Consider the following 560075-nt stretch of genomic DNA (forward strand, 5'->3'; position numbering starts at 1 on the left):
TATTCATTATCTCACATTGGAAACAATCAGAGCACAATGGCAGGTTCTGGACTTTGCATTGCTTCGGCTGAAGAGATAGCATTTTATGCCATTACTGGGGGGGGGGGCAGGAGTGAGTTGGAATGATGTTTTCCACCCCACACTTTTGTGGCACTGGGTAAAAATCTTTACTAGACTCAAGGCCAAATCTGGATATGAAAACTTAAATTTTTTTCTGTCCAAAGAATGGGTAATATAAGTAAAAATGATTGTGTCTGAGGGGAACTGGAGACTTAACATTGTACAGATGAAGATATGGAGCTAAAATTCTTATCTGTGTTCATCATTGAAGAGAAGTTGCATGTCTACAAGCAGGAGGGACTTTTAGTATATTTGAGATTTCATTGTCTTTAAATAGCTAAAATATAAGAAGAAACCACAGCCAAAGGCCAACAGCTTTATAACTATTAAAAAAATATAAGAAGACATGAAAAATAAATGGCATACCTAAATATGAATTTTTTTGGTTTAAAGCAAATGCCCTGCATTCAGATTAATAAGGATGAAGGACACCCCATCATTTGGCAAGGGAAGCTATAAAGCAAGTCAGGCTTCTGGAGAGAGGAGAAAGACTTTTAAGGTGAAAGGTAAAAAATAATAATAAATAATAGTAATAATAATAATAATCTGTGTGTGATGCAGAGTTCAGACTTCTTCTTTAAAAAAAAAAAGAAAAAGGATTTTGGTAAAGGTTTTCATAAAGGGGGAGGGTTTCTTAATGTTTCAAGGATGCACTTGCAAGGTGTGACTTGTCATTTCTGTGACATGATGAAGAATGCATAAATAGGCATTTTAAATCACTGGTATTTTCTTGTGAGAGTCTTTGGAAATATGACAAGATGGAGTTCTTGGTAATGTGTATTCCTAAGGAGGCTAAGAGTGTGGCAAAAAGTGGTCTATTGTTTTTAAAAAAATAGAATGTTAAAAACAACAGGTTCATGCCAACCATCTTTGGCTATATAGACAGCAAACCTCCTAGGAAGTCTAACTAAGACTATGCCTCTTTTCTGCTCTTCTTTGTTCAAGACTTGATTGGGAACCCTGGATAAGATGCCTGAACTGTGACTTAGTCAGATTATCTTTTCTTCCCTCCTATGTCTGACTCAGTCATAACTTTAAACTTACAAAATATTTGTATCATTCTTTTAAAATAGAATTCTTGGGTTTTCACTTTCATTAACATTTGCTTACCTCCTTCCTTTTATTCCATCCAACCTCTCTCTTATGTTCCCCTTACCCCTCTCAAATTCATGGCCTCTTTTCCATTATTATTTTTTGTTATGTGTGTATATAAATGTAAACTTTTACAAATATAGCCTGCTGAATCCATTTTGTATTGCTTGTATATGTATGAGTTTAGGGCTGACCACTTGATGTCAGATAACAAGTTGGTGAACTCATTAATGTGAAAGACTAAATCTCCCTCTGTTGTTCCTAGTTGCCCATAGTTCTTCATCTAATGGGGCCCATTCAGATCTCCTCTACTTCTACATTGGCATATCTGTTGGTGTTCATTGCTCATGGCTTGCTTAGGTAGCCATATTTTTTGAGCTATCATGGATATAACTTCCCTGTCATTTTTAGGAGACACAATCTCTGGCTCTTATAATCGTTCCACTCCCTTTTCCATGATGTCCCTTGAACCTTAGGTGTTGGGATTGTGTTGTAGATGTATCTGTTGGGGCAAGGCACCACATAATCAATTGTTCGCTGTATTTTAACCAATTGTTGTTTACTGTGGTGGTTTGTTGTCTACTGAAAAGAATCTTCTTTGATGAGTGGTAGGGGCTAAATTTATCTGTGGACACAAGGATAAGAATTTGGAATATAGTCAGGCATTATGCTAGTTTATTAACGTGTCAGGAGGAGGTTGTAAGATCTAGGACCTCACCAGCCACAGGTAGGTAGGTAGATAGATTTCCAGTACCAGGCATTATTTCCCTCTGCTTAGACAGACTATACGTCCAATTATTGCCAAGATATGGGTGCTATTATTGCCTTTGGAATATCTTGCCATGCAGGTCATTGTTGCAGTTCATAGCCTTCACATCTGGGTAGGACTTTTGGTTCCTTCCCTCCCTTGGCAACTAGCACAGAATCTTTTTTCTTTTTTCTTTTTTCTTTTGCCTCTGTGTTTTTTTTTTTTCTATTTTTTTAAATTAAATTAGAAACAAGCTTGTGCTACATATCAATCCCAGTTTACTCACCCTCCTGTCCTTCACTGTACCCCCACCAACCCTCATCCCCTTTCTGTTCCCCAGGGAGGGTGAGGCCTTCCATGGTGAGTCTTCAAAGTCTGTCATATCATTGGAGCAGGACCCAGGTCCTCCCCCATGTGTCTAGGATGAGGGAGCACCTCTTTATGTGGAATGGGCTCCCAAAGTCCATTTGTATACAAGGAATAAATACTGAGGCCCTATAGACTGCCCGGTCCTCCCAACTAACATTCAGGAAATTTGGGTAGGTCCTATGCTGCAGAATCTTTCAAAACTATAAAATTTAATACTTAGGGAAGAGGCTCTCAGGTCAGTTCTAGCTTGAATCTTCTAAATCCTATGTCTGAAGTATATGATGTGTTCAGAAATGGGGTCTTTTTTTCAACCTCTTAGGGGCCACCAAGATCAACAGCAATAGCCTCTATTGTTTGAGGAGTCTCTTGGACTTCCTGGATCAGCAACTGGAAAATAGGTTTCTAATGTTAGATGATCTATGGTTCTTTGTGGGGAACAGTGTCTGCCCATGTGGTAGAACTTGTTACATTTTCACATTTATTCATTGCTGTGTAGAATTACATGTGTTTTTCTGAAACCATATTCTTTGAAGAAACTTTGAGTAACTTTGTCACTAAAAATTCAGGGATAAAATTTTATAAAAACTCTTTCATTTGTCATTTGGTAGTTCTTTTCAGATATCAACAATGGCCAAGTGGCTCAATACAATTACTCTTGAGCTTCTCTCACACATGAAACATTATTCATGGCATTTCTTAGCCTGTCATCTTAGGAGGACTGAGCAAACTTTAAAAAAAAAATCTCTATTCCAAAATAGGCACTTTTCTCTCTTCATTTTTATTTTGAAACATACAATTATCACTTCTCACTGTATTCAGTGCATCTTTGAATGAAAACCAGATAACATACCATAAGAGCTTGATGCTAAAAGCCACCTTCTAATGTTAAAAATGTGCTTAAAAAAAAAGAAATCACACTAAACTCAACTTCAGATTTTGCTGTTAGGAGAAAGTATATACTGTAATTGTGAGAAGGATCTGAGTAACATTGGGTGAGGATGCTGTTCTTTAAATCATCTGGCCATCTTACAGATGAGTATAAAGAGAATACACAAATCTTCGTCTGTACACAAAGAGATCACAGGACTTATCTTTCTTCAGTTTATGATTCACCATGGTTTCCTTTACATTCTAAATACTAGAGATGGATTTCTATATAAGTATACATGGCTTCTGTCTTTGCATTTGGCTAATATGTTGCTCCATTTCCTAGCCATAGCTAAAAGTACATGCCACAGTACAAAGTTATGACTTGTTTTCTATAATAGGATATAGAATTTATTTTATTTTTGATTTGTTGGCAAGTACAAGAGGTACCAAAAGTAAAAGATTCAGAAAAAAAACACACTAACAAGTTACTTTCTATCCTTCCCAGTCACCCAGCCACCCTGACAGGATACAACCTATATTACACGCCTTGCTTATTTTTTATGCGTCTTTTGTATGCACACATGCATGTATACCACATGTATGTGCGGTGCCCTTGTGGGCCAGAGAAGGTACTAGGTCCCATGAGACTGGAATAAGAAATGGTTGAGAGTCACCACTTGAGTGGCAATAATTGAACCCAGATCCTCTGGAAGATGGCCAGTGCTCTTAGTCACTAGCCATCTGCCTAGCCCCCTACCTTGTTTCTTAATGATTGTCTTACATATACTTTAACACATGTAAGCAAATACGCATATTTGGTATGTCATGACTAAGCCCACCACAGGCTTTTAATATAGTTAGGAATAAGCTATAGCAGACTAGACATCCTTTCTATGGATAGACTCTTGAGTATTGACTTGATGTGTCTACAGGCATTCATAGGAAGGTAAGTTTCCATTATGGGCTGTGCAATAGAGGCATTAATTTTCACTGTATGGCTTCCCATGAATTTGGAATATGAGTGTACATGCACAGGGAGAGAAGGGAATCACTGAGGGAACTAATTTCTTCACATTCCTATCTCATGGATGTTTTGCAGCACAGTATTCCCATGCTGAAAAGAGCATCAGTAGTAAGATGACCAACACTTAACTCAGCATGAATTATGATCCAGAAAAGTCCAAATGTTTGCTTTCTTCAAATGCATTTAATACACAGTAAAATTAATCTTCAACCTCAATTCAACTATACTTTCTTGTCAGTAGCCAAGATTAAAATTGTTGTTGGGGTATAACTAACATAGATAACTATGAAAGATTTATTCTCTAAAGAACTGCATTGGTAAATGTATATACTTTCAAAATAACTGAACAGGCCTGCATAATATTCTTTTCTTTTCTTTTCCCCCACCTCAGTTTTGAGGTCAGGAGGAATTTTCTGGCTTAATTCCTCCAAGATTTAGTCAAGAATGAAAATTAACAAGTCTGCTTGTGGTACTAAAGCTATCACTTTTCTGATTTGTCATACAAATACTTTTGGATGTAATTTAACTAATAAGAATGCTATTAAAATTACTTCATTTTTCCACCAGAGGGCAATGGAAAGTCACAGGCATGTCTTTCATTTTGATGTGTTAAAAAAAATATCTGAATTACTATCTTTGTGTATGTGGGAGATGGTAAGTGTGAAAAAGCCAAACTGGAAATTGAAAATAACTTTATTATTTCTATTTATTATAAAATTAAGGAATGAAAGCTCCTTAAAAGTTTTAAAATATCAATTATAAATGAAAATTAAGGGTAATAAATTGACCTCCCAGAAATGAAAGTAATTGTAAGCATTTTTTAGTGCACATACGTCTTTCTGTATATTATAAAGAAATATCTATCTATAAATACTAATTTTCTGTTTTAGAAAAAGTATTATATTTTTGTTACATGTTTCGCAATGTCTGGTATAATCTTATATATATATATATACATATATGTATATATATATATATTCTTTAAAATAGTTGTATAGTGTTCCATTGTATGGATATACCACAATTTAGGCAACATTTATAGTTTAAGTCCATAATTCAAAAATATAACTTATCATAATATGTTGTTATAATTGTTCTATTGTTCTTATCTGCTTACTTTGACTAATTTATAAGTTAAACTTTATTGTAAACATGTAATGTTTGTCTCTGTGTGTTCAGATATGAATTTATAAAACCCTTAGTGTAATGTAACCTTAGGACTACCTACAATTTCAGATATCTGTTGGTTCCTTGGAGTTATTTCTGTGGATGAGCAGAGGATGCTATATATTTAACCATGTGCCTAGTGCATTTGTTTAAGTTGTTATGGAGGGTCTTTAGCATCTTATTACTATATATTCTGAAGTCAAGCAAATTCCTTCTGTGGTGTGATGATTCAAAAACTGTTGTTATTGTAGATCCTTCTTTTTTGTATTATAAACGAGAATCCATTTTGCTTAGTAAAAAAGTTTTATACTTATTGTAATAATCAAATTTTTATGATTTCTTCATTTATGAAGAACAATATAGAAAATTCCAGGGTTCTAGTGTAGAAGAGAGGCAACACAAATGTTCAAGCAGGAGAACACTATGTGTTTTATAGTATGCCGAATGATAGGTAATCGGGCTAAGAGAAGACTCAGAAGCACCTTTCACAGTGCACACTCTCCTTCAGGCTGGATTCCAGACCTCAGTGTAAATCCCTGCTTTGGATCCTGGTACTAAGAGAGCCTCCCTGAAGAGGTCCAAAGTCCAGGATCCTGTTTTTTGCTTCCTTGTGATTGCCTGTTTTGTAATATGGTGCTACTACATCACATTTCTCAGGTAGTACTCAAAAATTAACCAAATGTAACTTATTTTGGAAATTCAAGAAGCAATTATTTAATCATAGAAAGTTTACACACACACACACACACACACACACACACACACACACACACACACACACTAAAGGCCTTTAAGTAGGATAATGCAATAACTTAGCATGGCTCAACATGTGTTAGTCCCACAAGAAGAAAGTTAAACTGGCTCAAACATTGAGTGTGGTGATTTCAACTATCTCACTTATCATCCATCACAAGACAGATTACTAAAATTGTGTAACCTTTTTTCAAAAACAGATAGGAGTATGGGATCTTGCTAAAGCTATTCAGTGTGTTTTGTAGTAAGTGAATGACATTAATAAGAAGTACCCCAAAGATATGGTTTTGTAACAGAACACTTGTCTAGTGTACAGAATTCCCTGTGTTTGACCCTTAACACTCAAAACAAAACAAAATTTGTAACCATCATCTAAAATCCCTATTTTAGAGCAGTCTATCACCATCTCCCTAAAGTAAGGTATGTTCCTTAACTCACTGGATGTATGGTATAGTTCCCACAATCAGTGAACCTTGTACCATCAGACTTCAAATGGTTCTTTGGATTAGGCTTACTTTCTTTTCTTTTCCCTAAAAGTACTTGAAATTATTCTTATTTTAAGATGCTATCATTAACACCTTAAAATTTTAATAGACCTACTCATACATGCTCTACCCCACTGCCCCCCAAAACAAAAACAAACAAAAATTGTCTCTACTTAATTTACTACTACTTTCTAGAAAGTGTTAAAATGAATCAGTTACGTTGGGAGGTGTCAACTTATCTGGATTTACAGTCACCTAGAAGACACATTGATGACAATTCCAAAGAAGTTGTTCTGAGGAAAGAGGACCACCCAACTGTAGTTCCACTGGCCTCTGGGCTTGGATACAGAATTCATAACAAGAAGCGTATGGGTAAGTGAGGTGACTCAGTTTCCAGCTCTCTGCTCTGGTCTATGACTAAGATGTGACCAGCTACCTCACATTTCTGCCGCCACAGCTAAGACCTTCTCTCACCACCATGCTTTTGCTTCCTTAATGAGATATCCTCTCAGATTATCACCTAAAATAGCCAGTCCCTCATTAAGTTGCTTCTTGTTTGGTATTTGGCCACAGTTGTGAGATGGTATGTAACATGTGAGGTCAGAGAAAAAGCACTCCAGTCAGAGGGAGGTCTAGATTATAGAAAAAGCACAACTGATGAAAATTTAGAGTTTCACACCCTAGTCTCAACTTATACACCTACAGCATGACTGCTGCATCTGCAGCTCGGGGATGATTACGGAAGAAAGGACCAGAGGAATGTAAGAGCCAAAGGAACAGGAATTCTACTACATAACAAATATGTCTACCTAAACATAATCTCAACGAGGAAGACACCAACAGGCATGCTAATATGGAAGCAGGAACGCTCATGAGGCCTCAGCCATAGACGGAGAACTACAAGCAATGATTGCTAAGAGCATACCAAGTGGTTATTCAATACCAAATAGTTGTACCTGAAAACAAACATACAAGTAATGTTACATGAACTCAGAAAAAGAGGAAAAGGCCATTACTTTGAATTGAGGGGGGCACACATAAGGGGCTGGAGGGGAGGAAGGGAAAAGAGACATTATGTAAACATATTTATGGGAAAACTATGATAAAAGTGTGGATCTAAATAAATGAAGAGTTTAGTTCAAGCTCTGGTGAGCCTCACGCAGAAAGGATGATCTGTGGCTCATTAGTTCATTCTCTAAAACACATAAAAGTTTTTCACATTGCAGACATCTGTGCTGAGCTCTACCTGGTTCTTTAAAAAGAGAAAAAATCCTGCCACCCCTAGTGTAAACTGCTCTACTTGGTTCCCCCCCAACAATTTCTCAGTAATGTTTACATGGGACTCTTTGAATACATATTCAACCATACTATCAAAGCGGAGAGGCCTACAGTTTGTCCTTGAAGCCCCCCCCCCCAATCTCTGAAGCCTACACACATGGCAGCCATTCCAGGATAGCTTCTCTCTGAGTCTGTGAAGTTATTGGATATAGGAAGTATGAGAGGAAATGTTTTTTAAAAGAAAGTCCTGAGAGTATATGTTCCAATTTAAAAAAAAAAAAAACTCCTTTGAAGGCTCTTGCTTCAAAACTCTAAGCAGGACTATTCTAAGAAAGGTAATGTTTTTCCATTAAATCAGAAAGATTCTGTTGGGGGGGGGAGGACTTAAAAGTTTTGATTAAAAGCTTTAATTCCAAGAACATTGAGAGCCAACAATTGGCAATCCCTTTGGCAATAGCAATATTAATATATTCCATTTTGTTTTAGCAGATAGTTTAAAAACTGACAGGAATAGAGCTCTCCATCTCATGCATTCCCAGAGGGAGAGGATTTCCCCCACCTACCCCTGATCAGGGTTTTCTTCACCAGAGAAATGACTGAATGCTTGCTGGGGTCCTATGGGGTATTTTGCAACCAGGGATTAGCTGTAAACATTCCTGTGACATTGCAAGATTCTTTTCTTGCTTTTTTTTTTTTTTATTACTTTTACTATTTCAAGTTTCTGTGAGGCTAAAATCTCAGGATCCAATTCTAGTTTTCCTCCTCAGAATTTTATCCACTATTTATTTGTTCCTAAGTGTGGTCAAATATAATGCCAACGTTTCAAAAGTCTAAGCATCTCCAACTACAAGGTAAAATGTGCATTTCATGTGTTTTTCCATAATCTAGGACAGGAAAAATAAAAGCGAGTCTTTGTTTATAGTTGTGCATCATTGAATGTGCTGTGCTAGTAGAGTATTGCTGTCATTTCAGACCCTAATGCTCCTATCCTCCCCAATTCTCCATTAACACACTTTCCTGATGAACTAGGTTCCCAAGACTCCAACACAAACTTCCTGTTCCTTTTCTAACTTCTCATCTTGTTTTCCAGAGAGACCGTTTTAAACAGTGAGGACTATAACTGAACTGGCAGTTCAAATCCTCACTGGACTACTTATTAGACATGTAAACATGGAGTATTCTTCTCTTCCAAGGGAACCATGGTACACTTAAGGTAGTTTGAAAACTCTATTAGGTACATTATAAGGCCTGACATGAAGAACTTCAAGAATGCTAGTTAACTACATAACTATTTGTCCTACATATGGAGGAAATGACAGTTAGATTCAGTTGTTTTCCTGTTCTTTGTTCTTCCCATGGGAAAATTAAGATGTTTAAGAATACTTTTTGCAATTTTTATAGAGATAAAATTCAACTAACATCAAATTCAACATTTTTTAAAGTGTAAAATTTTATATTCACAGTATTATGCAACCATAACCGTTAATTCCAGAAGGCTTTCTTCACTCCAAAAAGAAACCTCATACACATTAAGCCATCACTCCTAATTCTTCCCGTTCCTCTGTTTCCTAAAAATGACTAATCTAGGCCTCCTTGCCTATTTTAAACATTTCATATAAATATAATTATGTAGTATGTGGCCTTTTGTGTCTGATTTTTAAGCAGCATGGTGTCTTCAAGAATTGCCCATGGTATGGCATGTGTCAGTACCAAGTTCATTTTTATACCTCAATAATATTCCATTGTATACATATCCTTTATTGTTCTTCTATTCATCATTTGGACATCTGGATTTTCATGCATTGGTTATAATAAAATAATGCTAACATGAATATTTGTGTAAACATATGTTTTCAATTATGATCATTAAGAATTTGTTTTCCACTATCACATGTTGACTAGTAGGGATTACTATAATTGCCTAAAACAGACACTCAAGAGTCATGGGGGTGTATTAAATTTCTGTGATTTCACTCAGTGGCTTTAACTCCAGACTGGGTTGAGTTGAATGGAAAGTTGAATTGCTTCAGTTTGAGTCCTTCCCTACTTTGAGAAGATATGTTACCATCAGATATACTGTGATTTCTTAATTAGTGCTTTAAGTAAAGACAAACTCACTCATGGTATGTGTGTGTGTGTGTGTGTGTGTGTGTGTGTGTGTGTGTGTGTGTGTGCATGCGTGCATGTTTGTTTGCACTTGTACCTGTGGAGATGAAAGATTGCTACCATATCATGTCTTCCTCAATCTCTTTGCCATTTTTTGAGGCAAGTTCTTTTTCTGAACTAGAGCTTAGGAGTTTGGCTAGACTGGCTGGCCGGAGAGAGCCAGGATCTCTCTGTTACGCACAGTAGTAGGGTCACAGTAGTGCAGTCACAGGCCTAGTTTTCACTGGACACCAGTGATCTGGACAAAGGTCCCCAAGCTTAGTCAGAAAGGATTTCCCCACTGAGCCATCTTCTCATCCCCATTACTACCATTATAGCAATGTAGACAATTCATACTATACATGTAAACCATAAAAATATGTGACAGAGTGAAGTGATTTCTTAATAAGCAACCAATATCTGGTTCCAGGCTGTCTTGCTAAGGTGTATGCATGTTAGAGTTGGCCCCTTAACTCCATCTCGGCCCTTTTGGAGCTCTTCAACCTCTGTCTTCTCTGTTCTCCTGCATTCAGAATTCAATGCTGACTTAAAAAGGTGTAGCAGCCATCTCTTGGAGGGATTGTTTTTTACAGTTTAACAGTGACTTAGAGTTTAGCAATGTGTTTCCCTTCTTGGGAATAGCTCTACATTAGAGGATGACAACGGTTACTGACTGTGGTTTGTACTAACCAAAGAGGTATGTGTACCATGTGCTTGCCAGCGTTGGTGATTTCTCCTACAAGAGGTGACTGCAGTTTCCCTTCTTGTTCATGATAGTTGTTTTTCCAGGTCTTTCCCCATCTCTTGTGAGCCTTCAGCCACTTTAGTCCTGAAGGTTATGTATTAAACGTGTTATATACTGTTTGAGAAACATAGAAATAAAGGCTTATTTCTCTGTAGAAACCCAGAGTATTTTAAAACTTTCTAAGGGTGTTAAGCTACAAATTCCCTCCCAAGAGGGTTTATAAGAGGGTTAGTATGTCATGTGTCATGCCCCTTCCCCATCTCCATCCACATTTTCTGCCTTGACATTTGATACACCTAGTTTCTGGTCTTAGCTTTAGAAAAGCTGTTCTGCCTCTTTACATCACAGCTTCTTTAGCTTGGTAACAATAATAATGTAATAACAATCATTATACTAATTAATCTTCCTGAATTATCATGAGTATTAGAGACTAAAGCATGTTGTGCAGTGTTTAATCGCTTGTACATAGTGACTAGTGTTGCTGAAATGTTTCACCTTGAGAATAGCCAGATGTGAATGTTTGGAACTCTACTTCTCCATGGAAGGCTGGTATGTCAGGTGAGGCTTTTCTGAGACATACTCCCACCCTTGTGCTGAAGCAGCTGCCTCTGAATGTTCAACTCACTTAATGACTTTGATTCCAGACTGGAGTGATTTGAATTAAAAGAAAGTTGAGTGATAATGACTTGAAGATGTTTGATGAAAGATCTCTGAAAAATTATACTGAAGGAGTAAGAAACTAGTTTCAGAGCCCAAATGTATTGTTAAGTCAGCAGTTCTGAATCTATTGTTTGATAGATAAAGGAGTCCAGTAAAGAGTTTTAAGGTCTCTGAGTTTCAGTTCCCTTTTCTGGAAGATGAAATAGTTCCATGCTTCAGATGCATATGTGAAATGCCAAAGGGAAGACTCAAACTTCCCAGTGAACAGAGAGGGAGGTATTAAGGGTTTCACCTGGGACATGGGAACAAGGACTCTGCACAAACTGTGGTGCAAGGCAGATTCTGAAGAAGAAAATACCACAAGCAGACTGCATCTCACAAGGATATTTGAAAATTCTCATGAAAACATCACACACCAAGGCCCCTGATTACCATGGGGATATTAGTAACAAAAAGTGGCTCTCCCTTCCTAGTTTCTGTGACTGATGAGTCTTGAGCATCTTTTTCTATCCCCTTAGGAAAACAGACCAAAGAGTCCATTTGTAAATTCCCATGCTCTGCTTTCTATGCATTTGAATGAATAAATCCTTCTCACCATGGAGAAGTCTTGCAAGTTAATGGATGGTAAGGAAGATTATCTTAGGGGAAAGGGTTGTTATCATGCCATGGATATTGTTAAGCATGTCTCAAGCCCATAGAGTGGATGGCTCTTAATATAAGATGGCATTGTTTCCCTGGAGGGCGGAATGCCTACACATGTCATACTGTCCACAGGTTAATATTTCACAGCACAATAAAAATGGTGTAAGAAGAAACAAAGCCATCTACAAAATATCTAGAGTTCCTTTCCAATATATGTATTTTTCACATATTAAAGTCACATTATAGAAAATTCAGAAAATAGAATACAGATCTCACCTATAATCATCCCACTTCCCCCAAATAGTGCTGCAAAAATGTTGCTGTATATCCTTCTTGTGATTTCCACTTGACATATGCTCAGTTTTCACTGGGTTTTTTTTTCATAACCATTACATTTAATATCCACATGATTCTTTTTTGAAATTAGATGTTGTTATTTTTTGATGAATGTCTGTGGCTACAGGAGGAGGGGAGGGTGGTTTCTCCATTTGAATGGCTTTGAACTTAACGATGTGTTGCTCCTTAAAACAAATAATAAGGGAAATTTAATTTTTCAGCATTTAGAGTTGTTTTTTTCTTCTCCTTCAAAACCACCTCTTTTCCCCCCAACATTTAATCCCCCTGAGGACTTCAAGGCACACAACTATGAGAAGCAACATCAAACTGACTTAGTTTCCATGCAAAGAAAAATTCTAGTGCTGAATTCAGATATTTTTGTGAGCAAATAAAATCTCCAGAGACTTTGTAGAGAAGTGAATAAAGGATTGGCCCCTAACCAAACCCAACTAAATGAATTTGGTGGTCTCAACTGAGTTTCCAGCAAGTTTTAGTCTGCATTACAAATTCATCATACACAATTATGTGCAATTTGGCACAATTTCCAATCCCTGCTTAGGAGAGGCCCTCTATTTAGGGTTAAAGGAAGCATAAAAGACTTCTCGTGCCTGGAGGGAGCAGTTCTGTGAGGTCAAGGTTGTGCAACATGTGGAGAAAGGTAGTGTGGAAGTGTTGTCAAGCACAGAGACCTAGGAATACATGAAAATTGGACATGCACTCTGCTGGCATTTCAAACCCCTTACTCTAAGACTCTGTTGAGACAAAAGATGACAATTCCAACTCAAATGGTCATAGAGATTCTCAGCTAAAGTTAGCACAGGTGAGTTAAGATCCATGGGAAGTTTTTACTAATGTAACTCTGGAAACTAAAGAAAGTTGCAGAATCAGTGTAGAAGTCATCAGGGGGGGGAAAAATCCTCAGACTTGATGAGGTGCCTAAGATGCTGGAACAAATATATTATGAATCTCTAAAATCTAAAATATGTCTAGTGTTGTACCAACACAGAGTAATTGCTTGATTGAATAAAGGCCAACTCAGGAAATGAAAATTGTAACAATTAATTTTTTCTTTCCAAGGTCCACTCCTCTTACATTTCATATCTTCAGGTTGGATGTGTTTTAATTATTTAGATGGACTTTGCTGAACAGCAAAACATTCTTTTATTCATGTTCTATTTCTTAAAAAACTGGCATTTTGCTGACAGCTTGCTGTGTTAACACTAAGTGATTATATTTCTAGACATATTGTTATAATTTAATATTCACAAATAAGGCCATCCAATGTCATTTATAGCTAGATGTGAGAAACAAGATAAAGGCAGCCTGGGTATACTACCAATTAACATGCCATTATGTCCTTCCCTCAGTGAGTCCTTCAGCCCTAATTCATCAAACTACTGAGACTAGAGTTTCTGATAGTTAAGTACAACCCAAAATAACCCCTGGTTATTGAATTATCGGTAATTGAAATTTAAATAATGGGGAGCACCAAACTGCTGATTACTGTAATAGAGTGAAGAAATCTAACCAAGTAGCCAAAGGACAAAAATTCAAGCATAATGTTGGCCTATAAGCTTATTCCAGGAATGTCTGGGATGGATGTGAAACAGATTATCCTTCTAATTGAGAATTAAAGGACTCCTTTTTGCCAAGGTGGTGCTGGTTGATAAAGGAATCTATCTTAGGGCTGACAGTGACAATGGAGCTCAGGCAACTGACAATCAGATCATCATTATGCCAGGGCAGTTGGTAGAGTGAGAACTCTCTTCATTTTTTTTTTTTTTTTCTGCAGAAATGTGAGGTCTTTCCTGTATAGATGAGGTGCTGACTGAGGCATCTTCTGTACCCACTAAGTCATATGGCAAGCATCCCATCACAAATTGTTTCTCATGGCCAATGTGATTCTTTTGGGGGGTGGTCTGAAAACAAAACAAAGCAACCATAAACTCCATTGTGTGGGCAGCTGAGTTTCTTATTTGCTAGTATAAGCTGATTCAGACTTACAAGATTCAATTAACTCTTTTCCAGGCTGCATGGCAAGAACTTGAGCTTAGAAGTTGAATGATTATTAGGATTTACTCTGCCTCTTCTAGGCTATGAGAACTTGAGTTCAATTACTTAGCTTTTTGTGGTTTTGCTTACTCGTTCTAAAAATAGGAATAGAATCCTCACATTTTTAGCATGGAATGCTTATGAGCCACATGACACAGGACATGACACACAGCTGCAGGTAATACAGATGGTCTTGGCAATGTGTCTAGGACATGTGTAAGTCTCTGAGACAAGTGGGGTAACACATGATGAGTTCTGCTGATAGTGTTTAAAGACTTAGAGCATCAAAGGTGATGACTCTCTCTTTCTAACATACCCTTCAGGTTGACTTCACTGCTTTGGTTCCAAGACAGAGAAGAAGAGAAAACTGAAAAGGAGGAATGTGAAAAGCTAAACAAAGATTGCATGAGGCTTTCTGGAAGCCACAGACAAAGGAGGAACACAATTAATTTCCACTGGAAATAGAAAAGTAGCATAGTTCCTAGCAATACACTCTGAAATCCTAGGTAGAGTACAGGCCAATGCTCACTGAAGTGTTGTGATTGCATTTCAGTGCTTTGCTACATCTAAAGTTGAAAGAAATTTTTAGAGACTAAAATTGAAGAGAAGATATGAATCTGGAGGGAGAGCATGGGCTGAAGGTATCTGGAAGCTCTGATTGCCAAGTGCCTCATGAGTAAGAGACAAAGCCAGAGAGCCAAGGAAAAGTAAGGGAGGTTCCCAACACACCTGGCGAGCAGTGAGGAAGCTACCTGGTGAGAGATGCATTGTCCTTATCTTTGTTTATCTGTACTCCAATGTAATAATTCAGACATTAGGCCCCTAAATAAAAACTCAGGAGGCAATTTAGACTAAAGTGGGTCCATGTCACTAATGCCAAGGTAGTAATTTAAAAATATATATAGTTCTTTTTCAAATGATATTTAATCCTTGCCTCCATTCTAAGAAAATACAAGGAGCATGAGTTCTTATCAAAACTCACTAAGTCTATGGAATCCATCATGAATAATAAGCTATTATATGGCTGTTCAAACAAAATACTGACATTATCACACAGAATCATATATTAGATTATATAGGTCATATAGAATCATAAAATATCATATAGGATGTCATATTCTATAATGGCACTCAGTATACTCTAGCTGGGCTCTGAAATACACTCTTGAAGACAAGTACAAGAGTAATCACAGTTTTCTTTATAATATTGAAGTAAATTTCCATCAACAGAAGGCCAGAGAAGTGAAGTGTGCCATACTTGTTCAGTGGAATATGTCCTATTAGGGCTCATAAAATCAGAGAAATGTAGGCATGCTTATCAACATAGCTATATTTCAAAAATACCAAAGAAAAAGGCACATCATAGAGGACTATATTAGACATGTTTCCAGCACTATCAGGTTCAAAGGCATCATGCTGTTTAGGAACACATTCAACTATAGTAAAACTTTACATAAAAGGAGAAACCACTATTCAACACAAAATTCAATATAGTGGAAATCATGGAGTATAGAGAAAAATAGTGGTTAGGGGGTTGTGGGGCTTCAAGGAAGCATGAAGGCAGTCATTGTTTAAAAAATATATCCAACCTATGTGTGCATGTTGTATACATTATTTGTATGTACTGTAATTTTACAATAATAACAAATACAAGTAGGAATTAAAGGAAAATGGCAAGATGAAAAAAAGTAGTCAATTAAGCCATGAAAGTGGCATATACATCTAACCCTGAATTCAGAAGGCTGAGGCAGTAGCATTGCCATGGGTTCATAGCTGGTTTGGCCTAATGAGTTCAAGACTATCTGGGACAATATGGCAAAACCCTACCTCAAACAGCAAACCAAAGAGTGATTGTTTAGACTGGGTTAAATTAGAAGGAAGTGTTGGAGGTGTTAAAACAGAAAAGGAAAACGCATAAGAAAAATAAAATGGAAGGCAAGGAGTTCTGCTGTATATTTTGAATACAATCTCCCTGTGATGTGTCTTTGACAGATGGTAATAATGATGCAATCTACTTCGTATTTATTTTGGTATACTAAAGTGATGTTTCTCTGGATGGAACCAAGTAAGAAACAAGGGAGATTAAATTTATATGAGTTCCACAAGCTTTCTGTTTTGCTTTTGTTTGCATTTAGTTTTTGCAAATTTTCATGACAGCAAAACCCAACCCTCCAACAGCCTGCTTCTATCTATATGGTGAAGTCATCACCAGGCTACCCACTTCTCTTTGCCATTTCTATTCCTTTTTCTCAATGTTCCCAAGCACTGCAAGTCCTCATTCAGAATAACATTTCTAACTTATTTCTGAGACATCAACCACTCAGAGTGGAAAACAGAAAAGGATCATTCTTGTATTATTCATGTACTGTCGAATACACTCCTTCTTCCCATGATTCATTCAGAAATAAAATAGTGACACTTCCTCAAAAAGTCTTGTTTTTTTCATATTCAAAAGCTGTTTTGCTTTCTTTTCTTTAACTCTCTTCTTATGTTTTTCAATTTATTATATATGATCATTTAGCTCATGGAATTAAAGTACCTCCAAGCAACCTTTCAAATGGTAGAACATGTATATTTTCTCTGATATTTTAATGTATGTGTAAGTAATTTAATGAACAGCTACAAGGTACTGGCCTCTGTTGGTACCTTGGCTTTCTATATAAATTCTTCTTTATAAGATTTGTATTTATTTTCATGTGTGCCTATGTGAATATGTTTGAGAGAGCCTGAGAAGGCCAGAAAATAAACCAGATCTCTACCAGAGCAGTAGCTAAAGGTGTTTGTGATCCACTGCACATGGGTGCTGGGATCAGCCCTCCAGTACTCATGATAGAGCAGCAAGGGCTTTTAACAGTTACACCATCTATCTCCCCATCCCTATCCACAGTAATTCCTAGTCCTGTAAGTAACACCATAAGCCAGGTGATATCATTATCCTTGTTCAGAACAGCGGTGGAAATAGAAGAAAAAAAAAAAAAAAAAAAAAAAAGGAAAGAAAAGAAAAGAACAAATGGTGTTCTTAGGCACCGAATTAGACAATTAATGTTGGAGCCAGGTTTTCAATCCAGATGATAGTTGGGTGTGCAGGTGACAGGGTGGACGGGCCAGCACTCCTCGATGTGATGGAGCACTTTTAACACATAGAGATCTGTTCCTAAAATGGGTGATATTCATCCCTGCCTCGTGATATTGAAACTTCAGTCACCTTGCTTGAGCATCATACACCTGTCATCATGAATATGTGTTACAATAAGATTTTGTGTCATAGAGATGCTTATAGGTGAATCCATAGAAAGGGCTCCTATTCCTAAGCTGACTACTGTGATCCAAGAACATGCCCTTACGGAATGCCTGCAGCCTTCACCCAGGGGAAAGGAGACTAGAACTCATATACTGCACAAGGCCCAGCAAACCCAGTACTGCATATGTTTTAGTTAGACTGATTCTAATTCCACCGTTTTATGAGAGGATGTTGAGAGTCTGAGAGGTTAAGGATCTGTCGAGTAACTCACAAGTCAGTTAACAGAGGCAGGGTTGGAAGCAGAATCATTGCCCTCTGAAGTGTGTCTGCAATCTTTATGTTCATTTCCTGCCTTCACTTTTGAAACACTATATTTAGTTAAAATGCATAGTTGTATCCTAAGCTGCAGTCTGTGGTGAGGCCATGATCGTTATTAGCGATGGTGAATACATTTGATTTTTTAAAGGATCACTGAATAAGCCTATGCTACAATCAGTCATCTCAAGAGCTTAGTGCAGACATAATAAAATTACAGGCATCAAGTACTTACTTCTTTACGTCAAGTACTTAGGAGACCTACTACCTGGTCCAAGATTTTACAAGGAAAATATAAATCATAGTATTTCATTGATGGGTCCAACTGCATATCTTCTTTATTTTTTGACTCTTGATTGATATTGTTTACATGCTAAATAAGATTTGTATTCTGGTATTATTATACTTCATTTGTAAGAACTATCTGCATATAGCAATGCAAAGAGCCAGAGCTAAGTAATAGCCAAGTAATACTACTGCAGTAATATAGAAACTGAGCGATTAAGTGTAGTTAATATAGAAGAGAGGGATTTGCTAAATTTAATGTTTTTAGGAACACAATTTTAGGAACAGTTTATACTCTGGGTATAAACTCTATGTACACATGACACCTGGGATAACTTAGGCTCTTGAATCAGGTTGCCTGGCTGAAGCTCAGTTACCATTCTTACATATTAACTTGTGAAACCTCAGGGAAGTTAACTAGCTTCACTTGTTTTTCTCACCTACTAAATGAACATAGTAATTATGTATTTGCCTGAAATTTTTAAATGACATGACCATGCAAAGCACTAAACAAGGAGTCTCATGAGTGCTAAGGGCTCAGTTATAGATAGCTGTTCATATTCCTGTGAATAGAGCTAGTAAATAGAGCTAGGCATAGCCTTCATTTTATTGTTTAATATGTATCTAAGCAATATCTCCTCTTTGGGGTTGTGTGTGTGCATGTATTTCTTCGTGTGTGCTATAAAAACTCCTTTATTTAAAAGAGAGCTCAGCCCTGTCACATTCAATTCAACAGTGCTAATACTAAACGGGGCACACTTTTTTTTAACTTGTTGGGCACAGATGAATACAGATGTTGGTGCTTTTTAAAGATAAAGAATTGAGAAGTCCTAACCTCAACTGATCATCTCAAGTCATAAATTTCCACATGACTCAAACAAAATATTTGTGTGAAAATACTCTAAATGGAGGCAGTTATAGTTAGTTGTTGTTCCTATTGTTATAAGACAATTCTTTTAAAACCATTGTTTAAGAGAATAGTGGATTTGGTGGGAATTCCTAATGAGCTACACATCCAATGATCCAATGGTTTTTTGTTTGTTCTGTTTTGTTTTTTAATTTGGTATCCTTGAATAACACCATTTCTAAATTTTGAAAATTAATTCTTACTTTAAGCAGTGCATGGCTCTAGCAGAATAAGATCGCTGAGTGAAATGCTCATACAATTTTATTCGTGTTCTGATGCTTTGTATTTTGAGTATTTGAAGTGTATGTGCCTTATCCATTTGGACCTAGTTTGAAAATCATGATTTATGTTTGTTTTTTGATATAAAGCTATCATAGATATCATGCATTCCATCATTAGAATAATACTTTGGGATCATATACCAAACCTCTGTCTCCTGCAGTGGGTACTTTAATAAGGGTGGAGTGCATCTCAAACTTATATCACATTGCAAATTGAATATATTGCCAAACCTTAAAAACATACTAAGCGCAAAAAGGAGGCTTTTCCTCTTAATGGAATTTTGTATTTTCGAGTTGTTACTCTTAGATTTACTGGGTATTTTTATTTATATTATAAATAAATGTTTGCTAGAGCATAATAGCACGATTACCCTGCTATATTTAGGTAAGTCTTTGAACATATATTGTTAAACACAAAAGGATAATAAAGTTATATTAGGCAGGGTTTTAGAACTGTGAAACACACATCACTATAAAGTTTATCAGTTCTTTTTTATGTTCTGAATTTGGAAGATGTATTTCACAATCATAAATAAATGTGGGTATTAGGATTTGAGAAGGCAGGGCTTATTCTAGTTTAGAATATCTCTCTGGGGCCAGATACAGTTTTGATGAAACCCAGAACTTACAGGGTAGATATGTTATATAAATGAAACTAAAGCTTCTCCCCCACAAGGTCCTGGAGCTCAGCTCTGCTATCAGACCTGAGATCATGCATGGCCCTTTTCTTACCACTGGACACCACACCAGGGGTGCAGTTTCAAGTAACTAACAACAGTAGCATTCCATGAATTCTTGAAACAGGAATTTTTAATTAATACAAAAACAGACTGAGATAGCAGTCACCTGAACGTGAAATAGAATCTTCTGGCTACAATTCTCTTTGACAGGATTACAGAAGAAAAGAAGAAAAACAAACAAATACACACCTGGGTGGCAATATAAGATCTCTTTATTATATGACATATTTTTTGTTAGGTTAATAGCCATCAGGACAAATAGCTTACTACCACCCAGATTCTTTGTTTTGCTTTGAGTTTAATATTTTATTTGAAAAAAATTATTTTTCATTTTACATACCAAACCCAGTTCCCCCCAACTCCTCTCCACCCTCACTGCCTTACCCACACAATTGTAGTTGATAAAGCATCTTATCTGATCATCATACTCACTTCATGGAAGGGAGGGAATCACTGATTTTTACTTGAGGAAAACTAGAAAGAGAAAGCTGCAGTCTGACCCTAGCCAGAGGTCTTAATTATGGACTTGAATTGAGGTCTTCAGACTGTCAGGTCAGGTCCTTTCTGTTACCACACAACTAAATCCTCAATTTCATAAGACCAACTCTGTAAAATCACATTGTCACCATGATCTACCATCAAGGTCTTTGGGTCTGCTGTTAATTAAAGGCTTACTGCTATCTATCATGGACATAATACAGTACTCATGGTTTTGGTTACATGTGGGCTCTCTAAAATGCGTGCTTTCTAAATCCATAACCCTACTTCCTCATTCCATATTGAAATATGGGATGAATCATAATACATTATACCCATCATAAAAATAACATCAGAATAAGACAAAACATAAAACTGTGGGCCTATTCCACCTGCCTACTTATCCCCAAAGCAGTGGTCGTGTACATGCTATAGGCAAGATCCTGTCTGGGCCACATGTAACTTCTACAGTGGTCGGAGCTGATGGTCAGAGCTGATGGTTGGGGAATCTTCTATTTTTTTTTTAACTTGCTGCTGCCATAGTTATGAAAGTTGCAGAATTAACTAAGATTATTTCTAGATTCCCTTCCCATCCAACTCAAAGTTTTGATTACTTTTACTTGAGTTCTCATCATCTGAAATTTTGGCGATTAGTCTCTATGTTACAAAGGAAACTGAATTAACTGGCCCAGTTGACATTTGAAGGGAATTTTTTCTAGATTAAGCACTGGCCAAAGCCTTTCATTTTTCTGTGAGTTTATGTGAAACTTCAGCTAGTACAAATCCACAAAAAAAAAAGTATCATCATTTAATCTTGTTTCTAAGTGCTCTCACCCTGCAGAAAGCACAACACAAGAGTTTACACCTGTGTTAAGAGTAGTTGAGTCATCTTTGTGTTTTCCAAAGTCCTTTTAGAACTTTTCTTATGTTTCTCTCCCAAGATAGCATCTGAGTGTGGGTACATGACTCTCTGACTTTGGAATTAATAGAGAGGTTAGAAATCTGTGATATGCCTCTTGAGCACTTACTGTACAACTTTTTAAGATTTATTTATTTTATGTGTATGTGTGAATGTATGTATGTATACTCCATGTGTGCATAGTGCCACCAAGGCTAAGAGAGTGAATCACATCCTGTAGTGGTTTGAAGCCCGCATAAGCTCATGTATTTGAATGGTTCATAGTTAGTGGACTGTTTGGGAAAGATTAGGAGGTGTAGTTTTGTTAGAGGATGTGTGTCACTGGAGATGTGCTTTCAGGTTTCAAAAGCCCATGTCAGGCCCTGCCTCTTGCTTATGGATCAGATTTAAGCTCTCAGATAAGGCTCTGGCACCATGTCTGTCTGATACTATGCTGCCCACCATTACAGTCATGGACTTATCCTTTGAAACTGTAAGTAAATCTCCTATTAAATGTTTTCTTCTTTTAAGTTGCTTTGGTCATGATGTCTCTCTGTATCAATAGAACACTAACAAAGACACATCAGCTAGAACTTGCAAACGTTTGTGAGCCACCACACAAGTACTGGAAACCAAAGCAGGTCCTCTGCAAGAACAGCAAGTGCTCCTAACTGCTCATCCATCTCCCAACTATATTCTTTCATAGCAATTTATTCCTTGGTGCTGTCAGCAGGAACTCTTTAAAATCAAGGGAGACTTTGGAAATATAAATTCAGCACACTACCAACTCTATCACCTAACTCTACCACACCAAAAACCCAACTCTGGTGCAAGTGTCCCCAACTAGTGCAAAGAAAAACACTGTGATACAGTTCTTACTGAAGTCTAAAGTCTTTATTGTTCTTTCTGGTTCCTCCTGACATTCTTTCTAGGATTTTCACTAAGGCAGTAGAAATAGTAAGGGACATAAGAAATGATATCGTCTGTCTTTCTACGTGTGTCCCCTCTGTGCTGAAATCTCAGTAGTCTCCAGACCATGCAAAGCATGACAGTAGAGAGCATGTATTGTAGCAGTGTTGTGGACTATGAACTATGGAGAGAACTTTCCATATCAAGGTCTTTCTACTCCATCTTGGAATTTCCCAGTTTTCCTTGCTTCTCTTCCTTGCTTATAAATTTTTGTCACCCATGGAAAAATTTGCACATAGATAATTGGTCCCATTCAAGGAAATTCTGATTTAATTTTAACTCAGTACAACCTAAGACCAGAAAAAATTTAAATGTCTCTATGTAATTTTTTGTGGTCCAAATTCATTCATCACTTCCCTTTCTTATTACTGCTTGTTATGCAGCTGCTTTGACCTCAGTACTTCATTGGAGCTATCATGTCAGAGGTAATTCCAGCAGAGACTTTTGCCTCTTAATAAGGAAAGAGGAGACCAAACTTAAATTGAAATATTCCTCCTCAAAGGAAGCCTATTTTACATATGAATGGAATTATACCTAGCCTTATATGTCTGTGTGGCCCATTACATTATGATGGGAGAAACACTGGAATGGCGGGTACACAGGAAAATGACTACACAACCCAAATATGTACTAGTATCTCAAAAAATTAGAAGAAACAGTTTTCATCATTTTTCAGTTACATGATGAACATTAGGAGAAAGAGGTATCTCTAACATTTTTAGGCTTTACAATCAATATCTATACATAGTCTCTCTGTATAGACTGCATATACATATATGTATGTAAATGCAGTCTATAAATGCATATAGAAAATACATATGCATACATATATATGAAAACTACAAATATCGATTAAGAAAAACTAAACATTTCAAACATAGATTATTAGAAGTATAGATTAAGAAATGTGAGCTCTTTATTAAAACCAGGTGTCTAAAATTATATTGTTTCAAATCCTGTCCCACAACCACTACTCTATGAGTCTGAACAAGGCACTCAGTTCTCACTGCATGTCTAGTCTATGAAACAGGGATGATAATTACAATCTCAAATCTGTTCTGTGAGTTGCTGTGAGTTAATGCATGTCATATATGCTGCCAGATACCTTAGTGGCCATTTGGGTATTAAATACTTGATTTTACTTTAGTCTTTTCTAGTAATGGAACGATGACTATTTCCACCCAGATTTTTTGAGGTTTCTGTTTCATTAAATAAGAACTTTGTAGAAACTTAAATTACTAAATTTCATTCTTTGTTTTTGTTTCTTTGAGACAGACTCACTTTGTAACCTAGATTAGACTCCAGTTTGCATTGTTCCTGTCTCCTGATGGGATTCCAAACTTATGGCAGCATGTCCAATTCTGTTTTGCATTCATTAAAACTATGGACATGGAATTATCTATGTCTAAATTTGTCAAGTAAGTGTCTGACTTTGGGTAACAGTTTGAGGCGTGAATAGTGATTACTTTTAGAATTTGTAAAGGCCTGCCTGTTGGTGGTGGACACTGGAGCCACATGGTTCATCCCTATTGTCATGAGGCAAGATGAGCTAGTGACAGCAGAGTCCCCTGGAGGCTTGAGGACCTCCTTGCCAGTGGCTTGGCCTCTGACAGGTACCTTACCACTTCCTGGCAGAAAGCAACCTCCCTTTTCCAATACCTCCCCTTCTGGGAAACAATCATGTAAGATGAGAAAAGACAAAAGTGATTGTTTGCATTTACCTTCATCTGGCATCCTTGCGATGCTCTGTAAAGCCATTGGATTTTAAAAAGAACCATCTGATTATCTGCTTTTGACTTAGGAAATGATCTTTGACCAAATTAAAATCCATGGACTGCTGCCAGAGTATTAAAGGGAAAAGTGTAAGGCAAGTGGTAGCTATTGCGAACTGTTTTTCTGTAATGCAGGCAGAGGATAAACATTGTTCAGCCTAGATTGTGTGTGTGTGTGTGTGTGTGTGTGTGTGTGTGTGTGTGTGTGTGTGTGTAGGGGGGTGTTACTACCTCAAGTGATAGACTTTGTTGATTCCCCATGGGAGGCCTCCCCCTCTCTGAGGAATGGATGAGGGCAGAGAGAAGGTAGGAGGAGCTGGAGGATAGGAAGGGAAGGGAACTGGGATTGGTATGTAAAATAAGATTGTTTAAAATAATAATAAAAGAAATTCTTCAGGATTTTTGGCATTGTATGCAGAAAGGGCATAGTGCTGATTAGAAAAAAAAATGCTTTATAATTTTTGTTTTAGTTTTAAACTGGGTGACTTCAATTGAACTTTATAGAAACCACTTTTTACACATTGACAATTTTCCATTTTGTGCCACATTAAGCATAGTATACCAACCAGGGTAAGGGGTCCTTACTGGTATTTCTCAGGTGATGCCAAAGTCAACCCCAATTACCTTCCAGGCAATATCCTATTTCTCATACCAATGCTTGTTCAGAATAAGGCATCCTTCTTCGCCTCCCCTTTCTGGCTCTCCTTTCTCCTCCTCTCTCTATTAGTATACATTAATTTCAGAGTCTTTAAATCCCACATTTCAGTGTTATATAATGTGATAGCTGACCACAGGTTTACTTTTTATAGTGATCAAATCTGGATAATTAGTATGTCTAGCTCTTTAAATATTTTATCTCTTTGATGAAATAGCCAAAACTACCTTCTTACAGCTATTATGAAGTTTCCTTTACTGTAAGTCCATCACTTCGTGTACTGGTTGGTTTTGTGTGCAACTTGGCACAAGCTAGAGTCATTAGAGAGAAAGGAGCCTCTCAGTTGAGGAAACACCTCCAAGAGATCCTGTATAAGGCATTTTTCTCAATCAGTGATCAATGGGGGCGGGCCCCTATTATGGATGGTGCCATCCCTGGGCTGGTGGTCTATAAGAAGGAAGGCTGAGCATGGGGAGAAACCCCTCCATGGCCTCTCCATCAACTCCTGCCTCCCTGTTCCAGCCCTGCTTGAGTTCCTGTCCTGACTTTGTCCAATGATGGACTATGATGTGGAAGTATAAGCTGAATAAATATCACACACACACACACACACACACACACACACACACACACACACACGCATTTGGTCATGGTGTTTTTGTCACAGCAATAGAAACCATAACTAAGACATTTCCTTTTCCTGTCTAAGTTTCTCTGAGCAGTCCATGTGCAGAAGCCAGTGAAATCAAGGTAAGAACTGATAGAGTAAGGCTCTCAGAGACCAGAGAGAAACAAGAATTAAGCTGATGAAATGGCACAAAGTAAACATTCCATTCTAAAGCAAAGACGGGTGCAAAGTGAATTATCAGACCAAAACCAGGCTGAAGGGCAGCAGGGCAAACACCAAAACCTGGCACTCGAAGCCTAGCATGTGGGGCTACAGCCTCTCTCCTGTAGATCTGCTTTCTGCAGCAAACATGGCTCCTCTCTTAGGCTGCACCCAACCTGTGTTTTCAGACTTCCTTATTACACATCCATGGTCCTCCAGCATTCTGGTTCTCCATTTCAACCCAGGCCTCCTAGCTTCCTGCAGGAAGCCTTTCAGGACCTCTTCTCATGGAATCCAGTCCTGTAATACACTGTTTGCCTTCAGAGGCTGACCTACTCCCACATGGATGCACATGAGTGTGTGCACAGGTGAACACACAAACACACACACACACACACACACACACACACACACACACACGAAACAAGGAAAGCTATTGTTTCCACTAAACTCCTGTGGTAGGAACCATTGAAGCAGACAAAACCAAAATGAGCAAATAGAAACTTTAAGGAATCAAATGATCCCTTGACAGATAGGTGTTTTCTGAAAATAGGAGACTTAAAACTACCAGAGTCAGTGCAATGCATAATTGCCCTTTTCTATGTATAAGAAAGGAAGAAAGAAAGAAAGAAAGAAAGAAAGAAAGAAAGAAAGGAAGAAAGAAAGAGAAGGGAAGGAAAAGGAAAGGGAAAGGAAAGGAAAGGAAAGGAAAGGAAAGGAAAGGAAAGGAAAGGAAAGGAAAGGAAAGGAAAGGAAAGGAAAGGAAAGGAAAACTGCAGTAGCATAGCATTAGTCAATCAGCTTGAGCCAGTTGTTCTGGTTTCCAACATTTCAACTACTGTCCAGTGCTCTCTTACTCCAGTTTGTAAAACGGAGACTGTCTTGACTCATGAATCTCAAATGAAAGCTAGTATTATTGAAAATTAAATTTGTTTTAGCTTTGCTTTTTTTTTTTTCATAATGGAGGTGAGTTTGAAGTTGAAGTAATAATGTAGAGGAAGAGGGAGCAAATGGTGTTGTTAAAGAATTTCCCAGTTACCTGTGAAGTCCAGAACCTTCTGATTTTATAAGGGACAAGGAAGCAGAAAAGTGTAGACATGGATCGTGCCATGAAACACGGCATGGGAAAATAGGACTGCGGCAGAGAGTTACAAATGTGAGGGAAGGAGTGAGGAAATGGGTGGCATTTCCCATCTGTTGCTTCTTCGTCCATTTCCTTTACTCCATCATCCCTGGGGGATTAAGGGCTTTCACTAAGTCTCTCTTCCTGCTCGCACATCCCATGAGCATAAGAAATAAAGCCAGCCCCCAGTGGGACTGCTAAACTTTGGAACAGGGGCTGTTAAAACAAGAAATACTGAGTATTGTCCTGCTTTTGCTTCTCTGAGTCTTTATTCATGCTGTCTTCTCCCCCTTCTCTGTTCTCATTTCTTCATCTGTTATAAGTATTTTAAGGTTTTTTTTTTCACCGTTCATCTCAACACCTTCCCTTCATGTATTTAGACCACAGTGCTCTGTTTTATATAACTTCCTGATTAAGGGTTTGTCCCGGAAGATGATTATGGGTAAAAGTGGGTTACCTGAGAGAAACTTCAAAGACACTGGCTACATAAGGGATTGGAAGGTGAAGCATAAATGTGGAATTGGTAAACCAGAAATGATACGTGGAGTAAAGCAAAATAAACACACGATGTTGGATAAAGGTTGAAATACAAACTGTCCAGGAGATAAGGGACCAATGAAACGAAGGGATAGATGTCTAAACCTTAAATGTATATTGCAAGGCAGCTAGTGTTTTGTATTACCTCTCTCACCAATAACTGAAGCAGTTGTTTTAAAGTTATAAATAATTTTTTACTTGTTGATGTTGCTTTCCTGGCCATTCCATCTGGGAAAAGAACATAAAAATTAGCTACCTACCATGAAGCAAAGAACAGCTTAATGAAAATCTTAGGGAAGGGAGAAAGTGTACTTTTTTTTTCAAAAATAAACATCTAAATGACTCAACCAATAAGGAGAGTTCACATTTTACGTATTAGACCATTTTTAAAGAAAGCATTCTCATGTTTTTCTCATTAAGGCTGAATTCACCTCCATTTCTCTCTCCATCTTATTCTCATTTACCACAGTGTTTCAGAAAAACACAAGCCTCACAGAGGCAGCCTGAACTGTAACCGTGGAGGCAGGGGGACTGGTGTATGCTCTAGAGAGAACCCTTTATCTCAGAAGAGCCCTAACAGGACTTACACAAAAACCCAGGTGTGTTGCCCTGGCTCCACCACTCTACTTCCTGTATCCCACAGGATGTGCTAGCATATTAGAGATTTTGCTTTTCTCCAGACTGTTCAGTTGTCCTTCTGGCCATACTCATGTGAGTGGAATGCATGTGAGTGGGTGGAAATAACACGGGAGACATGATAGCGATTGTACATTTAACTCAAAAGAATAAATGAACTCCAAGCTCCATATTGTTAGACTCCACCTGAGCTTGGCTCTCTGACTCAAGGCAAGCAAACTTTTTTTTTTTTTTCATATAAGTGGTTTTAAAATTTGAAAATGATGGAGAAGACCTGTAAGTCTAATCTTTAGGTTACTGTTCTTTCTTCCCCCCTCAAGATTATAGATTTAACTTTGTTCCTGGAAATAAAATCAGTAATCATTGAGCCTTTTTAAAGATATAATAGTAGTGGCCATAGCTAATACTTACTGTGTGCATGTTTTGTACCAGGTATTGTGTGGAATTTTATATTTCAATTTTTGAGGGATTCTTTGAGGTAGGTATTGATAATTCTATTTCATAAGTTATAAAGCAGAATCATGAAAGTTCTGTTCCACGTTCACACGACTATTCTAAGTAGCAACTTGAATAGAGGGGTGTTCTGGCTCTTATCTCTCTCTCTCTCTCTCTCTCTCTCTCTCTCTCTCTCTCTCTCTCTCTGTGTGTGTGTGTGTGTGTGTGTGTGTGTGTGTGTGTGTGTTCCCACCTGGCTGAGTGATTTTGAGTATTAGAGAGGAAGACATTATCTCTACAGAGGATAAGAAGCCCCCTTGATAAATGTTCACAGAGTCTAATGTTCATACTTAATGGAGTGTCCATCCAACGGACCTCAAAAGAAGAAAGGACAGAAAACAAGGCCCATTTGAAATGGTGAATAGTATGTGTTGTTGTTGAATGGTTAAAAAGCATAAGATTATGTCATCTCTGGAGGTAAAAGTGGAACTGCAGAATATCATGTTAAGCAAAATAAGCCAAAACCAGAAAGATAAGAATTACATGTTTTCTTTCATATGTAAACTTAAAAAAGAAGAAGGAAGGGAAGAAGGAGAAGGAAGGAAGGAAGGAAGGAAGGAAGGAAGGAAGGAAGGAAGGAAGGAAGACTTTCAGGGAAGGAAACGCACCTGGTAGGAAGTGAGGGCAATCAAGAGAAGTCAGAAGAAAAGGTGACAATGACCAAACCATATATATATATATATATATATATATATATATATATATATGGAAATGTTTTCTGTGAAACTTTACAATTAATATGTGCTGATACTAAAACAATAAAGTACTATGTGTCACTGAAATCTCATTTTGAGAAAAGAACAGAAAACTGGACTTTGATACTCAACATTCTCATGGTAAATTATTTCATCTTAATCAGTAAGGGCTATTTTATAGACAACCAACCAAAAGGCTGAATAAAATATTAATTTTTGCACCTCCTTTCTATAACCTATGACATACTGCTTATTGGGAGCCTGATCAAAAATCTTTCTACTGCATCTAGGCTGCCTGTTGAGAACTTCTTCCACATGAAAGCAATGAACTATGGGCATGGATTCACTAGAGAGCTAACACAGGTGACCAGCCACTTGCCGTTCCTGGCAAAGGGCCCACCTTTTAAAGGTAAACACTTGCTGTGACTAGAAACTTGCTTCTAAAGCTAGCAAATGGAAACCAGTGGTTGGAGTTCGAGCACCGATGGTCCTTAGGAGGGTGAGGAAGACCAACTCCTGCTGTTGTGGCTCTAGAAGAGCCCACGTTGCTAGCTACTGAGCACCCTGACATATCTCTCTGTCTTACCGTGTGGGGTTTGTTCAGAAATTTTAATTTGCTAGAATCCTGGCAGGAGAGTTGATTCTAAAATACTCATCTAAATTTAGCTGCTTTGTGGTTAAGTGACTTTTTTTTTTTTTTTTTTTGAACAGTGAGTACTGTTTGAGCCTGGAAAGAGTGGGTGGAATGCTGATTTTGAGGAACTCCTACAAGCATGTATTTCTACTGTAGAGCAAGAAAAGAAATGTCATGCTCTCCAAAGAAACAAAGGAGCCATAAAATGCAGGTCATACAGGCAAAGTTAATGGCAGAAAAGTGGCCTGGGCTCCAGGTGTGTGTGAGGCAAGGTCATGTGCAGCATCACATCTTGGTGTACACCTTATGAGTTCCTTAAAATTTCCTCTCAGCTCCATAAACACCTATTGGAAAGAAATCCCCATTAACAAAATTCTGGGTGATGATGAACAGTGGTCAGGAAAGCCTACTGTTGCAAGGTTGGACCTTCTTAAAGGGCACATTTCCAAAAGCCCGTCACTCGTGTGTCAGGTTGAAGGATGCCAAATACAGTTTTTATTTGAAGAGAGCAATAGTAGTGTTTTGAGGCAAAGCATTGAGTACTAGAACATGGCTGAAGGTAGGACAATGAACTTTGAATTCTGGCCTTGGATATTTCCTCAGTGGTCTCTTCGGAAATCATTTAAATACACAGAGGTTAAATTTCCTAATCTGTCAATCCTAAATTATAGTATAGTAGTGTTTTGGAATGGAGTGGAGACATAGTAAATTAAAAAAATATATAGGTAGCTAATGTGGTGAGCATTTTATATATGAAAGTTATCTTTGTTCCTGTTCTTGTATATGTGGGGGCATCTTCCTGCCTATGCTGTTTTCAACTGTGGAATGGGAGGTGGGGGAGACATGGACATCCTAGGATGAAGATCCTTTTTCCTTTGAGTATAACATGCCTTGAACATCTGAAGCTTGTTTGCAAAAGGTGGACTCAGGATAAAGAAATAGTTCTCTGATTAGCCAGCTGACCACAGAGATCAGCCAAACCAGCCTAGACTAGAATGGCCCCAGCAGACTCAAGAATCAGAAGAATTTCCAAAGTGACACTTATTTCCAACCAATGCATTTGAAGATCATTTATTTCCAAGCAATAAGTAACACATGTGAGATTTCTGACCTGGTAGAACTGTCTTAGTTGACTGCCCCACTTGAGAAAGATAGATTCCCCACTCAATTAAATGTTTGCCCCAGCAAGACTGCATGAAACTAAAAAACACTGCCCTGCCCAGAGGTGACAAGTATAAAGTAGTTTTTGTTCCCACTAGAAGAAACTTGGCTTCTGATGAGACTGAATTCAGGTATGAAGAAATAATGAAACATTCCTAGACTTCTTAACGTCTTTTCATGTAAACTGAAAGCAGTGTTTCTCAAATGTCCTTGTGCTTTCGAATCACCTGGGGGCTGATTAACAGCAGGTTTGGATTCCAGAGGTTTCATCTCCAGTTCACGGCTCCGATTCTGCTACGCTCACAAGCCGCCAAGTCCTGCTGACACCACACCGGACACTCTGGCGTGAACTTGTTTCAAGTAGCAAATAGCAAACACTTGATGACTGCTTCTGGTGGGCGATTCTCAGCAACGTCAGCTCCTTTCTCTGCCGGTGCTCTCAGCTCTCCTCTACCCAGACCCTCGGGGATCCTTACACAGAGTTTTTATCCATACAGAAAGTCACGTCTATGGAGAATGAAGACCTAGAACTTTGACCTTATGATCAGCTGCCATCCACTGAGCTCTCCCCCAGCTTCAGAAGTCAGTTTAAGGGAGAGAAGCTGGGTTTCTTCCCAGCTCTTTCTCCTTGACATTTTTCTTCATCTTCCACCATTAACCACTTCTTTACTCTCAAACTATTCTCTCCTTTCTGTGCTTACTGAGTTCACTCTACATCTCGGTTATATTGGTCCCTCCATTCTACTCCCGCATATCTTGGAAACTTCTTACTGTTGACCATCTCTATGTAAATCTTCCATGCTTTATACCTTTATCTGAAAACTTTTCCACTACATGGGAAAAGTTCTTTGAACTCTGCTGTTGTTCAAGAGTCCACAGGGATGGAGAGATGAATGCTGCCCTTTCTGATCTCTCAATTTATACATTCAAATGAGAACAGATTACAGACAAAGAGAAGGATGAGCAGAGACACAGGTAGTCCAAGGGGCAAATGTGATCCTCCAACTTTTCTGCCAAAATCCTGCTTCAGAATTAATCTTTTGTATGTATTTCTTGGATATCTCATTGGTCCTCTGGTTTCATCATTTCTCCGGATGCCCAGATTAACCTCCAGGATCTAGTATTGACAGTTCCCAGACATCTATTGAGAGTGGGGATGGTATTTTCAACCTTTGGGTAAGTCCATCCTCACCTGGAAACTAATGCTTTTCTAAGCTGTAAAGGATTTTTATTGTTTGATAATTCTTGAAATTACCTAAAATAATGTATTATAGTGAATTCTTGGCACTCATGCTGTATGTTTGTTTTCCTGTGAGTGGAAGGATATATAATAAGGAAATTCCAACGTTCCTGTTACATTGCCATTTCCACCCAATCCCAAATGCTTTTAGTAATGTTTTCAACAAAAGGAATAGTAAGTCTTACTTTCAACAACAACAACAAAAAAAAAAAATAATTATCCACACCTAAAGCTCCATCCCGCTTTTCACAGAGCACAAATGAAATTTGAAGTCTTCAGTGCATGATGAATTGCAGTTTTTCTCTCCCTAGTAACATATGGCTGATATTTTACTTTAAGCATGTCAGGTTTGTAGTGCCAGACTACAGACACATAGGGCAGGAAGAGAGTTCTAGGTGGGTGGTGGCAGAATTTGTTCTAAATGATATGAGGACACTCATTATCTTTTCTCATTTTTCAAGTGGTTTCCCCCACCTGAATCCTCTTGATTTTAAGCTACAATGATAGTAATGCTTTTAAGATAGCATCTAAACACCAGTGAGATTAATACAGGCAAAATAAAGCAGGCATCCCAAAGTGTTCATAGTCATATCTGTAATTGTTCTCTTAAAATCAGCAGGACATTAAAAGAAGTTTTGTGTTCCTCTTTGTTGTAGAAAGTGCTTCAAATGATATCTAACATAGTTCTTTGATAAAGGGTGCCAAACATCTTGTTTAAAAAAAAAATTGAAAACACACCATTAGCTTGTGCAAACTGATCACTAGCTGTACCATTTCAAAATAAAGGCAGGGAGATGACAAATTGCTGAGTGTTTAACCTTCGATTTGATATGGTTCAGCTTTCCATTCCTCTGTGATTCCTTAACCCTGGTGGTTAGTGGTGAGATAATTGCTGGAATCAGCACAGTTAGGAACTATATCACATTAAAGACACTGGGACACTAGAGTTGAGAATCACTTCCATGTTCCAAGATAGTAGGCGGCTTCCCCACAGATTTGATATCATGTTGCTTTATATAAAAATAAAGAAAGAAAGAATTTCTTTCCTTTCTGGGAGCCTTGAGTGTTTACTTAATAGGGGGACTCCCCTACAGCTTTTAATGCTTGATAAAATGCTTGCCTGAGTTCTTTGCACAGTTTTTCTTAGGCTGCATTCCAAATAGCCTTAGTTCTTACACACTTAACTAAGGCTCCAATTCATTTTCTTTGTATTTTAAAAGTGACTGTTTCATTTTGAATCCAGAATTCTCTGCTTATGGTTATTGTTCTTCCCTCTAGTGTTTTGGGATCAGTAGGACAGAGTCCTTAGGATTTCTATTGGTTTGTTTTTCTTCCCAGCAGTCTTTGCCTCCTGACCTCAAGTAGTAGGAGCTGAATTTCTTTAAAATAAAGTTTTTAGCATTTATCTTTCTCTTTAATCTCTAAGTTCCTCCATTATACAGTCACACAGAATTTCTGTGCTTTCCATAGTTAAAAACCAAAACTTCTTATGATTGTTCTTTGGGGATGGATATGTCATAGGTCTTATAAATGTTATTTTGAGAGTCTACTTACTGATATTAAAAGGGTGTTCAGTAAATATTGATGGGTGAAAAATACTTTTCTGAAATCAGTATATAATGAGATACTGCCTATGTACTTATACAAATCAATAAATAATTTGTATTTAATATGTAATTCAGCAAGGGAAAATCAATTAAGTATGGGCATTAACGTAAAAACAATTCACAGTCAGGTATTTTAAATTTATAGAACATATATAGAGAACACATAATACAAATGAGTAAATATAATGGTCTCTGTAGCCATTTCCAAGTTCCTCCATTCTCAATGTCAAATATTGCCAAATTTGTTGAAAGTGCAGTTGAAGCCTCTTATGTAACCTATGCTCCATTCTTTCCTTCTTTACCAGGCATATTACTTTGAGGGTGGCATCTAGCAATCTTAGCCATTTTTAAATTATTACTAAGTGTGCGGGTATCTATAAATCATATGTAACAGTACATTATTTTTTTCACTTTTCATTTCATTATTGTGTAACATTATACAATGGGCTTTTGCTGTTAACATATTTTTTAATTTGCTCCTCTTGGCATATGTGTTTGTTCATTTCTTTTCATTGAAATGTAATTTTCTAACATAAGAATATAAATTAATTATTTACTGTCCTACCATATATAAACACTTCAGGCTGTTTCCAATATTGTGTTAATTGTATTAATTGCAAATGGAGTTTAAAGTTCCCATATGTATTTCATTCTTTCTAATTCTTGACTTAGGTTTTGCTTCAGTACCCTGAAAAAATACTATATATAAGGCAATGTTTCACCCAGTTTTCTCATAGACCTATTTCAGAATCATCATTTGTAGCTACTGTTGAGGCTTGAGAAGACTATTTTGAGTCTTTTGTTCACATGTCCTCTATTCTAATTTGTAGATGGAAGTTTCTGTCCTGTGGCCATTCAGTCCCAAATAAACAAATGGAGGCTTATATTAATTATAGACTGTGTGGCCTATTGCTCAGTCTTATTACCATGTCTTACAACTTAAATTAACCCATAATTCCTATCCATCTTTAGCCACATGGTGTCTCTTCTCAGTGAGGCATTCTCATCTTGCTCCCTCTGTGTCTGGCTGGCAACTACGTCTCTGTGTTTCCAGTTCCCAGAATTCTCCTAGTCTGCGAGCTCCACCTAAACTTCCTGCCTAGCTACTGGCCAATCAGTACAAATCTTTAAAGTGTACAAGAGCATTAGCCCACATCAGTAACTATTTTTCATTTTTATTTGCCCTATTAATGACACACATTTAAAATTTTTTCTTTGAAATTCCCACTTTTTTCTTTATGCTTTTGGGAATTTTAATATTACTTTTTAAATTATTTTTTCTTATTTTACATATCGATCCCAGTTCCCTCTCCCTCCCATCCTCCCATTCCCCTCTGTCCACCCATCCCATTCCCCCACCCACTCCACAAGGAGGGTGAGGCCTTCCAAGATGGATAATCAAAATATGTCAAGTCATTTGGAGTGCGCCTAGGCCCTCCCTCCTGTCTCTAGATTAAGGGAGTAACCCTCCATGGGAAATGTGCTCCCAAAGCCCTTCCATGAGCCAGGGATACATCCTGGTTCCACTGTCAGAGGTCCCTTAGACTGCCCAGGCCTTCTAACTGAGACCCATGTTCAGGGGATCTGAGTAATTCCAATGCTGGTTTCCCAGCTATCAATCTGGAGTTCATGAGCTTGTCCTTGGTCAGGTCAGCTGTCTCTGTGGGTTTCTGTAGCTTGGTCTTGACTCCTTTGCTCATTACTCTGCTCTCTCCCACTTCTAATAAGTCTAGAAATTTTGCTTACATATTTTGAGGAAAATAAGTACTTGTAACTGCTATATCTTTCTGATTGCCTTTTTTCAACCACATGCATTTATGTAAGATTTCACTTTAATTTTATTTTATAAAATAATAATAGTATAAATTTATATAATACAATATTTTAATGTGTTCATACAACCTGGAATTATCAAACCAGGGTAATTAGAGTACCCATTACCTCAGATACATAATATATAATGAAAGCATTTCAAAGGAATCATCTTATTTGCTAGTCACAGGGCTGTGCAACTGGAAGAGGAATGTATCCTTCCTCAACGGTAACTTTGTATCCATTGATCAACATCTTTTCTGCCCTTGTCCACCTGGGCACCTTAACCTCTGCTACCTTACCTTTCTATTCCCAACTACTATGAGCTAGACTCTTTTCAAAAGGATTCCACAAGTAAATGAGAATGTGTGACATTCGTCTCATTATACATGGCTTATTTTGCTATGTCTTCCAGGTACCCCATAATGTCATAAATTGCACAGTTTCCTGACTTCTTTTGAAAGACAAGATGACATTTTGCTGTGTATATACACATTTGTTATCTACTCTTGCTCTGGTGGATCCTTAAGTTGTTCTCATATGTTGGCTATTGTGAATTATGTTGCAATAAGGATGAACATGCAAGTTTCTCTTCAACAAATAAATCTCATTTCCTGTAGACTCAGGAATGAGAGTTCTGGGTTGCATGCTCATTCCATGTATGACGCTCAGAGGAACCTCCATATTGTTTTGCATAATGACTTTAGTAATCTATCAGACAAACAATAGTGTACTGTTAAAGAGTTCTCTTTTCCCTATATCTCTGCTATCTTCCTTTTGTATTACAAGTTTCAAAATTCTGTTCATTGTATAAGGTACTTATTATGTAAAAAATTTTCATTCAACATTGAGGATAGTCCCTTTTCTCTCCTCAATTCTCTCATCCCCCTTCCCTTTATTAGTCCCATTTATTCTCCTAGACCGTTTGTTTTACTTTCATGTAATATAGACTTACATGATTTTTAATGTATCTACATGTAATCTAGGAACCACACATAAAAGAAACCATGTATTTGTCTGAGACTTGTTTAATTTGCTTGATATGATTATCCCCAGTTATATTCATGCTCCTGAAATAACTTAATTTTTGTTTTCTTTATGGCTGAAAAAATATTCCACTGTAAATATATACCACAGTTTCTTTAACAGTTCTTCTGCTACTGGACATAGAGGATGGTTTCAAACCTAGTGACAATAAACATCGATGTGCAATTATGTCTGTTGACATGCAGTCCTTTGAGTAAATAAATACCCCAGGGGTATATAGATGGACCATATGGTATGTTTATTTTTATACTTTTAAGGAATCTCTATATAGATGTCTATAGTGTCTGTTCTAGTTTATATTTCTATTGGTAGATATGGGAGTTACCATTGGAAGATAATGGGAATATGAGCAGATAAGGGATCCTCTCTGCTTCCATTCCCCCAACACTTATTGTTATTCACTTCTTTAATTTTTGCCACTCTGACTGGGATGAGATGGAATTTCAATGTAACTTTGATTCCCATTTCTTTGATGACTAATGAGTGTAAAAAAATTTCAACTGTTTGAAGATCATTTTGTACATCATGTTTTGAGAGCTGTCAATTTGTTCCAATGGTTTATTTATTGATTATGCCATTGAATTATTTAGTTGTTCTTAATTATCCTCTGTCACATATATCTAGCACAATTTTCTCTCATTCTGTAAGCTGTTCTTTTATTCAGTTAACTATTTCCTTTGCTGTGGAGACGGTTTTTAATTTCATGAGGTCCCATGTGTCAGCTGTTGGCATTAGTTATTGAATGGACAGTTATGGTTAGAATAGGTTGTTTTCCCTACCTTTTACCCTAAGGGCATCAGAATTTTAGATCTTTGATCCATTTGAAGTTGATTTCCATACAGGATGAGAAATAGTGATCTGGTTTTGTTCTTTTACATGTGATTATCAAATTTTCACAGCAACATTTTTTTTAAACATGCTTCATTTTCTATGTAACAATATACTTTCCATCTTAAATAACACTATAAGAGAATTGTTTGAAATAAACAGAAGAAAAAAATTAAGGTTACAAATTCCTCCCCCAAAACATAATTTTAAAAACAGAAATTAACTTTTTTAAGTGAGTTGGTAAAGTCTCATGACTAATTCCTATTACACTACCAGTCAATGGAGTTAGCAAAGAAAGCCACCTTCAAAACCACAGGCTCAAGAAGGAACACACCTCAGATTCTTTTGGAATATCAAAGTGGTCCTTGCTATTTCAGTACCCAGAAAGTTTCATTTCCACAATGGAAAAAGAAACAATGTTCATTGCTAAAGAAGAAATCATTTCCACAATGCCTATATTTGTTAAATAATCAGCTGACTATAGCTCTGGGGGTTTGTATCCAGGTCCTCTACTCTATTCTATTGGTGAAACATTCTTATTATTTTCCCTGCTTTCAGTTGGGGAATACTTTCTTCCCATTCAACATGATGTTGGCAATAAGCTTCCCATGTATAGCCTTTATTCTTAGTCCGTGCTTTGTATTCAATAGTTTATTCTTTTCTACTTGTCATAAGTTTCTCTTTTAGCTTTCATTTGTTTTTGCCTTTTTGGTATTTTTATTCTGTAGCATTTTTTAAAAGTTAGCTTGAATTCTTATTGAATAACATTAACATAGTTTTTTGCTTTTATTAAATGTAAAAAATAGTATTTTCACCTTTTCTCAAGTGAATTATAATTTTGGAAAATATTTCATCCAGACACAGTTCAGACAGTTGTATTATAGTTATTGGGAATTAAAAACCAATATTTATATAGTCTCCAACCATATGTTAGCCCCTAATGGCAAGGAGTTCATTTCTAATATGAACAGATAAAACTTTATAAGAAGCCAATAGACAGAAAAAATAATTCATATCATATGTAGTTCATATCAATATATTTATTTTTGAGCATGAGATAAATTTTAGTGAGTCATTTACAAATAGAGGTAACTATAATCATCATGTCAGTATTGGAATAAAAATTAGGGCAGAAGACATAACTCTATTAATAAAGTGCTTGCCTTGGAAGCATCAAGATCTGCATTTTATCTCTAAAATCCTTGTTAAAAAATTTCAACATAGCCAAGCATTGTGGCTATGTTTACAGTTCCAGTGCTGGCCAGCCATTCTAGCTTACTGTTTCAGCACCACAACAATGAGAGACTCAGTCTCAACAAATAAGGTGGACAGTGCCTGAGGGGCAACACCTAAGGCTGCTCTCTGGCCTTCACACATGTGTACACACACACATGTTCCTGCACACGTATATTGAATGTCCTAAAGACAAAGGCAACCATGGTCTTTCATTAGGTGATTTTAAGAGTCTGTGTTCAGATGTGACTGAAATTCCCCATAGAGGGACAGAAATCACACTTTCACAGTGAAAATCAGATACAATGTGTTCAACTCCAGCTTACATTGCTCTAGAAATGTCATTTAAAATTAAATACAAAAGAATATATGCAATTAGATGAACTGAAAAATTAATAAGTAAACAAATGGAAAAGTTTAGGAAAGTTAAAGATTGATATATTTTATTTATGCCAGTTTGGGGGGATTCTCTGCCATAGGGCACTGTGTGGATTTAGTAGTGATGAACATATTTGATTATAAACTTTCTAGGAGATAAAATAAAAGAAAAGGGAAATGGTTACATACCCTATAGCATGCATAATATTTAACAAATAAAAATGTCCAGGAAAGGCATACCAACTACATCTGGTATAAAGTACAGGAAGCCATTTTTTCCTGTGGCTTATCATGGAATGTAGAAACATGGGGCACAGCAATCTTAAATACTAGAGCAGTAAATTCTGCTGTCAAGTGTACAGGTGCTTTCATGGCACAGCATGGCAGTCTGTGGCAATGAGTTTTAAATGAGATATTATCCTTTGCATCAACCCACGCTTCCTTTGTCTTGGTCACTTTAGTTTTCATGTTACACATGCACAGGATCCCTCATCCATGCCAAGCATCTGTGAAAGAGCCAGCAGAGTCACATGCTAGAGCAATCAGCTGCCCTGGCCAACATCCTCTCCATGTGATGACAAACTCCCAGTAAGAATGCTTTGGGAGAGGTCTACCCCTCAACTCCTCACAGCCAACCCCTACCATCTTCCTCAAGGAGGAAAATAAAAACCCAGATACCCATGTTTTCTCAAGACACAACTTGGGACACATTTTGGCATACAGATAAATAGCTAAATCCCAGAACACCACACCATGGAGCCCCCCCCACAACACATGACCCTTCACTAATGTAGGCTGTACAAGGGAGATCTCCAAGGTAAACAGGATGGAATAATAGTGTAGGCTGAGATACTGGAGGCGCTAATCTGTTTATGGTGGTTAACTCTAGACTGTCTGTTGGGGTCATCTAAGGAAAATGATTGCTTTGGCTGGGAAATGAATGGTCCACATGAGCCCTTCTTCCTGGCAGTCATGAGTGAGTTAGGCCTCTTGTCGATTCACACCATTGCTATTTAATAACAGCAAAACCATGACTTTTGCCAGGAATGGAGGATCTCATTTATTTTTTCTGACATTAAACATGGGGAGTACTTTTGATACCTTTAGCTAGTATTACATCTTTCCCTGCCAAATCTCTAATATTTTCAAATCTACTTTGTCTTTGAGATCTTAACTTTTTTTTCAACATAATTTTTAGCAACATAGCTAAAGGAACATTTATGGAGAGTTACGTCCTTGTAAGGATAGTTTGCTAAATTTTGTAAAATCATTGTGTATACTCCAGAATCCTACAATTTCAGTTATTGAAGACTGTAAGCACAAGGGAAGGTGTTAGAGAGTAGCAGGTTGTTTTTCTAGACAGATATCCTGAATATAGTTTTCTTAATTCCCAAGAGTCACTCCTCTTACTGATTATTGTTACTTGGATCATTGATAACATGTCTTTTATATTTATATGAACAAAATGGTTCTAGTGAGATATTTCTTTCAGATATCACTGTTATGATTAATGAAACCTAAGTTAGGAAACTTAGAAGCTATGAGAAAGTAGGGCACATCTCATATGCCTACTTGAAAGCCCAGGGGAAACTCCCATGATTCCAGTTTTGCAAAAATATTGACTTGCTAATCTTCTTAGAGATGGATGCAATCTCCTGAAGAAATAAGTGAGTCTCTTTATCAAAGTTTAAGTTTTTCTTGGAAACATGTTAATTCCCATCCCAATGTAAATGCCCAAAGGATTTTACTTGTTTCCCAAACAAAAGCCAACCTTATAGGAACAGTGTATGGAAATTTGCTGTTAAAAAATAAAAACCCAAATGTTAAAGACTCAGATTGTAAAGAATGGAAATATGGGCTTCTCTCATCATATAGTCATCATAATCAGAATCATACTAGTACTTCTTGCCTTTTCCAAAATCAACATTTTAGAATATCATTTTTTCTTTAGCTCCTTTTTATCATTTTTAAAAAGTTATCAAAAATAGATTCTTCTCTCTCATACAATACAAGCCAAGCACTGTTTCCCCTTTCCACACTTCCTCTAACTCTTCCCCAACTCCCCAGATCCACACCTTCTTTCCTTTTCAAAAAAGAGCAGGCCTCCAAAAGACAACAGCCAAACAGGACAAAACCCAACAGGAGGAAAAGCATCTCAAGAGCAGGCAAAAAGAGTCAGAGATACATGTGTTCCTGCTGTCATGAGTCCCACAAAAACACCAAGCTAGCAGTCATAGCATAGATGCAAAGACCTGGTGCAGACCCATGCAGGCTGCATCCTTGCTGTTTCAGTCTATGTGAGCCCTGCTTAGTTAATTTGGTTCTCCTGGTGGGCTCCATAGCCTCTGACTCCTACAGTCCTCAGGGGTAGAGACCAGATGGAGACCAATTTAGACTCTCTGTCCACATTATGTCTATTTGTAGGTCTCTGCACCTGTTACCATAGATTGCTATAGGAAGCCTCTTCTGGATGACAATTGGACTTTGAGAATAGCTGAGCATCATTTTGTTGTTTTGTTTTGTTTTTTAAAGAGCAGTCATGTTTGTTTCTATCCTAGGTTTCTGAGTGATCCAGTTTCTAGACATCCAAGCAATGTCAGACATAGGCTCCCCCTTATGAAGTGGGCCTCAAGTTAAACTAAGCATTGGTTGTCCACTCCCACAAGTTCTGCAACATCATCATCCCAGGACAGATTGTAGGTGGAAGGTTTTGTGGCTTGGTTGGTGTACAGGATTCTTTTTCTTCATAGTATCCTCTAGCATCAAAGAGACTACCAGGTTGATTTCTCTATGTTCAATTTTCAAAGAGCAACCTTCTGTCCTAGTATCAGTCTAGATTGTTTAGGAATCTCCATGAGACCTTCTCAGCCAACAAGCCAACCAAGTGAAACCCAGTCATACCACTGGAAGCCTTGGCTGGTTATAAAAGATGGTCAGTTCAATCTTGGCATCCTTCATTACTAGGAGTCCTCACTAGGGTCACCCTCATATATTCCGCTGGGCAATACTTCATTGTGTAAATGCACCACATTTTCTTTATCTATTCTTCAGTTGAGGGAACATCTAGGTTGTTTCTAGTTTATGGCTATTATGAATAAAGCCATAATGAACATAACTGAGCAAGTGTACTTGTGGTAGGATGGAGTATCCTTTGAGTATATGCCCAAGAATGGTATAGATGGGTCTTGATGTTAATTGAGTACCAGTTTTCTGAGGAACCACCATATTGATTTCCATGATTTCTGTACAAGTTTGCACTCCCACCAGCAATGGAGGAGTGTTCTCCCTTGCTCCAAATCCTTGCTAACATGATCTATCACTTCTGTTATTGATCTTAGCCATTCTGACATGCATAAGATGGAGTCTCAAAGTAGTTTTGATTTTCATTACCCTGATAGCTAAGGATGTTGAATATTTGTTTAAGCATTTCTCAACTGTTTGAAATTTCTCTATCAAGAAATCTCTGTTTAGATCTGTGCCCCATTTTTAAATTTGATTACTTGTTTTGTTGACGTCTAGTTTCTTTGCCTGACAGAAGCTTTTCAGTTTCATGATGTCCCACTTATTAACTGTTGATGTTAGTGCCTGTTCTATTGGTATTCTGTTCAGGATGTTGTCTCCTGTGTTGATAACATCCAGACTGTTCCCTACTTTCTTTTGAACAGGTTCAATTGGGTTTTATGTTGAAGTCTTTGATTCACCTGAAGTTGTGTCTTGTGTCGGGTGATAACATGGATATATTTGCATTCTTCTACATGTAGATACCCAGTTTGACCTTCACCTTCTGTTGAAGATATTTTCTTCTTCTTTTTCCAGTGTGTAGTCCTAGCTTTGTTTTGCTTTATTCTTATATTGTTCAGGTTTGCTTTAGATATCCTAGGTTGTTCAGCTTTCCATATATGTTAAGAATTATCCTTTCAAGGTCTATAAAGAATTGTGTTGAAATCTTGGTAGGGATTGTATTGAATCTATAGATTGCTTTTGGTAGCATGGTCATTTTTACTATGTTAATCCTATCAATCCATGGGTATGGGGAATATTTCCATCTTCTACTATCTTCTCAGATTTCTTTTTTCAAAGACTTGAAGTTTTTTTTTGTTGTTGTTGTTTGTTTTTGTTTATTAATCTAAGTCTTTCACGTGCTTTGTTAGAGTTATTCCCAAGATATTTTATGCCATTGGAGTCTATTATAAAGGGTGTTGTTTCCCTGGTTTCTTTTTAACTCCATTTGTCTTTGCTATAGAAGGGCTACTGATCTTTTCTGATTGATATTGTATCCAGCCAGTTTGATGAAAGTGTTTATCAGCTGTAGGAGTTCCCTAGTAAAACTTTAAGGGTCGCTTACATATCATATTATATCATCTTCAAATAACAATACTTTGACTTCTTCCCAATTTGTATCCCTCTTATCTCCTTCAATTCTTTAATTGTTCTAGCTAAAACTTCAACTTCTATATTGAATAGATATAGAGAGAATGGACAGTCTTGTGTTCTTGTGTTGTTTCTAATTTTAGTGAATTGCTTTGTTTCTCTACCTTTAGCTTGATGTTGGCTATAGGTTTGCTTTTTGTCCTTCTTCTTAAAAGATCTTTTAATTAAAAAATAGAATGCAATTCATCAGATAAAATAGTGACAAAAGACAGATGATTTAGGTCCAAACTCTGAACTAAGTATTCCTTCCATGCTTCCCGCTTCCCTCAAACCCAAATTCTCTGAGACTCTGTTCCTATATTTGTTACAAATCAAATAAGTAATATCAGCACAGATAGCTTGCAATGATAGCTGATGATCTAAGTGATATGACATGGATGAAAATGCTTACTAGCCAAGGCTACTAACAAACTGCTTCTCCATGACCTGATTGATAAGGTGGCCTTTCTCTAGCCAAGCTTTGTAGCAGTAAAAAGACTGCTGTAGTTGGTTGTTTAATAATCCTTTGAGGTCTAGAACTTATCATGTCAGTACCATCTTGTGCCTGTTCTCAAGCAAGCACTGCTTTGCTTAAGTTTGGCCTCTGAGCCCTGAGAAACACTATTCACTTCGCTTTGACCATTTTCTCTGCTGTTAACCCCTTCATCTCTCTCATTTACTATTTGGGGAGCTTCTATCATTGGCCTCTGCGTCTTGGGTTTCTACTATGCTTACAACATAACCTCAAAGGAAGGAAGAAGGGAGCAGGAGGAGTAAGCTAAATGAGTGAAGTATTGCTTGTTATAAAATTAGGATTTATGAAAATATTTTATCTATTTCTAATTGTAAAGAATATTCTTAAGTTCAAACAAGAAAAAGAATCACCTTGATTATGAAGCAGTGGGAGGAGTTTTTAGTTCAACTTTATCTCTAGTTGAAGGAGTCTTTAGCCTTTAGTGTTTTCTTCATTTTCCCATCTGAATACCAGGTCTCTGTCTTGGCTGCTACTGGGTTACACTAGCCTGGACAGCATACTACCTAAGGAAGATACCTTAGCTTTGCCTATCTTTGGCTTGTTGATCCTAGACAGTACATACTGAGAACTTGTCATGCTCCAGACACAATGTTCTCTTTTGGGTACTTTGACTATAATTGTACAAAAAGTTTCTATTTTGAATATTCTATTCAGTGTGGTGAATGAATGAATGAGATTGAAAAACCTTCTCCCCACTTCCATTCTGTGCACTTAAGATATGCATAAGTTATATATAAAATGATAATTGTTAGATATTATACATTGTGGTCTTATTACAATAATAATTTGGATATTAAAAGCACGGTTACTGTTGCATTTTACTCAATTGCCTAGAAAGGCATTACTACTTCAGCCTATTCACAGCAGCATGTGGTAACTTAGGGAGGGAGTAAAAAGCTTCCTCAGGACTCTTTCAGCACTAGGAGTCTGTTGTCCTGAGTAAGTCCTCTGTTCTAGGTGAGTTTAGAAAATTCATTTGCTAAGATAACCATCTTAACACTATCCTGCGACTGTTTTCCTCTCTATCCAGCATCCATTGAACTCAATGAATGTGTTTGGAGTGACTGTGTAGCGAGTATTAAAGATCATTCCTGATATCTTCTACTCCCAGTAAACTCTCACCATTTTTCCAGTGGCTTTCTGGAAGTGGAAGGACAAAGCTTATTTGGGTGCAAGAAGACACTTGCTAGAGTCTTCACCAAAAAAAGGATGTTCTTGCTCTAGAGGAAAAATTCACAGAAAAGTTTTCTCTCTTTTGCCTCCTGTCAGTCATCCTACATCTTGAAAGAAAGGAGGCTTAGACAGAAACCAGCAGCCAACAGTAGTGACGGGGGGGGGGGGGGGGAACCTTTTTTTATGACATGGCTAATAAATGAAATATATGAGCCCCAAAGCCCACTCTACTCCAACTACTTGTTTATAAACAGATGTCCTAATATTTGAGTCAGGCTTCTGACTTTTTTTGTGCAAGTTTATTCCAGCTGCTGGTATTGTAGGTGAAGGACATAAAAAGCAAGGGATCTTTTAATTAATGGGTGGTCCTCAATAGATAAAACTTTGGCCCTAGTATCAGGTGGTGATAACACAAGGAAGCAGAGCTTCTAAAGCCCAACTAGGTCAAGGAGTGGGATAATCAAATGAGGGAAGAGGACATGGTTGGGTGGACTGTTGAACAGTGTTAGATAGCTAGAGGTTGCACTAATTTCATTCCTGAAGTTTTCTGCAACGTCTATATGCTTTATAAAGGAGCCAAGATCCCTGCATTCACTAACAAAGTCTACACTATTTTTCTTCTCAGTAAATACCCTTGTGCCTTTCAGATACCATTTACTGAATAAGAATACTATTTATGACATTATGAATATGAAACCAAATAAAAAGATATACCATTGAAAGAAATTGTGTGAGAGAGAAAAAGACAGAAAAGAAGGATGAGGACAAAGAAAAATGATGCGGAAGAAAGTAACTATTTTGCTTCAAACTTGTCAAGAAAAGTTAGCATGTCCATACTACAAAGACAACAGGCTAACATTATGTCTTTGGGTGGAGATAAAATAAAGTTGGCAGGAACTAAACATGAGTTTAATTTTCTGTCCTGCATCACAAGATGGCATTCACTATAAAGCCATAACAACCCAGAACTTAGTTACCAGGTCTCCATTTCAAACTGCCTGGGACAGTATAAGCAACTTGGTTCTGAAATGGAAGAAAGCATTCCTTGCATTGCACTATTAAATGGAACACTTAATCAGCTCTTTTGCCAAGAGAACCTCCCCCCCCCACCTTATGGTAATGTAAATAGGGCTGAGGGGAAAAAAATGTCTGCAGCTGAAAGCCTGTGGAGCTGCATGGCTGTTTTTGCTTGTTCAGAGTCCTGGAGTCAGCATTTGTCAGCAAGCATAGCTCACACAGATTCTTGGGGACCTGGAACCTGAGTTTGGGTAGTCTTATTTATTAACTTCTCTGAGGTTGGATGTCCCAAGTTGGTGAATAGTGCATTTTTCAGAACAGATCTGTCAGCGACCTCCCTCGTGCCCCTCTCTCATCCCTGCCTTGTCTGCATCCTTTTCCAGGTATTTTAGTATTCTTTAAGCTTTCCTGCATTATATCATGGAAAAGCATCACTAAGATTTGCATTGTGAAACGCATTTCAGATAACAACTCAGAGGAAATCAGGCAAATTTACCCAGGATTTGAGGGGGAAAAAGTTTGTTTTACCAAGGTAGCTTTAAATCTGTTTTTCCAGCTAGAGATTTATTTCTTTTAATGCAGAGCATAAATATTGCTCATCCCAAGGCAAGATCTTGACCTGAAGCACAGAATTCAGGAAAGAACTGATTTCTCATGCTTTATTCAGAAGTCTCATCCATTAATTAATAAAATTATTTACAGATTTCAAAGAGGCCTTTGAAATTTGCACTTTAAGTGCATCATGGAAATTGATCCGTTTTCCAAATGTGCACCAATGTGACAACACTGAATGAGTGGATGAGCACAAAGCGAGGTTACAATCACATCTGTAGCTTCAGAGTCAATCTTGGACTAATGGTCTTCATGAACTGGATTTATGTAGACCTGGACTTCTCATTGGTAACTGGGCAAATGGCTCTGAGTCTGTGAATTTGCTACTGGACAAAGGTATGCAACCTAGCTTAAGAGGAAGATTTGGCCTAGTTTAAGAGGGACAAATTTTTGTTTCTTAGAGTCTGTGACACAGATGGCTGTTGGATGAGTACCATCCTAGAAGCTAAATGAAAATTTACAAGCTTGCTGTTGTTATGCATAGGTGATGCCGACATCAAAGGAGAAATGCAGGATCCCTGGATGCTGTCTGCTGTTCTCCAGATGTTCCTGAACTTACTTATTCCCCTTGAGTCTGGTCTTTCTCTAGAAAGAACTCTTTGATGCTGATCAGCATTTCAATTAGGCCAGTGAGGCTGGGAATTCTTGAAGCTGGATCTCACCCCCAAGGAGGACTTGGATGGAGCTATCTGCTGTAACCTAAGAGGCAGAGGATCATAGTTTACTCAGTCAAAAGAGCATTTTGTCCTTTGCTTTAAGCTGAAGGCTTGCTTCTGGGCGCATCTGTCACTGAGCATTTACAGCATTCATAGGTGATGCTAGGATAGTTAGCAGCCATGGATGCAGCTCTGTAGGGAGGTGATTAAGAGTCTAAACCCTAGAAACCAAGGTGCTTCTCCTGGATTAACCCCAAATTGAATTAAATCCATAACAGAGCTGCTAGCATTCCTTTGAGCCCATGTTTCTTGTGTTGGGGGACTTTTCTCCAGTTTACATTGTTGAGTGCAAGTAGAAATACAACAACCCGATCTGCTTAAAAAGTACCCTCCATTGTAGGAGTATATATAAAAGAAAACTACATTAGAAATAGAAAGATAAATGAATAAAATATTCAGTTATTGTGGAGATATTAAATTCTTCATTGGTAACAGATTTATTGGGCAATAATTCACACCCTATTTCTTTCTTATTGTCACTGCAACAAATTACTAAAAAGTTAGTTTAATTTTTTTATGGTTTTGGTTTTTTGTTTTTGTTTTTGTTTTTGTTTTTTTTAAACAGTTTCTCTGTATAGTCCAGCTGTCCTGAAACTTGCTCTGTAAACTGACTGGCCTTCAACTCAGAAATCTGCCTTCCTCTGCCTGAGTGTTGGAATTAAAGATATGTACTACCATATCCAGCCAAAGTTAGTTTCTTAAAACAAAAGTTTATTTTCTCACAGGCCCAGAAGTTCATTCAGTATCAAGACCACGGATGAGAATCAGGTGTTGGCAGGACTGCCTGCCTCCCTACTGGAGGGTCACCTCCAGGCTCAGGTCCCAGTTGGGTTTTACTACTTAGGGCATCAGCAATCTCTGTCTCTGTGATCATATTATGTTTTCTCTCCCAGAGAACTCTCCCCATCACACAAACACAGGATTCACTTAGGGCTTACCTGGATAATACAGGAAAATTCCCCATTCCCAATGCACTTCTTACTTTAACCATATAAGCTCCATTTCCATGTAAGGTAGCATTTACAGACTCAGCATCCTAATGAATTTTGAAGTCCAATATCCATCCCACTGTATAATATCTTACACCTACCATTGAAAGGTATGGATTTAAATGTCTTTCAGGATATTTTAAAAATAGAATAACCATTTAAATATCCATTTTAGAGTACTTCCTTCACCTGAAAAAGAAGCTTCCTATTCACTAGCAGTCATTTCCCATTTTCTTTCATACTTCAGGTGCCCACTATCATGCCTTCTATCACAGTAGCTTTGCCTATTTGAGACGTGTTCTGTAAATGGAATTACCCACTGTATACATTTTTTTTTTTTACTTCTTGTGCTTAACATCATTTTTCTAGGTTCTTTTTATCACTAAATAAAATGTTGTCAATAACAACAACAACAAGCAAAACAAAAATATCTTAACTGTGGAAATTTAATCACTTACATTTTGCAAATGATGTCTCAAGTATTTTGTCTGTCACTTTAAATGCTGAGCATCCACACGTGTTACATTCCTGAATAAAGATCCTTGGGATATTGTTTCAAGCCTAATTGCACCATGCTTACTTTTATTTTAGGATAATTCAGGTCTTTTTACTTTCTAGAGGAATGCATGTCGTTGATTTTAATTTCCCGTGTTGTGCCATTAACAGGGATCTGTTGTTTTTCAAATAAGATGAAAGTGTAAGTTTATTTAGATTCCTTATCCAAGTTTGATTTCCTCTTTTCCCCTACTCTGTTACCCTTGACCACAGGTGGTGGTCTTGAAGGATTTCCTAGTGGTCTAGAAAGTCAAACATCTGAGTAGAAAGTACCTCACTTCCTTTCCAATGTGATGCTATCTTTCTTGAAGGAAGGAACCCCTGCCTCCTGCCACTCTCCCCAGGAAAAAGTGAAAGGGCAAATTTTCTAAGCTTTGCAATTCCCTTGTTTCTTGAGCCTGGGAAGCACCAAATCAATAAAACCTTGACGAAAGATGCATCAATATTTAATGTGCATCCCAAACAGGGAAAAGAAGGAACGTTGAAAGGAAGGATCTAACAATAGACTTGTATACCACAGGAGTTATATGCCTATGGTCTGAGGAAACAAACAAAAAACCTGCCTTGGAAAGGGCACAGCAGGAAAATGTGCCTTCCTCAGCATCAGACTGGAGGGAGAAGAAAGCAATTCTCCCCTAAGAACTTCAACCAAAGCCTGTGAAGGTACAGGTCTTTATTTTGAATTCCTGAAAATGATTGCTTGTTGCTGTTGGGTTGAAAGACCTATCTCAGTTCCAGATGTTGAAATACGTAAAGAAAAATCTTTGTTTTAAAAATCAGCTAAATACACTGGTTTAAATTGTTTAGGAGTTGTGTTTGCCTGTATTTTCTTAACATCTACAAGGTTTGGGTAAGCATCTATACTTCATTGTGCTCCTCCAAACTGGATTTCCAGATGTCTTGAGGTCATTCATCACTGAATAAGTCTCACTGGATTCAGCTCAGTGCTCTCTCACAACCTCTATAAAGATGGGACATTTTGAGTCTAATGCCCATAATGAGGTGTGTATGTTTTAAAGACCCCTGGAGCGATGCAGAATTGTCTTGCCCAGGGCAGTATCCATCAAGATGCAACTGCATGTAAAATGACACTGAAAATATACTCGATCTAACAGCTGGCTTTATGGTCTGGTTTCAACACTCTTTCCTCTCTCTATCAGACCCATGATAGACTATCCCTTTTCTAAATTCCTCAAATTAAATGGAATCAGACTTCTCGATCCCATTGAATGGTTATCCTCCCACAGTGTCTGAAAAAAAAATATTGTCAGTCTGTTAAAATAGGAATATGAGATCATACTGAGCTTAAATAATTTAAAATGTCTTTCTTCATACTAATACCAATGTGTTTGTCCTGTACTAGCTATCCATATTTTTCTCTACTTTGATCTATACAGGGTTTTCCTTTCTGGATTATTGGTCTGGTGGTTAGATTTAATTAAATCTGGTATATTGTGCACATTTCATTTTCTCACTTAAAAAGTTATCATATACGTTTGAATACTAAAACCCCTGAGAGGACCTGTTCAGGAGACCTGTAAACTTTTTCAGTGATTTTACCATGAATCTGTTTGTTTGTTTATTTATTTATTTTTACTATGGGACATCTTCATATTTTCTGTTCTACATGAAGATTATTTATGTGAGATTAGAGAGAGAAGCACAGTTGGATCTAGTAAGGTGATGTCACGTGCCATCCCCATGATGCAATCTGAAAATAGTATGTTGGAGGTGTCATAGTTGGGTAATTCAATCCAATATATGCCATGGTCTACTTCATGTACTAGATAGGCCTGCATTCCTAGATTACAGAGGTGGACCACACATTCTGAGCTGTCAGGGAACCTATAAACTTGCAGGCAAGAGTTGAAAGAAGTACAACTGCTTTCGCCTTACTATGAAACAATCACACTCTACAAGACAAAAGGTTATTGATATCTATCATTCTATCCACCTACAACAACCTATCTAATATTTAAGTACTCAGCTTAGAATATTCTGTGCCAGAGCTTTCAAAGAGACTGTATTAGATTATCAGAGTCAACAGAGTCCTTAGCTATGAAAGCCACTTGTCCCAGCACAGAAGCCAGCACCTCCTCTGCTTGCCTTGAATCCTGGGTGATTTCCTGCTTTGAGTTCCATGCACATGGTTCTCACACAAACTCCTTTACTGTAGGAGGGAACTTGAGGAGGTCTATGCTCATACATCCACAGTACACAGTAGACCCACGGTACAATATACCCACAGTATAGTACTCCCACAGTACATTACACGCACAGTACAATTACAACACTCCAAAGACTAGTGAGATTCACTGTAACTGCAAGTAGTAGTGGCTGCTGAAAATCACACTCACAATAAAATGCTACTGTAAGCTTTGACTTGAAGCATACAATAGTGTGTTCCACTATAGCACCTCCCTCTTTCCAGTGTCTTTAAGTTGGGATGCACAGAAGCAGTTCCATTAATTATTGACCTATCTCTGTAAGGCTCACTATACATTATGGATTACGCATTCCTTAACCTCCCAATTGTATCTTAAGGTGTTAATAATGTTATTTTATAGCAGGCATATTAGTTTAATCCAGCCTGTATTATTTGGAGGAAATCTCCCAGAATCCCTGACCAACAAGTGGAGGAGAAGTATCTGGCACTTAGCACTAAGATTTTCATTTGGTGATCTATGTCTTTAAAGAGGAACATCATTCCTGTATACAGTAGTTCCACTTAATCTCTCCCTCTCTCTCCATCCTCCTGCCTCCCTCTCTCTCCATGTGTATATATACACATTATAAAACAAAGGATATGAAGTTGGGAGCAGGTAAGGGAGTTTAGGGAGAACAGTGTGATAAGAGTATGATCAAACTACAGTGTGTGTGCCTATGTGTGCGCGCGTGTGTGTAAGTCTCAAAAGAACTAAGAAAACTATTATGTACATATATATGCATGTGTACATACACACAAATCACATATACATATGCTCTATAAACACAATACTGAAACCGGTGTAGGGCCTTGGGAGGGGTTTATTAAGACTCTGCAGCTTCAGCTTCATGACCCTTGCGTGTCTGGTGTCCATTGTCCTCTTGTTGTAACTATCTCGGTTGACTCTCATGCTGTACATTTGCTCTTCCATGGCTCTGAACTCCTTTCCTGGAGCTTTTCTGTTCACTCTGTTCCTGTTTGCCCCTTTTCTCTAGAACTGGTTGCTCTTAGCTACCAATCCTTGGGACTGTCAATTGTGACAGGGTGCTGGAGAGTTTTGGACATCACATGCATAGAAGAGGATTGTCTCAAAGTGCCACCCACCTTCTTCTAATATCTACAGAGTCGGAAATTAGTCAAGAAAAGAGGAAATGTGTAGTGATGGCACCCTTCCCCCTAAAGTAATGGTAGAGAGATCTCCTGGAAGAGAATGTCATGTCTTTATTACTCTGTCCCTTAGAGGCTTTCTTTCATAATGATTCCTTTCATCAGAATGTTTGTAACTGTCACCTTGATGCATTACCTTCAAGATAGTTATAAACGCACTATTGTGAGGAAAAGGCCTGCCCCCTATAGCAGCTCTGTTTTTTGTGGATCCCTCTTCTATTTAGAAGATAATCAGTGTCACTTTAAGGGAAGTGGAGAAACACAAGGTCCTTGATTGGCATTTCTAGTACCTATGAATGTTAATGTTCATGTATCATTAAGATGTCTCATCTTGCAAAATGTCTCTCAAAGGGAAGCGGCATGGTTTTGCACTGTCTGGTGATATGTGAATGTTTATCTTCTTACTCTCCTCCTTGTCCTGTGAGAACTCTCAAATCATTGTTTCTACCCACATTCTCCTCTTCCGAGCTTGCCTGAGATTGTCCAGAACACCCGTTAGCTCACAGTCACACTTTTTGCAGCTCTACTTTTGTGCCATTATTTATTTTCACAGTAACAGCAGCACTCTCCTTCCAATCTTCGTGCCAGAGACATGGCTTGACTTATGCCGCTGCCTTCTCATTTAAGTGAGCAATAAAACACAAAACAATTCTAAATCAACCATCTCTCAAATCATCTGTTTCTCTCCAACTGTCACTCGTTAGTGCTGTCTTCATCCCATCTGATGGACTCGGCAGGCTGTCCTGTACCTACCTAGCCATCCTTACACCATTTGCTTCTCTTGTTTGTGTATAAATTGTTTTAAATGTCTGTGAATCACCCCCCCCCGTGCGCGCGCGCGCACACACACACACACACACACACACACACACACACACACACACACACTAACTTCTTCTTGTCCTTTGTCTGCTTATCCTTTTTCTGTGGTTTCCTGGACTTTCAGAATGTAGTCCAACTTTTTCAACATCTCTACAATATACTTTTGTATTTGTCTGCCATCTTCCTTCTGACACTTTGACAATTTGCACCAGCAATAACTATCAGTTGACCTCGGGCTTTTGTTTGATTTTTTAAATGTCTTTCTGTTCCTTGTTATCCAGTTTAGAGACTACCATGTCACAGAAGCTTCTTCCCTTGACTAAGAACTCACAGGAAATTCATAAAGGACCTCCCTGCATCAGCCCTATGCCCACCTGCAGCATGGCTACCGTTAGATGATGCTCAGCATCAAATTTATTACTGCTGTTGACAATATTAATTTGTCACTATTGAATGCCAGGGTCTATCGTTGATAGGCATTTAGACTTCACAAAATGGAGAGGCCAACTTATTTTCTGTACCTAAAAGAGCCAGGACTTTGTGAAATGGATGAGTTTGTGCAAAGTGACACCTCTAGGAACTGGCAGAGGTATAAGCTAGGTCTGGGCTTATCTAATGGATTCCAAAGTTATTTTTGTGAAGCTGAACCTAATTATAGCCCATATATTATTTTTCTTTTGATAATAATTTTTCTTATGCTTTCACACTATTAAACATTAAGCTGGTTTTTCAAGGGGGGGGGGACATTGCCTGTCCTCCCTGTGCTTCTGTAGCACAAAACTGAACTGGACATGTGGTAAACTATCACTAAAAGCAGCTCAAATGCCCGGATGGTGAAATAGAAGTGAATGAATACATTTCTTTGTCAATCTAAAGACACTGATTATTGGTTGTAGATATCCATGTCCAGTATGGTTTGTCTCTCCTCCCCCACCCCACCCCCCCAGCATCCCATCGTCTCCATTTCAGGCTTCTCTTTCCCTGTTAACTGGCATAATCTTGTCTTGTATTTCCAATTATTCTTTCTTGCAAGTTCAGAGCGTTTTGTTACACAGGCATATTTTGATTTCCCTTAAGTATTTCTACATTTCTACTCAGAGGAGTTTGGGGAGGGAGAGTAGTAGATGATGATGGTAATACATGAGCTGTTGATGTGAAAATAAAGTTGAAGGAATTTTCAAAATCCAGTTTAATGTGACAAGATAGGAGGGAGAGGTAATGAGGCTGTGGCCTGTGTTCCATTATTCTGTGACTTAGTAAAAATCACACTGTCATTTTCTTCAGAACAATGTTTCAGTGTCTTTTCTTATGGGAATTTTTCTCATTTATTCTCCTATGCTCCATCACATGCTAAATCAGCTCCAGTATCTAAAGTGCTATGATTTTTAGAAAGTTCCTTCTTCTACAGAAGGAATTGAATCTTTATTTCACCCTTTGTCTCTTTCTAATTGGCATGATGAAGTTGAAAATCTGAAATCTTCTTTCCTCTTGTATTACCAACCATTAAAGTAATCGTACCAGGTAACAGACATGGAGAATTTTATAATGTTTGAGCCTAAATAGGCTCATTCTCCTTTAGCTCAGAGTGTATGGCTTTAACATATTTCCAGCTGCTTTGGCCCCCTGGGGACACAGTTTTAAATCACATTGGGGTTTTGTTAACCAGACTCAGGTCTACCTCTGAAGTGCTGCCCTGTTAGTTTTGATCTCTTTCCTAGGAGCCAAATGATGAATTCACCCAGGTTTTCCTTTCCAGCCCAGTTCTCTCAACCCACCTAAGCATCTTTCAACAAATAGTCTGAGTATCTTAATCAGTTTTTCTCCTCTGTCGTCACCTCTCCTCTTAGGGCCCTGGCGTTCTGCCCAGTGAAGTAAAACCCAAAATATTTCCACTAAAGTTCATCAGTGGGATTTCCATTATGTTCCTAGGTGCCACCATTGAGAGTTACAATGCTCCCATTTCAGGAGCTGAACAAACTAGGTGTTTGGGGCATTCCTGGCTCACTGGGATGGAAACTATTACTCATTCTTTTATTTCATTTCTCCATTTTTCAGATTGTCTCCCCAGGTTCCAAAGACACCTTCCTCCATCTTCACTGATTTATCTCTCTCCATTCAACTGGATTAGAATTTTTCTGAGCCCCTCTCTTCATTTATTACCAGATCCAGACCCCACCTTTAGCCCCTAAGTGTCCTGGTGCAAACTCTCTCCATCCCTGTAATGCAAGGGTTAAGGCTTTACCTGTGTGCTGTATCATTGAAACAGGAACAGAACATGAAAAGAATTTCTTCTGAGGGCAAAGAATCTAACATGACTTGACATGTTAGTTACAGTAAGTACCTCTTAATTTACTGATCTATAGTATAAATTATTCACCTCAACACAGTTTCTGTGTTTTATTCATTACTTAAATAGTATACATAAAATCACCCTCAGATACTGAATTGTTTAAGGAAACAGAAATGGATAACAGTGATGCCAGGGACATTTTCCAAACCTTTCTGAATTCAGTCTAAATCCCAGCCTCAGGTTTACAGGCTTGGCTTTGGACCACCCTCTGTGCTGGGATCATAGATTGTGGTCCAGCCAAACAACAGTATAGGTGGGAGGAAGAATGCCTGCGACCATCATGTTCCTATAGGCCTTGCCTTTGAAGTGAAAAAGGGGGAGGGGTGAGAGAGAGAGAAAAACTTGGAAAAATAGAAGAATGGGAAAAAGAATTGCATATGGATCAAGTTCATTTAGTTCTGGTGTAATAGTACTATGAAGATCATGTCTATCTGTGATAGACATCATATATGATAGTATGGTATTTGTATGTAGAAATTGAGAAAGAGGAAGTGAAATAATCATCATGTAAATTAATGTTATCAGTGGCTATTCTTCCTTCTTTTGCAATCTCATGGCCTTGAAGAGCTTGTTTTGACTCTATTTCTTTCATTAAACATTAAAAACAAAAGTTTGCATTTTAGAGACTGTACATATTCATGTGGGTGCATACGGAAGCCAGAAAGAGGCATCAGATACCCTGAAGCTGGACATACAGGCAAATTGTGAGCCACCCAGTATGGATGTTGAGAACCGAACTTGGGTTCTCTGCTGAAGGAATTCACATGCTCTACCACTAAGCCACCATTGAGCCACCCTTCCTGGCTTTCTATTTTCTCTTTAATACAACTACTTTTGCATAATGTTCCTGCTTTCTGTAAAAGGTAAGAAAAGATACATAAAAGTTACTCAACTAAATTGTCATAGATGTCTTTAAACATCACTGTTTCATCTTTCCTCAAACTATCAGGTCCTGAGCAGATGAATTTATCAAGTGGACAAGACATGCATTTTGAAAACAGTTCAGTTGGATCTTAGATATTCTCAGCCCTCAACACTTCTGTGTACCAACTCATGAGGGTGGAGGAAATCCTAGGTTCTGTTTTGAATGCACAGCAGAAGGGAGAAATCACACAAACAAAATGATTTCGTTCATTATAAGGAACTCGTCTTACTCAAGGAATAAAATGCTTCTCTCCATTTCTGCTGATAGCCTTTAAGTGACTTAAGTCAGCCAAACCTTTCTTCTCAAGCTGCTCAGGTGCATCTTACTCCAATACTGTGACTAGAATCTCAGATAAACAAAGTCAGGATTTGACGCATATTCTTATTTTACCATTTTATGAATGTGTGCTCATGGGAAACATGTTTTTCTTACTTGTAAAGGAGGTCAAAGTAAAAATGCCTTCTCAGAAAGTGTATCAGTCAGGTGCACATCCCTAAAACAAAGCAACTAAGGAAACTAACTCAGTAAAAGGAAAGTTGGAGTAGCACAAGTGGTAAAGGGCTTGCTGTATAAGTACAAGTACAAGGACCTGAGTTCAGATCTTCAGCACCCACATGGATGTGTTTGGTAATCCTAACATTGGGGTCAGGGTAGGGACAGGTGGATCCAAAGAGTTCATTGGCAAGTCATTCTAGCTGAATAACTGGTCTCCAGAATCAACGAGAGATGCTATCTCTAAAAACAAGTTGGAGAACCGTTGAGGAGGCAGGATTTGTACAGCATAAGTTCTGCCCTGATGGAAAGTGGAAGCGACGTGCAATCTGAATCTAACCATTTCAATAATAAGATATAGTATAAAAAAAAGTAAACTTAAATGAATAATGGCTAGGACATTTAATAGGAATTCTATGGACTTAGTCTGATATATAGAAGGCTACAGTTGCAATTTTTATTCGGTCATTTTTGGTTGGCATAATAACGGTACTCATTTATGGGACAGAGTGAGATGTTTGAATCCTCCATACATGCCTTGATCATATAACGATCAATTCAGAATAATTAGCATATTTATCATTGACTTTTATCCTTTATGATACTACGCTCAAAATTATCTTTTAGCTGTCTCCAAATATATGCCTATATACGTGTGTATATTTATATACACACAATGCATCCTTAATTATATCTGGTTCTGACCCACAGACCAGAATAACTTTTGCCACTAAAGTGACAATGTGTTCACTGGCCAGCATCTCTCCATCTCCCCTCTGGTGATCACCATTCTCTTCTCAGCTTCTAGACACCACTCCCTCCCCCCCCCCCCCACTCCTACTGCTAGGAGTCCCATAAGAACAAAAACATGACATATATGCAGAGGGCCCATATCAGACCCATATAGACTTCATGATTATTGCCTCAGTCTCTGTTGGCCCCCATGAGCCATACTTAGTTGGTTCTGTGGACCATGTTCTCATGGTGTTAGGAAATCAACTTTTTAAAAGCCCATATGTATCCCTCCGGGACTGGGCTTGGGAGATTTTGACTATTTCCCCTTCCCAAGGGATCCATGTATGATTCTCTTACGGTTCTCCTTGTTACCTAGCTTCTCTGGGGTCATGGACTAGGCTGATTTTTCTTTGTTTTACATCTAATATTCACTTATGAGTGAGTACATACTGTGTTTGTCTTTCTGGATACCTTGCTCACCCTAGGTATGGGAGGAAGGCCTTGGTCCTGCCTCAAAGTGATGAGTAAGACTTCAATGACTCTCCATGGGAAGCCTTATCCTCTCTGAGGAGTGCTTGGGGGTGGGGAGAGGAAGATGGGAAGACAAGTAGGAAAGAAGGGAGTGGGAACTGGGATTGATATGTAAAATGAGAAAAGATTGTTTCAAAATTTTAAAAAGCCCATATGTGGCCATTGTTTTTTGAATTTATTAAGATTATAGCAAATTAGAACTCTTAAGGAACTTCTTGATTGTATAACCTATGGTTTGTTTTGTAGATGAAGAAACTCACAGCCAGGAAAATGACAGATGGGAAATTTCCAAATATCTCATAACTTAATCAAAACATGAAAATCTAGCCATATGTTCCCATTTATATGCAATTTACAATTATGTATTTATGTGTTTTGTTTCATATGTATATGTATATGTATATACATATATATGTATATGAAAGGCATATATATGTATATTTTTACAAAGAGAATTCCTTACTTTTGATTTTCTGTTATTTCTTTACTCTCTTCAAACTGCAGGTCTAAGAGATACCTTATAATAAACCATTCATTGTGGTATTTTTGCTTTTTCCAAGATTTTAAATGCAAAACATTGCTCTCTATATTTAGTTGGCTGCCTAGTACAAATATCTGTAGATATCCTTTTTTTTTTTTTTTTTTTTTTTTTTTTAACACTAAAACTAACTTTCCTCTGGCTTTGAGTATTTTGTTTTATTTCATTTGAGTATTTTATTATATATTTCTGTTTAATGTTATTGAATGAAAATGAGATACTAAGATCTTTTAAATGGCTGATATATTAAATTCATGGGCATACTTTCTAGCATTAAACAGCCCTTAACTTTTGAAATCAATTCAACATAATTATAACACATTATTACCTTTTTATACTTTGTAGATTGGTTATCAGAATTACTAAATGTAGACTAAACCAGAAGAGTAGAGTACACACCTTCAAAAGTCATTACATGGGACTGTTTTTATTTTAACTATCCTTCCTCTACCCACAGTTTATGTTTCAGAGTGAGATATTAAAAAAAACCCAAACATTAGGTATATCATTTTATAAAGTATTACAATATGCATGACTGACTCCAGCATTTTTAGAATATGCAAAAACCTTTCCATTATTATATAAAATGAATTTTTGGAAGTACTTGAATATAACCTAGTACTTATTTTATAGCTTTATTTTCAAGAGTATCTTAAATGTATCATTTCACATTATTTTACTCCTTCCAAATCATCAACTAATGAGAACTATATGTTCATGGTTATGGTTGCTCTTAGGGTTCCTCTATTCTTTAATGATCTCTTCTGCTCTTCCTTTCTTCATTATAATTTACTCCTGAGAAACTGAATCATTGATTCTTAAATGTTCATTTTGGATTGTGTGAATTGTTTCTTCATAGTGTTAGCTTATATTTTTCTTTTTTCCCCTTCCTTCCTTCCTTCCTTCCTTCCTTCCTTCCTTCCTTTTTCCCCCTTTCTTTTCTTTCTTTTACATCCTAGCCAGTTTTCCCTCTATCCTCTCCTCCCAGATCCCTCCCCTATTCCCACCCTCCTATCCACTCCCCTGCCTTTTCTTTTCAGGAAAGGGCAGGCCTGCTGTGAGCATTAACAAAGCATGTCATATCAAGTTGCAGTAGGACCAAGCACCTCCCCATGTATTAAGACTGGGCAAGATGACCCAGTATGAGCAGTAGTGTCCCAAAAACCAGCAAATAGTCAGAGACCACCCCAGCTCCCACTGTTAAATGAAAGGACCAAGCAACACAACTGTTACATATATGCACAGTGCCTAGGTTAGTCCAGGCAGGCTCCTTGGTTTTTGGTTCAATCTCTGTGAGCTCCTATGAGCCCAGATTAGTTGATTCTGTAGGTTTTCTTGTGGTATCCTTGACCCCTCTGGCTCCTGAAATCCTTTCTCCCTGTCTTCTGCAGGATTCTCAGAGCAAGCTCCACCTAATGTTTGGCTGTGGGTCTTCATCTGTTTCCATCAATTGCTGGTTGAAGCCTTTCTGTTGACAATTGAATAGGCAGGCACCAATCTATCCTTAGGTATCATTATATTGACTTTTTTTTTTTTTGCTCCAACCATGTTTAGTTTTATCTTAGCTCTCTGGATTAATCACCCTGTGGGTCCTAGTGCTCCAGGTAATGTCAGGAGTGGACTTTCTCCCCTGTCATGGGTTTTAGGCTAGACCGGTCATTGGTTGGCCATTCCCTCAATCTTTAGGCCAACCTTACCCCAGCATATCCCATAGACAGAAAGACTTGACTGTAGGTCAAAGGTTATGTGGCTGGGTTATCTTTCTAATATTTACTTTTCTTGGCAATAAAAGCTCATACCTAAAAGCACTGAATATAGAACTAACATTTCTAGAGGCTGTAGAAATGGATTTGCAGTTAGGAGCTCTGACTGGTCTTAGAACAGACCCTGGATTCAGTTTCCCCCACCCACATTTCAGCTCACAAATAATTCAGTTTCTGGGAGTCTTGATATCCTCTTCTGGCCCCCAAGGACAATAGGCTTACACATATACATACAGGCATGCAGGCTAGCACTCATATACATAAACTATAAGTAAATAAATCTTAAATTCTGCTTTTCAGGCAAAGACTATTCCATAAGTGATACTGGATATAGTTATGATTCTGATTCATCACACTGTGTGTACAAAATATCTAATTGCCCCAAACATAATCTTAAAATTAATGAATAAATTCAAGTATAGGCAAAGTAATCCCTCTGCTGTGAAGTTCTCCTTTATTGACTGGTTTTAGCATCCATCCATATTATACATATTATTTATTTCATTGGGGATTATAAAACAATCATTTTCTAATTATGTAATTAATTTTGCATGTATTACCTAGCTTCTTTTTTCATAGACCTTTTCCTCATCAGCTTTTTAAGTACACTGAAATGGAGTTCATGTATGAAGCATAGGATAAACACTTATTTCCTTCCTTGTTTCTCAATTTTTGAATGTAACTACCAATGATGGCTAATGAGGCAGTGAGGTTTTTATTTTTCTGTTTTGAACACCACTGAGGACTTGTGTGCTTTAATGTGCTCAGTCCAGATGAGTTACTCTATTTGTCTTTCTTTATGTGTCTCAATAAGGCAAAAACTTTCTTCTTCACCAAGAGGGTACACTGCACACAGAGTTCTATTTTTCATCCTCAAATAATCCTATATTCACTCAATGGGAGCCCTTCATGGTTTAGCTTGTTTATTTGGATTTGACACTATTCCATTCATCTTTAACTCCTCTAACTGGGATGAGAATGTAGCATGATGGCAGAGTGTTTCCCAGCAGGCAGGAGGACCTGGATTTATCTTCAACACACTTGCTTTTTAAGAATCAAAATTTCTTTGTTTTCTAGCACAAGATGTCTCAAGGCAATGCAAATTATGACTGTTTCTGGGGGTATAATTTAATGTTTTCTATATGATTTTGTATTTAGACTCAATAGTGAGATTGAAGATGTATATGGAAAAGAAGAAACTGGTGTGTGTGTGTGTGTGTGTGTGTGTGTGTGTGTGTGTGTGTGTGTGGTGTCTTGTCATTAAGATTTTAGAAGCATCACAAAAAATTAAGGATTCATTCCCCTAGTTCTGTACTCCAAAGTACCTTTCAAAGAGTAAGATTGTCTAGTCTGTAACAGTTTATTTTCCTGTTAGGCTTCACAGGGTAATGGCATCTTGGTGAAAATGTGTTTATACACTGATCCCATGTCTATAATTATTATTTTACCACCATCTCAGTAATGATTTAAACAAAGGAAATAATTTTAAGGCTTTTCATTGCTATTTAGGTGTTTTCTATTGGGAGCATTGTCTCAGCACATCTGGTACAATATATGGACTTATGTTTGATTTTTTTTAAGTGGGGGAAAGATATAAGAAAAAGTTTCAATTACCCTAGAGCCTAACTCTTCATCCTCTTTTATTGCTGAATTGCTGTGGCTTCAAAGTCTCGGTTGTAAAGTCTCTTTCCTCACACAACTTCCCGTCCCATTTCTCTTGCTTTCCATCATGGCAGAATTGTTTAAGACATGTTTATGGGGTTTCCAACAGAGCTTTAAAATAAAAGATTGGCCACAGTGTGATGTCCTGGCTAAATATTCTCTTTCTCAAAGAAGAGAAGAAAAATACATTTTAGAAAACTAAATCTTTTGGAAAATTTCAAAATCTGCTTTGTTGGAACACCACAGCAAGTGTCCAGAGAGCAAAAGCAACTGCCATTTGATCTGGGCAAGGAGATTGGAGGCACAGTTGGTCATTTTTTAAAGTAGGTTTAAAAAAAAAAAGAATCTTGGCAAGTGACTATTCAAATGTGAATATCATAGACATTCTAATGCTCTGATCACATCAATTTTCAATTATAACTTTTCTAAGACAAATTCTTCAATATCACATAAAATAAAAGTATCAGGAATGCATTAGCTATTATATATATATATATATATATATATATATATATATATATATATGTCTCCTGTCTTTCTTTTTTTATAATCTTAATTTTAGTTGAAAATAGATTTCATACAGTGTATTCTGATCACAGTTTCCCCTCCACTCAGATACAATATATTTATATATTTTTAACATAAATAGCTCTATTCAGTGTTTTTAAAGAAACAAAGAGCATGGCATAATGGTACAAGGCCACAATCCCAGCACTTGGAGGGCCCAAAGTCAGCTTGAGATATATGAAGAGACTCTATTTTAATAAAGAAAGAAAGGAAGAAAGGAGAAAAGAAAACATAGGTGGGGAGGGGTTTCAATTCTGGCCAAGATGGACTAACAGAGACCAGTTTACTCTGATGCTTGAAGCTAACTAAAAACAGATAACCTGTGTTATAGTTTTCAATATACTGGATTCCAGGCAATGGAGGGCAGTGACCTCTCTCATTGGTGCTAAACAGATTAGCCAAACTCTGTGATAGCTCCCTCTTACCTCCATGAATGAATATCCTGGTTATGGGGCAAGAAGAGGAAACTGGGCAGAACAAACAGGTTCACTGAGTTGTGAAAATGAGCTGTGAAGTGAGCACATCAGAACAAAGTTCACATAACACTGACAAAGAGAAAATTTTCCAGGCAGAGGCAAGATCACCTATGACCTGCCTTCTGGAGTACCCAGTCAAACAGATCATGCATGAAGAAGAAAAGAAGAGATGGGAAAAATAAAGGAAGGAGGGAAGAACTGAAGGAAGAAAGGAAGGAATGAACGAATGGAAGAGAGGAGAGGGAGGGAGGAAAGGAGGGAGGGAGATAAGAACAAGAGAAAACGAAAGAAAATCAAACTAAAACACCCATTGCCAAGAGGATTAGAAAGCAAGGCACCCTGCACACAAAACTTCACGGGATAATGCCTGTTTCAACAAGCCAAACTAAAAATCTTCACAGTTTGTGGGGCTTTGAGAGTGCTAGGAAAGTCTTACCTAAGTAAAGGGGAGTAATTAGTTTTCTCCTAAACATGATGTTGGTTCTGCCTAATAAGTCCTAAGCACAAGACCCAGAAACATGAAACTATTTTCAAATAATTCCAATGGAACTCAGAGCAAAGCTTCCAAATGTTTACAGGACTACAGAAAGCTCCAGTACTGAACAATGTAAAATTCCCAATGTTTGGCATCTAGTCAAAATGTAGCAACATACAAAGAAAGGGGGAGCTAGAGCCTATTTTAAAAAGGAGAAATTCAATCAGTCAACACCAGTGAAGTGTCCTGGGTAAGAATCAGCCAGAAAGGGTATTGATTTTTAGTATTGTATTCTTGTGTTAAAAGGATGAAGCACAGATATCATAGATACAAAAGAAAAGAATCAAATGAAACTTCCAAAGATAAAATGTGTAACACTCAAGCATTCTGGGGTGGGCTAGGATTAGCCACTGCAGGAGAAATATTATTCAGCAAGGAGAGGAAAGATTCAAAATTAAATATAGAGTGGCAGAATTAACATTTTAAATAAAGTGCCAGCTAATTCTGATATGTCATGTGGAGTAAGGAACATGAAATTTGAGTTTCTGATGCAGCAAGGAAGAAGGACATACTGTTTGAATAAATAATAGTAAGATGTTTTCTAAGTTTGAGTTAAACAAAAGTACAGACCCCTTAGTCCAATATTCCCGATAAACTTCAAGAACAAGAAACACAAAGGAACCTAAGCCATATCCCGTTGCAATCAAGCAAATTAAAGCTAGTTGGAGAAAATCTTTTTAAAAAAGCTAGAGGAAATAGCATGTTGTATGTAGAATAATGAAGCTATATATGATAGAATTCTTAATGAAACCAGCATGGGAAAGAACACAAGGGACCACCACTTTGAAATTGCACACAGTAATACTGTCACTATAACATTTTCATGTAGTGTAGCATATATTTTTCATATAATCCCACCATGACTAACTCTTGCTCCCTTCCCCTTCTGCAAAGCCCCCTCTTCCACTTCCTAACTGTTCACTTTGGTTTCATGGGGTTTTGTTTGTTATTTGTTTGTGTTTTATTATGTTCCAGTTGTGAGTCATTAGCATTCCTTATAGGATCCTGGGTAAGACATTGCAGAATTATTTATAAGAGCACAGGCTTAAGCCTTACCCGCACACAAACACTAGCATTCCATCCTCCGCCTCCAAATCTCATGCATTTTACTATCCAGCCTCCCTAGCCTCTTTCTTACCCCTTCATGAGTCTCCTTTTAATTCCCAAGTCACCTAAGTGTACCCATAGAAAAACTAGCAGCCGTGATCTCTGAGAAACCATGTGGCATTTCTCTTTCTGACCCTGTTACTTAATATTACTTATTATAGTATTTCCAAGTTCTATCCATTTTCCCATATATTTTATAATTTCATTTCTGTAGACAAATATAATCCCATGGAATAATCCCCTTTTTGTTATCCAGTGACTCCTTGATGGACATTGAAGCTTATTATATTTCCTATCTGTTATGAGGAGAGAAGCAGTAAAAATTAATGTACAATACTTCCCTGGTAGGATATAGAGTCTTCAACATGCACAGGAGTGATACAGCTGGGCTCTATGGTAGCTTCCACACCTGTTTCCATAGCGGCTGCATCAATTTACTTCTCCCACCATCAGTGAATAAGGGGCTCTGCTTTCTCCCTCTCCACACCAGCATCTGTAGTCATCATTTTCTTGGCGATTCGTATTCTGACTTAGTGAAATGGGATCACAAAGTAGTGTTTATTTGCATTCCTTGGTGGCTAAAGATCATGAACATGAACATGCCTGAAAATATTTGCATTTCTTCTTTTAAGAACTCCCTACTCAGTGCCTTAGCCATTTTTATCAGGTTTTTTTTTTTTAAAGTTATTTGTATATTTTGGATATTTACTTTCTGTCATATGTATAATTGGCAAAGATTTTCTTCCATTCTTTAAGTTGTCTTTCCACTTGATTAACAGTTTCCTTTGCTGTACAAAAGCTTTGTAATTTTGTGAGGTTCCATTTTTCACTTTTTGGTCTTATTTCCTGAACTACTGGAGACTTATTCAGAGAGCAATTACCTATGCCTATATCTTGAAGTGTATTCCCTATGGGACACTACTTTTTAAAGTACCAGGAGGAAAAAAATGTCAGTCCAGAATACCAAAAAGAATATCTTTTTTTTTTTTTAGATACATTGGAAGAATTGAATAGTAGCACACTCCTACTCTAACAAATGTTAAAGAAAAGTCTTCAAGTAGATTGAAAATTATCCCAAGTGGAACTCTGGAGGTGTTCAATGGAATATACAGCACTAAAAATACTTTGTTAGTGAAAAATATTTTTGTTATGAAATTGCCTACAAGATAGCTGGCTAAATAGAAATAGTGTAGTGCATTCATAGCATAGATAGTTACCTCTGAGGGTTAACACACTATCTCTTGAACTTAGATTGTGATAAACAGTACCTGCCCTGCCACAAACATGAAAGACCAATGGAATTATGGAAAAATATGCAGGCATAGGAAAACATAAAAGATAGAAAAGGTAGCTTCAAAATTCAAAAGCACACACACACACACACACACACACACACACACACACACACAAAACCCAAGTTGTGAGATGATAGATTTAACTCTAAACTTAATTACATTAAATATAAAGTATCTAGCTAGTAAAACAACAAAAACTATCAGGTTGAATATAGAAAGCATGGCCTAAGCTCCTGCTACTTGCAGGAAGTGGTGCTAAGAACTGGGAACTGGGGAGCTGGCACAGGAAGGAAGTGTCTTCTTCCCAAGTGTGAGGACCTGAGGTCAGATCCCCAGCACCCACATAAAAATGATGCACAGGAAAATGTAAGAATCAGACAGGAAGGTCTGGGAGCCCATAGGCTAGCTGGCCTGACATGTGTAAAGAGGAACTGAAGAAAGTCCCTATCAGAGAGTAGGATGGAAAGGCAAAGACAGATGCTCAAGATTGTTCTCTGGTCTCCACATGCATGTACACCATGACACTCACATCTGCCCTCACACATGAGCACAAACACACATAAACATGCATGAAGAAGTGTTCTTCCATAAAAAGATAAATGCAAGACTAGAATTTAAAGATACTGACACACCAAACCAACATTAATCTTAAGAAAACAATAATGAATCTATTAAATATTGGTCAAAATATTAACAAATTTCACTGTGAGAAATGTCACCAATAGGAAAGAATGACTATTTTAGTGATTAAGAAGTCAGTTTATTAAGCCTCTTTAAAAGAGCTTCAGACTACCTGAAGCAAAAGATAAGAGACAGATGTGAATATCCATTGCCGGCCACTGATAGAGCAGCTAGACAGAGGTCTAACTAGGCATGAAAGACATGAAAAATACAACCAGCTCATGACTTAGTCCACATGTTACTAAGACAAACCGCATTCTGGGACAAAGAAAAAAAACAAATTTTAATAAATGTAAAAAGATCCAAGTCACACAAAGTATGTTTTCTAATTAGAAGAGAATTAAATTAGAAATGAATTACAAAAATATTTCTGTAAAATTCCCAAAATGTTTAGAAATGAATTTAGCATTGCTAGGAAGCCATGGTTCAAACATGACATCAAAAACTCTAAAGTTGCATTTCAGATGTTACATCCTCCTAGTGAACTGGGTGCAAATGAAAGCACAGCCTATTAAAACTGTTAGATTTCCCCCTCAGAAGGGGAATTCAAGGTGCCAAGAAACAAGAAAAGGTCACAAACCATGACCTCAGCATCGACATTCACATCAAAATTAAAAAGATTAAATGAGATCTGCAGCAAGAAGAAAGGACAAATGATGATCAGGGCAGAGATAATTCAAGTTAAAGAAAAGAAAGACAGTAGAGGCCATTAGTAAAAACAAGTTTAGTTGTTTGGTGGGAAAAACAATAAAATGGAACATCATCTAACAAGGCCAACACAGAAACAGACAGCAGAGCACAACTGAAAGGGTACTAACACAATCAGCACCTTGTCCAATCAGCTCGTCAGCACAGATGAGGGGCACCAAGTCACAGGAAACCACAGACAGTGAGCTCTCATCCAGATGGGGCAGATGAACCAAGCACTGTTTTAACTAGTAAAGAAAATAAGTCTGTAGTAATCCTGCCAAAAAAGCAATCTCCAGACCCAGATGGTTCCACTGGAATTTTCTATCAAACATTTAAAGAAGGAATAATAGTGATTGAATGGAGTGTCTTCCAGGAGTTAGAAGAGGAGAGAAAATTCCCAAACGCATTTTATGAGGCCAAAGTGAACCTGATATAAAAACCAAAGTAAATAAGGAAAAAAAATTACTACAGAACACAATAACCCTTGGCAAGATATTATTAAAAAATAACTGAACAATATAGGAAAAGAATAAAACAATCAAATGCAGCTCATTCTGAAAATGCTAGGATGATTTATTATTTTTATGAAAAATAGTCAATCTACCTATAATCTTAACAAATGAAAGGAAAAATAACAGCTACCCATTAATGTAGAAAAGGCATTTAATGGAATTGAACGTTCCCAATAAAATTGCTCAGCAAATTAGAAATAAAAGGAACTTTGTACTTTAAAGGGTACCTATAGAAATTCCACACACATAACAGTACACTTATCGTGAAAGACAGAATGCTTCCCTGTAACCATGAGAAGGCAAGCATGGCTGAGTCTCAGCATTCACACCTAAAACTTTTGTGGAAAATCCTAGCCAATGAAATAAAAAAGGGAAAGACAAATTGATTACAAAGGAAATATAAAAGCCATTCCTATTTATAGAGTATATGATTATTAATATATCTGTAGCCATCCAATGAATTGCCCCAAAATTAAAAGTAAAAATGCACTTGGTGAACTGGTGAGATAGGCTGAGTGGTTAAGAGTCACTGATGCTTTTCCAGAAGACCTGGGTTCAGTTCCCAGCTCAGGTGGCTCATAACCATCTGTAACTCCAGCTCCAAGGGATCTGATTTCTCTGGCCTATGTAAGAACATGCATGCACATGGTACACATTTAGTTACAAAGATATGCATATACACAGAAGTTTTTTTTTAAATGAACACTTTCTTAAAATAAAATTTTAAAGCCTCTTAAAAGTTAAAGTGCACATAGTAAGTTGCAAAATACAAAAAAATATTGTATGTAGTGTCTTAAAAACTATAAAATTTGAAATTGCATTAAGAACTACTGTTTAAAAACTAGAGATAGAAAGAAGAGAAATGAAATAGGCCTAAGTCTAATCATTATGAGCAAGATACATTCCAGAAACTAAATAAACTGTTGAAAAATGTGGTATCAAGGAAGTCCTAAGTGAAGGAAAAGACATACCATGGGCTGGTACACTTAAGGTGGTGAAGATGCAAATTGATGCCTGGATTTTCTGCCATTCCAATCACAATCCTGGAACATATGGACAAATTTAAAATGCAAGAAAATTAGAACAGTTAGAACAAAAAATTTAAGCGAAGTTTTCATTACTCAGTTTAAGACTATAAAACTGCAGTAATCACAACACTGTAGGAAGAAGAGAGAGAAAAAGGAAGAAAGAAGGAAGGAAGGAAGGAAGGAAGAAAGAAAGAAAGAAAGAAAGAAAGAAAGAAAGAAAGAAAGAAAAAGAAAGAAAGAAAGTTCACAAATAGAGACAAGATACAGATATGCTCAAAGTGATACAGTGATACTTTGGGCCATTTCAGAGCAGTTCAGTGGAAACAGAATAGTCTTTTCAATAAGCACTTAAAAGCAAAAAACAAAACAAAACAAAAAATTGGATATCTATATTCCAGAAAACAAAACCACAACCACAACATAAAACCTTGGGGTTCATACAAAAATTAACTGAAAATGAAATGTAGAATATAAAACCATTAAGTTTTTAATGGAAAACAGAGAAGGAAAATCTTTGTGATTTAGGATTCAGCACAAAGTTCTTCGATGTAACAGCAAAAACAGAAGCCATAAACCAGAAGATTAAGAAGCAGAGCCAATAGAAACTGCTATTTTCCTCTTAGAAAGATGAAAATGTAGTTACCATATAATTGAGAATTCTCCCTGCTAGACATTTAATCTGGAGAAATAAAGACTTATGTTTGGGCAAAAACATGTATGTGAATATCTGTAACATCTCTCTTTGTAACCATCCCCTCAATTCTCCAAGCTGAAACTCATCAGCAGAATGTAATGAACTACTTCAAATGACCTGTCAGATCTACATGACCCCACCTGGATGACATTGCCCTACATGTGGAATTGGGGTGGGGGATGGGAGGGAAGGGTGGTCAGGGTGCATGTGAGGGGGCAGAGAGGGTAAAAGAGAGGGAGGGAGGGAGGAAGGGAAGGAGGGGGAACTGGGATCAACATGTAAAATAATAAATTTAAAAAAAAACAATGTAATGAACTGGTCCATCTGTATCACAAGACAAGTTACTGACTCGTTTAATAACTGCTGATCTTGAAGGCATTGTGCTAAGTGAAAGAAGCAATGCTCAGAGGGCTATATTAGCATCAGATAACTCATTCACTTGACATTCTGTGAGAACAAAACTAATATCTGAGAACAGCTCTGTATTTCCAAGGGTTGGGGAAGCAGCCAAAACTCACTGTAAACTCAGAACATGAAAGACTTTTGGGTAGGATAAAGAAATTCTTCCGTGTCCGTAATGTGGTAGTAGCTAAGCATATGTCATATGACCTATATCTGTTAAACATGCAGTAAAATTGACAACTTATAACCACAGCCAGCTCATCTTCATTTCATTTTTCCCGAGTCTCCTATCAAATCTCCCTGGTCATGTTCTTCCCTTACAAATGTACCATGACAGGCCTATTGAATAATGTCTTGTGCTTTCCCTTGAAAGGGGAAAGTAGATTTTTTTTTTTTTTTTTGCCTGCTTTCTGTTCTCTGAGTTTTGATGAAGTTCTTGAAGTTCTTAGACACATCTCAAGACACCCATTCTCTCAACCTGATTCCTCAGTGTCTCCTGTTAGCCATGCATCTTACAGAACCCCCTTCACATAGATCAGGGAAGGTGCATGGTCTCCTCTCCCTTCAGGGGCACTCAGACCCAGCTTCCCTGTAAGCCTTTTGCCATTTGTATCACTTTTTTTTACTTGCCCATTCCGTGGTGTAGCTCCCACCTTCCTCACATCTTACAATGAAAATGTCCTGCTCTCCACCTACTCTGTTTTTTTATTGTGGCCCCTTATTTCTCTGGACCGTTTTGCATATTATTCCTAGCATCCAGAATGACTTTGCTGGTTCTTGGGTAAAACTCACCCTTCACACCCTTCAAACCCTCTTGGGGTATTCTCAGGGGTGACAGATCACTCCTTATTATTCCTACAGCATATAGTGTAGCTGCTGCTTGAGCCATTATCACATTGCCCAGTAAACTTTCTGTTATTTTCCCCCATCATTCCATCTCTAAAGTAAGCTCCTTGTGGACAAGAGTTTTGTCTTCATTCTTCCTGTGTCTTTAATTTCCATGTCTTAGTCTTCTACAGCACATAATCTAATTAAAGGCTGTTGAGAGACTCCATAAAGCACCTAACCCTCTACTGTTCTTCCTTGTAGTTGACAGCAGCACTGAATTGTTAAGTAGTGCCAATCATAGAGGCTTCTGGAAGGTACCACTTGTTTTCTAGGCTTTAGTGAATTCTGTGTGTAAGACTTTGTATAGGATGTGGGGTGGAGGGTGATTCCTTTAATTCCTTTCCCCTTCCTGGAAATCTCTTTAATTAAATTTTCCAAAGCCATTTGCTATTGACCTACAGGTCCCAGGAGATTATTGTATATGTAGGAACTAACCTGGCTCTCAGCCTAAAAATAGTTTATTACTTCAGAGAGCAAAATTACTTTCTAGACAATTTAAACTGGATTTTCTTTCTGCAAATACTTTAGAAAATAGTGGAAGGGAAATATAAATTATCCAGACCCTAGAAAAAAGGGTATTAAGTGGTTATAGGTCACTTGGCTAGGCGTGATCCTTGAAAGAGATTCTAGCAGGTCATTGAGTGGCCTTAAGACTCTAGGCCAATTGTTTATCATTGAAATCTATATTTTCTTTTCTTTTTCTTTTTATTATTTTTTTAGTTTACATGTTGATCCCAATTCCCTCTCCCTCCCTCCCTCTTACCCTCTCTGCCCTCTCACATGCACCCTGACCACCCTCCCCTCCCATCCCCCCACCCACATTCCACATGTAGGGCAATGCCATTCAAGTGGGGTCATGTAAATCTGTCAAGTCATTTGAAGTAAGGACTAAGATTTCTCTCCTGTCTCTAGGTGAAGGAAGTATCCCTCCATGGGGAATGTGTCCACAAGGTCCTTTTGTGCACCAGGAATACATCCTGGTTCCACTGTCTGAGGTCCCATAGACTGCTCAGGCTTTCTAGCTGAGACCCATATTCAGGGGTCTGAGTCAGTCCCATGCTGGATTCCCAGTTATCAGTCTGGGGGGCCTGTTAGATTCTCCTTGTTCAGGTCAGCTGTCTCTATATGTTTCTGCAACGTGGTCTTGTCCTCTCTCTCTCTGCATCTGGATTAAAGTTTGACTCAGTGTTTAGTTATGGGTGTTTGCTTCTGTTTCCAACAGGTACTAGATGAGGGTTCCATGATGGTGGAGAAGTTAGTTTTTAATCACACTATCAGGGAAGGGCATTTATGATAGACTTTCCACTGTTGCTCCAGTGTTAGTTGGAGTCAGTCTTGTAGGTCTTTAGACCATTCTTTAGGTCAGATTTCTCTTCAAACCAATAATGGTTCCCTCTTTTATGCTCTCTCTTGCTCGCTCTCTTTCTCTCTCACTCTCTCTCTCTCACTATCGCTCTCTTTCTCTTTTCTGTCTTCTATTCCTACCCTGACTCAATCTTCCTAGTTGCATGTGTTTTCCTCTCCTCCCCTTCCCTTTCTCCTAGTTCTCTCTCTATTCATGTCCCCCACTTCCATGTGCTCTGGGGGGACTTGTCCCTTCCCAGTTCTGTGAGGGACTTTATGTGAATCTCTTAGAATACACCTTGTAGCATAGTTCCTCTGGTGTTGTGAATTATAGGCTGGTGATCCTTTGCTCTAGGTCTAAAATTCATATATGAGTGAGTACATACCATGTTCCTCTTTTTGTGACTGGGTTACCTCATTCAGGTGGATTCTTCAAGTTCCATCCACTTGCTTGCGAATTTCAAGATTCCATTATTTTTTTCTGCAGAGTAGTATTCCATTGTGTAGATGTACCACATCTTATTTATCGATTCTTCAGTTGAAGGGAACCTAGGTTGCTTCCAGATTCTTGCTATTACAAATAATGCTGCTATGAACATAGTTGAGCACATGTCTTTGTTGCATGGATGTGGATCTTTGGGTATATGCCTAACAGGGGGATTGTCAGGTCCTGTGGTAAACTAATACACATTTTCCTGAGGAACCGCCATACTGATTTCAAAATGGCTGTATGAGTTTGCACTCCCACCAGCAGTGGAGGAGTTTTCCCCTTCCTCCACATCCTCTCCAGCATAAGTTGTCATTGGTGTTTCTAATTTCAGCCATTCTTGCAGGAGTAAGATGGTATCTCAAAGTTGTTTTGACTTGCATTTCCCTAATAGCTAAGGATGTTGAGCACTTAAGTGTTTTTCAGCCTTTTTTGATTTCCTCTATTGAGAATTCTTTCTTCAGTTTTTTACCCCATTTTTAAATAGGGTTACTTGGTGTTTTGTTGACTAGTTTCTTGAGTTCTTTGTATAGTTTGGAGATCAGCCCTTTGTCAGATGTAGGATTGGTGAAAATCTTTTCCCAGTCTGTGAGCTGCCATTTGGACTTGTCCACTGTGTCCTTTGCCTTACAGAAGCTTCTAAGTTTGAAGAGGTCCCATTTATTAATTGTTTCTCTCAGTGCCTGTGCTACTGGAGTTATGTTCAGGAAGCAGTCTCCTGTATCAATTTCTTCAAGGGTACCTCCCACTTTCTCTTCTAAGAGGTTCAGTGTGGCTGGATATATGTTGATGTCTTTGATCCACTTGGACTTGAGTTTTCTGCATGGCGACAGACATGGGTCTATCTGCAGTCTTCTACACCCCATCATCCAATTTTACCATCATCATTTGTTGAAGATGCTTTCCACTACCCATTGTATTCTTTTAGATATTTTGTCAAAAATCAGGTGTTCATAGGTGTGTGGGTTGATATCAGGATCTTCGATTCAATTCTATTGGTCTACCTGTCTATTTTTGTGCCAATACCAGGCTATTTTAAGAACTATAGCTCTGTAGTAGAGCTTAAAGTCAGGGATGGTGATATGCCTCCTAAAGTTCTTTTATTGTATAGGGTTGTTTTGGCTATCCTGGGTCATTTTTTTTCCATATAAAGTTGATTATTAGCCTTTCAAGTCCGTGAAGATTTGTGCTGGGATTTTAATTGGGATTTCATTGAATCTGTAGATTGTTATTTGCAAGATTGCCATTTTTATTATGTTTATCCTATCTATCCAAGAGCATGGGAGATCTTTCCATTTTCTGGTATCTTCTTTAATTTCTTTCTTTAAAGCCACAAAGTTCTTATTATATACGTCTTTCACTTGTTTGGTAAGCAATACCCCAAGATACTTTATGTAGTTTGTGGCTATTGTAAAGGGTGGTGTTTCTCTGATTTCTTTCTCAGCCTCTTTGTCATCTGAATAAAGTAGGGCTACTGATTTTTTTGAGTATCTTGTATCCTGCTAGTTTGCTTAAGGTGTTTATCAGCTGTAAGAGTTCCCTGGTAGAGTTTATTGGGTCACTTATGTAAACTATCATATCATCTGCAAATAGAGACAGTTTGACTTCTTCTTTCCAATTTTGAGCCCCTTGATCTTCTTTTGTTGTCTTATAGCTTTAGCTAGAACTTCAAGTATAATATTGAAGAGATGGATCAAGAGGACAGCCTTGTCTTGTTCCTGATTTTAGAGGAATCACCTTAAGCTTCTCTCCATTCAGTTTGATGTTGGCTGTTGTTTTACTGTATATTGCTCTTATTATGTTTAGGTATGTTCCTGTTATCTATGATCTTTCCAAGACCTTTATCATGAAAGGGCGTTGAATTTTGTTGAAGGCTTTGTCTAGGGAGATGATCATATGGTTTTTCTTTTTCAGTTTGTTTATATGGTGGATCACGTTGATAGATTTTCATATGTTAAACCATCCTTGCAATCCAGGGATGAAGCCTACTTGGTCATGGTGGATGATTTCTCTGATGTATTCTTGGATTCAGTTTGCCAGTATTTTATTGAGTATTTTTGCATTGATATTCATCCTTGAATTTCTGGTAGAATTCTGCACTGAAGCCATCTGGCCCTGGGCTTTTTTGTGGTTGGAAGGCTTTCAATGACTGTTTCTATTTCATTGTGGGTTATAGGTCTATTTAAGTTGTTTGTCTGTTCTTGATTTAATTTTGGTGATAGTTATCCAGAAATTTGTCCATTTCCTTTGAATTTTCAAATTTTGTGGGGTACAGATTGCCAAAGTATGACCTGAAAGTTGTCTGGATTTCCTCTGTGTCTGTTGTTATGTCCCCCTTTTCGTTTCTGATTTTGTTAATTTGCATGTTCACTCTCTGCTTTTTTGTTAGTTTGGATAAAGGATTGTCTATCTTGTTAATTTTCACAAAAAAAAACTCTTTACTGCATTGATTTCTTTTAAATATTGCTTTCCTTGTTTCTATTTTATTGATTTCAGCCCTCAAATTGATTATTTCCTGGCGTCTACTCCTCTGGGGTGAGTTTGCTTCTTTTTTGTTCTAAGGCTTTTAGTTGTGCTGTTAATTCTCTAATGTGACTGTCCTTTGTTTTCTTCATATGGGCACTTAGTGCAATGAACTTCCTTCATAACACTGCTTTCAAGGTGTCCCATAAGTTCGGGTATGTTGTGTCCTCATTCTCGTTGAATTTTAGGAAGTCCCTAATTTCTTTCTTTATTTCTTCTTTGACTTAGGTGTGGTACAATTGCACATTGTTTACTTTCTATGAGTTTGTAGGGATTCTGCGATTTGTGTTGTTGTTGAATTCCAATTTTAAAGCATGGTGGTCTGATAAGATACAGGGGACTATTCCAATTCTTTTGTATCTGTTGAGGTTTGTTATGCCACTTAGTCTGTGGTCGATTTTAGAGAAGGTTCCATGTGGAGCAGAGAAGAAGGTATATTCTTTTGTGTTTGGATGGAATGTTCTACAGATGTCTGTTAAACCTAGTTGAGACATAATTTCTGTTAGTTCTTTTGTTTCTTTGTTGAGTTTCTCACTGGTGGTCCTGTGTAGTGGTAAGGGTGGTATGTTGAAGTCTCCCACTATAAGTGTGTGAGGTTTTATGTGAGGTTTGAGTTTTAGTAGCTTTTCTTTTATGAATGTGGGAGCCTTTGTATTTGGGGCATAGATGTTCGGAATTGAGACTTTGTGATGATGGATTTCTCCTGTGATGAATATGAAAGGACCATCTTCATCTTTTTTGATTAATTTTCATTTGAAGTCTAACTTACTAGATATTGCCCATTTGATTGGAAGATCTTTTCCCAGCCCTTTACCCTGAGGTATTTGAAGCTTAGATGTGTTTCTTGTGTGCAGCAGAAGGATGGATTCTCTCTTCATATCCATTCTGTTAGTCTGTGTCTTTTTATAGGCGAATTAAGACCGTTAATGTTGAGGGAGAGTAAGGACCATTGATTGTTAATGTTTGTTTGTTTGAGATTTGTTGTTGGTAGTGGTATTGTGAATATATTTGTCCTGCTTTACCCTTGGTTTCTGGTGAAGTGGGATTATCTGTTGCCTAAGTCTTTGTGAGCATAGTTAACTTCCTTGGGTTGGAGTTTTCCTTCCAAAACTTTCTGTAGGGCTGGATTTGTAGATAGGTATTGTGAAAAGCTGGCTTTGTCATTAAATATCTTCTTTTCTCCATCTATAGTGATTGAGAGTTTTGCTGGGCATAGTAGCCTGGGCTGGCATCTATGGACTTTTAGTACTTGTAGAACATCTATCCAGGACCTTCTGGCCTTGAGGGTTTCCATGGAGAAATCAGGTGTAATTTTGATAGGTCTGCCTTTATATGTTACCTATCCTGTTCCTTCACTGCTCTTAATAGTCTTCCTTTATTCTGTATGTAAGGTGTTTTGATTATTATATGTCGAGGGGTTTTTCCCCCCCGCCCTTTGGTCCAGTCTATTTGGTGTTCAGTATGCTTCTTGTACTTTCATGGACATGCCCTTCTTCAGATTGGGAAAGTTTTCCTCGATGATTTTGTTGAACATGTTTTCAGCACCTTTGAGCTGGGCTTCCTCACATTCCTCTATGCTTATTATTCTTAGGTTTGGCCTTTTCACGGTGTCCCACATTTCCTGGATGTTGGATTTACAATTTTCTTTGGTCAATGAATCTATTTCCTCTAGTTTATCTTCCGCGCCTGAGATTCTCTTCTATCTCTTGAATTCTGTTGGTTATGCTGTAGTTTCGGATTGTTTGCCCAGTTTTTCTATTTCCATCATTCCTTCAGTTTGAGTTTTCTTTATTGTCTCTATTTCAGTTTTCAAGTCTTGAACCATTTCCTTCACCTGCTTAATTGTTTTTTCTTGGCTTTCTGTACTTTCTTTAAGAAATTTGTTCATTTCTTCCAATTTTTTGTTGCTTTTTCTTCTATTTCTTTAAGGGATTTTCTCACATCTCATTTGAGGGCCTCTATCATTTTTATGACGATAATTTTTAAGTTGTTCTCTTCTGCTTCATCTGCTTTGTTGTGTTCTGGTCTAGTTGGTGTAGATTCCCTAGATTCTGGTGGTGTCATACTTGTCTTTCTGTTGTTAGGTGTTTTCTTGTATTGCTATCTTCCCATAGCTTCTTCCAGTAGGTGTTGGTGGGGTCTCTCCCTCTCTCTATGGTACTTCCCCAGTAGGCTGAAGTGGGTCAGAGGTACGATGTCTGTAGCTCTGGGTGGTCCAAGCTCTCTAAGAGGTCTCTCCACAGGCAGGGGCCCAGCGATGGGGTTCAGCCATCAGGCTCCAGCAGAAAACTGGCTATGGGAGTCAAAGATCTTGAAGGCTGGGACTCAGGATGTTCCTTAAGCTGATAGGCAGATCTAGCCTGGGCCTGACACTCTCCAGCTGAGGCCTCTTTGGCAGAGGTCCTGTGATGGGCGTCAAGGATCCAGCCTACAGGAACTCAGAGAGGCCCTGCAGAGATAGGCGGATCTCGGATCTCTGGGAGGGGCCCAGAACTCCAGTAGAGGACCAGTGGTGGGGGATCAGAGACCAGGCAGGTGGAAATTACAAGGGGTCCCACATGGATAGGCAAGTTTAGTGTTCTCAGAGCAGCTCCAGGAAGTTCCCTGAAGGTGGCTGGATTTTCGGCTCCACCCTCTCTCCCAGTGCTCAGCCAGAGCTGTGGGATAGGGGGCAGGGTAGGGCACAGGGTAGGGGGAGGGTAGGCTCTCGGTGGGCCAACCCAGGGAGTTCCCAGAGAAGGGTGTAGGGGAGAGTCCACCCACATTGGTCCCAGACTCACCTCTATCAAGGCCTGGCGATGGGGGACAAAGGCTGGGATGATACTCAGGATGTTTCTGCACTGACAGAGGGATCTAACTGGGACCTGGCACTCTCCAGCTGAGGCCTCTTTAGTAAAGGCCCTGTGATGGGGTTTGGAGATCTATATTTTCATACCCATTAATAATTAAATAGGTAAATACATGTTGTCTTTTTATTGTTCTATCTATGTCTGTCTGTCTACCTACTTTTGTCTCTCTATTTCTTGAAAAAGAAGGGCTTTACATGAATATCTTATTCACTTAGTTACAGAGACTCAGTTAGAGGAAAATAACCATATATACCAAGCATTTAGATGGCTGCAGTTCCTCGAGAACAATACAGGTCAATTGGATAGGAACATATCATAGCACAAGTCATGTACACATTAACATAAGTACAGGGGTGTGCTTTTAGAGGTCAGAGTAAGAGAATATTTCATTTGCCTGAGTTTCATTATAGACAGTTAGAGGCTGAAGCTGAATTGCTTGTAATCTATGTAAGAAATGCATATCATGTTTTCAATGCAGGGACAAACTAGGGTGCCTTCTGTGACCTTGTAAAAGAACCTGAAGCTTTTAAATGTATACATATCTTCAGTTTTCCAACATGAGATTAAGATAAATAGATCCTTTAATGGCATTTATCCTTCATGCCATTATCCCACAGGCTAATGGGTAGGGTTTTGGTATGTTAATAGTGCTTCTGAGTAAAGAAAAAATGTGAATCAACATGAGAACATTTGAGTTTCTTATTCAAAGATATGCTAAATTTAACCTCAAAGAAATTATTACTTCATTGGAGAAGACTCTAAAATAAGATCAATTTCCCTGTGTCTGGGATATTTTAGATATGGCCTGGCCTAATGGTGAGGGAGTGAACAAGAAGCTAGGCTATTAATGCTTATACCATTTTCAAGTCTCTCTGATGGCCTTCTCAGCCAATCAAAGGCCAAGCAAGTAGAGCTGGAGAACAGTTGCCCTGTTGAACTCTTGCTGTGAAAAGATCCATGCACTTCCCAGTGACACCAGTGAATTCTCTGGACTAAACCCTGTACTTAGCAGAGATGGAAAGACAACTCACACTGTCCCTGTGAGAGCAAGCACAGCTTAGCAAAGCAACGGCAAGCATGTATTATTGTAAATCAAGACATAATTTAATAAATGATTAATTAAAGTAAAATAGCTATCAAAGAATAAGTAATTATCCAGCAAAGGTTCCTCAGAACTGTTGGTGTTGGGGAATATTCAACAATGAGTCCCAAAGTCAGAAAAATCAAAACCCAGTGTTTATATTAAGGGAGGAAAACCCTACCCACAGTGTTCTGTTTATTATACAGAACTAAAATTCCTCTTCCTTCATAGTGGACAAAGGGATGCTTTGTGCTATCTTTCTGGTGGTGATTCTTGTTCAATGTTAGGGTTTGATTCTGCAATGCTCCCACAGTCCCACAGTGCTCCCCTGTTGGTGATGCTATCTGGGGACACTAAGTAACCTTTAGCAGAAGGTCACTTATATAAATAGGTTACTAGGCGTGAGGCTTTGAAGGTTCTGCCTCTTCCCTGGTGCTAGTCACCTACTCTTCTTTCCTGGCCCACTTGGGGTGGGTAATCAGCCACCACACTCTTTTGCCATTGTTCACACCAAGAGGCTGAAACCCTACAAAATGGGTTCAATGAAATAAAGTCTCCCTTCCTTATGAGGTTTCTTGCCATGTATTTTGGTCACATTAGAACAAAAGTAGCTAATATGGACACAGCTACTCAGGCTACCTTTCATAGGCAGGGCTCTTTCTAGGCAGAATGTTTATGGTGCCCACCTCCAAGGTTATCTCTTTAGACTTCAATATCCCTTACATTCACAGCAGGAGACATTGCCTGGCCATTTGTCCACAGCTCTACTCAGGCCCTTTAATGATGCTTCAGTTCACATTTTTCTATTGGCTTCTGAACACAGCTAGTGAAAACACACCTTAGCAAGCTAAAAGTCTGCTTTATTTTTGGGGTGGAGCGTGGGGGGGTTGGAGACAGGGTTTCTCTGTGTAGCTTTGGAGCTTGTCCTGGAACTCTCTCAGTAGACCAGGCTGGCCTCGAACTCACAGAGATTGGCCTGCCTCTGCCTGCCAAGTGCTGGAATTAAAGTCATGTGCCACCAATGCCCTACAAAAGTCTGTTGGGTTTTTTTTGTTTGTTTGTTTTTGTTTTGTTGTTTTTCTGTAGCTGCAGCCCAGGCTAGCCTGAATCTCCTCCTGCTTCAGCATAAAGAATGCTGTGATTACAGACATGAAGAGCCATTTCAGGCTCTAACAGCTTAAACAACCATAAAGGATTACTTCTCAAAAACTGTTTTAAAGCCTGGCCCAAACACCCAATATTAAAGACCTCCAAAGTTTCTAATCCAACAGAAACAACTCAAGGACACAACCATACACACCTAGTTGTATTCTAGTTGATAGGCCACATTCAACATGATCTTGCTTGAACAAACATGTGTATCTCTATTAAATTTAGTATTTGTAAAGGAATAGATCAAGCGGATGGGGATCTCAGAAGTAAGAGAAAATGCATGTGAAAACTGTAACACTAATTCTTTTGTGACACAATGAACTAGTGTAGAAGATGTGCTGTATAAGACACAATAAAGATTTAAAATGAGGTATTCCCTTAGTGAGGCTGAAGGGTTTACTCAGGCGTTTGGAATTTAGGCTGCAGTTTTTTTTTTTTTTTTTTTTCGGATGAACCACTGGGTGTTTGACACAGTCCATACTTTCAACTAAATCTGAAAAGCAAAGCGGCCACTTGACCCTAGGTAGAAGTAGATGAATTGTTTGAACTCCTATGTCACACAACTATCAAAGAATCTCCCCCATACATCTCACCTATATTACATTGCCCCAATTCCCGAGTAGCGCGTGCCACTGAATCCTGTTGCATCTTTTCAGACACGTCTGTGGATTTGATCACCACCTTCTGGCTACAAATGCTTACTGTGAAACAGGCGCTGGCTGACTGCTTTGGTCTCATAGGCTGGGTATAAATGTGATTTGGCCCAGCAAAGAGATGCCATCACTATCTAAAACAAAGCACATCTCAACCAGATTGTTGAGGTTTTGTGGGGACATGTTCTAGGACCACCCATTCTGAATACTCATGCATCTCAGAGTCATGATTCTTGAAATTTTATCTTAAAAGTTTATGACTTGGGATCTTAACCTACTGGGGTTTTAGGTAAATTCTTATTCATATAATCTAAACAATTTTGGGTAACTGCCTAAGGTTTAAATATTGTGAACTGACTATAAATTATATTACTAAAGGGGATATTAAAATAATTTAAATACTACTTAAGGTGCTTCAATGATGAATGAAGCTAAAATTCATAACTGACACTATATGCTTTTCATTTTTGTTACAAAGTGTGTGTGAACTCTCTCTGCCTATCTCCCTCTCCAAACTGTTTTGAGTTATAGCCAGGTGTGGTGGCACACCTTAATTCCAGCTTTCAGAGACAGGAAGGGAGGGAGGGACAGAAGAAGGGAGGGAGGAGAGAAGGAAGGTGATGGAGGGGAAAGGAAAGAAAGGAAGGGGAGGAAAGGAAGGAAGGAAGAAGATGGATAGACAGACATATAGACAGACAGACAGATATTTGGAGTTTTAGAAGAGGATTTCCCATAGAATTAGGGTACAACTGAACAAGATAAAGTTAAATGCCCTGAACATAGGATTCTTAATTACTTAAGAGTAGACAGCAATTACTAACTTTGATTAGAAACATTCCCCACTTAGCTTTTCATAAGATTGAATTACTAAATGTGGATAAAATCAGAATACTCAGATATGCTTACATTTTTAACATTATTTTTTACTATTCATTTATTTATTTTACGTAAAGGCCTTACTCTGTAGACCTGGCTGGCCTGGAACTCAGAGATCTGCCTAATTCTGCCTCCGAAGTCCTGAGATTGAAGGCATGGACCACCATACCTGGTTCAAATACACTTTGAATTCATGCTTCCAGTTATTATAGGAACAATTTTTGCTCAAAGCAGTTTGATGGGTTGAGAAAACAGGTAATGTGGCTATTTCATAGTTATATGTTACCAAAATATTAATATAACTTTTATATCAAAACAAATTATAAAATCAGCATAAGCGTAAGCTTTTCAGTTGTACAAAAGCAAATTGAAGTTAACTCAAGAGAAATTTAATTTCTAAAAATCCCTACAACTTGGTGCCTTTTGGGTAACACAATTTTAGTGTAATTTGGCTTGCACTAGAATAGCTAACTGGCACTGCCCACATTCTTCTCTTGCTCTCTTAAAACCTCAAGAGAAGTTCATGCTCTGACAGGAGCCCAGGACCTGCCTTTAAGCTTCAAGAGGAAAGCACAAAGTCCTCCAGGTCATGGTTTGCTAAATCTTTCAGTTAGCCAAAAAGTTTTACTTGTTCTCTTGGCTCTTTGCTCTCAAGCAGGGGTGGAGCCTGCTGTGCCACTCAAAATGAATAGAAATATGATGAAACCCACTCAGTTTCCACTCCTTTCCTATGACTATGTTCCCATAGATGTGCTTTGTGCTTACTAGAGTACCTCTTACTCCTCTCTGCCTATCTGAGGCCTTTGATGTTGCATGTGTCAAAGTTCTGCTTTACTAGAGCTGTCAGGCAGCTGGCCATCTTCTTTTTCCATCTACCTTGCACCCCCACACACACCAAACAAGGTGATTTTCTCAAGGGTTACCTTTTGTTTTATACCTTTCCCAGTCATCCAACCATGGTAAAGCAATTTTAGATCATTATATAATTTTTCCACAAAATTCAATAGGCTTTTATAAAATCTGTCATATATCTGGCATATAGAAGATATGTTACATGGTTCCTAGGGTTTATAAAGATTCTCTTGTTTGCCACGGAAGAAAGAAAAGAAAGAAAGAAAGAAAGAAAGAAAGAAAGAAAGGAAGGAAGGAAGGAAGGAAGGAAGGAAGAAAGGGAGGGAGGAAGGAAGGAAGGGAGGGAGGAAAAAAGAGAGGAAAAAGAGAAAAGACAGTGGAAAATTAGAACATACCATATATCAAAGATAAGCATATTCAAACAGTAGTATCTAAATAAGAAGAGATAAATTGTTCAATATATAAAATGAGGCAATATATATAATTTGGGCTGTATATTTCTTTAATGTGCATATATAAAAGGCCTCAGTTCTTTTGAATGCCTTCTTTCTTACTCATTCTGATCTTTCTCATGTAATCCGTAAAAGGCCATTGCTCCCTTCATAAATCTCCTATAATTCAAAGCATAACTGCTAGTATTCAGAAACTGAGCAGATTACCTAGTGCTGCTCCTCACTGAAATGGTCGGTGTATAAACATCTCCCAGGAGTCATAGCTACAATCAGCGCAAAAGTAAATCAAATGTCAGCTGAGTTCTAATGATTTATCAATGAGATCGTTAATGCTGTGTGTCTGAATTATAACATCATTACAAACCCTAGCACCAATTGCTGCCCCCCATTACTTCATAGCATTTTAAAGCAAGTAGTATTTTATATACATGTATACATATTCATGTATGTGCATACATATATTTGCATCTATAAACTTGGCATTTCATGATGACATATTTTTTTGCCACTAGATCAGCTGTATTATTTTTGGAAACATTACTCTCCTTGCTTGGAAGTCATTACCTCTCAGTCAATCTAAATATGACTTCATAACTTTTATAGCTTTCACTCCATATTTTTTTTGCAAAAACATTATTGTGATTATAAAATAGTTCTCTGTAGTTACAGGGAAAGGAATAACCTGGGGTTCTTGGTTGGTGTATGATGTGCTTGTGTGAGCAAAAAGTCTAACAGGAAGGCTTTTAAGTCAAACTGACTCTGTTGAATCTCTACTTACTAATTAAATGACAGTTAAATCATCAAGAACAATGCTTTCAAAGTTCTACGGACCCTGGAAAGAATATTAAGAGTAATTTAAAATGCAGAACACCATGAATTTTATTCATTAGGCTTAAGTAATTCTCTTACTAATTCATCATTCCCCTTTAGGGGAAAGCAGTCTCCACATTTTGTTCCCATTTTTAAACACTGAAGTGTTTTTTCATTTTAAGAAATTCATATCATTTGAATTCTCTACTGACTTGATGATATATTTCCAAACAATGGTTTCTGTACATGGGATACATGGGAATCACCTGAATATCTTTTTGACATGCACATACAGATCAGAGTATCTGGAGAGTGGCCGGGCATGTGCATTCCTAAGCACTAGTTGATGTATCACAGGTCTATCAACAACACTGTAATGGCAAGGCTAAGACATCAGAACATATATTGTAAGCCTTTCCCATTAGTTTTCTGTGAACCAGATTGACTTCCTCAGGTTTATGTTTCTGAGTTACCATTTTCCTGCCATGCTCATCATTTTCATTTTCACTCTTTACAATGCATATATTAAAGGTTACCAATTTAAAATAAATGTCCTTGAATAATAATAATAAACTTTCAGTACAAACCTTGAAAATGTTCTACATATCAAAAACTAATGAATGTTTTGGACACACACTTATTTACATTTACGTAGAATTCAGGGGCTCGTTCCAAGATTTCATCCCATTCTGACCACCTGCATAAACCCTTATCTCCACTCAACACAGCATTAAAAGCAACTCTGTAAGCAAGTATATGGTAATAATAAGAATATGCTAGTCCATTGTCTTTCAGCTTCCTTGGTATGGGCAAAGTCTTCACACTGACGGACTCCTCTCAAGGTGGGATGAAATTTGTACTAGCCAAAGGGTCAACAAAGTTTCGCTGGAGATTGAAAGAAACAGGAAGTAGATTCCTTTTGTGCTACTAACCAGTGCTCATTAGTACTTCTAACTGGGCCTGGAAATGGGTGGGAATACTGAACCTATAGGATTTATGGATTATCTATGTAGAAATGAAACAGAAGACTGAATGGGTTATGTGACATTTGCATATATTAAGTCCCCACAGAGATGGTGAGGAAATGTTGCCAAACTGTCCAGATGTATTCACTAGACAATGAATGCCAAATAGGCTATGCAGATGGATATGCAGAATGCTTGTAACCTACACAACTCATGCAACCAAACTTGTCCTAGCAATCTACTAGACAAGATCAGAACAGACTTTGTTTGAGGCAAGCCTAGGGGATAAGTGTGTGCTGAGAAATGGCTTAGAAGTGTTCATATTTGTTGATATGTTAGAACTATAAGTTCAGAATATAAAGACAAACATGCTGTCTGGATAGTTTTTGAGTATTTGGCACTGTTGGAGACAAACCCCATAAAACATTCTATTACTGGAAGATGCTAAAAATGCAACCTGTGGTTCATTACTCCAAGTCTCTTTTTGATTAAGCTCTTTACATTCATTCAGAGAAACTTATGGATCTCCTCTGAGATTGTTGAAGACCCGTACCCTTAAGATTTGGAAGAAGTTACAATAGGAATAGGAACCTTATACAGGACACTATCTGAGAAACTCCAAATCTTAGAGTTGGAAGCAACACTAGAGGTCTTCAATGCAAATTGCTACTCAAAACTGGAATTCTGTGTCTTGTTGCTTGGCAGATGGTCACCAGCCTGTACTCCAACACTTCTAACAGTGAGAAATGCAACACTTTTTGAGATGGCCCATCCCTTAATGACAATTCCAAAAGTTAAAACATTTTCCCCATTACAGAACCCAAATATGCCTTTCTTAAACTGTTGGTTTTAGCTCAGTTCTTTTGAATTATAAAGTCTTCTTGTTTTCCATCTCAGGTTCCCCCAAGTTTTGTGTACTTCATATCATTACCCTAATTTCTTATAGCATTCTTCCTAGGACCAACAGCTATTCACCCTCTCAAGTGGAGAGCAAATTTGGGTTGGGTAGGTTTTCATTTGGGTTCTATAGCAGACCACCAAAGATTATCTAAAGTGTTTCTCAAACCAAGCATACTCATGGAATAGAATGAATACTATGTAGAGATAATCAACCTAGATTCTAACACTTTGTTCTCATTTTATTTTTCAATGTGAGTGTTTTCTTATAATCATATGATTGCTATTACAAGAAACAAATGTGAGGTACGTAACAACTGCCTGTAGCCACCCAAGCAATATGGCTCATCATCATGTTTATCTGCTGATGCATTCTACTATTGTACAAATAAAATGAGTAAGATTAGTTTAACAGAACCTGTTCTTACCAAAGCCATGCCCAATGCTGTTAATGACTTCACTTTTCTATATCTTCACAAAAGACACTCCAAAATATTAAGTATGTATCTAGAGCTCTCTGTTATTTTATCCTTAAGTCTAATTCTAAGGCATTTCTTCTTTGAGCCCACTTCTTTCATTCCTTTAAGAAGAAAAAGAAAAACAGATGGCGAGGCTGATAGTTACCATGTATATGGAATTCCTTAAGCGGTGTGGAGGAGAATGCTTTGTTTCACAACACTGATGGAGCCCATCCTTTGCAGGGTTCTCAGGATCTGTGTTCTCCTATAAGATGTGATTAATTAATAAAGTAATTAATTGATTAATGCTAATACCTTTAGTTGGAGAGTGTGCAATCTTCAGATAACAGCAGATGTTCATCACTCTCTTGTTTCCAATTGGGGCTAGGTTTTTGAAACTTCATGCAGTATTCACCTCTTGACAACAGAATTGTAATGAAAATGACTTTGGCACTCTCATCTGACTATGTTAAATATGCAAAACAAACTAGTTAGACTTTTTAAACTGACAAGCTTCTTTTCTATATTTTATTAAAAAAAAAAAAAGATGGGAGGCAATAGTCAGGCAAGTAGAAAAGGAACTGCCTATTGGCCTTCACTATTCTGATCACAATAAAAAGCACACAATGAAAAAAATAACTCCATTTGTGTAACTTCAAGAGTCAAAGCTTGAGAACAGTTTTAATAGTCAAGAATTGATTCTCAGGGCATAATCCCTAATAATCAAATGGTATCTGTGAATGTGTTTTATTTCCCATAAAGGGACAAATGCCTTTATGAAGTGGCATGTTAGAGAATTGTTTCTGGTCCTCTGGTAAACTACTTGATTTTGTTTGTGAACTCTAATATAAATTATTAGATTTTCCTGGGGAGCACAATGGATTGATTGCATGTAATGGTGACATTTTTTTTTTTTTTTTTTGAACAAGCAGTGTTGAACGTCTCTTGTGAAACTGCGAACCCAAATTGCTTTTAATAGTTCTAATCTGGATATGTTTTAAAACAGTGATTCAATACACCTCAGAACTGACTGGCAACTGTTCAGAAAGGTCAAATTAAAGGCACAATTTGAAAAGGAAGCCATGATTTTATAACCAGTTTTATATTAATCCCAGGGATCTAAGCAGAATACCCAGTTTATTCACACCACCCTAATTAAGCCCAAAACACTGGCTAGATTCTAAACTATTCAGTTAACAGTAAATCAGGAGAACTTTCAAATAGTTCCACAAGTTTCAACCAAATGGCTCATAAAACTCTAACAAACCTGGTCTACAATGTGTGTATGTCCTGACATATAGAACATAGAATTCCTATGAATTCTATGAAGTGTGCCTATAGAATGCTTAACTGTTTAGAGGAATGTTAGTCATTTATCCTCATATCTTTCCACCAACTCAAGGAGCTGTTAGAACCTGTAAATTTGAGTGTTTCACACAAGTGAGTTATGATAAGAACTTGTCCAGTGTGTCAACTCTGAAACTCTATGCGATGGCTTCAACTTAGGAAAGGCATTTGGTAGACCACAACTCCAGCATTTTGGGAGGGGAAACTACAGGGAAGAACACACATTCATACTGTATAAGACATCACCTAGAGACTGAATGTCCAAGGTCCTCTCTTTTAGGAAAGTCTTGCATTGTAAATGTTTGCAGAATAAGCCTACAAGCCTATTTTCATGAACAAATCAACCAGCTGTGGCAAGTTATTCATGAATGTATATTATTTTCAGAAGCTCCAGCATATGACTTCTGCTTACTTCTCAACTGTAGAAATAAAAAATTAGTTTGGCAATCTTGTATTTCTATCTACCATATGCCTATAGTGAAGAACTGGAAAACCAGGTTCCTGGTCTTCTTGAGCAGGAAGACAGGGCCAGTGAGAACAGAAAATGTTACTGGTAAAGGTTTAGAAGAAAACAAAATAGGTGCTACATATAGGGGTGCATAGCTGTAATCCTAGTATGTGCAGGCTGAAGCCCAAGGATCAGGAGTTCAAAACCAAACCTCAGCTGAATAACAAGTTTAAGAGTAGTCTTGGGGACAGATAAGACCTTGTCTTGGAAGACAAACAGATAAGGTGATGTTTAGGTGTATAGACTGGGAGATTTCAATAGATTGAGAGATTACTCAGAAAATTATAAGAGGTTCTCATCTCCAAATGCTTTCTACTTTGAAGACTTGTGATATCTGAGGAATGCACTTGGTTGCTGACTTGCTTACTTTGAGTAGAATGCCAACATTATTTTTGAAGTCCTTAATATGACTCACTTGTTCTGGCTTTACCATCTTCTACTATCTTATCCTGGATTCTTCCAGTTTGCTATCATCACTCCATTCCTTATTTCACTTTGTGTGTCCCTTATAGTTCATCAATAGAGTTGAAGTGTCATATATGTATGATTCTTTTCCATTGGAGTTTATATCTAGACTGGAAACGCTAGAAGAATAGGTGCTTTTCTGGGGTTGTACGAAACTAAAAGTCTAGGGAACTGTCCTCACGGTGTCCTGGCAGAAAATGAAGTCAATTGAAATTTGAAGACATCTCTGAGTCCAGGACAGAGAGCAAAGAAGAATATGGTTAGATAATCTGTCATCTTTTACTCTAAAAGAATAGGGAGAAAATTTAAAGCAGAAATATCCATGAGTAGGGCCAGAATAGGAGGCTATTGTAATTAGAGGAACAAGGTCCAACAGAAACAGGACAGTGACTTTGAAGAGTCCAGAATGGTTGAGGACTACTTGGAAGGCATTAGTAAAAAAATTAGGGAAATGATCAGGGTTGATTAAAATCACACTGGACTGTAAGTGGTCAGTGGGGGATTTGGGGCCAGACTTTGGAAGTAGCTGGACATCTTACCACTTCAAAACACTTCTACCCACCTGCACCCAGTGCCACTTCCTCTCCCTTTCACTGTGCCATCAACCTTTACTGCTCTAATGTTTGGCCCCAGTTCTGCTCTACTCTCTTCAAGCACCCTTGATCCCCAGTGCTTGAATGTGAACTTCTTCTTTTCTTCATTAGCCTCTGTAGATAGATTTCTAACAGCTGTCTACCCTGATCCTCACTTTCTCTTATTAGTTAATTAAGCTCTTAATTAAATCCATGGCCCACTGCTCATTTTCTTCTTCCCACTGATCTTTTATACAGCCTTTGTCAAGGTCGCTTTTTTGTATTCAACAGATATTTCTGTTGACCCACTGTCCTTTACCTGTGGTATCTGACATAATGAATTCCTCTCTCCTCTTGGAAAAATCTGTATTTTTTCCCAGAACCAACTTTTTGGTTTTATCATTCCTTAATGAAATCATTTTCCTTTAGTCTATCTAATACAAGATTCCTTGGATGTTATTTCTGTGATGGAGAGCTGCCTGCAAAAGGTTGTTGGGGAATTACCTTGGTAGGTGTACCTGTTAGGACATAAGGAGGGCAAGAGGAATATGGATGAAGAAGCTGACCCACAGTGAGATTGAAACCAGATCTAAAAGGGAGTTCTAACTCTAGAGTAACTCCATTGTTGTCCTAGACTGAAGCCAGGGGCTAGACATTGGATCTGGACAACTGCCAGTCACTAGGAGAATTGTAATTCTGGGAAATGTAATGGGCAGTGCTTTCGAGGACTATGCACTATGCACTTCCAAGCTGAACTCTACTTCTGCCAGGGTCCTCTGGAAAACCTAATTCTTAAGTTGCCAACTTTAATGGCAGGAGTGGCATCTGGTCCACTAGTCTGAAGGAGCTATAATCTATCTTCTACTTCATCTCCTTCTCTTTGTGTACCATGTCCAAATAGTACCATGTCCTGTAAATGTATCATTAACATCTAGTACATCTAGCCCTTCTCTCCACTTCCAGTGCTGGTCTTCTCATTTGGCTTCTCCATCACCCCACCCCCCCAGTTTCTAACAATGAGACTGCCTTTAGTCAAGGATGGACTGCGCTGGGATACTGTATTACGCAACACTGGGAAACTGTATTACACAACACTTAACACTCCTCAACTGCCTTCTTGCTGTACATGACCAGGCCTGAACTCCTTGAGAGATCACAGATGTTCTTTGCTGACCTTCCTAATGCCACCACCCTCTCTCTCCCTCACTGAATTCTGCTTGCATACTGTCCCCTAGTTAACTGGCTCTGTAATGTCTGACCTATAAACAACCCTCTTCAGAGAGCAGGGGGTAATACCAACACCAGATCACATTCTATTTAGAAGTCATGTCTTCCCATCAAGAAGCAAAGCCCTTGATCCAGAGCCATGATAAGGAAGGTATTTTCCTAAATACCAGGACTAATCCCCAGGAGATCACATAACCTTTTGGGCTTCCAAGCCTTGGCAAGAAGACAGCTAGTCCCTGTTTGCTTGGCTAATCCCAGGCTGAATGTTGCCACTAAATCCTTACTGAGCATGACTTAAGCACCCAGCTGTTAACATTGATAGACACTCAGTGCCAAGATCAGGCACCATTCCCCAGGCACTGATACATCCCTGCCTGCTAATCCCCCTGACTGCTGGAGTGACTAGGTCACCCTTGAGTCAGTGGGGTGGGGGTGGAAGTTCTACCACTGTGTGAGTGCATCTGATGGTGGTTGCTGTGCTGTGTTTACTATCCACATCAAGGGAGATAGCATCAAGTTATCTCCAATGCACTTATGTGATAAGAAATCAGGCATTGCTCCTCACTAGCCTTAATCGTGATAGATGGGAAAGAAAGGAGAAAGAAATAGAAAAGGAACAAGAGACAAAAGCAGAAAGAAGTATCAAACTTCTTAGACTTAAAAATTAGCATCTGGTGAAAACAGAGCCTCCCCTGAATAGCACAGCTACAGTTGGTCTTCAGCCAAGCAGTTCCTTAAGTGGAGATCAACACCACCAGAACTGGCACCCCACTCACACTGAAGGCCTATAGGCCCCTGGGATGGCAATGGATGTGTGTCCTTTGATGTCAGCCAGACCTGAAGGCAGGATTTTGTTGTTGTTGTGTTTGTTTATTTATTTTTATTTAGAAGCTATCTTATTCTACATATAAATCCCCCCCACCCAGTTCCCTCTCCCTTCCATCCTCCCATGCTCCCTCCACTCACTCCCCAAGCATAGTGAAGCCTTCCATGGGGGATTATCAAAGTCTGTCACATCATTTGGGGAAGGGCATACCCTGCTCCATGAATCTGGGCTGAAATAGTAACCCTCTATAGGGAATGGGCCCCCAAAGTCTGTTTGTGCACTACGGATAAATATTGGCTCCACTGTTAAAGGTCCCATGGACTGCCCAGGCCTCCTAAATGGCACCCACGTTCAGAGGGCTTGGTTCAGTCCAATGCTAGTTAGCCAGCTTTACGACTGGGGTCCCTGTGCTCTCATTAGGTCAGGTCAGCTGTTTCTAAAGGTTTTCCCAGCACGGTCTTGAAGGCAGAATTTTAGAACCACCTCCTCAATGAGGCCCCGACTGGGGTTTCATATTTGTCCCTTCTACACTCTTGCCTTGAGTTCTTCTGAGACGTGAGAATGTTACTCTAGAGGAGGTTGCAGCCATGTAGGCTTCCTCCTGGCAGCCACCATTTGCTGTTGTTGGCTGTGAGTCTCTGTGCCAGGAGCCAGAGTCTTAGCGAGTGAGGACCCCTGTGCTCAGCTTAGCCAAATAGCAGGCTGCAGGCAGTCAGCACATGCTGGGCAGCCACCTCCTGCCCCACCAGCAGCAGGGCCCTAGCACCTGCAACAGATATGCAATCACCTAGAGTGCCACAGTCCCACCCCCTACCTGCATCACACAGGGTCCCCTGGAGCAGGTCATGAGTGCCTTGTAGGCTTGTTTCTCTGCCTTTTTTACTTTCCCCAATGGATTCACATTGTTTTTCAGCAAAATGTCTTTGAGAGTTCTTTGGCAGTTCATTCCTGCCAAAGAAGCATCTTTATGGAAGTCTCATCCTCACTAGATCATGTTTGTACTTCCAGGGTCGCCCTTGTTCTCCGCATTGTCAACCACCATATCCCCAGGGTTGCATGGTCTAAAGAGAAACTATCCCTGAACCTTATCTGTGCTTTGTTTTTCAGTGTGGTCCCACAAGGCAGTGAAGAACAGATAATATCCTAACACTGATACACAACTTCCTTCTGATTCGTTGCTAAGGATGCTCAGTTAGAGAATTGTATGTGGCAGATATACATAAGTAAAAAGCACCATCACAATGCTAAAAAAATTATTACTACAGTCCTTTCTCACCAGTCTTACAGCTTTCCAGCCCCATTCCCCCAGTGCCTGACATTTGGAACCTCTTCAAACCATGTTAGGATGTGTTTTTGTCCTTCATCAAAGAACACATGTGTGAGCATTTATATGTTACTTTCACATCATGACATGATAGAATGCATGTTTCAGCATGTAGAAGTTATATAATTGTATCTGATATCTATTTGATCCATGTTCCAGAAGTCATAATGAGTTATCAATAGGGTCTTCCTGAACTCCCTATTTTGAATGTAATGTAATCTAAAGCTTTGAACCATGACAGGATGTATTCTATATTAGCACTGTAGATTACTTGGTGTTACAAAAGGATCTACTCTGATGTTTGAACCATTATCTATCTGCCCACTAACCGCGATATGTGTTTCATTGAAATTTATGCATACCACCTTGAAGAGAGACTCAACACATTTCCTTTTTCTAGTGGTCACCACTGAGTAGTGAAAGGATAAAATGATGAAGAGGTTTTGGGTTTTTTTTTTTAACATGGCAGAAAATACCAGAAATCTCCTGACTTAATGACTTTGATTGAGCTACTAATATGCTAACATTCAGTTAATAGTCCCCTTTCAACCATTCACAGGCTGATATTGGCTACTTGACTAAAAAAAAGTAAGAATTTATGGTGGGCAATTAAAAAAGAAAATTTTAGAATATTGGTCAGCTATAAAAAAGAAATGTTGTGCTGACTACAGTATGACATAGTTAAATCCCAAAACATGCTAAATAAAAGAAAGCAGGCACTGAAGGCCATATATGATTCCATTTATATTTGGTGTACAGAACAGATAAATCTATAGCAGTGGGGAGAGGGAATGGGGAGAATGTTCTGGGACTGCATGTTGTTGATGATTGTGCGTGTGAAAACTTACATTCAAAATCACAGTTTTTATAAAAGGAGAGAAAATGCCTACTCTCTCCATCCTTCCAACAACTGAACCTCTGTGGGGAAATTCATACCTGTGGGAGATTCACGAGGGTTGGTAAATTTTATCGCTTTCAATCACAAGGCTACTATACACATCTTACTTCAAATCAGTTTTAAAACAAGACAGGACTTCAACTGCTCCTTCCCTGTACTAGGGATAGAAAGGAAGATCTTTGAAACTTGCCCTGGACTGGCATGGGAAGGAAAAGAATTCTCCACAGAAAACACAAAGCCAAAGCCTCATGTGTAATGTCCTAGCATGAAGAACGGCTGGAGAGCTTCACAGGCCTGCTAAGTTTGTGAAAGGAATCTACTTTTTTTCTATAATAGGAGATGCTAAGAAGACAAAAACTTTTAAGTATGTTTGCCCCTGGAGGCCTTGAATGGAATGGCCTCGGCATAGGAGGAAGCAGAATGGGGAATATATTTTCTTCACATGGCCGCACACAACATTTTTGAGCTAAGTCATCTGAACAAAGGGGCTTTTGTTCAATTTTTAACTAAGATTTTGTGCTGCACTAGTGTACAGATATCTAAAAGGCAAAAAAGATGATAACACTAATAAATTTCAATTTTAGATATAAACTGGAGCATAGCAAGTCCGTGCTTTGGAATGGCTGGATGATAACACATGCAAAGCTAACATGCATATCAGTTGTAAGTAAAGTTGAGCTGTAGAAGATAGATGGATGGATTTACTGTGGCCTGGTGAATATATATATATATGTATGTATGTATGTATGTATGTATGTATGTATCCTTTCCTTAACAGCCTAGATAGATGCAACTTAAAATATCCCGGTGTTTGTTTCTGTGTATGTGCACATGTATGTACATATGTGGGTAGAGATAGACGTTGGGTGTCTTTATCCATCATTCTACACAGTAATTCCTTGACATGGGGTTGCTCAGTGAACCTGGAGTTCATCAGTTTGGCTGTGATTGCTAGCCAGCATGTTCCAGTGATCTGCCTGTCTCCTATCCCCAGCACTGAGATACCATACCTACCATTTTACAAATGACTTTTTAACATGGTACCAGGCATAAAACTTAGGTCTTTGTGCTCACAGACACTTCCTGACTGAGCCATGTCCCCAACCCCTTAAAATATCTTTTGAAAACAGCTAGAGTTGCATTCTAAAGAACCACGGTGTTTAAGAGTTTGATTCAAACTTGAAAGGAAATGCTCAACGTAATTTATAATATATAATGAAAGGGCGTTCTAATTGACATACCAGATCCCAAACTTCTATCTTCCTGTTTGAAAGGGAGAGCGAGTTTGAGAGAAAAGTGAAGTGAGGAAAAAAAGAGGAGACAGAGAGGAGAAGTGAGGGTGGAGAATGAGAATGTGTGTCCTCTGAAATTTTCCCTGCAGTTTATTAAGAATATCAATCAGCACGGATAGGCCTGAGCCACATCTCTGCGGATTTTTCAAAGGATGTTATGGAAGTTTAAGGTTGCTGGGCACTGTCTTTTCAAGAGTAGATTTTGGCATCTCAGTTGCATGTTTTCGCTTCCCACCCACCCTCCCAAAAAGGAGAAAAGAACGAGGAAGGGAAGGAAAGAAGGAAAGAAGATGAAATCTTGAGTCCTCTTTTATCTATATCATTAATATTTATTCTGTCTCTTAGGTGTATTGAATTTTCATTTCTAGAGTCAAGTGGTAGAGTTTAACTTTAGTATTTCAAAGTGAGTTTAATAAGGTACCTTCTGCCTGTGTGGTAAGGCACCAGACCTGACACCTTGTTCTTTTCTCTTTAATTTTTTTTTTCCCAAGGAAACTAGAGACAGTAGTAAAGAGAGTGCCACCTAGTGGCATACAGCTCACCAGCCGGATAGGTTCTGCCCTCCAGGGGAGAGCAGGGTTGAGAAGACGTAAGAATTTAAAGTTCAAGTCAGCCTTTGCTACCTGCCTCAAGTCAGCTCCATACCTGGTTTTAGGAAACAGAATGAAGGGTCTACCTCCCTCTATGCCACCCCCTCCTGAGTCAGGACTCGTGTTAAACTGTGGCTTTACAAGCCCGTGCTCGAAGTTTCTAGCCTCACCATTGCCACTACCATCTGCTTGAGATGAAGCCTCTGGGGCCCGGATATACCTCTTTCCAAATGGCCAGTCATGCAAGGCTTTGAAGTTCTGGCCTTTGATGTATTTTATAGGGATAGGGAAACATATATTAAAGTCAGCTCTGCTCTGCACACTGGGCCACGTAAGTGGGTCAATACTGAAGTTGTAATTTCATCTTCAGTGTGCAGCTTAAGTCTTCTAGCTCTCCTGCTGATGACATCATAGGAAGTCACTGATGAGCTGACAGTCTTTTATGATCTAGCTAAGGATACATTACTTTAGCCTCTCTCCTTCAGCATGTAATGAATACCAGGGCTTGTATAAATGTTAAAGAATTATCTGTGAGAGAAAACCAAACCCTCTCAGTGAGCCAGAACTAGATTAAAAAGCAAAGGCAGCACTCGTCCCAGCTTTTTCTCTTTTGTTCTGTGATAAGCCGTGGAGGTCAGAGGCCTAGAACTCACTCAAAATTGGAAGGTAGCATAGAGGGGACATTTGAAGAAGATGGAGGATGTAGATTACAGGGGGGAAATGGCTTCATAAATCAGTGCAGGGTGAATCAATGGGATAAATTGTTAATTTTAGTATTTTCTCGGCATAGGTTTGCACTGCTTCTCAATTTCTCTATAAGGGTATGGAAAATGCTGGCAGGTACTTGGGATCCCACTCAAGAATGTAGTATGCATGGCTTACTACTCTGAACTGTCAGAGGAGAAACTATGGACAGAGAGGAGAAAGGCGAGAACACTGTTCTCATGTCTTTCATAAAACAGTGCCAGTGTGCATTGGAATTTATGATCTCTCTGCCCCATAAGCGGAATAAAACAAAAATGCAAATGGACTTGGGGCTGGAGAGATGACTCAGTGGTTAAGCACACTTACTGTTCTAGCAGAGGACCTGGTTTCAGTTCCTAGGACCCACAAGGTGGTTTAACACCAATTCCAGGACACCAGAGTTTTCTTCTGGCCTGGACAGGTACCAGTCACACAGAGAATGACCTTATATACATGTAGGCAAAACACCTTACACATTAAATAAATTTAAATGTATAAATATTGAAATATAAAATAAGGAAGTTTTTTTTCATTAATTGATGAAATTGTGTAGTGTGGAAAAGTAGTTGTGAAAGGGAGGGCATTTTTTTTTCCAATGGCAGTAATGTAGATTATTTTCATAGTTAGATAAGAACAATTGTACCATTAGCATCTACAATAGAAATGATCATGTTCCTGTGGAGGTATGACTAGAAGCCGTTTTACTTGTGGTATAAGGAGATTGAAGAGAGCTTGTATGGTGGTGGTGGGCTACCATGGTATGAGAAAGACACAAAAAGGAAATGTAGTTTTAGAGAATTCTCAGAGTCTTCAATTCTTGCTTTGTATAGTGGATAAAGAAGGGAAAGTCACTGAGAACTTTCTAGAGGTCATGCTCTGTGTGAGGTACTCCAAAAATGTCATTGAAATTCTCACATTGACCTTCTGAGTCACTGGGTAATGGTTCCCTTAATATAGATGTGGAAATCAGAGTTCAGAGACTAACAAACTCCTATGGGTTCATGTGCTTACTAAACAGTGGAAGTAGAATTTGAAATTACACCTTCTTGGTTCAAAAATGTGTTCCTTTAATATTGACTTACATGTGAGCAAAAGAAAAATTATGTGTATTATTCACATGCAACATACCACCTGTTTTCATTGTGCTGACTATTTCCCTCAGATAACTTCTCAGTATTTCACCTGTGCACAACTTTCTCTGTTCTTCCCTTGAGAACAGAATTATGCTATTAATCTTACCTTAAATAATTTGTGAAGGAAGAACAGATGCAAGTCATGGTAATGTAACTAAAAACCAGACAGATGAGGCATGAACATGAATGTAGAAAAGCATCCTTAGAACTTTTGTAGTCATACAAAATGACCATATTAGCCTTTTACCTCCTACCAAACCAACTAAAAACAAATACAAACTTCTAATCAACAAGAGCTAAGGCTATGGAGCACTAACATCGAGCCACACCCTTCTCTCTATCCTTTATAAGGTGCATTTAATTTGTTTACTACAAACCAGTGCAGAGGGTACTATGAGTACCCTCATCACACACATGAAGAAGACTAAAGCTATGAAGTTAATGTGATTTTCTAAAGTCAAGTAGAAAGATATTGATCCAGGATTCAAACCTGGGCAGTTGAAGTTAAACTACCAAGAACTTGGTTCTTGAGCACCAAGACACTCTTCCATATGGCAAATATAACATTGCTGACTGTCCATGGTAGGAATGGGTCTTTCTCCAGAAAATTAAGATTCTACTTGGCTTGTTCTAACAGTGATGACTAGATTCTTTCTTCACTAGCTTAACTTGGTGGTTTCTAAAATTATAAGCTTTGGTTCGAGGAATGACCCATCTGTAACTCCTGTGGAAGTGTGTGTGTGTGTGTGTGTGTGTGTGTGTGTGTGTGTGCATTTGTAACTTGTGTGTGTGGTTTTTTAAAATGAATTCTTTATGGATCAGCTATATGGCTCAACTAATAAAGGTACTTGCTGCTAAACATGACCTGGATTTGATCTTCCACATGGTAGAAGGAGAGAACCAAAACTTGCAAGTTGTCCTCTGACAGTTGCACACACATACCCTCATATACACACTCACACAAAAAGATAAAATAAAGAGTCTGAATTCTTCTGCTTTGTTTGTTGGATGCATCAAAATAAATTGGACATTGAACTTGAAAAGATGAAATCTTCATTGCTCAGTTACATACAAAACTGATTGCACTGTGATGTAACTTCTAGCTACAGTATATTAAAAGGTTTTTCTATAGATGATTATATCTGTGCACGTACACATTATATATGTGTATTTGGGGGACATATGTATATGTGTGCATGCATATGGAGGCCAAAGGTCAACACTGGGTATCTAACTCAATTCCTTTCCACCTCGTATTTTTAGGCAAGGTCTCTTAATGAGTCTAGGGTTTACCAATTTGGCTAGACTAGCTAGCCAAAAAACCACATGACTCTCCTGTTTCTGCTCCCTGAGAGCTAGAACTATAGGATATATAGTTTTATATATATATATATATATATATATATATATATATAGAGAGAGAGAGAGAGAGAGAGAGAGAGCTGGATTTCAAACTCAGATCCTCAAGCACTTAGCCTAAGACTTCTCTCACACCCCATCTTACATTAAAAAAGAATTGCTAAGTAGTAGGAAACACCAGCCTTTGCTTTACTCTTAGTTTTCAAAGTTTTGCATCCCATTTCATTGAGAAAGAAGTTGAATAAGTAAAGATACTTTACCATAAATGAAGAGTTCGCAAATGTTTGTAAAGAAGAAGGTATTACTAAAGATTCTTGTCTAAAGATGGGGAGATGGCTCAGTTGGTATAGTACCAGTAGGGAAAGCAGAACAACATGAGTTCTGATCTCCAGAACCCACATGTGGTGGTCACCTATAACCCCAGTTAGGGGGAGGTAGAAAGCAGTGGATGTATGAAGTTCATTGACTACCCAGCCTAGCTTCAGGTCCAGTATCTCCAAAAATAAAGGCAGAGAGTGATTGAGGCAGGATGCCAGACATTGCCATTGGGCTTCCGCATGTGTGTGCACACACATAAACATACATACATGCCCATGAACATATGCACACTCTATACACATGCATCACATGCAAAATGCCCCATACAGACCACACACATATGTACTTGTATACACAAAAATTTTTTCAGCTTTTGCCAATATTTGATTATCTAGCTAATTGGTGACATTTTGAATTTTTTCCTATCATTTGAATATTTTTATTAAATAATCATTAGTTGACCTTTGCTTGTATCTGTATAGAAAATCCAGTGTTAAAATACCTCCATTTCTTGTCAAGTGGAAAAAAAATAGTTATAGCTAACAAGATTCAAAACAGTATACAAAAGACAAAAAGAAGCCAGTGTTAACTATATATATTTCTAAGCAAATATTCTAGATAGTCTTACATTTAATCCTTACTATAATCATATTATGCTGATATATCTCTCCCCCCACCCTTTTTCATTAAGAAGAGGTTCTTTTTTGCAGCCCAAGATAACTTTTAACTCATGAACCTTCTGCCTAATCTCCCAAGTACTGCAATCATATGCACTATGGCAGGCCATTCCTTGTTTTATAGAAGTTTGTTAGCTTGCTTTAGACCACATAACTAGGAAGTGACAGAACCAGGCTTTGATTCCAGAACCTAAGGCTCCTTTCTCTCCTGCACAGCACATTAGCTCAGTTGTTGATCACCTCCAGCAGGAAGGCAGAAGTTTAATAAATGCCCAGTGGAATAGGGAAGAGAAAAAGCAACTCAGCAATGATCTTTTAGGATTAAAGTTCCAGAAACACTATATGTGGGCTTAAGTCTAAGATGGAAAGTAAATCTTACTTCCAAATTCTCAGTGGGAAGGTATGCCCAAGGGGGGTGTTGACATCAATATTAGTCTGGATATGTGCTGGCATGTGTATGTGGTTCACTCGAAGAATTTTAAAAAGATGAACTAAAATCATTGTGCTACTCTGGATTTATTTTTCTTTCTTTAAAATGCAAAAATGATCAGGTATGGGTTTTATGGGCAGGATTTAACATCAGTCAAAAGTCTATCAAATTATAACATGTATTCATCACGCAGAGTCACAGGCAGGGGTGCTGAGCAGGCAATTTGGGCTGACATGTTTATTGTACTGTGAATATGCAGAAACTGGACCATACAGAAGGCCAGGTGGGTCCATTCCAAGCCTGGAGGATCTTTGCAAGCCACAGGAGGCACACAGGGCAAGCTGGTTCTTGAAGGAAGTGAAATCAGAAAAGGCAGGGCCACATATGTTACTAGAGGCAAATGCATCTGGCTGCAAACATGCATTCCCTTACACGGGTTCTTCCCATTGTCCTTCTAAGCCAGATAGGACTTGGCATAACTCTATTTGTCTTAGAGCAAAATGAAACCTGCTTTTGGAGCCTATCCGATAAAAAAGTTACACTCAAAAACAATCCTGAAAAGATGTGATTGTGCAGTGACACTCTCAAAGGGCAGTCTCAAATATGAGCTGAAGACAGCTCCGATGAGTGAGAGTTGCTTTAAATTTTCAAGTTGACATGAACTCTTTTCTTTTTTTAAAGCCAAACTTTCCTTTTGCTGGAGGGGAGGTGAGGCAATCACAAGATCTGGGCCACACAATCGCTATTCTGATTGTTTACTTTTTTTTTTTTTTGACTAGTTTGGAACAATGGTAGCAGAGAGTGTTTTGAGTTCTGTTTACCACAAGGAACAAAATATCAAAATAAATATTCAATTGGCTTCATAATGAAGCAAATACTTTCTGCATTATGTAGTAATGAAAGTCCGTGTGCACTGTAAATAAAGTTTGCTCAAGGGCTCTGTGAAAAAAAGAAAGAAAAAAAGCCAAATATGAAATGACAGCCAGAATTCTACTACAGAGCAAAAAGAACTTGGAAATTAGTCACAATCCCTGAGGCCGAGGTTGCAGAGTGTTTGCTTTGGTGCCTTTTTCTTCTGTAGGATGTGTAAAGTGCTGGTAGGATTGGCTCCATGCCCCTGGTGACATTATTCATTGAGATAATGGGAAAAATGAGTGCCATACCTATAGAGAGGCGGGGAAAAGAGGGAGACACGGCAGACCTCTGTGGAAGAAAAGAGAACCATCAAAAGAAAGAAAAGCAGTGACACTGTCCTAGGACTTCTTAAGAGGTGGGCTGGGCTCTTCTGTTCACCTGATGTAGAACAAAAGCCTGACCACCCGGGTGGAGGCTGGACTGGATCCTGGAAGGACTTGACCTCATGCAGACCTTTGCGAATCCTCTCAAATGTCCAAGATTGCTCATTGCTTCTTGAAATGAGAGGCCTGGCTCTACCCACTGCTTTTTGCCTCTCCTCTGTATGAATGCTCCCAAGGGGACCGATGGCAGGAGCTCTGTGGTGAAAGGAGCCAAACTTTGACATATAAAACTTCCAGGTGCTGAGAACTCACGCATCAGGGCGCGTGAGAAGTCCCATCTGGTTTGTCCAAAAGCTTTCAGTCGAAAACTTTGATAGCCTTGGAAACATTGTCAGAACACTATTAAAACAAAAGATTTGCCTCCTCTCCGAACCAGAAAACAAGACAGAACATAAAACAATTAATAAACAAAACCCTAAGCCTCAATAAGGAATCCTTTTGTTAATGTCTGAATCCCCAGTTAAGAATCCCTCCAGGGGTTTTGTTCTTTTGTGTTGCTTTTGCTGAGCTGCTCAGGAAAAATGTCAAGGAGCCTTGGAGAGAGAACTTTGGCAAGGAAAACCAAGGGTCTGCTGCCAGCGAGCCAATGTGGGAAGGACACAGGACGCTGGATGAGCTAGTCATCCACTTGGTGTCAAGGGAAAATGATTGCTATTGTAATCACAAACGAAGAAGCTTGAAAACTACAATGAGACCAGGGCCAAGTGTCACAGCTGCCAGGAACAGAGAGGAAAGAATTATAAAGGTCATGACCTACCTTTCAAATATTTCACTTTCAAGCCCCTAAACATTAAGTTAGAAATATCACCTACTAAAAGTACATTTTAAAGTTGACCTTAAAATTCATCATTGTAAATTAAAATAGTCGCAAAAAACAAAAAAGAAAAAACTGAAGGATCTGAAGAGTTATAAATATTATCATAATTCTGGATGGTTTCTACCACACACTAAATAGCTCACCAAGTAAATAATCTTATTGTCCATTAATGTGTGTACTAGACATTCATTCTGCTCTCTTCCCTCAGAACTCCACATAATGCAACCTCTTCTGAGATACTACAAAGCATCAGCATCCAAAATTGGGATCACTCCATCATAAATTTATATAAGAAAAAATGTGTATATAATAAACATTTGGGGGGAGAGATTCAAGACAGGGTTTCTCTGTGGCTTTGGAGGCTGCTCTGAAACTAGCTCTTGTAGACCAGGCTGGTCTCAAATTCACAAAGATCTGACTGCCTCTGCCTCTCGAGTGCTAGAATTAAAGACATGTGCCACCACCATCCGGCATAAATATACATCTTCTTAAAAGTTTCTGTGATTATAAGTCTCTAGTGGTGAGATTATTTCAATTATTATTTGATTTAAGCAATATAAATTTTGATGTCAAATTTACTGTTTATGAAAATTCATCTATGAATATAGCACAGAGGAATTTTCTTTGTTCCCAAGTAGTATACCCATTAACGAAGAAATGTTATTCATTGTCAGAAGGAGATGCAGTTGCTCAAAAATTTTTTTGTATATTATTTATTTGAAATTTATTATATAATATATTTTTATTATATTCTTTCCTTTTCTCCTCATCTTCCCACATCCTTCCCAATGCACTGCATGTACTTTTGCTTTGTAGTTTTACGTTTCAAATTTATTGCTGTAGGTGTGGCAGGATACCGACTGTGTGAAAGGAAGAATTTTGTGATAACTCAACTCTTTAATAGCCTTACAAAAATGGTTTTCAGAAACCACTTTTGATTGAGTAACAACAAATTATCTCAACTGTCAACTGCTAAATTATTTAATTTAAATGAAGAATTATGAATAGCTTCACTTGTAGAATGATATGTCTGCGTCAATAGAGCCAGTTATCTTTCAGTTTCTGAACTATGTACTGCATAGCTGTATTGTGACTTAATTATATCTGCTGCATTTCTCTTAGAGGCAGTGTATTTGACTTACTCAATTTATAAATAATTAGAAAAATCAAAGTATCATTAATATTTCCTTGCTGGTACAATCCACTTAATAAATGACATTATTAAATCTCATTTGTCAGACTTTGTAAGGGTTTGTATTCAGAATATGTAACGTTCTCTTGCAACTCAATAATAAGAAAATTATCAACTCAGCATATACTGGACAAAAGATCTAAGCAGTCAGAAAATAGACATGTAAGCAAGCTCACATGAGAGGATTCTCAACATTAGTATGCACTTTCCAACATGCATGCTGAAATCATAGTGACATACTACTGTTGCATACCTAGTAGTGTGGCTGACACTTTAATATCTAACAATGCCAGCTGCTGGCAAGAATGAAAGGAAGCTGGTCCCCTTACACTGTGATGAAAATGTAAAACAAGAAAGCCACTTTGGAAAACAGCTTAGCAGTTGCTTATGTTAAACATACACTTACCATATAACCCAGAAAATCAGTTCTGAGATAGTTAAACAGGGGGATGAAATGTATCTCCATGCAAATATATAGAGAGGAATGTTTATGGTTTATCGATTCATAGCCATCCCAAACTGGAAGCCTCCCAAATACCCAGCAACCATTACATGAATCAGTAAATGTGTTCTGTCCACACAGTGGATGGATATTTAGTAACCAAAGCAGGGAAATTAACAAAGGGACACAAAAGCACTCCCCAGAGTGATAGAGATATCCTGTATCATGGTTGCCTGGGGAGATACATGGCTGCATCTGTTTGTCAAAACACATAAACCTTTAAGTTGAAATGGGTGGATTTTAGATATCTAAGTGATAACTATATATCTAATATTTTTAAAAAGTAGACTTTGGAGAAGTAGCATGACAATATTGCTATTCAATAATTATAGTATTTGTTATGATTTCATCAGTCAGTAAAAGGGCCTGTTTCATTTTTAATTGAAATGGATAATTAGCTCAAAGAAAATCATCTTCCTTGATGACAGAAAGATAGGCTCAAGTATATGCATACATACATACTTAAAACAGTACATAGGAACATATATGCCATCTTTGTCACTGTGTCAAAACAATCAGTAAAAAGCAGGAAATTTTGTTTGGTCCACAGTTCTGGAGTTTTTAGTCCATGGTTGATCAGTCCTAATGCTTGAACCTATGGTACCAGAGTACATTACAGCCACAGCATGTGATGCAAAGGGGGTGTTTACACCAGCCAGTTTCAGGCTGTGTCGTGTTGACCTAAACTTCTAGACCTGTTCAGGGTTCCATTCACCCAGTAGAGCCATGGTCAGGAAACAAAGCTTTCGATACTTGGATCTTCGGGGAACACCAAACTTAACCAACTTCTTCATTCTTACTTCATCTTCTTAAAATGATTAACTTTTTAAATATATGAAGTTGGGAGACTGGAAGAAACAATATGGTTGAATGAAAGTTGTCATCAAGCATGATGCCCCTCTTCCTCAGTACAGCTAGACTCAGAATCTCCTTATGTAGATAAAAATATCATCTGTTCAGGGATGAAGAGATGGTTCGTGGCTTAAGATCATTTCCTACTCTTCCAGAGGACCCAGGTCCAGGTCATAGTGCCTATGTTGGCTCTCAGCACCTATGTGGAGAGGCTCATAACTTCCTCTAATTCCAGCTGTACAACATACCTTAAAAATAATAAAAAACAAATTTAAAACTTTTTCTATTTCAAAAGCAATGGGTTTTTTGGGGGGAAAGGGGTTACACATAAAACTACGAAAGACAAAAACTCTGATGTGAGTTTATGTGGCTTTAATTCAAGGGCCCTTCTTTGAAGCTTCTATTTGGAATTATTCTTTTATGTAGTATCCTGAAATTTTTTTCACCCTATATTTTTCACTTAGGCAAAGTTCAGGGACTTTGGGAAAACCCAAGACACATGATTTAGAAAGTGGTTCTGGGGTTGTCAGTTAAGTGGTTGCTTCTCAAGCATGAGGACCTGAGTTTGATCCCTTCGAGTCAGTATAAAAAAATGAAGTTCAACAATGAAAGCCTATAATCTCATGATTGGAGAGGCAAAGTCAGGAGGGTTCCTGGAACCCACTCACTGGTCAGCCAGTACAGCGGCCATGGCTAATTCCAGCTTCAGTGAGAGACTCTGTATTATAAGATAAGGTGGAGAGTGATTGAGGAAGATACTAAGTTGACTTGTGACTTCTACATACCCATTGACATGAGCGCACACACACACAAACATATATCCAAGCACACACAAAGCAGAACTGAGATTGGAGGCCATCAGAACAAACAAACATATCCACATTCTCCTGAATCTCAGATTCAGGAGAAAGCTCATATGGAAGTCTCTTCCCTGGAAACCATCATATTTGCATGACTGTATGAAAGGCGTGAGGCACCCTCATGTATCCCTCAATGTGAAGTACTTACTGCTGTGCTGATTTTCCTGGTTGAACAATCATATACAGTAGCCAGTAGCCTTCTGTCGTCATCATCATCATCATTTGAAAATTAATTTCACTTCCGCAGCTTCACCTACTTTGTGTCTGTAACATGGTGTTACAGCCTATGTGTCTGCATGAGACCATTTATTTGTGCCCTTATCTGGTCACATGATAGGGCACAAATAATGTTTCACTCAAAGTATTGCTTGACATCTTTCAGAAAAACAATTGCCATTTTTAAAATACTTGCTTAATATCACCTGACTCAGAAGGCTCTTGTGCAAAAATATTTATCTGGCTACTCCAGAAATGAGACTTAGAATGTTAGCTCCATGTGTTATTAATTAATGTTTTTTTAAGCTTGTCAGTTTATCTGGATTCTTCTGGAAGTCTAAAAAAAAAAAAAAAATGGAATCTAAAGCCTTCATGCAAATGTCTCAAGCATGCTTCAGGAATTCCCAATTACTTCTTTCAGCCTCTATCCTGACAATGTAGGCTGCATCCGATGCTCTCCATGAGGGATTCTAGAGAGCAGGTTTTGAGTCTTGTCTTACCTCTCATTTCTTCTGGCTCTCAATTTCTTTACCAGCTTGCACTAGTCCCTTTCTTTTTGATAATGTAACCAAGATGAATGCAAATTTGAGGTTTCATTGTACCCTATGAAATAATTATAGGAAATGAGATTAATGATGAACAAATAAAAATGATTACAAGCATTACCAAACCAGCCATCATTACCCCAGTTGATATTGAGGGGCATCTTAGGCCTCCTACACAGTGTGTTTTCTTACTGCTTCAAATATTGAGGGGAAACAAAGTGGGATTTTGTGTTTCACCTGTTTCATTAATACATCACTTTCCCTCTTCCACCCAATTCATGGGGTTGAGAGGATGTGAATATTATCTACATGCCTAATTAATCATGAGTTTTATTACATCACTTCCTGTGGATCTCCTAAATTTATATTTATTGAAAACTGCATAATCCATCAAACTAAATTTGCTATTCATTGCAAAGTGAGTTTCAGGTATGAGAGGCTTAATATGGAACCTGATAGCCTCCTACTTATTAACATTATGATTTCTCTTGGTGCTTTATGGCTCACTTATAAATACATTTTTTGTTCAAACAGAATAGTGCATTCATAGTCACGATTGTATACAGGTACAAGTTGTTCGCTTTTCTCAAACATTTGGAAGAAATACAAACAAAACCCATATGTTTTAAATATTCCACAGAATACCTTTTCCCCATGTGCTCATATGCTGCAAATGTTTTTAAGCTGGTACTTTTCCAAAAGAGTACCACTTACACCCTCATTTTGTGACACATATTCCTAAATATATTCATAAATGCACTTCACTTATGAATATTTTAAGACTAGCATTCAAGTCCTAAATGCCTGCTCTTCCTCCCTCCATCCTTCACTCTCTCTTCTTTCTTCTCCCCTTTCTTCTTTGCCGTCTCATTCACAGAGGTCGCAGTTTCCAAAACCTTTGATAAGATGCTAGGGAGACTTGAAATGGTATCGTATCCACTCTACTCCTTCAGCACTAGATACTCTGCAGTTGATCCAAACAGATGAGACTATAAACTCTAAGCAGTGATTTTATTTAAGCATGTATAGCATAGACCTCATCTAACAAGTTACCAATTCTCTTCCTAGAAAACAAATGTGTATGTATATGGACATACCTATGAAATTTCAATTGACTTACTAAGAATCCCCAAACCCAGCAGTCAACATGGAAATGGTTCAAAGATTTAGGTTAATATCCTTCATTAAAAGTTAAAGAAGGAAACTCAAAATGTGTACTAGGTAATTCATTGTGTCTTGGATACTTTGTAATCCAAAATCCTTATCTCTAACTAAAAGTCCTCCTATTTCAACTTGTTCTCTTCATTGAGGTCATAAAGAACAGTTAGTCACCATTACCTTTCATATTCTTGAAGGCCACATTAAGCCCCACCTTGGATGTGTCCTCACCAAGATAAATAATCCAGGCTAAGAAACTCCAGTTTGGCTATACCTTCTCTCAGAGGTCCCATTATTCAATCCTTAATCATCTTCTTTGACTTCCTCTGAACAGCCTTCAAGTTTTCCATGCTCCTCTGAGGCTAGAAATGCTGTAATTATTCCTCAGCCTCCAGGAAAGTCTACACACATGCTGTTGGTGCTTAACAAGACTTGTGAGCTCCACCACCTGGGCATGGCTGTCAAATACCCTCCTTCTGTGGGAGACAACCCAACTCATCACTACTCATCACTATGCATTTCAGCAGTGGGCTCTGATTGCTCAGGCTACTAGACTTTCCATTTTCCTACATAAAATCTCTTAACCAGGCTGCCAAGGTCATGAGCTTCACTGTCCAAGGGATAGTTTTAAGGGGACTGGTTGCAGGCTGAGCAATAGTAAATGGAGGTAATACCTAATGGATTCATTTATAAAAAAAAGTCTACAGAAATCTGCAACTGCCTGCACTCCTTGTCCCCTTTGTTCAGTGAATACATTTTTATTTCATTTCTTTTCAAAATAAAAAAATTAAAATAAAGGTTCATTAAATGCTAGTTTTCAAATCTATATCCTTTTATCGCTCTGGAAACTAAGGCTATATCTTCTTTCACATCAATCTTCCCCAAAATATTATCAGTCTCAGTTCCCACCAGCGTGCCTTCTTTACCCTGTCACTATCAAGTACCTATATCAGCTTCCTCTGCATCATGGCATTTACCACTATCTGAAATTATCTACTCCTTTTTTGTTGTTTAATTTTTGTTCCATATCATTTTTTTTCCAAAGCACAATGTAACCACCACAAAAATCAGGCATTATATCTGTCTGACCCACCCACTCCTGAAACAACTAAAACAGTCCTTGGAAAATATACATATTTTTCATTTTGAAAGAAACTCTTCCTCCCTCTATTAAAATTTTGTCACCCCACAATTCAAGATTTTTAAATTACATGTCCTTAGGAAAGCACTTTAATTTGTATGTTCTTTATTTACATTGTCACTTATTATACATTAGAATACTGTGAACTTTTAAATTACTGAGCTAATATGGAGTTGAGCCACAAGCATGGAAAATGATTTTGATAAATAAGAGGGAATACTGATATATCCATTAATAGAAGATTATATTATAGAAAAAGTATAGGCATATTAAACATATTCCAAAATGACCAATTATACACAAAGAAGAGAAGAACTTCTACACGAAGTAGTTTCACCTTTGGAACATCTCTCTGTGTCCTCAAGAAACTGGATTGAATGCTGAGTAAATCTTTAGACAGAAGCACAGGAAGCCAAAGAACAAAGAGGAGTTGGGAAAAGCTACTGCACCTTCCCTTCCCCCTCAGGATGTAGAAAGAATTCCTACTTGCAATTTTCTTTATGCACATTACGTTTCAATAAAGAAGTTTTATTTTCTTTTGAGAATTTCTCATCTTGCTTATACTCTGTCTTAGCTCATGCACAATCACCAGTAGGCATAGTTGACATCCAGTCTCCTCCAGGGACAGAAGAGAGGATATGCCTGTGTCTTCACAATCAAATCAATTCCATGGAAGAGGCTGGGGTCAGTGATCTTGGCTTCTGCAGCTCTAAATCACTAGGTCTATGCACTGCTGCTATTCATGTCTTTGGAGAACAAAACCTTTCCATTCACATCCTCCACATTTTCCGCTGTTATCTAAGGTACCCATTGGAACCTCCGGGTTTTAAAGAAGTAATATGGTGTTTAAAAGGCATTGGAAAACTATTTTTGTTGAAAACAACAGTTTGAAAAAAATTTTTAATGTGTTTACAGGAATAAATAATTTTACATGGGGGTGACAGTGTATAAATTCCAACACACACACACACACACACACACACACACACACACACACACACAAGCTTGACCAAACAATTACATCCTTACTATGTGAGATACGCTAACTATATTCTCAGATATTGTTTCTCTTGTTTTTCATGCTGGTTATAACACACTAATTGATTTTCTGGCTTATTAGTGGTTCACCACTCATGGTTGAAGGGTGACTTACTCTTCCCCACCGAGGTACCAGTATAGGATGTGAGGACTTGGGTGTGAAGCATGTAGACCTGATTAAGGTTCAAGCTTCCCCTTGACTGACTTAATTCACAAGACTTCCAGTGCATTCTTTAGAGGAAACAGCTTAATCAAGGCTAATATATGCTGAGTAGGTTTGGGACCAGAAGAATGCCACTGAGGAGGCACGCTGTCCGGTGGCAATGAGAAATCGCAGTGACTTACAAAAACACTGTTTCCTCATGGGTGAGTTTTTAAGGCCAGAGCAATAAAATCTTGGAACCAGGAAGGACTCGCACAGCTCTTTGTTCTGAGTGCAGAGCCGTGTTTCCCCATCAGCAGTATTTCAATAAACAACCTTTGTTCCTTCAAGCAAATAGATTTTAAGCAAAACGAGCCTTTAAAAATAAAAGTTGCATGTTTTTCTAAGTTGTCATAATTACTGAACTGTAGTGAATACCCAATTCACACATCTGTCACAACAATAGTGCTGTGTGTTCAGACTCTCCATTACTTAAACTTTCATCAAATATCAACTTGAAAACTTAGTATCTGCTGTCAAGCAGGTCATGCTAGAGTGAAATATAGAATGTTTTCTATGTTAAAGTGATATTATTCAGGAAATAATACATCCACAAAGTGTCCTTTGTATTTCACTGGTCCCTACTGATAATTTATTGGGCATACTGGATGTTCCAATCTGAACTCAGGACCTTGCCATTTGTATTTTAAGATCAATTGCAGGCCTCATCTCACACACGTGTGAATTATAATAACAGTGTGTCCTCTAAACTGACTGACCTTACAACAGTGCTTGGGTTCCTGGGGAATTCAGGGTAGGCCACGTGCCCGAATTTAGGGAATTTACACACAAGAGTCTACAAATCAGCACATTGTTACTTAATTGAGTTCGTTGACTAACCCTATCAGACTTGATGAGACTCTATGGGAAAGTATTGAACTTAGTCGAGTTTTATTTAAAAAATCAATCCCCGATACTCTTAAAGGGGAAGAAGCCTGCAGCATGCACTTGGAACATTATTTTAAAATGAGAGCTCATTAACCTGTATTGCTGCGAATTTGGGAAAGCAATCCCTCAGCCTGGTTCCTCCCATTTGTGTTTAACCAACAACTGAAGAAGCAAAGAGGGAAGAAAGGGATGAAGGAAATGTGGGAGGAAATCTGGCTGCAAAGAAGGACCATTTCCTCAGAATGAAGAAAATAGCAGGTGAAGTGAGTATAGCATCAAGATTCTCGAGCAGATTATCTGGGACATGAGTGGGCAGGCTTAGGAGGAAGGCAACCAGCATCCCCCGTGGATATGGTGGGATGTAGCAGGAGCCAGGGAGCGCTGGCATTCTCAGCCCAGAGCTTCATTGTTTTGATGCTCTGACTCAAGTCTAAAGCATGACATTTCATGATCAGCTAAGCCGCTGAGCAACCACACCCTACTCTTGGCAAAAATATAGATCATATTATATTACGAAGAAGAGCACAATGGAAAGTTTTCTTCAAATAATAAATAAACACTGTATCTTATTTATAAACCTTGTCAAGATTCTTCAAGGATATGCCCTGCTCCCTGACGAGAGCCCTGTTTGTCTGCTGTGGAAGATGCTGCAGGCAGAGGAGCTGTCTGAACATCCCACCCCATCTCAGGTTCAGCTTCCTCAGCCGGAATCCACTGCGCAGTCCTTTTAGTGGTAAAAGTAAATGCAGGTTTATAGTTGGAGAGAGGCCAGGGCACTCCAAAGTGAAGCAGACAGTTGTGAAGAATTATTTATGGCAGGTGGTGTGATGCCTGTGTTGTACTCTGACTTAATAGGCAGAAAATGAAATCTGAGGCAGAGTGATTCCAATTTCCAAATTTTACTAGGTGTACATGCAGGCTTTATGTTGGGTGCCATGGAGTTGCCCCCCTCCCCGAACCTTCTTCTGATAGCTTTCATACATTGCAAAAGTAAGTTCTTCCTAGAACAGATCCTTGAAGGTTCTGCATGACAGCACTCTTGATATCCACAGAGCAGAGATTTCTAAAAACGAAACCTGTTCCACTACTAAGAAATGTATTACTAAAGCGTGTACACCTCAGCATCAAATTTTATTATGAATCATATTTTAAATATTTTAATTATGGAATTGCTGATAATATTCCTTGGTAACCTTTTTCTCTTTGATGAGCAAATTAAATGACTAGACCATGGTAGTTGATTTTTATTTTATTAATTATTGACTTATAGTAGACTTTGATTCTTTTTAGACATGCATTTTTATTTTCATTAACAAATAAAATTTGCACATCTTTATTATATACAGCATATTTTTTCTAAAAAAAAAAAGTCTTTGACTTGTGAATGGATAAATTGAACCAATTAGCACATACCTTACATATGCTATCACAGCCCTTCTGCCTTTACTACCAGATATATACATTGTTGTTGTTCACAGGTAAGGTAAATTTAGATAAATTGATTCTACCTTTTAATTTATTCTGTCCAAATTCTTTCATTTAGAAATCTTGTATCCCAGAATAAAATTTTAAAAGAGAATAGAATTGAGTTCATTTACAAAGAAGTGTCTTGTTTAACCCGTCCACTGGAGACCTCAGCTGTTAAAATAACAAAGAAGCTAAACATGACAAGGGGGCAGAATCATGATCCTTGAGAAGTGAGGGGAAAGGGAACAGGCATTTTTGTCTTATTGGTTAACAGGTGAAAGATATTTGGAAACATCTCCATAGATGTTTATATATGAAGATATAAAAGCTCACATATATGAAGTTTGCATTAAAGTGTGACTAACATGAGTACACCCATCACGTATGTATGTGTTCATATTTGCTGGGTGCTTGCTATTTGCCAAGCCCTCTGATAGATACTGGAAAACCACACTGCATTGATTCCATCAGTCACACAAATAGATACAAATGCAAATAGACAGACACTTGAAACCATGAGCTGCTTAAGTCCTCTGCAAGAAAGCAAACTGACAAATCCAGAGAGACCTCCTGGGAGAGAGACTGTAGAAGCTCTGAGAGTAGCCTCAGACATATCGCTGATGAGAACTGAGGCCCGTGTGTACATGTGAAAACAGTACGGGGAAGCATTTCCCAAGTTCTTGCTAGTTTACTTCTTGCCTGTAGGGTGAGATAGCTGTGAACTGAAGGTTTTCCAGCTTCAAGAAACCAAGTCATTAGATAAGGTCACGTGTGCATCATCACAGCAAGTGTCAGCTGTTTCGATCTTGAGAATTTAAAGCTCCAGATAACTTGCATGGGTTTTATATAGGTCAATTGAGGTTTCTTTTATTTTCTCCTCTTCTTTAAAAATACTTACTTTGAAGTAAATATATATATATATATATATATATATATATATAACACAAAATTTATTAGTGTAACCATTTTAGGTGTCTAGCTAAACAGTTTTGAATGCATTCACTGTGTTGTAAAAGGCATAGTCTTCTCCCTTCAAACTTTCCTGTCCTCATCATTTTTAACTCTAAACCATTAAACATCAATTCCCTGTTTCTCCAGCTCCTGGAAAATACCAGTTTCCCCTCTGTCTCTGGGAATCTTATTATTCAAGGTATATTAAATAGGTGGATCACATATGCCTGTGCAGCTTAGCTATGCTACAGCATGAATCAGAATTTCCTTCCTTTTCCAGGCTGAGTAATATTTCATCATAGGTAATGTTCTGTTTAACTATTCATTTGTCAGTGGACATCTGGGTTGCATCCTTCCTAGACTTCTGAGCATACACTGTGTTTGTTTATCATTTCTGTATGAATGCTTGTTAGACTCTGCTTTCCTTTCTTTGGGGTACATACTCAGGAATGGAATCACTGGACCATATCGTGAGACTTTGTTTAATTTTTGAGTAATGAAGTCAATGCTTTTAAATTTATAACTTCAGCAAACATTGGGTCCCAAGTAGGAACAGATAGGATACACTGCCTTCAAAGATCCTATTTGAGTGTTTTACAGTTTTATTTTTTGGCAGTAATAATGGCAGTTAATACCCAGACTATCTTTTCCAGGCTCCTAAAGACACATGGCACGTTTTGTCATGTCAAAGTCCATTCAATTAAGGGCTGTGAGCCACTGGACAACTAGAACCCAACGTGGACAACACATTGTAATTTCAGCACTCAGGTGATCTACGTTCCTCATCTATATGTATGCCACCTGTTGCAGGAGGTGGGGAAGAAAATTACTCCAGCTAAGTCCAGTGGAAACTGAACAAAGAAGCTAGAGTGTCATTGTGTGTCATTTGGGTTTCACTAAAGTATTGGATTGGATGATGAGACCACAGGGCTCTCAACTTGAATGATAATATTCCCAGGAAGTGACTTGTAAAGAATAATTGACTCATATAAGGAAAAAAAAAAGTAAAGCTTTGAAAGTTAAGACAACAAAATTCAACTTAGTCACCCCAAGGGCAGTGTCGCGGCACCAAGAATTCACCGTATGATTTAACAGTTTCATTAAGGGGGCACTGGGACCCGATTCCCGGTCAGATTACAGTGATTCGTTGTTGCTGCTGCTGTTGGCGGTGATGATAGTGGTGTTTATAACTCGCCTTTCCCCAAACAAATGAAAAGCACAATTGCAATGCAAAACCTGAACAACTTACCAGAAGACAAAAAGTGAGAGCAGCTTTTATAACTGGGGAATGAGAGAAATGAAGCAACTGAGCACAGCTACTGTAAAAGAGGGAGGGCAACTCATGGGAGTTGTGTCTCTTGTTACCTAACAAAATGGAATGCACCAACCTGGCAAAGATGTACTTTCAACATTCAACCATTAACTTCTAAAAATTCACCATGGGAATTTTTCATACTACCAAGTGGGATGAGCAAAGCCTTCCTACACACTTTTAAGGCCTTAGAAGTACTTACATATAGATGTTTCTAAATTGGACATTAGCCACACTGCTCATTCATAGATCATCTGAGGTTGCTGTGCAAAAGGCCAGTCTGAAATGGGCTGGGACTGGGGCTGACTTGGCTCTACCTGCCTATTTCATTGTTTTTGCGTACTTTTGCCACTCTTGTATTGTAAGTATAGGTGTGTCAAACACTCATCTTTAGCTTGTCTGAGGCTGCAGGGGGAACTCCAGGTGCACCGTGTTATTTGAGGATATCGGGAATTGAAGGTTCTTTCTCCATTGTAACCTTGCCATGCAAGTAGGCTGCTCCAGTCTTCACGCCATCTCTCTAGCCACAAAAGCAGATATGAATCAGGGATGATCCTCTCCCTGTGGGCATTATTTAGAGCTGCACTCACTTCCTGTAATTCCATCATTTTGGTGAGAATTTTTTTTTTTTTTTTCTCATGGGCACACAAAGTCCCTCCCCTTCACATGCTAGAAAAAAAAAAAAAAAAAAAAAAAAAAAGCCTCTGGCTGGGTGGTCATGTACCCAGGCTTTGTTACCAAAATACGAAAATGAAAGGTATTAAGAAACAGTTTGAAGTTGTTGTCACAGAAATCTTACTTAAAATGACACTTCCCTGGAAATGCAGGTGGTAGTTTAAGAATGAAACTGTTACAAGCAGATGTATATGGCAACAGTGACAGAAAACATTCCCACAAGGCCACTCTGTCTCAGTGCAAATAGTAGGAAGTGGGAAGCACAAAAGGGAAGGAAGGCACTGTGACCAATATAACTAATATAACCACCAGGCTGTAGAATCATTGCATGGGGATGTTCTTCTCTCTCTATGGTAGAATATGAGAAAGCAGTCACTGGCAGAGTAACTTGTCTCTCTTTATTGTACTTAGCCAAGTCCCCACCTAGGATCCTCTGAGAAAGGGCTTGTGTCACAGAGCAAACTTGCTGGTTGCTTCCCTTAAACACAAGAATTGTCACAGTTGGCACCTGTGTCCTGTCCAGCTGTTTCCCAAACGCTCCTGCGAGCAGCTCCCATCCTGCAGTCTGAATGGGAATAATGTGGCTCCTTTACCCCGGACTCAACTCTTCCTGTCACTGCTCACTTCTGTGCTGGGAAAACAGATTTGGATTTTAGTAGGGGGAGGAAATGGGCGTGTAAAAAAGACAATCTCTGGACTTCTTTACCTGGGTTTCTCTACCACACCCCATCTTTCCCCACAGGGCACCTGCATACATGGCGAATGTTTTGCTGTTGTTGGCTTTTATCCAATTCTCTGAGTTGTTGCCTTATTTTGCTTTCCTTTTTACCGTACTTGCAAGTTCCAGATTCCTTCATGAAAGTCTTTACAGAGAAAGACCACCATGATTTCAAGAAGGAAAGACTCCAAGTCCTTTCTAAAAATTAATATATATGTGTTAACTCGGCAAAGAAACAAAGTAGAAGTATAGGGGATAATACATATATTAATGAGCTTGGCTTATCTATTTTATAATGTATAACTATTTTAAATCATTCTGTTGTATATCATAAATACATATAATTTCTGTCAAATTTAAAAAGCAAATAACAGAAAATAAACCACTCACATTACTTTCAATTAAGAATTTTCTTTCATCCTTTCACTATTTAATAAGGTCTACTAACTTTTTAATCACAGTATTTATAATTGTCAATGAGAGTATCTTAGCTTTGCATAACAACTATTGATGTGGTTGTTACTTTGGAAATACAGCTGAAATGGCAAGAACAAAATGAAGACCAGTGGTCTATTCTGTCTCTGAGAAGCAGTATTCTGATTTTCCAGGGTTTAGGAGCATTGCTGATGTTCAAATTATATTTCACATTTAATCTATGTTTTTGCAGTATTCCTGATTGTTTTTTTTTCTCTATTTCATTTTTCCCCCCTCTGTCTTACTTTTCTCCACCCCTGCCCCCAGCTCTGTGGACATATATGTTAATTCACTCACAAAAAGGATAATAGTCAAAAAAAAAAAAAAAAAAAAAAAAACCTGTCCACATGGGGGAGCAGTTTTGCAGGGGTTCAGAAAAAAAAAAAAAAAAAAAAAAAAAAAAAAAACAATTAAGGTTTGCTACTGAAGTTGGATAGACAAAACTAAACTTACAATTTGGAATATAGTGGAATATAGAAAGATACTCACTGGGAGGAAAGATAAACTTTAAAGCCTGATGGAGTCGAAGGTGTCAGAAGTAACAGTGGTCAGGTTAACACATCTACCCTACAAAACCAACATAAAAATAGGTCAATGGTGAAAATGTTTTCTATCAGAAGAATGGCTCATATCAGTGATGGCTAAAGAATGTCTACAAATATCTAGAAGCATAAAGAGTTCAGCAAGCAAAGGGCCAAAAAAGAGAGAGTCTCAATGAACAAATGCTTTAGGGGAAAGCCTTTGTGGAGGAGGCGGCATTGACTGGCAAGACAGTGATAGCATGGAAGTCCTCTGCAGCAGGGACAAGGTGAGCAGGTGCATAGGAGCTGGTGGCCTTGGTACAGGATAACAGGAGTTCTCCGGCAGGGCTGGAGGATAACTTCCTTCCCTCTCAGACAGGAGGCAGATCAGGGAGGTCCTGAAATGCCATGCAGAGGAATTTGGCTTTTCCATTTCCATCCTACTCACTCTGTATTGTCTATAAATCTGTTAACAGTCCTTCACCTTATTGTCTGGCTCTGGTATAATTATTTTATCTGCGGAGAATGATGTCATGGAAACACTGCGGAACTAAGAATCAAGAGCCATGGATTTATATATTACACTTGGGTTTAATATATGGATATTACAGCCATAATTCAAACCTCAGCAATTACATTGATAAGTCATTCAGTGTCAGAAGGGCCACAAAGAAAAGAAAATAGTTTCACTGTTTCCAGAATCCTTGGATTATGCCCTATACACAGTATAGGTATGTGGTAAGCATTTGTTGAGTATCATTCAATAGTAAACCTTTGAGATCCATTAGCTAACTCCAGCTGTATAGAACAATGGAGAGCACTAGCTTCAACTTATAGGTAGGGAACAAGTCCACCTTCTGGGTTCAGTTCAGTTCAGTCTACATTTTGCTTTGTGGTTTGTGAGGGATGAGTCATTGACCTGTCATTAGAGTCTAAATGGTGATCATTTTTTTTCTGCAAAATTTCATTAAAATTTTCATATACAGACAAAATTTAAAAGACAGAGAGACAGAAATAAAATAAGCTCTTGTATCTGTAGATTGGTAGTGCTTCTTTGATCTCTTTGTATCCAGCTCTGAGCGAGACACAGTAAACCTCTCACCTCACTGCTGACTATATAAAGCCTTGTGGTAGTACATAGACTTCCCAGTGCTTGTCAAAGTTCACATCAATCAAAACAAACAAACATGTGCATACACACACACACACACACACACACACACACACACACACACACACACACACGGGATTGCAAAGTTCCATCCATTTGTTTCCTAATATACCTGCTAAGAAGAAGTGTAACAACTAGAATTTGAACCCTTTGACTCCAAATCAGCTATTTTCTTCCCAGCCATCCCCAGAGTTCACTTTTGCTGCTAGCTAGTGTCAAGGATTTTAGCCACATGCCTATAGCATGCAGGCTCCAGAAATCAGCTTTGTAGACCTTGGCAGGGTGTAAACTGACACCCATAGAACAAATTGGATCTGAGTTCCCCCAGAAGTAACATGAATTAGAAGGATATTGTGGACCAAGAACTGGAAAACATGGCCACTAAATAATCTGTGCTGCCATGGCAAGGGGGTTAAAAATATGTTCTCACCCTCTGCCTTCTCTTTCTGTTGCCTCTTGGGTTGCTTTTTAAAATATCTTGCAAGTCTATACCTTGTTTTCACTATCTGTCTGCACTGTCCTCGCTAAGCCCCCAGATAAGCCATGATGCTAGCTCACTCAGTACTCTGTACTCTCAGAAAACCCTCCCTACATGGAGGCCGTGCAGCTTAGTGGCTGTGGATTTCATGAGCCCAGGAGGTAAGCTTGTCTGTGCTCAGGGTTCTCTTCTGTCAAAGGATATATATCAGTTAGCATTCTTGTAGAGAACAGAATTCACTCTTGTCAATTTAAATGAACTGTGATGTTGTAAGGCATTAAATGGCATAAAGTTTGAATTTCCAAAGAATAAGATTGCAATACAAGTTTTCTGAGGGGGTCCCAGTCTACTTTTCATCACCATGGGGACTGCTGGTTCTCCAACGGCCAGGGGGTTAATTATCTGGTGACTGCAAAATAGGTGGAAATGAAAGGATGACAAGGACTGTGTGTGCACTTTCTCTAATCCAGTTAGTAAAATAAATGCCCCATACTCGCCTTTCGATGTGAGAAGTTACTGACCAGTTAACAACCATATTGCTCTGTGGCCATTTTTAGAAAAAATGAAAGCAAAGCATGACCTCTACCTTACTTCCTCCTTCTAGATCTTGCGGCAGTTTCCTAGAGGGCAAATCTAAGTTTGATCCAACATCTTAGCTGCAAAGGAGTCTGGAAAACACAATCTTGAAGTTTGAGGCCTCTGCTGAGCAGAAAGGCACTGGCCAAAATGAAGAATGCTTGTAAATGGCATCTATATAAAGCTAATTCATGTGTCTGCCCTGAGGATTGACAAAAGAATTGCAGTGGGTTGTAAACATAAAGTACTTATGGCTATGCCAGAGGCCACATGGTTCTTTGGAAAGACAAACAGCTAGAGCCTATTAATTGCACCAGAGTAGCATTTCTTCCTTGCAGTTGTAGACAGAATCAGGCTCTACCTCACAAGTTTCTGCTCAGTTCCTATGCAAAGGATGACTCAGAATTTGCACAATGAATGTATGGTGGTGTTAAATGGATGCTGGGTGGGTTGAAATCTGTGCTCAGATTCCAGTTCCTCCCCTTGAGAACTGCAGCCTGCCTCTGTCTTCTGCCACCACTTTGCTCTCTTTGAACATCTAGATTATCCACTAATATCAAAGACCTTCGCTCTAGCCCCATGGGAAAAACAAGGCTGGCTTGCTCCTATATTGCCATCTCTGCCTCTTCAAAGGGGAGAGCCTAGGCCTTACCCAGCTCTTTGAAGCCCTTGTTCCTGAGACTCTCCAGGAACACCCTGTCTATGCTCTTCCATTGCTGCTACCACAGGGCTAAGGAAGGAGGCCCAACCTCAAGGACCAGACAGGTGGCTCTGGAGCAAAAGCTGTGAGGCATTTTCCTCGGGGAGAGAAATTCCGAAAGTTTAGCTCACTCTTTCCTGCCATAAAGCACACTGACTGTTAACAGCTTGCTGCTGTCCAAGCTGGTGTTTTTTAAATTAAGTATTGTTAAATCCATACCATTTGGAATGATGCTTCAGACAGCCCTGACACTCGGTCGTGCTGCTGCTTTCATTTCACCTAATATATTGTGCATGGGAGCGGGAACCAGGCTGACGGCTGCCACAGCTTCTGGGGGCTGCTGTGCACAGACACTTGCAGACGGCTTTAATTTAGATACCTGAAGAGGAAAAAAGGAACGCGGCCAACGCCCTGCTCAGTGCCGTAAGTGGCCTTTCCCCAGCTGCCGTAACCATGATCTGCATTACCTAGGGTTTATGTTATTTTTCCCTTGGCACTTCAAAACTCTTAGAAGTGACAAAGTTGAGAGACAGAAGCCGTAGACTAAAACAAGATACTTTCTACTGCCAAGTAACCTATATGCACAAGAAACCCTGGTTGTCTCCGTCTCGGCTCCTTCTCCTTTACCATACGCATCTCCATCCACCACGGCCCCTCTCCACCCAATGCCAACCTCGGAATCTGTTCATGTGTAAACCTGTAGATGCAAAGGTGTGTATATAAGAATGAGATGAGTGGATCTGAAGTTGGGAGACCCAGCTAAGGGGGGCTAGCTCCAGCCTTCACTTCTCCGAGTTTCAGTTTTGGACATATTAGACAGTAGGACCTTCACAAAGTACCCGGAGGACTCCAAAATCACAGACGCTTTAGTAATTATCTGTTAAGTCATCCTAAAAACTTTCCCCAGTGCCTCAAATCCAACTTGATTCTGTTTTTTTTTTTTCTTTAAGTTACACTAAACATGGTGTCTTCCTTTTACTACATGAACCATAGAGTAAGCAATGGCCTTTTCTCATTTCTCTTGGTACTCCTCGTAGAAAAGAAAATGCTGTGAGTCTAGTGACCACATGTGAGACACTAGGGTGGGCATCCTTCCTAATATGACTTGAAACTGAGGTCTTGACTATAATACTGTGTTGTTCCAGGCCTTTATTGAAGGGACTATTTTGCTGTATGCTGAGACCAAAACTCAGAAGACTAATAGAAGAATCTGGACTAATGCAGAAGTGCTGTTTTCCCATCATGCCAATATCCTTTCCCTACAAAGAGCATCTTGCTCTTCACAGTGCTGCAGCATTCCTTAATTGCAATAATTTACAATACTCCCTCTCCCACACCTGTTCTGCCTCAATGTCTAAGAAGTTTTCATAGGAGGGAGGACATGGTGCTATATGAGATGTTTCCTTGTGTAGTGAACTCTTTAGCTGCTGGCCCTGTAGCAGAAGGTTCCTGTGTGTGCGCACGCACATGCGCACATATGCAAGTGTGGAGAGAGAGAGAGAGAGAGAGAGAGAGAGAGCACATAGACTATGACTGAGGGTTTATTTCAGCCCATCAACCTTTCTTCATTGTGGTGAGGATTTCAGATATCCAGCCAACATAGCTGCATTTATTTGTGAGTGTTGTTTAGTTTGTATGCATTCAGCACTTTTCCAGAGATTTATAAAACTAAAGGGGAAATAGGACTTTGGGGGCTTATAGATGTGTACTAACAACTTTCCTTGTTCAGCTTGCATAGTATTGAGGGCCAACGTAAGTCCTCATATGCCCTAGACCAGTGAGTCTCAGGAGTTGAATGACCCTTCCACAGGGGTTGAATATCAAATATCGTGCATACCAAATATTTACATTATAATTCATAAAAGCAGCAAAATTACAGTTATGAAGTAGCAATGGAGTAATTTTATGGTTGGGAGTCACCACCACATGAGGAGCTGTGTTTAAAGGTCACAGCATTAAGAAGGTTGAGAACCACTGCTCTAGACTTTCCTGACAGGCTGAAAGTGGGATTTTTTAAAACTCCTCTCTAATGGATACACCACATGGAAGAAGTAACCAAAGCTGAGCAACCTGCTTTTCTTCACCTCTTTGCAAAGCCTCCATTGTATGTACATGTCAGGCCTGCCTATATTCACACGCCCATTGTAGTGAGGTAGTTTTTAATAATGGAAGGGAAGAGTGTGGCTTCTGAGAGCCCTCTGCCTTTGCCACTGCTCTTCTGGGCTGTCAGATCTGCAAAGGCAACGCTTCTCCTGTGGAAGTGGAGGGTTATGCTTGCTGCTTTATTCTTTGCAAACTGAAGAGTTCCTGAGTGATAAGGAGGAAAGACAGGCTTGTTTGACACTTAACACTTTTCTAATACTGTAATTAAATCCTCCTGGTCCACTCAGGCTTTGCTTGATGTGGAGGAGGGAGGCTCAAAATCTTTCTCACCTTTTCCTGTGGCCGTGAGATCACCCTGGAGCTCATTAGTACTTCCTACAGTTGGATTGCCCCTCAGAGGTCAACCTGTCCTACCTCCCTTCCATAGTGATGAGAAAGATACAGTGCCCTACACATCCTTCCCTGTCATAGAGATGGGGAAGAGGTAGTACTGCACTCATCCTTTTCTACCCAACCCTCTTTCCACAGTGATGGGAAAGAAGTGGTACCACCCTCATTCTTTTTGCATTATAGCAGCTCTAAGAAAGCCTGGGTCAGGTGTCCAATGAAAAAGGTTTGGGGTTAAAAGAAGGTTAATTCATGCTTTCTTTCCTGTCATGGGCTAAATCAGATACTTAAAAGTTGGCAAGGTGTCAAAACCCAGCAGTTGTTTCATCCCAAATTTGAGCATCCTGAAGTCTTTGTCCAGGATTTCTTCTAAACTAGGGGCTTTAAATGAGTCTAATTGTACCTTTAAAACTAATAAATGTTGGATGTTTCAAATCATCACTCCGCGAAGCAGGACTTTGCCAACCCTTTTCTTTATTTTCAAACCAAGACCTTAACACAGAAAATAAGTAATGCTATTGTTAGGTTTAGTGAGGATCTTTCAAAACCATCTATAGTATTCTTTTCCAAACTCAAAGGGGAAAATAAAAAGGCACTTTATGGACGAGGAAGAGCGTGCTCGCACCAAATACACTTAAAGGGCACATTCAGTCCTGACGAGGGCTTGGTCCCTTTATAGCATATGTTCTATATTGACGGGGATTAAGTTTCTCTCCTGAATGGAACAATACACCGTCACAGGGAGCTACTGTACTTTCCAGAGCAACAGACACCAGCCCAGGCAAATGGCAAACAGGAATCGCGTCTCACAGAGCACTAACCAGGTTGATTCAGAGCGCAGCCTGCTTACTCTGCGCCTTGAGCTTCTGCCTCTGCATCTCTCCTCAGGCTCAGCTGCTCACTGCCCTGGCTCGCCTTCTTTTTCCCTCTTTTCTGCTCACACTGTTCACTCTCTGTACCCCCCCCCCCCCAGCTTTGTTATTCAGCATGTCTGATTAGCAGGAGTCTGATTGGCTGGCTGCCTGCTCTAGAGAGATTCCATTCAGCTTACCCCCCACCCATCCACCCACCCACCCTCGCTCAGGAAATGTGAGCGGGGCTGATGGAAGCTGATAGGCAGGGCTGGAGTGTGAGCCCCAGCACTGGATGTGACAGCAGCGGGCAGAGGAGCACTTAGCAGCTTATTCAGTGTCCGATTCGGATTCCGGCAAAGATCCAAGCATGGAATGCTGCCGTCGGGCAACTCCTGGCACACCGCTGCTCTTTCTGGCTTTCCTACTCCTGGTAAATGCCTTTTCATTTCAATATGTTACTATTGCCACTTGGTCTGGGTGCTGTTGCAGTGTGTGTGTGTGTGTGTGTGTGTGTGTGTGTGTGTGTGTGTGTGTGTGTGTGTGTGTGTGTGTGTGTGTTGTGCGTGATTTTCAAACTCCAGGTAAAAGAATATTCAGGGTTTATAAAACCCAGCAAATAAAATACAACTTAACTCCTTTGAGAACTTTAACCCCAACTTTCCCAGCAAAATAAACCGTAGAAGACTTTCTGGAACTAGTTACAGGTACATAATGATACTGATACCAAGACGTGAACTCAGGGTACACTACTGTATGTGCTGAGAACTATATAAAAAGTTGTGTGTATGTGTGGGATTTGGGTAACAGACATCCCGAGATCAAACTCTCTGAAGGATAGGCAGTGAGGAGCCTGCCGTGCCTGCTTCTTGTTCCCCCAGTGCCTTGTGTGAATTACTTTTCTCTATAAAGAAGGGTCACTGAACCAGGTTTAAAAAAAAAAAAAAAAGTGAGAGCACTGTTTACAATCAACCCAGATTATAGCCCATAATTACTATACTTGTTTATGGATACAAGTTAATGCTACTGTTTATGAATCAAAGACTAAACTCTTTGATCTCAGATCTACTTCTGGAGTAGAGTAGAAATCGATGGCTCCTTGTCCTGCTGATTTCCAGTCAGAGTGATAAGGCTCTTTCTCTTGAACATCAGTACACATTGCAGTTTTGACTCAAAGTGAATGTTCCTTTGTGACTCATTCTTGGTTTTATGGGCAGAAAATGAGCATACACTGTCCAAAAAAAATCTACACTCAAAATATTAATAGCAATGCACATTTCTTTTAAACCAGAGTGTTCTGGGCAGGCAGTTTAGCAAACCTCATCTGAAGGTTTGATTCCAAAACTTTCATACACAGGTTCCAAAGAAACGTGACTCTAGCTCCCCTTGTCACTATTGTGGCATGCCAGAATGTCTTCAAAAGGTAAAAAGAGCAAATAAAGAACAAGGTAAAAATGCAATCCCTGCATAGGACACATTATTGTTGATGGAGAAGGGATATTTTGTTCTGCTTTGATTCTGACAAATTTGATTAATGCTGGAATTTTGATGAAGGGAGTCGAACTGTCTAGGTACAAATTGGAAAACCCCAGGAAGATCAATGGGATATAGGGATCAGGCAGCAGTCAAATATTTCATCCCATTTCATAATCAATTGCATCACTGTAGCTAAAAACTTAAGATACTGCTTTGCAATTTAGACATAGTTTCTATTTTCATGAACATTTAAACAAAAACTGAAGTGTAAGCATGAGTAGATGTGTTAGCTATGCCGAGGACTGAAACGAGTAGTGTGTGAGGTATGCTTTATAGCCGTGGAGCAAGGAGTTTGGGAAAGGTGTCTCATTTTTTCCATATGGGATATGTGACTTGCATACATCATTAATTTATCTCATCTTTCCTTTTTTTGTGATTGTTTTTAAAGTGTATGTTATTCTCCCATTAAATTGCCTCATAAAGTAAATTACCAGTTCACATTACCTGCTATGTTATTTTCGTGTGGAAATATGATTTCATTATGCTTAAGCAACACTCTCATACAGCGGCAGATTGATTTTCTATTCATTGGGTAAATACATTACATTCCCTTCTTATATCCTGAATATTCATGTAGGAGGCTGAGCAATTAATTAGACTCACACTGAAAAAAAAGTGTTTGTTTATTTTAAAAGGCTTTAACATGTTTGGAATACAGTAACTACAGTATGGAATTAGGATGAAATCATACCCAGGTTTATTTTATGCATGTGCTTAAGTGATTGTGAATTTGAAGATTATGCTAGAAAAGAAAGAACTGGCTACTGAGTGGAGAGCAAAAACAGCCTTAGTAATGGCTGTCATGCAGGGTGTGTATGAAGGTGTCAAACACTAGGTTTGAAAATTGTTCTGGTGACTGCTCAAAATAGCCATGTGAATGAGGTATCTTTATACCCATTTTGCAGATGAGAAATCAGGTTTATATGTACTTTATACTGTGATTATCAAGTACTCAGCAATTAAAGAAACACTGTCCATTCTGGATATGTAAGCTTTATGGATCATCAAGGCCTTTAAAGACATGCACAATGTGATGGACAGTCAGTGCACTTACTTCATCATTAACTGCCTTGTTTGGCTTTGTAGCCAAAGTGAATTATTGGCTTAAGAGAAAATGAACTTTAGCCTGACCTATAGTTGACTTAGAACTGAAGTGTGACATCATCAGCTCAACTTTCAGGCTTGATACAGAAATTGAATTTCAGGATTTGTTATTTCTATAGTTCTTTTATATATTACAAGAGTCTGTCTAGTATTAGAATTGACTAAGCATATCCTGTATGTATAGCAACAAGCCCAGTTGTTGCCTGATCAAAACAGCCTGCATTTCACTGACAGCTAAATAATCTGTATCAGAACTTGGATATTGAATGTGTACAAATACGGAATGGTATGGAGCCTTACTGTTGTCAGTCATCTTTTTCTCCTAGAACATTATTCCAGAAAGAATGAGGCCCCAGTGTGGTTTGTGTCTATCTTTTAATGCACAGTAGCCATGTCACTATAGACTTCTGTTTTACTCCACGGACTGGTCAAGAGGTTCTATTTTGCTACTCAGGTCATATTAAAACACATTACCCATCTTCCCAACCTCCTGCCCTTTGTCTCAGTTGTTTAGATCAAAAGACATGTGGCAAAATCCATGACCTGCCATTGATATTTGTGTCCATCTACTCTTGAAGTCAAATCTCTTCCTGTCAGAGACACATTTAATCAAGCCTGCATTCACTTGTTGTTTCTATTAAGTGGCTGTAAGGTCTTTCCCCCCACTATTGTGAGAATTGCAAGTAACACTCAGAATTATAATAAAGTACATGTGTTTCCCTGTTAAATTTCTTTTTTGTCTCTACACTAATTTATACATGGAAACTAGTCAAATACAATAGCCCATTCCCTACAGCTCCTCTGGCACTCTCCTCCACTATTATCTAAGTGAATCTATCTTGGATGGTGAGAAGCACCAATAGCCTGTGGAATGAATGTTAAATCCCTTATTACAACAGATTGTGCTCTGTTCCAGAAGTGTGTGTGTGTGTGTGTGTGTGTGTGTGTGTGTGTGTCTGTGTCTGGGCACTCTCGAGTGTGTCTATGCAAGCTCTTCTAAAGAACTTCTTACTCTCCATCTCTCTTTTATTCTCATATGTATACCATCTTCAAATCAAAGTTAAGAATTTTCCCTACAAGTCTATAGGACATAATGGCATTCATTATAAAATGATGTTTTGTGGTTTTGTGAAATTTCTGGTCCTCTTGGGTTCCCATCTTTAGTGATTTTGATGTCCTGATCCTCAGAATCATTTCTCATGTGAATATGTGTACTACATATTAACTGAGGGAAGAATGTCCAATAGTGGTCACTAGTGAACCATGAAAGAAATTTGGTATACTGGGGAAGTTTAACCTTAGAAGATTCTTTGGATAGGGAAGATTTTTTGGAAAAATGGGATAACAAAAATGGGTACATGTCTGTCCCTTTAGATGATAGTCAATCATATTGGTGCCTTCTAAAATGCCTTCTATAAAAGAATGTGGAGATCAATCTTCTGAGTTGATTGTGGCACAGGTTTATTCTTATACGCTACAGTTAAGTTAAGGGTTTATATTAGTGTAACTTTATATTAGTATAAGGCACATGTTTTTCTGCTTCTACTGCATCATGGTAATGATGAACTTTGTACATCGATGTGAAACCTGCTTGTGAACTTGACCAAGAAGAGGGCTGATAGGCTCCATCCAGTGCAGCCCTGTGTCTTCTAGTTCCTGCCCTGACTTCATGTGTACAGTCCAATTCCTTTGGTAAAATGACAGTTCTGCTTTTAATTTGTGTATCTCTCAGGTTCCAGGACTGACACTTTCTCGGATTCAATTATTTAAGTTCCATTCTGCCCTTTCAGCAAATGCACTCTCTACACTCTATCTCATGAGTCAAGTGACCTTAGAGTGACCTTTTCTCAGGATGAGGACCCGAACCTCACTCTGAATAAGAGTGGCCCTTGGATCACAGTGAATACCCTACTGGTTGAGTGAGCTGGGACTATCATAGGAGAATGCCTCATTTGGGTTTCATTCTTGCCACTGCTGCTCATTTTCTTCAGAAAGGGGCCATCAAGCTTTGCGTTTTAATCAGAAAGAGACAAATGCATGTCATTTTCTGTCTTCATCATACAAGCCCTACCTACCATGTGGTTGAATTTTGGCTTGATTGGCAGTGCTGGCTCATGAGCAGCTTAGGACTGGCATACCAAGGTGATGTAAGTCTGAAAGGATCCTGATTGAAATAGGCCAGCACAGCTGTGTGGGGAGCCTGCCTGCTAACTGGGTAAGCTGTTGCTATCAACCCCTTCGTTCCATGAGCTCAAAAACAAATGACTAAATCTCCCCAGTTCCCGAACTTCAAGATTAAAACCCACATCGAATAAAGCTTAACTGTTCTGCTTCCTCTCACTAGGACTTTGTTTGCAGGGGCACCAAGCATGGAAGGCACTTAGTTTGTTACAAGTTTTCTGGCCAGGTTAAGAAGTTACCCAGTGGCTAGTCTGAAGATAACAGTGATCTTTGACTTTTCATTTGTTTTATTTCCAAGGCACTCAGAGGTTAGAAACTGGGTTGGCTGTGATATTCAGTAATATTCTCTATTTGGTCAAAGAAATAGGTATCTTACTTATCTCAATAATCAATCAAAAACTTTCTTAGAAGAAATATCATCATTTCTGTGCTTGAATATCCCAACCCCCAAATCCCATCAATGCATAGCTACATATATAATTCGCACCAAATTTTGTCAGATGTTAAAATTATAAAATGTTTTAAGTGTAGCATTGTAGTTCTTGCTTTACTTTGCACTACTTCTGTCCTTATACTTCTTGTATTTGTCTTATATTTTTGTCTGTCCTATAAAGCCATGGAGGGACATCAGAATGGGTGATGTTCTTCCTGCTACAGCTATCAGAATCTCTATAAATGTACTTGAATGAGCAAGTAGGTAAGTAAGAATGACTCAGCTAGAAATCCTACAAGTAGAGAACAAAACTGTGGACATTCACTTTCATTGTGAAACACTGAAGCATCTTTTTGTTTTGAGTAAGCCCAAGTCAAAAGCACTTGAGAAATTCAAAAGAGAAGACTTCTACTTTGTGTTTCTGTCTTAGATGTGTATAGACACACAATGACTAATAAGTGGACAGTAATTCCTTTTGCTGTTGTCATTTAAAATGAATCGTTTTGCATATTTCATGTATATTTTTTTACCCATTAAGGTCTCAAGTATTTTTCCTTTCACAAACCTTGTAATAACGAGAACGTTGTATTTACATTAGCTACAGTTTCATAAAACAAAGTACTTATAAGCTCACACTTTAGTGGACCCAATGTTATTAATTTACCTGTTTTACTTTTACTTCTGTGCACTGAACTGAAATAACCCCTATCTCCCAGCCTTCCCTGTGACTAGACCATACTATTCATTTGCATTCTGGTCAATATGGTTAACATGTCATATGGAACTTCTAGGGCTGACCCATCACACTTGATCCTCCAACCACTCTCTTTAACTGTTTGCCAAATGTAGAGGACCTAGCACAGAAATTTTAAACTCTCAGGATTACCAAGATAACAACAGTCAGGCCTGGGTCCCCAGATGAGTGTGGATTACCACCCACCCCCACCATTCTCAGGGAACTTTGCTGTGAATGTTAATTTAAACATAGGAAATAGCCTTTGTTATGTGAAAACCCTAAAATTTGTGGAAATGTGTTATATGCTCAAAACCTTTATAAATAACATATGCTTCAAATTTAGATTTTATGCATTCTAGTGCATACTTGTAAGTGCTAATACTTCTTTCCGCTTCTTATATGGAAAAGAAAAAATAAGAAGATGCCACAGCATCTTAATGGTAGTTTTGTCTTTACAGTTTGTTATTTACTGTATACTCTGAGTGTGCTTAGTCCCTGGAAGGGTGTCTGCTCCAGGAAAGCAGGAGGAGTGGATCAATGTTTCAACCGCAGAATCCATAGGTGGGTGGAGGATGGGCAAGAAATGAAGAAAACAATACAGGGCTGTGGTGAGTCATCTGGGATCTCCTCTACAGCACAGCATGAAACATACTACAGCCAGAAAGCCACACAGATCCAAAGCAAAGACAATAAAAGAGACACGAAGATGCAAAATCCAAGACTTTACACCAAAGCTGCTCCAGTGACAGAAAAGCAGAAAATCAAAACTCTAACAACTGACAAAGAGAAAAGCAGACTGACTCTCCAAGGCCAAGAAATGTTTGTGCGCAGCAGCAGAAAAATCAAAACACAATAGCTAATCTCAAATTATCTTCAGGTATTTTTCTTTTATCTTGCAGCAGTTCCCACCACTTTCCATCACTGCTGCAAAATCCCAGAGGCAGCTAATTGTAAGACCTTTCTTTAGTTCATAGTTCTGGAGCCTGAAAGTCCTGATGGCATTGCACAGGCTCTTGGAGAGGGTTGCCTCGCCTCATGACACAGATAACAATGGCAAAAATGAGTAGAGGGAAAAGTTTATCTCTCAGAGCCGAAGCAGAGGCATCCCATGGTCTCTCTTGACTTCATACCCACAATGACCTTGAAGTCTCCCTCTAGCCTCATATTCTAAAGATCCACATCATTATCTAGTTCTGCCACCTAAGGCACAAGCTTCCAGTCAGAGTGGATCCTGGGGCTATTCAAACCACAACCAAACTACAACAGAGCCAAGCTGCTATGGAGAAGCTCTGAGATCAGAAGGTAATAATGTGAATATTGGGCTACAACACTATTGCTGGCACCATCACCTAAGTCCATCATTGCAGACTCCCTCCTCTTCTGTCTGCACTCTCTCAAATTGCTGCTGTACCTGGTGCTCTAGGGTACAGAGAGAGCAAAACCACCATTACATACTTAAGTGGTTTTTGTAAACACCAATGTGCTGTCACACTGCAGGTGATTAAGAACAAAATTCATTTACCCGTCACCATCTACTCAATTCAAAGCCTGGGCCATGAGCAAGAGGTAAAGTTTGAAATAATAAGTCACAGTCCCTGTAATAGAGAGCTCAGAAGTCTGTTGCACACTTTGTTATCTTTGGAATATTAATTTTGGTTGCTTAAAAAACAACAATAACAACAATGTTTTCATGAGTAACATTTCTGTAATGGACGTTATTATTTTCCGCTGTTCTCCAAACTGGTTCATTTGCAAATAAGCCATCTATACCTACTTAAATGGTAATCATTGAACCCAAGTGTCTATGTGTGAATGGCTAAATTACAGCTTCCCTCAGGCTATGAACATGTTATTTTTATGAATGCTATAAATCACTATTTGTCTCCAAACAATAATTTTCAAAATCATTTTTAACAATTTGTATAAGAAAACACACTGGAACAGTTTTGTAGTTAAGAATAGTCTTTGGGGCCTCTAGTAATGGATCAGTATTTGTCCCTAGTATACGAATGGACTTTGGAAGCCCATCCCACATAGAGGGATACTTTCTCAGCCTAGGCACATGGGGGAGGGTCTAGGCCCTGCTCCAAATGATATGATAGACTTTGAAAGGGGATGGGCTGAGGTTTGGTGGGAGTGATAGGGGAGGATGGAAGGGTGAGGGAACTGGGATTGACATGTAAAACAACTTTGTTTCAAATTTAAATAAAAAAAGGGAAAAAAAAGATTAGTTCTTTAAGATAAATCTTGTTTCAAAGCAAATCCTTGGCCAGGCATGCTTGCCTGTAGGAATGCCCAATTGAGAAACTGAGGAAGGAAGATAACATAGCAAGACCCTGTCTCAAAACAAACAAAGGAACAAAGTTATGGTTATCGTAAGAATAATCATTACACACGGAGAGTTACCATCTGTCCCATCGTCATTTGGGGCATCATGCAGCCCGGCTAGTCCGCCATGCTCAGCACATTGTAACAGAAAGGCAGTATGCAAAAATCCATGCAAAACCAACCACACCCCATTTGAAATTATATTTCTGTACATACTATAGCAGTTTATACCTCCCACAGTCCTTAGAGTTCTACCTAAAGTCTCCTTAAATAATTTAACTATAATAAGACCAAAATGACAATGTGTATCAAAGGAAGATAGCCGAGACAAATGGATCAACAGAAAATCTTTTGTGTAAGGCACATGCCATTTCTAATATGGATTTATTTTACTTCTGAAGCAAGAAATGGTGGGACTCTAATAGATTTGCCACCTGTGAATTATTTGGGTGCACCTCATAAGTGGGTTCTTTCTTCTATTTGTTTAAAGAAATGAGTGATATGCTTGCCAATTCTATACTACATTAATTTTCACGGAGTTTCCATTTTCATCTTCATTGCTTTTTCAGATTTTTTTCCAAAGCTTCTGCCATCCTCCTACTAAGGCTTTGGGTATTTCCCTTCGTTCTCCTCCCCTCTCCCCCTGCACCTTTTAGGGAATTTCTTTAAGTTATTTTGGTCTATTGACATAAATATTGCGACAAAGGAGTATGATAACCCAAGACATTCTGACGTAAATTCTGAGAGCATGAAAGAAATGAGACAGTAAATTGTTAGCAACCTATAATAAATTCAAACTGCCCAATAAAATAAATATACCTCACTTTCTTCTCACAGCAAAGTATGATTGGATCTCTGATTTCCCAACCCATTTTGCAGACTATTTGAAGTCTTTGCATGCATTGTTTAATTGTACTTCATCAGCAGAAACAGAAATGAAAAGTGTGATGGAAATGATCGGGATGCCCATTGTGCAGGTACAGCAAGCAATGAGATTTGGAGAACTTGGAAGAAATTTCCTGCAATTTCATTAGAGTTGTTATAGCCATTGGTCATGGAGACCTTGCTTTGGGGCTTGTATCTTGTCTGAGATAACAAGCATGCTTTGAATGTAATGTTACATAAGTAGCTGGATAGCATTTAGAATGCCAGATCGTACATCCTGTGTTTTAGAATGTTAGCATGGTGGAGGTGCACAGAATGTTTGCAACCTGCAATGATGGTGACCCTTTGGAAGAAGGAGTTTGGTGTCATGTATTTTTTTTTTTGTTCATTTGTTTGTTTGTTTATTTGATTGATTTTGTTATTGTTTGTTTTCAATACCTGCCTCCATGGCAGCAGATAGAATTTGATTTAAGTAAGGTACTTAATGTAAGTTTTCTGTGTGGGTAAACGAAAAATTGCCCATGATTGCACTTTTGTTTTACAAATAATTGAATTTAAAACACAAAGCATCGAATGGGAAACTTAAGCCCTATCTGTAGTAACACATCTTAAGTAGGGTCAGTCATAGGATCCAGATTCCTTTCCTTTAGGTCAATCTTTCCATTGAATTATTTCTAGAATTCAGGAGTTGTCCTTAGTTGGGGGGGGGGGGCTGAAATAATTGTAACCTGGCAGCCAGTGAGGCTTCTGGGCAACAATATTGAGATAAAACACAAGATTCATCGTGGGTTTTTAAACATCCTTGTGACAAGCTGTGTCACAGAAGCAAAGTCTTGCTTCCAAATCAACAAGAAACGTAAATAATTTGCTGACCCATATATGAAAGTTACTTCCTAAGGGTTTTGTATATAGTAGGTCTCCAAGAGTTGGTTGCCTCCCTTGAATCAATGTGAAATTGTGTAATTCCAGGGTCAGCTGCATCTCAGTACTCTGTTTAGTGTTGGGTGAGTGTATTAAACAAAGCAGACATGGTGTAAAAAGTGGGTCTTTGGACATGAAATATCAGAAAGGACTTGGGACAGGGGCAGGCAAGACAGCAATTAACTGGCCAGTGCTTTCCACTGGTTTTATGTTGCTGTCATGGTATTATTTTCTTTAAACTGTATATTTAACTATTGCTGATGTAAGGGTGTCTCTGCCTAAAGAAATAGACATATTAATTCATTATTTATAGTGATTCAAGAAAGAATGTGTTAGAAAAACTCTAAGTTTCTAAAGATTTATATTTAAGGTCATTTTCTGAGTTACGCCTTTTCCTCATAAAGTTCCCCCCCCCATTTTTTTTTAACAGCAATACTGAAACCTAAGCTTAACGAGTGTATTACACTGTCTCTGTGTTTATTTGATACATAAACACCTGTCTTTTCCATCTTGGGGCTATGCTAAAAAAAAATGAAACCTATAACCTAGCCCCTCATTGAAGCCAACAAACAGCAGGCTAGTTAGCAGAATATAGGATGCATAGTGTGTTACTGTCTGTGGGCTTCCCTCAAGAGGTTTGCTAATGTCAGGTGGGTGAGGCTAAGACAACTTTGGCTATATGAGCTGCAAGATCTTTTCTTCAGTCCTGGAGATTGATCCCAGGGCTTTAAGTTATGCAGAGCAGGCACTTTACCATGGAGCTCTGTCCCCAGCCAGACTACAGAATCAGAATCAGAAGGGAGATTTTATGCCCTTAACAGTTGTAATTTAAAGAAGGGATTCCCAGGATTTTGCATTTTATAGACCACTAAAATTTCAAAACCAATTAAGGAATGGTTGCAGGTAGATAGGAATATAGAAAATAGACACAGTATTTCCGATTTCCTTTTATTTTGCTACTTAAGGATATTAGTAACATAAATTACATGAAATAGTATAGCTTGATTTGTTAGATAACAGCTTTGGAGAAGAGCTAATAATGAGAAAACTAGGTCCGGCAAGGTCTGGGAGTAGCACATGGGTTTCACTCCAGTCCCAATCCCACCAATTAGGTTTTTTTTTTCACTCACAAAAGTTGAAAGTCACTTAAAAACCCAAAAGTTCTGTGGGTGACTTTTCAAAATAATAATGATGATGATTATGATGATGATGATGATGATGATAATAATAATAATATATGGCTCTTGGCAAAAATAACTTGGGTTCTTACTGTTTTCTCATTACTCTGTGTATTAGTGGCAATTTTGCAGTGGATTAGCTTGCTCCATATCAGTCTCTTTCCTTGGGTCAAAAGAAGAAGGAAGAATGCTAACATTTACTGAGGGGCCCAGGCTGTCTTCTCCCTAAGCAGCATCTCTCTGGAAGTCAGGCTAAGGACAGAGGGATGAGGGGTACGCTCAGCAGAGATCCTACAAAGTGGCAAGATGAGTTCAGGGGACAGTGAGTGAATCTCCAGGGCACAGCCTGAAATGTGTGTCATATAAATCTTGTTTTGAATCTGACTGGTAAAGAGCCGGATTTTTAATCAATTACCCTTTGGAGTACTTGAAGATAGTTAGCCTTTTCCTAATTATGAGCAAATAGTCTCTGCGGCACACACAGCTCTAGTCACACAGTGTTAGTACCAGGCTGATTCTAGGTTGGCATTGCCTCATAACATAGACTTCCCTGGCAACAGCATCAAACAGGTATTTATGCTTAAAATCACATGGTTGTTTTTTTTTCCATAATAATTTTTGACATTGACCACTTTTACTTTCCTTCTCCCTTCCTCAAAATTGACTTCAACAGCATAAACATTTCTCCAGATTTAGCAAAGAGGAAGAACGTGATTCTTCTTTGGGCCCACATGCCAAGTACTGCCCTCTTTATCTATGCTAGATAATAGCTCACCACGCCTATTTCACAGATAAGAAAACTGAGTACTACAGCCTAAAGGTGGTGCAAACTTCTCAACTTTTCCTGTGTGTATTCAACTCTTACTGCAAACAAATCATGTTAAAATATGCGGTACGGATTATGTTCCACGTTGTTTGAGCTATGTTTTGGCCTCTTTTGGCAGGCACCTCCCCAACATGCTGAGTGATTTCCACAGTTTCTAAACCAAGTTCATGAGAGTTCACAGCTTGTACCGTATTCCCTCGAACCTCAGATACACAGTTCCCCCCCGCCCCTGGACTTTAGAAACTTAGATGTACTTATAATTAACAGCAGGTCATAGTTGGGTGGTTGGCATTTTTTTTTTTTTTTAATTGCAGTACTGCATGAATCAATAGTGTGGCTTCAATCTTTGGCATCATCCATTTGTTAGCGTACTGTTTCTGGATTTTTCCAGTATCTGACTAATAAGAAGTAAAGGCAGGCTTAAGGTTTCAGTACAGAGATATGATCATGTGGTCCTCCCCTTGCTTATTATCTCCTAAGCACCTTCCTCTGGTACAAGTTGATTATTTATTTACTTATTTATTGCCAGTCTCTCTTGATCTAGAGCAATGGAAAGTCTCTACACTGAACTTACAGGAGCCGATTCTTTTCCCTGTTAAGGTCCCTCAACCTAGTTCATAGTCTTTGTGTGCCTCAGTTTCCTTTTCTGCAGGCTAGTATAGTTGTAGATGTTTTCTCCACTTCCAAATCAGCCAGGCACTTGCTACATTTCATAATGCCTAGCCCTTCCCACTTCAACTTGGGCCTGGATAATTTGTAAGCGCCCATATGATTCCCAAATACTCCAATCTTGACAACTGCTCAACAAAACTTCATGAGCTAGACTGCCTGAATTTAAATCTTGGCTCCACAACAATAACCTTTCTACAATGTTCTGTGCCCCTGCTTCTTAAAACAATTGTCAACAATATCATCCACATCCAAAATCATAATGAAGTTAAATAAAATGATTCACACAACATAGTTAGCACAGGCCCTCACAAGGGCAGCAAGTGCCCAGTGAGTATCACTGGTTGTTGTTATTCTACCCTACATGTCTACCTCATTGTCAGAGCCAAGCTCTTCTCTTACCCTTCACTCAAGACAGCCGACAGCTTTGCTTACTAGCAACAGTTCCCCTAGACATTCTCAGAGACTAGGAATACGAAGAAAAATGGTGACCCTTTCACTTGGAGGAGGGGCTCGTGAGTCCGCTGACACCAGGAAGTATAAGACAGAAGAAAGTTAGTTTAGGAAAATCATCCTATGAATCCACTTAGAAATGCTCACCTCATTCAAGGTTCTCAAATCTCCTCTTGTCAAGGCACCTGGAGAACTCTGGATTGAATGTGTCTGGCCAGCTGCCTGCCCACCCACCACCTCGACCAAGAATTATAGCTACTGTTGGCCTGAGGAAGATCCCAGACAGAGATCCAAAGTAATTGGAATGTGTAGCCAGGGGGTAAAGACAAAAAAAAAAAAAAAAAAACATTGCTCTAAAGAAAGTTGAAATGATTACGAACACTTTCCCTTGCTAAGGCATTGAAGAATCTTTGTAACACCTCCTCCTTGACTCTAATGCTCCATGAGCCTCATGACCTATGGTAGTGGTCATGTGCCGGTTCCAGTAGCTCATCTAGCAGATGGGAATAGACCGTGTATATAAACTGTAGGTATGCATGTCAGAATGAATTGCAATGCATAGTTTGAAGATGACTATCTTCATATTGTAACAGTGTGCAGAGAAAGCAACAGTACTTGCCCAGTTGTGAAATCTATAATACAATACCAAAATTACTCATTGAATATGTGTTTTATTAAAAAATTACAGGCCATGAACAGAACAAATCACTTGGGATAAAATAGAAATTAGAGCCTTTCTCAGTCTGACTTGAGGGAACAAATAAAACAAAACAGGTACTCTGAGGCCTCTGGTCTTCTGAATCTACTTGTCATTTAAACCTTCTGTTTTCCTTTTTTCTCAGTGGTGGCTGTGTCAGATTCAGTGTTTTAGATGCTCCACTTCTGTCCTTGGGCAGCCAAGCTTAATTCCTGTCTGGATGACTAACTCTTACCCAGCCGTATCTCATTTAATCAGCCAGAGTCGAAATTCTTATCTGTTATTGAAATGGTTGTAACATTAATTCTTCACTTATTCCTTTGGCAGCAACTGTCTCTTCCTCTTCTTTTCCCAAAATATCTGTATACTTTTAGCACCTGTAAAAAGTCTTGTGAGCTTCTAATGAGTAGTAAAAGTACCCTGAAGACTGCAAAGCCCGGTCACATGACACTTCATGCAGTCACCTTCACTGGCACCAGCTGTGACTCTACTCTCGCCCTAGTCAGTCCCTCAGCTGGAACACTATCTGACACAGACATTGCAACCTTGCCCATACCACCATTACAAGCGCAGCTTTCTTCCTGGAGTGTCTGGACACACTTAGCCATACTGTGGAGGCATTGGCAGGGTCAAAGCCATGAGCAGTCTGGAAGGCCAATTGTGTATCATGTCAGCAGTAGAAAGAGTTCACTCTAGAGAACAAATACCAAGAGTGGAAAGGGGAGGAGAGCATACAGCAGAGGGCTTGTATGAGTGAGTGTGACTACATGTGCGTTTGGGATGGGACGGATGGAGTCTTGAGGGAGGGGAGACGTTTTATATTGATGCCTGTACATTTGTAACTCTGTTAGGGAGCAGGTCTGAAAAAGGATTGGAACCCCAAATATTTTTTTTTCCTTCTTTGGATCTTGAAATGTTGAGTTAGAAGTAGTCAGAAGGCATTTGAGTGAGTGGAGTGATATGCTAGAGACTGTAGAAGCTGTGGATTTGTAAATCACCAACAAACAAAAAAGACAGTGCTGGACAAGGTGAAAAGGTCAAGAGGAATATCAGACCCCGGGGAGTGAAAGGGAACTGGAAAATCCCTTCAGAGATCCAGCATGTACCAGTAAGGATGAGTAAGAAAAGGCAGCAGGAGGGATAGGGGAGCAGTCGCTGCCAGGGAACATATTACACAGCAAGATGTGAGGGAGCTCAGAGGATGCGGTGGACAACAGGGTCCAGATGAGTGGCAGGGGAGACTAGTCAGTCAAGAAGTGGGCCGAAACACGATTGCACCACATGATGGAATTCGGGGGTGTTGAGGAAGTGGGTACAGGGGTGTAGATTAGCCTTTCCAGAAGCCTTGAAGTGAAAGGCAGGCAGGCAGGCAGGCAGGAGTCAGCAAGCTGCTCACAACTGACAACATGGAAAGGCAAAGACCGGAAGGCACTGGGTGGGAGCAGGGAGATAAAAGTGAACTTGGTTTTAATAAAAAGAGGAGAAAGTGCTTTCGTCTTAATAGCTCCAAGAATGCTGATAGCAGCCATGTGTGAAATTGATTTCAGAGGCCCAGCACCAGAGAGAGTGTAGGACTGTGAGGCCATGCAGTAGTAAACCATGATTTAACGCCTTCACTCTCTCTGCTTATTACAAAGCAGGCTTTAAAAAAGATGCCTGGAGTGCACCTCAGCAATCTTGATATTGTCTGTGGCCAACATCCATTTTAATATATTCCTGAGGCAGTTTGGTGACTATAATGCCACTTCACACATTAATCTATTAACATGTCATATTGCTGAGTGTTTTGTGCAATGCACATAAATATTATCACTCTATTAAATTATCAAATGATGCTTGAAGGACAATGTGTCTTGCTGGAAATATAAAGGTGACAGGCTCCAAATGCTTCCATGTTGAGAACAAAATAATAGTTTTGTAAAGTCTCAGAGCATCTGCTCCAACCGCTCAAACCCTGAGGGAACTTAAAAGAATCAGACACAATGCTCTAGTATATTTCATGTCCCACTGAACACTTACTTACCAAGTGTTTTAACTAAGGGCTCCTTGGTATTGTTAATGAATTTACAAAAATAGAAGATTGTCTCACCTCCTGTATGAACAATTCTGCATGAAAATTTTCAGTTATGACTTTTAACTCAGCTAGCTGGAAAGCAGAGAAAAGTTCTATTGAACTTGACTGGAAAGACATGAGGAAGTAAGTCTCTAATTGCTATTATTATTTCCTATTTCATTTAATAGACATGTACAGTTGATTATGATGGGGGATTATGATGGGCTGGGGAAAATTCATCTGTTTAGAGAAATAAAATGTTTTGAGAGAAAAGAAAAATTGTAGGGTGTTGCTATGATGCATTCCCTTAACAACAAAATGTGTGGTGATGTTGCTGTAGTTCTGACAAAATCATCAGCTAGCAACCGTGCCTGGACTCTCAAAATAAGAGACATAATATGCGAGGAAAATGTGTCTGCAAAACTAAAAGTGAATTTAAAATTTACCACTGAAATCACAAAGTAGAGAGTGACAATAGTAGTTTCTTTACTGATAGAAAACACAATAATTTGTGAATATTGTTGAGACCCCCTGTGTAGTAGAAACATTCAGAAGGCAACATTGTTCGCCAACAGGATTAGAATTGAGTCATCTTGGAAACTGAAAACCACAAAGCAGATCCGCATTTTAGCCTATCATCTGCATGACTTTTGATTACAAGTGTTTATTGCTTTTCAAAGAACTAAATACTACACAATTTATCAATAACAAACTATAGAGTATAATTTTGCACTTACCTTATTTTTTTTAGAAGTCACTCCAACATCTTCCATAGGTTCTGGGTGGAGAGAATTGCATAATAGAATCCCAGGGGAAATTATCAGTTTCTAGAATCACCTTGTTAAAAAAAATAATAAGAATGAGGCCATAGGACCACCCACCTCTGAAACTTCATCTGGCAGTTCTACTGCCCTGCATTCATTAATATATTACCACTTTATCTTTAAAGAAATCTTAATAGCAACTCTGTGAGTTAAACCAAAGCAGTGTTTGGGATCCAGTTTTAAAGATCAGAAAATTGATGTGTAAATGTGCTGAAGTGTGTTGGGCTAATTTAGAATTCTACCTGTCTCACAAATTATCTGACCCCAAGCTGAGACACTCTACATTAGTTATTTAAAATACAACGATGGTTATATGATTATATCAAGGTTTAACAAATGAACCACAATGACTGCTTGTGACCTGATGCCCAGCCTGTGTCATTGCTTAGAAGTTTCTCATCAGTATTATCCACATACACCATCTTAAATGCTTTAAATTCAAACATGTACACACACACAGAGAGACACACACAGACACACACACACAGTAAAACACAGACTCACATCGCCACATACTCACATATACAAACATAATCTTTCTCCATCTCTCTGTTCCCTCTCTCTCTCTCTCTCTCTCTCTCTCTCTCTCTCTCTCACACACACACACACACACACTCACACACACACATACCAATGAAATACTGACCACTGCACTTGGTGCCATATCCTGCCCAGACAGGGTTGAGGCTTGATGCCATTCAGCTCCTATCTTCCAGGACTTTACAATAATATCTTGCCTCTGGATAAATTAACATCAGAGCGCTAGTATTTGAACATTTAGATGTACTTTTACGAAGACTCTACTATCCTTAATCTAGAACCTTTCCTTGTGTCAAATTTACTTTAATTTTCCTGATAAGTTGTGACTAATTTATTTTTTCTACATTCCAATTCTATATTCTAATTTGTGTGCTTACTTTTAAATGTCTTCTAGGTTGTTTTTATTTATTTATTTTTTCATTTTACATACCAACCCCACTTCCCCCACGCCCTCCTTCTCCCACCGACAGCCACCCCCCCCATCCTACCCATCCCCATCCACTCCTCAATAAGGTAAGGACTCCCTTGTCTGGCACACCAGGCTGAGTCCAGACCAAGCCCCTGCACTCTGCACCAAAGGGAATAGGCTCCAAAAAACCCACTTTGTGCACCCAGAATAAGTCCTGATCCCACTGCCAGGGAAGCCCCCACAAACAGGTAAAGCCACACAACTGTCCCTATGTAGGTTTTTTTTGTTTATTTGTTTTTGTTTTTATTTTTGGCTGCAGTCTTTTCCTTTGATTAACCTAGACTCTATGCACCCACACTCTTCCTGTCTGTATCCACCCCCCCCCCATTCCCAGCACGTTCACCTCCTAAGAGTGTTCCTGCAAGGGCAGTCTGTTGCTGACTGTTTGGTGAGGTGCTCTAACACATACTCACCTGGGACATGAATTAGGATACATTAAGGGAAGATGTGGCAAGTTAATTGTCATTCAGCCTTAAACTTTTCAAGTAAATCCAACACTGGCATAAAGAGATGCATGAGTAAGCAGAAACATGATTGACTTTCTTCCCTCTATGGATCGGGTTCTTTTGTGTCTTCTCCCATTCCCTTGCTTATCTACAGCTTGCATTTATTTGCCAGACTATACAGGAACCAGAGAGAAAACTGATAGCAACTATGAATTAGGTCCTCAACCACAACTTGGCCTGGCCTGCCTGTTTGAAGAATATTTACTGACACTGGTTAGATAATTCAGAGTTCCGCAAGGCACAGGGGGACAATGGCACATTTATCTTCACTGTGGCCCTCACAAAGCACACAGTCCATTTCTGATGAAAGCTGTGTCAGCAAAGTAGGGCCAAGCACAGACTCCCAAATGCTGAGCCAGCCCTAGCAATGTGCTCCCAACCCGCAGGAGCAGCAGGGATTGCTTCTACCTGGAGAATAGGAAGTTCTGTCAGATAATGGATAATGGCATGGTAGCTGCACCATAAACCGAGACTAGGAAGACACAAGTCAAGGAAAATAAACCAGGTGCGAAGAAGATGAGGGCGGTGGGAGGTTAAACAACAAGCTGGTGAGTACAGTGTCAGAGGACCTGGCAGAGCTTTGCCTGACCAAGGGGGGAAGTGTGTTGTGTGATCCAGGGCAGCAGGAATGAATTTAGACCATTTAGGGTCAATTAGAAAAAAAATTCAATTCATAGTTCATTTTTGGTAATTTGGATTTTATCCTATTCCCAGTGATTCCTAACCTTTTTTTTTTTTTTTTTTTTTTTTTTTTGGGAGAACCTGACGAAAGCTATGAATCTTTTTTCCAGAAGTATAATAATAACACACATATGCCCAAAATGTTGCATAGGGCTTTTGAGCATTCACAAACCACCTGGAATTCATTATTAGATCCCACCAAACTATAAATGCTGGCTCTACAGAAAGTCTCCTAGCAAGGAGTGGACAGTTCAGCTGTGCATCTACCAAGATGGCTGGCAACGGTATGGAGGACAGACAGGTGGAAGTAAAAAAAATCAGACGGTAAGGTTATTGCAAAACACGGGATGCCAACAGTAAAACCAGCATTAAGAGTTTGAAGGAGGTGAGGGTGAAAGAGAAAATCATTGCTGAAGGGGGATTGATAACCCTGAGTGGACATAGAGGATATTGAACAAATATTTTGTGGTTGCCTGTCCTTTATTTTGTCCATGCAATTATAAATCCCTTATGAAGGGTTGCTGGGCCAGCCTGCATCCACAGAAGTAGGCAGAAATGAAAACCAAGAATGCAGGCTTTGGACTCCACATTCACGCAGAAGCCTTAAGTCTATCCAAATGCTCAGACTGCAGAGGGCTGTGGAGTATTGAGTTCAAAGACTAAGGAACAGTGAATGGAGAAAAGGATAAAGAGCCATGGCAGACAGTAACTCTGGATAGGAAACAGTCATGGGCAGCCAACCCTTAGTGATGTCCCCCTCTCCCTTATCTGGGGCTTCCTGACTCCAGAGCAGGTTTGGAATCGCTGAGGTAGGTGATTGGTTTGTTTTACATTTAGAATGAGGAAATATTATGAAGACCATTAAAGAGATACTCTGAAGAATTTATTGCCCAAACTGTCAAACTTGCAAAACTATTTCTATTACCCATGCCTCCCCCAAACCCCTGCCTATTGCAGCAGCCACAAGTTAAAACTAGAATAAAATGCTATTAAAAGGACAGAAATATACAGTAATTAAGAGGACCTTTTGCTTTTTAACATATATTCTTCTGGGCAATATTAGGTACTGAATTATGTTAGATTTATGTTCCAGTGTGCAGGATAAAGGAGATGGTATCTCCTTGAACTGAAGAATTGAAGACAGATCTTAAATTTCAAAATCCTTAGAAATCTTGGTACTAGTTATTTCTCATATACTTTCCCTCGCTTGTGTTTATTCTGTATTCTACATACAATTTTGAGAGACAAATGTAAAATAAGTAATTGAAGATAAAAGTAAAGCAAAGTTCCAAAGTATTTCCCCATCTACGAAATACATTTTACTACAGTCATAATAATTTCAATTAAAAAACATCATAACTCTTTCCTTCAAGGGCTTTGGTAGTTCATTCAGGAAGATAATTATCATATAGAATAATACTCTGGTAGAGTTTATCCCATGAATTCTATATTAATTAGCCACAGATTAGCAGTGTATGGGTGGGACATGAAGTACTTGCAGCTTAAGCAAAATTATCACATTTATTACAGTGGTAAGAACCTGTCATTGGGCTACATCTTCTGAATGAAGACAGTCTAGTGTGAGCAAAAGTGGAAACAAAAAGGAAGAGAAAGAGAAAGAGAGAGATAAAGGAAGACAAAGAAATAAAGAAGTAAGAAGAAAGGAAGAAAAGTAGGATGGAAGGAAGGAAGGAAACCAGACCGTTGTATTAGGAAAAATAATTTGGACTTTAATTCTAAATATTTGTCTTGATATTGAAATGGACACTTAAGAATATACCTTGTGTGAATATTGAAATGAAACCTAAATTACACTCAGACCCCTATGAAGCTTCATTTAGAATCATTTCATCAAAACTTCTCTTGACTCTACAGTCACGGTGGTCAGTTGAGGAAGAGTTAGCCCAGTTCTCCTGACAACTTGCTTGACAATGACGTGGTAACTAGTCACCTCTTCCAGTTTCTCTAGTCACAATTCTAATTTGGGCTTTTGTCCATCAAGTCCTAAGCCATATTAATTTCTTAACTTTCCAGCTCTCTCACTGAATCACAAAAAAATGTGTTGGTTTTTTTTTTTTTTTCTTCCATCAGGAATGCTTTCTCCATGATTCCAACCCCAACATGTGCTTGTGGAGCCTCAGATGTTTTCTTAGCACTACAGATGTTTTGTAAATTCATTTCAGCAAAAGTTGCCAGTGCTGCAGAATCTATCTGTGGCTGATTGGACTCGCGTTTGGATAGAGCTTGAGTTAGATTAGATGGAAATGGAAACTGAACTTCTTGCTGGCGTGCCAGGAGCTCAAGAATTCACAAAAAGAGCAGAGAAGGAATTTCCTTGGAGGGGGGTTTCCAATGTGCCTGTTTCAGAGAGTGGAGGGGTGTGGAAGCCCCTGGAAGTAGCTCTTCACTGTTTTTCTTGGGGTTGTGCCTACATGCTATTGTGCACTGGAGGTTGTTCTTCTTTTCTCAGTACAGGAAGAAACAACAGCAGTAGAAGCAATAATCAGAAAGAATAGCCTCACTTTATAATTCTAGGTAAAATAGCTGTTGTTTCATACCTGAAAAGAAAAAGCTCTGAGATGTCCAAATATCCCTACATGAGCCATAAAGATGATAAGTATGGTCACAGATGTGGGGATGATGAGTCTTAAAGAACAGCTGGTGATCCTACAGCTTCACCTTTGCTCTCTTTGTCTCTGTGAAAGCAATGAAACTACTGCCTTCAGTCTTGCACGTGAGCAGTGGCTGTATTCAATACTTGGGCTATTATTGTTTTAAGAATGCAAATTGTTACAGTGGACAAAGAAAACAAGTTTGTCAAGACATCTACCTCTAGTAAAAACTTCAAGTCCCCAAGACCATGTGTATCATATATCTAGATCTATGAGCTTGTATGTCTATATCTATGATATAATTATATCTATATCTCTATAGATAGCTAAGCTATGATCTAGATATATACTTGATACACATAATACCTATGTTTGTATACTTACCCACATTTGGTTTGTAATCTCTGCCAGAAAAAAAAATACACAATAGTATTTATATTGATATTCTATCAGTACCATAGTGGAGCATTTGGAACGCCTCCATTCCCTAAGCTCATGCTTTAAAAGTAACAGAAGCTGAGAGGGATAGGATATTTTAATCTATGTCCTCCTGGAGACAAGCTTATTCAAGGCTCTGAATGATCAACTGCAAACTTCTTGAATGCTGAGATGTGTTCATATCAGCAATTACTGGTTTTAATCCAGCTGCTTATGTCTTCTGGTAGAGCTCTTCAGGATGAGCAGAGGTTCTCAACTAGAAGAACTGTAATCCAGCCTTGTCCTTGGATTGAATACAAAAACATCAACTTACTCTAGTTCTGAAATGCAAATCTTACTGCAGCATTTGACATTGAGCAGAGTCAGGGTTTTGTTTCCTAAAAAAGAAAAAAGAAAAGAAAAAGAAAGAAACAGTCTCAGTTCTGTCTCCAAGTTGTTCCAAGGGAGGGAAAGAAGCTGAGGACAAACTAATTTCTGAAAACCAGAAACAATGGCATTAGTTCCTGTCATTTTAATAGTGAGCTTGTGTACTGATCGATGCTGCTCAAAGATGAGTGAGAAGTGAAGTTGTGGCTCACACTCATTACAGCAGACCCAGTTGCATAGCAGTTCAAGGATATCCTGGTTCCTAGGGACGTGACATATATTCTCTTAAAGGTGAGGTTGGAGTCAGAGGAAAGAATGGCTCAGAGGGGGTCAGATGCCTCTGGCCTCAGAAGGCACCAATATGTGTACATACCCATGTTGGACACTGTTGTTGCTCCTGCTGGAGTTCAATCTCGCCTCAGCTAATGGCCTGTTGGGCATAGAATTGCCCCCACCTTGACCACTGATTTGGACATGCAGTCCTATGTGCTTACAGGACACAAATATAGAAGACTGCTTGACTTTGCCAAGTCAGGGTAAGACAGCCATTCTACCTCCCTGCTGTTGTTGTGGTCTGTCAAGTTCTCTTGGCCTTAGCCAAATCTGGGTGTACCAACATTGCTGTGAGACCTAGGGTGACTGTTCAGGTGGCTTGCTGTTTCTGTCCTTGCTGCACCTTTTGGAAGTTGTCCATCCGCATTTCCTGTCTACTCTAGTATTGTTAATTTCCTTCTCAGGTCTTGATGAGGTTGAAGATTAAACTATCACAACTATTATTCTCTCTTCCTAGTTAGATATATTAGGTACTAGACTTACGTTTTCCAGCTTAGGACAACTCTATTGTAAACTCCATTATGCCCTCACCCTAGGACTAGATATGTAGGTCATTTTGTTCTCGATTTTCCTTTTCTTAGAGCACACTTGTTATTCACTGTTTTGTATATAGTTTTGTATTAAGCCTAAATCTTTTCTTTAGACTAAAAGGGGAATTATAGTGAGATAGTCCTTCTGTGGCACTGACCATGCCCATTGGGGGGTGGAGCCATAGGCGGAAGTGACCTGTGGAAGAAGGTCGGAGTGGGCCAGGAAAGGCGCTCTCTTTCTGGCGTGACTCGGACAGGAGAGGATCGGGTTGAATTTCCTGGTGTTCATCTGTGTAGGTTGTAAGTTATTTCTCCCTGAATAAACATCTATTCGGCCTATTTGTTTATCCTGATCCTTATTTACTGCGATATACCCACACACAAATATACACCTACATACCATTAAAACTAAAATATCTTTTTTAAAAATCCAAATAAGAGGCTATACCTTATGTGTGAATTTTCATCCTAAGACTGTGAAATTTGATGTTTATTTCATTACTCAGTAGTGTGAAGGCACAATTGAGTTTTCCATTTGCTGTTATTAAATTATTGCCCATATTTAAAAAAATCCAAATGAGATCCAAATGTGAAGGCATCCAGCAATAAAGAAGGCTGCACGTGCATATAAAACCTGTTTCGCCCAGTTTCAGTGGTGTGCCTCGTGGGGAGGCAGTGCTTGTGTATCCACGGCATGAAGGAGGAGATAAAGTGATCATCAGAACACACATTCCAGAGCTACAGAATCAATTCTCTCAACTTTGCAGATGGAAAACTCTCTGGCTCGATGATGTGACTCCAAGCCCAAGTCAAGCTGAGTTGTATGTAGCTAGTGAAGTTGATCTGCCTCCTAAGCTGCCACTCTTCCTATACTAGATGCAAGTCCTTCAACCTCACAGAGCCCCAGTTTTCTTGTTTGTGAAACATGACGGTGGTTCACACCTGGGTTCATCATCAGGACCAAGTACAATATTTTGTAAATATACTGGTGATCTTCAGTGCATGTGGCTACTTAATACACCCCTCCACAGTGTCCCCCTTCACCACTATCCCCCCAGGCTTGAGTGTGAGGTGCCCTACTGGATTGTGTAAAAATGTGCTTGAATGTGTGCAGAGCCCTATGGAAGGGTAAGGTAGACAGGTACCCAAAAGTCCCATTGTCCTGGATAGCATTTATGCCCTGTTGTAAAATTGACTTCTTTCTTCAGTAGCAAGGGACAGGCTGCATGCAGCATGTCACTGGCAGTTCATCATATCCCCCAACAGTGCAGCTGTGATAAGAGCCAGATGAATCTAATTTCCAAAAGCAAAGCCAGCAGCCAGCATAGTCTGTGAAGGCACAGGCCCCGATGTTCACAAGCCATGCAGCTTGAGAAAGCACACCCAAAAGCTAATGGACTTTTACAAGAACCCAGTCACTGCTTAGTGTCTCTAAGCTCTCAGGGGCAGGGGGTCACAACCCCTACCATGTACCATTGGCAGAGGAACCTGTATTCCATGTTGTTAAAGTAGTCAAGGATTAGATAGGATTTGTAGAGACTTGATATATGTAGGAAAGTTAAAAAATGCAATCTGCAGATTTCTTCCTCGAAGCTAGGTTCATACATGGATAACATATTTCTGTGGGTGGATATCTCCACTGTGCATGGACACATCAAGGAAAACTGGTTCTGCCATCATTGGAGGAGTTGCCCCTCTCAAAATTCTGCAATGTGTGATTTCCATTTTTCCAGCCACATGTGCAGCTCCAGCTGGCTTAACCTACATGCTGTCTGTCTTTAAGAAGAAGAAAACCAGGGGCTCAGGTACTTCCCTGCTGATGTCCACCATCATAAGCAGTGTTCTTGGCTTCACTCTGTAACCTTTTGTTGCTTTTGAGGCTCAGCTGATGTCTAAAAACCACTTTTTTCTAACATAACTTCAGCTGCTATATGACTTCAATTTTATAAACACCTGAACACCTACTTTCATTTTCATGCAGTTCTATACAGTTTGACTTCTTACTATACACCATTTAGGGAAAAATATTTTCCAAATACTCTATATATGTCTGCTTCTCAGTCATTGTAACTTTAGAGACGTTTCTTGCTCATTTGTGTTTCATTCTCCAATATTATAAATCTGATAACCTGTCTAGGTTGCGATGAATTGGGTTTCCAGATAAACTGGGACATAGGTCATTCCAAGGTTAAGTTTCTATTGGATGATGGGATGCATGGAAATTATTACTTGATTTGATCTGAGTACTTAACTGTTGTAGCTGTCAGTCTTGGCGCTGTTCATCTGAGAGACTTTGTTGGCATAATTGGTTCTGGATTTCACCACAGAACTATCAGATGGAAACCATGTTTAGATAAGCCAGGAGTGGCAAGAAAATGACATAATTTGGATATATGGAAGTTAATATTCACAGAAAATATAACATGATCTTCTCCCATAGTCTGTATTCCATATGGTTGTTACATTTTATGTTTTAGACTTGTTAAGTGGACTGCAACACCGGATTGATGCTATTGGATTATTGATTGCTGAGTTTTCAAACACAAAAATAAATATGATTCGTCAAACATTTCATTTAAAAGTCAATACATGGCACCAGAAATCTGGAAATGTCTACAATGTTTTCTAATGAGTAATTTTATACACATATTTACATTTTATATGATTATAGAACCATAACTTTGGCCTTTCTTCTCTTATTGTTGCTTGGTTTCTACTATGATGGCAAAAACAAACAAACAAAGAAAGATGCTCTCTGACCATTCTTACTAATCTAATAACCAAAATAAAATAAATACTCCAAGGCTAAGTAGACTATTCCCTTAGTTGAATATCCTTTGACTTAAATTATTCTTAAATAATTTTGTGCATGTATATGGTGATTTTTAATCATATCCAAATTTTCTACTACTACCAAACTCTTTTCAGATACTGCCCCTGACTTCATAACTTTATTTATTTTTTTGAAAACCCAGAGGTCTATTAGTGTTGTCCGTGTGCACATGGGCCTAGGACAGCATCCACTGGAGCATAGGTCATCTACAACAGTCATACTGATTAAAAAAAAATGATTCTCTCCATCCTGTATCCATCAACCATCAATTTTTCCTCAGCTAGTAAGCCCATCTGTCTTCATAATGTACGGTTAACTATCTTCAGCTTATGAAGGTCTTAGGCTATCACTACACCTGCCATCAAGTTTATGAGTGCAGAGACGCTGTCAAGCCCAGCAGACATTATTTAGCATCAGTCTCTTTCAACCTGTGGCTTTAAAGTCTTTCTGTCTTCTCTTCCATGAGGTTCCCTGAGTCTTGTTGTGGAGGAGTTGTGATAACAGATGTCCCCTTTAGGGCTGAGCACTCCACTTTAACTGGCTGTGTGTCTGTGTATTAACCACTATTTGCTGTACAAACAACAACAACAAAAAAGCTTCTCTGAGTATGACTATGACTTGCACTAGTCTGATTATATGGGGGCCCTTTGGCTGGTTTTGATCATTTTTCTACTGGTGAAACATTGACTTAATGACAATTTCATTGTTGTTACTTAGATCTCTGACATTGATGTTCCTACTTAAAGCCATTATCTATCCCATCTAACTCTGTTATTGGAATTTTTGTCCTGTTTCCTAACCTCATGATCACGGTGTTTAATGGTGTGTGTCACTATCTGAAACACTGAAATTAAAGCTTTACATGCATGTGGTAATAATCAAATTGGAAAGCACTGGCCTGACTATATAGAAGTTTAGATTTTTTGGTTTCAGAAGTAACAAGCATTGGTTTTAACAACCTGTTCCCTACCATTATGTTTCAGCAAGTTTCAGTGTTTCACAAAGATATAACTTAGATTTTACACATTGAGAAGTCTACGGCTTGAGTGGGTGGCTTGGGATGAGTCAAAACAAGGGGTTAACTAGGAATGAGATACCTATTGACTGTAATACAGAGCAAATGTGCCTTCCATGAAAAGATGAGGCACTGTAGTTGTTGAATCTATAGCTTGAGCCCATATTAAAAAATTGATTTTTCTGCTCTCAAGCAAAATCTAGAACCATCACCTCCCTCCTATCAACACTTTGGTCTCAGAAAGGAGAAATCCCTTGTTCTGCACATCCTTCTAAACTAAACTGAACCGGAAAGGCCAGCCAGCAGGCCTCTTTCCAACAAGAGAGTGACTCCACAGTCAGGCAGAGATTTTAGAAATTTGCAGTTTGGATTATTGTGGTGGTTCAAGCACTCTTAAGTAAAGCCAGGTTAGAACTGATAGTTCTTTGTCTTAGACTTTAATTATTGGCTTTGGAGTGAATAGTTATATACATATCCATGTTGGTGTGTATTTATGAGAGTATTTACATGTTTCTATGTAGATGGCTCCATTTTTGCGTGTTACATAATAACTTGATCAACCTAAAGCACTAGGCTAAAAAAAAAATTATGCTGGTGAAAAATCAAAAGGGTTGCATATTCAAAAGAGAGAAAGGAACAAGAGTTAAATCAGGCCAAGCACAAAAGTTGCTTATATTGAAGACTATCTGAAAGAGTTCAATAAGCAAATATTTTGGATTTTAAATGATCTGAAAGTAACTGCTCAAATATTGTTTCTGGTTGTAGATGTAAAACCCGAGCACAGTCAAGAGAAGGAAAATCACTTTCTCTAACATTAAACACAAATGCAGTTGAAATGAACTGTGTTTATCTATCCCATTTACTAAGAAAGAACTTTGGAATTTCTTTTACTTTGAGAAGTAGATCTGGGCCTCATTTCTAAGACAGCATAAGATCTCTTTTAGAGAAATGTGACACTTGTGTCTAACTGGGATGGCACTAATAACTCTGCAGTGTAGTATAAACATAGCTTGGGAGCCCTCACGGTAGAACCTTTCAGGGCTGCCTTTGACAAGATACAAGAGTATCCCTGGCAGAGTCCGAGGTGGAAAACGTACAGCTGCCCTTCATTCTCCGAGTGTCTTCCTCAGTGGAGAGGGACACTCCACTGAACGCTCTGGCCTCACTTCACACAGAAACACGTTCATGTGAAATTGCTACAAGTGGTGTTTTTCTTTTGGCCTTTTTATTGTCACATTTGGATCTCACCAAAGTTACCACACTCATTTGACTCGTTTCAGTTACTTTGTGCGCATTAGTATTTGTGGTACTGCTTCCATGTCAGACACACAGTATTTGAGTAAGATAAAAACGGCATCATGAAAAAAAATGTATATTTGTTACAGAAATAGTACTTCAGGGAACCACTGTCTCTCTCTAGAGCACCCCTCCCCCCCTTAGGAACCTGACATGGAACCTAGCACTGTGAACCCACCAGGCAGGAACCCTGCTACTGAGCTGCATCCCCAGCCCCTATTTTACTTTGCTTCAAGACAGGGTCTCACTGAGTCACTTGGTCAGCTTTGAATTCTCTTCAACCCAGGCAGGGCTTGAACTTTTGATCTTCTAACCTCGAGTCCCTAAAAACCTTGAGCTCCAGGTCTGTGCAGTCAAGACCAGCTCAACGATCCTATTAATCCACCCACAGAAAGCAAATACAGAGTGTCCCAAAATATGTGATGATTTTTGTTTGTGAAGTAAAGAAATGGCATTGGTGGGACTCCTCTCTCACTGGGTAGTGCAGTGAATCTGAGTTCCCTTTAAGGCGTTCATTGGACTTTGGAATTCAGTTCTTTAGGAAGGGCACAGACTATGAGGTTACTAATGGGGTTCTGTCACTCATGCTGTGTGACTCCAAATTCTGGCAGCTCACATACCAAAGAGATGCAGTATTATAGGCAGTTCCAGGACACTACTATGACAAGTCAGGGGTTGCAGGGATGATGCCTGAAGAGTGCAGTGCCTCAACTACACTCAACAGAAACAAATTCCAGTTGCCTTACAAGCTTACAAGCACATTTCCTATAGCCTCACAGGTCCTGGCTGTATATATTAGTATAATATATGTACACATATATACATATACATACATACATATATATATATATATATATATATATATATATATATGGTAAAAATGTGCTTAAAACTAACCATTATAATCACTTTTAAGTTCACACAATTTAGAGGCATCATGAATATTCATATTTTAATCCAACAGTAAAAACTGTCCTGTGGAGCATTTTACCTTTTTGATGGATTCCTCAGGTCCTCTACCCCAGTCCCTAATAGCTACCCTTCCATATTTTGTGTCTAAACTATGGCTACCTAAGGGACCTCATGTGATTGGGGTCACTCAGTGTATTCCTGTTGTGCCTTGCTTATATCACTCAGAATAACATCTTCAAGGCTCACCCATGTTGCTACATGGGTCACAGTTTCTTTTTGAGGCTGAGTAATATCCAGTTTCATGTTATTACTACATTTTGTATGCATCCATTTGTATGCATGGACATTGGGCTGCTCCTGCTTTAGCTTCTGCTTTCAATGAATTAGCTTTTACTCCTCTCAGTGATTCATTAGTGTAAGGCCTTTTTAGCATTCACTCTTTTTTTTTTCAGGACAAAAAAACAACCATAAAGTGTCAATGTAGAAGTTTCTGCAGCCAGGAGGCCCTGGAACCAGGATATCCTGCCACAGTGTGCTGAGTAGATCATATTTTTGGCTTACTACCCTAAACATCTCAGCTTTCCTTTCAATGATTTAGGGCTGTAAATGATACATAGGCTAGTTAAAACCCTTCTTATACTGCTGCAGAATACTCCAGCACTAATCTCAAATTAAAATCATCCAGCTAATCACCTAGATATGTGTGTGTGTGTGTGTGTGTGTGTGTGTGTGTGTGTGTGCGTGTGTGCTTGTGTGATGGCATAGCTTGCATATTATCCGTATTTGGTAAAAAGGGTAATTAAGACATCTGGGGATTATAAGTTATTTGGTTAAAGGTCACTAAAGTACAGAATTCACAACCAAACTGTCTCTAGCTCTGAAGCTTTTTCTATTAGCTGTAGTACAGACATTATCTGTACAGCCTGCGAAGTACAGTATTGAGGCTAGAATATGAGAGCCACTACATGCATAGCAGATGCCCTTTCTCCTGGGAAACTTTAAAATAATAAACCAATCCATTGGTCTGGAGAAAAGTCTCTGCACTACTGAAATCATTTCATGCAACTGTTCTAAATGTGAGAATGAAGTTGCTACATAAAAGACATGGGCTATGTATACCATGGTCAGGCTTGGGAAAGCTACGCTGATGTGCAAAACCTACCAGAGCAGCAGTACCTCTGTGGGATGGAGGGAACATGAATCACAGGCAAGAAGACTTCAGTGCTGTCTGTCTTCCTCTCACCTAGACAACACTATCTCTGAGACTTTATTTTATAGTTGGTCCAATAATACAATCTTTCATTGTCTGGCATTGCCCCATGGCCTAAACTCAAATATCCCTGTAGTCAAATAGACATGCATTATTAAAGGGAAAACTATCCAGTGTAGGCTTCCAATTCAAGTGTGACCATCATAGAAAGACAGGCACCCACTGTTAGGATGGGTGTTTAAAAGGTTGAAGGGGAAAGGATGGTAACCAATCATCCTCTCTTGTTTCTTGCAGAGTTCCAGGACTGCACGCTCAGAGGAGGACCGTGAAGGCCTTTGGGATGCCTGGGGCCCTTGGAGCGAGTGCTCCCGCACCTGTGGTGGGGGTGCCTCCTACTCCCTGAGACGGTGCCTGAGCAGCAAGTAAGTTTCTGTCCCAATTGGGCACTTAGAGAGTCAGAGATAGCTAACTTGAATCAGGGCTTTGTGGGTGGGGTCATGCAAAACATTGTGTTGCTTCTAAAGTAAATTAATGGAAGGGAAGGAATGGAATACACAACAAATTAAGTTTTAGAGGTTTAGGGTTGCTATGACCATCTCTAACTAGGTGTTTAAATACTGTTTTGTGACAAACAGCAGAGAAGCCTTATCATTTCTCAGGAAAATTAAATTGCTTTTATGTTAGGTCTGGAAGGATGGTTTATTATTTGAAATGGTTCTGGGCCCATTAGCTATGATATGGAACTCTTTGTAGCATGTACAAGTTATGGTGATAATAATAGCACCAACATTCCATTGTTACCAAATGCTTTGCAAATGAATGAGATATTGGCTTTGTTTCTGTAGACTTTCTAATAGCCAGATAGTCCTTAAAGACATTGGGTTCAATAAATGATGGGTTTTAATATGAGGTTTGGAATGATAGAGACTGCAATAGGAACTGTGACATGACTAGTAAGAGAGAGATAACACAAAGATAGAGGTTGCTAATGGATCCTAGGCAGGATGGAAAATGCCCGGGGCCTTAGAATGGAAAGTTTTTACTAAGAGCAATAATAATTCAAATCTGCTTTCTGAGCTGTGTGGTCTGTGACTAGAATTGTCTCCAAACTATAAAATATAAAGTACCACGGCAGTATTTTTTAATGAAAGATTTTATTTGACAATGAAAAGTGTTAAAGGCAGCATGAAGAAGGAACATTTGGTCAAAGTCACTGTGCAATATAAAGTGTGAAACAGAAGAATATGTCTATACATTGATGCTCTTAGACATTTTTAAATTTTAACTTGAAATGTTTTCATAAAGTATATATTGTATGTTGAGCTCATTCCCTTCATAGCACCCGACTGTCCTTTTTGGTCCCTTTCTCTTTCTGGCCTTAGAGAGTTTTATGTCTACTTTCACATCATATATACATAGATAAGTTTATGTATCTGAATAAAACATGGAGATCCCAAGTGAGAGAAAATAGTGTTTTTTTTCTGAGACTAATAGGATTGATTTGTATAAATTTTCCTGCAAAAGACATAACTATTCTTTTTTACTGTAAAATTATCATTATATGTGTTCTATATCTGTTCCTTTGTTGTTGGGCACTGAAGTTTGTTTCATGACTTAGTGGCTAGTGTGGCAATAATCTTGATGTGCTTCTGCCTCTGTGATATGCTGACTTGAACTCTTTTGGGTAAATACTCAGGAGTGGTATAGCTTTATTTTCTTTTCTTGTCCTATTCCCATAGCCAAGACTTTATGTATTACATTTTGAAAGATTATAGAAGGTATCCATCCTTATCTTGTTATTGAATTTAGTGAGAATGCTTGAATTCCCCCCCCCCATTAAGTATAGTGTTGGATACAAGTCTGTTATACAACCCTTATCATGTTGAGGTAAGTTTCTCATAGTCTACTCGTGTATTTCTCATGAAGGTCTGTTAGGCTATATCAGAAGTCCTTTCTGCATCTACTGAGATAATTGTGTGATTTCTGTCCTTATACACATTTATGGGATATAAGTTATTGACCTGACACATATTGTGCCATTCCTGCATCTACAAATGAAGCCAACATGATCAGTGTGAATAATCTTTTAAATACGGTCACAGATTCTCTTTGTAAATATTTTATCAAGAACGTTTGCATCTGTGTTCATTAGGGAGTTTAGTCTGTAAGTTTCTTTTCTAAGTAGCTTGTTTAGTTTTAGTATTGGGATAATTCTGGCATCATAAAACAAGAGTTTTCATAAAATTCCTTCCTTTTCTGTTCCATGGAGTAATTCCATAAGTTTTGCTGTTATCTCTAAGTTTTTATATTTTATCTTTTTATAAATAACAACTCTATTATAAGTTGCCAAGGTTCTATATTTGCAATATAAACTTTCCTGTGTCTTTCTGTACCTTGTTACAACACTACAGATCTTCTATCTCCAAAATCAGTAGATACTTTTCTAACTATAATGTAATCATTTCTTAATTGTGCTTACAATTTTGACACCCACATTTTCATTTATTTAGTTGATTGCTCTCTTAATTACCTTTAGTTCATTTTACATCTTTTTGTGTCTCCAGGGATATTGCAAATATGTTTTAAAATACAACTTCTTTCTGCAGTACCTTCTCTTCCTCTTAAGTACCTTTCATTTACTATACTCTCTAATGTTTTTGTTTTCTTCACTAGTGATCAAACCTGTGTCCCACAGGCCAGGCAAATGCTCTAACTAGATTACATTCCAACTCTCGAATGCCTATTGATCTCTAACAACCATTCATTAGGAAACCAGATGAACTTGAACATTACTGGAATCTCAGTATATGGTTTGGCTTGTTATCAAGTGGCCTTTTGAGTAGAATTATCTTTAGAGTGGTGGGTAACTCTGGTGCCAAAAGAAGACTCTTCATTTGGAAGGAGTGGCTGACAGCAGCTCCAGGGAGTAAGCAAGAATGGGCTAGGTTCTACAATTCTGACCACAGAAGATCATCACCTATGTCCTCTGCTCACATCTCATTGCATAACACAGCAATGCGTCTCTCTGGGCTTGAGTGATTTTTAGTGTAGAGACATTTTTATCACTATTTTAACCAGTTACCTTGCTACATATCTATTTAGACTTTTGCCCATCCTGGTTTAATTTTGGTAGGTCATATGAATCTAGAAATTCATCTGTCTTGTTTAGGTTTTCAAATTTAAGGCAGTAGGATATTTTGAGGTATGTCCTAAGGGTTTCATAAACATTGGTATATTTTGTGGTGACTTCCTTTTCATTTCTGACTATTAATTTGGATTATTTTTCTCCTCTTGTTAGCTTGGCTAAGGTTTATTTATTTTGTTTCTCTTTGTTCAAAGAACCTATTCTTTGTTTCATTGTTTCATTAATTTATTTTATTTCTTTTATGGCTTCTATTTCAATAATCTCTACCCCAATCTATTTCTTTTTCTTTTCTTTTCTTTTTTCTTTCTTTTTTTCTTTCTTTTTTTTTTTTTTTTTTTTTTTTTTGCATTACTGATTTTGAGTTTGACTTGTTTCTATATATATGAGGCCTAAAGGTGTATCATTACTTAAGATGGCTATAATATTTTGAAATGTAGGTACTTATAGCTATAAACTTTCTTCTTAATCCTTGTTATGAGAAGCTTCCTCACCAGCCTAGTTCCAGCGTCTCATCAGCCCCAAATAACACACAGAGATGCTGTATTAGATACAAAGCTGTTGGCCTGTTACTAGTGTTTCTTATTGATTGGTCTGTCTTAAATAATAACCCATTTCTATTAATCTAAGTGTGTCCACATGGTCTTTTTAAAATTTTTTACTTTACATATTGATCCCAGTTCCCTCTCCCTCCCTCTTACCCTCTCTCCCACCTTCTCATGCTCCCCCAACCACCCTCCCTTCCCATCCCCCCCACTCTACTTGTAGGGTGATGTCCTCCAGGAGGGTTCATCTAAATCTGTCAAGTCATTTGGAGTAGGGACTAGGCCTTCTCTCCTGTCTCTAGGTGAAGGGAGATTCCCTCCATGGGGGATGTGCCCGCAAGGTCATTTGTGCACCATGTATACATCCTATTCATTCTACTGTCCAAGGTCACTTAGACTGCCGAGGCCTTCAAGCTGAGACCCATGTTCAGGGGATCTGAGTCAGTCCCATGCTGGATTCCCAGCTATCAGTCTGGGCACCCATTAGCTCCTCCTTGTTCAGATCAGCTGTCTCTATGTGTTTCTGCAGCCTGGTCTTGCCCTCCTTCTCTGCATCTGGATTCCAGGAGTTTGGCTCAGTGTTTAGTTGTGGTTGTTTGCTTCTGTTTCTATCAGCTACTAGATGAGGACTCCATGATGGTGGATAAGTTAGTCGTCGATCTCATTATCAAGGAAGGATATTTATGGTAGCCTTTCCACGGTTGCTGAAATTGTTAGTTGGTGTCAGTCTTGTAGGTCTCTAGACATTTCTTTAGGTTCAGTTTTCTCTTCAAACCTATAATGGCAGGAGTAAGATGGTATCTCAAAGTTGTTTTGATTTACATTTCCCTGATAGCTAAGGATGTTGAACACTTTCTTAAGTGTCTTTCAGCCTTTTTGATTTCCTCTATTGAGAGTTCTCTATTCAGTTTTGTACCCCAATTTTTAATAGGGTTATAAGGTGTTTTGTTGACTAATTTCTTGAGTTCTTTGTATATTTTGGAGATCAGCCCTCTGTCAGTGTAGGATTTGTGAAAATCTTTACCCAGTCTGTGGGCTGCCATTTGGACTTGTCCACTGTGTACTTTGCCTTACAGAAGCTTCTAAGTTTGAGGAGGTCCCATTTATTAATTGTTGATCTCAGTATCTGTGCTACTGGGGTTATGTTCAGGAAGCAGTCTCCTGTACAAATTTGTTCTAGGGTGCCTCCCACTTTCTCTTCTAAGAGGTTATGTATGTGTGCCTGGATTGATGTTGAGGACTTTGATCCATTTGAACTTGAGTTTTGTGCATGGCTATAGACAATGGGTCTATCTGTAGTCTTCTACACACCATCATCCAGTTGTGCCAGCACCATTTGTTGGAGATGCTTTCCTCCCCCCATTGTATACTTTTAGCTGTTTTGTCAAAAATCAGGTGTTCATAAATGTGTGGGTTAATATCAGGAATTTTTATTCAATTCCATTGGTCTACTTGTCTATTTTTGTGCCCAAATCAGGCTGTTTTCAGTACTATCGCTCTATAGTAGAGCTCAAAGTCAGAAATGATGATGCCTCCTGAAGTTCCTTTATCATGGGTTGTTTTGGCTATCCTGGGTCTTTTGTTTTTCCATATAAAGTTGATTATTATCCTTTGAAGGTCAGTGAAGAATTGTTTCCACATGGTCTTATCTTACTGGAGAGAGAGTCTACAGGACCTCTTCTCACAAGTCCCTACATCTTGACTCTCCTCTACTACATCTCCCAGAATACTGCTTGTCTCCTAGCCCCGCCTATCTTGCCTTCCTATTAATTATCTTGCCAACAATTCTTTACTCATTAAGCAATAAGAAAAACATATTTAGAGAATGACATCTCCCAACATCTCTTTTTTTGTCAAAAATAAAAAAGGAGGGTTTTACCTTTAATATAGTAAAATATATAACAAAACAGTTATAAAATAAGAACTGTAGTTAAAATTTTTAGTCTATTAACATTTAGCAAGATTTAAAGAAAGTATTTCATAATCTATCCTATCTTTGTGAGTCTAAAGTCTTATATGTAACTTATCTTTAATCCTAACTAAGGAAAACTATCACCATAACTGTCTGTCTTCAACTCCATCAATGACCACAGAAGGATAGTATATAAACTCTAGAAATGACAGGGACAACTCGCTGCCTTCTGTAATCTTCCACCTTCAACCTATAGGCCACAGTGTGTCTGGCTGACTTCTCAGCAAAGCAGGAAGTTTCAAACTGTCCCACCTGTGTTGGCAGTTTGTCAGTCATATGTGTCCTGCAGAATATCTGGCAGACTATTCCATGAAGCAGAAAACCCTACAGCAATGTCCATCTGGTTTCAGCAGTCATCTTTTTTTTTTTTTTTTTTGTGGGTCCTGCATGTCCAGTTTATACAGCATAAAGTCAAACAGTCCAGACAAGTACAGTATCCTGCCCAAATGGCTAGTCTTGCCATATTGGAAGCAAATTCCATAATGAGTTTCTTTGATGTCCATTTTCCTTTCTGATGCAGGTGGTGCTGCTAGGAGCAGTTGTGTCTCACTGTTAAAAAAAAAAAAAAAAACCCTAAACCATTTTAAATGCCATATTCTGTAAGTATGGTATGTCTTTGATTCAGGAATTTATTGATCACCATCTTGGTTTCTTAAGGTATTCATTCATCATTCCAAAGTGTGCTGCATAATATTCATGAGTTTATGTATATTTTTTAGTTTCTGTTTTTCATTTATACTTTTATCCTGTTGTTATCAGATAGAATATAAGACCTTATTTCAATTTTGCTATATTTGTCAATACTTGCTTTGGTTCTATTGTATAGTCTATTTTAAAGAAAATTCTATGGGTTGTTGGAATGAATGTATATTCTTTAATGTTTGGATTAAATGTTTTATAGATGTTCATTAGACCCATTTAATTGATGGTGTCTGTTAACTCAGGTATTTCTCTGTATATATTTTGTCTGAATAATTTATCTGTTGGGAAAAGTGGGGTATGAATTCATTCACCACTATTACTGCCTTGGGGTTAATCTATGACTTTTAATAGAATTGTGGTTTGTGAAATTTCATGCATCCATGGTCAGTACATACATGTCCAAAATTTTAATATCTTCTCTCTGACTCTCTGACAAAGTATGGGATTGAAGCCTATTTTTTCATATGTCAGAACAAAATCAGCTTTCTGTTTCTAGTTCCATTGGTTTGGAGTTCCTTTTCTGTCCCTTCCCCCTAAAGTTGCATGTACCTTTGATGATGAGGTATATTTTCAAGAGGCAACAAATAGATCCTACTTTATTGTTTAATCTTCTAGTTAGTGCCTTTTGATTGGAGAATTGAGATGATTAATAGTCACAGTTATTGAAAAGTATGTCAATTTCTGTCCAACTTTGACGTGATGTGTTTGTTTTATCTTACTATATTTTGTTATGTTACACTTTATTATTATATCTTAGTAGCCTGTTCTTTTCTCTTTTTTTCCCTTTTTTTAAAATTTTTTTCAAGACAGGGTTTCTATGTGTAGCTTTGGAGCCTGTCCTGGAACTAGCTCTTGTAGACCAGGCTGGTCTTGAACTTACAGAGATTCGCCTGCCTCAGCCTCCTGAGTGCTTGGATTAAAGGCATGTACCACCAACCCCCAGATAAGCCTGTTCTTTTCTAATGAGAGACAGAAAGTGACTAGATCCAAAGTAGAGGGGAAGGGAGCTGGAGCTGAAAGGAGGGAGAGGAAACCATAATCAGCATATATTATATGAGAAAAGAATCTATTTTAAATAAAAGGAAAAATAAAAAAATAAAATAAAGGCATCTAGAGTCAAAAAGAAGGATACATTTTAACAATAATATGTATATTTATCCCTCTCTCATATTTAGGTTTTTATATTTCTCAGTAATATTTTATCAGATATCATATGCATAATATGTCAGTGCTTATTGTAGTAAATGTTATTTTAGTCTTCATTCTCTAAGTTATAATGAAACTTACCTATATGGGATTTTATATATACATTTATTTTATATATACATTTTAAATATACATTTATTTTATATCATAACAAAAATTTGTACTGAAGTGTTATTAGTATTCATAAATTTATGCACATTCCTTAGGATTTCAATACACAATTCTTATATGTGATTTGAAATAATAGTATAAATTTCCTTTTCTCATTTGTATCTTTCCTTTATCTTATTTCAACTACTGTATACTATGGTACAATGTTTGGAATAATCTTTCTCATTTGGGGGCTTCTAAAAGAAAATGCTAATTATTTCATGTTGTGGTAGATGGCCTTTCTGTGAATGACAAATTCACCTCCAAGCTCTGATGTCTTTTACAGAATAAATTAAATTCTCTCTCAACAGAGAGAAAGGAAGGAAGGAAGGAAGGAAGGAAGGAAAGAAGGAAGAAAGAAAGGTTGTCCCTTACAGATTTCAATATTCATTCTTTGTTCTCTATAGTGTTTTAGCTATAGCATGACACATAATGGGAGGGGGTGTCTTTCTGCTGTTCTCTCTTTGGTGTTTTAAACACTCTCTGAACCTAAATGAGCCTTGGGATTTAAGATCCTCTGCATCCATGGTTCTCAACTTTCCTAATGCTGTGACCCTTTAATACAGTTCCTCTTGTTGTGGTGTCCTCCAAATATATAATTACTTCATTGCTACTTCATAACTGTAATTTTGTTATTGTTATGAATCATAATGTAAATATCTAATATGCAAGATATCTGACATGTGACCCCTATAGGGGTAGCAATCCAAAAGTTGAGAACCACTGCTCTTAATCAACTGAGCAAAACTCATCTGAACTTACAGAGATAAGACAGCATTCATAGAGCCTAGATGGGTCTCCACCAGCTACCCTGCATATATATTATGGCTTTCAGTTTAATGTCTTCACAGGACTCCTCAGTAAGTGAATGAGTGGGTCTGTGATTCTTGTTTCTCTCTTGGGCTCTTTTCCTTCTGTTGGCGCCAGGGTGCCAGGCTTGTTCCCCAGCTCTGGCCTGAGAACAGAAGACTTCTGTAAAACGAGTCACTATCAAAGGGCAGACTCACTATGAATGTACAGTAATAGTCAAATAAAAAAAATAACCATTATCCTTTTAGCACCAATCATTTTAAGAATTAAAAAAAAAAAAGATTGTCCTATGTGCGGTGGTATATTAGTTTCCATGTATAAAAGTAAAAAAAGAAAAAAAAGCCAGCAAACTAATATTAATGATTTGTATTAGGTGTGTAGATAAAAAAGGAGAGAGGGACAACATACATAGACTAGAGAATAGATGGATGGGCGGGGATTGAAGCCCTGTGGGTATAGAAAGAGTGAAAAGAGAAGAAAAGACATGCAATCAGACAATCTAAACAATAAACCAATGTGAACTCTCAGGAGCTAGACACAGAAACTCTATAAACCAACCTAGGCTGTGTTGTTTAGGAAAGCTTATGTAAAGGAAGTAGAACATGGAAAGAATGAGGGGTGGAGAGAAGACCCAGACAGAGAACTAGAACAGAGTTGGCCTGGTGAATTGACATTGGGTGCTAAGGAGGGGTAAATGTGAGAAGGGCTAGATGGGGGAAGGGATATTCCATTCTGAGCTGCCAGGTGCATGTCAAATCCCTCAGCCTTCCTTTAGTGTGTCTGTGATGCTGGTCATGCCCCTGAGTAGTCTATATGTGTCTCCTAAACCAGGCTGACCTTTGGAAGATCAGACTATAGATATGGAGCCTTCATAGATGGAGTCAAAGATGCTAGTTATAACTATGGTGATCCTCCCAGAGACAACATATAAATTCTGAACTTACCTCTTGGTAGCATTTTTGGAGGTTGGGCCATATATGGTTGTCCTGTCTTCATTGATTGTGTTGCAAATGTTGGTTCTGCCCTTGTGCTCGCCTTTATCATGGCCGCCTGACCAGGTGAACCCTCCACCTATGTTCCCTGCAGACTCCAGACTCCGGTTTTCTTCTCCACTGAGTACTGCATGGTACTTGTGAAGACCTTCTTCCTTGGCAACTAGAGCTATTCTGCTGGCTAGCTTTCAGTGTATAGACTTGTGACAGTTCTTTGGAGCTTCCTGGAGTGTAGTTTAGAGAGGGTCTCAGGCCACCAAGTAGCTGACTCAACAGGGGCCTGTTTTAAATGATATCCAGTGTCTGCTCAATTAGTGCCAAGAGACAGGGTTTCCTTCGTGTTTTTTTTTTTCCTCCCTCTGCCAGTGGAGCTGGGCATCTTTTGTTTGGCTCTCTTCTCTTTTTTCTGTTCTTTAAAATGTTAGTGAAAGTACAATGCTGATTTTCTGATCCCTCTGCTCCTCCTTCCCCAGAGCGGTGAGCCATCCAAACTGAGCCAGAGCTTCCCACTCTGTAAAGCCCTCTTCTGTACATGCTGTTGGTGTCAGAGGTATTCACTGTTTTCTGACAGCTGTCATCCAACTTTCTTCAGTTTGTTCCCTGAGCGTCTGGTTGATCAGGCCTGCATGTTGTCAGCTGTCTTCCGACTCCTTCCCTTCATGTTTCATAAACATACCACAGAAAGCAGTTGAGAAGCAAGCTGGGGAAAGGGTCAGAAATTCTTTTATAACAGTGATACCCTCTTGAGATGAGGGTGTGAGTTGCATTCATCTGTTTTTTCACATGGGGTCTTTATAGTTTATAGGAGATACTAGGAGCCTAGTTGGCAGCTCTTACTGTATTTTGAGATACAGGAAAGGGAACATTTTGGCTCCTAACAGGTTTACATTGAAAGTGCTGTACACTGCTAAACATGACCAGAAGGTATACTTTGCAAGATACAAAGCCAGTTCTGACACTTGTCCACTCTTGTAGTTGACAGTTTCATTGGATTGCCTCCACGGGCAAGTTCATTTTCTTTTGATGCCAGTTGCCTATCAACCAGAACCTTGAACATTTAGTGAAAATTTTCCAACTTATGATTCACCTGTTTCCTTAATCTGAAACATAAATAAAATCTTACTAAATCTGCTATACATGATGCTACATGCTGATAATATAACTGATAATAATCTGACATTGGTAACAGCAAAATGTACGAATTTGGGATGTGCCTGTTATCTAGTTTTCTCAAATTAGCATCCTTGACTATTCAATGAGAATGAGCCAAAACATGTTACTTGGGAAACTAAGAAGGTGAGAGGAATTTTCCTATTGCCCCAGCAATATAAATGTTCTATTGTGTTGGAAGTTTTAAATGAGCGAGACTGAAAAGAAAGGTGGGGGATTCATTTAAATCACAAGTAAGATTCTGTCATTCAACAAATAATCAAGTACTAAGGCCATGTGAAATTCAACAGTACAAAGTTTGCCAGTGTTGGGGATATAAATTTAAGTTAAACTGTTCCAATTCTACTCCTCTTCAGATAAGCAATATAGAGGTTACTCGGCTATTCAATCTGTGATGTAAGATGGGTTTCTGAGAATAGCATCCCACAATAGGACCTTATTAGCCAGTTATGCACTGGTAGCATCAATTGGCCCACTACAAATTTCACAATGAACTAAGACTGAATTATTTTTGTGGTGAATTGAATCTTTGAGACCTACATATCCAAGACCAAGACACAAAGTGACTCAGAAAATGCCTTCATGGTTTTGACAGAGTGTATCATGCCATTGAATGTCCAGATGTGTTTTCACACTGACTTCTAGAGTAACTCAGTTCTCATGTGAAGTGCTTGCTTATTTTTAGGAAGCTCTCTATGATTTAGTCACGAGATAGACTGTCATAAAATACCATGGATGGTTTCTGTTAGAATAAAAAAAAAAAAAAAAACCTAGGGTATGGCCTGTTTTGCAAAAAGAAGCATGCATACACATAGACAAATACATACTTGTGTGTGTATGTGCTGGACTATAAAAAAAAATCTATTGTTTAAGAAATGCTTGAAAGCTGCTGTTCTGAGAACTGATTTGGCAGGGACCCTGTGTGAACACTGGTCAGGCTGTTCCTTTACCTGGGCTTATCCACATTCAAAATTCAATCTTCTTTACCATGGGATTATTATGTTTGAAGCAAGAGGAACATTGGATGACAGCTGTCAGAAAATGTGTGCATGCATGTGTGTGTATGTGTTTGCTTTCTCTTTCTACCACCCCATATCATAGTGTAAGTTTTATAAATAAGATTTTGAATCTATTTTCCCTTGTTTATGTAGAGTGAATATGTGCAACAAGATCACCATGGCACCTATACAGAACCACTCACTCATCAGAGCTCTATTCTTCTAGTCTAGATTGAATCTACTGAAGACCTCAGGAGAATGTAACATCATTGCCACTATCTTTTAAGTTCTTATGAACTTAAACAACTATTTGTTGTCTTAGTATGTTCCTTGGAGTCAAGGTTTTTTGTTGTTTTGGTTTTTTTTTTTTTATGACTAGGAGCAGTTTCTAGAGTCACAGGCTTAAGTTACAAAAAGGCAAGCCTTCAACTAAGCTAGCACATCAAAACTATCAGTTTTACTGAAGCATAAAAATTCAAATTTTCAGCAAAATAGAAAATTCCAAGCAGTTAGACATATCCTATGAAACTTCAGCTTCATTTTTCCTAATATTCCAACAAACTATACCATATGAATATTCCAGATGTGCTGGGCTTCCATTATCCAAACTAAGAGTCTCTGATAGAGAAAAGAGATACACTAAAAGTATGAGATCTGTTTAAAAATCTGCTTTTTATAGGACAAAGTAATTATTAGGTCCTTTCTCAACTCTCCATTCCAAGGTTAAGCATCTTAATTCAACTGACTAACCTTCCAGTTTGGGGAGAATCAGAACTTACTAGTTTATCTCTTTTCAGAGGCCAAACAGTTGAGTGAGAGTGGATAGGAGACTAATGGAGCAGCATTCAAATCTGGATCAAATAAATCTAAGTAATTCACCTTGTGAATTAAAGTGCTAGACTTATTTTTCAGTTCTCGCCATACGAACTCTTAGGTCATTTTCAAGTCTGAATTTTCTAGGTCTATCAAATAATACTTACTAATTTCCAGCATGATAAAACTACAAACAGAGTTAGATTTCTCAAATTTCATGGAGTAGATTTCTCAGATTTCATGGAGTAGATAGCAACCTCTTAGCTTCGGAAGTCAATTGTGCCTTCCAGCAAACTGAAAGCTTGTAGAAAGTCTTTCCCCTGTGGGGAGACTATCTCAAGTGCTCATTTGATGACTCTATGGGAAGGGAAATCACTGGAGACTAGGCAGAATGCAAATAAAGCCTTCAACCAACTATCAGCACTCAATGCTGGGGAGTAGGCCCTGGAGGACACTAACTGAGCACAGTCCTTTTCCTGGCTTCTCCCCGTCTTTTTTCTAGATAGGGTTGCATTGCCTAACATGTGGTATTGGAGCAGTCATAGTTGTTTCTACTTGCAGCCCTCATTTGACCCTATCACCCTTACTGATTTTGTAAGATTAGATTCAGTTTTACTGAGTAACATGGATAATGTAGCTATTGCTTTGCTTACATCACCAAGTGAAATATAAGATTGGTTTTTATTTTTCACTTGTACTTGGTAGTGGTATTTTATGTTATTTCCAGTAAATTAAGTAATTAGTCAACTACCTTGGAACCCTGCTTCTTCCCCGTCCAAGTCCTCACCCTTCTCACAAACTATCCAACATGTTTATAGCAAATTCTTCTTCCTGCTTGCACTTTTAAATCCGATAGTACATGCCTTCTCCAAGGGCTCCAGATTTGTCTTCAGTCAGTTCACTTAGCTTTGCCCATAAGGAGTTCCAGATGCCTAAGGTATTTAATACTATGAGTAAAATCATCTGTACCACTGTGTTAGGTCCATGCCAAGTCCAAGGTCAAGAGGGAAACTGTAGCTCATTTGAAATGGCGATGAGTCAAATAGCTGATGTTCTTAAGAACAAAGTTAAACTTGGGGCAGTTAGTTTAAAAAGATGTAAACACCTTCTGAGAGCTTTTCTTATTTTCTGAAAAGCTAAATTAACCTAACAAATTGATTAATGTATGGATGAATAGGTCAATTCTATATATTGAATGATACATTAAGAATAAGAATATGTATTAAATCCCAATTGAATAATGTACTTGAATGAGATAGATGGGTAGATAGACAGATAGGTAGATAGAAATAGATGATAGAAAAACATCTACCTCTAAAGAATGACAGTGTTTTTCGAAAGTTAATACATTTTGAAGATTTGAGTTAGACAAAATTATCAGATGAACAAGAGATAAAAATCATCACCACATTATGGGGAGTGACTAAAAGTGATAAGATTATTGCATTATTCCAGTGATATGTACTGCCAGAATGATGTCAACATAAACACAGAAAACTTAAGATAAATAGCTCCAAGGAGTCTTATTCCATAGGAATGGGGAAGATTATTTTAAACCCCCTTTTATAGTAATTATACTAGAGAAAGTAAGCTAAATTCTTTGAATTTGTAAACACAAGTTTTCTCCCATGAAAATATTGATACAAAAATTTGGAATTTAGTTGGCAAGCAGTTCCTATATTGTGTAAATACCAAAATGAAGATTTTCAACAATAAGATCTGGCTTCTTAAATGCATGCTTATTATCTTATATATGACATCTCATCTTTACCATCCAATTAAGGCTCATGGGACTCATTTTAAGATTTTAAAGCCTGTAGCTCCAGTAAACTCTGAGTAAGATCTATCTGCCTTTCTTCATCTAATGTTGTATGTGGTTAGCCTTGTTTATCTTAAAAAGGTTTCAGTTTTTGTTTGAAAGAAAGATATACAAGTTCAGATTAGGTCTGACTCTGCGTGCCATTTATATAAGGTGGTCTTTTCATCCTGTGAGAGGAATTGCTCAGGAGGATGTCTGTTTAAGAGGTTTGAGGTTGCCTTCCTTTTACTTTTTTGGGTTAATGCCTAGTCCAAACGTATTACCAGGACTTCTACTATTCCAGGCTATATATCTTAGGAGTGTATTGTTCCAAGATCTGATCTCCTTTTAGGAAAGGCCTGCATAAAGGATAATGACTGAATGTTTAGGAACAATTTATGTTCTGGTTTATCCCATAAACCAGTTTGTTGGAATAAAAGATGGTTGAGAAATGTGTTTGGTTTAAAACCTTTGCCTGTTATATTGGGAATCTGTGACTCTTAGTTTGTTCTTCCTCCCCCTGTGTGTACGTAAGAATCCCTTTTTTGGTGTGTTCAATAGTCCTAATAAAGTTTTATTTTCTCTCAATTTTAATTCATTCATCCAATAAATAGTTATTTAACTCTCGCTATATATCAGGCAAATTAGTAGGTACAAATAGAACTGGAATTCCCAAAGAGAAATAGTCTGCCTCTAAAAATAAAGCAGTTAAGATTTTATCATTGAGTTTACACTGATTGTAGCTGGAAATATCATAAGAAGTTAGAGGATTTCTTCCAATTTTGTGAATTGTAAAATTGATAGGCATTTGATTTTATATGTGTTTTCTTTTTTTCTTATCCTGCATCATTTTCTATACTTTCTACATTAATGAGGAAATTCTTTTGTTTTCCTAATTATATTAGGGGCAGTATTCCTCTTCTTTTCCTTTCCAGTGTAACACACAGCAGATACTTTAATGTTCCATGGTTTGCTTTTAATTTACATATATGGTATTAAAATGTACATTCATTTCCTTAATCTATAGTTTAAGAGGGAATAAGAAAACTATAATGTACTAGTGTAAACCTTGTACCAAACAACCAAGGTCAATTCAAACAATTGTGCTTTTGCAGAGTGGAGCAGATATTTCAGGCTTGAACGTAGACTGAGCTAAGAGAAGTCTTATAGTTACCCACCCCCACATACACACTACCCACACACATACGCACTGTGCGTGCGTGCGTGCACGCGCTTACACACACACACACACACACACACACACACAATCTCTTTGGTACTACTATTCCTCTTTTTAAGATGGTAGTAAGAAAGTATAATGTAAATCTCTCCCTTAGTATTTTTAAGTGTTTAAGACAGTACTGTTGGATATACTGGGAGTCTTCACTGCAGATATTTAGAACTTATGGTTGTTGTTCCATCCAAACTGGACACATTGAACAGCAACGTTCCTTCTCTCTCTCTTTTGTGCCCCTGGAAAACTTTGGTTCTATTTCTATCAATTGTGCTATTCTATATATCTTACAAAATTGGAACCATAGTATCTGTCTTCTGTGACTAGTTTATTGCACTTACCACAGTGTCCTCAGAGTTAATCTATATTAATACTCATGACAGGATTTCCTTCATTTTAAGGCTGACTACTATTCTATTGTATGAAACTGTGGTTTTTTTGCCAGTCCATTGAGTCCATTGGCCATCAGTGGACATTTAGGTTGTTTCTACATCTTATCTACTATAAACAAAAAGCAGGGACTGTGGGAGTACAGACACACCACTTCGATCATGATTCCACTACTGAGAGATAATTGTCTAGATATAGGATTTATATTTTTAATATTTTTGAGGGATGTGCTTACTTTTCTTCATACGGGACACCATTTTATACTCTCATCAGTAGTATGCAAGTATTCTCTTTTTTAAGAACACCTACGTATGCCCTGTTGGTGGGAACAGAAATTTGTATAGCCTCAATGGGAAATAGTATGGAGGTTCCAGTTTGCTCAGTTTACCACTCCTGGGCATATGTCCAACAGCAGTGAAGTCATGTAAAAACTATGCCTGTGTACCATGTTTATCACAGCTTAATTCATAATAGCAAAGTTATAGAATCAGTATAGGTGCCTATCAACAGATGAATAAAAGAAATTATACGTGTGTAGATATGTATATAATTTTATCCATATGTGAATACATGCAATATATGCAATGGAGTTTTATACAGTCATAAAGAAAAATGAAATCATATCCTTTGTAGGAAAATGGACACAACTGGAGACCATTATGTTAGGCAAAAAGAAAAACACAGATAGATGAAATAAGATTTTTTTCTCATATTAATTGACTTTAAAGACTCTAAAAGCAGAAGAGGGAGGCTTGGGGAGGCTGGAGGGGACTGAAAAGAAGTCAAAAGATGACTGAGCAAGGAAAGGTAGTGGGGATAGTAAATCAATTGAAGCATAATATAAAAATGCATGGAAATATCAGTGAAACTCACTAAATTGTATGATTGGTATAAATTACATTTTGTTATGAAGTATTCCCCTTTATCACCAACATAGATCTTCTGCCATTTTGGAAACTGACATTCTAGCAAGAGTGAAATGATACCTCACAGTAGCTTTGATTGTTTTTATTTTATATGTATGAGTGGAGTATATGCATGTGTAGGTGTATATGTGGGGATACATTTGTATATTAAGGCTCAAGGTTGAAGTTGGAAGTCTTCCTCAGTCATACTCTACTTTGTTTATTGAGGCAAAGTCTTTGAGTTGAGCCCAGAGGTCACCAACCTGACTAGCCTAGCTGCTCTGCAACTCTCCTGTTTCTGCTTTTCAAGTGCTGGAATGCCCAAAGGCATTTATTTGGGTTCTGAGGACACAACCTCTAGTGTTCGTGTTTGCTGCTGTTCTGACAAATGCTTTAACCACTGAGACAGCCCTCCATACCAGGTAGGGTTTTTTTGGTTTTTTTGGGGGGGGGTTGTTTGTTTGTTTGTTTTGTTTTTGTTTTGTTTTTTTGTAAACATGACAACTAGTGATACTGCATGTCTTTTCATATATCTGCTGGGTATTTCATGTTTTCTTTTGAGAAATATCTGTTTGAAACCTGCCCATTTTAATTGGTTTTGTTTGTTTGTTTGTTTGTTCATTTGTTTTCTACTAAGTTGAAGGACTTCTGATACATTTTGGGTATTAGCCGCTGATCCAGTACATGGTTGACAAGTGCTGCCTCCTGTTCTGTCAGCTCCCTTTCTTCACCTTTGTTGTTTGCTGTGCAGACTCTTTAGTGGTAGCCCCACATGTTTATTCTTTGCTCTTGTCTGTGTTTGTGGTGCCATATCTAAGAGATCATTCTTAAAAGAAGTTTTATGTAGTTTTCCCTTTGTATTGTCTTGGTAGGGGCATATAATTCCAGGTCACATGTATAAGTCTTCAATACACTTTTCAGATTTATTATTGCATATGGTGAAAAAATATTCTAATTTTTATTCTTTAGTAAGAGTATGTGAATATCCAGTTTCTCTTAAACCATTTGTTTAAGAGACTATTCTTTTTTCATTGTGTATTCTTGGCCCATTTGTCAAAGATCAGGGCCATAGTTATATGTTTAGTTCTGAGTGAACCATCTGTTCTGTTGGACTGGTGAATGAAGCTTTATACTAGTTTCATTCTCTTTTAATTACTATTACTTTATAAAATATGTTGAAACCAAAAGTATGATGCCTTCATCTTTGCGTTTTCTTAAGATGATTTTCACCAATCAGATTCTTTTCTGTTCCAAATGGATTTCAGAATTGTTGTTGTTACATATGTAAAGATGATACTGAAAGTATGAGAGAAATTGAATTGGACCTACAAATGGCTTTGCTCATTTTAGCAGTATCAGGACTCCCTCCTTGTGAATGTTCTCGAACTTCTCTGTTTCATCTTTAACTTATTTCATCATTATGTTTTACACTTTTTACATCTCTTATCTACTTAATTAACCTGATTTTTCTTATATTTTTGGTTGTGAGCCTAGCCTTTAATGGCTGAGCCATCTCTCCAGCACTAAGCTGATTGTTCTGTATCTTATCTTTGGATTCTGTTGTAAAGATGACTGTTGCCTTTGTATATAGTTCATTACCTTTGTATAGAATCACAACTGAGTCTGTATTTGTTTTGTTTCTTGGAATTTTACTGAACATTTAAATTAGTTGTAAAAGATTTTGTGGTATTTTTAAAGTATTCTATATGAAAGACAATGCCTTCAACAGAGACCTTTTTTCTTCTTCCACTCTGATTTGGATGCCTTTTATTTCTTTTCTGGCCCTGTTGCCTTGGCTTAGAGTCCAGGTCCATTTATACAGAAGTGGATGAGTAGGGCTGTTTCCTTCTCCTGATCCTAGAGGAAAAGTCAGAGTATGATTTCAGCTTCTGGCAAGTAGGAAGTTTTATCCTGAGGAAATTTCCTCCTCTTCCTTGTTTTTGAGGGGTTTTATCATGAAAGACACTGATTTTTGCCAAAATGTTGATGACAAGTGTTATATTTTCTTTTGCTATGAAGGTAGTTCTTATCTTTAGCTATACTTTAAAATCACATAGAAAGCTTTGGAAAACACAAATATGTGGGCCCCTAAAGACACAGATTAAATTATTTAAAAATCTATGAATATAGAGCCCTTGCGTAAATATTTTTTAAAAAGATCTTCAAGTAATTTTTGATCTGGGTTAGTGTATCTGGGTTAGAACTACATATCTAATTAAGAAGAAAATGAAATTGTGTCTTTAAATTTGCATAATGAAGAAAAGAAGTAATTCTCTTCTTTTTTATGATAAAATTCTTTACACTATTTTCTAGAAAGTGACCCTGTCTGCTATATTGAAGGGAGGCATGATGGCTAGCAATCACCATATGAATGTGGTAAGGGTCTTGTGTTCTCTGTGAGCCACATGGATGATTTTTCTCCGTAGCTGTAAGTCAAGGTCAGCTGTACCCAAGTGGCAAATGTACCAAGTGATTTTGGAGATAACCTTTCAGTAAATTAATTAAGCTTGTTAAAATGGTCCTTTATGCCTCTAGGTCATAGGCCATGGTACTGCATATTTATAACAAAAAAAAAAAAAAAAAAAAAAAAAAAAAAAAAAAAAAACCACTTTCTGGTTCTACTTGTTACAGTTTAGGCCTCACCATTCTACACGCCCCCCCCCGTAGATAGAGGGAGATGTCCTCAAGATATCACCCCTAGTTGAAGAGCTACATGAGGTTAAAGGTTGTTGGGAGAGGGAAAAATCCATCTTCTTCAGGGACAAGTTCCCTGATAGATTGCCCATGCCCAAGTGGTCAACCTTATACACACACATACACAAACAATACAAATTGGACTTAGTAGGGCACATGTATTATATATCATATTATTTCAGAGAATTATTTCAGAAAATAGAAGAGTTACATAACTGATTTGCTTAATTTTAGTCACTGAGATAAATGGAAGATAGTTATCTAATTAGATAGAGAATAGATACATATATGGGAAGTGCTTATATGTTAAAAGAAAAATAGGAACATCAGAATAGAACATCAGAACCCAGTGTACACTGGGTGAGAGGCACTTTACCTAAAGACAGGGAAAATAACTGTACAACACTAGGTGACAGCAGATCCATGTATAATCATCACACCATTTGCTATCTCTGAGATCGACAGAGCCAGTCTACGTTTGGGGATGGGATTAACTCTCAGTCTGGGTAAATCCTGAAAAAGGTGAGAAGATTAGAACTCCCAAATGAGAGTTTCATTACCTCTGAGCCAGTCCTTGACCTGCTTTGTAAATGATCTCTTTATTTGTCACACAGTCTTTTCTCTGTGTGACACTAGACAGGGTTCAGTGTGTTCACTGAAGATAAGCCCTCCATGCCTAGAAAAATATAGGGATTCAGTAAATATGTGTTGAAAGAATGTCAAAGGTGCCCTTCATCTTTAAGAATCAAAATCTGTGACCCTGAAAGAGAGAACACTTTCATTCCAGATGTATTGTTATAGCCTGTTTTGCCGCTAGGTCGATAAAAGGACACAAACCCAAAGTTGTTCTTAATATAACAGCTTGGGCCTGCTGCTTGCTAGGAAAGTTCTCTGTGAGTGAGCCACATTGACCAACCCAGTAGAAATCATTGAAGGGAAACTGTTGTCATTGTCCAGGACCCCACTTTGCTGGGCATCTGTGGGACATGGGAAGCCTGGAGAACTTTCTCTGGCCCAGATAATTCATAACTTCTCAGCTTAAGTGTTGTATCTGGTGAGATTATAAGAGAGAGAACTAGCCGTTCATAATAAAGAATTTCTTTATGGGGAAGATTGAGACCTTGGATGTGTTGCTAAAACACATTTGTTTTCATTCTTGTTCTTCTCTTTTGGCTACTGAGCAAATATTAGAACATTGTAAACCTTAGGGCATCTGAGGGCATCTTAAAGAGATAGGGCCATTGTCCACCCTTCAGGCAAGACAAAAGCAGCACTCTGTCCTCCATCCCCCTGCTCCCCAACCCCCATATCTCAAATGCAACAAATATATTGTGTAAGGAAGCATCCTGGTGGGTGTCAATACATAAAGACAAACAGCCACAGAGGAGAGAGAAACGTGCTGTGTCTGGGTAGCTACTTAGTTTCATTTTGAACTTTGATCTCTAGCTGTTGTAGGACGATTTGGTGTTCAAAAATTAAGATAAATGTGATGTTGAGTTCTGTCTGGCTTGAAATTGTCTTAACTTCTACCTATTCCTTCCTTCTCTTTTCAGCCATTTGTTTGTCATTCCCTCCCTTCCTCATTCTTCCTCAAGCCCTTCCTTAATCTCTCCCTCCCCCCTTTCTCCCTTCATCATCTTTTTCTCCAACCCTGATTTCAGGAAATGCTTATAGAATGCTAACAGTACAATAAGCATTTGTTAACACTGTGGCTTACAAAGCAAACACATAAACCACCAAGAAAAAAAAAAAAAAACAAAAAATGATATTTTCTAAATGAGCAACTGCCTAGGCAGCTACAGAGACATGTGTTCTAAAACTTTGAAATTATGGTCACTAGTCCTCTTGTCCTAAAGTGAGGTCTAGGACACCTACACTACCCTCCCTACCATGGTGTTTAATTAGAATCTTCAATGTTGTTTAAAGCCATCTGCATCAGTAGCACTCAATACTGGGCTATGTACCACCTTCACAGAGTCTGTTAGTTCCTTGTACAACACCATCCTCTCTAGATTATTGGTACTGTGGTCTATGGGTTTATCTTGTACATAGAAGATACTCATCAATGTTGGGTGTGTTTACTGAGCTGCATAGAAGGGCCACAGGAGCTTGGGAAGCAGAAGTATGAGGAAAGGGCTTGTTCTCCAATTCTCTCCATAGTCACATTCTTGGGACCCTTTGCAGAACACACCACCTAAGGCTTCTCTACAAAGGTTATTTCTCTCTGCACCTTTACAAATTCCTTTTATAGCTAATATCCAGACAGTACCGGTTCATTATGTCTGTATTCTGCCATTGTCTGATTAGTGCTACTATAATTAATGTCAGTTTGTTTGGGATAACTAATAACTTTGCTGAGAGTCAAGGGACTTCATCATTTTTGTATCTTCCTACCTGCTGGCTTATACTCAATGTTCAGTAAATGTCTCAAGTGTTTATAAACCAGAAAGTGTTATACAAAAGCTTGTTAAACAGGAAGTGCTCTCTAGGGACTCACTTTTGCTATGGGGGTATTGACCATATGTGGTTTGCTTAGATGTTCTCAGCAGTGCATGCAAAGCAATGTCTGGTGTCACCCAAAGTGGACACCACCCTTATGTGACAGCTCTTGCTGATCCTTCCCTCTTCTTTGATCACATGTGCGCAACCTTGCTTTTATATACCTGCCCCATGTTTGTGAACACTTGCTGGTTTGTGAAGCTATCTTTACTTGGAGAACAGGACATATATATAAAACCAAACTTGTTTGTGGTAACAACTTGGTAGTGATTCTACTAGCTGTGATTTAGAACATACCAAACACTCATAATAGCAAATAAAACAATTTGAAACTCACTAGACAAACTCCAAACTTCAGAATAGAAGATTTTTGCTCATCTATACACTTGGATTTAGCAGAGCAACGGCACCCTAACTGTGCCTCAGGAATCTGCCAAAAGTCTAGAAACCTTTCTTAATTGTCTGGGGTTGAAAGGAGATCTCACAGCCACAGGGAAGGCCAACTCACAGTCCTTTCCCTGAACCAACATAATTTCCATATATATCTAACTTAGCCTCCTTAATAGTTTTTAATATTCTTCCCTCCCTCCCTCCCTCCCTGCCTCCCTCCCTGCCTCCCTCTCTGCCTCCCTCTCTACCTCCCTCCCTCCTCTGTATAGAAAAGTCAGGGTCTCCATTTGGCAGTGCATTCAGTATGTACTTATAACGGGAAGTTGTTGCGGAGCAGAAGTGTTGAAATAGAAAACTGAGGTTACAAAAACATGTAACAAATGCTTGTAACTCTAGTTCTTAATTTGTGCTCCCACCAGCCCCTCAGTCAGTTTAAAATTTCTTTGAAAGGCAACTTTAAAGTGGAATCTACTCTTGGCGTATTAGGCCACTTTGGAGCTCAGAGCAGATTGTGATGTGTTGGTGTGACCCAGGGCTGTCTGTCCCCAGCCAACTCACCTCCTGAAAGATGACAATAGGCAGCATGCCTCCTTGCATTGTTACAACAGAAAGCATTTTCAAAAGTAACATTCCTTAGGTTGACATAACAGCTTCACTTGTATATCTAACTTTCAGGATAGATAGGGTCCTCCTCAACGCTAATCTGTTTGAAAAACTGATGTATCATTTATGAAAAGAGGCAGCAGAAAACAAACAGGCATTCTTCATGGGACATGTGGACCTTTCAACCAAATGCTCAAAGAATAAAGATATTGATAATCCCAAAGCACCAGGGATTCCTATCTCCTCTTGTGGTTTGTTTTGGTATGTATATGTGTACACATGTGTGCATATATTGTATACATGTGTTTGTGTACATCTTTGTGTAGGTGTGCATGCTACATGCTTGAGTGTTTGTGTGTGGAGCTCAGAAAACATTAGTTTGTCTTCCTCTTATGTTCCACATCTAATTCTTAAGATCAAGTCTCTCACTATCACCGCACATGCTGTTCACTGGTTTGGCTAGACTGAGTGGCCAGTAAGCCCCCAGGACCCATTAGGCTCTAGGTCCCCAGTGTATTATAGGTTCATACTGCTACCTCCAACTAGTATGTGGGTGCTGCCCATATGAAGTCATGTCCTTATGCTTGTACTGCAGCTACATAGACCACTGAACTACCTGCTCAACCCATCATTGTAAAATTATTTTTCTACTAATGATTGTGTGTATCAGTGAATTATTATTTGCTGAACTTGAACAGCTTTCAATGAATGAAGTTTGACCTTGAATGGGGAAGGGATAACCATAAGTTCGGCTACAAAGAAGATTATAGATACCTTTTCCTAATGTTAGGTTTCTGTAGGCAGAAGTTACTAAATTATGTATTACTGATCATGGGGAATTTTGTAACCCAATTTCCTAATATTTGAAGTAGGTGATTCTGGAAGTACATGTAAAACCCTTTTTTAAGCTTTTGTTAAATTTTAAGTGGAAGTTCTTATTAACCACGTGGGCGCCATTTGTAACGAGTACGGTTTTTCTGCCCGCCACCTGCTCTTGTTCCGGCACCAAGCCAGCCCCAAATAACACACAGAGACTCTGTATTTGATACAATGCTGTTGGCCCTGTTACTTGTTTTTTATCGGCTAGCTCTGCCTTAATTATTAACCCATTTCTGCTGATCTATGTATTTCTCTTACCGGGGAGCCGGCGGCATACTGCTCTCTTCAGACTCTCCATCTTGACTCCTCCCTACTACTTTCTATTTCCTCCTTGTCTCCTAGTTCCTCCTATCTTTCTTTCTTATTGGCCAACAGTGTTTTATTATTAACCAGTATGAGAAACATATACAGAATGACCTCTCCCATCAGAGAGGCTCAAAATCAGGGTCCAGAGCTACTATGCATTCACTTACTGTTTGTTAAAGGCAATTCTGATTTTCCAGTATTACCAAAGTACTCACTAGAGTCGTACAAGACTATATCCAATTATTGTGAGACACAGCATATGCTCTAGATATAATGTAAGCAGTGATGTGTGAAGATATTTTTGAAGAGATAGTACTTAATGGCCCTTGTTGGAACAAGCCCTCCACATATGTGTTTTACTATAAACAAGATTCATTTTGCCTTATGTTTCAGAAACTATATTAGAGATAACTATTAACTCTTTTAAGTATGGAGTAAAAGATAGCACTTGAAGGGGTGACTCTCTAAAATGCAAATATGAAACAGAGCCTAAGGGAAAGGCTGGATGCTGAGATTGTCACACCATGTGCATATGTGGTCTGGCATCACACTCATCTTTCTGTCCCGTGTGGTAGGACCAGATGTTTCCTGCTGCTACACACAGGTACCAGTCCCAGGCTGGGGTTTCAGCATCCACTTTGAACCTAGATTAAGACAATGAGCACCTGGAGGTAGACTTACACACACCGACAAGTTCTAGTTGCTGTCTCTTTAAGGGCTGAGTGCATTGGTATCATGTGTTATCTCCTGAAAGGCCCTGTTTCCACACAGTCTGCTTATACTGTGTTCCCAAAGCTGCTCTCAGAGCAGCCAACTCTGGGGACAGGGAATCTGCAACCCTTCTGCAACCCTCTAGAGAGGCTAAGCTGCCTGAACAGAGAGCCCCATGTGTAAATAAGGTGCTGCTGGAGTTGACACTGTTCCTTCTTTGCCATCTCTTCATATGATACTAAATTATGACTATTGAAACCAAGACAATTACACCAGGAACTGGAGGAGTCTGAGGGTTTCTTGTATGTTAACAAAAATGTTGGCCAAAGTCCACACTAATCTTATTATAAGAGAATTAAAGACTGACCACTCATAAAGAATAGATTTTAATGCCAGTCAGTGGTGGTGCACACCTTTAATCCCAGCACTCAGGAGGCAGAAGCAGGTGGATTTTTGTGATTTCAAGACCAGCCTGGTATACAAAGTTACACAGAGAAACCCTGTCTTGGAAAAAAATAAAAATAAAAATAAAAAACCAATAGATTGTGATTGGGTGTTTTCCATTCTCTGAGAGAAGAGCTTGAGTTTGAGTAAAGTGGCTGACTAAGAGTAAGGTGCTGACATAAACAGGTATGGGGCTTTCTGGTTGGTCACTTTGTGATGTATTCCAGCATTTGTATTTGTTTGTACTTCATATTTAAGCCAATTTCAGAGTTCACCTTGTATAGTACTTAGCTCAGCACAGTCCTATTAAGAGTTTTGGTTTGGCTTCTGGTGCCCTGCTCGGAGACTCCTGAGTACTAGGGACAGTGCGCAAGCTAACCCATCCCAGACCAGCCCATCAGGACTCTGCCAGCACCCTAGTCTCACCTCTACCTACTAGTCTAGGAGAGACATTGGAGTATTGGACCTGCTTGTACCAACTGGAAGAGAACCTTGGTCCTGTACTCACCAAGAGAGGGAGAGACCCGCACTGGAAGAAGGGATGGGTACATGACAGTATAAGAACACAGTCAACAACAGAAAGATCAATATGTCACCCCGAGTCTAGGAACTCCACACCAGCAACTTGAACATCCCAACACAGATGAAGCAGAAGAGAACAACCATAAAAGCAAGTTCATAAAGATGAGAGACCCTAAAAGAGGAAATGAAAAAATCCTTTAAAGAAATGATAGAAAAAACAAACCCAAAAAAAACTCAAGAAATCATCAAATCTCTTAAAGAAAGCAAGGAAAGCTAAGAAAAACAATCAAACAGATAAAGGAAACAATTCAAACTGTCCATGACCTAAAAACTGAAATAGAGACAATAAATAAAACACAATCTAAGGGAATGCTGGAAAAGAAAAGATGAGTAAACCATCAGGAACTGCAGATGCAATCATAACCAACAAAATACAAGAGATGGAAGAGAGAAATGCCTAGGATGAAGGAATTCATACTTAATAGTAATGAAGTCTTGTGGTGAGTTACTTTGCTAGTTAGGAAAAAAAACTATATTTAAATATAATAATTTTTTAAATGGGTATCTCTGCACTGAAGTCCTCCATGATGAATTTTATTGATGTGTTACTTTTGGAGATGTTCCAGTGTGTGTGTGTGTGTGTGTGTGTGTGTGTGTGTGTGTGTGTATGGTGTGTGTGTGATAAATTGATAAGGTGTCAATAAGATGATGCTAACCCTCGGACCAATTCCCTTTCTAGCTTCCCAGAGTCATATCTAGTATGTCTCTTGTATCTTACTTACACCTTGCTCCTTTTCTTGTGTTTTATTTTGGAGTTAATTAAGTCCAGAGTTCCAAATCTCTGGGTCTCTTCTCTGTGTGTATAACTTTATCCCTGCTCAGCACTCTCAGCCTTGGTTTCCTTACTTGTTAAATGAGAATAGTAAAACTTTGCAGTTGTTGAAAAGTTAAAGATAATATGCAAACAGGAGTCCAGAATGTTTCTACTATAATTTACCATCCATAATTTGTCACTGTCTTCAAGTGAAGAATGTTGATATGCTCAGTAGAACATTTGCCTATCTTGGGCAAGATCCTAAGTTCGATCTCTAACAGTAGTGGTAGTAATAAACAACCAATCAAACTTGAACCGTTACTTAAATACCATATTTCTGTCAAGTTAAATGGACAATCAACTAAATCATAATGTAACATAGAAAAAGCGTTGTTTAGAATCATAAATGATTTATAAATCAATAGTAAATGCTAGATAATTACAGGATAGTCTTTGAAAAGTATAAAAAGTATCATCTCTTTTTTGTTTTTGCTTTGTTTGTCTTAATCAAATGTATTTCAGCAAATCTTGTATATTGTATGTTATCTCTCCTATTCCCAAGGATTATTCTGATAAATTCTGCATGTCTAGTTATAGTTTAAGATCTATGAAAGAAAGCTAATTTAAATTATTGAAGCAGCTGTATTCAAGTTGCTTTCTTTGTCTTGTTCTGTGGTGATGCAACTGGAATAGCCCTGTGATTTGAACAGAGCTTTATGGTGACATTGCTGAAGCCATTTGGTAGGAGACCAAACCAAGATCCTAATGTCAGGCAATGGGGCTTGATGTAGAATATTAGTTTAAGATTTGTTACATTCCTCTATGCTGTGGGATATTTGTTTAATGATGCAAAGATGTGATGCATTCTTTTATGTTGCATTTGTTTAACTCTGTAAAGCTGAGTTACTTTGCTTACTAAGACACTGGACTGCTCTAAAAAAAGAGCCAATTGGCCAATATCTAGGGAGCAGAGCAAAATAGGCAGGACTGCCAGGCAGAGAGGATAAATAGGAAGAGAAATCTAGGCTAGAAAAAAAAAAAAGAGTGAGGGAGGAGCAAGAAAGGCAGGAGAGGAAGATGCCAGGGGCCAGCTACATAGCCACATAGTCAGCCACAGAGTAAAAAGGAAAGGAAGATATACAGAATAAGAACCCAGAGGCAAAATTAGTTAAAGAGAAATGGGCTAATTTGAGTTAGAAAAACTGGCTAGAAACATGCCAATCTAAGCCTGTGCATTCAAAAGTAAGAATAAGTCTCCCTGTATATATTTGGGAGCTGTGTGGTGGGCCCTCAAAGAGGTAAAAAATAAAAAACCTACAGGACCTGACTCAAGTAAAAGAACAGCTAAGATTCTGATCCTCAGCCCCCTAATTCAGAATTATTTCTATTATTTGCTTCACAGAAAAAAGTTTAATACACGAAAATGAACAGATGGAAAATGACACTAGACATTATTACCTCAAAGATTGCACAGAATTCAGTGTTTTGTTTTGTTTTTTTTTTTTTTTTTTTTTTTTTGTTTTTAGAAAATTCAGTTTTTCTAATATAGAGTTACATACCTTTTCTGTTTTAATGTCTACCGTGGCCCACTTGCCTATCCAAACATGGATCAGCATACTCATGCCAACATAGCCAGCATTTTACCTCTCACAATCATTAGAGTTAGGTAATTCTTGGAAAACATCTTGGCCAACACGGCATCAGATAAGGGATGCTCCTCATATGATCTGAACTCAGTGTTATCATCTATTGAGGCAACACAGCAGCCTGGCCAAAGACCAACTTCAAGTTGGTTCATTGGTTCTAGAGCATTGCTGGTCTCATTGACCCCATGCGTTTCTGTTGATTCTTCCTTTTTCTACAAGTCGGATGCCTTCCTTTTTCTAATTCTAATTTTAATGTATATTAAAGCAGTTAATTTGGTTGAAGGCAAATTTTTATGCTAAAACAGTCTGTGTGTAATTGCATTTCCAGATTCCATTTTGTTTTTGCTGACATTTTAAAGACCTAACACAATCACCATTTTTATGCTTAGTTATATGACCAAGTCATATTCATTACTTCACCTTTAGCAAAGTCGCTTCATTCCCAGACTGTAACAGTAGCTTCAAGATGTTGCTGAAGTGGGAGCGTTAGCAAGATTTAAGTCCTGAAGCCAAGCTGCCCTGTTTCAGGATCACTCTACCACTTAGCATCTGTGGGGCTTTGACAATCCTCTTTAAGCTTCATCTCATCTATAAAATGAATGAAATGATCTTATCATACTTGATAAGATCAAATCTTATCGCTCAACAAATTGAGAAAATCATGTTACTTAAATTTTTATCTGGAACTCCATACCTGTTAACTACTAGCATAATTCTCTGAAAGTTCATAATATAATTTGTCTTGCTTTCTGAAAAGCGTGGGCTTACTTGAAAAGAGCAGAGCACACTGTTGTTCATGAATTGTCATCACTGGATGTTTTAGCAAAAACCAATTATTTTTGTTCATGAGAATTTAGTAAAATGGAAACTCCCATGCAGTGCTGGTAGGAGTATGTAATAGCACACCCTTTATGGAATGCAATTTGGCAATAATCTTTGAGCGCCTCACCAAAGTTAATTCCCTTTAGTTCAGTAATTCTAGAAATTTATCTATTTTAAAAGGCATGGTCAGAAACTTGAATAAAACATGTTCATGGAGATAGTTTGTTGTACTCTCTTTTATGGAATCCTATGAAATTACTTAAATTGCAAGGGATCAATGTGGTTTTATAAATTGTATCATTTGATGAAATATTATATAGCTGTCAACACAGTATCTTTAAAGTATTTCAATAGGGGAAATCTTCAAAAAATATTTAAGTGGAGGGCCAGCTAGATGATGAGGTGGGTAAAGTATTTGCCAATAAATCTGACAACCTGTGTTTGATCCCTAGATTCCATATGGTGAAAACAGAGAACTGACTCCTGCAAGTTGTCCTCTGATCCTCATATGCACATCATGGCTACACACACACACACACACACACACACACACGTACACATGTGTGCATGCACACACGCACACAATGAATGAATGTTTTTAATTTTGTTAAAATAATCTTTTAGTGGAGGAACAAAATGGGTTATGAAATTTTGTATGCGATGTGATTTCCTCTGCCTTGGAAGGAAACAAATGAAGTGATAGTGATGTATTATTTAAATATAATATTTTTATTTATTTTGAGACCTTTATACACACATATAATTTATATTTATTATGTATACCACCACTTCCCACCTCCCGTTATTCCCAACCACCTGCCTCTACATGCTCGTCTCAACTTAATGCCCCCCCTTTACAACCCACTGAGTTTAGTGCTGCCCATTTTCTGCCTGCATGTGCATGAATGTAGGGTCATATACTGGAGCACAAATAATCTATTAAAGGCAACACCCATGAAGAAAACCACTTCTCCCTCCCTCAGCAGTCACAGCTGCCAATCCCTTTTCCTCTGAGAATGGGGTCTGCTGATGCACTTTCTGTTTTAATCCATGCTGAAATACTGACTATATCATCTTCAGCTCTGAAAATTTTAAAGGAAAACGAATGCTTAATTTCAACTTGTATAGAGAAATCAAGGTATACTTCCAACATTTTAGATCTGTTCAATTCATTGTTTAATGGTATTAACTTAAAGGATCTATTTAGAAGGAAAAAAAAACTTAGTATTAAGAATAAATTGTAAGAGGAAATTGGTCCAAACTTTGAGCCTTTTATAGGTAATAATAAACATTAGTTTTTTTTTCTTTTTGTAACCTAGGAGCTGTGAAGGAAGAAATATTCGATATAGAACATGCAGCAATGTGGTAAGTGTGAGCTTCTTCGGTTGTGAGATACGTTAAGAAATTTTATGGATCCTGAGTGGAAAGCCAATCAATTAGTAGTTCACAAACAGTTATTTATTGCATGGTATTCTGATTAGCCAGTCGTTTCTAATGTTCCTCAATATAAACTTTTAGTCACTCAACCAGATTAAAACTAACTAGACTATTTCAAAACAAAGTGCGTTTTCTTCCTGCTCTGTTTTCTCACACATAGCTCTCATGAGAAATGAGGCAGAGGAATGATAAAAAGGAAAACACTTGGAGTATCATGAAATAAATATTAGTTAATCAGATTCAGGTTTGCTGAATGCCTTCATCTGTCCAGCAAATACTTAATGCCGGCTACGTGTGAGGCACTGTGCTAGCATAGGGATAAAGAACATATGGTAACTGCAACAGAGTACTGGGTGGAGAGAGGGAGATGGATGGACACATAGCCTCATTCCTGAACAGATGTGACAAATGCCAAATAGGAATAAAGTTGTTTGGAGATGACAACAGAGAATTCTGAGGGTCTTAAAGGAAAAGATGGAGTGAGATAGAACTTGAAGAGGTATGACTGACCCATGCTGTGTGTAAGGAGATGACAACTACTCCAACCAAGTGAGGACTTAGGGCCTCTTTGGAGACAGAAGTGTTTAAGGGTGTACCTTGAAATCATTTCAGTAGCTTACTCCCACCATCATGCAGGAAAAGTTAAAGGGAGTTTTAAGATCATATCACAAAGAGCTTTGAATATTAGCTTCCAAGTTTGTGGGTCCTGTGGACACTGGGGTCTCTGAGGTGAAGAAGGTGCATTGCAAGAGTCTCACATTCGGAAAGAAGCTGTGTAGTAATAGCTGAGTCACACTGGATCATGGACAACATGGGAGACAGAGTTTGCAAGGGCTTAGCCCTGGAGGAAGTTCATCCTAAAGGGATAAAAACTAAGGCCACTGTGCTTGAGCAGGCGGGAATGGACGAGCATCTGAAGCTAGGGTGAAGCTAGAGTAAAGGAAGCAGAGAGGTAAGCACACCCTGAGAACACTGCACTCCCTAATGCCTTTGTTCAGGAAACTCTTTCTCATTGTTGGCTCAATTGGCACTTGTGTGCTTAGACTCAGTTGACATGTCTCTCCTTCAGAGTGGCCTCCTGGACCATCCTTCCTCATGTGACTGTCCTACCACTCAGCTCCACTCTTCACAACAGTAGTTTTCAGTCACCTTTTATCTATGTGTTCGTTTAGTCATTCATTTGGTTACTTTTGAAACAGGGTTTCATTATGTAGCCATGACTGGCCTGCAACTTGCTGTGCAGACCAAGCTAATATGAAGCTCACAGAGATCCACCTGCTTCTGCCTTGCAAGTGATGAGATTAAGCAACACTACACCAGGCATTACCTAACTTTCTTTACACAACTTCTCTCTACTAAAATTCAATCTACTGGGTTACTTTCATTGTGTGTCTCTACACACTCCACAAAAGAAAGAACCCCATTATTATTTTTTTAATTTGTTGTTCCTAGGAACTAGAACTGTTAAGGAACACATATTAAGCTCACAATGGATATTTGCTGAACATGAAATGAGTACTCAGAATGCTAAGTGAATGATGAGAACCAGTATCAGAAATAATACATTTTGGGGACTGGAGAGATGCTCAGCAGTTAACAGCACTGGTTGCTCTTCCAGAGGACCTGAGTTTAGTTTCCAGCACCCACATGGTAGTTCATAACTGTCTGCAACTCTAATCCCAGGAGACATATGCCCTCTTCTTCCCTCTTCAGGCACCAGACACAAATGTGGTAAGCAGACGTAAATGTAGGTGAACATTTATACACATAAGATAAAATATTTCAATAATAAATAATACAGTTGGAGACCTTGGAGGGAAAACTCAATAAATTTGATCGAGAGTATTGGACAGATTGGTTAGCAAGCTCCAACTGTACATGATACAAGAAGGTGATTCTGACATAGGGGGAAAGTCAAGGCTTAAGGCAGGACTACCAAATAGAAAGCACAAAGTTTGAAAATGAAGGCATCCTATTAGGTAGAGAATAAAATTATGATGGAAGGAACTTCGAGACTTCTTGGGATGTTAGCACCCAGACTACCTCTCTCTCTCTCTCTCTCTCTCTCTCTCTATATATATATATATATATATATATATATATATATATATATGAAACCAAATATACTGTGAGAGAGAAAAGAAGAAAGTATGAGAGAATCTAAAATGTGTTTAAGAAAAATATTGTCAGGAGTTTAAAGCATAAAGAAAAAGGAGGCCAATAGGGGTACAATTTTTGTAGTTTTTAGGGATAAAAGAAAAACAGGGCAGAAGAAAAAAGTATACCAATGAGGAAATGAAATGAATGGGCATAAGTTACTTATATGGGTATATTTTGTGCTGCTGCCACCACAGAATACTGCAGGCTGGGTTGTTTATAAGCATTACAGGTTTATTTGGAGCCTGGTCCTGAAGACTGGGGAGTCCAGGAGCTGGATCCCAGCATCTGACAAGAGCAGTTTGGATGAGTCAGGACAAATGGGCTGAACTAATCCTTTTTGACAAGAACAGTTTCCCTTAATACTGTAACAATGGCAATTAAATTTTACTATGGCTTTTAGAAGATATTCAAATACCAGCAGGATTTCTATAAAATATACAAAAGAAACCTCGTGTGGATACAGAGGAGGCTTGTTTGCTTGCATCATATGTGAGACTTCGGTGCAGAGGGGAGGTGGTCTTGCTTACAAGTAGAACAATATATAACTAACATGTGTAAGGGTCTGGGTTCAATTCCCAGCACCACCCACACATAATAAAAAACGACAAAGACAGATGGTGATGTAAGGAGGTAAGGATGTCCTGGACACTAAGCCGCAGCTCTCTGAGGGGGGAACAGGTGACAAATCAAGTTATCTTGACAAAAGAGAAAGGTGATAGATTTCATTTTTGGAAAATAAAGATGCAAATGGAAAATGAGGAAGTGATTGGCCAGCGTGGAGATCAGCAATCAGTATAGAACTTTCCAACAACAAAGGGGGGTGGGTCTTAATGGAGATGAGAATTGCTTGGGCTTGAAGACTTGGAAGAAATACAGAGAAACACAGAAGCATGGACACTGCATGTGACTGAAGGCTACAGCATAGATCACAGCGTATAATCAGTACTCTTTGGAGTTGTAAGTGCTTGATTGAGGAGAAGACACAGGAATCCAGGTGTGACCTTAGGAACAAGCATAATTATTCAATGTAAACCTTTGTGTACCTGGATCCTCATTTCTATTTAAGATATAAGATGTCAGATAACACAGTGTGTATCATTGTCGTTTATACTTTACTCCTCACATACAAACGTCGTGCAATTGTTGGTTGGTTTAAAAAAAATGAAATATTTTACATTTTTAAATGGAGTGGACAGTGTCTGATAAATGATATGAAAAGGACTGGAAAGCTGGATGTCTCGGCCTTGTTAAAAAAAAAAGACTAGGCTCACAATGAAAACATCTTGAAGTAGCATGAAAATATAGCTTCATGGAAATGTACATAAGCTCATTTGTTTTCTCTAGTCCCCTCTTCTTGATAGCACTAACATGGATAACTGGGATCTGGGGGGGAGGGGTATTTTTGTTTTGCTTTTAAGACATAATCTGCAGGCCACGTTGTGGTGGCACATACCTGTAATCTCAGCACTTGGGAGGCAGAGGCAGGGTAATCTCTGTGAGTTTGAGATCAGCCTGGTCTTCAAAGTGAATTGCAGAACAGCCAGCACTGTTACACAGAGAAGCCCTGTCTCAAAAAAATTAAAATAAATAAAGGAAGAAAGGAAGAGAGGGAAGAGGGAGGGAAGGAGGGAGGGAGGGAGGGAAGAAGGAAGGAAGGTAGAAGCTGAGTTTGACCCCACTTATCTGCCTTCTTCCCTTTTAAGTGTGTAAGCTAGCAGAGAGAGCCTGAGCTGCAGTGTGTAGATGATGTGTCAGCATCTTGAGCAGCGGACTGCCTGTCCTGTCCTTAAAGCTCTTCAAAATTTTCATAACTTCCTCACTATCATTTTGAGTATTTTCATGGGCAGATGCTGCCCGACGCTGACCTCAAATCATTTACAGCTCACAGCATTACATAAGTCCAATTTTTACAGCTTGGAGAATCAAACTGATACTGATTGTTTTATGAGCACCTAGAGCCTTCAAATGATTGGAGGATTTTTCTTCCTGGATTTTGGGCATAACAGAAGCAATAGTGCCAATAAATAAATAAATAGATCTCCTGAGAAAGGCTCTTTTCCATACTCACACTCCTATGTTTCAGCTTGAGATATTTAGGACAACTCAGCTGCGTTTGGAAACTTGAGAGTCCCTCAGCTCAGTTTTCAGGGACACACCTCTTCCCTAGACTGCTTTCTGACACACTTCTGAAATACTGTGACTTAAAAAATTCAACTCATTATTATTATTTTCACAGAACTGTTAAATACATTTCTTTAGAATCTAGATCCCCAAAGCAAGATGAAGAGTAGAAAACATATTCCAATTTGTATGAATTTCTGAGAAAAAGTCACCACAAAGACTAATAAATTGATTGCCAGGGCCTTGAGAAGTGGCTCGGCAGTTAAGAGCACTTACTGCTTTTGCAGAAGACTGGAGTTCAGTTCCCAGTGCCCATGTCAAACACTCCTAAGTACAACTCAAGAGGATCCAATGCCCACATCTGGTCTTGTAGGCACCTTACATATGTGAACATACACATACATAAATATACACATGAGTACATAAGTAAAAATAAAAATAAATCTTTTAAAAGGATTGATTGCTAATTGCAAATGAAATGTATCAGTACAAAAGCATAAAAGTCCCCACAGTGTTTCCCTATTTCTCATTGTCCAGGCTCTAACTAAACCTGGAGTCTTTTTATTCCTGTGGTAGGTTAAAGGATACATGTTCCTCATAGGCTTGGAGATTTGAACATTTGGTCCTCAGTTGGTGCCACTATTTGGGGGATGTTACAGAACAATTGACAGGTATACCTTTGATGGGAATCACTGAGAGCTGGCTCTTAGAGCTTAGAACCTTGCCTCACTTCACTCTTTTTTACTTGTTGTTTATTGCTGGGGATGTGATCTCTGCTTTCTGTGCCTGCTGCCATGCATTTGGCCTGTGCATGCCTCACCCTCCATGACAGACTCTTATTCCTTTGGAACTATGAGCCAAAGTAAACTCTTCCTTCTGTAAGTTGCTTTGAGTCATAATATTTTGTCACAGCAACAGAAAAGCAACTAACACAATTCCTAAGGACACTGCTCACCAATACTGCCCATTTAATAATTTTATGCTTGTTTCTAAGAAAGCACTATGGTACTCCTAGGATGACAAGACTCAGAACATTTAAAAGAAACAACAGATGTTACTAGCAAATCATTCAAGAAAAATATTTAGGTCAAAGAGATGCTCGGTCCCTGAATGAATCCAAAAGGTCTTGGAGCTTGTTCTCTATTTATACTGAATCTCAAATTTGAATACCCCAAGCTTAACCTGACATTTAAAATTGACTCCACAAATAATTAGAAAACTGCTTTATTATTTATAGACTTTATCCCTCACCTTTCTTAGTCTATGAAGGAATTCGTATTCAGTATATGGTGGTCAAAATAGCCAACCTAATAGATTAAGATGCTTATGATAACTTTTGATTATTTTCAATTCTTTACTAATATCATATTGCCCCACTGAAATATTTTAATGCCCTTAAAACAAAATATTTATTGGCAAGAAGAATGATCTAGCTGCTTCCAAAAAAATCCAACTTATTTTTCTTGGCTTCCAATACTCTTCAATATTCTTGCCTTTACTCCATAGACTCTAGACACAGTGGATATATTGATGAACAAGATCTAACTCTTTTTAAGTTTTTACTATAATGAAGGACTACATTAGAAACATGCAAATTATTTAAAAGAAAAAATGGGTCTATGGGTATAGCTCATTGATAGAGTGCTTGTCTAGTATTCATGGGGCATTAGATTTCTATAGTTCCGGAACTACAAAGAGAAAGCAAGGGTTCAAGAGGAGGAGGAAAAAGGAAGGGAAGAAAACATATTAAGTTGTGATTGCTCGGTGCCATGAAGAAGGTCAAAGAGTTGGATGATGCTTCTGATTGGGATGATCAGAAAAGCCTACTTGAGAAATGACTCGTAATTCACAGGAAGAAATCAGCTAAAGGACTTTCCATGAAGAATATCCTGCATTTGAATACATAGTTAAAAGGCTTTGAGGTGCAAATGAAAGACTGTGGTATTTTCAAAACTGTGTCTAGAGTCTATGGAATAAAGGCAAGAATATTGAAGAGTATTTGAGGCCAAGAAAAACCAAGTTGGTTTAGATCATGCAAGACACTACCAGGTGTTTACATTTTCATACAAAGCAAAAGCAAAGTGTCTGGAAAAACTTAAGCATGGGAGAACAGAACTGAACTTATGGGTTTATGAGAATGGTAAGAAAGTAGAAAGCTAGGAGACTTTGCAACAGCACAGGTGAGTGCCTTTGGTTGATGGAGCCATCACAGCACTGGCAGGAAGGTTTGGAATATATATTAGAGATGAACTTACTCTAAACGGTTTCACCTCATCCTTTCTCTCCTGTGAACTCCAGCACTGTTGCTGTGTAATTTCTTGTGGACAGCATTTTTTTCAGCAAAGGTGTCAACTCTTCTGGCTGGAGAGAACACAGTGACCCTGGCAAGTTTATAACTTCCTTTGAGCATCTGTTTCTGCGTCCAAACAATGTGAAAGTTGAAACAAATAACCACACACATCTCTCCCAGCTCAAACTTTTGAGTTCTTGTAGAGTGTAAGTAAGTTGTACTGGATTTGGATATGGAGGCAGACTGATAAAGATATCAGTGGTAGTGCAATGGTCAGTAATGCCACTGTGAAAGCAAGCACAGTCATCAGTAGAGTCAGAGTGAAGAGGTCCAATGTGTACGGTAGGAGTGGGGTTCTCAACTTGCTGCAGCTCAACCATCCATTTAACTAGCAGTTCTCATTTTTGAAGCTGTGAGAGATCACGGGATGCACAAGATTATTCACATGGTTATTATTATTATTATTATTATTATTATTATTATTATTCATGTGGTTATTATTATTCACATGGGATTCTCACTTGATCCACATGACCATTTTTCTCATGACACTTTTGCACAAAACAAAATCAAATAACACATGCTTCTTTATATCTAGAGTCATATATAAAAGCCTTGGGGAATGATAGCTCTGATACAGGCCTTTTTTGGTTTTGGTTTTGAAACCATCTTTTAGAGTGGCATACTCCTACAACCTGGACAGATGTGTTAAAGCCAGCTGTGAGAGTCAGTCAGAGTCTGTCACTGAGTTGTGCTGTCTGAGGTACCCTATGGTAGGGAATATGTTAACTTTCTCCTCATCTTCTTACAGTCCTTTTGTGGTCTTTGTCATTTTTATTCTGGAAGCTAGAAGTAAGATGGGATGTTACTTGACAGGGTTGTGGGTTTGTTTGCTTGCTTGCTTTATCTCACTCCACTCCTTATGAAATCATACTTGTCACCACTATCTATTAAATGCCCAACTCTTATTCTGCATTGGAGATCCAAGGAGCTGTTGCTATCAGGATAATGACAGGAAACCTGTCCCTGTGGAAATAAGAGTCTATTATGGAAGGCAAAGTCACAAATACACAGCTGAATAAAGTGTGACATGCACTTTTAATGTGGAGGTAGGCAAAGGGAGCTAAAACGTCCCAACAGTACCACATTTGATTGTTTCACCACATGGATACATGGTACCTTGTGCTATGACTAATACCATAATTCTAAAACAGACCCAGGAAGCAGGAGACTCAAAGAACTGTCTTAAACATGCAAAGAAAATGCATCAATTCCTGATACCCAATGAACAATATACAAGCTACACAAGCACTGTTCTCTTGGCTTTCATAACAGGAATGATGAGTAACCAAGGCCAGATAAAGAGTAACATTGGCATTGCCTATCTTATTGAGGGTTGCTATTGCTGAGATGAAACACCATGACCAGTGCAACTTGGAGGGGACAACGTTCATTTGTCTCACACTTCTACATCACTGTTAATCATCAGAGGAACTCAGGAAAGAAACTCAAACAGATCAGGATCTTGGAGGCAGGAGCTGATGCAGAGATGATGAAGGAGTGTAGCTTACTAGCTTGCTCCCCTTTTCTTGCTCAGCCTGCTTTCTTATAGGACCAGAACTACCAGCCCAGGGATGGCCCCACCCACAATGGGCTGGGATCCCACACCAGTCACTAATTAAGAAAATGCTCTATAGGATTGACTGCAGCCGGATCTTAAGGTAGCATTTTCTCAATTGGGTTTCCCTCCTCTCAGATGACTGCAGCCTGGGTCAAGTTGACACAAAACTATCAAGCACACTGCCTGATCTGATTGAAGCTTAGATAAGCTGTATAGTTCCCAGCAAGTGCTTGAATTCATTAGTAAGAAAAGGGATTATGAGGGAAACAAAATACTTTTTTTGGTGGTTATAGGTATTTCTCTTTCATATTGGTACTGCGTGATTAGGACATCAATACTCGACCTACCTCTTCATAAATGAAACTTGTGTATCTCTTCCTTTTGCCCTATGGGTACCCTAAAAAATATTACTAGGGTGTCAGTAATGCTGTGAGCAAAAAATTCATGCATGATGAATGAATGGCATCCCCAGTAAAATGTCATAGGCATGGAGATGTGAAAGTTGAGAGGGAATACGTTTCAAGCTACAGTGACAGGATGGTTTTGAGAAATGGAGATGGGATTCACTAACAACTCAGATCTGCCATGCTGCAGGCTCTCTGCCCAATGTGCTAATGGCAGAGAAAGATGCAATTTAGTCTCTCATGAAGCTGAGTCGGGTGGTGAAGACAGAGAGTTAACTTCCAAGCAATAAAGAAGACAATTTTACCCAATAAAGGCTGTGAAGAAATAAAACAGGGTGGTGTGGTGGAGAGGTGGAGAGGTGGAAAGGGAGGTGAGGAGGCTGCTGTGCTGTGGGTGGTCAGGAAGTTCTTTCTGAGGTGACATTGGAGACTAGTTAATATGTGTGAAGGGCAAGGCACGAAGGGGCCTAGATTGCTTCAGCCCCTGGTGTGTGGTATTATGAGGTGCAGCACAAGGCCTATTGTGGGGAAAGAGGTGAGATATTTATCTGAGCTGAAGCCTGGACTGGCCCTGCATGTTATTTATAGGGGCATTCCTAGCCACTCACTCAGGGCCATGGGCTTTGATGGGAAGAGAGGCTGACAGGAAACGAACCTCGCTAACCACCCACTCTGAGTTTCTCCTCTCCCAGGCTGCAAGCCAGCCCCTCTCAGGCAAAATATATAGAAGGCATGGAGGGATTTCTTAACCTCAAGTACAAAGTCTCTTAAGTGGGAAGGAAGTTCTGAGGGAAAGAATGTTGGTTTCTTCCTAATAAATGATCAAGATCTCCACCTACCAGAGTAGCTTCCAAGGTTACCCTCAGCATCCTGGCTGTTTCTCCCTGTGACTCACACACTCTCACCAGCATGGACCAAAGAAATGTGCCCCTCACAAGGCCCATCCATTCTTTATGCCTTTCCTGGGCAGCTACACCAGGAAAATCCCCTCATGCTGATATCATCTCTGAAATTACTATAAGTCGGCTAGGACATGTCCTCTTCAGGTAGGTTTAGGCAAAGGCTCTCAACCTGTGGGTCCTGACTCCTTTGGGGGTTTTGTATACCTACATTTTGATTCATAACAGTAGCAAAATTACAGTTATGAAGTAGCAATGAAATTATTTCATGGTTGGGGGGTCACAGTAACATGGGGGTATTAAAGTGTCACAGCACTAGGAAGGTTGTGAAGCCTAGTTCTAGAGGAAATCTGGGCCCAGGTTCTCCTTCCCTGCAGCTCCAAATGCACTTTGTACTTGGGGAGTCTCGGAAGGGGCTTAGGTATATGGGTCAGGGAAGCAGGGGAGACATAAAGATCTTTCCTTCACTGTTGTGTTCCAGGAACACTGAAGGCCGACAACACCCCGAATCACTGGGAGAGCAGAGTTTTTCTGAGTTGGAGCATTGCCTCTACTGGTTCTGTGCTTGATACAAATTTATTAATCTTCTCAAATCGCCATTTTTTCACCTGTCAAAACACCTTATTTATAAACATACAAAGGAGAACATAAATACAATATTTGTGGTAGTTTTAAAATGGAAACAAATAGAAGCAAATCAGCTAAAACAAGGAATATGTTGATCCCAATACTGGGATACTATATAGCCACTTAAAAGGATAAGTTGGCGGATAAGTTAGTCATCAACCTCATTATCAGGGAAGAACATTTATGGTAGCCTTTCCACTGTTGTTCAAATTGTTAGTTGGGCTCACTCTTGTAGGTCTCTGAACATTTCTCTAGAGTCAGTTTTCTCTTCAAAACTATAATGGCTCCCTCTTTTATGGTCTCTTTCTCTTTTGTTGGCCCCTCCTGGAAGGTAACACCCTCCTATGGATTAGGGGGGATAGGATGGGAGGGTGGGGGGAATGGGAAGGAGGGAGGAAAGGATGGAGGGAGAGGGAACTGGGATTGATATGTAAAATAAGAAAAAATAAATAAATAAAACCTAAAAAAAATAATAAGTTGGCACTATATGCACAAACCTTTAAAGTTCTTCTAAGTTTGGAAAACCCAAGTATACAGCAATAGCTAGAGTGACATAGCTTTAAGACCCCTAAAGTGGACTGTGCCTAGATGTATGGCATGCATGCCAGGCCTTGAAGGCTTTGCAGCAAACTGATTGCAGAGATTACTTAACATCAGATAATGAGGGACTGAATGGGTAAATGAGACTCGCTTGTATTTCTCATTCTTTATGGTGTTTCTAAGTTTTTAGAAAGAGAAATGTACAGTTTCTGTCAGTAGTATAATCTCAATCAAAAAATAAAGAGAATTTGAGGGGAAGGATTTTAAGTTGCTCAATAAGTTTTATATTTGCTTTTGAACCATTAAAATAAAAGTCTCAAGTCATGTGTTATTTTGAGGAACACAGAGGCAATACCTATAGTGTGGTGCTGGTCTAAACAGTGTTACCTCTTCACCCTTGCCTCACATGAGGTGGCTTCACTTGTACCCTATTAGTTATGCTTTGAAGTCTCAACAACCCAGGAGCTCAGAATACAAGTATAACCGATGATGGTGTCTTTATAGGGGCAATTCAGTTACATAGGCATTAGGTTGGGTGCCAATATAGTATGGCCAGTAAGGAGGTCAGGATGTGCAAATACACACACAGACAGAAGGAGAGAGTGGGGGGGGGGAGGAGAGAGAGAGAAAGAGAGAGAGAGAGCCCAGAAGAGAGGTGTCCGAGGTAAATCACTCCAGGTACCTTGAACATGGACTTCCAGTCTCCAGAGTTATATATGAATGAATTTCCAGCGTTTATACTTCTTGGCTTATGGCACTTGCTATTGCAACACTACTTTTCTTCAATACCCTCCCATCTTCTTACAAAAATACTCTTCTAAGGAGACATTTTTACTTCTTATGATTTTGAGCTTTAGACATGTCACATAACCCAGGCTGGCATCCTACTTTCTATGTAGCCACGGAAGACTGAATTCTTAAGTCTAACATCTTAACCACTCGGCCATCCTGGTGCCTATAAAAGACTGAGTTTTTGATCTTCCTGTTTCTATCTCTCAAGTGTTGAGGTTATAGGCATATGCCAGGGTACTCAGATTATGTCATTCTGTGGATCAGCCCAGGGTCTCCTTCATACATGCTGGGCCAGCACTCTGATAGCGGAACATGTCAATCCCAGTTCCTGCACCCTTCTGTCCTCCCCTGTTCCCCCCACCAACTCCCATACCATCCCCTTCCTGCTCCCCAGGGAGGGCAAAGCCTTCCATGAGGAGTCTTCAAAGCCTAGGGCCTCCCCCATGTGTCTAGGCTGAGGGAGTATCCCTTTATGTGGAATGGGTTCCCAAAGTCCATTCGTATAATAGAGATAAATACTGATCCACTACCAGAGGCCCCATAAACTGCCTAGTCCTCCTAACTAACACCCACATTCAGGGAATCTGTGTTGGTTCTATGGTTTCCCAGCTGTCAGACTGAGGTGCATGAGCTCCCCCTTGTTCATGCCAGCTGTTTCTATGGGTTTCTACAGCCTTGTCTTGACCCTTTTGCTCATTATTCCTCCTTCTCTGTAACTGGATTCCAGGAGTTTGGCTCAGTGCTTAGCTGTGTCTGCTTTTGCTTCCATCATCTACTAGAAGAAGGCTCTAGGATGGCACATAAGGTATAAATCAACCTCATCAGGGAAAGGCATTTAAGGTAGCCTCTCCACTGTTGCTTAGATTGTTAGTTGGGGTCATCCTTATAGATCTCTGGACATTTCCCTAATGTCAAATTTCTCTGTAAACCTATAATGGCTCCCTCTATTATGGTATTTCTTTTCTTGTTCTCCTCTATTCTTTCCCTGACTCAATTTACCTGCTCCTTCATGCCCTCCTCTGCCCTCCCCTTCTCTTTCTCTTAACTCCCTCTCCCCTCCCACCATGCTCCCAATTTGCTTGGGAGATTTTATCCTTTTCCACTTTTCTAGGGGACCATGTATGTCTCTCTTAGGTACCTCCTTGTTTACTAGCTTTTCTGGTGGTGTGGATTGTAGACTGGTGATCCTTTGCTCTTTGTCTAAAAATCTATATATGAATGAGTACATATAGTGTTTGTCTTTTTGTGACTGGGTTACCTCACTCAGGATGGAGATTTTTAAAAGGTAAATTATTAGATGATTCTGAGCCTCTGAAGCTCAGCTTTCTCTAGCAGCATGGAGAACGTGTCATTGTTTTGCAAAAGACAGTGGCCAGGTATTGTGGATTAAGAGTACCAGACCTCATTGCTGGCTGCGGTGCAGATGTACATAGCTGCTTTCTTTTAACCCAATGCCTGCTTCTTAGGCTAAGCAGTTAGGTGTTTGGCAGCCATGCTGGTTGGCTGTTCTTGGCTAGAAAACCATGGGGTTAGAATTGTCACATAGACTCACAATGGTATCCAAGGGATCAATTAGTATCTACCATATGAAGTCTACCTTACCACAAAGCCAGGGTTAGTGTGAGACGGTGAATAAACTAGTTAAATTACGTTGGGTTTCTGTGTGCCTTTCCCCTACTGGGCATTGGGAAGAAACTGATGTCTTAAGGGATAATATTTTCAACAATGTTCCCTTTCATTGGGCTGGGCCCCTGGCATTAATTATTATTATTACTACATTAGTGTTATTTATGATGGAATCAGATAACAAAGGCAAACACTTTTTCACAAGAGAAAAATGATGAGTGACTTTTGTATTTTGGAGGAGAGAGCCCCTGTCCAACCTGTGATAGCATCAGTACTAAGTAAGCTTTGAAGATCTTGTGAGTAAATTAATCACTGTGTGTACACAGCATGCTGTGTGACAACTGGAGGTTGATTTTGGTTCAAAACACATCATTTCTTTTATACTCGTTAAACACTGAGCATTTAGAATAAGGGCTGAAAATATTCACAGCAATTACTCTGGGAAAACAACCGTTGCATTTTATGACTGTTTTATCATTTGTGGCATAAAGAAATAAACAATTTTTAATGGTTCACAGATTCTTTCCTGTGACTGTAGGTCTCTCTGCTGTGCTCGTGGCTGGGCGACTAGCCAAGTGTATGGGGTGTCCCCCATGTCCATGGGCTGCACTTTCTGCTTTTCTTCTCTGCTCAGCCTTCTCCTGACTGCTCCCCACATTTACTTTCTTTCTTAATGCTTTTTTGACATATCTTTATTGGACTCCTAATTCCCCACTTTCCCTTTCTCCTTCATGTGTTCTCAATTTTGTATCCCTTCCCTCAAACCTGACCTCTCCCAGGAGAGGTATGGTGTAAACACTGCTCTGTGGAAAGAACTCAAGACTTGGTACAAACACTGTGTTTGGGGTAAAACCTCTCTAACTTCTTGTAGCCTCAGTCTCCTAAGTCATAAAGCAAGAACAATGGCTATGCTAACTTTGTAATATTCCTTTACAGAGTGAGTGCAGTCTTGCAAATGTGTGTGAATGGTACTCGGCAAATTTGGGGTTTTGTTTTGATTTTTGACATTTGCCTGGCAAAGATGAGGTAAATGGCAGTCTTAGAGAGGTTAGAAACCAGTGAAACAGAAACCAAGAGAGTCCTATCAGCATTATTAACATTCATGAAAACTGTCCTTTTCTTCCAGAATAACCAAATCCCCTAAGGGACAGTTAGATTCCTATATTTAACTCAAGGTGTATGAAGAACTCCAAATAGTTACAGAAGATATAAAGGAGAAAATATTCAAACAACTGGCTTCTGGTATATTTTCTCCTAAATTGATAATACTTGATTTCTATTAAGCAGCATCTCACAGAGACTGTCAATGGAATGTTGACAATGGTTAAGAATGGCTTTTGAGCACTATGAGCTGGCTTTTCTAGACTGTAGAACTATGTCTACCCTCTCACTCCTGTGATGCTGACCAAGAAGAAACCAAAGTGCTGTGTTGCTTTCATGTGGATTGACAGTTCGTGTCAAGCATCTACTGTCCTATGACTTTGCATATGATCAGAAATGTCTACTCAGTCAATCCCAGTGTTTGCTTCCATCAGTGTCTCCAGATGCGATACCCTAAGTTGAATGTTCACATAGATCTTTAGCCAGTGTGCCTCTCATTAGTAATAGTTCCATGCTAGCTGAAGGACTTATTTAGATTAAGATCTTCATCAGTTAAGCTTCTATAACTGATGAATATAATTCAAGGATGAATCCATCATTTTACAAATTTAGAACACATCATCAGATTGAGGGAAGCTCATGTGTCCTATGTGCTAGCTAGTTTCATAACCTTACACAAATAGCAATGGCTTCTCTCTTCATCTTAGCCAGAAGACCAAGACAAGATGATGATAGCTAATATATGTGATGCCACTCTTCCCTGAAGTGACATATAAAAACTAATCATATACCCCAGGGTCAAAGTCATAGATGTAGAATATGAGAAGAAAGTAACACAGATACTTTTCATATCTATCATATGTTAGTCATGGTGTCTAATGACTTTTCACTGACTAGCTTGTCTAGTTCTCACAACTTCTAAAAACTGGGTAATGCCTCAGTTTTATCAATAAAGGAATTGGAACATTTAAAGAAAAATAGCTCACGCAGGGCCATAAATATCAAAGCTTGTTCTCTTAACACCACAAGACAAGCATGAGATGGTGTGGGCTAACTCTCATTTAGCAAAGAACAAAACTGAAATAGAAGAGGCTTTTAAAAGCCAAGCATTTTTAAACAGCATATGCTCTTTTTTTTTTTTTTTTTAAGAAAAGAGATATTCAAGTTTATCGTGGCAATTACAATTCCACCAGGTTAAAAGCATATGCACTGCTTCAAACTTTACATGCACAAATTAAATACAGAAGGAAGAGCAAATCCAAGCATCCTAGCTGAAAACACCCCCAGTTCCCTTCCCTGGGAGCCCCTCTGCCTGTCAAGAAGATATAAATGTGTAAGTCAGTACTCTTCAGAGTCGCCTTTCCCAAGCCCTAGTTTCTGGATTCTATAGGATGTGTCCTGGCCTTTGGTGAACCAAAGAGCAGCCTGAAGCAGGGGCTTGACAGTGATTTAGAGAGAAATGACTACTGCTGTTCATCCCTTGGCAGAGCGCCCTGTGGAATGAAACCAAACAAGCTGCCATGCATAGGCTGCTAACTTGCAGATACTTGCTTGTGTTCAGGCTGGTTTCCATGAGCCTAAAAATGGTAAGCAACAGCAAATCTTTTGATTAACACCAAGATATGTTGAAGGTCAAACAATAGCATTGCTCAGGGATTTTGCTTTGAGAGATCTCCCACAAGCCTTTGTGCTAAGCATTGTGAGTGGGGCCATTGTTTAATGAATGAACTAGCTTTTATATCGTGTTGCAATTCTTTATTCTAGGAACTTTGATTTTTGTATGCTTTTTTCTTTGCATTTTAAACACCCTATTTATTTACAGAAGTTATGACTTTTATGAGAGGTTTGTTTTCTTTTGTTTTTATGTCTTGCTACGTTTTCCTTATAATCTTGCTAAAAGTAGTAGTAAGTACAGCTTTTTAGAAAGTATATGGTTCAAGTTCTCAATACAATTTAGTGTTTTGAGTGAAACATAGTCATCAGAGGAGGAAGGATGGAAAAGCATTAATAACATTTCATTTCCTTTATTGTCAATAGGCTTGATAACTCACTACCACTTACATCAGTATTTTTCTAGCCCGCTTTTCTCAAGCAATACATTTAAATTGTAAACAATTTAGTGTATATTTCAAAGTGTATCATTTGTGACTTTATTATTTTCTTAAAATTAATGTTTGGAACATTTTTTTGAATTACTATAGGTTTGAAACTACTTCATATAATCTCCTCAATCAATATAGGGTTGTGGCATCATGTCCACATAAGCCCCAGGCAGCCAGTTTCTTGACACACAGCTTTGTTTTATCCAGAACAGCTCTGATTTCACCTGCCTTAATTACAAGCATCCCATCTAAGGCTTCTGATGCAGCAGAGCTTTGTCTGTATCACGTGGCATTTCAAAATGCCCCCGTTATGATAGGCTGTCTAAGAAGACTGCGAAGCTTCGCCAAGACCCTAGGGGAAAAATTGCTCATCTTATGTATTTTGTATAGTCCTAATGATTAAGAAGGCATTTCTTTCAAAGACCTGAGGCATACTTTCTCTCCTATTACTTTTAAATCAAATTCAATTGACATGAATTCAATTTAACAGATTTTTATCAGCTATGTGCTAGACACTGCCCTAGGAAAAATGAAAATGCCGAAGTTCATATAGGACTTTTCTCCTCTCAAATGTTTTGAAATTGGAGGAAGAAAGAGAAGAAAAACAAAAACATTCTAGAAACCCAATGTAGAATGAGGTAAGCTATGTAAAAATAGCAAAAACAAAGGAAAGAAATCCAGTTCTGTTTATTCTTCCCTTTCTGAACAAGTAACAATACCAAATTTTTATAAATTGATAACAATTAGTAGAGTGGCAGAGCAAGTTTCAAAGACTTGATAAAATTTCCATAGACTGCAAATGGATCATAAAGAAAAGGTGTAGCTGTGAGGATGCAACAGCTTTAAGCTCCAAGTCTAGGCATGTGTTGGGATCAGCAGCACCCTCACCCCTGAGGACAACCAGAGCTCAGATGACTTCACAGGAGGAGGCTAGGGGAAGCTTGATGTCAGAAACTTGGACAGGATACTTGGTTAGAAAAAAGGTACTGCTTGGGAGGAAGGCATTGTCTAAGGAAGGCTGGGGAATGTAGGTATCATCATGAACTGAATCTCTTCAAGCCACATTGTGACTCCAGAGCTAGAGTTTCCTTATTTTGGCACTAATCCTCAATTCCAGTATAGTCTCCGTCTCTGGATGGAGAGATGTGTAAATCACATGGAGATAATCATAAAATTGTTAGGACAGGGGAAAGAACTTTCTGAGTCTTCTAATAAAACTTCCAAAGCACATGAAAGAAACACAATACCAAGAAAGGCCAAAAAAAAAAAAAAAATGAATATTAACTCCAGATAAAAGTGTGAAACTGTTTGACAAACACATCAAAATTGATTTATTCGTGAGTTCAGGTCATTGTAAATTTGCCTACTAGATAAAATGTGTTTGCTGTCCCCGTGTAAGTATTTGTGGTGTGCTTTTGTGATCATTCATGGACAAGGGAAGGGCAGAGAAAAATCTGAGCTTGCATTCCCATTTTGGGTCAAACAAAGTGACATTGCCTACTTGAGTAAGCTCTCACACTATTAAAGTAGTTCTGTGTGTGCTAGTGTCACGTTTTTCCCATTTATTTTTGTGTTTTTGCGTGAGTGGTTTTGCTGTTTAAAATGACTCAAGAAGGCTATGATGTATCTCAGAGAGGACATAGTTGTTAGATGAGATTCCTTGAGTCATAAGCTCTAGTACTGTTGAGCATGAATTCAATGTTAGTGAGTCAACAATATCTATTAAATGTGGTGTCCTCAAATAGATATATAAACAAAGTTATCCTTTGATAAGTTGACTCAAAGTGTAATGAATACAAGCTCAAATACAAAATTCTTCTAGAAGTAATGAATTCAAGTATTTGCTAATTCAATGTTTGTGACAACTATGTAGGACTTTACCACCAGAAATAGAATAATTGACTAAGTAGCAACTATGAAAATGAAATTGGTGGGAAAAGTAGAAATGAGGTTTGACAAACAGATAAAAAACAAAAATATTAGAAATTTACAATAGAAGAATATAGCAATCAAAATTAAACTCTCCATAGATGGGATAAATTCTAGATCTGAAACAAAGAAGAAAATTGATTGTAATAATTAAAAACTTTGCTCAAAATATAATAAATTAGTGCAGAAATTTTACTGTAGAAAGTCCTTAAGAGACTTTAGAAACAAGTTAGTTCCAACATATTTCCAATAGTTTTCAAAGAAAATATAGGGAATGACAGAATATTCCAGAAGAAATTAAGAAAGAGAGAGACAAAGCCCTCAGACTAGAAGTGCAGTGCTGCATTAGACCAGAGCCTTTGGAGGACAATCTGGACCTTCAGAATCAGCTAAAACAGCCTGATGGCCACAGTCAGTGTGAGTAGGCCTCCAAAGATGCTGAAGTCCTAGGCTGTAGATGATAAACCCTAAGACAGGAAGATAGCCTGCATTACACAGATCAGGGTAAAACAAAGTTCCCCTGGCTAGAGTCACAAAAGAACCAGACTCAAAGCTCATGGAGCATCCCTGCACTATTCCCAGCTCTGGGATAGAAGAAAGAACCATGAGGAGGCTTCTTGAGCTGTCAAGACCACCAGCAAGTGGCCAGCAATGAAAGAGGGGCTTCTGTCTACCTTGACTTTGGCTTTGTGAAACTAAAGAGCTTATGAACCACACTGTTGCCACCCTTCTACAAGATGACAAAGTCGTACATAAAATTATATTGTTTTAAGCACCTAAGTTCATGACAATTTGTTATGACAGCAACAGAAAACTGATAGCCCTACAACTGTTGATGATAATTTTGTTTATTTAATATTCGTATATTAAATATAGTGACTCCTAGAGAATTGTATTACATTCTTTAAAATTCATGTCTCTATTACAATAATAGAAACAGAATCCATAGCTCTGCTTTTGATAGAATGCATTGGAATATGTCCTCTTTAGGTCATTTGATTTCTGTCGGGGTTGTTTGTTACTTCAGGTTTTGTACACCTTGCTTCTGAAATCACAAACTAGGAATTGTATGTGGGGAATTTTGAGTCTCTATTGAGTCTGTTTAAAGGATTAGAATAGCAGGGTGAGTGAGATAGTGAGTTTGGCCATCACACTCCTGGTTCAGCCACACTGTTCCTTGGTTTCCTTGCCTGTGAGATAGATCTCATGGGGCTGCTGTATTGGTTGCATCCACTGATATATGCAAAGATGGAGAGCAGTACCCAGCCCATGATACATCTCCATGAGCATCTACCCGTGCTGTTTCCCTTTCTTTTTGGAGTTCATTTGTCCCCTCATTTGTCTGACCCATTTCAAATACAACAGTTTGAAGAGGGTCAGACTTTCTGTAGCAGTATTTAGCTCTGCCTGTGTCCTCTCTTTTGCAACTCTAATAGTGTTTGAGACTTCTGATTTGTACATATTAGCATTTAATGAAGCTCTTTCAGAAGTCCAGGATCTTGGACGTTTCAAGCAGCAGCCCGTGGCTTGTTGAAACTCCAACTTCCAGCTTTTGTTTGGTTGGAACTTTTCTTCTTTCCTTTTATCTTAGTTCCCACTTACTTCCTTCTTTTTCAGTTTTCATAGGTCTCATGCATGATGTGCTGGTTGGTTGCTTCTCACAGTGCTGTGAGGGATGATGCCATTGTCATTCAGTGTCAGATATTTTAAAATTCTATATTTTCCCCAGGGTATAAATTATTTGCAAACCTGTTTATCATAGGGATAAATAAGAATCTCAGAAACGATAGTATGTTAATTAGGAGAGAAATCACTTACACCAGAAACAGATGTCTGCCCGCAGGTTCCTGTCCCAAGGATGCCTCTGGATGCTCTCTGTCTCTGACCAGGAAGCAAGAGAGAACGCTGGGGTTCAGGACCCTAGACCTAGTCTCCCTTGGCCACACCTGCACCTATCCCCACTCCCCAATGATTGTGGTCAGTGCAACAGGTGCCGGTGGGTGGATATCTCACTACACCCATTCTGTAACTTGTACATGTATGAGAGCTTAACTTTATATTTATTAACCTCTAACAATCACATCATTATTTTTAATAGTCTTTCCATCCTATTTCTAAACTTAAGTGCCAAGATTCTGCTTTATGCATCTGCATATGCTCTGAAAGAACATGCATTCTCTGATGTCAAGGGAGGGATAAGCTTCCATACATAAGTATATTAAACATAGTGAAGGATTTGGAGGATGCTTGTCAGTAAAATGTTTGTCACCCAAGCATGAAAACTTGAGTTCATTCTTTAGCCACAAGTAAAGACAAGTAGAGTGTTAACACTTACCTTTGCCCAGTGCTATAAAGATGTTTGTGCACTGATTTCCACTCTTTATCTGCTGGTAGTAAAGTGATCTTTGTTCTGCTTTTTCTCTATTTTTTTCTTCCTGGTTTCTTTTATTCCTCATTGGCATCTTGTGGCTAACTATGATCTGTGTGGAAATGGGTCTTTTATATTATTTTACTTTAACAGAGTGCTAATGCTGAGAAATTTTCTCCCTACATAATCAACATTTCCAGGTTTGTTCATATATATATATATATATATATATATATATATATATATATGTATATATATATATATCCGTGCTGATATACACACACACACACACACACACACACACACACACACACATATATATATATATATATATATATATATATATCTTCATCCCTCTGCTTGAATTTTATGTGACCTTTTGGATATTTCCTTTCATTAAACAATTTGTTTTGTGTTTCTATTTGTTGTTCTACCTATCGAGTTTTTAAAAACATTTGTTTCATTTTCATAAATTGAATTCTGCTTAGTCCTTTGGTTGTTATTGCAACCCAACACCATTTTAAAGTAAATCATCAGTGTCCACAATGAGTTAAATATGTCCCAAACATCCACAAGTGCTGCTGTTAAGGACTTTGAAGGACAACTGGTCAGGAGTGGCTTAAGGCAATAATCCATCAAAATCTCATTACAGTTCTAAATATATATATATATACACAAGGCTACACTTAACTTTGTAAAGCAAATAATACTAGAGGTAAATCCAGAGTTTAAGCCCTAAAAAATAAGAGCAGGTGACTTCAATTTCATACTATCATCCATTGGCAGGTAATTCAGGCAAAAAATAAACAGAAAGAAAAATAAATAAATGGCATCATAGATCAATGACATTGTTAAATAAACAAATAACAGTTAAAAGTAAAACATTTAAAAATATGAAATCATTGATCAAATGAATTTAACAGAGATCCAAACACTGCAAAATATACATTTTTCTAAGCACCCACTGAACAGTCTCTAAAATAATTATATGTTAGTACATAAATCAAGTATTAATAAGTATATTAATATTGAAATGATTCCTCTTAGTCTGTCTGATAACAATGAACTAAAATAACACATCACCAATAAGACACTCTATAAAATATTTATGAACTCATGAACATTAAGTAAGACAGTACTGAATGATGAATGAGTCATCAGAAAAAAATCAAGAATTTTACATAAAATACAATATATTCAAACCATACGATACAATGAAAGCAGCCCCCAAGAGAGAAGTTGAAAATTCTAAGTGCCTACAAAAGGAAGCTAGTCAGATTACTAATAAATAACTTAATGTTATATGGTGGATAAATGGGAACGGGCTAAACCAAAAAATCAGTAAATAGAAGGAAATCATTTAAAAGAGAGTAAATTAAAGAAATGAATTTTTTTTTTAAAAAATCAATTAAAGAGATGGTTCATAGGAAAGATAAATTAGATTGATAAACCCTTATCCAAACTAACCAAAAGAAAAAGAGAGATGAGAGATGAAAGGGGAGTCAACATGACAGATACTGATGAAACTCAGCAACTCATAAGGGCAGACCTTACAAAACAGATGAGAAATTGATGAGTTTCTGGATCTGTGTGACATACAAAAGTTAAACCAAGATGAGATAGTCTTAGTAGGTCTATGGCAACAACAGTTGAAACAGTAATAGTAATAGAAAAAAAAACTCCTGTGCAAAAAGAAGTCCAAGCCAATAAGAATTTATTGCTAAATTTTACCAGATGTTGAAAGAAGCAAAACAAATGCTTCTCACACCATAAGAAAAGAAAGCATGCCAGGCATTGATGGTGCACGTCTTTAATCCCATCACTCAGGAGGCAGAGCCAGGTAGATCTCTGTCAGTTCAAGCCAGCTTGGTCTACAGAGTGAGTTCCAGGATAGGTTCCAATGCAATACAAGAAACCCTGTCTCCAAAACCCATAATAATAGTAATAGGAAAGAACAATACCAACCCCTCTTTATCTGGATATAAAAACCAGATAAAGACATAACCAAAAACAAAAGAAAATTCTAAACCAATCTCCTTAATTAACATAGATGAAAGATTTATTAACAAAGTTATTTGCAAACAAAACTCAAGAAAACATTTTTTTTTAAAAAAAAATCACTCATTTTGATCAACTAGGCTTTATTCCACAGATGCAAGGAGGGTTCAATACACTAAATCAATTAAATTGACCCCTGGTCATAAACTACATGATCATTCTTCAATCAAATATCCTACCACTGAACAAAATCCCATTTAAATGCTCAATTTAATAGATGCAGGAAAGAAAAGTTAAATTTTATAAAATCTAGCACCTGTACATAATAATACTCAGAAAACTTGAAATAGAAGGAGCATAACATGATAAAAGCTATATATGACAAACTTATAACCAAATTATATTAAGTGGAGAAAATATAAAGTGCTTCGACTACAAGACAAATGTGATCACTCCAGTTTTATTCAGTGTAGTGCTAGAAGACTAACTTAGAGCAATGAGACAAAGCAGTAGAGAACATGTATACAAATAGGGAAGGCAGAAGTCACACTATACTTACTTGCAGATAATATGATTCAATATATGAGTCCTTAAAGACTATTTCAGAAAACTCTTAGAACTAATTAATACTTTCAGAGGAGAGGCAGGATTAAAACAAACAAACAAAACCACAAATTCTAAAGTCTTTCTACACACCAATCATAAACACAATGAGGAAGGAACCAGATAAACAATTCCATTCAAAATTGCCTCAGAAATACCTTGGCATGAACCAAAAAAGTAAATGACTTAAGTAATAAATACTATAAAACCCTAAAGGCACAAATTGAAGAAGACATTAGGAGATGGAAAGACCTCCTTTTCCCAGTGTTCATGGATTGAAAGGATCAATATTGTGAAAATGGCTATTTTAGTAAAAAGTAATCTACAGATTCAATACGATCCTTATCAAAATAAAAATACCATTTTCCACAGACATAGAAAAACAAACCCCAAAAGACTTTGTTTTGCCAAGCAACCCTGAGCAAAAACAATAATGCTGGTTGTGTCATCCTACCTGATTTCTAGTTATACAGAGACACAGTAATAAAAACAGGCACAAAAACAGACATACAGACCAAGGGGACAGGGTAGACAAGGCAGACACGGACCTCCAGAGTAATTCCTGAAATCCTTGTTGAGGAATAGCCAGCCTCGTCAACAAATGGTGCTGCAAAAACTGGATATCCACATGTAGAAGGGATATCCACATGCAGAGCCTCATCTCACATTTTACTCAAAAATCAATTCCAAATGTATCAGAGGCTTTAGGGCAAGAGCCAAAACTCAGAACATTGCTATCGGAAAGAGTAGAGAAGATGCTTCAAGATACAGGTACAGATAAGGACTTTCTGAATATGACACTAGACACTCAGGAAATAAGGCCAATTATTGCCAAATGGGACCTCATGAAATTAGAAAGCTTTGTATGGTAAAAGAAGCAATTAAACAAGCAAAGAGACAGCTTACAAATGGGAGAATCTTTACCCTCTCTACAGCTAACAGAGGAATGATATCTGTAATATAGCAAGAACTAAATGAGAACACAAATAACCCAATAAGCAATATGAACTAAGGAGCTGAACAGAGAAACCTTAACAGAAGAAACATACATGGGCATTAAATAGTTTTAGAGTATTCAATATCCTTAGCCATCGTGGAGATGCAAATTAAAGCTACTCTGAAGATTTCTATCTCAGCCCTGTCAGAGTGGATTTCATCAAGAAAACAAATGATAGAAAGTTCTGGGAAAGGTGTGGAGAAGTGGAGCCCATTCAATGTTGGCATTGTGTAAGCATGTGCAGCCATTGCTGTGTGGAAATTAGTGTGGAAGCTTCTCAAAAAAGCTAAAAATAGATCTTCCATATGAGCCAGCTATACCACTGCTGGGCACATACCTATAGGAATGTATACCCTACAGCAAAGATACTAGCTCATCTGTGTTTATTGCTGCTCTGTTCACATCAGTGAGGAATTGGAATAAGCCTAGGTGTCAATTAAAGGATAATAAAAACATAATACACGCACAATTTTATTCTGCTGCAAAGAAAAGGCAAGTGCACAATTTTCAGGAAACCAAATAGAACTGAAAATATTAAATAAAGTAATTCAGGCTCAGAAAGATAAATACTGTCTGCTTTCTCTCACATAAATATCCAAGCTTCCACTTTTTGTCTATGCATATCTACTTGACAATGAGAGAGGATAGATGCCAGAAATCTAGAATGGGACTCATGAGGGGGTAGAATTACTCCCTAAATCTCAATGAGTGTAATCTGCGCTACATTAAAGACTTACAAAATCATGATGGATCATGGAGCCCTCATCTAGTACCTGTTGGAAATAGAAGCAAACACCCATAACTAAACACTGAGTCCAACTAGAATCCAGATGCAGGTGGAGAGGACAAGACCAGGTTGCAGAAACACATAGAGACAGCTGACCTGAACAAGGAGAAGCTAACGGGCCCTCAGACTGATAGCTAGGAATCCAGCATGGGACTGACTCAGACCCCCTGAACATGGGTCTCAGCCAGAAGGCCTGAGCAGTCTAAGGGACCTCAGACAGTGGAACCAGGATGTGTTCCTGGTGCACAAAAGGACCTTACAGATACATCCCCCATGGAGGGATACTCCCTTAACCTAGAGACAGGAGAGAAGTCCTAGTCCCTACTTCAAATGACTTGACAGAGTTACATGACCCCACCTAAATGGCTTTGCCCTACATGTGGAATGTGGGTGGGGGGATGGGAGGGGAGGGTGGTCAGGGTGCATGTGAGGGGACAGAGAGGGTAGGAGGGAGGGAGGGAGGGGGAGGGAGAGGGAACTCGAGTCAACATGTAAAATAATAATGATAATAATAAAGAATAAGAACTCAAAAAAAAAGAAAAATCAAAGTCATGGTGGAATAGTCCAGCATCTGATCACTGATGGGATATTTTAATTCCAAGTTATTTTAAGAATTGTTACTGAAATTTACTGTAGATACATTTCCTCTTCTGATTATTGATGTCAGTTTCAATAGCTTGTTTGTATCAGCGTGTGTGTGTGTGTGTGTGTGTGTGTGTGTGTGTAAGAAAGAGATCAACCATTAAGCCTCCACCAGCCCATTTTCAACAACAACAAAACACTTAAGTTCTTAGAATTGTAAATTGATCAGGAATTAGTAGAGATCTCCATAAATGCCTTTACCACCTTGCACAGCTTCCTCACTGCCTGCTTGTTACACTTCAGTTATACAGTTATTGCAGCTGATGAGTCTGCATCATTACCACCCAAAGACTAGCTGATATTAGAGCTCACTTTCACGTAACAAATGTATAATGGTTTGTGCCAGCCATTTTACTGTCATTTAGGATTTCACTTACCTGGAAACAGTCTGTTCATAGGAGATCCAACTCCTTATGGACATCTCCCCCAGTGCCCTGGCAGCTTGTCCAAAGTTTGGCTCCTCCTTGTAGAAGAGCTAAGCATCTTTTTCTTCCCAAGCTTATTATTTCCCTAGAAGTCCTACTTAAGAGTCTGCATTATGAGACCCTGACTGATTTCTGTAACTCATAGTCCATGAACTTAAACCTAGCATTTTTTAGGTTGTGTATAGTTGAAAGCTTCTTTGGAGTAGCTAGTCTGACAAATTCTGACACAAATTAAGTCTCTTTATCTGTTCTTGGATAGATGTTAATTAGTATCCATTTTGTGCCAAGATTATAGGAAAACCTTGGGATGTTGCATAGTGATTTCATTATTTCTGGAAGAGATAAAAAAGCCCAGAATATGCTGGGTGCAAATGTAAGATACAAAGCAGGTGCTATAGGATTCTTTCCATGGACTGTAGATAGGAAGTTGTCAGAAAAGACCAGATGTGACAAATATATATTGAAAGGGTCAACTGGGTGACCAGGAGAAGACATCTTTGATCTTGTCTGCAAAGCATCAAGGTAAAGGCAAATGCCTCAGTGTAAAGTGTTAGCTAATTGGTGAGAAGAAAGAAGGAAAGTAGAAAGGAAAAAGGCAAATATATAGAGACATTTACAGAGGTAATTGCTGCCTTGGATACCATGTAAGAAGGAGGAAACAGAGAGGCAGCTCAAGTCTCAGGATCTGGAAGGAACACAGAAGGCTTGCAGAATAAAAGAGTTTCAACATTTATTTTCCTTTGCTACCACATCGAGCCTAATGAGGAGACTAAATAGGAAGGGTAGTAGCCTGTACCCTACAAGAATTCTCCTATATTGAGGTTGTCTCCTATCTTGCCTGCAATTCTATCACTAAATTGAAGCTGTGATTATTGATCTCAACTTTTGTCTTCCTACTTCAATCTGTAAGCTTAATAAAGACAAGGATTGTCATTGTCTGCACGGGCTGGTTACTATAGCCTGGTGCTTCTGGTACTTACTAAATGTCTCTGTGGGTTTTGAACATGTGCAAGCTATTAATAGTTGTTGACCATGATTAAGCGGACCTCACTCACTCCATGTATGATTAATCAGTTTGCTTTCCTCTTTACCTTTTCCCAAACACAACCTAGAAAAAAGGAAACAGGTCTTTCACGGGGGGGGGGGTGTTGGGGGGTGTCGGGGGAGGGGGAAGAAAACGAACCCTGGAGCAGAATGGTCCAAGATGAGGCTGGCGTCTAGGACCTGTGCCTTAAGCTTCAAAGGCCAACAAAGAGATGCTGAGGTTTGGATGTTAGGAAATACATTCTTATGATTCTACTTAGTTTCTTAAAACATGTCCATGCTCCAAGATCAACAAACTAAGAACCATGAGCACATAGGAACGAAATTGAGTGTTGTCATCCATTAAACTTATAACCCAGTCAATTTGGCACTTAGTATTGTTTGATTATATTCATATGTTAAGACATTCATATAAGTTGCTTTAATTAAATTTGTATTTAAACAACAAAATAAAGTCATTTTGGAGGCAGTGAGATATAGGTCATATATATATATATATATATATATATATATATATATGTATATATATATATATATATGAATTTGGCAAAGTACTGTCACCATGTCTATAATGAAGCTTCCAGAAACTTCTGCCACAAAATTATTTTACATGGCATTAACCTTAAATGATTGTGTTTGCAGTGGGAATCCTGACCAACTTGGAAGGTAGAAATAGATTAAGGAAGGAATGGAGAGAAGTTACATTCAATTTTCTCTCACTTGGTCCACAATAACCCAGCTTGGCCTCATCCTGATTTCTGTAAGAAAGTCTCAACTAATCTCTGCTGGTATCCTGTGATCCTCCATCTGAGAGTTCTGTTTCCTCACTAGAAAAAAGCACAACACATTCAAGTGCTCGCCATCCCTCATGCATAGGATCATATTAGTGGTCAGGGTTATAGTAGACCCTGGGTGAGAAGAGACTCTCCCATTCTCTGGTTAAAGAATAAGTAGCTTTCTTTGTGGTCCTGCAGCCTCCTCACAGCTGAGAGTCTCCAGTCCTAGCATCATTCTTCAGTAAATTGATCTAGTGTTAAAAGTGATACACCTGGAAGTCCTATGTGAGTGTACAGAACCTTACCCACGTTAACATAAAATTAGATGCTGCACAAATGTCACCACAGGAGTACCCAAGGTTATTTCAGGTCATTTATGATGACCCATTGCATATTTCATCTCTCCAAAAGAGCAGCAGAGATTAGATAATATAGCAGGAAAATAGACTGCACCATGAGGGTTCAGGAGCAGCCAAAAGGAGAAACAGGCAGTTTGTGGGAGGCTGGGAAGGAGCTGTTGCTGGAGTCTTCTACTTGTCTGCATGACATTTATCCTTGTTTTGGTTTTTTGATTTTTTTTTTGGTCTTACATTTCAAATAATTTAATTTATTTGTTCCTTCTAAAGTCCACAATTCTATATGTTAAAAATACAATAAGAGGTAAATTAAGCATAGCTATTGACCTCTAGCATCTGTCTTTGCACTAGGATTGACCATGTCTTTTCCTCTTTTAAGAGTCTGGCATAAAAAAAAAAAGCTTGTTCCAGAGAAGCTTCAGTTCTCATGTTTGTGCCTTTGTCATCCATCAAGCTCATCCTTTCCCACTTGTAAATAAACATCAAGAACCAGAAGTATCCAAAGTTTAAGTATTAGTTAGCAAATATGTCTCTTTCTGCTTGCCTTCCCCAACCTGAATCTCTGCCACAACTATTTTGTTCAATGCAGTCCGAGAACATAACATTGTATAATTGTGTACTTATAAAATCAAATGGTGTGCCCTATTACAAAATGTCTTACAAATTACCTCGCCAAATATGCTAATTTTGGTGGAAGGAATGGAGAACATTTACTTCAGACCGTAGTAAAAAATAATAAAAAGTCAGAAATGCTGATTTAAGAAAAGATACTGCTAAATTGGAGCAGTTTCAAAGAAAGAAACTAAAAATAATAATAAAAAAGCCTGAAGGAATGAATATTTTCAAAATTGAGAGAATTTAAGAGTCTAACATGACAAACTATAACCAGTCTTACAAATACCTCTAGGGAATTGGATTCCAAAAGTCTGCATTGTTCAAAGGAGAAAAAAAATAAAAGCACTCAAATGAAAAAAAACTATCCAAAAGAAGGGGAAAAGTGAACTTTTAAAGCTAAATGTTTTCAATATTTTCAGTTAGACCAGCCCTCAGAGGTCTGAAGACATTAAACACTGGCCAAGCAAACCATTTGTTTCCAGATAACACAGTGTAGCAAATCAAGTTGGGTGGGGCAGCTGAGTCCCTGTGGTCATGAACTGCATGTTCAGTGTGTGGACCTCAATGAACATGTGTTGAAGTTACTCAGTATACCATGGCTGTCATCTACTAGACTCTAGTGACTAGTCTGAGCACACAATAGGGTACACCCAAAGCTGGGATAAACCAGAGTTCCACATCACTTTTAACGATCACAACATTGCAACAATATTTAACTGAACATAAGCCTGAGTCACAGTTAGGCAATAAAATGGTTAATGATTCATTTTCAAGAACACCTTTTTCCCTGGAATCTGCCATTTCCTAAAAGTTTTGAGAGTGGAGGGAGACCTGCAGACAAAATCTGTAAACCGTTTTTACCAGGAGAAAAAGAACAAAAAACAAGTGCCTTTTAACTGTATCTAATACATGAAAACATGGTGTCCCAAACTTTCAACACTGACTTAGAAAAGTGTCTGTTGCCTTTGAGAAACAAGGGGAATGAGTCACAAATGGTCTTTGCTTCCTATGGCACCCCCTCCCTTCCAAACACAACCCCATCTTCTGTGCTTTGCACTCATAGTGATATGTTAGAAATTTAAATATTATGTTCTTGAAATATAATAGAATTGTATCCATGCAGACTGTCTAGACAGGGCAGGGACTGTGTCTGTTTAATGTCACTTTACATAGCAGGGAGCAGCCTTGCACAAATAAATGCTCTTGATGATAATGTTGATGTTAGTATAAGCAGGTGGCCAAAATTGGGGTGGGGGGAGAAAGCTTGTTACTTCAACATTAACATTTTTTATGGTTCATGCATGTAACACTTAAGTGTTTAATAAAGTTTACAAATGGCTGGCTATTTTTTAAATAATGATTTCAGCACATTTTATGTTTCTTAATATTACTCATTAAATTTGTTTGCATGGGAGAAAATATCAATCTGCCTATTCAGAAAGTAGGCAAGACTACCTATTCAAATTCCCTAGTGTCTAAAATGTGTGAGTATTCTTACGGCTTTAATTTGTTTTTAAGGAATAATTAAACATTCTGACAGTGAGGAAACCAAGATTAAATTCCTGAAAATTTTAAGAAATAGAATTGGAATCTCTGTTAAAGGGATGGCATCTCTCCCATTTCTCAATGTGCTTTTCAGTCTGTCAACAAATATATGGCCCTGTCCTTCTACAAAGTCAATTTTGTTAGCTAGAAACAGACAATAAAAACTAAACATAATAAATAAGTAAAGCAAATAGTTGTAGGCAGACTTTTCTATACTGCCTGCCAGCCCCCAAATAACCACACAGAGACTTCTTATTAATTATGAAAGCGTAGCCGACCACTTAGCCTTATTTTTAGCTAGCTCTTAAAATTTAACCATTTCTCTTAATTTGCTTTATGCCTTGTGGCTTTATTACTTTTACTTAGTACTTAAGTCCTGGCATCTCCTTGCAACTTTGCCTTTCTTCTTTCCAGTTCTCTCTGCCCTGAAAATCCTGCCAAGCTATCAGCCATTCAACTTTTTATTAAACCAATTTGAGTGATACATATTCACGGTATACAAAAAGATTATTTCACATTCCCCCCTTTTTCTAAAAATAAAAAGGAACTGTTTTAACTCTGACATAATAAATCTATAAATAATAAGAATTATCAGGTTAGAATTACATTTACAATGTCTAATCTATTTGTATTTGGCATATTTGATGAAAAAAATTTTCCATTATTTATTCCATTATTGATGAGTCCAAAGCTCTGTACCTAATTTACCTTCTATCATAACTAATGAGAAGTATAACTGTGACTATCTAGTCTTCATATTCATCAAAGACTTCAGAAAGATATATTACCTGAAAAACAGAAATTACAGAGCAAGCCACTTCCAAACCTATAGAAGTGACAGACATCTGGCTGCCTGCACCATCACCCACGATTCCTCTGCAATGTTGGGGCATTCATATTCTATGAAGCAGTAATTTTGTCTATAAAGCAGGAATTTTGAAAGACTGTCCCATCTACTCTTGGCAAAATTCAGCAGTCACTTTCCCATGTATCTTGTAGAATGGTTTGGCAGACATTTCTATGAAGCAGGAATTTTGAATGACTGTCCCACCTTATCCTGGCAAAATTCACAGTCTTTTTCTTTTGTTTCCTACTTGTCCAGTTTGCACAGCATACTGTCAGCAAACAAGACAAGAGCAGTTTCTTGCCCAAAAGCTAGTTTTGCCACATCAAAAACAAACTCCATATGGAATTTCTTCAGTGTCCATCATCTTCTCAGAAGTAAATTGGTACTGCCAGAGTAGACATGTCTCATTGTCATGAAAAGCCCTATGTTAACAAAATATTTTAAATGTCATATTCTGTAGGTCTTTGAAGTGTCAGAAGACTATCTAAAATTTGTTTGATCTTGAAAACATACCTAACATGATGGCGAGTTTGATTTTTATCAGTGACTAACTAATAATCTGTATTGCATTATTATCCTAAACAGTTTATAATAAACTTCAATGACTAGAAATGTATACTGTTAAATTAGCTCCATAAGTATAATACTTTAGACAAGAGTAGGAACATTGCAACCTGTTTAGAGCTTTGTTTTTGTTTTGTTTTGTTTTCTTTTTTTTTTTTTTTTTTTGATTTTTGTTCTTAATCTGAACCTGTTCCATTGTATATCTGTAACCTTTTCTGTCTGCCTGAGCAAAAGTCTTAATCCACTGGTCAGCTTAGCTCATGGTGAGCTGGCGGTTCAAGCCTTCAGGTTGTGGCAATGAGACATGCCTCTATACTGTGGTTCTCATGAGGGACATGAGACTAAGAAGCTGCATTTGGCTCCATTTTTCAAGTCTTCTATGGATATATGGCCTCATGTTGGGGGCCATTTGTAGTCACACTTTTATGTCCCACCTGCCAGCTCCCAAATAATCACATGGAGACTATTGATTATGAAAGCTCATCTGACAGTTTAGGCATGTTTTAGCTAGCTCTTAAAACTTAAATTAACCCATTTCTGTTCATTTTCTTCCCACCTCATGGATTTGTTCCCTTTACTCTGTACTGCTCATGCTGCTCTCCTGCTTCCTCTATGCCTGGCTGCGACCCCGCCCTTCTTCCCAGCATCCTGTGTGCCTGAAAATCCTACTTAGCTATTGGCCATTCAGCTTTTTATTAAATCAATCAGAATAGCACACCTTCACAGTGTATAAAAAGATTATTCCACAGCAAATAGTGCACTCAAAGATGACTGAAAGATACTGAAGAAATGAAAAACTAAGCAGGATGAGGGATTAGTAGTGGGAATGGGGTGCAGTTTTATGTAGAGTGGGCAGAATAGGCATCATTGAAAAGGTGGTGTTTGAGTTAAAGCTTGATAAGTTGAAGTAATTAGTTCCTTAGAATACAGACAAAAGAAATTCTAGATAGTAGAAGCAGCATGTGTCCTGGAGAAAGAGTTCATGGGTTCATGAGGTCTGAAGGGATCCAATGGGACCATACCCACATGAAGAAGGACTGTGGAAATTCTTAGGCCAAGGAGACAATGGAGCCAACCTTTCCTCCTGAGTCAAAGAGTTGACTTTTGATCTGAGTAGGGAGTCAGCTCCTGAGTTGAGGCTCCTGAGTACTAAATACATGATCTATGTATTTAGTACTTTAATAAGATCATTCTGCTTCATTGGCCCAAGTGTTCAGAAGAACAGAGGAAGAGGGAACCCTTTGCAGGATTCACATGAGATACGATAGCTCAGCCTCAGTTGTAGACACATTCAAGGCAATTCTGAAGTAGAATCAATGCTTTGGTTTTCACATGGGTACTACTAGAGCAGCAACATCAACATCACCTGGGAACTTCCTGACGTGCAGAGTCCCACACCTCATCAGAAGTCTACTGAGTTGGAAACTCTGGAGGAAGGGGTTGTTGTCATTTTGTTTAATAAGACTTCTATTTTAATACATGCTTAAGCTTGAACACCATAGTTTTAAGGTTTGGGGGCCTGAAAAGGATGGCATTAGCTTTGCCATTGACTAGAGAGGGCTATGGTGAAGGAAGGTCAAATTTGGTGGCACTCTAGGGAAGTCTTGGGTTTGGAATAGAACAATGGGCTTGTAATGTCTTAGATATCCAGGTGTTATATAAGCAGTTGTATGTATGTGGAATTAAAGAAAAGTGGCCCAATTTGAAAATGGGAACTGAAACATGGATTATCCTGCTAAGAACCAAATATCACAGTCAATTTGATCATATCAGTGGATATTTACTGTTTGGTTACTTCATCCTAACTTTCAATGCAGAAAACAGAAAGCCAAATAATTAAATGGAAGCAAATGACATGGGAAAGGCAGTGCAGCTCCTACTTAGCATGCTAAGGTAGTGGACACTTCAGTGTGTCCCAGATCCTCCGTCAAGTCATCTGTAAAGGAAGGTTTTGTGGCTATCTTTTCCTGCTTTAACATCAATAATGTAAGGGGCCCTAATATTTTAAAAGGAAAAGTTAGAACTGATATGCTTTCTACATTTGTCAAGTATCTGATAAATATCTCTACTTCTGTCTTTAAGAGGTGACCCTGTATTGGAGGATAGAGTATACACCTTACTTAACAACTGTAATTTGGTTTTCTTTCATAGTAACTTTTGTGTAGGACAAGTGATTAGGACCACATGAACTTTAGAAGAACAGTGGTAGCAGAGGGAAATGGGTGTTCAGTGACTATAGTATATGACCATGGAAATGTGATTTCCAGCCTTTTCATGATCCTATCAGTTGTTAACATGACTACAAGTACTGGAGAGATAGCTCAGCAGTTTAAGAGCCCTTGCTGCTCTTCCAGAGGACTAGGGTTTGATTCCTAGCAACCACATGGTGGCTCACAATCATCTGTAAGTATAGTTCCAGGGAATCAGATACCCTCTTCTGGACTCCACCGATGCCAGACACGCATGTGCTGAACATACGTGTAAGCAAAACATCAACGCACTTAAAATAAAAAATCTTTAAAAAATAGTGCCAGAATACTTATACCATCACGTTCACATAGGAAGCTAAATGAATAAGCTGAAAACTTAAAATCAGGTTAAAGCAGAGGACTGACCATCAAGAAGATAATGTGTTCTATAAAATGAATGGAAATAAAAGCCAGACATGGTGATGCACACCTGATTAAATAAATAAATTGAAAATGAGAAAATATTTTTACTGACCCCAAATCTGTGTATTTTTAAAAATCCATGTTAAGTCATTTCATAAGCATCACCTTAGCTGCTAAGACACAATCAATGAATAAGCTCTGAAGGCTGACACTCTTCTGTCCCACATTGTAATCTGATCCATGAATGAATATCAAGGGACATCTGGGATCCATCCTATCTTTCCCACAGACTAGTTGATTAACTCGACAATGGCAGAAACCCACGGGCTGTCAGAATTATTATGGGAGCAAATAAAAGGTCATATTGTATTTTTGTGTTGTTAAAGAACACAGTTCTGACATGGTCAGGATTAAGTACTTAAATACTGAAGAGAAATAATCCTTATAGGGAATACCTAACTACAGTAATTTTCAGGATCATCTGTTACAAAATTAAGAAACATTTTCACAGATACAGGGAGCTCCTAATCCTGGACCTTGAGATAGGGCTCCAGTCTACAGGTGTGTTAGAGTTCAGCATCCAGAGACTTTCTCCTTTCTCTTTGCTCCATTTCTACTTTGGTCGTGTTTCTGGGGACAGAGCAGGACAGGAAGGAGAGGAGCCACCATCCACTTCATCTTTCCCACATTGCTGTTGTCAGGTTATTTTGGTAAAGAGTAGAATGTATTTGGTACCATCACTGACTTTCCTGTGGTTCTGTCTCCCATGTTACATTATATATAAATCTTTTATTTTATTTTAAATATCTCACTGAGAGGCTGTTATTTCTACCTTTAATATGTTAAGGGTGCTATGTGGGTTCTGTCCCTTCTGCGTTCCTTATTTGTAAAGGAAAACCACCGTCTGGCTTAGAAAACTGGTTTCCCAAAAGTGACACCTAGGAAATGGTCACAGTGGTATAGGGTGTGTAGAAGACTGGTGTCTGGATCTGACTTGGGAGAGGTCTGGGAAGTATACTTGTTTGAGAGAATAAATTTTAATTAAAAAGCTAAAACCTCTGTGCATGGCAGCCTTCTACAGGATAAAATTTATTATTGGTGTGTTGTTATTGTTGATTATGATGTTTCTTAGGACACTTGTGGGATTAGAGGCCACAGGAACTTTCTCTGAGCTTCCTCTGAGTAGTAGTCAATGAATATCCTGAGTGACACCTGAGAAGTTGTTGTTTCAAAGAATCCTTTGCCAAGTTCTTCTTTTCTTGAGTATGTGTACTTCAAGAGAAATTTGATTCATATGTTTCTGAATAATTTACAATTAAATCATCAGCATATAATTTTCTAAGAGCTACTAGCTTTCCAAGGAGCTTTTAGAACCTGTTTAATAATTCCTCTCCAGTAATTTTCTTAAAACAGGAAGTTGCCTTTTATCAAATACAAATAAACTCAAACATTCAGAAGCCTGAAGTTCAGTTTCCTGCTCCAAACTCCAGGTTTCAAGCATAATCTGTGACTTTTACCAAATACATCCTTGCAACTCTACAAATTTTTTTTATTGGAACAAAACAAAGGTGATAAAGTTGTATAAAAGTGTTTATGTGCATTATTACTCTCGGGGGTATGTTTACAGTTATAGAAAGAATCATGAAATGTATCAAGGGTATTCTTGAAACATTACATATATAAGTGAAAATTCCTTTGGATCTTGTTTTCTTATATGTCTGAATGTGTTCACTAGTTTTATCATAGAAAACATTTTAACTTTGTTTTTCACTCATTTTCATTTTTACCATTTCAAATCTTAAACACCTTAGGAAACACATGAACACGGTTTTTCCAGAAGAAGGAACTAAAACATCTGTAGGAGTTTCATGTCTTTACTGAGATGAGGTAACATTTCCATTTATGAATGCAATTGACACTATTCATGGACCTGGAAAAATGCAGAAAATTATCTCTGGTTCATACTCTGACATCTCTTAATTATTTGTCAATCTGCTCACCTGGCAAAGATGATTAACTCTGACCTTGGAATTCTCCTCTATTTTGTTCACTTGTGTCATAGAACAAAGAAGCAAAGATAATTACAAGAGGGGTTCTGGACTATCCGAAGCAATTCCCTTATGTCCTGTCATTGAGTCTACTTAGTGCTTCTGTAACCAAGTGGATGCTGGGATGACAGGTGTCATAGAAAAGAAAATACTTGATTTAAACTTTATTAATTAGATTATCAGTTTATTAATTCATAATTGACCTTATTAATGGCCCCAGAAGAACTTGTGGACCACATAAAGCTGAGTTTACTCAACCTGCTGACATGGGGAAGTAGCAGCTTCAGAGAGACTTTAAGAGGCCCAACAGAGAGATTTAGGAAAGCAACTGTGAGGAGCTTAGACTGAAGTTAGCATGAGTTGTTTCAGGGCAGAAGGTAACAAACTAGATTTAAGCAAATGTTGGTAGAATTTGTAAAGCAGACAGAAGGTAATGTTAACTTTAGAACACTGATCTACAAAGAGCCCACATTAAACCAACTGATCTGTCCTTTTTTCTTGGAACATAGGATATGAAACAAACTGGTGTTAGAACCATGGTGTATAGTTTCTGTTACCTGCTATGGTTTGAAAGAATTTACCATCTTGTACTTCATAGCATAGTTTTGCAGAGTGTGCCATTTGGATTTCTTGCAATAGAAAAGCAAATGTAATATACAATATGCACATTTACCATGCATTCACTCATTTTTGTTCTTTTTTAAATTAAACTGTATCATAGCACTTAAGAAGCTAATGAGCCTGAAGCATGGTGACACATGACTTCAAAAGGTGTGAACCTTTCCTGACAATGGTCTGTGATAGGTATTTATGTATAGATTGTATTTTATATAAATTGTACTTTCTCTTATTACTGTATTTCATTCACAACAACAAATATAATACTAACAATAAAATGTCTTTTTAAGATTTTACATTGTGTTTTGAGCCATTTCCTGTTTATTCCAAATAAATGTTTAATTATCTGTATCCTACCTTGCCTAGTAAGAATTTACACTCCCCCAAATAACAGAGTCTGACTCACTGGGTGGCAGAACCACTAGAATGACTGAAAAGTCAAGAAGGCATTTTTTTTTAAATTTAAATTAGAAACAATCTTACTTTACATATCACTCCCAGTTCCCTCTCCTTCCCATCCTCCCAGGTTCCCCATTGATCTCCCATCCCATCCCCCTTCTGCTCCCCAGGGAGGGTGAGGCCTTCCTTGGGGGTTCATCAAAGTCTATCATATCTTTTGGAGCAGGGCCTAGCCCCCCCCCCCATGTGTCTAGGCTGAGAGAGTATCCCTCTATGTGGAATGGGCTCCCAAAGTCCATTTGTACACTGGGGATAAATAGTGTTCCACTACCATAGACCCCATAGACTGCCCAGGCCTCCTAACTGACTCCCACATTCAGGGGGCCTCTTTCGATCTTATGCTGGTTTCCCAGCTGTCTGTCAATCTGGGGTCCATGAGCTCCTTCTTGTTCAGGTCAGCTGTTTCTATGGGTTTCCCCAGCCTGGTCTTGTCCACTTTGCTCATCATTCCTCCCTCTTTACAACGGGATTCACAACATACCCAAACTTATGGGACACTTTAAAAGCAGTGCTAAGAGGAAAGTTCAAAAAGGCATTTTTATAAAATATAGGTAAGACAGACTTTGAAGACTCCCCATGGAAGTCCTCACCCTCCCTGTGGAGCAAAAAGGGGGATGGGCTGGGGTTTGGTGGGGGTGATAGGAAAGGATGAAAGGGTGAGGGAACTGGGATTGACAAATAAAACAACCTTGTTTCAAATTTAAATTGAAAAAAAAAAAGAAAAAAATGTAGAACAACACAGTTCTCTAATGCTTCTATGAATATAGTGAGATTTTTCATGACAAGAACCTAATAAATTAACTCTCAGATTAATAATGTAGAGAGGGAGAATTGCTGACCACATACAGATCATTTAAGATAAAAGATTGTTAATGAAAGCTTCTCCATAGGTCCCATAGGTGGGCAGTACAGAAATCTTATAGAGAATCTCATTCCGAAAACAATGAATTAAAATTTACCTATCTGTGCTAGTTAGATTTTATTGTCAACCTGACACAATCTAGAATCACCCAAGAAGAAAGAGGGAATTTCAATTGAAGAGTGCCCAAATCATATTGGTCTGTACCTAAGACCATGGCAAGCTGCCATGACCGATGGTTGATGAGGAGGGGCTCGGCCCACTGTGGATGATGCTATTTGTAGGCATATGAATCTGTGTTGTTTAAGAAATCTTTCTAAGCCTGGGATCAAGCCAGGAAGCAGCATTCCTCCACTGGTTCCTTCTTCAGTTCTTGCCCTGACTTCCTCCAGTGATGAACTGTGACCTACAATTCCAAACTAGAATAAACCTTTACTTCCCCAAGTTGTTTGTGTCCAGATGCATTAGCACACAACAACAGAAAATCAAATTAGGACTCATCAGAAGTCAGCCTAAACAAAAAGTCCTATTTCCCTTTGTGCTTTCGTGTTTAGAGTTTCAATTAAGTATATCGCTTCCTCCCTTTCTTCCGTCCAACCACTCATTTGTCCTGTCTCTCTAGTCCTTGACATGTCTCCCATCACTCCCTCTCAAATGCATGGCCTCTTATTATTAATATTACTATTACTATAGTTATTACTCATATGTGTAAATATATAATTGTACCTGCTAAGTTGGCTCAGTGTTGATCCTGTGTATGTGATTTCAGTGTATGTGATTTCAGGACTGACTACTTTGTATATGATGTAACCATTTAAGAGGCCATCTCTAGGAAAGACTAATTCTCCCTCTTTCAGCAGTCATTAGCAATTCTTCATCTATGGGTGGGAACCTGTGAGATTTCTTCTTCCACCTTATAATATGTATTGTTGTTGTCCTTATTCAGCTTTTATTTAGGAAGCCATATTGTTGAGGTATCATGGCTGTAGCTTCCTTGTCATTTCTACAAGATACAACCTTCAGCAGATTTCCTGGTTCTCTGGCTCTTACAATCTTTCTGATTGTGATGGTCCCTGAGTGTCAGGTACAGGAGTTGTGTTGTACCTATAGCCACTGGAATTCTGGGTATCCTGTGATCATTTGATCTCTGCATTTTGACTAGTTTTTTGTGATGGTCTCCATCTATTACGAACAGAGGTTCCTTGGATGGAGAGTAAGGGAGCTATAATTATCAGTGCATATGTGAATAGATTTTAGAATATTCTTAAATAAACCCTTAGATATTCTTAAATAAATTTTAAGTAGGAGCAGGGTCTCCTCTAAGATCTACAAGCTCACCATTGTAGTTGGCTAGGTTCCCATTAGTATGCATGAACCCCCCCCCATTAAGCAGTCCTTAAATCCATTTAGACAGCCTTTGGTTACTGCCAAGACATGAGTGCCACCATTGCATTCTTAGGGAGATCTTGTAATGCTGGTCATTGTTGTGATTCACAGAAGTAAAAGCTGAGTACTGACAATGATTGCTTCCTAGGCAGCTTACATAGCACCTTCCGGTACTATGAAAGCTAAACTTCAGGAAGGAAGCCCGTATGGTTAGATCCAACTTGAGTCTTCTGAGTTCTGTGTCAGAGATAGTGTCTTCAGCAATAGGAATTTTACCTTCTACCTTTGGGAGGTAACCAAGAGTAATAGCATTGGCCTATACTGTTATGTGAGTCTCTTGGGTTATCCTGACCAACAACTCAAAAGAGGTTTTCTCGTTCCTGGTTCAGAGCATTGTCAGCCCAAGTGTCATAATATAATTTCAAATACATATATAAACACACACACACACATATATGCACTCATGTATATGCATAGCTGTGTACACATTCACACACACACACACACACACACACACACACACACACACACACACACGTAGTTTCAGGTAAATCCAAAGTAATATGATTCCTTGAAGCTTTTTCAAATGTCCTTAGTGTTATTTGTCTATTCTACCTCTCCTTCTGTATTGATCTCCCTTTACCCTCACCTCTTTAAACTCCCTCCCATATTTCTCCAATTCTCCTTTTTTAAAAGCTAGATTTTATTTTCTCTTTCTGAGTGTTATCATCCATTAGACAATAGCCACTATTAGTAATGGTTTTATATTTTAAGTTTTCCCATATGAAATAGATATTTAGAGGCTTTTGTTTCCCATCAGCCTCTGCTAACATTATTTGAAATTTAAAATAATAGAATGTTCTAATTCTCCAAGTCTTTGTTGTCAAAACCTAATTAATTATTCAAAGTAATTGCTACTAGATATCTTCTTGTTGTCAGCCAATGTTTGGCCTAAGCTCATAACCTTCTCATGCAACATTGTGAGTAGATTGATGTTATTGCCTCTATACAGAGCATGAGAAGTCTCACTGCCACACATCCATCTGATGAGAACATCTGTGTCCTCTCTTCTCTGTCTTACCAACTGAGCCTAAAGCAATTGCATATTGCATAGAAAGAAATGTCTATCTTTGTTCTCTAAGTTAATTTTAGAACCTAGAAAACCTAAGTTCTAGAAAGGCAGGTTACAAATGACCCCACATATTTTTAAATAAAGTTATTCTAACTCTTTTCTACTAGCTACTAAAACAAAGACTTATCATTTGTTTTAGGTAAGTATAATGGCTACATCAGTAATTTTAGTACTCATGAGGCTGAGGCAGAGGGATCACAAGTTGTAGATCTGCTTTGACTATAGAGTGAAAAGCAAGACCTGCCTTGCCAATCAACTTTAAAAGTTGCCAATAAATTTTAAAAGTCTAGGTGGGGCTAGAGACATAGTTTGGTGGTTAAGAGCTCTAGATGCTCTTCCAGAGGACCTGGGTTCAATTTCTAGCACCCACATGGAAACTCACAACCTTCTGGAACTCTAGTACCAGATATGATATCCTCTTTGAACCTCTGCATAATCCAGGCATGCATGTTGTACAAACATATACACTCAGGAATAATAGCTCCAGGCATACACATTCAGAAAAAACACTTACACTCATAATTTTTTAATGTAGATCTAGGGATATAGCTCAACAGAACTCTTTCTTCTTGCCTATGGTACATGAAGCCATCACATCAATCTCCAGTACGAGAAAACAAAACAAAACAAAACACTGTCATATCTCTCATTTTCAGTATAGAGAAAGAAAAAAATGCTTTCAGCTATCCAAAATTAGAAGGAATTGAAATGTCACAATATTGAAGAGATCATAGACAAGCAGACATCTTTCAGAAAGTATTGCCCTCATGTCAATGTAAAGTTTTATTTGAAGCGAGTTGCTTTCTCATTTGACTTCAATAAGAAAACCTCTAAAGGTTAATTCTTTCTCAGATCTTTACATTTCAAAGGCCAAAATAATCATCTAACCTCTAAAAAGACATAATGAGGTTCATCTGTAATGATCAAGACATTCACTTTGTTTTCTGTGACTTTCACAGACTGCACAGCAGTCCCAATTTTCTATTTGAGATTATTCTTATAATATGTACTTGTGTCTTGTCCCCTACTTCTCCAGGACTGTCCACCAGAAGCAGGTGATTTTCGAGCTCAGCAGTGTTCTGCTCATAACGATGTCAAATACCACGGCCAGTTTTATGAATGGCTTCCTGTGTCTAATGACCCTGACAACCCATGTTCACTCAAGTGTCAAGCCAAAGGAACCAGCCTGATCGTTGAACTAGCACCAAAGGTCTTAGATGGCACTCGATGCTATACAGAATCACTGGATATGTGCATCAGCGGCTTATGCCAAGTAAGTGCTAGAGTCTTCCCATGTGAGTTGTCTACAAATGCTGTGACTACATGCAAATAAGTTTCTCAGAGTTACTCAGTAATCTTCTAGAGTTTATAAAGAGTAAATAATTTGAAGATTGTCATTTCAGTGAATGGTGTGGTTATTGTATTCCATGTTAGTGTTAAGGAAATGTGGACTGCAGGTGGGTTTGGTTTTGTTTGGTTTCTTTATTCCTTGAATGATACTTGAATGTGAGAGAATAAGAATTCTTGAATACTGTGCATTGATGATGAAGTTTGAAATTACCTGTATCTCAAATGTCCCTGACACTTGGAAAAGAATAGATGGAGGAAGGTAGGGGGAGAAAGAGAGGGAACTGGGAAAATCTTGTGTTTTCAGACATTCATTTTCATCTACATAGAATTTCATAGGAACTCAGATAGGATAATATGCCTCCTTAATGCCTGAAAATATATTGAAAATTCACACAAATTGTAGTGAGAGGCATTGTTTTCAGAGAGGCAACCCTTAAAATCCAGGGATATAAAAGGAATTGATTTCTGGTATCAATTCATCAGTGTATACTTGAAGACTCAGTACGCTAATGAAGGGTTAGTCCATTTACCATGAACTTGTGTTTTTTAGGGCTTACTTTTTGGACTGTGATGAGAAATCTATATTATACAGTGAGCAGTTTTCCTGAATGCTTTTATTTATCATATTCTTTCATGTGTCACAGTACAGACATTTTAAGAACATTTTCCTCAAGTGAGAAGACATTTATTGAGTCTGAATCTATAACAACTTGTATGAAATATGAAACATATTTCAGAGATTTCTTTTAAATGTATATTATAAAACTTAAATCTACGTGTTGATTTACAAGAAAAAAAATGCAGTGTAAATTGTTGTAAGACATGAGTTGTGCCATAAGTTTTATGTAAGGCAGAGGGAAGCTGATACAGTCAACCTTCATACAGGTTAGGATAATGATACAGGAAGGTGCATGTTCAACATTTTTCAAATAGAAGAAGAGAGAAGAATATATATATATATATATATATATATATATATATATATATATTCTGTATGTATATGACATAAAGAATATATATATATATATATATTCTTTATGTATATGACATATGAATCCCAGGGATAAATGCTAATGTTGGATTTTATTCTTCTCAAGATTGTAGGGGTATTAGAGAATATCCACATACCTTTAAAAGCATCACATGTAGAACATTACTTGTGATATTGTTCAACTATTTGCAAAATTATTTGTGATTATTTATAAATAGTTCTATTGGGGCTGGAAAGATGACTCAACAGTACAGTTAAAAGTATCATCGGCTCTTCCAGAGGATCCAACTTCCTTTCTCAATGCTATATTAGGAGGTTCACAACCACCTATAACTCTACTTCCAAGGGATACCACACCCTCTTCTGGCCTCCATAGACATATGCACACCCATAGCATATACTCACAGACATACATACATAGACCCACAAATAAAATAAATCTTTTAAAATACTGCCATCTAGGACTCTTGATTTATTGAAATGGAATGATGAAATCTTTAAAACGTTCAGGAATACTAAAGAATCATAAATAAAATAAATATATGGAAAGGACTGAACTGCAAGGAATAGGAGCTATGCTTCTTTGTATGGGCACACTGTTCAGTGTCTTGTAAATAAAAATCTAAGGACTAGAAAATGTTCATGATCTTGTGACAATTACATCATGTCAAAAATGGGACTAAATTCCAGGTCTTCTAATACCCATGACAGTGTTGTTTCTACAATATTATGTTTGCAAATGAACCAAAATCAACAAGTCAGGTCAGCAAATTAGGTTTCGATTATTTCTGTTGCATGATAGCTCAACCGGGCATGTTTTCTCCCTGGTTCTTCCTGCCAGCTGGCCTCATGTACCTTAGTAACTAAAAAAAAAAAAAAAAAATCCTATCTCAGTAGCTGGGGAATAAAAAAACTTCTACATGAATAAATATGGAGAGATAATGTTCTACTGTGAATTATGAGTGTGCCTCTTTAAGTTATAATCACACAATTGTGATTTGTTTGCTTTGGGAGTAAGTGTAAATTATATCATTGTTTAAAATAAATGTGCTCCACACATAAAAATTGCAACTGAATATTACTGATGTATTGCTCGTGTTGAGAAAGGAAATCTCCGGTTTCATTTGAAAACTAAAAAGTAGGATGATTTGGCTGGAGAGAAATTGGATCACAGACTGAAATTGAGCAAAAAAGTAGTTTTATAAATGATTGTGGAGGATTGTGTGGCAGATAGGACTAGAACAAACAGTAAATGTCCAAGAAAGACTTAGTAATGGAAAGAGACATTCACAACTCTTCTTTAGAAAGATCCTTATAGGCTCCATTGACATAGACAGTCCTGCAGCCACTGAGACCAGCTCTAATGGAAGGTCTTGTACCAGCAAAGAGGGCTGACGGAGCAGCCCTTCCCTAGGTAATGATAGCAGAAACAGAAAGGAAACTAAATCTGGAATGAAAATACTTCCATCAGAAGTGAAGTGAAAGCAATAAATCAAATCAATCATACTAAAAAAAACCAAAACAAACAAACAAACAAAAAAAACCTACAACCTAATGTGGATTCAGGTGTAAATTTGGATTGCTCCTCTTATAGTAACATATGTGTGTTTCAGTCGAACCAATCTAAATTTTCTAAAATGAACATAAGAACAGGGAGATGAGGTGCCTAATGGAGGAATGGAGATGAACAGAGGCCGCTGAGGTGATAAGGGAATAGAGATCTTAAATGCACTGTGTATCCTCTCAGGAGGACAAGAGAGATGGATTAACAAAAAAATAGTTGAAACACTCCTTTCTACAGAGATATAACCCACAAATTCTATCCTAGTTATAAAGTAATCAGTTAGCTGTATATCAGTGATTCGTTGTTTCATTTTTAGCAGGAAAATGCCCTATCTTAAAACACATTTGGGAATCAGTAACTTAAACTCCCAGTTATATAAACCTATTTTCCTAGTTCTCTGAAAAATACATTTCCAGTCTCACTTTCCCTTTCTCTTTTCTACCCCATTTGCTGGAGGCTTTTTAGCTTTTTGTCTGGCCTCAAGAATTACGCAAAAGCAGCTTTCAATATTTATGAAACCAGCAATATGAATCACAGACTAAAGAACACGTTTTAATTGTGGACATATTCACCTTGTTAGAAAAATCACACACAGTGACTTCTCATTCACAAGCACTAATTAATTTCTGTTCTGTCTTTCTAATCCCCTTCTAAGAGCCATTGCCTCAAAACTATTTGGCCCTTTATCTCAACAACAGAAACGAGGAGTCCTAGAATTTTACTAATAAGAAGACAACCCTAGCAGAGGAGGAACTGTCCTCTTCAGGAGATCTAGAGACTATGGATTGGCTCTGTATGCTGTAAATATGCATGAGGAAAATCTTGGAAACATTGCTATCTTTGCCACACACCTCCTTCTTTGTGGTAGTAGGTGATGCATTCACTCCCTTCTGACTGCAACAATGGTGATTCCAACATATATATATATGAATATATATATATATATATATATATTCTCACTTGACATAAGTTTTCCAAATATTTGTGGTTCTCGTGTCATATAGCATTGCCTTCATTTCACAGATGCAGAAACAGAGGCTTTACGGGATTCTATAACTTGCCCAAGGTTGCCTGGTTCTGCTTGTTTCCTGGTCCTGCTACTTCAAGGTGCACCAGGACAAGTATAGTTTTGTAATAATCCCCAAATTTGGCTGCATACCAGAATCACCTGAAAATCACTTAAGAAACACAGCTCTCAAGCCCCATCTACCAAACATTCAAATTTATGAGTTCTAAGTCTTTAAAACTATGAATCTATGGCAAAGGCAACTTTATGATCCACTTATAGATTGGACAACAGATAGGATTTAAATAAAAGTGACAAGAGGTAGAGCCTGGCCCTTCTTTTACCAACTGTATGATGATGGCCATGGTATGTAGTTTCCTGAAACTTAATCTGTGTGAAATGAGACTACCTCACCAACGAGAGTACCAAGTGAGACCATTGCTGTGAAACTGTGGACAACTTTGAAAATGTGGAAGACCCTGAAGACTCTCAGATAATACTAGATAACTGGCTTTCAGGAAGAGAAGGAAAGGATGAGGGAGGGGGAAAGAAAAATGAGAGGAAGATGGAATGGGGATAATGCAGTGGGATGATGCTTAATGTAGCATCCCCACCGTCCCGGGTTTCATCCCCAGAACCACACACCAGAACCAAAGCAAGGGCATCTACCATCACCTCACATTTGAAGTTATTCAACTAGATGGGCATGAGAACCTAACTCTACGCAAAAGATGATTTTTTAAATTGAATCCAGTTTCCCCTTTAAAGTGATTCCTGCTCTGTACTTTCGCTTTTCTCCCAGAACACAGAAACTGTCAGGAGTAGGGCTTCCTAGAGGGTGTTTGGAAAACACTGGCTTGAGAATGACCTATTCCACCCTCAAGACACAGGACTGACTTGAGTTTTGTGCTTCTAGGGCTTCACAGTTAGTTAACAACAGACTAAAGGTCAGGGAGTGGCAGTGTTTATCAACATTCTGAAAATATGTTCTCAGTATTACTTTTTTTTTCCAGCACATCCCATGGGCTAAGATTTTTGTCCAGCTTTAATTCTGTCATTGATGTTATAAAAACAATATAATTAGTGACTATACCTTTTCAAACCATCCTCCCAAACCCTGGGGGCTCACTGTGAGGGTGTGTATTCTCACCTTCTGTCTTGGATTGAAAAACACTAAGATGTTTAGCTGCTTGCTGTTGCATTAGATGTGGATAAGAAGCAAGGCTAGAATGGGAAAGCATGTTTGAATACTTAAGGCCACAGGCTCTGGATTCAGCACTGCAGGAACTACCAGCTAAGCTGGTCTATTGCCTGAAGCAAAACTGTAAGCCTCAGCCCACAACAAGACCTTGTTGCTGAAAATAACCCAGATACAACTCATTGCTTATGGAGAAGTAGAACTCATGCCTACTTAGAGCCTTCATCCTACAGGCTGGTGAGAATCCCTTAGAGAAACCCAATTTTTCTTTTACAAGTGCTTATCAATTGGAGATAGCTTCTTGATTATGAATGGGGGTATGCGTCTACATGGATATTAGCCATAATCCATAGAACCATGGATTTTAGGTATAGAGTAAGGGACTTGGGACAGATAGCTCCATTTGATAAGAAGGGATGACCAGGTAGGGCTTGTTCTCCCCGTTACTTGGCAGTTTCATTTAGATTGTCTTCATATATGTATGCATTTTAAGAAGCTTCTACTGTGTTAAGTTCCCATGTTACCACTCAAATGCCTCTTAATTTTAGCTGTCCCTCCCCCATATTCCCTTCCTCATCCCTTCTTCCCTCCTCCTCTCACTAGATCCTAAAATTCCAAACTCCATTCCCCTTCATCCATCCATAATTATCTGTTGTATTTTTCTTTCCTGGGAAGAGCTATCTGTCCCAAGTCCCTTACTCTATACCTAAAATCCATGGTTCTATGGATTGTATCAGTTACCATTGACTTAAAAGCTAATATCCACATATAAGTGAATATGCATCATATTTTGTCTTCCTGGGTCTGGGTTACCTCAATCAATATGATTACTTCTAGTTTCATCCACTTACTTGTGAAATTAATGATTTTATTTTAATGCTTACTTATACTTTATTATGTAAATGTACCACATTTTCTTTATCCATTCTTCTGTTGAAGTTGTTTCCAATTCCAATGAACATGCTGAGCAAACATCTCTGTGATAGGATGAAGCATCTTTTGGGTATAGGCCGAAGAGTGGTATAACTGGATCTTGAGATAGATTGATCCCAATCTTCCTGAGAAACTACCCCAGATTTGCATACTGTCTGTATAAGTTTGCACTCTCACTAGCAATGGATGAGTGTTCTTCTTACCATGCATCCTCGTCATCAAGAGCTGTCACTTGTTTTAGTGATCTTAACCATTCTGACACATATAAGATGACATCTCAGAGTAGACTGGATTTGCATTTCCTGATGACCAATTATGTTGAACATTTCTTTAAGTGGTTCTCGGCCATTTGAGTTTCCTCCTTAGAAACTTCTCTGTTTACCAATATATCCCATTTCTTAATTAGGCTATTTATTCACTTGTTACCCAAGTATTTTGAGCTCTTTATAATTGTTAGATATTAGTCCTCTATTGGATGTAGAGTTTGTATAATCATTTCTCATTCTGTAGGCTGTTGCTTTATCTGAATGACAGTGACCTTTGCCTTACAGAAGCCTTTCAGCTTCATAAAGTTCCATTTATTAATTGTTGATCTTAGTACCTGTGTTAACAATGTTCCGTTCATAAAGTCTTCTGTGCCAATAGTTCAAGGCTATCCCCCACTTCTATCATGTTCAGTGTATCTGGTTTGGGGTTGAGATCTTTGATTCATTTGAAGTTTAATTTTGTGAAAGGTGATAAGTATGGATTACTTTGGCTTCTTCTGCATATGGTTTCTTCTGCATACAACCATCTAGTTTGACTTGAACCATTTGGTTAAGATGCTGACTTTTTTTTTTCAGTGTGTGTTTCTGGCTTGCATATCAAAACTTAGGTATTCAAAGATGTGTGAGTTTATGTCTGGGTCTTTAATTTTATTCCATTGATCAGTGTGTCAGTTTTTGTACCAATACCATGCTGTTTTTATTGCTGTGGCTCTGTGCCACAACTTAAAAACAAGGAAAATGATATGTCTCACAGTCTTTTATCATTTGAAATTGTTTCAGCTATTGTGTTTTGTGTGTGTGTGTGTGTGTGTGTGTGTGTGTGTGTGTTTCCATATGAAGTTGAAGATTATCCTTTCAAAATCTGTGAAGAATTGTGTTGGAATTTTGATGAGGATTGGATTGCATTGAGTTTACATATTGCTTTTGGTAAGACAGTCATTTTTATTATATTATTCCTACTGATTAATTGAGGGAGATCTTTCCATCTTTTGTTATCTTCTTTAATTTCTTTTATCAATATCTTAAAGTTTTATCATATAAGTCTTTCAATTCCTTGATTAGAGTTACTCCTAGATAGTATTTGTTGTTATTGTGAAAGGTGTTGTTTCCCTGATTTCTTTCTCAGTGCATTTGTCATTTGATTATAGGAAGGCGACTGATGTTTAAGTTAATTCTGGTCCAGCTATTTTACTAAAGGTGTTTATCAGCCCTGGAGTTTCCCAGTAGAATTTTTAGGGTCACATATATACTATTGTATCATCTGTGAATAAAGATACTTTAACTTCTTTCTTTCCTATTTGTATCCCCTTGATTTCTTTCAGTTGTCTTATTGCTCTAGGTAAAACCTCAAGTACTGTGTTGAATAAATATAAAGGGAGTGGAAAACCTTGTCTAGTTCCTGATTTTAGTGGAATTTCTTTGAGTTTCTCTCCATTTAATTTAATGGGAGCTATGGGCTTGCTGTAAATTGCCTTTTAATATGTTGAGGTATGTCCTTTGTATCCCTAATCTCTCCAGGACTTTCATCATGAAGTGATGTTGGATTTTGTCAAAGGCCTTTTCAACATCTAATGAGATGATGTAGTTTTGTCTTTCAGTTTATTTATATAGTGGGTTACGTTAATCAATCCACATATTCTGAACCATCCCTGCATCTCTTGGATGAAGCCTCCTTGACCATGGTGGATGATCTTTCTGATGTGCTCTTGGATTCAGTTTGCAGGTATTTTATTGAGAGTATTTGCATAGGGAAACTGGTTTGTAATTCTCTTTCCTTGATAGATCTTTGTGTGGCTTGGGTATCAGGATGTGTGCCTTTATAAAATAAATTGGGTAATTTCCCTTCTGTTTATAATTTGTAGAATAATTTGAAGAGTATTGGTGTTTACTCTCCTTTACAAGTCTGGTAGAATTCTTCCATAAAATTTTCTGGCCCTGAGCTATTTTTTTGTTGGGAGACTTTTAATTACCTCTTATATTTCAGTAGGGGTTATAGGTCTATTTAAATTGCTTATCTGATCTTGATTTAACTTTGATAAGTGATATGTATCAAGGAAATTATACATTTCATTTACATTTTACTATTTGGTAGAGTATAGATCTTTAAAGTATGTCCTTAAGATTCTCTGGATTTCCTTATATCTATTGTTATGTCCCTCTTCTCATTTCTTGTTGATTTGGATCTTCTCTCTTACTTCCTTGATGAGGGTTTGTCAATCTTAATGATATTCCCAAAAACTCAACTGTTTCATTGATTTTTTTATTGTTGTTGTTTCTGTTTTTATTGATTTCAAACCTAAGTTTGATTATTTATTGTGGTCTACTTCTTTTATGTATATCTTCTTTTTGTTCAAAAGCATTGTTCTAATAAGTTACTAGTATAAGATCTCTTCATTTTTTTTAATGTAGGCACTTAATGCTATTCATTTGCCTTAGAACAGCCTTCATTGTTTCCCATAAGTTTGAATATGCTGTGTATTCATTTTCTAGAAAATCTTTATTTTTTTTCTTTATTTCTCTCTTGACACATTTTTCATTCAGTAGTGAGTTATTTAGTTTCTGTGCATTTCTATACTTTATGATATTTCTGTTGTTTATATACAGTTTTAATCTGTGGTGCTCTAATAGAATGCATGGTGTTAGTGTTATTCTAAGTTTTTAAAAATCTGTTGAGACTTTCTTTTGTCTGAGTAAGTGAACAACTTTAGAAAAAAGTTCCATAAGGTAATGAAAAGTAGGTGTGTTGTTTATGTTTGGGTTAAATGTTCTGTAAATACCTCTTATAGCCATTTGGTTTACAATGTAAGTTAGTTTGGGCATTTCTCTATTCAATTTTTGTCTGGATGATCTGTTTATTGACAAAAGTGTTGTATTGGAGTTTTCCACTATCAGTGTGTGAGGGTCAGTATGTGATTTAAGCTGTAATAATATTTCTTTTGTAAACTTGTGTATCCTTGTGGTTGGTTCATTGATGTTAAGAGAGCACATTCCCCATGGATGGATGCTCCCTTAGCCTAGAGACAGGAGGGAGGTTCTAGACCCTCTCCAAATGACTTGACAGATTTTGATGATCCCTCCTGGAGGGCATCATCCTCCCTGTGGAGTGGGTGGGGAATGGGATTGGAGGGGGGTTAGGGGCCATAGGAGGGAGGGAGGGAGAGGGATCTGGCATCGATATATAAAATTATATATCTACATACATACATATATATATATATATATATCAAGAGTATATTGCAATTCATATGTATATATGCAATTCATATGTATATATTTCTCGGATTCAGAAGAAGGATGAATCCTGTTTTTTAATCCATTCTGTTAGTCTGTGTCTTCTTATTAGGGAATTGAGAACATGGTATTGAGCTTTATTAGTGTTTGTTGATTCCTGTTATTTTGGTGTTGCTGTTGTTGTTGTTGTTGTTGTGGTGGTGGTGGTGGTGGTGGTGTGTGTGTGTGTGTGTGTGTGTGTGTGTGTGTGTGTGTGTGTGTGTGTGTTTTCCTTCTTTTTATTTGGTGGTCTGAAAATATTTATTCTTTTCTTTGGCATAGTTAACCTTTTTGGGTTTGAGTTTTCTTTATTTTGCCTAGGTTTGAGCTGGATTTGTTAACAGATGTTGTTTAAATTGGAGTTTACCATGGAATGTCATATTTTCCCCATCTATGGTGACTGAAAGTTTTGGTGGATATAGTAGTCTGAGCTGGCATCTGTGGTCTCCTAAGAGTCTGCAGCACATCTGCCCAGGCTCTTCTGGTTTCAGAGTCTCCATTGGGAAGCTGGGTGTAATTCTAATAGTTCTGCCTTTTTATGTTACTTGTTTTTTTTTTTCCCTTGAAGCTTTTAATAATATTTCTTTGTTGTGTACAATTTAGTTATTTTGATTATTACATGCTGAGGGGAGTTTCTTTTCTAGCCTAGTTTATTTGGTGTTCTGTGTGCTTCTTGTACCTTGATAGGCATCACCTTTAAATTTTTCTTCTATGATTTTGTTGCAAATATTTTCTGTGCCTTTGACCTGGATTTTTTCTCCATCCTTTATTCCAGTTTGTCTTAGATTTGATTTTTTTCATGTTCCTGATTTCCTGGATGCTTTATACCAGGAAGATTTTTAGATTTAACTTTTTTTTTTTTTTTTTTTTTGACCAAGGTATCCATTTCTTTTATTGAGTCTTCAATGCCTGAGATAATTACCTCTGAGGTTCCTGTTTGAGTTCTTTTTTTTTTTTCTTTGTAATGGTATACTTGACATATATATTTCTTATTTTACATATGGATCCCAGTTCCCTCTCCCTCCCTCCCATGCCCCCTGACCCATCCCATTACACACATACATACACACACTTCACAGGGAGGGTGATGCCTTCCAGGAGGTATCATCAAAATCTGTCAAGTCATTTGGAGTAGGGACTAGGCCCTCCCTCCTGCCTCTAGGCTAAGGGAATATCCCTCCATGGGAGATGTGCTCCCAAAGTCCTTTCGTGCATCAGAGATACATTCTGGTTCCACTGTCAGAGGTCCCTTAGACTTCCCTGGCCTTCTAACTGAGACTCATTGCTGGTTTCCCAGCTATCAGTCTAGGTGGGTCCATGAGCTCCCCCTTATTCAGGTCAGCTGTCTCTGTGGTTTTTTGTAGCCTGGTCTTGTCCCCATTTTCTTATCACTCCTCTTTCTCTGCAACTGGATTCCAGGAGTTTGGTTCGGTGTTTAGCTGTGGGTATCTGTTTCTGTTTCCATCAGTTACTTGATGAGGGCTCTATGGTGCCATATAAGTTAGTTATCAATCTCATTATTAGGGAAAGGCATTTAAGGTAGCCTTTCCCCTGTTGCTCAGATTGTTAGTTGGGGTCATCCTTGTAGGTCTCTGGACATTTCTCTAGAGTCAGTTTTCTCTTCAAACCTATAATGGCTCCCTCTATTATGGTAGATCTTTTTTGTTTTGTTTTTTTTTTTTGGGGGGGGTTGCTCTCGTCTATTCATCCCTGGACTCAATCTTCCTAGTCCCACATCTTCTCCTCTCCTCTTCTCTTTCTCCTAACTCCCTCTCCACTCACTTCCCCCCAACCCATTCCCAATATGCTTTGGAGATCTTGTTCCTTTCCCCTTCTGTGAGGGACCGTGTGTGAATCTCTGAGCCTGTTTGAGTTCTTAAAACTTTTATTTCCAGATATTACTCAGTTTATATTTTCTATATTGATTCTATTTCCATTTTCAAGTTTTGAACTGCTTTGTTTCCTTTGACTGTTTGTATTTTCTTATGTTTCCTTAGGGGACTTATGCATTTCATCTTTAAGGACCGCTATCATATTCATAAGGGCTTTTCAAGGTCTGTGTGTGTGTGTGTGTGTGTGTGTGTGTGTGTGTGTGTGCGCGCGCGCGCTTCAGGAATATTCAGGACCTAGTGTAGTAGGGTTCCTGGGTTCTAGTGTAGACTTATTGCCCTGGCTGTTATTGATTGTGTTTTTATGCTGACATCCAGGCATCTGGATTTGGGGAGATTATAATCCTATGTGCTAGTATCTAGTCTTGTGTTTGTTAGGTGGGTGTTTTGTTCCTTAGTTTCTGTTGCTCTCTTTGGATCTTTGCAAAGTATGGTGGTTGTATAGTGCCTGGTTGGAAATTCTTCTGATATTCTGACAGGGGTGGTACTAGGGTTCCATGTAAAATGTGTTTCTAGGTATTGGGACTTGACACTTAGGAATGGGAATGAGCTGGGGGATCTAAAGAGGTCCACTGGAGTTGGGAAAGCAGGGACTGCTTAAGTACCCCAGGGATAGGTCCAGAGAGTGAGGAGAGGCTAGAGCAGATAGTCTGCTCCAGAGCTGGCAGTGAGACTGGAGGAGAGAGGTGAAGATTGGATGCTTACCCACCTGCTTCACTGGTCTACTTATGCCTCTGTCAGGCTTGGCTGGCCGGTGGGTGCCCAGAGAAAGCCTGTTGGAGTTGGGGACTGGGATAATGCAATGAGTTAGGGGAAGAAAGGTTGAAGCAGAAGATCTATGTGATCCACTGGAGATGGGAGCTGGGGGTGAGGGAGGGAGGTTGCAGCATGTGGCCTGTTGCTGAGTTGGGGAAGAGACTGGGGGAGAGGGTTGGTTTGGAAGAGAGGAGGAAGAGGTGAAGAGCTGCAGTTAGCCTACCTGCTTCCCTCTCCAGAGAGAGCTGTGGGTTCCAAGGAAGTGCCTCTCTGTTGGAGTTAGGGACTGGGATAAAACCCTGGACGAAGAGAAAGAAGTTTGAAGGGGAACATCTAACCTGTTTGTTTTCTAAGTAGAAATAGGAAAGTGAGAAAAGGTAGGGTATGGATGGGAAAGGAGGTAGGGAGAAACTGGGAGGAGTAGAAGGAGAAGATTAGTTAATCGAAATATACTGTATGGGAAAAAATATATTTTCAATAAAAGAATATTAACCTCATAGCCTGATATATCCCCAACCCCGTGGTTTGCAATGAGAATAATTGTCACTGACCTAAGATTGCTTAAGTGACCAAGTGTATGTGAAGTGCTTTCACAGGGCTTAGTAAATACAGCTGTTAGTTCCGACAGTCACCCAGCACTTTCCTGCCTGTGTCTCCTCCCTCCACATGATCATGTGGGGTGCATGGTTTCATACATTTGTGCATATCGCAAGGGACACTGGCTCCGAGTGGACAAACCTGCCAATTTCCTTTTCTAGCCATCTTTAGCTACCAGTTCCACATTATCCCATTATCCACTGCAGCTCCAGGGCAGTGAATTGTGTCCTGTGTGAAGCTAATGAACCGTCACAAACAGGATCGGCTCTATTAGTGCTGCTTCAAGTCCCTGATTTTCATTATCCAAATGCCCACACTTACATGGTATAAAGCACAAAGCCAGATTATGTTTTAAAGAACGCCATACATTTACAGATAGGATGTGAGCTGCCGTTAAGAATAATTTTGAGGTTATTTTGAAAGAAAATAAGAGAAAGTCGGTTTTAGTTTAATAATTAATGGGACTCATCAGCTGATACCTAGTATATGTATGCCCAAAAAACAAGTATGACTGCAAACTAACCTTTTATATTGAATCCATATATTTTTAATATTACCTGATGTTATTTCAGAAAACAAGGCATTCCAAAACAGAAAAGGAGAATTCCTTTCAAGTCATGCCTTGGATAACGTTTTTCAAATGAGTGATACAGTAGAGAAGTAAGCAATAAATGAAATTAGGGAGTCTTTAGGTCTACTGATCTTTGGCAGCATTAAAATGAACCATGCTTCCACGAAAGAAGTTCTTTTCATATTTAATAATTCCTGGGGTGAGCAGTTTGAAATGAATTAAATGGAATGATTATTTCTCCATCTCTGTCTGTGACCTGAGTCACTGGTATCAAATGTCCTCCAGTTAGTCCAAAGGTGGTGATGTCAGAAATGATGAGTTGGCCATTTCTCCCTATGTTTTATAACTGAATTCCACATGGAAGCATCATGTTGCATAGTCTGTTTTTTGCCCCTTTGCCTGATACATTAAAGATAAAGAAAACTGCTAATATCTGATAGAATGTAGCTACTGAACCCCAGCTGTTTGGTTCTCACAAAGCTCTGTTGTGTTAGTTAAAAAGAAGGCAAAGCTGAACTAAATATTCTCCCAAGGATGATGCATTGGTAGAATTGTGAGAAAACTCTATATTTTGACTTTTATTTATTCACTTACAAAATTTTTGCTTGGTATTTAATGCTGTGGTAGGTACTGGAAGTATTTAAGGAGTCAGAAAAGTAAAGAACAGTCCCACTGTCCTGGAGTTTATACTGTGCAAAGGAAGGGAGGTTAACTGCTTCCTGTTTAGCTCACTGTAAATGAGGTCTGCTTTATAAGAAATGGGGCTGACTTTATTTCTCATATTCTTGAACCATTCAGTCATTCTCCTTTATGACTATGTTCTTTAGCCAAAGAACATCCTGATTTCTATTCTATTCATAAGCTTTGCATTTTGTTATTAATATAGTATATCTAAGTTGTAGTCCAGAAGAATGTGAGGTGCCTTCGATCTTTTTTCCACATGTGCTATCTCAATGTGTGGGTCATGTGATCTGGTTTCATGAAAAGACCAAATTTCTTTTCATGGTGTCTTTCTTGACTGTGTGACTCAAAACCAGAGGAATTTATTCCCTCATACTTTTGGAAGCTAAAAATCTGAACTTGAAGTGTGACAGGCCACACTTTTCCAAGGCTCTCTCAGTAGAATATAGTCCATAGAGAGGTATCTTCACCTGTTACCTGAAGTCATGCCCAAAGAAAGATGTGATCAAAAAGCCAAACTAGTGTCTAGAATTGAAGGAGGCAAGGAGACAGAAGACAAAAGAGACTGTTGAGACCTTGGTCATGAAGATATGTATAAGAAATTGGGGGGTTTGTTGTATTGAAGGTGACAGGCTGAGTTAAAATAATTTGAATGGAAATAAGATAGGGTGGTGTGTGAGCTTTAGCAAGAATATTCCATGTGCAATGAGGCAGTGGATGGGAATGAGGCAAAGATTGGTTGTGGGATAAAAAGAAAATAGGTTTCTGAAACAAAATCAGGAGACTTAGTGATTGGTTAAATGTGGTGTGAGAGAGAAAAAGAGAGAATTGAAGACAATGCCAAGTTTTCTGTCTTCCACAAAGTATGATGCTGCCTGCCATTCTGATGAACATAGGAGAAGGGACTGACATTTACATGTGGCAATGATAGAAAATAATAAAAATAATTATGTTCAGTGTGATGACTGCTCAGTGAATCTGTATCCTGTCTTCTTCCATCTTATTTCTGTCCTTTTATGTTAAAAGTTTGTTTTTCATCAAGCTGATATAGCCATTAGTCATATTTATATTTATATATGACTAAAAATGTATTAGATTAGCTTTTTCTGTTGACTATGTACCAATTAGGTAACAAGACAGCATCAATGTTTACTACGCTTAGAAAACGATAGGGTCAAAACAGCATATAGTGGTTTGGAGTTTCTTGAGGTATGGTCTGTTTCTGAAAACGAAAGTGCACACAGAGAGCATTCCAGAGACTCAGCATCTCTCAGTAGACCTTGTTCATTCAAGTGTCATTGCTATTTATGGAGAGGATTTCTTGGTTTCATCGAAAGGTTTTTCATCTTATTACTCAGTTTGTGGCATGGAGAGTACCCAAAGCCTTATAGAAAAACATTTTTCCCCAGTTTTAGGAACCTAGAGTGTCACATATCTGAGTGCTGTACCACTGGGCCTTATCCCCAGCCTCTTTAACTCTTTATTTTAAAATAAGGTCTCAATAATTGTTCAGGCCGGCCTTGAACTTGCTCTGTAGCACAGATGGGCTCTGAACTTGCAATCCTCTTGCTTCTGTATCCCATGTAAATAGAGCTACAGTCTTATACCATCAAACCCAGCGTTTTAAAAATGGGGTCACTACATACATAGGCTGTCTTGGAACAACAGTCCATGTCTCTATGTAGGCCTAGCTGGCCTTGAACTCTGGATCCTCTTGCCTCAGGCACCCATGTGCTGGGATTATGGCTATGTACCACCACTATTCCCAACATTAAAAAAAGATGTGAAAAGCATATCTATTTGGTTTGGTCTTTCAATTTAAACATGAGCTAAGAAAAACTTGGGTTATTATTATTATTATTATTATTGATTTTGTTTGCCCAAAGACAGTGAATTAAGAAAGGGTAATTCTCATTTATACAATACACAATTTGAATTTTATCATTTAATGCAGCACACTTCTTAGAGTATGGCCACACTTATCACCTTGTACTTCTGTGGCATATTCTGTGGCATAATTGTATTTCCAGCTTATAAATGAGAGAATTTATGTCACAGGGGTATACAACTAGGAAAAAGCTGTGCTAAAATCAGACTCTTATTTCTGCAGCATGGCTACCTCTCTTATGGAGGGAGCAAGGAATTAATAATGAAATACCAATCTTGAGCAGGTGCAGGGGTGTGCCTCAGGGCCTAAGAATTCTGTGTTCCATTAAATGAATGTTTTCCCTTGATCTGGAAGTTTTCTTATTTCTCTCTTTGATGCTTTGTTTGATTAATGACTCTTTGGGCTACTTTAAATACCACATATATTAAATGCTACCTCATCACCTTTAAGAATTTTAGCAATGTTAGTGACAACACTGACTCAAAGAATTTGGCCATCTCTAAGATCATGTTCCCTTCTGGTACCAGTTTTGATTGTGTGACAGCCTATGATTGTGTGAGTCTTTGGATCTATGCTCAGCCTCTATGATTCACTACAAATGCAAACAGAACACAGAGAAAGCCATTATGCTTCTGGTTGTAATTTATTACAACAAGACAGTGTTGATGAGCCAAGGGGCAGGATGCACAGAACAGAGTCCAGGAGAAACCCAGATGCCACTGTGCCTTCTCACAGTAGGGCAGTTCAGGTAACTCAGTGACAGTTTGTGACAGTATTCATGGAACACTGTCATCCAGGGAAATGTGCCGCAGTGCAGTTCTGGGAATTCAGAACTTTTGCTGAGGCTTGGTGACAAAGACCCAGAGTAGTTGACCTTGTTTTGTCAGCACCTCCAGAGGTCAACTTGATATCATGTGGTCCAACACTCCCACAAATTATATTGTGAGAGTAGACAATGGCACATTCCAAGACCCCAGAGAAAGACATTCTAATTGGTCATAGCATTACAAAAGTTTGAAGATTACCTCCCAAGAGCTGAGGGCAAAGGGCAGACCTCTTCTTGGGTAAAGTCATTTATTTACTACCTAGTGACATCTTGGAGCTGTCAATTCATCAAAAAAGTAGCCAGAGAATACTATCGGTCCTGAGGCTATGTGCTAAAAATACAGCAGACAGAAGGACTCGGGCATTTCTCCCAAGGATCCCATCTCTGCAGCTTGCTACAGCATCCAAAGCTAATGGGAGTTTCCCCCTCCTCCCCTGTTTACTGCTTACACCGAGAATCACCTCACTGGTGACAGTCTTACCTGAGAAGTGACTCTGAGGATATGCTGCAGGGGGGCTCAGCTCCCTTGAAAGCAAACTGGCAGTTCCCCAGCAGCTGACACATAGAGTCATCATATAACCCAGCAATTCTACTCCTAGACATGAATCCAAAAGAATGAAATCATACATACACACAGATAACTTAGTCTCAGATGTGTCTAGCAACAGTATTCCAGATAACCAGTAAGTAGAAACAACAACCTCAGTGAGCATTACCTGCTGAATGGATAAATAAATCTAATACCTTGTATACTAATTTAAAAGTTAAAACAAGAGCACTGTCTGTCCAAATAACAGACTATTATTTCATAGTAAAAAAGGAATTAATTGTATATTATAACATAAATTTCAAATATTATAAGAGAAGCCAGTAACAAAGACCACTTCCCCTTGTGTGTGTTGCTACTATTACAAAATACTTCATTTCTGATCATATATAGGAATAGAGAATAGAGAAATTCCAAGAGGATAAGATAGTACTGGCATCTGGTTCATAGCAACATGTCAGAGGATAGCCACATGGTGAGACAGAGGAAACCTGTTAGCTCAGGTTGTCCCTTCCTTTTTTTGTAAGCTGCTAATGCAGTCATGGAATTCCTATCCTCACAACATCATCCAATACTTCCTAATATCTTCAATATATTGAATTTTGGTGATTCTTTTCTTAACATGTAGCAGTCATGTATTCCATATTTCCATATGTGTGTGAAATGTCCAGCACAGGCAAGTCTCAAAAGAAATACATCATTTGTCTATACCAGGGAACTAGAATGGGCCAATGAGTGATTGCTAATAATATTAGGATATTTGGTGGGGTGACAAAATTTTATAAAGAAAATTTGGTAGTGGCACTGTGCTGTGTGGACATTTTATGTTATTTCCTTTAATCCTCAAATGAGCTTAACTGTGGCCTTGTTACCATTTGAAAAAAAGGAAAAGATGACAGATCAGGTACTCTGGATTTATTCATTCAGCATGCATTAAGCACCTACTAATATCAGATGCTCTGTTAAATTCTAGAAAACTCTAGTTCGGTGCAGGGACCCATGGAAACCAACTAGAGAAGCAAGGGACATTGAAATTCTGGTACATGAAATGGAGGAGGCATCTCTGTCCTGCTCTAAGGTCACCACCTTCCTTCCAACCTCCTTCATTCAAAGTCCTCAGAGAACTAACATTTGTGTTTGCTCTTGACAGCCATTTTTTCCTCTGTGTTCTTCATCTCACCATTTTTCCTGGCTATCTGCACACTTAGATTGAGATGTTGTTGCTGGACAGTGAACACAGCTTACTCACATTGAGTTGATTGTGATGCTCAAAATGACCATTCCACGCATGATTCAGTAAATCAATGAACCTCTCTGTCAGCTATTTTTGTCCTCTGATGACCAAGTCCTTCCTAATTCACATGAATTATTCATCTTAAATGTTGTTTTTAATCTTCTAATCTATTTGGGCCTTGTTCTCACTTCCTGCAGGCTGTGAAACAGTCTGCTTAGTGAACTCAAATGTTTCTGCCTCGTACTAAAATAAAAGTAGTTTTTGAATCTAAGGGCTCCTGCCATCCACTCCATAGCTTAAGAGATGATTAAAGGGATCCTTGAATCTTCTCCACTAAGAGAACTGCTCAATTGTATACCAGACATGGTCCTCTGGATTAGCCTTCATTGCTGAAGCCATTAGATCTTTCTTGAGATGGGCTGTGCAAAATGCCAGGTTTGAAAAGGCAATAAAGATCCCAGGCAGAAGGAATTTCTCTGTATTGTGTATTAAGAGACAGATGTAAAAAGTGTTTGTACCTAGGGGGTATTCCATAGCAAAATTAGATAATCTTCAGTCATTCATTTTAATCAGTTCAGCTCTCTCTAATTTAATATGATTATCAAGTTTTTATCTTAGGATCAGAATCTTGAAGGGCTGTTTACATACATGAGAAATTTACAAGGTCTGACACTTTGTCCCTGGCTTTGAAGAATCGACATTAAATTAAAACTAGGCAAAATAGACTCGAGGAAAACATTGTGAGATTGGGTGTCATGACACACCATGTAATTGTTTTCAAATGTTAAAAATCAAATGTGAAAAGCAATTAGTAATTATACTTGGGCTAATTGGAACGTTCCCAAGGAAACATGTTAGATAAAGGGATGATTTTTTTTTTTTTTTTTTTTTTGTAATGTTGTAGCTACTTTAATTGTCAAAATCCTTAATAAGAACTGTTTAAAGCATCAGGGACCTTCCAGATTCTAAGCCACAAGTATAATTTTACCCAAGTGTTAGCACATCCAGGTTGCCAAAGACTGTTCTGGAACAATCCTAATAAGGGCTTTTTGCCAGTCAGGAAAATCCACACAAGCACCTAAAATTAGTTTAATAAACCCCACCTGTCCTTCAATTGCCTTTTGGGTTCAGCTGCCCCGAGGAGCCCAAATCAAGAGGGAACAAAGTGTTTTAGCTACAGGCTGACCTACTTATGATCCAAGAGAACACCTCAGAATCAGAAATCAGGGGAGCATGGCCAGAAAAGCTCTGTGTGGTTGGCAGAAGAGAGACGCCAGCACAAATTCTGAGGCCTTCTGGGACGTTTTGCATCTTGCAAAGCTAATCAGAAGCAGAGAAAGGACCTTGGGGGAAATCACCAACCAAGTCTCCTCATCTCGTGGATCAAGAGCTAAAAGGTTGGAGCTAGAATGTGACTTCCTCAAGGTCTCTCAATTAGCAAATGACAAAACCAAGAAGACTCAAACGCAGGTTTCCTTGGTCTGGACTGAGCGAGAATGCGCTGTGCGTGTCTATGTTCTGAAGACCCTGTCAGTCAGCAGTTTCAGTTGTTTGTTTCCGAAGTTTTTATTTGCTGTGTTCATCTCTCTTGCCACTGCTAAGTGCATTTCAGCCCGTGACTTACGGCCAGATTATCACGGGAACATTCCATTCATTTAAAAATGGTAATATTATAAAAGAACATCCAAGCAGCAAACCTCACCGATGAGGCAAAATGTTAAAGTCATAATACTCGCCATTCCCGCGCTTGCATTAATAGAGGCACAAAATGGCTGTGCATGCGCGTTGGGGCACTTCACAGAACCCCAGGGCCTGATGCTTGCTTGGCTGGCCGCCTGTGTACCTGGGCAGATGGCTGCACTTCATTAACTACAAGTTAAATTTTTTTGGCCATCAGAATTATTAGAGATTGAAAGGAAGAAACAGATACCTGAGGAAAGGGAGCAGAAGTAGCATGGGGAAGGAGGCTTCGGAAGAAGTGACAAGCGTTCATTTTCTCAAGTCAGCACTACTTGACTGCTGTTTCCTCAATACCCCCAAAGCTTCAATAGTGGGGAAGGCTTTTAGCTACCTCTTAGCTTCTGGGGGTTGGCTGTCAACTCCTTAGCCAGAAATAACATCAATGCTCGTGCTTTTTAATTAGACAACACCAATCATGCCGGAGCAGCCAACTCTACTCTCTACTTTGTAACCTTGTGTTCCGAGCGCAGTTGTGAGGTTGTTTTGAGACAGGAGAACCTGATGGTGGAACTCAGGTTGGCCTTGAATTAAGTAATTTAGCCCAGCTGGCCAGGAACTAAAACTCAAGATCTTTCTGCCTCCGCCATCTGAGTGCTGGCATTATGGGTGTGTGTCAATCAATAACCTAACTAGAGGTTTCTTTTGGGGGGTTTGTTGTTTGGGTTTTTTTTTTAATTATTATTATTTATTTACTATTTTTTCCTTTTTGACAGCACATCCATTTGTTTCTTTCAATTTTTTTACATTAATTTAATGTGTGTGTCTGTGTGTGTGTGTGTGTGTGTGTGTGTGTGTGTGTGTGTGCGTGCGCGCGCGCGCGCGCGCGCGCGTGCTCGCATGTGAGTACAGGTAGGTAGATAGGAAAGTCAGAGCACAACATGCAGGAGTTTGTTCCCTCTCATACCACCAATGTGGATCCTGGAAATTGAACTTAAGTCATAAGGCTTGGTGGCAAATGACCTTACCCTCTGAGCAAGGTCTCTAGCTAGTCTTTCCTCCTTCCTTCCCTCCTTCCTTTCTTCCTTATATTCTTTCCTCTGTCCTTTTTCTATTCTTTCCTCCTTCCTTTCTCTATTCTTTCTTCCTTCCTTTTATCCTTCTTTGCTTTCTTCTATCCTTTTTTCTTCCTTTCTTCATTCTATCCCAGCTTCTTTTCTATATTTTTTCTTCCTCTGTTCTTCTTTTATCCTTTCTTTCTTTCTTTTATTATTTCTCTCTTCCAACTATCCTTGATTTCTTTCTTCAGTCCTTCTTTCCATCCTTCTGTCATTTTCTTTCCTTTATCCATACTTCCTTCTATTCTTCCTTCATTTTCCCTTCTGTACTTACTTTCTTATATCCCCTTTTCTTCCTTCCTTCTATCTTTCCATTTTTTCCTTCCTTCTAGACTTCCTCCCTTTCTCCTTCCATCTTTCCTCTCTTCCTTTCTTCATTCATCCTTCCTTCTTTCCATGTATCCTTCATTTCTGACCATACATTAGCAAGAATTTACTTTGATAAAATGAAGGATTCTGTATTCCCTGGTCTGTCCTCCCCCAGGAAGGTGTCTGGGAAGGGAATGGTTCATACAGTTTCATCCATAGCTGAGAGGATAGCTGTGGGCCTGCCAAGATAAAGAACCTAGGAGTTCCTTCATGCTCAGGCTTTTTCTTTCCTTAATTCTGAGAAATATGTGTCTGCTCATTTGAAGCATGTTGGCATCATGTCAGTTGAATGTTCTTTGTCAAGGCTATTCGGGTTCAGACTTCCATTTCCCAGAGGAACTCTTTGAGTGTTTCTCTACACTTCAAAGTAGTGCTTGTTAATCTTCTCCCACAAATGATTTTCACAGCTCTAACATAGAAACTCCAAATTAGCAACACTCCATTCACATAGAACCTATAGTCAGTGTGTAGTCCACACAGAGGTTCATAGAGATATCTGAGAGCTGCAGACTTTAAATGTAAAATTTCCAGTAAACTACTTCTGTATATGGAGAGAGAGAGAGAGAGAGAGAGAGAGACAGAGAGAGAGAGAGTGTGTGTGTGTATGTGTAGGTAAGTAGGTAAGTCAGAGCACATGTACAGGAGTTTGTTTTTTCTCACCTTTAGAACACCCAGATCAGACCATCACTGACTTCAAGCTCTTATAGTGCTATAGTCCTGAAAACAGCTTGGTATCAATGGAATCTAATAAAGAAAAAAAAAACCCTGATATTAACCCACACACCAACGAACACCTGGTTTTTGACAAAGAAGCTAAAATTATACAATGGAAAAAAAGAAAGCATCTTCAACAAACAATACTGGCATAACTGGACTATGATGTGTGGAAGACTGCAGATAGATCCATATCTATTACCATGCAAAAAAAAACCTTAAGTCCAAATAGATCAAAGACCTCAATACAAATTCAGAAAATGGGAGGTACCCTTGAATGAATTGGTACAGGAGACCAATTCCTGAACAAAGCACCAGTAGTACAGACACTGAAATTGACAATTAATAAATGGGACCTCCTGATACTGAGAACTTCTGTAAGGCAAAGGACACGGTAAACAAGACAAAATGGCAGTACATGGAATTGGAGTTCACCAATTCCACATCTGACAGAGGGCTGATTTCCAAAATATTCAAAGAACTCAAGAAGCTACTCACAAAAACACCAAATAATCCAATTAAAAAGTGGGGTATAACTAAATAGCGAATTCTCAATAGAGGAATCTAAATGGCTAAAAGACACTTAAGAAAGTGCTCAACATCCTTAGCCATCAAGGAAATGTAAATCGAAACAAATCTGAGATGCCATCTTGTAGCTTTGAAAATGGCTAAAATCAAAAACACCAGTGACAGTTTATGCTGGAGAGAACGTGAAGAAAGGGGCACACTCCTCCACTGCTGGGACAAGTGCAAACTCATACAGCCACTTTGGAAGTCAGTATGGCAGTTCCTCAGGAAAATGAGAATCAGTCTACCACAAGAACCAGCAATTCCACTCTTAGGCATATACCCAAAGGATGCAAACTTATACAACAAGGACATCTCTTCAACTATGTTCATAGCAGCATTATTTGTAATAGCCAGAACCTGGAAGCAACCTAGATGCCCCTCAACTGAAGAATGGATGGAAAAAATGTGGTACATTTACACAATGGAGTACTATTCAGTGGGGGGAACTAAAACAAAACAAAACCAAAAACAATGAAATCTTGAAATTCGAAGGCAAACGGATGGAACTAGAAGAAACCATCCCGAGTGAGGTAACTGTCACAGAAAGACAAACATGGTATGCACTCACTCATATATGGATATTAGACATAGAGCAAAGGATCACCAGCCTATAATCTACACCTCCAGAGAAGCTAGGAAACAAGGAGGACCCTAAAAGAGACATACATGGTCCCCCAGAGAAGGGGAAAGGGACAAGATCTCCTGAGAAAATTGGGAGCACAGCAGGGAGGGGAAAGGAAGTTAGGAGAAGGCCAGAAGAGGAGGGGGAAGACATGAGGGACCAGGAAGATTGAGGCAGGGGAAGAATAGAGGAGAGTAAGAAAAGAAATATCTTAATATAGGGAGCCATTATAGGTTTAAAGAGAAATTTAGCATTAGAGAAATGTCCGGAGATTTACAAGGATGACCCCAACTAAGAATCTAAGCAATAGTGAAGAGGCTATCTTAAATGCCATTCCCTATAATGAGATTGATGGCTACCTTCTATGCTGTCTTAGAGCCTTCATCCAGTAGCTGATGGAAGCATGAGCAGAGACCCACAGCTAAGCACTGATCTGGATTCCTGGAATCCAGTTGTAGGGAGGGAGGAGTGATGAGCAAAGGGGTCAAGACCAGACTAGAGAAATGCACAGGACAGCTGACCTGTTCAAGGGAGAGCTCATGGACTCCAAACTGACAGCTCAAAAGCCAGCATAGAATGGAAACAGCCCCCCTATGGGGCCTCTGGTAGTGGAACAGCATTTATCCCTAGTGTACAAATGGACTTTGAGAGCCCATTCCCCATAGAGAGCCTAGGCCCTGCCCCAAATGATGTGACAGACTTTGATGATCCCCCATGGGAGGCCTCCCCCTCTTTGGGGAGCAGACTGAGGATGAGGTGGGGGGAGTGTCAGTGGAAGGCCTGGGTGGGAGGATGGGAGGGAGAAGGAACCGGGATTGATATGTAAAATAAGATTGTTTCTAATTAAAAAAAAAAAAAAAAAAACAAAACAAAAACCGATCAGGGCATTTTCTGCATTCCTAACTGGTGTCCTTAAGTGACAGACTGTGAAGAACTGTTGCTGCCTGGAAATGGTGCCCACCCCGGAATTTTATTTGCACACCCATTTCAGCACACAACCTGCCCTATGGCTATTCACATGTCTACACTTCCCCCACAGCATATGTAGTCTAGTTTTGCTAATGGAATGGAGAAAAAACTACCACCATCATCATTGTAGTACATGAATCATAGACTATCCTTATGTACTGCACCAGATATATGTGATGCTCTTTGCACGCATTTGAAGCCTCACAGGAGGTCCATCTATAGCCCAAATGGCAATGTGTTTGCTCCAGTCTGCATAGTTGGTGGCTAGCTAAGAATGTAACACCCAGTCATTCTGCCTCTAAAACTCGTCTTTTTGCCTGGCCATTATACCTCTTGAATCACTCCTCTCTCCCCCTGCATTTCAGACTGAGAATTTCTAGCTGTCCATTTGGAGTCCTATTAGCCTCGAGTTTCCCCACTTTCACTCCTTTTGAAGATTTTCTTTTCATTCTACACATGCAAATGTCTGTGCACTACATGCATAGAGTGTCTGTGGAGGCCAGAAAGTGGCATCAGTCCTCCTGGAACTGGAGTTACAGATGGTTGAGAACATCATGTAGGTGCTGGGCACCGAACCCAGGTTCCTTAGAATGTTAGCCAGCATTCCATCTGAGTTTTTCCCCATTTTTATCAAGAGGATGAACAGGTGGAAAGGCTGATGTTGGTGTTTGCTTGCTGACTTCCCTGGCTCTGATCTTATCTCCAGTTAGGAACAACTCTAGGTGTAGACTCATGTGACCTGGGCAGAGTGTGCTCTAAGTCAACGGGAAGTCATTTTAAAGGCTTTAAGAAGAGCATTTAAATACAAAGTGAACAAAGCTACTCAAATTGTTAGACTCTTTGTGGCATAAAATTAAAACCTTAATCTCACCATGTAAAAGTAAAAACTTAATTCTACACAATTCAAAAGCATAAAATCATGCAATTCAAAACACAATTCAAAAGTAAAAAAAAAAAAAAAAACTTAAATTAGTCTTGGAATTAGGTCTCTTATACAAATTATACTTTCCCCCTTGATTCCAGCTGTGTGTATGTGTGTATCTTTTGATTTCTTCCTTCCTTCCCCCTTTTAAGAACTGTGAGAACAAACTTTTGATATGTTTTCCTATCATATATTCAGCTCCAGCCTAGGAATATAAATGTTCCTCTTGATATAATGGCTTTGTTCTATTTTAAGATTCTTTGGACTGGAAGCAATAGAATTTTAATCTACCTAACCTGGGTTCAGAAGAAATAGATTTCTGAATGGCTAGAGATCTATGGCAGGAACACCAACCACTCATTCAGAAGCATACTATTGAGTGACAGAACTCACACACAAAGGCTCACTAGCTATGGCTACAAGATGCAACAGCTGACATTTGCAGCCACTAGACATTTCATGGGTGATCATTGTCATGGCATTCTTTTCTATAAATATTTTAAAACAAGGGCTCCAGTCTGTTTAGATATGTCTAACCTTTTAATATTATGGCATGAAATTATCATCTATATTCTACAAGCTTTATGCTGCCCAATAACCATGCATATGACATATGAAAAAAAGTCCACAAAAAATCTCATAATGTTTTGAACATGTTTATGATTTCATGTTGGACTGCATTCATGGCTGTCCTTGATCACATGTGGCTTACAAGTCATTGTTGAACATGCCTGAAAAGTTAATCTTACTGAGAGTATCTCACTTATATATCTAAATCTCTATAGAAGGAAACATTTAAAGCTTCTGAAATATAGTAAAATTATCAAATATCCAGACAGCTTAAAAAAACTAACTAAAATTATGGTTAACAATTGAGTTTGAATAACACCCCATATCTTTTCTGTGAAAGGAAATTATTATAGCGTAGTAATTTTGCAAGTCACATTAAAGCTCCACCATCTTCATGGTGGCTAGTAATTGTAACAGGGTGACATCACACAGGCTCTTGCATAAATATGTCTCCTAGTTTCCAAGTGGCTGTAGGCTTGCCACTGGCTGCAGCTGGGGACACATTACACCCTGAGTCTCTTCTCCCTGGGTAGGGGCTTAGCATCTTCCATGTTTTGGTAGGTGAATATGAGAGGCTGGAACTACTCAGATGTTAATGGCAATAAACAAGCCATGGAAAACCATGTCTTGGTTCATAGTAGAATCTTTTTGTACTAGGACAAGATGAACCTTCTACAAGCAAAGAGAGTCTCCTCTCTTCTTCAGCCAAAAGTTCACCAGGGCTCAAACATGTTCTTAATGGATTCCAGCAAGACTTGCGAAGCTCTAGGAAAGTTTCTGTTTTGCAGCCTAGAGGAATGTGCCTAGCTCAGTACCACACTGAAATCCAGACCCACCTGCATTCAAGCCCCAGACCCTGCTTCCAGTCTGGTTCCGATTTGGCAGGGGAGGAGGACCTTGGCAGCCTGCCTTTATTGTTTTAAAGTATCGCTGCCATTCTATAATTCACAGCTCACATCTCACCTCTTCCATCAGCCCTTTCCAGGCTGATGAGAAATCGGCCCCATCTGTACCCCAAGTATAGTACATAAGACCCTTTCATTATGCTCCTCATGTCTATTGGACACAAGCGATTCTCAGATGTCCGTACTGATACAGGAATGTGTTTCTAGAGATAAACTGTCATTAGGCCTACCTAGCCTGTGACGACTTTCCTCCATCATAGGAAGATATAGGGCCCATGAAGATAAGTCTGCAGGACACAGAGAAGTGACAGGTTTGAAAGGCCATCAGCCAGCACAGTTTATTTGTGATAGTGGGTTTTCTCTGAATATTTGATCTATAATCTCTATGTAGCCTCAGTTTCCTTCTCTGTCTTAGAACAGTGAGTGACTTCTGAGAGGGCAAATCAAGTCACTTCAATAACGAATCATAATCTTTTACAGAAAAATGAGAGCTCAGTTATTTTTCCACCCTTATATTTAAGATTATTTTTTGAGTTAACATGCAACGTGTGTGTGTGATTTACCATGGCATTAGTAAACATATGTGTTGTTATACTTTGTTCTTTTTTGGAAATTTAAAAAAAAATATTGATTTCTTTGCTTGCTTAAAAAAAATGTTTTGTATAGCCAGGTGGTGATGGCACACACCACTTGGGAGATAGCACTCGAGAGGCAGATACAGACAGATCTTTGAGTTTGATGCTAGCCTGGTCTACAGAGAGTTTTCCAGGACAGACAGGGCTATACAGAGAAACCCTGTCTCAAAAGAAAGAAAGAAAGAAAGAAAGAAAGAAAGAAAGAAAGAAAGAAAGAAAGAAAGGAAGGAAGGAAGGAAGGAAGGAAGGAAGGAAGGAAGGAAGGAGTAAGGAAGGAAGGGAAGAAAAAAGGAAAGAGAAGAAAAACTAAAGGAAAAAGAATCTAAGTTAGTTTTATGTATATTTAAGTCTTCCCAATTTTTTTCTTTTGAAGAATATCACAGAGCAGTTTTTAACACACATTAGTATCCCCTTTTTCCTTCTATTTCTTCATCTAATTTGTTACTGTTATTAATTATAATTAATAGCCACTGTTCCCATCCTTAAACTGTAAGAGCTTTGCATCCTGCATGAATCCTTCATCCTTTAGAGAAGTCATTGCTACACTTGGCAAATGGGCAGGCCAAGAACCAAGGAGATGGTGTGACATGGGCAAAGCTGCACTGCTGATGAGTGGCAGGACTTGGATTTCCATTTGTGTCTTTTGATTCCAAAGTACATGGTGCTCTGAGTTATCCTGATGCCATCCCAAACTATAGATACCACATAGTTGGGTCCTTATTAGTCTAGCTCTGTGGAAGATGGACAAGTGTGAACACACAGACCTCTCTGTCCATATATACATGAAGAAGCCATGGGACCAGCTGGGGCAAAGTAAGGACACCAGTTCAGAATCAGACACACAAAAAACAAACATTGTCACATGTTTACTTGTATTTGTGCATCTAAGTACACTGTTCTACCTGTGTGTTCCTTGTGTTGATTATTTGTATGTGTTTGAATTTATCTCATTTTTCATTGTAGTAAAACAGATGTAACACACAATTTGTAATTTTAACCTCTTTTAATTATGTGGTTCTAGAACTTGTTCATATTCCAAATGAAACTCCACACCTATTCATGACTAACTCCACGTACTTCCCCCTCCCTTGAGCCCCTGGTAGCCACCATTATACCGCCTGTGTCTATTATACTGCTCATGTAAGTGGAACCGTATAAAATTGATTTTTCTGCACAATGTGGGGTTTTTTTCTCACTTAGTAAGTATAAAATGTTCAGAGTTCATCCATGTTGTAGCTTAGGTCAGTAATCTCATTCTTCTTATGGTAATGTTTCTTATAGATAAGGTTTTGTTTACCCATTCACCTGGATGAATGTTTTCTGCCTCCAACAGTAGCAAATAGTGCTGCTATTGAGCACTCAAGTATCTATTCAAGTCTGTGATTTCAGTTATTTGCAGTCTGTACAGAGAAGTCAATTGTTGGATCACATGATAATTGTATTCTTAAAATTTTAAGGATTTTCCAGTGTGTTTTTCCCAGTGCTGCACCACACCCATGATTCAGGTTGATAGCATCCTCTAAAGTACAACCAGACCTTTATGCCATTCCCCCCAGCAGCTAGTACAATGCTGTTCCCAGCCTGCCAAGCAGAATTGCTCATTGTAATGGGGATCATAATGCTGAAGCTTCTGAGAATTCCCCTCCCCAAAATCTTCCCTCATTTTTACCCCTCTGCTGTTTCCAAACTCATAAAATAGCCATGAAAACAGTGACATGCATGTCTGCAGGGGGGGTGGGGGGAGTGTGACTGTGCCCCTGTACATTCTGATGAGCTGCTTTGGAGAATAACCGTCTCCTTGCCCATCTCGCGTTGATTTATGATTGCAAGTACAAGTTGGGCAGACTGAAGCCACATCTTCCATTTAAATGAAGCCCTTAATATCTGGTTCGAATGGCTGGCATGGTAATCACGAAATCAGTTAGTTAGCTACATGTTCCAAGGCAACAGCATGTTGGTGCAAACCAGTGGATTTTTTGCACTTCACTTTGAAAAAGTTAGAATAGGGTTGACATTGGACGTTTTTGATTCAGTCCCTTGAGTATTTGCTTGTTTTGTTTTGAATTTTGCTTTTACTCTGGGTCAAGAGTCAGAACTGCATGAAGACCTGGCTAGAGAGGAACACATGGATGCTGGGAACAGTTCTGAACCTTGGGAGGAATATGCAGGACAGAGGCTATTCATTGTCATTATCCTCTAATCCTCACCCCGTACTTCAATCACCTCTGCTGCTGTTACCCTGAGTACTCTGGAAGAAAAGGGTCCCAGTTTTTCTCATTTTGTGCAATGTTATGACGCTCCCAAGTGGGACATTCCGGTGATAGGAACATGCTCTACTCTCATGCTTCCAGTGTTTGCATTTCACCTCTGACTAAGACAGAGCTAGGTAATGGTTGATAAAGCACACAGTCTCCTTGACGCAAGCTGTGAGACTTGACCCTTGCACCACTGTGGAAACAAGAGATGGTTGCTGGAGTAAGCATGCTTTGGAATTGACTTCTCCTCTCCTTCTGACACTGTGTGCTTCAAATTAGAAGTTCACACTGGGGTTATAATCACCGGCTTTTGGCAAACTCTAATGAGAGGAGGTCTCCGCAGGGTTAGGTTGCCCAGATGTGTCTGGGCTGTGTTCAGTTTGTTTCCATTCTCTGGCCCCTCACTCCTCCCTTGTCATCATTAGCCCTGTCAGCTGCTTCTTGCTACATTTTCTGCTCTCTTTCAGACAATAACCTAGTCAGTGCTGAAGCCAAGCTATAAGCAAGCCTCAAAAACAAATTTCCAGGGGAGGTTGCTCTCACAAAGGTTAGAAAAAGCCTTGTGATTTGGGGCAATATTTTGTCTTCAGAGAAACTTTTCTTTGGGTACATCTTCATTTCCCAAGTGACTCTGAATTGATGCTGAGAAACCAGGTCAGCATCTTTGAGAGGTTGCTGGTGGGTTTCAATATATAGTGCCTTCTCACACTGGCATCTGGTTAATCTTTTGATGTACACACATTGTTGGCTTAAGCATCCTCCAGTGTCTTGGGTGACAGAGGGTGGTAAGGAAGAGCATGTTAGATGGCAAGACTCCCAACTGCCATAGTCTAGATATGTGACTTTGGAAGCTGATGGGCTATGTGTTATGTATAGTCACCAAACTGATTGTGATTTACTGCCCAATTTACATGCTATCGGTAAAGGACTGACAGTGCCTGACATACAGAATGCCCTTCATATATGTCTTCATTCCTTTCCCATCACTACTCATTTGTTCACTCTCTATGTTATTGGTCTTCCTAAATGACAACTGCTCATTGCCCTAGTTTACAATTTTCTAGCAGTTTCTTACTCTGCAAGTAACTTTTATTCTATCCTTCTGCTTGCTCAGACACTGCAGGTATCTCCTGTCCAAATTAAAGAACCATGCTTAGTGCAAAAGAAAACCCAGATAACATGCTGGGCAGTGGTGGCACACACTTTTCATCCCAGCACTCGGGAGACAGAGGCAGGGAGATCTCTGTAAGTTCAAGGGTAGCCTGGTCTACAAGAGCTAGTTCCAGGACAGCTTCCAAAGTCACAGAGAAACCCTGTCTAGGAAAACAAAACAAACAAACAAAAACAGATAACAATGAGCAATCTATTTTCTCTTGATGTATTCATTGGAAAGAATCCAAACAATGAAGATGTCAGTCATGACAATTCAATACCCAACTGTTCTGGGAAACACTCTATTCATAACTGTTCTTACCTGATACTAACAAATATTTTTCTCTTTGATATATATCCCTCTAAGTGGTTCTTTGCCACCTGACTGTACCTACAAGGAATAATGAACTTTGAGTAATAGAAGTATGACATTAAGAATCACATGATGATTATGTCAGTACCACACTCAAAAACAATCAGAAATAACTATTGAAAACATTAAAATTGGTGATCAGATCATATTTTTATATGAAATACATCTGATAGTGTTATGGGAATCCCTCCAGAGATGACCACTAAGACACAGTGTACAACCAACTGTAAGTCTTTATTCCAGCCAACTGGGACTACACTCAGATATTTAGAACCCAAGTGTAGCACTGAGTGTTTAGAGTAAAGGGTTTTTGAAGGCAAAAACCACATTCTGGTATCTCACTTGGCAGCTGCAAGTGGATATTTAATGCAAGCAAGCAGTTTAATAAAAGCTGTGATAAGCAGTTAGCTGGAGTAGGGTTCTACATAAGCATTTAGTTTAAAAATAGCTAAGCTAGCTAGGAACTCAACCTCAGATTTGTAGAATACAGTTGTGTAATTTTTCCACAAGCCTTCTCATGAAGGATGCCAATTTCTAGCCAAGGCTAACATGGTTTAAGTAAGAATACAAGACGGAGGAACCCCTATGTTATCCTGCCTCATCACAGTAGACCAAACTTGAGGAGTTTTCTACTTAGAGTTTCACAGGTGTATTGAAAATGATACACTTCATCTATTTTTCAAATAAAAATGAAGTAGTATACATAGTTAAGATACATGCAGAAGAAATGTTACAATGCACGATGTAGTCAAGTTATTGCTGCTGCATGAAGCATGTAGCTCTTCTCTTTTTTGCCTGTGGTTCATCAGAAATCCTTAAATCTAGGGCACAAAAGCAGGAACTTTGGGTGCTTCCCGAGGAATTAGAAAATATTTACACTTCCTGTGTTAAATTGGTGCTTTTAAAATAATTTGTAGAATTTGACTAAAAACAATTATAACTACACTACAAACATGTTTTCATATCTTTATAATTTTAAAATATTCTTGTTCCCTTGTGATTCATTTGTGTTCTTAAATTAGAAATGTGCTGAATGTTTTAGTATCAGATTTGAAACACAATTTCATCTTAATATAATCTAAGGACACAGTAGAATAGAACAAGGGTTCATTTCTCTGTAGGGATGTGGGTGTTCACTGGTATTTTCTTAATCTTTTTGAATGGGAAAGAAAATACATGCAGTTGTTTCTTTGACTGAACTCATTGTATCAAACATGAAAGAAGGAACAGCTCATTGGCCATTGTCATGACAGGGCAGTGATTCAGCAAAAATGAAGATCCCACAAGCCTGGGCTGTAAAAGGGTGGCCCCACTGTCACTGCCTGGTTTGTCTAGTCACTTCTCCCAAAAGTTAACCACTCATCTGGCCAGGAATTTTGGCACCCACTAAAATTCAGTCATTTATTTTTCTTTTATGTGATTTGTGACTCCTGTTTATTGATTTACTGTTAATTTTGATTAATAAACAAATCAAATTTGCAGCTTCAAGAATGTTAATTTCCTTTATAAAAAAATAACTTTTAACTCATTCTTAACATGTTTAGATTCAGTGGTCCTTTCCCACTAAATCCATGCATGCTGAACAATCCCAAACACAATTAAACAGTTCATTTTCTGTTTTCTGTCAATACCTCTAGCTACCATCTTAATACACCCAATGCAAACAGACTCTGGGAGAGAAAAGCAGAGTTCTTGTCCCAGCCCTCAAAACTTGACTTTCCCATGATCTTAAGGCTAAAATGAATGTATTTGAGACAGCTCTGTTTTGTACTAAGAGTGAGACTTGGTAATTATTGCTCACATGGATATATTTAAAAGTAGTTCCTGGATTAACACTGGATCTGTGGTCTGGAGTTGGAAAGTTAAGACCTTCCAGAGTTCTAAGCATTCCTCTATCACTTGAGTGGCTTTTGGAAGAGATAATTTGCCACTCCACAGCAATGCTGAGAATTTTTTTTAACTTTAATTTCTAACAGACTCCATTGACTTCTTATAAATAATTTCTCTATAAACCAACCCAGCTTGGTGCTGGCTATTTTACTGGGCCAGTTTACTTGGATGTAGTATGTCAGGGTACAGTTTAAAAGCCATTTTCTATGTGATTCCACCCGTTCTAATTCTAGAGCAGCTCTATAGGGCAGCACTGTAGTCTTATTTCACATCTGCTGTGGTCAAATCTGGAGAAGCTAAAAAGCTATGTGCCTTTGCCGACTTGACCATGTGTCTAGAGCTGTGAGATTAGTCTGCAACACATAGATTACTAAGGAACACAATGACTACAACCCCCCCAACATAATTAACATATATGATTTGACGGTTATGAGGACTATATGATTTGAAAACAGAATCATCTCAGAAATTCTTAAATATGTACTTGGAATTTTTATGTTCTATGCAATGTCCTGAATCTTTATATAAGTTATATCAAATACTTCCAGGTCCATAAAATAGATAATCATTTTCTTTTTACAGCTCATGAGCAATTGAATTTCATACACATAGCATGACATATTCAAGCAAACAGTATTAAGTCAGAATATCCAAGTTGAGACATGTGTTGCCCCATACGTCATCTTGTCTCTTTCATAGTAGAACACAAAGATTTTAGGTAGTATATACTATATAGATTTTTGGTAAAAGTAATAATGACCCAAGCCAAGAAGTAGGCAATAAAGTGAATATGTTAATAGTATGCTGTGACACAGTATTGTAACCTTGTTAGTAATAAAAACAATATATCTGGAGCAAGGACTGGAAGGCTCATGGTGTAACTGAGGTTCACAACATGGCATTGTTTCTTGGGAGTCAGAGTAAAAGCCTAATCTTCATTCAACAAAAGAACTTTATTATCCTATTCAAATACTTTATAGTATGACTTATTCCTTTGGGAAAACTTACATTAACAACCATTGGCTTCTCAAGATGTTCTAAAAAAGAAGTTGCTGGCTTGCCTATGCTTTGAGACATGTGGACAGAGATTTGGAGTTACTCTACAGATGCAATTTTTGGGGTAAACTCTACTTTTGGCTGGTTTTCTTCAGGCTTTACCTGGAAGAGATTCAATATGTGTAGATAGAAATGGCATAGGGAGATCAGGGGTCTGGAATTGAACTCTTTTAAATCAGTTGAGGATGAGTTTGACAAATGTTGAAGAAGAATACCCATAATTTTGTCCAAGAAGCTTCAAACTGATAGAAAGTAATGTCTGGGGAGGTGACCAAGTGTAGACTTGAGAGCAAAGGAGAACCAGGAGACCTCCTTTCTTAGAGATCTGAGACAGTAGGACACTTAGGATAGCATTGCATCTCCTCACTTTCCTTCTTGTCCTCTCTAGCCTTGACACATAAAGACAACCGGCACACTTGTCTAACTTCACATAATTACTGACATTTAAAGACACTTTTATTGTGTCAAAATTTTTGTTGAATTATGAACCAGATCTGGAATTTTGAACTCTTTAGATCAAAATGTCAACAAAATTATCCAGAGCTACATGTCCAAGTGAGTGCTAGCCCTGACAGCAGAGTAGCTGCTTTGTGGTAGCTTATTGAACAGGCACATTCTACAAAGATCCACATTTTACCCGGACAGAAGACCAGCTGCTATCCTTTCTTCTCAACAAAGAACTCCTGTGTTTGAACAAAACTATGTACTATGTGCCCAGCAGCAGAAGGGAGTCTGAGCAGTGATGTCAAAGTATACCATGATGTCACCACAATTCACAAAGAATTACAGTTAATGCCATGTGAAGTGGGGCCAAATTCAACACTTTCCCTCTTGGGTACTTCACAGTCTGAGAGACAGAAGCAAGGCCACAGGTCGGATCTTTGTATAATTTTGTTTCGCATTCTCCAGACACCCTAATTTTGGAAACAGGGAAGAGAGAAGACAGCCTGTTAAAGAAAGGCCCCTGACCATCTGCAGAGAATGAGTTCTAGTGTCTGCAAGCACCAAAGTCTACACTACAGTAATTCCTAGGCTCTCTCCTGGAGACTACTAGATAAACAAATTTTACTAAAAAACAATATGCAAAAGGAAAAATCCAGATGTGTTTAGCAATAAATTTACACAAGAATGTGGCCCAAACCCTGGAATAAACAAGGAAGGAGAAATATAAATCAGATAGGGAGCACCTGAGTGTTTGAATACAGGCTGGAAATCAGAACTTCTTCTCTCTTTCTCTTTCAGAGTATTTAGCCAGCCATCAGATGGCTAAGATTCCTGACCCCATGAAAGGAAGGGCAGGATATGTGCTTTAAAATATTTGTAACCGAAAGATCAATTATTCCTCTTTGTGTCTAGCAATGCTAGCCTTGGTATCTTGCTTTTCTTCATTTGCTTTGTAACATAAAAATATAAGAACTTGGAGACTAAAGTAATTGCTCAATTTAGATAAAATGCTTGCATTGTGGCCTCAGTTCATTATCCAGCCACAATGTAAGAAGCTAGACATGGTCAGTTAATGAGCTCAAGGATTAGTGAAAGACCCTGTCTTGAAAAAAAAGAAAAAACCCTTAAAATAAGGTCAAGAAAGATTAAGGAAGACATGCAACACCAACCTCAAACTTCCACCTGCAAACACATGCAAGTATGAACACACACAGAGATACATATGAAACCCACAAGGTAAGAACCATAGATAGAACCAGTGTGGATTACCCATGTTCTCTCTAGAATGTACAGTGAACATGTTACTGAGGAGTTTATTATACAGAGAACAGGATTACACACACACACACACACACACACACACACACACACACGCACGCACGCACACAAAGACTGATGTCCCTTCCCTCTGAGGAAGTAGGAGCAAATAGACTTGAGGTAGAAGGACTGTGGCCAGACAACCAAAGAGGAGAGCCCACACAGGGAAAACAAGAGTTCAGTGAGGGGTTACCCATGTTCAAGTCCATGAGGAAGAGTCAAGAATCAAGTCTCAAAATCTGTAGGATGAATCTCCAGATGCAAATTCCTGGGAGAACAAGGGCACAGAGCCCAGAGATTGTGCCTAGAGAAAGGGTTAGGGTTAGGGGAACCTGCCCTTGGGAAAAAGGTGCATTCTAACCCTAGGAAAGTTCTGGAATAAACAGTAATGGTCTAGAGACAGGGAAGCAAAGTGAAAAGTGAAGGCTGACCTCTCCTATTACAGTGCTGTGTTGAGAGAGGTTTCTTGCTTTCTCTTTTCTTTAGAATAAATTGAATAGAATGGGGATGTCTCTTACCCTGTTTCCTGCTTTTGGGACTCTTTCCTCCAGCCAGATTTCCTCATCCAACTTTGGTGGAGGAGGGAATGCCTAGTCTCACTGCAGCTTGATATATGGAGAGGAAACTTTGGTTTGGACACACACACACACACACACACACACACACACACGGGCACACACAGGCACACACACCTAGAAAAGAACATTCTAGTAGGAGCCAACAACTAGGGTTTTGTTCATTCAAAAAACTACCAGAAAAGTGAATTAGAGTGAGATGGAGTCAGGGTGGATGAACAAGGATCTTGGGAGTCCTTGTAAGGATGTTGGGTGAAGACATGGGAAGATAATTAGTCTTACAATTGAATGGCAAACTCCAGAGGAAAGAGTACCATGTATAAGGATTAGCCTGAAAAAAAAATTGACTTCAGTAAAAGGAGGTGATATTTTTACATAAATTTCTATTATCTAGTGCTATATTAGGGTGTGGGAGAACTGCACATTGCCCCAGCCAGGCCAACCACCTATCAGCATCTCTTCCTAGTGTGTGTGGCTATCTTAGAACTGCAGTGTTGCTTTAGGCAACAAGATTTGACTGACAGAGCCATGAGCATCTGCCTTCCTCCTGTCTCTTGTGAGTCTAACCTCCAAGATACAATATGTCATAGTCTGGAGGGACCACCCCCTAATGATATTTAAAGTTGCTCTTCCTGCACTTCGCCTCTGACAATACCATGACCTGGAAATGTCATCTTGAGCAAGTACTTTTTAGCCTTTCAAAAAGATCTCAGAATTTGTTTTAATATGGATGTGGTTTTAGCTAGTCTTCAGGATTATTGAAGTGAGAAGACATAATTACCTAAATATAGGGAATATTTGGCAAATGCTAGTTCATTTTACCTCCATTTTTCTTTTTGTCTTTGCCCTTTTAACCTTTAGTCTTCATTATCTTACTTCCTTTCTGCTCTTACCTCTTTCTGGAAGATAGTAAGATTCACCCTATCCACCATTGACAGAAAACAAACAAATCAGTTTAACTGATTTCTCCATAACATCACAATAGCCATCATAATGCTTAGATTCACTTGGTTTGCTTTAAGTTGTATATAGTCAACAGCTTCATGTGTTACTCCTACCAATGGTATTTTCACAACAAATAAGGTACTATGTATGTTGTTTCAATGCAAAGATTTCCTGTATTTTTTTTCCCATGTGGAACCTGTGTTTTGGAAGTTTCCATCAACTCAGAACATTACATGTGCTAAGCCACAATTAGTTTTCCAATTTTATGACTTAAAGACCAGAGTTTACAATTAAGAAATACATGCAGCAAAGCTCAACCTTCATCTTATTTGTATAATTGAACTAGTTGTCGTTTTGATTGCCTTATATGGTTTTATTGCAGAGAAACATATTTATGTTACAGTTTTGAAAATAGTAAACCTAGCTCACAGGTCTCTGTGGTTGCAGCTGTGAATTATAGGAGATCCTATGTTTGCATTCTGGAAACTTTAATTAAAAATCCCCCCCAAAAAAATATAAAGGAAGAACATTTGGTGTCCATAGTAAACTGTTAGGCATGGAGTTGTTACTGCTGCTGTTGAGGGAGGTGGGCAGGAAGGACGTGTGGACCACAGATTTAGATTGGGGGTAGGGATCACACCCCATTCACTTTCCACATGTGCTTCCTAGTCACTAATTGCACATGAAACCATCCATTCATCCATTCATGCACGTATGTTACTATGGTTATTGTGATCCAGATGACAGTATTCAATCTGGCAACTACCATTACCATATAAATATTTTACAATACACCTCCTCATGGTTCATGGCATTCTACAGGACAGAATTTTGAAGCTGTTACTTTCCAGTCATTTGATCTTGAGGAAGTTTGCTTCTTTTCTTTTCTTTTTAAGTTTTTTAATTTACTTTTTTTTTCTTATTTTACATATCAATCCCAGTTCCCTTGCTCTCTCTCTCTCCCTCCCTCCCACACTCCCTCCCTCCCATACTCCCCTTTCATCCCATTCCCCTCCCCCCCACTCCACAGGGAGGAAGTTTGCTTCTTAACCTCAGTATTATAAGCTATACTTATAATTATTCAAATATAAAAAGAAGTAGTACTTGTGGAAAAATAATATTTGTGGAGAATTGTCTGAGAGAGAGGCAGCCAGTTCATTTCGCTGGCTCTAGAATGGTAAATCTGTTTGGTCTTCTCATATGACAACCATAGTCTATTGGATTTGGCTCCTAGAGAATAATGGCTTAAAGCATCTAGGGCCACATAAAAGCTCAATGGCAAAGAATGCTGCAGTTGCTCAGCAATGTCTGCTATGGATCTGAGCTGCTCATGCACCATAGCCTAGCCCCAAGTGGCCCAGTTTCCACCCTGGGATTAGGGTAGACAGTCACAGTGCTTTGTAACTAGATGATTTGTTTAGGCGTCTTAAAGGGCCTTGTATTCAATAGTCTCTAACGTTTATGCTTCATTAGAGGTTCTTGGAAAAATATGCATCTGGGATCTGGGTCCTTTGAGAGTTTCCTGAATCTGTTTTTCATCCATTCATTTACACAGACACTAGTTATGTCTACTACAAGGAACACATCACCTATACAATTTGAAAAGCTCCCACAGGTTTCTTTTTTTTTTTTTTTTTTTTTTTTTTTTTTTTTTTTCTCAGTTGATCTTCTTTCTTCAATTCTGAAAAGTTAAAATGCAGACACAGGGTTTACCCCCACTTACCAACCAGCAAATCTATGCAAGTTCGTGTTGTGCACTATACACAACTTTTTCATGGCTGGTTTATTCTTCCTAACCTTGGTTTTTCTTTGGTTTAATTTACTCATTTAAAAGTTTTTCATTGTATTACATCAGAAATATGTACTATACATCTTATTGTAAAGATCTTACTCTTGAAGAACATGATTTGATATTTTATACCTCCCTTTCCTCTAAGCATAATTAGGAAATGAGATGTAATATCTACAAGAGCATACTATGTCCCATATAATTTTGTCTGCATTAAATAATTCAGAGGTATCTGATCAGATTTGCAGTTTAGTTTTCCATATTTGTCTTTCTCAGTGATGAAAATAGAGGGATTTAACAGTATCTTACCTCATGGATTGGATCAAGAAAAGCTTGACATCATTGGCTCAGTATTTGATGCTTGCAGTTGAGGTCTTTATGGGAAACGATTTGAAACAGGGCCAGCATGAACCCATCTAAGAATATGTATCTAGGGTACAGCATCTGCTTAGGAATTGCATTTATTTATATTATAAAAATTACTGCTTTGTTGAATTTGTTTACTTCTGTCATTTCCAGTCAAGATGTTTTTATACAGTACAGCATCTAGAGAATTCTGGCCACATGTTCCACCTAGTCACTTGCTATCAGCTGTGCAAAGTGAAGGGAGAAATCCCTTTCAGCATACACTGAAGGCCTGCTGCCTGAAATCTACAAAATGTGTTGAAAAATCAGTGAGCCAGCTGGATTGCTGACGCTGGTAGTCTGTTGAAGGAGCCCCTTCCCTACTGCCTTTAGCAAGTCCTGAGAAATGAGGGAGCATTAGCAATGTTGTGTCCATATTTTCTACTCATAAATAAAGGGGATGCATATCTGCATACATGAATATGTATGTAAGAGAGAATACAAAACATCATCCATTTAAAGTGTAAAAACAAAACATGGTGGTCTACTAGTTGCTTAAAAACATCCAAAAGATTATCAGTAGTACTAGTTTGTCTCAGGGCATTATTGGTGCTATTTTTCTTGTCTATACATTGTTTTGAGAATGTCTTATACTTTGTAGCACTTGAGATAAACATTTAGTGAATTTAGCTATACTGTACCATCATTTTTGGGTGGGGATGAGGTTAGACCCCTATCCCATGTGATATTTAGTACCAGAATATAAAGAAGTTACATAAGACCAAAATATTTAGCTAAATTTCCACCCTATCCAGAAGTTGTCATTATCTCATGTTAGTGTCTTGTTCAGAATGAGTGGGTCTGGGAACTTAGTGACCTGAACATATTCTTCTGTGACTTTTTACTAATAATGAGTATAGGTACACTTGGGAAATAGTCACTAATAAACTTTATCCCTTTTCAGTTATTACTGCTCATGTGTCAGGACACAGGTTTAAATGTGACACCCATCATTTGTGGTATGTCCTTTTTATTCCTGTGCACACAGATACACACACACACAAAGTGTGTGTGAGAGAGAGAGGAGGGGAGGGAGGGAGGGAGAAAGGGAGTGGAAGAGGGAGAGAGAGAGAGGGAGAATAAACTAAGAGGCAAAACCAAGTTTGCCTATCTGTAACCTAAACTGAAATTGCAAATCAGCCATTATAATTGGAATGCTGTGTTTCATTGCTTCTGCAACACTCACTGTGCATCTCAAATGATAACATGCTAAGCAGCAGAAATACAAAGATACACAACACTATTTCCATTTATCAGAATAAAAGTATTAGTTTCTCTCCCAAAGCCTGTGAACGAGTGAGTCAAGGAGTTTGGCTCAGTTAATAATGCCAGGAATGAACTTCACCTTGTAGTCTGGGCTTTGAATCCAATCATAAAGTGGTTGATTACTCTCATAACATCTACACCACTATTGTACCAGTGAACCACAAGTCTGTATTGCCAGACTTGTCACTATTGCAGCTTGCAGTGTCCACACCTAGGTAAGACTTCTTGAGACATTTCTCCTCCAGTGGTATATATAGACTCTTCTAGCATTATGAAATCTAGGTAGTGGGCTTGAAACTTCCAGGTCAATACCAATTTAATTTGTCCATGTTTTATGACTCAGGCATGTAGTGTCTTTAGCAACAGGATCTTAACATCATGTTTCACAGGATAGCCAAGAATAATGGTAATAGGCTCAAATGATTCAAGCAGGGACCCCACTGACCAGCAATTCACAAACAGGTAACCCATACCTGACACTGTGTTTTTTTATTTATATGGCGCCTGGGAAGTTTATTCGCAAAAAAAGCACAAACAAACAACAACAACAAAACCCGACTCAAATTAGCCACAGGGTAATATTAGGCAAATATGTTCATTGTTCAAGCTCCATAGACGTTCTCTTACCATTTGAGTTGGGTGTATATAAAATAAGTTCCAAAAGTAATAGTGGTTTAAATTAATAAAGCTATGTTCTCTCTTTAAAAAAAGAATAAGAATAAGAAGATAAGATATAACAAGCCCAAGTGTGGTACAGAAGCTAGGCTAGGTGCTGATCCATCCCTAGCATGGGTCTGTCCCTCTCAAGGGTATCTCATTTTTCATGAGGGTTACAGGATCCAACATGAAGGAAGGCAGGCAGAGGGTAGTAGGGGACCTTCCCCAGCTACATCAGATTCTTTAACTAGTCTTCCCAGAATGCATTGTATTTCCATTTGTATTACAGTAATTGTAATTTGAATGTATGGCCAAGGAGAAATGCCTTTTTAAAAATCAAAATATTACCATCTCAATATAATTAAAGTTGTATTACAGGGGAAACATGAAAGCATTTATGAGAGTTACAACCCATAGTTTATTATCTATAAAGAAAAGGCTAAGAACGTAAGGAGCTAGAGTCTGGGAAAGTCTTTCTTTGTACCAAGGATACTTCATTTAGAGTTTGGGGGAATCAATAGGAATCCTCCAAGTACAGAATTGATTGGGAGGGTTCAATACAGAAAGTATAAAATGCTCAGTGGCACAGAAATTTCTGGCATTATACTAACCAATTCAGCCCACTTCTACATTCCTGGTCACCTTCTTTTCTGTTCCAATAGATCGAAAAGTAACAGTTTAAATTCTAATCAACCTAATAGTCATTCATAATCAACAGACTGAAACATGTCAGCAATGATCATCCTGAAATAATTGCAAACAATTTTCTACTTGGAACAAAATAAGAACATCTTATCTGATGATAAAGTATTTCACATTGTGAAAAATAATTGAGTTAGAATATTTTGGAATCTTAATAGGGGAATTGATACAGAGGAAAAGTAAAAAAAAAAAAATCAGTTGTGTCAGGGAGATATTTGTGTCTTAAGCATTAAAATTAAGCAATGCCTTGTTAGAACTGACTTGCTTCGAATCCTAGGGCCCACAGACCCACCCTGAGAGCACTAAGTGGGTCTCTGGCCAAGTTACTCATATAGTATGTCACCTCCTATTTAGCTATTCCTAATATGAATGTTACTTGGGATCTACGAAAGCTAAATTGTTCTTTTCTTAACACGGTTTTGTAGTTGTAAGACGTCTTTAGAATTATGTAAGGACTTTTTATGATTATCTCCTCTGGTTCCATTAGAGACATCAGTGTCTGCTAAAATTTTCCCAGAGAAACTTAAACCTTTTGAGAAACCTGAAAGTTCTATGAATTAAGGTGTAGACCCAGTTAGTTAGAGATGCCTAAGAACACAGAGTCTCATGCTCACTGCCCACCTTCTTCTACAAGGATCTTGTGATTCTTACAATCTTATCACCTCAAACTTGTCTTTTCTCCAGTCCTGAGCAACAGAGCACCAAGAGAGACTCTGATCCTTAAGTGCTGTGCATTGTCAAGGGAGTCTGTTGCACTAAAGAACCTGGTTCTGTGAGCATTTTCTCCTGCCTCTGGATTTCTCCTGTTTCTAAGTAGCTGGGAATGAATGTTGCACTTCTAATGTAAAGGATATGGTGTAAATGTCACAGCCACATGTAACCCTTCAGGGTTTACTCCAGCTCTCCAGCCTTCTCTAAGCTCAGAAGATTCTTCATCCATCCAGTCTTCTCTGTTTTGCTCATCAAATTCATTGTGTTTTATGCTCTCGGGATACTATGTGTCTAAATTTGTAGTTTTTCTCATGATTATCCTCTTACTTTGATGGTTCATGATGATTTGGATATTATCTTCCAGCAAGACCAGAAGTTTCCTACAGGTGGGCCCATATATGCTTAACTGTATCATTGAACTCTGCTCCTCACAGAGCATCTGACTCTTAGCAGATCCTCAAAAAAATAAGAGTTATTTAAATGGTTAAATAAGTTTTTGAGCTAGGTACTTCTATAACTTCCCTTTAACACTGTCCTCAAAATACAAGTATGAATAAATATACGTTCTATTCATGTGAAAGGCCATCGTCAGATAAGAATTTTTTAAATAACTCTACTACGGCTCCACAGAATCCTATCAAAGAAGTTCTAAAGACTAGTGATGAGTCTATTGAAGTGTCACTCCATTCCTTCATCAAAAACAATAATTGAAATAATTTGGCAGTATGATATGATAAGGCTTTGGCATTAGCTCAGTATGGAATTCCATACAACCTGGGATCATATGGTATAGTTGAGTTTTTTTTTTTCCCCCTCTTTGGGAGTCCACCACCAAGCTCCCAAATAGACACATAGAGACTTATTCTTACTTATGAATATTCCCGGCATTAGTTTGACTTGTTTCTAACTTAAATTATCTCATTTATCTTTAACTATGTTTTGCCTCTGGGCGTTTTACCTTTCTTTATTCTATATATCTTTCCTTCTTACTCTATGGCTGGCTGTGTGGCTGACCCCTGGTACTCTCTTCTCCTTCTCCTTTTCTCATTTCTTGCTCCTCTTCTCTCTCTAGACTTCTCCTCCTATTTATTCTCTCTGCCCACCAGCTCTGCCTACCCATTGGCTGTTCAGCTCTTTATTAAACCAATCAGGTGTTTAGGCAGGCAAAGTAACAACATAGCCTTATAGAGTTAAAGAAATAGAACACAAAAGAATGTAACACATCTTGGCATTACTAAGTAAATATTCCATGGCATAAACAAACACAACTTAAACTAATATTTCACAACAATATGTACCTGGCTTGTTTCTCTAACATAAACATTGGAAAGAAAACATTAAAGATACAAAGAAGCTTGCCTGCCTAATTGATAAAAGTATGATTTCATGGAAGCCTGATGTGCACCAACTATGAATTAGCTTGCTGAATGTATTCAGAACATGGCTGCTAATTAGCCAATTGCCCTTAGGCAAAACACTTAACTTCAACTATAAAATGGAGATATCTTACATGATCATTTTGAAAATTAATGAGATGTTTGTTTTGTTTTATACAGGAAAGAGCCAGGCAGAGCCATTCCTTACACACACATAACACACACACACACACACACACACACACACACACACACACACACACACACACTGTGTTAGTGTTACTGGAAATGTTAAAAAGCCTAGTACGGTAGCATTAAAGAAATGTTAATCTACAGTTGAAGTACTCTTTTGATTTCTTAAAATACAATAATGAACCTAATGGGAAAAATCCTTATGCAGTTTGTGTTCTAACATTCAGCATTTGGAGATTATTGACAAAATGTTTCCAGTTGCAGTTACTTCACATCTGCATATTTTGTTATTTGAGAGAGACATCATTATTGACACTGACAATTACTTTTGCACTAAGACCATCAGTAGTTCCCATTTTCTGTCTTCTATACTCTTCTCACTTACATACTTGAACTATAAAAATATTTTTATCCATACTACATATTTCCCCCTTAGCCTGGTTCATATTCTATTAACCTCCTTTAAAATGAAGTACACCTTATGTTTCTCAGAGATGAGGGATGTATATGTCATTTTGGTAACTATTGGGCTTACCATAGATCCTTGCACTGGGAGGTGCCTTGTTGAATTTTACATTTCTCTTTCTTATTAGATTGTTGGCTGTGATCACCAGCTGGGAAGCACCGTCAAGGAGGATAACTGTGGGGTCTGCAACGGAGATGGGTCCACCTGCCGGCTGGTCCGAGGGCAGTATAAATCCCAGCTCTCTGCAACTAAATGTAAGACACTACAGAGATGGGCAATTTTATACTTGTTGACTTGTTATTCAACCCTCACCTCTCTGTGGCTCTCCTCTGCAATTGGTGAATAAAACATCTACCAAAGTGAGAAGAATCTGAAAGCTTGGAGTGAATATGTGAATTCATGTGGAACAAGACAGATCAATTATAACCTCAGGGAGGAACCCGTTTCTTCTGATGCACAGTGGGAGAGAACTAGAGATAGCTGCTCAATGGGAATACAGACTGCAGCCTAGCTTCCTACCTCATATATAGTCTGAGATGCCTAATAAATGTATCAGAGAAATTGGGGAAATCAGAATACATTCACCCCTACTACAGCAGTCACATGGCCCTCATTACAAGGTGGCCTCAGGTCTGTGCTGCAATAGGTTTTTTCAGAATTAATATTGGGCCAAAGTGTGGTGACACCATTTAAGTTTGTGAAGCCATTTAATGATCTTTGTGTCCTGATCTCCCTATATCTGGAAGTAATGTGTGCTTATTATACATGTGTGTGCTTTGAACTCCACATTATCAATTCATGTAGTCTTTATAGGAACCCACTTAACAAGGTAGCCTTAATTTTCATGTTATAGAGGACTTGACTCAGACTTTCCCAGATGGTATGACTTTCTTCCGTCACATAAAGAACTAATATTTGAGCCGAGAGTCTGAACCCAGTACCTAAACACCCATTCCTCTACTGTCTCATCATGCTACTGACAACCCCTGGAGTTAGATATGTATAAAGCAGATAGATAGATCAATTCAGAAGACCAAGACTAACTGCTTAGCTGAGTCTTGTGAGAATAGAAGACAGAAATGTTGTGGTATCCAAACCAGGGAACTACATGTCCATATGAATTTGTGTGATAGTTTCCTCTGTGAGGATCACTACACAGAAAGAAGTATGGCCTTTATATTAAGGGCATGGGTTTTTAGAGCCATTTTAACCCTGGCCTAATGTTTTCATTTTCTACAACCATTCAGTCTGTCATGTTCCAATATCTATTTTCATATGTCTCCACAGCCTGGGAAATGAGAATAAATTTTTGAGTGTGGTTTTGTTCTCTTTAGTTGTTGACTAGTTAGAGGGAAACAATTGATATGTGGAAGGTTTATGGCTTTAAATGGACCTGCAGGTCAAAAGCAAAGGCAGATGGAGTTCTTCTGGAAAGCACTGAAGAACTGTTCCATGAAGCCTTGAAAAGGCACCTTGCCAAAAGGGAGGAGCCTCTTGGGAAGAGGGAGTAGGAAGAATGACCAGGGATGTTTAAGAGCATGAAGAATTGTATATCCCCACTTAGGAATCGCACCACACTTTCACTACTTTGGAGGCAGGGAAGAAATGTGATTCTCTGAAAAACTAGAACTTCTAAGAATGCTGGCAGCTAAAATGAAGGATGGGGTGACTCAGACATTGATAAAGCACCTCCAGGCAAGAGTTTTCTTTGCTCATATGTGTTGGTCATATATGTTGGTAGATTATATATGATGAAGAGCTAAGGAAGTCAGACGAAAGAAACCAGACATGGGTAGGGGTAGCGTTCTTCTGTAACCTCTAAAATTTGGGTTGAATAGTTTTATGGGGGAAAATGCACTTAAAGGGCCACTCTGAACAGAATTCTCTAGGGAGTGCTGAAGAATTAAAATCTTTCTAATTATTTGTTACATAATTGAATTAGTGCCCATTATCCAGAAATGTAGAAATTGCCATTAAGCTCAAATGGTTGTTAGGCATGTATGTAGCAACTGCTCTCCGGTGACTCCTGGAAGCCTGCTTTAATAGAGGGTCTTCTTACCCTCCTACTAGGGGGGCATTAGGGACTCCCAAGCTTTGAGTCACTGCAGTGTAGGAAGAGAAGCTCTGAAAGAACAAACTGAGGCAAGTTGAGAATCTTCTGTCATCCCTCAGTAGAAGGATACATACCTCAGTAGAAGGAACTCCATTCAAGGCCGACAGTGGTTAAATTATAGAACACACAACTTGATGATTACACCTAATGACAAAATGCAATTGATTCGTTTACCTTTGCCCTGATGATGCCTCATGACAAAATGATTTATATCAATAAAGCCCAGCATGAGAATGCCCCTCACCACAATTTGTAGCAGATGCTGAACAAGCTGCCTCACTTAGATTTTTCTCCACCCCCAGAAGAATCTCCCGCCCTGGATTTACAAACTTCAAGGCAGCCCACAGGCAAGGGTGATTAGCTGCTCAACAGGCAGTGTGCTGGCCAGGTGAGCATGCTCCGCCCCTGAGGCTCAGGAGGAGGAGTGCTGCCAGGTCTCTCCCTAGGTCTTGCCAAAAGGAGCCATAAGCCAGCCACATGCTCACTTCCAACTCCTAGCACTCAGATTCCCCACACTGAACTCATTTTCTTTCTAAATTTATATCCAAGTTTTTTTTTTTCTTATGTTATCAAAACTCATGGGAACAAAGGGAAAACAAAAAAAGAGTGGAGAAAGACTATTGCAGAAAGTGCCAGAAAAAAAAAAAAAAAAAAAAAAAAAAGAGGAGTAACTTATCAAATGGCTGCTGGTGAATGAAAAGGAAGCCAGGAAGCCACCATTTTATCGGAAGACATTATAATTTCCCACTCCTTTTTCATAGGAAAAGACTCCATTGATAACGGTCAATCCTCCCTTCATACTAAATTATTGACTTCCTCAGACCAATAAGGAAAAATAATTAGCTGACTTAAGTTTGCTGTTGATTCTTAAAATATAAAGGCTTGTTTTTCTCACAAGTCTTATTCACATGTGAGAAGTATGTGCTTCTTAGACTCTTACATCCAGATCCAGCCTGTTTGCTATGAATTTATATCTATTCTGCAGAACTTTCTAATGTCGCTGTAGGTTTTGAAGCCACCAGTGTTGTTCTTTAATACAACTATTGCCTATGAAACACAAACACAGGAGACTCAGTGTCCATGTGGAGTTTATTGAGAGATGGGAGAGAAAGGAGGGAAGCTGGTGGCCAACCAAAAGCAGGGGAGAGAGAGAAAAGAGATGAGAGAGAGAGAGAGAGCAAGAGAGAAAGAGCAAGAGAGAGAGGCGTGCTTGGTGCTTGCTTTAACTGAGTACCCTGGCAGCCAGGTAAAGCCTGAGCAGCCAGGTAAGTCATGCATAGAGAAGACATGGCCATGAGCATCCCGCCCATCACCAGGGGGTGGAGTCAGCAGACTGCTGGTTCTCAACAACCAGGACATCTTCAAGCTCTCTCACCAAACTCCTTGAGTAGCAAGGGTCAAATATGCTAATTTATATCAAGATTAAATGATTCTCAGGGATTCACCTCTCAGACTGTGACCCATGCTGACTTATAATGGCTGAAGGTTAGCATATCCCTGAAATGTCAGTCTGGCTCAAAATTTTGACGTGAAGTATATTTGTAATAAAACACGTGGCCTTCTGAATATAAAATACGGAAGAATTCTCAAAAAAATGGTAACAAAACTTTCCCTCGTGTATGACTACTTCAGGTTATACTCATAATCCCTTCAAAGATTCCTATCCATTCATTCAACAGCAGGCATTTAGGAGACACAAACTATGCAGTAATGAGCTGTTCCCAGTGCTGGAGATTCAGCAAAGAAAGAGCAAAACAGGCAAAAACCTATTTCTCCATGAGACTTACATACTAGTATGAAGAGCTCTCAGACAACTATATAAACAGAGTGCATATGTTCCATTGTGTACTGGGAGAGATGGAAAACCTTAATCAGGGAGAAGAGTCTAGGACATGGATGAGCTGCCAGCCAAAGGCTGGAGCAGAGTTACGATTTCAAATAGGTTAGTAAGAAAAGAACTCGATGATAAGAAACCTGATACTCGGTAGAAGTGAAAAGAGGTCATGATAACAAAAGTCAAGTATTTGGCATCATGACAGAGAAGCGCATTCCAAGCAGAAAGGAGGACAGACACAATGGTCCCAAAGTATGTACACTTGTTTGTACAAATCCAATGAGGGACAACAAAGAGTTTCAAAAAGCCTAGAGAAAAGTTGAAGGCAGGATGGCCATGAGGTGAAGAATGCCATGCGTAGTGCAGAGATTTCTAAAGGAATCTGGATCTTAGTCTGAATGAGATATGGATTGGGGATTTTGAACAGAATGTCTTGACCGGAGCAGAGCATGGAGCTGGGATGACTATGGAAGTAGGAGATGAAGTACGAAGGTTATTGCAGGAAGCTAGGCCAGAGGTAATGTTGGCTTGGAGCAATAGCTGTGGCTGGGACAAGAAAGATCCATTTCTAGATCCACTGTATTTCTAAGGATCTAGGACACCGTGATTGAGAAATGTGCCACAAAAAGAAGGAAGAAGCTGTCATTTAAACTAAGGTTAGGACACACTTTTTCATTACTCCAGGTTTTCACTTCTTCCTTCATTTTAGAAAGATGTATTTTACATTTAGACATATTTAATCATATAATACTTTTGAATACATGAAAAATAAAATGCAACTAAAGGAAATTGGTAAGTAAAACTAAAACAAAACGTGTTTCTCAGAACTTACTCTTTTGAAATTTCTTAGGATATTTTAAAGATTTTTTTGAGAGTTTCATATTACGTATGAGTATTTTATTTATATTATTTCTACTCCACCAACTCTCCCCTCCAACTCCTCCCATGCCAAATTTATGACCTTTTCTTCTTTGATTGTTACTGTTTTACACAGACACACACATACACACACAAATCCACGCATTCCACTTACTGGCTTGTATGTATGTGCATTTAGGGTGGACTACTTAGATTGAATAATTCTGCTAGCTAGTTTCTATCTTGACTTGACACAGCTACAGTAAGTTTGAAAGATGGAGGATTCCTGGTTCAATTTAATTTCTTGATTCTACACCATCAGGATGCTTCATTGGCCTTGGTTGGGTTACTTCTACAGTAAATCCCCAAATCAGGACTTTGAACCCTACAACTCTTAATTATTCTTCATTTGAAAGTAATTTTGACTGTCCTAGTTTGGTTCTTTGCCTTTGCATATAAATTTTATAGGCTTTTTGTCCATAGCTACAAAAATTCTCCTAGGGACTTTGACTAGAAGTATGTTAATTCTTCAGATAGATTTAATGGAGAGGGGAGTACTGGGCAACTTTAGTATATTAAGTCATTGGACCTGTTAGTACCTCATGTCTCTTCACTAATTAGATCTCCTTCAATTTCTTCATCAGTCCTTATTAGGTCTCAGCTTACAAATCCTATGGCTTTTAGGTTTATGCCTTTTGGGTTTTTTTTTTTTTTCATCAATTACAAATGGTACTATTTTTTTCACTTACCTCTCTAATTATATATTGTAGTTTTTATAAACATGATCAGTTATTTATTATTTTTACCATGTATTTTGCTGTCAAGCTAAATTGACTTACGAGCCCTATAAGTTTTGGTGAACACTGGGATTTTCTGCATAAACAGTCAACTTGTTTACTGATAAGGATTTTTTTCTTGGACACTTTAAATCTGTTGGCCAAATTTTTTGGTCCTTCCTCTGGCTAGGATGTCTGATACAGTGATTAGGTAGTGAAGGGGCATCTTTCTCATTCCCATTCTTAGGGAAAGTATTTAATTTCTCAATACTGAGCATCACAATAGCTGGAGGTTTTTGTTTTTAACAAGGGCACTTTAAATTGACAAAATTCACATACACATACCCCATACACACACTCTTCTGGGAGTTGTTATCATGAATGGATATCAAATATGATCAAATTTCCTTTATGTCTCACTTGATATGGTTTATGTAGCTTCTCTTCCAGTTTTTTCTTGTGACAAATTGCATTAATTGGGTTTCAGTTAAAGAGCCAGCCATGCATTCCTAGGACAGAACCTCCATGATCTTATTAATAATCTGGAATAAACTGGTCCAAAGATAAATTCTACTTAATCATAGTCTTCCCATAGATCGATTTGCCAAAATTTGTTGAGAGTTTTTATATCTTTTTCATGAAATCACTAGTCTGGGGATAGGGTACTGTCTGTGATTGGTTTGTATATCTTTCTAATGCTGGCCTCATATAACAAGTTTTGAAATGTTCCCTTATAAGTTATTTTCTGGAAAAATATATGGAATTGATATTTATTATTAATATTTATTATTTCTTCTTTAAATGCATGGTAGCATTCGCCAGTGAAGTCCTATGGGGCTAAAGATTTTTTCAGGACTTTACTTTCTGAACATATGGAATACAGTTATAGTGAGTATTTTAATGTCCATTCTGTGTTTTGATTGATGGATTTTTCACTTTAGTTGGGCTATATTTTGGGGCTCTTTACATGTCTGGTAATTTTTGACTAGATGCCAGTCATTGCAGTTTTTCTTTGTTGGGTATGAGATATTTTTGATTCCCTATAAATATGCTTAAGCTTTGTTCTGGGAGCAGTTAAGTTTCTTGAACTCAATGTGATCCTTTTGAGCCTGACAATCTGGTAGGTGGGAGCAAAGCCATGCTTGGACTAGAGTTAATTGTACCCTTCTACACAGCAAGACCCTTCTATATACTCAATGTTCTATGAATTATAATGTCTTCAAGTCTGTCTAGTGGGATAAGACATTCTTCTCAGTCCTGTGTGGTTGAAGTATATTCACAATTTTGTATGTTGTTCTCCCCCTACCCCTAGCTAAGGTAATACATTGGTGCATATGCTTCAGGACCACCTTAGGTCTTCAAAGTCTCTCTCTCTCTTTCTCTCTCTCTCTCTCTCTCTCTCTCTCTCTCTGTGTGTGTGTGTGTGTGTGTGTGTGTGTGTGTGTGTGTGTGTGTGTGTGTGTCTAAATAGCTCTCTCCTTTCTGGTACAATTTTTTAGAAATTCTTCCTGCTTCCATTGCTTGAACTCTTAGTTTTGTCTTCTCAACTCAGAAACTCTACCAGCTCCTTCCAGAGGCCCTACTGTCAAAGCCACAGCCAGGAGACCCATTCAAGGAAATAAGAAATAAGACAATGAAGTATTAATCTGTTGTACCTATAGTACTTCGTGACTCTTGGGAATTGCTACCCTTCTCTACCTGAGATCCAGTGTCTTAAACAGCATGGTTTCACACAATTTTATCTGACTTTTCATTTATTTTAGGTATGATGTTAAAACCGGTCCATTTCTTCTTGGTTGAGTACTTCATCTATTTTGCAATTATGTAGAACAGTGGTTTCCAACCTTCCTAATGCTATGATCCTTTAGCACAGTTCCTCATGTTTTGGTGACCCCTGCCATAAAATTATTTCATGTCTACTTCTTCATAAACTGTAATTTTGCTACTGTTATGAACCACAATGTAAATATCTGCTATAAAGGGGATCTGATATGTGACCCCAGAGGGGTTGTGACACCATACATTGAGAACAGGTGATGTAGAACCAAACAGATTTGACTCCTTTTATGGGGATGTTGTGTGGTCCTTCAATTCTCATTATGTAGCATACTCTACAGTTATTTCCCAGGGTTTAAGGAGTGTGTTCTACTATTGTTGTGGAATTTTCTTCCACGCTTCTGACACCCATTTTACAAGTATGCCAGCTAGGTTTTTAATGATATTTTTTAAGTTTTTGGAATTTTATGCAGTCATACAATGCAGTTTTGATGTTAGCATCTATATAGCTCAAGAGAGATGAGACAGGATTACTGCCTTCATAACAGAGAACTTGAGACTTTTGTGCAATCTATTCTAATATAAAATATGAGCATATGTCCCTCTTAGAATCAATGAAGTAGAATATTTTAGCAATAGAGCTTATTCTGATTAAAAGTAATTTTGGATAGCACTACAGTTTTTGGCCTAGACCCCTAAAAAGATAAAATTTTCCAGTTGATAATGGAGAGAATATTGTTTGGCTTTCCCGGCATATATCTTTCATTATGCAATTACTGATAAACTTGGGTGGGATGGAAGGTTGAAAGGCTTAAATGTTAAGCCTCTTCTGTTTCATTTGATATGTTTTTAGAGCACTGAAATTGGGATGAAGATTTAAAACACATCATCAAAACCTCCTCAATATTGGCAGACTTTTTGTGTTAACAACAATCATCCTTTTATTTTAAAAAATAAGATCAAGTATTATCCCTAGGGAAGATTCCTGTAAAATGTGAACTTAACAGCAGATCTAAAACTAAGATAAACTCAGTCATAAAAATAAGCCCATAATATCAAAGTGTTAGTTTTTTGCTTTCCCTGATTCATCAGTTCAGGACACAGATGGAATCCAAAACTTCATTCAAAATGCTCTGTGTATATTAAAAAAATAAATGAAGAAAGCATCTGCCACACTATAAAATTTTCAAAAAAAATCTTTTAAATTCATTCTTTTGTTGCAATTTGGCTTGTAAACTATCAGTTGCCACCCAGGGATGTGAATGACAGAATTAATTATTCCTATAAAGAGCTTTTCCATTGACCAAAGAAATATGTTATCTAATCTCTCTTAAAATGTTGATTAGTACTTTAGAAATATGTTCTGAAGACTGGCACCGTGGTTCTATTAACAAAGCTAGAATAGATGAAGACAGGTGCAGTGGATCAATAAGCAGTGTGCCTTTGTAGGAGAGGCCAATCAGAGGAATGTGTGGCATGGTGAAAGATGTGGCCACCTCTCCACTGACCACAGCAATTCCACTAGTCCCTCAGGAAGCAGGCATCACGATGCACCATATCTTGGAACTTCTTAAACACCTCTGTGCATAACACTGACAAGAACTAGACGAATCCTCCAACCCACCCAAAATCAATGAGAATGTATTGTTAAGTGCAACAATGTTTTCTAGCTCAACAAACAGCTTTGTCTATCAACATGAAGAAATTATATTTTTTCATATTTTCCTTTTTGTATTTAATAGTTGATAATTTATATGCATGAGTAAAACTGTGTTCATATCATCTCACCCCTCCCTTTCCCACCCCCAACTCTTCCCATGTTCTTCCCACTATCCCCGCTCAAATTCAATGACCTCTTCTTCCATAATTATTATAGAGGCATCGTAGACTGTGTATACAACCTACTGGGTTCAATTAGGATTGCGTGTGTGTGTGTGTGTGTGTGTGTGTGTGTGTGTGTGTGTGTGTGTGTGTTTAGGACTGACCATTTAGGAGCCTATTTCCTAAGTTGTGTTCTGACATACATCAGGTGCTGCTAACAACTCTTATGATATGTGTTGGACATACCCTGAGTTAAATAGAATGAAATGGTTTCTTTGATTCAGGGCTGCTAAGGAACTAATAGAAACTAATGAAAGGGCTTTGAGAATTTCCCTGAATAGGGAGGGTATAGGCAACAGGATCCCCTAGTTTTTCTCCTGAAGCCATTTTTTCAGGACCTGTCTTTGGAACTAATGGTTCACTCATTTATTTGATTCCTTACTCTCTCACACACACAAAGTTTGACATATAAGAGACTCATAAACTTTGTAGAACAAAATAATGAATTGACTGATTCCTGGTGACTGCTGAAGCCATCTTCTCACAACACAAAAGCACACTATGGCTTCCCCAACCTCTGTGTTGTGTTCTGCCTCTAGCACCTGTGTTAACCCATTTTCCTCTTTGACTTGAGGAAGGGTATCAAAAGATATTTCCTCCCTCTTGTTTGGTGGGCTTTCCTCATCCTGCCTCACACCCTCTGCATGCAGCCTTCTGGATTCCTCCCTACTCTTCCCTTTGGACACTTTAGTGCATCAGCCAAAAGGCAACCTCAGCATGTGGAATGTGGATTTCTTCTAACAAAGAGGAGCTGGGCCCAAGGGCTGTGTGGGGGTCAGAAGACTGCAGCTGAGCATAGCAGTGCCAAGCAGAAAGCTTCCCTTTCATTTGGACTTTATTTGACCTATGGATAAACAAAGACTTGCTAATTCTAGAAATCCCATTGTTTCAACTTCTTTGAATTTCTTTTGCAAACTTCAAAATGCATGTCTTTCTGGAACTTGAGATTCTGCGGGCTCAGCCTTAAAGTCCCTGTGTTCCTCTTCTGTTTTCCTCTTATTCAGTTTGCTTTATGTGTCACAAATTCCTTGCTCTCAGAAATACAGCCCTTTATTCAACAACACATGGCATTAGAAACAGCAATAAATCTATAGTGTCAGTAGAGTATTCAACAGCCTCCATAAGTGTAACCTCTTCCGGGAAGTAATGAAGACTCATGATTCAACCTCCTCAGTCAGCAAGTTATGTCCTAGGGAACCTGCAGTGTTTGATGGTCCATAAAATACAAATCTTTCAGCCACATGCATGCCCGGTACCTGTGCAGAGCAGAAGAAGGTATTGAAACTGAAGGTAGAGACAGTTGTGAGCTGCCATGTGGGTGCTGGGAATTGAATCCAGAGCTTCTGGAAGAGCAACCACTGCTCTTAACCACTGAGCCATCTCTCAGCCTTTCTGTCCCAATTCTTAAGGAGTCTTGGACTAAAGGGAAGAAAATAAATATATTGAATACCTACTGTGTTCCAGGCAACGTGTCTGTATGTGTATCTGCTATTCACAGCTGTCTGTGTAAGACAGTATTGGAAGGTGCCTTGTTTTAGAAGCATAGGGACTGAGTGAGACTCATTAGTTAATTTCTGTGTCTCACTATCTGAACTAACCTCCCCTGAAAATCTTTTATTTAAACATGATTATCCAGTACTATGATGATATCTAATGTTAGAAACATAAGTAGGAATTCACACATAATTTCTGGATATAATGGTTCATTCTAAAGTACTTACTTTTCTCTCTCTGTCTCTCTCTGTCTCTGTCTGACTCTCTCTCTTTATCTCTCCCCACTTGGCCTTGCTTTAGTCACCATGCTTCTGGAGATTCTCTTTCCTCATCATAAAATCCTTTGTTCATGTCACCAGTCATGGGTGAAACAGTCTTCTAAATAAAAGTAAGACAGCAGCAAATGTAATTATAAGGCATTGTCAGAGATGGAGTTTCAATTGGTAATGTCTGTGATGTCAACAGGGTGGATGCAATCTACCTCTAAGTACTTTTTTAGGATTTAGATTTATTTTGAATTATGTGTAGGCATATGTGCACATGAGTGCAGGTACCTGAGGAGCCCAGAGGTATCTAATACCTGGAGCTGGAGTCACAGGTGGCTGTGAGCAACCTGATTGGGGGGGGTGCTCGAAATTGAACTCAGATCCCTTGGAAGAGCAAAAAGAGCTTTAAACCACTGAGCTATCTCTACAGCTTCTCTGATCTGTTGAATGTGTGGGTCTCAGTGTGAAGGTATGCTCAGTTTGTACGTAGGGTAATCCATGGTAAAATAATCTTTGATTCAGCCAGATTTTTTAATTACTATTTTTTAATTTTAAAATAGCCTTATTTTACATACCAATACCAGTTCCCTCTCCCTCCCATCCTCCCGATTCCCCATCTCTACTATCTACTCCCTCTATCTACTCCTTGGAGAGGCTGAGGCTATAACATCATTTTCAGTAGGACCAAGGCCCTCCCCTCTGTGTCTAGGCTGAGCAAGGTATCTCTCCATAGGAATGGGCTCAAAAATCACTAGGGATAAATACCAGTTCCCCTGCTAGTGGCCCCACAAACTTCCTAAGCCACCCAACTGTCACCCACATTCAGAGGGCCTACTGTGGACTTACACATATTCCCCAGCTATCAGACTAGGGTCCATGAGCTCCCACTTGCTCAGGTCAACTGTTTCTGTGGATTTCCCAATCATGGCCTTGACCCCTTTGCTCCTCCCTCTCTACACCTGGGCTCCATGAGTTCAGCCCAGTGCTTGGCTATGAATCTCTGAACTTCCATTAGTTACTGGATGAAGGTTCTATGATGACAATTAAGGTAGTCATCATCTGGTTACAGGAGAATGGAAGTTAAGGCATCTTCTCCATTTTTGCTTAGATTGTTAGCTGCATTCATCCTTGTGGATTCCTGGGTATTTCCCTAATGCCAGGTTTCTGGATAACTCCCTGATGGCTCCCTCTATCAATGTATCTCTTTCCTTGCTCTCCCTCTCTATCCTTCCCCAACTGGATCTTACTGATCCCTCATGTTCTCCTCCCTACTCCCTCACCACCCTCCCCTTCCTTTACTACCCTCCTCTCCCCTCCCCCCATGCTCCGAATTTACTCAGGAGATCTTGTCCCTTTCCCCTTCCCAGGGGAATCCATGTGTGTCTCTCTTAGGGTCCTCCTTGCTTACTATTTTCTCTAGGGTTGTGGTCTGTAGTCTGGTAATCCTTTGCTCTATGTCTAATATCCACTTATGAGTGAGTACATACTATGTCTGTCTTTCTGGGTCTGGGTTATCTCACTTAGGATAGTTTTTTCTAGTACCATCCATTTGTTAGCAAATTTCAAGATGTTGCTGAGTAGTACTCCATTGTGTAAATGTTCCACCTTTTCTTTATACATTCTTTGGTTAAGGGGCATCTAGGTTGTTTCAGGTTCTGGCTACCACAAATATTGTTGCTATGAACATAGTTGAGCAAAAATTCTTGTGGAATAAGTGTGCATCCTTTGAGTATATGCCCAAGAGCGGTATTGCTAGATCTTGAGGCAGATTGATTCCCAATTTTCTGAGAAAGTGCCATATCAATTTTCAAAATAACTGTACAAGTTTGCAATCCCAACATCAGCTAGATTTTTAAAGGTTTTCAAAACAGGTAAGTGTGGAGATATATTAAATCATCATTTACCAGGCTTTCACAATACTGTATTAAAAATGAAGGTAGTTTATAGTCAAGAAGGGGAAGAAAGTGTTTTGAGAGTTTAGAACACACAAATGTATTTTCCCCTACAGTTCTGCCCCACTTAGCCAAGATGCTCTAACAGGAAAAGGTGCAAATTCTGATAAAATACATCATTTGAACAGTAGGACTTATTTTTAATTTTAAAATTAAAAGTAAATTTGATAATAAGTTCCTTGCAAATACATTTTTAAATCAAAATTCGTTGAGTGAGTGGGGGTGGAAAGGTGACTTAGTACTGCAAAGAGCACACAGCTTTTGCAGAACACTCAAGTTCAGTTTTCAGTAGCAAAGTCAAGTGACTCACAATGGCTCTAGGGGATCTGCCACCCTCTTCCAGTCTCCATGACAACTTCACTCACATGTGCACATAATCCCACCTAGAAACAGATACACACACACACACACACACACACACACACACACACACACACTTAAAAATAAAACAAATCTTTTTAAGAAATTCATATTTACTTTAAGAGGCCTAATTTCACCCAGGCTAAACAGCTTCTTTGGCATGTTTTAGTTTGTAGAAAGTAGACAAATTGATTCTAAAACACTGACTTCACATTTCTAACACTAAAAGAAAAAAAAATTAAATCTGTTGTCTCTGTCTTTGTATAAGAGACAGTCAGGAGTTTTGTGTCAGAATATGTGCTTTTAAAGTTTCCGCTCTGTTTCTCTCTAGTGGATGACACCGTGGTTGCCATTCCTTATGGAAGCAGACACATCCGCCTTGTCTTAAAGGGGCCAGATCATTTGTGTAAGTAGAGCCACCATTTTCCTTGGGGGACTGGAAAGTTTAGTTTTTTGTTGGCTTTTGTTCCCAGAAGGGATGGAAGTATAAGAGAACCAATCTCCTCTACATTGTAGTGTGGTGTGACAGCTTGGATGACTTCTGTTTCTAATTGGCTGCCTGATGAGATGGAAGAAGGCTGTGAAATCATTGTCTCTAAGCACAGTCCTCCTGAAAAATACAAAATAGATGGTGCCAGTGGGTTGTTCATGGGCTATAGACACGACTGAGTCATTAAACCTTTGTGACTCTTACATCTCTGTCTTCTTTCTCTGTAATCACACTTACTCACCCCTCTTGTCCTTTTCCTCTTTCTAGAATTCATTTCTTCTCCATTCTTTTCCTTTTCCTTCCATATTTTAAATATTTGCATCATCAATCCACAAATATATAGAAGTAACAAGTGAACTATGACATTTAAAGCAAGCCATTGCAGAAAATTGATTATCTGTATTAATTCAGAACCCTCATATCCTGATGATAAATGGTAGGATTTGGGATTATAAGGTAATGAAGCCTTCGAGATAAAATGGTAGCTTGGCCCACATAGGGTTTGTCTATAAGAACTTAACTTCAGTCATGCCAAGGCAGCGAGTGAAACACAGCCACATCTTATTCCTTAGTTTTAGTGCTTTTCAGATAGAGATCTGTAAACTACAATGAGAACATTATGGTCTGTAATACACACAAATGTTCAATAACATTTCCTCTCAAATCACTTTCACTGAAAGACTCCCTTCAGTTGTTCCCCTGAGCACTTGTGGTCCCCTCCATTCTACTCACCTCTGAAATTCCCAGTCAATTATTGTCTTTCCCCCTCCTCTTATACACAATGCCCACGAACCCAGTTTAAGTAGCAAGAATTCTTCTCTGGCAATTAGACTATAAAGATCATTATAATCAGATAACAAGAGAAAGAAAAGTCAAAGCCTGTAAAAGTTAATATATGCTAGTAAGTCTTCCTAAAAAAACAAACATATTTCATCAAAAAGGTGAAGTTTGAAGGTCATGTGAAGTCAGAAATAAGTGAGGTACAGTTTAGGCAAAACAAGAAAACACTGGTAAGTCATCCTTATATAGCCTGAGTTCTTTTATAACCCTGAACAGCCCCATACAGTTCAGTGTTCACATGTCAAAAGAAAATATATGTATGCACTTTATACCATCCAAATGATTTGTTTACCCCCTTGAAAACAGGATACGGCTAACTGCTAGTACAACAACCACAGCAACATGAAATTCTCGTGAGCAGTGATGGAGACTCAACTAAAACAGCCAGGCTGAGATCATTGCCACATGGGAAAATGACTTGATAATTGCCGAAGAAATGTTTAAAACAAAGTATTATATTTATACATATACATACTCTTGTCTCCTGTACTTACTAGTCTTAGATGGCTAAGGAGCTGAAAAATTGTGGGTCTAGGAAGATGACTCAGTAAGGTGCTTGCTGTGCAAGCATGAGGATCTGAGTTCAAATCCGCAACACCCACGTAAAATTCTAGATATGGAAGCAATGTGTGTCTGTAATCTTTTTTTTTTAATTTCTTAGTTATTTCAAAACAAACAAACAAGCAATGAGCATGGGAACTAAATGATGCCCCATTTCTCCTGTGACTGTTTCCCCTTCACTAGCCCACAATGGGACTAGCCTTAACTATTGCAGGCCAAAGCAGCTCCGTAGCAGCCCATCTTTAACCAGATGGATCTTGAGAGAGACAGCTGAGAAGTCCTCTCAGCAAAGCTGAGTGCTCAGATCTAGGCTGCACCCTAGGCTCTAGCACCTCTAGAGGCATTATGTGTGTGCTTTAGCTCAGAATTTCACTCTATAAAATACAAGAGGGGAACAATGAGTAAAGCTGACGTGAAAGGCACAGAGCCTCACATACCTTTCTACTGAAGAACTGCCGACAGAAAACAACAACAAAAAAAATGGTTCTTGTGCAATATTTTCTGGAAATCATTTGCCTAAGTTCCTCTGTCTTTCTTCATATAGGCCACAATTAGTCTAAATAACTTCCTGATCTCAGACACACACACACATATGTGCCCCATTTTTGATAGTTCCTTCCCTGCACTCAAATCAACCTACTTCTTATTATATGACATAATCCAAATATATAATGTGATATATGTGTTAATACATATCACAATAAATTCATTTGCATATATATGGCAATCATCTTTAGCATGTTCTAATTTCATACAACAAAAGATGCTTCATAGACTGTGTCATTGAACAATTTCAGATTTGAATGTTCTAAGACCCACTTCTTTTTGCTTAAGCATTTATAAAATATCATATATGCAAATAAAACTAATTGTCAAAAGTGATTATCAAAAGAGAGGGGAACTCAATTGTTCTCTATTGTTTTGCTCAGTTGAGCAACAACATATGTGCACCAGAAAGTATAAAGGGATAGGTTGGTGCATGAGCAGGAAGTCACACAGATGCCTAGGCAAAACATGGATGAACCTGAACCTACATCAATGAGCAAAAAGAAACATGGAGGGTATTGCTGAGTTGGAGGCAACCAGGACAGACCTCAGTTAGATGTGTGTGAGACGTGGCTTAGCCAAAGGAATTGGGTTACAGTAAAGTGGGATGGTCAGATGAGGTATTGGAAAGTCAAAGGGTATTTTGACGGGGAGCCATGGATTCTTGGATAGTGAGTTTTAAAATAATTTCATTTGCAACATAATCTTCTGTATGACATAGCTATGCTTATATATCGTATTAATATTACAATTTCAATACTGTTGGCCATTGAAAGAATAATGCTTAAGTAGCATACATTTTGATTCCATTAAATGTGCTTGTATGTGTTCTATGGTGGCCCAGACATACCTGGCTCTCCTCTTCTCCCATTTGATTATACAGACCTGGAAACCAAGACACTTCAGGGGACTAAAGGTGAAAATAGTTTGAGCTCTACTGGCACTTTCCTTGTGGACAATTCTACAGTAGACTTCCAGAAACTTCCAGACAAAGAGATACTGAGGATGGCTGGGCCACTGACAGCAGATTTCATCATCAAGGTAAACCTGTTCGGTATTTTAATAACAAGCCACACCCAAACATATAGCACTTATAATCTCTGAAAGAGATTATAGAGGATACATCCATATATACATACACACACACACACACACACACATATACATATATGAATACAAAGACAAATAGAAATAGGTGATTATATGTGTGTATGTACATATGTATATATGTATGTGTGTATAAAAATCACTTGTTAAATAGGGAATGTCTAATTCAAGAGTTTTGTTAGCTACATCTTTGACTTCATAAAAATATAAGATATCTTCAAAGAGTATCTTTAAATATATTATTAATTAAATGGCCTCATATACATAGTCAATATATCTATCATTATCTGGAAAATGCAAATCATTTCTAAATGACTAGGGTACACTTGTTAACTAATATAAGGTATCCCCAGTAAGAGAGAAATGAAAACTGATAACTGGTAGATCTAACCAACTACTCATGTTTCCAATGGCAAATTCTGTTTTCTCTCATGCTGGCAAGAAGATTGACTAGCTGCCTTCTATCAGAGTTGTCCTACTCTTCGAGGTAATATGAAACACATTGCTGGAAGCAATAGGACATTCTATTGGAAAAATGCACACACTGGGAGAACACTTGGGAATCACAATAAAATAAAACATTTTTTTTTTCTTAAGGAGGTCAGGAGGACCTGAAGGATTTCAGCTGTAAAGCTGTAAAACTTGTAATGTGTCCAAGACTCCATAAATTTTTTCATCATGAGACTTGAAGCCAGAGGACATTTGATTTAAGCAAGGATTTGGTGACCCCATGGCAGCTGGAAGTAAGAATGCATAGAGGAAAATGTGATAGGCAGTAAGGTTGTATGGAACAAGGTTCCAGAACACTGTCCTCTATCTGCATCTGTATGGTAGCTCTTCTTAATCCAGGCCAGATGCTGGCCGCATGAACATGAGCAAGAAGCTACAAACTATTAGAGATAACCTATAGTAGTTTAACCCAGTAAAGACTAAGTTATATACTAATTCTTTGGAAACCCATAGACTACTGCTATTTACAAAAGTCATTTTCCTGATGGCCTTATAACAGTTAATAAGCATGTAAGTTCCATTAATACTATGCATCTTTGGATAGTTCGAGACATCACCTAACACTTTCATCCAATTAGTTACTGTATGTACATCACCCCTTGAATACTCTACAAGCACAGTGAGGTCAGTATATTCAAGATCAAATTTAAGTAGGCTCAGAAACCCACAATGTCATAGTCTTTTGTTAATAATCTCCATCGTATTCCATGATTTTACTAATTATGTTTAGTAACCGTTCAAAATCGGTTTCACTTATACATGAGACATTGTGGCTTTCTCATACTTGCTGACCACTATTCTTCCCCAACATCCCTGCTACACTTCCTCCACCCAAATCATCCTGTTTGTGCTTATATGACATAATACATGGGTCACTATATGTATATGTGTCTGTTTAAATCTAGAGTCTATATACGTATATTTTGGTTTTTTCAAGCTTCCTCCATAGATAGACATTGTATTGCCTATCCAAGCAAATCAGAAGCCTTTGAGTCACTTGGTTTCTTTACACAGTAAACTGTCTTGTTTCCACAGTTTCTCAAAACTGGTCCTTCTCCAGCATGGCTGCCTTTGTTTTTGTTTAGATATTTGGATTCCCTTGACTAAGCTAATACTGTGGGTGCATAATTTTTCCAGCTCAGATCCATTATCTATTTGGCTGCAGAATCTGACTTCTAGAATCATTTGTCTCCTTTTCGGAATCCTTCATAGTCCTTCCTCTTTGAGGTTAAAATGTGGATTCATACATAGCACAGCATCTATTATTTTGGCAACCAGGATTCTTGGAGTCTTTTCATCCTCACCTTTAACTTGGCCCCTTCTATTCAGGCTAAGAGACTGGCAAGTCCTCCACACAATCAGAACTCATGGTCTTGGAAAAATGTCATGGTCTCCACCTGAGATGCTCCTCTTTTCCTCTGGCATATTCTTCACAAGTGCCTGTTTGTCCTTTGCCATTACTTCCTTTATCCAGAATTTAAGTCTCCTGACTCATTCTTCCTAGAGGGAGTAGCTGCCTTCATCTCTCCATAAGAGCAAACCATGAACCATGAATAGATAGATGCTCAGAGACTAAAGAATGTCCACCTCTCATACAGCAGTGTTTTAACATTAGCAGGTGGTGCCATACCCATTTCATCCACCATATAACAGCTTCAAGAAGGACTTGCCAGAGGGCAGACCTGTGGAAACCTTGAACTAAAAAACACCTTTCTTTTCTTCCAGTCCCAAACTCTTTTCCATTTTCTGCATTCCTTCTATGAGTATATTTTTCCCCTAAATTTTCATTGGAAAACATCTGGAATTAAATGAATGTAAAGTTATTCTAAATTGGATTATGTAAAAATTGTAATGTGTTCATATAAGTTTGAACATGTGCCAGATAATTTAAGAAATACAGAAAAAAATAAAGACAATCACCCTTTTACCGGTGATTGATAATGAAATAAATTTCTGTGTTCCTTTAAGAAAGGACCTAAAAGTAAAGGTTATCATTTTATAATTCTTCAGATTTAGCTTACACAGGTCAGTCAGTTCCATATTTGGCTGCTGTGAGTGATGGGATAGACAAGAGAGAGTAGATGCCTCTTTTTCAGCATCTCCACTTCACGCCCTTTGATTCCATACCCAGATGGGGATTGTTGCATCATATGGTACTTGGTGGTACTTCTATTTTTACAACTCTTTGAGGAAATCTTTTTAGATTGGCTGAACAAATTCACATTCCCACACTCAGTAGAAAGCCTCCCTCTCCTCTGCATTCATGCCAACTGTGGCTTTCCTCGGTTCTAAAACAGCCATTCTGGTGGGTATGGAGTGACAGACAACCATGGGTTTCATTGCATTTCCAACATGATTAATGATTCTGGGTGTTTGCTTTGGAGCCTGTTGGCCCTTCCCATGTCCTATTTGAAGAAGTACCTTTCAGATCATTTGGCCTTTTTAACCAAGTCGTTTATATTTTTTACTATTCAGTTATGCTTTTAATGTGATTTGGACATTAACTACTTACAGTTTATATTCTCTCCTATTCTCTTTATTCTGTTGATTGTTTCCTTTGCTCTGTACAGTATCTTTTAGTTTAATATAATATAATATCGTGTTTTTATTTTTGCTTTGTTGCCTTTTCTTTTGAGTTATGCAGCCCTCAAAATCATTGTTAAGACCAACAAATGTCATCAAGCTCTGCCCAGTGTTTCTTATACTGTGTTTATACTTTTAGAATCTACATTAATTTTTGTGTATGAAAAAGTGTGAGCTGATTTCTGTATGTGATTAGGGATAAAAATGAAATTTATTCTTTGACCTGAGACATCCAGGTTCCAAGACTCCATTTATTAAAGAGAATATTTTTTCCTTATTCTGTATCCTTGGCAACTTGGTCAAAACTAAATTGACCATAAACGCTTGGGTTAATTTGTGGGCTCCCTATTCCCACAATAGTTTTCTGTGTTCATACTGGTGCCATGCTGTTTTGATCACTGTACTATTATAGTAGACTTTGAAATCAGGTAGTGTGATGCCTCTAGCTTTGTTGTTTTGGTCTCAAGATTGTTTTGTCTACTAGAGTTTTCTGTTCTATATGAATTTCTATGTTTCTATGAAAAAGACCTCTGGAATTTTGATAAAGATAGCATTGAGTTTTTAGGTCATATTGGATGATGTAGACATGTAGACATTTTAACATTTTTCCACCAATGCATAAGCATGATATATTTTCTATTCACTTATGTCTATATCACTTATTATGATAAGAAATTCAATTTCTTATCAAAATATTTCACATATTTTAGGGTATAGACCTTTTACTTCTTTAGTTACATTTATTCATCTTTCTCCTTATAGAAGCACTTCTTCAAAAAAATCTTTTAACTCCAAACATTGATTACACAAGCAAATTTGGCAATGCTAGTGTGCTGTGATGAGTAAGAATTCTAGAATTTACTATATCCCGCTGCTTACTGGTTGTGTGACCTCTTGTGTAATTTTTTATCTGCTTGAGACTATTTACTACTTCATAAAATGGTTAATAGAATAGGACCACTCCCAGTGGAGCCCCCATGGGGTATTAAATGAGATAATGTATATAAAAGTGGATAGAATTAAATTACTACCTTCCTGACTTTTTGAAATGCTTTAACTGCCAGTCAACAAATCACAGTTCACCCTCTACACAATAGCAGAAAGTTTCTTCTCTGAAGATGGTCACAGCCTGATCAGTTTACCACTGGTGTCCCAGCAACCATTTGGCAGGTATGGCCAATAAAATATATCTATGTGAAAGTGGACCTTCCATGACATCTGCCAATATGGGAATTACTGGGGGTGACTAGCTGGGTTGTAAACCCTTCCTCCTGTGCCATTGCCATATGTGTCTGTTCTGAAGCTGCAGATCTGGCAAATGGTAATCACCCCCACTCCCCTGATAGAGTCCACTCCACCCTTCCTCAGAACCTCTGACTTGCTCTACTCTTGAAAGTGTTTACCATATGTTGGGATGTGTTCTGGGTTTTTCCCATGTGAATATTTTATACAGGAATCCAGCTTAGATGAAAAGAAACATGATGAACACTGAGCTCTGAATGTAGAGGGAACACACAGCCAGAGAGAAAGGAGTAGGCATATGCAGAGCTGAAAGCCTGACTCGGAGTTCACACACTGGTCAGTGGAGAGCAGCCACTTCCTGTGGAGGACAGTTCACAAAAATGTGGATTTTTGGAGGGAGGGAACCCTGTAAGAAGACAAGCATTGTCCTAATTGTTGCCAATATGATATTTGGTTGAATTTTAGAAAATTAACAAACATTAATTATATGCCTTTTCATGTAAATAGTGTTTTGAAGTGTGTGTACCTTGGGGATGGTTACATTTAGATGCATGTTAACTAATTAACAAACTATAATAGCCATGACAACATCACAAAAAATGGCCAGTTGTAGCACTCTATGAAATAATACAAAGCTTGTAATTCCCACTTGGAATCAGTTAATGTTAGGCAAACACAATGGCCTTTCTATTGTCCCCCAAGAAAAATATGAGCATAATTATGCACATAATCAAGTATCCCAAAGGTGCTTTTATTCTTTCTGTAAGGTATTTTGAGGATAAGCCTAGAAATAAATAAGAGCAAAACATGAGTTCTCTTATCCAGTAATTTTATGGAACACCCAGGTCTCGGTGTTCTTTTACAAAATGCTTGGAAAGAAGTGTAAGTGAAGCCATGCCTTGGTGGGCACTTTTTAATCCAAGCACTCAGGAGGCAAAGGCAGGAAGGTATCTGTGAGTTGAAGCAAGCATGGTCTACAAAGCGAGTTCCAGGACAGCCAAAGTGGTTATACAGAGAAACCTTGTCTCAAAAACAAACAAAATAACTACAAAAATGAAAGAAGGGAAGGAAGGAAGGAAGGAAGGAAGGAAGAAAAGAAGGAAGAGGAAGTGGCCTCTCTGCATGCATTTCTGCCTTCACCTAGTTTATAATGATATTTAGGAAATAAAGATGAAAATAATGTTACACATAACTGAAAAGTGAAGTTAAAACTATAGATAGTAAAAGCTAATGATATTCAGTATAGACTCATGATTAAGAAGGATTTTATTGGGAATATTGGGAAAAACTAGAAATAGTCTTTTTTCCCTTGGAGGCTGAGCTGTGGTGTTCAGTCTAGATCACCCCTTGCTACCTAGCAGGTTCTAGCAATATAGCTCCAGAACTGGATACCCCATGTTCTTAGGGATCAAAAATCATTCTCCAATGATGTGAGGTACCCCTCTGTATGCTGTGAATATGTTTTATTACCATTGCTTAATAAAGAACCTGATTTTGCCAATAGCCAGGTATAATATAGATAAGTGGGAAATCCAAACAGAGATACAGAGAGAAAGAAGGCAGAGTCAAGGAGATGCCATGTAGCCACAGGACTAGCACGATGCCAGAACATTACTGGTAATTCACACAGTGATAAAAAAAATATATAAACTAATTAATTAAAAAGATTAAAAATGGGTTCATTTATTTTTACTAGTTAGTAAAAGCCTGAGCCATTAACCAAATATGTATAATCAATGTAAGCATCTGAGTGGTTATTCTAGACCTAGGCATTGGTAGAGGTGAGAACTCTCTAGGGGCTGGCCACTTTGCTTCTCTGAGCTTCAGATTTAAGCCCAATAGCTGTCTCTGTGTTATTTGTGCTACAACTCAACAGAACCATGATTCATATATAAGTCACTTGTTCACTGATACATTTATTTATTTAGCAACTGTTTGGGAACCTACTATATGCCAAACATTGCAAATGATGACAGAGAAAGAGAGATGAGGTGACAGACTATGGAGAGAGCCAATGAAGGGACAATGATGCTGCATTAAATTCCCAGACACCTGGTGCTGTAAAGATTAGGTTACTATTGCCTGTCACTGAAAACTCAAACAAACGCATTTAGAACTTTTTTCCTCGTGCACTTGAGGAAGTAGTATTCTGCCAATTGCCAAAATAGCCCTTAATCGAATACAATAGACCAAGACATTTAAGAAGCAGGTGCCTGGGTTTTATTCCATTTTCTCCTTGTTCTAGGAAGTAGGCCGACTTATTCCCACAATCTCTAAACCTTCTCAAGTCACATCACAAGGGAGAGAGACTGTCCCAAGAGCACTGCAGTCCAGCCAGTTCACACCACCGTGGGTGGCCGCTCACCCAAGGCTCCCGTTTGTGCATCCAGAGTGGTGGGTTCATTGCAGTGTGGTGCATGAGGGAATCCCTGCCTGCCAGCGATGCCACCTGCTTGTCTGGAGCAGAAGTTCCTGGCATCAGTGGGGTGAGGGGGGATACTTATTTGGGTAGCATAGGGAAGCTTACAAGTCATCCTTTACTCAACAGAGAAAGAAGAGGCAATTTCAGGGTCATTCACCTGGGGACCTCTGGGAACTGATACTTTTCTTCATGTGTTTATGGTTCCTTATTTATTTGTTCCTTGAGCTGGAGACAGATTCAGACATCAACCAGCCCCCTTCTCCACATACACTTGTGCCTCCCCACAACTCTGTCATTAAGGTGCTGTCAACTCTGATCCTTCCCATTCATTTTCAATGTGAGAAGTCCTTAAGTTGAATAAGAAACCCTGAAATGTTACAATTAGAGGAAGAAGAGCTTGGTCCAGAACACTTTCTATTTTCATTAGCATAAAGAGGTCAAAATTACACATGCCATATGTGTTCAGCTCCCTGCACCAACATTCTAAGGTGTCAAACTGAAGCTTTGCAAATACTCCTGAGGACCAGCATGGGATGTCTGAGGATTTTGAGTTTGTGAAATTGTAGCGCTAATGATAACAAGGGCTGAGCAATCCAAAATGAAGAAAACCAGAACAAAAAAAACATGGCTGGCTCAACTCCATGAGCAACTGTTAGACCACCAAAGATACACATCATGTCAGCCTTCTCTTTATTTTAAGCACGGGTCTCCATTTTAAAATGAAAATTGAAAAAAACATTGTAATAGGAATGAGGGTATGAAACACAGTGAATGCCCATTTCATCATGGTACAACTGAGGAGATTGGAGATGCATAGACCCAAATCCAAATTTTACTTTACTCTTTCTTAGCTGTGCAACCTTGAACAAATCACTGAAACTCTCTGAGCTTCATTTTTTTTCTTTGTAACTTAAATATAGAAAAATCGCACAGTCTTGAGATGAAATCTAATGTAAATAAAATGTACATCAGCCATGGTTAAGAACATGGTAAGTGCTGATCTTCACTGTCATTACTGAACAAAAAAAACAAACAAACAAAAAACAACAATAAACACGGCTATGGAGAAAGGAAAGGCAGAAATGTAACACATATGGACAAAACCAAGCAGGATGTGAAGAAGAGATCTTCACTTTCATGATTCCTTTTATACATTTGAGAAGGTTCCTTTTCATTTTTGATCTCTTCAAAGTTCTCAGCCTCAGCCTCTCCATGGAACTCACACAGGACAACATTCTTCTGGAGCCACCACTTCTTCCTACACCACGAAGTCTGCTGCCCCTCCCTCCCTCAGAACACCAAAATGCTTCCTGTCAGCCATTCCCTTCTCACAGGCTATGGAGGGGTTTATCAGTAGCTTTCAGGGAGACTATAAAAAGACTCTGTCTTTATTGTCCTTTTGAACAGATCTGAAGGCATCTGGACACCATATAGATATTCCGGGTAAAGGTCTCTTCTTTCTAATCGTAACTAGTTATAATTTCACCATTGTGTGCCCAAGTCTCCATTGCTAGCAGTCTTAAAAAGACTCTTAACAAAATAGGTGGTAGATAGTGTGCTGGATGTCTTGGGTCCACTAGCCTGCCACAGCTGCAACTTACTGCTGCTCTGCTAAGGGCAGAAGAATGAAAGAGTGTTATTACTGTGCATCTTTGAGCTGTACCCACAGTGTCAACCACCTCGGGGACAGTGCTTTCAGAGAACTAAGTGCCCTTGCTTTCCAGATGGGATAAACTTGGTAGAAACATATCATATAATTTGTATACCATATTAGGGGAGAAGAAAATAGAAAACAGGCCTCATTTTTTTCTTCCAATCTTTTCAAGGGTGTCGGATTCAAGTGAGAGTCCTCTTTAAATAGCTTCTTGCATGATAATCACATATCTGAAAGAAGTGAAGGGATGTTGGAATTAAAACAAACAAAAGCTTAGCGAGTAAGGAGATGAACGTTGGATCCCTAAACCAGCAGTTAGGTACCATGTGTCTGCTAAATGAGACTGTGAAGGACTCATGTATAGGCAATGCCCTCCTGTAGTTGAGGAACTACCACATCGGTTACTTTTTAAAGAAGGAAATGGGTTTATCACTGTTTACTCCAATAGGAAAGACCTTAATGGTCCACTCGTCAGAGTCCCAGTGTCAAATGAGATGATCCGTAAGTTACTGACCCCTCTGTCTCCCTCCTCTTTCTGTCTTCTCATCTAAATTCTAAAATCAATCCAGAGTTTGGTACTGGCAGATTTTCTTACCCCTTCTTACATCTACTATTCCTATTTCTCCTGTATCCTGGGTGTCTACACTTCTTACCAGCAGTCAATGGATCAGACTATCTTTACTCCATCAGTTTACTCCAAATAAAAGGCAGCAGTTGGAACATTAGGGAGACTTAAGAACACTTAAAGGCTTAGGCCATGTGGTTCATCTGGCCTCTGATGCTTTTCTAGTCATTACAATATATAGCTGTAGTAAGAAGTAACGCTCATTATTCCTGGAATGTCTCTTAATATAACAAATAGGCCAAGCCGGGCCCAGCAGTGTAAATATTGATTGTCACATCATTCAATCCTCATGAAATTCATTGTTCATGTTAGGTACTTTTTCTTCTCTCGTAGTTTAAGTATGTTTGCTCAACCTTGTAATTTTAGGAACCATTAAAAATTAACTGTCTCATGTTTCCTCTTTTAAAAATAAGTCTTAATTTCCAAAAGCACCAGTTTTATTTGAAAGTAGTTGCTTTTATAACTTGGTATCTTGACGTTTGGTATTCTGGAATATCTACATTAGAACTGCCTAAATCTCTGGGCTTAGGCCCAAGAATTTGCACTTAAGTAACTTCCAACTGGTGACTTAGCACATTCACGTATATGAATCATTACACTGACAGGAAGACACATACATGTCCCTAAATGGAAAAAACATTTCAATTCTTGAATGTTTTCTTTTCCTTCTCAACTACAGATAATATCTGTTATTTTCTACAGTATATGACATTTATGATTTCCTTAAAATAAATTGTCTATTTCTAGTTTTGTTTTGATTTAGAGACAGAGTCTCTCTACATAGCCCTGGTTATCTAGGAACTCAATATGTAGACCAAACTGGCTTTAAACTCACAGACATCTTCTTACTTCTTCCTCCTGAGTGCTGGGATTGACCATCCACATCACCATACCTGACTATATTGTTTATTTCTGAACCTATATTTAGAAGTGCACATAATTCTATAGTCTATACCAGGGAAGATAGAAATAAAGGCAGGAAGAGACCTGTGGTGGAGTCACAAATGGAGATTTCACCATACTTGTAAATTATCAGCTCTATGGAGGTAAGGATGTTAAAAATACCACAAGAACCATTCACTGATACATACTGGGGTAAGTGGCAGTACCTTCCCACTTGAGGCACATTCAGACCCTCACATAGCCAAGACCACTCCTTCTACACCAAGGTTACCAGGGACCCAGAAGCCATCCCTGTTCCTCCTAACTTTCCTGTTTTGTTCCTGCAGATCCATGACTCGGGACCTACAGACAGCACAGTCCAATTCATCTTCTACCAGCCTATCATCCACAGATGGAGGGAAACAGACTTCTTTCCATGCTCGGCAACCTGTGGAGGAGGTAATAGTGCTCCCTCATCCTAGCTAGCCCACACCACTATGAGGAAAACGCTGGATTCTCTAATGTTGGAGTAACTTCAACATGGAAGAATCCCTTGTTCTTAATGGAGCCAATCCCTGAGGTGGCCCAGGAAGCTTTTCCTTTCTGGAAGCTCATGGCAAACACTTTTTTCCTTGGCATCATGGAAAGCCAGGAGTGGTAATACCATGTCTATCAGCAGCTGAGCTCTGGTACTTGCTTTACCTAGGCATAGACTTGTTTGGTGGGTGTGATGCCGCTTCTTCAGGAAGCACATGAAGGTACTTGTCATGCTAGCTCTATTAGAGAAAATTTGTTAGCAGGGAAAAAAAATTCACTGCATTGCTGACTTAAACTCCATTTTTTTTTTTTTTTTTTTTTGCCTGCACCCATCACCGTGTATGAAAGACATGCATTTACTCCACAAATTCCTGTCTCCATACTGTCACATTCATGTCACACATAGCATTATGTGTTACTAGAAGAGATTGTCTCCCAGTTTTCTATTTTTTATAATTGTAGTGGTTAGCCATTATTTCTTTGAATTATTTTTTAATAGTTTCAGCATTTCCCTGTTGGAGACTACTTGGTTCTTTTAAATGTCATACTATTACAATGTAATAAGCAACATAATGTCTTTATCCTTCACAATCCAGCAGTGTGGGTACTAGATAAAGGAGTTTTAGATTTTTTTTTTTGTGGTTGCATGTATCACCAAAATCTTTCCAGAAAATTAAGTGTATGAATATTTTAGAATGTCAACATTTGGGAGTTATTTTTTGTTTTCTATCTTAATAGATCTGAAATTACATACATATTCCTTTGAAGATTTGCATATCTGAAAAATTCTTTCTCTAGTTTCATGGATATTGATGGATTGACTAACTTTAAATTCATCCACATTGGAATTATTCATAATAGTTAAAATCATAGTACCTCAAAATTGGGGCAAACAATTGTCCATCAATTTTTAAAAACCGAATATATGACGCAATTCACCAATATGTGTTATTTCTATCTATATAATATGAACAAACCCCTAGATATGGTTCCAAGGGCAGTACTGTATTGTCATAGTTAGGGTTCCTATTGCTATGATGAAACACCATGACCAAAAGCAACTTGAGGAGGAGAGAGTTTATTTGGTTTACACTTCTACATCACAGTCCCTCAGCAAAAGAAGTCAGGGTGGAAATCCAGGAACCTGGAAGCAGTGATCCTTGAGAAACGTTTCTCACCCTCACCCTGCTTTCTTATACCACCAAGAACTACATGTCTAGAGTGGTGAGACCCACAGTACACTGGGACTCCCGTTTCCATCATAAATCAAGAAAGTTCCCAACAAAATTGCCTACAGGCAAATATTAGGGGTGCACTTTCTCGGCTGAGGTTCCTAGCTTACATCAAGTTGTTGAAAAACCTAATTAGCACAGACTTTTAACTTAAAAGTAATGAGTCAAACTACTATCAAGTATACTTGTGTTTCAATACAATAGTATTTCCTTAGTTGATCCACCTGACCTGAACAGAAAGTTACTTTCTTTAAAAACAAACTGCCAGGCTGAGGAGATAGCTCAGCAGTTAAAGGGCTTACCATGAAAGCAAGAGAACCAGAATTCAGATGCCCAGAATCTACTAAATCTAGTAAATACTAAATACAGGCTGCCTGCCTGTAATTCCAGCCTCAAAATGGAGGGAGGGGGGAGGGAGAGAGTAAGAGGAAAAAGAAGTTACCAATTTTGTTGATATTTCATGAGAACAAATTTCTGTACGTCTGTAAATGCGTTATACATAAAACAGACTTAAAGAAAAGGGCACCTAATGAAATATGTTTTTTCTTTTCAAATGTAAACCATACCTTTCACAAAATGGCAATTCAATTGTCTTCACCCTATATCATTTTCACAAAGTTTCTGTGACAATATAATTTCAGTGACCTTGACAATGGCTTACTATAAAATAAAGCAATTAGTGTTACGTTCTTCTATTTCCAGCCACATTGCGTGTCATTTCACTGACATGGAAAAGCAGTGCTCTCCATGGGTTGTCAGGGTCAGGTCTTTGTTCATAGGAAATCATATTGGGAAGCCCAGGAAAAAGCAAAAGTGCCCTGTGGGGTGTGAGGGATGCGCAGTCTCCCTTTCTGTCCATGGAGCGGTCTTAAAATCTGAGAAGAGTGATGTGGGCTCCCATGTGCATTCCCACTGCCATATTCCTGTGGCTGGCCACATTGCCAGGTGTAAAGATGCCTCAGAGGACCGTGCTGGTCCTTTGCTTTCATTCCGCATTTTTATCCCATGGTGTGGACAAACTCTGAAGCAGTGGGTGTAGGTTGAAGATGATAATTTCAAAAACCATATCTACATCCTAATAATTTCTTATTTCTCCCCATGTTTTACCACCTGATAAATTCTGTCCTTGAGTAGGAACCCCAATGTGATTAGCTTATGAAAGTAGCTGCTTTGGAGGACAACTAAGTTGAAAAGTGAGTTGAAAATTAAAAGTATGTTGACTACCCTAAAATGTCATTCCGCTTAGCTTTCCCATAAAGCAAAGCATTAGACAGATGTGTGTTCTGCCCACCGCTTTTGCTGCTCTTTGAGCTTTTCATCTCCCCAGCAGAATTTTTAAAGGACTCTTTTTAAGGTCTTTAATGAACAATTAATTTTTGTGGGTGGTCTAAGAACACAGCCTCAGGGCAGGAAATCTGGCTTCAAAAGCCTCCTTCTGACTTCCTAAAACCTTTGCAAGTCCCTCAATGATTTCCATCTTGTTTCCCAATACATATTTAGTAGTAACTCACCTACCTGCCAGGAAGAATTTTCAGGGGTGGGGAGGGATCTGAATTAGAGGGATACCAAGTTTTAAAATCCCTGATGTTTACTTACTTTCACTCCAAGTCTTGATCACTGCCTTCCATAACTTAACAAAACAGATGAGAAAGATGAAACACATTATAAATAAAATTAAATATTACTCAGCAGCTTTTTGGAAAGAGATATATCAAAAAAGTGGGAAAGGAAACCTATAAAATATGAGGCAGATACTTGATTTGAGGAGAAACAGCAAAGTATTTTAGAGAAAGTGAAAGTTAGGAGGAAAGCTTGGGAGGACTTTCCATTTGGAGTTTTGATTTTCATTTTTTATTGTGTTTGATTTTGTTGTTTCAATTCTGTAAGGAAATCAAATTCATGGTAACTATTATGGGAACTTTAACTCTCTACTCAGTTCAACTCATGCAAGTGCAATTTAGGCAGCCTGATTCAGGTAGGACCTGATTCATAAATCTCTTTTGTCCAAAGAGGGCACATTGAAATTTATTTTTATTTTAATTATTTACTTATTGCTTACTTTCTTAATGAGTTATGATTTTATTCTTCCTGGAGACCCCAGAGATGCAGAGGCAATTTATCATCCTCTTATAACAAACTTAGTTTTAAAAAAAATACTAATGGTATTTTTTCTGTTATATTTTTACATTATATAAAACAAATATTTCTTGCTTTGCTCTAGCATTTTCATATAATTAATTATTAAAATGAATGGATTACTTGAGAAAATATAGAATTTGAGGCCTATAGTATAAATGAGTCTTCCAATTATATATTTGTTTTCTCTTGGAAATGACTTAGGCAATGGGAATAATTTCCATTAATGGGAGACAGCCCCAAATCATACAGAAGTGTAATGTGCTGACATGGGCACTAAACGACCAGTTTGGTTTGATGTTTGCAGGTTACCAGCTGACATCAGCTGAGTGCTATGATCTCCGGAGTAGCCGTGTGGTTGCTGACCAATACTGCCACTACTACCCAGAGAACATCAAGCCCAAACCCAAGCTTCAGGAATGCAACTTGGATCCCTGTCCAGCCAGGTCAGTCCAGTTTACCAGTTTGTTTATCAGAAACATAAATCAGGCTTCCAATTAGCTTTTTAGATGAAAGTGAATGCTTAGCTTGAAAATAGATGATATGTTCCTGGCCAGCGCCCCCACCAGCTGTATGTTAGTGGTACCCATGACCCTTACTTTTGCTGCGTGTGATGCTACATTAGGGTCTATGGACTTTCTTTCCTTAAAGTGTTCTTCAAAATGAAGTCTTCTCTTTGTCCTGGGATATCTTGCTTCTGTCCTTGACAAAGTCCTGTCCAGGGCACATCTTGGTGTTTAGGCCAGTGTGGTGGCATAGTGTGTCTCCCAGTTCTTCCCAGTCTTTTCCCCATCTCTGATCAGGAATGTGGTCGCAGAAGGCTGCATGTCAGGACTATGGCTGAGCCATTCTATCATAATCAAATCACACAATTAATTAGGCTCAGAGTCAGCCTCAAAACACTTTTGCTACCTTTGAACAAACTCAGCCTTAGCTAAGTAGAAGCCAGGGCCTATTTCCAAGTCAAGTTTTCTTAGGGATCTTTTTAATTAGCAGGTCTAAAGATTTAAATCTTTAACACCTTCACACACTAATGTTTGTTTTGGAAAAACCGTAATTGCCCTCAGGATTATTTGCAAGATCAGGAGTCAGCCAAACTAATGAAGTGTCCGGATGATGAGTGATGGTGGATGTGCAGGTGGAGAATCTGCTCATGTGTGGTGCCTTTGCTTAGCTCTTCAAACACTGGAGAGTGATTCTTGGTTGCAGCTTACTCATCCATGACTTACTAGACAGCATCTAAGAAAACCCCTCTTTCTACAAAAGCAAATATCAGTCACAAAGACCAAATGCCAAAACATCCTTTCTCATAAATGATGTCTATGTTATATTTTAAATCATAATTTGTCAATTATGTATGCATGAAAGAAAACTTCGGAACAGTCGGGCTATTGAGTGGGTGCTATAGATGGAGAGCATTCTATCTGCACCTGGTAAAGGATGCAAGTTGAGGGTTTTTTTTTTCTTCTCTTGTTGACACTTTAAAGTATTACATTGTTCTCTTTCTACCTTATGTCAAGAATTCTAAACTACACATGTGATTTGAATTTGCCATTATTAGTTAATGTTTATGAACCATAGTACATAAATTGTAAAGTAAACTCATTAAAGACACATAGTTTACAGCTTTACAATTCTGTCTAATTTAGCTTTGTATTTACATAAGAATGTGGGATATTAAAAGTTGCATGTGATATCAAACTAAAAAAGGCTACATTTTTGCTTGGCTTTGCTTTAGAAGTATCAAGTAGTTGAAGTACTTTTAACTACGAAAATTATAACTAATTCAGTCGAACACTATTTTAAAATTATTTTATTTATACATTTTTATCCATACCTATAACAGGAAAAAAGAATATTTATCACAATTCAGAGGAGTAAACTCTATCACAAAGACACTGAGTCATATTCATGTATATATGTATGTATGTATGTGAATTTTTATATGTCTATTTCTGGGAGAAACAGATGCATTTCCCCACTGTTTTACTTTCAGTGAAGAAATGGCCACAGAAGAAGATTTGAAATGAAAGCATTATTGTTAACAACTTGAAGAAAATGTTTGTAATGAGAAAAATTTAGCCTTTGTTTCTGGTTTCTGATATTTTTACCCACTCTTCTCTGTGGGAGTAACATTTTTGGCCCATTTATTATTATCCAAAGTTTAAAAAAATTACATTGAAAGAAGACTGCCTGTTCAGTCTATGCCCTGTGTTATTTTTAAAATATCTAATACAGCACGCACATAAATGTTGGTACAGGTGGCTATAAAAAGAGAAGAAGGAAGAAAAGAAAAAAGTTGGAAGCTAATATCAGAAAACAGATTTTTAAATTGAAGATATAATCAGACAAAGCTGTAAAAATTAAGACTCAGCAGTAGGAGAGGCTGGAGGGGAGCTGCTTGAGGTGGGGGTCTACAGCTCAGCTTAAGGTGCTCTGGGCTTCCTATGGAGTACATGGAGTTGTTTCAAGAGAAACTAGGAAGGGGTAGGCTCGACACAGACAGGAGAGACTTTCTAAAATGGGCCTCTCTCTCCTGTTGGACAATGGAATAAAGTCATTAAGCAACTTTCTAAATACTACAGATTTAGTTATGCCATAGTAAAGTCAAAAGGGGCACGATGATATTAAAACAACACCTTTGTGTCCAAAATTAGAAGTCCTCAAAAGGAAAACAAAGGCATTCTTAGTATAAAAAGCACACATTTTTAATTTCTATACTGTTATATAAAATATTATTATAATATAGTCACTGAAATCTCATATTTTTCCTGAAAATCCTAGCATTGGGGGTTTATACTAACTAGAAGCAAAACCCCATTCAGACAATTAGTTTGAATCTTGTTCCCTTTCAAGATAGAAATGTGCCATAACACCAAAAAAAAAAAATTACACTAAATAGGGGCTAGAGAGATAGCTCAAGTAGGTAACAGAGCTTGCTTCATGAGCATGATGACCTAAGTTTGAATACCCATCATCCAAATGCAAAGCTGAGTATGGCCATACATGTCCGTAACCCCAGAGCTAGCAGGGTGGAGTCAGCAGCATCGCCAGGCTTTCTGACCTCTAGCCCTGCTCCACATTCAGTGACTTTGCCTTAAAAGACAGAGGTGGGGTGTGATAGAGTAGGACACCAAAGGTGGTCCTTTGACCTCCCCTTTATAACAGGACACATACTTATACCACACACAGTATTAACTATTGACATAAAATAATTGTTCAACTTCAAGTTAATAATGTCCAAGCCTTGCTTTGGTTCCTTTCTCGGGAATGCCCCTCCTTTCCATTCATCCAGTTGCATGAATTCTCTCTGCTTTCCTTGTCTGCCTTCCCATCCTTCCCCCCCCCCCCCTCTTTACCCCATGCCCCTTGTTTCCTCGTGCACTCTTCATAGCATCACATCAGCTAGCTGCCATGGTTACACGTGATACTGAGCAGACAGTGAACATCTGGCCCTCTTCTCTTCAAAGGGTTTTTTTTTTTATGTTGTTACCCCTTTCTCTGCTTCTGAATGTTAATTTTAAAATGTGGATGTTCAAAGGCTATAATGAAAACAAAGTCATTAATGCTCCCTAGTGCCCAAGATAAGCATTGCTTTTGTGTTCACTGTTTCTTGTTGGCCTTGTCAATTGCCCATTACACAGATGGGAGTCTGTGAGGTCAATGACTCCTCTTCCTTTGTTTCTTCCTAAAAGTGAGCCTCCATGCCCATGCCAGGTAGCAACCTGTGTGCTGCTGAGGCAGGGATTCCAGACTGTTGCCCTGTCTGCCTGATGGTAGAACTTAGCTGGCTGTGCAGCTGTTCCTTCCAGAGGGGCTTTGTTGATCTCTGATCATGTCACTCATGCAGCCATTTTTATGAAGTGATAAAATACTTAGTTTCCTAGCCAAAAGTGGACCCCAAAAGAGAGCCAACACTTAAGACTAAGGAAAGGAAGGGAAAGAGGTATAAAGATTTAATGGCTCTTTGCTAAAATTAGTACTACATTGGCAACTCTGAGCTATGTTCTCACAGAGTACATGTTCTTACATACTGTGCTGTAAGTGCCATCATAGTCCAACTTGAGCATTCCTAGAAGTGCAAAGATACCACCCTCCTGTCTATCGGGGATCTACTGCATGCTTAGTTCTCTGCTTCATGCTTCTAACTTTCTTATGAGCCTTCTCCCGTGTAACAGACATTTGGGATCTCATCACATGTCAAACCTATCATGTATTTACCACGCCATAATTGTCACTTCTCCCTTACATCAAGGGAAGCTTTGTTGAAATCTGCCACTTTTGTCTCTTGGGTAGAAGGTCACATCTATTGTGTAGCCAGAAAGCCTCAAAGTATTTGTCTGTGGTTAAAGAACAACTAAAAAAAAAAAAAGACTCATTCACCCCATCTAACAAGCACTGTTGTTCTCAGAGCAGCTTGAAATATAAAGCATGCTACCTTTGGCTTTTGGGGACCTCATGCAAGGCATTATGAAAAGAGCAGAGAACCACCTTCATAGATTGGCTTGGAACAGACTTTGGTTTCTTTCCTCCAAGGCAGTACTAAAGCAGCTTGATTGGTGAGGATTAGACAGGGGTAAAAGGCTCTTACTCATGCTATCATTGTCACAGTCAGTCACTGCTAACAAAAAAACTGTTATCTAGATTCTACCTCCTCTTGGGAATTTAGAGCAACAATGCCCAGCAGATGCCCAAACTTGAGTGCCCTAAGTGGCTGTACTGGTGAGTCAAGGGGTATTTGGGGTTGGTCAGTTGATTTGTGTGTGTGTGTGTGTTTCCAGCTCTGTTTTAGTTTGACAATAAAGTATATAAATTACCACTGGTTGGGGACCATATCAAAGAAAAACAGATCTTATACTTGAATCCTAATGTAACTGTAAAGACATACTCTGCAGCTGGAGAGATGGCATATGTGGGAGGCATTGGATTTGTATGTGTGCTGGGTGAGCAGCCAGACCACAGCATTAGAACCTGGTAGAAAGAAGGAGAGCTTGGGAAGGATAAAGTCTGGCTTGAAACTACGGATCTGCTGCCCACAAGTTGAGCAGCCTTTGGGCTTTGGCAAATTAGTTATTCTCATTAAGCCTTAGATTTTCATCCTGTGAACTGACAATAATAACAGTCCTTTGCCTCATAAAGTTGTCATGAGGGATAAATGCTACCACACATTTAAAGAGCTTAATGGGGGGTGGGGGTGCTGTCACACAATGAGCACTCAGTAGATGTTAGTTACTATAGCTATGACTGAGATCACGGCTGTGTTAATAGTATTTACTGATGTTGTCTACACTGAGCTTTTTATCCATGAAAAGGAGAGATAGATTTCTACAATTCTCTGAGTCAAGAAGAAAAAAATAGTTCTCTGGGTTGTTCTAAAAACAGGAGACAATTCCTAGGAAAACATCATCTTGAAGCTAAATCACATTTATTGGGTCCCTAAGATATAAGTGATCTTTTGCAGAGTGACTACTTTACAAGTCTCAAGTATAGCCCTCACATGAGCATCTGTGTGTGAGCCATTGCCATTCAGTCCATGATGAGCTTTGCCTCTTCAACTTAAAGACTAGAGAATGGTTGATTTATGGTGCCCTTAATCATGCAAGTCTTGACTGATTGCAACAGTGAGTGGTTTAGAAAAGAAACAACCTCCTTCTGACCAATCTCATTTAAATAAGTGCTAAAAATTTTTTCATAAAATCTTCTTCTGTGGATCTCTATGGGACAACAAAGCAGATTTGTGCTGTATTTCAGAATGTGTCATCATGCATTATAGAACCAATGCTAACAGACACATTTCCCATCAACTGCAGTGAAATAACCCAATATAACTATAACTCACCTATCAAGCAATTCATTTCTTCTATCAAGCCAGCTCATACCAAGAGCACACTCACATCTTACATTACCTTTCAACATTTTAAAGCATGTAACTAATTATTTGTGCAATTCTTTTAATTACCTTGTAAATTTCAAGGAAAGATAATGTCATCATCCTCATTTTTAACTTCAACCTACCACAGTGTAAGACACTTCTTTACTTAACATCTTTAGTTTCTCATCTGTGAAATGTAACATTTCTGCCAGCTACTGTAAGGATTCTGTGAAATAATGGGTATGCAAAACTCCTCACAAGATGCCTAGGACTCAACCTATCACAACTCTTGTCATTAAGTGGAGACTCAAACAACTGGATTGACATCTCCAAAGTTACATGCTTGAGAAGTTTATAAGATGCTCACATGGTCATTAGCTCCATTTAGGTTTAAGTTCCCTGTGGAGTTAACATGCCAGAGAGGGTAAGCAGCATTCTCAGGTGAGGCTCGGATCTAAGCACTTCCAATTCCACTGTGCCTCCCCCTACAAAAATGCATCCCTGATGTTATCATCACCCACAGTCACCCTATCCTCCATGTTGCCTACAGCAGTCAGGGGTGGGGGGTCTGATTCCAAGGCAACATAGAACCATCTCAATATAAGTTTGTATGTTTGACAAAGTGAGCAGAAGCCCAGATAAAGTAAGCATCTTTCATGTAATCACAAGTATTGATGTTCACTCAAATCACTGTTTGGGGTATATACAGTAGAAGAAAATAAATTCTAAGGAAACAACAGTCCTACTTATTTAAAAGTAAAACATAAATGGCATCCATTAGTGTCAAAAAAGATATGCCAGAAATGTAGACATGCAGAAAACTTTTACCATTTAATCTCAGATGTTAAAACACTCTGTAATTTGTTTTATAGTAGAAAAATGAACTGTCTGAAAAAAAATTTCAGATCATGTTAGCGAATCCGGATTCTTGAGTTTTGTTCCCTTGCAACCCAGGTATCATTAATTGATTTGGCATTATTGTGGTTTTAAAAAATCAGGACCGCTATATAAAACATTTTCTCAGCTGATTCCAACTTGACTTTATGTTAAGGATGTTCATTGTTTCAGCACATTGGCAGGTGTTAGAGGAGAAAGAATTTGGAGATAATCATCTTAGTGGTTATCAAGCTGGGGGCTCAGCAGCCACTGGGCAGGGAAAGGTTGGATAAATTCCACAAGCCTGAGCTTCTGGCCTTCCACTTTTTCTTCATCTTAAAACCCATGCCTTGTCCATCACTTGGATTTTCTTAAGGTGGAAGCAAAAGTGCAGATGTCTGATACTCAAGGTTATATACATTGAGAGGATGTAGTAAGAAGAACACTGACATTCAACCTCACAGCTTCTTGGGTGGTCCTTCCCTCACTGGACCCTGATCCTTTATGTTCTGCCTCTCAGGCAAAAGCAAAATTCTTGGGTCTCTTTCAACATTTCCTTAGTTTCTGCAGTGTTGTTTAGGAAGAAGGTGGTTTATATTATTGCCTAGAAATCATCTAGAGAAAATGGAACCCCATAGCCAGAATACTGTTGCACCTATAACTTCATTCTAAAAATAAAACAAAATAAAAACTGTAGTTCCCTAGTCCTTGAGGTTTACTGTTTGATACCATGAGAAAGGCAAAGAGTAGTCAGAGGAGTCAGAGAAAGTCTGTGGCCCAAAACTGCCCAGGGTGGGTTGCGTTGCACAGTGATGAAGCAACATGATGATTGAAACATAATGTGAGGCAGGGACAGCAGACACAAGAGAAGTAGTTTGCAAGGGAAAATGGCAAGTTGTGTGGGACTCTCTGGTTTCAGAGCTTGGACTCCACGCAGCTGCCAGGAGCCAGGAAGAGAATGCTTAGTGAGAGGAGGCAAGAGGTCCTAAGAGAATCACCACAATGAACCCCTTACGGTTCATCTCCGTCATAAAGATAACCTCATGTGTTAAGTGTCTACAGAGTGAATCACATTTTTATTGAAAGGAGAGATTTATCACAGTATGTGGATTCCACAGTTGAGGAGTGTGACCCTGATTTTGGCTTGCTTTTTTAAGATCGTGGCTATCGTTCAGAAGTTACATCTTAGATCATCCTTCACAAAGCCTCAGTGGCCTTTAGGTGACACACAGAATTGGAGATGACGACCTCATTTAATCCATGTGTGTCAGTTCCAAATGCTCTCAACTTATCCTTTTTTTTTTTTTTTTCAATTTAAATTTCACTTTATTTCATTTTGCTAGAGGCAATATGCTATTTTAGGACTTGCAAAAACAGAAGATGTTTTTTACAGCAAGGAAAAAAAGATCCACACCCAGAACCAACCACTCTTATTAGGTATTTCCCTACTATTTATGTGAGAATCTTTATACACATATATTATATTCACACGTGTACTTGTATGTGTACTTCTGTGAACACATATATACAAGATGAAAATTATTCTATAGATGAAATGTAAAAATGTAAATTTTCTAATGTCGTGAGCTTAAAGATATATTCTATTTTATACTTGTTTTTCAGCTACTATATTATTGAAAATGGCTGAGTGTTTTGTATGTTTATGTTCTGTATAATAGTTCACTATAAGAACCTATCAGAACATCATAACATAGTTGAGTAAACTGTGCTTTTGGGTAGATGAGGTGAAAACTGTCTATCCCTTTCTTATCCTCAGCTTTTGCTCTCAGCCCCCCTTACAATGAGAATTTTAAGTGGAGTTATGGCACTGCCATTGTGAAAATACACAGGTGATCAGCATTATTGAAGCAATGGAGAATGAGTAGTTTTCTCTTACCTTGTCCCTTTGTGATAATTTTAAAAATAGTGCTCACTTCCTTCTCTCCTGTCAATGTATTCAGAGACATGTCCGAATGTATACACACTAACACTTACATCTAGACCCAAACCTGGGGAGACTTTCATTGAGTCCATTAATGGCTTCCCTTTCCACCTTCCTTCATGTTGTAGACTCTACCTAAGGACAAAAACAATGTGTCTTAAAGGTAAGCAATGATTGCCTTCTCCTCCTCCATCACAAAGCAGTCAAAGATCAGGACTGTGGCCAGGGCCCCAGGAGGGAGCCTGGCCAAGGCTCACGAATATGCATTTGGAGGGCTGGACAGAGCACCATTATTATGCTATCTTTTCTGTTTTCACAGGTGCCACAAAATCATTTTATGAGTCTTCACCATGACCCATGCCACAGAAAGACAAATAGAGCTATAGTTTTGCTGGAACCAGGTTTAAAGCTTCTTGTTCAAACACAAACATGATTTCTAAATCAGCCCAAAGCAAAGTCTGGACATCTCTGTACTCCCCCCATTTATCCCCTTTCTTCAGTTCAACTTGTCTTATTCAAAGTTACTGTCTCCATTTCAAATATCATCAGCTGATAAATCAGTTGACAGAAACCTGCAACAGTTCATTCTCATATTGAAGATGACAAATTATAGCCATAAATTTTTCCAGTGGAGTAGGCAATGGTATGCATTCTGAATTTAGAAATTGATATAGAAATGAATAGATATAAGGGTTAGGTAAAACCTAACTGCAATCTATTTGATTTATAGCACAATTCACTTCTATTAGATAACAGTGTATATCCAAAGTTTTAAAAAGAATTTTGAGACATTGGCATCTTTTAAAATACCATCATTTTAAAAGGAAAACTCTATTGATGATTAGAAACATTTTTTTAAAAAGGGGGGGATCTCATCCTAACAAAAGCCAGGATTAAGCTTTTATTGGAAGACAGAAAAGAATGGGACATTTAACTCCAAAAGTAGGAAAAAAAATGAATATGATAACCATTTCATTGTTGTGTCAAAGACCCTTGAATTCTGAGCACCCGACAACATCATTGCTCTTTTGAGCATTGTGACATAAGGCTAACAGATACAGTGTTCACTCACTTACATACCAAGAAAATTTTATCAGAAAGTTAATGGTAAACAGTCAAATAGATAATACAGTAAATGTACTTATTTATATACTATATACTTCTGTATTGTAAAAGAAGTGAATTAACATTCCATCCTGGAAAATATGCCTTCACAACCCTGTTTCTATTTCCTCTGAAATATATCTAGATTACTTCATATGTTTCCTTGTCTTTCTGTTTTACAGAACCTTATAGCAAATCCTCTTTTTCTTTCTTTCTTTTTGTAACTTTTAGTCAATACTTTTTTTGTTAATCTGATCCATAGTATGTTCAACCCAATCTTTCTAGTCAAATAGTTTTGCTAGCTATATTTTTAAAAGTATGATACCATCTCATGTTAATTGGTGGGGCCAAAAAGGAAATCTATTTATGTAAGTATAAACATACTAAATATATATATTAATTATTGTATACATATGCAAATATATGTATCCAACAGATGCAAGCTATTGTGTACATATGCAAACATATATATATATATATATATGTATGTATGTATTCCAAAGATGCAAGCAGAATGCACAGATCTCTTTAATGTTCAAGGGAGGGGCTCCCTAGCACTTGTCACAAGAAAATGAACCATCTTCTATGTGTGCCCTTCCATGCTCTGCATCTATCTACCCTGAGCGTTCTTCATATCCCATTCTTGATGGAGGCTCTGCTGCTCTAGCACTCTTCAACAGCCTAAGTATAAGAAAATTTTCACCATCCAGAGGGCCAGTCTCCAGCAAGGACCCAGTCTTACCAATGGGAGGCATTAGTTGAAATCAAGAAAGTGGGTAATGTGGTACACTGGAGACGTGAAGACCTTCAACACAGCCCATGCTGTCCTTTCTTGTGCACCCTCAGCCACACAGCATGTAATGCCCTTTCTTGTGGCTCTTTAGCCATTACTCTATCTCTGAACCATGTAGGTTTCCCAAGGTACTAATTGCAGCCTTAAGAGTCACAGTCATCATGATAAAGCAGTTAGCCCTATGTAATACTTTATAGAAAAAACTTTCATATTTATGAACCGTTATTACTTCATTTTAGTAGGGCATTCACTCTTGCTAAACCATTGCTTATAACATTTGGTAGTTCCTCCTTCCCCTTTAAAAAACATCCAAGTGGCTACTCTCCAGGTATTGTAAACCTTTAGATCTGTCAGAAATAGAAGCCTATTTGCTGATGCATGTTACAGTCTTGTCAGTTCTGTGGCCCAAAACCTCCTGCTTACATAGCTTTCTCTTTCATCAGAAGTGAGACAGTAACTGTAATTGCTCGATGGGCATCTGGAAGTAACATTAATAATGATGATAATGATAATGACCTCATAGGATGGATAATTTGGGGGATTAAAGAACATTTACAAGCTTATTGTGCCATATAGTTAATGATGAGGTGCCAAGGTTTCTCACCACCTCCCTTTCCAGTGGTATTTCCTGCTTGGACCAGAGAACTAATTATAGAAAATAGTGTCTTCTAAGAGCTTTCCCCAGCCCACAGCACACAACACACGCTAGCATAAAAGTCGAATTGTTTCAGTGTTGTTTTCAGAGATGATTTATGAATGTTGTTTTGCAATTGTATAAAAATGTGTATGATGTAATCATTTAGTGTTTATTTATTGTGTGTACCTTCTACTCAGAGGGTTGGCATTATTGTTCCTAACAGTGACGGATACAAGCAGATCATGCCTTATGACCTCTACCATCCCCTTCCTCGGTACGTAAATCAATCATCCTGATGTTAGAATTAGCACGTCACTCTTCTGATGCTGTAGTGTGTATGTGTAAACATGTAGCACTGTAGTGTGTATGTATAAACATGTAGCACATGTATAAGAACATGTGTTTTTATACACATAAGATGGTAGGTGGTAGATTTTCAAATCCATTCTGAGCACTCCTCTTGAATAATCCTGGCCTGCTCAGAGTGTAAGCTTGTCATTCAGAAGCCATTTCTGATGGAGTCGCATTTCACTGGAGTGGACACAGTAACTCCCTCTGATTAGCTACAGTACATCGGTTTATGCTGTGTCTTCCACTCCCTTTTCAATGCCTCTCTAGCTTCTCTGAGTAGGAGGAGTCAGGTCACTACAGAGCCAATGCTAACAAACACTACCTTGATGTGTGGTCACAGCACCATGAGTATGAAATTCCAGGCATGGAGTTATTCTAATTGGGGCCTCACGTGCTCTTCCTTTATTTTTGAAGAATTATAATTAATTAAAGGCAATCATATCTTTATTGTTCAGAAAATTTTACAGGTACGTTTTTTTTTTAAAAAAAACATATAAAGATCAATTACTACATTGTTTTTGTCAAAGTATTTTGAAAAACTAGGAAAGAGGTTATTCAAGTACTTTTAAAGGACTTATTTTTATATTTAAGAGAAAACTGGAGTTTTCTAAGAAATGTGCTAGTTGCCAGTTGTATTGCTTACCCGGAAATAGCCCTGCAGGTAGCAAAAATTAGGATTAGATTTAAATAGCTTTGCTGTTTTCTTTACTAATTTGCCCCCCAGGGAGTCAGCTGCTGTCTAGAGTTCTGGGTTTCTATGAGACCATGAACAGTTAACATAATCTATAGCAGTTTGCTAAATCCTAAACCAAAGCACGCAGACAAATAATGTGTTTTGAACAGCAAAACTCGGTAGATTTAATTGATAGTCTCTGAATTCCTAATGTATTAGAATCAAATTGGATGCTAATCCAACTCTCCTGTGATACTTCATTCTCATAGTCCAGCTCAGTGATCACACACCCACAACCTAAATAAGTAAACATGCATGTTCACACAAATATGAATCAGTGTGTTCTATGTGTTAACACATGTATACAGATATTTACATGGTGTCCAGTATCTAGTTAAAAATTTCCAGTGACTGGCAGGAGACTGTCTTGCCACTATTCTGGTAGCCATGTACAAAGGGAAATTGACACTAGATACAATTGCTGCAAAATGTGTCACTAAATGGCTTCCTCACCATTCAGCTGGCTCTCACCTGGATATAATTGTACTAATAAAGACAGTAAGTGACCTCAGAATTCCCCTTAGATATCTTTTTCCAGAAGTCTTCTCCTTGATAATGTACTGAAAGAAATCAAAAGATAAGTATAATTTTGAGCCAAGATTTCCCTTGATTCTGTTTCTGTGTCTATAACGTTAAGTATTCCTAGGACACATGCCTTGTTTGTATGGAGGAAAGCCATGTATTTTAAAATAAAGGTAAAGTTGGGTGCCGATGTGAACAACACTGAGTGTGTGTTTCTCCTCTCAGGAAATCTCTGGATTCCTGTCGTCTTGTGTGATTTTCCTTGTTTACTTTATTTTCCGGTGCAAGAAATACCTTTCATATGGTAGTCTTGACTTCATATAGAATGAGACTTCCCTCAAGTGTCTAAAATCTGGTGCTGCCTCATGCCTACAATCCCCCTTGCTGGTTTCTGCACCGTGTGTCCTGTTTACTTTATTTGATATGCCTATGAATCCCAGCAGGAAAGGAACATTCAGTTAGCAAACAGACTGCATGTCTTGGCCCTGGTACTTCTGTTTTCTTGTAGTACTAAAGATACAAAATCGGCTTCACTGACAAAGTTCTAGTGAGTGGCAGCTATTTCTACAAATGTGTTTCCATTTAACAAAATTAAAGCTCAAATAGTTCTCCAATAGCAACTCCTTGAAAATTGAGGCAGAAAGCTTCACTCTAAAACATTTAAATAGGCTTCAGACAAGTATAGATGCAGTACACAATTAATACAATTTAGGTTCTTTCCTGTTCTCCATCTTTGACTTAGCATAAATCTCAATGTAAGTATCATAATGAACTAATTGATTGATTGACAATGAACTCCTTCCTGTCTCTTTGGCTACATCCTTTTTAATTTTGAAAAATTCTTAAACTAAGCATGTTGTGGGTTTAAGGTAATTAAAATCAAGGTGCATCTAAATATATGACATGTAAATTTATTTAGTATTCTTCTAGGACAAGATTTTTTGATAATTTTCTTTGTAGTATTCACCCTAGTCACAGTTTTAATATCTCTGAACAAAAAGAATGTCATCTCTCAGCCTTTGTTAGACTTTAACATGCCTAAATATGTTGTGCTTTAAAATTCCTTATAGTCTCATTACTCCATGAAGAGTCACATGATACTATTTCACACTCTGTGTGAATTTGTGCACTCTGTGAATCTGCAGAATAGTGTTATCCTCATCTATCTTGCTGTGATCCGCGACACCTACATTCATTAGTGAAATTGAATGGTTAAGGCAAACATTGAGACAGAAATTAATCATTCTCCCTTTCAAGGGAGGTAAAATGTCAAGGTTTTAGAGTGCCAATTAGAAATATTTCCCCTATAGAACTGCAATCATCTAGGTGATTAAATGTCCATTAAAATATTGCTGCTTCACTATCAGATTAAATGCAGCATGAGTATCTACTTACATATTCAGCCCATCTTTAGTCTGAACCAGGCCTGTTCTCTACCTCCAGAAGTCATGCAGGGATTCACCAGAAGGCAAACAGAGCTGTCTTATCCATTTGCAAGGAGAACTCTGCAGAATCCTTTTATTCCCTTGAAATAACTTTTATTCAATCTCCTATGTGTTAGAGGACCTCAGTTTCCCCATAGTAACATTTTATATGTGTCTTCTGGGGAAAAATACTGGCTTTGGCAGCATAGCTTGGCTGTTGGCAGTGAAGACAGCGATATGTCTAAACCTGAACAGTGCAGACAAGATGTAACAGAAAGTCCTCTAACATAGGAAGGGCATAGTATTATTCTGCCTCCTGCAGAAGAGAAATCAAGCCCACACATATGTGAAACTTGTTTACAGAGTAATTACAGTCTCCATGTGCTGCCGGCTGCCTGTGCAATTCTTAAAAGTAGCTATTCAGGTGTGTCAATTCGGGGATGTTTTGGTTCTTTCCCATTAAAATGAGATCTCCTATGATTCTTTAAGAGCTCTTAAAGCTCCATAGCAATCCTAACTATCAGAATACATGTAAGAAACATGGCTCACTCAGAGCCATGATACTGTGGACATGAGTTCCACATGTCTACAGGAGGAGAGAAAAAAATTAGGTAAAGATCTGGTCATAACTCCTACAAACCTAGAAGGAAGGAAGGAAGGAAGGAAGGAAGGAAGGAAGGAAGGAAGGAAGGAAGAAGGAAGATTAAATTCTCTTAAGCAGCATTGGAAATCTTGTTATTTTCTGCCTTATCATTCACATCCCCAGCTCCATAAACCTTTTTGACTGAAATTAAACATGTTTATAAGTGAAGGAATTCCACACTGGAGGACATCTCTGGGTCTGTCACCTGCTAGAGAATACTACTGTTATTGACACTCTGTTCCTCAGTTTTCGCACATTCAACAGAGTTTAAGTACCCACCTTGTGCTAAGTGTGTGGAATCCTGCTCCTGACAGTTGCAGAAGGAAGGGAGGAAGAACTATTGTGTAGGGAGATGTACATGAGCATCTTCTTTCTAAAAAAAAAAAGCAAAGATAAAAGTGGAAAACATCATTTGTATCAGTTGCTTATTTCAGTTTTAGACTTCACAGAAATATTTAGTTCAGAGTAATTCAACTTATATAAGTATATGTACATGTATATATGTGTGTGTTATATGTACATATATATATATATATATATATATATACATACACATACATATATATATGAAGAGGACTGCAGACTGACTCTCCACTGTAGAGATGTTACAGACAGCCCAGACATCCAGTGGATTGCTCCCCAGGCTGTCATCTCCTGTATCTTTGCTGAGATTTGAGGCTTATTAAACATTCTTGCCGAGGATGAATTTGCCTCTTGATGAAATTTCAGCCTATAGAGTTTTGATTTTCTGAAGAAACAAAGGTTGACCCAGAGCACTGGATTAGTGTGACAGGTCACTAAGGAGATCTGGCAATTTGCACGTCCGCCCTGATGACTCCCCTTGCTTCTGTAGGTGGGAGGCCACCCCGTGGACCGCGTGCTCCTCCTCGTGTGGGGGGGGCATCCAGAGCCGGGCAGTTTCCTGTGTGGAGGAGGACATCCAGGGGCATGTCACTTCAGTGGAAGAGTGGAAATGCATGTACACCCCTAAGATGCCCATCGTGCAGCCCTGCAACATTTTTGACTGCCCTAAATGGCTGGCACAGGAGTGGTCTCCGGTAACTGTGCCCTCTTTCTTTGTTCATTAGGAGAGTAAGTCCACTCTTAGCTCTCGCTACCATGCTCCACTGAGTGCCCTGCCCAGCACCATCCTTCTCTACCTGAGGTCTCAAACCTGTCATCTTAGTTTCTGGAGGAGGAGCGTCCAATCTGATCAAACATCTGTTAATTTCCCTTCAAGTTCACTTCTTTTTGCCCCTGTTGGAAAGCAAATGCCTTCCTTGCAAGAGCTATTGAGGTTAAATGATCCTTAATCTATTAGAGCTGCTTCCATGAGATAGCTCAGTTAATTTCATTTATTATTATGCTTACTCTTTTGTAAAATGGGTGTGAATAGTTTAAAAATACGACTATATATATTCACTGAGAAGAAAAAAAGATTAAATGAAAACAGTCATTTAAAATAGATATGAAATAGAATTATTGAAACCAAAAATGCTACTGATATTAACTGTCATCATTGTTATAACCGAGCTTAAAACATTACTATTAGCTGGGTGTGTGGCTCAGGCCCGTAATCCCAGCTCCTTGATAGAATGATTCAAGAGGATTGCAAGTTCAAGGCTTGCTTGGGCTACATAGGTAAACTCTGTCTTAAAATAAAAGGTAGATTTAAAAAAAGAAAAGGCTGGTGATATGGCTCAGTGGAAGAGTACTTACCCCATATGTCCAAGGTCCCAAGTTCAGGTTCAGGCCTTAGTACTGTACACACACACAGAGAGACACACGCATGCACACACGCAGGCTTATTCTTGGTTTCCTGCTTACAATGTGTAAAAGAGAAATGGATAAGGAGATAGAAAGATATGAAAGCAGACCACTTTGTCCTTATCTACAGAAACAACAACAGACATAACAACAATCTGTCTGTCAGAACAGATTCAAGAGCCTGGTGTTTTCTATATCAGGCCTGCCCCAGGACTGGCAGAATTTTCAGAGATGCTCTCTACACCTCCCTGTTGACTCAGCTCTTATGGTTTTTTTTTTTTTTGTTTGTTTTGTTTTTTGTTTTATGGTTATTTTTGTTTGTTTTCCCATTTCAATGTAATCAGTTACATTGTCTATGCTGTGTTATAAATTAGCTGTGGTGGTAATTTAACATCTCTTAATATCCTTGAAGGAGTTAGTATTTCTCATATGTTGGACAGATATGTACAAAGTAACTAAGTAAAGTTATACGGGTATTTGAACTTGAGCATATTATAACTTTGTATCTCTTCCGTGGTACTGTATTTGAGTCTTTCTTTGCACACAGTGCAACTAATTAATCACTATATAATCATATTCCAAAAAAGTTTAGATGGTTTAATTCACTTCACCTCTGAAACCCAAAAAGTACAAAGATCAAATAACCAATAAGAAGTGATTTAACTCCACCAGGACTCATATACTCATAGCCATAGATATGTGTGAAACTTTATTTTATCTTTTTAAGAAGTATACTAATTTAAATCTTGGGTGAGAAGTTAAATAAGTAAATCGGGCTTTGCCTATGAGTCTTTCTCTCTCTCTCTCTCTCTCTCTCTCTCTCTCTCTCTCTCTCTCTCTCTCTCTCTCTCTCTCTCTCCCCAGTGCACAGTGACATGTGGCCAGGGCCTCCGGTACCGTGTGGTCCTCTGCATTGACCACCGAGGGATGCATACAGGAGGCTGCAGTGCAAAGACAAAGCCCCATATAAAAGAAGAATGCATCATACCTACGCCCTGCTACAAGCCCAGAGGTAACTGGATGGGGGCCCTTCACCCTTCCTCCAAGATAAGAGACACTCAATCTCCTTGGATTGTTTTCTAATATCCCAGATACTCTTAGCAATGATTCTTTATAACACAGACTATATTAAATAGACTTGCTTGTCTTTATATTTTCTGATGGGGTTTTGGTTTTATTTTACAATATTTTTAGTTTTTATGAAAAATAATTTTTCATTATGGCATCTTCATTCATACATGCATTATTCACATAAATTCATATAAGTATACACACACATGTGTGCATGTATATGTGATGTGTTTATGTGTGTATATATCATTGTAATTTGCACTTATCACAGCACCTCCCTGTTCCTATCACTGGCCCATTTTCTCTACCATTTTCTCTGTGTGTCAGTAGTGTGCGTGTGTGTGTATGTGTCTGTCTGTCTGTGTCTATGTCTGTGCACTAATTATGAAGAAAAGCATTAATTGTATTAGTCTTTGTGAGTCTGGCTTATTTCACTTAATATGATGATTGCCAGATCAAAGGATCTTGACTAAAACGGTTATGAAGTAGCACATGTAGAAATCTATGTATACACTTGTTTTCCAACTCATAAAGCTGTTTGAAAATCATTGCTGAAAAATATTAGCTTCATCTTCATAAAGGGTGACCTGTGTGTGTGTGTGTGTGTGTGTCTGTGTGTGTGTGTGTGTGTGTGTGTGTGTGTGATTTACTGTCCACATTCCTTGCTTTTAAAAACAAAGAAAGAATCCAAATATTTCTACTTTGCTGAGCCTGACATATACTGGGAATTTTCTCTATATTGAAAATTAAAATAATAAGACACTGAATTTCAGAGGTATAATTTGACATAGAACTGGGACATATATCTGAATTAAGTAGGTGTCAGAAATTATTTAACTTTTTTAAATTGGAAATAATCTTCTTAAACAAGAGGCATTATAATTATACTTGGTCTTTCAGATAGTGTCCTATGTCAGTATTGTTGGTGTATCAACAAAATGGGAAAATTCAGAATCACAAACCATTTGTTTGTCCAGAATGCTATATGATATGTCATTCTAACTTTTAGTGTCAAGACAATTTCCATTTCTTCCTTCATTCTGTTTCTTTGAAACATTGTATTTCTATGAAACGCCAGCATGAAGTAACTCTACATCATACTTATTGTTTGAAAGAATAGCTTTGAGACCTCCTCATAGTCTAAAAGGAAAACAAAAAGACATACCAGAAATCCTCATTATTCTTAATAATTTCTCTTTGAGTTTGTTCATCTGTACAGTGGGGAAAGATTAAAATGAATGAGAGGTCATGAGAGGGTTACAAGAGCTAAGGTGTCATAGGGTTCTTGATATGCTCCCTGCTGTGCACTAGGCTTCCTCCAGATATTACCTTTAAGCAGACCATGATTAGTGTCTTCAAGTATCAGATGAGATGGCCACAGGCACTGGGTTCAAGTTAATAGTGGAGTATTACAAGCCTACTGTTGGTGCCAAGCTGGACTCTTTGTTAGCACTGGCTGTCCTTTAACTGGGGTGGATGGCGGAGTTATAAAATAATGTATGTGCTGGTGCCCCGCACTCACGAGCCAATCATCTTGGCTTTGGCAGCTGCACATTTCTTACTATATTTTTGTACCTACAAGCAATAGCTGCAAATAGAAGACAAGTAGTGAAAACACAACTAAAAATAGCCAAGTATTTATTAGTCCTATCTTTACCAAGCAGCACTGAAGGGGAGAAAAAAATTGTCTGTAGTTAACTATCAAGAATAAAATCTAGATTTTTCACAGCTAAGTAGTGATCTTGACTCCGTAAGCATCGTTAAAATACTACATAACTCCAGGGTGCATACATATGTGGATATATTTCTTTCATCCTTGCAATTATATGTTATACAATAGTGACAGAACTTCACTGGCTCATACTATAAAGGCAAATATGCCCATAAATGACCTTAATAAATATGTCAGAAAAGAGAATCTTGGCAGTTACTTCTATAGGGGCAGTTAGAGCCTCCCTTGTTCTTTTCCCCCTCCACGTTTTCCCCAGGAAGCACTTAAGAAGCTGTTTGAGTTGTTTGCTCAAAGCTAGATGAATAGGTAAAACACACCAAGTCATGGTTTATGGACCTTCAGTTGCACATGTCTCCATTGTTATTGAACCTTGGGGTGAAACTGAATAATTCAGAACTTTAAAACAATGTTTTACAAATTTCAACATGGTCATTTGTTTGGTTTTGATCAATAACATCACACTTAGCTAAAAGGCAAAACAATTATTTAAAAAAAAAAACACCACAGTGTCATTGACTTTACTTTGTATTTATTTAAAAAGGTGTCAACTAGATGCTTTGGTGATTCTCTGTGTGATTGTTGTCAGTGCTTCTAGCATAGGGACTTTCAGAATAAAAGGACTTTGCAATTCAGCACAGGAGCAGAAGCATGTGAATAGACACAAGTGTTAGGAAACCTTTAAATCCACTGGCCAGTCTTCTTGATGCAACTGTCCTCAGAGACAGCTATTTGTCATAACAACAATTATTTGCAATTATCAGCATGGCTTCCACACATGCCGCAAAACTAGAACTGATAAGAATAAAGAACTACCATGAACGTCCAGGGAGTTTCTAACCGCTTCCCTTCCCACTGTGTTATTCTCAGAGAAACTTCCAGTAGAAGCCAAGCTGCCATGGTTCAAGCAAGCCCAGGAGCTAGAGGAAGGAGCTGCTGTGTCTGAAGAGCCCTCGTAAGTTCAGTATGGGGAATCTCCTTCTGAAGGGAGTTAGAGGGGTCTCACTGCTGTGGCTTTCATAGATTATAAGCTATGTGTAACTGGCTTCCCAAGGGGGAGAGTGCCCAGTTAGAGATGGATCTGTTGACAAGTGTTGGTCTAAACTTTGATTGCATTCAAATAAGATTTAGAACTTTCTCACATTCTTCCTTTCTGTATCTAAGTGTTTTTCAGTTTGCAGTTTTTTTCAGATACAAATACGGTACTTGTCCTCTTCTCTGAATTTTTTTCCTTTGGCAAGGAGCCAAAGGTGAGAAATTCCAGGTTGATGATATAAAAGAGATTAGATGGGCTAATGATGTAGCTCAGTGGTAGAACACTTGCTTCTCTAACATATTCAAGGCTCTGAGTTTAATCCGCAGTACAAAGATGAGTGGATGGATGGATGGATGGATGGATGGATGGATGGATGGATGGATGGATGGAAAGACAGATTTGATATGAAAATCTGGGCACAGCATTCAACTCTCCTTATCCCTGATCTTTGTAGTATGACTATTAACAAATAGCTAGGAGTAAATAAAAAATATATAAAGGTAAAAGGCATGTAATAGCATTACCCCTTCATTGGAAAGATGGTGGTTTTTACCAAATTACTTATGGTCCTATACAAGTTCTGTTTATACACTGTGAAATCTGAACCAGGAGGGACAAGTTTACCACAGACTTCAGAAGAGTAACACAGATGAGAGGTAGAAGCAGACTGTCTGGTAGACCCGTATACACCCACTAGAGACTGCTGTACTGTTTTTACACTAGGGAATGTTATTTACTGATCCATTCCATATATGGCAAAAAGCCATTTCACAATTTGAAGCCTTCTTGATTACTTTAATGTAGATACTAGGATCCATATGAGTTATGGACATATAAGACGTGTGATCCAACCTTCAGGAATTCACAGTAGAGTGCACAGGATATCATATAATTTTCAAATTCAAGCCAAAGTGTAAATTTTACTTAGAGACATAAATGAAAATATTCAAATGCAATTTTTCCAGTTTATTCTGCTTGAATCTGAATCTGATATAATTTTTTAGGATGTAAAATTGTGTTCATGAGTTTCAAGAAATTTCAGTAATGAATGGTCACTTGTAAATCATTTGTACCAACCACTTGATTTTCCAGAAGTAAAAATTAAAAATAAAAACGATACATGCATTAGATACCACATTTTATGTAGAATAATTAAATTAAGCAAAAATTATTTATTTATCATAAAGCTACTAAGGTAAAAAATATTTCAGAAAGAAACAACTAATGGTGGCAGAATTTTAGAGAAAAAATGTTAGTGGAAGGTCAAAAAAATCTTTACTCAAATAGATGAAGGCATTTTCCTTCCTCCAGCCTGACAGATTAGTGCTCAGGAGGATGTCAGGGTCCTTGACTATGCACCTACTAAGGTTTTAGCTGAGACAGAATCACATCACTGGCTTGGATTACTTCTCATGTATCTTCTATGGCTAAACATGTTTCAAACCAACTGTGTATTGTAGTATATAAACAATCTGCTCTCTATATACAACAGAATCTGCCATCTGGTCTAAGGCATATCTGTCTGAAGTATTGCATTCTGACTAATATTAAATAATAGAACAAAGTTAAAACTAAATAAAAGCATATTGCATCTATATTTATACTTATTTCTTATTTGTCGATACCACTCCAATGAAACCTGTCAGTGGAATTAAATGCTTATGAAGAAGCATCTCATAGGCCATGTTCACGCATATTTTATGATGTGTATTTTACAATAATGTTCCAATTAAGATGCATTATGCTTAATTTTCATAACAACCCCTAAAGCAGCTAAACACACTTTCAGTCATTGAAATTATAGCCATATAAAATTAAGTCATTAAATTTCACTCTTCATGTAATGGAATTGCCATCTTGGTGTGATTAATCTGAATTGAAGTAGATTATAATTGGAGTGCCAATTTAATGTGAAGGAAATATATACAGTTATGCTCCGCACAACAATTACATTAATACCAAAATGAAACAAATGACAGCTGTAGAATTAGGTAATGAAAGCTATATGTTTTCCACATTTTAATGCATCTTACATGTTTAATGTGCCGAGTCCTCAAAAAGGTCTTAAGAGTCACATTTTTAATTGATTTTGAATTTTAAAAACATAATTTTGCATGGTCTTAATTCCTTCTTGAAAAAAGAAAAACCACATAAACATGCTTCCAAATGTGTATAACAACATAATTACTCTCCAAAGCACAATGAAAAAATGATATACTGTCAGCAAGCCATTCTTTCTCCACCAAAGAGACTCACATTGGTTAAATTAAACAGTAATGTGTAGAAGCTGTGGCTATGAATTCTGAACTGCTGCACTGAGGCTGGAGGGAGCAAAGGTCGAGAGTTGTTATCTCTTGCACAAGCCGTGGCAGGCTTGGGTGAGTTACATAGGAAAGCAGCAAATATTACTGATTTTCCCATATGGAAGGTGAAACTATTATCAACAGCCTGCTTCGTTAAGTAGATACAGGAAAGTCATTGTATTTAAGATGTTAGCATAAGAAAATGTCCTTGTCAAGTGTTAGATATTCCTAATAACCCCAAAATGAAAGAAAAAAATTACTTAACACTAGCCAGAAGTATGTTGGGAGGTAATCTCTCTAAGATATGTTTTGAAGAAAACTATGCTAAACGAACAAACACTGAATTGCCAAGCAATAAGTAAAATATTGAAGAACACACGGATGTTCTCACTTTGTGGTTCTACTAATCTAAACATTGTGTGGATTATGTGAATCCAGACAGACCTCTCAGAAGCACTGAAATCCAATACAGATTGGATCATTTTGCATGATATAGATTCATCATATTGTTTCATCTGAGAGTTGGAGTTTGCAGTTCAATGATAGAGGCCCTGCCTAGTATGCACCCCTGACTCATCAAGGAACAAAATGCAAATGTTTTGTTCTTCAATAACAGAAGATGTACCTTAGGCAAGTGGACTGTGGCAAGTAAGTCATCTATGTATATACAGATAGAATTGTGAATTATGGAAACCCATAATTCTATGCTGGCTTTTTCCCCCAGACATAGTTTTAACTTGTCAACAAACAGCAAGAATCTTATTTTATGTACATGAGTATTTTGTCTATATGGCTGTCATGTGTCCATTGCCCTTGGAGGCCAGGAAGGAGTTAGACTCCCTGGACCTGGAGTTGCCTACAGTTATGAGCCACCATATGGTTGCTATGAACCAAACCAGGGTGGTCTTCTGATAGAGTGGAAATGCTCTTGCCTCCTGAGACTTCTCCCTAGTCCCCAAATTTATTTTTTCAATATTAAGTACAGGAGGGATATGAGACCACTTGTCCACAGAGGCCATCAGATGTAAGCCATGTCATGTAAGGTACCCTGGCATAAGCCATTTGATGTGGATTCTAGGAGCCAAACTTGGATCTTCTGGAAGAACAGCACACCTTCTTAATTGCTGAGCCATCTCCCCAGCTCCAATAAGAATCTTTAAGCAAGAAACTTTTCTTTTTCCCATTGAGCAAGACAATACAAATATGACCCAAAAATCAAACTGAAAGGTAAGCAGAGTCGGGGCTTCCATGAATGAAACCTATCATAGACAGTCATAAAAATAAATATAGTAGAGTAAACTCATCTCTAAGGCTGTCAGCTGATGAATCAAAAGAAACCTTTATTCTAAATGGGGCTGCTTTATCTCTCCTCCAAGACTCAGGTAACACAGGGGAAGAGACAGTAAAAGGATTGTAGGAGCCAGAGGATGGTGAAATACGTAGCAAAAAGAAGTATTTGGACATGACATAGCCATGGCACTTGTGAGCTCATTGTGAATAGCTGTAGGAGACTGAAACAAGATTAGGCCAATCAACATTCCATCATGAAAGTGAGAGCCCCTACTACCCGTAAAGGAACTATTAGCCATCAACAGTTGTTAGGAGGAGATGTCATTTTCTTCAGTGATGCAATCCCTGATCAGTGGTCCTTGCTTGAGTAAATTAACTTCCACCCACACTGTCAAAAAAATAAAGTAAAACTCTAATTAAATTCAGTGAATCTCACACACACACACACACACACACACACACACACACACGACATGATGGGTAGGAATGAGAAAGACATGCTGGGAAAAAGGATTTCTTTAGGAAAGGGAAGGGAAAATATGAAAACAGAATGGCGGCTGAAATGATGGCAGTTCATTAGATAAATGTATAAAGCTGTCAGCAAAAATAAAGAAATCCTTGTGACACACATGGTTGAAGATCAGTCTGCAATTAGGATTCTGTGGAGTTGGGTTTTTCTGGGGGTGGTAGTGCTTCTTAACACTAGGAAGGGTAAAGGAGGAAGTGCTGGTAGAACTCTCCTCTGCTGCCTTTGAACAGTGTTGTTTTGTCAGGTTTAACACTTACACACCAAATTGAGTCCATCTGATTGTTTCTGATGAAATACAGGGATCTCCTTTAAATCATCGGAAGTGCTTTATTTGGTGGCAGTTCTAAACTGCAGTGTGGTTGTTCAATTGGATGTTTTGATTGGGTAGAAACTGCAACTGATTACTAATAGATTTCCCTACCTTCCCTTCAGTCTTAGCTGAGACGTACACATCACCACCTCTACCACTTGACAAGTACACATTATGACCTCTTTGACAGCTCAGTTTCTTGAAAGAAAAAAATAATCTCACATAATGGTGATCTCCAAGACTTTTTATGAAGCGTTGTTATTCATCTATCTTGCCTTAAAAAAAATAAAATAAGCCAGATCTGACATGGAACAGAAAGGAAAATGTACATCTCCTTAACTCTTTGAAGTGGGAACAGACCCCCTAATATCCTGGAGGGAAGCTTTCGAAGGAGATGTATTTACAACAAAATATGTAAAGCCAAGATGCCCCAGCACTCTCGCTTTGACTTTGTAGAATTGGGTTCCTAAAGCAAAACCTCTCAGATAGAGAAAGCAAGGACTAACAGCATATGCAAGGAAGCTCAGTTCTTCTTATGTGTATGTCAGTTGCTGGCAGCTTTTCCTTGATGGTTCAAAGTGAGTAAGGATGCACAGCATCCTTGCAAGTTCTCTGTAGTGAATACATTAACATTAATATTAACCAACTCTCCCCTCATCAAATAGCTGGCATTCACTAGGTGGAAAGCCACATGATACTGACTCTCAAAGGTAGGATCGGGCAGTTTTGCATTATAAAACTCTTGAGTTATCTTAAGAGATTTTCAGTCAACACTTTTTGGTTAATAAGCCATTTGGAAGTTAAATTTTAATAATCAGACCTTCAATGTACTATTACAAATACTTGACATGAACCAGAGGAAGATAAAAAGCAGTCAGAAAGCAGCAGTGATATCTGGATGTCAGATGGCATCAGGTTAGCCATGGGACTTATTCAGTAAGAAACAAAAGGAGATTCTTGTCTGTGAACTCCATCTGTGTGAATGGAACCCACAAGGATTTGGGTTTACACAGAAAGACCAATGAGAGTCCCCATGATCATACAGTACTTACATGCTTTGTTTATCTTGTGGGAAACAGTATGTCAATACATTTAGGACTATGTTTCAATATATTTAATTAATATTTATACCCTATTAAGTTATTAAATAATGTGAATTTCTTAACTTAGTACTTAAGAATGTACATGGGTTTTTTTTTTAGTATGGTTATAAAACTCAGCTGTGTGACATGAATTCTTATATTTCCCCAAAGAACATATAGTGAATCAAACATTAGTGAGGGGTTTAGACAGCAATGATTTTTATATCTCAATACAAAGTACCTGAGTTTTGTTCTCCTCATGAGTCTCGGGCCCTAGAAAGTAACAAGGAAGTTTTTTTTGTTTGTTTGTTTTGTTTTTTGTTTTGTTTTTTTTGTTTTGTTTTGTTTTGTCTTTTTTTATGCAAGCCTTTAGTGACTGAGCCATCTCCCATGCCAAGCAATATCTTCTCTATACATAGAAACAGACATTTATAAAACAAGAGTCATTTCCTGTAAGAGCAAGACAGTAAGCAGTATATTGTGGAATACAATTCAACAAAAAGGATGCTGGGACAGTAGCAGGTTGAGCATCACAATCAGGGTAGGTGTGCAGTGAGCTAATGCCCTGAACCCAGCACGGTCATTATCTTCTCAGGTCTTACCCTCTCATTTCCAGCTCCTCCCTTCCTGGCCTCATCTCTATCTACCAAAATTGTTCCCACCCTGTATATGTCCTGCAGAAGCAAACATTGATGCACAATTTTGCATTTCACAATAGATAACTTTAGAAGAACACAGCACCTGCTCACTGTTCATGACTCCAATGGCAGGAGCAAAAGCTGACCCATGAAGTACCTGCTCAGTACAGTGACTGTGGTAGATGCAGATACCGAGGAAGTTACCTAATGGTGTTTTGCTCTCAAGAAACCTCAGGGTTGGAGCTGGACAAATGGTTCAGTGGTTAAGAGCTCTGGCTGCTCTTCCAGAGGACCTGAGCTTAATTCCCAGCTCTTACATGGAAGCTCACAAGTGTCTGTAACTCCAGTTCCAAAGAGTCCCATGCCCTTTGTTGGCTTCAGCAGGTACCAGGCACACATGTGGTGTGCAGATATACATGTAGACAAAACACCCATACCCAATAAGAAATAATACTAAATGTCTTCCAAGAAAGAAGTCTCTGGGTATTCTTGCCACTGAAGCAATAGGATTCAAGTTTGAATACTGGCCATGTACCCACAAATTGAATAGAGGAGCACCACATGAATTAAGAAATGTCACTGGGGGCTCAGTGATTCAAAGCACTTGTTGCTCTTCCAGAGAACACAGATTTAATTCCAAGGACCCATGTGGCAGCTCTCAAATATCTGTAACTCCAGTCATTATCTGATGTCTTTTCTGACCTCTGTGGCCACCAGACAGGCACACATGGGGTACACATAAACACATGTGAGCAAAACTCTCACACACATAAAATAATAAAATAGATAAATCAAAAAACTGCTATTTGATGTTTTAGTATGTGTGGTATGGTTGACATTAGAATCCCAGTCCTACTATCTACATTAGAATTATGCCTACCTCTGGGCTAAGATATAAGAATAGCTAAGCTAATATGTCATAGTACACAAATGATAAAAAAAAGATTATAGATAGATAGATAGATAGATAGATAGATGGGGGTTAGAGGAATATGTAAACCAATAATTGTCAGTTGTGATAGTATTTATTTGAAAATGGCACTGGGACTGGGTCTTTCATGGCATATGATCACACATTTCTATCACTGTCCTTCTGTGAGGCAAAGCTGTATAGTGAAACCAGACTAAAAAGCCCATGGTTTCCTAAAGTAGCTTTTTATTTTTATTTTTTTCTCAAATACATCCAGCTGCCATCTATGAGTTGGTGAGGAGTGTGGCTATGCATTTATATGTCCTAACATGGATTTAGCCCTTCTAGGATCAAGGTTTAAAAGCCATCTAACTGCCTCTCTATTGCGGTAAATAAGGATCAGGATAAACAAATAGGCCGAATAGATGATTATTCAGGGAGAAATAACTTACAACCTAGACAGATGAACACCAGGAAATTCAACCCGATCCTCTCCTGTCCAAGTCTCGCCAGCAAGAGAGAGCGCCTTCCTGGCCCCCTCCGACCTCCTTCCTCAGGTCACCTCCGCCCATCGCTCCACCCTCAATGGGCGTGGTCAGTGCTACAGAAGGACTACCTCACTTCACCTCTCCACATAGAGCAGCAGTGCACAGTGGTAAAGTGTAGGCCCCGATTTGGGGCTCTATTAGCAACAATGGGCCTGCGCAGATCATGGAACCCATAAGCCTCCATTTCCTCATCTGTAAACTGAGCAGTGTGGTCTCTATACAGAATAGGGATTGTGAGGATTAACATATGTAAAATAACTAGTGCAGGCCATGTTGAATTTATTACCTGTTGCTGTAACCAACCCTTCCGGAACCATTGTTTCTCCTAGAGAATCTTCAAGAGAGTTAAAATCTATCAGTAACCACTCATTATAAACAATCACATCTTGTTCTAAGACCATTCAAGAAACACAAGCTTTTTCCTGAAAGCCGGCTTGTAGTTTCCCTATCACACTTATTACTGTCTCTCTCTTCAACACTTCAGAAGTTCCTTGAAGACTCGTGTGTACTGAACTTTTAACTAGTCCAGAGTTTATCCTACCATACAAAGGATGGATTTTGTTTGTTTTAATTTAACAAAAAAAAAGTATGGGAAATTGTACAAATGAGTAAGGAAGGTTCAGAAACTGCTTCCGTGGAAAAACAGCCTGCTCCTGCTCAGAGTTAATGCACATGATCCCCACTGATTGCTCCCAGCATGCACAGAGACAGCAAAATCAATAATAAAGTCAAAGGCACAGACACAGCCATTTTTATGTGGTCAGGAAAGACCTTCACTGAAATCCAAGAAGTCCTGTATTCATCATCCCTCCCACCATCACCAATGTTGCTCACCCTGGAGCTGCCTTCAGAAAGTTAACTCTGAATTCATGCTCAGCTGAGCCCTAGAGAGTGACAAAGATAAATTAATAGGGTCCTTGTGAGCCAAAATAAAGCATGGGCCCTGTCACCACCAATATATGTTAAGTCCATTAAGGTCATTTTTAATGAACTGAACTGTTCATTGGAAAGCTCTGCCAAACTCGTTGAATTATAAAGGAAAGAAAGCGTTACAGAAATTCAAGATAAATTCATTTCACTCCATTGCAAGAAGAAACGGTTCACACAAAGTGTTCTGAGTTTACAATGCTTTAGATTTTTATCAAAGTCAGGGCTGAGTGGTGTGGATTTAAATTTTCATTGTGGTGTTAAGCTGAGGATCACAGATGCACTGATAGCTGTCAGCCGCATGGCATCTTTAGTCCCTTTCCGGTATGCCTTTTAAATCGTCAGAGGATCTTCCAGGGAAAGCAAGCCCGCAAGTCATTGTTTGTTCACGCACAGCAGAAGACCACAGAAATGTGGTCTAAAGCGATGTCACATCTTCCTCTGTTATCTCTGAGTACAGTAATTTGGCTCTGCTCCTATCTACTATATGCAGTTAATAGAATATCACTTACCCCCACAAATGCTTAGTATGTGCTGAGTTTTTTTTTTAAAAGTAAATTTTAACAAAACATAAGGGCTCTCCATGAGTCCCTGTAACCTCAGATGAGATCCAGAATGCTTTGAGGCCTTCTCTACTGAGTGGGTAGATGGCAGTAAGATAAGGCAATGTTTGGCTAGAGAGTTGTGTCTAAATTACGAGGTCAGCATCTGTCTCAAAATCCTTTCTTCTATAAAACAGCATTTCTAGTGAGATTTGGGGGAAGGGTGGTTGGCACAGAGTTTAAACATGCCTCAGGCTACTTGGCTATCCAACAACCCATCAATATGACCTGAACCCCATAATTATAAAAATTAGGTAACTACCGTCAGAAAAATAAATCACTGGGCTGTGCGCACCGTCTGTCATGCCATAATTCCAACACTTGGGATGCTGTGGCAGGAGGATTGCAACAAGTTTGAAGCCAGTCTTGAGTGTGTTCTGAGTCACCATGGGTTACAGCAGGGTGTACACATCACTGTCTCTAACACATGACAAGCCCACATTATGTCTTTTTTGACAGCTCAATTTCTTGAAAGACTGTGACCCTGTGCTTCAATCTAGAAATTGTAATGAAGATAGCACTGTGAAAATACAATTTTCAAAAATACTATGAATCATATGCAAACACAAAGTGAGTATACCAAACACATTTTCATGAATTATTCAGGGAGCTCATTAAGATGCTGAAACAAATTCAGATAGAGAGTTGGGCCTAAAAATGTTTATATTTTCCAGAAGACAAAATCACTTACACCAACAGGAAAACTTTGCATAACTATAGACAAGAAATATCTGTGTCATCACCAGCCCTTTACAAGATTTCTATCTCCGTGCAGTTACAAATGACTAGATAAAGACATTTCAAGTCTCAGTCTCTCATAGAGTTAGACCACCCCTAGACTAGTTGCTGAGTAATGGCAGTGCTTCGTTGAAGAGACACTGGTAATCCCTTTTACCCATTTCACAGCATATCCAGCAGTCCCCATCTCCCAGTGGTTTAGTGAGTCATGTATATGAAATACATATGGCCATCAGTGTAACTGTTAGCTAATATTATTTAATGGTTGGCAGACAGTGAAAATGGAAAAAAATGTTAATGAGAGTAAAATAGTTTTTCAAGGGATAATGGTTATAACTAGCCTGTCAGTTGGAATTAAGAATTGAAGAGTCAAGATTAACTAGTGAATTTTTCTTTTTTCCCACAAACCAATATTTATTTATTCAATATTATTCTTACCTTCAAAGGCCACTTTCCCTTTTAATTAAATTTTATTAATTACTTGAGAATTCCACACTATGTATTTGACCATATTTACTCCTCCAACTTCTCCCAGATCTACCCCAACCTTCCTATCCACTCAGCAACAGTCTCTCTCTCTCTTTCTCTGCCTCTCTCTGTCTCGCTCTCCACCAGGCCCAACTTATGTTGTTGAAGAGCTGGTTTCTTTTTTTTCATTTTTTTATTTCATTTTACATTCCAACCACCGTTCTCCCTCTCACCCCTCCTCCCACACTTCCTCCCACCCAAAATGACAAGCTTCCAGTTCAATGAGAAATCTCATCTCAAGGCAATAAGGTGGAGAACAGAAGAGGAAGACAGCCAATACCTTGCTCTTACCTCCACTTGGACATACCTACTCAGTCATATGCATATACTACACATGCACACACACACACACACACTATACACACATACACACACCAAATATACACACATGGTACACTATACACAAACACAAACACACACATAGACATACATATACATTGCATACATACACTCACATATACACTCACACATATACCATATACCACACATGCCATACACATATACCATAAACATACACATAAACCATATCACATGTATACACACACACCACATACCACACACATATGCATCACACACATATACATCGCATACATAAATACATATGCCATACACATACCACATTCACATACACACACCACACATACCACATGCCATATGCACACATTTGTACACCATGCACACACCATCACACACAGAGAAATCCATTTAAATCGAAGATGCTTTTGGAACTTAGAAGTAAAAATATTTTGTTATTAGTGTATACCCATGGTAAAATTTAATTTATAAATTATGCACAGTGAGACTGACAATAACAATAACAAAATTAAACAACTATAATAGTTTTTTAAAAAGCAACCAGTAGAGCATGGTTGATCATGGGCTAATGAAACCACAGAAAATGAGTCCTTGAATGAAGCTTCTGTAGCCCATTACTTTGGAACTCAGTTAATGATGGAGCCAGTAATGTGTTGCATCTATTTCAAAGGAATTTAGAACCATGCATATTTAAGTAAATATGAATAAAGGGAATTTGCAAATAGATGTGAAACTAGTATGTACATTGGACAGTAAAGCACCAGACTCCACTAGACAATTGATCTGACTGTTTTTAAGGAAAATAATTTGCATTACCAGTTTTCTGCAACTGGTAGAATGATACAATAACTCAAAGCCAATGAAAGACTAAGATAATCAGGAAAGATGTACCTAAGGGGATGTTTCTTTCTCTCTGTGGTGCATTTAAAGCATTTCATTACTTCCCCCAAGTGCTCTACTTTATTCCTGCCTCTCTTCTCCATATGCTGCCATACCACAAATTCCACACATAAATGTGTACCAAAAAGATGAGGAAGCCACAACCCTATAGACTCGGAGCTAAACAATGAACTAAAACTGAAGACTACCAAAAGCAGACGTTTGTAATGTGATTCCATGAAATTTCCAATATGAATTTTGAAACTGGAACATAAGACTAACAACACCATAAAAATAGCATCCCTGCAAGGCTGGAGAGATGATCTTGCAGAGGAGCCTGATCCAGTTTCCAGTACCCACACGGTGTGCAACTCCAGTTCCAGGGATATAATGCCTTTACAAGTGCCAGGCACAAACATATACTCAGGCAAACATACATAAAAATACATCTGCTTAAAAGTGGCATGCCTATAAAGTTATTCTTCAATTGACTAATCCTGATGTGTTTTTAATTTTTATTACTGTGTATGCATACTGGTGTGCACAAGTGTGTGTGTGTGTGTGTGTGTGTGTGTGTGTGTGTGTGTGTGCGTGCACGTGCACGCACATGCATATGTGGGTTCTGAGAATCAAACTCATGTCCTCAGACTGGGCCAGGCCATCTTGCTAGCCCTAATAACAATGATTTTTGAAACTGGATTGTATATACATGAGAAAGGTGGGGAAGGGGAGAGGTGGAGGGAGGAAGGGAGGAAGAAGGGGAGAGGGGGAGAATACAAAGGAATGGAGGACAAGGGGAAGTTAAATGTATACATGGCTAATCAATCAAGAGTATATTGTTTTTGTTTAGAAGCTAATTGATAAAATGGTTGTTTTTACTACTTCTGAGTGTACTCCTAACTTCATAATAGTTGATAATAAACTAAAATACTTAGGGATCTTACAAGTGACTGTGATTGTCACAGCTTTCTGTGTCATAAAAGGGACTCTGGTAAGAAGTCTAAACCAGAAGCTCTTTGTTGGTGAAATGAACAATTAAGCTTGCAATGAAAGGCCAGACCAAAGCCCATCTCACTTATTTACCAAGTGGTGTGTGTGCACATGCGTGCATGTGTGTGTGTAATCTTGGAAACTAAATATGGAGATCATGATACCACTTCTAAAGTTCACACCTGTTTTTAAAGACTTCTCTGGAACAACCACTCTTCATCACTCATCCAGCAGTACTGCATTAACACAGAACTTTTGAAATACCCATGTTAAACCTCGCTAAGAACGTGGAGCTATTAATACAGTGATCCACTGTAAAGATTCCCGTTCAGCAAGGGATATTCAGGATGAGATTTCAAAACATCACACTTAAGCCTCCTCACTTGCTGCCCTCTCTGTGGCCTTGATTCCTCCCACTTGTGGCCGGAAAACTCAAGATAATAAATGCACAGCTCTAAGATGTAGGGATGTGGAGAAAAGCTTCAGAATAAATGCATTCACTCTTATAGCCATTTTTACAATCAGATAGTTTCCCTTGAAATATAATCTCCTGACTTCAACAAGAGGGAAATGTGTTATATCATACCGACCATGCAGAAGTGAAATTAAAATGGCTGCCAAGAGAGAGCATCATCGCAAAATCGAATTGTTTTTAATTGTTCTGAACCTAGTGAGGTCCCAAGGACAGCAGGTTGGGAGCTACATCTGTGAAGCTATTTTGCATTTGATGGGACTCTCATTTGGGGTAAAGCAGATGTTTGTTTGCCTTATTTTATTTTTGGTTTTATATGTTTTTATTTAAATTAGAAACAACCTTTATATCAATCCCAGTTCCCTCTCCCTCTTATCCTCCCAGGTCCCCCACAACCCCTGCATCCCATCCCCTTTCTGCTCCCCTTCCATGGGGGAAAACACCAAAGTCTGTCACATCATTTGTGGCAGGGCCTAGGCCCTCCTCCATGTGTCTAAACAGAAAGAATCCCTCTATGGGGCATGGGCTCCCAAAGTCCATTTTTATGGGGTACTACTTGATTACTATTAACTCTGCCACTCATATAGTCAAAAGATCTCACATATATTTTGCAAGCATATTTATATATTATTTTTCATTTAGAAACCCTACTTTTGAAAATCAACTTTTGCCACTGTAGGTTCACTAGGCTTCTGTATCTTTGAAGATAATTATTATTCAGATTCTGCAGAGACTAAACTAAAGTCATCTTACAGACAAAAAGAGCAGAGGATACATTTTGTGTATTCTAGGAGTCACTTTAGAAAATAAAACACAAACAAAGCTGGTTATACATATCTATAGTGTACACCATTATACATATATGTGTGTGTTATACATACATACATACATACATACATACATACATACACACACACACACACAGACAGAGAAGGGGGGAATACCTAGACCTGAAATAAGTTTGAGAACTGTCTATGAATCTCTGAATGTTTGACCTCTCTAGCAGACATTCTGTTCTTATAACAGAGGTTGGAATACACTAGCCCAGGCCAGAGCCATACCCTTCCTCATCCCATCCCCTACTCTACCCTCAACCAGTTTCTGCAACTAAAGTTTTGTTGGAACATAGCCCCACTGGTCTACTTGATCATTTCTTCCAACAAGGGCAGACTTGAATGGCTGCAACAGAGACTTCACAACATGTGAAATCTGACCTTGTTCTTACAGAAAGGGCTTGCTGTCATAGTCACAGAAGAGGTCTATATAGGTAGCATGAGGCTAATCCTTACTGAATAGGAAAAATCCATTCAAATCTTTTTGGGAATATTATTTGCCCCTATGTCTCCATGCCAGAGGAAGCCAAATATAATATTGGGGTGAAATTTCTTGAGAATCATCTTGATTAGCTATTCCATTTATCATTCTGATGGATGGTCTAGTGACCTTTATACTCTCCAGGTAGATGGCTCTTCCAAGATAACTAGAATGAGGCTCTTTTGGAAGGATTTACCAAACAGTGTGTGTGCTTTGGGCAAGGACACTCCTCCTGGGCAGACAGACCATGTCTGTCTCACAGAAGGCCAACCCTGGACTCAAGAAGGATCTCTGTTGTGTCAACAGTGGGTTGGTTTGCCATTAGAATTTCAGTTTCCCTGAACTAGCTACGAACTGTTTTATTGCCCTGACTGTCTTATCAGTTCCTTTTCTGCCAAACTCACGATTAAGAAGCCTAGTAGGCTGCCTTGTCAGCATGTCTCCCTGTGAGAAAGCAGAAGGATTGCGAGGGTGGGGGTGGGGAGTAATTATCTTAAAATTCTTTCTCCAAATTATTATACTAACGTTTTAAGAAAATGTTAATGGCTCCCTCTGGGCTCCCCCCCCCCCCCAGGACCTCTCAAGGCCACTGCAGTTACAGCCGGGGCTGATTAATGAAGAGCAAAAGCTTTTGGGGAATTTGGACATTTTCATACACTCTAGAGAAAGTCAAGAAAGAAAAAGAGAGAAAAACCAAGTCCTTCTGGTGTAGCTTCTTTCCAAGGTTGGGTGGGGGGTGGAGGATGTGGGAACAAACATGTGTGGCTGCAGAGCCTCTTGTTTACCGTAACATGCCTGTGGCTTTCAATTTGAGCGTGGCCTTCTACGTGATATAAAAAGACATGGAGTTAAGACTGATTCAAGGAATGTGTGAGGAACAAGGCAGCGCCATTCTTGGAAACTTAAAAAAAATTCCTCTTTGTGCATAAAAATAAATCCTGGGAAGCACACTGAACATGAGCAAGGAAAGTTACAGACAGGAGTTCCAAACTAAGAGAAGACTCGTCCTTAATGTCTCCAAGGGCTTACTTAGTTATCGTTTTTTAGTATCAGTATTGATCTCGAGTAAGAAGAGCCAGCATCGTGCAAGAGGCACAAATGCTAGGATTTAGAACGAGGAGGAGACCCAACCACTAGGGGTACAGGGCAGTGAACAAGCAGGTGGTGGTCTGTGGTTGGAATGTCTTGCAGCTGGGAGTTCACATGACACTCTCGAAACACACTCCAGTGAGCTCATGAACTAAAGTGAAGCTGCCAGCCCAGAATTGGGTGGAGGATCCCAAGCACATCCGGGTACAGCTCTGGGAGCAGAGGCAGGTGCGATGCAGCCTCTCACAGCACCCATGGCCTCCAGCCTGGGGCTTCTCACCCTGTGCTCTTGTTTGCTTACCAACTGCAGGTTCATTCCAGAAGCTTGGTCGGCCTGCACTGTCACCTGTGGTGTGGGAACTCAGGTGCGAGTAGTAAGATGCCAGGTGCTCCTGTCTTTCTCTCAGTCGGTGGCTGACCTGCCGGTGGATGAATGTGAAGGGCCCAAGCCAGCATCGCAGCGTGCCTGTTACGCCGGACCATGCAACGGGGAAATTCCGGAGTTTAACCCAGATAATGCAGACAGACTCTTGGGTGACTTGCAGGACCTGGATGAGCTGTATGACTGGGAATATGAGGGCTTCACCAAGTGCTCTGAGACATGTGGAGGAGGTAAGGAGAGCCCAGAGCAGAGGCTACCATCTTCCCGGCTTCTTCTGTCCCTGCATGCAACTGTGTCAGATGGCTGTCCTATTCCAAAAATGTTAAGTGAAGAAAGGAGAGGCAGCCATTCTAAATGTAAAACATCCTGAATGAAACTCTGATGGATTTCTTTCGCCCTGAGCGGCTGGCTCTCGCACTCAGCTGTGAGCGGCGAGCACAACTGAGGCCTTGGCTTGCAGCTGTCATTCCAAGGTTTTTTGTTTTGTTTCTCTCAACATTCAGTCTTATGTCTATGCCTTTCCTCAGTGCTTTGGGGGGGGGGGGGAGTGAAAGGAAACCCCACTGCAGCACATTCTACTGTTCTCAAGGTCACAGGAGAGTCCCTGAAATTTATTCAGCTCGTTTTCCAAGTGAAGGAATGTGGATAAAGACAATGAACACCCTGCATAACAGGAGCTAGAGTAACAAGAGAGCAGTGACCAAAGGCAGACCCTGCTCTGTTCTGTAAGAGGGAAACCAGGATGCAGGCAAGCAGTGGGACTCATTCCATCTCTCACAGCTAGTAATGATAGCACTGGGCCCAAGCCAAGGCTTCTGGATTCTGTCCTCACTCAGTCCTTCCATTATACCGTACCTCCTCTAGGCTCACACAGAATCCCTGACACTTTCTCATTATGAGTATTATTTAATGTCAAATGTTTACATATATTTTCACCTGGTCCTCTTGGGTACATTCCATGATGATTTAGAAATAATAACTTCAGTAATGTTTGCATTAATGCATTAGTGATGACCAATAACTGCACGTATTTATAGAGTGGCGCATAACTTGGAGTATATGTTGAAGGAAGATTAAAACCAAGCTAATTAATCCCGTCAGTGATTCTTGAGGGGGTTACCAAGGAAGTGTGTGTGGTGGCACTAATCTGTATGCGCATGTATAGAGGAACCACGACATGATGTCAGGGGTCTTCCTGAATTACTTCATCAGACAGTCTTTCTCAGAAGCAGGAATGTGATATTTCTGCTACACTGGCTAGACAGCAAGTCCCTGGGATCTGCTTGTCTCTGCACCGCCAGTTCTAGGATTCAAGCGCAGGCTCCCACGTTCAGTGTTGTAGCAAGTGCTAGTGATATGAACTTCCATGCTCATGCCTACCCAGAAAGCACTTCACACACAGGCCAGCTCCTGTCAGTGGTTCTTCGTTTAGAAAGCTACCAAAAGGAGTGTGCTAGGAAAGACATTATGATATGCCTTGCCATTATGGACAAAAACATTAGATTGATATTGCAACTATTGCCCACACTAGTCATTCCCAAGGAGAGATGTTTGACAGGTGACAGATTGCAGACTGGGTCCCCACCAAAGCCTTAGAATGTGTTGAGGCTCCATGTGCCCAGTGAAGATTTAACTCAACGGGGGGGGGGGGTGTTTATCAAATAGTTTCCCAAACTGTTTTCTAAACCATGACATTTGGGAAAGTCTTTTAAAGGCATCTTTTGTTCTGGTTGAGAATGTAAGAATAAATGTGCCCACATTGTCCATTCACATGGAGTTGAAAGGGAGGGAATGAATACCACTAGCAAAGAATGTACTTTTCTCTAGCAGTTCTTTTTAAACATTTAAGAGTTCTGACCTCAAGGTTCTTGTTTGTTTGCACGTCTTCCAATTTCAAGCCCTGGAATTGTTGCAGTGTTTTAATGGAGAGCCCTGGTATTTTAAAATAGAAATTCTTCCAAATGACTCTAGGGGACAGCTTCCTGGAACTCAGCTAAGGCACTGTATTCACTTGGTGTGGTTCTTGCGCCTTGAGGATGTCCTTTCTTTCATGGCTAATGAGAGACGTGTTAAATAAACTTTGCTGATCTCTGAACCCCTATAGGACTGGAGAAGTCAAGGGAAAGGCTGGATGTAGCTGGTGGCTGCCATTACTTCTTTGTTTTTGTTTTGTTTTTGAGACAGGGTATCACTATGTAACCCAGGCTGGCCTTGAATTTGTGAAATCTTCAACCCCAGCCTCCTGAATGCTGGTATCACAAGCAAGTACTACCATACCCAGTGGTTCCTGTTAAATATAATGAAGGACTCAGAATTCCAATGGTTGTGTTTTTATCCCAGTTTTCCATGATCACCTAAATTGAATGTTCATTATATGTACTCAAAAACAAATGTGCTTTGAAACACACCATGCTTTCTCTGTTATGGTTCTCAGTTACAAGTCAAGCCTGGAATTTTATGAGAAGGTGGAAAGAGAGACGCAGTAATGGGATATATAAATAACCATATACCTTTATCTTTAAGAATCTAACTCTTCTACTGACCAACTAAGAGTTTAAAAATGCTATTTAGGGCATATGTGGAATATATTAATTTTAAGAATTTTCAGCAGAAACTGAGAAATAAGATTTGGATGTTTGATATCCAATTGATCTCTATCTATAGGCACTGAAAGATTTTATATGGCATAAATTGTTCTTCATTTAGACCCAAGAGAGTGCCAAGTTACTAAAATTTCTTAGGTCTTCAAGTGTCAACAACTGAGCACAATGTGCCAAGGTAATATATTTACACCTAAAATGTTAGAGTTGAAAATTCCAAAGTGATACAAATATGCTTGTGTTATATGGTCCATATGATGCCCATATGCACTAACAAATCACTTCAATATATGGGACACATTTATTTTCAAGTTACTATTTGGCAGTGACATTTTATTGTATTATTGGCTTTGATCTTTCACCAACATAAAACCCACAAGATTATACGTATATTTTAATCATTCTTGCTGAAACCAACCTAAAATAAGCAAGATTAATAAATAGACTTTAAATCAATTAGAATTATAGAGCCAGTTGTGCTAATTTTATTGTATAATCTAAAGATTATAGAATAGATAATTTATTAGAAAAAAAGGTAATCTTTCACCTAGCAAAAGTAGTAACCAGAAGGAAGTAGTTAGTATTTTCTATCTGCAGTTGGTGGCTGAGGTTCACTGCACTGTCCTCAATATCGTACAACAGTCATACTATTCTGGGAGATGTAAATATAGGAAATCCCAATTCCTTAAAGATGAAAGTCCTCAGACCTATGAATGATGTCCTACCATCTCCTACTCCTCATGCTGTAATTTCCTATGTTTGCATTGATAGATGTGGTCCAGGAGAGCAATTTGTCTAAGTAGCACTGTGGTAATTGACTTCCTAGAAGTCAAACCAACTTTAGAGTCTAGCTTAGGAAAAACATGAAACTGATGTCAGAAGAAGGTGAAGTCTTGGACCAACTGCTATTTTCCCTTCCCACTCCTTTCTTCTCCTTTTGTCAGAAGAATAGAGCCCAAAATCAGAGTATACTATGCTTACACACAGGTTCTCCATTGCTTTTATCATATTGGTTTCAGGGGACTAGACAGATAGCTCAGTGAGTTTGCATAGTGCTTGCTACACAAACAGAAGGACCTGAGTTCAGATCCCAGTACCACTAGGTGGGACTAGCTAACTGCATGCATGTAATCTCAGAACTGTGGAGTGAGGATACAGGATTGCTGGAATTTTCTGATTGATAACTTACTTACAGGCTCAGTGAGAGACCCTGTCTCAGAGAAATGAAGTGGAGAATAATGGAGCAGAACACCCACCTCATCTAGCCTCTGCATATGTAGTAGCAAACACAAGTGTGCATGTCACACACATATATACACTATACTCTCACACATACACAAACATGCATTATATATATATATATATATATATATATATATATATATATATTCAGAATTCTGTTATTTCTTCTCCAAAGAGCATGAACTTAGGAAACGACAGTTCTACATTTTTTGCCAGGAATATAGGGAGTACAAAGAGTCCTTCCCATTCTTTCCACATTTCCTACTTCAGAGCAGCACCTCATTCCATGGTCCTTTCTTCCAGGCATCCCACTCCCCCCCCACACACACACACACTTCAGTCTCATTTTCCCTCTGTGATTAGACTGCCCTGCCCATTAGTCATCTATGTATTCATCCTAGAAAAATGAACTATGTTGATCACAGGATTAGCCCCATGTACTGTTGAAGTATGACTGAACTTCTGTCTTGGGTTCTCCCACATGAGAATGCCCAAGCAACTGACCCATGCCAAAAGAGACTTAATACACAGTGTTGCAGAGCCTGGCACATTGTTTTATAATACCTTAGATTAAAACTTAGTAACTCTGGAGTGCTTCTTGATCTCAGCCTGTGGCTACCCCATAGGTGCTTTTGATCTGCTATGATTAATGCTTTGCACAAGTATATATTTGGGATTTAGAAATCCAAGGGAGGAGATTAGTGATGTTCTGCAGAAACCTTGCCTTTTTTACCTTACTCCTTGCCATCTTGGGAGGGCTTAAGTTCTATAAACAGAGAGTTCTCTGAGTAGAAACAAGTTCCAGCCCTCATACTTGAAACAGGCAGTTTCAAGTAAGGCAAATGACAAGCTCTCTGATCACTTACTGCCTCAGAGTTCCTGGAGAGCAATCCAGCTTCATAATCTTTCCACAGCCTGAATAAAGCCCAAATAGGTTTTCTAGAATATCTAAAATGCTATCAAGTAGACAAGTTAGTAGAAAATGGCTTATTTATTATCAGGTTAGCATCATGGCACCCTCATGCATGTCATTCCACTCTGCTGTCAATCATTCCCCTCCCCTTCTTCCATTCTTCCTGTTGGCTCCCTTTCTTCCTCCAGCTAGCCCCCCTTTGTGCTTTGTTACTCTACTTCCCACCCCTATCTAGAGTTATTCCTCCCCTCCTGTAATCTTCCAAGCTTTGTAAACTATAAGTACGCATGTGCGTGTGCGCGCGCGTGTGTGTGCGCCTGTGTGTGTGTGTGTGTGTGTGTGTGTGTGTAGACTCCACATATACGAGAAAATCCATGATATATTTGTCTTTCAGAGTCTCTTATTTCATTTAACATAATGATTTCCAGTTGCATCCATTTTCCCCCAAATGGAATGATTTCATTTTTTTCTTTATGGCTGCCTAAAATTCCATTGTGCATATGCAACACATTTTCTTTAGCTGTCCATTGAGTAACATCTAATCTGCCTCAAATTCCTGGCTACTATGAACAAGGCATCTATAAACATGGATCTGCAAGTATCTCCATGGTATGCCTAAGTACTCTGATTTTATACCCAACAGTAGCACAGCTAGATGATGTTTTTATTTTCAATGTTTTGAGGAACCTCCATACTGTCTTCCCTAGTGAATGTACAAATTGTCATTCCCATCAGCAGTGGACAAAGGTTCCTCTTTCTTCACACCCCCATCAACATTTGTTGCCATTTGTTTTCTTGATGTGACACATCCTGACTGGAGTAAGACAGAATCTTAAAACAGTTCTAAACTGCATTTCCAGTGGCTGAGGATATTTAACACTTTTCAGATATTTATTGGCCATATGTATTTCTTTTTCCTCTCTTCTTCCTTTGGTGTGAATGGTGTGTGTGAATCTCTCTCTCTCTCTCTCTCTCTCTCTCTCTCTCTCTCTCTCTCTGTGTGTGTGTGTGTGTGTGTGTGTGTGTGTGTGTGTGTGTGTGTGTGTACATGTGTTAGAGTGCTGTGTATATGAGTTCATGCATAGAAATGCTGTGCCATGCATGTAGAGGAAAGATAACTTCGGGAGTGGGCTCTTGCATTCCATCTTCTTTTCTGCATACAATCCCGACTAGCTGCCTTGTAAGCTTCCATCAATTTTCCTGTCTCCACTTCCCATCTCTTGCATGGTCCCAGGGATTTTAACTTGAGTTATCAGACCTTCGTAGCAAGCACTAAGCTATCTTTCCAGCCATATATTTCTTCTATTGAAAACTGTCCATTCAGTTCACTGGTCCATTTGTTGACTAGATTTTAGTATTTCTTGTGCTTATTTTTTTTAATTCTTTGTGTATCTTTACTGTTAATTGATATCTTGCACATAGTTTTCAAGGATTGTATTTTCTCATTCTATAGGCTGTTTGTTCACTCTGAAGATTGTTTCCCTTGCTGTGCAGAAGCATCTTGGTTTCATGTAATCCCACTTAGCAGATCTGGGGATTATTCCATGTGCTATTGAAAAGCTGTTCAGAAGCTCTTGCCTACACCTTGATCTTCGAGTATTTTACCTGTAAACTTTCTAGTCCTCCATTAAGGTCTTGAATCCATTTTAAATTATTTTCATGCAGAAGTAGAGTGCAGTCTGGTTTCATTCTTCTACACATAGAAGTCTAGTTTTTTCAGACACATCTTGAGACGCTGTCTTTTCTCCAATGTGTGGTTTTTATACCTTTGTATAAATATACCTTAGGAGCTTATTTCTGGATTCTCCATTCCATTCTATGGAATGCTGGTCTGGTTTTGTGCAAGTGTAAAGTTAATTTTGTTGGTCTGTAATTTGAGATTAAGTATCGGGACACCTTCAGTGTCACTCTTTCTACTAAGGACTATGTTAGCCATTGAGGCTTTCGGTGCTTGTATTGACTCCTCGGATTGGCTTTTCTGCTTCTGTGGAGAATGTCACAGGAATTTTCTTGGGAATTTCATTGACTCTGTGAACTACCTTAATACAGCCATTTTTACAACATACTCTGTTTATCCCTGAGTGTGTGAGGTCTTTGCCTCTTCCAGTTGCTTTTTCAGTTTCTTTTTCCAGGGTCTTAAGGTCTTTGCTGCAGAGGAGTTGTTCGCCTGTTGAGTTAGATTTATTACTAGGTGTTTTGCTTCTTGTGAAAAGTGTTGCAAGTGTGGTCTAGAAAACCAATTCTAGCATAGCACAGCTCTAGATTCTGTATAGGACAATAGTGTAGTTGTTAATTTAATCACTGTGACATATACCTGACAGAATCATTTTCATGGAAAAAAAAGTTTACTTTGGCTCACAGTTTAAGGGATTCAAGTCCATAATTAGCATCCTTTGCTGCCACATGACTGTGGTTAGGTAGGACATCATGGCTGCCAGACCACATGGAAGAGAAGAATTATTCAGATCATCCTCATCCTCTACAATGAGGAGAGAGATCATTTGACTGATACATCTTACCAGGGCACACTCCCAGTGACCCACTTTCCTTCCTAAACCTGACCTTTGTACTCATTGCTGAGGCCAGAAAGTTGTATTGTTTGGATTTTTGTTTGTTACTCTTTGAGACAGGGTGTCAGTCTGATGCTCATGCTGGCCCAGAACTCATGGTAATCCTACTCTGTAGCTGTCTGGCCTCACACTAGCAACAGTCTTCCTGCCTCACCTTCCTGGGTTCTGGGACTATGAGTGTGAGCTATTGCATCCAGCAAGGTTACAGATAATGTGCATTAAATTATCACATCTTGGCATCAGTGGCTTTATGTTGTGGTGGCATTTTTTAAAGTATTTCAACAGCAGTGGTAGCAGCCTCAGGATTCAACCCTTTTCCTTTCAGCTGGCCACCGAACTCCCGGTTCCTAAGCCTTCAGGGAATATCTCAGATTAAAACCATAACAGGAAGCTGAATGTAGTGGCTTGTCATCATGGATTTAAGAATTCTATACTATCCCCATGGGAAATCACATATGGTAGCAACAATATCTTGGGATCTGTTGTGTTATGTCATTCTACTGTGAGTTTTCAGATTTGGAGATCTGCCCACAGTTGGCATGACAGAGGATGATAGAACGAATATCTGAATATCCATAAATCTTAGATGTTCTAACCTGAAATGGCCAACCCAAATTAAGGAAAAATTGGAAGCTATAAAAGTTTAGGGAGAGAGAAATAAAATGCTGAAACTGCCATGCCAGCCACATGGCAAGTACCACAATCTATTAAGGGAAGGAAGGAAGTTAATTTGGATTCTGGTTTTACAGTGTCACTTTTTAAAATGATGCCATTGCTTGATGACCTAAGTCAATCTAACACTGGAAACAGTCTCTTGTTTGAGAGAGTGGGAGAACCAAGGTTATATTAGAAGAGAACTAACAAGCAGTAGGTATTTGTACTCTGTTAGGTATAATTTGGCAATTCATAAGAGGGGGGTGGGTATTCATATATAAACTATAACTGCATATGAAGTTCTAAGCATAACCATAGATTCTATCTTTAGATGGGTGTCTTTGCATATATAACCACATATAGCTGAAAGCAAATTACCAAGAATGTCTTGTCTGGCCACTTCCCTTAAACCAAGCACTGCTGAAATTATTCCAGACAAATGTCTGGGTTATTTCTGAAGATCTCCAGGGAAGCAGATATGACAGCCTCTTGGTATTTTTAAATGTTAGTGCTGTCAGTGAGTTCTTAGAACCTCAGACACACTCAGTTCCACCATTCAGCAATGACATGACCTCAGGCAAGTCTTTTCATGCTCCTAAGCATCCCTTTCCACTTCTATAAAACTGGGGTTGAAATTCTGTTTGCCACACAGAATTATAGAAATAATAGTGATGTATGCTAAGTACTGACCATAATGGACACTATAGATGTTAGTTGTTATGACTCAGGGCAACAGAATAGAATGTCTGCTCAATGGACTCATTTAAGTGTTTCTGTGTTGCATCACAATTATGTACCATGTAACCTTTTCCAGGTAATGCTCAAAACACTACACTACCACCATCTAGGGTGTACAGGTATTTCCTGGGATATTGTTTTCTATGGCTATAGTCACTGTGCATCTTGTGTGCTGGTTCAGCTATCAAAGTTGTCCTGTATCAATGAAGAAATTAAACAGAATGGAAACAAAGCAAGCCAGGAACAGAGAAGCCTACAGAATGCTAGATACTAAAATGTGATGTCATAACTCACATCCAAACACAGCAAACTCCCTTTCATAAATAAGACATCTTTGGTCTTGGATCCCTAACGTTCTCTTTTTTATTTGTTAATTGGTTGGTGGTTACCCTATTCCTCTGTTCTGCTCCTTTTACACTAAAGTATCATGTTTTAGCACCAGTGGCTATATAGTCTGGTAGCATTTTTAAAGTATTTTGACATTAAAATATAATTATATCATTTACCCTTCCAATTATCCCTCATTTTTTATGCATTCTCCCTTGGATTGTTTCATATTCATACCCTCTATTTCTTTAACACACATACATGTGGGGTGTGTGTGTGTGTGTGTCAGTGTCTGTGTGTGTGTGTTTCTAAATATCCTCATTTTTTATGCATTCTCCCTTGGATTGTTTCATATTCATACCCTCATTTTTTATGCATTCTCCCTTGGATTGTTTCATATTAATACCCTCTATTTCTTTAACACACATACATGTGGGGTGTGTGTGTGTGTGTGTGTCAGTGTCTGTGTGTGTGTGTTTCTAAATACATAAATATAGTCTGCTCAATCCATATAAAGTAATTTGTATGTTTATGATTTCAGGGCTAAATTCCACTTGGTATTAGTGCATTGGGGGCTTTTCCCTGGGGAAGACTATTTCTCTTGCTCTCAGCATTCTTTAGTTACCTGTAGTTCTTTGTCTAGGGTTGAGGACCCATAAGATTTCTTACTTTCATATTAGAATGTCTATTGTTGCCATTCTTATTGAGGTAGAGTTTAGGCGTGTTGATAAGACTTCATGGATATAGCTTCTCTGATAATTTTAGGAGACAACATCCACAGCAAACTTCCTGTTCCTCTGGCTTTTGTAATCTTTTTATCCCCTCTTCTGCTATGACTCCTGAGCCTTAGGTACAGGAGATGCGTTATAAATGTATCAACTGGTGCTCGACACCACATAGTCACTTGTCTGCATTTTGATTGTTCGTGTTTTTCTGTGGTGATCTCTGCCTATCCCAAGGAGTCATTTCTTTGATGAGGGGTGAGGCCTATTCCTACCTGTGGATATAAGAATAAATATTTAGACTATAGTTAGGGATTATGTGGTTTGGTAAAGTGGCAATAATGGGTTCTCTATGAAGATCCATTATTTCACTAGCTCTGTTTAGTTGACTTGGTTTTCCAGTACCAGACATGATCTCACTCATTTATCAGGTCTTAAGTTCAGTTAAAGCTCTTGGTTGCTACCACAGTAGGTGTACCATTATTGCACTCTTAGACTTATTGTGCTATGCTGGTCATTGCTTTAGTTCATGAACATCATAACTAAGGACAATTGTTGGTTCCTTCCCTTCCTCTGAAGCTTTCATGGTACCTTCTGTTATCATGAAAACTAGTCCTCTGTGGGATCAGAACCAGCTCATATCATCTCAGTCATGTGTTCACACTACATATTGTCTTCAACCTCTGAGAGGCAACCAAGTGCAACAACAATAGCCCATGTTTGGGGAGTCTCTTGGACAACCCTAACCAACAATTCAAAATGGGGTTTCTTATGCCTGGTGTTTGGATTTTTGTAGATAGTCTATGGATCTTGAGTGAAATATTATCAGTGCATATTTGTGTGTGTTATACATAATTTTAGGTAGATAATAATGACTCCTTATGGCTTTTTCAGACATCTTTATTATGATTTTTACCCCATTATTCCTATTTCTGTATTAATCTCCCCCTTCCTAATTAAAGCCTCCACTATTTTTCCATGTTCCCCCTTAAATCACTTATACTCTGCTGTTCCCCCTTCTATTTTTCCCCACCCCCACTACCCTGGGAGTGATCCCTCCTTAACTTCCTGGTTCCTAGACTACTCCAGGTTACATACTCACATCTGAAGGTTTATCAGGAACTACAGGTGAGAGAGAACGTATTATGTTCTTCTCTGGGTCAAGATTACCTCATTCAGTATTATCCTTTCTAGTTCTCTCTGTTTACCTGCAAAGCTCACGATTTTCTTTACAACAGAATAGTATTCCTTACTGTATACAAACCACATTTTCATTATTCTTTCATCAGTTAATGACATTTAGGTTGTTTCCATTTCCTAATTGTATTGTATTGTATTGTATTGTATTGTATTGTATTGTATTGTATTGTATTGTAAATAAAGCAGCAATGAACTTGGCTCAGCAAGCCAAGTATCTGTGAGAATAGAACATCAAGTCCCTTTGGCCTATACTAAGAAGTAGTATAGCTAGGATCATATGGTAGATTCATTTTCAGCTCTTTTAGCATTTCAACACTGATTTCTAGAGTGGCTAGACCTGCCTAGTAGCATTGTTAAAGCTTTTCAGCCACTGACGTTTTCAGAAAGTTACTCTTCTCAAGAGGTATACTGAGAGAGGTCACAGGCTTATGAGCCCCTCCTTTCAGATGGAATAAGTTGTGATGCCTGAGTTTAGAACCAGGGTCTTATTCATGCTAAGCAATCAGCCAACCACTGAGCTGTACTCCCAACCCTGAAACAAGTGATGCTTAACAAGATTGGCAGGGCTGTGCTTCCAACTGTAGCCTCTAACATGCAGTGAGAGTCCCACCCATCAGAGACCTCCCACCAGCTGCCTGTCTACACTTCATCACCCCAACGCACAGCCACTCTGCACTCTGGCCTGATAGTGTGATTTGTACACAGGTGTCCAGGAGGCTGTGGTGAGCTGCCTCAACAAACAGACCCGGGAACTTGCTGATGAGAACCTGTGTGTGACCAGCCGACGGCCCCCACAGCTCCTGAAATCCTGCAATTTGGATCCCTGCCCAGCAAGGTAAGGGATGTATTGCTACCCATGCCAACCATGAGCATATATATGTTGAACTGGGTGCATCTATCTAGGGGAAATACAGGAACACTTATTGTTACCCAGTGCTTTGAAAACCAATTAGCGTCAGTTCAAACTGCTAGTCAAATCCATTTAAGTTTAATTGAAAGCAGGCCATGGAATTCTAGCCCAATCAATAGTTCAGAGGCTCCATGCACTAAGCAAATTTATTGCATGGCTGTTATGTGCATGTAGTATGCTGTTGCTTTCCCCTAAAGTGAACATGAACAGAACACAGACTTCATGATCTCTGCGACCTTTTAGCCTGCATCCCAAGCCCTCACACCATAGTAATAAACTGACTTTCAAATTACAGAGTACAAGATACTGAAGCATCTGGGTGGTATAAATGATCCGCTGTGAAATCTGTGTGCACACAGCGTACAGATTCATTCTAGCAAGCACTGGGGCGTGTGTGTATCATTCCATATGCGTAAAATCAATTAGACCATTTCATTGTTCAGCCTTGCCTGTGTCTCATTATCGCCCAACCTTGAGTCTTCGCTAATCAATCCAATCACTGCTTTGGTCCTCACAATTTTATGGTGTCTCAAGAAATTTGCCTTTCAGATAGTTTTTTTTTTTTTTTTTTTTTTTTTTTTTTTTTTTGAGCAAACCTTTTGTATGATTCTGGTTTCGAAGGGATATGTCTGAGGAACTAAAGCCAGACTTGCACATCTACAGCTGCATTGAGAAATGTTACTGGCTAAGGTCATGCCCTAGATATGAAAGGAATGTTGCTTCTGAATATTTCTCATTTCTCTGCAAAATACATCATACGAGTCACTGTATTGTCTTCAGGTGCTAACAATAGTTTGCTGGTGAAGCCTGTGCCCATTGTCTTCATTCTCAGCCAGCTCCAGTTATTTCCTTTTGTTGGGACTTAAAAGAGGCAGCTTCAGGCCTTCTCTAGTCACATGACATAGCACCATGGTGACTTTCTGATCACCAGGATTGTTCCATATATTGATCTGAATGATAAGACTGAACATTCGGCTTCAAATACAGAGGTGAATATGGTGGTCACCGGTGCCACATCCTCCGAGGCAACAAGTCAGCCACTTGCCTAGACAGCAGCCCACCCATCAGAAGAACAGTAGCCAGGAAGACAGAGTCAAGGGCTGGACATAGAGAAGCACACAAGAGAGAAGCCAGATCCAGTGTGTGAAATCCCACACAAGTTTATAGCATGGCTGCTATGTGCACAAGTCTCTGTCATAACTAGCCCCTCATCTCTCTAAACCTGGCTGTTTGGGTATGTGACCCTATCTTTGACTCTACTTGATTGGAAAAGAATACAAACCCCTCTCTACTTAGTGACAGTTCCCCATATTAAAAGAAACCTGAAAGGTAGGGTGGGCCCCAGGAACTGTTGGAACTGTTCTCTCTGTTCCCCCAACTACAAAATGAAATTATTGGACAAGATGACATAAAGTTGCCATGCCCTGTGCAAATATCCCATGGTTATTCATTATTCCATAGGCAGAAGTTTCACATGGCTACCAGCTATTCTGTGGGTTGTTAACTCCTGTCATTTAAGGCCTGCTCATTTTAGCACAGTCCAATGCTGTGGTGAGCTGACGCAAAGCCAGGGAGTCAGTACTTGGACTTGGTGAAAATTGCATTCTTTCTCTGAGAAAATAATAATAATAATAATAATAATAATAATAATAATAATAATAAATAAGACACAAGTATGCTTTCTCATTCTCAGAGGCCTAGCTAAGGTAAATTTAGATAAGGTTGATTTACCCCTGGTCCTTTTTAATTGATTCTCCTGTGAACTATTTCGGGGTATCTTCAAAGCAATCCTCCCTTCCTAATCTCCTTGGGGTAAGATATATACACCTGTTTGGTAGAAATGTAGCCATGTGCCCTTCTCCTCTATACCCTCAGTCCAGTAGGAGGTTATTTAGATCTTCAATTCACCATTCTTCATCAGGCTTCTGTGTATCCTGTGTTTTTTGATTTATCTTATGATGGACACAAGCTTTCATTTTACATATCAAGCACAGTTCCCCCTCGTCCTCTCCTCCTAACCTTTCCCCATCCCACCTTCATCCACTCCTCAGAAAGGATAAGGCCTCCCATGGGGAGTCAACAAAGCCTGGTACATTCAGTTGAGACAGGACCAAGCACACACACACGCACACGCACACACACACACACACACATCAAGGCTGAGCAAGGCATCTCACCATACAGAATGGGTTTCAAAAAACCAGCATATGCACTAGGGATAGGGGTCCCACAAACAGACCAGACTACAAACTGTCACCCGCATGCACAGGGCCTGGTTCCATCCCATGTAGGCTCCCCAGCTGTCAGTTTAGAGAGTCTGTGAGCTCCCACAGCTTGGGTCAGCTGTCTCTTGGTCATTGATGAACTCCACATGCTTTTTTTGGAAAAAAAGAAAAACCATAGCATTTCTATATAACATACAGAAATGCTTCAAGTCTTCACTTTTGGTGTCTATGCGGAGACATTAGGTTAAGGTAAGCCTCTATACTCTGGGAGTTATCAATTCTGATGACTTCTGGTGAAGGAAGCCACCAGTCTGTCATATGCTTAGACTAATGCTATCACACCCAGAGTGACAAAGTCTCTCTGGGGCAGCCTATGAGGCTCACACTTGGTCCCTCTGGTTCCCTCTGTGTGAAGCTGAGTTGGTATCAGAAGCACATGTCTGACTTTCACCAGCATTCCCACATGAAGCTTTCAGACCTCCTCACTCACCGCAGGAGATGCACATTCCCAGGTTGGAAGGACTCTCTGGCTTTCCCAGTTTTTGTGTGTATGTCTGAGTGCATATGTGTGCATGTGTATAATGCTTGCCTTCTTTATATAACTTTTAAAAAACAGTAGTTTCTATGGAAGAGGGTTTTTTAAAGTCCTTGCTCTCAGCTTAGTCTTGATCCTTCTCTCTTGGTCTTAATGATCTAGGAGCCAACAGGTGGCAGGTTCACCTGGAGACCATGTTTGTAATTTGCAAGGTTTAACGAAAGCTATGAATGTGAGCTGGAAGCCCTCACTGCTATTCCTATCTTCTTTCTTCCAGGTTATATTTAAAATGCCATTATTAGTCTCCTGTTCATAAACTTAGGACCTTAGTTGTCAAGATTAAATGTATATATGTGGTGATATATTTTTTATGATCTAAGAAAGCCACTGAAGATCAAAGCTAGCCACAACCAAGACTCAGGAGACAGAGGTAGATGGATCTCTGTGACTTCAAGGCCATCAAGGGCTACATGACAGCTCATACCTTTAACCCCAGCACTAGAGAGGTATATAAGATAGGAGCAGAGCATTCAGGACTCACCCAGCAATTAATCTCTAGCCACACTGAGGATAGGATCTCCCAAGGCCTTGGTAGAGGTAAGAACTTTCTGGAGGCTTGGCTGTTTTGCTTCTCTGATCTTCAGCTTGAACCCCAATATCTGTCTCTGGGTTTTTGTTATTCATGTTACACACACATATACACGTGTGTGTGAGTGTGTGTGTGTGTGTGTGTGTAACTATATATATAGTTACAGCATTTATGTTATCACTTGTATACAGAGAAGTATACTCAGAGTAAAGAAGGTTACAAGTTGAACATTGATAGAGGGGACAGGGACAAAGAGGTCCAGTAGTTAGTGGTATCCAATGGAAAGTTTGATTCTGGGAGGGAAAGGATCAGACTGTAAAAGAAAAATATTTATTCTTTGTAAGCTTCCCTAAAATTGGCCATAAAGCATTGGACGGATGCAGTATTGCTCATAGAGCATCAATAAGAACTTTCTTTAATGTTGATAAGAAAGGAGTTATTATCATGAAGAAGGCAACTCCTTTGTGCATATTTAACACTAATTAATTTGAGTTGCTGAAGCTACAGCATCTTCCCCAGTGTGGCTCAGAGAAGATTTTTAAAAGGAGCCAAGACTCCTATTCCCAACTTAAAAAGAAAGCTCTCTCTGGGTATTCTAATCATCTAAGTAGCTCATGAAGAGACATTTTCATTAAAACCCAAGGCAACAGCAAGGAAAATAATATAAAAAGACCAGAGGATCAAAATGGCTACTGTGAGATAGTGTCTTAGACATGGTAGGGATGCTGCAGTCATGAACACTATGGCTGCCTACATGTGACCTGCACAGAAACCATATCAGCCATCATGCCATTCTGTGTAGAAGAAAGGTTCATAAGGCCCTTCCCCTGGATGAAGAACTACAGGCAATCAATGACTGTTGAGGGAGAGAGAATCAGTTTTCTGAAGGGATGAACCTCCTGATAGGTTCTCCAGTCCTAAGTGGTCAGTTCTAAATACAAGTAAAAATAATGTGCGCGTGGGTGTAACAATCTAACAATAATGATTATAGAAGAAGTAATGATTCAAGAGGAGGGAAGCAGACATGAGAGGAATTGGAGGGGGAAGGAAGGGTAGGAATAATGTGATTACAGTGTGTTCAGGTATCAAATTCTCTAAAGATTTTTAAAAACCTTCACATATGGCATTTTTGCTTAGAAAGTTCAACTTTTCATTCATCACTGCTCATTATAAAGCTCTCAGATTCAAAAAGACTAACAAGTATACCTAAGACTCTTTGGTCACTGTCGCTTTTAGCTAATATTTAAAGGCCGTGGTTATTTTTAGATCATCATTTTCATCTTTAAAATGGGATAACATTAGAATGATTGGGGGGGTATAGTGAGTCACAACTACGTCAGTTCTTAGATACTGGAGCAAGAGAATTGCCATAGATTTAAGGTGAGCCTGGGCTATATATAGTGAGTTCCAGGCCAGCATAGGCTACAGGATGAGACTGTCCATGAGAACAACAATAATAGGATCTGTGCTGGGGTATAACTCAGAGTCTTTGTGTTTGAGTAGCATGCATAAGGCCCTGGGTTCAATGCCTGTGCTTACACACACACACACACACACACACACACACACACACAGTCTTTCTGCCAGGTATGAGAGCACATGACTAAAATCCAAGAACTCAGAAGTACAGTCAGGAGGGTCATGAGTTTCAGGCCCACCTAAGGTACCTAAGTACCCAAGTCTGCCTAAAAATTAATAATGAAGAAAAATAACAACAGAATCACAATAGTCACTCGGGAAAATGTATTATCGTCTTCTAGTTTTGCTGAGAAATAATAGTTGTAATTTAAATGAAAGCATGATATTTTATAATTCAAGACAAATTTAATTAGATTTCAGCTAAGTTTTTATAAACAAGTAACTATCTCTCTGGTTTATAAAAGCAGTGACATGAGCAGCCAGTGCAAGCCAGAAGTCACCACTTTTTTCAAAAAAAAAAAAATGTATGACTGTTATTAATTATAAGCATTTGATAGCTTGGCCAGTGTGTGTTGAAAAGATTTGGTAAATGTATGTGGAGGAGGGGAACAGAGTCAGCAATGAAAGCCAGATGGCTGAAAATGAAGGAAATTCCAGGCAATTTCTGCAGCTTTGTTCTAACATACTTCTTAAACTAAACTTTTTATTTCTGTGCAACAGAGAACAGCTGAGTTGTGTGGAGGAGATAAACAGTGGAGGGGGAGACTCCTAATTCCAAGAAAGATACTCAAGTCTCTTCCTTCTCCTTCTCCTTCTCCCTCTCCCCACCCCCTGCAGTAGCCTTAATCCCTTTGCTCAGTCCCAGGAGTGTTTTTAGAACCAACAAGAATAAAAGAAGCTGGGAATCCTTATTCAAGGGGAGTGTTGGAGTCACAGAGTCCCCTCTTTAAAAATGGACCAGAACGCCCACTTTATTGTGCACTAACAAGACCCATGCAATGACAGTACATGACTTCCAATTTCAAGTTTTCTTTTATATTCGCTTAAAGTGGCCTGAGCAAAAGGTGTCGCCTTTTAAGACAACCATGTTTACATTTCAAAGTACCCAAGGCTCCTTGATCTTGTTTTAAGGGTTGCTATTTCAACACATTCTCTAAAGGTTGGTTTATCTTCTGCTAGTTCCCCAAAGCTCCCATATGTTGCCTTTTGGCTCTGCCCATGCTAGCTTGGAAATTTGTGAAGCAAAAGCACACCAAGGCTTACCAGCATCCAAAGAAATTAAGTACAGATTTGGAGGCCACATCCTGGGGTTGGTGGAGTGCTAACTCTTACTACCATTGCCTTCTCTGATATATTCAAGTGTGTCTTCCACCCTTTCCCTTTCCTCTGCTGTTGGGTAGATTACAACACAGGAGCGTGCTTCTTAACATTGAGAGTTATTAGGCCAGTGGGCAGCTGTGCAATTTCTCCACCAGGAATGTTAGCCCAGGGATCAGAATTGTTCCAGTAACATTTTGTTATCAACAAAAATAAAAATAACCTTGTCAGGAGTCTAAAATTACTTTGTGTGCACAGAACACACTGTGTCACCTGGGAGAATATTGTGATTTATTATAAAAAGATGGAAACATGAGTTTCCATCAAGTCCTAAGAAGGCAGCCTTTTCTGGATTCTTAATACATAAGAAATTGGACATCCCCTTAGACCTCAAAACCCTGCCTCCATGAAATCATTATGTAGACCATTGACCACTGTTAACTTTCTGCACAAAAATTAAAGCAGAGAGCTCTAATTTTTCTATTTCATTCCTGAAAAGGTAAAAATGAAATGGGCATCTTCATGCCCAGCAGGCTACTGGTACCAGTCCTCAGAATGACCAGAGCACAAAACCCCATCTTGAAGATGTCACTTGTTGAGGAAAGACTTCAATAGTGGTGAGGCTATCACATGGCTCTGAGGGAGCTTGAGGTTTCAAGGTGGCTTCTTCCTGGAGGAGGTAAAGCCTGACCTGAATGGTGAGGCATACAAGTAGGGTCATTTGGGTGAAGGAAAGAGGACATGTTTCAGAAAAGGACAAGCATTGAGAGCTTTGGCTGAGGCCAGACCCAGGGAGATGTTGATTACATTTCCTACAGTAGATGGAGCTCAGTGAAGGAGCTTAAACAGGGTTATAAAAGGGCTTAGATAAAGATGACCCTTGATGACCATCAAAGGCAATAAAATAGTGATGACTTTTATTATCACCTATTATCTCATTATTTCTCACAGCAGAATCAGAAACTATGCCTTCTGCATGACATTTCCAGTGACAAACACAGTACAAATGTTGGCATTTTGTTTGCTCCCTCCAGTAACACAGTATGTGATGACTTCTCCTGTCCAGCTGACAGGATAATGGTGTCCCAGGTAAGAATGTCATAAAGGGAGTCTTGATCATGCCAGCTAAGAATGAAGCCCTCCAGCACTAACATTCTGGGATACTTTGATGATAGGGATTATTTCCTACAGAATCAAAGTTTTGCAAGTGAGAAAAAAAAATGTGCATGGATTATTAGAAAAAAATACCTGGACTCACATTTAACACAGAGACACATCTCTGCACAAAACAGGCACTGGCTTCCATGATAAAGAACCACAACAGGTACTGAGAGTAAGATTTCACTTTTTGCATGAACACTTAGGCCCAACATTCATGAATTGAGGACAGCTGCAGACAGAAATGGTAAATGTTTTCACAACACCTTAATTACATTTGTGTGTGTGCAAAGGATATAAAATACACCACATCCCTCTTACTTAGAAGTTTATGATACCCTTAAAGATAACCAGAATTTCTCTTTGTTCAGTCTCCACTGAGTAAGTATTTATTGACTGTTTCCTGTGCCAGGCATTGTGTTGTGGTTATAGTCATGCGCCAAACCCTCTTTGTTCTCTGAAGCTGGGAATGCCAGGTCTTAAAGATGGTCAAGGCTTTTTCTTTGGGGTTTGGTCACTTGTTCATTTGTTTGAGTTTTTCTTTTGTTTTGCTTTGATGCTTGAATGCTATCTAGGGCCACAATCATACTATGCAGGCTTTGTACAACTGAAACACACCTCAGCTCCATATATTTTAAATCCTGATATCTTACCAAGTGCCTTTCCCAAGATAGATTTCAATTAATCAGGCCCCACATTCTTCACTGCACCAAGAGCTGGCATACATATACCAGTCATCTATCCCATTGTTCACAGGCACCCTGAGGATGGAAGTGCCACCACCAGATAGCATGCTCCTGTTGATATAGTGATGAGACACTGGGAGTTTTACAGTTCAGAAATCTTACAGCTTACAAGTAGTTAAGAGAATTAAAGTGGCACCTCTCAAAGTAAGGATTCCATATTTTAATTTTTTTTTTTTTTGGTCTAATCTGTATCTAAAGTCTTGGAGTCAATGGCAGTCAAAGATTTGTCCAAAGCTTTCCATGAAAGTTTTAAGCTTGTCTCATGCACAGTTTGAAATAAAAAGCTTTTCAGAATTTGACATCTCTCAAACTGGGGGAGCAAACTGAAAAAAGGCATAGCTCAGAAGATGTGAGATGTATTTGAGAGAGAGAACAAAACAGCTCTATATTAGCCCAGCTCCCAGCCACACTCTATGTTCATTGCCTTCCTGTCCTGTCCTTGGGTAATTATTGTCCACACATACAAGAGTCACAGCCTATGTTTGGAACAGGTAAAGGTAGTCCTCTCTCTGTAACCTGTGCTATCACTACTAACCCTGAGTGGACATAAGTCACCTTTTGGGCCACTAGAGAAATTGAGCCATATGATTCAAAAAGCCAGGATGTTTCTCCTTCCAGGTATAGAGCCTGATAATTACTCCCCTCTGAGTCATGGTATAAATACATACAGAGGGAGTTCATTATCATCTCAGTGTTTTTGTTTCCTTTTATTGAAAAGCATTTTTTTTTCCTAATAACAGAATCTTGGCAGGAATGAATGAGAAAACATTTAGAATGAACACTGTGCTGAATTGAATGAGAATGGCCTCCATAGACTCATACTTGAATGCTTAGTTTCCATGGAGTTTCCATGTTTGAAAGGATTAGAAGGATTGGGAGCTGTGGGTTTATTGAAGTGGATATGGCCTTGTTGAAAGAAGGGTATTGCAGGGGTTAACGTTTCGAGGTTATAAAAGCCCATGCCAGGCCCAGTATCTCTCACTGCCTCCCTGCCCATAGATCAGGATGTAAAGCTCTCTGGTCCAGAGCATGCCTGCCCACATGTCACCATGCTCCACACTATGATAACAGATAAGCACTGAAACTGTAAGCAAGCTCCCAATTAAATGCATTCTTTTATAAGAGTTGCCTGGATCATTGTATTTCTTCACAGCAATAGAACATTGACAAAGACAAAGGCCAAGAGGAGACTTTACAATGCTAAATATTCCCTATGGAAAAAAAAAATGAAGATTTCTTAAAATAAGACAGGATAGGGCTTTGAACTCCAATGCTGTGTCTCTTGTTTTATTATGACCTAGGGCTGCCTACTCTAGGTCCTATATGATTAAGTTGCCTTACCTGTCAAACAAAGATAATTATTCTGACAACAGGAGGGATTGTAAGCTGAGAGGCACTCAGCTGGTCTCTACAGCTGATGGAGAAACAAGAAACTTCCAGAGTCCCTAAACTTTATTTATGGTCTAAGACTTTTTTATTCATTTCCTACTCATTGCAGGTTTTCCTAAAATTTGTTAACCAAGTAATAGTGGAAGAAAAGTCAAGGAAAGCTATGAATAGAATCCAACCTCCAGCCGGCCTTTTGCCTAAAAGCATCTGGCTTAGGCAGTAATAGACAAAGAAGCAGGGTATCTTGTCTCCATGGTATCCACAAGTTCTTCAGGAGGTGGGACCTGTAGGAGTATTACATTTCTCAACCTTCCTAATGCTGTGACCCTTTAATACAGCTCCTCATGTTTTGGTGACCCCCAACCATAAAATTAGTTCATTGCCGCTTCGTAACCATAATTTTGCTACTGCTATGAATCATGATGTAAATATATGATATGAAGGATATCTGATATGTGTCTGGCAAAGGGGTCACAGCTCACATGTTGAGAACCACATAACCTGAAAACAATAGGTCCAGATCTGGCACAAAACATATATAATTCCAAAGCAATGACTAAGAAAGAGCCTGAGGGTGAGCCCTTCCCTTTAGGGATCATCATTATAGATCCATCGATCACTCCAGCTACTATCTTCCCTATTTCTGGCACTCCTTGTAGGCACAGGAATTACCTGTGGGAAAAGTATCAACACGAGTTGCCTGTAGCTCATAACCTAGTAAAGCTCACAAACAAGGTCTTCTTTCTTCATCTCATGCTTCTATTTACCAAGAATAGAAAGCAGCTCCCAGAGAAAGCTTGCACTGAATGGGAGAGAGTCAAAAGTCCATCAGAGCCAACACTTCTCGGGGCAAAGCCAAAGCCTTAGGAAATGAAGCATGTGAAAAGAGGGGTCAAATGGACCTAAGTGAATCCTTTAAAACCCAATGCTGACTCATTAAGCATAGAGTGCTTTTCCTTAATTTTTTTTTTCTTAAGAAGGAATACTGAGTCATCAAGAAAGATGCAGCCTGGGCTTACAAATCTGGGAGATGCTGGAGACTGCCTTGGCACATTGAAGTTTTGTTCTGCCATCACAAACAACCATTTTGCCCCAGTTTGTGCTGAGCTGATGTCTGCTAATGTAATAAATTATCATCACCTCCTGAGCATGTGTCTGCACAGATTCACACACATGCACGCACACACGCACACACACACACACTTTCCTGTGCAAAACTAGGTCTCTCCTCCTTTTCTGTACCATTTTTTAACAGTTCACTAGTTCCTCCTCCCTCTCTCCTCCAAAATCTTATTCTCCACCACTTGCTTCCTAAATATCCAAATTCCTAATTGGCTTTTTTCGACCTGTTATAAAAAGCACAATACCCCAATTTCTTTCACCCTCCATCTTTATCCATTCAGTTCAATTCAACTAAGTAATAATAATAATGAAAAACTGCTTAAGCTAATTAACAATCTAGGCATACATTTCTCACCTCAAGCTCTTATTCCAGCCGTGAGATTCTGAACTTGTACAGATTAAGGTTAAGATCCAGCACATATGAGTTTGCCAGCAGCTTGGCTACAGAAAGACTATGTAACTTCCCAGAGCTCAGTTTCTTCCTCTTTAACCTCAAAAGGGCTGTTGTGAGGATATGAGCCTTAAGTGCTCAATGTGGTGGCCAGCAATATTAAGTTAACAGGTATTAGTTTGGGATCTCAGCGGATTGGGGGAGGGAGGCAGGTTTATATATCTCCATAAGAAGTTGTCCCTATTTAGAGGAAATGGGCAATTTTTGTGGACTTCAGAAAATTGGAGTTCCTGAGAATGTCTGATCCAAAAGTATCCCACAATTAACTCTAGCCCTTGGAGGGTAGCAATTTTCTGCTGACTAAAGGGAAATCCAGCTTAGTTCAGTGAACATTTTTTTTTTAAGTCTTTCTCTGCTATAGACTAGAAGAAAAAATTGGTCTGAGTCATAGATCCTGGGGCTAGACACTAAAGGTACAATGGGAGTCCATTACACAAACCAGTCACTTCAGCACCATGAAAGGCATTAACAGTCATGAGCAAGACATGAGCAGCTAGCATATAGAAGCTGAACAAATGGTCATCTAATGTAGATCAAGGAAGATAGTCACCCAGATAATTCTCTCATTACTACAGATGTTAAAGAGGTGGGTTTTTCCCCTAAAATTCTAATCAAACATGCTATCAGTATGCTCCTAGATACTCCCAAAGAATCTCAGGATAGACTTTTCCAAGGCCTTCAGGGTCATTGTGCCAGGCCACCTGTGCCTTTTCTCTTTCTTAGAAAGTCTTCAAATACTTTATTCTCCTGTATAATGCCCCTCTAGTCATGCTTAGTAACTAGGGATCTGACATGTTTCTGTAACAGCAATTACAGCAAATGGTAAAAAGGGATCAAATCAATTTACTTCCATGAGTTCTCCTGAAAAGTCGCTGCCTTAACCACCTCTTATGATTTCAGAAGGTAAGAGAGAGACTTAGCACATGAAGCACTTCATTTGCCTTGCATCATGGGGCAACAGTGGGAAACACAAAGGCAGCTCAGCACCTGCAATCCCTTTACCACACCATCATCCTTAGCTGAAAATTAAGGGATCACCACCTCTTGGGTTAAGAACCTCTGGCAAAGCTCTCCGACTCTGAGAAGCTGGGGGTTGTGTAAGTGAAGGGTACAGAGCTAGTCTTCTTTGAACCATCCCTTCATCCCTTGCCACATGAGCTATTTCAGAAGATTGGTTTTCTGGACACTGCTGTCTGATATCTCTTCCAAAACACTGCCTATTGTGCAAGTGTCTTTGGAAGCTTTGCCTAACACACACACAGAGGGCAGTGTTAAGAGGCATTTTTTTGAAAGTCAACCTTCAAGACATTTTAAAGTTTAAGGAGTAGAGAAAAGGTCAGGAAATAATGCCTTGGTCTTAGGAAACACCACATGGGTTCCTGCTTCATTAGTGGCAGTGGTACAGAGAGGGATGGCTCTGTAGATCATTCTTGAATGTGCCCCGGGTGTACTTTAAGAAATCAGATTGAAGATCATAATGACCAAAAAAAAAAAAAAAACAAATGAAGCTCATTTAATGAATAACCTGACTTGGGAAATTCCCTGCAACTGAAAAAATTATCTCTCTGGGTAACAGACACTTCTACCCCTCCCCCACCAATCACATTTTTTTTTTTTTCCTGCCTCAGCTCCTTCCTTGCTGAGCAAACCAGGAAAATCACAGACTGCACTACCCAGAGCTTAGTCAAGCTTTGGGATAAAATCACAGGAGGAAACTGTTAAAAGTGAGGTATTTATGGATGTAAAAACCACCACAGCTAGCCAGACACCATTTATCAATGCTCTTCTCTGTGAGAAAAAAATAAAATGATGCTGGAATTCTAATACAGGAAAGATGCTGATACAGACCAAGGTCTTCTCACAAGATGTGTCCGCTGTCAAGTTCAATGTTTTGCAGCCTTCTGGCAATGGGAGCCCATTTGTTTGCAATTGGGGGAAAGAGACAGTAAGCTAACTGAATTTCTCCCTCCTTTTTTTGCTTTGTTACCTGCCAGGTACTTGTACAGAGTTGAAGGCATAACTCGGCACACCTAGAATTATTTTATGTGAAAATGGGCACCATCACATATTTTTAGCTTTAAATTGATGGAGGCTGGTGATACATACAGCTGACCCATGGTAGAGGGAAATGAAACCACATGTGTGTAGGATTAACCCCACCTTGATTTGGAAGAGTAGGTGCTGTTTTCCAGCTCACCCATGTGCACTCACCATCCCCAGGAAGGTATTCTGCAAGACATGCACGGTGAAAGCCAGACTACTTGTTATCACTCATAGTCTTGCTGCAGCTGTTTATCAGACAGGTATAGTATGTGGTTCAGTGGATTGTGCTCCTGACATAAAGGAAAGTAGCAAGCTGGAGTCCCGTATGCACAGTTATTAAGGTCTAGCTACATCTGTATGCATCCTGTAATGTGTAAGATTCCTTTTCCATATTTATTTACAGTAAATATGGATGAAAGTTCATCCTAACATTTGTACCAGTTCTGTAATTGCTAGTCTGCCATGTAACACATTTGGAGACACCTTCCCCAAGCCCTAGTCTATGACCAGGCTAGTATCTGCAATGGATGCACTTCCTAAATACTAAGTGTACTCATTTGTTCACAAAACATATTCACTACCTGAAAATACTATTGTGAATACAGACTTTACCTCAAAGTCTATGCCCCATGCCAGGAGTCCTATGCCTCATGGCATATAACATTGATGAATCATTATTACACCAGTGAATCCATATTTGTTATGGGCCATAGTGTTGTCAACCAGTTTCCAGAGTCAGGATTCCCTCATTTTTGGTGATTGAGGGGATCATGGCCATGTAAAGAATTTCAAGGTTATTTAATTCTCACTACATCCCATCACTTTGATACTAAAAGGTCACAGGGTTTCATTGTTTACTAAGGAACCAGAAATCTGCAAGAAGTTTGGCCCATAAACTTGTCTAGAATTTTTGACAGATGAGTCCCCCTCAGAGCCTCAGGTTATAGACTGTCAGAGTGTAACTTGGTCCAGTTCTTGAATTTTATCTGTGAGGAAAGAGGCCAAAGGTATCAAGTGACTTGCCCAAGTAGACCTTGGCTGGTAGTGCTCAAATTAAAAGCCTGAAAATGATTCCCAACTTTGAACAAGTTTATGATAAACAGGAAGATAAAAAGCTGCTGTGATAGTCAGACTGTAGCTCCAGAGCTGTGTCCTCAGCTGAAGCCCTGTCCTGCCGCTCTTCGACCTCATCCTTGACTGAGGCTTTAGCCTCTCAGTGTGTCCACTTTCCTTATCCCCCTGGTAAGGACTAAATAGGACCTGCCTTAAGCTGGAACAGAGGCTCATTCATTAGTGTGTGTGAAGTTTGTCAGAGGAACATCCATCCGGCCTTCCAAGGGCAGGCTGTATGTAGAAGGCTCCTGACACTGGAGATGCTCTAAGAAGCTGACTAAGGAGACAGGAGGCCTGAGAGCCTGGGGAATCTCGGGTAGCCATAATATATTTTTCACCAGAAGAAAGGATTTTCTTACCTTTCTGCAAAATGTCTTTACTTATTCTCTGTGGTTTAGTCTTCAACAACAACAGGTGGGTATAGTCTGTGGAGCTACATGAAGACAGTTCCTCAGGTATAATTCACAATCTCCATAGTTTCCATAGTCATCAGTGATGACCCCTGATTGTTTGGGGTAGAGAGTAGAGGATAACCAGTGAAGTGAGAAATGGAAGAAGAAAGTTTAAAAGTGACCGCATTAGCAGAGTTTGGGGATTTTTTTCCCCTAGCAACGTGGCATAAATAAATCAGAAATTCACTTGTCTTCCATACTGCATGGAGTAAAGCACTCTCCATGCTTTTCCCCAAGCTATATGAGTTCTACTGTTATTCAGAATTCAGCTCTTGGAGTGTCCAACTCTTCCTGCTTTCCTAGCTGGAAAAGTATGCAATATTCCATGTGACCTAGGGAATATTGGGCTTCATGAAGTCAAACAGTTCATTATAAGTGGGAAACAAGCAAAATTAAATAGTTACTCTAAATTTAATAATTCTAAGAATAAGGGAAAAGGGGCCCTCAAAGGCCTATTTTCCTATTGGTGTCTCTTGTGCATGAAAAATATTATAGTATCCATGACCACAAGAATAACAATGGGAGCTGTCTTCAGCTGCTTTGCTTCTATCCCCTAAACTAGCTAGAGGTTATCAAAGAAGAATACAGGTCAAGTCTCTAGGCAAAGTACAGGGCTAGCTCCTGCATCCTTACTAACTTGTGATCTTTAAGCTATTTCAATTGCCCCAACACAAAATAGCATAGCTACAGCAGAGTGGCCAGGAAGAATCAATGAGTTAATACACATGATGTTCTTGAAGTAGTACCTAGTAGTTAACAAGCATCAGATGCTATTGGAAGCTAGCATGGTAATTATCACCATCCTTATACTGCAGTAATTTGACATTCAAAGAGAGCAACATGGTCAATGGTATAAAACACTGATGGAAGGAAAGTCCAGCACTGGCATATTGTGACCCAATATCTGAGGCCAGGGTAATGTGTTGATATTATGGTCACATGTCTCTTCCATGGTAAACAGGGAATCTGGGTGCTTTGTCCGTTCTAACTCCAAATATGTTTTAAAAATAGTGGCTCAGGGCTAACAGTCCTAGCAATAAATAGCATCATGCAAAATCAAAAACAAAGGAGCGATTTAACAATCCAGTCTGAATCCTAATATGAGATTTCTACTTGCTCAGACTTTAAGCAGATATAGTCCCATAAACTGTCCTGAGATAACAAAACATCAGAGTAAAACACATTCTACACAAAGAAATCTTTGAACCTAACTTGAAAAATAATTTTAGGTAGCTTTTGTGTAGAAAATATAAAAATATTTGTGAAAGCCCTTTGCTTCACTCCCCAAGTAAACAAAATCCAGGTCTAGAAATGGCAGGTGCTTCTTTTCTATGAGCAAGCAGAATACCAGTGACAGCAGCAGCATGTATGTGTATTGTGTGTACATGTTCATGCATATATGTGTGCACATATATGAGTGTGCACATGTGTATTTGTGTGCATGTGTGTGCATGCGTTTGTGTATGACTATATGTGTAGATATATGTGTCCAATGGTAACATCCCTGCATGCATATGTCTGTGTATGTATGTTCCTATGTGTGTGTGTATGCGTGTATGTGTGTGTGTGTGTGTGTTTGTGTGCATGTCTCTGAGTATATGTATCTGTGTCTAAGATCTGAGTATATGTATATGTCTTGTCTGTGTCTGTCAATGTCTGCGTGTGTATGTCTGTCTGTGTATGTGTGATATATATATCCCAGCTCTGATTGCATTGATTGCCCCCTGCATGAATATCTGGCTGCTTCTGGACCCTCACTTATCAAACTCCTGAGACAGAGACAGCAAGATGTCTCAAGGAAAATTGCAGCCAGACTTGAAATGGGCTGCTCAGTCAGGGGGGAAAAGGCCTGCATGAAACTCAATGCCATCCTGTTCCATGGTCCTATTGGAACCCATTAAAAGCTAACAGTCCTTGAGATAGCCAGGAAAAAGGATGCTTGTCATTAGGTATATCCTATCCAGGAGTGTCCCAGGACCCATGAGTTTATAATGCAGTGATCTCAAGTCCTTGCTGTCATGAAGGATTTGGTGGCCCCAAGAGCCTTTGCTCTCCAGTCCCTCTTATATACTCACAGATACATAAGGAAAACAAAGAGTAAGAGCCAGAATTTTCTAAGAGTATACTAAATTTCCTATTCAATATTCTTTCCAGACTTGAGGGAAGAACTAAAAATACAAGTTCTCCAAATGTCTACTGATCTCTTACACCCCATTCTGCCTGTACTTCTCTTTGCTTGCACCTTTGGCTGCCTATCACTTATGTGTCAAGATTCAGCCTAGCTCTCACGAACTCTGAGAGCCCTTCAGGGCTTTCCTCTCTTGATGTCTAAGCCTGTGCTCTCACAGTTACTGGTTCCATGATTTAGGCTGCGAGTCTCAGGAATAGAGTTTATATAGTTTCTATTTACATTGTTCCTTTACATGGCAGCTAGCCCACAAAGGTACTCAATAGATACTCTTGAAATGAATAAGTAAATGGATAGCTTATATCAAGGCCATTAATAGCAAGGATTTTAAGTGTCTGCATTCCAGTTATTCAGCCTAATACTTGAAATATATAGCACTAGCTTCAAGCAATGACTACATAGTTGAAAACACACTGCACATGTAGCTGGACAAATTCATTGAGGTTACCACAGTCTTAACAAGACTTCAAAATATACTGTGATAAAAGGGGAAGCACAGTCTTGTTACAAATAATAAAAGCAAATCTCTGAACTCTAACACAAAAGGCTGACGCTCATAAGCATTTCACTTAGAAAACTGATAAATGGAAGTTAAAACTGCTCATGACCCTAACTCCACGGATCCTGTTGATTTTCTTGACCTACCACACTGAGTACACCAACTCTAGTGATCTCTGGTAACAATGCACTCCACAGCCGAAAGTCAGAACTGAAGATGCAGAAGGTTGTGCTCCCCAGAAGCTGTAGGGAGGACCACTGGCTACCTTTCCTAGAACTTAAGAGATTGCAGAAATCCTTAGCATTTGTTGCCTAGAAGATGTTCCTCCTATGTGTAGCCATATCCTTTTGTTCCAGTATGTCTCCATACTCAACTTTATCTTTTAAATAGGAGACCATTCCTTTTAAATTAGGATCTGTTCTACTGACATCATTTAAAATTTTCTCTGTAAAATCAGATCATACTCTGGTTAATTATGCTAAGAGTTAGGCCTTTCCATACACACAGAGGCCACAATTCAATTCATGAGAGAAATACAGTGCTTAGGTTTGCAGCATTTCCATTAAGAAATACCACCAGAAATCACTATGTATGTAGAGATGTCTGTCCTAATGTGATAGATATAAAATCATTTCCTTAACTCTAAAAAACTGCATCCTCACCCTTAAGAGCCCACCTTGTGCTCTGGTTGGGAAGATAAGTAGGAAAAATAAATAAATGAGATGATAAGTTGGTCTTAATTTAGAACATCGATGCACAGCAATGTAAATGATTATGATAAGGGGAGGGCTTGAATCAGACCTTCAGGTAGAAACAGAGAAATGCCTTTAGGCAGTGAATTTTAGAGATACATTTTTGAAGGTGAAAAAGCAGAGGAGTGTATTGGGAAGTACTGAATGATTCCAGCCGAAGCTCACTTTATTTGAAGGAGATAGATCAATCTAGAAAAACAAGAGGCTCCGTCCATTATGGGACTTTAGTGTATAAACACTAATCATGTAAGATGAAATGAAGAAAAAACAGGATTAAAACCAAAAATATGTTCAGGTAAAACAACCAATAGTACTGTTGATGGTCCTAGAAATGCATTCTTTGACCACAGGAAAGCAACTCTGGAAACCTGGAATCAAAAATTTCCACCTAGAATTCTAGATAAGCCAACTAAAATACCAAACTCCTAAGAATCCAAGGAATTTTATGTCTATACCACTAAGCTCTTGGAAAACTCATATCTGAGTTTCAACAGCTGGTAGGAATTCTGATTTTTATTTCTAATTAGCATTTAATAATTGAAGATAGTTGTGAGACACAGCATAAGTTTCTATCATGCACAGCATGCCAGATCAGGCTGGTCATATGGAGTGACATCACACATCACTTGTTATCACTACTTCATGTTGAGAACATTCAGAAATCCTCTTTACTAGGTTTTCTGATAATGAATTGCTATGGGTTGCAGTATCTTGCTGTGCTGTACTTTAGAAGCTCATCCTACTGTCCACTGTCCCATATGTCCACTAGCCATCCTCTTCTCTGTCTCTCTCTTCCTATACCCTTCTCACCTCCAGTAACCACTTCACTACATTCTCTTTTCATGAGATCAATTTATGTTGCTCGTGCATGTAGTCAAGAACATTCAGTATCCACCTCTCTGTGCTTGAATCATTTCACCTAACCTAAAATCCTGCACACCCATCTGTTGGCCTCAGATGACAGTATTTCATTCATTTCTCTTGCAAATAAATACAAATTTCCATCTCATTTTAACATCACCTATAAAACAGAATGATCAGATGTTGGGAAGCAGAGTTTAGATGTTCTAATTAATCAAACTAGATGTAGGTGAGCAAGCATGTGGGTGTTTGGACAGTAGATATCATTATAGAAGAGTCTGGAGATGAGAGAAGACACTAATATCTTGCACTATTATTTGTCACTAATCTTGGTGCTATTCTGACTTTTGGCCCACTCCATTGAAGACATATATTAGAGGTAAATAGCATGCCACTAAGGAGATGTCTTTCTATAAGCATGACTAATTCTCAAGAGCTATTCAGTTTCTTAAAACATAGCACTCATAGGGGCTGGGGAGAAGCTTCAGTGGTTAAGAGCACTCAATGCTCTTGCAGAGGACCCAGGACCCACATGACAGATCACAACAGTCCAGTACCAGGGAATCTGAACTCTCTTCTGACCTCCATGGGCTCCTGCATGCATGTGATATACGCGCATACACTCAGGCACACACACATAAACATAAAATGAAAGTAAATATTTTCTTAATAATATCAAACACAGATTAACAAGTATCATTTGTGATGCTGATCAGCTCCATTTTATTTTGTTTTGAGAAATGGTTAAGATGGTGAGGCAATTGGCATAGTGAAAGCATTATGTTGGCCACACAGTTCTCCCATGTAAGCCAGTGTTTTGCCACCTTGGGTGTTTGGTAATCTTGGCTATAACTATTTTTATGGAGCCAAAACCTCATGCCAAGCAGGCTGACTTCCAAGAGAAGCACAGCTCTATCTCCTGGTTCCTAAGCTATAGCAATTAGGTTTATAGTGAGCCTTGGTTTTCCTGGTATTGTTTATCATATATGCCTTGAGTTAATTTTTGGCTTTCCAGTGTGTTTTTACTGTCTAATGTCTGCCACCTCCTTTGATCCTTTGTGTTTCCTCTAGGCCCCATCAGGGGTTTTCTAAAGTATACTGGCTGTGGACGATGGGTAGCATATCCATCTGCTCTTTCAGGGTGTAATGTTTTCCCCCGTCTATCTTTCTGTAACCCTTGATGATTCACTCCTCTGGTCCTTCAGGACAGAGCAGGATGGGAGGGGTAGCCTGAAATCAATTCCCAACTCTGAGGAAACTGCTTACTTCTTTGAGTTTGCTTATCTATGAAAGGAAGAGGCTAGACTGAAGAGATACCTCAGCTGCTGAAGTCCTGGCCTTGGGAGCATGAGGACCTGTCTACAATCCTCAGAACCCATTAAAAAAAATGAATCTAGCATGTTACTACACACTTCTAATCCCAGGTCAGAGGAGGCAGAGCCAGGCAGATACCGGGGACTTGCGGTCCAGCCCCAACCTACTTGGCAAGTTCCAGGTAAAGGCCCCACCCTCTCAAAAAAGAAGAAAAAAAGGTGAATATTTCCTTAAGAATTACACCTAAAGCTGTATTCTGGCCTCCACACATGTACACACACACACACACACACACACACACACACACACACACACACGATGCTAACACCTACCTGCTTACTTCTGAGTTGAAAGTTGCTAAATGACTTTCCCAAGATCGTCTAACAAGTAACAGAGCACAAGCCATCTATGAATAATCTGATCTCAGAACCCAAGGCCAAGGTGACACAGGCCTCCCTGAGCAACAGGTACTACTCTAGTTCCCAAAGATGCTGGGATGTATAAGGATCCTGGTGGCCCTAGAGCACAGTCTAGGAAAGGAATCCAAGAAACAAATAACAATGGTATAATGTATGTGAAACCAAAGAAGGAAGCAAACACTGTTATGGGGAAGAAACAATGGGACACAGAGGAAGAAGGACCCACCCCTGCCCAGCAGCAACAGTACCAGACTAAAGGGGGTGGTTAGGAGCCCACCTGGGAGCCTAGACTTTACTACAGTTTGTCAGTAGATGCTGGTGTGAAGCTTCCTGAGCCTAACCCGGAAAGGCACTTGAGAGGATAGCCAAGGACTTGAAGCTTGAACTGGGGGGGGGGGGGCATGAAGCCAAACTAATGGTTTTTATAACTTGCAAGTTTTTAGCAAAGCTTCGTGTTTTTTTTTTTTTTTATCTGTTGTATTTATTAATAGTAAGTAACAAGTATTTCATGGGAAATGTCTTAGTCCACTTGTGCTGATATAACAGAATACCACCCTGGGTTATTTATAAAGATGGAAAATTCCTCACCCTTCTGGATGGTTGAAAGTCTAGGATCAGGACGCTGGCTTTGTTGGGAGGGCTGCTGTTTAAAGAGATCACCTTGAACACATCAGCAGTGCACTCTATCACCTAATTCCTGACCAGTGCCTGTTGTTTTTAGTTGTTCTCTTGAGGATAGCTATTCTGACTTGAGTGAGATGGAATCTCATATAGGTTTTCTTTTTTGTGTTTATTGTTGTTTTGGTTTTTTGTTTTGTTTTGTTTTATCTTATTTTGGATTTGTTTTCTGCATCCAGCTATGGGCACCATGGGAACCTGGAAAGGAGGGTAACAGTAGGCAGAGACACAAGTGTCTAGGTTCACTTCAACAGTGAACTATTTTTATTTTCCCATTGCTGTTTATATATCACTTAGCTTAGTGCTAGAAATCTAATTGCCAACAAAGTGTGAGCAGACATGTCTTTGTGCCCCTTCCCCCCCATCTGAATTCTTCCTTTAACACTTCCCTGCCTTCGTGGCCTTGCTTTGCACCAGAAGACACTCCTCCTAGGCTTTGTCTTGTGCCTGAAGTTTTCCACAGTCATGAAGCCACATCTGGTTCAGGGTTTGTGCCCAAGAAAGGAATTTCAGACCACGTGAACCCAACAGTTTTGATTTGTACTTCCACACATGGCTAAGGATGTTGAATATTTCTGTGTATGGGGGGGGTCATTTTTACATCTTTGTCTACTGATTGACTCATATATTGCTTAGATTAACAGTTTTGGGGGGGTTGATGTTTTTGAGTTCTTTATATATTTTGAATATTAATTTCTTGACGGATAAATAGCTGGTAAATATTCTTCTCCCTCTCTATATGGTATTTCTTCCCAAAGGAAATTTTGAATCAGAGGACAAGCTTGACTAGATTTGTATTGAGACTGGCATTGTAGGAACTGGGGGTGATGGGTAGAAGAAACTGACACTGTGGGATCTGGGGGAAGTGGATAGAGGCGCCTGGCATTGTGGAAATTGGGGGTGATGGGTAGAGGAGTCTGGCATTGTGGAAACTGGGGGTGATGGGTAGAGGAGTCTGGCATTGTGGAAACTGGGGGTGATGGGTAGAGGAGTCTGGCATTGTGGAAACTGGGGTGATGGGTAGAGGAGTCTGGCATTGTGGAAACTGGGGGTGATGGGTAGAGGAGTCTGGCATTGTGGAAACTGGGGGTGATGGATAGAGGAGTCTGGCATTGTGGGAACTGGGGGTGATGGGTAGAGGAGTCTGGCATTGTGGAAACTGGGGGTGATGGGTAGAGGAGTCTGGCATTGTGGGAACTGGGGGTGATGGGTAGAGGAGTCTGGCATTGTGGAAACTGGGGGTGATGGGTAGAGGAGTCTGGCATTGTGGGAACTGGGGGTGATGGGTAGAGGAGTCTGGCATTGTGGGAACTGGGGGTGATGGGTAGAGGAGTCTGGCATTGTGGAAACTGGGGCTAACAGATAAATTGGGCACCATAAGGTGTGAAGATAAATTTGGAGCCACTAATAATCATCTAAGAAACTATAGAAGAGATGGGTCCTGGACATTGCCTGATTAATCTTTCTAGAGTTGGTCACACTCTATGGTGTCCCATTTACTATCTGCTTCCTGATCACAGATGTAGTCTACGGAAAATAAAGATTTTTGAGAAACTTTACTTTTTTTAAAAAAGAAAACCTGATGATGTAAATAGTTTGTAGAGATGTCATGATGGAGGATTATACATAGTTTTGAAGAATACTTCTAACAAAATCCTGAAGTTTATAGTGATATTTTTCCTGAAAACAAAAACTACATTTTAAATTATTAGATAAAACTTCAAGCCTACTTTTTCATAAGGGTTAAGGTAGAAGAGGCTTCTTATGATGTAATAGGTCAAAGCAGGAGGAATCTGCATGCCTTTATACTCTGAGATGCTAAGAGATTCAGGGCATCAACTTCTCAGAAAAGAGTAGGAGAAAAGATTTGGCAACTCTCACAAGGAGCCCTGTCCAAAGGAATGCAAAAACAATTTTTTTTGCTTAATAGCTAATGCAAACAAAGCTGCTAATAAGTCAGCTGCCATGAGCTTTGATGCCCCACTTAATTCCAAAGGCCACATTTGCAAAAGCCAAGTGAGTCTCTCCGGGAGACTACGCTCTACCTTTGCCCATTCGGCTGCCAATGGCCACTTCACAGCAATGCCAACTGCAAGTGTGTGCAAAACCTGGGTGGTGCCAGTGTGTTTATTTGTATTACTAAGAAATAGTGCTGTCATGCTGCCATTTATCATTTCCTTAAACTCCTATCACAAGGGATCCTGGCCTTGGCCACTCAATGATGCTTTGTTCTACTGTGTTCAGTACCCTGCCTTTGGAGACAAGGTGGTTTAATAGTGAGGTATGCAGGATCCAGGCTGCCGGAGTTTAAATCCTGACTCTCTTGTTTATTATCTGTGTAACTTTGAACAGATGGCCTAATGCCTCAGAGCCTTGGTTGGCTCACTCTGTAAAATGGGAAACATCAAGTCTCTTCTCCATAGGGTCATATACATAAGCACATGTATCAGCTCCCCTCTTGGGTCCTAATGGGGCCCCGATGAAAGAAACCTGGATGAAGCAGCAAATCCACTGTCCTGCCCTATAATAGAGAACAGCTCCATTTTTCCATGGCCTGGGTCCAAGTCATAGTACCATAAAAGTGATACAGGTGACATTGGCATACATATGTGGAACCCTTCATTCAACTTCTCCAGGCCTGGGCTCCTGCTACAATGTAGACAATAGCCATGCCTATCTCATAGAGCTGTGAAGGTGGTTAAAGGAATGGTGCATTTAAAGCATTTGGCTTATGATAGGGCTGTGCAAATGTTAGTGATTGATGTTATTGGTGATCACATGAGAGATGCGTTGCTATCATGCTATGGTTTGTGATTTATTATGACTAAAGGTTTTTTTACCCATCCCAAGACCTAGAGCTGACCAGGTCTTAGTAAGGTGTCAGAGCCAGTCAATAGGCTGGACTTTGAGCAGAGTTCCAGCACTACCCAGGGAAATCTGGAAGCCAAGTCAAGTCTAGTATGCAATGTGGAGTTTCAGTGATGCTGGCAGTGGGAAGACAGCTCCGGTTCCTGAGATGGGGGTAGCCCTTTGCCTGCTGTCTGTCCTTAGTTAGAAGTCAATTACTCTGTAAGCTCAGCAGGTGTGGAGAGTCCACTACAGTATTTCCATTGACAGAGTCTTTCCTACAAGTAGGTTTTGACAAAATGTGGAGGACAAAGGGCTCAAGGGAAGGAAGCAGAGAAAAAAAGGATGCTGGGAAACCAGAGTCAGTCTGACATGTTGGCCAAGGTCCCAACCATGAGCTAAACACTTAAAGCCTAGAAACTGAAAGAAAGCAGAGCTACCAGCCTTAGCACCAAGGTCCTCCAGACAAAATCACTGGCTCAGAGGAGTCTCAGAATTCAGAATTCTTTGTGTTAGAATGGTTAAAACATACATTGCATAGTACTCTCAATATTTTGCAGGAGAGAGGGTAACCATACCCCCTTACACATTCAAGTAGGCCAAAGCACTGCAATAAACCATATATTTGTTTACATGAAACAGGATTAAGTCCATCAAAAGGTTATCAGTTTAGGCCCAAGAGTCATCAAGAGTTTATTCCACACTGAAGAAATGTGTGGTGCCAGCTTTGCAGCTGGCAGTGGAATTGGGCTGATGAAAGGGCACAGGAATCTATAAGGATGACCCCAGCTAAGATCCCTAGTAATAGTGAAGAGGGTGCCTGAACTGGCCTTCTCCTGTAATCAGATTGGTACTACCCTGTCATTAGAGAGCCTTCATCCAGTAACTGATGCAAACAGATGCAGAGATCCACAGCTAAGCACTGAGCCAAGCTCTGGGAGTCCTGCTGAAGAGAGGGAGGAGGGATTGCACTAGCTGGAGAGGTGGTCTAGGTCATGATGGGAACCCACAGAGACAACTGACCTGAATTCATGGGAGCTCAGGGACTCTGGACCAACAACTAGGAAGCCTATATGAACCAATGTAGGCCTTCTGTATGTGTGTGACAGTTGCATAGCCTGGTCTATTTGTGAGGCTCCTAGCAGTGGAATCAGGACCTGTCCCTGGCACTTGAGCTGGGAACCTATTCCCCATGCTGGGTTGCCTTGCCCAGACTTGAAGAGTTTTGTCTTGCCTCAACTTGCTATGCCAAGCTTCGTTGACCTCCATGGGAGACCTGTACCTTTCTGAATGGAGATGGAGGAGGAGTGGATAGCGAGGGGGTAGATCAGAGGCAGGGGAGGGGAAACTTCAATCAAGATATAAAATGAAAAGAGTTAAAATAAAGTAAGAAGAAGAGGAAGTGAAGAAGGAAGGGAGGGAGAAAGAGAGGGAGGGAGGAAGGAAGAGGGGGAGGGAAGAAGAGAGGGAGGAAGGGAGGAAAGGACAGAGGGTGAGAGGGAAGGAGGGAGGGAGGAAGGGAGGGGGGTAAGGAGGGAAGGAGGGGCATTACTATAAGTGAATGATCCCCAGATGTGTCCAGCCCACCGGCCACACAGCTTAGTAGAGTCACCACATACTCCCTGGGCACCTGCAGTGTTCCAGGCACCAGGCTAGTGTTGATGTTCCAAGGATTTGTTTTCCTGGAGCTGTGGTAACAAAGTACAACAAAGAGGCTTAAAGTAGCAATATATCGCCTCCCTTTGTAAGCTAAGCCCAAATGCAAATTAAGGTGCAGACTTCCTCCCTTCATCTACCTCCTTGTTCGCTATTTCTGGCACTGTGTGCTTGCAGCTTCATCATTCCCTTCTCTGCCTCTGCCATGACATGGAATCCTCTCATGATCCCCACCCTTAATAGGACCCCGTGACATTGGACAAATGTGCACCCTACTCTAGCTTGATGGTTTTGTAGGAAGGCACTCTTCCTGGAGAGATGTAAGCAGACATCTACTCACCCCAGATAGGGATCGGATGACTGACCAAAGCACAGACACCATCCAAGTCCAATTTGGTGAATCAATGAGTTTTACTTGGGTCACTTATAAAAACGGGAGTCATAGGTTATTTATAGGAGCAGAAATGACTCCCTCTGAGAGTTGCATCCAGAAGCCTACCCCAGCATGGGGTAGAAAGCTAGAAACCTGGGACCCACTGCCCTGCCTGCAGGCTGCTGAAAAAGTTGCAGAGTGGCCTTTCTTTGTGGCTCAGTTGGTCTGAGTCATTCTCCTTTTCTTCTGGGCAGTTCAGCTGGCCTCTGCTTCTCCCTGGCATCTGGGTTTGTCTGAGAGTCTTCTTTGCAACTTGGCTTGTCTGAGAATAACTCTTAGGAGTTCTTAGTGTTTTATATATGCCTGGGGAGGGAGGAGCAGAGTGAAGCCGGTCTGCTTCTGGGACTTTCTGGAGCTGTTTTGAGTTGTTTACTTCCTATCCTAAGGAGCTTGTATGCCACAGATGGAGTGTTTCACCTCTCCATAAACATCCTGCCTTAAAATCCTGCTGTTTCATCCCTTCCCCAAATTTCCCTCTGAGAAAGCAGGTTTTAACCTGGAAGGAAACTGCTACATACCCTTGTTGTTAACTGTGGAATGTTCCCCACAGGCTCAGGCAGTCCCCAGTGAGTGGTGTTATAAAACCTTTCTAACCTAAGGCCACTAGAGCTGTGCCTTGAGGATTACAGTCCAGAGTCAGTCTAATCTCAGCTCTCTGCCTTCAGCCTGCAGCTGAAAGACACCCCCCTGCTGCAAGCTCTTGTCTTCCCCACCCAAATGAACAGCAAACCAAAATAAGCCTCCCCTCCCTTAACTTGCACCTACCAGGTATTCAGTTATGTCAGCAAGAAAAGCAACTAACTTCATCTAGTCTGGGCCATATAAAAGTAATTACATCTACAATGAGCCTTTCCCACAGAGTGTCATACTCTGACCTACTGTGGGTTAGAACCCCAATATATCTGTTGGGGAGATGTAATTCCATATAGAACAACCGAGGAAACAATTGGACACAGACACAGGCTCTATTCCAAGACAATAGTCAGGTTGAGGTAGTGCTACTGTTGTATGTTGACTCCACAGAGAACAAAGTACTAAGAAACTATATGAATGGAGAATTTTACTCCGTGGAAGAAGTGACATTGTAGAGGGACATGAACAGATGAGCAAATTCACCCAAAAAAGGGGTAGAAGAGGCTCATGTCCAGAGTAGTGCTCTGACCTCCTCAGTGCTGGGCTTACGCCAGTCTGGACCCAGCACCCCAGGGGAGGCCTAGCCATGTCCCCTGACATGGTCAGCCATAGCTAATTGTGCCCCCAGCTGGCTTCCACTGGAAGAGCCCCTCTCTGGGAAATGGCCAAAGGCATAAGGCTCGGGAGTTATCAACAGCCTACCAGATCTGCAGCCCACAATTACAGCCTCTGTGTAGAAGAGAAACAGAAGGAGTCTGTGCTTCCTCCCTTTTTTGGCCAAAGCTGATGAAAATATTTTTGACCCAGAATCAGCCAAGTGCTTACTACACAGATAGCTTCTGCTGACCTCCTTCCTGGAGAATGTATAATGTACTTTATTGGGGCAGGCAGAGTTTCTCCCACAGTATTCAGCCGGCCTCATAGCCGTCAAAATGCCTCTGCTTCAAGGATCTAGTTGCTGAGTTTCTGCCAGGAGTGAAGTAAGAGCAGAGGATGAGGGTTCAAAGCCTGGGCCTGGCAAGGTTTAACCTTGGGACAGGACTGACTATGGCAGCAACTTCTTTATGAGACGTGTGGAGAAGGGCTTTTCTTTATGACCACACTTAAGTGTCTCACTTGAAGATGAGATGAGTAGGGACACAGGAAAATGTACACAAACCCCAAGTGTGCAGCTTGGTCCAGTGAACCTATTCAGAAGGTGGAGCCAGGTCCAGCACTGAGATGGCAACACCATCCAGAAGGCCCACACACACCTCTCTGGTTCCCACCCACCAACTGTAATTACCTCCCTAATTTGTAATGCCACAGACTTTGAGGTCTGAGCTTGTGTAAATGAAACAAAACAGCAAGAAGCTTTGGGCTTGTGGGCTCGCTCCCTCATCTTCATGCTTATGAGACTTGGTGATGTTGTCGCCAGAGTTCATTGTCATTGTTTTACGACAGTTTATTTATTCATCAGCTAATAGCCATTTAAGTGTTTCCCAGTCTGGGCTACTATGTGTGGCACTTCTATGAATGTTCTCTGGATGAATAGGTGTACATTGGGAAGGGATAGATACTTGTATATAATTTTCTTCTGCTGTTTTAACAGCAGCCCCCAACATAGAAGCTTACAAGACTAAATATTTGTCATCTCTTATTGCTTATGAGTAAGGAATTTGGAAGCAGCCTGCAGAGGTGGACCTGGCTCAGCCCTTGTCTGAGGCTGAGGTCATCTGACCTGGGTCTGGGTCATGTGTTTGTAAGGCAGTTCTCATGGATGAGTGGCAAGTGGTGCTCGTTGTGACAGGATGCCGTGGTTCTTCAGCTGTGGGATCTCTCCCTAAGGCTGTGCTCATGACACAGTGGCATCCTGCCTCACTCACCACAAGGAAGCCGTCAGACAGAACACAAGCAGAAACTAACCCCTGATGATCTATCCCATAAAGTTGCACAGTCTTGCATCTGCCTCATTCCACTCATGGGAAGCCAGCCTCTGAGTCCAGCCCTCACTCAAGAACCCAAGTTGGAAGAAAGAGTGGCAAAGGGTGTACATACTTCTCTCAAACCTACATATTTTAAAGCTTGGACTTGACTTGCCAAGGCCCATAAATGAATAGTTTCTAGACATTCAAACAAGAAGCCAGGTGGTGGTGGCACGCGCCTTTTAATACCAGCACTCAGGAGACAGAGGCTGGCAGATCTCTGTGAGTTCAAGGCCAGCCTGATCTACAGAGCAAGTTCCAGGATAGGCTCCAAAGCTACAGAGAAAACCCTGTTGGGGGTGGGGGGAAGGAATCAACAAGAAATGTGTACAAGTGTTCAGCCCACCCCTTCCATCCATTTAAATTTTGGTGAATGGTTATAGGAGATTTTTGAGATATTTCCTAGAGACACCATTATACAAATGGGAGACACAAAGGTTTTGGTGTCAGGTATAGGCAAGTAGATTTGGATCCTGGATTCACTACTTAATTATGAGTATCTGAGTACTTCAGTCATGTCAGTTCTCAAATGCCTTCAACTACAATTAGGAAGAACAATGAAACCTTTCTTTCTGCAGGTAACTAGATAGGATATGTTTACATGCCATCTATAATGGTAGAGTCCTTCCTTCTGCCAATTTATTAGGAATTTATTAGCCATCTCCATGAACCATGTAGATGGAGCTCCAGTGGATTTTGTGGGTGGTATAAACCGCACTCTAATACAGGCTCTCAACCTGAGGTGATAGACACTGCAACAGGGCCCTTGAAAGGCAGAAAACTTATAATCCAGCTGAGGAAAAATGACCCATGCTTGGAGCAGATATAAATGTGTATGTAATGGAAATAAAAGACATTCTGAAACAGGAAGAAATGGCTAAAGCTATTCCAGGACCCAGGTGCAGTTTTACAAAAAAAGATGGTACTAGAGGGATAAAGGAAATAGCAAAGGGGTTGATTGTAGTTATTGTTCATCACAGTGCTGATGAAGGGAGAATGGGGAGTGGGCGGGGGGTTAGAGAAGCAAAAAAATTGGGAGTTTCTACTCAGTGTTACAATCTGATGAATCTCATTAAGGCTAAAGATTTTTGAAATAATTTCTGAGCTCACTAGGTACTGAAGGATACCCCACTGTGCTGTCCATGGCTGGCACCTTTTACAGAACCTGTGTCTCCAACTGTGAACAGAAGACCTAAAACTGACCGTTAAAAAACGCTTCTGAGTCAGAGTCCAGGCAACTGAACTTTGTCCTTACTGTTGGAACTTTTGGAGGACTGATGGACAGGGAGACACAATGGGGTTGGTTTTATAGGCCCTTAGCTCACCATAAATGTACTTCTCGAGGCATGGCCATTTGGAACCAGCCATTCATGCACTCAGCTCATCTGTGTATTTGACTTTTCTGTCCAGATAATGAGCCACTCACTCCTTACTTCTCTTCAAAAAGAATGATCTGTTTTGCAGCCTCTGCTTCTGTTACATTAGCCAGCCCCAGGGAGTGATGATATTTATACATAAGACAGAGACATTTCTGTGCTAAAATGGAAGTTTAAAGGAAGTTAGAGCCAATGACCTTTCACTTTGAAGCCAAAGAATAAGAAGCACAAATATTTCTACCTCGAGCATAATGGAGGCTAGAGAAATAAGCAGGGAAGCATTTTCTATCCTTTCTAGCCACTATTGAATTATGATTCCTAAATCTTTTATGTAAAGAACGTACCCCTCATCTAGCATTCCCCCTACCCATTTTGATGAAGTTTGTATGTCCCATCAAAATAGGCATCATTACAACCTTTACTGGTGATTTTTGTAAATAACATTGAATGTCCAATGAACTTCTTTGCTTTATTCTAAATGAGCTCTAAGCACAAAGGGGATCATTGGGTTTGGAGCACAGGACCCAATCCCTAACCAAACGTCTTGGAGAACCTTACCCACTCCCAATGAGGGGTTTTGATTGCTTTGTGAAGTGTTTGTACAGGAACTCAATTGGGCTCTTTCCTATCTTATTTCTTCTCAGGTGGGAAATTGGCAAGTGGAGCCCATGTAGTCTCACCTGTGGGGTTGGCCTCCAGACCAGGGATGTTGTCTGTTCCCACCTACTTTCAAGAGAGATGAACGAGGTGGTGGTCCTGGCTGATGAGCTGTGTCATCACCCCAAACCAAACACAGTACAAGCCTGCAACCGCTTCAATTGCCCCCCAGCCTGGTACCCTGCGCAGTGGCAGCTGGTGAGTCCCAAAGTTACTTGCAAATGCAGTTTTTGTTGGTGGCAGTGATTTAATACAGATGTATACTTTTGCAGAAGAGCTTAAAGGTATACCTAAGTTCTCCTATCTCTCCCTTCTTTGTTCTTCTCCAACCTTCCTCAGATATAGGCCTTTCCATTGTAAATACCACATTTTTTCTACCATGAGGGTAGCCCAGTATTCTCCAAGAGTACACACACACACACACACACACACACACACACACACACACACACACACCATCCATCCATCTGTGACCCTGAGCATACTTCTGACAAATTGTCACCAAGCAAGAAAACATTTTCAGTTAAAGGCACTATGGTAGGCTTTCCATAAAGATAAAATTGTCTTAGATGTATGCCCTTCATAGTCTCTGCTATTTAAAATTCACATAATTTTTAGGATGTTTTTGTTTTGAGAGTTGTAAACATGTATACAATGAAACTTGATCTTATCTAACCCCTGTTTTTCCTCTCAAACTTCCCCCATGGCCCCTCAATATGTCCCCCTCCAATGTTATATGTATATATTTAAAGAACATCCTTACTTCATTCATCTAAGGTAGAAATCCTGAGCCAACTTATGATTTTTTTAATCTTTTCCTGATCTTATGAATTCTAAAAGTCTGAGAACTATAGTTTTAAAGCAAGAGATGACAAACTTCAGCCCAACGAGCTAAACCTCCTCCTGCCTTTTTATAAACAAAGTTTCATTTGAACACAGACCTACCTATCCTTTTTACATATTGTCTGTCACTGATTTTTTTTTTCTAAAAGGACAGAATCATATGCCTGTAACAAAGACCACATAGCTCGGAAAAGCTAAACTATTTACTATCATCCCTTTAAAGTTTCTGGATCACACACACACACACACACACACACACACACACACACACACACACACACACACACACACACCAAACCAGCAATAAAAATACAACTGCTCTATTGGGATATATTATTATGTCTCAAAATTGAAATAACCTTTGGCATGCCTCTAAGGAACACAAAAAGTTCTAAATTGGTTGTTTGGATGAAACCTTATTTTTGCAATTTGTTCCTCATTAGTACATCAGACATAACTTAAAAGTGACAACAGTGATCACAAAAGTAAGCCTGACATTTGAAAGGGATGTACATCCTTTTTTGAACCTATTGTAAACTCTAGAAGTGTTGCAGTTAGGATGATAAGTTTTATAGTCACCCAGCTGAGGAGACAGAATAGCTGTCTGTACACCCTTCCCTTACAGCTAAGAGATGGTCTGCTGGCCCCAAGCAGCAAACAGTCTTCATGTTTCTTCTAAAAAATTCTTAGCCAATACATGGTATTTGTGTTTTATTTGGTATTATAAATAATGTTCAGACAATTTAAGCTATACAGGAGGGGTGCATATGTTGTAGAAATACTATATCATTTTATATTCAGACTAAAACATCCATGTATTGGGGGGGTCTTAGTATCAAATCTTAGGAGCATCCTAGAGTCGGTCACATGCAGATAATGAGAGATAGCTATTTTAAAAAAATTAAAAATAAACATTGCCCATGAATTGTCTTTAAAATCTTGTGTATGTTATGGCTGAGTCCATTAATCCCATGTTACCCCATAATAGTTTTTGGAAGTCAAGTGGGCGCAATATATTTTGAACAGCTATGAACTAGTGCCTTACTAAGAAAGACACATCCTTCTACATGGATTTGAAGTTAATCCTCACAACAACCTCATGGCATTGTCCTCATTTTAGGTTTGAGGAAACTAAGAATTGTGCAAGTTGCAAATTAAGGGGTGAGCTTCACCCTACTTTTTTGTGACTACAAGCCCCATGGTTGTATGAGCAAACACTGTATGAGCACTCTTGGTTTGTGAAAAGATACAACAGTGGCCCAGATGTGATCCTGCTCAAGGTCATGCATCCAACATGAGAGCCTGGGTCTTCTGATTTCTGGTACGTTTGTATTGAGCTGCTTCTAGTTGGAAAAAACTATTGGCTTTAAGCTGTGCTGTTGACTCATGCCAGGAGAAAAGTGAGGAAATCTGCTCGCATCAGTTTCCGCTGTTCAACTTTTAAGTCTCTGGATTATGGGTAGCTTGTAGTTTGTCATTATATGAAGAGTACTTTGTGAATCGTGTTTATTCTATGACAAAATGAATGATGATACACAGAATGCCTCCCTACCGGCCATGAAATCCTGGCTTTGTATCTCAGTGATATATTTGTGTGCAGCTATGGATCATAAAATAGTCTTTGTAGCAGCTTTCAGAGGAACGCTGCCTTCCTCACATTAGCTACACGTGTTGCTGAATAATGATCTTGGCCCAGTGTGTTTTCAGATTCTTAGCGCACATCCCACATACATGGCTTTGCTGTCGTTGCCAGCCTCATACCCATAGCATCCATTTTTACACAGCAGAATCCATCTACCTTGACCAAAGAAGGCATGAATTTATTTTGAAAGCCTATATTCAGTTTCCTCCCATTATCAAAACCTTTAGGGATGAAAAAGATTGAGGCATATTTTTCAAATCAGGAAACTAATAGTAAATACCTCTTTAAAGTTCATCCAGTTGGCTGGTGATTTCACATATGTATATCCTGGCATACCAAGCTTAATAATTATCAAAAGTATTTTTAATACAATCAGAAATAAAAGAATTCAAAAATCACAGTGAATATACCCTTCCAGAAAGTGTCCATTAGTAGTTTGAGCATCAGCCACTTTTACCAATCTAGTTAAGCTTAGCAGAAATATCTTTCTTCCATTGCCTCCTGAACCTACTCAAGCTCTTAAATACAAACAGCTCTTACTGGCCACTTCTCAAAAGAAAGTCATTGTTTTGTTGTATGCGGAGTAAGTTAAAAGTAAGTTTAGGAGTCCTTGCACTAAAGGGCTGTGGTCTCAGGACGCATGAGTTAGGATATCAGCTATTGACAACCCCATTGCTCAGCAGTCATGGCTGAGACAAGGGAACCTGGAGTGTAGTCATGGTCCTTACACATCAGCAGTAGTCTGCCCAGGGCTCCTTTCAGCACCCAGCCTGCTGCCTTTTTGTTTTTTTAATGAAAGAACAAGAGATGGGGGTTTCAGATCCTTCCTTTAAAACTGGGGAGCAACCTGACGGACAGCCTGTTTGAGTGGAGAAAGTCTTCCTCCTCTGTGCTTTTATTCAGGGTCACCACCAACCGTCTGTGTATGTTTCTTTTCCTAGAAAAGTAAAGTGTTAGACAAATTGCCATCTGCTAGCTGGGAACACGGCATCCTTTGTTCTTTTTAAAGCATTTGTCTAAAATTGGCTAATAGCCAATGTTTATATATCCTGCAGCTCTGGAGGCAATCCAGCATGGACTCCTGATATCTCTGTTAAAGTTTTGCTTTAGACAAAAGCAGAAATCTAATTCTAGATTTGGTTGTCAGAGACCCATCTTTTAGCATGCACCCCTTACATTTTAATATTTGGAATTACGTAAAGACTCTATTTGTCCAGGAGGTGATGGCGCACACCTTTAATCCCAGCATTCAGGAGGCAGAGGCATGTGGATCTCTGTGAGTTCAAGGCAAGCCTGGTCTACAGAATAAGTTCCAGGACAGCCAGGACTATACAGAGAAATTCTGTCTCTGGGTGGAAAAAAAGTTAATTTGATATTTATTTTATCAATTCAACTTGAAAAGATTGCCAGTATATATTTAGAAATTTTTTTTTATTATTGAATTTTCCTTGCAGTGGTCCACTGTATCTTTTCTAATGTATTAAGTCCTTTCTCATCTTCGTCTTTGATGTTATCTGCAAACAAGTATTATAAACCATGCAAGAGATGCACTCACACTAGAGAGTTACAGCACTATGACTGAGGGCCACTGGCAGCTACTACCACGTGAGCCTTGAATCCCTTCGATCATGACCATCTTCTACTAGGATGGGGTTCAGAAACTCGTCATAGCCAGAAAACAAGCCAATAGATAGACCCTGTGTCCCTGCACATCTGCCCCTGCCCCACCCCTAGTCATGGCTGCCATCCATCTCCTGCACTGCTTCCTATTGCCTGTATGGTCCCTCTCCTCTGCTTGTCAGAACCTAACAGGAAACTCTCCCTTCTACCAGATACATCTCCCACAGTGATGCCATGTAGCTGTCACTGAACAGCCACCTTATCCAGTGCAGCCTATGACTCCTGGCTTAGACGCTTAGGTCAATGAAGCCAAGTCTCAGGAGGGCCCCTGACACCTAATGCAGGTGGATGAAGCAGAGAGGATGATGAGGAAAGGCACATACCAAGGCTCCTAGGGTTTTTATTGGATACTTGCTCTTTTCCAGGAGCTGCTTCTCTTAAACATTTTTATTGTTATCTGACAGTTTCATGTGTTTCTATAATGAATTTAAGTTTTCAGCCCCACTCCACTCTCTCATCCCCTCCCCTTCCCACATATCCAACAAGTATAATAGCATTCCTAGTGTCTCCAGGATAACTCTAAGCACCTGACATGCTTGCACAGCTCCAAGCACCTGACATGCTTATTCACACAGCCCTCCCCCCTGCTATGTGATATTATTGACATCCATCCACCCTTACATACGAGGCACTGGGAGTACTGAGAGGTTGGCATGCACTCCAGATCTGTGTAGGATTGCTCATTCTGTCACTTGTGCATGCTCCCTTTTAATCCACTCAGCAACCTTAGGCTCGGGGAGTGGCTGGAGAATGAAGGGCAGCCAATAGAACCCCACTCTTGAGTCTCGTATTCAATGTACCTTTCCCAGCCTGTCTTTACTATTTACTCTGCATGATTAAATTGTGAAGAAATCTGAGAACACAACTTAAATCTGCAGTCTACATAAGACATAACATCTGCTGCCTATTTGGGGGGGCTTTTCAAAATCTATGTATTGGTCTTCTGTGGTTGCTATAACACACTACCACAATTCTGATGTCTTAAAACAACATATATTCACTGCCTTATCCCAAGTTGGAAATGGGTTGTACTATGCTAAAATCAAGGAGTCAGCAGGCATGTTTTCTCTTTGGGGTGCTACAAGACAGGGTCCATACCATTTCCTTCTCCATCTTCTATTTTCTCCTGTTCCCTTCTTTCCCCTTCAGAATAAATCACCCAGATGTTGATTCTGTTCTCATATCAGTCCAGACTGTGACCCTTCTGCATCCCTGGAGCCTACACCAACATAGCTGGTTATACAGGACTATTACTATATTAGCCAAGTTCCTTTGACTATTCTAAGAAATGTGTTTACCAGTCCCAGGGACCAAGACCTAGAACCTTTCCTGGTTATTACTCAGCCAACCACACTTTGCTCAAAAGTCAGCTGGCTGAGCACTTGATCTCCAGTAGCACTGGTCCTTTTGATTGACAGCCTACCCTCCGCCACCCTCCCACCCCCACACACCATCTGTGGCATCATATGTGTATGTGTCGATTTGATTAGATTCTAAAAACTGCATTTTTAAGGGAACAAGAAAGACAGGAGAGAGATGCCAAAGGGTTAAATGGAAATGAATCAGCCTGCTCCAGAGTGCCACTTAGATTTCCCTGCACTGCAAACGTTTTATGTTCAGGGCTGCATCCACCCAAGTTCACTTACATATTGCACACATCTGTGCTAAGAAGATAAGAGCACCCACCACAAGCCCTACACACACTCCGCCCCTGGCTTAAAGCTGCGATTAGCTCGATGTTTCCCTGTAAACCTTTCTTTTATCAGGGCCACAATTCAAAAATGCGCATAGTTTAGCAGTGCAAAAAAGCCATATAAGAGAGGAACCTCTCCTGGCGATGTTAAGGAAAAGGAGAGATTTAATGATAACTGCGCTCCAGAATGTAAAAATTTAATTTCCTAGGTGTACACATGTGCATGTGTGTGTTCATAGACATACCTTTTGGTCCAGACTAGAGGGATAAATTTTATCACAGTAGTCAACAGTTATGTTATATCTTAGTGATCAAAATATAAATCTATGTAAGTTAAGAGTCATATCTGTTAAGAGATGGCCCAGCGGTTAAGAACATTGGCTGTTCTTCCAGAGGACCTGGGTTCAATTCCTAGCACCCATATGGCAGCTCACAAATGTCTGTAATTCCAGTTCCAGGGGATCTGGCAAGGAAAAAAAAATTGTTAAAATGCTTGGTTTATTTTCAGTAGTAGTACTTTGAAGTGAATCTTTACTCCTATCTTTAGAAGCAGCAATAAATGTAACAGCATGGAGATCAAAAGTCAGATTTCACATGTGGAATGGCTTTGTTTTTATTTACTAGCAGAACAGTCTTTGGCTTAATCACTCTGAATCCTGTTGGGCCTGGGTGTTATATCCTAACAGTCTACTTAACCCAGAAGTCTCATTGCGTAGCCCTGTGCTTCTACAGAGGAAGGCTTAACTCATAGTGAACAAAGTAATGCTGATCTACAACATGATACCCTCATTTTAACAGTTTCCAGTGAGATTCGAGTCCTAGCTTTCCTTTATCTCTCCGCATCCCAACTTTAGTGTGGCTCAATTTGAGGGTCTCTACTATACATGGTATTTCCCAGTCTCCTATATTGCTGAGTTGCTTCAACTCCCAAAGAGTTACATTAAGCTCCTTATGTACCTGCTACCCTTCCCAGCAAACCTGGCCATTCTCCATTGATCCCATGCGCTGTCACCACTATCCAGCCTGTGTGGGAACTGATGTCCTCCTCAACTTCATGTATCCTTCACACCCAGTGAACTCTCAAGGCCAGTTTAACTCTGCTTCCCGCAACTAGTCTCCCTTCTTTTCCTTTCTCAGCATTCTCCCAGAGCTTTGATCCAAATTCTCAGCAACTAAACAATTACACACAGAATTGTCTTGCATAACTCTCACCAGTACCCCCCAACCTGGTGTCAACAACTCTTTAATGCAAACCTTCTATTGAACCTTTAAAATGCCATGTCCTGGGTGGAGAGATGGCTCAGCCATTACAGGCTAGGCTCACAACCAAAACTATAATGCCAGGTGCCGAAAGCCATCAAGTTAAGGGTATGGCATGAAGTGCTAAATAGGCAAATCTGACCAAGAAGCCCTTTCTCCAAGGAATATTGCTACGTGACAGACATTTCCTGGGTAGATGTGAGCAGTCTCCTTGCCCCAAGTAGGGAGCCAGCAATAGACCAAAGTACTAATACCGCTGAAGTCTGAGTTGGTGAAACAATGAGTATGGTTGGGGTTATTTATAGGAATGTGGGTGAAAGGTCACTTACAGAAACTGGAACAATCAAAGACAACCATAATATCCAAGTCCACCCCAGTGTAGGTGACAACTCATCAAAGCTACAAAGCTGGACATACTGCACAGTCTACAGGCAATTCAACAGGTCAGCCAGTGTCCCTGACAGATGGTTCAGTTGATCTGAACTTCTTCCCGACTGCTGAGCTGGTCTCTGCCTCCAAGAAGTGTCTGAGACTATCAGCAATCCTTATGGCTATATGTGTGGAGCGGGAAGGGACCGTAATCCATGTGGTCAGTTTCAGGACTTCCTGGAGCTTTTGAGTTGTTTATTTCCGGAGCTTAACAGCTTTCCTGCCAGATGGAATATTTCACCCCATCCTCAACCTACCCCTTAGGACATCCAACTGTTTTACTGCTTTTTAAATATAATGTGTCTTAATAAGCTTCCCCCAAGTTGGACAGTTTTGTCTCGGAGGAAATTTCTACACAACAAATACCAACAGATATCTTATTGGGTAGTGTTCATTGAAACTCTTTGGCCTAGGCTGCCTAAGTCATTTTCCACAAATGTCATCATGTTATCACCCCTCTTTAAAACCCTTACTTGTATCCCATGGTTTTAAGATTATATTCAAAGGCCCCTCATCTGACATTGCAGTCCCGTGATCCCTCTGCCTCATTCTCAGGCCTCCTCGGAGCTATGTGACCATGCCATGGTACTGTATAACTTGAGTGTTTGCCCACACAGTGAGATGCTGTCCCCATTCCTGTTTCCCTGACAAACTGTTCATGTTGCCTCCTCTTTGGCACTCCCCTCAGCCCTTTCCACAAAGGTACAGCTGCACTCTTTCACATAGTCTCTCCTTATAAAACCGATCATGTTTTCAGTGAAGTTTTCCCTTCACTGGTTGACAGGTCCCGGTTACATAGTACTCGCTTAAATTCATCTAAATCTCAGTGCCTAACAGTGTCCAGTGAGTACCCAAGTGTTTAGTAAGAGAGTGAATGAGAAAAGAAATGGCTGAAATGAGTTATTAGCATAATAAGCAGTTCATGCCATGTTAGGTCTGGAAAGTTGATCTTAGAAACAGAAAAGAAATGTCATTTTGCATTGGGGGCAGTAATATGGTTTGAAGTACCGAGGAAATGAACTCAACTCTAAATTAAACTACCAAATGAAACATTGAGAAAAGAATCAGTGCAGGCAGAATTTATTGACATGCTAATCATGGGGAAATATTTGAAAGTACAGGTCACATGAGCATATTTCTACATAGAAATATAGCTTTTAAGTGGCCTCTTTATTGTATATTTCTTAAATTTCATATAAAAATAATGAAGCCACAACCTCACCATGAATCATGTATGGCAGCTAATATATACAGCACAAATGCTATCTTTATTATTTGTTTTTATTGCTTATATTTTAAAATACCCCTTACCAGAGATTTACCTTTCCATACCAGAATGTGACTTAAATGATGATTCATCAAGACAAATATTTTTCATTTAATTTTATTAAATTCCCTTGCTTCCTCTCATCTATAAACATTTCCTTTTTGTGTGCTGACTGTCACTTAAGGAGCCGAAGCCTCACCAAGTCATCTCAACATGGTCACAAAATTACCACAGGATTTGAAGCCTTTCCTCTTGCAAATTTTCATCTTCCATGATTTTTAGAGATTGATAAAGACACTTTTTCATCCATGAAAACATACTGGAGAAATGTATTAAGCAAAGATGATGCAAGCTTTAGACTTGGATAGATAGAATGATAGATAGATGATAGATGATAGATAGATAGATAGATAGATAGATAGATAGATAGATGGATGGATGGATGGATGGATGAGAGATAGACGAAAAGAAGGCTAGATAGGAGCTGCTCCTTTCCCATGCCTCAATTGTAAGAATGCCCAACAGAGTGGAATCCCAATGCTGACTGGGGACACAGCTTCCTGTAACGATCAAAAAGTCTGATAAAACAAGAATCTGTCACAGCTGGATGTTTGCTTTACATCTTTGAAACATCTGCATTTGGAGCTTTTTTATTCATCCAATCATCTCAGGAAACATTTATGAAGTGCATGTTCTTTGCCAGACACTACACTCTGCACTGAGGAGTCCACAGATGGATTCCCTTTTCTCAGAAGATTCCTAATCCTATATGTGTTCAGGGAGGCAGAGGAAATAGCAGACATATGAACTATGAGGAGATAAGGTACCCATCCTTAGTCAGGGTGTGGTAGGAGGGAACTGTTTGCCAATATGCACAAGGGATAGAGTAGCCTATGAACTGGTCTCCTAGGATATCTTAGAAGCTTATCAATGAGCAAGGAGCTGTAAGGCACAGTGAACAACATGACCAAAGGCCTGGGCAGAAAAAGTGTCTGTACTCAGAGAGGGATGATTGTCTATTGCAACTAGCCCCCTAGCACATGGAAGAGCCTCAAAGAATGTCCCATAAATATTGACACCATCTAGTGTGGGAGGCCTTGTGTTTACTGACAGCACCACTAGGCACAGTGGAGAGGGCCATGAGTGACAGTAAATCCTCTAGAACAGTGGTCCTCAACCTTCCTAAAACTGAGACTCTTTAATGCAGTCCTGCATGCCATGGTAACCCCCCCAACCATAAAACTATTTAGTTTCTACAGTAGTTTTGCTATTGTTATGAATCATAATGTAAATATCTGTGTTTCCTGGTGGTTTTAGGTGACCCCTGTGAAAGGATTATTTGACACCCCCCCCAAGGTGTCACAACCCACAGGTTGAGAACCACTGCTCCAGTAGTTTATAGAATGGTATCTAATAAGAACTAAAATGTTTCCCTTTATTACAAAAATTAATCACCTAGAGTCCCAAAGAAGGCAAAGGACTAGGTCAGCAGTGCAGATCAGTTGAGCTATGTATGCTTGTCTAGGAGATGCAAGCACTAGGGAAAAAAATAGAAGCCAAAAGTTGGAAACCACATATTTTTGTCTTAATCAAAGCCAAAAAAAAAAGACTCCAGAAAAGCTTTTTAGAAGGAACTGTTTGACTCCATGACAATTAACAAGTGTTCTGAAGGCCACCACATATGGTCTGGCTGTTCATTGTCTAGGCTGTCAACTCAGGAATCAGAGAAACTTAGGCAGAATAAGTTTTAGGCCTTCAAAATATAATTATTTTAGGGTGCTGGTCCCCAAACACAGATCATGGACTACTAACTCCTGCAAATCAAAGATAGTCACAGGGTGGACGCTAAGAACAGCATTGCAAAGCAACCCTCTGTGGAGGACATCAGAAGCCTGGGGCTCTTGGCCTTAAGGAGAGGTAGGGGCTACTCCCCTCAGTTCTACAACTGAGGTGCTGCCATCACCAGAAGACAGGCTGAGCTTAGCTTAGACCTATTCTGTAGCTGTGCCCGCTGCTCAGTATGACTTGTTGAATTTCAAACTGACTGGAAACGAACCAGCTCCAGCATCTGTGTGGCCTCAATTGTGTAGCTTCATCTCTCTCTGGGCCTTCATTTTTCTTTATCTGTCACATGAGAATAAGATTTACTTATTTCTTTTTACCAAAAAATTTGGTTCATTCCAACTATAATTTTGAAAAAGAAATGTACACACAAGTATATACACACACATACACATACACATACACATACACACACACACCTACTATAGGACTCAACAGAATTATTTTCATTTGAACTTTCAAATATTTCAATACAAAATAAAAAGTTGTTTACCATTAGAGGTTCTAGCAGGGGAGCGCAGCTATGGTATACCCTTGACCAGTCCTCCTCTATTTGGGGAGGGTCGTTATTTTCAACAGAGCATGCAGCTTCTAGAGGGAGGTGAGGGAAGAAGGGACACTCACCTAGCCAGCCAGATCAGTTGAATCAACCCTGGCAATCAATGGGGTGACAGATGTTGCAGCCAAATCGCCCTCACATCGTGTTCTAAACCATTTGATCAGCTCTATGTTTAAAAACCTTCTATAGCCCTTCTAATATTACACCATGACTCTGTGACCTCAAACCATTCACAGTGCAAACAAACCCTACATGGGCCAAGAGAAGACCCCCTGGGCCCCAGCTTTGGCTCTGCCATACAATAGCAGAGAATGATCTATGAAGTCATGTTAAAAAAAAAAAAAAAAAAAAAAAAAAAAAAAAGGTACTAGGAGCTAGTACATACATCCAGAATTTCTCATATAATAGTCTCAAATTGGCCTTGGGATTAGCACTGTTAAAAATCTCAGGCTGAGACATTGACTGCTCTGGACCCCTCTCCATTTCTCAGTCCTTGTTATCTCCACTGAAGGAAGTAGGAAGAGAGTAAAGTGGAATAAAATAGGTAATGCTTATTACAGAACAGTATAAAGTAGCCAGAGGGATCACTGCAGAGAAAAACACTCTCAGAATGTCAGAATGGGCCATAGACCATTGTATCAACCTACATTTTTAGGCTGGAGCCAGGGAGATGGCTCAGCCAGTAAATACACTTAACTGCATAAGCCTTGTAGCCTGAGTTCGATTCCAAGAAGCCTCTTAAAGGTGGAAGGAAAGAATTGATGTTATACAGTTGCCCTCTGAACTTCCACATATGAACCAAAGTATGCATACCTATGTGTGCATGTATGCGTGCACATGTGTGTGTGTGTGTGAGCGCGTGCACACACACACACACACACACACACACACACACACACACCATACCACACTACACAGTAAATGAACAAATACTTTTTTTAAGTTTCTAAAATGGACAGATTTCCTGAAGGTTGTTTTATCGTGGTTTAATAAGGATCAGGATAAACAAATAGGCTGAACAGATGTTTATTCAGGGAGAAATAACTTACAACCTAGACAGATGAACATCAGCAGGTTCCACCGGATGCTCTCCTCTCTGTATCCTGCCAGCAAGAGAGCATGTCATGTCCCTACCCCACCCCTACCCCTCACCCCCACCCAGCTCCTCCTCAGACCTAGTTCATAGGTCATTTCCACCCCTGGCTCCACCCCCTTAATCCCCCAATGGGCATGGTCAGTGCTACAGAAGCAGACAAAGTGAATATCTCACTACATTGTTTTACTGCCCAGTGATTGACAAGCCCATTAGACTGTCTTGATTTCTTTTTCTTTTTCCTTTAAAAAAAAAAAAATGTTGTTTGTGTATGGATGTTTTGCCTGCATATTTGTCTATGCACTACCTGTTTGCAGTACCCAAAGAGGCCAAAAGAGGTTGTCAGATACCTGGGACTGGAGTAACAGATAATTGTGAGCTGACATGTAGGCACTGGGAATCAAACCCCAGGTCTTCTGAAAGGTCAGCCAGTGTTTGTAACCCCTGAGCCACCTCTCCGTCCTTGGCTTGATTCTTCTAAGAGAAGGCAATAGTCTGAATGTGTTCCTTACCTCTCACTAGATAATAATAATCTCATAAGGTTTGGAGTTCCTGGAACCAGGTTTAGATAGTCATCATCCATCAGGTCCCGTTCCCCTGACTAAGGACTAGAGTCCTACAGTCCTTGTCCTTGGTTGATTGGTGTAGGAGCATGATTCATCCCTAATATCTTGCTGGCTACCTAACAAGACCAAGGAGGGTGAAGCCATTCCTTCAATGCAAACTCATATCTTTTGAACCCAGACTTATATCTCAACAAACGCAAGAACAGCAAGTAAAAGACTAGAGACTGTTTCTAAGAAACCAGAGAGAGAGTTCCTTGAAATGTTTGGGATGCACTGCACCAAGCTAGCTAAGCCATGGATTGGTATATATCAAGTAGGGTTATATCTGGCTGGAGTAACAGAAATCCCTAAATGACAATGGCTTCAAAACATAAAAAGGTATTTCACATAAGGAGAAGCAGTTAGGCCTTCTCGGTTGAGAATAAAGCCCATTCTGTCTTTTTTACGTCTCACATGGAAGCCACAACTTTCATACACCATGCCCATTTCTGCCAGCAAGGAATGGGGAGGAGATGTTGATTTCTCTTTAGATAAGATCTTTGAAATTGTACACATCCATTTATGGCCCATTGGTCATCATTTAGTCTGGTGGCTATGTCTGCCTTCAAAGGAGTTTGCCAAATATAGACTATACAAAAACAAAAAGCAAAACAAAAAAACAAGTACCATGATAAAAACGGAGGGCCCTTAAAAGGAAAGGGATAAATACTTGGAAAAAGCCAACCATCTCTGCCCCAGGAGGCCTCGTTCCTGCCTCAAGCAGCCAGATTATAACTATTAAGTTCCATGTAAACAAAGTGTTTTACTGCGGTCCCTCTGAAAAACCACTGACATGAGGCTATTTTTCTTGCATACCAGATTTCAGTGCCTCTGGATCCCGGTGCCCTTAGAAATCACCAGTTCAGAAGTGTTCTTCAGAAAGTCAGCCCCTGAATCTCATGTTGCCCAGTATGGTTGAGTGAGTGCTCCCACATGGGAAGAGAGGACAGTCCTCTCTACAAATTAACTTTGGGGGGTTGGTTCTGATGGCAAGAGGCTGCTTTTGCTCCTTCTGGAAGCTGCACGGTTTATTTTCATTGGATCATAAATATGTTGAACACTTTATGATACTAACCTCTTAAACCAGTTCTCTTGAGTGGCTACAAATCACAGTTCAGGGGCAAATTTCTAAGATTCCAGGGCTCCTGAATTCCTGGATGTACAAGTTAAATACCTGAGATTATGAGTGAGGAGTTACAAAAACTTTACTACAAAATTCACTGCAAAGACAAGAAACAAAACCCTTTAGCCTGATTCCTGGCTTGTCTAAAATAATAATTATTTGCTCAGCCAAAAATAAGGTGGAGGTCAAAATCCTTGCCTGTGTTGACCTGTTTTGCTTCTCCAGTGTTCCAGGACCTGTGGGGGAGGAGTTCAGAAACGTGATGTTCTCTGCAAACAGCGTATGGCTGATGGCAGCTTCTTGGAGCTTCCGGAGACCTTTTGTTCAGCCTCCAAACCAACCTCCCAGCAAGCGTGCAAGAAAGATGACTGTCCTAGTGAGTGGCTTCTCTCTGACTGGTCAGAGGTAGGTCTGCTCCTCAGGAGGAGAGAATATAAGTCATGGGAGGGGAGAGAAGTCACCCCAAGCACATGCATAGAAAAGAGACCAAAAAGCTCTCCTAATGGGGAGGAATGACATTTGCAAGCATTTCTACTATAGGATATGTAATGACCAGACTAGGGGATCTAGTTTGTTAAGGGGGACTGGGCTATGCAGCCAGCCATCACCTAACAATTGAAAATCAGAAACCCGCGATTGTTAAAAAAAAAAAAAAAAAAAAAAAAAAGACACCCCCCCACCCCTTGAACAAACCCAGGACACAGGCTACTTCACTTCTTTTCCACCTAACCCCACCCTCCTGACACTCCCACTCCCATGTCCTCCTCCCAGATGTTTCCAGTCTCTGCTCAGGAAGGGCAAGACCTCCCTAGTTCTTCTCTTCCAAGTTACAATAAAGGATGTGATTTATTAGGAAAAGAAGGCCAAGGAAATCCTGCCTCTTTACTGTTAGTTTCCTGACTCTAAAACTTGAACAACTTCCCAGCAAGAGAACTTGATTTCCCCCGTTGCCTGAACTTGGGAAAGAGATGGCTCTGTGTTCACAGCTCCAGATGGTGCCTGGAGTTAGGGATCCCAAACCAACCTGCTTCTCTAAATAATTCCTGTTCTGATCCTGGTAGGAATTCATTTACACCTGGCTTCAAAGACTCAGCTTGACTGTTTTCAGCCCCTAGAATTTCTTTGAGTTGCCTTTAACGACCCAGCTCCCAGCTCCAAAGACCTGTGTGCCTTCCATGGAGAAGTCTTAAAATCATTGCTGTACAAGCAAATTCAGCCACTGGCGGCAAGATCACTGCATTCAAACCACACGCCTAAGACCTTTCCTTTTTCTTGAATAGAAGCTTTCAGATTGGCTTTCCTGACCCATGGGCTTTTTTACTGCTTAATATGCAATTCACGGTTTGGAGCTGCTGACGGTTGAAATGTGTGTCACAGAAGAAAAAGGCAAGCTGTGGAAATTAAGACTCCTGACCTCTCAGCTTGGGATTCTTGTTTCCTACATTATCAGCCTATTTAGAGTCCCTCTGATAGTGTCTGCTAAGGGCATTGAGGTTGCAAAGGAATCTAAATTATCATTATCATTATAATTTATCAGTACAATTGCTGTTGGCTATGTCTTATCCCAGATGTTTCAGAACAGAAAGGACAATGGTTGGTTTTATATTTTAGAAACAATTTGTATTTCACCAGGATACAAGAATGGAAGATTGGAGAAAGAATGTATGCGTATTTAAATGTGTGTTTACACAGACATGTTGGTTGGTGGTTTTGTGGCATTATACATGAAAAATTTGTAATAAGAAAATCTACACAGAAAAGAGTCCTGTTGTATATGTCAGATGGCTGTAGTAAAGACAGCCTCCTGGTAAAGCATCTGTTGAGTAATGGGCTCATGGATGGACTGTGAAGAAAGAACTGTAGATGTATAATTGCCACTCCCTCCATCCTTCTGATGTTTGTGGCCTTCGGATGATGTAGGACTCAGAATAGTCAGAAAAGGCAATGTTCTGTATGCAGATTTGAAAGAAGGGCCCTCTTGGTTTAAGCACCAAAGGAAGGAGCCCACTGAACTGGATCAACATTAAGCAAGTAGACCTTTATAACAGGATCTTATGAGCTGAGGGGTAAGACACAAAGACAAGCAAACCTGGCTCCAAACCCTCGGTCTCATACCAACAACATAACATGGGGCTCATTGCTTAATGTCTGCAAAATGGAAATATCAGTGTCTATCATGTAGGCAGAGTCTTGATTAAATAAGACATGAAGCTCTTGTGTCTGGTTAAACTCAAGCCTTGTTATGATGGTGGCTCTCTACCTCCTGGGCTTGCTTCAGGAGAAAAGAGAAGTTAGGTAAACACTGCACTACCTTGAGTGGATGGTCCCAGGGCCTTAGTCTGTTCTCCCTCAGGCTTTTCTGGGGGAAAAAAAAAAAGGTCTTGTCTAGAAAACTAGGAGGGGTTAGCCCTTATCTAAAGTTCTGAGCTATCAAGATTGATGAATGGAAACTGCAGACACTAAGGAGAGGCTGGGAATGGTGAGATGTAATCTCCCAATCATAGATGTCCCTTGGGGCTTCCTGGCTCCCAGCCTAGTTTCAGGGGAATTAGATGGAGAGTAACAAAATAGGACACTGTATGTCATCTTCTGGCTTCTTCTTGTGCAGTGGACAAATATGAGTGTGTGAACACACAGATTTTCAAACCTGAAACAAAATGATAGCTGTGTGGTTGAAGCAGGGTTGGAGTGACAGATCTCCAGTGGTAGGTGTCCCCATCACCTGAGATGCTACCCCTACATCACCTCCTCACCATGGTTCCCAGACATGGCTTGAGAGACTCAACTTCAGCTTAGCTTCCCCACTTCAAAGGTGTGGGACTTGGTGATAGAGGTGGTACTAGACTCCTAAAGTCTCAGCTGACCTTGGCCTGCCCTGCAGTCTGACTAGCAGTCTGTTTTTCCACTTGACCAAACTAAAATGGCCATGTTTTAAAGCTATCAGGCTCTTTGCCCCATCCCACCTGACCCTTGGATCTGGTACTGTCATTTACAGCCTAACAGATTGTCAGATAGGATCTGGATTCCACAGGTATTGGACAACACAAGCAAGGGTTTGATCTCAACCGGCACTGGCCTGTGACATCTTGAATTCCTTTTGGGGTGGCAGATGTCACAGTCTGTCCCACAGATCAGTGTCATTTCATCATACGCCCATATAAAACTTCAAAGTATGAGATAGTTTTCTGTTGTTTTTACTGTCACTTTTCCAGTGGCATGCTGCCATGACCCAGGTTCAGGCCTTCATCAACTCATGGCGGGCTGTGGTGGCCCCTCCATTATGTCCCATCTCCCCTCCCCTCTCCTCTGCACAGTGTTGCCAGATTCACCTTCTCAGACACCTCTTTCATCATGTTACTCCCAACTTCATGGCTTCTCATTGCTCTATGGAACAATTCCAAACCTGTCTGAAAATGAAAGGTCTCCAAAGTCAGGCCCAAAGTTCCCCTCACACTCCCAACCGCACTCAACTCAAGCCCGGGGCGGTAAAACGGGCTTCATTTTGCCCCAAACGAATGGCCTGCACTGGGCTTGTGCACTGAGTTCTGATTTGTTCTAGGAATCTCCGCTTGCCGTGTGCATGCCTGTTGTGCTTCTCCCACCAGACTCTACCCATCTTCAAGGCATAGGTCAGAATGCCATCGGCATTGGGTAACCATTAGTGGTAATTTTATAGTGTCTCAGAAGCTGCCTTCTGCTGTCACACTTTGACTAAATTCCTTAACAACCGTTTCTTCTATAAGCAACTTTATTGACACTTAATTGACCTATTATAAAACTCAAATTAGCATACTGTCCTTAAGGTTTGTCTGTTATAGCACATATAAGGACCGTGTTTTCTTATATGGTCTGATAATATTCCATTACTATAACTAGTCTATACTTTGTTTACCCATTCAACAATAAATAGGCAGTGAGTTGTTTCTACTTCTTGGTTACTAGAAGTAGTCCAAGGATGTTAAATAACATTAGTGCCTACATTTGTACATAAGTCTTTGTGTGGGTGTATATGTTCTTTTCTCAGAGTTAGATATGTACCAGTCAAATTACTGGATCCTGTAGTATGTTTTCTTCCCTTTTTCCTGGGATAGGATGCCAGGGATCATATCATTTTACATGCCCACCAGCAATGTCTGGGAGGACAGTGTTCTCATTTTTTTCCATACCCTCACCAATACTTACTATTGTTTTTCTTTCTGATATGGTCATTCCAGTGTTTGTGCATTTCCCTAAACTCTTACTTCCTTTTAGTAATGCAATTGATTGTTGCCTCCTCATTTAAGTGGTCGCTCCTAGAGGCTAGACACTTAAAGGTGGATTCAAAGCAGTTATCTAGTGGGAGGCATATCATTTATTGGGTTAGCACTGTCTTTTCTTGTAATTCATTTAACTCAGAGACTTGGAAAATAGAAACAGTGCAGAAAGCTTCAAGCTTTCCAACTACTGAAATACTTGGCTAAGATTTGAACACGGGACTCTATATTTTGGTGACTCTAAAATCTAAGCCATATGTAACTAAGAACAGTTGCTCATAGGAATCCTTAGAATACAGAGTGTTGGAGGGCAAAGTGTGACTGCAAGGCAGATATTCTACGTTGCTGTAACTACTTGTCTTTCAGTGACTGATACTTTTCCTGGCATATCATAGTGAATTGAAGGGACCATACAGAACAACCATGAGACTCTAGTTCATGAGACTTTCCTACATGTATCCTTTCTTCCTCCACCAGTGCTCTGTGAGCTGTGGGGAGGGCACCCAGACTCGAAGTGCCGTTTGCCGGAGGGTACTGAAAACCGGGGTCTCCACGGTTGTCAATTCTACGCTGTGCCCTCCCCTGCCCTTCTCTTCCTCCATCAGACCCTGCATGCTGGCAACCTGTGCAAGTGAGTATGTCAGAGCTGTGGGCATGGGGATGTGGAACCCCATATGCCAGCAACCATAGCCACCAGGGAAGGACCTTCCCAGAGCCCCAGACTAGTGAGGCATTGTGGGGCAGCAGAGCCTAAAGACTGCTGTGACTGGAGTGCCCAGCTGGAGATGGAAAGGGAGTCTTAATCACTCAAGTGTCCAGCCTGAGTTCTCTTCTCCACTGGAGAAAAACAGCTCGCAAGGGTAGAGCAAAGATCCCCTGCTGGCATACTGAGATCTGGAAACCGGACGCTGCTCGTGCCTAATGAAGTCTAACGTTAAAAGCATGGGCTTTTAAACTGCTCTAAACACACTTGTTCTGTGTAATATTAATCCCTGGGGTGGTAACACTTCTGGGGGCCTCTCTTCATGTACATTAGGGCCTTGGTTCTTTGCATGGCCCAGAAGGTAGACACATAACAGAGCAATGTGCTCCTCTTTGTCCTCTTCCCCCTTTCTGGTGAAGATTTCTTCTTTAAATGAGAACTGCCTTTTCCCTGGCACAGGCACCTCTACCTCTTTAGTTCCTGTGGTGCTGCCCCACACCACACCTCATTAGCGCTCTAGGGTTTGAAGGTGGGATAGCCTGATTATCCACAGCTGGTAGCCAACTCCACTGGGTATACAGTTGTTAGTAAATGGTAGTCCTGGCCAAAATCAACAGAAGAGTTCTTCCCCTTTGTCCCCTGCACTCTCTAATGGTCCTATCTCACTCTGTTTTTTTCCCCGGCCTTGCTTCTTTCTCCTTTGGTGTGGCATCCCTCTCCAACCAGGGCCTGGGAGGCCTTCCACCAAGCACAGTCCTCATATCGCAGCTGCACGAAATATATACATCCAGACCCGCAGGCAGAGGAAGCTGCACTTCGTCGTGGGAGGATTCGCTTATTTGCTTCCCAAGACGACTGTGGTGCTCCGCTGTCCCACACGCAGATTCCGCAAGCCCCTCATCACCTGGGAGAAGGATGGCCAGCACAGCATCAGTTCCGCTCACGTCACTGTGGCCCCTTTTGGCTACCTGAAGATCCATCGCCTCAAGCCCTCAGATGCAGGCATCTACACCTGTTCTGCAGGGCCTGCCCAGGAGCAGTTTGTAATTAAGCTCATTGGAGGCAACCGCAAGCTCGCAGCCAGGCCCCTGAACCTTTGGAGTGAGGAGGAGGACGCCCTGCAGGTGAGGAAAGCCAGTCCAAAGGAGGCCTTGCAATCCCACAAACACCAGAATGGCATCTTCTCCAACGGCAGCAAGGCTGAGAAGCGTGGCCTCACTGCAGACCCTGGGAATCGCTATGATGACATTGTGTCTAGGCTGCTGGAGCAGGGTGGATGGCCAGGAGAGCTTCTGGCCTCGTGGGAGGTGCAGGACTCTGCAGAAAGAAATGCATCCTCGGAGGAGGATCCCAATGCTGAACAGGCCCTCTTGCATCTCCCCTTCACCATGGTGGCTGAGCAGAAGCGCCTGGATGACATCCTCAGGAACTTGTCCCAGCAGCCCGAGGAGCTACGAGACCTCTACAGCAAGCACCTGGTGGCCCAGCTGGCCCAGGACATCTTCCGCAGCCACTTGGAGAATCAAGACATGCTTCACAAGCCCTCTGAGCAGAGGTTTCCTCCCGTGGCCATCCCGCCTCATAAACATGTCTCTGGCTTCAGCAGCTCCCTTCGGAGCTCATCTGGGGAGGCCGGGGCCGGCTCCCGCAGGCCACACCGCAAGCCCACCATCTTGAGAAAGATCTCAGCAGCACAGCAACTCTCAGCTTCCGAGGTGGTCACCCATCTGGGGCAGACTGTGGCTCTAGCCAGCGGGACCCTGAGTGTACTTCTGCACTGTGAGGCGATAGGCAACCCAAGGCCTACCATCCATTGGACCAGGAACGGAGAAGCGGTTCAGTTCAGTGACAGGTGAGCCTCGTAGAACCCTCATCTAAGAAGAGTTGGAAAGAGGAAATGGGTGGCTTGGGGGAGCAGGAATCATCCCCTAGCTTTCATACATGTATCAGGTAGATAGTATTGAAGGAAAACAAAGCATTTAATGTCCTGAACAGTATGCTACCTTCTTTATAACTGATGGCACTGCTTTGGATGAACAAGGTGCACTCTGGATAGCTTTGAATATTGGGTAGAAGGACACCAGTTAAGCCACAGCATTATTTTGTTTCTTCCTCATGGGCTGAGTCATTGAAAAGCTTAGACCTTCCCTACATTTGTGTAGTCTCTCAGGCCTAGAGAGAGAGGGCAGCTAGCTAGATGTAGTGAGATAGTCCTTCTGTAGCACTGACCACGCCCATTGGGGGGTGGAGCCATGGGCGGAAGTGACCTGTGGAAGGAGGTCTGAGGGGGCGAGGAAGGCACTCTCTTTCTGGCGTGACTCGGACAGGAGAGGATCGGGTTGAATTTCCTGGTGTTCATCTGTCTAGGTTGTAAGTTATTTCTCCCTGAATAAACATCTATTCGGCCTATTTGTTTATCCTGATCCTTATTTACCGCGATAGCTAGATCCAGCTATTCCCTAGGCAATCTTATCCTCTGACCCAGCTGGACTAGGCTATTTGTTCTAGGAAGTTTTTATCCTCACTTAGACCTTGTGCTTGTGCTTGTGCATCCTAATGTCTCGAGGTGCCTCTGCTTGTGGTGTGTTATTATTGGGATGACAGCAAGTGTTATTATTGGACTCCTTGGACCGGAGCCATTCATAAAAGTAAAATCAGCAATGGTGGTAGAAATAACAGCGATCATGTTTTTAGCACTACCTGTGTGTCAAGAACAGTGTCATGTTTTCATAGTGTTCGCTTCAATTTTATAATGGCTCTAGTGTAGTGTGGAGTACTGACAATTTGTCAGTCGGACTCCAAGGTTACTGTAACCTCTTTCACTCAGTTATAAAAGAGCACAGAAGCTCAGAATCCCAATGCTGACAAGGCTAGGGGAAGCCTTGAGCGTGGCGACTTTGGCATTGCCTGCACGAATCATTTCTGAGTACTCCACAAATTGGGGTTCAGTGGTCACGTTTTGAAAAGTGCTCTGTTAAAGCTAAGCAGATGTGTTTACTGCTGTGTTTTATGTCTGTTTTTCAATATCGCACTTGATTTTTTTATTATCATAGTAATAAAATGGCTATAAAGCAATTCAGATGATATCCAAATCTGTAAAGTTAAAAAAAAAATGGAACTTTCCCTCATCCCCAGTCTTACTCCCCAGAGACTACCACTCGTGATGACTTGGGATACATCCTTTTAGAGTTTTGTGTATTTTATAGCGTTGTATAAAGCCATCTACATACTTAGGATTTGGGCTTTTAATGGGATGTTAGTCATGCTCAGAACCTTTGACTGGGTTTTTATTTCACATGTTTATAATAGTGTGTAGAGACCCATGCAGTGCCGCCTATTTAACAGCAGATTACTGTTCCTAATGCACTTAACTATTCCCCAACTGGAAATTATGTGGGGGTTGTTTTTAACTCTCATAAGCATCCCAGTGTGTGTTCTCATTTTCCAAGAGGACAGTGTCATGTGCTGCGGTACTTTCAGAATACTCTTTTGATCACACACCAAAGGGGAAAAGAAAAGGAAGGGAAGGAGAGGGGAGGGGAGGGGAGGGAAAAGGATAAGAAAGGAAAGGAAAGGATAAAGAAAGGGGGAAAGGGAAGGGGAGGGAAGGGAAGGAAAGGCTAAGGGGAGGGAAGGGAAGGGAAGGGAAGGGAAGGGAAGGGAAGGGAAGGGAAGGGAAGGCCTAGTACATTCAGAAACACCAGCAATTCCTCAACTAGCACTTGGGGAACTCTGCAAGTCAATTCACCTTACTGGGTATTGAGTGTCTAACTTCAGTAGCTTTAAGATGGAATCTTATTAGTGGAATCTTATTCCACTTAGTGGAATCTTATTAGAAGGAGCAACGTGGTAACTGTGTGCTCAGGATACTAAAGCTGGACCTAAGCCAGCAGGGAGCAAGGCTTGACTGTCAGTCACCCAGGACAGTGACTGAGACACAGCAGCACCGCGAGGACTGTACCACAGGCTGCAGATAAACAGGCTATTTTTAAATGTATTTATTGATTTATTAGATGTATCAGCATTTGTCTGCATGTTAATATGTACACTCCATGCAGTTTTTGCCACCATGAAGATTTTCTTCTGTAGACCTAGCCTTGAAAATGCTTTGCAATGGAAATTAATTACATACAATTGAGGGGGAAAAAAAAACCTGAGGCTCTGTTTCCGATGTTTGACATTGTAATGTTTGCAATTTACTCTGCTGGCCACAGACAAATATGGCTGTTACTTGGTTTTCTATTGGGTTTTCCAAATTCTTATTGAGAAAGGAGAATAAATATGTCTGCTCAGAGCATGTGTGAGTTGTGAGACTGCCATGGGGACCGCTTCACTGTGGGCTATTGATGACCCCTTAGATGTTGGGTGTCGTCGCTTTTCTTCATCACTTTATCGTCATGCTTCAGAAATGCTCATTCACTTCCAGACAGAGACGTGCCGAAATGTCCAGCGCTAGAGTTAGATCAGTTAGTCTGTTTTTGCTTAGCGCCCAAATCCACCTTCCTAGGAGTCTGCAAGATCCAGCTGCCTGTAGGACTTTCCAATTTATTAAAATGTATAATAAATATCCTAGACTATCAAGAATAGGTCAAGGCAGAAAGAGAGCCAAAACTTGGCAGGAGTGAAATTACTTTTATAGGAGAATGAATAAGAATTCAGATACTATTGACCCATGTTACATGTAAAATTTTCTCTATGAAATAAATTTACATTATTCTTAGAAGCACATGTCAACTTCTTGGGCAGTAGTTTCCAAGGTGTCCTGAGTATACTGTGACAGCCTGGTTCACTGCACTCCCTATTTTCTTCTCCATTTATTCTACCAGCCCTACCACAGCAGATCCTGGGTTAGATACTGAGAATGATGGAAAAGAAGACTCATTCCCTATTGATGGAACTCAGTCTCATTAGGAAGCCAACGTGACAAAGGCGGTATTGGTCATGAGAACAGAGCATATGCCTAGCTATCCCTATATATCAACTCAGTGGGAATATTGTGATGAAGGAAATAGGAGTGCATGTTTTCTTGCAGTTGATTTGCATTTAGAGTTCTGTTCTAATAACGCATATCAGAGGAAGCTTTCCTGATGGTGCCATCTAAAACAGGATCCTTCCTCCCCAGTTGTTCTCTAGCCCTTTCATTCTGGTAGTTGACTTACAGGATTTTAGGACTGTTTGATGTTTCATATCATTTGCTTGTTAACTGTCTCTCCATGGTGGCACAGCCTTTCTTTACTGCTCTAATTCTAGTGCTCAGATGGCAACTGACACTAAAGAGATAGCAAATAATAGGGAGACAAGAGAAGGGAAGGAAGGTATACATAGACAATTAAACATGAAACGATGGTAGTAAGTGTTTAGGTACAAAATTAAACATGTGATAAGAAAAGGCCTCGGTGAGCACTCTGGACATACACTCTAAGGTGATGTCTGCAAGCCAAAATCCAAATGATAACCAGTGCCCAGAATATGCTCCAAAGACAAAGAGGCCTTCTGAACAAAAGGAAAGTTATGCAAATGCTCTAAGTGGGAAATGAGTCTATTTGCATTATAGAACCCCAAAGGTTCTCATTGAGCCACATGTGGGATGGAGTGATGCTATAGAACTAATCAGAGTCCTGGGAAGCTTTGGTTTCTAAGGATCAGAAGAACATTTAGAGAAATAGTAGACAAGAAAGTAAGTGACACAATCTAATTCCTGATTTGACAGATTCACATATACTATTCTGTAGCATGGGAATTGTAGCAAAGTTGGAGTGGCTTGTTACCACTTGAGGATAAGCTCCAAATACCATTGCACAAGACACAGCACTTCTTATCTCTAACATCTGCCTATCCCTCTGGCCTCATCCCTCACTAGATCCCAACTTGTGGCACTGAAATTTGCCTGTGAGCAAAACCCAGTTACTTGCAGCTCATGAAGTTGCATAGGACCTTCTTACCACTGCATCTGGCTAATTCTTCTTCCTCAGAAGAAGCCTTACACCAAAGGCTCGGTCACATGGCCCCAGGCAGACCCTTCCCCCTTCTAAAGTCTTTCTTATCCCCCACCACTGTGCATCAGAATTTTCTGTTTTTCTGTCTTACCTTCTGAAAGGTAGATGTTTTGAAAGTGTGTCTTATTTTCTCTGGATTCCTAAGAACGCATTTTACATAGAAAGGGGAAATGAATTAATAGTGGAATCTCTGGTGGATGCCAGTGTGTAGACAGGAGGTTCCTAACTGCAGGGAGGCCGTGGGCTCTGTGGCTTTTGTTTGGGATAGGCAGGAGTTGGAGAGTGGCACCTACTCCTTCCTAAACCAATGGCTGTCAATCTTCCTTTAATACAGTTCCTCATGTTGTGGCAACTGCCAACCATAAAATTATTTCATTGCTACTTCATAACTGCAAATTTGCTACTGTTATGAATTGCAATGCATGTATCTGATATGCAGGATGTCTGATATGTGACCCGTGAGGGTCTCAACCCACAGGTTGAGAACCACTATCCTAACCAAAAGTATGCCACATTGCTCACATGCTCTCTCTCTCTCTCTCTCTCTGGAGACATTTCAAAAAGTCTTAAGATTCCATGGCACAGGGCGTATGACTTGAAAGCATTCGTATAATCAAATAAAAATGGGGAACTTTCTGACCTCCTACCTTCCATCACTTCCAGACCCACGGAGCAATTGTCATACTTAGAGCTCTTCCACTGAGTTTTAGGCACTCATTTATCCTCACAATAACCCAATAATAATACTATCCTAACTTTACACATGTTGAAATTTTAGTAAAGAGATGTCATAGGAACTTTCTCAAACCCTCACAATATGGGGCAGAGTTGGAGTTTGAAACCAGAGCAGTCTGAGTCCTTTTCTGACTTATATTTGTCTTTACTGATTTTTTTTTTTTTGGGTTTGGTTTAGTTAAATACATGGGCTTGCTATTGTTTTTAAGGAAGCCAGCCATTGCAGTTAACTAAACTTGATGCAGATTAGCACTCAGTATTCTTGCCAGCTGGCTTCCAGTTTATAAGACTTTTACATTTCAACTGTACCCATCTGTCTTAGGGGTAGCTTCACCTTCACCTATGTGGAGCCAGCTGCTAATATGCACTATGTAGTGCACACGCTCAGCTTTCCATAAGCATTGCAATCATTACATCCGTGTTCCTCCTTTGTATGTCCACGGGGCTGTGTGCATGTATTCAGACACCAAGATCAAAACCAAGAAGAAGATCAATTGTTTATTGTTTTCTAAGCATTCTTTGCAAATCATCACATTTTGAGTTGAAATCCAGGTCATGGCCACCTGCGGTTCGTATTTGGATAGGGTACAGCATGTACCACACCTCTAGCTGAACACTCTTGTGATAGAAAGACTTTATATAATACATACAAACAGTTCAGTATCTTTCCATGTGAATGTGACTCTGGAAGCAGTACTTGTAAAGACCATGGTAACTTCCTTATGGGAAGGATTAGCCCCATTCTCTAAAATTGGCATCAGAGATGGAGTTACCAAATTCATATGAAGTTTGATCTTTGCCTTCAAAAGACACCTAAATTTTACTGGCCAAACCATAGCTTCAGGGTCATTTTTGCTCCGTTTAACATTCTTATGGCAAGAGTGAGCCAGTAGCACATACCACTTGTAGTTCAGCCAATAAAGGGCTTAGAAGGGCTAAGCATGACTGTCCCTAAAGTTATAGAATTTTTCAAGAGAACTGCAGGTGAGCATGAGAAAGCTAGGCCCTTAGGGAAAATCCTATTTTTCACTTAGGGGTGGGAGACGGCACATAGGTGATGTTCTTTCTACCTAGCCAGTGATTTAAAGAAAGGGAATTCTGAGGCAATTCTAACTTTTAATCCCCAAGCCTGTCCTTTCTATCCTCCCACTCCTTTCAGATCCATTTACAGGAGGCAGTAGAAGACAGTCAGGCTAGAATCAGAGCAACTTGGGCATAAATCGTAGTCTGGTCACTTAATATATCAAACTTAACCTTTTTGAATCTTCATTTTCTTACTAGTTAATTAAAATATTAACATGATATCAATAAAACCAGAACTAACTTCTAGTTTATCTTTCAGAGCAACAAGAATATAGACAGGTTAGCCTTTAGTCACTGTAACAAAATACCTGAGATGGGCAACTTAAAAACAGCAAAGGTTTTCTTTGGCTCATGGTCTTAGAAATCTCAATATTGTTCTCTTGTCCCTGTTGTTTTGGGCCTTTGTATATCATAACAGACGCACATGGCAGAGAAAGTTATTCACTTCATGGCAGCCAAGAAACACACAGGAAGGACTAGAGTCCCAGTAGCCCTCCAAGGGCACATCGCTATGGCCTAATTTTTCACACCAGGTTCCACCTCTACAAGAGTCCACTACCTTCCCACAGTGCCTGAGGATAATGACCAACTTTCATCATGTGGACCTTGGAAGACACTTTCCCAGATCATAGCAACTGAAAACCCAAATAATGTCTGTAATGTTCCCAATATATGACAGATGCCTATCTTTCATAACCATAATTATTGTCATTTAGACCTACAGCCATTGTGTTTCCAGTCTCAGCTGAGATGACCCTGAGATTTGGAGCTAGGGGTGTGCTATAGATGCCCCGTAAGAGATGAGAACCCCACCATATTTTTTGCGTTGGCAAGTCCACCAGAAAAAATCTGTAGGCTTTCAGCGGCATTCTGGCCAGAACACTTTGGACAATGTCCCACAGTAGTGTTGAGCAGGAGATGAATTAAGGAGTATTTGGGGAGCTCTGTCTAGGGAAACACAGAAACTCCACAGATGGAAGCTTCTCAGAATGGAAGACAGAATCCGATGAAAAATTCCTCCAAGGTCAATTTCAGAACCATAGCTGTGAATACTGCTATAGGTAAAAATCATAAGTCCATGAAATGCACTTTCCAAGTTTGTAGATAATATAAAAACTGGAGGCAGCAAAGATGGGGAGGGAGGGAATAAACCAGTTTCAATTTGGTTTGGCTTATTTCCTTTACAAAACTAAAGGAAATGGAGATGACAAATGTTTTTCCCAGTTGAAGAGTGTAAGAATAGCACGCCAGAGAAGTAGGAACCATCCCAATAAATACTTACACTTCAGCAAAAGAAAAGCACCGAGGGAGAGTGTAGAGGTTACAGAATGATGCTTGTGAACTGAGCAGGCAGGGCATGTCCGGGGACACTGGCAAGAAGTGGAGTGTAGAATCAGCTCTCCTTCCCTCAAAAGCTAGGGCAAGGGTATCTTCAGGTCCCACTGTATTTAGTTTATTCTTGTTAGAAGGGCAGTCCTTAGTAAATTGCAGGATTCTGAAAAATGTGGGTTTTGTTTTGATAAATGAGGAAATCACTGAGACACATACAAATTGAAAATGCATGTTGAAAAGTCAGCAAACTTTCCTTGCAAAGGGCCAAATAGTAAACACTGGGGGTATAAGCTGTGTGAGCTACTCAGTTCCACCCTCAGCTGTCAACAGTACCCATATTGGTATACAGTGTGTCAGGGAGACTATTTACAAAAGCATATGCTGACTAGAGCTTGAAGACACCCCACCCACCTGTCAGAAATTTCAGTCAGACACATTTCATGTAGAGCTTATAGCTTGAAATGAATTGCCCAGCAAGCAGATAAAACTATCCACATTAGCAAATTCAACCCTATGAATTTGCAGAGAGAAAGAAGCCAAAATCTTTGGCAGGGAGCATAAGGACAGGGTTAAGAATGTGTGGTCAGGTGGCCTTTCCCATTCCAAAAATATTTTCTGTACTTCCATCTGCACAATTGGGAGGCTTCAGCATTAAATAACTTCTAGTTGGCAATTGCATGAAAAACATCGAAGGTTTAAAAAGTTGCTTTGGCCAAGTGGTGATAGGAAACTTCACAAACCTCAGTCAGTTCCCCCAAAATATCTGCACAAAATAAAACTCCATTGTGAGCCTCTGAGCTACTTTGAATTTGAGTTTCACAAAAGAATTCTCACTCACAGAGGAGGTCATCTTAGAGGGATCTCTTCATCTGCTTTGAACTTCTTAAAATCCAGACTTGGATCGTCATGTTGTACATCCCCCTAAATAACTACCAGTGTTAGCACAAATTACACCCTACAGAAAATGAGGCTAGTCCACATACCTTCCTAGTTGACCTCAGTAGATGACAGCATTTGGTAAAGTTAAAAAGAAGGGGGTCAAACCATTCCCCATTCCTGATCCCACCATTCAATAGTTGAACAAATAGTTACATCTAAGCTTTTGCCTCCATTCAAAAATAATGCCAAGCCAGTAATGTGGTGAGAGAATAAAATGATTCAAAGCATGCATACATATGTAATAAACATTGGTTCTCATTCTCCTTTGTGATACATTTTACCCTAAACTCAAGAATCTGTAAGCAGGAAAGAAATGTTCATCTTAAGATAAGGGAGAGAGAGACCCATCCCTCATTCTACATAGTATTTTAAAGTTCTTTATGCAAGTTCATAAGTTTGCCTATTTGCCCCTAAATTCACTGTTGGACAATTCTCATTCTTTTGATAGGTATTCTATACTTTTCTAAAATTGCAGGATTCTGGCTGTTTTTCTTTAAATGGTCCATTTATTGGTTAATGATGTTAAAATGGTTATGGAACTTAACTGGTTTTCCTTATTCAGAGGCTCCTGACTCAAGTTGTTGCCAACCCAATCCAGTATGTCCTGTAGTCTTTGTCCCCTTTTCTTCTCCACCATCCAACCTCTCACAAAGCCAGCTGTAGGCAGAAGGTTCTGTCCTGCCCAGTCCTGAAGCCGTTCAGTCCCAAATAAACACACAGAGGCTTACATTAATTATAAACTTTTTGGCCTATTGCTCTGGCTTATTACTATCAAGTTCTTACAACTTAAATTAACCTGTAATCTGTTTATCCATGTGACTTGGTACCTTTCCTCAGTACACATTCTCATCTCGCTTCCCCTGTGTCTAGATGGTGGCAGTGTCTCTGCCTTCCTCTTCCCAGAATTCTCTGTCTGGTAGCCCCACCTATACTTCCTGCCTGGCAACTGGCTAATTAGCCTTATATTAAACCAATACTGGTGACAAGTCTTTACAGTGAAGAAGAGCATTATCCCACATCAGCCAGCTCCATGTTCCCTCCTCTTTATGCTATTGTTTTAAATAGCATAGTGTTTTAAATTGTTTTAAAGATCCTTGTCTCTCATCCATTCACTCATCTCAAAACTGCTCCCCATGCTGAATATAATGGCACATACCTGTCATCCACCACTTCGAAGGCAGGGGCAGGAGAAATACAAGTTCCAGGCACATATGGGCTATATAAAAGACACTAAACATCATTAGCACATTGCTGTACAGCTTCCATAATGTGTGGCCCTGGGCATGAAAGAAGATCAAAAATTATGATGATGGCAGCAGCAATAACAAAACAGTAGCTTCACTTCTGTAATATATCATGTTCCCAGCCTTTGTCTATATGCTTCAAATACATAAATGCATATGGAATCAGCACCTAGATAGGTGTTGCAATTCTTATTTATAGATGAAGAGATTTTCATTGAGAAGTTAAAAGAAATGACTTGTCCAAAGCCACAGAACTAATTCATGATACGGTTGACTTAGAACCCAGTCCATAGAGTTCTGGAATATGAGTTCTAGTCCACTACCCAACATGGTTCATTCAGCCAATTTGCTTTGAAGTTACATTAAACAAGAACGTATTCAACCTGACAACATTCTGCTGAATATGAAAGAAGAAGCTATAAGAGAGTCCTCACCCTTGAGCTAATAATTTGTAATCTAGCTGAAGAAATAAAACTGTAGATTGAAAAAAAATCTGTGTAGAACAATTTAGATCAATTGGGAGGCCATATAAAGGAAGAATTCCTGTGAACTCTGGTACCATAACAGAATAGAACTTGGATTTGCTTGGGAGAATCTGGAAGAACCTGGTGGAAGGATTTCTCTTCTACCTCAAGCTAATGCCAAAGAGTCAAAGTGGACATCTTGTCGGAAAGGAGTAGTTGTTTTAAAATGGGAACTAAGTTGGAAAGAATGTAGAAGTAATACATGAAGGTCTCAGAAAACCAAATATGCACTTTCTGACCAAAAGTATAGTCCAAGAACTGAAGCACTGCATTTTATCCACTCAAAAGAGATATGGGATATGGTGCGTGACAAAGTCCTGGGAGGGAGTCCTCCACACCTGATATGATACTGTTCATTTTGTAAGCTTGAATTAATGCCCAGGCCATGTCCCCTCACCTGATTTCTCAATTTCCAACTCAGTCCCAAAGGAATCTTTTTTGTTTCACTTGGAAAATGGTACTATGTTCCTATGCCTACCCAGCCTGTGAAACCTGAAACTTAATTGTAAGCTGACAGAAATCAACTACTAACAAATTAAGTTAAATTAATAGAGTAGATGCCTAAAATACAGAAAGTCTGCCCCCTCCTTAGGAATTTTTCTCACAGTTATGAGGCTAGAGCCATGCAAACCTATTCTCAGTTAGACCTTTCTTCCTAGACAGTCCTCCAAAACTCCTGCTCCCCCTAGTGGCAGCCTCCCAATCCCAGTTGACCAAGTCTATAGCTAGATTATAACAACTATACCAATCAATTTCCCCCTTACCCTAAAAAAAAAAAATGCTGGCCTCACCAGACTGTTAGGGAGGATAAAATGTCTACATGGACCAATTTACCTAAAATCCACTTGTGAACATCTTTCTAACTACAACAAGGAAAGAAGATGAAACAGTAGGACCTGAAGATATTACAGAGTGGAGAAGGGAAAATGTTCATTCAAAGGAGAAAGCCTGTTTAAAATCCTGGCCATACCTGCAAATAACCCTTGACCTAAAGTTCCATAAATGTAAATTATTTATATGTGTATAGCAACCAATGTAGGCCTATATGGACTTGGTTTCTTAAGGTGACATTTAAAGCCTTTATGAGGGCGTGTGTGTGTGTGTGTGTGTGTTATTTTTTTATTGTATTCCATTTATGTGCTAAAAGCATAAACAAATGTTCAATCTCATGTCTATTTCATCTTTCCCATTTTCATTGTTCTCTCCCTAGTTTAGAGGTGATTTTGTGTTGTTTTACATTCAGTACAGTGGCTGCACCTTAAAGCAACTGCTGTCCCAACCAGCAATTTCAACTCAGCAGCCACCAGCAGTGGTTCACCACAAGAGCCTGCAGTCACTGCCACTAAAAGGAACTGTATCTACATCTCTGTCCTTCTGTAGAACTCAGGATTCAAAGGTGGAGGTGAAATCCTGCTAGCTCAGAGAAGCTGAATAGCAAGTAGCTAACTTCTCTCCTCACTTGAATCTCCCCAACTAAAGACCCCTCGATATATTTAGTTGCTCCCTACCACTTCCTGTCAGCTAGGTGCTGACTCAACCTCCTGACCCCAAGTTAATTTTATTTAATTAGACAAGTGAAACACATCTTTGCATAGTTAAAAAAAAAAAGGCAACAGAAACAAAGTAACACACTTTTACACAGTTGAAATAAACCACAACAATTTTGTGCCCAGTGTAATGGATTTCCCTTCTTGTTTTTATCACCTCTGTCTATAGAGGGATTCTTTTCCAACCACAGATTTATGCTTATGCTTGAGATTAAGCATTATGGATTAGTCAGCTGTTTCAGTCCTCAGAGTAATGATGTAGCTATGAAAGGTAAACTTTACCTAAAAAAGAGGGGGTGGGGTATCAAGCTCAGAAGCCCCATATGGGGTCTGTGAGGTCTGCGCCATTTGTATAAGATCAAATAAGTCTTTCTCACTCTCTTTGCTGCTTTTTTCCCTGGGGCAGACAAGGCTTTTCCTGTCTCCCTCTTGTCTTCTGTCCTCTCTCTGTCTCTGTGTCTCTTTACCTCTTTTCTCTTTCCTCCCCCACCTTTTCTTTTTAATAAAACTTTTCATTTAAAAAAAATCAGATAAATATAATAGTGCTATGGGAAAGGAACATGAATGTGGAGATTTAGTAAACTCACACATTGGCTAACATCGTGTGACCATTCTACTTCTTCATATCACACATACACACACACACACACACACACACACACACACACACACACACACCATCACAAGAATCAAGCATTATTAACAAGAGATACTGGGAATAGAAATACCAAAGAGTGATTTGGGAAGTCTCTGCATTATTCATTAGAATGGCAGTTTCTCTGCTAAGTAGGAAACGTTGCATTTACCTTTTAATAGCTGATAGACTGCAATGTAGGAAGATAAAAGGTTTGCCAATGACCAGTACTTAGATCCTAACAAGACCAAAGTGAAGTTGAAAAGAACAATCTTCTAGCCTCCTGATCCAAGATATTGAGGAACCCTTTCTGTGAGGAGAGGAGAGATACTGCTGCTTGTAGGGAGGCAACCAGGCTAATGGATTTGAGGATTTACTGAACCTTAACCCCCCTGCCTTCTCAGTGTGGTGAAACTGAATATGATCCACTACATTCTATTTAAATTGGAGCCGTCTGCTTTTGCTAGTCTTATAAAGCAATTGTGTGGAAGTGTGCATATTCCCGGAACATCATAAAGATTTAAATCATAGTCAATTTTTACTACTTTTTCCAATTTTTAAATCTAAAACAGCTTGTGCACCTGAAGAGACTTAGCAGTGCTGTTGCATTATGCTGCATCCCATAAGATTCCTTAGGAAACAGTGATGCTGGTATCAAAGATAATAACTTACATAGCCATCTTTCTCTTATTAGCATCTTGGAGGTAAAGACATGTAACTGTCTGACTTAGAGAAAAATATCCAAAGATTAACGAATGTGTGAGTGAATGAGTGGATGAGTTACATGGCAATCTCCTGCTGTTCTCCTGTCATTCCCCATGCAGTTCCAGATCTGATCAGTGATGGTCAGATGGTTTATACTAAATTAAGTGGAAATAACAATAAGACTTCCATTTGGCTAATATGTTCTATCTTCTTCTCCATTTTTTAAACAGAACTACCCATGTATAGCTAGACTGGGGGATGTAGTCCCACTCCTGCCTTACTTCTGACAGAAGTAAAAATAGTAACATGATAGGCAGACAGCTAGCAGAAGAGCTGAGGAGAATCATTCATCGTAAGACTGGTCGTCCACCTAGAAAAATGAGAGCTGACCAGGGGTGATGCTGAACTCCAAAGCCATTGAGTCTAGAGGGACCCTGCAAGCGACATAGTAAAGAAAAAGTGAATACCTAGTTGGAGAATGTTGCTGGGGCAAGATACCTGATCCCTGGCATTCAGTTAACTGCCAGGCCTTCAGAGTCGTCTTCTTTCTTGAACAAGTGACCCCCTGGTGCCTGCTTGGTTCCTAGGAATGGATATTAACAGTAGTAGCCACTTCTTTTTAGGAAACCAGGAGAACGGAAAGAACAATAAGGTGGAAAGAACTGGTCCTCAGATGTCACAAATGACTTTCTGTGGTTGAATATTCTTTCCATCCAAGACCCTGCCTGCTCCAGGCCCTGGATATCTTGGTTCCCACCTTGTCTCTCTACCCCTTCTAGATTACCACTGCTATATATACTTTCTAGGTTTTTTCAGCCTCAATGAGTCATTGAACCATCAGACTCAAGGCACCATCATTAATCATTACTCGGCCATGGCAGAGCATATAGTCTTAGAAGTGGTATGAATCTAGGAGGGGAAAGTAGTAGATAGACTGGAATTGGATGTGGAAGTTCATTATAGGTGCCCACAATTTAACTCCTGTAATTCTTTTTAAATAGGCAAAAATACCTAAAGCATCATGTGACTGTTCTAGAAGTGTCTGTCCATGACCCTGAAGGACAAGTTTTGCTTCGTTTTACTGGGCATCTTTACTGTAAAAGGCCCTCTGTAATACTGTGGCAGATGAAAGCATACGACCTGTGGTCTTCAGATTAATGGAAACAATAGAGGTTTATATTATTGCCTAGAATTGAAAGATATATCATTTCCTTCAAATAACCATCAATAATTATTCCATAGATGCTTCTCTTCTACGCTTCTCTTCTACCATCCGATCAGGAATGACTCCTCCTTTGTAACTTTTGATTTTCCTTAATAAGCCTTTCCCCAAATCTGTGTGGGCATTTGTTTCATCGTCCTCTCTCATTTTCGATGTTGTATGTGTTCAGTGTACAACTGCTATCTGTTCCAACTAATAACATTAGAGCAGGCAGTTGGTACGCTTTTAAAAAAATCAAAACCCCCGTTTGAGGTTGCCAATGTGCCAATCAAATCGAGAGAGCCTGGGTCTCCTGAGTATCCTGTCTTGTCTTTCTGACCCCTACATGCCTTCCCTGTAATGAATGCCAAAAAGTCAGCTGACTTGACCAGGTCTACATTTCTTTTCTGTTGCTCCAGGATTCTTCTACAGCCAGATGATTCCTTACAGATCTTGGCACCAGTGGAAGCTGATGTGGGTTTCTATACTTGCAATGCCACAAATGCCCTGGGATATGACTCTGTCTCCATTGCTGTCACATTAGCAGGTAACCTGAAAACCCCTGTCCAGTTCTATTCAGAGATCTTTATGACTAAATGCCTTCAATATGTCACAAATGCCTAGGATGCACAGATAAATGTGACCCCAATCCCACCCTCAGGGAATTTGTATTCTATAATCATAATAGAAATAAGTTTAGCATAAGGGAGAATAAAATATTGCAAAGGAAAACAAAAGAATAGACAGGGACATTTTATGCATATGAAGAGGCCTTAGAGTTTGGGTGAAAAGGATTTTTGTAAATGGAAACAGGAAATAGAGCAGAGAGAAATGAGCAAAGGTTATGTATACAAGTACATGCATGGCACGATGGGGAACACATGTGAAGTGTGAACTACGATTATTGGATGTTTTTTGGAAATCCTGTCATTTCCCTTTGTTCCAGCTCTTGCCAAAAATAAAACAGAAAAGAGACTTTTTTAAGGCTGTGGCAACTAGAATTCTGTAGTCATAGCTTAGAGCAGAATGGTCCCCAGAACTTCTCTCTGATCTGTTTTGTTCAAACTGAAGTTTTGCACAAATGTATTCCTACCAATGTGTTTCCCATATCCACAGGTTAAACAAAACTTTCTGTACATTGTGACTAAAATCACTGACACTCGGAGTACAATGCCTTCCAAGACTGTGGTGTTGAAGCAATGTACTTTTATAAAACTTCTTAACCTGGGACAAACCCTTGCCCTAGAAACCTAAAAGACCTTAGATACTGACTAAGCCACAACCTCATTTCTTAGAGGCCAGGCAACCTGAAGTCACACCTCTGCCTAGCTCACGTGAGAAACAAGAAGGGGCTAAGGTCTCCCAAAGCTCAACGATTCATTACCTCTGCTGCACCACTGATCCTATCAAGACAGGATCCTTTTTCTTAAACCTGGTCTAACAGTCTTTGTGACAATGTGTTGCATGTGTTTGTATTTATTCTTTCCAGTTGCTACTCCCATCAGATGATTCAGTAGATGCTAAGAAAGCCGGCATCACCCACACTGACCTCATCCGTCTATGTGGGGATTATGTTGTCACACTGTACTCTAGTCACACATGCTACTCCCTTTCATATCTGTTTCGCAAGAGTATTTCTGCCCCTATGACCTCAGGCTGGATCTTGGAAAGGACCTGTAGCGGCTTTGCAGGGAAGATGAAAGCGAATAATGAAGAAGGCAGACTAAGGTGCCATAGGGTGAATTGAAAACAGAGAGAGAGAGATAGACAGAGAGATAGAAACAGTTTTTCCCTAATGTATACTAGTCTCAATCTTCATTCTTCTCTCTATACCGAGCCCAGATGCTCAACAACAACCTTTTAAAATCTCTTCTGCTGCCTACTCTCCAGCCCACACTTTCATGACATTGTTGACATGCTTCCAATTGCTGGTCAGTTGTGGATTAACTCTCTTGTTTATATTGAGTTAGCACAGCTCTGCCATGGACTAAACATCCTTGTTTGCCCAAATTTAATACAATGAATGGAAACTTATCTGGAGGTTAAACAAGGCTGTTGTAACATTAGGCTCATCTTCAACTCTTTGAAGGCATGCTTTTGGAAGCTGCCAAGAAGTTCAAAGCCAGAGAAGAGAAACGGAGAGGCTAGAGAGACACCAAGGATGCTGGAAGGAAGGGGCTGCATGGTGAAGTATGACCACAGACACTGTCCCCATCCTTCGGCTGCCATATTTGTCCAGGTCCGTTGATAAATCCTTCCAGCGACTCCTCTAAAAGCAACGCTGAAAATGTGGGTGTTGCCTTCACGTTCATCTGTGGTTGTCATCCACACCTCAGCCAATGTTGTGAAACATTCAGTAAGAAAACTCAATTTGGGGTTTCTAGATGCTTACAGATTAGGGAAGGCAGTAAATGTGCCTATCTCAAATGGAGAAATTGGTAGGATCCTGCTTAAGTACAGCATAGTGGCTCAGACCTGTAATCCCACCACCTAAGAGGGTGAGGCAGAAAGATAGGAGTTTTGGGGCAGCCTGAACTATTAGTAAGCTCCAGTCCAGCAGGGGTTCCATGGAGAAACCCCATCTCAAAACCAAACGAAGATGCTGTTCCGCAATATATATCGTTATGAGCTAAACATAACCTGAGTTTGGAGGTGGGAATGAATATTGAACACTTCTAAAATTGATTATCGGTTATTCTGCTTATTAGCTACATGATCTTGAAAAAAGTATAAACCTCATTGTCTTGGGTATTAGTGAAAATACTACTATTCACAGGGTGATTAAGATTGTAGGTTTGATAAGGAGCTAAACTGAGAAATACTGGGAGAAGGGGAGGTGGTCTTCCCCATAGAAGAATGCACTAATTGCTTGCCTAGCACCAAATGCTCAGCCCTGAAGATATACATACAATTAATATTATATGGACTTAAGAGGTTATATTTAGGAATGTGTGTATATACATAAACATATATGCATGCAATAACAATAAAAGAAGAGACCATGAATTTGAAAGAGAGTGTGAAGGGATATATGGGAGTTTTGGAGGCAGGAAAAGGAAGGGAGATGTGTTGCAATTATAATCTATGTGTGTATGTATGTGTGTACATATGCAAGTATGTGTGTATGTATGCATATGAATGAAAAAATTACTTAGACTAGTGCTGGCAACATGATTTCATACAATAAATGTTAGCTTTCTTTACTAGCTCTTCTAAAGTGAAAACAGCTCTAAAATTGAAAAGCATCAGCCCAGCTTTGTATCCATCCTGTTTTTAGCCTCAGTCTTCAACATCGATGTCTTTCAGGTGTGGACTTAGTTCACTTAAGTCAGAGTCTAGCAAACCCTGGGTGCTGTTGCACACATGGAGAAATTGCAGTGTTTTTCCTAGACTTGGCTGTAAATGTAGGTCAAAAAGAAAGAAAACTGAAGTGCAAGATAAATAAGTGGCCTGATAATTTCCTAAGAACAATACAGGCTTTGGCCCTGTGGGTGCCCCCTGTGTTGATCCAGGGAGCCTTAGAGCATAGGTCTGAATCACACTGGGCACTGCCTAAGATCCTGTGCAGCTTCTTAACTTGCTGACGTCATGAGAATTATCAGTACCTCCCAGAAATATTCCGTGATGATTAAATCAACTTATTGACATAAGTGCTTAGAACAATCATTCCCAGCTTATGTCAGGCACTCGCCACTTGTTAGATGGAATTACTATTTGTAGTATCAAACCAAAGTCAACTAATCTTTAGAGCAGGGAGAGGGCCTCAGACTACAATGCTCACCTTGTGAAGACCGTTTCTCTCATTGTCTCTGAGGCAATTAGAGAAGCTGGATTAGCTAACTATAAAGTGCTTAAGCACGTGGACTGAGACAAGGCAGGTTGCTTGGGATAAAAACACCAGGAAAGGCACAAGTGACTCTCATTTTTAATACCTCTTAGTTAATTTACAAGGATAGCAGAGCTAGGTAAAGGAGAGTTTTTGATGTATACTCATAATAGCAGGAGATTGGAACACCATCCTGGCCAGTCAGCAGCTGAGCCAGATTGCTCAGAAGCCTTCCTAACCAGGGCAGCACTGCAGCATCTTGAAGAAAAGCAGTAGTTTCCCAGTAAATTGTTCCCGCCTGGTTCAGTTAGCTCCACTTACCAATGCAGATGAGCCTCTCCAGGTGTAGATCACTCCTGAAGTCATGCCCAAAAGGGAAGTGTTTCTGGTTGTCATTGATTTTATAAGACCACAACAAAGATCCTGTAAGGCCGGCTTGACATCATCAATGGAAAATGAGAGGATGAGGGCTAAGAGATGGGTGTATCTGTCATGGAAAGGAGAGAGCACAGATGAGCTCATCTCAAGTTTGTACAGGGAAATAGAAAATGCTTCTCTTTCCTTGATACACTTTCCTGTCTTTTTATGAATTGAGTAGCTGACACATATTGTGTCTAATAAAGAGATCACAGAGACCCTGCTGGGAGAATAAAACCAGAAGGTGGTTGTTTTGAAATTCTTTCTCTGCACCTCCTCCTCCTCATGATTTAGTAACTGCAATAAAAAAAGAAAGAGAATTGTGTAAGCTTTTCACAATGTTAAGTCATTTCAAATTGGCAGCCCTCAAATTTTTCAACCAGCCCATTGTGCACTTGAGTTTTCTTTGTCAAGTTAGACTAAAAGAGGTCCTTGTCACCAGTAGCAAAAGCTGATGAAAGAAACTCTTCTACAGTGTCCCGATTTAAAGAAAGGCTAGATGGGTTTGAGTGTGTCCTAGTGGAACTCTGAGCCACATTGACTGGCCATTGACTGAGTCAGTGGACCCTAATACAGACTAGAATCCTAAGTGACCAAGGCCTTAAGTTCCCAAGTACAGAATCATAGAAAGCCCACCAATGACCTATGCTTCTATAGAACTTAATGGCAAATATGAGAGTATAGCCAATTTCCTTGACTGTCAAGTAGACTGGAGGAAACAAATAAGGTACCAGCAAGGGTTGCAAGGTGACTTGTCCCAACACCATGGAAAAAGAAAAAATTCCTCACCTGCCCAGTAGTGTGCAAGAGGGGTGGGTGGTTGGGCAGATGGTGGATAGCATACCTTCGTCATGGTTTCTAGGAGAATCTGCAGCCTCCTACAGCCATAGCAGCTATGCATCCTTTGTCTAGAACCCTCTGTGGAACATGCAGAAGAAATGGCAGGATCTTTACCTGTCTGTTCTCCTGAGGGGTCAAGTTCAGCTGATTGATTAGAAGAGATAATGGCATAAACAGAGGAACATGGCATCCTGGCATGGACAAAAAAGAATATCTAAAGGGAAGAAATGGACTCGAGACAGCTTGGACATGTTTGGGAAAGGGTTGTGTGGGCCATACTCCTATCCTCTGATGCTCAGGACCCTGCAGCATTTATACCAAAACACACCAAATAAACAGACTGTCAAGGGTAAAGAAACTCCCATTCTTTCTTGACTTGCTCAGAATAAGTAGTAACCACGATGTGGTACTTAATGACTGCATTTTTTTTCCATTTTCTTGATATATGATTTATGTATCTGAGAATCCATCCACTGTGAGTATACGGTTCAGATATTTATTCAGAAAATCTGTATCTTTTTGTAAATAATCCCCACAAATTAGGGTCTCTTTAATTTTTAACAGTTTCACTGAGGCACTGTCCATATACCAGACAACTCCACTACTGCACACAAGCTGATAGCATTTAGTATATTCAGAGTTGTGCATTCCTCCCAAAATCAGCTCCACACTCCTTAGCCATCACTCCCCAATCTCCCAGGCAAACTCCAATGCATTTTTTCCTCTACAAACCTGTCTATCCTAAACATAATGATTTAGTAGCTGCAATAAAAAGAAAGGGGATTGTGTAAGCTTTTTCAAATGTTAATAAATGGAATTATGCATTGCTTTGTCCTTCCCTACTGATCTCAATCCTTGTGCTTAATAATAATGATGCATTTAATACCATCCTCTTGTAGCATATATGCCACATTCCTTTCATAGCTAATTGATCCCTTTTAAGAACCATTATTCCTCAGGGTAGGATAATAGTTCATTGTGTGAAAATGGGCTACCTTTCATTGATCTCTTGTCAGGTCATAGACATTTGTGTTGTTTTCACTTTGGGCTATACTGAAGAATGGTGCTATAAAGATCCATGTGTAAGTTCACATGTGGCTTTAAGTTTCATCTCTCTGTTAATACATTTCTAAAAGTGTAAATGTCTCATTGTGTGCAGCATTTATGCTTACCTTTTGACAGAACTGCCAACTTTGTTCCAAACAGTGGTATTACTTTACATCTCTGTCAGCAGTACAGGAGAGGCCTAGTTTCTCCACACTGCTTGTTATTGTCTGTCATTTTTATTGCAACAGTCCTCATGACTGGTGAGGTTGAGTATCTCTTCCTCTTTTTTTTAATTAATGTAAAAAGACAGTTGTGACAACTTCCCACGTTTTCCCACCTTCTTACCTTCACTTAGCCAGACATCTTTTTGCTGCCCGTTGTTAATATCCCTGTGCTTTCTTGGTTGCAGGCATAGTTTTGGCAATGCAGATAGTATATTCAGTGTGCACATTCACTCCTGCTGCTCCTATTACAAGTTACCGTGTAATTCATGGCCTGACACAACACAGATATTCTCATAGTTCTTACAGTACTAAATGTGGAAAGACCAAGCTTGCTGAAATCTGGATGGAGATAGGCTCCTTTCTTTCCTGAGAGCTCTAGAGAAGAATCCTTTCTTTCCCATTCAAAGTGGTGGGAGAATTTTATTCCATGTGACAATACTGTAGAACCAATTTTCTTTATTATAAACTAAATATCAGCCAGGCAGTGGTGGTGCATGCTTTTAATCCCAGCACTTGGGGGGCAGGGGGCAAAGGCAGGCGGATCTCTGAGTTCCAGGCCATCCTGGTCTACAAAGTGAGTTCCAGGACAGCTAGGACTATACAGAGGAACCTTCTCTCAGAAACAAAAATAAAGCAAACAAAAACAAAACATAAATATCTTTCCTGGGTCCCCGAAGCCACTGTGTGCTTTGGCTCTCGGCCCCTTCAAAGACAGCCATGGTATATTTAGTCTTCACATGTGTCACCTGTACGTTCCTTCTGTTCCTTCATGTGACTTAAAAAGGGGCCCCACCCACATAACTCAGGACCATGTCTCTGTTTTTAGCCACCTTAATTTCCTTCTGCCTCGTCATGGGTTCCAGGGGGTAAGACCTCTTTGCAATGTCATTATTTTGCCTGCTACACAGTGTCTGGGGACACGGCTCGTTTCCATCAGACTGCTGCCAGAGAACAAAGTGCAAGTCAACGTTGTCAGGCCTGATTTTTCCAAAGGAGACAAACCGAAAGTCTTTTCAAACATCGCACATTTTTAATATTTCCATTTTTAGTTAAAACCATTGAAAACTTTATAACTTATTCCTGAACTAAACAGGTTTGTGCTCTGATCTAGCTTCTGGTTAAATGGCCCATTTTCCATACTTCTGTTCAAATGTACACCTAGTTTCCCAAAGATAATGTTTTATAACATTGAATCTCAATTTATTTAGCTAAATGACAGCAATGGAAGCCATACAGTAGTTTGGACAGAAGAGAAAGATTTGCTTTTTAATATCATAAAGGAGGTTACTGTAATGATGGACCACTTTAGGGAATGCATTTGTCTTGTTACCAAATTTAGAAGCAGATTCAGATCTATAAACCTGTTGCTTAGTTATAAACAGAGGATCTTTAAATAGCTGTACTCTTGGCTCTTTTATACCTGAGAGTTCTTTCTGTGACTCTTACAAGAGAATAAAGGACAGCAATACCCACCCACTGTTGCCGGTCCCCTACCTGGAGCTCTCACAAGGGAAGTTGACTCCGTTTTTCCTTTATGGAATAGTAGGAAGCAGAATGTGGCTTCTGCAGTAAATTCTTAGAAAATCACAAATGAAATGAAACAGTCTCTAGAGTAGACTGTACCTAATCTCAACTGAGCTCAAGTTCAAGGGACGGAAGGAGAAGTTGAAGGGGACCTTCACAGACAGCAGGACAGCAAAGAGTTCATTCCAGAATCACAAAGTGTGGAAGGTTTTGGAAGGGAAATCAGACTGAGAGGGAAAAAAGAAGAAAAACAAAACGTGCACATTATCTGCGACTGGGCAATTCATGTCAAATTGCCAAATTGCCAGGAGATAAGATCCTGGAATATTTCTGGCCAGCAAGAAATATCAAGTAGACATTGATAGGCAGTCTCCATTATAACGAATATCAGCATAGGATATTGTTGACATTCATAAAGGTTCCAGCTGATCTTGATCCTTTAAACCTAAGGTAAGAACCTTAAATACTTTAACTGAAAATCCCCTTCTAAAGGTATCCCCTTCTAAAGGTGTTTTTTCAGGTGTAACTTCAGTGACACCTGTAAGAGACTTTTGACAGTTGCAGGGGAGGCAGAGTCTGGTGTTTCTTGAGACAGTGTTTTGATATACTCACCATGAGGCTTTGTCTATTAATGAAATTTGGATTGACTGTAATGTGCTTTATTTTAGACATCAAACTGTATGAGATTTGCAGTATTTCATTGCTTTAGACTTCAATTTTATTGTAGACTCATTTTTCAGTTAGTAGGCATCAGCATCTTCATCTTCTCTTGATCTGCCATGGGCCTCACCATCTCCTGGGACTGTCTCATGGGGATAAGGGTCTGCCCAGCCTAGGTGGTTTCAGATCTTCTCAGGAGATGGGGCTTTTGGCAGTATCTCCAAAAAGACCTCCTGCAGATGACTTCTAAGCTCTTTGGATCTCCTCAGAGCTGACTGGAGTTTAGGGACGATCCATCATATTTGAATTATTTGTTTTTCTAATATATTGAAACTCTCATAATTCTTCAAAGTAGAAACAGTTTCATCTCACTAACAGTTCCCCTTTTCTTTTATACTACTTCTGCTACTATTAGTTGCTACTAATACTTCCTCCTTCTCTGCCTCCACCATCTCCTTTTCCTTCTCCTCTTCTTTACTCCTGTTTACCTTTTTCCCCTGTATGTTTTATTGTACCAGAAGCTTCCAGCACTGCTCCTCACATTGCATCCGCATCATGTGGTAGCAGAGCTGTGTTAAGGCCATGTAACTGTGTAATGATAGAGTCCAGATGCCCACCTCCTAAGCTGTCCTTACTCATGCCTGTACCACCATGAGTACCACTGGTCCTCATCCATCTTTGCTGCTCAGTCGTTATTAACATGACCCAAAAATCCACATCTGACCAATATCCTAGGAAGATTCTGCCAACCACTAAATTTAACTCCAAAATGTCTAAGCAACTTTGTCCTTGGTATGCCCTTTCTAGACCTTGGGTGATCCCAAGCCTCCTCCTAGAATTCTTTTTTCCTTCATTGCTCCATTGTCCCAGTCATCAATGACTGATCTTTATTCCTTTTTGTTTTCAAAATTCTTCTCTCATACAGTTCGTTCCAATCACAATTTCTCTCCCCTCCACTCTCCAACTCCACCCCCCCCCCCGCACTGACCTCCCTTTTTACCTAAATCCATTCACCCTCTTCAGAAAAGAGCAAGCCTACAAGAGATAACAGCTGAATAGGATAAAACAAGATCCAATAAGATAAGGCAGAAGTCCTCATATGGAGGCTGGACAAGGCAACCCAATAGGAGGAAAAGAGTCCCAAGAGCAGGCAAAAGAATTCAGAGATGCACCCGCTCCCACTGTTAGGAGTCCCACAAAAACCACCAGGCTAACAGGCATAACATACACCCAGGGGATCTGGTACAGATCCATGCAGGCCCCATGTTTGCCAGTGCTGTCTCTGCAAGCCCATGTAATCCCTGTTTAGTTGATTCAGTGGGCCCTGTTCTCCTGGTGTCATCCATCCCCTATGACTCCTACAATCTCCTCCCCCTCTCCTGAGGGATTCCATGATCTCCTAGGAGAGGGACCCAATGGAGTCCTCCAATTTAGACTCTCTCTCTCTCTCTCTCTCTCTCTCCCTCCCTCCCTCCCTCCCTCCTTCCCTCCCTCCCCCTCTTCATCATGTCTGGATGGAACAGGTCTCTGTTCTTAAGATTGACAGGTACACATGCTTACTTCCTGATATAGATTGTCTCTAGCTGAACAGTGAGAACCTAAACTCATTTCTCTAACTCATTTTTTGATGGCTAAGTGACTCATACTGAAGAACTGAAATAGACCCAACTGTTTCATCCATTCGTTCAGTGACTTAGCAAATATTAAATAGCACTGCTAACTGCTTTGACAAACAAACATACAAATTATATGATACATGAAATGTGATAGTTTATCTCTTTCTCCCTTTTGTGAATGTCTAAAACAAAGACTCCCAGGAGACTTTATGTGGTTTGAGCTCAATAGTTCTGTTCCCAGTCCATCTTCTAAAACTCTGTCCTGTATCCACGCTTGACTGTGGAGAGATTGGAGAGTGACCTAGGTATGGGCCCAGGAAAAAGAGGAAGGTTTGGTCTCATCAACTTAGTCTCCACCCTCACTTCTAAAGTGGAAAGCATCATCAGTGTTTGTAAAAAAAGGTTCAACTAGCAGAGGCAGCAGCACAGCTCTGAGAGTACTTAACAATGCTGCCTGTCCTTGGCTTCACTCAAAGAACAACCCTTCTGTTCTGCTTAGTCTGGGGTCAACTTAACACAAGCTAGAGTCATTTGAGAAGAAGGAAGCTCGACTAAAAATGCCAGATTGGTTTATGGGTGAGCCTGTGAGGCCTTCTCTTGATTGATAATTGATGTGGGAGGGTGCCACCCACTGTGGGCGGTGACCGCCCAAGGCAGGCAGTGCTGAGGTATAGAAGAAGGAAGGTTGAGAAAGCCATGAGGAGTGAGAAAGCCAGAGAGCAGAGTTCCACCATGGCTTCTGCTCCACTCCTCCCAGCCTCCAGGTTTCTGCCTTGCTTGAGTTCCTGCCCTGACTTCCTTCATTGATGGAGCATAACCCGAGAGCTGTAAGATGAATTCAACCCTTTCCACCCCAAGTTGCTTTTGGTCATGGTGTTTTATCACAGCAATAGAAACCTTAATGAACACACCTTCTCGTGTCCTCTGGCTGCTGTCAGTCATGTTTATGCTGAGCAGATACTTTTCAAATATTCATGGATTTTTTTTCTAGTCAATTCTGATTTTTACTTAGAGTCACATGTGAGGAAAGGAAGTAGGAGCCTGCCGTGCACAGGGATGTATCTCTGAGCTTTCGTTTCTGAGGCTCACTCTCTAGGCGCTGGACTTCCTGGCTCACTGAGCATCTATGCTTAAAGACATCACAAGACCCCATTCCATTCCTGGGTGGGGCATCATACCCACTAATGTTAACATACATGTGGTAGCTACACCTTGGGCTGCCCTTTGTACAAGGCTGTATGTCAGACTTAGATTAAATAAATTAAAAATAAGACTCAAAAGTACATACAAAGATGGGTATGGTGATGCAAATCGGTAATCCCAGCACTCCTGGAGGCACAGTCAGAAAGAGCACTGAAAGTTTAAGGGCAGCCTGGTTTACATAGCAAGTTTCAGGCCACATGCAGGACTACATAGCAAGACCCCGTCTCATAAAAATAAAAATAAATAAATAAAAATAAAAATTTAAAAACCATAGAAGTATTGGAAATTTCAAAAATATACATATAAGCACTTTTGTAATAAATGTGAGCAGGTTGATTCATTAAGAAAAAATTGTTCATTATAAACTTCTATTGATCATAAACGCTTGGGTGACTTGACACTCTGTGTTAAAAGTGGTCCGTGAAGGTAACAGGGGCACAGAAGTAGTAGTCTGTGCTAACAACAGCACCTCTACTGATAGGGGACAAGGCCATTACTTTTCAGCACAACCTCGGTATAATTAATTAAAGGCTGGATTTAATTCAGTGACATTTGAATTTTATAGCTATACACTTGCAGCTATAAAAACCACCTTTATTATTAAAATTCCTGTAGGAAAAATAACTTGGTAATTGTGGGTCTGCTCTGGTCCCTGGCCTCATTTCCCCATTGGCACAGTGGTTTTTATAACACAGTGAGGCAGCTCTTGTATTGGCTCAGAACAGATTATGTTTTTAACAAGTGCCCTGGGGATTCTGCAACAGCCAGGCTGCAGACCAGGATTTAAGCACCCTCCCTAACAAGCACTGGACTCCAGGTCCAAGATCTGGTGTCCACTTAGTTCAGCAGTATGACAGGCCAGCTCTATGGTCTTGGAGCCTTTTTGAACCTCAGATCCCTGGCTATTCAAAAGATAATTTTTCCTGTCTGCTTCTCAAAGTCACTCCTTTTTTACATTTAAGGCATTGTTTGAGGACCTACTTTGCGCCAGGACTACTGGGAAGGGAGAGTACATGGGGGGTGGGGCATGGTTGGGAGAAAGGATATGGAGAACATCATTTCTGATAGTCTTATGAAAAATAAAAATTAAGTGAGACTTATAATGCCTGGCAAGGGGGTGATGGGGCGTATGTTTTAGTTGAGGTAGTTGGAAACAGCCTCTCTAAGACAGCAAAGAGACCTAAATGACCAGAAGAATATCTCCATATGGATGTCTGTAGGAAGAAGACATCAAGGACAGGGACCAGACAGGGCAGAGCTGCTGGGTAGAGGAAAGAAAGGACAGTGAGCTAGGGCATAGTGACTTATGGGAGGTTTAGTCTCCTTGAGGCAAGAGAGACAGACAGTTGGTCATAACTGTAGAAGACAGTTTATTGAAGAAGAAAAAAAGAAGAAGCTAGAAATTTTGTTTAGATCCTACTGGAGAGGTGTTAGAAATGTTAAGTTGGCAACTATATGATCTGACTTAGGTTTCAGCAAAACCACTCTATCTTAGGAAGAGACTATCGTGAGTGAGGTCAGAGTAGAGGAAAGGACCCCTACCCCAGAGTTGCCCTGGGGTAACAATAGGATTTAATTATGGCTATAGAGGCCTTTGTTAGAGTTGGGCTAGATTTAGAAATAGGGTTGATATTTATTAATATCAGCATCAATCCATATTTGCCTGTGTTCATATGTCAGCACATCATTACAGGGCTTCTCCATTCCTCTTCCCACCAGGTCGTACATGATCTCAGATGGAAGGTAGGTGGGAACAGCCCTGCCCAGTCCTAACAGACATGGAAAGCCTACACACATACTCACCTGCACCAAGTTTCCACTACTAAACACAATTCCAATGAGTTTAATTACTTCTGCCCAGAGGGCAAGTCAAGCAGGAGAGGAAAATGAAGCGTGGCCATGCACGAGGAATGAGAGTATGCAAAATATGAAAAGCAGGTGTCAGACTCAAAAAAGAGGGCAATTCTGAAACAATGTTTCTTTCCCTCCTCAGTTACAAAAGACAAGAGGAGTGAATGCTAGTCTAGAATGTCCTACCTTTAAATGGTTAAAACAAAATTAAATCCATTTGGCTTACAAAAGATTAGGCTTTAGGTATATGAGGTGATCTCATGTGGACCCTTATTTCCCCAAGGGGCTTAATAAATGAATCTTTGCATTGTATTTTATGGTCATGTGCTTGCAGTGCTGAATTTTTCCCCCTGGATGGTGAAAAGCCTGTGAAAGCCTAGTGTACAAAGAACCTCCACTTCCGGGAAGAAAGCCTAGAAGATGTGGCTGCACTGCTCTTGCTAATTGACACTAGAAACCCTGAGCGATGTGTGTGCAAACACAAGGTTGAAAAGTGGACAGGAGAAAGCAGACTGCTAGAGACCTTGGAAACTGAGGGACAGTTCAGATCACACAATTGTGAATTCACTGGGCTTCCTTTTTGCTTCATAAACTCCCGTCTTGGGGCTGCAGAAGGTAGCTACTAGGAAACAAGGATGAGTATGTAAGAAAAGAAAGTACATGTGTGTGTGTGTGTGTGTGTGTGTGTGTGTGTACATATATGTGTGTATGTATTCTCTCTCTTTCTCTCTCCCTCCCTCCATCCCTCCCTCCTTCCCTAAAGGATTATTCTCTCTAGCAAAAGCAACAGGAAAGAGTGAGCAAGACTGATATTAGAAAATAGTTCTGAGCTTTGACCAAATATCACAGAAAGTCTGTGACCTGCACAACATAGGGGCCTAGCCTCATCTTCCCTCATAGACAGCATTAAATGGGGTACCTACTTCAACAATCCATGGAGGTAGATGTGAGAAAATGAGTTTCATCTGTACTGGGAGCTAATGAGAACATCTGGGGAGCTGGACCTCTACCTTTGCCAATAAGAATTCTTTTTCCCATGCTCACTTGAGAATCAAACCTTTACTGCCTCCTAACAGATTTAGGGAGGCTGTTTCCATTGTGGTGATAGTGAAGACTTCTACATCTCTTTGCTTCTATGTCTGTATGGTTCCAGAAGAAATGGTCAAAATTTTTAAAACATAAGAGTTACATCAGATATAGATTCCTTATAACAGAAAACAAAATACCTGGGCTACTTTTGAACTTGTTCATCACTTGAAGACTTGCTTTCACTATCTATGGTGGTTTGAATCAGAATGCCTCCCTGCATTGACTCATGTGCTTGAATGTTTGACCACAGGGAGTGGCCCTATTAGGGGGTGTGGCCTTGTTGGAGGAAATGTATTACTGTAGAGTCAGGCTTTCAGGTCTTACATGCTCAAGCTATGCCCAGTGTGGTACACTGTCCCCTTCTGCAGCCTGTAGATCAAACTGTAGAACACTCAGCTCCTGCCTGTGCGCTGCCATGCTTCTTGTCTTGATGAAAATGAACCAAATCTCTGAAGCTGTAAGCCAGCCTCAGTTAAATGTTTTCCTTCCTTTATAAGAATTGTTGTGGTCATAGTGTCTCTTCACAGCAATAAAACCCTAAGACACTATCCTTACTCAATGCGGCACTACAAGATCTATCTAGTGTAATAATATAAGAAAGGAAATAAGAAGCATACTGAATTGCTTCATCCAGTGAGACTGGGATTTGACCTGACTCAGGCTGGGTGGGAATAAAAAAGGACAGATACACAGACACATGTACTGAAAAGCCAGAATTAGGTAGGCTGTGCTCACCATAGTGGAGCAGTCCCAACTGTAAAAGCAATGCAGAACCTTTATTGTTTTAATTATGTACAGTTTAGGGGAAGGTGAGCTAGTCTCCTTAGGATATCTTTATAGGGGAGCAGTCTCAGGTTACAATTACCTGGGAGGAGGAAGTTGTGGTTGTTAGGTTTTTCCATATACTGCCTACGTTAAAAGTCAGACCAAAGGAAGGCTTTGCCATCCATCCCTCTGAGCTTCACACAGGGAAAGCTTTGCAATTCCTGCATGGGTCAGAAGCAGTGAGGTTTTTGACATGACCTTGGCCATGTTAAATAATACACATTCACTCAGGACTTTACACATTGACCCAGGGCTTCCTTGGCTCCCCACACAAAATGACAAGGAAAAAGAAAAGCTTGTGCTTTTCTTCAGAGGGAATGATTGTCTACATAAAATGTCCTGAAAACCTTTTAAAAGGGCCTAGGACCTACATTACCATATACCAGAAATAAACAACAAAATTTAAAACAAAGTATTAGCCATCCATGATAAGAAATAACTAGGTAAAATTCCAACAACACATCAAAATATGCATCTGGAATCTCCAAAACACCTGGAAAGATAAATGGACATATAGTCTTCCATGGACTAGAGGACAAAATACAACACAGAGGTTGGTTTTCCAATATATATGTATACATATATATTGGAATTATATATAATTCCTATCAAAATATTAAAAAGACTTCCTAAGGGTGGACAACTTAGTTTGAAATGTCTATAAAAAATGTGGTAGAGTAGCAAAAGAGAATAAAGCAGGAAGAATCAGCTTGCCAGACTGTAATTATATAGTTAAAATAATTGAGGTGGTATGCTATTGGCAGGGGAAGATACAATGAACAGAATAGAGATCCCAGAAACAGATCTGCACAAACATGCTCAACTCATCTTGACAATGATGCAGAAGCCATCCAAGGTAGAAAAAGATAGCCTGTCAATAATGGTTATCAGAACAAATGGGTAGCCAAAATCTACAAACAAGGGTATTTTATCTGAGTGTCATACTTTATACAAAAATTAACTCATGGTTGGGTAACAATGACTAGAATTTTGTTTTGTTTTGTTTTTTTAAATAGCTAAGGTTTTTTTTTCTTTTCTAGTAATTCTTTTATTTAGTTTACATCCTGATCACAGTTTCCCCTCTTTCTTCCCCTCCTGCCCCCATTCCTCCCCACCTCTGCCTCTCCCCCTCCCACTCCTTGTCCATCTCTGTTCAGAAACTGGCAGGCTTCCTGTGGGCATCAACAAAGCATGGCACATTGAGGTAGGACCAAGCTCTTCCCCCTGCATCAAGGCTGGACAAGGCAACCCAGCATGAGGAATAAGTTCCCCAAAACTAATTCAAGTGTCAGGAATAGGCCCTGATCCCACTGCTGGGAGTCCCACAAACAGACCAAGCTACACAACTGTCACACTCATATCGAAGACCTAGGATAGTGCCATGCAGGCTCCCTAGCTGTGGGTCCAGAGTCTGTGAGCTCCCATGAGCTCAGGTCAGCTGTCTTTATGGGTTCCCCCATCATGACCTTGAGCCCCCATGGTTTGTGAAATGCCCCCTCGTTCTTCAACAGGACTCCTGGAGCTCAGCCCAGTGCTTGGCTGTGGCTCTCTGCATCTGCTTCCACCAGTTCCTGGATGAAGGCTCTCTAATGACAGTTGGGATAGTCACCAATCTGATCACAGGAGAAAGTCAGTTTAGTCACCCTCTCCACTATTGCTAGGCATCTTAGCTGAGGCCATCCTTGTGGATTCCTGGGAGTTTGCTTGGTACCAGGTTTCTCCCTAACCCTAAAAATGCCCTGGATATCAAGACATCTCTTTCATTAATTCTCCCCCTCCTCCCCACAGCCAGCCCAACCAAATCCCTCATGTTCCTACCACTCATCCCACCCCCAGTTTATCCAGGAGATTTCTTCTATTTCCCCTTCTCAGGGAAATCCATGTGTCCCTCTTTGGGCCCTCCTTGTTACCTAGCCTCTCTGGGGCTATGCGTTGTAGCCTGGTTATCCTTTATTTTATACCTAATATCCACTTATGAGTGAGTACATACCAAGTCTGTCTTTCTGGGTCTGAGTTACCTCACTTTGGATGACTTTTTTCTAGTGCCATTCATTTGCCTATGAATTCCATGATGTTGGAGTTTTTTGTTTTGTTTTGTTTTGTTTTACAGCTGAGTAATACTCCATTGTGAAAATGTACCACATTTTCTTTATCCATTCTTCAGTTGAGGTGCAACTAGGTTGTTTCCAGGTTCTGGCTACTATGAATAACACTGCTATAAACATAGTTGAGCAAGTGTCTTTATGTATGTATCCTTTGGATATCGCTGAGTCCTAAGGTAAATTGATTCCCCATTTTCTGAGAAACTATTTAGATTTCTAAATTGGCTCTACAAGTTTGTACTCCCACCAGCAGTGGAGGGGTATTCCCCTTACTCCATATCCTTTCCAACGTAGGCTGTCATTAGTGTTTTTGATCTTAGCCATTCTGACAGGTATAAGATGGTCGTTTTGATTTGCATTTCCTGGATGACTATGGATGTTGAACAATTCAAGTATATTTTGGCCATTTGAGATTCTTCTCCTGAAACGTTCTATTTAGATCTGTACCCCATTTTAAAATTGAAGTATTTGGTAGTTTGATGTCTAGATTCTGGAGTTCTTTATACATGTTTGAGATCAGCCCTCTGTCAGCTATGGGTGAAGATCTTCTCCCGCTCTGTAGGCTGCTGTTAAACAGCTGTTTTCCCCCAGTGTGTCTTTCACCTTGACATCTAATGGAATCCCAAAAGTTTAACTTTTAAAAATGGTATTAAGTCATTTCAAAATCAATCAGGAACTCCAAATTTCACATCAATAAATATTTTGTTTCCTGATACAAAAAAAGCTTGAAGACAATAAAATAATATATAAATAGAAAAAAAATATGTATCACAAAGCTGAATATAAAACTTAAACCATAAAACTTATAGGAAAAAAATCATAGGAAAGTATCTTTCAGAATTTAGAACTATATAAGTAGCTCCTAGAATTTATGTAAAAGCATAATTTATAAAAAAATGATAAATTGGATGTTATTAAAGTTAAAACACTTAGGTCTGTGAAAGGGCCTGTTAAGGTGAGAAGGAAAGCTACATCCTGGGTGAGAATTTCAGAGCACGTGTTGTTGAAGGACCTCTTTAGCAAACAGTGAAATAGGTAGTGGCTGCAGGCTTTTAGATGCAAGAAGATAGCCACAGATATGACACACTGAAAATGGGAAGATTGCCTCAGCAAGGTACGTAGGTATCCCCTGAAGATGATCAGCTACCCTCACTGAAGTACAACTTACTGGAGTCATTTCTGCTTCTGGGCAAGGACACCCAGGTCCATGTGCCAATGGCAGTCATGTGTCCCAGGTTTATGCTATATGACCATTCATCTCCAAAGCTTTGATGGCCTATCCCCAGAAATATGCAGGTGAGGCACTGAAGGCTGAGAACTACTGCCCTAGAAAGAAGGGGAAAATGTATGTGGAGAGAGCTGGCCTCTGGTGAGATGGGATATATTATTATGGGTAAAGATTATGTGACAGTACAGACGACCCTTTAATGAGGTGGCAAGTATAAATAGATGCCATCTAGGAAACTAAAATAAATGTCAGATCTCCAGATCAGTTATTTTATTTCCAGTTGATAAGAATCCTTAAAGGTAACTGCTGTATGACTCTGAATCAAGAGGAGGGGACAGCCTATGATGGGAGAAGAAAAACAAGTCTAGGCAAAGCCTTCATCCCCAGTAGTAAGAGAAGAATCTGTGTGGATGAGGAAGCTACTGTAGAGCATGTATGGACCTCTGTCGTGCCTTAGTACGTAGCCCAAACTCCAAGAAAGATGTAAGGAACCCAGAAGGAATCTATATACCAACCAGGAAGGGAGGGGGCTAGGTGTGGCTGTGATGAAGTCCACATTTTCTGCCTCTTTCTATAATGCAACAAAACGAAGCCGCATGAAGACAGTGAAGAATGCCATTTACTCAGTCACCTCTCAAATATTCACCCAAAAGAGCATTTTGATGGCAATCAATGTCTTATAAAGATGCCTTTGTCCTCTTGAAAAAGAGGAAAAGAAAGAATTAGTTCAAAAAACTTCAGCTCCTGTGCCTCCTGGGAAACAGAGAAATAAATATGAAGAGCAAGCCAGCTCCAGCATAATGCTTGGGAGACAATTCCTTTTCTAGATCTGACTACCAGTAGTTGAAATATGTGGTGTTATAAAGCAGAGAAGATATCCAAAGCTCAGCTCTAATATTTTTTTTGTTTTAATGCTACTACTTATTAAACTTCTTACTAATAAATTTTAAATTCTCAAATAGCATGAATAGATGTTTCATCAAGGAACATACATGTGGTAAATAAGCACGTGAGAGATAGTCCATAGCCTCGGCCATTAGGGAAATACAACTTAAACCACAATAAGACACCACTGTGCAACTATCAGATGAAAGAAACAAAAAGTATTGAGGATGGAGGGAAAGGGGACTGCTATATGACATTTAAACTGCATTCCTATACATTTATGCCAAAGAAATGAAGACAGATGTCCCCACAGCTACCTGGACCAGAGTGTTTATAACAGCTGTATCAAAACCTGGAATCAACCCAGATTACTCTACAGCAGCTGAACAGCTATACAAGCTGTGGTTTCCCTGTGTTACAGAATACTACTCTGCAATAAAAAGGACCATACCATTGAAAAAATGCAACCATGATGTGATATAAGAAAGAGCTGGGAGAATCTCTAGGGAACTCAGAGAGCTGGCAGGGAGCCAAGCACGAAAGCTTAGGAACTGTGTGGTTCAATTTACGCAGCACTCTTCAGATGTTGAAAGCAAGAGAGCAAAAGCCCTATGAGTGCTGGCCAGAGAATCTAGGAGGGGTTATAGATATCATGAGGAATGCTTGGAGGGGCAGACGCTCTGTGGCTTAACCATGTGAATGTCCACATTGAGACCATGAAGTCATGCTGTAATTTCGTAACAGGATTGCATTATGTGAAAACTGGATACAACTTATAAGGGACTGCCCTGTGTTACTTTCACAACTGCATGCAAATGTAGGATTAAGCCCTTAAATTAAGCACAAATTAAGCCCTTAAAATTTGTCTGTTATATTTTATGCTGATTAAAATGTGTGTTATTCTCTTGTTCTTTTCCTGTTAAGTCTCTGGTAGGCATGTGAGTGGGTATGTAATGGTTCCTCATTTTTTCCCAGGCAAGCATGGTGTGCAGTGTGCCAGAGCAGAACATGGGTCGTCTGTTGGTCTCCAGGTGTTTTGGTACCGCAGCCCACAACACTGTTAATGACAGCTCACTTTCTTTCTCATCTCCAGGAAAGCCACTAGTGAAAACGTCTCGAATGACATTGCTCAACACAGAGAAACCTGCAGTAACGATGGATATCGGAGGCACCATCAGAACAATTCAAGGAGTGAATGTGACAATTAACTGCCAAGTGGCAGGTAAGAAATCCATTCATGTGTTGCTACATTCTGATACTGATGGAGCTTTGGGAGAGAGGCTGAGGAGTACAAATGCAAATTAGATACAAATTCTCTCAGCTGAAATACAAACTTCATTCAGAAAGTGAGAGTACATCAGAAAGTTAGAGAGGGAAGGTTAATTCTGCCTGAGCCTGGTACACTAAACGAGGCATTAGGGTTTTCAATGTTTTCGTTTATTTGTTTTTGGTGTTTTTTGTTTTGGGGGTTTTGTTTGTTTGTTTGTTTTTGTTTTCTTTTGTTGGGAACCTAGGACATGAAAGTAATGTTTTGGCCCACTATATGGGACAACTCTGACCTGGTGCCCTGGACCTGGTTATAGTTAGGTTTGGGTTGGGTTTTATTGAGGGAGGGGCACACACCTTCATCACTCTCCCTTAATGAATGAGGCAGACTCACTAAGCCTTAAGCTCTGCATTTGGCTACAGATCCCTGCAGGAGCTCGGTGACCAGCCAGTCTCACTGAAACAACATTATAGATTTTTGTTTTGTTTTCACCTACAGAACCATGTGTATTAATCCTGATTAAAACTAAACCTCTCTTTGTGCCTCAGTCATTCTGTCTGCTGTTGAGTCATATGTTTATTCAAAGTAGTTGAGGGAAATCCCAATTTTGATATAATTAACTGGATGGACAGGGAAATGGTCCTCATTGCATCTCAAACCAGTGTTCTGAAAGCACTGTTCAATGTAACATGGCTCAAAAACTGCTTTCATTTACCATTTTGATGGCTCCTCTGTCCATCTCCCACTACTCATCATCTCCACTGTGTCTCTAATTGGGGACTCAGTGGCCTTCTGACTAGTTAGATAAAATTCACTAAGCCATATTAACATGGTCGGTGACTAGCAATACATTAGACCTAATAAGCCAGGCCCTTGAAAAGGGCAGGAGAGTGATTCCATACTTACAGAAGGACTGTCCATTTGCTCACCCATGGACAGTATCTTACTGAATAGTTAATCAAGGTTAGATCAGAGGTCTCCTAAGCCACGGAGACACAGATGGTAAGGCAGAGGAAGCTCACCATCTGGAAAGAAGAGCATGCTATATAGGGAAGGTCATTATTTCCTTATTCTAGAATAACAGGGAGGGATAGTCATTATTTCCTTGTTCTAGAATAGTACTTGACACTTCAGGAAATATAGAAAAATAGGAGACTGTGCTCAAAGTTCCTTTCCAAACTTCCCCACAATGGACATTTTAGTATAGTTCCTTTATCACTGCATTCCCTCCCCTTTCCCTTCCGCTCTCTAATTAACATTTGACTATCACCAGCCTGATTTTAAAGGATACATAAAAGTCTATTTAAAGAACGCCCCATACGTTACCTAGGCTGCCTGACATCCTCACATGTTTGAGCCATTAGCAGTTTCTCATTAAAGAATTTTTCTCACACATGTGCTCTCGACTTGTAAAACGCAGCCTCACACATCCTTCCCAACCCTCGGGCATAAAAACACATTAAGCAGTGAGTACGATGAGGCTTTTCCTTTACACGCACTCCAGTCCTCTCTTTCATTCTTAGGACCATTCTCTCTGTGGTCAGAGTTCAGAGGACAGAGTGAAAGAGCAATGGAGGAAAGAGTGTGCAAATGGCCTGAGGCAGAAAGAGCGTGCTGCCCTTGACAAAGTGAACTCTGGTTGGTGGTGTGTGAGATCTAGTGTCGGCAGTGGCAGAGAAAAAGAAATACGTAGGCAACACTAGGTCTCAAGAGTGCTCATAGATTATACTATAATTTGGGTTTTCATCCTCAGAGAAAGTGATGCTTCTGAAAGGCTTTGATGATGCAGGAGGATTGATGGTGTGGACATGAGTGGAGTGTTATCAGTGAGGGTGGGTTAGAGTCTTGTATAAAGTAAATCCTACTATACTCCAATGTATAATGGTTCAGATACAATAGATTATCAGGGCTGTTTTAAGAATTCACAGTGTGCATTCTCACTGTATCACTCAAGGTCATGGGGTGCTGGGGTCTTCCTTCTGTTGAACACCTAAGGACTCCCTGGGACGTTCTCTCTATCCTGTGAACCAAACAAGGGAAGAGGAGAGAGAGAGAGATATCTGGGAAGGCTCTTGAGACCCATAACAAAGAAGCCACTTAATCACTTTTCACTTACCTTAGTCCATGGCCATTTAAAACTATGGGAAATAACCTCCTGCAGTACTTGTGAAAAAGAATAAAAAGTTTTGGGGGTGACTACCAGTGTCTGCCACAGTTTGTGAGGAGGAATACAAAAGGGAAATCAAACACTTCTTGTCCAGACTGCCATGGTTCCTTAGACCAGTTGCCAAAGATGACATTTGAATTACTGTATCCATTCTCTTTTCTTGCACCAAGCCAACACTCCCCCCACACACCCTAAGAAACTTCAAGAACATATCATGTAAAAGTACACCGTTGGATGCCCCACCTCAAGGTACTGACAAGCTGCCATGGTGCAAGCAGTCCTCCAAGTATAACAAATGGTCCAGTTAGCAAGAATATCCTGTCTGGGATATTAAAGAAGAAAGGGATATTATAGCATCATGCTTCCTGGCAACTCAGGGCAGATTAAAGGCACTAATCCTTATAATCGGATCCCGTTACCAGCCATTCTGACTAGACCCATTTATTGATCCTTCCCAGCAACAGGGAGAACATTGTGTTGCTGTTAAGAAATGCCATAAGGGGATAAAGCAGACACAGGTTAGTTTGCGTCCCCTTTTGTAGACACAAGTAATACCCAGGAATTCAATGTGGAGCCTGGACAAGAAATTTGTCAACAGCGGTAAAGCTCCAGGCTGAGCTTTGTTGCAGAGTGTGTTTTCTGCCTTTTCTTAGCCACCCCGCTCTGTGTTGTTATAACAGATGGCGGGGGGGGGGGGGGATGTTCCACAATACAACAGAACCTTCCAACAACAGATAGCTAATTTAGCCAGCCCCTGCAGCTTCTAGAAGCCCCTTCTCACAACAGTTTTGGGGCTACAATTGAAAAAAAAAATATGTGATCATATTTAAAGATCTAACGGTATAGAAATCACAGCAAGGCACTTCAGATGTCCTTGAAGAGCAGTCAGATACAACAGGCTATGATGTGTAGTTGTTGAGAAAGGGGTTCCTGACATTGAAGGTGTCTCCGTTTTGATCTCCACCCTGAGGCTGGCAGGTTACTAACTGGCCCAAGGACAGGAAGCTACATGGTATTCTGCTCTTGGGTCATCCAGGACCCAAACTAACCTGACTATAGTAGAATTTTTTTTGCATGTGTATGTTTAGGTGTCTCTATGTGTATATATGCATATACACATGTGTGGGCATATCTTAGGAGGCTAGAGGCTGGTTCTAGGTAGATTTCTCAATCACTCTTTGCCATATATTTTGAGGTAGAGTCTCTCCCTTAACCTGGAACTCAAACTCTTTACCAGTCCAGCTAGCCTGCTTACTCTGAAGATCCCATCTTCACTTCCTAAACTCTGAAATTACAGGCAGGCTGCCAACCCACCCTGTCGTTTACATGGGTGTTGGGGATCCCAACTCCATTGTTTAAACTTTGCAAACACTTAAGCCACAGAGCTAATCCCCCTCCCCAGGTTTCTTAATCTCTTTGAGACTCACTTTCCTCCTTTATGTAATAGAATTGATAATAGGTCCTGCCTGTTGAGATCATTATGGAAAATAAGTGTTTACATTTCTGTAATGTTTGGCTTATAGTTCTTATTATTTTTAGTGATGCCAGTGGGCTATTTTTGCACAGCTCATTACACTCCCTGTGTCAAGGTGTTCTAAACATCAGATTTAGGCTACCATGTCTGGTATCTTTCCAAGACATTTGTTGGCATGTCTAGGTGGCTAATGAGGTTCTCTATAGTGTAGTTGCCATCCCTTAAGAGAGACAGGGGACTTACTCTCTAGTACCTTGCTTGTTTTTACTCCTTCCATATTCTTTGTTCATAATGTCAAAGCTAGTCATGGAAGGGCTGGTTGTCATTCCAGATATCTTTATAGTCGTTCTCTGCCTTGCAGTTCATGGTCCCAAACAAGAAACCCCCACACTGTGGCAGCAGCAATAATCCAATGGCAAACTCACAAGTGAGCCTGAGGAATGTTTCTACTAGACAGACCAGAGAAGGGTTCCCATAGCATCTTCTTCTCCTTGGGAACATTGTCAGGACTGGAGGTGACCTTCCTTACCCATCACTATCGTAAACATTTCCACTTCTCCTGTGAAGCCCTGACCTCACCAGAGAAATCATCCCTTCCAGCATATAACCAATCTTGCCCTCCACAGAGAAGCCTGACCCCATGGGTCACAGGGCAAGGGATAATACAGGAAACTGGAAAGTTTGAATCAGTTCCTGGAAAAGTAAGAAATAGCTCCCTGACCCTTCTGAACCGGGCTTCTTTGCCTTCCCTTCTTTTCCCTCCTCCCTCTGCCACGCATCTGTTCTCTCCTCTGCATCGCATGGCTGAGGGCACCATGCCGCAGCAATGTCTATATACATACATACACAGCTGTAACTGTGGCCTCTAGAAGCACGAGGTCCAGGTGCCATCAAGATGGTCGGGGGGGGGAGGGTGTTCACCGTTCTGTTCACCTAGGCAGCACTGCTTCTGTGTCGAATGAAAGGCTCGTGACACCCAGTTCTCTTGCTCTGCTTAACTTTCTCCAGAAAAGCCTTTTTTCCACTGGGGACCAAAGGAAGATGCCCCCCACTAAGCACTACATGGATCAATTCAGAGCCCTCATAGAAATGATTTATAAGACCCCATTTTCCCTGTGATAGAGAAATGAATAGAATTTTTTCTTCCGACTTCTTTCTTTTGGAGGTTTTTCCAATAAATTTTTTTTAATGTAAAACTTCAAGCTAAACATTCAAAGGCCTAGCAGGCATGGGCAGACATCATGATCTACTCGCTCTCACTAGTGGTACTACAGTGACAGCTCGGCTCTTCTGCCTCTCACCTGCATCCTTTCTCAAGGTGTGTCTAGGGATGCTGTCAGCCTCTCTCTGGTGTACTCAAGCCTTGTATTATTTGAGCTGAATCAGTGTATGTCTCTCCCTGAGGTGACAATCCTTCAGCATCAAAGTCTGTATGTATTTCCTCCCTCCCATTAGCCCTATTCTTCCTGAGCAATTTTAAGACAAATAGTAGGCGCACATTTAATTCCTTGAAGAAATCAGGGCCCCTTGTTGAGTCTGTTCAGGACAACACTGCCTTGTCCCAAGGACAAAATACAGCCCTGCTCTGGGAAATCATTAGACTAAGAGTCTAGGTCTTTGGCTTTTCTTGGCATTGACCCCATTTTCCAGTATTTGACATTCTAAACATCACTTGCCTGCTTGCTGAGGAGTTCTATGAGCAAACTGGGCTTGGCAGCAGGCTGGATAGCACAAGAGATGAAGCTTCTGCTGCCTGGAAGCCTGGGAGTCAGCACCCCAACCCTTCAGTCTCCCAGCTCCCTCAGAGCCTGTCCTCTTGTGGAGCGTCTCCAGAAGGCCATCTAGGACCTCATGTCACAGACTGTAGCCTACTTAACTGAATACCACCTTCAAGGAAACTTCCTGAGGAGCCCAGATTGTACCTAGAGTACAAAAATCTGACTTCCAAGGATAGGCACCCATCCCATGTCTATACACAATCTTCCTTGACTCTCACAGACAAAAATGGATTGAGGAAGGGCAGAGTATTCTCCTTTGATTCATTTCCTTTCCTGCTACTGTTGTTACCACTTTGTGTTCTCTTGTTTTGAGACTTTACCCTTGGTCACCTTTCTGACACCCAAGATACCAACTCATAAAGAGAGAGTTTCTGTTGACTGGAGATTTTTGGAAGCTTCAGTATGTTATCAGTTGGCTCATTGCTTTGAGGCTGAATCTGTAGTTACATAATAGATCATGGCATAGGTGTGTCAAAGAGTAAAACCAAACACCTAGGGGCCAGGAAGCAAATAGTAAAGAGGGGCCTGGGATCCTGGGATTCCTCCACAAAAGTATCCCCCCCCATAACATCTACTAGGATACATCTCTTATTCTACAATCTTCCAATGGTGCCAACCAGAAAGCTATATGCCTGGGGAAAATGGTACTAATAAGGACACTCACAATCCAAATGCTGGAAAGAAGACTCAGTGGTTAAGATTGCATACTACTCTCACAGAGGACATAAGTTAAGTTCTCAATACCCACATCAGGAGCTCACAACTACCTGTTACACCAGCTCCAGCACATTTGGTTCTCTGGCCTCCTTCTGTAGGCACCTGCATGTACCAACCACACATCTCAACCATGGCAGCTTAAAAAAAAAAGAACACCATGTATCCTCTGGACTGTCAAGACTAGTAAGGACCCAACAGCTTTCATTTTTCTGGGTCACACATATATTTTGATGTTTTATATCCTTAGATGTATTTTTTAATAAAACGTGTATACAGAAAAGTAGATGCATCAAAAAGGTTCCAAGTAAACACTCCGCAACCAACCATTTCCAGGTCAAGACTTAGCATTGCCACAGACCCAGCTTTTGTCACCACCCCCCTATATTCATTCCACTCCTCAGAGGAACCACTCATCCTCCTGCCCACTAACAACATACAATAATGATGCTTGAATCTCTGCTTTATTTTGTGTTAATTAAAATGAAATTATATCCCCCTACCCCGTCCCTCTCCTCCCTGCAGGTCTTCCTATGTGCCTCCCCCACGTTTCCCTACCTTCCACTACTCTGCCACCCTCTCTCAAATTTAAGGTCCCCATTTCTGTGTCATTGCATATATAGTTCTGATTCTATAAATATAGCATTCACAGTCCATTCAGTGTTACTTGTATGTATATGGCTTCTGGGCTAGCCACTTGATATGGGAAAAGCAATCTGAGGAAGACTACTCCTCTTACTCTCGGCATTGCATAGTTACCTGTAGTTCCCTTGTCAGAGCTGAGGCTCTGTGAAATTCCCCTTGCCATGTTATCATGTCTATTGGTCCCTGCTCAGGTCTTGTTAAGCAGCCATGTCAATGAGACTTCACAAGTGTATAATGCCACCAGCTTTTGTTTTTTACTTATAGACATAAAATCAGACAGTATGTATTCCTATATTTGGCTTTTCTTACTAAGCAATATGCTCCTCTAAATTGTGGAATTTTCATCTTTATGATTTATATACATGCAGTTTTTCTGTGTTATGATACTTTTTCCAAAGAACTTGAATATTCTTGGCAAGTGCCATTCACCAGCTGCCACTGTCCCCTCCCCCATTTAACTGGCCTCCCCCTTCCTGCCTCATCTCAAGAAGTCTTAAAAGGCTCTACAAACAAGAAGAAGCCCAAGGTGTGATATTTGGTTTGGCTGAGGATGGTAGAGGATGCCTCGGCAGATGCTTCCTGCAGAACAGGGTGGGGTGGCCAGGGGCTCTTGTCCTGGGCTCACCTGACATTTGCCTGATAAGCATATTTTTGCCTTTGTAGGTGTGCCTGAAGCTGAAGTCACTTGGTTCAGAAATAAAAGCAAATTGGGCTCCTCCCAACATCTGCATGAGGGCTCCTTGCTGCTCATAAATGTGTCCTTCTCTGATCAAGGCCTATATTCCTGCAGGGCAGCCAATCTTCACGGAGAACAGACAGAGAGGACACAACTCCTAATTCTAGGTAAATAAATAAAAGTAAATAAAAAGCGACTGCTCCAAACCATGGCCTCAGGTGGACTGAGGGTGGTGACTGACTCACCCTCCACCTCCCTTTTCCCCCTTACTGAATTAAGAGCACAAAACAGACTGGATGTCCCTTCACTCCTCCCACAGTCAGCCCTTCCAATGGAAAACACAGAGTGTGGGGCCAGCTAAAGCTGAGGGTGAAACCTGGCTCTACCTGGTTAACTAACCTTTTGGGGTATTGGACAAATTACTCTCCTTGTTAAATCTTTGATGCTGCTGTCTATGAGAAAACTGACAATTGAGGGTTTCCCACTTTACAGGCAAATGAGGGTTACCAAATGGCGCTGGTGAACAAAACGGCTTTTAACCCCATGCTAGGTTTTAAACCATGGTTTAAAAATCTCCTATGTGTAGCCGGGTGGTGGCGGCGGTGGCACATGCCTTTAATCCCAGCACGTGGGAGGCAGAAGCAAATGGATCTCTATGATTTGAGGCCCACCTAGTCTACAGAATGAGTTCCAACACAAAGAAACCTCATCTTGAGGGGAAAAAAAAGTGTGTAAAAATTTTTTCATGCATTTCCAGGTATTTTTCAGTCTACATGACACCTTCACACACATGTCCCAAGCATAAGAACTCCTTACTAAAAAGTCTATGGTAGATCCTGATGTAAAATAAACATTCACAAATACGAGCAGTCCTGCCGGGGCAGTGGTAGCCCACGTCTTTAAACCCAGCACTGGGGAGGCAGAGGCAGAGGCAGGCAGATCTCTGTGAATTGGAGGCCAGCCTGGTATACAAAACAAGTTCCAGGAAAGCCTGAGCTGTTACACAGAGAAACCAGTCTCAAATAATAAATAAATAAATAAATAAATAAATAAATAAATAACCATCCCTGAGTCATCATCTGCCATCATGTTTCCACAGGACAGAGCTGGGTTCCCTTTGCTCACTCTCGCCTCAGCTCCCTTTCCACTAAGTCAGGGGTGGGTACAAGATAGAACAGAAGCTTCTAGGCCCTACCCTTCCAAAATAGAGCAATAATTAGAGCCCATACACTGACTCTCTCACCAAGAAAAAAAGAAAAGAAAAAACTATCATTTTAAGGGGGCAAAGCAAAACATGAGAAATAACAATTACATGCCACACATGTATATGTCAACATACACTGTGGGCTTTTTCTGGGGAGAATAAACTTTACACTTCGATTTTCACACCCACAGCTAATGTTGAGCCCTCAACCCTGCTCACTCAGATTCCAGGGGCCCAGCTGTGGTTTCATCTTGGTGGTGGCTGTGTAAACCCCCAGACTTCATAGGAAGCCACAGAAAGCTGGCTTGGAGAAAAGAAGGATGTCATTTGTTTTCCATTGGGTTTCATCAACTGAGCCATTATCCTGAGGTCATGCTGAGTGATAGCACTCACTGGTGGGATTTTTCTCCCTAATAGCCCTGCCTTGCTGTCTCTGTTAACAGAGACGGACGCCTTGGAGTGCTACTGTGGCATCGGCAGTGAGGCATTTTCTCAGAACCAGTTCTTACTGCCTTCCAAATAGAGTATGACCCTGGATATTGTGGAAGAACATGATGCCACTGGCCCCATTTTAACCAAACCTGCCGGAAGAAAGCAATCACCATTCAGATCTTTATCAGAAGTCTTGGTTTAATTAACAAATGTTATCATGGAAATAGCATTTCTTTCTTTTCTTTTTCCCAGTGATAATCTAGCTTAGTATTTAAAGGGGAAATTTTGTGTATCAAACTGAAATTTCTCATATGAAATGGCATAGGCATTCACTCTTTCAGTCATGCAAGTAGTCAGTGGACAGATGTTTGTAGAGTGTTACCTCTAAGTGGACACTAGTAAAGATTTTTGTGTGGGGAGGGGTGAGGGGGAAATGATGTGGTATTTGCCCCTGAAGAGTTTACATTTCCACTGGGAAGATAAAATAGGCACACACATACACACACAGAATCGCAGTATAAGCTATAGAAACGTAAGTAGGGGCTGACGTTTGGCCCAACGAGAATAAATTGTTTCTCAGATGAAACTAGCCTCCCCAAGTTTTGCTTTTAGTTAATAAAGACAAAGGGAGGAGGAGAGGAATAACGACACTTTGACAATGGTTGTTTACTCAAAGAGATCTTTATAATGAGGCAGCTAAGGCCCAGTAGGCCAAGGACTTACCTAAGTTAATCAATGGCACAGCCATAGTTCAAACTGTGGCTTCCTGAATATAATCGTGTTTTCCCTATGAAAAGGGTTGAGTGCACTGTTTCTTAGGAGATACACCATTTCACCATCGTCTTCTCTCTGTGATGGCCTTCGCCAGTCAAAACAGAAAGATAAAAAGATTGTTCCTGAAGTAGATACCAACAACATTTGTGTACATGCCTAACATGTACTAACAAAATGCCAATCACATGGTAGGAACCTGTCCACACCCACCACTGAAGATCTCAGCCCTGTCCTCTTAGAAGATTCTGCATGATACCCCATAATAATTTCTTCCTGCCCCTTTTTATCTGGATCCTACTTGGACATAAGAATTTGACTACAAAGCAAATCAGCTTCATAACTAGGTTGTCTCTCACTGAAAAAGGCACTTGTATAAATCCCTTTAAATAAATGCTTGGATAGTATCCTGTCTGTGGAGACAGTTTACAAAATGCCTCATTCCTAAGGATATTATGAGTTAAGTACAAAATTTGTTGAAAACGATTTATCTCACAACTTGGCATATAGTAAATGCAAAAATTGTTCTTTAAAAAAAAATATATCATCTTTGTAAGGTGTTTCAATTTATCTACGTTGTTAGAAAGGCCCAGTGGTAGTGTGTGCTTTCAAGTGGCCTAAAGTGAAAACTCCTGAAATTCACAGGCCTGGTTCTTATTACAGACCTTGTTATTTCAGGCATCAAATATTAACTTTGAAATTCAGACTCACCTTCACAGGTATACCTTCTCTATAGGAAAAATGAAGCCAGTTGCAGCAATGCCTATCATACACACACAGGGGTACATGCTTATTCTCTCTCCTTCAACATAGACTGTATACCTTCACCTCCTGATTCACCATCTGTCTTCTCCCAGATCCCCCACAAGTCCCCACACAGTTGGAAGACATCAGGGCCTTGCTCTTAGCCACTGGACCGAACCTTCCTTCAGTTCTGATGTCTCCTCTGGGAACACAGCTGGTCCTGGATCCTGGGAATTCCGCTCTCCTTGGTGAGTCCAAACCTCTGAAACATTGGGCAAAAGTCCAGGGCTGGACAGGATTTATGGATGGGTGACTGCCTGCAGGTGGGAGGGGGCAGCAGTGGGGGGTGGCCAACAGGAAATCACTAAATTGCCTACAGAATCCAGACTCACCAGTGGAAACTTGGCTGACTTTCCACACGAGGTGAGTGCGGCTCTCAGTCTGGACTCCAGTTTGTCTGGATTCCAATATGGCCCCTCTTGGGCTGATGCCCTGGCCCAGACCCTCTGCTTCAGGGGGACTCACTGAACTCTGAGGAAGGGGTAAGCAATGAAGAACCCCTTCTGTGTCTCCTCCCCACCATGAGCCCTCTACTCTGAACAGCTAGAATCAGCTTTTAAAGGCAACACTAGCACCCTAGAAGCCAGTGAATTTTTTGTCTAGGCCAGCTCTCCTGTATAGTCTACAGTCATCCCAGACAGACCTCCCAAGGCAAAACCTTGGGGACCAAGCTATTGCCTACACAACTGGTACCATTCAGTAGCAGAGTCTTTTGCCTGCATCTGGGTTCTGAGCTATTCACTCTGGACTCATGGCCTGAGGCATGGGAAAGACAGGGCTATGCAGCCAAGAGAACAGGGACTTATGGGAAATCTGTATGCCTTTCTCTTTATTGTACTGTGGGCCTGGGACTGAACACTGTTTAGGAAGAGAAATCAAAAATTTTAACCACTTTTGTTTTTAAGCCCATAAAATTGATAAATTCCTTACATTATATGCCCCTGAATGTTGATAACAGCTGCTAGAATTACTCTCTTGGCTCAAAGTTTAAAGTTCCTCTGTTCTCCCACCCAGGGGTTTACCAGTCACCCTGGTAACTACTTATCAGAGTGTCCAAGGGCCTTAATGAGTTTAGAATTAGCATGCAGAAAGATGTCCTTCCATTTCCATTATCATCTGAAATAATGAGGAGTCATTATACCTTATCAGTAGATGAAAACGCTTCTGTCTTCTCTATTTCTGATCCTGGTGAAGGTAAGACATCAATTGAATTGACAAGTGGCCCTTGTTTCCTACTACACATTTCCAAATACATGAAAAGTTTGGCAGCTGAACAGCTTTAAATTTCAGTTCCTTGGCTTACCAATGATAAACATACTCCAAATTAAGTATGAGCATTATAGGCTCCTCATTTTCCTGGTGTTAGTTATAGAGCAGTAGCTAACAAAGTGCATAGCAATTGCTGATCTTCAAGCTGAATAACCCTTTTGAGTCGCTCAGGTACCATTCCACATGCAAGAAAGGTCCATCGACTCATACCTTTCCATGATAGCTGTAATTTCCTTCTCCCTTATTCTGAAATAATATTTTTGTCTCATTTTAGCCACGGGCAATAAGGATTTATTGTGCTTGCTGCTGCATTCCATTGCCAGTTTATGATGCTTTGTTACCTTTGACTGGTATTTAAATCTAACAGTTAAGACACCTTAATATTCCAGTCTACCTCCAGACTGCTCCATTTGAAGGAGACAGTGAACCAGTGTTCATAGAGACCCTGAGGGTAACAGCCTAGGCAAAAATCAGTGCTTCCCCAGCACTGTAGACCTAGGGGAACTCTGTGTGCAACTGTGGAGGTAAATTTTAGGGTTTGGAAATTGTATCACATATAAGGACTCTGAGAACTTGGTTTCCACAGGCCAGAGTCTCCAAGATGCTATAGAAATGTGTGCTAAAGAAAGAATAGGATTAAAATAGGCAGAATGCAGGAGACTAGGTGCTCAGGGTTAAAAAGGGGGGAGAAGAATGAGAAGAAGAGATGGTGTCAAGAACCCTGAGGGAAAATGTGCAAGATATTTATTAGGGATCCTTCTAGAGAAACTGCAAAACTCCTTTGCTTTGAGCCTGATGATGAGTAGCTAGACTGGAATAGAATCCTCAAGACAAGCAAAGCTCAGTCAGAGTTTGACTCAACAATTGTGATGGCCATGTCCATCTTGAGCTTCCCCTGCTATTGACTACCTCAGATTTGTTCATCCATTTGCTCCCAATTGAACAGGTCCCCACCCCTGGCTCCTTCAGCCAGACCCTCTGTTACAAGAGACAATCCAGGCAGGCAGTTTTGCACTGAGTTCCTAAGAAATCAAAACAGTAAGGAGCAAATTCAGGGTCATCTTGAATTCTAAGCATAAAAAAAACAAATGTACTATAATAGAATGCTGAGATGAATTCTTAGGGATTTTTAATTTTGTAGTGTGTGTGTGGTTGTGTGTATATGAACATGAGTTTGGTCAGATCCCTTGGAACTGGAGTACAGGAAGTTGTAATCCACCAGACATGGATGCTGAGAATTGAACTTGGATCTTCTGTGAGAGGTGACCATGCTTAACCACTGAACCACCTGCCTAGCTCCTAGCTTTTATTTACATGAGCATGATGTAGTGAAAGAACTATTCAAGATGAGCCCATCTAGTACTCTGAATGGTTGATCTTACTCTAAGGGTAACACATTCTGTTAAGCATTGCTCCCACACCAAACCACCCCTGGTTATGATGTTTGTGTCACTCAGTACTGGCACTGCCTTGAAACTCATTGATATCTAAGCCTGATCCACTGGATTTTGTGGATGAAAGCCATCTACCAGCCCTACTGTAGCCAGTGAGTGGTTAGACTCCAGTATTTCTTGGTGTGTGGGGCTGACTGCCTGTAACCTAATCATGTACTGTGGTACCACGTGGTTCTGTGGCACAGAACAGTGGTTCCTAGACTTTGATTCTCTTATTTCACTAGAGGAAGGGGAGAAGGGAGATTTGGAGTCTTAAAAGCCGTGGCTCAGAGATAGCTCTTACTCACTGAGACTTGAGTGTTGAGATTCCAGAGGGTGAGTGAATCTGTTTCCAGAAATGGTCACTTTAGTTATATGACCCTTTGGCGTTTCACTTCAAGCCACAGCTGCAGCTGATGGAATGGCACCTTAGTGGGTCCTCTTAGCTTACTTTCCATGAGTGTAAAGTGGAATTTAGGTCTCAAGTAAGTCCCTTGTTGCTCTTCACTCTTGACTATGTAGGTTAGATGTAGGAATGGCCCCTGGAGTCTGTACTGTACAAGGGATTTAGCCTACCTGACCCACTGGCCTGGGCAACCCAACCACTACTTCTTGGCAACTTGGCCATAGTTGTATTTCCTGCAGAGGGCTCATGGGTATGCCAGCTTCTCTAGAAGGCAGGTCCAGCCCAAAGGCAGCACCCTTCAGTCTCCATTTTCAGAGCAGAAATACTGCAGGCATTCCCAAGGCATCTAAACGGTTTTGCAATTCTGAGTGAAATGTTTTCAGAAGGACCACCAAGGCCGATTTTATTCATTTATAGAGTAGTATCATTGATTTTTCTTAAATAGCTTTCACTGGGGGTTTTAATTATCATAGCAATGTATCTCCATTGTAAGACAAGTAGAAATAAAATCACAATGAAGAAAAGTTATCTAATAATTCAATGCTGAGGTAATGAGTGCAAATATCTTCGTCTTAAACATCAATGTAGAACCTTTATATATTTTACCTAAATATATTCTGTGCACTGATTTTACAGTTCTAATCACTTGGTGTTGTCCAGCAAACATCTTTCTATGTCTGTAAACCTTTTCTATAATTTCATTTTTCATGGATACACTGGCAGATGATGCTGTGTCTTATTAAACCAATTCTATGATGGATTTTGTGCTCATTTTAGTCTATTAACTATTTAAAAAATAAATATTTGATTTTTTTTATCATGTGACCCCTGTTTCCTTAGGATCAATTCCTAATGGTAGATTTATTGTGTCAAAGCTTCATGCTGTTTAGGGTTTTACTATATATTATCAAATTTCTCACATGCGCACACACACACACACACACACACACACACACACACACACACACACACAAATCATGTCCCTCTTACATACCCATCAGAACTGAATGATAGGTCCGATGTCTCAAAAATGTTATCTACATGAGTTATAATCAATAGTTTCTACATTTACCACCATAATTTTGTTGTGTGAACAATGGTATAAGAGACAATAAACATTATTTATAAGTACATTCTTATTGTTATTTCTTTTCCAGTTTAATAAATTTGTCAGTCTCCTAATTAATTTAGGAGTTTCTCATCTGTTCATTTATGACAACTATTTATCCTTTTTATTGATTTATAGAACACATATACTATGTTCAACCAATTGGTTAATATGAAACAAATCACACAGTCTAAAATAGAAATTGCTACTACAGCCAATAGACTGAACATACAGCATTTCCAAAGTTACCTCACAGCCCTTTGGTTTTTGCTTAGCATGTTATTTCCTTTCTTGATTGTCTCTTTTCCTTCTACCCCTTCACAATCACTCCTTGCAATCTTGCTCTTTCCCACCCACCCCCTCAGCTACCGCTGATCTGTAGGCAATTGCATTGTCTACAGTGTTACATAAAAGGGGAAATGCCATTGGGGATTTGACATGACGCCTTTTCATTTTTTCATTTTGACTGCTGCTTCGTGCATGTATATGAAGTGCTGTGATCTCTCTTTCTCTCTCTCTCTCTCTCTCTCTCTCTCTCACACACACACACACACACACACACACACACACACACACTACCCTCATTCTCCCAATCCTGCTCACCCCCTTCTTCCCAGCTAGGACTTCTTTCATTCCATAATTATTTATTCTCATCTCTAGTACCACATTTGTCATTAGAGCATGTCTCCTTTTGCTGCTAAGCACTGTTTGTGGATATATTACCGTCTGTTTAATCACTCACCAATTGAGAACCAGAATGGTCACTTCAGCTTATTCTAGTTATTAAAAATACAGCTGGCGTGAAAATTCATGTAACAGCCCTTGGATATGCTTTCATATTTCTTCACTAAACACCTAGGGGTGACATGGCTGCATTATAGACAGGTGTGTGAGTAAGACTTGACTAATGGTCAGACTGCTTTTCAGAGTGGCCCCTTGTTTCACATCCCCATCAGCACTTAGTGACTTTCTAGGTTCTCCATGTCCTTGGCAATGCATGCCTCCCTTGCTGTTTTAGTTTTAGGAAGCCTATTGAGTGTATAGTGATCTTCCTGTAGTTAGCATTTGCATTTTGCTAATAACCAGTAGCATTCAGCAGCTTTCCCTATTTACCATCCCAATTTCTTAGGCCAAATGCCAGTTCAATTGTTTTATCTTTTTTTTTTTTTTAAGTCATGTCTTTTTTCACTTAGAATTGAATCTTCAAATATATTTATATAGCTTGAAAGTCTGTTATTAGATGCATAATTTTCAGATACTTTGTCCCAAACTATGACATTCGTTTTATTCTCTTAATGATGTCTCTTAAGAGCAGAAAACTGAGATCTTCTTAAGGTTCTACTCCATGTTTTTCTCTGTCATGCATTATTTGTGAATGTTGCATTTAAGAAATCTTTGTGACCCGATAATTTTACAAGGAGCAGGAAGAGCCAGTGACTAGTCTATCATCAGTGTTTCTAGCCCTTCTCCCCTGCAGTGCTCGAACAGATGCCCAGCCTGGCCACAGCCTCGGGGCAGCACTAATGTGCTCTTTGATGCAGTAGCATCAGATCTAGCCCATCCAGCACCAGCGGGTTTCATTGCAGAGTTCCAAAGACTATTCACTTTGCAAATAGAACTGTATTGTCATAAGTTATGTCCATTCAATGACCTGAGCAGTGTCTTCAGCAGCATCTGTACCACAGCAGAGTTGAGTACTTGAGACGGGGCCTGTGGTCCCTGCACCTACAGGAATCTTCATCTGACCCTATGCAGAAAGTGTATGGCACTGACCTAATGCCTCCACATTATTAACTGTGATGCTGAGGTCTGTAATGGGAATCACAACTCCCACCGAACCCTCTTTCTACTGTCACTGTGCCCTATCACTAAGTTAGGCATTCCTTGTAAGGACTAAGACCCTAAAAAGCTGAAAAATGAAATTTCCTACCAATTAGGAAAGAAGAAAAACCTGCTCTATAAACAAAACCTGGATTTTCCTCATGTGACTCCAGCAACAAAATACATAGCTATACATGGCTTACGGTAAATAGCTCAGGACTGTGGGGTTGGCTCAGGCAGGAAAGTGCTTGCTATGGAACCCATGAAGACCTGAGTTTGTGTACCCAGCATCCATATAAAAAGCTAGGTGCACTGGTGTGCATCTGCAGGGATTAGCAAGAAACAGGTGGACCTGTGGTGCTTGCTGGCTATAGGTAGCTAATGTGGCCGAATAAATGAGCTCTGGCTTCACTGAGACTATCTCAGAAAACAAGATACAGAGAAATGCATCCAATGCCATCCTCTGACACACACATACACACACACACACAAACACACACACACACACACACACACACACAAGGGGGAAGGAGGAGAGACAGAGAGAGACAGAATGAGAGAGAGTAGTTTAGTATCCTTTTTTTCCCAGTATATCTTATTTAGACTCACAGCCTAAGTAGGAGCATCATAGAGTTGGCTCTTACGGTTTGGCCAGCCTGTTCATATTGTGGTGACTCCAACCATAAAATTATTTTCGTTGCTACTTCATAACTATAATTTTGCTGTTATGAATCATAATGTAAACATCTATGTTCCCACTGGTTTTAGGTGACCCCTGTGAAATAAAGTGGTCACAGCCCACAGGTTGAGAACCATTGCTCTCAGGACCTTCTCTCCTTTGTGAGCAATCAAGCTAAACTACACAGTTCTCACTAGCATCCCTGCTAAAGGCATGAGACACAGTCCCATAGGAGTCATTTTCTCATGCCCGATGATTTTACAAAGAGCAAGAAGATCCCGTGACTACTTGATCATCAGTGTTTCTAGCCCTTCTCCCCTGCAAGGCTCCCACACATGCCCAGCCTGGACCACAGCCTCACACTAGCATGCTCTTTAATACAGTAGCACCATCAGTTTGAGCCCATCTGGCACCACAGCCAATGTCCACAGGCTGTGTCAGTTGTTTCCACACTGACCACCTGCACACGGTTGCAATGTCTGGACTTTTCACTTCTCTGCTGAGATCTGCAAAGCTCAACTGGCCTGAGACCTCTGTTAAGAGCAGTAGTGCCCCATAACCTCCTCTGAAAAGGTAAAGATTTCTTTCTCTGGCACTGAGTTAAAACAGGGCTGCTCCAATAAATAATGTACATTGAAACAGTTTAGTATGTGGGAAGGAGGTTGTCGGCTACAATCAGGTAGCCAGGAGAGGACTTCTTAAGAACATGACCCATGAACAGACAGGTACAGTGAACTACTAAACACTGTGCATGTCTGCTGGAAGAGATGCTATGTGTATCCCCAGCACAGGCAGGAGGTGCCTCATGTGCTTTAGGAACAACAAAGAAGCCAGAGTGGCTGGAGTAGAGTTATAGAGAGAAGAGATGGGGGTTTGGATCCAACCAGATAGGCAAGAAGGCAGAGGGCAAATTGTGTAAGGCCTTGTAAATGGTCACATTAAAACAACAGAGAAAAATCTATAAATGTCCAATTTATAAACTGTCTCAATATTGCATTGAGCATCATGAGCTTTTCCAGGACTAGGCAGAAGCAGGCAGAAGTGATTTCTTTTATTGGAAGCCATGTGGCCAACTGCATGCTATATAGCTGACTCCAGTAAACCAGAGGCTTATCAAGCTGGCTTTGGTACAAGCCAATATTGCTGATTTAATTTGACTCACATGTGCTGGGCACCTGCTAGCCTACCTGGCCTTAAGCTTCAGCAGGCACATGCCTAACAATTTCCTCACTCTAGTAAGAAGGGCTCAAATGGATGATAGAACCGCCTGAGAAATTTAAAACTATTTCAACGAAGACCAATTACACTAGAATCTCTGGGGGCGGAGCTAAGTATCAGTACTTTTTAAGAAATTATTCTCAGGGTCAAATGGATTTCCAAAGTCGCTCTGTTCCCCATTCCTTATTACATGCTTTTAGAGTAGGGGAATGGAATGTGTCGTCATTTAGAGTAGGCTGTCTTGGCATACAACTTGTTTGCTGTTCAAACCTAACTCTACAGGTATCCTTCCATCCTGGTCTTGTCTCATACAATAATTCCATTCTGTCAAATTCCTCCCTGTTCTTTGCCATTGTCCTGAGCTTTCTGTGACTTCTTTAAGGAAAGACCCTCTCTTGACCTTGAACTAAATCCTATAGGTCTTTGAGACTCGGGTCATGCCCTCTATGGAGTCTCCTTTGAATGAATGCTCCAGCCTGGAGGGATCCCTTTCCACTGACTTCCTAAGTACCTGCTGTACACCAAGGCTGGGCAAACTTTTTCTGTAAAAAATAAATAGGAACTGTTTTAAACACTGTGCATTGTTCCTGCCCCTGTTTTGCCTACTCTACTTTGCAATTATAGAGTAATTTTGCTGCCCTATATAGCAAGTACAGTAATGGGTATAGGTATGTCCCATAATACTAGAACTTTTCCAAAGTTCTTTTCCAAAGCAAGGATCAAAGCTATAGTTCACCAACTCTGCTTTAAGTCACTGATAGGATACTTAGCATTGCTAGAGATATTTCATGTCTGCGTCATGGCTCTCAGCTTGCTTCCAGATCCTAGGGAGACAGGGAGATGCATAACCATTCTCTAGCATCTTCAGACAGGGGTTGGTAGCAGGGCCTTTACTTAGGGGTCCTCTTGAGTCACTTCCATCTCCTAGTTCTGTCCTAATTGCAACTTTTGCATCTGTCTGTCACACCTCCACCCTCACCCCTAAAAGCGCACTTCCTGATTCCCCTGATACAGGCTGCATCAGGCACTTCCTAACGCCCTTTCTGAGGAAATGCACACTATGACATCAGTGAGTGTCCTAGGCCACATCTGTTGGGAAAACAGTTTTCATCATGATCCTTTGGAAGACTAAGATCGTCATTGCTTCCTCTCCAAAGATAGCTGTGAGAACAGCAAGTCCTGAAAGCCAAAGGTTAAGTAAAAATTAATTCACAATGGGGACCCGCCCCAGAGGTGTCAGGGAAAGTAATGCAGAGGAAGGGCAAGGCAACCTGAAGGGCAGGACCAGCATCCTTGATGAGGAAAGCTAATGCAAGAATATATTCACCCTGACCCTTTTCAAAGACCAGTTGGCATCTGTTTCCTCATTTATACCGAGAGGCTGAGATTTCAGGTCATAAGGATAACATGCTTTGTTTTCTAACATTGCCCACAAGGAGAATATGCTTTGCTATGGAGAAAAAAGGCCAGTGGTGTTTGGTTTTTTGGTTTGTTTGTTTGTTTGTTTGTTTGTTTTGTTTTGTTTTGTTTTGTTTTTTTGGCTGTTCATGATCCATGTTTATCTACTTTCATCTTTTTTTTTTAAGGTAAAAATCTGAAGTGAAGAATAGAGACTCATAGGGACTACGTGAGGTTCAACAGCATGTATCGTGTAAAACACAATATTTCAGAGGGTATTTATGGCGAAGCCATGGGAAGAAGCACAGCATTTCTTTAGACTGGAGTACATATCCATAAATCTAAAGACACCAGAGCATAAGTGACACTTAAAATAGTTAGGAGAGCAAGGCAGTAAATGTCCCTGCTTGCCACTGTTCCAGGCCATAGCAAGCATCCAGGCATAGACTTATTTTAAGAGTCTAGATAATCAGGAAGTGGGGACCTTGAGAAAATTCACTCACACTTGCTCCTGCCCTTTCTTGGCACCAAGACAGAATTCCCAAGCCAGTGCCCTCCCTAGCATACCCGACAGGAACGAGATGTGAATGAGTCTGGTGTCCCCAAAATAGACAGGTCCTGAAAGTCCTGGGAAAACGAGGAGCTCTACACTTGCCCTAATAAATCCTTCCTCACCATGAAATGGCTCTTGAAAAATACCCCCTCGTGTTCTGTGACCCTCCGTGTCTGTGTGGTGCTAGAGTGGCAGTTTTATGGCAGCTATAGAGCCCAGAGGCAGACTATAGGAGAGAAAGGGCAGGATTGTGTCCAGAACTTGTTATGATCTGTGAAAGGATAGACAGACCCTCCTGCCTCAGTTCTCGGCCAGCTTTGGAGAGGAAAGGGCACCTCCGTTGGAAGACCGGTTTCCAAATGCATAGCAACTGGTTCCTCATTGATATATAACCCAGCCCACGGAATTGATTCTAGTGAGGGTTAAATAAGAAGCTATGTGTGGTTTGCCTAGGTTAGTGCTCTGTACAAAAACAGAAACCAATACGAGTTTGTTTTGTGTATACAAATGATTGATGTCCACGGAAGTGTAACTCAGCAGAACTTGATCACCAGTGAAGTTTATCTTATCCCACTAGGGAGGGGGCGGCAGGGTTTCCAGTGTTCCACCTTTGCTTTGTTTAGTTAGAGTTTGAAGACATGGATTTGGCAAATGTTGTAGAAATGAGGTGAATTTCATCTCTTACACAGTAAGCTTCTGTCTATTATATAGGAGAAATACTACCCAGATTCTACCTAACCTACAGTCCTTTACATCTCCTAGGTAAATGGAAATCATCTCACCACACACACACTCCTTAACTTGTCCATCACAAGACTTGTAATCATAGAATCCTGGGAGCCTCCTCAAATCTTCAGGCCCCTAGAGTTTAAAATGTATTACTTAAAAGGACAGAAGTTGTAGTTTAACTTAACTATTTTTATTTCAAAAAGGTACTTCGCAGACACATAAGAAATTGGCAACATTGTAAGTAACCAGGTAGTTGAGAGAGAGGTACCAGGAAGAATTTCCATCACCACCCTTACCTGTCAAATGTAATCACTCAGGAGGCAGAAGCAATCAGAACTCTTGCGTTCAAGACCAGCCTGACCAGCCTGGTCTACAAATCAAGTTCCAGCACACACCACACACATACACACACACACACACACACACACACACACACGGAATTCTCCTGACTCTTTGTGGCTATTTCTCACCTGAGATAGCCTATCAGAGCAAACTGTAGGAGGTGGATCAGGCCAAAGGGGAACAAAAGATGATTATAGTAGCTGAATTGTGAAATAGAACCTTGTGATATATCTACATCTACCTATCAGTTCAAATTCTTTCCCCTTCCCTTTTAACACCTTATCTCTGAAAGACAACTGCAAAGTCATTCTACCAAGAGTGTTTTTTTATGTGAAAATCCATTGTAATTATGAAATTCCTTAGTTTTCTCTTGGCCAGGCAGCTCAGAAATAATGAGCTCCCCGTACATTTTGTTTCCAAGGAGATAAGACCAAAAAATTCATTTGAGGCCCTTCTGGACCCTGGCAGGCACCATTGTGTGCAATGTGTGACTCTTTGAAGTAGTATCAAGACAGATAAATCAGCACAAGTCTGTGTCTGTTGTCCTGCCAGCTTCCTGAGCCCAGACAAGGAATGTAGGCCCAGAAGGTGACCATGGCACTTCTAAACGCACAACAGTTCCTGCGCTATAATCTTGTTCTCAACCCTAACAAACCTTCCTGGCCTCACGGACCCTCACCCAGTGCCATGGCTCAGAGGTTGGCTCACCACAGTTAATTCAGAGCAATAGAACGGAGATTCAGGGTGTCACAGGGTAGAATGGAGCACTTCTACTAAGGACATTGGAATCATCCTGATGATGGTACAACTTCAGAAAGAAAAAAAAAAACAAATTACAAAGAGTGGAGGGAGAGCTGAGAAAACAGTCTACTAAAAAACCATTAGAGAACTCTAATTTTAGAACCTAACCACGCTTCATACAAAACTTGATTTGATTATGAAATGATACATTAGATCTCTGTATCCATGAGATCCATTTGAAAGGATTCAACCATATATATATCAAAAATAGGAAAAAAATAAACCTGCCTGTACTCAACACATGGGCTCTACTTGTTACTCCCTAAATAAAATAGTATAGCAACTATTTATATAGCATTTGCATGACTAGATATGATCCGAAGCACACAGGAGTATATATGCGTGTTGCATGTGGATACTATGCCAGTTTATGCAGAGGCTTGAACATTTTCTGTTTTCTACACCCAAAGGGGTCCAGAAGCTGTCCTCCCATACATGGCAAGGATTAAGTCTTCTACTCTTAGGTGGACATAAAATTTGTTTACATTTGCATTATTCATAGATTCCTGTTGTCCAGGGAGCTGTCTTTGCTCCTCTCTCCAGTTTGATGTTGAACAAAAGAAAATCCCAGATGCAGCCAATGAGACTTTAAAATAACCCCTGTATTCCTGTCCCATCCATTCCTTGAGAACTTCATTACTTCCAGGCTCAAGAAGCTATTCTAGGCTCATCTCGAACTCTCTCTGCTCCTGGCTTAGAGAATAAAGCATTGCTTATTCAGACAATTACAATTTGGCCATTGGACTTTGCTCCAAAGAACTCTTAATTTTGTGATCAACAAAGCAATCAGATGATAAACTAGTTTTGTTCAACTGTAAAAGATCTGTTAAAACTAGGAAAGAAATCATCAGCATCTAAAGAAATAAATACATTCTATCCCATGCACTGAACTATCTATAAGATCTGGTGGATAGAAGAGACACTTATCTGCAGAGCAAACCCTGGGGGAGAAAGAAAGGAACCATGTTGGCAATTTGTGTATGTGTGTGAGCACTTGGATCACTAAGCCCATAAGTCTGTTTCTGAGACATTTCCAGCTCTGTTGCCCAGTGCCTGTGTTCTGCAGCAGCCAGCACTCACACCCAAGATCCAAGATCTGGGCAGAAAGAGCAGACTTTGTGCTCTCTGTTCATATATTCTCATATATTGGTTTTGTATAAGACATTTTTCTTTAGTGAGCTTTTGTTGTGAAACAGTCTCAATTTTAGACAAATGTGGACAGGATAATACTAAGTTTTTCACTTGATCCACTTGAGAATATGTTCCTGACCCCATTACCCAGGATATACTCCCTCAGGGTGAGATAGTTGTCCCAGTAACATCCTTATAGTAAAAGAATCCAACTCCAATCACACATTGCATTTAGTTGCCATGTCTCTTAGCTGAACAGTTCCTTGAACTTCCTTAACCTCTGTGACAGTACTTCTGAAGGACACACAGACTTACTGTTGTATAGTGTGTCCTTCAATTCAGGTGTGTCTGATGTCACCTCATAATTAGATTCAGGCTGTGAATATTTGAAAGGAACAAACAAGTGCCTGGTGCTGGGTTCATCACCTTGTACCAGTCATGTGATCATGACAGCAGCTGTACCCTCACAGTTGATGTGAATTCCAGTCACTTGCTAAAATGTCTGCTGGGTTTTCCTCTGTAAAGTTATTCAATTTCTCTGGTCATTGGTAATATTAAAGGAAGGTACTTCAAAGTGAGGATAAATATTCTGTCCTAGGGTGGACTGAAAGGTTGTGTATATTTGTGTATTTCATGGATTCCTGGCATCCAGCGAGCTATCATCCTGTGCTGTCATTCATATATATATGAGACTCGGTAACTCTAGGAAGATTTGAGTGGCTAGGGGCTTGTGATTCTGGGAGTTGAAATTCCAAGAGCACAGCATGGGCATCTTCTTAACTCCTGGCAAAGATGTGTTTCTGCTTCAACTCCTGGTGGAAAACAGAAGGACAAGCAAACATATAGCAAAGATGCCAAACTTTTCCTTCTAATTTGCTCCTGTGAGAAAACACTAATCCGTTTATGAAGACTCTGTCCTTCTGATCCAAATACCCATTTAGTTTAATCATAAAATACCACATCTCCAACATGTGAGTTTGGTTGGGGGTACACACTCAAACCAGAGCAACACCATTTATGCATTTGGGTCTTTACTGCTCAGACTTAGTGCCCCATTCTCAACTATCTCAACTTCTCCTTCCCTCTGACTTTGCCTTAGTTAGCCTCACAACTGGGTTTTGGACTGAATCATTTAAGAGGGAAAGGGGAAAGGTTGAGGAATTTCTAGTGCAAGACAGAAAATACATTGCCTTTGGATTTGGAAACTAAAAAGTAAAATGGCAGAGAGCAAGAAGCATGGGTGTTGGATGATGCCCAGGCTTTGTAACTAGGAAGCATCTGATTGGCCAGGGCTCTGACTACTGCCCATGAGCCAGGGGAGCATCCACATGATCACATCTTACCTGGTACCATATGGGAAGTACTCCACATTGTATACTTCTAACTCTAAGTAAGAGAATGTTGGTGGTGGTACCCTTTCTATTATGGCCGTCTACATGGGATTCTTTGCCTAGGTCCAGGAACTTGAGGCACTTTCTAAGCCCCAAGTACATATACAAATGTGTTTTGTTTCTCTTAAAGAATATAGAAATTTCTTCAGAATCTCTAAGAGATCTGTGTTCCATCAACATTTACCTACTGAGCATATACAAAGGGTTAACAGAAGACCCAGTCTTACTGAAATCAAAGTAAAGCAGATAAAGCAATTATTTGTTGGGTAGGAAATTTGTAAAGACTTGGATTTTAGATTGGCAATTGATGCCATAACAAAGTACTGCAGATGCAATGGTCTAACACAACACAAATTATTTCTCTTTTAGTTGTAGAGGTCAAAATTTCAAAGTAGGCATTGCTAGGTTGATGTCAAGGTTGGCCAAGCTTCCAGAAGCTCAAAAGAAACATCTATTCCCTTACCTTTACCAGCTTCTAGAGCTACCTCTGTTCTTTGGCTTTGACCATTGTTCTATCTTTAAAGATGACAGAAAGGACCACAAATCTTTCTCTAACACTGCCTCTGTTTCCCCTCACTTATACACATGTTTGATTGTATTGGACTGGCCCCAATATCCTAGAATACTCAATCCAGTAGAGATTCTTGCTTAATCACATCTGAAAAGAGTATTTGCCTGTAAAGTAGCTTATTCATAGGTTTCCAGGATTGGGATGTGAACTTTTGAAGATAGAAGCCATTGCTTGCCTTACTGACTATAATATTCAAGAATGTAGTAAAATACCAACCATCATTCTTTGTTGACAAAAACATACATTAGCAAAACATTTCTGTGTGAGAAGTTGGCAGTGCATAATCATATTCTTAGGGATACTCACTAATCCATTAGTGTTCCTTCAGTGAGATTATGTAAGAGCCATAAGTAGTCAGGGATGGACAGAATGGCTAAGAACTTTCCCTTAGCATAGTGTATATTCATGACAAACTGGAAAATACAAAGTTCTCTGTAGAGATACCATAATAAAAGATCCTGATACGTTTACATAGACTCTCTAGCAACACTTTTGAAGGATAGCGTGGATCTCTTATGTATTAATGGGGAGACTCCAAGATTCTTTCAGCTATCTATTGAAATATGTGCAGCTGTGTGTCGGAAGGGGAAATAGCCAGGGGTGTGCATCTCTGAGTAGTGGGAATTGAGGGATTTCTTAATTGTCATATTCTTCTGAACTTTTAATCCATAAAGAACTTTCACTGGTATTTTTTAAAGCAGCAAAATGAGACTTTTAACTAGGAAAAGAGGTATCAAATTCTTTCTCTGGTGAAAATGGCTGTTTTCTTTGGAGGTAAAAATATGTACTGCACAGGCATTTAGTGGTTTTACTGGACCATTTGTTCTCAGCATATAGAAACCCTAATGATCTCATGTCCTAGACTACAGTTTCTAGACTGCCACCTCTTTAAAAACATAGTTATATTTGGATGCAGCCATGCTGATTCACTTACATGTTGTCTGTGGTTGCTTTCAAATTACAATGAAAGAAAGCTGAGCAATGACAGAGATCATATGGCCCCAACCTAAAATAGTCACTATCTACTCTTTCCTGATAACTCCTACTACTCTTGGCTTTCTTACTAGCAGCAGTGACACTATTCTACTACTCAGTTTATAATCAAGTTTTTTGGACCCTTGCCGCTCATCCTTTCCCTGCCATCATGACCCAAAAGCACATTTGGGGAGGAGGAGATCTCGTCACTATAGGAAAAGATGGCTTCCCTGTATGTTATCTAGGATTTCCTGTATTTGGTCTTTAGAAAGATTTAAGAATAAATTTTAAGATAAGTCTAATTCTACATATTAAAATAGAATATGGTGTTCCATCTGAGGGCCCCTGTTCTGTCTAATCCTAAGCCTTCAGGATTCCAGGTCTTCATGTATTTGAGATGCCCTTGGGAAGCTCTGTGGGAATATTCAGTCCCCTCTCTTGTATGACCTGATGACATGACCTACTCCAAGATATGGTTAAGGGGGGTATTTTTACAGAGGCATCTGGAAGATTCCAGAGCAGAAAGAGAAAATAGAAGACTGAACAAGTCCAGCCAAGTAGGCCTGCCCAGGAGAAGAGGCAAGAGGCAGGGAAGGATGAGTGAGAGGCAAAGACAAAGAGAGGGCAAAAAGATGAAGGCAAGAGGCAAAAGAGAGAGGGTAGCTGAAATATCTGCGTTATAAGTTGGGGGAAGGGTGGCAGGAAGTTCCTGAGCTGGAGAAGCCGGAGGAGGAGGTGGTGAGGAGAGTTAGACACTTGTGATCTGAGGGAGCCTGTAGAACACATGGGCTCTGGTATGCTATTAGGCGCCACAGATAACCATTTGTAGCTTCTGCCAGTGATAAGAGAACCAGCTCCTTTGGTAGAGAGGAAGCAGCTTTGCAAGTTCCAGCGGGATGCTGGCTTTTGGACCCAACACCTACATCATTTACACAGACACCATGTACACAACCCTTTGCAAGTGCATTCTCCACTCCGGACTTCAGCCTCCTCATGTGAATGCTCTAGAGAACAAGGACTCTAGAGGAAAGGAACTCAACCCAGCAGTTACCTCTTCCCATCTGGACAGTACGTGTTCTGCCTCACCCAGGCCTAGATTTCTCCAAATGTCAGATGGTTTTAGGACCTCTAAGTCCAAGTGGTTCTTTCAAAATTCAGAATTTCCCTAGATGATCTGAACCATGCTACCTATCCTTCTGTCTTCAGAGAGCCGCAAGGGAATCTGTGGATTATATAGCTCCCTGGTAGATCCGAAACCATACCCAAAGTGGACCAGACTACACTACACTAGAAATGTAGATTCCAAAGAACCCTCAATGCATCTGGACAGCCATCCTCAGCTCTTCTTCACATGGCTGCTAGGGACATCCCAATACGCGCTGTGGGTTTCTGACCTCCTCTTCTAAAGATATCTCTATTTATGGGTCCCAGAAAGAAAATGCACATTCTTGGAGCTTGCCTACCAGAGGCCAGACATCCCCTGCCACATGTGTAACTGTCCAGCAGCTGTCAGTCAGCAGCAATCCTTCTACAGTTTCTGCAGACCTCTGTCCTTTCTCATCCCGAACCTTTCTGTGGCTCTCATCCCTCCTCCAGCTTGCCTGCTTAACTCTCATCTTTATTTGCTCTATTCACATTGCTTATTATTTTCCTTACTTTGTTGAGAAGTTTCTGGAGCCTCAGGACCCAGGAGGCTTATGTGCAAATAATAAATTCAGCGAAGGTCTTCACAGCGCCTCGGCATCCCCACCCCTCCGCTGTACTCTGGAATTCCTCATCAGCAGTTGTTCCTTCCTGTGCCCTGCCAGTGAACCCCAGTGTGGCCTCTCAGGATACCTGCTATGAATATTAGCCATTCTTCATCTCCGCTGCTGTTCTGTGGCTTTGGTTCAGTAAAAATGAACTGAAATGTGCTGTATACAGGGCAGGCTCCTTTTGTGTGTGAGTGCATATGAGTTTTTATTTCTTTTGCAAGGGCTCCTGCCGGCACAGAGAGCCAAACCTAGCCTGGGCTCATGAAGGCTTGTCGGCTCTGGGCAGCCATGAGCTTGTGTTTACTCCCATCCTGATCTGGATATCTTCTGGCTTGCCTCTCCATTGCTGGAGTGGAATGAGCCCAGCTAGTTTGCTCAGGAGAAGAATGCATGTGGCTGCGGCCTAGGGTCAATAGCTGTTACCCTGACCCTGCTGTTTCCATGTCAGGGCAGTCGCACTTCAGTGATACTCCCAACGTCCTGAAGTAATGATTCATTTCCAACCAGACATGAAACACCAGTCTCCTTCCTTACAGAGTGTGACTGGGTGGGAATGACAGATGTAGACACAAACAAGAGCTCTGGTCTGAGTAGGGTGGCCCCATGTGATCCACATCTGGGGACTCTTGGACGGGTATCCGGTCAGTGAGACTCCTCCCTGGGCCCCACACAGCTGGCAACCAGGCCTCCCTGGGGCCATGCTGTCCTTCCCTCCTGCAGGCTGGCTAGCACCTGCCAGCAGCCTGAAGGTAAAGTCAACCCGGGACTTATAAACCCAGAAAGTTGAAACTTTTTAAAAATGCTGATGTGTTTTTAAGAGGGGAGCCGGATGCCAAGAGCCTACTGGCAGAGAGGGACACGGGGGAATTCCGTGTATTATCCACTTGTGATAAGTTAAATCTCAAACAATTTTTACTGTGAGTTTTAGAAATTGAACCAGTTTCCTTGACCTTGCCTTTGCCTCTTCCCTCTTCAGAAATGAGGTCCAGGCATCCCTGAACCAAGATGATGTTCAGCACCGCCAAAATCTCTACCTTAAACAATGAAATCCTGTGTTCATAGCCAAGACTGAGGGTGCCTGTGTCTCAGACATGGGCATCTCACCTTCCTTACCTATACCGGAACGATTAGATCCTAGGGTATACATTAGGGCAATCAACCAGCAGTGCCTAAATCATTTTAGGGAAGGCAAGGTCTTGATCGAGTCATAAATCTGGGCAGAGCTACTTTTCGTGCTGAGAACTAGATCAAATTCTTCCCCAAGATGCCCAGGAACATGGGAGCCATTTGTATACCCCCTGCCAATGGAAACCCAAAGCTTACCCTTCGGGGTAGAAAGACATTTGGGGAATGGAAAATCGGCCTTGTGTAGTTCTATTTTTCCAGGAATGTTTTAAAGTTAGTTTTCTTTGGGCAAATGTGCATGGGAATAGTCTTAGCCTGGTTATTTGACCAGCTTATTGGGAGGTCCCAGAAATCCAAGTGAAAATTAAAGTTGCTTGTCTTCTTCCATGGCCTTCTGGGGTCCAGCTGACAAATGGGGAGTCAGGAACTGGGCTTTTCCAATATAAATTAATCATTTTTCCCAGCCCACTTGCCTGGTGCCAGTTCCCACTTGTTCTCTGCTATTTTAGAGACCATACTTGTTGCCCAGGGGGACCCAAGCTGAACAAAGCAGGGACCAGAAGTGGCTAAAGTAGCATGCTTGCTTTGGTTGGTCACCCCATAGCCCTAACCTGGGCCCCCACACCCTCTCAGACCACTGGTAGACCAGAGGGGCCTCTATAAATTCTAAAGTACAGAGCGAGTGTTTTCCAGTTTTGTAAAATTAAATTAAGGAAAGGACTTCCAGACTGACTACACCGAGTGCCAAGTTTCATCCCAACACACATCATTTTTATAGTAACGTTTTAACTCCGTGAAAAACACGGGATTATAATGAAAACGCTGACAGGCCTGGAGCCAGCTCATGAAGTAATAATGCCACGTCTTTAATATTTTTACACAGCATGTCCCAACCTGCCACAGCCTTGCTTTCCTTTAGATAGGAGTGAAAATTCCCAGAGCACGACTTTTTCTCCTCCTCCTTTGGACTGTACATTCCTATCTCCAAAAGCTTTCTTCCTCCTGGGCTCCTAAAGCCCAGATACGGTCTTTGGTCTGTGATTGATTTATCAACCTAAGCTACTTTTTTTGGTTGTTTCGTTTTTGCTTTTTATCTGGAGTAGAGGAGAGGTAGGGATATGTGCCCTGAAACCTTACTTCTACTCATGAAGGCTCAGGACTCGTGAAAATGAACTCTGGATATATGGCTCACTCAAGTGACAGGGAGCTAATGAATCTAGAATTGGCTTGCTCTCTATCAAGAAGCCCACAAGCCAAGCTGCTTGCCAGCACTCCAGGTGGCTTTCAGCCCTTTAAATCAACAGCAACAACAAAAATCTACTGACTAATGATCACTGAGTTCAGAGCCTCTTTGGAGATGGTGCCTCAAAGGCAGCCTTATCACATTGCCTTTAAGGTCCCTAGCATCTCCAATGCACACAGGAAGCTGGAAGCAAGGGCCACCAGGCCACCCACTTTTCTGTACCAGTATGTTTCTCAAACTTGGGTTGTTAACCTGAGAGAGACTAATACAGTTCTAAAAAGCAATGAAAAGTCAGGACGTGGAGCTAATGAAAGTCAGTGGGGAGCGTTTGATAGAAGTATCAGCTGGACAGGATTCCTGGGCTCATTGGAGCTACTGCCTGCCTTGTGCAGAGCAAATGATATAGAATTCCGTGGCTTTTGACTCATGCTTCCTAGACCCAAATGCTCTCTGGCCTCTTCCCTGCTTCGTAAGGGTGTACAGGCATGTTATAAGCATTAGGGGGAGACATGCTTTTGCCTATATTCAAAGCAACAATAATCAGAGCTAAGAATTGTTTATATAATTTTTCTCACTTGGTACATCTTCACTCTAACATGGCTTGCTGCACAGTCAAGTGTGTTGGAGGAGGAAAAGGAGGTGACCATGATGATAAAATGAAAGAGCAAACCTTCATCCGTGTGCTCACACCTGGCTTTGGCTCAACTGAGAACCCCAGCAGACCTTGGAATGGATGCCTAGAGGCAGCGGTGTTTCCTTTCGATGGTTAAGAAGGGTTAATGGAGGGAGGCTTTCTGCTGCCAGAGCTCTCATTAGTTAGGCAGCTTTCCCAAACACTGCTTTCCCTCAGCCAGCTCACAGCCCAAGTTCTTTAACAGCTGAGGTCTGAGGAGTGAATACTGTCCATCCCTCTGATTGTCCGTTTCCTCAGGAAGGCACTGAGGCTTGAAGAATAGGAAAGGTTGGCACTTAGGGAAGTTGAGAAGAAAGCAGGAAAAAGAGGTGTCCACTCCTCTTCATTCCTCATGCATTAAACATGACTACATTTCTCACCAATGCAGAAACTGGGCTTTGGGAGTTCTTGGCCCCTTTGGAGGCATGGGATACACAGCACAGTTTTGGATGTCCTTGTAAATGGCACACAGAGAGAGCGCTCAGCTTCAAAAAGAAATGATTGATATGTCTTGTACCTTAACAGATGAGAAATGTCCGTGACAGAAGGGACCCCTGTTACAAGCCAGGTTTTCTCATTAGCAGTGAAACATGGATAATTATTCTCTGGGAACATACACAGTGGGAATTCGTGTTAGACCTATATTTTGACTATTGCTGCTGGCAATCCTCAGAGACCGTGGTGTGTGCGTACGTGCATGCGCACGCACACACACGCACACACATGCAGGCAGGTATATAAAAGCCTGCACTGCATGTGCACTAATACTACTACTACTGAGTACAGCAGATGTTTTGAGGAGACACCTGTGTGTGCAGTCACAAACACTGAAAGGCAAAACAGCAATGGAAAAGGTGGATAACAGACAATTTTTATTTACTTTAGTTAGAATTCATGATTTTGGTCTCTTCTCTTTGAAAAGTAGACCGAAGATAGGCTTCCCTAAGAGAATTTTTCAATATAAGATGAATAATCTCACACATTAAAAGAGCACTCTTTTTGGTCACTATCCCAATGTAGAGGAAATACCATTATCTATGCAGCAAATGCCCATGGCCTTAGAGGGTGAAGGGACTTCGGGAGTGCCTTAATTAGGACCTAAAACACCCACACCTCCGCTGTGCCTCTCTAAGATTCCTTAGAGTCCAACCTGAACTTTAGCAAGGAAATTTCCAGGGCCGTTTTCTACCCCTGCCCACCCACCCACATTTTATCCAGCCAACCAACCAACCACTGGGCCCAGGGACTGGTTCCATGGGGAGCAGACTCTGAACCCTACTTAGCAGGGAGTCAGGCCCTTTCCCTGCTCACTTGCCTAGCAGAACTTAAGAACCCAGAAAGACATTCCTGTTTTAAGTCCTGGTATATAGCCCAGAATGATCTGGCAAAGTAACATTGCCTTCTAGGCTCAGCGGTAAACTTGCTTCAAAATTCTATGGCTCTGGCCACAGATTATAGTTGCTCTTTCCTTCCCAACAGAGAAAGCCAACAGAATGGCTGGCTGTCCATACACACCCTCATTAACAGTAAGGGGGCAGGGGAACACAACAAGCCTTTTTGTTCTGTGCCACCACACTCCCTTTCCATTCCCTGAATGGAATTGGAAGGCACAGTTCTTATGCAAGGAATGCTAAGGAAGCCTCCAACCTGAGCAGCATGCATCTGTAATTCAGGACTTGATTTTCTCTGAGGAAAAAAAAAAAAAAAAAAAACAGGAAGGGTGCTCTGTAGCATCTTCTAGAGGATAGCCAAGTCAAAATTGTCAGAATTAAGAGTGACAATAATCTCTGACTCTGACAGAGCTGAGTGAGGGAAGGTGGACCACCAAGAACTTTTAAGTAAACTATAAAATATTCAGAAAAGGGCTGGAGCGATGACTCATTAATCAGGAGTAATGGCTACTCTTACAAAGGACCTGGGTTCAGTTCCCAGCATCCACATGGTAGCTCACATCCATTACTCCAGTTCCAAGGGACCTCCCACCCTCTTCTAATGTCTGTGGTACCATGCAGGCAAAAGTCATATACACAAAATAAAAATGAATGTATTTTTAGAAGACTCTTGAAAATGATGGGCTTGTCCAGCCTTTTTTTAACTTGTTGTGATCTTATGGGAAAAAAAAAAAAGTTGATTAAACTGGCTGTGGGGGGAAAGCAATTATAATAATTTTGGATTCATACTAAGTAAATAAAACAGCATGTGAACTTCCCTGCTTTGCCATCAAGCTGCATTGCAGAAGTTTCTCAATAATACTCTATTTTTCCCCAACATATAAAGAAAAACTTCCTTTATAAATAAAATACAAAATGAGTCAGTGAATCAGGGAGGAAAGAGCTACCAGGAAAAAAAACTTTTCAATGAATTAATGGCATTTGTGCCAGTGTTTTAGAAGTTAGTGTAGAGGCAGAAAGGGAACAAGTCACTTTGTGTTCTTCAAGCATTTTTATTGAACTGAGTGAAGAATAGTCTCCCTCCCACAAGTCCAGAGAGTGAAAATGCCCCCCTTTCCTTGGGAAAAGCAAGCATAATAAAAATACTATCGGTGAGACCATGACATGTGTACAATTCCTAGAGCCATGGAAACACTCGTGAGCTCACCAGGAATGTGGGCTTCGGCTGCAACAATGACTGCCTTCACTCTTCTTCTAGGCTGCCCCATCAAAGGCCACCCCACCCCCAATATCACCTGGTTCCAAAATGGCCAGCCAATTGCCACTGCTCCAGGACTGAACCACCACATCTGGGGAGCTGGACAGATCCTCCAGGTTGCAAATCTCAGTGGAGGACCTCAAGAGGAGTTCAGCTGCCTGGCTCAGAACGAAGCAGGAACCCTCGTGCAGAGAGCATCTTTGGTGATCCAAGGTGAGGCTTGTCCAGTCATGGAGCAGCAGTCCATTCTCCAGTAGAACATACTGGTACACTCTCTGCTATATAATGGCTATGTATCGTGAAACCTTAACTTCTGCCTTCAGCAGAATGCCTGGGACCTAGCCCAGCTCAACCTGGAAAAAATCAGGATGGAGAGGGTATCACTGTCAGTTATGCATGTTTACCTTAAGCTGTTTTAACTAGGAAAGACATATATATATATAACTTTTAAGTCCATGTGCATTGTCTTGATTCTAGCCAGATTGAACACTTACTTGCCTTCTGCCTGGAGAGAGCAGTATATGCCTCACATTCCAGGATGTTCAACCATAGTCACATGCAAAGTGCCTTTCCTTGGGCACTGGCAAAAAGAAAAAAAAAAAAAGGAGGAAAGGAAGGAAGGTAGAAAGAAAAGAAAGAACCCTGATAGAGTAGCAATGGCTCAGGCATGAGCCTTCCAGGAAGACAGGCAGGTCAGCAAGTCCACACTCACTGTATCAGCCAGAGATGCTAATGAGCTGAAAGCAGCCAGGAGCCCAGCTGGCCTCTGTATGGAGACTGTGGGAGGCTGCTTTCCATGGGCTAGTTCTAAGGTGCTGTAGGTGACTCTGTCAAGGTAAGCAAATGCTATGGAATGTGCTCCCAAGACTGAGTAGGACTCTGTGGGGAGGGTGCCCTGCTCTTATTAATACTGCATGAAAGGAGGTTTTTCTAAGCACACAGATCTGGTGGAACAACCTCCCCTGCCATTGGCTCTCCAAGTAGGAAAACAAATGCCCCCCTTCTCACTGCCTATGTGCAGTGTTTATAACTCACAAGCATTACTATCCCGGCCAGCATTCATTTTAGCAGCCTTCCCCACAACACAACAGAAAAACCAAAGTGGACTCTTCCACACACCTCATTGTCTCACCTAAAGGAGAACTTTCTGGATAGACTGTTTCATAAAACTAACAAATTCCAACTCAAATCCATGCTTTTAGATATAAATAGATCAAAGTGAAGTGTTTAATCATTGGTCTGGTGAACCAATATTGGAAAAAAAAGTACTTGCTCAAGTATGATTAAAAATAATAAGCATTGCGGCTGTTAGATAGATACTGTGCCTGGTACTTACGGAGCTAGGCCCTTCCCTTCCGTTTTACTCAGTCCTCACTGTACTTCATGAGGTGAGAGGCTGTGTTCCTTTTCTGGGTGAGTCCACTGAGGCTCTTGGAGCCCATTGGCCTTGCCCAAGTTTATTGGAATGTCACTGCCCCACTCCCCTGCCCTTAGAAGGACAATTGTGGACAGTAACACCATGACTTCTTCCCCCCATGACAGATTACTGGTGGTCTGTGGACAGACTCTCGACCTGCTCAGCATCTTGCGGTAATAGAGGGGTTCATCAACCCCGCCTCAGGTGTTTACTGAACAACACAGATGTTGACCCTGAGCACTGTGCTGGAAAGCCCCGGCCCGCCGTGCAGCCCGTTGCCTGCAACCGGAGAGATTGTCCTTCTCGGTAGGTGTACCCTTCCTGCTCCCATCCACCGACCCTGACTATTATTAGCACCATACAGAAAGAGATGGCATTCAAGGAGCTGTTCCTGTCCAACATACTGGCAATATCCTCAGAGTAGGCCTCTGTTTTCAGTTCTCCTTATTCCCTCACCCTTCAGCCAGCTGAAGTTACCTAAGCTGTCAAGTCCTGAGAGTCTGCCCAGTAAAGAAGTACATCTTAGGATGGGGCCCAAGGTAACGCCCATCCTGCAATAATAACCTGACTTTCTGGGTTGTATGAAACATATTCCCTATTGAAATGTTGAGACCAGGGCTACTGGGCTCAACTCCAACTTTTTCCTTTCTGTCTAAAATACCTCTGCTAGCCAGTGCTCTGGTTTAGTCTGGGAAAACTTACCTTTTTTTACAAGCAGTTGCATCTAAAGTTGGAATGCATCTCCATTTTTCTGCAGCTGCTCTAACTCTAGATGCAGTCCCTGCACTTGAGATTTGTATTTAGGCTGCAACGCACCCACCATCTCCTTTCCTAGTGTAGGCTTCAAGAAGTCCTGAGTCCCACAAAGCTCATATCCCTAAGTCTTCAGGCAGTAGCTAACAGGTAACGGATGGGGTTGGCACCAGCACGGCACTCTGCAACCCGGGAGACTTGGCAAGGACCTGAAATGCCCTTTTATGACCCATCTGTAGGACTTTGCTATATACTATTCAGGCAACTGCTTTGTGTTTTGCCAGCTGAGTCACAGGGAGCAGCTGAGACTAGGAGAGACTCCATGAAATATGAAACACACTCATTAATATCAGCAGTTTGACTTGCTGACGGGAAGGTTTCCACCGGAATGATTAATGTCCTTTTATACCCTTCCTGAACGGTAACGTAGTCCATAGCTCTGCTTTCTCAAAAACTCCCACCCCAGCTCCTGAAAACTTCACTGAAATGTATATTTAGAAATCAAAGTTGATTGAAATGCAGGCCTGACATTCACCAGGGACAGAAGGATCTGGAAGACTGCCCTTGCCAAGCTGCATGAAATGAAGAAGAGATCTTTTACATGCCAGGAACTCTGTGATTTGATTTGGTGATGGTCAGAGTTAATCAACCTAATTTACTTCAGCAACTGAAATGGCAATGGCCATCTCCTCTTAGGTTTCAATGCTTCCAGTGGCTTTAAAACACCTTGTGCCTACTTCCTAAATATGGTGTTCTCTTAGCCTAGAAATCCACATAATGTCATACTACTCAGGCCAAAGAGGAAAGAAATAGCCACAAACTTTAAGTCAGTTGCATATCCTGATGCAAGAAGGAATCCCTTCCCTCCATATACTTCTTTTAAAAATCAAATGTGGTCCCACTTGGCCAAGGAAACGCTAGAGTGCCAGTTGAGCTTGAGGACCGCATTAGCATCCTCTGTTGTACTAATACAGGCATTGCTCTGATTATCCTTCTGTGTCTGCTCTAACCCAGATAGCTATTTGTGTTAATCTACTTTGCAGTTCTAGTCCCAGACTCCAGGTATCTTAACTGGTGAGGTGTTCTAAAGTCTATAAGATTGGCTAGAAAGTACCATGCCTCTTAACTGGTCTACTCCCTGAAAATTATCTGTATGTGCACACATGTAGAAGAGGGCTCCTGAATGATTACATATATACTGTGGACTAAGGACTTTGCAATGTCCCCAAATTCTAAAATGGCTTTCAGAGAAAAGCCCATTTGTCATACATAGTCTTGGCTAGTTTTTCTTCTAGGAACTTAAATTATACTTGAATCCTAACATTCTGAGACTGGGTTTTTATACTGCACATGTAACTAACTCTCCAAGAAATATATACTTCTACACTGACTTACTAATGGTAGGAATTACCCTAGAAATCTAGAAGATAGAACAAAGTTCCAGACAAAACCTTGACCTCAGTGAAACCCAGATTATCTCCTAGGTTAAAAGGTAATATGTTTGGACCTGACTTTCCTAGGAAAACACCCTGCCCTGATAACATACTGTACTATGAGTTTCTAACTAAAAGCTTTCTATCCACAGTTTTATTAGTGTGGGGACCACAAGGCAGTCAACCCTCAATATAGTCTTTCCTTGTCAATGTCCCTATTTTACCAATTTCCTGAGGATACAAGAACTCAAGCCATGAGCCATCCATGGGGACATGTGCCCTTTGTAAAGACTCAAGGGGTGAATTTGCTCCTTGTCACTCCCACATTCCAGTACCTCTAAAAGTTCCTGGTCCCTGGTCATGCTGCTACCTCTCCCCTATATGCATTTCCTTCTAATAAGAGCTTGTAGGGTCTACTTATATACTCACTTCCAAATCCTAACTACAGTGGATGCCTGTAACTCCAGCACTCAAGCCAGGAGCATCACATGTCCAAAGCCAAGCTGTGTCACACAGTGAGACTCTGTCTCACAAACAAACAACGAAAAGCCCTTATCTACAAGCAAGTTAGCATTCACAGGCTCCAGAGACCTATGTGGACTTGTTGCATTTTTCTGAGTAAATCCCCTCATATCAACATCTGTGTGTGCTGAGAGGGATAAGCAAGGTCTCCCTCTGGCCTTACCATCTACAGTTGTCCTCCTTCTCCTCAGATGGATGGTGACTTCCTGGTCTGCCTGTACCCGGAGCTGTGGTGGAGGTGTCCAGACCCGCCGGGTGACCTGTCAGAAGTTGAAAGCATCTGGGATTTCTACCCCAGTGTCCAATGACATGTGCACCCAACTGGCCAAACGGCCTGTGGACACTCAGGCCTGTAACCAGCAACTGTGTGTGGAATGGGCTTTCTCCAGCTGGGGCCAGGTGAGCAGCCAGACAGGTGTTTTTTTTTTTTTTTTTTTTTTTTTGTTTTTTTTTTTTTTTTTTTTTTTGGTATTGAGGGCCAATCTGCAGATACATATACCATGCCACTTCCTCTCACATTCCCATTTCACTAGCCCCACCCACTGCCACTCCTGCATCCCCCATCCTAAGGAGTTTGGGGTGTTCTGAGGCATAAGCCCACAGCTCAGACCCATTGTTTTTCATTCTGTGATCCCAAGACCACTTCCTAGAACTGTGCTACAGATGGTTCTGGGAACTTCAGAGGAGAATTCCTGGAGAATGCATTGTTGTTGCTGTGGGCCAGGGTTCTCAACAAGTTCACAGAACAGAAAATTCACTAGAGAAACTTTTAAAACAATGACATCCAGGCTATACATCCCAAATATGTGAGTCAACTGCACTGTAGAGGGACTCAAGCATTGGAAACCATCGTCCCAAGCCAAGAAAAGGTGAAGCCTAGCTGGATCACCTTGAAACCTAGTTCCGTGCCTAGAAGTTAACATAGAAAGTCCCGAGATTACTATGGGCCTGGAGAGGGAACTGGGAACGATAGAGGAAGGAAGGAAGGAAGGCTCCCAGCATTCTGGGAAGCTGTTTGTCCTTGAGCATGTGAGGCTTACAGGTTAGAGGCATTTTTTGTTTTATAGACCTCTTAAGCACAGTAATTTAAACTTAAAACATGTTAGCTATCACAAGATCAACAGAGGTCCTCGTTTAGCCAGAAGCCAAAGGATGGAGCCTCCTTTGTATATAATGGAGGTACCATATTAACTTCATCCACTTCATCCACTGAGAGGAAGTATTATGTGTAGCTGTGATTTTTAAAGGAGACCACCACAAACAGAAGATTCTGTGGGTGAAAGGAAGTCAAGGGGAATGTAGTCAAGGGTGTAGTTCCATGTCTGGTCCAGGTGAGACTACGTAACTGTCAGAACCCTCTGTCCTAAGGTCTGTTAAAAGATACTGAGAACAGTCTCCCTACTTGTACACCTGATTCTCCAAATGCCCTGAAGCTTCCCTCTACAATCTTATATTGTTCACACACACAAGAACCAGGTGTATATAGGTGCTTATAGAAAATAATAGCATTGCATATACACTGTTTAATCCCAAAATCTCTGGTCAAAAGATATTGGAGATCTACCATGTATACAAGAGATACCAACAGCCTGATTGATCTTCAGGTGGTATCCAACACAGATAGCAGCATCAGTCTGGCTATTGTTGGTTTGTCTGGGACTGGCACTAATTGGCAGAGTGATTTTTTTTCTGACTTCTAGAATATTTTAGGCAACTGGAAAATTTTAACTTGTTAGAATTAGCTCTCTATACATGCCTGTTTGACATGCAATATAATACATGTTTGTTTGAGAGTTTTTTTTTTTTATAAAGACCAAGTGATTTCAACAGAGTGCCAAGACCATTTTAGTAGGGAAATAATCATTTTTCAACATATGATATTGGAGCAATGCCAAAAAATAAAGCTCATCCCTTACACCATGAAAAATAAAACTCTTAGAGGGAACCTTTCCTGACATCAGGGTTGGCAATAACTTCTTAGATATGACACTGTCTTAGTTAATTTATGTTGCTGTAACAAGATTCTACGTATGAATAATTTATAAGGAAAATTATATCTTACAGTTCTGGAAGTTGAAGTTTGTTATCAAGGGGTGGTGCCTATATGGTTAAAAAAAAAAAAAAGACACCACATTGTGTGAAAAACAGGCCTGCAAGCACATGTCTTACAAAGCCACTAATCTCATCAGGGAGGTATCTCCCTAAACACCTCATCCCAGCCTTAATTATCTCCCAAAGTGCTGCTCTCCTCCTCCAGAAAACAGGAGTTAAATTTCAAACATACAAACTCAGAAAATCTAGATTATCTAAATAAACCATACCAGACAACAAAAACACATCAACATTATAGTATCCTGTTGACGCACGAAAACCCATAGAGTAAGTAAAAAGGCAGCCTGTGGCATAGGAGAACATACTTAAAAGCATAACCCTAATCAGAAGTGAACAAATCCATAATGGCTTAAAATTCCTACAGCTTAACAAAATAACAAGCAAACAAAAAAACCTTTCCTCGGGCAAGAATTTAAATAGTCATTGTATTGGGTAAATATTATAGAAATGTAAGTCAACCACAGTGCATTACTGTGAAGGCCAACTGACTGTCAAAGGCTCCAGGCCAGAATGAGCTACATAGAAAAGTGCTTTCTCAAAAGAAAAAAAATCCCACAATGTATCACCATTTGATACTCTTTAGGATGATTATTATTGAATAAATAATAAGTTTGGTGTGGGTTGGGGCAAAATTCAATGGTAGAGCACTCTCCTAGTATGTACAAGACCTGCATTCTATTTTCCACACTGGGAGAAAGAAAAGTTTAAAGAAGAAATTGAATTTCCAAGTGTGTTGCCCATAGGAAAAGGAAATAAAATATGGTAACTAAAACAAAGGAGAAGGTAGAGGGAGGAATGTGAAAAAAATGAAAAACAATTACAGCATGACCCAAGAATAACAGTTGTGCTATGTATACAAAAACAGCATTGTCATGTGTCAGTGACACCCCAACCAATGACTAACCATAAAATACAATAGTGGTCCCATAAGATTACATCATTTTGGTTGGAGCCATGGTTCCATGGTTGAGAATGCTCATTCCTGACGGACCCCTCTCCCAGCATCTCCATAGGGTGGTTCACAAACACCTATAATTCCAGCTCCAGGGAGTTCATTGCCCTCCTGATGGACATGGTGCACATACAACACACTCACATACATATAACTGTAGCCAGTCAGAAGAGCAGGTAAGCCGCCAGCCTGCCTAAGGAAATCCCCCATGCCCTTGTTCAGTTCCCAAACACCCAAACCACTGCCACCCCTTTTCTGCCCCACCATTCACCCCTGCTGCTGTGCCCTGTCCCCAACTCAGGCAGATACCCACTGCTCAGGTGCAGGCCAGCCAGGAGAACAAACCCTAAATCAAGGGGGGACTCCTTGATGGACCACCAGAATCCCAGGCCACAAAGACCATAAGACCAAAGAGGAAATAGAAACCAAGGAATAAAACACCCACCCAACAAACTCAGAAATCAGTACCTACACCTATAATTATCTCAAACCCAGATGCCTAGATGCCAGTATAAGAACACAACAACAGCCAGGGCAATGTCACCTCTAAAACCCAGTTATTCTACTACAGCAAACCCTGAAAATTCCAACATAGCTGAAGCACAAGAAAAAGGACCTTTAAACCAATCTTATGATTGGTTTATGATAGAAGTCCTTAGGCAGAAAATGGAAAAAAAAAATCCCTTAAAGAAAGCCAAGAAAAAAGTTGAAAGAAACAAAACTGTTCAAGACCTGAAAATGGAAATAGAAGCAATAAAGAAAACACAAACTAAGGGGATTCTAGAAATGGAAAATCTAGGTATGTGAACAAGAACTACAGATGCAGGCATCACCAGCAGACTACAAGAGATGGAAGGGAAACTCTCAGGCATTGAAGACACTTCTACTAGAAGAAGTAGATACATTGGTCAAAGAAAATGCTAAATCTGAAACCTTCCTGACAAAAAACACCCGGAATATCTGGGACCCTATGAAAAGATCAAACCTGAGAATAATAGGAATAGAGAAGAAAGAAGAATCTCAGTCAAAGACCAAAAAAAAATATTTTCAACAAGATCACAGAAGAAATTTTTCATCAGCTAAAGAAGGACATGCTTATAACGGGGCAAGAAGCATACAGAACAACAAATAGATTAGACCAGAAGAGAAAGACCCACTTAATAGTCAAGACACCAAACATACAGAACAAAGAAAGAACATTAAAATCTGCAAGGGAAAGGGGCCAAGTAGCATATAAAGGTAGACCTATTAGAATTACGCCTAACTTCTTAACTGAGATTTTAAAGTCCAGGAAGGCTTGGACAGATGCCAGCCCAAACTACTATACCCGGAAAATTTTTCAATCACCATAGATGGAGAAAATATGATATTCCATGATACTGTCAAATCAAACAATATCTAACTACAAATCCAGCCCTACAGAAGATACTAGAAAGAAAACTCCAACCCAAGGAGGTTTTAAAACCAAAACACTACCAATAACAACAAAATAACAGGAATTAACAATCATTGATCAGTAACATCTCAATTATCAATGGACATAATTCCCCAATAAAAGGACACAAACTAACAGAATGGATATGAAAACAGGACCATCCTTCTGCTGCATACAAGAAACACCCCTCAACATCAAAGACAGGCATTACCTCAAAAGGGTTAGAAAAAGATTTTTCCAAGCAAATGGATCTAAGAAGCAAACTGGAGATATTAGCCATTTTAATATCTAACAAAATAGACTTCAAACCAAAATTAATCCAAAGAGACAGGGAAGGATACTTCATGCTCATCAAAAGAAAAATCCAATGACATTACTAAAGATTAAATCATACATTGACCCTCATACATTAATAATGAGAGACTTCAATACCCCACTCTCACCAGTGGATAGATCATCCAGACAAAAACTAAACAGAAATAATAAAGCTAATAATAGCTTTATGACTCAAATGGACCTAAAAGATAACTACAGAACATCTCACCCAAACACAAAAGAATATACCTTCTTCTCATTACCAAAATTGACTACATAATTGATGACAAAGCAAGTCTCAACAGGTACAAGATAATTGAAATAACCCCCTGAATTCTATCAGACCAAGGATTAAAGCTGGTTATCAACAACAACAGTAAGCCTACAAACTCATAGAAACTGAACAACTCTCTGCTGAATTATCCCTGGGTCAAGGCAGAAATAAAGACTTCCTAGAATTCAATGAATGTATAACATACCCAAATTCAATGAAAATGAATGTACAAACCAAACTTAAGACACACAAAGAAAGCAAGTGCTCAGAGAAAAGCTCATAGCACTAAGTGCCTTCACAAAGAAATTGAGAAGATGTCATACTAGCAACTTAACAGCACACCTGAACGCTCTAGAACAAAAAGCAAGCCAGGTAGATGGCAGGAAATAAACAGATAAGACCAATTAAATAGAAACAAAGAGAACAATACAAATAATCAATGAAACAGAGTTCTTTGAGAAAATCAACATGATAGACAAACCTTTATCCAAACTAAGTAAAAGAGAATATCCAAATTAACAAAATGAAATGAAAAGAGAGACATAACAACAGACACCAAGGAAATCCAGAGAATGTTAAGATCATACTTCAAAAACATGTACTCTTCAAAACTGAAAAATCTAAAAGAAATGGACAATCTTCTTGATAGATACCACCTACAAAAATTAAATCAAAATCAAATAGACACAATCATTAAAAGTCTCCCAACCAAAACAAGCCCAGGGCCAGACAGTTTGAGGCACAAATTTCTACCAGACTTTCAAAGAAGAGCTAATGCCCATATTCCTTGAATTATTCTACAAAATAGAAACAGAAGGAACATTGCCAAATCCATTGCATGAGTCCACAATCATCCTGATCTCCAAACTACATGATGGTTTAACAAAGAGAATTACAAATCAATTTCCCTCATGAACAATGATGCAAAAAAATGCTCAATAAAATACTTGCAAACTGAATCTAAGAACACATCAAAAGTTCATCCACTATGATCAAGTAGGCTTTTTTCCAAAGATGCAGGAATGGTTCAACATATGAAAATCTGCAAATGTGGAATCACCATAGAAACAAACAGAAAGAAGTAAAACTACATGATCATTTCATTAGATGTTGAAAAAGCCAACACCCCTTTCATGATAAAAGTCTTAGAGAGATCAGGGATACAAGCGATAGATATAAACAAATAAAGGTATTTTACAACAAGCCTATAGCCAACATCAAATTAAATGGAAAGAAACTCAAAGCAATCCCACTAAAATCAGGAACAAGACAAGGCTGTCTACTCCCTCCATATATATTCAATATAGAACTTGAAGTTCTAGCTCAAGCAGTAAGAAAACTACAGGAATCCAGGAGAATGCATATTGAAAAGGAAGAAGTCAAAGTATCATTATTTGCAGATGATATGATAGTATATATAAGTGATCCAAAAAATTGTACTAGGGAACTCCTACAGTTGACTAACACCTTCAGCAAAGTGACTGGATACCATATTAACTCAAAAGAAATCAGTGGTCCTCCTATATACAAATGGCAAATGGACTGAGAAAGAAATCAGGGAAACAATACCTTTCAAAATAGCCACAAACAATATAAAACATCTTGGGATAACTCTAACCAAGCAAGTGAAAAACTTGTATGATAAAAAATAAATCTCCCAAGCTCATGAATCAGTTGGATCAACATAGTAAAACTGGCCATCTTACCAAAAGCAATCTACATTACATATTCAATACAATCCCCATCAAAATTTCAACACAATTCTTTATTTTATCTATATTGATGTTTTGCCTGCATGTATATCTGTATGAGGGTGTCAGATCTTGGAGTTACAGACAGTTGTAAGCTGTTGTGCAGATACTGGGAATTGAACATGGGTCCTTTGGAAGAATAGCCAGTGTTCTTAACTGCTGAGCCAACTCTCCAGCCCATTCAACACAATTGTGTAAGGACCTTAAAAGGACAACACTCCATATAGAAAAACAAAAAATCCAGGATAGCAATAAGCTGGAACAATAAAATAACTTCCAACCAATAAAAGAACCATCCCTAGTTTAAAACCATATATGCTACAGATCTATAGTAATAAAAAAAACCACATTGTATTAGCATAAAAACAGGCAGGTTTATTAATAGCATCAAAGATTAGATATAAATCCATACAACTATGGACACCTTATTTTTGATAAAGGACACAGAAATATACAATGGAAAAAAATAAATGCATTTCAACAAATGTTACCACTCCAACTGGATGTCTACATGTAGAAGAATGCAAATAGATCCATTTCTATCACCCTGCATAAAAACTCAAGTCCAAGTGGATCAGAGACCTCAACATAAAACCAGTACACTGAGCCTGATAGAAGAGAAAGTGGGGAATAGCCTGAACTCATTGACACAGAAGGCAACTTCCTGAACAGAACACCAATAGTGCAGACACTAACACCAACAATTAATAAATGGAACCTCATGAAACTGAAAAACTTCTGTAAGGCAAAGGATATAATAAGACAAAATTCCCAGCCTACAGAGTGGGAAAATATTTTCACCAACTCCACATCTGAAAGAGAGCTAATATCCAAGATATATAAAGAACTCCAGAAACTAGACATCAACAAACCAAATAATCCAATTTTTAAAAAATGGGGTACAGATCTAAACAGATTTCTCAACAGTGGAATCTCAAATGGCTGAGAAATACTTAAAGAAATGTTCAACATCCTTGGCCATCAGGGAAATGCAAATCAATATAACTCTGAGACTCCATCTTACAAGTGACCACATATGTATCTCAGAGTAATTCATATAAAATCAACACAAACCATGATTGGTTGTGATTAATAAATTGAACTAAATCAAAGTCTGGGCTTCATGGGAAAACATTTGAGTGAGTGGGGTGAACTTCATGAGAGAAAACAATTACAATTAAAACCCCTAGCCAAGCAAGGGGCATGTCTAAAACACACAAGAAACATATAAAATAATTGACACTAAAGAATGAGGTACAAAAGTGAGGAAGACTTTAAGTGAAAGGTTATCCAATAAAAACATAATAGTTTCAGTAGACAGTGGATGCAAATCAAGCCAAGATAAGATACAAGTATGTACTTAATAGAATGCTTAATGTTTAAATTCCATGTGGCTGGAGAAGAAATAGGCAAATGGACTTGTAGTCCTAAGTAGACGATGCCTCTTAAATATGGACATATACATGCCATGCACACACATATCCAGCAAAGTTGCATGCTGGGAAGCATGAAGCAGCACACACCAAATGTTTGTAGCAGTACTGTTTTCGTTAATTATAATTGCAAAGCTACTAAGCATCAAAGCCAGATGAACATTAAATTTTTGATCTTGGCATCAGTTGTGTCTGGAGAGGAGGAGTAGGTGGAGGTGTGCTGAGTTACTTGGTGTGTGTTTTGTTTATTTTTTTTCCTTTGCCCATATACAGCTGGGGGGCACATAACTTTCAGAGTCCTTAGCCAAAAACAGTAATAGATGTTAAGATGGTGGACAGCATGTTAAACCAGGAACAGGTCGCATCTAAGGTGGGGAAGCACCATGTAGAGGGTCATGCCTCTCTATATTCATTTTCTCAAGTTTCACCACTGTTTGTTCGGTTTTGTTCACATTGTCCTACATGTATTGTAATTTACAGAAAGTTATTTTAAGTTGTTAAAACGATCAATTTTATCTGAGATGACATTGAGATGTTTCCATGTCTGAAATTACCACAATCCCAGCACATGACAAAATACTTCCATGGGTTAATCGGGGTCAGCCTTCTGTGGTCTAAGCTACCCTACTTCTGACCATTGGCTAGCAAAATGCCCACAGACTATAGGACAGTTAACTGAGCCAATGTGGCACGAAGTACATGCCAGTGAGTCTCTGCTATTTGGTCAACCAAGAAGGGAAAGACGATCTACAGACTTAATAAGATCCTACTCAGTGCTCCTGCCTCGAGTAGCCTGAGCATTGCAACTTCCACCTCAGACATGGTTCACATGCTATGCATCTCCTTTTTCCCTCCCAGTGCAATGGGCCTTGCATAGGCCCTCGCCTTGCTGTGCAACACAGACAAGTCTTTTGCCAGACCAGGGATGGCATCACCTTACCATCAGAGCAATGTGGTGCTCTCCCAAGGTAAGATAAAGCCCTTGTCATCCTCTAACCAGCCCCAATATCAACAGCACAAAAAAAAAAAAAAAAAAAAAAAAAAAAAAAAACATTATGAAGAATGTTTTTGCTACTCAGGTCATCCACAAGGGGTCAGCCGTCCTGCCCTCCTCCATCTTATGCCAAGCCCTTGACCTCTTGCAAGCCCTGTGGCCCTGTGTTTGTTGAATGAGCCAGGTGGGGCTTTGAAGCACGCATAAGTGTTGTTCATTAGAGAGGTCTGATTCCACAAGAGATCCACACCAATCTCTAGGTGAACGTGAGGTGCTTGTACCATGGCCACCATACCACAAGAGTTTCACAAGTTCATATTGTAAAAGGAGTCATCTACAAGGGGATATACTTATCTCTTCTTCCCAGAGCTCTGTCCTCAAAGTCTGCCTAACCAGTTCCTGCAGGCCTAGTTAATGGCCATTCAGCTCTTTATTAAACCAATCACAATGACACATCTTCACATGGTATAAAGGAATATTCTACAACAGATAGATGCTCAGCAGAGTGGCCTCCTAAAGGTTCATGCTCATTCATTCATTCACAAGCAAAGAGCACCATCCCAACTTACCTACATCTCTGGGTATTTAGTATGTTTTCACATCTAGTTCCCACAGAGACAGGCCTTAACTCTGCCACCCTCCTCCTACAGGCCTGTGAGCACCCAAAACTGCTGGTCAGAGGCCTGCAGTGTACACTGGAGGGTCAGCCTATGGACCCTGTGTACAGCGACCTGTGGCAACTATGGCTTCCAGTCTCGACGGGTGGAGTGTGTTCACGCCCGCACCAACAAGGCCGTACCTGAGCACCTGTGTTCCTGGGGGCCCAGGCCCGCCAACTGGCAACGCTGCAACATCACACCATGTGAAAACAGTACGTTCCAATCCCAAAGAACATTCTGCAAATTCCCCACAGGTCATCGGGTACAGAGGGCAATCCCTGGGACTGAGCCCAAACACAGGGCACTGGATCAAGTTCCCTAAGGATTGTGAGCTGGGGCCAAAATTGAACATTTTAAATGGGGTACATGGGTGTGTGCAAGGATATGTGTACACATGTTCAGGCCACAAAAAGTGCCAGGATGTGTCCCAGGGGCTTCCACTGTCTTTATCCTGAGCTCAGAGAGAGCCAAGGGCTGGATAAAATTGGCCTCCGACTCCCCTGCAGTCAACCTGGCTGATGCCCACAGGGGAAGACTAAACAATGGTTCCCAGGGACCAAGCTACAAAAGACAGAATCCTGTAACACCGAAGAAGCACCCAGAATGTCTGCTACTCAGCCAGCTCTGCACCCACCAATGTTCGGCTTCATACCAAACATGGACCTGCTGACCCCCCTCCTTCCCAGCCTGTATGCATCCACTGGAATGGAACGGGAGACCATGCCCCTGGGTCCTGATAGTCATTCTATTCCCTCCAGCCTCAGGTCTGGAGCCTCTTAGCCCCATACCAGTATTTGTATTCTAATCAGGTAGGGATCTAGTCTCTCCTCCTTAGAACCCAAAACCCAAATTGGAGCTATTTCCTCACTAAAGGTGGTGGATAAATCCTTGCAAAGAATAGACAAAAAAAAAGTGTAAGAGTTCAATATTCCCCGTCAGTGAACATCAGTGAGCAATCAGTTCCCCACGCTGAGGCAGACGACCCACCGAGAGACATGTGAACCTTTCGCCGTGGTGAAGTGCTGGTGTTCCTGTCAGATGGTTGCCATTGTCAGAAAGTACCGGTGTGTGGTGCAAGGAGTTAGAAAGCTTACCAGCTCCAGGCTGCACTGGTGTTTAAGAACCGCAATGTCTGGAAGGCCGATGAGCTGAAGAAGAGGCCTGGGTAGAGAAAAGAAAGCAGGGAAAGTGAGGGCCAAGTACCTGAGGATGTGGACCTTCAGCCAGGTCCTTGCCTGTATGCTTTCTCACAAGGAACGGAATTCTGTCCTCTGGTAACCATCTCTCACTAAAATTCAAAAAAACCACTTGCGGAAACAGCAAGCGAGGAAGTGAGGTTATTCCAAGAGGAAGGGATTAAAATTACCATTTTGAAGTAGCCGAGGTTATCAGAAGCCAAAGCGGCCCTGAGATCGGGGCCCCATCAATCCGCCAGACAGCTGCAGGCTGGTGGGGAAGGGAGTAGCAAAGGGCTGAGCTCTGCCTGAGGGAAGGCTGTGTAAAGGGGCTGTAGAACCATGGGCAAGGTAGACCCCCACAGGCATCTTGCCAAGTAGCTAGGCTGCTCAGTGGCAGCAGCTGCACCCATGAGCCTCCATCTCACGTCTCCTCTCTGTCCCCCTCCTCCCTCCTGCTTTCCCAGCTGAGTGCAGAGACACCACCAGGTACTGCGAGAAGGTGAGACAGTTGAAACTCTGCCAGCTCGGCCAGTTCCGATCTCGCTGCTGTGGAACATGTGGTAAAGCATGAAGACAGGGCACAGGGATGAACTCTGCCCTGGCCACACAAAGGACTCATACAACCACCTTGGACATGACTTATACTTTCTTCCTTTTATTTATTTATTTGCCCCTCCCCACACACCCACGTCCACCTGCACCCATGCTCCTAAGGACCTTGGCATGTTTTCTTATTCAGTTAGCTGGAACAAGTGTTGAGAACAGGAGAAAAAAAAAAAGGGAGATGTCCAAAGGAGGTTGCAGAGCAGGCCAGGGAGACAGCAGCTCCCTTGTAGAGCTGGCTCCTTCCCCGTCAGGGTCTCAGAGACACAGGAAGAGAAAGCCATAGTCCATAGGGACAGCAGGGAGCTGGGGTTTATAACACAGGCACAGGCTAACCAGGAGTATCATTCTTTTGCTTCATGGGTGGTATGATGATAAGAACAAGGGGAACACCATGCTAGAGCAGAAACCAGGCCAGAATTCAGTTCTTCTGGAGGGGGAGGGGAACAAGAAAGAAGACCAGCAGAACAGGCAAGAGACAGGAGAGGAAAGCTTGTGTGGGGAGGGGCCGGGTGCATACACGCTCCTTGGTGAGAGAAGCTAGCAGACCAGATCTTCAAGCAGCCACATGAAACCCATCTGACAGGGCTGTGCCGTGGTAAAGGGGCTGTTCTGTAGGTTCAGCAAAGGTGGGAAGGGTATTCAGCATCTTTGCGGGGTACCCATGCTGCATGATAGAAAGTGTGCCCTTCATGTGGTTATGGGAATGCCTCTACTCTCTACTCTACCAAGTAACCTTTGTGTCTGCAGCTGTGGAAAACCCAACAAGAAGGCCGGGATCTGGCTGTGTCGTAAGACTATGTGTATGCCCCAGCATCTCCGTATTTTAAATCAAGGGTCGCTGGCCCTGAACTAACTGCTGCTGTGGGCCATTGGCATCTGAGCATGAGCACTGCAGGTTTCCCACCTGAGTGACTCTACTGCTCCATGTCAGGCCAGGGACTAGAATCACTGCTCACAAAGGAGTCATTACACAGTCTGTTGGCTGACATCTACAGGTCGTAGCAACCCTTTCCACCAGAGTTGGCCAGGAACAAGGTAGGGCAGAGGGGCTGTGCATGCCCACAGTGTGCTTTACTTATCCCAGCCTGTGGGCCCTTCCTATACCACAGAAGAGCTGTGCTTGTGTCCTATTTACACAGCAGGCTGAGGGTGGGGAGAATGGGGTGCTATGGCAAAGCAAGAGGATAGCTAAAGACTCACAGCACAGTCCTCAAAAGCTTTGCAGCCATCTTCCCAACACAGATCCTACACACGAATACTGTCCACCTACGTAATTAGCACACCAGACTGGGTGAATGGACCACTCAGAAGGCCAAGCAGCAGCACAAATTCAGCAACACACATCAGCTATGGATACAACTAAAACAAAAGCCCTTGGCAAATCCTCACTCAGAAGAGAAACATCAACACTAACATTTGCTTCCTCCCCTGAGCAGCCTTAGTTTAGCAGATTAGGCAGCCAGAGCCCAGGACCCCTCAGATAAGCCACCCCTCACATACACACTCACCAAATGCTACCATCCCAGGGACACCACTGACATCAAGGCTGCATTTTCCAGCCGTTCTGGGAATTAAGTGTGAAAGATGGTGTTAATCTGTGTCTTCTCTAGGTGTGCTATAGACAATTAGGGTGAGCCTCTTCCTCATTACAAAAATAGACTCTAAGATATTGTGTTTCTAAAAATTGGTGTAATGTTTATTTAAAATAAAAGAGAGTGTTTCTATGTATATCTTCTGTGAATATTTATTAGGATTTCTTGTATAAAAAAAGTGCAATATTAGTAATTGTACATTGTCATCCAGAAAAACAAAAAATCTTTGGGGGATTTTTTTTATTATTATTATTATTAACATCCTGCAGCTGTGTTCCTAAAAACTCTATGGTAATAATTGTATTCTTCCTAATTTTAAAAGAAACAAAACTGGTGTTTAACTCTGATCCATTATTCACTGTGTACACAGAGTACTGTTATAAAAGTTAATGTGGGATGGGGGGATAATAAAGTCAATTTGCTTGTGACACTAGTTACACATGGAACAAACACCAATCCTGCAATACTAATACAGTTGATTAGTTCAGTAGCTATTAAAAATTGGTGGTGAGCATTGGAATTTCCTCAAGGGCAGGCATCTTCCGGCTCTGCCATGCATCAGAACGTGAGGTTGGAAGTGCCTTTCCAAACAAGTTGGAGAGCTTAGGTTTGGAATGGAAAGCAGTGTGCCTCCTTGCATGAGATGAACGGACATTTAATATTTGTTCTGTGAATCTAGACTTAGCAGTGCCACAGATTATCGGGGCTGCTGGATAATGTGGAAGGAGGGCCCTTCCTCCTCTAAAACACAAAACTGTATTTATATTTTTTGTACAGATAATACAGCTTATTTATTTAAATCTTGGTGTCAGAGTCTCTGTTGAACTCATCATTCCCTTCATATATTTTGTGAAAAGTCCTTGTTTCCAAATTGAGTAGTTCCCAACCAATTGTAAATGTTGTGCTGAAATGGAGGAATTGCAATTTTTTTTTCAGCTTTCTCTGGGAAATTGGGGGCCCCTGCTCAGAAAGTCCAACTCAGTAAATGAACCCAGAGGAAAGGCAATGGTAGATGTGAACACATACTGAGTACTGTCGAGTAAAAGGACCAGTCATCTCCTTGACAACCCTATGTAGGAGACTACAAGAATGCCATGGTACCTCCTGGAAGAAGAGCAAGGGGACTATCTCATGACATTTCTAGACTCCAGTGTGACTTCCTGGCAGCATGTAGGAGGCACCCACATAATGGAATTTTGGTTATGCACTGCAAGTGGAGACTAATCTTCGTAGATCTCTACATTTAATCCTCATACAACCCTGCAATTATTCTTGTGTGCATATGGCCACCTTAACACACACACACACACACACACACACACACACACACACACCATCCTTCTCCACTGCTTTGAGGTTACTAGAAGATAACAGTACAACATTTTATGCAACATTTATGGGAGCTGTTGGCTTCTCCTGCCCCAAAATCAATTATTTGGATTTATAGGGCTCAAGCTCCTACATCCCTATTTCTAATGCATTTTTCTAGAGATGGAGCTACTGTGAAACTCAGTTTGTGCTAAGAAACTGCAAACACATTTGTAGGTCTAGTGAAAGGGCAATATGTCCCCAGGCCTGGATGATATCCACACAGGAGCATTCTGAGAAAGGCTCCAGGAACTGCTCTACACCCCACCCCCCACACACAAGCAACAGTACCCTCCAAACTGAAGTCCAGAATATTTTCTAGAAACTTGCACAGCACATCCCATTCCTACTGAGTAGTATAACAATACTTCTGAAAGCTCTTCTTGAATTTCCCATTATTTTCTCAACAGTATAAATGCTTAGAAACTTGACCACCAACTGTCTAGGAGTTGTAATCCCTCATTTTAAAGTCCTTGTTGTCCTTAGAAGCATCCAGAACAAACTAAGTGAGCCTAGACATTAGGATCAGAACGTTCAGCCTCATTCACAGTTCAGCGTCATCACCTAGGAAGGTAGCATACCACGAAGGGTGCTGAGCGTGAGAAAAATGCAAATAGTTCAGGCTGAAGAAATGGCGGGTGCTGCACTCTTGGGGTTAACTGTTTTATCATTGCCCTCAAACTCACCCTAGAATGGCAGGGAGGAAAGTTTGAGCTACCTCGGGTCGTTTTCCAGTCACCTTTGTGTCTACATTTTGGACTGAGAAGGAAGCCATTCTTTCTTTCAAAGTTTAGTGTTGCCCAGTAGAATTAAAAAAAACAGAAAATACGAACAAGCACTGAGACAGACTTCCCAGAGCTGATGTTTTCTGAGAGCCTCAGTGTGAAGCCCTGTGTCTGAAATCAACACACCCAGATGTACACATCACTACCATGTCCTTTGAAGGTACTAGAAAAACATGGCAAAGTACTCATAAGCAAATAGCTAAGTGAAGGATGAGCTAAAGCAAGGGGCATCTCAGTTTTTTTTCTCAAACAGCCCCCTCTAGCCCCTCTCTTCATCCTGCAAATAAGCCATGAAGGGAATAATGCAACTTAATTCATGATTCTCAGCTAACACCAGACAAACTATATCTCAATAATCTGTGGGCCCCCCTAAAGTAATCAGTCCTTCACAGAGGGCAAGGAAACCATGCTGTAGAGAGGATAGCACTGTTGGAAACAATCTAACAAAAAAAAAAAAAAAAAAAAAAAAAAACCTTTTGGTGAACTATAGACCACTAACTTTGGGAGCAAACTAAACACATCCATGTAGTTTACCTCATCTCATTCAGTGAGCTAGCTGAGCTAAAGGCTTTATGATTCAGACTCAGTATACAATGGATACAAGTTAAATCAGAGAGGGTGATCTGCCCAAGTCACACACCGTCACTTAGGACATTACCAGTGCTGATAGGAGCTTGGAGTAAACAGTGAGGAATCAAATGTAAAAGGAACTTGACTAAGTTTGACCTAAAATCTTCATCCGCTCCCTCTCACCCACCTTTCTTGTCCACTTGAGGGTGCTCTTACAGGTCAAGTCCACATCACCTAGTCACAAGGTTTGTCACAAACTGTTATCGTTAGCCTCCCATAGCTTATTCAGAGCACCCCAAGATTTTCAGTTGCTTTGTCGATAGCCCCACATGGGAAAGCAATCCTTTGCTAAAAAGAACTGGGCTCCCACCTTACTTGTCAACCAGAAGTTTATAGTTTCACTCCAATGGCTTCTGTGAAACACCTGGTCCCAATCAACCACATGTGTCACGCCTCTGATAAGACAATATACAGCTGTCACTCACCCCTGTGTTTTCAAAGAGCAAAATTCATCTCCAACCAAGCATTTCCCAGGTTACTCCTAATGATGTGGTTTATATATAAGTAAACAGAAGTTAAATGTACAGTTTTATGTGTGTTAAGGAAAAAAGCAGACAATGGGGAATGGTTCTCTTGCTGAACGTAAATAATGTTTGCTTAAGCCAAATGCTTAGGGCCTTGGAGATTGCACAGTCAGCATTCAGACCAGAGAGTATGCTGGGAAATCACCTCTTCTACTGGGGCTTCATGACATCCAGGACTGACCTTTCTACAAATCCCATGAATGATAGTAGACAAGCTGTGAATGACTTAGTTACTGGGTAAGCAACTCCACACAATGTTAAATGGTCAAGGTCAAGAGGTGCGTCATGGCTTTGTTTTTCAAGCCCTCAATCCCACCACAGTTGTTTCTTAGACAACAGTTGAGAGGTCAATAAATGGCTTAGCTGAGGCCAGAAGAGGGTGATAAAGTTGTTCCATCCATCATCCACATAGTCCTGTCCTGCAGCTTTAGATCAGTGGCTCAAAATGCAAAGGCTGTATGTGGCAGATGCCAGCTCCAAGGACTCCCACTCTGAACTCCAGCCTACACAGGCCCCTCCTTACTGGAATGGAAAGATAATCACCTTAAAATCGGGATCCCATAACCAAATCCCCTGTTCATTTGTGCCGTGAGGGTCTGCTTTTGCCCCTGGTTGCAGCAGGCATGGAGAACAAGCCAAGTCTTCATCCAGGCCTAGAGCTTCTCGCTCTCCCTTTTCCCTGATGAATCTCTACCCTTCTGCCTTAGATCCTCTTTCCTGATTCCCCAGCCCCTTCTCCCATCATACTCCTTCCCTTGCCTTTGACTTCTTTTTAAGGCTCTGGCCCCAAGTTCACCTGGGAACCTCACACAACCAACAGCAAGTAACAGTGCGTCCTATTTCAAATGTGAAGGCTGCCTAGTTCTGGGGAAATCTCCAGACCTATGCAAAGACTGCCTCATTCTCTCTTCCACGGAGCTTCCGCAAAGTTCCCCCTTTAAACTACAACCCTTTAAACTCACTCTGCTCTCCTACCACCCCTTTAAGTTAAGACAGAACGATTGTTCTCTCTGTAAAAAAAAAAAAAAAAAAAAAAAAAACTCAGTACAGATTTGTGTTTATGGAAAGAAATAAAATTTATGACCTGGAGGTAGTTCCCCCAACATGACCGATACTTTATCATAATCCATCCTCTGGAAGTGAACATTGCAAGCACTTCAGATATTATTATAAATCTGAACAAGCTGTCTGTTACACCGTTTTCATTAATAGTACAGAGGTAAAAACGCAATGTGCTGTAGGCCTCCAAAGAGTGCAGTAACACGGCTGCCCTGGCACAAGTATGCTAACATTCCAGCTGCTTGGTTACCTGAAGCCCCTTCAGACTCAGGTGCTGTCACCTGGAGGGAACTGAGAGGTAATGACAGCTCCTGACTGGGAACAGGAAAGGGACCTGGTAAAGGAGCTTCGTGTACTGAGCTGAGCCTCCTGTCCTTCTACCTTCTGCCAAGGGAAAATAGTGCCCCTCCCATTTCAAGGAGATAGCATTTAAAGTGCCATCTTGGAGGCAGCAAGAAGCTCCCAGAGGATGCTGACACCTTGGCCTTAGAGTTCCTAGCCTCCAGAGCCATGAGAAAATACATTTCTCTTTTTTTTTGTAAATGCCCATTCTGTTGCATTCTAACAACAGCAGTGGACTAAGTCTTACCTGGGGAATCTAGGAGCATCATGATCAAAATCAAGCCATGTAGGGGCCAGCAGGGATCCCCAAGGCACCTTGAGCAAGCCTGAAGCTGCTGGCTGGAACATCTTGCCCCATAGTAGTTCTGGGTACTCTTCTTGATTTGCTAACACACATCTGCTGGGGAGGAACTAAGCCCGAGAACTTGCACGCTTGACCCTTGATCCTTGATTGTTTTCCACTGTGCTGTAAGTCAGTATGTAAGCCCACTCTATTCCCTCAATAAATGGCATTCGGCATTCCAGTTGCACAAATGACCCATTGTCTTGTCTTTTATTTCAATCTCCAGGCCTTTGCCTGATTAGTAGAACAGATTGTAGCACGAGTGCTACAAAGCCAGGACTGGTTTGGGTTCTCTGAGCCCAACTATGCTTGATCTGACCAGAGGTTTTCACTGTTGCTATCATGGGAACACTGACCTTAGAGCAGCTACCTCTTTACAATAGGACTTACTCAGATCCAAGGGCCAGGTTATACAATGGCTGTGGGTTGGGTTGATAACATCTATGCTTACTCTAGAATTTGGCTTTGTGGTCACACACCGCTGCCAATGGTCAGAACATGAAGGTGTCGACATGTCACTTCAGCCTCTTGCTCACTTTCACCAAAATAACTTGCACCTGCTTTTCTGCAAAACTGACTTCTATGCACAAAGAACTTTCCTCAAAGGACAATGCAGGCTATGGCAGCCCTGCTTTCAACCCCTCTACAATTCCTCCTGCCAAAGAAAGAGACTGCTCACAAAGCTATCTCCTTTCCATTCACTCTTTTTCCCTTCCCCTGCTGCCCTCATCTGCTTATTGGATTTATAAAGAATAAAATGAAGCCAGCCATCTGGGCTAACTCCCACTGTCTTTCTCTCTTCAAACACCCAGCACAAGCAAAGTTACTTACCCATCCCTGGTGCCTGAAAACTGTCATGCCAGAAGGACTCTTCTCCTAGAGGGATATTGGGGGTGGGGACAGAGAACATAGCTTCCAAACATAACAGGATAGTGTAGTCACCCCTTACTAATGAGGGACCACAGTCTTATGAAGAAGCATCATACCTCACTCTGCCCAGGAAGCCCGCTGGCTGACCAGCATCCAAATGTCCTACATCAGTCCCCCCTAATCTCAATGGATAGCAACTATGACCTTGAGATTATCCAGACAGGATACAAGATAAACTCAAAAAAATCAGTAGCCCTACTTTTTTCAGACGAAAAAGAGACAGAGAAAGAAATCAGAGAAACATCACCCTTTACAATAGCCACAAGCAACATAAAGTATGTTGAGGTAATGGTTACCAAACAAGTAAAAGACCTATATAATAAGAATTTTGTGGCTCTAAAGAAAGAAATTAAAAAAAGATACCAGAAAATGGAAAGATCTCCCATGCTCTTGGATAGGTAGGTTAAACATAGTGAAAATGGCAATCTTGCCAAAAGCAATCTACAATCCCACCACAATTCTTCACCGACCTTGAAAGGATAATAATCAACTTTATATGGAAAAACAAAAGACCCAGGATAGCCAAAACAACCCTATACAATAAAAGAACTTCAGGGGGCATCACCATTCCTGACTTTAAGCTCTACTACAGAGCTATAGTTCTGAAAACAACCTGGTATTGGCATAAAAATAGACAGGTAGACCAATGGAATTGAATTGAAAATCCTGATATTAACCCACACACCTATGAACACCTGATTTTCAACAAAACAGCTAAAATTATACAATGGGGTGAGGACAGCATCTTCAACAAATGGTGCTAGCACAATTGGATGAGGGTGTGTAGAAGACTGCAGATAGACCCATGTCTGTCACCATGCACAAAACTCAAATCCAAATGGATCAAAGACCTCAACATCAATCCAGCCACATTGAACCTCTTAGAAGAGAAAGTAGGAGGTACCCTTGAACAAATTGGTATAGGAGACCTCTTCCTGAACATAACCCCAGGGGCAGAGACACTGAGAGAAACAATAAATGGGACCTCTTCAAACTTAGAACCTTCTGTAAGGCAAAGGACACAGTAGACAAGACCAAATGGCAGCCCACAGACTGGGAAAAGATTTTCACCAATCCTATATTGGACAAAGGGCTGATCTCCAAAATATACAAAGAACTCAAGAAACTAGTCAACACAACACCAAATAACCCTATTAAAAAATGGGGTACAGAACTGAAGAAAGAATTCTCAATAGAGGAAATCAAAAAGGCTGAAAGACACTTAAGAAAATGCTCCATATCCCTAGCTATCAGGGAAATGCAAATCAAAACAACTTTGAGATACCATCTTACTCCTGCCAGAATGGCTAAAATTAGAAACACCAATGATGACTCATGTTGGAGAAGATGTGGAGAAAGGGGAACACTCCTCCACTGCTGGTGGGAGTGCAAACTCATACAGCCATTTTGGAGATCAGTATGGCGGTTCCTCAGGAAAATGGGAATTAGTTTTCCACAGGACCCGGCAATCCCCCTCTTAGGCATATACCCAAAGGATTCACATCCATGCAACAAAGACATTTGTTCAACTATGTTCATAGCAGCACTATTTGTAATAGCAAGAACCTGGAAGCAACCTAGATGCCCCTCAATTGAAGGATGGTTAATCTGATGTGGCACATCTACACAATGGAATACTACTCTGTAGAAAAAAATAATGGTATCTTGAAATTCGCAGGCAAGTGGATGGCACTTGAAGAAACCATCCTGAATGAGGTAACCCAGTCACAAAAAGAGGAACACAGTATGTACTCACTCATATATGGATTTTAGACTTAGATCAAAGGATCACCAGCCTATAATTCACACCACCGGAGGAACTAGGATACAAGGTGTATTCTAAGAGATTCATATAAAGTCCCTCACAAAACTGGTAATGGACAAGTCCCCCAGAGCTCAGGGGAAGTTGGGGGGGAACAGCGAATGGAGAGAGAAGGAGGAGAAAATGAGGGGGAGGAAAGGAAAACATGTGCGACCAGGAAGATTTAGCCTACTTAGGAATAGAAGACAGGAGAGAGAGAGAGAGAGAGAGAGAGAGAGAGAGAGAGAGAAAACATAAAATAGGGAGCCAATATTGGTTTGAAGATAAAATTGAACACAAAGAAAGGTCTAGAGAACTACAAGACTGCTGCCAACTAACAATTTGAGCTTCAGTGGAAAGGCTATCATAAATGCCCTTCCCGGAAAGTGAGATCAACAACTAACTTATCCATGGAGCCCTCAACTAATGCCTGTTGGAAACAGAAGCAAACACCCATACATAAACACTGAGTCAAAGTAGAACTCAGATGCAGAGGGAGAGGACAAGACCAGGTGGCAGAAACACATAGAGACAGCTTACCTGAACAAGGAGGAGCTAACGGGCCACCAGAGTGATAGCTGGGAAGCCAGCATGGGACTGACTCAGGCCCCCCTGAATATGGGTCTCAGCCAGAAGGACTGAGCAGTCTAAGGGACCTCAGACAGTGGAGCCAGGATGTATCCCTGGAGCACAAAAGAACTTTGCAAACACATCCCCCATGGAGGGATAACTGCCTTAATCTAGAGACAAGAAAGAAGCCCTAGTCCCTACTTCACATGACCTGTCCAACCTACATGACCCCAACTGGATGGCATTCCCCTACATATGGAATTGGGGTGGGGGCATGGGAGGGTGGTTAGAGTGCATGTGAGAAGGCAGAGAGGGTAAAAGGGAGGAAGGAATGGAGGGAGAGGGAACTGGGATGGACATGTAAAACAATAAATTAAATTTTAAAAAAAAATGCTTTGATTCCAAAATTTAAGTTCAAGGACAAGTTACTGGGGAAAAGGCTTTCTATTTTTGTTTCCACAGAAAATGAAAAGATGTGGATTCCTTCCAGACTAATGTGGTTTGATCAAGCCAGACCACCTGAAACAAAGTACCAGGTGATTCTACATTCAAAACAGCTGGACAAAGCAGCCTGACAGACTACAGCCAGGATTTCTGCATCTTCTTAGGATTCCCCCATGACAGTGCCCCTTACCAGCAGGAAGTAGTTTGGAAAGAACAATGCCCAAATTCCCAAATATTGTTTATAAATATTTGTTTTCATTTAAATGGACTTAGTTATATAAAATAAAAAAAATCAAGTGGTAATAGATTTTCCAATTTAATAAAAAAAAAAAAAAGAAATTATCCAGACAAAATTCTGGGTTGTTCTCTAATCAGCGACAGCCATGGCCTGCCTTTGAAACACATCCAGAATGCAACACTGCTCTCATGACTCCCACTTCTACTCCTAAGGGTGAGCCTGCATCGCACTCCACAAGGGTGAGCCTGCATCACACTCCATAAGGGTGAGCCTGCATCACACTCCACAAGGGTGAGCCTGCATCACACTCCACAAGGGTGAGCCTGCATCACACTCCATGCAGTATATTTGCCACCAGTCCCTGTTTCAGCAAAGCTATCCACAGCTACCTCAAGCAGTCTGAATGACCACAATGCTAATTTTCCAAAGCCAGATCTCCATGTTACCCATTTCTAAGCTTGACCTTGGCACCCCTTGGAATTGGCCTTTCTTTTCCTGGACACACCTAGATAGAAATATGGCCACTTAAGAGCCTTTGATCAGCAGCTCCTAGATACCTATTTAGCTCCCTCCCTCCTTTAAACCTCTCAAATCTCCTCAATGATACCCTCCCCACTTCCTAACCGCTCTGTTAGCTATAATGAGTTCCTGAACTCTACTTCATCCTGATTACATTTTCCTAAGTGCTTATGGCTTCTGACAAGCCATACAGTTGTGTTAACAGTGACTTGTGTGTTTCTTTCAATTTTATGCTGTACAGTATTGTCTAATTGCTTATTATGACGAATTTGTATGGCTGAACTTTATCTCCTCATGGAAAGTTTGATGGACAAGATCTAGTGGGATAGCCTAAAGCACACAGAAGAAAATCTGGTACCAAATATGTACTTTCTGAAGGGATGAATAAATGTATAGATGGTTGACAGAGAAGAAGAGAGGAAAAGAGGGGAGGACACGGGGTGGAGACAAAGAGGGAGGGGAGGGAGGGAGGGAGGGATGAGGGAGGCAGGAAGGGATGACTACTAGATAAGCAGACTATCCCATGACCAGAGTTAAGACATCTTCATGGGGCTATAGGAACAGAGGTTAGGTTATCCAAGAAGGGGACTGTGGTGAGACTCAGGAGGCAGAAGGTGGGCTTTTGAGTCACACTGGACAGTCGCCTGATAAGCAGAGAACATAGGTTGCAGGAAGATGCTGCAGAGCACCCAAGAGCTACCTGGAGGCATTCCTGGGGCAGGAGTGCATTAGAGAGTGCAGCCCAGGACTCTGGAAGAGAAATTACACAGACCAGACACCAGACAGCTTCAAGTCTAGGGCCCACAGCAAAATAGAATCATAGACTCTTCAAGAACCTGTCAACCAAAAAAAAAAAAAAAACTCCCCCAAAAATACCATCATTTGAGGCTTTATTATAATGAAATACATATGATACATATGTGACTACTATGAAATCACAAGGTGAAAACACCTATTTTTTTACCTCCAATAAACCCCAAGGGGACATTTTCTACAGTGAAAAAGAGCTATTTTGAACAGAGAGATTAAGAATTTAGAATTGGGCATGGTAGTGCATTCTTATAATCCCAGCACACAGGAGACTGGAGCAAGAAAGTGTAAGCTTAGGGTCAGCCTAGGCTATATAGCAAGACCCTGCCTCGAAATATTTCTTGTTGTTTTACACTCACTTCAAATAACCTTCTATTGTATTTAGCTCTGCGGTAACCTAGTCAATACTTCACTCTGTGTCCCTCTGTCTCTATCTCCCCTCTCTTCTCTCTCTCTCCCTCCTTCCCTCTCCCTCTCCTGTCTCCCCTCTCCCTCTTCCTCCTCCCTCTTTTTCTCCCATCTCTCTCCCCTCTCCCTCTCCCCCCCCCCCCGCTTCTCTAGCGTGTGTATATACACACATACAACAGGATGAATTGGAATACTTGTTGTAATTGACCAGACACACACACATACACGCGCACGCGCACGCACGCACACACTCACATGCACACACGCACACACGCACACTTACATACCTACACAGCTACCATATTCAAAGTAACATTATCTATAACTACATTTATAGTTATAAAGTAACATTATCTATAAACTACATTTGTTTAAAACATCTCAGAGATCCTTCTTTTCTCTCTACCTAAAACAGCCTTTCCCATCTCTCTAGCACATTCTCTCTTCCATAGGGCCATTCAAACCTGTCCACAGGTTCATCCTATGTACAACTGTTTAATCTAACCCACTGAGCAACCCTGCAAGAAATGTGCCAAGCTGCTTAACCTCTTTGAGCCTCAGCTGCCTGCTTGACCAGGGTGTATTCGTGTGATAAAGGGGGATGGCACAAACTGTGCTTCTACAGTAGTCCACAGGGTTTTACCTAGGACACACACAAGCCCATGGCCCATCATAAACTTTCCCAGGCTCCCTTTATCCTGCACTCTGGCTGTGCCTAACCTCCCATTTATCAAGAAGCCACAATCTAAATAGTCAACAGCCAGGATGTTTCAACATCCAGAGAGGACCCTAAGGCCCTGCAGAATCCAGTGAGGTTCCAGAATCATCCAAGGAGTCTCACCACATGTTTGCGTGGCATGTGTATTTTATTGTCTTCCAAACTTGCTTGAAAAAATTTATGATGAGTACTTGGCAGTATTTCTTGATGTGTGTTCCAATAGGTTTTACACAATAAAAAGGACTTATTGTCAGAGTTTAAAAATGATGTTTCTGTCTGCTCAGCATTCATCCCTCCCTTCCCTGGAAACTACATTTCAGTTCTCCCCTGAGAGTTCACGCCACCTCCAGCCTTCTGTTATTCATGTGGTTCACATGGTTTGACCCCACACATACTCCTCAGCACAGGGGTGGACCCCAGTTTAGGCTTGGACAATAGGCATTTTTCTATTGCCATGACAATCAGCTTAGGAATTAGACTTAAAGCCAGCAAAACAGTCTAGGATCTTTACTGGGACTTCTGGGCTTGCAGAGTGAGAGGATACAGTTCTAGAGATGCTCACACTGACCAGGCCTGCCTTAGAGAGCAACATGAACAGATGGAGAACAAGATCTCATCACCTCACGGAGCCCCTCCATGCATCCAACTCCACCCACAGCCAACAATCAAGTCCTAGAGAGTTCAGTTACCTGAACCAGTCAATTTTTTGTCCTTAAGCACTCTTATTGTAGGCATTCTTATTCCTACTCTGGGTTATACAAAGTGAAACAAGGTTTCTTTACTCTGTACAGCATCCAGAGACTTCAAAATATAAACATGCACGTGGCTCTGCATCAGGAGGCTTCACGGGAAGCACTCTCCACCAGAGTCTAATGAACTGCTTTGGAAAGAACATATCATGGGGCTTACAGTCCACAAGAAAACACCTTAGGAAAAGCTAATACACATTACCTGTCTGTTAACCTAATATTAAAATACTGCAAATCCCCATTCCCTTGTTATTGTGGATAAATGAGACAAATGGGAATTCATTTATTCAACACTGTTGATGCATTTTTCCAGTCTTTAAAAAATGTATGTGTGTAATTTTTTAGTCATTTTTCTAAATTGGGGTCATAAGCACAACCCATAGTATATTTTTCCCAGACTTAATAAAATATGTGTGCACATATACAGACTTCTCTTTATTACATCGGGGTCATAATTCCTGAACCACTACACTTTTGATTTCCACCTTTTAAAATATTTTTGCTCTCTAGCCTCACTGCCAAGTTATCAGGTACCGCTCTCCTCAGTCATTACAAATGTGCCTCCCTCCAACTGTAACCCCTCATACTCTGTGGTTGAAAGGCTAATAACCCCCAAACCTCAGGTGGGCCGGGAAACTCCTGACAGGAAAGGGGGCTCGTTGATAACAGCTTCTGAAGGAGCTTAGGACCCCAGAAGCCCTTGATAAGATCAACATACCAAGCTTCCCACAATGGGATTTACAGAGGAACAGACTTGTATATGAAACCTCTGACTCCTCCAGGGTTCTCTTTTCCATCCTATAAAGCCCAAGGCCCTGTGCCTGGGCACAGTCTTTGGGACAGGAGTGGGGAGGCAGACTCCAAGGCAGCAGATGTGCTGTGTAAAAGCAGGAGTGGCTGCCTGCACCTGGAATCCATCTCAGGGGTGATTTGGGCACCTTCCTGGCTGCTGGTTTCCGGGTTCCTGCTTGGTTTTGAACAGCTGAAGTTTTCAAATTAAGTGACCTCAACTTTGGGAAAGAGTTGCAACCTTCGCTAAAGAATGCCAGTTTAACAGTAAGCACTAAACTGTTCTTAGAAACTGTAAAATAAAATGGAATTGATTTTTTTTTTCTTTAAACCCAGGAGAACCTATAGTCCAAAGAAAAATTCCATTTCTTAGTTTATAAGTCATCCTTTGGCGTGCAAGTTGGATTTCATTCCGTTTTCAGGCATGTTGTGCACCTCTAACTCTCAAGCCGCTCTCTGCCTGCTTAGAGACCACTTGTGGGCTCCCCCATTTATGGTCCTATAATGGAATGGATGGGGATTTGGGAAAACATGAGGTAACTACACCATATTTTGTCATTAACAATGCAGCGCTGTCCCTGGGCTGCTAAGCAGAAGCAGAGCAGCCAGCACAGGGTCAAGCAGAGGAGATTTTGTGGACCCTTCAGAAAGAAAGACCTGGGTTTGCAGCCACTCCTGAGGCCTGACAAGGAAGAGACATCGGGATTTCTCATGCCAATCTCTAAAGATCCAGAGGAAGAACTGGGGACACCTGGGGTTCAGGATAAGACTGAGGGGGGGAGCCCCAGCTTACCATTGCTTTGATGCCTTTTCCTGAATGCAACACATGCTCTGGAAAGTTTCTGGGCTCCAGTGCTCCTCCTGCATTACCAAGGTAGGGAGGGGCCAAGCACCTGCCTGGAAATCCATGTGCAAATTCAGGGTCTGCCCTGCCAAAGAAAACACCCCTCCTGCCCCCCCAACTCCAGCATTTATGCTCTGCCTGTTCCTTCCCCAGGCCTGCTACGCAGATGTGGGCTTGGGCAATAGCTGGAGGGGCTAGGGAGCCATTAATCTGCAATTAGGACTGTGCTTGCCTCCACCTGCCTCGCCTGCTGCTCTTGACAAGTCCACAGCTGAAAGGCATCTTTCCTTCCTAGCAGTCAGAAGCATTCGAAAATCTTGAGGTTCCCGAAGCACTGTCCTCTAACTACACCGAGGGAAGGGGGGGGAGAGAGAGAGACAGACAGACAGACAGACAGACAGACAGACAGACAGACAGAGACAGACAGACACAGACAGACACACACACACCTTAAAATCCACAGTTACCCAAACAGACCACATCTAAAGTAATGGAATGTGAAGACAAGTATTAACGAAAACAGATAAAGCTTAGTTTCCACAGTACCAGGAAGTATTATGCATGCTGCCAAGGGAGAGAAGCAATTAATAGCCCCACCCAGCTGTGACACCTCTGACCAGCATAGCAAATATCTGGAAGTGTGGGACTGCAATGTGAATTGCTGAATTTTCATAAACATTTTCAGATAAAATAATGTTTTTTTTAAGATGCAACAAAAAGGAAATCTGTGTTATTACAGATTCTCTATTGTCATTGTGACAAAGTATCTGAGTGGAGAGCAACTTTTTAGCTTGGGGATGGCTTGGTTTTGTTTGGGGGATTTGGGGAGGGGGATTTGGTGCTGCCATTGTCATTGTGGTTGTTTTGAGCTGGTCTGGAACTCAGAGTGTAGATCAGGCTGGGCTCAAACTCAAGAGATCTGCCTACCCTGCCTCCCTAGAACTTCGATTAAAGGTGTGAGGCACCAAGCCTCTTTTATTTATTTACACTTCATTAGTTTCAATCCAAGAGAGATACAGCATCACGTGGGCTATGTCCATTGTTCCTTGCAGTAAGGTGGCTTCGGGATTTGGCATGAACCATATCACTATCTCCATGGGCCCAAGTTAATTTCCCCCAGATTATTCTGGTTCTGTCAGGTTTGCCTAAGGAAGTCACTATGCTGTTTTTGCTTTACACACATAAGCACATCTCTTGTAGAGTTTAGTTTCATCTCAGACATAAACACCTCCAATTTTAGGAAGAACCATGTGCTATATATAGTTCCAGAGACCTTGCTCATACCAGCAAAAATGGCCTTGTACCTCAGCCTTCCAGGCATATTGCCTTTCAGTCATCCTGTTTCTAGCAGACCTCTATGGGTACCAAGATCACAATTTTTCATAATGAAGGAAAATGCAATTCAGCTCACAGTTTTGGAGGTCACAGTCCATAGTCAAGTGCTCCACTATTTCTGGCCCAGTGGTGAGTCCGAATGTAACTGTGGGAAGAGCATAGGGGGACAAAACTGGTCATCACATGGCACCTAGGAAGCAAAGAGAGAGAGAGGAACTGGGGGCAAAATAACCCCATCAAGGACAGGAACCTAGTTCTTCTAACGAAGCAGTTTTCAGCCTGTGGGTCTCAATCCCTTTGAGGGTCAAACAACTCTTTCAAAGGGTCACCTAAGACCATCATAAAAACAGATATTCACATTACAACTTCTAACAGTAGCAAAATTACAGTTGTGAAGTAGCAACAAAAAACTATTTTATAGCTGAGGGTCACTACAACATGAGGAACTGCATTAAAGGGTCGCAGTATTAGGAAGGTTGAGAACCACTGCTCTAACAAGGCTCCAGCCCCTCAAGTTTCCACTGACTTCCATCCAATTACTTCCCAAAGGCTCCCACTTCTGTATGCCACCATGCTACATACCAAGTCCTCAATACAAGAGCTTTGAGAAGACATTTCACATCTGAACCCTGTGTCACACTAACCTTTGTAGTATCCATTAACCTAGGAGGTCCCAGTAAGCTTAGATATATGATTTGATGTAGTTCATGGAGCCAGGAAATCTAAAGTCACAGATGAATGATGCCGGCATTGTGGAACACAGATCTGAAGTCAGAAAACTTAGATTACATGTTGACATTGCTTCTTTTTCCTTCTCTGTGTGGCCTTGGACCATGCTTAACTACTCTGGGCCTTCCTACCCCCATAAAGGTAGATATCTAGACCTCAGGCCAATAAGAGAAATAAATGATACAAATCTGAACCCAATGATGAAATCTAAGCTCATGGTGAAGGTGCAAAAGGGGGGGGGACTTAAATAGCCCAGGCCAAGCATGAGAGCCATGGACAGACTGGGTAGAAGATATGGGTTCCTCACTGACAAACCAAGCTCTGGGCCTAAGCCAATGTCTTAAGCTGAAATCTCACCTCCTGCACCCTATCCCCAAGTTCCCAGGACCACAGAATATTTAGGGATTCTGTGCTCTCCGTGGAAAGCACATGAAGGTGAACAATAAACCTACAAATACAATGTGGAAAGACAAGTAGGGATACCAGGTGTCAGTCTGCATCCTCTGCCTATCTAGGCCTGGAAAGAGAATGCCCTTGAAATATCTTTCCTCGATTCTGTCTAGTTCAACTTGATCTTAACATCAAAAGTTGGTTTTTAAAACAGTAAGTCCAAGAAATCTACAAGGCAGAGCCTGGCTCTTTGCTGTGTCAAGCTTTGTCTCAGATCTGGTCACAGCTGTTATTTTAGGATAAGCAGGGCCAGAGTTCCCAGAAATCTGCACTGCCTGGGGCAATCCATTCTAGGCTCTGAGCATTTAGAAGATCCCAAGGTTTCTGCTCACAGATGTAGAGCCAGTTCTCAACAGCCTGGTTGCCAAGTGGTCCTTCCTTCCCTTTTCCATAGAACCAGAACCCACACTAAGGTGAGAGAAGGCAGAAGTCTGGCAGGTCTACATACCAATAGGATTCCATTAGGACCTCATCCCTTTCCCTTTGCCAATGACTGACAAGAACCACACCCAAACAGACATCATTATCCTTGCTGGTATGTAATGCAGGAAATAAGTAGACAAATATCCTGTGAAGGAGACATGGACACAGAAAATCCAAACAAGACTCCAGTCTGAGCCCAAGGAAGCTCTTCTGTTGTTGAGATGTAATAAGGTGTTTGTATGAGATCTTTCAACTGTTCTGTGTAGACTGTTCTCTGCATGGAAAGTACATGAGGGTCAATAAACCAACCCACAAATTCAACATCCCAAAATAATGTTTATTCTTTGGCACTTCAAACTTGGCAAAGGTTAATATCAACTTGCACAATAATTAAATTAGATCAAGATCACAAAAATATCACTGAGATCATCTTTGATTCCATGAACAAAAGGGACCTGAAGGGGTTAGAGAGAAATGGAGAGCTAAAGGGGGTTAATCAGCCAATGAGTACACGTCATTTTCCTTTATTCAAGTGATTCTCATGTTATTCAAATATCCTTGAGTTGGTGATAACATTTTTCATTCTGAGATAGGTGTTTTAATTTTTCTTGTTGTTTTGGGAAATTCTTCTTCAATGAATAACTTTTAGGTGTCTGCTTTTAAAGGTACTATGCATTTTTTAAATATTTTTTCAAAGTCAGGCTGACACTTCCAGTTCCTTCTGGCCAGACTTTTCTGCATCATTTACAGAAAGACAGCTGTTCTGCTCAGAACCTGTCTGAGAAATTGACCTATATATCTTGTGCCCCATGGAATCCACTTCCTCAAAGACGTAGCCGGGAGGTTCTGTGTATGATGCTGGACACCTGTCCATTTCCTTGGGAGTAAAGCTAATGGAGTAAGTGGTCTGACCTTCCACAGGGATGTTTCTTCGAAGGCCAACCCAGGGGGGCTTGTAATTTTTAGTAGTGGTAGGCGGGTGGGGCACATAACAGATCTTAGTGGTAGTCTGGCAGTCTAAAGGCTCAACAGGAAGGGTCAGATGAGGAATGGGTTTGATTGGCTTTGTGTTCACAGCTGTCCACTGCTTGAAGTCATCCTTGGTGGTGGTACAACTTTCAAAGTGACTGTTCTTCTTAATGGAAAGCACAGGTCGGCAAGATTGAGCAGGGGTCCCCTTGAGATATCTGTAGTGGGTCTGCACAGTTGTCAGGAGATCCATCTTCTCCTCAGGAGGGACATAGGTAATGGGAGCCTTGGAGACTATCTGGGGTGTTGCCCAAGCTTGGTACTTTTCTTGAAACTCGGTGGTAGTTGAAAAAGGTATGTCTTGCACAGGGCATCTGGCTGGAGGTTTTAAGCTCTTGGCTGGTTTCCCTAGGAGGCCTCGGTAGGACTCTTTGTGGGTGGTCAGGTTCTCAAAGGGGATGTCACAGGGTCTAAATTTCTCAGGCTCTCTAACAAAGCGCTTCTCTACAGGGTGGGGCACATAGCTCATCTTGTAGTTAGTCAGATCCTCCAAGGGAATGTTACAGAGTTTTGGTTTGGTCAGAGGCTTACAGCTCTCAGTAGTCACAAGGCCTTTCATGGTATAATCATCCTGATGTGTGGTTCTGTTTTCAAACCTGGTAGATTCTGGCCGGTACTTGTGTGGTGGACGAAGCATCTCTCGTTTCGGCTGGTTCCAAGGTAAATAATCGACTGAAATTAAAGAAGAGATAATCACTGATCAATCAGGTCTCCTAACTATCATGTGTTTTAAAGAGCCCCAAAGACATAAGATAGTTTCCAATTATGATCGCTGATACAACAGAACCAAGTAGATCCCTGCTCCGATCTCATCCACAGGCTAGCAGCAGCCTGCTGTGCAAAGAGACCAGTTTACCAAAGTCCCCCTCATGTCACAGTGCTGTGCACAGAGATTTGAGAGACCTGGGGTTTGAATCTATTAAATCTATTCTAGCAGAGAAGTCTGACCCAAAGGCAGCCCTTTATTGTGCAGGAAAAGGGCTGCCTCTCGCTGGCACAGTTCACATAAAGACACATGATGTATAGTAACCCAGAAATTCACAACCCACACTGATGATCCACAGCCATGCCAACCAGGCCCACCTAGTCAGTGACTGCTATTGTGTCCTTGTAACATTAATGTCTAATCCACATACACCAAATGTACTGTTCCAAGGGAATCAACGAGGCATTGTCCAATTGCAACAGCTGCCTCCTCGGCCTTAGTTCTCTGTATATTAGTTCATTTTCTCTTCACATCCAGATTACTTGGCTTGAAATGAATATATATATATATATATATATATATATATATATATATATATATATATATATCATGTTCAAACCCAGATTCCAAAGCCACTGTACTGGTGAGAACATTATGTGGCAGCCAGTCATGCTAAGGCCTTTCCAGACATAATCTTGTGACATCTTTATGGTCATCTTCTGTGATGATTATCATTGCCTCTACTTTTCAGATCTCTGAGAGATAGTCTAAGAGAAACTAAACTAAACAGCTTGGATGAAAACTTAGACATAGAGCTGACAGTTGTGTCTGCAGTCATCCTTCAAAGCAACCCCAGTCACAAGAGGGAAACCACATTTCTTCATACAGACTGAAAAAGAAAAACCAAGGAAGATTTGTAGAGAAAGGCTAACTTCAGGGTGTCTGAAAAATGAAGCTCAGCCAGCTGGACCAAGCACACAGCCATCTCAAGAGGAACCTCTATGGCGGGTTGGGATCTCTAAGACGAAAGGACTTGCCCCAAAGGAAATCTGCACTAGAGAGAGGAGCACACACACACCTACCAGGCAGTTTGTGAAGCAGCTTTATCCAAACCTTCAGTGTAGCTCAGAGACTGAAAGTCCAGTTGAGAACAACGGAGCAGTCAGTGTAATGCACACTGCCTTTCCGTAATGCCTGGCTCACAACTGCTGCCTGTGTTGTCTCATTATACTCATCAATTACTGGCCTAAAGTCACAGATAATTCACAAGGAGTTCTCTTGTAGCTTTGGGGACAGGGAGACCAAATGCTGCTCTCAGGGGCCTTAGACTTACATAATCAATGGGAATGGAGGCCACAGGCATGACTATTAACCACTTTGTAGAGGTTTAATTTACATACAAAATGCCACCCATGAAACCTTTATCTATTCTCAAACACCACACGTCTCCAGTTTTTGTTGCTGTTGATTTTTTTTTAAGCACATGTTGATTGCACTGCAGTAACATTTCACACAAGCACATAATGGGCCACTGGTCATACTGTACATACCACCACCCTGTTATGGTCTGTTATGCTCTAGGAACTTGTGTGTCTCCATCTGGTGGTGCTATATGGGGAGGTTGTGGAAACTTTGGGGTGAAGACTGGGTGGGCAGATACAGGCCACTGGGAACAGACCTTGATCAAAATAGCCTTCTAGTCCTTTCTCTGCCCCCTGATCTGCAGACATGTGAGGAGCAGAGAGTTTCAGGGCCAGATGGCAGACCAGAGACCACTTTGTGAATGCCAGCAAAAAAAAAAGGGGGGGGGGGATTCAGAATCAAAAAAAAAAGAAAAAGAGAAAGAAAAAAATAGAATTTAACTCAAGAACTCAAGGAAAAGCTTCAGGAATTTACCAAGAATTCAAAGGACACTGAAGAAGACAGGAGTGAAGCTATACCACCATGTAGAGAAAGAAGCCAAAATTAGCCTCAAAGCTGCAGTTCTGTGAAAGGAGGGGCATGGACCTCAATAGCCACATCTAGGTAAACTAGATGAAGCCAGAGCAGCCCTGCCCTCAAGACAAGCTCACGGCCATCATGAGCCTCAACCCAGCTGCAGGCTTTAATGATGTACGACTCTTCCAGTTAGCGACGGAAGGAACTTCTATTCTGTCAAGCCATATGGCTCAAAGGGCAGCAGAAGTGGGCACCGTCTTGAGAGAGAGATCACTGTTCAGAACTATCCTGGAGCCCAGGAACATCTACTAGTAAAGAAGCCTCAATTCAGCCAGCCACAGCTCCTGGGTACTGAGAGACAGTTGTGGAGAACAGACAGACCAAATCGTGCAAGCCACAGGAAGGGTGACACAGGAAGGTCAAGAGAGACACAGCCCCTGCCTCACTGGCCACAAGCAGGCCTCACCAACAGTTATTCTGAAGTTTGATAACTCTGAGCCTAAAGCCAGCATGTGGATCAAATGCTCGAGCCACCTGTCTGCCTGCCTTCACTGCTCTGAAGCCCATTAAGTTAATTTTCAGGTGTGTGCAGGATAGCCACAGCAACGTTCCCTCCTGCGGGAGAACATAAAGTCTGAGAACTGCTCATCCTGCACCATCTTAGTAGCATGGCTGCTTCTCACGCTCCCAAGGGATACCCTTCAACTAAAGACAGAGTATGATGGAGCTGCTCCTTGGTTGCAGCGGGGGTTAGTGGGGGACTGCTAAGAATCTGTCCAGTGCACAGAATATAAAACTAAAGAAGGAAAACTGTTACCATGAAAACAGGCATCAGATGCCTGTCTAGTACAGACTCAGCCCAGTGGTATAAACCAAAGGAAAGACCAGAGCTCAAGTTCAAGCACCCAACCCTTCAAGCCTATCATCACAGCCCCTAATTCTCAAAGCCCAGAAAGAAGAGGCCCTGATACCTGAACTTACTTTCTTTTCCCATATGTTTAAAGGGATTTGACTGATGTGTATTTTTCAAAACTTTTTGTTTTTGCTGTTATCCTTTATACATTTATCTCATTTCTGCATTTTTTCCTCTATCCTGGCAATACATTCTTTCCCTTCATTTTTTTTTTTATTTCTGCCTTCTGTGCTTACTGCTTTTCCCTGTCTCTACATTTATTACTATTTTTACTTTACCTTATTTGACTTTTTTGTTCTCTTTTACTTTAAAAACACCCCAGACCCAGGGTGGTTAAAAAACCAGGGAGGTAGATAGTGGTGGTGCACTCCTTTAATCCCAGCACTTGGGAGGCAGAGGCAGACCGATCTCTAAGAGTTCCAGGGCAACACAGAGAAACCCTGTCTCAGGGGAAAGAAAAGAAACAGCAAGAGTCTGTGTAGTCTGACTGTACTAGAACTCACAGTATAGACCAGGCTGACCTTGAACTCAGATTTGCCTGCCTCTGCCCTCCAAGTGCTGTGATTGTCATGCACTACCACACCTGGCTTTTTTAAAAAATGTTATATGTACACATTTGTCTCTCTGACTTTCTGTGCACCATGTATGAGCAGAAGTCCACTGAAGTGTGAAGCGAAAGAGTCGAGTCACCTCAAACTAGAATTACAGGTGGCTGTGAGCTGCCATGTGGGCACAAAGAATGAAACCCAGGACTTCTGCAAGAGCAGCCAGCACTCTTAAGCTGAGCCATCGCTCCAGCCACTGACGTTTTTACTACTCTGACCTTCCATTTCTTTATTCCCCTTCTGACATTTTCCTCAATTCCGGCTTTGAACTATTTTTCTATTTGGAAACAAATCTTGTCTAACTTTTTTCTTTCTAATCTCTTGCTCTCTTCTTTCCACCTCTTTTCCACCCTCTTCTTTCTGCCTTCATCCATTCGAGCTCGCTGCTGCTTCTCCTCTGCCCCTCTGTCCTTCTGTCACCTCGTTCATTTACTATTTCCGTTCTCACCCTGGGGAGTTTCTAACCACACAGCACATAATCCGGCAGCTGCCCCTGTCACGCCTACAATCATTGATGGCATGTGTGTTTCTGCATCTGCTATGCCGTGGTGTTGTGTCTGTCACCATGGTTTGTTTCTTCCCCACTGAGTAGTTCTGGGGAGTGAGCCTCCACAAGTAGGCTGTTCACAAACACCCCAGATCCAGATGCGCTATCCAAACCGGCAGATGCACAAATCCCGACACAGAAACACAAGAAGCGTGAAAGCGTACTAGCATGACTTCTCAGGAAGGTCATAACTCGGCTATCGAGCTGAAATAAATAAAACGCCAGATAATTTTAAAGTTTTATGATAAAATTTTCAGTGTTCTGAAAGTGATATTAAAACAAGCGGATGAGTTCAGTGCGGAACTAGACAGGACACGTTGTGGATGAAATATCAGCAAAATGAAAGAGAATGGCAGAAGTAGGGAAGAAAATGTCAGCAACATAGAAGAAAAATTAATTAAGGAGGTTAAGATTTTTTTTTTAAAGAAACATTGGTCAAATATTCAAAGAATGAAGTAGAAACTGTTAGCTGCAGACTCAACAAGTGAAATAAAAATAATCATATATGGAGGACATAGTTGATAAAACACCACACCAATGTATCAATAAAGGGTCTGGAGAGAGAGATGGCTCGGTGCTTAAGAGTGCTTGCTGCTCTTGCAGAAGACTAGAGTTCAGTTCCCAGCACCTGCACGGGGCAGAGCTCACAACCACCTTTAACTATTTCCAGAGGACCCAACTCCCTCCTCTGGCTTCCATGAACAACCACATATAGAGAGACTTACAGTCACATCAATACAATAAATGTTTCTATAAAAAGATGTCAATAAGGAAAAATAAATAAATGAGCATAACCACAAGGTCCAAGACCGCCGAGATATGATCATAAATGCAAACCTAAGAATCTATATGATAGAAGAAGGAGCCAAACGAACACTTTGGTGCTTAGGGTTACACAGACTATTCAGTGCAATTATAGTTTAAAAAAAAAAGAAAGAAAGGAAAAAATATATATATATATATATATTCCAAATCTATGGAGGGAGGTTTACAGTCAAATACTAGAGACATTTAAAACCCCAAATAGACATAAGAACACCCCCCACAGACATGTTACAGCCAAGCAGTCAAAAACACAAAGCAAAGAAATAGTAGTTTTAATTAGAAGGGAATACAAACTCACCTCCAGAGGCAGAAACATTAGAATAACATCAGCTCCCAGGTCAGCAAATTGCAAAGCCTTAACCTTCAAAGCATGGACTGATACACTTCAACCCTTGAAAGTAAATAACTGCCAGCCAGGGGTGATATATACAACAAAACTATCTTTTATAATTAGTATAAAAATAATGTTTCTTTAAAACAAACAAAAATTAAGAGAGTCTGCAGCTACCACTGCAGAAGACTTAAAGGAATACTACATATTGGAGAAACAAATATAGTCCTAATCATGAATCACAGAAAAGAACACATTTCATAAGATAAATAACAATGCTAGAGAGGAATCTAATACGTCAAATACAGTAAACCAGCATCCCCTGACACTAATGGGGAGGACAGTAAAGAAAAAACTATCCAAGCACAAAAAAAAAAAAAAGTGCAGAATTGTTGAAATTAGCCAGGATACAGATAGTGCATACCTATATCCTAGTGCATTGGAGGCAAGAGAAATCATGAGGAGAAGAGGAGAAAAGAAAAAGAAAAAAGAGAGAAAGAGGGAAGGAAGGAAGGAAGGAAGGAAGGAAGGAAGGAAGGAAGGAAGGAAGGAAGAAAACCACCTCACCAAAAGCTGGTAAACAGTTCTCAATAATAAAATTTCTCAACTACCAGATTAGAAAAGTAAATGTGCTGGAAAGTGACGGCACATGTTATTAATCACAGCACTCAGGAGGCAAAAGTAGGCCCCTGAGTTTGAGGCCAGCCTGGTCTACAACCAAGTTTCTTGACAACCAGGGCAACAATGAGAAACCCTGTCTCAAAAAAACAAAACCAAAAAAAAAAAAAAAAAAGAAAGAAAAGTAAATATATTCTATGGTTCCAAAGACTTATGTCTGTTTTTTTCTTATGTTATTTATTGATCCCAGTTCCCTCTTCCTCTCTCCCTCCCTTCCCTCCCTCCCATGCCCCACTACCACCCTCCCATCCCATCCCCCCTCCCCACATGTAGGGTGATGCCTTCCACGAGGGGTCATTTAAATCTGTCAAGTCATTTGGAGTAGGGACTAGCCCCTCCCTCCTGCCTCTAGGTTAAGGGAGAATCTCTCCATGGGGAATGTACTCCCAAAGCCCTTTTGTGCACCAGGGATACATCCTGGTTCCACTGTCTGAAGTCCCTTAGACTGCCCAGGTCTTCTAGCTGAGACCCATGTTCAGGGGGTCTGAGTCATTCCAAAGCTGGATTCCCAGCTATCAGTCTGGAGATCCATGAGCTCCCCCTCGTTCAGGTCAGCTGTTTCTGTGGGTTTCTGTAGCCTGCTCTTGTCCTCCCCTCTCTGCATCTGGATTCCAGTTCAGCCCAGTGTTTAGCTGTGGGTGTCTGCTTCTGTTTCCATCAGCTACTAGATGAGGGCTCTATGATGGTGGATAAGTTAGTCATCAATCTCATTATCAGGAAGGGCATTTATGGTAGCCTTTCCATTGTTGCTCAAATTGTTACTTGGGATCAGTCTTGTCAGTCTTATAGCTCTCTGAACATTTCTCTAGAGTCGGTGTTCTCTTCAAACCTATAATGGCTCCCTCTTATATGTGCTCTCTCTCCTCTCCCTCTCTCTCTCTCTCTCTCTCTCTCTCTCTCTCTCTCTCTCTTGCTTATTCCTCCCCTGACTCAATCTTCCTAGTCCCACATGCTTTCCTCTCCTCCCCTTCTCTTTCTCCTAGCTCCCTCTCCACTCACTGCCCCCCACACACACACACACTCCCAATGTGCTCAGGAGATCTTGTCCCTTTCCCCTTCTGTGAGGGACCTTGTATGTATGGTGGTTCCTCAGGAAAATGGGAATCAGTCTACCACAGGACCTGGCAATCCCCCTCTTAGGCATATACCCAAATGATCCACATCCATGCAACAAAGACATCTGTTCAACTATGTTCGTAGAAGCATTATTTGTAATAGCAAGAATCTGGAAGCAACCTAGATGCCCCTCAATAGAAGAATGGATAAAGAAGATGTGTACACAATGGAATACTACTCTGTGGAGAAAAACAATGGAATTTTGAAATTTGCAGGCAAATGGATAGAACTTAAACCATCCTGAGTGAGGTAACCCAGTCACAAAAAGAGGAACATGGCATGTACTCACTCATATATGGATTTTAGACATAGAGCAAAGGATCACCAGCCTATAATTCACACCACCAGAGAAACTAGGACACAAGGAGGAATCCAAGACTCATGTCATATTAATAGGCATAGATGCTGAGAGTCAAAGAGTGGAAATCTATAAAGCAAACCCCAACCAGAAAGTAAACCAGTATAGTTCTCATATCTAATGAAAATACTACAGCTCAGCATTAAAAGTGATAAAAAGACAGCTGCATGTTAATAAAAGGAACAATTCATAAAGAAGATACAGCAGTTTGTAACTATATGTACATCAAACATTGGTGTTATTGGTTTTTCTTTTTCTCTAGCCCCACATTAGAACACCAAAATGTAGTACTTATATTTTTTATTTATTTACATTTGAAACAAGCTTGTTTTACATGACAATCCCAGTTCCCTCACACTCCCATCCTTCCCTATCACCCCCACCAAACCCCAGCCCATCCCCTTTCTGCTCCCAGGGAGGTTGAGGCCTTCCATGGGAAGTCTTCAAAGTCTGTCATATCATTTGGGGCATGGCCTAGGCCCTTCCCCATGTCTTTAGGCTGAGAGAGTTTCCCTCTGTGTGGGTGGGATCCCAAAGTCCATTTGTATACTGGGGATAAATACTGATCCATTACCAGAGGCCCCATAGGCTGCCCAGTCCTCCTAACACCCACATTCAGGGGGTCTGGGTCAGTCCTATGCTGGTTTCCTAGCTATCAGACTGGGGTCCATGAGCTCCCCCCTTGTTGGGGTCAGCTGATTCTGTGGGTTTCTCCAGCCTGGTCTTGACCCCTTTTGCTCATCACTCCTCCCTCTCTGTAACTGAATTCCAGGAGTTTGGCTCAGTGCTTAGCTATGGAACTCTGCTTCTGCTTCCATCAGCAACTAAATGAAGGCTCTAGGATGGCATATAAGGTAGTCAAAATCGATCCCATTATTGTGAAAGGGCATTAAAGGTAGCCTCTCCACTATAGTAGTTATATTTTTTACTCTTTTTCTTTCTTTACTCTTTTGGGGGGCTTACCACCCAACTTCCAAATAAATCACACTGAGACTTATCCTTAAATTATAAATACCTGGCCTTATCTTGATTTGCTACTAGTCAGCTTTTCTTAAATTATCCCATCTAATTTTGCCTCTGGGATTTTATATTTCTCTATTTCTGTATGCCTTTTCTTTACTTCTTTCTCCGTGGTTTGCTTTGTAGCTGGCCCCTACTGTCCTCTCGCCTTGTTCTATCTTGCTCCTTCTTGTTTCCCAGATTTCTCTTATTTATTCTCTCTGCCTGCCAGCAACAACTACCCTTTCTCCTGCCTCAGTACTGGCTGTTCAGCTCTTCATTAGACCATCAGGTGTTTTAGACAGGCAAAGAATCACAGCTTCATCAAGTTAAACAAATGCAACATAAAAGAATGTAACACAACTTTGCATCATTAAAACAAATGTTCCACAGCATAAACAAATGTAACACACCTTAAAATAATATTCCACAACACATTGGGGTTTCCAGTTTCATTAAAACAAACCTAATGGTCAAAAAATGTCAGGCAGTCCTGACCCAATAATTATAGGTAGAGACTTTCTGGTTCAGCCTATTGTGGAGAGGAATGTCCACACCCCGTAAGTAACCCCTCACTGATACTCTATAAGGAAACCCATTGGTTCCCCCAGAGTGAACTTTGACAGAATCATGTTTCAGTTTCTCAGTGGGCCCTTAGGAGATGTGGTAGATGCTTCACTTACATCTCCTCACGGCAAGGAATTTCAGCCCCACCCTGACACCAAAACCAGATAAGGAAACAACAAAGAGAGGAAACTAAACAACAACTTACCTAATGAAAACAGTTAAAAGTTCAATAAAATTCTTACAAATAGAACAACACATTAAGATACACTCCATGACCAAGTTGACTTCAATACCAGGGATGCAAGGTTTATTCAACATATACAAACCAGTAAATGTAGCTCAGACCATAAATAGACTTATTTACAGAAGCCACATGATTATCTTAATCATGCAGAAAAGGCCTTCAACAAGGTGCAACTTCCCTTCATATGGGAAGTTGTGAGGGGGCTGGAGAGACAGCTTAGCAGTCAAGAGCACAGGTTCAGTTCCCAGCACCCACGATAGCTCACAACTGTCTATAACTCCAGTTCCAGAGGATCCAACACCCTCCTCTGGCCTCCATAGTGACTGCATGTGTATGGTACACAAACACACAGGAGAAACACTCACATACATAATAAATAAATATTTTAACCTCTAAAGAAACTAGAAACAAAGGACTATATTTCAACACTTTAAAGTCTATATACATCAAACCTATAGACAACATTACACTAACTGGAGAAAACTGCTTTTCCTCTAACATCTGGAATTAGACAAGGGTGCCCTTTACTCACTCCACAAAGAACTTGAAGTATTAGGCAAAGCAATAAGAGAAAGAAATGGGATACAGTTGGGAAAGGAAAAAGTCAAAATATCCCTTATTTACATATGAAGTGGCCTATACTTCACAGACTCTAAAAGACTCACTAGAACACTTTGAGACCTGAGAAACCCTGTCTGCAAAGTAACAAGGTGCAAAGTGAACCTGTAAAAATTAGTAGTTGTTCTGTATTGATAAACTGGTGAAAATGGGGGTCACTTTTATAATAGCTTCAAAAAACTATGTAGGATAATAAATAAACATAATCAAGGATATAAAAGATCGCTATAATGAAAACTTTATGATATCACAGAAAGAAACTGAAGGAGATTTTTTAAAAGATGCAAAGACCTCCCATGTTCATGCACAGGCAGAACTAATATTGTAAAAATGGCAATAGTACTGAAAGTCATCTATAGATATAACGTAACCCCACCAAACTTTCAATGACATTCAGACACACAGAAACAATTCTAAAATTCATACGGCAGCACAGAATACCCTGGATATCTAAGCAATCCTTAGCAGAAAATAATGCCATACATACATAACATCTATCATCAATCTACAACACAAAGCCATAGTGACAAAAACTACATAATGCTTGCACGTGGTATCTCCCAACCAATGAAATGCAATAGAGGACCCAGGAATAAATGCCCACAGTTACAGCCACTTCATTTTTATTTTTGACCAAGCTTACAAAAGCATACATTGGAGGAAAAGACCATCCTTTCAACAAATTCTGCTAGGAACTGAATTTCCATATGCAGAAGAATGAAGTTAAATCCAAATCTCTCACCCTGCATAAAAAACCAAAAACCTTAATGTAAAACCTTATTCTTTGAAAGTGTTACCAGGAAATGTAAACAAAACATTGCAATATAAAGGCAAGAGTAAGGATGTCCTAACCAGAACTCCAATGTTACATACAGGAAGTAACGCTATGGATTGCCAAATGGGATCATATAAAATTACAAAGCTTCTGAACAAAGGAAATAATCATCAAAGTGAGGAAATGACCAAGAGAAGGAAACACACACACACACACACACACACACACACACACACACACACACACACACACAAAATCATTGTTCATATCATACAAGGGATTAAAATACATAAACAAAATATTAAACCTCAAATGAGTAAATCATTCAGTAAACTAACTAATGAACTGATTAGAAGATTCTCAAAAGAAAAAAACAAAATGGCCAACAATATTTTTAAGGTGTTAACTACCACATGAAGCACGTACACCACTTTTGGGTGGAAAACCACAATGAAGGACTGTACTCTAAAACCTTCAAATTACTTTTTTGCCAGATATTTGGTCACAGCTGAGAATAAGTAAAAAGTGAAAGATTTATATATACGAATCTGAAGAGAAACCTCATCCCTTCATTAATCTGCTTCTTCCTCTTAGTTTAACCATAGTGAATCATAGCTGAAATTTTATTCATTTCCACTAAATGCTCTCATTTATTGAAGTATGAGTTTTCAAAATAACCCCTGGAGGTCCTCTGGATTTCGCTGGTGTTTGTTGTTGTAACATCTCCAGAGATCTCATCTTTAAGTCTATTAACATGGTCTTTCAGTTAAGTTGGCTAAGGATTGTTCAATTTTATCCTTTCAAACAGCCACACCCCTGTTTGAGGTCCTCTGTACCAAATTTGAGACTCTGTTTCAGATAACATCATTCCTTCTTTCCTCCCAATGCCTTTGAACTCATTTTCTCCTTACCTCTGTAAGACCTTGAGATGCGTCAGCAAATCATGTACTTGTTATCTGACTCCATGTAAGCTCTCACAGTCATAAAAGTCCCTATCAGAATACTCTTTCCAGTTTCCCACAGATCTTGATACTCTGTGACCACTTTCATTTGAGTCTGGAAATTTATTAACTTCCCTAATTTCTTTAATGATCTGCTGATTATTCCAAAGTGTCTTGTTTAATCTCCCTGTTGGTGTAGTTGATCTTGATGTTGATTTCTACATAAAAATTTTTGTTATATAAAAATCTGGTAAGATACAGGATATACTAGACATGGTGGCCTTTGATCCCAGCACCAGGAGACCAAGGCAGGCAAATCTTTGTGAATTCAGGGACAACTTGGTCTACATAGCAAGTTTTAGGTCAGCCAGCGATATGCAGTGAGTCACTATCTAAAACATAAAATATGCACATAAGAAGCAGTGAAACATTTTATTTTTCCTATTAAACTTTTATTTAAGACATCTCCATAACCTAAAATAGGAGCTATTTTGGAGAAAGTTCTGTGCATTTTTTAAGTATATTTGCAGTCACTAAATGGAATACTCTATCAATATCTATTAAGTTCAATTGATACGTAGGAGTAGTTAAACTCTAAAGTTTCTTTGTAGCTTCTTTTTGTCTGGGTGACCCATTTCACCTTACTTTACTCATTACCAGGGCTATATGCACATGCCACTATCCTTGGCATTTTAGATAGGAGTTGGTAACCCATGTTCAGCTCCTAAAGTTTCAGCAATAAAGCACTTTGCCATGAGCCACTTTCTCATCATGGAGAACTTTCTTACAGTAACATTTTCTATACATAAACAATGCACAGAATACAGGCCTTGAGCATGTTCTCACATTCCTTACCACAAAACCCCAGAGATATCTTTTTCAATTCCATGTTGATTGTCAAGGCCAATATATACAAATGCAATTTGCTTTTTATTCTTTGAGACTGAAACTGGACAAACCCATTACTTTATTTTTAACTTTAGTACTATTATTTGAGAGATGTGTACTATGTATGTGTAAGCACTTGTGCCACAGCAGATGTGGAGGTCTAAGGACAATTCTGTGCAATTGGATTTTTCATTCCACCTTTGCGTGGGATCTAAGAACCAAGCTCATGTCCTCAGATTTGTGTGGCAAGTGCCTTTACCCACTGGGCCATCTCAACAGCCTCATTTATTGCTTCTATGTTTATTTTTATAGATTTTTCAGTTATCTTCAGCTATTTTATTTTTTAGATTATTCAGATATCTTCACAGAGGATTATGTTCTCTGAAAATGAATAACTTCACCCTTCTTTTAAATTTTTGGTTGCATTTTTATTTATTGTGGGGGACATGTGAAGGATTGAATTCAGAAGACAGACCTGCTGGGCCATTGTGCCAGCCCTGATGTCTCCCTTCTAATCTGCATGCATTTGTTTTATTTGCTTGATTGATATCATTTTGTTTCATTTGTTGAGTTTAGGGCAGGAGGGAAGTCAATTGACTTTCTGATGTTACTCCTCTATCCAATTTTTCCTAAAACAAACTCCCCCATTTCATAATTTGTTATATAATTGACTTTTAAGAATTAAGAGTGAAAAAGATAAAAGTAGCTGAGTGTGATGGCTCATACCTGCAACACCAGCACTTGAGAAACTGGGACAGGAGGGTTGTTGGGTTGTTGTCTGCCTAGGCTACATAGTGAGTTCCAAGACAGTTAAAGACCCTGTCTCAGAAAGAAAGAAAAAAGAAAAACTATCTGTAGAGAGACATATTTACATAGTTCTATAAATAGAACTACTCATAGTAGTTCTATTTATAGAACTATGTAAGTATGTGTAATGATTTCTTCCAAAGGCATTTCTAAAACAAGCCAGCTAAAGGTAGAACCTCTCTGTATCTGAGGATGTCACTGTTTTACCTTCATTTCTGAAGCATAAAAATTATTCAGCATAAAATTCTTGATTTTTTCAGTATTTCAATATTATCAACCCATTGATAGCCTCATTCTTGACTCTACTGTGATCCAGGATGGGAACCTCATTTCTCTTTGTATGATGAGATATTTTTCTTTGGTTCTTTCCATATCTTTGTCTTTATTTTTTGCCAGTCTGACGACAATGCATGGATCTCTCCATATTTATACTATTTGCATACTACCTCTTCAGTGTCTAGGTAAATTTTTCATGAGTTTGGGATAATTCTTTTTTCCTTTTTTTACTTAAATTTTAAACAAGGTTGAGCAATTAATTCTTTAACTGCCCTTTTATCCCTTCTTGGGGTATGAGGTTCCTATTATGAGTGCATTGGTAATCTTGATGGCTTTCTTGGATCTCCTACTTTGTTTTATTCTTTTATGCTCAGTTTGAATAATCTTATTGATTTGCCTTTGTTTCACTGATTCTTCTCAACTCAAAATAGCTGAGCTTCCCAATTTAAAAAACAAATGGTTATTATTCAACTCTGGATCTTTCTATTCTATTATGCTTTCCTTTGATTGGTGCCCTCTAGTTGATGAGTAATTATTATCATACTTGTTTTCATTACCTTAAACATGGCTTCCATCCACTCTTTAAATATATTTACAATGCCTATTTTCAAATAGTCTTGTGCTAAATCTGGGCTCCCTCACAGATAGTTTCTCTTGACTGCTTTTTGCCTTTGGTGCATGGACCCTATATCCTTCTTTCTGATGATGTCTCTCTCTCTTCCTCTCCCTTCTCTCTTCCTCTCCCCTCATCCCCTTCTCTCCCCTCTCTCTTCCCTGCTCTCTCTCTCTAAGGCAAAGTGCATTGGAAAACAAATACTCCCTCCATAAAGAGCTCATCTTTCCTCCTATTTGAGAAATCCTTGCTCTCATCCTATAATCTTTCCCTCTGTAGTGTGAAGTCACTGGTTTGTAACATGTTAAGTCTACCTCCTGAGATGCATTCCCCACAGCTGAGTAGTTAGTGATGGTTGATGTCAGTTAGACTCCAGCTGTGGGGAGTCGAGCATACATGGATCACATGGTTTACACATCAGAACTTGCTGTTCGGTCTCTGCTGCACAGGTATGAGGCCTCCCATTCAGCCAGAGCACTTGGATAGGAAGGTCCTTCCTCTGATGGCTCCTGAGACTGCCACCAGCCTGGCCTACAAGCACAGCCTTTCAGGCTGTGTCGGAGCTCATCAAGGCAGCCTGTGTGTTTCTCCCTATGAAATTTCTCACTCATCTGTTAATCTGCTGCTCACCACAATTATTTCTGTGAACCTAGGACTAGTTGCACAAGCTGTGGGCTCTGAATGGTTGTCTCATTACTAAACTTTTCCTGGTTAAAGTTCTCTTTAAAATCAGCTCAGACCCTTCTAGCCTTTTCCCCCAGTCTTCACTCCCCAGCAGAGCTATCACACAAATGGAACAGGGAGTAGAGGGCAAGCTGACAGAAATAGCTCCAGGCTAAAACCCTACTGATGCCCACTGTTCATAAGTCAATCACTTCTCTTAAATAAATGCTCTCAATCTGTCCTATGCCTTTGGTTGATTTCCAGACACAACATTTGATTCTACCACCTTGTCAAGTTTTATCATTGCTTTTTTATTGGGGGGGTTACTAAGCTTCTACTGCTCCAGAAACTCTGACATACCCCGCCCCCAGGTATACCCCTAAATTTATTTGAGGCCAGTAATACTACCAACTAGTTCTTTAAAATTGGCTTCATTTTAATTGAAAATCTAGTCTTTCTCCAAGAACCATTAATGGCTCTATCAGCATCTTGAAAGCATTAGGGGGCCTTACCGGGAACCATCTTGCTGAATACAAACCACATGTTCAATCCACATGTCAGGCCGCCCTGGAATAAGGCATCTACCTGCAGATACCCTTACATTGCCGTGAGATGCTTAAGGGTGAGTGGAACAGAACTTCCCTCGCCCTCTTCTCTGATGGATGACGTGTTAAGAAAACAGGTTCCTAAGCTCAAACTTGCCTCATGAGACTCCTGATAACCAACAACATAGTTGAAACCACATTATTATTCAGCGTCCTGACTTCCCCCACCAGCAACTATTATATATATATATATATATATATATATATCAGGATTCCACATGACAAACTATTCACACACCAGTAAAGCCCTTCAGGGCCAGTGTCATGTGGGTAATTGGCAAGAACCTCTTTAAACGGGATTCCATTCAATAATAATGTCCTTAAAAAAAAAGAAAAGAAAAGAAAACTTCACTAAGCCTAAAGCTGAGCATCAGGTAATTACACTCTCAATCTTTTCAATTGCACGGTGTTTTGAAAATGTCACAAATTACAACCAAATGCTGCTGAGCATTTTTTTTTATTGGTGAGTTCTCTCCTCTCTCCCTCTCTCTCCTCTCTCTCTCACCAGAGGAAATGTACTGGACATGAGCAGAAAATTAAAAGTTTGAATATTTTCCTCACAGAACTAATATAAACAAAATACATAAGCATGTCATCCATTGAAATCCACATATTTAATTACCGAAGTCTTTGGTTTCTTTCCTTGACAGACCTCTTTGGAAAGACAGACCATAATATATGGTCAGAAATTGTAAAGATTACTGGGGAAAGACTCAATAAGGCAGCAAATTTTCACAGGACTTAAGTCACTCAAGGGGCAATAAACCAAGAAATGAAGCTAGGTCATGGTACCTCTATGTTCAGAAAGTGGTTCAGAACTGGCCCAAGGGCAAGATAAATGTCATGGTCCTTCCCCAAACCTCATTCCTGCTCCTGGCTTGGACCTGTGGAGTCATTGGAAGGATGGGGATTTCGATATAACTATTGCCAAACACTCATCTGGAGCCCTAAAAGTTCATAACTATTCACTCATTTACTCCTTCCCTTATACACCTTTGTTATGGTTCCCTGTCCTAAAATGCTGAGAATGGATATTGGGAATTTAAGGCACAGCTTTGTAAGCCATGATGTCATAGAAGAGATCAAATAAACTATTGACATTTTTAAAAATATAAACGTTTGTTAAAGTCTGAATCACACCTTCCACTCCAAATGCAAATACTAAACTTTAATCTCTACTGTAGTGGTATGAAGGCAAGGACCTTTGGAGAAATGATTCAGCTCATGACTATCCTCATGAATGGAGTATTCCCTTAAAGGAGCTGGGGGGAATTCACTCAGGCCCCTTATTCCCTTCCTTTCACCTTGTGAAGGCAATGCAACCAAATACCATCTTGGAACTCAGAGCGAGCTCTTGCCAGTCTCGGAACCTGCTGAACCTACTGATGCCTCAAATCATTGACTTCCCAACATCCATCACTGTGAGAAATCACTTACTGTTTATATGTGCTCTCAGTTTTGTTTTCACAGCATTGTAAATGGATAAGATGGTGTTATTTTTAAAAAGAACTCTTATGACATGGAGGCTACAAACAAGCACTTCTGAGTCTGCTACATACACTACATACTTGTTTTTAAACGTAGGGAAATGAGGAAAGCAACTTGAAGTTGGGGGTGGAGCTGCCATGGACGCATGCCTAGTCGAAAGCAATCTAACTGGTGTTTGACTGATAATTTACTAATTCTATTCCAGTAGGCAATTGATTGACAGACATCTAAAATTTTAAAGAGGAAAAGGAAGTAGGACTGTTCCATCTTAATATAAGCCAAGGTTAAGTTTCAGTGTTGGAATGTGCAGTCTATGGTTTTACATGGGGGTTGTTTGAGATGGACAAAGGAGGCGTAGAGGAAGACTGGAGGGAGAAGGGACTGAGCCTAGTGTTTACTCTTACCATTTCTACATTTGTATTTACTTTTATAATTTCTGCATATATATACATCTATACATGCATACACACACAAACACACACACACACACACACACACACACATATATATATATATATATATATATATATGTTATATATATATAACACATATATATATATATATATATATATATATGTTATATATATATAATCACCAAACACTCATCAAGTTGTATGGTGTGTGTGTGTGTGTACCAATAATAATTAAAGAAAAAGAGACATGAATCTGAGAGGGAAAGGGGTATATGACAGCAATTATAAGGAGATGGAGAAGGAAATGATGTGATTATATATTTCTTTTTTAATTTGCAAAAAAAATAGCAATGAATATGGTGGTTGGTACATGCCTTTAATCCCAGAACTTGGGAGGCAAGAGACAGATCTTTATGAGTTCCGGTCAGCCTGATCTAGTGAGTTCCAGGCCAGTCAAGGCTACATAATGGGACCATATCTCAAAACACAAAAATAAATTGAAAAAAGCACAAATAATTTGGGTGAAGGAAGAGAGGTGCTTTCAGTCTGTCCAAGGAAGCAAAGTTTGAATACAAGAATTAGAGGTGTGCTGAGGTACGCTCAGAATGTGTGGTCTGACATAGGGGGTCTGGGAAAGCCTCTGACAAAATGTCATTGCAGCCACTAGCTGAAGGAGGAGTATGCCCCCACAGAGGCAATCACACTGACAACGTCCTCTGGCGGTAAAGGTAGAGCAGAAGGGAGCTGAGGAAGCTACTAGAGGCAGAAACAGAGGGACTAGGGGCAGCAGGTGCCAGAACCTACACAGCCACAGAGGAGTCAGTACAGATTTAGCATCTTATGTTAAGATCCATAACAACTGAGGGGACCTAAAAGAGCAAGGGGTGAGGTTTCATCTTCTAAGGCTTCCTGGCTCAAATGAAGCTTAGGAATGGATGTAAGCTGAGAGGTCAGAGTAAATACTCCAGTGCAGACCTAAGGAGGCAGAACTGGGGTTTGGTTAGAGGATCAACAGCACAATAGAAGAGAAAGTTTGAAACGTTGCTAAAAGCATGCTGCAGTGAAACATCAGGGAAGACAAACAGGAGAGCTGATGGTGGAGAAAAGGCTGAAGTGTCACTGACCCAGAGGTTCCAGCAGTACTGCCTTCATGGGTGTAGGCAAGACAGCAAACCAGTTCACAAACCCATCATAGGTGGGCCATTTCACAGTATAATAACATCCAGATCGTGGCTTTGACAGAAGGTCGCTATAGAATAGAGAAAGATGCAGACACAAAAGATGAGTCAAAGGGCATAGTCCAGGCCACCTCAGAATCAGTTCCAGAACTAAGGAGAAAAGACCAGAAACACACAGGATTCCCTGACAAATGGATTGCAGCCCCTTAAGGAAAATTCATCCTCCCTCCTCCGCTGCCTCACCCCCCACCCACATGCTTGACTCTTATCACACTCCCAGAGGCCCCCAAAATGTTCCACACGAACTGTTTAGCTTGTCTTGGGCCAACAGGATGCACCACAAGCATGAAGAGTTACTGATGATAAGCCCACTTTCTCGCTCCCTGACCTCAGGCTCGGTGGATGTGTGCCACAGAGTGGGGACTGCTACGTTGCCAGCCCAATCTGCAGGACTGCATAGCTCATCTCCCTACTGAAAGGTCAAAGACTGGTCACTATGCTCCTTCACCACGCCTAGCACGTAACAAATACCAAATGAAATGTGTGCATTTCAAAAGCATCAGACAAAAAGAAGGGGAAATATTTGGAACAGGAGTACTCCTACAGTCCCCAGTAGGAGTGGGGAGGTGTGGACAAGGGAGGGTAACAGAGAGGTGAAGATGGTCAAAGTATATGATGCATGTGTATTTAGAAAGGGCCATAATGAAACCTGTTTCTTTGTGCAATTAATATATGCCAGTGAAAATAAAAGGCAAGAATAAAGAGGATTTCTGAGTGTTTTTACGCCTCCGCCCTCCTCACCCCAGAGATGTTTGAGAAGACAGGTATGCTTCCCTGATTAAAACTATAGAGACCAGGGTTACTCCATATTGCAGGAGACAGTACCTCTAGGCTGTGCCTTGCCCTGGGTGACTCTTTTGAGTGCAAAGGCAGAACGAGGATGATTCTGCACACGTTTTCTTGTTGTTCTTGCTGAGCCACTTGTTCAGCACTAACATGATATACGAATGACAACTTGCCCCTCAAAGTACAAAGATACCACCTGTAAATTAACCATATAGCATGGAATGTGGAAGTACATGGATATACTAAAACCAGGGGGCTAAGGAATGGCTCGTGGTGAAGAACACTGGCTGCTCATCCAGAGCACCTAGATTCAGTTCCTCCCACCCACATGATGCTCATACATACACTCGGAAAAACATTCATATACATAAAAGTAAATAAATCTTTGTAAAGACCATATCAGAAAAACAGGCCCAAGAACTTATCAGACCTAAGAAGACCAACCAAAAATGTAATACCCTCACTTGAGCACCAAAAAGAATAGGATCATAACACAGCAGTGGCAACGGCCCTATAGACCTGTCATCTGGCCTCGCAGTATGTCCTTCAAGAGATCCACCAGCAAAGAACTCCCACCTGTCTCCTTGACTTCAAGCCCAGCATGGTCCCCACTGCTTGATGAGGCCAAATAAAGCACTAGTCCATCCGTACATCCTGTCTCCCATCAGGACCTGTCCTACACCTCTACTGCCTGCACCTCTGAAGCTTCCACACCTCTGGAGCTTGGCTCTGTAGACCCTGCAACAGCTCTCTAACTGGACTGGTTAATAATATACCTAACCACCTACAAAGACTGTGCATCTGCAACAGTTCTCTACCTTACCAAAGGGAAAGTCTCCATTGCCTCCTAGGCTCTTTTGCAATCATTTTGAAGCCTACATATAGAGAGCTACAATTGCTGAGTGATGTGTAATGCATGATCTGAGAGTTAATAGCAGTAATTGGATTCGAATAAAAGATACTGTGTTTTCCCTGGCTAGCTTCAAAGGAAATCAAAACTAATTGGCCATGTGCAACCAATCAATCCAAAGTAACTTATAAATTGTTTTTCAGCAAAGCACTATGAAGAGATATAAATGTATCTGTGTTTCTGGCACAGCATACTTAGGACAAAAATATTACACAGAAAAAAAATAACAATCTTAAAAATAGGAGCTAGAGACATGTCTCAGTGGTTAAGAGCATTTCCTGCTCTTCCAGAGGACATGAGTTCAGTTCCCAGCATCCATATTGTACAACCACCTGTAATGCCGATTCCAGGAGATGCAGAGTCCTTCTGGCTTTCTTGGGCATACCTACACATGGCTTATACTCACATATACACAAATCAAAAGCAAATTAAATACATAAATTAAAAGTAAATACATTTTTAGAAACCTTACACAATACACATATGTATCAAAATACCCTATAAGTGGGTGTAACTATTATATATCAACTTAAAATACACATTTTTAAAAGACTAAATCTAACACATAAAAGTTAAAACTTGGAAAAACTAATTCATAATATTAAATTATTATGGTGGAGTATAATGGGGCAGGAAATATAGCTCAGTAGTAGAACACTTGTCTGGCATTCAGAAGGCTTTGGGTTTAGTCCCCAGCATAGCAAAAAGAAAAAAGTCAACCCAATGTATGTGTTCCACTTCTGTGGAAAAAATATTTCTTGGTCAAGCACTGTCTGTGTATGTCTAATATAAATCCATCAGCCTGTGTGATTATAATGCACTTTTTGTATGTATGTTACATTTCAAATTTTTTTTAGGTAGATGAAATGAAACAATCAAATTTGAACAGAGTCCCCACTGTAGGAGTCAAACAAAAAGCTAAGGCAAGGATCATAAAATACAAAGTCAAGGCGACCTACATCCCTGCTTTCTGTGGAGTCTCTGCCGTGATCACCCAGCTTTACGGCTAGAGCATGGAAACAACCATGGTAGAAGCATAAAAGATTGGAGATGGCTGTGTTCCAATATAATGTGCCTGTCAGTAGTAAACTTTGAATATCACAATTTTCACTATGTCCTAAAGTAATTTTTTTTTCAGTTAGAGAAAATTATAGAGCCATTCTTAGCTTTCCATCTGTACAAAAATAGGCTGTGAGCTGGATTTTGGCTGACAGGAAGTGGTGTGTTGACCTTTTCCCTAAGGTGGTGCACATGTAACCATTTCTTAGTGGGTCTATAGGTGTGGCTTGTCCTCTCCAAAACCCTTCTCTCACCTTTGTAAGTAGGCAGATACTGTATCTTGTCACCATTCAGAAATTTACTGTCCCGGGGTTTGATGGAGCCAATTTGACAGACAGGGAGGTAGTTAAAATCGTGTTTATACGTTGTGAGTAAATCCATACTCTCTTCGCTTGGAATGTATGGGTCATGTTGATGGAATTTCACTGGTATCATTTTGTGAAGCCCAAAATCTCTCCTGGGAGAAGAAAAAGCACATGTCATTTGGGTCCTTGCTTGGGAGAAGACAGTGTTGTCTACTCTACTCACAGTAACTGAATTTTCTACTCCCTACGTTTTCCTCTCTCTTCTACTCTGAAACATGACACTATAATTCATTTTTGGCCCATGTTTGACCCCTTGACTCCTGGTGTGTCATCCTTGACTCCTCCCCTCAAAGCCACAGAGTTTATCATTCATTCATAAGGAATAGCCCCTCTACCTCATTGGGGATTTTTTGCCCTTTGGTCAAGATCCTAGCCATTTTTTACTTTGGCCACATGACAACCTTGCCCCAATATTACTGCTTCTGCTTCAATTGCCTTGGTGCATCCAGAATAAATGCTGAATAAAAATAAGATGAGCTTGCCCACCAGCTTAAAATGTCTTCCAGATAAAACCCAGCTCTCTAGTACAATTTACAGGTTGTCCCAGACCTGTCCCCTGACTTACTTCCCTACCCACACCTTGTGTCAACCACAAAGATCATTGAGAAGGAGGCCTGTTCTGCAGCTAATACCCCACCTGCCTTGCATCCAACCCTTCATGTGAGGCTAACATCTGTTTTTCAGATTTATTCCATTTTCTCTCTGTTCTCAGTAACGTCTTCTGCTAACATTTATCTCCTCTACTCAGCCTTACAGAAAACCCAGAAGAGGAAAAATGCAGTAAGACACAAAGTCTTCATTTCTTTGCTATCTGCTGTGGTTGGTGCCCCCATTGTGTCCAAGAGTAAGAAAACAAAATCAAAACCACAGGATGTTTTACACCAGAACAAAGTCATCCCTTCCCAAATCAGCCAGTTAGGACAGGCCCAGGTGGTACCTACCCATCACCAGGAGCTCCCTGGCCACGCCCAACTGAGTCAGGACTATATTGCCCATTGCCACAGTCTCCACTGCCCAAATCTCCATGCTACCAGTTCCTCCCCAAACAAACTGCTTTTTCCTGGATCCCATTTGGCCAAATAGGACAAGGGGAAAGTAGATCTTTCCCTACACATGCTTGCTTGAACAGCCTTGTCAATGAAAGGGAAAGGTTCCCAGACAGGAAAACATTAGGCTAAGCACTAATAAAACCTACTTCCAGGCTGAAACCTGGTGTGGCATTACTGAGCCATGCTTGAGTAGCAAGGGTGACATGCTCTACTGTAACCTGTCTTGCATGAATTATACACAGGGTTGCCAGTAACCCCAAAGCAGGTCCTGAGCATGCTTGGTGGGATGAAGGAGTGTGGAAGCAGGAGAATTAGTCTCTTTGGGGCTGCAAGTTGGAAATGGGAGATGCTTCCGTTGAACTCCCATAACACCCTCTAGGCACATCTCAAAATATATCTTAGTAGCAAGAACAGCATCCATCTGCAGCCTAAGCTGCCTTCCCTGGGGCTGGGCTAACAGCAAAGGGACACTGATGGCCCCAGCATCTGGAAGCTAATGATATAAATGGGAGTTATGGCAGGAACAAGCTGACAAGAAACTAAACAAGAAGTGCGGGGGGTGGGGGGTCAGCTCCACATTTTTACTCTTCTTAGATTAGATTAAGGACCCTCACATAGTGACTGCTCAATTCTCCACCAATTGCAGCAAGACATAAGGAGACACTATGCCTCCATGGGCTGCACAGACAGATCCCTGAAAACACCTGAAACCGCATCTGAAATCCAGTCAAGCTGAGAGGTAACTTCCTGCTGAAAGTTTATCTTCTGAAGAGAACATTCCTAAGGGAAGCTAAGGGCTCTCCACTCCCAGGACTTAAGTGGGATTCTGAGGTGACCTTACCTATGTTCAATGATGGCTAACCGAGCTATGGTCCCTCTGCATTTCCAAGAAATAGCAGCAGATACCAAAGGCCAGCACTGAGGAGCAAAGTCAGATGTGTAAGCTTGCATGCTCAGGCCTGCCACCCATGCTAAGGCCTTACGACTGCCCTAAAAATCCTACTTCTCCTCCAAGGTGCCACCTTCCAAGGGTCTCCAGACACTAAAAGCTGAAGCAGGCTTGATGTCCCTTTCCGGTTCATCCACAGGAATCTAAGGAATGCTCACAAACTCACCAGCTCAGGGGCTGTCCTCAAGTTGTTCCACAAAGACAGAAGCAGACACATAAGATGTCTTATGAGCCACATTTAGGGAATGGATTTATTACTAAATCTCCTTCCATACAAAATCCAAATTATACTATCAATGTGCATCTGTATTTGTATTTACCTACCAGCTATAGAGAAGGCAAATGATCGGGGAGGAAGAGTCTCTTACCTCAAGGGAAGATTATTTTTAAATTTCAAGTTTGATTCATTTGTATCTGGCCCAAAAAAACAGTCTCAATGGCTGAAGAGAGTGAATTTTACCAGAATTTCTGTGTTTCCTCATTAGATTTTTATGTTGGGAGTACTCACTGAAACCTATCATTACCCACATTATAATTGCATGTCCCCAATCACACATAATCTTACAGCCTTCAAGTTCTACCAAAAGAATTTATTTTACTCTTCCCAGGAATTGCTTAAATTTAACAATTTTTTTTTCAACATTCAATGGCTCCTCTCTTCCCGTGGTATGTTTCCCAGTGTTTAGCCTCACAGTGACTATGAATAAAGAAGAAAAAGGTCACAGATGTCAGCTTCCTTCAGGTAGGTATAAAAGCTATCCAGCATGGGAAGCCAAGAGTTAAACTAGAATTAAGCACAGGTTAAAGTGACCCTGCTGGGGAAGTTACAGCAACTTCATTTCAAATCATTTGGCTAAGCTAAAGTAAGGTGTTGGGCAAGAACAGGGGGAAAGGAAAGAAGAAATTGCATAAGTGCTAATGAAAATCACTTGCCTGGAAGTGGGGAATGGAGAATTTTCACAGGAGCCAAGCAACAGTAACTTTTTTTAGTAGTTTAGTATGTGTGCAAATTTCAGAACTTATTATAGCAGTCAAGGAATCAATCACATTAAAATGTAATTTTAGGGGACATCCCTCCATTTTGCCAAAGTACATTCTCTCTCTGCAACCGTTCCCCTAAATTGCCCTCTGGGAACTTCATCTCCTAGCCTATGGCTTCACATCTTTCCCCTATTGTCTCCTTTCTGCCAGTATTTAAACTTGCCCTAGTCTCTCCCATATTTAAAAGAAAAAACAAAATATGGTGTATGTGCACACATGCACACACACATTTGTGCACACTATTTTCTCCTGTACCTCCCTCATCCCCTCTCTCCTCTAGAAAGGGTCCACAAGACTTTCCCTTCACCCACACATTCCCCAACCAGCAAATGCAATTCTACTCAACATGCTAGCCAAGGCATCTCAGAATCAGTCTCTCTTGCCCTTAGCCTGCTGCATAGACAAATTAGTCATGGTGTCTACCCTCAAAATTGTGTTTAAGAATCTCTTTCCTTGGCATCAGTCAACCCGCCTCTCATGATTTGTCCTCTTACAATCTCCTCTCATCAGGGTGGGGGTGTACTCTTCGTCTTTGATTTATTTGGTAATTTCCATATGTAATTTCCATATGCAATTTCCAAACTTCCCCAACTCAAAAGACATCTTCTAAGGAGGCCATTCTATCATGCTAGGCTAGGTTGGAGAGCCTTTTCCAGAACACTGAGAGAGACCCCTTTGAAGAACTACTAAAAGCTTGTTCCCAGCGTTGATCCCCTGGGACATCATCACTGAAGCAAGTGGATTCTAGTACAACCACTCAGGATCTGAATTATACAATACTTTCTCTTCTGCTCTCAGCTTCTCAAATCCCACTGTGGCAGAACCTAACATCTGTCCCCATTCCATGAAGTCTAGAAGAAACCATGTATAAACTACTGGAAAGGACTGGAGTCAGCCCAGTAGACAGGTTCTGGGATGGAGCCAGCAGGTGGGAGAAGGAACAGCCCTGGCTCAGTCTTTGCTACTTCAGTTTCCATGAACTGCTTGTGAGTCACAGCTTCCAGCCTGAAGGCAGTCACAAGCCTGAGCCAGAAGCAGCAGCTAAAACCAGTCTGTGCCAGAGAGAGAGAGAGAGAGAGAGAGAGAGAGAGAGAGAGAGAGAGAGAGAGAGAGAGGGAAAGGAAAGGAAAGGAAAGGAAAGGAAAGGAAAGGAAAGGAAAGGAAAGGAAAGGAAAGGAAAGGAAGAAAGAATAACAATAACCCGGAAAAGTAAATGTGAGGCAATCTTAGAAAGGAAGAAGCTAAAGCCCAAGTTCTATAAGTGGCTGGGCCTTGGTCCCTGCTTGCCTGATACACCAGAAGCAGGCAGAATGGGAATTTGGGCTGCCACCCAAGACATGGAATTTGCACTTTGAGCCTAATCAAAAATTACCTGTTCGATAAACAAACAAAAATGATTTTCAGAAGAATGTAAAAAAGAAAAGTCGCAAGTCTCCCAATGTGATATTCATAACACTGTCTAGTACCAGTACAAAAATGACTTGACACTCTACAGGAAAATGTGACCCATGTATTTCAAGAAGACTAGACACTGGACATAGCGAAGATCTCAAAGCAGCTATTTTAACTATACTTAATGAGAAAAGGCAGAATGAAGTCATAATAAATTAAGAGCTAGAAATTGACAGAACTAAAAGCTGGTATCCATAGAACCAAATGGAAACAAAAAGCTAAAGCCAGGCCTGATGGTACACCCTTATAATCCCCAAATCCCAGCACTTGGGGATCAAGGATGATCGTAAGTTTAGGCCAGCCTGGGATACAGAATGAGACCTCATCTTTAAAAATCAAAAATCTAAATTATACATTATCTCAGAAAAAATAATTCACTGTGCTTAGAGAAAAATAGAACACCTCTGTAACATGAAGATAAACTGATTAAAAGCTACCTAATCTGAACAAAAAAATGGTTAAGATTAAGACAGAGAAATAGAACACCAGAGACATAAGATTCTTAATGAAATAATGGACAAGATGTCCAGGAACTCAATCAAGGATGCACACCAAAGAAGTCAACGGCTCCAAAGTCCTGCCGTCAAGCCAAGTGTTAAGGACCTTATCTATGTGTCTTTGTTAGTCCATCCTGCCACACAGGTAACCCCAGCTCTGTAGCTCTGAGTAGCACTGTCCAGACTCCACAGGCAATGAGGGCTCAACCAGCTTGTCGAGACTCATTACCGTTGCTCGCATCCTTCCTGATGTCCCTTTTCTTTTAGTTCTTTCCTCCCTTAATCTTACCCCCTGATTTATCAATAAGTCTTATCAGTAAACGAGAGTCTCTATTAGCAACTCCACCCCACCATCCCTGTCCCCTCCCTGCCTTTAAGCCAAATCCTCCTCTTTCTCTCTCTCTCTCCCCTCTAACTCTACCTGACCCCACCATCCCCATCCCCTACCCTTAAACTAAATTCATCACTCACTCCCTCTTTCTTCGTTCCTCTCTCCCCCCTTCCCCACATACAAACACACATACATAGGAGCACACACACCTCTAATCCACTCTGCCCATGTCCTACTCCCTTTTAAGGTACTATTTAGCACTGCTGAAGTTGGTTTAGGTAACAGAAATACTGTCCCAAGTGGGGGTCCAAGTGTTTCACCCAGTGATGTGCCTAATGGGAAATGAGGCTAGAAATGCAAACTTTCTTTATGAATTGATGTCAGAGCTAGGTGAACTAAAGGCAAATCCTCTGCAAGAGAATTACCAAAGGCTGCAAATTTTTAAAAGAAAAAAAAAAAGGGTTTTCCAGTAAGAAAGACTGGAAATCGCAGGCATTCCCCCTTCTGACACCTGCTTTAAATCCCCACAATTTATGGTCAGTAAGAGCTGTGTGCAGCTGTAATCATGCCTCGTGCCGCGCTGATAGCCTTTCCAGAAGCCAGGTGTTTTTTGTGTCTGGACTTAATCACCAAGTTCAGCCAAGCCAGGACCAAATGACTATTTCATGCAGCAGGTGGGACACTATGCAGAGTTCACCTGTAGACATGGAAATGAGCGAGGTGCCATGGCAATAAGGGTCCTGGGAACAGATGGGTGACAATCCGTGCAGACCCAGAGGTTAGACAGACATGGAGTGACACACCCCCTTCCCCTAAAAGCCTCCGGAGGCTGGCTGCTCTACATTCCTGAAAGTAGTTCAACTTTTCCAGTCTGAAAATCACCCCAGCAAGCATGGATTGAGGAGCACTGAGACTGAGGTACAGGACAGCAACTGCCCTGTGAGTTTGTACCTGGTTTCTATTCCTAGGGTATGATAAAAGGGGAAACAATCCCCTGTCAGCTTCCCCCTGCTCCCCAACCTGAAGGCTCAGCTCAGGGCTTAAACCTAGGACCCTATGCATGATAAGTGCCCTGTGATAGGGTTACCCAGCCCCCAGGTCTGCTTTTCTTCCTCCCCAGTTAGTAACTGGGTCCCACCCCTTTCTCTTTTTAAAGCCCTGTAATCATTAATGGTTTGGGAAATTCTTTCAGTAGCTAGGGACCTCTTGATGTAAAGTGGATTTATTGTTGCTGTAGCTCTGACTGAGGTCCACCTGCTGGGAAATGGTTTTATTGTTATAAATGACACAGGCAAAGATAACTTAGCTCAGGTCAGAGGTTAATTTTATGATTTGCAAAACAGCATCAGGAAAGAGGAGGGTATGTAGGGCCTCAGAGCTGGGAAGAGAGGGCGGGGGGGGGGGGGGGGGGTCCTGCCACCGCAGGGGGTTGTTGTGTGTTCCTTCTCAGAAGAGTTAGACAATGAACAAGAGCACCTCCCAACATCCGAGCCTCAAGCACCCTTTCCTATACTTTAGGACAGAAAACACCTTTCTGTTATAATGCTGTCCGAAGTTAGTGCTTTTGAGCTCACAATAAAGTGATCTTTGTTTCTTGAAAACTTGGTGTAAGGAGAACAGCTACACCTGGGAGGAGAAAATGAAGTCTGAAGTCACCTCCCAACACTTTCGGACCACTGCACCTTCACACACGTGCAGAGGACTCCTCCTTGGTGTAGACTTGACATCTCTTATGAGAAGCAATGCTCGCTCAGGAGCAGCCCACAGTCTCTGCCTCAAGCTCTAGAACCCTAGAAATTATGTTCTGTTAGCAAAATGAAGCCCTATAAAGTTCACATCACTTAATAAGCTGTAGGTTGAAAAAGCAGTTCAACCTACAGCTCAAATGTATCAAGAGCTAGAACAGTTGTGCTTAAAACCAAATCATTTACAACTGCTTGGTGTCAGAGAAATCCCTCAGCTACACTCCATTCTCAAGATGCCCCTGACCAGTAATTCCTACCAAGTTCAGAAATCCCTTAGCTTCATTGCTTCTCCTAGGGGACCTCCTGCCCTAACCTAGACATAGCTTCTTTGAGTGTAGAAGACAGCACCTGTTTTTTAGAAAAGAACACCTCCAAGTCAAAATCTCAAGAGAGGAAGTTTCCATTATTTTGGGAGAAAGATGTCATGCTCCACCTTGGGTCACCTGGAATCATTATTAAAACCATGCAAAATTATGATGCAAGGGTGAGCGATAGGAAGACATTCAGCAAGTTGTCCGGGCATCTGTAATGTCTAAGTGCTGTGAAGAAACAAATGGTGTACACTGTAAACTCCACAGCACAGAAACCCTGCCTTTGGGGAGTGAGGAAAGGGGAGGCTGAGAACACATCATGGTTCAGAAAGTTTAACCTGGAGACTGACAACTGGGTCTGCAACCTCACCCAACTGCACTCACAAATGTTCCCAACTCCACTAGATCGCCAAGCGTCATCATCATGAGGCAACTAAGAGAAGTGTCGATGGAAAATGTATGGTCTTGTTAGCACAGAACCCTCAGGCTGAGTATTTCCCCCGGCCCCTGGAAATGGGGGCCTCCAGCTCCATGACACTGACAAAGGAAGTTCCACATCTAATTGGCCCTGGAACCCAATCTCAACTTTGGAAATCAACTGGAGTATATTGGAAACAATTGAAAAATATGTCCTTTGCGTATCTTGAACATTTGTGGGGTCTCTAACTCAAAATCCAAAGTATAACATCAAAAGGACCCATTCTTTATTACCAGTCCTTTTCTTTAACCACCCACGTTGTTACGGAAGCTGCCAGAAAGCAAAACACTCTTTTCAGTAGCAGGCTTCTCCTTCTTTCCTTCTGATACAACTTCCCACCTTTAATTAGACCAATTTAGCCTCCTAACCCCCCCCCCACTTAAACAAGGAGGAATTCTTTCTCAGTAAGAGGGTGTTTGGGAACAGTTAAGCAAGCCAACAAGTAGAAGACCATCTTCCAGAGATATCTAGTATGCTAGCATTGAGACACTAATGTCGCACACCCATACTGCACTAACACTGCATGCTATTATCTTGGCATCACGCTATTCATTACTGCCTTTCTCTCCCATTTCCTCATTAGCGCTGTTTGCCTCACCTGGATGTGGTCAGGCCTTCCATTGGTACATCTCCCTTCTGGTAAACCCGTATGGGTTTAAAGGAATGTCTTGGTAGGTAAGACTCGTAGGTAGGATAATTCTCGGTGTACTCGGAGAGGAGACATGGTTTCTCTGTTTTGTCATAAATCTTCGTAGGGAGATGTGGACAGTGATGCCGCCTACAAAACATACATAGACAGTTTGGTTAGTTTCTTTCTTGAAGGAGTATATTCAATCTGAAAATGCTGTGTCCTCCAGACTGACTGATGCCATTAAAATTCAGAATTAAACCTTTTCTTTCTTTTATCATATTATGTGCATGTCAAAACTTAAAATAGTCTATAACTTCAATTATTTTATCAAAATATGTGGATCATAAAATTACTCACAAGCATGGCTGACATTCAGCTGTCACGTGTCACATTGCTTGTAAAAGTGTTTAAAATAGTTCATATCAGAGGGTAGTGTCAAACCCTCTGAAGGACACCCCAACTGCCCTTTTGAGAAACCAGAGATAGACATTGGTCAGGTAGCTTCCAGATCCCTAAGGCAGGAGTTCCACCTTTATCCTTGGTCTGAAGCCAGAAATGTCTTTGGTCCTGTCCTGGTCATAGGCAGGGATGCCAGATGGAGGCTCTGATTTGTCACCCCTCTTCTCCTAAGTGAGCACCCCTACCTGGAAGCTTCACATTAGGGTGCAACATAGATTCCAGTCCAGATACCAATTCCCTCTGGTGAATGGCTTTGGAACTGGACCTTGGGTTAATTTCAGCTCACAATTTTAGGGTCTCAGCACTTGCAGGGGAAAGACGAGAATATTAGGTAATTATAAAAGGATTAGTACCCTTAGAGGCCATTGAGGTCCACCATAGACCCCACTTCTATTTATAACACTAGAAAAGAAGACACAAGTACCCTTTTTAACCCTCCTGGCCAAAAAGAGCTATCCTTGGCCCTGGGTGGAAACAGCATTCTGATCTGCTCTAAAGATCAGAACATTAAATATGACTGTCCCCTCCCTTAAGAATGGATTTAGTGGGACTTAACAATCACCTGGACATGTGTTCACCAACTTACCCCTCCTCCAAAGCTGATTCACCAGAAGTCATAGTGTTGATAGAAATAATTATCCCTTTAATGAGGTAATATACTTTCCCTTCCCAGAAGCCCCTCACTCAGAACATGTTTACAGAGCCTCCCTTCATGGCTGCTCTGCTAAGTCTGCCTGCTTTTCTAAGCATCCCTTCTCCTTTTTCTACTTTCAGAAACTGTCCAGAAGCCTAAGCATGCCTTCCCAGGCCCTCCAGGCTGTTCTCTTTCTTTCTCTGAAGCCCTCGCTCCCTTTCAGCCACTTTCAGCCATACTGCTGTTTGCTGACCTCCATTGCAAAAGTCATGACTTCCACTCCTCCCCTTCTCTGACTCCTGCCAAGATTCTACTCTTTCCAATAGATGTGCTCCAAGGCTCTAGGCCAAACTGGCATGGTTTCTAGCTGAGTTCCTGGGTTAGTTCAGAGTATCATCACTGCACACAGAGAGCACACACCCATCCATGCACACACAGAAGCCAGAGCAGGATGTTAGATATTTCCCCATCACTCTCCACCTTGTTCTATAGCCAGAAGCTCACTATTTTGATGTGGCTGGCTGGCCAGCTCTGCCAACACTGGGATGACAAGCACAAGCAGCCAGACCCAACTTTACAGGTTCTTGGGCTTACACAGCAAGCGCTCTCGATCACTGAGCCATCTGCAGAGTCTCTGCCTCAGTTGTGAGTCTACCAAGTACAATTTACTGTAGCAAACTATTTCATAGAGCAATTTCGCTCATCTATTCTTTCCAATCTCATCTCAATTGCTATATCCTCAGAAAAATATACCCTGGCTATCTTATTTCTAAAGACACAGATCACCACCCTCCCTCTTCCTTCCAAGTGCCAACATATACTTCCTCTCATTAACCACTTGTTCATGCTCGCCTCATCCATCAAGCTCTGAACGTTCATCTAACTCCTCCCTGGTACAGCCTCTAATAGCCTGACTAGAACATAGTTAGCATTTGGGAAATATTTATTGATTAAATGACTAAGTATAAAAATTGGATGAGCTATAAATGAATTCTGTAAGTTATAATTTATATTTAGCCTTTCCCATTTTACATGTTAAAAAATGGAACAGTTTGCTTACAGATGGACAAAGGGCAGCTGTTATAGCTTCCAATAAGTAGTGTATAACTTATTCATGTATCCGGACACAATGCCCATGAGCTGGCAAACCAACAGATACCAATATCTTTTTGGTCTTGGTTTGGTTTGGTTTGGTTTGGGGCTTTTGTTGTTGTTGTTGTTGTTGTTGCATTTTCCCTGCTCCATCACATCTTTAAGTCACCCAGTCTGATCACTCATGTTCCCATTGCCCCAGCCCTGCCACCCCCCCCCCCCAGTTTACTCAGGAGATTTATTTCCCTTTCCCAGAGAAATCCATGCATCCCTCTTTAAGCCCTCCTTGTTACCTAGCCTCTCTGGGGCTATCTATTGTCCTTGAATTTACACCTAATATCCACTTATGAGTGAGTACATACCATGTTTGTCTTTCTGAGCCTCAGCTACCTGAGGATGACTTTATTTCAAGCTCCATTCACTTGCCTGCAAATTTCATAATGTCATTGTTTGTTTGTTTGTTTGTTTGTTTGTTTGTGGGGTTGTTTGTTTGGTTGGTTGGTTTATTTTGTTTGGTTTTGTTTGTTTTTTCCTCTAAGTACATTCACTCAGTTGAGTGAATATACCACATTTTCTTTATCCATTCTTCAGCTGAAGAGCATATAGGTTGTTTCCACGTCCTGGTTACTATGAATAACACTGCTATGAACATAGTTGAGCAAGTGTCCCTGTGGTATGACTGAGCACCCTTTGGATATATGCCCAGGAGTGCTACAGCTGAGTCTTATGGTAAATTGATTCCCAGGTTTCTGAGAAACCACCACACTGATTTCCAAAGTGGCTGTACAAGTTTGCACCCCCACCAGCAATGAAAGTGTTCCCCTTGCTCCATAGCCTTTATAGCATAAGCTGTCATTTATGTTTTTGTTCTTAGCCATTCTGACAGGTGCAAGAAGGCAGAATACCAACATCTTCATACAAACTTCCCATCAGTGATTTCTACCTTAACCACACCAAGAAATAACATTAATATTTTTAACTTTTCTTTTAACTGGTTCTTATTGTATAGCCCTAACTGACCTCTTTGGCCTCCTAAGAGAGATTACAGGCTTGTAGCTCCACACACAGTTTTGTTTACATTTAAATTACAAAAAATCAAATTTAATTACAGAAATCAAAACACAGTACTCTGGGACAGCACATGGGGGATGGGATCAAAGGCGAGAGAGACCAGGAGTTCATGGCTGCTCAATGTAAAGATACTTCCATTCATGAGGATACAGGAGAGCAGGAGCTCTAATTCTTTGCTGATAATGATGCAAAGTGGTAAACCATGCTCCCTGCACTCACAAGGCACAAGTCAGAGAAACTCAAATTTGAAGCCAACCTGAGCTACATGGAGGGACCTTGTCTCACTAAAAGTAAATAAATGTTTTTAAGTACACAGCTAAAGAGTGGGCTTTCTTGTTACCTGTTTGTTTTGCAGGATTCTAGATAAAGCTCGGTGCTGCCTCATGACTGAACTAAGCCCTTAGCCCTCGGCTGGCCAGTCTTCTTTCAAAGCTACACATAGTCTTACTGAGAAAGAAAAACATTCCTTAGTGTTTAACCAGTTAGGTCCAAAATTAAAAAGTTGACATGTATATTTTAACAGCCTTATTGATAATCACACAAAACTGAAACTACTAACTAAAGGTAGTAACTGAAGATCAAGTGTGGTTTTATCTCCAGCCAGGGAAACAGCTTGGTGCCATCATCAGAGAAGCTTCCTTCTGCAGAAGATGGGAACAGAGATGAAGACCCACACCAAGGCACTACTCATGGGACACTCAGCCCTACATATGAGGTCTCTATCAAATCCCTCTCTCAGGGCTCAGGGAATCCCATGGAAGAGGAGGCAGAAAGAGAGTAAGAGTCAGAGGGATGGAGGACACCAGGAGAACAAAGCCCTCTGAATCAATATGATCAAAGCACACATGCACTCACAGAGACTGAGGCAGCATGCACAGGGCCTGTGCGGGTCTGCACCAGATCATGTGATACAACTCAGAGTCACCTGGGAAAAGGGAGCCTCTTTGAAGAATTGTCTCAATCAGATTGCCTGTGGGCATGTCTGTGAGAGATTGTCTTGACTGATGACTGATATGGGAGGGAGGGCCCAGCCCACTGTAAGTAGCATCCTCCCTAAGTAGATGGGTCTGGGCTGTATTAAAATAAATTAAAATAAAATAAAAAATAAAACCTAGCTGAGCCAGTGAGTGAGCAAGGATCAATCAGCATTCCTCCATGGGCTCTTCCTGAGTTCCTGACCCAACTTCACTCCATGACAGACTGTGGCCTGGAGTATAAGCCAAATAAACCCGTTCCTCCCTAGTTTGCTTTTGGTCAGAGTGTTCTATCGTAGCTATGAAAAACAAGAACACATGAGATCTAGACATCTGTAAAAATCAACAGAACAAAGGCACACCGTGTGAGACCAGACAGAGAAGCAAGAGTATGGAGTCATCCTGAACTACACAAGCTGATCTGTGACCTCGATTATAAGGCTCTGCCTCAAATACCAGAACAAAAGACAAAAGCAATAATACAGAAAGTACTGGTTTGGGCTGGAGAGATGGCTCAGTGGTTAAGAGCACTGCCTGCTCTTCCAGAAGTCCTGAGTTCAATCCCCAGCAACCACATAGTGGTTCACACCATCTATAGCAGGATCTGATGCCCTCTTCTGGCATAAGATGTACATGCAGCTAAAGCATTCATATATGTAATAAAATAAATAAAATCTTTTTAAGAAGGAAGGAAGGAAGGAAGGAAAGAAGGAAGGAAGGAAAGAAGGAAGGAAGGAAGAGAAAGAAAGAACTTGTTTTAGTGGGTTAATCAGCTAGTTTTGTTTGAGGCAGGGTCTTGCCATGTAGCCCTGGCTGATCTCAGATTCTCAGATGTCAACTTATTTACAAAGTTAAACATCCTTCGGCCTCAGCCTTCCAGGAAACACAGTATTACAGGTGTGTGATCCTACCACAGTTGGAAAAAAATAACCATAATATCAAATAATGATAGCTGGGGGTACACAGACCAGTGGTAGCAAACCTGATTAGCACACATGAGGTCCTAGGTTCAATTCCAAGCACCAGTAAACATATATGCATATATTTATATTTATTAACCATATTTATTAAATATGCAGTATGCATATATTTTTAACTTTTGTTCATAACTACCAAAATTGCTTTATTTATTTGACAAATTACAATGCAAATGCAAAATACTACCTAATTTTCTTGTAACGCTAAAACTATCCTAAAAAGTAGTGTGTTGCTTTCTTTTTAAAGGGTGGAAGGTAAGAAGGCTGTGTTCCAGGCAACAGTAGTCAAACTGCTCCTGTAGTTAACTCAGCAGATCACTGCTGCCACCACTCTTCTGTCTGTTCCTCCGTAGTCAGCCCCAAACACATCAACATGAAGAGCGGGTGCCTTTACATGACATTCCTACCGGTCTTTGTTTCATGTGTGAATAGAAAAGGCCTTAAGATGCCGTCTTGATAGCTGTTCATTTTTATTATCAAATGCTTTTGCCTCATGGTAAATGTTTGATATATAGCCTCCCTGCTTATGGATGCATTCCAAAACCACTGCCAGACGCCTGAAGCCATAGTGATGCTGAACCCTATTTGTAGTACGTTTATGTGATCTGCCCTTACCTAGGTCTATGTGTAATTTATAAATCAAGCACAGAAAGAGGTCAGAGAGAGGTTAGCAATGACTGAGTGTAGATCTTAGTGATCTCAGCATATGACGTTTTTTCTTCATTAAAGCTGAGAGCTCACCTTTGCACGTGGGGAGGGGGGGCACTTTACTTGTTCCCTTTGGTGTATCCAGATGCCTTTGTACTGTGAGACTACTATTAGGTAATATAAGGGTTATTGTGCATAATCCCTTCAATACCACAAGTTGATCTGACAGATGAGCAGTTAACTAAATATTGAAGGGCAAGCAGCACATAGAGGGTGGACGCACTGGATAAAGTGGTGATTAGTGAGCTGGCAATAAATTTAACCACACTACTCAGAATGGCATGTAATTTTAAACTTATGAGTGACTTCCAGAATCTTCCACTTAATATGGCCAGGCTGCGTTTAACTATGAAATAACTGAAAGGGCAAGGAAAATACATGGATGAGGAGGTCACTATATGGCTATTTACAAGATCTTCCACAGACCCCATACTTTCTGCAGCTAAATGATCAATATAGAACTTTTTTTCTTTTTAAAGCATGCATTGTTAGCATTTAATACACAATACTGATTATTTTGTGTATATTTATAAAATATCTAATGGCTGCTACATAGATGAGTTTACTCTGCAGATAAGCTGGTGTCTGCAAAATAAAACATTTCCCATTGTATGTAAAAGATTATCTTCATTTCTATATTCATAATCAGCCCAATTATCCGAGTCTTCGCTATAAGCCAACTATTTTAGGATTCTTGCAAACCACAAACCAAAAGCCAGGAAGTTCAACTTAACAAAAATACCGCTGCACATGTATCTTGCTCACCCACACTCTGAGAGAAAAATCAAGATCTTATTAAGCCTACCTTGGAGTCAGGCATTTTGGGTATAATGAACTCTTCAGGCAGAGTTTCCCCTATTCAGATCGCCTGCCTTTTAAGCCAGTAAAGTGTTCTGCTTTGTACAAGGATAGCTGAGAAATCAGCATTGGACTGACTCAGACCCCCCTGGTCTCAGAAGGCCTGGGCAGTCTAAGGGACCTCTGACAGTGGAACCAGGATGTATCCCTAGTACACAAAAGGACTTTGGGCACACATTTCCCATGGAGGGATACTCCCTTAACCTAGAGGCAGGAGGGAGAGCCTAGTCCCTACTCCAAATGACTTGATAGATTTTGTTGACCCCTCCTGGAAGTCATCACCCTCCCTGTGGAGTGGGGGGGGAGAGAAATGGGATGGGAGGGTGGTCAGGGGGCATGGAAGGGAGGGAGAGGGACCTGGGATCAGTATGTAAAATAGGGAAAAAAAATAAGTATTTTTAAAATCTGTGTATTTGTATTTCAACAATATAGCTAAAACCTTGATGTAAATTCCTCCTTTTTTTGGCTCACTGAATATCATTTATTCAGTATGAAATTTTTATACTATATGTTCCACATGTTAAGAATAAATGTACATTAAATCTTGGTTTTTGTTTTTTTTTTAAAAAAAAAAAAAAAGGAGGGAGGGAGTGGGGAAATAATGTAAATGAGCTACTCACATGTGACACCTTAACATCTTTTTAAGTGAAAAATAGATGTTCTATTGTCTAAGTTTGCTCAAGGGATCATCTCCTCCCTCTGCCTGTACCCTGGCAGCACTCGGATACTTTTCTCAAGACTCTGGGATCAATGTGTTTGGTCATCTACCTGCCCCTTGGAATAAAGACTAAGTCTGAAATCTCTGTCCTGGAAGCTAGCCGAGCATCTGATAAATTCAAATAACAGTTGCATGGGAGACAGAAGGAGGGCACTGTTTTAGGAAGAAGAGCTAAAAAAAAAATAAATAAATAAGATATTTACAGGGCTGAAGAAATGACCTCATTGTTAAGAGCACTTGCCACTCTTGAGGAAGACCGAAGTTCAGCTTCCTGCACTCACATTAACCTCTAACTCCAGAAGATCTGATACCTTTTTTCTTGCCTCCAAAGGTGCCTGAACTCACATACAGAGAGAGAGGAGAGAGAGAGAGAGAGAATGCACACTTGAAAAAATATAATCCTTTGAAAAAGAAAGATATTTATAAGTCATTATAAGTCACAAGGAAAAGGAAAATGAATGATGTGCTCCTTCAGTACAGCCTAAATGTACAAGATTTAGATTCTTGTGTTTATGGAGCCAGTTAGCATCTAAACAAAGTTTGTGGGTTCCCACTCTTGGGACATTTGAAAGTGGGTTTGATGACCATGAACCAAATCACTGAAAGCCTTTCTAGCTGGGACACTAGTGTCATTGGACAACCGCCTTGGACACCTTGCCCTGGTGCCCACTCACAAAAGTCCAGATGGATCCAACAGTAGGGAATGAGATGGGAAGAGCAAAAAGGGTGTTTCAACTCCACAGAACTCTCTAAAGTCTTGCCACTTGAAAGAGAAAAAGAAACAATCTCAACTTACTCTGACACCTGGGAAAGGGTGTAGTAGAAACTTGATGAAATTCACAAGAAAATTAATAAAAGCTAACTCTGAACATTGCCTCCAAACCAGCGTCAGGGCTTTACAACTGAGAGGAGATGTGAAGAATGTCCAATCCAATGACTCATACACAGATAACAATATTGCAGTTCAAAATAATGAACACAACCCAGCTGTGGACACAGCACGGGTCCTATCACCAGGCACTACCCCAACATCATCTGGCTCAAGCCATCTGTGACTCAGGTTACTCTAGAATGGATGACAGCATTTAGGGTAGTTCCCTCTAGAATAATGCCATTCAACAGAAATAAATACAAACCACATCTGTCACCTTTAAGTCTGTTGGACACATTAAAACGGTTGAGAGAAACGTAAAGTTTTCTTAACTCAATTTTTTCCAAAATCTCTGATTTTAACAAACCATCAGTATAAAATTTTTGTGCTATTTTATTTTATACCCTTCAAAATCCAGCATTTATTGTACATTTATAGTATATCTCAGTTCAGTCTAGCCAAGAGCTGCTCAATAGCAATAGGTGACCCCAGCTTTTATGCTGGAAAGCACAGGTCTGTAATTTGAAGGTTCAAAGGAGTAGCCCCACATAGTTATCCAGTGTTTTCTATATATGTAGCCGGACACAAATGCCTACAAATATTTTTAAACCAAACCTGATGGTGCATGTCTGTGATCCCACCACTCCAAAAGTAAAAGCAGGAAGATGAGTTGAGTGGGTTCATTGCCAGCCTGGGCTACACAAGACCTTATCTCAAGAAATCAAGTTTTGTTTTCTATTTTGCAACTGGTGTCTTGATTCCTCTAAAAAAAAAAAAAGAAGAAGAAGAAAAGAAAACCACACCTTCTTGTGACATACTCAGAAATGCTAAGATATGAAAATGAACGCCTCCCACAATTTATCTCAACCCATAGCCCTGAACTTCTACTTGATGAGCCTGTATCACTCCCTGCATTTGCTCTCCTCTTATAACTCCATTTTTATGAAATGCTTCACTTTCAAAGGCCCATTCTAGATGCTGCCTCTAAATTGTTTTAATTATGTGTTGGGGGGGAGGGAAAGCCACAACATGTGTGTGGAGGACACAGAACAACTTACAGTCTGTACTCTCCTTCTATTTTTATGTGGGCTCCAGAGATCAAACTCAGTTTACCCACATAGCCCTTCTACTAACCCATCTACCCACAGCTTTCCTAAGGCTACTGCTGGATCTAATGGACACTGTCACTGACTGTGATACTCCCTCTGCTCAGACACTGGATAGTATTATGTCCCTACCTCTTTTTCTATTTGGACATCTTTCTCATCTAAAATTTTCTATTTTTCATTGATAAAATAAGTGTATGTGCTTTGTGGGTATAGTAAATGCATATTTTGACACATGTATACTATGTATAATATATAATAATAATCTAACTGACATGTCCATCATCTCAAACATTTCTTTGTACTAAGGACATTCCAAATCTTCTCTCTTAGTTATTGTGAAACACATGATTAAATATGATTGGCCCAACAAAATACCCACAATGGTGTAATAGTGATACTATTATTTTAGGGGTAACCAACAGCTATTTAATTGATCTTAAGTCAACTACCCATAACCAGAGAGGACCAACCCCAATTGGTATAGCTTCAATACAACCTTTATACCTGGTCAGGGAACATTGAAAAAGGGGGAGCAGAAATATTTTAAGAGCCAGAGGACCAGGATGCCTGCTGTTAGCAAGTGTCTTCTAGGCATGACAAGCTGCACCCATGCAATCTAAATAATATGGTTGAGTAAATAATACTCATATAATTACATAATCAGTCAACATTCCAATTCAAATAAGGGAAGTTTCACAAGGTCCCACACTTAGATGAAGAGTTACAATCAGTGGCTTCTGAAAAGGAAAAATCAGTCTTCTCTGTAGAAAACCTCTCTGAGGGGTTATCCAATTACAAATAGTCCCAAACAAACACACACACACACACACACACACACACACACACACACTGCTCAATGGGTTCAGGGGTGTGTGTGTGTGTGTGTGTGTGTGTGTGTGTGTATATATATATATATACATATATATATATATACTTAAGCATATAACAATAAAACAAAAGGTCACAAACTTGAGAGGGGAGAACATAGGAAGAGTTGAAGGGAAGAGAAAAGTGGGGATATAAATATAATACTCTAAAAATTAAACATTTAAGCAAAAAAAATGTCCTTCAGTCCTTCATAGTAACTCCACTGAACAAGTGTCCTTTTGGTACCCCTTATCTCCTATAATGCTTTGTGTAATTTCTGATTCTTATCACTAATTTTCATGGTTACAACATAGCTACCAAGAACTCTGTCTTTAATAGGCTTCAGGTATGATGCAATTATTATGTACCCTAGGGAAAAGTTTCTCCTTTTTCCAGGTAATCTTCGTAGCAATGCTGTAAGAGAAGCATTTTTATACCCATTTAACAAACATGAAAACTGAAGCTTAGGAAGGAGATGTCATCTTGCTCAAGCTCATATGGCCAGGAGATGATGTAACAAAATTGTGCTCTTAATTATAGCCATATGCAATGTGGCTTAATGAGGTATATGTTTGTAGCTACTGTTCCTGGCTTCTTGGATAACCCAAAGGGCAGTCCGTTCACAGGCAGATCTTTGATCCATCCATCCAAGTTCATTTCAGCTATAGTCAGTCTTCCACTGACACAGAAAATATCCCAGCACACACCAACAAGTAGATACAATTCCAAATGCTCTTGAAAACTCTAGGACTTCCTTTACTGTGTAAACAGGAGAATGTCGTTAAGTAATAATAGTAACAGAAAAGCATACAGACTGCTGGGTCATGGAAGACCCTGGAGACCAGCCAGCCTCTCCACCTCACCATGTAGGCATAGATACTGAGACTCAAAGACATTGCGTCCCTGCCTGAGGTCTCACAGCTGGTCAGCAATCGCCTCACTCACAGCCCTGTATCACCTCCCACGAAACTGGCTTCCACTTCCTACCCAATTTAGAACTCAAAGTTCAAGCTCTTAAAGGATTTACAGTCTGTTTTTCCTTTTTCCCAGTAGATGGAAGCTTGTGAGCTATCACAGCTGCTGGGACACACACTTGCTACAGGAAATGTGTTCTCACTGTGGTGGGGACAAGGATTCCCAAATCTCAAGCCATTAAAGTCACCGCTGTACAGAGGTAGTTTTGAACAATTCTAGGGTGTCTGGAGAGCAGAAATGGATACTAAAGGCAGGAGCTTCAGATGAGGACCCATGTCCCTGAAGCAAAAAGTTTGCTATATTCATGGCCCCAGAAATCCAAAGTCCAGGGCCACTGACAGAGCCAACACTTCCCAAAAATCAGGTCAATCTAATCAGCAGTAGTTTACAAGCTCATAAGATAACTACTAATTTGTTTTCTTATCCTTATACCCAAAGACAAGGGTCAAGTGAGATGGTTTTACAGACTGCAAAACAAGACACTTTTTTCATTTTTATTAGCAAATATTAATTATGCATTATAGTCATTAAGCTTAGTACCTGCTAACCAATCCCACTGGCCATTAGTATTTTTCAAGTGTTCAGCATTAACCATTAGAAAAAGCAAATTAAAACTGTCTTGAGATTTCAACTAATCTCAGTCAGAATGGCTAATGTCAAAGAAACAAAGGAGAACAAATGCTGAGGAGGATGTGAGGAAAGAGGAATTCTGATCCACTGTTGGTGGAAGTATAGTCTGAAACCACCACTATCAAAATCAGTGCGCATGTCTGAAAGGCTAAAAATGGAACTACCGTGTAACCCAACTATTCCACTGGTGGCATACCCAAAAGACCCTATGCCCTACTACAAAATATCCATATTCATTGTTGCTCTATTCATCATAGCTAGGAACAATCAGTCCATATGTCCAGCCATTCATGAGTGGATAATGAAAATGTGGTGCATAGGCAATGAGTTTTATTCAACTCTAAAGAAGAAGCAAATGATGAAATCTGCAGGAAAATGGGTGCAACCAGAAAGCAGAATGTGAGATGAGGTGACTGCCTTAGGATTTCCATTGCTGTGAAGAGACACCATGACCACAGCAACTCTTACAAAGAAAACATTTCATTGGGGTGGCTTGCTTACAGTTTCAGAGGTTCAGTCCATTATCACAGTGGCAGGGAACATGGCAGTATCCAGGTAGGTGTGGTGCTAGAGTGTTAGCTGAGAGTCCTACATCTCACAGGCAATAGAAAATGGACTGAGACACTGGGTGGTTTCTGGAGCATAGTAAACCTCAAAGCCTACCCCCACAGCGACACATTTCCTCCAACAAAGCCTCACCTCCTAATAGTGCCATTTATTCCCTATGAGATTATAGGGCCCAATTACTTTCAAACTACCACAGTGACACATTATTACTTGTATGTGGATCCTAGCTTTAAACTGAGATTTGTGTGTTCCATCAGAAGTACCTATAGAGCTCAGGGCCCTAGAAAAACAATGAGCAATGAAGAGGAAGAGGCATGAAGTGTATGAAGGTTCATGTGTGAACATGGATGAACACATGTGATATGAAAGACGGAGAAAACTCTAGAGAGAGGTAAGCAGAGGATGGAGAGTTATGCTATGAAACATAGTCTCCTGGATACACTGTGGCTATATAATGCATGAAATCACAGATGTTATCATTCACAGACAAGACCTGCACAAGACTAAGCCCATTAACATTACAGCATGGATAGAGGAGGGGCTCACCAAGGCCCCACCCCTAGCTAAGGAGTTATTAGCAGCTGATGGCCACTAGAGAAGGGAGAGTCAATCTTCAGGGGAATGGCTGCTGGTAGGGTGTCCATGTTCCAGTGGATGGTCCTATACCTATGCATGTGCAGACATCTCTAACTGGGCTCAGTGGGCTATTAGATAAGGAGAAGGAGAGAGTGGTGGTTATTGTGATGGTGTGAATGACATATCTCACATAACCTTTAGTTGTGGCCTTGCTAGAGGACATCTCCCTGCCAAGAAGGACTCTAGAACCATATGCCAAAATAAACTGTTTGTTCTGCAAGATGACCTGTCCAAGGTGCTTTGCCACAACAATAGAAAGTAGCTGTCATGGAGATGCAAACCATACACCAACCAGCAGAGGCCACTGCCTGGGTTTGTGCCTATTGAAAAGGTTCTGAGGTCACGCCAAGTGTAAAGTCAAAGAACCCTGACTGTTTAGGAGTGTCTGTTGAGGGTACCAAATGAAGGGGGGAGACAAAGAAATCCTGGCAGAAATGTCCACAGGCTGCTGAACATAATGACTTGAAGGAAGGAATAACATATTTAGAAGACATCTGGACTGACAACAGAGCCATAAAATGTGAGTGAAGTTGCCAAGAAGTAAAGGGAATAAAAACAAAACTTTATAGAGAATAGCACGTTTAAGAATGACAAAAAGAAGGAGGAGGAGAAGCTTGTTAGACCCTGTAGCTTATTTAAAACAAAAAACAAAACAGAAAAAAAAAAGGAAGAACTAAAAAAGAGGACTTGAAGCTGGGAGGGTTAAGGGAAGGGGTCTCAGGAGACTTGGGGGGGGGAGGAATGATCAAAATACACTGTAAAATTCGCAAAGAATAGATACGTTTAGAAATTGAAACATCAAGTAGCAAAATTAACAAGAAAGGTAGGGTGGAATCTCAAAAAAAAAAAAAAAAAAACCCACTGGGGAGGGCCATAAGAACTGTCAGCTAGACCCTATCATCAAAGGACAGCAGTTTGTAAAGGAAATGGATCAGGCCATCCTGCAGGGAGAGCAACAGATGGGCAGATAGAGATTCTCTGATAAGCAGCAATCATCAACAGGGAGTGCCTGGGCTGTCAAAGAGCTACAGAGAAGGGAGGTGAGGAAGGTTAGAGAGAGTTTGAAAGGAGAGGAGGCCAACCAGAAGGTAGAGGGACCTAATCTTCAGTGGGAAAAACAAATCAAATCCATCAAACCAGTAATTACCCCAGGGAGAGGAGAGCAGGGCTGAAGAAGAGGTACACAGGTACTCTTTTGAGTGCTTTATCTAGATAGGAACCACGCTAGGCACCTGAGTTTATCAAAACTAGGCCTGAGGGTTTCTGCATTTTCGTGCAAAGTTTACTTCAAAGGGGAAAAGCAAGCAGCTGTTGTGCTCTAGGTTTTGAAATTGAGGCTGAACTGTTCAGAGGAAGGATTTACTGGTCTCCGTGATTTACTTTCAAATACATGAGAAGACAGATTGGTGGAATGAAGGAAGGGATGAGCAGGAGAACTGTGTCGATGTTGGGAGCCATTCATTTTCAATTTCTTTTAACTTTTGTTGTATATTATCAATTTGTCATAGAGCATTGGGGTTCAGTAGAAAGGAGCAAAAGGAATTTTGTTTCTTTAAACCTTGGATTTTTAGATATGACTGTTTGTCATTGTGATTGCACGAGGAAATGTCTGTTCTTTAGAGATGCAGGACGGGAAATGTCACAGTGAAATGACACGATGGCTGGAACTGATGTAGGGACCAAATGCGGTCGGTCTTTCATCACTGTCTAATGCTTAAGAGTTGGACTTGTAAGGGGCTGTCGCCCTGTTGTGTTTTGCAGATTTAAATTCTTCCAAATTAAGGAAAAAATTAAGACAAATCCCTGAGAGGTTGCGCCTACACAAACAAGAGTGTATCTGCTTAAGCAAGTGCTACCCTCGAGGCCAACAGGGCTTCAGTCCAACCACCTGGGACAAAACAGGCTCTTGATTTAAACTGATGATAAGTGCAGAGCCAACAGCCAGAGGAAGCCTCCCCTCTCACACTCTGAAGGTGCCGGCAGCTGCACTGGGCTTGTTCCCACATGGTCTCTCAGTATAACCTCCAGCCAAAAGCAGCAAGCCTACGCACTTGACTGGAGTGTTCCTCTCTTCCCAAGAACCCCAGTACCTTAAGGAGAAACCCTACAGCTATTCTAAACATCTTTTCAAGGCTTGCTTACAGACATCACAAAAAAACAGGCAGGCCTCTTTAATCCCTGTTTTAAAACAAAGGACTCTCCTAGACCTGCCATCATCTCACTGCTAACCATGGTTGCCTTAACCCCTGCAACTACTCTCATCACAGCCTTGGTCCCAGAATATTAAAAAGTGTTGCTTATCAGGCTGGAGAGAGTGTTCAATGGTTAGGAGCACTTGCTGCTCTTTCAAAAGACCTTGAGTTTGGTTTCTAACACCCATAGATCCAAAGGAGCTGCCCTGACCTCCACGGGCACCTGTACATATGTGACTTATACTCACACAAACTTATACACATAACTTATACACATAAACAAAAGTGAAAATAAACCTTAAAAAAAAAGTGAGTGCCACCCAGACTAGGTTCCTTGAGTAGAAATGTGTCCTGATTACTAATAACCAGCTAAGCCAATACCTGGGACACTCATACACTTATTATTTTAGATGGATGAACAATTTGTAAAACATGCAAGTTGCTACAGCTTTGCTATGCCATCTTGTCTCATTCTTTATGCAATTCTAAGAGCTGGGCTGGCCATTAAGCTTGACAGACACGTGTATACACACTGCCACAAGCACCAATATCTCAGTTAAGGAGTCCAGACCAAGAGGGTTCATGTCATAATCAGTATTAGAGAACCATCAGCAACAAAATCAGAATAACTATATAGCTGACTCCTAAAGGGATACCCCTTCCGTGCTACCCAGTGTCATTCTGAGGGATGTTCAAGGGGATGTCCCAGAATATGATGCCCTCCTACATAAGCACCAAACACATAGTTAGGGATATATGGTCTCTGGCTAATGTATGAATGAATGGGACCTGCTGATTGGGGAACTTACTTGGAAAGCAAAGAGTTGAATAAATGCCACCATCCATAAAACCCCAGATGTTTGGCTTGCTGTGTCAACATGTTAAGTGTCTCATATAATTAATTCAGGTAAAAAGATAACAGTTGTGCTAAACACTACGTTAATCTCTGGCAACTACTCTGCATGCATTTATTGGTTTCATTATTTCTCCTACCCCATGGGCCCCTTTCCTCATCTTGCATGAGGAACAAAGCACTGCTTCTGCACCCCTCAGGGGTTACACTGGGACTGGATAGGCTCACCTGGCACTGTCAGCCAGCGTGGGGATCAGATGACCCCAAGCAGAAGTTCATGAGATTTTTCCTCCTCCCCTGGTTCCTGAGTTTGGGGAGATAACTTGATGTTCTGGGTGAGTTTACAAATAAGCCCTGGCTACAGGCTGTCTTGCCCATTGGCACCGTTTCCCTTCCACATGCATGCTCAGTGGAGAACAGCCTTCCATTTCTGCGTGCAATTTCAAAGGCAAACCTACAGCAACTTGAGCAGAGCCCAAATGTGTGACTTTAGGGGCGGCTGCCACCATCTCCTAAAAAGTGTCTCAGGGTCTGTGCACCCCCCCTAGGGTGCCATGCTTGTGATACCCTAATATAGTCACCGAAAGGCCTGGGAATCTGAGTGTGCCTTCAAAGTTACTGATCTCGGGGCTGGAAAGATGGCTCGGCCATTAAGAGCATTTGCTGCTCCTTGGGAAGAACTGGTTTAGGTTCCCAGCATCCACAGGACAGCTCTCAGCCATAAGTTACTGCAGTTCGAGGGGATCTGGTGCCCTCTTCTGGCCTCCTCAGGCATCAGAGACATATGCAGTGTACCTTGTAGGCAAAACATGACACATAAAATGAAAGTAAATAAGTCTTAAGCTATTGATTTCCAGCAGTTTATCACACAGTCCATTGACTGAGGCACCCAAAGGTGGTATGCCATGACCACCATGTTAGATGCTCATATTCTCAATGCCTTTCCATCGCTATACACGGGTCCTGTCTCATGCTGTGAGCAACAGAGAGAAATGGCTTTCTCACTGCGTGTGTGCGCACACACACACACACACACACACACACACACACACACACACACCAGCCCAGTCAGATCATCATAGCTGCTCTACGCAGCAAGTGCCTTTTCTCTGACCAACCACAAAAAAGAACACCTTCCCAGCAGCAAATGGCCAACCCAGGCATGCAGACAGGAAGCTCCAGATCCAGCAACCAATGACTTATTCAGACAGTGGGTATTTCTCTACTGCTCATAAGCCAATGGCTACCATCATGAACTGAACAGTCCCCAGGCTCCAATGCTGTTTGCTTAAGTCTTGAACCCTTCATGGTATCTACTGATGGCCAGATTTCAACAGCTGTTGTATCTGACATCAAAAAGTACTTAGCAGCACTAATCTACATCATTTTCCTCTCTGCCTCTGTGAAGAGTTTCAAAAACTGAGCCAAATCTCCCATAATGTCGTTAAACTGAAAGAAAAATAATTTAACAATGAATAGAATGATTTCAGGAAAATAGTCTTATTTCACTAAATTTATTCCTTGGAGTAAAATAAATACTTTTTAAACAAGCATTTGATTCTTAGGGATTGAAGTCACTGTTATAAGACACCCCTCACTCCCACCCCCAAAAAAGTAGGAGAGTGGACTTCAAGTTTAATTATTACCACAGCTGAGCAGATGGAATGAAATTACTTCCATGCACTGTGTGTTCATAATTCAATATGTCAAAGTGGCCTCTGATTTCGTTAAAGTTATTTTCTCTATTTCTCTCCCAAACATTTTGCCGAAAGGGAATCTTTTTAAATCACTCCCTTCCAATTGTACCTTCTCAATATATTACCTCTAGAGACTAATGTTTACCAGTGATTCAAACCCCACTCATTCAGTAAAAGACAGCATTATAAAATATAAAGGCGATCCCCTGTCTTACCTGCAGATACCCTGCTTTAAGCTAACTGACCAATCATCAATAGCAAAAGACCCAGGTTCTGCTTTATTTCACAACCGTACAGGATTCTGGCCTAAGATGAGTTTTATTTATATATAGATATACGTGTGGGGTGTGTGTGTGTGTGTGTGTGTGTGTGTGTGTGTGTGTGTGTGTTGGCTAAAATCAGAACTTGATAAGCCCCTCAGGTTTTTGAAAGAGCACAGAGAATTTAAAGAGTGTGTCCCCACCCCCATCCCAGGGTACTGGCAAAGTCCTAGGGAATGAGGAGGTGTTAGGAGAGGGCAGGGCTACAGGTATTGGTGTCACTTCTGATTTCTGGTAGAATATATACATATACCTTCTTTATGAAAAGATTCACAAAAGTAAAATTCTCAGCTATTTATGTATGGTGTTTACAGTTACTCCCCCTCTTTTCCTCACCTCAAATCATTGGAAAGGCAAACACCTCCCACTTCTATTAATCCTGCTGGAAATGTCTCCATGAGGCCTTTGCCATTTGTTCATAAATATAGTTTATACGCCAATAAGTCTGTTCACCTCTGAGAACAGCATAATAAAAGCTGACACTTATTGAGCAGGCTGTGTACCTGGCACAGTCCTTAATCTTTTGTCTGTATTAACCTAATCACTATGATGAATCCTTGGACTTGAAGGTTCAAAGCCTGAAGCTGGGAACCATACAGTCTCGGGCTATAAGGACTATAAAGGACTGTCATAGAGCCAGGTGTGTAACACGCTTGAGTGTATGAACCTGGGGTATTCCCACTAAACCTCCAAGCAGCCTCATGGTGAGGGTCCCCAGATTCTATGGAACCCCATCATTTTGCCTATACTCTGCCCTTTGATTTTCCATTTACCCACCCTCCCCCCCCCCAGTCTCCTTTGTGTCCTGACTGCACTAAGCCTTAACTATTTCAGGATCTACATACATCACAGCCATTTCCAACCCAGAGGGTACACAAGGCCCCTTTAAGAACACTGCCAGCCACCTTGGGTTCTCAATAATCCCACCCCCGGGAAAAATAAAGACCATCTCCTCACCCCTGCTTTCCAGGATCAGACCAAAAAGACACCCCCCCCCCCCCATTGCAAGAACTACGAAACCAAGAGTTAGGGCTTGGATATAAAGTACCTCCCAAGAGGCTCAGGTGTCTGCTGGTGGCACTGCTTTGAAGGTCCTGGAAAATTTTAGACATGGGATCTAGCCAGGTGTAGCAGTGCACACATTTGATCCCAGCACTCAGGAGGTAGAGACAGGTGGAACTCTGTGAGTTTGTGGTCAGTCTGGAGCAAATTCCAGGACAGTCAAGGCTACGTAGCAAGACCCTGTCTTCAAGAATAAAAACAAACAAACAAAACAAGTGGGACCAAACTGGCAAAAAGAGATGGGGCAAGTTCTTGGCGGATATATCTTGTCCTGGCTCCTCTGGGCCACTCTGATTCTGAGCTGGCTTATGCCACATACTTGTAACAATAAGAGGTTCTGCATCCATAAGGACACAGATTGACTCAACAGAGACAAAGACCACTTACCAAGACCTCTGGAATCATGAGCCAAAGTATATCCTTCCTTCTTTCAACTGTTTGCTCAGCCATTTCACCACATAACAAAAAGTCACCAACAGAAAACAGGCAAGGGGCTGGAAAGCTGGCTCAGTGGTTAAGAGCACTGACTGCTTTTCATGGGGTACAGGTTCACTTCCTAGCACCCCACATGGAGGCTTGCAACCATCTGTAACTCTAGTTCCAGGAGACCCTACATCATCTTTTAGCTCTAAGGGCACTAGGCACACACACAGTGCACATACATATATACAAACAAAATGCCCACTCACATTAAATTTTTCAAGTTTAAAAAAAAAACAGGCAAGATAAATGGGGGTGGGAAGTAGTTTCAACGATTACTCAACAAAATCTATTCCCAAAATGATACTGTTTTATCAACATCATACACGTAGCTGCCATGGTAAGAGTTAGAGAAAAATCATGGGATGACGACTACGTTTAAGTATGCATGAAACTGCATAATGTTAGAAAGGCCGCATCCATTCCCAAGCACTAGCTCCTGGTGCAATCTCCATAAAACTGTACTTTACTGTGGAGTGAACAGAGATACCAAAGAACACTGAGAGCCAGTTGAAACTAAGACACTGATGGACAGAAACTAGCCTCTCTCAGACACTGCCTTTGTATTAGTTCACAAGTTCACACACACACACACACACACACACACACACACACACATGAATGCACACACAAACACCAATGTCACACAAAAGGGAGCAACCAAAAGTTCAAGCTGTGCTTTTCTTTTAATCATGATATCTCTTGTTAAAGGCTCCCTCGGGTGCCTTGTGCTACATGTGTAAAAAGCCAGCCTAACCTCATCTGTCGACTAACTCTAGATCAGGGTTTCATTCATCTCATGTGATGGAACAAATATACCCACTCAGAGAGTCTTCCCACTGCAGACTTTCAAAACTATTCGCTTTTGGGAAAACATTGAAACTCCTTCAAAATACAGACAATATTTTTGGTCTAACCCATAGTATGTCCTTGTATTCCAACAATTCCTATATAACATTCCACAGATTACATAATGCAAACTAATTGTTCAAATTTGTTTATTCATTCATTCATTTCCCATTTATTCCTTCATATAACATCCAAGAAGGCCCTATTATGGGCTATGCACTGAATAGGGTGCTAGAACTAGAAAAATAATGACCATTTCTATCAGGAGAAGTATAGTTCAGTTGATAGAGTGCTTACCTAGCACACATAAAGCTCTGGGTTTAATTCTCACAGCATTTAAAACTGGTATGGTAATGGACAACTGTAATCCCAGAACTCAGAAGATGGAGAGGACCAGATGCTCAAGGTCATTCTCAGCTAAATGGGAAATTCAAGGCCAGCCTGGGAAATACATCACTTCCCATCACCCCTTTTTGACACTGGTACCCAATATCCAAAATATATTGGCAGCAATGTACCTCAGTGGTCAATAAAATAAGCAGTAGGGGGCTGAAGGCACACTTGTTGGAAGACACAAAAGGCAGACATGTCAGAAAGGCTAACTACAACAATTAAGTAAATACATGGAAAACAAAAGAAGCCATATTTCTCACTCTAAGAAGGTTTTTGCATACATGAGAAAAAGAGACTCTGAAATGGTGGGTAGGAATTAAGTATTAATAGAAACTGAGTAGATTTTAAAACCCATATACTCAGATAAAGAAGTAGTTATAAAACTTCTTTTTTATACAATTTACATGTTATATATTATGTACACGTATGTTTATGTGCATGGTATGGTTTGAATGGAAAGTATACTCCAAAAATCTCCTGTGTTGCAGTCATGGTCCCAGCTGGTAGATCTAACTGTGGGGAGCTCAATTGATTTCATCCCAATTTGACAGTACTGTTGGCAGGTGTTAGAAATAGGAAGCAGGGCCTAGTAGGAGGACATGGCTTTGAATGTCAGAATTCTGTCCAGACACTTCCTCCGATCTCTGTGTCCCAGATGCCATGAGGTAATCAGCCATCTCTGCCATGTTTCCACTAACATGGGGCCTTGCCTCGGGCCCAAAGTAATGAACCAGCCAGCCAGCCATGGTTTCAAGCTAAGAACAGTAACAACACACACACACACACACAACTCCTTTTCAGTTTGTTTCTCATAAAGAAAATAGAAAGGTAATGATCCTAACAAGCACACATATATTGATTTCTAAATATCATCCTTCCCTCCTCTTGAATCAGAGATGCTAGGAGATCATTAATCTTAGGACTAGGGCAGGGGGATATAAAAGATGAACCTTAGGACAACTTTACATCAGAAAGTCAATAAATGCCCAATGAACAATGAGCATGTGTCAGAACATGGGAGGAGCTCAGAGAACAAGTTTGACATCAAAATGAACAATGATGATGACAAGTTAGAACAAAACAGACCCATGAGTCTATGATGAAATGAATGCACACATTCATAAAAGAGGGGAAAGGAAAATGCTTCCTTATAACAGAATATCAAAAAAAATGTAAAAGAAATAATAGGAATACGTTCTCCCTGTTGGCAACTATCATGGACAGTGTTAGATTCATGTAACCATAGATAAATGCTAAAGCTGAACATTAATAGATTAGCAAAGAAGTCACCATAGTAATCAAATACAAGGGGGAAATGAGGCTCTTATTGGGGAGAAATCTGGCAGACTCCAACATCAGATGATCAAGGTTCATCTCTCCAGTGCCCCTTGAGTTGATGCCTAAGAACTCAGGATCATTTCCAGGGTTTCCTCCCCAGACAGGATGGTTAAGTCTGATGACAAGGAAAGATTGGATGGACCTCGTAGAAGATTCCTCTACAGAAAGGTCTGACAATGTGTTTGATGTGGAGGAAAGATGACAGAGCTATTCCAGTTTAAAGATGCTGACAAGACATGATAACTACAGCATCCCATCCACCTAGCTAAGATCTTGACCCAGAATAGAAAAAAAAGGGGGGGAGGTATTAGACCCATGCAGTTAGAATGAGGTCTGTGTCTATCCTGACTCCTACCAGGTAGGGTAAGTGATGACATTGCAGGAGAGAGGGTCTTGTCTTAAACAGGTTAAGAAATAGGTCACCAGGTTAAAAAAAAAAAAAAAAATGTGTGGTGTGAATGTATGTATAGAGAGAAAGAGAGGAGATGACCAGGGGATGAAATACAACTAGAAAGCCTGAAAGTTGTAGAGATACTTTATAAATGTTTCTCATTAATGACTTTGAAGATAAAAAGGAAGCCATTGGTCTTACAGTCACATTGGTGAGTTTAACTCTAATTCAATCATTTATTGGCCTATGACACTCATGACATAATCTGAGTCTCTCCTTGCATCACGTTTTTAAATGTTAATTCTTACCATAT

General features: G+C 39.9%; 2 protein-coding genes across 2 annotated transcripts in view; one reads left to right on the forward strand and one right to left on the reverse strand.

The window, feature by feature from the left end:
* Window positions 1–123507: 123507 nt before the first annotated feature.
* Adamtsl1 (ADAMTS like 1) lies at window positions 123508–487333 on the forward strand. The gene is made up of 29 exons (XM_051188147.1): window positions 123508–123989; window positions 154416–154543; window positions 184598–184643; window positions 226645–226881; window positions 271945–272071; window positions 285459–285533; window positions 288448–288605; window positions 298937–299048; window positions 302802–302940; window positions 313942–313992; window positions 318245–318449; window positions 320023–320170; window positions 322829–322913; window positions 338769–339070; window positions 350512–350641; window positions 381540–381750; window positions 395814–395993; window positions 400319–400472; window positions 401271–402396; window positions 416904–417031; window positions 436915–437043; window positions 444530–444709; window positions 447807–447941; window positions 471023–471235; window positions 472565–472745; window positions 475339–475546; window positions 484278–484387; window positions 485064–485284; window positions 486715–487333. The coding sequence occupies exons 1-29, from the start codon at window positions 123927–123929 to the stop codon at window positions 486819–486821; spliced, it is 5289 nt and encodes a 1762-aa protein (XP_051044104.1). The 5' UTR covers window positions 123508–123926; the 3' UTR covers window positions 486822–487333.
* Window positions 487334–505822: 18489 nt separating this feature from the next.
* Window positions 505823–560075, reverse strand: part of Saxo1 (stabilizer of axonemal microtubules 1) — a 94279-nt gene continuing 40026 nt past the window's right edge. The window contains exons 2-4 of the mRNA XM_051188148.1: window positions 537009–537188; window positions 528447–528649; window positions 505823–506957 (exon numbers count right to left, since the gene is read on the reverse strand). Of these exons, the coding sequence (XP_051044105.1) occupies window positions 505954–506957; window positions 528447–528649; window positions 537009–537188 (1387 nt within the window). The 3' untranslated portion in view covers window positions 505823–505953. The remainder of the gene's footprint in view (window positions 506958–528446; window positions 528650–537008; window positions 537189–560075) is intronic.

This window comes from Phodopus roborovskii, unplaced genomic scaffold, assembly GCF_943737965.1.
Source record: "Phodopus roborovskii unplaced genomic scaffold, PHOROB, whole genome shotgun sequence".
Taxonomy (NCBI): domain Eukaryota; kingdom Metazoa; phylum Chordata; class Mammalia; order Rodentia; family Cricetidae; genus Phodopus; species Phodopus roborovskii.

What these genes read in the sequence shown, in the direction of transcription:
- Adamtsl1 (XM_051188147.1), top strand. Translation starts at nt 123,927, where the DNA reads ATGGAATGCTGCCGTCGGGCAACTCCTGGCACACCGCTGCTCTTTCTG. An exon ending in CTCTGAGACATGTGGAGGAG is followed by an intron (nt 339,071 to 350,511) that starts GTAAGGAGAGCC and finishes ATTTGTACACAG; the next exon opens with GTGTCCAGGAGGCTGTGGTG. An exon ending in TTGGATCCCTGCCCAGCAAG is followed by an intron (nt 350,642 to 381,539) that starts GTAAGGGATGTA and finishes ATTTCTTCTCAG; the next exon opens with GTGGGAAATTGGCAAGTGGA.